The sequence below is a fragment of the Conger conger genome, chromosome 4, assembly GCF_963514075.1.
Source record: "Conger conger chromosome 4, fConCon1.1, whole genome shotgun sequence".
NCBI lineage: Eukaryota > Metazoa > Chordata > Actinopteri > Anguilliformes > Congridae > Conger > Conger conger.
Window position 1 is genome coordinate 30,561,462 of NC_083763.1, and position 528,356 is coordinate 31,089,817.

Below are 528,356 nucleotides of genomic sequence, written 5' to 3' on the forward strand. Positions count from 1 at the left end.
GTACAGTGGGGCAAAAAAGTATTTAGTCAGCCACCAATTGTGCAAGTTCTCCCACTTAAAAAGATGAGAGAGGCCTGTAATTTTCATCATAGGTATACCTCAACTATGAGAGACAAAATGAAAAAAAAAAATCCAGAAAATCACATTGTCTGATTTTTAAAGAATTTATTTGCAAATTCTGGTGGAAAATAAGTATTTGGTCAATAACAAAAGTTTGTCTCAATACTTTGTTATATACCCTTTGTTGGCAATGACAGAGGTCAAACGTTTTCTGTAAGTCTTCACAAGGTTCTCACACACTGTTGCTGGTATTTTGGCCCATTCCTCCATGCAGATCTCCTCTAGAGCAGTGATGTTTTGGGGCTGTCGCTGGGCAACACGGACTTTCAACTCCCTCCAAAGATTTTCTATGGGGTTGAGATCTGGAGACTGGCTAGGCCACTCCAGGACCTTGAAATGCTTCTTACGAAGCCACTCCTTCGTTGCCCGGGCGGTGTGTTTGGGATCATTGTCATGCTGAAAGACCCAGCCACGTTTCATCTTCAATGCCCTTGCTGATGGAAGGAGGTTTTCACTCAAACTCTCACGATACATGGCCCCATTCATTCTTTCCTTTACATGGATCAGTCGTCCTGGTCCCTTTGCAGAAAAACAGCCCCAAAGCATGATGTTTCCACCCCCATGCTTCACAGTAGGTATGGTGTTCTTTGGATGCAACTCAGCATTCTTTCTCCTCCAAACACGACAAGTTGAGTTTTTACCAAAAAGTTCTATTTTGGTTTCATCTGACCATTTGACATTCTCCCAATCCTCTTCTGGATCATCCAAATGCTCTCTAGCAAACTTCAGACGGGCCTGGACATGTACTGGCTTAAGCAGAGGGACACGTCTGGCACTGCAGGCGTAGTGTGTTACTGATGGTAGCCTTTGTTACTTTGGTCCCAGCTCTCTGCAGGTCATTCACTAGGTCCCCCCGTGTGGTTCTGGGATTTTTGCTCACCGTTCTTGTGATCATTTTGACCCCACGGGGTGAGATCTTGCGTGCAGCCCCAGATCGAGGGAGATTATCAGTGGTCTTGTATGTCTTCCATTTTCTAATAATTGCTCCCACAGTTGATTTCTTCACACCAAGCTGCTTACCTATTGCAGATTCAGGCTTCCCAGCCTGGTGCAGGTCTACAATTTTGTTTCTGGTGTCCTTTGACAGCTCTTTGGTCTTGGCCATAGTGGAGTTTGGAGTGTGACTGTTTGAGGTTGTGGACAGGTGTCTGTTTTATACTGATAACTGATAACGAGTTCAAACAGGTGCCATTAATACAGGTAACGAGTGGAGGACAGAGGAGCCTCTTCAAGAAGAAGTTACAGGTCTGTGAGAGCCAGAAATCTTGCTTGTTTGTAGGTGACCAAATACTTATTTTACCGAGGAATTTACCAATTAATTCATTAAAAATCCTACAATGTGATTTTCTGGATTCTTTCCCCCCATTCTGTCTCTCATAGTTGAAGTGTACCTACGATGAAAATTACAGGCCTCTCTCATCTTTTTAAGTGGGAGAACTTGCACAATTGGTGGCTGACTAAATACTTTTTTGCCCCACTGTATCTCATAGTAGTCGTATGCTTTTTGTGGGGTTCTATGTAGCAATGCTGTTGCGACAATGAAGCTGTTGTAGGAATAATCAGTAAAGGCCAATCTAATTCAAGAATGATCATACCCTTATTGTGACGCCTAACCTGGCTTTCCATCAGTAATAATTGCCTTGCTAGAGCAGCCAATCAGCATCCAATCCATCTGTCAGAACTGCTGCTGAACTGAACTCTAATATGACTGTATTGCTTGTCTCCGCCAAGCAAAATAGATAGTCTGGCCAAATCTACTTTTAAGGCCTATGATTCAGCTTTCTCTTTTTTGTTTTTCTCAAGGCTCTTCTCTCTATCCGGTCCTGGTTTCAACTGTCTGCATTTATTGTGTATTCATTTGATGTTCGTCATGTGCAACCTTCCTAGGTTCACAGCTTGGTGGCAGGTATTCAGTTCCATTTCTCAACATGAGGCCTCATACAGAAGGAGATAAACCACTGTTCATAACGGCAACCGGAGCACCAATGAGCAGGGATTGGTTCAGTGCTGTTCTGGTCAAATGCAGAATGTCACCCAAGCTCTACTCGGGAGCCACTGCAGCCCAACGTGGTCTATCCATCCCTACTTGACAAATCCTAGGCCGCTGGTCTTCATCTGCTTACACAGCATACATACGATAATAATTGACACTCCACATTCCACGGCTTCATCTTAGGTGATAACCATTCATTACATTACATTATTGGCATTTGGCAGATGCTCAGGAGACAATCTTCCCCTGGAGCAATGCAGGGTGAAGGGCCTTGCTCAAGGGCCCAACGGCTGTGGGGATCTTATTGTGGCTACACCTGGATTAGAACCACCGACCTTGCGGGTCCCAGTCATTTACCTTAACCACTACACTACAGGCCGCCCTTGCACATATACACTCACCGAGCACTGCTGCTCACTGGATTTTTTTATTTGTTTTATTTTTTTTGCACCATTCTTTGCAAACACTAGAGACTAGTGTAAGTGAAAATCCCAGGAGATCAGCAGTTTCTGAGATTCTCAAACCACCCTGTCTGCCACCAACAATCATTCCACGGTCAAAGTCACTTAGATCACATTTGTTCTCCATTCTGATGGTTAATGTGAACATTAACTGAAGCTCCTGATCTACGTGACTGTATGCTTTGCACTGCTGCCATACAATTGGCTGATTAGATAATTGCATGAATAAGTAGGTGTAATAAATTAAAAGGTGTATATATGTCATCAGTGGGTTTCCTTCTACCAAGTGTTCAAAATGGCAAGCATCAAGGTTATGGGTGTACATCAGTCAAGCTGACAAGCTTTCACAGATGTTTTCGAAAGTATGTGTATATGTATATGAGAAACCAAATTCTTAATTTCGGCAACTGAAAGCTGCCTGGCGCCCACCTGGAAAATAAAATATGTCCTCATTTCAAATATTGTATCCATAAATATATGGGTGTCCCTCACTAGACTGCAGCTGCTTTCTCACAGACCATGGAAATACTGAATACCCTGAATATGCTTATACATAAATGTTCTGATTGAATAGCAAGTGAGGCACCCTTCATATGGCCAATAGATAAATGTATGTTAATTCACTTACTCAATCATATTCAACTTAAGCAATTAATAATGGATAAATATCAAGGATAATATTGCTAGGCTCAGAATGTTAAACCCACTGGACACAATTAACAAGCTAGAAAGATAGTGGCCTTCTCCAGCACTTCCATGTAGGAGTAATGCTTTGATTACAAATTGGCAGTTCATCAGATTCCCTGCAAGGTCAGCCAGTTTTGGATGGTTCCTTTAAGATGGAATACTTTTCACTATTCCACATGGTGCAAAGACTTTTCTTTCCCCTGGAGACAGATTTGACCCCAAAGAATGGTAAAAAACTTTTGTTTTTGGAAACTGCTACAAATTCAGTGAAGACGGAATGCACAGCCGAGAATTGTTTGAACATTGGCCCCTTCTTCAGTCTGTCCATTTCAATATTATTTCTCTTTTGTCATGAGAAATACTGACAGGTTTGACTTGGAAAAGCATTCTATATGCAACATTTATGTGCTTGTCTTTAGGTGACCTGGTTTACTTTTCATCCAATCTAAGCCTCATGGTAGTTCAAATCAATCTCCAAACAGGCACTGACAGAATGATAGAAAATTCTATTTGAATAATTCATTGGCATGCAGTTGGAGTGAACTGTTGCCACAAAACAACGAAATTTAAGCCGCACACCTGCTGCAGTGTTTCCTGCACTTAAAGCAGTCTTTTGCAGAACTGTGAGCTCCAGTCAAATCAAGGCACAGTTTTTCAGTTAGGTTCATAACCCCATTTTTGGAAACATCAGTGTTTTCAATCTGTTGGGCTGCGTCTTTTTTTCTTTCCACTTCTCAACACCAATTTTAATGACTTTGACTTGATGGTGGCATACACATCTCAGTGTTATTAAGCATGATAATTCCTGAAAGAATCTACTTTCAAACGTACACTCATCGAGCACTTTAGTAGGAACATTTTTATTTATTACACGATTGCGATTATCTAATCAGCCAATTGTGTGGCAGCAGTGCAATGCTATCCCCCTCATCCCCCTTATTGTGGTGTCTCCTCATGCTCTGCACAGTCTTCATCCCTTGATGGAGAATAATAACGGATCATTAAGTTATGTCTAGACTCTTGCAGTTGATAATTGTTTTGACATTTGATTTCTCCTGAATTTTTTAATATAGGGGTTATGCTCTACAGTGCAGCTGAATATCATTACTTCACATCCTCTAATATCCTTGCTGCCACCTTTTATTAAACAGTCTGACACAACAAGGGTAATGATACACCAGGGCATGACACTGATTTGCATGCCTGTACAGTACATGGCAGATGCAATGCTATTATCAATGGAATGTCATATGTTGGCATGAGATGTCTATAAAAAAAATGCACACACATTCACACACACACGCCCCTCACCCCACGTCTCCTTACCAGTCTGGCCATTCTATTCTGACACCTCTCATTAACAAGGCGTTTCTGCCTGTGGAACTAGTGGCCACTGGATTCAAAAAAATGTTTTGTACCATTATTTGCCAACTCTAGAAACTAGTGTGCATGTAAATCCTAGGAGATCAGCAGTTTCTGAGATACTCAAACCACCCTCTTTGCCACCAACAATCATTCCACAGTCACTTTGATTTTTCCCCATTCCGATGTTTGATGTAAACATTAACTGAAGCTCCTGACCTGTTAGGTTTTGTGTTTTCCATGTATTCTGTCTATGTTGTTAGCGTTTCGTGTTTTTGTTTCCTCTGTGCACATCGTCGCCACCCTGTCACTTCATTCACCCGTTTCACCCGTTTCACTTCCTGATTGTTTCCCACACCTGATTGCCATTCCCTCTCATTACTTGTATTATTTAAACCCCTTTGTTTGTTCTTCCGTGTTTCTTTTATTCCGTCTATTTGATTTTGAACCGTAGCTTATCGAACTGCTTCTGTACCTTGACAGACTTCTGTTTCTGGATTCTGGACTTTCTATTACGCACTGCCTGATCCCTGCTCTGTTTGCTGGCTATTGACTCTCACCTGTCTGACCTGTACCTTTATAATAAAGACTTTTATTATAAGTCCTACGCCTTGGTCTCGCATCTGGGTCGCTTGTTCTACGGACCTGATAGAACAATCTGGCCAGAATGGACCCAGCGAGCCTGACCCCTGCCATGGAGGTGCTGAGACTCCAGGGATGACAACTGGGAGTTCACAGGAAAATGAATGCTATGCTCCACCAGATGACTGCACTAACTACTACCCTGGCAAACCCCCACATCTCCACACCTCTACCGGTACCTGCTCCAGAACCGGTCCGGTCCCATCCAGAACCCCGTCTGCTACCACCAGAGCGCTACGGCGACGAACCCAAGAACTGCGCCTCTTTGCTTTCGCAGTGCTCTCTCATATTCGAGCTACTGCTGTCTTCTTTCCCCACCGATTGCTCCAAGGTGGCTCACGTCATCACCCTCCTGTCCAGTCGAGCCCGGGAATGGGGAACCGCCTTTTTTACTGTTTCATTTGGTGCTTCTGCCTTGGGAGATCTGCTGGACAGCAGGATATATGTATATATTTTTCTCCACAGTAATTACTTGTAGTTTGCATATGTTAACGCACTAATCCACAGCGGTCTGACATACTTGCAGGCTCTGACAGTAGGGGGGCAGTGCCTTTTTTCATCATGAGAACAATTACCATGAAAGATCTAGAAACTGATTTGCCCTATTTCACATTATTTTACAGAGCATCTACTTCCTTGACAGTGTGGTGCTCAGACCAGCACACAACCTTTTCTTGTGTGGTCTGACAAAGGCAGTGCATGACACTTCTGTTGATTTATATTCATTTATACTCATTACGATAGCTATATCTCATTATTTCTGCTGCCATTTTTAACTGCTACAGCACAATGCCTGGACTCTATTATGCCTTGATCAATTATGCCTTATAATTTAATTCATGCCTTAAAGCAGTTCTGTCTTAAATCTGTGTTTCCGACATGCAAGACCTTTATTAGCTTTATTGAATTTCATTTGTCGGGTTGTCCTCTTACTTCTGGATTTTGTTTCAATCTGGTTTGATTACTTTAATACAGTTGTCTAAACTGCTCAGTTTTATGTAAATGTAACTAATGTGCTTCCAATGACCATATCAAAATAATTTATGTTAAAAGGAAGAATATGAGGTGCCAACACTGATCCGGTACTCCATTTATAGTGCCTGGCAAAGATAAGATCCATCTTGCTCTAACTTTTTGTGTTCAACCTTGGAGCAACAGCACTCAATAATTCCTGTAATTCTCACTGACATCACTTGGACAATCAATCTGTCATATGGTACTTTGTCAAATGCTTTTTGTAAGTCCAAATATATGATATCAAAAGCCTTGTTATAATGAAACACTTAGCTTCCTCAAAGCCATGGCATTCGGCATGACCTTCCCCATAAAAACTATGTTGGCTATGAGTTTTTTGATTTCATGAAATACGTCCAACTTATTGGACAGTCCCTGACAAATTAGATAGATGGATAGACCAGTGTTTTATAAGTTGTAAGTTGAACTGACAGGTCTGTAGTTTAATGGATCAGTTCCAGCCCCTTTCGTATGTAGTAGTATTATATTACCTTTTTCAAGTCATCAGGCATTTCTCCACTTTGCACAGAGTGCAAGCTCTTTAAGCACTCGTATTGTATGCCATCAAAACCAGTACCTTACTTGTCTTTTGTTTTTGTAATTTTTCTAGTAGGCTACTTCAGCCATTATCTTTATATCATCTAAGACATACTGAGTGCCCAGTATATGCTTTCAGCCATAGCTGCAACCTCTCTGGTAAAGCACTCAACAAAGTGACTGTTTAGAGGATCTGCAATATATTTTTTCTACCAAATAAGCAATGCTCCTTTCATATTCTATTTGTGCCTCTTGGGCAATTTGCCTTTTAATGGCTGCACTTATGACCAACATGCATTTCTAAATGTGCAGAACAAGTTTGGTCAGAAAACTCTGCAGCCAACCATTAGTCAGCAACCAGATGTCCTCATAGTTACAAACACACATATGTGGTTCCAAATGTAAAGTAAAACATGTCACATTTTTCCAGTTTATTTAATTTAATTTTTTTATTTAGCGTAAATAGAGCATTTTAATAAAGGTGAAATATGATTTCTCAGATTTAACAGACAAACTGTTCAGACCTGCTCTCCCCTATCACTATGTTCCTTAATTCTGTGCAATTGTCTACTCCCCAGTCCGGAGCCGTTTGTATTACATGTGTGTCTTTGTGAATCCAGTCCGCATTTTCGTTTCCCCCTTGTTATTGTATTATTACCCTTTCATGTGTCTCACCTGATGTTTATTTGTTAGACCGCCCTCACTCCCATGCCCTGCCTAGTTTGTCTCATTCCCCTGCATATTTATACCTGTCATTCTCAGTTGCACTTCGCTAATTTGTCTTATCCTGTTACACTTAGTACAGCACAAACAGCTAGAGAACTTCCTCATTGCAGGTAGAAACTGGACAAAAAAGGAGGGTGAACATTCTAATCTTGAGATTGATTGGAAGATTTCAAACATGCACCTAATTTTAATGTCTGTTTTGTGTCAACATGTACAAATCTCCTTCCCGTTTAGTCTCTCCTATTTTTCCCTGAACGCACCATTGTCCATCACTGAACCAGCCTGTGGGGGGAAAAGATGTCAAGAATTTCCAGAAAGCAAACTGTGTATGTTTCAAGCAGGACAAAGAAGAAGCAGTTGCTGGTCTCCTGTCACTGTGCCCAACATCATCAACAACACCTATGACGTCTACTGCAAGATGCTGCAAGAAGAACATCCCACTAGGCAGATGCAAGGCCTACATCCCCTGCTGGGATGATGAATGTGAAGACCTACTTTGCACCCATGCACAATCTAATGAAGACCAGGACAAGGCAGCAAATGACTTCATTTGCAGGCTCAATAAGAAGTGCAGGCAAGGATTGATGGATATACTTTGTTAGAGTAGTGAACTTAAGGTGAAATATGGTTAATTTCCGAAAGACAAGTTGTTTAACGTTTGGTACTTTGAATACCAAACACAAGTGCATTAACTGTTAAAACCCTTCACTTATCCAACATGTAAATTACATTTATTTGATTGAATTAATTCATTATTATCAAATATATAAATTATCAATTAAATCGCCTAATTCTTTGATAGGCAGAGCAACCTAGGTAACGCTCTTTGCTAAATGTAAAGCAACTGCCACAACCTCTGAATATGGCGTGTCTCCTTTATAGATTGCTCAGACAGCAGAAGTAACATTATTGTAGCCAAGCAACGCACACTGCTTAGCAATATAATGTATGAACCTGAACGTGCATTGTAGAGGATGGATATAACTGCGCCTAGACATATTTTTAGATGGTGCAACAGGCGTAAATATTGAACACAACACTGGAAGTAGCTACAACTGATTTAACAGTTAAGACCACGTGTAACTGGTGCAACCAGCCATAGATCATTAGCGTTGTTTGAATCTGAACACGCTGTACCGTTGCGCAGTATTCTGAAGTCGTGAAGTCTAGAACAACAACTTGTGAATGGTAATATAGTAAGGAAATGCAGGCTTGTCAGTAGACAACAATTCTATGCACAACGTCTGTCAAGGACAGGCAATCAGAAACCAAGCACAGACTTGCAAGTTGTCAAACAGATATCTTTAATGGTGTGCAGTCCAGAGTCAATCACCAGCAAACAATAGCAACAGGGATAAGACTGCTTGTGATGATAGGACAGACAATGGTCAGAAGCCGGGCAAACAGGGCAATGAATATCAGGTAGAGCGAGGTCCAGAGTGAGCAGGGGTTGATACCAGGAAGTCAGTCAAAAGGGGGAAGAGTAGGGAAGGAGTCAGGCAGAGGCAAAGAGGTGGTGGGCTGGAGACTGGATGGAACATGGAACCAGGAACACAGGAGCAGGTAACAGGAACGCAGGAGCAGGAAGGCCGGACACACAAACAGGTAAGCAGGGCACAGGAAACGGGCAAACGGAACACGGGAATAGGTAGCAGGAGAAAGACACTGGAGGTCATGGAAAGCACAAAGCAGGGCACATAACAATCTGGTAAAGAGTAGACGGAAACAGACTATATACACAGATACGAGACCAAATGAGATTACACATGAGTGTGATTACACATGAGGAAACACATAGCAGGGGGGGGCTGACTGGAACAGGTTCAGTGCAAATGAAGAAACATGAAATGGAACACAGGACTAGAAAATACATAGAAACAGAGGAACAGGGAAACAAACTAAGAAACAGGGTCACGGGACTCCTTTTATTTGGTTGCAAAAGCACTGAATGTCTGAGTCAAGTAATCTCAGGATGCAGGCGCCATGACCCCTCGGGGGCATGAGCAAAGGGGTTAAACGCCCCATTTTTTAATCAATCTTAATTGATCAAGAGATTGGCATTGACAAAAACCAGCATGCACAAGTGGGTCCCCAGGACTAGTGTTAAGTAACACTGGTTTATATCAATGATATGTTTTTAGTTCCTACAGCTTCAAAAATCAAAAGGCTTTAATTATCAACTGCCCCCAAGGAAACAATCTTTAATGCCTTTTCCAAATGACTGTTTGAATTGATAATATTGATATGTCCCCAAGGATAGATAGTGAAATTAAAATGTATTATTCAGGTTTTTCATTTTGCGATGCAAATTAACAGAGATCCCATTTAATACATTGTGCTAATCATCTCTGAAACCCTCATTCATTGGGTTGCTCTAATTATTATTTCCTCTGGGTTATACAAAAATACAGGAGAGGAAGCGTATTGTCATGAGAAGATAGACCAGTGAAATTTGTTACCAGCTTAAATTTCATCCTTCCACCTTTTGAGGGATGCAAAGGGAATATGATTGTCCAAGGGAATATGATTTCATTGTTAATAATCACGCACATCCTGTCACAAATTCTTGCCCTCTTGCTTCCGCTTTCACCTTTTTCCCACCCCATAAACAGTCACCATTGTCCTCTCTCTAATGTTGAGTGGTGTCTCAACACCTCAAGAGAAGAAATGCACCCACACCCTTTGAGATGTAACCTATCAGTAATTGAAATTTTATGTATCCCAATTTATTGTGTTATAGGTCTGACGGGGCACTTTTTAATGGAACTAAATGTGAAAGTTTTTACATGTAGAACAGCTTAGAATAGTACCTGCCACATACTGTACTATCAGAACAGCTTGTATCCACCATGGCATAGAATCAACCAGTATATGTGGTGAAATGTATCTGCCAATCAATCAAATCATGCCTTTCTGAAAGAGGTGCAGAAGCTGATTCTAAAGGCATTGTTCCACAATCTCCAATACATGCTCAATTGGGCTCAGTTGACCAAGAAGGCCATGGCATATGGATAACATCCTTGTCATGCTTATCAAACCATTGGGTTTGCATGTGCTCTGTGGACAGGGGCATTATTGCTCTGGAAGATAGAATCGGCCAGTGGGGATCACTACATTGGGCTCCAGAATTATTAGCACCCTTATTTAAGTAAAAACAACAGCCATGTATGGCAAGGGCCATCTCAGTCTGAACAGGGCGGCCTGTAGCGTAGTCCTTAACGTACATGACTAGGACACGCAAGATCGGTGGTTCGATCCCCGGTGTAGCCACAATAAGATACGCACAGCCGTTGCGCCCTTGAGCAAGCCCCTTAACCCTGCATTGCTCCAGGGGAGTCTAATCAACTGTACGTTGCTCTGGATAAGGGCGTCTGTTAAATGCCATTAATGTAATTTAATGTAATGAACTGAAGAGGGGGGTATCCCAAGGATAGCAATGATTCTGAAAAGTTCATGGTCAAAAATCCCTCCAAATGTGTTTGTCACAAATTATAGGAAAATACTCATCACTGGTGTTTGCACAAAGTATTAAACCAGGGGTGCCAATTATTGTGGAACCTGTTTTTTGGGGATTTTTTTTTATTTAAGTCTTTGGTTGATTCCATTGAATCATTAATAAAGCCCACTACTTTACGCATGTTGAGAAAAAAAAGCACATTATACAGTGTATTATAAGAATACACTGTATTCTTTTTTACACATATTTATAAATAATTCTGGAGCCCACTGTGGATGGAAATGTGGACCCTGAATCGAATGAACTCTCCCCTAACCTTGGTGACAGAATCATCAATTGTGCATTGCCCTATGGAACTACCAGGGACAGCTGGCACTGACATAGTATGGATTTAATCTGATACCGTGATGCTTTAAATGGATGAGCTGCACACCAATACCCACTTTAAATATAAATGACATCTTTCATTTACCCAGGTTTTCACCCAGAATATTTGTGTATGTGTGTTGAATGGTGAGTATTTCTGTTTTGATTTAAGCAGCATTTGTGTTGCCAAAGGAAGAAACAGACCAACAACAGCAGGTTCTGTGTTACTGTACAATTGTATATATAATATACATATATTAGAAAACAGTGTCTCAGAGTGAGGATTACTTATAATTTAGTTTTGTTTGTACTGCTTAGTTATTATTGCGATTATTAATGTTTTGTCAGTAAACCCCATAGATTTTCTAGATATTTTTTCAGGACTGGATACAATAGTAGTTACAGGAAAGGCTACAGCCACGACATCAGAGATTTACAGTATATCCCAGATCATACGTTTGTCGTGCCCTGGGTTTTATTCCCAAATGTGCAGAATGAGGTCGGTACATTCATAATAAGACAGAGGGGAACAGAGTTGACAATAGACCTCATGGCATCCACAGTAAGATTTATTTTTGTTTTATGTTGGAACAAAAAGTAGTTGCAATGCATAGTTCACGCCTATTGTAATCACAATAATTTTCCTGAAGTAACACAAGCTATGACATTAAAGTACAGTTTATATTATTTGTTTCTCCAATTTCAATATATGCAACATCCTGTAGTCACTCTTCACTTGTGAGCATCAAGGCAACACACTGTCCGTGGGTTTTTCAAACAGGGCACACATTCCCACTGGTAGCTTGCTTCCCAAGTCAGAGTAGTTAGCTTGAGGTTATCATCAATGACTATACTATATTTGCAAAAGTCTGTTTTTTTGTTCCCTTAAAGTTAATCATGGTATTTGTGTTACTCTGTAAAAATGAAAAAGAATTTGAATTATTTAGATTGTTATTTATAGCACATGGAAATAAATCTTGAAATGCATTCATATATATTCTCACCCATATTCTCACTACATCCAAAGAAAGAATTCATCTGAAACAGTTATTACAATGCAACAAATATAAAACACACATGCTGAATCGTTTTTCCCCATGCCCTTATTCTACAGTACTGTGCAAAAGTTTTAGGCAGGTCTGACAGAATGGAAATGTTAATAGTTTATTTTTATCAATTAACAAAATGCTAAGTGAGTTAACAGAAGAAAAATGTAAATCAAATCAATATTTGGTGTGACCACCCTTTGCCTTCAAACCAGCATCAATTCTTCTAGGTACACTTGCACAAAGTTGGGGATTTTGTAGGCTTATGTCAAGTGTGTTATTAACCAATTATACCAAACAGGAGCTAATGATAATCAATTTAATATGTAGGTTGAAACACAATCATTAACTGAAACAGAAACAGCTGTGTAGGAGGGTTAAAACTGGGTGAGGAACAGCCAAACTCTGCTTCCAAGGTGAGTTTGCTGAAGACAGTTTAATGTCAGAAGTCATACACCAAACTGAGCACAGCAACAAGACTCAAGGTAGTTATACTGCATCAGCAAGGTCTCTCCCAGGCAGAAATTTCAAGGCAGACAGGGGTTTCCAGATGTGCCAGAGGTGGTCTTCATGGAAGAATTGCGGCCAAAAAGCCATACCTTCAACGTGGAAACAAGGCCAATCAACTCAACTATGTATGGAAACTCAGGAAAAATGGCAGCAGGTTCTCTGGACCGATGAGTTAAAATTTGGCTGTAGCAGAAGACACAAGAATGAATGTCGGCAGGCAACAGTGAAACATGGTGGAGGTTCCTTGCAAGTTTGGGGCAGCATTTCTGCAAATGGAGTTGGGGATTTGGACAGAATTAATGGTCTCCTCAATGCTGAGACGTACAGGCAGATATTTATCCATCATGCAATACCATCAGGGAGGCATCTGATTGGCCCCAAATTTATTCTGCAGCTGGACAACGACCCCAAACATACAGCCAATGTCAGTAAGATCTTCAGTGTAAACAAGAACAAGGAGTCCTGGAAGTGATGGTATGACCCCCACAGAGCCCTGATCTCAACAGAGTCTGTCTGGGATTACATGAAGAGACAGAAGCATTTGAGGCTGCCAAAATCTACAGAAGTTCTCCTAAATGTTTGGAACAACCTACCTGCCAAGTTCTTTCAAAAACTGTATACCAAGTATACCTAGAAGAATTGATGCGGTTTTGAAGGCAAATGGTGGTCACACCAAATATTGATTTGATTTAGATGTTTCTTCTGTTCATGCATTTTGTTAATTGATAAAACTAAACTATAAAAATTTCAATTTTTGAAAGCATTCTTATTTGCCTAAAACTTTTGCAAAGTACTGTATATTTTAAGTTTTAAAAAGGGAGAGGCTGTCAGTACATTCTGGAGTGAATTAAATATTGAATACGCTTGAAAAGATAACAGACAGCTGGCAGAGGCCGCATACGGAAAAAAGGGTCTTGGTCACTGATCCCAGTATTGACTGAACCATGCTCACATGTCAAAACCTCACAACAGAAATAACTTTCATAGCTACAGAAGCAGAGGCTTTGAAAGCTGAATAAATGGGTCTGTCGAACCCTCACAGTAGATGCATAGGATCCTCAATACCTCTTTAATGCATAGGCAGGCCAAAAATGACGCTGACAAACTACAATTGCATTTCTTGACAGGATATGTCTACAGTATATGATATACAGTATATATCTTTTTTTTATCAATACTTAAAGCAAATAAAACCGCATGCAAACAAGAATATTGATATTACTATTTTTACTGTTATCATTATGTTCTAGTGTAAGATATGTTATGTGTAGATTATGGACTTAGATAGAGGGGTATTATAGTGTTTCTAAGAATGCTGCTGTCCTAACATCAAGGTCTGAGATACCTTAATCTTGGCCTGCTATCTATGGGCCCTACCTCCTGCAGAGTAGTCACTGGAGACACCAGAATGCCAGGAGTTTGTCTCTCCATACTTTAAGTTTGTTTGCAAGCCGTAACATTCAACATGTAATACAATGTAAATATATAACAACATACAAATCAATATCGATAACCATTGTTGAAACTGGACAGTTGAAATCTACACGCCTGTTCGAAGCAGTTCTAGATTCAAGTGGAAACCAACGCGTTGCGATTTGGTTTTATTATATGGAATATGTAGATAGAGATTGTTACTGCCCAGATTTAACAATTATTTGTCCACAAATATGAGGTATATAGAGGTAAATGTATTCAATAGCTAAGCAGGATTACCTCCTAACATGTTCATGTTTGGTATCATTAAAAAGTGACTAAAACCAAACATCTTTTCATAATAATATAAAAGTGCTTAGCCCTGCTTTGAACAATATAAGGTCAAATGAATGAATAAGTACTGTGAAGCAGTGTTAGGGGTGGCCACTGCTCATGTGGTGAACCAACAGCAAAACTCAGAGAAAGGGTTAGCTTTAAGCCTTTTATTTCTCCAAAATCCAAAGGCTGCGTGGCAGCGTGGTGACGACGGCCTCTGGCTGGGCCTCCATGGGCCACCCTCCCCAGTCACAGCAGGGTCAGGAGGTCTCCCAGGTAGTCCAGGTGGCAGGCCTCAGAATCCTCCCACATCCAGGGCCCTGTGCTCTCGGTGGGCTGGCTCATGGAGGAATTCCAGCTTGGTGTGGGCCTTGCCCCCTTTCCTTTCCCCTGCATTTCCTTGGCATGTTCCCAACGAGGAAAAAAATAAAATAAATAAAATAAAAAATCAGTCTGTTCACCAAAGCGGTATGCCCTCAGTCTCCACCACTTTGATGCAGGGCTAGGGGTGGCCACTGCTCACGTGGTGAACAGACAGCAAAAATCAGAGAACAGGTTGGTATTGATAGGAACAGTCTTGTGTGATAGAATTTGGATGTTTGGAGAAGACGTTTTTATTTGTTCCTGGTTCCTGGGCTAGTACTCTGGCAAGGTCTGGCTTTTCTGTTTCTGTTTCTCTCTTTTCTGGTATTTGCAGTTTAATGTCTTGTCTAATGTCTCCTTAGAAGTAGTGAGCCTACATTCAATAAAGACTGTATGATTTCCATTAATTATTCTACTCATCTCCTTCTTCATTGATTCATTCATCCATCCATCCATCCATCCATTATCTGAACCCGCTTATCCTGATCAGGGTCGCAGGGGGGCTGGAGCCTATCCCAGCATACATTGGGCGAAAGGCAGGAATACACCCTGGACAGGTCGCCAGTCCATCGCAGGGCACACACACCATTCACTCACACACTCATACCTACGGGCAATTTAGACTCTCCAATCAGCCTAACGTGCATGTCTTTGGACTGTGGGAGGAAACCGGAGTACCCGGAGGAAACCCACGCAGACACGGGGAGAACATGCAAACTCCGCACAGAGAGGCACCGGCCGACGGGATTCGAACCCAGGACCTCCTTGCTGTGAGGCAGCAGTGCTACCCACTGCACCACCCGTGCCGCCTGATTCATTCATTCATTCATTCATTTAATCTTGAGATCCGATATAGAGTTTGTTTTGACTTGGCTGATTCCACCAGTTTACTTTAGACTGACCTATCCAAGAATTTGGTGATTTAATTAATAATTATTATGAAGAATTTTAATCAGATAAAATATATTTTATATGTAGGTTAAGTGATGGGTTCTAGCATATAATACCGCTTGTCTCCAGTATTCAGAGTGCTGAACATCTTAACAAGGATATTGTTTGTTGGAACTGCTGGATTCAGAAAATAAATGTATTATACCTAATCCTCGCTTCCCTGAATCTAGTACCAGATATGACCCCTAATTCTTCTCCAGAACAGCCTGAATTCTCCCCAGCATGGATTCAACAAGGTGCTGGAAACATTCCTTAGGGATCCTGGTCCATGCTGACGCTCTGTAGCATCACACAGGTCCAGCTTTTTTTTTGGCCACACATTGATGCTATGAATCTCCTGTTCCAACATCGCAAAGGTGCTATATTGGGTAGCAATATGGGGACTGTGCATGCCAGTGGAGGAAAAAATAAGTTGCTGTTTGTGGAATCAGACTGAGATTATATCTGCTTTGTGGCATGGTGCATTACCCTCTTGGATATATCTATTTGAAAAAGAGCAAGACTATGACCATAAAATGATGCACTTGGCCAGCAACAATGCTTCGGAATGATGAGGCATTCAAATGATGTTCAATTGGTAGATGCTCATGGATTCATACTGTTTATGATAAATTCTGAGCCAACCATCTACATGTCACAGCTGGAATTGATTCAAACCAGGTCAGGTGATGTTTTTTTCAATCTTCAATCATCCAGTTTTGGTGATCATATGCCAAACAAAAACAGTCCGAATTTAAGGACTATAAACACAGGCAGAGGATGAGTCAACATGTCAGTGAGCCTTCTTCAATGATAGGTGGGGCATGGCAGACACCTTCTCGTGGTGCCCCTCGCAAGTCCCCCACGATTTCGGTCTGCCACCAAAGGGCCCTCACCCGGGCTGGTGTTCGGCTGCAGTCGGGGGGGAGAGCCGGCGGTGCTTGCTCTGCTGGCTTCCAACCCAGAATACTGCAGCTGAACACCGAAGGACTCACCGCCAGCAAGATCAGCGTCATCGAGCAGCTGGCCTATACCACCAAGGCCCTCGTCATCCTCCTCCAGGAGACCCACTGCATATTAGCAGACAAGCTAGCGCTACCCAACTTCACTCTAGCTGGGTCCATCCTGAGCAGGAAGCATGGCCTCGCTACGTTTGTCCACGAAAGGTTGAGCTGGACTCTCACCGACCAATCTCCAACTGACTCAGAGATTGAGTGGTTGTGCGTGGACGTTGCTGGTTTCAAAATCATCAACGTCTACAAACCTCCCCCCTCGCAATTCACATTAGCGTCTGTCCCGGTTTTCTCCCACCCCTGTCTCTATGCTAGTGACTTCAACTGCCAGCATGAGGACTGGGAGTACAGCACCAGTACATCTGACGGAGAGAACCTGGCTGCTTGGGCAGCTAATAACAGCCTGGCCCTGCTATATGATCCCAAGGGCACAGACAGTTTTCTCTCCGGTCGCTGGAATACTGGGACAAATCCTGACCTGGCATTTGCGAGTGTCGGTGCAGATAATCGGCTCCCCGACCGACACGTACTCCACTCCAGTCGCAAGGCATGGTGTATCCTGAACAACCTTACTGGTAGGGCCAGACACTCCCCTCGCCACTGCCCCATTTCTGCAAATAAAATTGCATCACAATTCGTGAGAAATGGGGTATACGAGGGTAAAGACCGCGAGCCATCACGACTCGTGGCAAAAGAAGTGTCTGACCTCTGGAGGGTCCCAACATCGAGCAGTGACAATATCTCCGGTGATTTCACACTGGAGGAATTTGCTGCCGCCCTTCAGCACCTAAAGTCAGGAAAAGCTCCGGGTCCTGATTCTATCTGCCCGGAGCTTATACTCCATGCCGCACCTGCCCTGAAGTCCTGGTTAAGAGCTTTCCTTTCTTCCTGCTTGCGCCAACTCAAGATCCCCAAAATCTGGAGAAGAGCCCTAGTAGTCGCAATCCCTAAGCCGAATAAGCCTGAAGGGGACCCTAAGAGTTATCGTCCGATCTCTCTGCTCTGTATCCCCTTCAAGATCCTCGAGCGTCTTATCTACGGTCGAGTCGAGCCGATCGTTGACCCGCTGCTCCCCCGGCAGGGTTCCGACGCGGGAGATCGACCGTAGATCAAGTCACACTGATGACTCAAGACATCGAGGATAGCTTTTCGGCCAAGAAGAAGGCCGGGCCGTCTTTATAGATCTGACGGCAGCCTACGATACTGTATGGCACCGCGACCTCACCTGTAAGCTGCTCTGCCTGCTGCCGGACAGGCACATGGTCAGCATGATCATGGAGCTTGTCCGAAATCGCAGCTTTACCCTCACCACCGGTAGCGGACAGCGAAGCAGGTTACGATGCCTCAAAAACGGCGTCCCCCAGGGATCCGTCCTGGCCCCCCTCCAATATAACATCTACACCTATGACTTGCCTAACACAGTCTCGCGGAAGTATGCTTATGCAGACGACCTCGCCCTGGTATACTCCGCTGGAGACTGGCAGTCTGTGGAGGGGACTCTGAGCCAGGACATGCAGACACTAGCGGCCTACCTCCAGAAATGGAGATTGAAGCTCAGCGAGGCAAAGACGGTGTCGGCGGCCTTCCATCTTAACAACAGGGAGGTCAGACGTGAGCTCCGAGTACATATCGGCGGAACACCCCTGCCATGCTGCGCCGAGCCAACCTACCTCGGCGTGACATTGGACAGGTCGCTCACGTTTCGCCGACACCTTGAGTCACTGCGCAAGAAACTAACATCTCGAGTGGCATTGATGAGGCGACTAGTCGGGTCAGGCTGGGGCGCCGGCGCAAGAACATTGCGTACAGCAGCCCTGGCTCTCGTGTACTCGACTAGTGAATACTGCGCACCAGCATGGTGTCGCAGTACCCACACTCGCCTCGTCGATACGCCTATCAACGAAGCCTTGCGCATTGTGACAGGATGCCTGCGTTCCACCCCTGTGGACAACCTTCCCATCCTTGCAGGCATCCAGCCCGCTGGGCTTCGCCGCGCTGGGGCCACAGCACGTCTCGTGTGCCGGGCCATGGAGCCAAACTATCTGCTCCATGAAAGGCTCGCTGTAACAGCTGAGCCTCCCCGGCGCCTCAAGTCGAGACACCCATTTGTGCCTGCCGCACAGGAACTCCTGCAACCTCCGGACCGGCGTCGGGCGTTTCCGCTCATCGATGCACAGATGGGGCTTGGCTTCCAGTGCGGTTTGTGAGTGTGGCGCAGAGGAACAAACCGCAGACCATGTCATCCTGTACTGCCCTATCTATCGGGCACCCAACGGGATGCATGGTCTGACGGTTCTGGATGACGACTCGGTGGCATGGCTGCTGGAGGTGTGTCCAGAAATATAGCCCGGGTGAACCCCCCCCCCCCAGGCTCGGGGGGGTAAAAGGATAGCCCCTCGGGGGAGTGGAGATAATAACACCTGCCCACACGACGACGACGAATGATAGGAAGTGATTTACAATGATCTTGTAACAATATTTTAACATAAAAATCTTACCTCTGGTACCTTTAATCTTAATAATTAAAACTGTCAGTATGTCTTCACCTAATGAGATAATAATACCGAGAAGAAGGCATGCACTTTGCTAACATGCACCATGTCTTAATCATACTCTCAGCCAGGAAGGATCAGGTGAAGATCCCTGTGGCAATATCACAGTATCTGTAGCCATTAGAACCAGGGAATCTGGTGTTATTTATTTTTTTTCCTGTTACTGATCACTTCATTAGTCAATTATAGCAGATGATGACATAAGTGAAACTTAGTATATAGGTCCTTGGTTGTAAACTAGGTACTGTGTCTGAAATTAAAGTAAATGGGCTGTCCCCATGACTGCAGAAGTATGGTTTTGGACCACTAGGTTGAGTATATCATAAACCATACACATGATAAATGTTTAACAATGGGGAATGTGACTTTATAGGGCTGTAATTCAGCACGACCTAATGCAATGGAGATGCCTTGATATACTGTAAAGCTTTCACTCTGAGCTGAAAATAGAACAGATACTCTTTAAGTGATGTGACAGATTTCTTGAGGGTATCTAGTAAAATGTAGTTACTGAAGTGTAAATTGGAATGTGGATTGACAGTTCCCTTTGGAATGTAACAGCTTTTAACAGCTCAGAGCACATAAAATGGCAGTACTGTATATAGGAACAAGTCTTCTATATGTGTTTGGTTCACTTGCCTGGACCATTTGTTATGGCCACTGTACAATCACTGAGGCATTTTGACCCTTTGATTTTAGTAACAAAAAAGCAAATGTTATGGATTTTTAAGTTTAGACATGTCACATGCTTGAAAAAAAAGAGGGAAAGTATAAAAGGTTTCTTGTGTGGTTTTGTTCTTGCAGATAGGTGGAATGAAAACAATAAAGATTAACTTACAGAAAGCCAGACAAGAGCCTTTAACCCAATGGCTCCATTTTCTGACAGTGAAACAAGCCATACAGGAAAAAAGACATGCTTCCAATTCCAACGGGAAGCACATTTGGCTTAAGGCTCCACTGGAGCTTCTGTTCAAGGCACATCAATTATAATTTCATGATTTGATTTGTAGCAAATGTTTGTTTATTTCTGTATTTATTTTCTAGTCACTTCTACTCTGTCTCGGTTACCATTTATCTCGGCCTTAATGAAAATGTATTAACAAAATAATCTCCATAAGCTGCTCCTCTTGAGCAGGGACCAGTGGGTAGCAGTCAGATACAGCCACTCTGGTTATATCACTCTGCACCATCCGAAAGAGACGTCAAGAATAAGGTTCACACTGCGTTCTTCTGCTGATGGAAACTGTTATTGTACTTGGGCATTTGCCTCGCAAGTCTCCTGTCGTATCCACAGTGAAATCAGCAAATTGAACTGGAGAGATAATTTGTTATTGTTGGATTCCACTAAGCACTAAGCAGGGCAGAGTAGTATACCGTGTGAATCAACAAATTAAAATGTGATTGGTGGAAAGGAGGGGGATTTCTGGTCAAAGCACAAACAGAAAAAAAATCTAATTGGCCTCATCTTTAAGTAAGGAATTCATTCTATTATAACTTACATTCATTATTCTCACAATTCAATTAGAAATAAAACAAGAATGATGTGTTCTACAAGCAACATGCACTAAAAAAAGAACCATTTGTGCATTGTTTAATGGAAGAATTAAACCAGGGTTGAGCCATGCTTGCAGATGCAAAGTTTTATTGAGCCGTATAAACATTTATGAGGGGTGAGGATGTATGGGGTTTATATGTCCCCCTTTATATGTTCTCCCTGGGGCACTGCACAGTGATATGCTGGTGTCCAAAACCAATGAATGCCACTTTGCAGTGAAAAACGGCATTGCTGCTCTCTCTGCTGGTGAACATTGATTTCCTATATGTTGTCTATGTCAGTAGCCTAATATCTACAAAGACGCATGTGGTGGTTGACCTGCCGCCTTAGGCAGTAAAATTGAGAAACGCATTGGAGCCACTGCGTACCAAGATACAGCAGTCCTCTCTGAACTATACAGGCTGCAGTATTCAGTGCACCTTCTACTGAGTCTGTAGACAAAGGTCCAATATCAGGCCACATTCACATTGGTAATCTGTTAGATATCATCTTGGATAAGGAGACGCAGAAATGGTAATAAAAATGGTAACGAATGGTAATAATATTGACATGGTTCTGTGTTGCGAACATTGCTGTAGCTTCATGACAGATGACCGGGTTGTCTTTACTTGGTATGATCATGGCCTCAATGTGACCACTGCAATAAGATTTGCAGAATGTGGTGCACTACACCGGAAGGCTGGAATACAATGGTCACACTTTCCGCTACTGGTTGCCAGATTAAAGCCTTCCCACCTTACATCATTGGTCATTGGAATACAGCCTCCACACTTTCCATGACTGGTCACTGGAATTCAGCTTCCACACTTTCCATCAATGTCCAACCCATGTGAATTAAACATCTGCTGAGAATTAAGATAAATCATTGTCCAGCTCTGAAACAAATGTAATACACTTAACCCACTGAAGTCAGTGAAATATTTTGCTGCTCCGTAGAACTGAATATATAAGGAAAGTAATAATGTTTTAGGAAAGGTAGCCTCAGAAATTGGTTCTTGATATAGTCCATGTACAATGTTTTGTGAAAGACCTATGGTAACAGCCAGTGCAGCATATCTAAATGCTTTCTGCTCTTTCGCTAATTATGTTACAAAACATAACTTTTTTAATTCAGCCATATTTTAAATTACCAACATTAATAATAGCCATAACCCTTTCCACTTTGCCCCCCCCCCCCCCCCCCCCCCCCGCCCCCAGAAGGGCATTTCCACCTATTCTGTATTAGTCCTATAAAAGTGTCAATATCTCAACAATTATTTAATGCACACATATTGTTGAAGATTTAAATTAAAGAAGAGGCTCGTACCATTCTGAACAAATGTATGTCAACACATGGACATACAGTGTAAACAAAATTACAAAAAAATTACATTAGTTTAGCACTGAATATCTCAATTTCTAATTCCAGGACCAACCCAGAGCTACTTTATATTTGTGCATAAATGTGAACTTGAAATGCAAAATATCTGCATATCTTTTTGTCTAGACACGTGAATGATCAGATAAGCATATTTTTCTATTAAAACAGATTTTTTACAGAAAACCTTAATGTTTATTTTATTCACATATATGAGAGTATGTTTTTATAAAGCATGCCCAACATTTCCAAAAAATCTCTCTAAAAAGGATTACTCAACCTAACTCTTCATCATATTGCAGTATAATATTGCAATTAGATCTCTCAATATCTATGACTTTTTCTTCTTTTGTTCCTAGTTTAATACAATCAGATTTTTGAAAATGCATAACTAATATCTTTGAAGTAAGCAATTCTGTCATTTCTACACAGCAAAACCAAAGTGTTTGAAAATACCTTTAAATAAAAACTTTGAATGTGCACTTTAACCACACGTGAATTTGTTTACAAATCTAAAATTGTAGAGTACTAAGTTAGATCAATAAGATAAATGTCTTTGTGCCAAACATTACGGAGCTCACTGTACATCAATAACCATCCAATATCTCTAAACAGTTAGCATGGCAGCAGGGCTAGAATTTCCCTACTTCTACCCCAATCTTTCCCAGGATACATACACACCTCCATGGTGCAACCAATGGAGCCGGGCTGGTCCAGAAGGTGAGTGTTATGAAGCATTTGATTTTATGGATGCATTTGCAGTAGTAACATACTGAGCAGACAAATATGAAGAGAACCATTCATTCAAAACCCTGAAAAATGACCCAAAACCAAAATCATGTAGATGATTCATTTCTTAATTACTGAGAGCTTTCTAAGAAAAGTTACACCTACAGTATATGTTACTCTGTTTTTAAAAGCAAAGCTTGACACCAACCGTATGATAGATGGTTAATTCCCTTCTTATGACAGGCAGTCATGTTTGTCAGTGATTTATCTCAGTGTAGTGCACTGTCAAAGATTCAGCTCTGGGCTTGTGAGTGGAAACTCAGTGAGTGGATTCATTTCTGATTATGAGAGAGAAAAGGAGACTTCATGTCACAATTAGCCATTCATGAGGGATTGCACTTTTCCTGCTAAAAGCAAGATGTCACAGAAATTTCCATAAATAACAGCAGATTTTTGAAAATGTATTCTCATTCCTGGTCTCATTAGAACTCCCTTAGGAACCATTACTCGGCAATGAGAAAACATTTAGGGACAGGAATATGACTGGAGTTCCATACAATTCCATAGGCTGCTAAATGAGGGGTATCAATTATCTGAATACACTGACAAAACAGCATTAAAAAAATATGCATAATACATTTTTTAAAATGTTACTTTTTTTGACTCTGCTGGACAACCCTGTTCCTGTAGGGGAATGCAATCCTACCACTATACCTCTATACCACTATATTCATGCTAAGTGGTGTGGAAAGATGAGTGGAAAAAGTGGTTGTATAATGAGTCAAGGTTAATTCTCAGGTAATGACACAAGGTATCCCAATTTTCAGAAAAAACCATAGGCAATGACGCAGGAATAGGTCATTCCATTAAAACTGTTACTGAGCAATATGCGAGAGAGCATAGCATAACCCCCTGAAAGCAGAGAGCAACATAAGGCTGTTCAACAGTCAGCTTAAAGGACACAGGTGAGTCACCACTTCACAGCTGCCCTTGGGTCAGTATCCAAGCTTGCCTTTCTTTCATACAAGATGCAGGAAAAATGTATGGATTAGAGATTTTAAAAAATGGATTCTGCCCATTTTGGAAGCAAAATACAGGATGTTTATAAGGTATGGCAGACTGTGGCATGCATGTGTTTGTGTGTGTGCGTGTATATGTACCGCACAGTATGTGAGTGTTTTAGAAAATATGAACAAAGCCCCGGGGAAGGTAGATGGAGAGGTGGTATATTTGCTGAAGGCAAGCCTAATGTGTCAGCCTTTTTGGGGAATATGGGGGCATGGTGGTGGTAGGATTTCTGTGTTCATCCTCCTACTGAGGTGTAGAGGAGTGCACATCAGGGACGCCTGAGCCCACGAAGTCGAGCGTCACTAAGCCTCACAACACCCTGCTGGTTCCCAGGCGGTTTCTCCTCGTTTGGAGGGTTGCCAGAACTAGAAGAAATACATCCCCTGGATTTTCTCCCAAAGCCAGTAAGACCTATTCACATTATCTGTGCTTTATGAATAATATGTGTGTCTCTGGGTACATTTTCATACAGGAGACCAGCTGTATGTAATGCCCTTCATATTACTATGGTTGCATGTTGTAGAACATATTTGGAGGGATTTTTGACCATTCCTCCAGGCATTCCTCGCCTGCTTCCTGAGATTGCTCAACACTTTCAATGCTCCTGCAACAAATGGTAAGACTGGCTTATCACACAACAGTGCACACATTCCTTACTGATGTACAGCTACCGCAGTCAATTAAAATAAATAAATAATTAAATGAAATACGGCAATTCAAAATCATCACGGATAATGATTAAATTGCTCGTACAGCACTCGTACAGGCACGTAGGCCCACCCACTTGGTACTCAGGCCCACTCTTGGTCAACCAGTGAATAGCAGTCAATGAACAGTGAATACGGTTTCAATTATCTGAATATGCGTCAAATAAAAATAAAACAATTTTAGTTTCTTGCTACTTTTTTACCATATGATGATGATGAAAGGCAAATATTTTAAATGCCCAAGAATGAATATGAACCATATTTTTACTAAAGTGTTCATTTGTTCAGGGTTTATGAGAACCACTGCTGCTTGCTTGCGTCGGTCAAACACCTTTGGTGACAGGGCATTTATACAGCCCGCCAGCACACACTTTTCCATCACTGTGGAAGATGCAGAACATGAAGTGTTTGTACCGCAGCTGAACAGAAAGGTCACAGCGGACCTTATAAGGGATTAATTGACAGAGAGGAGTGCGGTCTCCATCGAGTGGCCAGGTCTGAAGCCAGACTGGTGGGCGTCCAGCAGGTGATTCTGTGAGAAGACGGAAGAAAGGTGGATAGAGGCAGCTTGTTCAAGTGATTTGGATAGAACAGGAAGGAGAGATACCAGGTGGTAGTTAGGAGGGGTCCAGAGTGGGCTTCTTCAGGAGTGGTGTGATGTAGGCCCTCTTGAAGGATGAGGGGAAACATCCAGAATACAGGGAGGAGTTCACAAGGGAGGCGACAAATGGGAGGATGTCAGGTGTGATTGCCTGAAGGAGGGTTGAGGGGATAGGGTTGAGGGCACAAGTAGTTCCAGGCAGGCTCAGAAATGGAGGCAGACACAGAGGTGGTGGCCATGAAGGTGCTGTGGATGTCTACAATCTTCTCATCGAAAAACACTGCAAAATCTTCAGCAAGGGAGGACTGAGGTGGTTGGGGAGGTGTGCTGAGAAGAGATGAAAAAATGGAGAACAGAGCAGGGGCCAGAGGCGGCATAGGGGCCGGAGACAGGTCTTGGAGGAGATGTGGCGCAGCTTTCCCAGTTCCCCTCACTTGTGCTGCTGTCCTGGTTGTCCCTGTACTTCAGTGCTCTGCTTTTCTTGTTTGTGAAAGTGTACATCATTTCTGTCATTTATGCCCAAATTGAACATTGAAAGACCCATGTTATGTTAACCAAATACCTAAAATATCATGTATATGCGTGTGTCCATGCTGTTTCTGTTTTGCCGTTGTAAAACCCCACGCTAACCCAATGACGGAATTTAGCGGGGGCCAAGGGGGTTTTGCGTGCTTGTCCTTCTGGTGTTGCTGGGAGAACATTAGTAGGGTTAATTATTATCCTCCGTACAAGAACAGAGCACAATTATGTTTAAGAATATACTGGGTCCGTTGCCATGGGTCGGATATGGATTGACCTGCCCCATATCCCGCTTACAGCTGGCCAGAAACGGATCAGTACAATTCTTAATATTCTCTGTTCTCAAACGGGGCCGTATTGTACGCTTAGTGGTTACTATAGTTTTACTCGTTTATATGACTCCATTTAAAATATAATTTAGAAATTTGGGTTTGGAACTTACGCGGACCTCGGGAGTGATTACACCCAACTTGTACCTGCGCCACCATTACTCAATTACTGCTGAAATCTCAGTTTGGTGGAGAACTCAGAGGCTGAGGGTCCAGTCAACACAATACATGCAAACCTGCCATGATAGTTGCGAGCCCAGGTTGGGGTAGCATTGTCTGGGCTCCTTAGAGCTAATTTGGCAGGAACCAGCACCGTAACGCCCATGGGTTCCCTTCACACCAGATTACAAGAGCCGTGCGTCCCCCGACCCTTTAACGGACAGAAACTTGCTGGCCTCACAGCTTAGAACTATCACAGATGCACCACGCCGCCGATCGGTCGGTCTTTAGCCACCATTTCCCCCTGAGTATTCAGTTGTAATTTAGGCTGAAAAGGTACAAGATGAATTAGAGTCATGGAGATCACGCAAGTTACAAACAAAATAGTTTATTCGCAGACAGGTAGGTTATTAGCTTTAAAATATCACAGTCAATTACAAAATACACAAATTAAGAATAGCGATAGAGTAAATAATCATACCTAGCCTGCTTTGAAGACACACAAACAAAGAATATGCAATGTATGGGAAGCCGATTACGATCTTCTGTTGCTACATATACATACATACATACCGACATACCCAAGACATGTTGTGTGGGAAGTCGAATACGATCTTCCCGATGCTTACATATACATACAATTCCCAGATTGGTCTGTCTCCCTTGCTTTTATGCCAAATCATACGTTTGGAACCAGGCGGCAGTGCCATAAATCAACCTGGAGGGGTGGTCAAATCTGGAATTTAGACCCCCACCGTTGGGGGTTGTTGAGTAGGGAAAATGAGATGATTACCAAGAGAGGACGTGTAGGTTTTCCCTTGAGTTACTGAAACTATGGTTCAGTAAACTCCATTTGGTATGAAATGTATCTCATCCGATTCCTTGATTTTACCAGATCACATCCATACCAAACAGATTACCCTTATGTTTTATTATGTTGCAGTTATCATGAAACTTCCCTCCTGATTATCCATTTTACATGCAATTCCTGTTACCATTACGTAAGATGATACAAGGATAACATGGACAATGTTTTCAAGGTTTTACCGGGTCTATTTACTATCTTAATAGCAGTTTTGAATATTTAATCTAGGAGAACAGTCACCGGTGTAATGGCAGCAGTGCCCAAATGAGGGCACTGTGGCATTGTCCGGAGTCTTCCCCCTTGGAGGTGCCCTGGTAGTCGGTCACGATTCCCATGACTTATTGACCCCTCAACCAAAACATCTTCCTCTTATCTCCTTAGCCTGACACTCCCCAAATCTAGTTTAAACAACATTGAAACCCCAGCTCTCAGGCCCTTCACAAATGGCAGCCCTTCCTGACCTTAACCACTACGCTACAGGCCCCCCATCATATATATGAATGCTGTAGCTGGGAGTTTTCATGATAACTGCATTATGCTGTAAATCTGTATTTGTGCCTCTCATGGTAATATACCTTTTGGATAAACCTGATTTGGGTGAATGAAAGGAAAGGAGACACAACCCCAGATTGCTTGGTTTCTTCTCCTTATCTCCGAAATCCAGGCCTAAGTTCTCGACCCTAAAAGTGAGTCACCCATCTATAATTTACAGCCAGGCCCACCAGGCAGGGGGCTAAAACACATGGCTTCTACAGAGACAGCTTTTGCCCAGTTTCCCCTCGGCTCCTGAATGGTTATGCTATCAAAGGTAGACTGTTACAAAAACTAGACCATTACACCAGTCGCACTGAACCAATCAGAATAACACCAAACATTACTATATTCTGACCTGGGATTATCATGAAACATCTTTATGCCATCTCCAATATCCCTGTGCTCTAACCTGTCAGGAATGTGAGAAAAGGGGGGCCCCCAGGGCCCAAGAAGGCGCCTCTAAGAATCCTTCTCTAGCTCTCCCCCACAGGCATGTGTGCCAACGGTGGGGGCTCACAATGTATGTTCCAGGAGGGGGAAGTCAGCAAGCTGACCAGCGCATGAGACCAAATGTTACTTATGACTGGCTTACACCGTTTTCTGTTTCTTGTCCTATGTTTGTCTTTTGTCTGCCCTCTCTTTCTATAGTCCTATCATTCATTCATTCATTCATTAGTTTTACCAGTTCATTTTTCTTTATATTTATACCCCTCTGTTTCCTGTGTCTCGTTGCCATATTGTAATGTGCTTGTCCCATTCATTCTTTTTGACTGCCTGATTTGTGTTTCGACCTGTTTGTTGTACCCCTATCTTCGCCTCTTGGATTCTGATTATGTCTTTATTTTGATCTGCTGGTACTGAATTCTGTATTGCAATTTCTGGACTGCCTTCTTGTGTAGGGTAGGGGCAGGGTGGAGGGCCAGTAGCGACTGAGGTTCGACCCTTGAAGGTGAACTCACAATAAAGAAAGTGGGATACAACAATAAGACCTTCTCCCGGGACACAGGGAGGAACAGAAACTAACCCGTAGGCGGTAATTGGAAAGAACAGAAATTAAGCCCAAAAAACAGCTGTAGAAAATAAAAACAACCCTCAGAAAACAGGGCGAATACACAAACCAGATATAGTGCTGGGAAGTGAGCACTGTGAGTAATAATAGTGAATTCCCCAAATAAAAGTACAACCTAGCAAAAACCGCTAGGCACAAAACAAAAACCCATGAGGCGCAAAACACAAACTAAAATACAACACCGGGGACAACGTCCCTCTACCACCGGCTCACACGAGCCCCAAACAAAAAGGAAGAAATGAAAACCTTTCAGGAAGGCGTCGGTGAACAAACACCACAACCGAGCGCCTTCCTTACCTATTTTTTGGTAGTCTCAGAGATTTTTAGATAAATAACCAACACCATACCTGACTCTACCAGTACAGAGTCTACCTGGTGTCTTACCGGCTTTGTGCACGTGCAAACGTTGAACACAAAAGCACTGAAGGGAGTCAGCACTGGCTTTAAATACTCTTGGGGAAGGTAATTGCCCAGGAGTTAATGAGGAACAGGTGGAACTAATGATCCTCAGCCCTCTGGTGGACCCACCGGGTACTACCTCCCACCATGACAGGACCCCCCTACTAAGGAGCAGCCCCAGATGCTCCTTCAGCCCCCTGCCTGTGGAATTCACGGATCAGCTCCGGGTCCAATATATCCCTTGAGGGGACCCAACAGCGCTCCTCTGGGCCGAAACCCTCCCAATCTATGAGATATTGTCTACCCCTGCCCACGCGGCGCTCGGCCAGGATGCGGCGCACGGTGTAGACCGGACCCCCGTCAACTAGCCTTGGAGGTGGTGGAGGAACCTCCGCAGAGGCTAGTGCGCTTGTCAGCACCGGCTTGAGACGGGAGACGTGGAACGTGGGGTGGATTCTCATAGATCGGGGCAACTGGAGGCGTACCGTGACCGGATTAATCCTCCTGATGATTTTAAACGGACCCACGAATCGAGGAGCAAGCTTCCTTGATTCCACCCGTAGGGGCAGGTCACGCGTGGACAGCCACACCCGTTGCCCTACTCTGTAGGAAGGCGCCGACCGGCGCCGCCTGTCGGCCAGCCTCTTTTGATTGGCTGTAGCCTTCATGAGCGCAACTCGCACCTTCTTCCACACAGACCGACACCGCCGAACAAAGGTCTCGGCAGAAGGTACTTCGCCCCCTCTCTCCGGTTCGGGAAATGGTGGTGGCGGGTACCCAAACTGTGCCTCGAAGGGCGAGAGGCCTGTGGACGCATTTTGTAGCGTGTTGTGAGCATACTCCGCCCACGTGAGCTGCCGACTCCACGAGGTGGGGTTGGCCGCCGCCAGGCACCGGAGCGTATTCTCCAGGGTCTGGTTGGTGCGTTCTGTTTGTCCGTTGGTCTCTGGGTGAAACCCAGACAAGAGGCTAACTGACGCCCCTAACAGAGAACAGAACGCCCGCCAGAACCGAGAGGCGAACTGGGGTCCCCGATCTGACACCACATCCTGCGGGAGACCGTGTATTTTAAACACGTGGTCGATCACCAGGCGTGCGGTTTCTACTGCAGATGGTAATTTTGCCACAAAGTGAGCCGCCTTAGAAAAACTATCTACCACAACCAGAATAACCGTTTTGCCCTCGGATGGCGGCAGCCCAGTGATGAAATCAAGCGTGATATGGCTCCAAGGGCGTCTAGGGATGGGTAACGGGCGTAATAGCCCTGAGGGAGACTGATGGGATCCCTTGCCGCGAGCACATATCGGACAGGCGGCCACAAACTCCCGAACGTCCCTCTCCATTCCGGGCCACCAGAATCGTCGGGCCAAAAAGTCTTTAGTGCGGTGAGCCCCGGGATGCCCTGTCAGCCGTGAGGCATGTCCCCACTGTAGCACCTGGGACCGGACCCTAGCGGGCACAAAGAGACAGTGGGGTGCCCACTTACCAGCCTATTCCACAAAAGCACTGAAGGGAGTCAGCACTGGCTTTAAATACTCTTGGGGAAGGTAATTCCCCAGGAGTTAATAAGGAACAGGTGGAACTAATGATCCTCAGCCCTCTGGTGGACCCACCGGGTACTACCTCCCACCATGACATCTTGTCTGTTTGAACTTCTGACATTGACCACGTCTCAGATTATCCCTGCTATTAGTGTTTGTTGGCGATTGAAGCCTGCCTGTTTAACTTGCCTTGTACTAAATAAAGAAATGTATTCAGTGAATTCCCAAGTTGCGATTGGTTCATCTGTCCTGATGCCAACAGAACAATCTGGCTAGAGATGGAACCAGCAACCCAATCTGGTACCCAAGAGGCCCGTTGCAATTCTCTTCAGAGATTTTCCACTGAATTTCGGACTTTGCCAGGCTCTACCGGCTGTAATTGCATGGCACAGTGCGATATGATTCCATACAGACTTTCTGAATCCATCAACAACGAATTCACCACTTGCGTGCTGCCTTCGAACCTAGACAGCTTAGTTGACCTGGCCATCAGGGTGGACTGAACGATGGGCATCACGCTGGCCTATCCATGTTTTGCAATCGTTCTCCCCTCCCAGTGAACCATCTCTGACTGTTCTGACAGGCGCCTTTATGAACTCTACCTCCTCTAATTCTCATTCCACCCTGCATGCAGTGGTGTCATGGAAGGGAACAGCCTGTACGTGTTCTGTGTGACTCCAACTTCATGAGCCCTACCTTGGTCAGCCGAATGAAAATCCCCACGTCCCATCTCACGATGGCTCTCTGAAGCAATGCACTCACCGGTGCACCCCTAGCTGAGGTCGACCATGTCCCCACTCCCGTGGGGATTCTGGTCTTGGGGATTCACAGTGAAGAAGTCTCCTTCTATGTGATGAAATCACCTCACCTTCCGGTGGTGTTGGGCAGGCCCTGGCTTCTACAACACAACCCAAAGATCAACTGGGTCCAAGGGACGATTACTGGCTAGAGCCCGGACTGTCATGTTTCCTGCCCCCACTCTGTTTCCGGTTCATCGATTCCTGTTCTGCATGCAGAAGAGATGCCCGTCAACCTGTCTAACGTCCCATCACTGCACCACAATCTCAGACTGAAGACTCATCTCGTCAGGCTAAGGCTACACCTTTCCCTCCCTAACTCACCACCATGATTAGCCTTAGACTGTAATGACACTTATGTATAGATTGTATAGATATTGTTACTTGTATAGATATTGTTGTTTTTTATTGCCTGTTGTATTGTTGTATTCAGGGTTTTTCTAGCTGCCAACTCTGGTATGCTAGTTTGGAAGTTGATTATACTCTTCAAGGGTTCTGATTATCTGTATGTTTACACTCGGTCTCGGAACTGTACTGTCCTCTCAGGTCCTCTTAGCACTCATACTTGTGTTTGATTTGCACTTCATTGTACGTCGCTCTGGATAAGAGCGTCTGCTAAATGGCATGTAATGTAATGTAATCTCATGGCCAGTGCCTTCCTGATGATTTTATCTGATCTGTGTTACTGGGAGATAATCGGCGATAGCTTGAGCAGAGAGTTGGGTCTTTATTAAGTTTAAGGAGGAGCGATATAAGTGCTGTGTTCATATGAGGTGGCTTGACAGAGGAATTTCTCATTTCATTGGTCATTGTAATGAATAATTGTGATATTGTTGGCCAGAAATGTTTATAAAATTTGGCTGGGACACCATTGGCTCCAGGTGCTTTATTATTTGGCATTTAAAACAGTGCTTTATTAAAGTCGTCTGATAAGGGTGGTCGATCTCTATTACTTGAATTTTATTTAGCCTGGGGAGTTTGATATTGTCAAAAAAATGTTTAATTGCAAACGGATAACAGGCACAGTTGGATTTATAAAGGTTGTTGTAAAAGGATTGGAAACTTGCTGAGATATCATTTGGAATAGACATGGAATTCTCTTCATTGCTTTTAATAACTGGTATGATTGTTTCTTGTTGGTTTTTTTTTTGGTGATTTGCTAGTTACTGTCCAGATTTGACATTTGGTTTAAAAGGCTTATGCCTGAGTCTCTGTATAAGGAATTTTTAAGGTTCTTATTTATAATGGTATCATGTTCATATTTGGGCGGCACGGATGGTGCAGTGGGTAGCACTGCCGCCTCACAGCAAGGAGGTCCTGGGTTTGAATCCCCGTCGGCCAGGGCCTCTCTGTGCGGACTTTGCATGTTCTCCCCGTGTGGCCAGCCGCGTGTAGGTGTAGAGCCCTATGATGGTCACCACGGCTCGAATCCGCCCCTTCGGCAAACCATGACATAAATAATGGAAACTATTTCCTTGTAGAATTGTCCCATAATCATGTTTGTTGTGTCATTAGATCTCCAGCTCCATTTCACTATGGATAGGAAATCCTTTCTGCCATCATTCTACTTAATAGTTATCTCAAATACAATTAAGGTATTTGGCTTTGTCCCCCACTGTTCACTCTGAACAATATGGGATATGCAATTTGTTTTAAGTACATTGTTTTTAATGGCTGTTATTGTAACTATGTAAATGTTTTTTTAATTTTTTAATTTTATTGTTTCAAATTGTTAAAATTAGGGATATGTTACGGCCCCCTGCTCTGTGCTACTTATTCTGGCGTTACTTCACAGGTGCCTTGTTGGCGGGGTACCAGGTCATTTGCGCAATTGGGAGCACCTGTGACCAGATGTTAAAATGTGCCTGACTCTTGTCTGAAGGAGGGAACTCTCTTCCCACGTACCTGTTGGTTCTTTTTGGGTTTGCATCAGACAACATTGCTTCAGCATACTTTTCACACATCCACTCACTCACACGACTGATGCAACTGACTTTCACACTACACATTTTTGTTAACTGGTTATTTCAAATAAATTTGACCTTGTTTTTTAAATGCGTCAGTGTGCGTCTCCCTCTTTGTCACGGCCAATGAGCCAGGTCGTGACAGATTACATTACATTACATTATTGGCATTTGGCAGACGCTCTTATCCAGAGCGACGTACAACAAAGTGCATACCCATAACCAGGGATAAGTTCGCTGAAAGACCCTAGAGGTAAGTACAATTTCAACTGCTACTTGTACAACAAAGATAAGGGCAAGGGCCAATTTTATTTTATTTTATTTTTTTTGAACAAACAAACAAACAGAGCAAAAGTCACCAAAGTTAACTATCCAAACACTGCTTACCTAGCCAACTAAAATACTGATACACAAGTCACAGAGACAACAATTAAGGTTCACAGGGAGGTAGGGAGGGATGGGGAGAGGTGCTGTTTGAAGAGGTGTGTCTTCAGCTTGCGCTTGAAGGTGGGGAGGGATTCTATAGTTCTGACCTCAACGGGGAGTTCGTTCCACCACCGTGGAGCCAGAACAGACAGTAGTCGTGAGCGTGAGGTGGAGGTTCTGAGAGGGGGAGGTGCCAAGCGGCCTGTGGAGGCTGAACGAAGAGGTCTGGCAGGGGTGTAGGGTCTGATGATTTTTTGCAGATAAGCTGGGGAAGACCCTTTAACTGCTTGGAAGGCTAGCACCAATGTTTTGAATTTGATGCGAGCCATGACAGGCAGCCAGTGGAGGGAAGTAAGCAGGGGGGTGACGTGTGAGTATTTGGGAAGGTTGAAGACCAGACGAGCTGCTGCATTCTGGATGAGTTGGAGGGGTCTGATGGCAGACGCTGGGAGGCCAGCCAAGAGGGAATTGCAGTAGTCCAGGCGGGACAGAACCATCGCTTGGACCAGGAGCTGGGTCGAGTAGGGGGTGAGAAAGGGGCGGATTCTCCGTATGTTGTATAGGAAGAACCTGCAAGACCGGGTCACCGCCGCAATGTTCTCGGAAAGGGACAGTCTGCTGTCCATCACCACGCCGAGGTTCCTTGCACTGGGTGACGGCGTGAGTGTGGTATCCCCGAGGGAAATGGAGAGATCCAGATGGGGAGAGGCATTAGCAGGGATGAATATCATTTCAGTTTTACCTGAGTTGAGCTTTAGATGGTGGTTGTCCATCCAGCTCTGGATGTCCCTCAGGCAAGCGGAGATACGGGCTGAAACCTGCGTATCAGACGGTGGGAACGAGACGAAGAGTTGGGTATCGTCCGCATAGCAGTGGTAGGATAGCCCATGTGCAGTGATCACAGGGCCAAGGGAGCGAGTGTAGAGAGAAAAAAGAAGCGGGCCAAGGACTGAGCCCTGGGGAACTCCTGTGGCGAGGGGCCGAGGTGTCGATACCGAACCAGCCCAGGCAACCTGGAAGGAGCGACCAGAGAGGTAGGACTCAATCCAGTCCAGGGCTGTGCCACAGATGCCCGTTGCTGACAGGGCAGACAGGAGGATGGAGTGATCCACAGTGTCGAAGGCAGCAGAGAGATCTAGAAGAATGAGGACAGAGGAGAGGGAGGCTGCTCGTGCGGCATGAAGTGACTCACTGACGGAGAGGAGCGCAGTCTCTGTCGAGTGGCCCGATCTGAAGCCAGACTGATGGGGGTCTAGCAGGTTGTTGTTAGATAATGAAGTACATAATTTAATATCTTCTAATCCTGACAAACTTTACATTCAAATTAATAATATCAAGCAGGAAATAAAATGAAAGGCAGGCAGCTGGTTGGATGTTGGGTAAAAGTTTTTATGGCAACTGAAGGACAACAATATTTACAACTTGTCTACTATCCATGCACACAGATACAGACAATTGCCAAAATATCCACTCACTGAGAACTTTATTAGGAACACCTGTACACCTACTTAGATGTAGAACTGACATTACATCACTACTGACATTAGATCAATTATTGCAATTTATTACATAGACAAAAAAAGATTACAATGTTATATACAGTGCCATCTGTAATGTTTAGGACAAAGACATTTTTTTATTTGGCTCCGTTCTCCACAATTTTAGATTTGTAATCAAAAATGCATATTCTCAGCAAATATTGAAGGGCATGTTTACAGACTTTGGTTTCACCATATTGAAATTACAGTGTGTTTTATATATAGTAACAATAAACATCATATTTTTCTGGAATTTTTCTTGCCTTTGGTTTGTATTATTGTCATTAAACATGAGGGCCAGAGTTGTTCCAATGAATGTCAAGGAAGCCATTATGAGACTGAAAAATGTAAATAAAAAGTCTGTAATATCTGTTTTGTTATGCCAAACCTTAGGTGTAACAAAATCAACTGTTTGGAACAGCATTAAGGAGAGAGAACATGTAATGGGTCATAGGGCATGGCAAGCCAAGTAAGACCTCTACAGCTGATAGCTTAAGAAGTCTCATCATAATGAAGAAAAGTCCCAAAACATGTGTCCAACCGATCAGAAACACCCTTCAGGAGGCAGGCGTGGATGTGTCAGAGACTACTGTCCACAGAAGACCACAGTCATGTCTCAGTGGGTCACAGACTTCAACCAGTCATGCATACAGAAAATATGCAGTAAACATGACTGTAATTTACATCACATAAATATGTCCCAAACATTATGGTGCCCTGAAATGGGGGATTATGTATAAAAAGTACTGTCATGTCTACATGGTGAAACCAGAATGCATAAAAATACCCTTTAATAAAATATGAGAACTTGCACTTTGAATCGTTTGTTTATGAATATAAAATTGTGGTGTACTGAGCTAAATTAATGTTTTTGTCCCAAGCATTACGGAGGGCATTGCATATTACAATTCTTATGAACATATAAACACAACAACAGCAACGAAAATATCAATGAATAACTATATATTGTTGTTTGTAACAATATTAGCATGGTGGATATGCATAGGTATTAAAGGAGACTGGGCTTGGGACTGGGGCAGTTGGAATAGCCAGGGCAGGAAGGAAGGTGAAGGCTGGGTCTCCTGAAGTACTGGTATTGTTCCGATTTTGCCAAGGACTTCACAGACCTCTACGGAAGTACATCTGCAGCCTACCTGGGAGAAAATATACACGCCTCCAAATGCTGATCACCTGGAGATATCAAAGTAACATTAGTTATGAAATGTATGAAAGTAACCAAGAGACCTGTACTAATTATACTGTGTGCCTAATTATACTGTAATGCCTGGCATTACAGTCATTAATGTACTAAACAAAGAAAAAACAGAACAATAAGTATATGTATTTACTGTACATTCATATAATTGAAGGTAACATGGGTGTAAATATTGTATAATATAATAATTGTGCAAACTGCTCTATTATTTCAGTACTTAGCTGGGCAACTACATAATATGGGCAAGTTAACAACAACAACAACAACAACAACAACAATAATAATAATAATATATTAATGGAAAATAAAGGAACATATACCAAGATGTCTGAATGACAGTAAGTTAGGCCTATTCATGTCTAAACCTTCACGAATCAAACGTGTATACAAATTGTCAATACTATTAATGACGGTGATATTTTAAAACCGTAATGTGATAGCATGTTAATGTAGCTGGCTACGACGTTGAGAAACAGACATGCAGAGACATTATCCCGTTTACCTGTAATTTTCCCACATAAAAAACGAACAATTGGAACATTCAAAATAACAATAATACATCGGGAATACCTCAACAACATGAATATCATTCGAGGACCCGTTAATAGTAAAATAATTATCTAGATAAGACTTACCAAAAGGAGCCCACGGAAATGATTCGCGCCAGACGATTTCGAATAGTTAAGGAATCCGCGCTGTAAGGACGTCATTGGTTTTTCTCGGAACAGCGCCGCGATATCAACGTGCGGCCAAGAATATATCGCATCCGAAGTGATAAGAACTTCCGTTGAGAATGAATGGGAAAAGTTAAGGAAAGTTAAGCTTAACTATCCGCGGCTTCCGCGCGGCTTTGCGTGGGTTTCCTCCGGGTACTCTGGTTTCCTCCCACAGTCCAAAGACATGCAGGTTAGGCTGATTTGAGAGTCTAAATTGCCCATAGGTATGAGTGTGTGAGTGAATGGTGTGTGTGCCCTGTGATGGACTGCCGACCTGTCCAAGGTGTATTCCTACCTTTCACCCAATGTATGCTGGGATAGGCTCCAGCCCCCTGCGACCCTGTTCAGGATAAGTGGGTTAGGATGATGAATGAATGAATGAAGTTCATATTTGGCTTCAATGAATTATTTACCAAGGATTTCTGGCTACTGGCTACTTTGGCTTACCAACTAATGTTAAAGGGCGCAGACTGTTGCCCATTTATTTAAACATAGACTTGCATACCCTCATGAAACTGATGAAATTTAGAAATTTGGATGAGACCTTAAATCAACTGAGTATGTCCCAGAGTAGCTTTAGTGTCGAATGCTTTCAACAGATCAATTAAATCCATGCACAGGTCTTGCTTGTGCTCTCTGGACTTCTCCTGAATTTTTCTGGTGACAAAAATCATGTCTGTGGAAAGATGTTTTCTGCAATGTCTGTAGCCAGGCAGAAGCACAGAATTTGTGTCAGGATTTTGCTTGCAACAGGAGTGAGACACCTCTGCTATTGTCACAGGAAGAATTTTCACCTTTATTTTTTTATATTGTGATGATGGTGGCATCTTTCCTGTCTGGGACAGTGGGACAGTCTTTGTTCTCCAGATGGCAGAGATGAGTTGGTGCAGCCGACATGTGATGAGGTAACCTCCATACTTACATATTTCAGCAGGGATGAAGTCTGAGCCTGCACTTTTGTTATTCTTTTGACCCTTGATGATTGCTTTATGACATTTACAGAAGGGAAGCTGGGGAGTTGTTCCAGAATAGACGGGTCCGTGGGGTTGCTCTGATTTAGGACGATGCTGAAGTGTTCTGCCCATTGTTCCATTATTTGTTGTTGATCCTTGATGAGTGTGGTGTCTTACAGGAGTGATAGTTCTGGGCCATAGATGGTTTTGATGACCATCATAGAAACCATTTGTGTTGTTGGAGTCTGCGAGAGATTGAATTTCAGAGGCTTTCTTGACCCACCAGTCATTTTTCATCTTCTGTAGAGCTCTTTGCTCTTTGTGTCTCTGCTCTGATGGTTTTTGAGGGGAGCAGGTTGAGGGTTGGCTAGATCGGTAATATGTGCCTCGCACTTTGCCTTAAGAAGGTTGTGAATGCAGGGTGCATTGTCATCAAACCAAAGTTGATGGCGCTTTTTGGTGAATACAGTTGACTCTTCTGCAGTCTGATGGATGGATGAGTGCAGTGTGTCCCAGGCAGCATTTACGTCCTCGATAGTGGAACTTTCTGGGATGTTGTTCAGCTCAGCGAGGGATTGAAGGGCATTTCTGTCAAGCTTCTTTCTGGCATTGTGGGCGGATCTCCATGTAGATCCTTGTCCTTATCATCCTGTGGTCCATCCAGCACTCAGCCCCAAGCATAGCCTGAGAATAGGACATTTGAGTTTCTCTCTGGTCATTCTGTCTGGTGGTTACAAAAACAGATGCCAATGTTTAGACATATGATACAGTCAAGTCTTTTACATCTTCAGTTTGTTTTTTTAATTAGAATAGGGTAATTGTTGGCTCAGTCGCATGGGAAGCTGCCAAAGAGACATGCTGCTCCACGGTCCCACGTCACTCCCATATCGCCTGCGTGTAGGGTTGGGCTAGGCGCTCCCAGTCACATCCTGACCTGCAACTGCAACCCTTCCCCTTCACTGCAAGACTTTTAGGGAGGGGGTGTATGAGCCTGTGCAGAGAGTATATTTAAGTGAGTGTAGGCACGTGCAATGCCTACTCTCACTGTCTTGGCTCCATCCAGCTTCTTCCAGTAGATTCATGATGACCTTCTGCTGTTTGGAGTTGCAGGGGACTGCCAAAGATCCAGTCTGTCGGTATCCTGCCCTTTCTTAATCTTTGTAATGGTATGGATATATGTGTGAATTTAAGTTTTGCTGTTTTAATTCTAGAGACAAGACTTGTAGATGGTCGTGCTAACCAGCGGTTGATTCACCTGTTGGAGCGGTAATGTAGTGCTACTTTATGTAAATGTATCTGTATATCACTTCTTGCAGTACCTGCATATTGCTGCTTACATTGCTTGTGAATCTGTTTCTTGCAGTTTGCGTCAATCGCTGGCTAGCCCATAGTAAATGTTGTCCTTTCTGGTGTAATCATTAGCTATTCCCAAGCTCTCGATTGCCGATGTGATTGCTCTGTCTCTGCATGTGCCCTGTCTGTGCTGTGCCCGTGCTTTGCTCCATTTTGCTATAAGTCTAACCATTTAAGCGGTAGGCCTACTTTAGCTTGCTGGCTGTGTGTGCAGGGGGATGGTGTGCTTCATTCTTTTGTTTGTTTTGTTTTTGATTCACTTCAATTTCTGTTGTGTGGCTTTGCCTCTAACCTATGTAAGCTTTGTCTTTAACTTATGTGAGCTTTGCATGTCAAGTTGTGCAGACTTTTTGACTTCTGCGGTGAGTGCAATATTATTGTGTAATTTAATTGTAATTTAATTGCATGTGTGATTCTCTCTGTTTCTTTTTTAAAAACATAAAGGAGACCAATGATAAACAAAGACAATTTCTTTGAAATATTTATTTGGTTTTACATTGAATAATATGATGTATGAAGTCAACTTCACTTCAAGCTGAATGGGAATGCATTTTATGTTTGTTTTTAAGAAAATAATGTCAGTTAAACTTACAGTATTGAACACCACTCTAAAGCAGAAAGCATAAAGCTATTCTTGATTGTCTTGTTTTTTTGGGGGGGTTTTTTGTAAGCAGGGGCCAATGGAATAGCTAAATTCCCCTTCAGTGCTGTGCTTTGCAATCAGCGAGCCTTCTTAAAGCCATGATTTATTCCTTTAATATCAGGTCAGCAATGTCTCTGGGCTAGCTGTTCATAGCAAAGCATTGGACTTGCTTTCTAAATATTAATAATGAATGTCTATGTGTACCAGTGACATTTATCTCACTCGGTGCAGTGCAAGGTAATTGCTGAAGAATCATTAAAAGCATGTTATATCCCAGTATTACAACTATTTTGAATTCAATCTGGTGTATTTGAGTTTCCAATTTCCCTTGGATGTTTCTCACTATGAGAATGCATAATGTGTATGTTCTATTCTACACTGCTATAAGATCAAAATAATTGTATTTGAAGGGCATAGTTTTAGCGGTTTCATTCCTACACTTCAAAAAATGGAGGGAGGGAGTCCACAAAGATCGGTTGGCAACTTCTAGCTAAAAAAGTAATAATCTCTGCAGTCATTTCTTTAAGGTTATACAGTACATGGCAATTTATACACATTATGTTGTGGTAATCTATTTAACAGGAATGGCCAGATTACTAATCACTGACATATCCACACCTACCTCTAGTTTTCTTTGTATAGAAAATAAAAGGAAACACATGTTGCAGTCAGGGCTTTGTATTCAGCTATCAATGGAGGAGACTGCCATCACCATCAAAGCAAGCTGCTGGCATGTTTCCGGGATAATATCATTTTAAGTAACATCTGAGAGAATGTTCAAACGGCACACAATTCTGGCTATTCAATCATTTAAAAATGGCCCTTTGATTCATATACACCAGGTATGCATTTAGTTCCTTCTCTCTGTATTAGAGTACCACAGTAATGGTTTCCCACACATATTCTGCAGGAAAGAGGGAGTACTCCCCAGGTATTTGAAGGCCCATACAGGCCCAGAACACAGACTGAGAGACATTTGTAAATAGCTTTACATTACCCAGCAGCTGCTGGGCTGCTCTGCACACAGGGTGCAGACAGTGACAGAGGACATAAGGCAAGAGAACGTAATTACAGTGGCATGTTCCCCCAGTTTACTGTTACAGTGGGCTGCAGAAATATTGGCACCCTTAATAAAAATAGAGACAAAAGGATGATCTATATTTTATATATTTATACCTATATTTAATATACTTTTATTTCAAAACATGTTTCAATGTTTCATATTTAGCAATCATTTTTTTTCTGAAAACCATAAGTGGCAAAATTATTGGCACCCCTAACAATTATTGTAATTAAAATCAAACAAATATAATTTGTTGTTGTTATATGGCAATATAATTTTACTTTTTTTGTGAATAACTTTTTTTATAGTTTTATATGAACTATACACATAAATGTGAGGAATAGCATACAATTACTCAATATTAGACAAAATATAATTAAGCCTCTGTTAGATAATGTCCAAACCACACTTGCATTCAAAACAGGAAAATCCTGACGTTGTGATGCTTCTTCTCTCTGGTACCGTAATGGCGGAGCTCAAGCAGAGTGGGGGAGCCAAATACTGGGTATTCACAATGTATTTATTTCCTATATTCCCCACTTCGACCATACGAGCCAGGTCTCACGGCTTCTATTCTACATTTACATATACGACTAGTGTCTACACGTCAAACATCACCGTTAGAAAACATAACAACATAACAATAAAAGAGAAAATATAGAATGTGTAATAGCTGTCCTCTTTGTAGGTAGGCGAACTGTCAACAACTTCGACTTACGCGCCAAGCGCGGGGCAGTGACGTTGCTCACACACGCAGCCCAAACGTCAACTCTTAAAGAGACATACCACATTTCTTGACCGTTACATATTCCCCCCTGAAAAGACAAAGGCTGACCTCAGCCGTATACTACTGAGGACCAGTCTATACTTAAAAATACTCCCATACATGGACAAGTAGAAATTAAGGTGTCGAAAACAGAAAAGGGTCATATACAGTCAACATTCACAGGAACTGGCATACATGTCAGTAGGCTACTATTCATCGTGGACATCCTCAGTGGGTGATGCACAGAAAAACAAAACTCCTTTTATGTGGGTTAATAAAACAAACACAATATCAGAACATTTCTTTTTTTTTTTTAAGAACATAACAACCTTAGCTGCATGAAAATTGCAAAAGAAATACCCAAAACAAAGTGAAAAGAACACACCACTTAACTCCAAATACATCCTCTCTGGTAGGCTTCATAAAGAACAGAACTAGCCTAAGGGAAATTAGACAAGGCAACCGTACCTTCAGATCCGTAAGTTTACTCAACTTCTTACTTTAGATCTAGCTTTTCAGTATGATAGGGGTGGGTCCACCTAGTGTTTGACCATTCAGAGGTAATTCTGGGAACTTGTCTTGCCCTCAAACTATAGCGGCTGTTAAGGTCACAATCAGAATCCATTAGGGGAGAGTTGTAGTTATCGATGTCCTGTCTCAAGTCATCAGTCACCCAGCCTGTTTCAGGATCAGGGTCTGTGAGATCAGGATCATTGTGACCGTTATTGTCATCATTAGGTACATTTACGTCTCCTGCGCTAGAAACACTGGGCTCCTGGCTCCCCAAGTCAGCAAACCAGCTCCCATCCAATAACTCAGAGTTCTCTCTCTCAGTAGTCACATGCTTGGTGTGCCCGCTCGATGAAGCTGTGGCCCACGTATGGAATGGCTGCAGATTGACCACATGAAAAACTCCAGCATCCTCTCCAGTATCCATTTTCGTGAGCCGGTAGTTCACAACCGACATTTTCTGGGAAATGCGATATGGGCCAGTATACAGTGGGGCCAGCTTGGCTGTGAAGTTTGCTAGCGCATCTGACCTGGGGTGGGACTTCACTCTGACAAGGTCTCCAATCCGGTAGGAGACTTCCCGACGTCTCAAGTCATAGTAGTGTTTCTGACGATCATGACTCGCCTCCAGCGCTGCTCGGGCATGATCATGTGCTTCCTGGAGGGAGGCTCTCAGGTTCTCAGGGTAGGGGACTCCCGGTTCCTCCACACCATCATAGTTGGGCTGGGTGACTAGGTCGAGTGGAGTCTCCAACTCGCGTCCATACAACATCATGGCGGGACTGAGGCCTGTGCTCTCGTGAGATGCTGTTCGCAGTGCAAAGCAGATTTGGGGGATAAATTTGTCCCATGATGTGTGCTTGTCTCCCACATAGGCACGGATGGCAGCCTTCAGCGTGCGATTTACTCGTTCTGTTGCATTTGTCTGAGGGTGATATGCCGTAGTGAGCCTGTGCTCAGACCCAAGGGCTGACACCACATTTTCGAAGAGATCGCTCACAAATGGTGAACCTCTGTCTGATATGAGGTAAGATGGAGCACCATGTCGTGCGAAGACCTCACTGACAAATTTGCTGGCTGCGAGCTGAGCTGTAGCTTCTCTCACTGCGCTCACCTCAATCCACTTGGAGAAGTAATCCACATAGACGAGTATGTACGCGTTCCCCCTTTGCGTGCGGGGCAGGGGCCCAACGTAATCCACGCCTGCGTATTCCCAAGGTCTCTGTGGCTGGATGGGCACCATAAGACCAGCCGGTTTTCTCTGGGTTGGCTTTGTGAGTTGACACACGGTACAAGTCACGACATATTTCTTGACATCAGAAGCCATTTTGGGCCAAAAGAACCTGAACCTCAGTCGTGCCAGCGTCTTCGTAACACCCAAGTGTCCAGCTGTAGCGTGGTCATGGTAGTACTTCAACAGAGAACCACGCATGGCAGTGGGTGCATATAGCTTCAGCTGTTTTAGTGGGTGAAGAGCACACTTTGCCTTATGGTCATGAAAGTAGAGGAGCCCATCTTGAACAGCATACTGTGGGGGGTCATGGCTATCTGTCTCTTCCTGCAGGCCTTCTTCCAGATCATGGAGTAATTTGCCGGTCACAGGGTCCTCCAGTTGCAACTGTCGCACATGTGGGCGGTCTACCAACACCACAGAAGGCAGGGCACGGAGATCCAGACTGCCTATCACTGCATACTCAGGCAAGAGATCCATAGGAGCATCCTGTGCAGGAAGAGGATTACGCGACAGGGCATCGGGCACTTTGTTGCGCTCCCCAGGCTTGTGTATTATATTGAAGTCAAAGTCCTGAAGACGAAGAGACCAACGGGCAAGCCTGCCGGATGGGTTAGGACGGGACATCAACCACTTGAGGCTGCTGTGGTCTGTGAAGATAGTCACATGAAGGCCCTCAACGTACGGTCTGAAGTACTCCAAGGCCCAAATGACCGCTAAGCACTCCTTCTCAGGTGTTGAGTATGGCTTCTCAGATTTGTGTATGGCACGACTGGCATATGCGACTGCAACATCTCGACTTTCGTCGTCTCTCTGCATTAACGCTGCTCCTAGGCCTGTGTCGCATGCGTCAGCATGAATGAAGAAAGGGCGAGTAAAGTCTGGGAATCTCAGGACAGGTGCTGATGTTATCCGCCTCTTCAAGAGATCCATGGCAGCTTGGCAGTTGTCATCCCAGCTGAATGGCGCATCTTTCCTTGTAAGAATGAAGAGTGGCTCAGCATGACGGGCAAAATCCTGAACGAAGCGGCGATAGTAGCCGGTCAATCCCAGGAACTGTCGGACTTGTTTTACTGTGGATGGCACCTTGAACTCTTTCACAGCCTTCACTTTATTGGGGTCAGGATGTATGCCTGACGGGGTGACACGGTAGCCGAGGAAGGTGAGTTCGCTGAGACAGAACTGACATTTGCTCAGTTTCAGAGAGAGACCAGCAGACTCAATCCTGGAGAGAACTTCCTGAAGTTCAGTCAGATGCTGTTCAAAGGTCGGTGAGACAACAACTATGTCATCAAGGTAGACTGCACAGGTCTTGTAGATGAGGCCAGCGAGGACAGTGTTCATAAGCCTTTGAAAGGTCGCTGGTGCGTTGCTGAGTCCAAAAGGGAGAACCTTGAACTGAAACAAGCCACAGTGTGATATGAAGGCTGTTTTTGGTCTGGACTCCTCTGCAACGGCCACCTGCCAATAACCCCGAGCTAGGTCTATGGTGGTGATGAAGTTCCCTCTGGATAGGAAGTCGAGAGACTCATCAATACGTGGCAGAGGATACGAATCTTTTGTTGTGAGCTGATTGAGTCCTCTGTAGTCCACGCAGAACCTTGGCTCACTGGAAGGCCTGTTCACAATGACCACTGGAGCGGCCCATGGTCCTGATGCTGGTTCAATTATGCCTTCGTGCAGCATCTTTTGCACCTGGTCCTCAATTATCTGTTTCTTAGCAGGAGAGGTGCGGTAAGGTGGGAGATTCACGGGCCTCGCATCACCAGAGTCAATAGCATGTTCAGCCAGAGAGGTTTGGCCAAGGTGACCATCAAATAAGCCACCGAAGCTTACTAGCAGCTTCAACAGCTCTGTCTTTTGTACCCTCTCTAAACTGGCTTCATCAACTTTGCTACGAATAGCATATGGTGGGACTTCCAGGCCCATCATAGTGTCACCTTCCAGGTCAGCCACAGACAGGCTGTCATCCTCCCACACATCGGGGCATGGCGGCCTATCATCTATGATCACAGTCCTGGAGGGTACATGGATGGATACTGAGGCACGCATCATGAAGTCCATCCCCAAAACCATAGGAGAGGAGAGGTGAGGGATTATTGCAAACCGATGATAGAAACGTCTACCCATGAATCCGATAGCCAACCACGTGACCCCTAACGGTTTGCAGGCTGCCCCATTTGCCAGTTGAATGGGTGGGTCTGACCAGGTGTGGGTTTTAGGTTTACTTTTTAGGGTGTTTTTGTGAACAAGCTCGGCCCGCACAGCTGAAAGGGAGGCGCCAGTGTCAAGTGTTGCATCTAATGCTACAGCGTTGAGGTTCACTTTGACTTTAAAAGGGGTGCTCCATGATGACTGTGAAGTCTTGTCTTCCACATGACCCAGCTCGAGCTCACGTGAGAGAGGCGTAGTTATGACCTGGAGGGAGGATTGCCTCTGCGGAACATCCTCCCTCCCCTGGCGTTTCCCTGTTGCCTATTGAAAGGTCTGACCCCTTCCATTTCGTTCCCATCCCCAGCTCTCGCCTCATCCTGGCCGGAACTCTGAACGGCAGGAGGGGGTTGAGTTGACTCATCAGTAGCCCTGTGAGGATGTGGGAATGAGTGGGGGACTGACGTGCAGTTAGGGCAGGTGCGAGATGTGAAACCAGGCAGGGAGCATTTGAAGCAGTAGGGCCCGCCAGTAGGCCTATTTCTGGCCCGCACATGAGGCTGTAGTGGGCTGCTTGGGCCAAGAACAGAATGAAGTTCGTGAGCGCGTAGTAGCAGAGTCATGACTGAAGGGAGAGGAGTGCCATAAAGTGCGACTCTATATTTTTCCAGAGCATGCTTACATATGAGCTCAATCTGCTCTTGCCCTGGAGGTGGGCTTTTCAGTTTTTTGAACTCACTTAACATGTGAGCAACAAATGTAGGGAGGGGCTCCTCGGAGGCCTGATAGCAATCCAGGATGCCTCTCATTACACGTTCCTGGCTGTCTGAAGGTAGGAATACCACTTCGAAAAACTCACAGAATTCTGTCCAAGTGACGACATGTGTGCTGAGCACTCTGAACCACTTCCTTGGCTCCTTAGCTAGAAAGCGCGGCAGCTCACTGAGGATCTGGACCTCCGTCAGGCCTAAGGAGGTTCTGTAAGTATTGACAGATTGCAGCCATTCATCTGGTTTTACTGACCCATCATTAGCGAACACTGGTGGCTCCAGTTTTGCTTGGTGCAGGGCTGCTGCCAGGACGCGAGATGTATTGTTCAGTTCGAGTGAGTTGGACTGAAAGAGAGAGGCTGCGTTTACAGCATGACTGCTACCAGAAGCTGCTACCTTAGAGGATATGGGTCTTTGGCCGGAGATAGTAGGAGACCATGGGGTTGATGTAGCCACTGGGACTGGGCCTGCAGGCTGGGCAGCTGGAGTGGCATGTTCTACCCTATTGGCTTGGCCCCAGCGATTCAGAATAGTTTTTTGTAGGCTAAGGGACTCGAGCAGACAGTTCTGCAGTATCTCGACTTCAGCTTCTAGGTTCTGCACTTTTAGATTAAGGTCTACGGTTGTGCGTCTCCGTGCTCCCGACATAGGGAGAGATGAAAAGTCAACATCAACGTCGAGGTCAGTCTCAGTTTGCATATCAGGATGAGTTGCCATACTGTGTGGGGGGCGGATGCAGGTTATCAAATATTGTTATATATACCATAAAATATAAAATATAAGATTGACTTATTGTTCTAACCGATATTAATAATGGGAACCTGGGTTCATACAACTTCCCCAACATACAGACTTGCACAGTAAAATGGCATTATACTCGTTAAAACAAAATTCCTTTTTTTTTTCTTTTTACTAAACTATACACTCAACAGTATTACTAAAGGAAAATAATAAAACACTGTATAAAGGAGTGCTATGCAATGGCGTTACAAAACAACAGGGCAGGCTATAGCAATGAGATTTATTTTCTTCCAGTTCAGTAGGCTACTTTACCCATTGAACTTGCAAATAAAGTTCAGGTCCCTGCGACTTGAATCCACTCTGTCAATAGCACAGCACAGATGAAGAGGCGAAGGGAAAAGTTCCAAAAACCTCCCGAGTAGAATAGTGTAGATATAACAGGAAAGTGTTCCAACTCCGTGCGCTGACGTGCACTGTGTAGTGCGCGCACACAACGGCTAACTCCAGTTCAGCTCGGCAACAAGAAAATCCCGCGGTGAAAACTTTTTCAGTCACTCTACCGGTATTTGTGTCGTCTAATTCCTGCTTTGAAGCTTAACCACGGGAAAGAAAGGTCCAAGGAAAAGATGTTCGGGCGCCACTTGTGATGCTTCTTCTCTCTGGTACCGTAATGGCGGAGCTCAAGCAGAGTGGGGGAGCCAAATACTGGGTATTCACAATGTATTTATTTCCTATATTCCCCACATCGACCATACGAGCCAGGTCTCACGGCTTCAATTCTACAATTACATATACGACTAGTGTCTACACGTCAAACATCACCGTTAGAAAACATAACAACATAACAATAAAAGAGAAAATATAGAATGTGTAATAGCTGTCCTCTTTGTAGGTAGGCGAACTGTCAACAACTTCGACTTACGCGCCAAGCGCGGGGCAGTGAAGTTGCTCACACACGCAGCCCAAACGTCAACTCTTAAAGAGACATACCACATTTCTTGACCGTTACAACGTCCAGGAATGTGAATAGTAGGCAGTGTTTTCTGTGTCATTTTGCTCAAAGGCATACTTTGCTATCTCGATAGGCTACAACCATTGTTTACTTGTTACTTGTAACGTTAAATCCCTGTCCAGCTTCGCAAGGGGATATCAACCCCTGCTGAAAGAAAAACCTTGAGCTAGGTTTTGAAACAGTTGGTCAGCCAGTTAGACCAGCTTCATAGGCTAATCCCAGATTCCCAATGTGTCCGATCTCAACACCGTGTACTGTAACAGTTTTATGTTCTTGGCTATTGTCGGTTGCATCTCACATACGCTAATTCATTTTTACATTACATTTACATTTTTGTCATTTGGCAGACGCTTTTAATCCAAAGCGACTTACAAGTGCATAGGTTCTACCATAAGTCAAAGCATCACATCCAGGGGCCTCATTTATAAACGTTGCGTAGGCACAAAAGAATGCGTACGCCACTTTCTAAGCAAACTTTGGCATTTATAAAAAACGAACTTGACGGGAAAATATGCGGTCCTCCACGGGAACTCTGACCCATGCGTACGCACATTAACTGGAGAAATGAGAAACTGTGCCTTTAATGCTCGTGACGTAAGACCAGGAAAACGGGAAGTGAAACAGGATTTAAAAAGGTATAAAGATTTCCCGGGAGTTGTGGCTGGGTATGGCTGCTGTAAGGACGTGCTTCGTCCCTGTTATACTTATTAAAGTGTTGTGTTGTTGAATCTCGCTATACGGGTTCTCTCCCTTCCTAAGTGTAACACAACATTTGGCGACGAGAGAAGTCGAAAATGATATACAACAGATACCACTGTGTAAAATAAATCGAAATTGATTGTTGTTGATTGTACTCTTAAAGGGTTCTGATTTTCTGCATGTTTACACTAGGACTGGGAACTATACTGTCCTCTCAGGTCCTATTTGCACTTGTTCTTGTGTTTAATTTGCACTTTGTTGTACGTCGCTCTGGATAAGAGCGTCTGCTAAATGCCATGCAATGTAATGTAATGTAATGTAATGTAATGAAATATTACCTCTCACGTATCATATACGAAAAGTTAATTTGCAAAAACGGATAAAAGCCTCTCTTACAACGATTAAACAAACAGCTGTTTGATTGATTAAATATGATTTAGGATGATAAATATAAACGGAGAGGTTTAATCCCTCAAATATGTAGACGAATTGTTAAACAATACTTCATGTTATTAAACGTATTCTCATAAATAATATGGTGAACAGTCGGACAATTGCGCTGCACTGATGCCGTTTACAATGCGTACAGTCGGGCAGATACGAGCATAGTTTCATATATTGTTATCATATTCATATATTATGTTTTATAATGTGTTTTGTTCGTTTTATCTCTTAATTTTGTAACTGTGTTTTCAATGGTGCTAGACAAATAACGTGTATTATTATTATTATTATTATTATTATTATTATTATCGTCATCATCACATTCGTTGTGCAGAACTGTGACAAAGTAGGTGAGAACACACCATTTGTCCCCATTGCCATCATCATTGCCATATTGTTTATTCATTTGAATTGTTCGTTAGCCAGAATTCCATCACTTATTTGCATTATGTTTCATTACAGTTCACATAACATCAGCATCTCTGGGTAAAGCAAAATACTGACAAGTATTATAAGTTTAGTTAATTGTTTATTGGGTTAGTTCTATGTTTCATAAGTTAATTACAGTCTTCTTTGTTTCCAATCCTAACATACTCACCATGTGGTCCAGAGGCAAAAGGAGGAAGCAGCCAAACACTTCCTGTATTTGTATCCTAGGTGACATCATGAGTGATGTCACGGGACCAGACCAAGTAGGGGGGGGGGTAGGAAATGTTTAGTAAGTTATGTATGTATATTGATTGTGATTTGTTGATGTGATTACAGATATATGTTATATAGTAAGCCATGTGAACGGTTTCGGTTGGGCTAAATGAGGACAAGGAATGGTTAACAATTGTATCACTTACCTGTGTTCAGGAGAGACACCGGCGGGATTGGTATAACCTAGATTGTCAGGGTTTGGGGTTGATTGAAGGCCTATTTAAAGAGTTGCTGTTTAGCTGCTGGAGAGGTGGGACGTCAGTATGTAGCTGGGTACACGTGACGTTGTTAAGTTCTGTTATTATGATTTGAAGTTTGTTCAGTTAAAGCCAAGTTACTTGTTAATTTCTTTTTTTTTGTTTTATATATATATTTTTGGTTGCACATGTAGCCGTGTCACTTGGTTTTATAAATAAAACACCTCTTGTGATGCCGGGACAAGTCTCTGTCGTCTGCCTCCTACCAAACTTCTTGCCACTCTGGTCAGTCTTCCTAACATTTGGTGGCAGCGGTGGGATCCAGGCCAGTAGGAGGCAGTGAAGAAAATGACAGGCAGACGGACGAAACCACAAACAGCCGAGGGTCTGCCGGGAGTGTCCCCAGATGACCAGCAGGGGGCAGCAGGTGGTCAACCCCAGGAGCAAGACAGTGCAACTGAACTGTCGAGTCTGATGCAAAGCCTGATGGAACAGACCGAGCAGGAGCGCACTCGACAGGAGGACAGGTGGAGGCGAATTCAGCACCAGTTCGCCCAGCTCCAACACGAGGTGCACCAGGATCGCCAGGGTCGTCAGCAGCTGATGGACGGGGCTGCAGCCATGTCCGGCCCATCCACAGAGCACACAGCTGAGCCACCTCACAACCCAGCAATCCAAGACAGACCTGATGAGGCTGATTCATTGCAGTCGACTAATGGAAGACAGCATTCCAGTCTGGTGAGGTTTCCTGGCTGGAAAAGCCCCAAAATGCAGCCCTACACCGAAGGTGAGGACATTGAACATTATTTAATTACATTTGAAAGGATTGCTCATGCCTGTCAATGGCCTCAGGATGAGTGGGCTCTTCACCTAGCGCCACTGCTAACCGGTAAAGCCCGTTCAGCATACGTAGCTCTGGACTTTGATGACACAATGGACTATTCAAAAGTAAAGTGTTCTGTTTTGGAGAAGTTTGAAATCAGTGCAGAGACTTATCGGGTGAGGTTCCGTTCCAGTGTGCCGGGAGAAGACGAGAGACCTAAAGAGCTGCAGGTCCGCCTAAAGGACTTGTATGACAAGTGGATGGCTCCCAAAGCAAAGACAAAGGAGCAAATTGGAGACACCATCATCATGGAGCAGTTTCTTAGAGTCCTGAATCCTGAGCTTCGCACCTGGATTAAAGAGCGGAACCCACAGACCTCCAAAGAAGCAGCAGAATTTGCTGAAGCTTTCTTGGCTGCCCGCCGTACATCACAAGATTATCTCCCAGCCAGTAAGTCCCGCCCACCCACACCATCAGGTAAGCCTGTTGGTGGGAATGAGTGGAGAGGTAGGAACACAAGTCATTTACCTGCCATTTCAGTAAGACGTGAGGCTAGACCATGTTATTTATGTGGTCAGACAGGTCATTGGAAGGCAGAGTGTCCTAAAGTACATGGTAGTAAAAGTTACAGGTGTTTGGCTTTCCAGTTACCTGTCAGTGGGCTAGAGAGGGATCACAGCTCAGAATGTCGACGTGAGGAGCTGACAATAGGAGTGTTAATTGAAGACCGACCCTGTGTAGCTCTTCTAGATTCAGGAAGTAATCGCACCCTAGTCAGACAGAACAGTCTCCCTAGGGATGTCATTCTTTGTGGAGGGACAGTGGAAGTGTTGTGCATTCATGGTGACAAGATTGGCTATCCCATAGCTAAGGTAGATATTCAGGTTGAGGGTCAACACTACTGGCTGTCCGTGGGAGTATTTGAACAACTGCCCTATCAGGTGGTGTTAGGCTGTGATCTCCCTATCCTTCCTGATTTGATAGCCAAGCAGTCCCGTGAGGCTAGGGGTAGCTGCATCAGTGGAAGTTTGTTGGCTGTCACAAGGTCCAAAAGCAAGCAGGAACAGGCTAGTTCAGCAGTGGAGTGGGAGGAGTTACCTTATGCAAATGTGGAAGTGCCTAGTGTTGATCATACCAGACAGCCTAAGGAAAGGAAAAGCAGGAGACAGAGAAGACAGGACAGAGTAAGGGGAACAAGAGTAGCTGAGCATGTGGTCGAGCCCTTAGAGCCTGACCTTTTTGCCATTTCTAGCGATGTTGCTAAGCTACAAAGAGAGGACCCCTCCCTTACAACTTTGTTTTCTAAATGTGTGCCTGAGTCAACCCAAGTGACAGGTAGAGGAAAGGAAGCATTTGTGGTCAAGGGAGATAGGTTGTATCGCCGTAGTCACATTGGTGACCAACTTGTCCTTCCTCAGAGTTTGAGGCCCACCATCCTTAATTTGAGCCATTCTATCCCTTGGGCAGGACACCTAGGACAGGCAAAAACATTTTACAGAATGGTTCCCCGGTTCTATTGACCCCAGCAGTACGCTGACACAGTGAAACATTGTCAGTCCTGTCCGCAGTGTCAGTTAACAGCCCCAGGCAGGAGAGGTGATAGGGCTCCCCTCATTAACATGCCCATCATTGATACGCCCTTCTCCCGCATTGCCATGGACATTGTAGGCCCACTAGAAAGAAGTAGTGCAGGCCACAGGTACATATTGGTAGTCTGCGATTATGCTACAAGATATCCTGAAGCTTTTCCCTTGAAGAAGATCAAGGCCCGCCAGATTGTCAACTGCCTTGTACAGCTGTTCTCCAGAGTTGGAATCCCTAAGGAGATAATCACCGACCAAGGCACCAACTTTACATCAAGCCTGCTGAAAGGGGTATACAGCCTGTTGGGAATTCAAGGTGTGAGGACCAGTCCCTACCATCCACAAACAGATGGCCTGGTGGAGCGCTTTAACAAAACCCTCAAGTCCATGCTGAGGAAGTTTGTGAATGATTCGGGGTCAGACTGGGACCAATGGCTTCCATTCTTGTTGTTTGCATACAGGGAAGTCCCCCAAGCATCCACCGGGTTTTCACCTTTTCAGTTGTTGTATGGACATTCAGTGAGGGGCCCAATGGATGTCTTGAGGGAGGCCTGGGAGGGTCCCATGCCACAACAGCAGTGCAGTGTGCTCTCATATGTCCTGAAAATGAGAGACAAGCTAGACCAGTTTCAAGAGCTTGCCAATGGTAACCTGACTCATACACAGCAGCAACAGAAGCAGAGTTATGACAAGGCTTCTAGGCGGAGAGTTTTCCAGGAGGGTCAGAAAGTTCTCTTACTGCTGCCAACATCGGACAGTGGTCTCCTTGCCAAGTGGCAGGGGCCATATAAGATCGAAAGAAAGGCAGGCCCAGTCACATATGAACTCCTTTTGCCAGACCGCCGGAAAAAGCACCAAGTCTTCCATGTAAACCTTCTGAAAGAGTGGGTAGACCAACCAGAGCAGTCTTCAACCTTGTGGGCACGCACAGTTGTTGATGAAGAGGAGCTTCAGGAGCAGTATTTTCCATCTTCAACTGAGACTCCAGTGTTCCCAGATCTTTGTCATCTCACAGCAGATAAACAGCAGGAGCTGCAAGCCCACATGGCGGAGGATCTCTTCAGTCTGAAGCCAGGTTGTACTCACCTCATTGAACATCAGATCTGTCAACGGTCTCCAGCTCAGCAGCCAATCAGGGACACCACCTATCGCATTCCAGCCAGACTTGTTCCTGTACTGAAGTAGGAAGTGGAGGAGATGCTGGCTACAGGGATCATAGAGCCTTCTCGCAGTGAGTGGTGTAGCCCTGTGGTATTGGTTCCAAAAAAGGATGACCCTAAACTGAGATTCTGTGTGAACTTTTCAAAGTTGAATGCTGTGTCTGCCTTTGATCCCTATCCTATGCCTAGGGTGGATGAACTGATTGAGCGCTTGGGAAATGCCAACTTCCTAACAACCCTTGACCTCTGCAAAGGGTACTGGCAGGTGCCCTTAACCGAATCATCAAAGGATTTAACCACATTCAGAGTTCCAAGCGGTCTGTTCAGGTTCAGAGTGATGCCCTTTGGTTTGCACGGGGCACCAGCAACGTTCCAGAGGTTTGTGGATGAAGTGTTGAGAGGAGCGGAGGACTTTGCAGCAGCCTACATTGATGACATTGTTATCTATAGCCGGACCTGGGAGGAGCATGTGCATCTTGCAGATGTCTTTCAACGCATCCAGAGGGCTGGTCTGGTCATCAATGCCAAGAAGTGTCACATTGCCAAGCCTGAGGTCCAGTATCTTGGCTATGTGATTGGAGGTGGAGGCATCCGTTCTCAGGTAGGAAAGGTAGAGGCGATTGCAGCTTCACCACTACCTAACACCAAGAGGAGGCTACGGTCGTTCTTGGGGGTGGTAGGCTGGTATCGCCGGCTCATCCCCAACTTTTCATCGAGATCTGCTGTACTAACTGATATGACTCGCAAATCCAGTCCAGTAAAGGTGAAGTGGTCTCAAGAAAGTGAGAATGCTTTCATAGACTTGAAAGACTGTCTGTGTCGAGAGCCTGTTTTGCAATGTCCAGATTTTACTCTTCCCTTTACAGTGCAGACAGATGCTTCAGGAGTAGGTCTTGGAGCTGTGTTACTGCAGGGGGAGGAGGGGAACCAGTTGCCTGTGCAGTACATCAGCCGGAAACTCTTCCCAAGGGAAATGAGGTACTCAACAGTTGAGAAGGAAGCTCTAGCTATTAAATGGGCTTTAGACACCTTGAAGTATTACCTCATTGGCAAAGACTTTGTGCTTGAGACTGACCATCGGGCACTGAAGTGGATCCACAGAATGAAAGACACTAATGATAGAATTACTAGGTGGTATCTGTCGCTCCAGCCTTTCTGTTTTCAGGTCGAGTATAGACCAGGACACAAGAATGTCATCGCTGACTTCCTGTCCGAGTCACGGTTTTAAGGGGGGGGGGGGTGACTCCAAATGTTAGGAAGACTGACCAGAGTGGCAAGAAATTTGATAGGAGGCAGACGACAGAGACTTGTCCCGGCATCACAAGAGGTGTTTTATTTATAAAACCAAGTGACACGGCTACATGTGCAACCAAAAATATATATATAAAACAAGAAATTAACAAGTAACTTGGCTTTAACTGAACAAACTTCAAATCATAAAAACAGAACTTAACAACGTCACGTGTACCCAGCTACATACTGACGTCCCACCTCTCCAGCAGCTAAACAGCAACTCTTTAAATAGGCCTTCAATCAACCCCAAACCCTGACAATCTAGGTTATACCAATCCCGCCGGTGTCTCTCCTGAACACAGGTAAGTGATACAATTGTTAACCATTCCTTGTCCTCATTTAGCCCAACCGAAACCGTTCACATGGCTTACTATATAACATATATCTGTAATCACATCAACAAATCACAATCAATATACATACATAACTTACTAAACATTTCCTACCCCCCCCCCCTACTTGGTCTGGTCCCGTGACATCACTCATGATGTCACCTAGGATACAAATACAGGAAGTGTTTGGCTGCTTCCTCCTTTTGCCTCTGGACCACATGGTGAGTATGTTAGGATTGGAAACAAAGAAGACTGTAATTAACTTATGAAACATAGAACTAACCCAATAAACAATTAACTAAACTTATAATACTTGTCAGTATTTTGCTTTACCCAGAGATGCTGATGTTATGTGAACTGTAATGAAACATAATGCAAATAAGTGATGGAATTCTGGCTAACGAACAATTCAAATGAATAAACAATATGGCAATGATGATGGCAATGGGGACAAATGGTGTGTTCTCACCTACTTTGTCACAAGAACTGTTCGTCATTTACAATCAATCAGGATAATTCCCACACCTGTAGCTTTTCAGAGGCAATCAAATGGCTGAAATCCCTTTTCTTGGCCTTCTTTTCAGCGTTTGCCATTGTCGTCTTCGTGAAATGCATATTCATTAGGGGTGTTTCACTGCCTATTTATAGGCAACTGTGGGCGGGACATGAAGCTGGCAAAGTTGCGCCACATTTAGAGTTGATTGTGATTTATAAAGGAAAACTGGCGTGGGACGTGCGTATGCACTGTTTTATAAATCAGAATATTTTTTTGCGTACGCACGTCCTAGGTTTCATGCTTACGCAACCTTTTGACGTGAATCCTAAGCACAGTTTTATAAATGAGGCCCCAGAACTAGGAAAACACTAGGAATGCTGTTCTAAACATAGTCGTCATCATAAGTGCACTTTTTTATTTTTTTATTTTTTTTTGGGGGAGGGTTAGACAAGGATAGGGATATCAGAAAGGAGGGGCAGGGGAAATCAGGAGGGAGGACTAAGGTAGAGTTTGAAAAGGTGGGTTTTGAGTCTGCGTCGAAATAGGGGGAGGGATTCTGCTGTCCTGACAGTGGTAGGCAAGTCATTCCACCACTGAGGAACCAGAACAGAAAACAGGCGTGAACGTGCAGCTCGACCGCCAGGTGTACGTAGAGAGGGAACCATAAGGCGACCAGAGCTGGCAGACCGGAGTGGTCTAGCTGGTGTAGGGACTACAACTTCCACATTCCCACAGGAAAATTCTGCGACGTCCACCACGAATGACGTCTAACTTGGTTCAGCCAATCCCGTAATGGCGGGAGCAATAAACGGTCCCGTATAAGAGCAAGACACGTTCTTGGGATCTCTCTTCTGCTTCTTCTGCCTCTTCTGCCTCTTCTGCTTCTTCTCTTGGACGCACCCTTTTTGGGCATTCGCTTCAGCTCATCTGCTCCGAGACTCGGACAGAGGCTGAATGCTGCACAGCGCACTACCAGGCCTACGGACACACCCAGTTACCTCGCGGTAACTTCGTGGCCTATAGCGAGTGGAAACTGGTGTACGCGGAACGCTACATCAGTTTACTCCTGCAAAGCTCACCATCGAACAACAGCAACAAACTTTTCCACCCGGAAAAAGGACAAGCGAACATCCTTCCAGCAACCGAGTGGACCAGACGATAGCGCGCGGCTAAGACGCCCCAGCCTGCGCATCTCTCCAGGACACGCATTCACAGCACCATCGCGGCTCCTATAAGGACAGCACGTCTTTTGGATCCAATGCGTATGGACTCAGTAAGAGAACAAACATTCAGGCATAGCCAGTGTTTAGTTTAGTCTTAACTGTTTTCGTGAATCTGTGTTTCTATATTTACCATCCAACCATTGTAATGTGTTTGGTTAGCTACATATATATGTACGTGAATTGATTCGCCGTCTTTTGCGCATATATAGAGTAAAACTACGCAAGTAGTCCCTTCTCACAGCTAACCCCAACTCATTACCACACCCAGAACTCTAGCGACACGCGCGCTTGCGCGCGCCACACACACGCACACACACATACCAAACTAAATTTCCTTACTAACTTCCCGTTAGTTTATCTGTTATGTGTTTGTATGTTTGTTTAATAAATATATTTTATTAAACCCCGGTGTCCGTTTTGGAATCGCATAGACATGAGAGCCGAGTTAAAGCAGTCTTTCGAAGAACTTCCAACCTTCAGGTTATCGGTATGTTCAATCATTAATATTGGTTATTTTAATTAATTGAAATACTATATTTGTGGTTGGATATTTCTGATAACAGTAATTTTATGAGACTGATTACTTTTCGCAGTTATACTGCAACACAACGTTTAACTGGCGCCCCGGTTTCGTAGAGAGTAAAATCCCTGCGTTATTTGGCGGCCCGTGCGAGGACCCTACATAATTTGGAGTCCCGTGCGAGGACCCCTACATATTTTGGCGCCCCGTGTGAGGAAGACTAGCTTTGGCTCAAATTTCATGTCTTGTGACTTCATAACGAATTCCCCATCCTAATTTGGAGCTCTGCGTGAGAAAGACGAGCTTTGGCTCATGTCACGTGCCTCCAGAACGAATTCTCGGCATTCTTTCTCAGCTAAATTGCCACCAGTGCAATTTTTTGAAAATGCCGCTAGATGTCACCCTTGTACCATTTTTGAAAGCCTGCATGAGCCGCTTTCTCAATATACTGCCCCCTCGTGTAACATTGTGGCATTACATTCGTAATCTTACACGGTAGTTTGTTGATTGGCATTTACCTTCCGGTATAATACGTATTATCAATAATAGTATTATTAACCGCACTGTATTATTAATTATAATTACTTTGTCAAAGTAATTTTAATAATTAATTGAATTTTACATTTAAATCCAAATTTAATTGTAATTTCAACCAATCACATTCTGGTATTTAGGATTAATGTGATCAGCATCACAGTTCCTATTTTACGGTCTGAATATCCGCCATATGTTCGGTCATTTTGCTGTTGTTGCATTGCAGTACCGCTAGTGCAACTCGAGTCCCTGTGTGATGCTATAGCTACCTTGTACTATAGTTAGAGAATATTCAAAGAGCGTTTTAAATTCTTTATCCTTCATCACAACTTGTATGTTGGATTGTGATTTTGGTGAACAATTCATTGCCAACTTTTAGGAGCTCAAGGCCCTTGTGAAATAGTTAACTTCAAGAGTACCCTCTTAAGTTACTGATTCAGCTTTTAGCTTTATTTGGCGTGAGATATGGAACCCATATCTATTGATGAGTACCTTTCCTTTTTAGCCCAAGGTTTAGCACCTGGCTACGTAGCTTTCCTGAATCAGATGAACCTCACTGATTGTAGGAAAGAAATGTTCTCCTTAATCAACGAGAAAGGTCACTCCCCCACCCAGTCAAAAGACCCAATTCTAAGTTGTCTGGTCTTGAATTTTGCCAGACAGATTAGTCTTGCTCTTCAGAGCAACAAAAACTTAGAATCAGAGATGGCATACCTCAAAGGACAACACACCAGTGTTTTACTTGAGCTTCAAACTGTTGGCAAGAAAGCAGTACAATACTTGCGTGATCTGCATTCAGCCGAATCAGATCTTTGTTCCTACAGAGAGGAATTATTTCAGTTGAAGAGTGGATGCCACAAGCTACCACATCCACTCTCTTCTGTAAGCCTGCTTTCTCAGGCTTGCCCAACTCCAACTTCTCCTGCTTCCTCCTTACACCACAAGGCAGGGGAAGGGGGGTCACAAATTGATTCGGGTTTGTCAGATCCCGGTTCCACAGCTTGCTCTGATGGAGACTCGTCAGTCTCCTCAGATTGCAGTGCTGTTGACCACCCATGCAATGGTTTGCCCACCTCTTCCCTGGAGAGGGAAAGGGGGGACTCCATCCCAACGGTGGTCCATCTCCGCAAGGGAGAAACAGTCAGGCAAGTACAGGACTGCACCTTCCATGCCCACCCCTCTCATGAGGAGGTCAGGGAACCCTCCCGTGGACACGGTAGAGGAGATCTAACGTTATTAATTGGGCACACAAAAAGCAACGCTAATCCCGCTAGCTTTCCCTTTATAACTGAGAGGATAGGTGACAGCTCTGTACAGTACACTGACAGCGACAATTCATCTTCTGCCAACCATTGTGAGAATGACTGTTTTGTAGCTCCGCCCCCTAAACCAAACCGAGGACGTCGAGCTCCGCATGAAACGCATTCACATTCAAATGTGATTTCAGTCTCTCCTTCTCCAAACAGGCAAACTAGTGCAACTTCACATGGTCTTCGCTTTGAGGAGCTAGAGGCCATGGCGAAGTATGTCCACACATTTGACCCCAAGGACTCCGAATTTAACATTCAGAGTTACTTGAGAGAAGTTGACTACTGTCTCTCGGATCTGCCCAGGGCAACCGATCGAGAAAAGGTACGACTTGTATGGAAAACCTCTACCAGAGAGATCCATACATTTATGGAACAACTTCCACCACAGGTTCGTTCCAGCTATCCCAAGGTTTGTGAAGCGTTGGTAGCTGAGTACCTGCCACGGTTTGATCAGGCCACAGCCATGATCAAATCTGTGGAGGTTAAACATAGCCGTACAGAACGACCAAAAGACTTTTACCAACGACTTAAACATGCTTTTTTCCAGGGCAGAAACGGACCAGGCTTAGATGAAGATCAAGCCTTCAAATCCCTTTTTGTGCACAACCTGCACCCCTGTGTCCGAACTCATGTTTCACTGTTTTCAAGGGGCCAACACTCAGCCCTTGAATTAAGAAATGAAGCCCAAATGGTCTGGGACACTTTAAGGATTGTGCCCAGGAACGAGGTATTGGAAACAGCTAAGCACGTTGTTCCAACCAAGCCCGCCGGCACTTCCCAAGTTGCCCCATTAAAATCTAATGGCTCAAAACAACGGCATGTGAGTAAGTTCCCGGTTAAGAGCCACCGTGGTCGCTTCTCACACTCTGATTCCAGCCGGAATTGGAGAGAAGACCGACCCGGTAGGCCCAAGCCTCAGAGTCACCAGCATGACTCTGATAGGGAAGATACCTTGTCTGTAGAGAGCTTCTTCAGTTCCTCTGAGGACAACTAAAGCCTCTAACCTTTGTTCAGTAGTGTGTATGCCTTGAGTAACCACTCCAAAGAGCTATCTGGTCTTGTTCAACCTCTATCAAAAGACGTTGAATAAGACTGATCTATAGCCGTGGTCTCCTCACAGGCAGACTCCCAGCTGATGCTTTGACCACTTTCTTTTGCACACCTTTCCTACCAAAGGGGGGTGGCAAAATAAACTGGTAGTTTATAGCAGCCACTTAGATTTGCATGTAGCAGCAGCAAACGCAGATCGTAAGTAGGTACTGTAGAGTTAAATCCGACACCTGCTATAACTCATAAACGTTCATTGCTTCTTTCTATACCTACTGAACCATCGTAAAGTATTGCATGTAGAAACTACAGTGTAATCTTTACAAGTATATTGCCACACCCCAGTGTGCCTTACTCCACCTCTTCCCCAAGCAAGACAAGACCACTTGTGAGCTTACCACATCATTTAGAAATGAGACCACCTCTCCATTTCCTTCCTGATGACACAGCCATAAGGTTAAGCTTGGATACAGAAAGCTGCCCTAATTTGAAAATGTCCCCACATATTTCAGATGACAACCCTCGTCAGCAACCTGACTGTAGGGACTAGAACAATTGGTCAGTCTGAACAAGACTTCCAAAAAGACTACAGCCTCTCCATCCTAGACCCCTACATCATCTGAAAATTTTCATGGCTGGGTCATTCCTGTTGGTGCTCCACCTTCTGGACACCATCCAATAACTAACAAAACACCTGAACTAACAAAACGACTAACCCTTTCACCAAGGTTTCTTTTGTTTTGTGACAATGTATTCACTGTTCGACCTTAGTGTTTCACATTGTTTGTATCATGTGTCTTAGACCAGTTTAGTTAATTGTTGATAAATGCCTGGATGTTTGTCAGTCAATTGTGAACTGTGTTACCGACCCAACGTACTTGACCTGTGGACTGTGAACTGACTTTTATGCTCTCAAGGAACACTGGCTTCAGCCGCATCCTGAGACCACAGGGGGGATGTAGGGACTACAACTTCCACATTCCCACAGGAAAATTCTGCGACGTCCACCACGAATGACGTCTAACTTGGTTCAGCCAATCCCGTAATGGCGGGAGCAATAAACGGTCCCGTATAAGAGCAAGACACGTTCTTGGGATCTCTCTTCTGCTTCTTCTGCCTCTTCTGCTTCTTCTCTTGGACGCACCCTTTTTGGGCATTCGCTTCAGCTCATCTGCTCCGAGACTCGGACAGAGGCTGAATGCTGCACAGCGCACTACCAGGCCTACGGACACACCCAGTTACCTCGCGGTAACTTCGTGGCCTATAGCGAGTGGAAACTGGTGTACGCGGAACGCTACATCAGTTTACTCCTGCAAAGCTCACCATCGAACAACAGCAACAAACTTTTCCACCCGGAAAAAGGACAAGCGAACATCCTTCCAGCAACCGAGTGGACCAGACGATAGCGCGCGGCTAAGACGCCCCAGCCTGCGCATCTCTCCAGGACACGCATTCACAGCACCATCGCGGCTCCTATAAGGACAGCACGTCTTTTGGATCCAATGCGTATGGACTCAGTAAGAGAACAAACATTCAGGCATAGCCAGTGTTTAGTTTAGTCTTAACTGTTTTCGTGAATCTGTGTTTCTATATTTACCATCCAACCATTGTAATGTGTTTGGTTAGCTACATATATATGTACGTGAATTGATTCGCCGTCTTTTGCGCATATATAGAGTAAAACTACGCAAGTAGTCCCTTCTCACAGCTAACCCCAACTCATTACCACACCCAGAACTCTAGCGACACGCGCGCTTGCGCGCGCCACACACACGCACACACACATACCAAACTAAATTTCCTTACTAACTTCCCGTTAGTTTATCTGTTATGTGTTTGTATGTTTGTTTAATAAATATATTTTATTAAACCCCGGTGTCCGTTTTGGAATCGCATAGACATGAGAGCCGAGTTAAAGCAGTCTTTCGAAGAACTTCCAACCTTCAGGTTATCGGTATGTTCAATCATTAATATTGGTTATTTTAATTAATTGAAATACTATATTTGTGGTTGGATATTTCTGATAACAGTAATTTTATGAGACTGATTACTTTTCGCAGTTATACTGCAACACAACGTTTAACTGGCGCCCCGGTTTCGTAGAGAGTAAAATCCCTGCGTTATTTGGCGGCCCGTGCGAGGACCCTACATAATTTGGAGTCCCGTGCGAGGACCCCTACACTGGGGAGTAGGGAGTGATCAAGGATTGTATGTAAGGTGGGGCAGTCCCCATAGCAGCCTGAAATGCCAACAGTAGGGCCTTGAAATGGATGCGTGCGGCAATAGGAAGCCAGTGGAGGCCAATGAGAAGCAGGGTGACATGAGCCGACCTGGGCTGACTGGTGATCAGGCGGGCTGCAGCATTCTGGACCAGCTGGAGGGGCTTGATGGCACACGCTGGGAGACCGGCTAGGAGGGAGTTGCAGTAATCCAGGTGGGAAATGACGAGCGCCTGGACTAGGAGCTGGGTGGCTTTCTCCGTCAGGAGATGACGGATACGGCGTATATTATACAGAAAGAACCTGCAGGTTCTGGCAGTGGAGGATATTTGTGGAGCCAGGGTGAGGCAGTTATCAAGAGTCACCCCAAGATTCTTTGCCGTACGGGAGGAGGAAACTACAAAGTCCTCAACAGTCAGTGAGAGGTCGATTGACGGAGAGGACTTAGCAGGGATGTAGAGAAGCTCAGTTTTGGCAAGGTTGAGCTTCAGGTGGTGGGAAGTCATCCACGCACAGATATCAGCCAAGCAGGCAGAGATCTGTGTGGTAACTTGGGTGTCGGGGGGGAAGGAAATAAAGAGTTGGGTGTCATCAGCGTAACAATGATAAGAAAAGCCATGGGAAGAGATAACAGAACCAAGAGACATGGTGTATAGTGAGAAGAGGAGAGGCCCAAGAACCGAGCCCTGTGGGACTCCAGTTTGTAGGGGGTGAGGGTTGGAGACTGAGCCCCCCAAGTCACCTGGTAGAAGCGACCAGAGAGGTAGGAGGAAAACCAAGCGAGTGCAGACCCTGTGACACCCATCCCAGACAGCGATGAGAGCAGAATCTCATGGTTGACTGTGTCAAAGGCGGCCGACAGGTCGAGGAAGATGAGGACAGAGGAGAGGGATTTGGCTTTAGCAGAGTGGAGTGCCTCAGTGACCGCGAGCAGGGCAGTCTGTACATGAAATGTCTGACATGTCTGTGTCAGTGAAATGTAGCCTATGCTATATGGCGCTTCTTATGTCAGTTATTGTGAGTGTTCGCATTGATAAACAATTATTTCCCACTGTAACATCTGTAACAAATGTATTGGTAATAAATATGCCTTTTGGAAATGGTTGAATAAATTCATCCATGCATGCTTACGTAGGCTACTTAAAGGTACAATAGGTAATTTTGGACTTCTAATGGTCAAGAGAGGAGTTGCAGCAACAGACACGCTCAAACCACAGCACTGTTTATCCCACCCCTTCTCTGTCAACGCGCTGATGTTGAAACGCCATTGGCTGTGGCAATTACAACCTATTTTCAACCAATGAGCTCAAATTATTGTACAGCTATACAATGTTCCAGCCCGTCAACTGCATATTTTGAAACACAAATTTAAGGACTATAAACACAGGCAGAGGCTGGGTCAACATGTCTTTTTCAATGATAGGAAGGGATTTGCAATGACTAAGCATGTTCGTTTTATATTTTCAAGATGAAAATCCTGCATATTATACAGAGCAATATGTTTTTAATGTTGATCATTGTAAATATGTATCTTTTTTTTTTTTTTGATAGATTAGGTTAAATCTATGTATAATAATAGATATGATTTTGAATGCATTAAGAATTTGATGAATAATTATACTTTCCCGTCTTCAGTTTCATTAGGGATACTGGCTTTGAAAGTGAGGGATCTATAGGCTATTGAGATTTAAAAACGACCTTCATGCTTCCTTGATTTAATTCCACTTTTGTCCTTCATTTTAGTTTAGTTAATTAAATGCCAGCATAACAGTCATATTTTACAATTTGGGAAGGTCGACATCCAAAACTTCAGGTGTGAAGAAAACAAGTAAAACTTGCACTTACTTGTTTTAACAGGTAAGTGCAATCTGATCTACTGACTTCACTTGACCAAACCATACATTAACCATACACCATACATTATTTTTATTTTGGGAGAAGACGTGGAAAACAAGGGGGTTAACATTTCTGAAGGATAAGAATTTAAATGAAACAAACAAAGCAGGTGATTAGGGGGTGGGGGGGTCACTGCTTAAAGTCCATTGCTTAACTCTTCATCTATTGTTTTCAAAGTACATTGGAAAAACTTCTCGAGCACTTTAATGAATCTATAGTTGCCAGCAAACAGAACAGGAGACGTTTCTGGAGTAAATAAGTCAATCAAGCTTCACTGATGCACTGCGGCAGTGTATGAAAACATTTGAAACAGCAACCGTGAATTTGAACTCAACTCTAGAGTACATTAGGGGATTTCAGAAGACAATAGCCTATTACACTTAAAGCTCCCTGCTGCTCACACATTTCAAACGGGCAGATTTAACGTGCCCATCTCGCTGTCTATTAAAAAAAACCCTTTCAAGAATCTTCGCTCACTATTCCCCATTGCACCCCTCTCCCCTCACTGCTTCTTTCGTTTACACTCACTGTGATATCGCCAATAGAACTATTCACAAGGTTGCATACCAATTGATGAATTGTAATCCTGCAGATGTAAGCATGTTATTTGCTCCACGAGAAGATACAAAAATATGTCATTCAGTTACAAAAATATGTCATTCAGTTACTTTGAAGAGGCACTTATGAAATGACTTTTTTGAGGCCACGCAAAGGTCATGTTTCTTTGCATTCACTGCATTTAGCATATACAAGCAATCACACTGAAGGAGATGATGGACAGCAATGGTTTTGAATAAAAACTGAGTAACAGCCTCTTCTGACTGCGATCAAGTGTTGTTTCGTCACACTGATGTCCAATTCCTAAATGAGAATGCAAATAAATATGGGCCGCATGCTGTGAGCTCATTTTTCATATTTTCAAGCCATATCCGCCAAAGCAGGATGCGTTATCACATGTGCCTTTGAGCAGAGAAATTGAGAGTTTCCCATGTGCTGAAAGCTTTGCGCAGTCTGTGTGGTTGTCACATTGGCACAGTTTGAATAAACTGAATCGCTTTATAAGATTTGAAATAAAATGTATGACTTGGCCTTCTTTGTTTTTTTCATGAAACACAACCACACAATCTTTTTCACACTTGGGGAAAATGATCCTCAGTGGTCACTCTTAGCTCCTCTTTTCAAGGTCCAATGTATTACTCAATCTGTCTTATTTTAGCCACAGTTCAGCTTCATTTGGTATAATAAATAACTGCAATCAAGAGAATGATCAGGTAATAATATAACCTTCCAACCCTGAAGCAGTTGGGAGAATTCTCAATCTAATAGAAATCTTCGGGCATGTAGTGTATTTTATGCCACAATTTTGTGCACATGCTCTCTCTATAAATACTTTATATGTGGAGGATGGCAAACACATTTTTGAAAGAAAAAAAAACCCATTACAGTAAATATGAGTTCATTACAAGGTAATGCCCATACATCAATGTTTCCTTATAACATGCAGCAAAATGAAATAACATCAATGAATGCAAAATGGAGCAAATCCATGTTGTGAGTCAGAGCACCAATCCTCATTGTTAATATGTTAATTGTTTGAGGGATGTGTGTGTTGACAAGATTATTTTGAAATAAATAAATAAGTGATTGATGGTTGTGAGGAATTGCAGCCAAATCATGTATGCATGTAGGCCAGCATAATACTGGTTTACATTACAACCCAGAGCTGTGAATGCCTGATCTCATACCACAGAACACTGAAATTTTTTTTCAAAACTACCTACATTAGGTAATGCAAATTTATATTGGAATGAGAAAAAAAGTTAATGCATTTATTAATGGCCAACTAATTATGACTTAATAATTAGTTTCATAATAATTGGTTTGCTAATTGTGAGGTTGAGGAGGTGCGAAGAGCCAGGTGTGACTAAGGGGTAATCCCTTGTAAGCGGACACACAAACGTGCCCTCCACTAAGACCCCGGGGGGTAGAGGAGACAGCTCTGAAACTCGGAGACAACTCCACACAAATAAAAGGAAGAGCCACAAATAACGGCTCTGAAAATAAAACTACCCTACAAAACCAGGGCGAAAATCACAAACCAAAAATGAGTGCGTAAAGGCTAGCACTCCTCTCCCGGACCGGGGAAAACCCAAAATAAAAGTACAATCCAGTATAAAAGACTGGGCGAACAAAAATAAAGATTCAGGAGTCGCAGCTCCGAAATAACACACAAATCAAAATACAAAATACCGGGGACAACGTCCCTCACCCACGGACTCACATGAGCCGAAAATAAAAAGAAACAAAGAACAAAAGAACCAAAAGGAAGGCGGTCGCAGTGTACACACACTAACACGCAGACCCCTTCCTTACCTTTTTTGAACACAATGCGAACCAGCACAATACCTGACTCGTTAGCTGCTGAGTCTACCATGTGCTAAATACCGGCTTTAGGTGGCAGAGCGAACAGTGACACCGAAGCGAAGACTGAGGGGAAATGAGGGCTTTAAATACCTTCAGGAGGTAGACATCAAGTACGCACTAATGACCACCAGGTGAAAGTAATAAGCCCCCCTGGTGGCCACAACCAGTACTACCTCCAACCCTGACAGGACCCCCCTTCTAAGGAGCGGCCCCAGACGCTCCTTCAGCCCCCCGCCTGCAGAACTCATGGATGAGTTCTGGGTCCAGAATGTTCCTAGTGGGAACCCAACAGCGCTCCTCAGGGCCATAGCCCTCCCAGTCCACAAGGTACTGTCTACCCCTGCCCACGCGACGCTCAGCCAGGATGCGGCGCACCGTATAGGCCGTAACTAACCGTGGAGGCGGTGGAGGAACCTCCGCCGGGGCCAGCACGCTGGTGAGCACTGGTTTAAGGCGTGAGATGTGGAAGGTGGGGTGGATCCTCATGGATTGGGGCAGTTGGAGTCTCACCGTAACTGGGTTGATCTTTTTGATAATACGGAATGGACCCACATAGCAGGGGGCGAGCTTCCGCGACTCCACTCGCAATGGTAGATCACGAGTGGACAGCCACACCCTCTGCCCTACCCTGTAGGAAGGAGCTGACCGGCGATGTCTGTCAGCCAGTCGCTTCTGGGTAGCAGTAGCCCGTAGGAGTGCCGCCCGTACTTTACTCCAGGTGCCTCGGCACCGCCGAACAAAAGCCTCAGCGGAGGGCACCTCGGCCCCCTTCTCCAGTTCCGGGAACAATGGTGGCACGTACCCAAATTGAGCCTCGAAGGGTGAGAACCCGGTGGAGGCATTGCGCAGAGTGTTGTGCGCGTACTCGGCCCACGCGAGCTGACGACTCCAGGACGTGGGGTTGGCCGCGGCTAAGCACCAAAGTGTGTTCTCAAGCGTCTGGTTTGTGCGCTCCGTCTGCCCGTTGGTCTCAGGATGAAAGCCCGAAGACAGACTTACTGAGGCCCCTAACAAGGAGCAGAACACACGCCAAAACCTAGACGCGAACTGGGGTCCGCGGTCAGACACCACATCCTGGGGCAGACCATGTAGTCTGAAGACGTGGTCGACTACTAACCTTGCGGTCCCCGCCACCGACGGTAGTTTCGGTAGCGCCACAAAATGAGCCGCCTTAGAAAATCGATCAACTACTACCAAGATCACCGTATTACCTTCAGATGATGGCAACCCCGTAATAAAGTCAAGGGCCACGTGACTCCACGGACGTCTCGGGACCGGTAAGGGTCGTAATAGCCCTGAGGGGGGTTGGTGCAATCCCTTACTACGGGCACAGACCGGACACGCGGCCACAAACTCCCGAATGTCCTTTTCCATGCCCTGCCAGCCATGAGGCATGTCCCCACTGCAGTACCTGGGACTGAACCCCAGCGGGCACGAAAAGGCAATGAGGTGGACCCCCTCCTGGATCCGGCTCGAGGCGCAACGTTCCTCGCACCGCCGCCTCCACCTCCCAAACCACTGGCGCCTCTATTTACTCCTCAGGGATGATAGGTTGAGGAGTGTGCTCCCTGTCAGTGTTATCAAACACCCTGGAGAGGGCGTCAGGTTTCGTGTTTTTGGAACCGGGACGGTAGGTCAGAGCGTGCAAAAAATAGGGCCCAGCAGGCCTGCCGCAAGTTCTGTGTCTTGGCAGTCTGTATGTACTCGAGATTTTTGTGGTCAGTCCATACAGTGAACAGGTGCTCCGCCCCCTCCAGCCAGTGACGCCACTCCTCCAGGGCTAACTTGACCGCCAGCAGTTCCCTGTCTCCCACTTCATGATTTCTCTCGGACAAGGACCGAGAGAAAAACGCACAGGGATGCATTTTTTGGTCTAGGGGAGACCGTTGGGATAGAACGGCGCCCACCCCCAGCTCGGAGGCATCCACCTCCACAATAAATGGGCGCGAAGGATCTGGAGTTATTAAGATGGGTTCCGTGCAAAACCTCTCCTTTAACTCCGCGAACGCCGCTTCCGCACGGGAGTTCCACACAAAATAGTGATGGGCGCGACCACCGTGCTAAAACTTCTGATAAAACGGCGATAAAAGTTTGCGAACCCTAAAAACCTCTGAACCTGCTTTATTGACGCAGGAGTAGGCCAGTTCTTAACGGCCGCTACTTTCGTTGGGTCCATTTCAATTCTCCCCTCAGACACAATAAACCCAAGAAAAGCTACGGATCGTCCAGGTAGACAAACACAAATCTCTCCAACATCTCCCTGAGCACATCATTCACCAGCGCCTGAAATACTGCGGGGGCGTTAGTGAGACCGACCGGCATAACTAGATATTCGTAATGCCTGGTGTGGGTATTAAACGCCGTTTTCCACTCATCGCCCTCGCGTATGCGTACGAGATTGTATGCATTACGGAGGTCGAGTTTGGTAAAGATAGATGCAGATTGCAGGCGCTTGAACGCGGAGTTCATTAGCGGTAGGGGATACCTATTTTTAATGGTTATTGTATTCAACCCTCTATAATCTATGCAGGGTCTCAGGCTCCCGTCTTTTTTTTTTACAAAAAAGAACCCGGCCCCCGCTGGTGACGTAGATGGTCTAATAAACCCGTTAGCTAATGCATCGCGAATGTATTCATTCATAGCCTTGCACTCTGGTGCCGACAACGAATACAGCGACCCCCTAGGTGGAGACGTTCCAGGGAATAATTCAATGGCACAGTCATAGGGTCGGTGCGGAGGTAACGTAGTGGCTCGCTGTTTGCTAAACACCTCCGCTATCTCCCTATATTCCCTGGGAACGTTCTGCGGGAGAGGAAACGCAATAGCCCCTATCATCCGCCCTTCATCTCCACTGTCAGAGTCCTGCCAGGATCTCTCAGAGTCCCAGTCAGTGACGTCACTGACCTCCCCCTCGTCCACGGGGGGACTCCAGTCACAGACAGAGTCCCACTCCAGACTCTCCGCCTGCACCTCCGACACCTGAGGACTAGCCTGAGGGCTGCGGAACCCCCTAGCCTCCTCCTCGTCCCCCTCAGAGTCTATATCGGTCTCTATGGGTGGGACTGCAGGAGTGTGCGTCTGCTCAGAGTGATTGGCGCACTGCGGACCCCACCGGGACACCGGATTGCTCCGGTCTCCCCAGTTTATTTGGGGTTGATGTTTTATTAGCCAAACGTGACCTAGTACAATAGACCACAAATCAGCGGGTCTGCCCAGGCTAGAGCCGTCCCCGTCAACAGAGATAAAATGAACGCTACCCGAGCATCCTCCGTGGCGAAACGTGAGGGTTGAGATTTTTAAAAAATTAGGCACTGGGAGACCCCCTACATTTCCCTGCCTCTACACCATACCATAAAGGGAGCTGGAGCTTGGGCTCCCTAACCACTGGTGTGATGGGTTGATAAGTAGGAGTGGTTACTTGTGGGGGAAGGGACGATTGGGAGGTGTTAGAGATGGGTGCGGGTGTTGGATAGACCGAAACTCGCTGGCTAATTGCCGGAACGTCTCGGCGAGTCCGAACAATACCTCCTGCTGTTGGTCTAACCTAGTTAATATTTCCTCCTGCCGTTGAAATACCCTGGTTTGCTGCTTGGCAGTGGCAGTTTGGTGCGCATGCAACATCAGTAACTCCTGCTCCTGCTTAACTAGAGCAGCCTGCTGGGCGGCTACGACCGCCTCCAGAGGAGAATCCCCTCCCACACTAGTCGCTGGCCTCTCCATGCTGGCTTCGGTGTTCTGTGAGGTTGAGGAGGTGCGAAGAGCCAGGTGCGACTAAGGGGTAATCCCTTGTAAGCGGACACACAAACGTGCCCGCCACTAAGGCCCCGGGGGGTAGAGGAGACAGCTCTGAAACTCGGAGGGACATCCTGGCTGGCAATAAATAAATAAATGCATAAATATTTATAAGCTCAGCTTACAATTTAAAATATTTCACTTACATGGACAATATTGCAGCAAACTGTTATCAAACTGTAACAAACTGATATCACCCAAAATCACCCTCCAGCAGACACGTGGGCTTGGTAGGCACAAAACAGTTATTATTTAATTAAAGCCACATCGAGAAGCAGCCTGCAGGAGAAAGTTACATGGCTAATGTAAATATCAAGATGCACAAAAACTTATGGGACATTTCATTTCAAGTCCGCAGCTGCCCACAACCTCCAGGAAGTATCTTCTATGACAAGTGATGAAAAAAGCATTTACCCCCACCTTTTTTCCTCAATTATTGTGTACAGTACCTGTCACAGTGAATGGTTTTAGATTGTTATATTGTATGATCATGTTCAAAATGTAATATCAGACAAAGGGAACCTGCAAAAATGATTTTTTGGTTCATTTATTTAATTAAGAAGTTAAAGACCTGTGGAAAAGGGTGATAGCCCCCTCCCCCTTTGACATCAATGTGGAAGAAATTTAGACCACTCTTCTTTGTAGAACTGCTGGTTTTTGAGCATGAACTTCTTGTTTTTGGCCCTGCCACAGCATCTCTATTGGGTTCAAGACAGGACTTTTGATTAGGACACTCCAAAACTTTTGGAGTGTCCTAATCAAATTTTGTATACAATTCTGTAGCAAATTGTGTTATACAGGCGGCACGGATGGTGCAGTGGGTAGCACTGCAGCCTCACAGCAAGGAGGTCCTGGGTTTGAATCCCGGTCGGCCAGGGCCTCTCTGTGCAGAGTTTGCATGTACTCCCCGTGTCTGCGTGGGTTTCCTCCGGGTACTCCGGTTTCCTCCCACAGTCCAAAGACATGCAGGTTAAGCTGATTGGAGAGTCTAAATTGCCCGTAGGTATGAGTGTGAGTGCTCTGCGATGGACTGGCGACCTGTCCAGGGTGTATTCCTGCCTTTCGCCCAATGTATGCTGGGATAGGCTCCAGCCCCCCTGCGACCCTGTTCAGGATAAGCAGGTTAAGATAATGGATGGATGGATGGATTGTGTTATACATGTTGTGATCATGAGAGGCCGTGTTGTGCAGGGCAGGGTGTGGCACTGCAGGTGTGGCCATTTTGTGCTGTTGTCCCTCCAGTTGCCATCAGATGGGTACATAGCAATCACCTGTCCCCTGGTGATGCCACAATGTAAATCTTGAATAGTCTGAAACATCACTGTATGCGTATGTAATTCTTTAAGAATCCTTTTTCAGGAACTCGGTATCCCCTATTAGCCTATTCATAGTCCTTCTTACAAATGAGCTAAGTGTAGTTAGTAACTAATAGGCAATAGTACAGTAACGAATAGGCCTGTGCTAAATGAGCAAGAGGCTACCACTTGCAAAGACCTGTAAACACAAAAATGTTTTGACAACAAAATCTTATTGTGACTAACAGATCCACCAAGAAAATATTTGAAGGCACCTTTATTCACTTTGTTTTATTCTTTCCTCTTTGGAATCAAACTGATGTTGCTGATGTAATCAGGAGGAACAGACAGGGAACTCTGCTTCTAACTACAGGTCAGGATGTTGTTAACCAATGTCCATTTGAAGTATAGTTTTCAGGAACACTGAATCGTCTGACAACGATTTTTACACTTGCAACCATTGTTGGACAATGCTTTTGGGAAATTCAACCCAGACAATTTGTCTGACAAACTGAAATCTTTCCAAACACATTCACAGGATTAAAAAAAACTTAAATTGGCTCAGCCAAAGTGAATGTTTGAACAACAAGTGGCTATTCTGGGCTGAGATACTTATTGCTTCCCGAAGAAGTGTTCACCAGAACTGCTTCCGTATACATCCAATCTAAGTGCATAATTTGCTAAACTAATTCCATGCAAGTCACCCCTTTACAAGGATATCTGCCTAACAATGACATGGTAATGTAATCAGCAACAGTTTGTGCGCCAGTCATTGCATCTTGCCGCAGGCAAATCACAATATCTGTGGGGATGGTGTCTCTGGCCTCCCTAATGCTGTCACTATCTGAAGCCACACAATCACCACAGTACAAACGCCTAAGACAAAAATATCCCTCCAAAGGAGAGTGGAGACATCTGCACATCCACTGCAAGATATTACATTAATGGCATTAGGCAGATGCTCTTATCCAGAGCGACGTACAGTTGATTAGACTAAGCGGGAGGCAATCCTCCCCTGGAGCAATGCAGGGTTAAGGGCCCAACGGCTGTGCGGATCTTATTGCGGCTGGGGATCGAACCACTGACCTTGCGGGTCTCAGTCATATACCTTAACCACTACGCTACAGGCTGCCTCATATCTTAGTATGTAAGTAACTTGAACTGTGAATCTCAGCTGAAATTCCCCTAAACGTGTCCCTAAAATGTTTGTTTTCATAAACACATTTCCAAGTGCCCTGATTGTGAGACTGAAGGAATCGTGGGAAACCGGAAACATCCTAAATATTCTTGTAGGTAACAAACACATTAACAAACAAACATTTACTTTCATGCTTAATTAATGTATTTATATGTGAATTAGGTATTGTTAACAACTACATTAATTAATGCCAGTTCATGAACCCTTATTGTAAAGTATGTCAATTTTTTCTGTTGATACTTCTATCTGGAGCAAAATGTATTCGCTGGCAATTGCTAGTTTTGGCTGGTAAAAATGATCAAAGTCTGAATTTTCTTACTTCCTGCTTTCTCTCCATTTCATGTTTGTACATAGCACTAATTTACTAATCCCAACTAACAAAGAATTTGTACAGTACTAATTATATTATACCTATCATTATAGGTTGCAGGCATGACAACCAATTCTCCTGGAGCAAGGTTGCCAGATCAGCCAAAGATTCAACATGCCAATTATGGAAACCTGTACAGCTATACAGAGGTGAGAGCCATCTGTTTACCCAGACACACTGGGGGACATCTCATCCCTGCTGAAGAAACAGCTCAAGCTAGGTTTTGAAATAGTTGATAGACAGTTCAGACCAACTCCCAGCTTGACATGATTTAACCAGCTGAAGCTATGTTTTGAAACAGACAAGCTACCAGCATTAACTGGTTGACCAGCTCATACCCAGCTAAACCAGCTTCATGACCAGCTTGACCATGCTGGTTGACCAGCTCATATCCAGCTACACCAGCTTATGACCAGCTCAATTGTCAAGCTGGTCAAGCTAGCATAGCTGGATTTTGCAGTAGGGCTGTCGTGTGTGTCACACGTCACTGCGCCTGCAGCTGCCGGTCAATGGGTTGTTTAAGATGACCGGGGGCTAGCCTGTGCATGCATGCACGTGTGTGGGGTTTTACTTTATTTAAAATGCATCCAGATTATTCTTGACACACAGAGTAGCCCCATCATCCCTTTAATCCTGGGTATCATGCAAATTTATCTCAACCTCTGCTCCAGGCACATGATCAGTCAACGTTACTGCACCCTTGACATGGCAATGTGATTCCGTATCAGAATCCCCTCATCGGAAGCAGCTGAGCCTCTCCGATGAAAACCCATCAGTCCCCATGGGAAGGGGAAAAAAGGAGGATAATTAAATCTTCACCATCTTCAGTGGATCTGTTTAAAAAACAATTATCTACCTTTGTTTCCACTATCAAGAGATTAATATTATAAATGATTGGGTAAATTCAGCTCATTAATTTTTTTTATAAACATACTGGGACAGAAGAACCAAGTGCAGACTCGAATGTAGAAAAGTGGCAGGCTTTAATGGTAGCAGGCAGATCAAGGCAGGTGGAGGTCGAATGCCAGCAAACATATGACAGGGATCATCAGGTGTGTAATCGTATAAGCAGGCAGAGTCCAATCACGGGTGGGCAGTCCAGGAGCAGAGTGACGGTACAAAAACGCAGTCCATGAAACAGTCCAAAAACAGGCAGAAGGTAAATCCAGAAAACGAAACAGAAACCAAACAGTTAAAGGTACAGGGAAGAGTAGGCTAGAACAGGGGTACAGGAGCAGATACAGAATTTGACGAACTAGCAACAAGAACTGAAAAAGACAGGCTTAAATACAAAACTAAGAATCACATAACAGGCAACAGGTGAAACAAATGACAAGGAAATACATATAAGGAGTGGAGGGTGGAGACAGGTGAAAATAATGAACAGGCAGAACAGAATGGACTATGGGGGGAGAACAGGGACATAAGACACAAAATGCAAAGGAAACAGGAAGGTAAGGAAACGGATGAATACACAGAAAACAACAGCCAGGGCATGGATGTGACACATGCAAAATATCAGACAAACAAACAAACAGCACTTCATATTCATTCAAGCCTTACTTGCTACCATTACTATTTGTCTTATTTGTCTGAGAAGCACTTTGAGCTGCTTGTTTATTTGTTTGTAGGAAATGAAGGAGCTCCGTAATTAAAGTTTCTTATTATATTATGCACACCTACGCACATTGCCTATTTAAATTATGCATAATCTCTACATTATTTCATAAGACCCTTACACCATTCACATAAAGAGCCTACTTATGCTGTTACAAAACAGCTGATGAGTATATTGCTACTTTGGCTGAGCTTAATTAGGTAAAGACGGTAAATACTGCGTAAATTAGTATGACTCATTTTAAAGTACTTAGAGAAATAATGAGCTACTGTTGTAATATACAGTATATGTGATAGTTTGCATGAAAAGGATGTGTTTATGTTTCATGTGTTTTTGTAATATGTTCTCGGGATGGAAACATTTTTTTGACTATAGACTGACCAAGTCAAATAGACCTGTAAGGATTAAGGTACATGTCTGAAAATGAACAAATATTAATTTGGTCCCAGACCATAATGATCAAAATCATATTATAAATAAAAATTGAATCTTGAATGGGATTTCCAGTTTCCAAAATGTGACCTGAGGCTATTTCAAATGAGTATTTTATGAGGTAGGCCTGACAGAGATAGTTGAAAACAAGTTCACATATTAAGTGTCCCCAAAAATGAGACAGACAGCAATAACAAAGATATAGTATATTACATAACTGATGAAGAACATTGCTCAAAGACAAGCAAAATTAGTTCCCCCAAAACACATGAACATATTTAACAAGAGACACACAGTCACTCAGTAAAAACTGAACTATTCCCAATCCAATTAGTATAAAGGAAATCTTCACAAAAGGGATATACACTGTAGCTTCATAAAAACAATGTATTTATGACCAACGACTTGGTATTGTCTCAGATTGAAATGAAAACAGCACTGTGCCAACTAGTGTAATTGTTATTTTAATCCTCAAAAGGGATGTCAGTCATCTACACTATGCATTACAGATAATTATATGTGCTTCAAAATGTAAACCGCTATCATGAAATGAAGAAGTGGCTCATTTTTTTAAATTGAGTTCTCTACAGAGTTGTACAGTGTATTTTGTAAACTAACGCCCCAGTGTTATTATAAATGTTACTTTCCATTAGCACCCCATCACACACGACAAGTGTCATCATCAAAAAAACTCCCTGCAGGGGAGAAATCAGCTATGTTTCAAAGCTTTAATGGATTTCAATATATGACTTTTCACCCACTCATATTATTGCCTGTATTAAGTGATGATGCTTGATGAGTGTCACACGCTGTGGCACACCACTGAGAGGATAGATAAGCTGGACACAGGGGGATGAGGAAATTCTTGATTGCACTGGCATTTTAGTAAATCAATGGGGAGAGCTCACCAAAAAATAAAGAAAAGGTCTTCAGCCTTCAGGCTCATGGGATCAGGACTAAAAATAATAAACTAAAATAATAGCCGTGTCTGTAAAAATAATAATAAAAACTGACTAGCATGCAGATTTTTCAGCTGGCTGGCTTTTCTGTTATTTTAGTGTCCTGTCTTGTCTTGGCATGGCTCTTGGATCTTTTGTGGTTTCCCGGTCTCAGCCACCTACTGCTGAAAGAGCACACATTTTAAAAGCCTGGACTAATTTGTAATGTAGCTTCCTGATGTCTGTGACCTATCAACATCATCAGAGTCTGGATATCTTATTTTTAAGTTGCCCTACACTAAAACGCTTTGCATTTGAATGGATCTCAATGGGAATTGGGGGGTGGGACTAGATTCAGCTGTAAATTATGCTGATACAGTATAGAACACATTTGTTGGCTAAATGGCATTGAGTCATTTGACAAGGTGACCCAAACTTTTGAATGGTAGTGTAATCTGGAGGACAATAAAGCACAAGATACGTACGTATGTTTATGAGAAAGGCTCTCCTATTGTATAAAGTAGTTGGCAAACTAATTTCCTCCTTTCAAATGAATACATGATTTATATTCTATTCTAAATTAAATGATAGTTATCTATTTATTTATTGCACAAAGGCCAGTCCATATCTATTCTGAATCTAAATGTCATGGATAATAAAATCTACCTTACATGCATTTAGGGAGGAAAACAGTAAAACATGAATCACCTTTTCCTGTATTTTAGATTTTCAATGTCGAGATAGAAATGAGCATTGCTGATTGATGGCCCTAACATTGGTGTTGTCATAGATTGGAACCATCAATCATAATTCATATATTCACATGATCCCTCGATCTGAAGATGTGGGATGGCTTCACTGACAGACTTTTGGTGTTTAACAAAAGAGCTAAAGAGAGTGTGTTCTTCAAAATCTACAGGCCTTTTCAGAGAAACTTTGAGTGAGAACTGCCAGCTTGTAAATAAATGTTTTCTTTTTGGCAGCCACATTTTTGCCTGGGGATTAATTGCCTGTACTACAGCACAAGTTGCTTTATTTTGCACAATGTGTAAGCTATACGGCCAGATGCTAAATGAGATTTTGCTCGTCTGAGATCACGTCAGTCCTTTCTCCCACTGAGTGCTTTGCGTGACAGATGGTAAACCATCCTGGTGCAGATTGTTGTAATCTCCTGTTTTTACATTGAAATGAGTAGGATCAAAGAAATACATGGAATATATAGACAGGCTGGGTAAACATAGGGAGGAAGAGTTAAACTGGTCAGTGCATTGCCAACATACACTCCTTTAATTTTATGCGGGCATACAGTTCAGCAAGTTCAGAAGTTAAGAGCAAATGTTGACTGAAACTGATTTATTTGAGCTATCTTTCAGGGGAATTTAATCCCTCTGCATTGGTGTTTCAGTCATAGGATCTCTGTTTGGTACCACAAGCCTAAAAACTATTTTGTCCCAAATATCTCAAACTATTTATCCACACGGTTTAAGACTTGAATTAAAGAAGACGCTTGTACCATTCATAAATTTGAGACAGGACAAATGTATGTCAGTCCATGTACATACAGTGTACTCAAAAGATACATAAAAAAGACCGAACAATTTATGTTTTTATAGCTTAACAGTGAAAATCTCAATTTCAGTCAAGTCAAGGACCAACCCAGAATTATTTTATATTTGTGCACAAAATTTGATATCAATGTGGGTACAAGATTTGGTAAAGATATCAACAAGCATTCAAATTCCTCATTAGTTCCCCCCCCCAAAAAAAAATGTAAAATATGAAACATGCATATATTTGTGTCCAGACATATGAATGATCAGAAAAACGCTTACCTTTCTATTAACCCCCCTTAATCTTCACATGTGTTTTATTCACATATTGTCAGGGTTGGGAGGTAGCACCGGGTGTGGCCACCAGGGGCTTATTATTATTTTCACCTGGCCCTCATTAGTGCCAGGGGAGCCTACCTCCGGTGGGTATTTAAAGCGCTTGCTGGCATTCCGTCGGCGCTTTGGTATTCACTGTGCGCTCTGATACCAAGCCGGTATGCACGCGGTAAGACTCTATCTGTTATGAGTCAGGTATCGTGCAAGTTCTGGTTTTGCTGTCTGATTTAAAAAAGAAATAAGAAAGAAAATATATAGGGTAAGGAGGACGCTCAGCTAGCTGGTGCTGTGTGCACGGCTGACGCCTTCTGTAAGGTTTTGTTTTCTTTTCTTTTACAGCTCGTGTGAGCTTGCGGGTGAGGGACGTTGTCCCCGGTATTTGTATTTTTGGTTTGTGTTTTTCCTGAGCTGCGACTCAAGGTTCTTTGTTTTCTCGCCTAGTCTTTTATACTAGGTTGTTATTTTATTTTGTCCCCGGTCCGGGGTTTTGCGGTGCTCTGTTTTAGCACTCTTTTTCGTTGGGTTGTTCGCCCTGGTTTTCAAGGGTTGCTTTATTTTCTGGTAGCCGGTTTTTTTGGGCTGTTCCTTTTTTTTTGGTCGGAGTTGTCTCCAGACCTTTTCTGTTTCATTTACCTTCTGGAGTTTTGTGGCGAACACGTTCGCATGTTCGCTTTAAAGGGATTACCCTTAGTCGCTCTTGGCTCTCCGCCAGTCCCCGACCCTACACATATATGAGAGTATGTTTTATAAAGCATGTCCAAAAAAGCTCTCCAAAAAGGACAAAAGGATTACTCACCCTAATGAACCGGCATCACTTTATTTCAAAATTAGTTAATTAGACAAATTCAATAACAAGTCCAATGCAAATGCTCACTTGATGTTTTACGCACGTTGAAATATCTGCAATGCGAATGCGAATGCAGCAATATTCCTAAACGGTCCGTCTCCTAAATATGACACATACCATTATAATAATAGAAAACCCCATACAAGAAGATTGCCATGTTTAAATTGGTTCTGTACTGCAATAACCGAACAATGCATTTACACAAGAAGCAGCTCAAGATGGCATTTACTTAGGTATAGTCCTGGCAAAAACATAGTCCTCTCAAAAATGGCTGAACGGATTCCAAAATATACTTCAACAAATTATTTTTTAGAGTGAGGGATGTATCTCGTCCAATTTTTATTTTCATTTCAGTCAAGCTTCGAACCACTTCACATATACTGAATATAATGACTAGTGGGGTTTAAGCAGTCGATCCACTCCAGATAAAATGTAACAGTTGAGTCGTGTAATGAGTAATGAGAACTGTGCCTGCAGCACCATATAAGCGACAGCCAGTTCCACTCCCTGTAGAGAAGCCATGTTTATGTTTATTTCGAACAGAATAAAAAATTGGGAAAGTATGTTGTGGTTGTTGTATTCAGAGGATACGAAACTGTTTAAATTAAAAAGAATATACAAATATGCACAAAAATGTGCAAGTTATTAAGTCAGTTTTGGCCACAAGAGAGGACAAGGATGGTAATTAACCTGGAAATGTAATGACTTAAATTGCTGAAAGCCAGGCCAATGTTATAGCAGATCAAAAAGAGGCCTGTCTAAATCAATTTCAGTATTTTACCAGTTGTAATGTCTGCTCACAGGGTCACTTGGCACAGCAAGGCAGTGCTTTAGATTAGTAATTAGTTGAATTCAATTGAATAGAAAAGTGACCAGTGGTATATAATGTACCAGAAAAAATATTTGGCCTTTTCCTAATTTCCTATATTATTGCATATTAATCTCACTGAATGGTTTCCGATCTCTAGATGAAATGTAATACTCAACAAAGGGAAATGCTGATTATTATTTTAAATGATTATTTCATTTATTTAAGTTAAAAAGTTATATCAAACACCTTGTAGTAAGGGCGTGGTTTGCAGGAAGGAAGCAGGACAATCCAAGGATCACGCCGACTGGTTAAGTAGACACACACAAGCACTACGTTGCAAATTAGTCCAGCCTTTTAAAATGATATGGTAATGCAGCTTGCGCAGCTGCAGGAGTCCCAACATCAAACAACACCTGCTATGGCATCGTCACAGGGTGTGGATTGAGCTGTCCTGCTGAAGGAGCAAACAACTGACCTGAGTTTGGCCATCCAGCTAGCGGAGAACTACCTGTCTGTCGGAGAGGGTACAGGGAGGAAGAATCGTGAGCCTCCCACTCATTCCATGGACCCCTCCTCTTCCTTTCCACCTGCTCGCAAGTTCACCGTCTTTACCCTGCCCCAGCCCAAGTTCCCCGTTTTAAACCCAACCCAACCAAATTGTTGGGCGTCAGGTCTTTTCAAACCAGTATCTACCGCCACCAAACCAATGGGCTGGTGGAGCCATTCAATAAGACGCTGAAGAGAATTATTTATACGTCTGTTTCCACCGATATCCAAAATGGGGATAAACTAATTGACCCCCTGTGTTTGCCGTAAGAGAGGTTCCCCAAAAGGTTTTACCCTTTTGAGTTATTGTACGGGCGGAGGTCCCGTGGCATTTTGAATGCAAACATTTTCTCCAGGCTCAACTGCAGACACGGAAACACAACATGGGATGGTAATTGCAAATATTCAAACTGGAAGACAATGTCCTGGTATTACTCCCATTTTCAGCATCCAAATTACTTGAGGTTATTTGTTCGAATAGGAGAGGCACACATCAGAGCTACCATCTCAATTTCTTAAAATTGTGGGGAGAGATAGACCCTGCCTTGCTAGCCACACTAAATTTCATGTCACTTGAGCTGGGAAATTCCCAATCTGACCGCCACTCATCCCGTCCCACCTGGCAGCTATCTGACTCGGGAGCAGCAGGCAGAGGTAGCTTGGTTGCAGCAAGACTTTGCTGATGTATAGTATTTCCCCCCCTCTCAAAAAGAACAAACCTTATAGAACATCACACAAACCCCTCCAGGCACTGTAGTTAGATGTGTTCAGGTAATCAATACGGGCATCAAAATTGTGGTACAGGAAGAACTGGGCAAGATGCTGAATATGGGAGTAATAGAGGAATCTCAAGCCTGATGGGATTCTGTGTGAATTACCAAAGAGTGAACTAGAAATTTGTTGCCTATCCTATGCCTCGGGTGGACAAGCTGGATTGGTGGACACTGCTTTTTTTTTTCCCCGTTGGATTTAACCAAGGGCCACTGGCAGATTCCGGTTTAATTGGATGGAGGGAAGTACATTATCTGGGGTTCATCTCGGGGCGAAGACAGGTAGGTTCTCTGGTCGATAAAACACGGGCATTTCGTCGTGTCCCCAACCCAAGTCCAAAAAAGGTCATTCCTGGGGCTAGAGAATTACTATGAGCAGTTTATCCTGCATTTTTCTTTTCTCACTAGTCCCTTAATGGACCGGCTGGTCCCTTGGCTTCATTGTGGTGGTGGAGGTGTGTGACAAGGGCACGATTTGTGGGAAGGAAGAACGGCAATCCGTGGAACATACAACTGGACTACGTTCTGAATTGGTCCAGGATTTTAAAATGTGTGCTCTTTCCGCAGTAGGTGGCTGGGACCGGGGAACCGTAGTCTGAGAAAGCCGTGTCTGTTAGACCTGTGTGGGTGAGAGCTGCAAGTGAAGCTGAAAAGCTACCGTTAAGGTTTTGGTTTACTTTGCCTTCATTATTTCCATTTGTTATTTTGTGAAGACTTTTTGTTTATTTGTAGTTTATCTCTCACTCTCCCTTCCCTGCACAGCATTCCCTAATAAAACACCAGTGCAATCTGGAATTTCCGTATCCAGATTGTCTATCCTCCCAGGGGTGTGTCACAGCATGTGAAACACCTATTTCACCCATGTGAAAAAGTCGTTGCCTCCTCCATCAACTGTGCATCAAAACATTGCTCATATTGAACCTTACCACCAGAGTGAACTAGTCACCATCAAAGGAAATTCCAGCAAAGATTATAAAAAGGTTGTTCAGTCAGGAAAGGGTTACCAAGCCATTGATAAGACTCCATTATCTCCAAATGGAGAACTCTTGGAACTGTGAGTAAATTTCCCAGGAGTAGCGGACCTGCCAAAATGTCCTCAAGGGTGCAGTGACAACTTATCTAGGAAGTCAGAAAAGAACATCCAAAGACCTGCGGGCCTCTCTCATATCAGCTAGCAGCGTTCATGATTCCACATTAAGAAAGAGTCAGGTCAGAATAGCAAGGCAGAAACCGCTGCTAACCAAGAGAAACATCATCTGGATGATTTCCAAACCTTTTGGGATAATGTTCTATGGATAGATGTTATGACCTCTGTCGCAAGTATTTGTGTTTACATTCATTGTATATTTGCTGCATGCGCAACAATCTTAGATTTTCTTCCAGTTTGCCCCAGATTGGCAATTTCCATCTTCAGTTCTTCGGTTTGAAAAAGCCACCATTCACCAGTAGAGACTAAAACCTCTGCATGTGGTTTGTGGATTTGTGATTACTTCATTGACTTTGCCTGTTTGACCATAATTTATTAGACTTTTGTTTCCCACCTAGCCCCTTTTGATTTGTTTGCTGATTTGGATTTTATGTTTGACCATTGCCTTGTTCTATTCAACACTGATTCTTGGCTCAGCCTTTGGTTTGTTTACCACAGTATAGCCTACTTCTTGTGCTTGACCCCGGTCCATTCATATTGACTTTAACTTTCGTTTTGCCCCTCTGCTCCATGTATAGTGACTACGGTTAGTTAGTGTTTCCAGCTGAATTACACATCCTTCCATGAGGATACAATTTTATTATTTTGCTTTGTTATTTTTCCTTCATTATTTTTGAAGATGACTCTGGGTGGAAATCTAAACTCCATTTGGGGGTATGTTATTTGGTCTCTTGGTCACAGCCTGCAGATTTTCCACGTGTGTTGCGAGCTGGTGTACTGGCAACTTTGTATTTTTGTCATGGATTAATATATTCTCGACCGCACAGGCAATTTTGGGACTTGCCATGCACTGAAGTGGGAGGAGAGCCATTGCTTGGTGTGTATCAGTCAATAGTGAGCAGTGCATATTTTGTTGCAGCTTATTGCAGTTTTCCAGTCAAACCAGTCCATCTGCCCTTTCGCCACCCGCCTGCTGAACACATGGCACAAGTCTATGGCCTATGGCATATTGCACAAGTTGGATTGGCAATTTCCATTGTCTGTAAGAATGCAATGGAAGACAAGGATGTTTCTCCAAAAAAGTTATTTTGCAGCAGGGACATAAATCATAAATAATAAAAATCCATTTGAAAATCCATCCAACATATTTTCATTCAAACATTGCCGAAATGTTTATTATTATTGTTTTAATTCCCCATTAAACCTGTAACTCAAAACTTAAATTGTGCTATTCTATAAGCAAGAAATACTGATGTAGGGACTACAACTTCCACATTCCCACAGGAAAATTCTGCGACGTCCACCACGAATGACGTCTAACTTGGTTCAGCCAATCCCGTAATGGCGGGAGCAATAAACGGTCCCGTATAAGAGCAAGACACGTTCTTGGGATCTCTCTTCTGTTTCTTCTGCTTCTTCTGTTCTTCTGCTTCTTCTCTTCGACGCACCCCTTTTGGCCAGTCGCTTCAGCTCATCTGCTCCGAGACTCGGACAGAGGCTGAATGCTGCACAGCGCACTACCAGGCCTACGGACACACCCAGTTACCTCGCGGTAACTACGTGGCCTATAGTGAGTGGAAATTGTTGTACGCGGAACGCTACATCAGTTTACCCCAATAAAGCCCAACAACGAAACAGCAACGAACTTTTACACCTGGAAAAGGACCAGCGGATCAGACGACAACGCGCTGCTAAGACGGGAACACCCCAGCCTGCGCATCTCTCCCGGACACCATTCACAGCACCATCGCCGCTTCTACAAGGACAGCATGTCTTTTGGATCCAGCAATGCGTATGGACTCAGTAAGAAAACAAACATTCAGGCATAGCCAGTGTTTAGTTTAGTCTTAACTGTTTTTGTGAATCTGTGTTTCAATATTTACCATCCAACCATTGTAATGTGTTTGGTTAGCTACATATATATGTACGTGAATTGATTCGCCGTCTTTTGCGCATATATAGAGTAAAACTACGCAAGCAGTCCCTTCTCACAGCTAACTCTAACTCATTACCACACCCAGAACTCTAGCGACACGCGCGCTTGCGCGCGCCACACACACGCACACACACATACCAAACTAAATTTCCTTACTAACTTCCCGTTAGTTTATCTGTTATGTGTTTGTATGTTTGTTTAATAAATATATTTTATTAAACCCCGGTGTCCGTTTTGGAATCGCATAGACATGAGAGCCGAGTTAAAGCAGTCTTTCGAAGAACTTCCAACCTTCAGGTTATCGGTATGTTCAATCATTAATATTGGTTATTTTAATTAATTGAAATACTATATTTGTGGTTGGATATTTCTGATAACAGTAATTTTATGAGACTGATTACTTTTCGCAGTTATACTGCAACACAACGTTTAACTGGCGCCCCGGTTTCGTAGAGAGTAAAATCCCTGCGTTATTTGGCGGCCCGTGCAAGGACCCTACATAATTTGGAGTCCCGTGCGAGGACCCCTACATATTTTGGCGCCCCGTGTGAGGAAGACTAGCTTTGGCTCAAATTTCATGTCTTGTGACTTCATAACGAATTCCCCTTCCTAATTTGGAGCTCTGCATGAGAAAGACGAGCTTTGGCTCATGTCACGTGACTCCAGAACGAATTCTCGGCATTCTTTCTCAGCTAAATTGCCACCTGTGCAATTTTTTGAAAATACCGCTAGATGTCACCCTTGTACCATTTTTGAAAGCCTGCATGAGCCGCTTTCTCAATATACTGCCCCCTCGTGTAACATTGTGGCATTACATTCGTAATCTTACACGGTAGTTTGTTGATTGGCATTTACCTTCCGGTATAATACGTATTATCAATAATAGTATTATTAGCCGCACTGTATTATTAATTATAATTACTTTGTCAAAGTAATTTTAATAATTAATTGAATTTTACATTTAAATCCAAATTTAATTGTAATTTCAACCAATCACATTCTGGTATTTAGGATTAATGTGATCAGCATCACAGTTCCTATTTTACGGTCTTAATATCCGCCATAAGTTCGGTCATTTTGCTGTTGTTGCATTGCAGTACCGCTAGTGCAACTCGAGTCCCTGTGTGATGCTATAGCTACCTTGTACTATAGTTAGAGAATATTCAAAGAGCCTTTTAAATTCTTTATCCTTCATCACAACTTGTATGTTGGATTGTGATTTTGGTGAACAATTCATTGCCAACTTTTAGGAGCTCAAGGCCCTTGTGAAATAGTTAACTTCAAGAGTACCCTCTTAAGTTACTGATTCAGCTTTTAGCTTTATTTGGCGTGAGATATGGAACCCATATCTATTGATGAGTACCTTTCCTTTTTAGCCCAAGGTTTAGCACCTGGCTACGTAGCTTTCCTGAATCAGATGAACCTCACTGATTGTAGGAAAGAAATGTTCTCCTTAATCAACGAGAAAGGTCACTCCCCCACCCAGTCAAAAGACCCAATTCTAAGTTGTCTGGTCTTGAATTTTGCCAGACAGATTAGTCTTGCTCTTCAGAGCAACAAAAACTTAGAATCAGAGATGGCATACCTCAAAGGACAACACACCAGTGTTTTACTTGAGCTTCAAACTGTTGGCAAGAAAGCAGTACAATACTTGCGTGATCTGCATTCAGCCGAATCAGATCTTTGTTCCTACAGAGAGGAATTATTTCAGTTGAAGAGTGGATGCCACAAACTACCACATCCACTCTCTTCTGTAAGCCTGCTTTCTCAGGCTTGCCCAACTCCAGCTTCTCCTGCTTCCTCCTTACACCAGAAGGCGGGGGAAGGGGGGTCACAAATTGATTCGGGTTTGTCAGATCCCGGTTCCACAGCTTGCTCTGATGGAGACTCGTCAGTCTCCTCAGATTGCAGTGCTGTTGACCACCCATGCAATGGTTTGCCCACCTCTTCCCTGGAGAGGGAAAGGGGGGACTCCATCCCAATGGTGGTCCATCTCCGCAAGGGAGAAACAGTCAGGCAAGTACAGGACTGCACCTTCCATGCCCACCCCTCTGATGAGGAGGTCAGGGAACCCTCCCGTGGACACGGTAGAGGAGATCTAACGTTATTAATTGGGCACACAAAAAGCAACGCTAATCCCGCTAGCTTTCCCTTTATAACTGAGAGGATAGGTGACAGCTCGGTACAGTACGCTGACAGCGACAATTCATCTTCTGCCAACCATTGCGAGAATGACTGTTTTGTAGCTCCGCCCCCTAAACCAAACCGAGGACGTCGAGCTCCGCATGAAACGCATTCACATTCAAATGTGATTTCAGGCTCTCCTTCTCCAAACAGGCAGACTAGTGCAACTTCACATGGTCTTCGCTTTGAGGAGCTAGAGGCCATGGCGAAGTATGTCCACACATTTGACCCGAAGGACTCCGAATTTAACATTCAGAGTTACTTGAGGGAAGTAGACTACTGTCTCTCGGATCTGCCCAGGGCAACCGATCGAGAAAAGGTACGACTTGTATGGAAAACCTCAACCAGAGAGATCCATACATTTATGGAACAACTTCCACCACAGGTTCGTTCCAGCTATCCCAAGGTTTGTGAACCGTTGGTAGCTGAGTACCTGCCACGGTTTGATCAGGCCACAGCCATGATCAAATCTGTGGAGGTTAAACACAGCCGTACAGAAAGACCAAAAGACTTTTACCAACGTCTTAAACATGCTTTTTTCCAGGGCAGAAACGGACCAGGCTTAGATGAAGATCAAGCCTTCAAATCCCTTTTTGTGCACAACCTGCACCCCTGTGTCCGAACTCATGTTTCACTGTTTTCAAGGGGCCAGCACTCAGCCCTTGAATTAAGAAATGAAGCCCAAATGGTCTGGGACACTTTAAGGATTGTGCCCAGGAACGAGGTATTGGAAACAGCTGAGCACGTTGTTCCAACCAAGCCCGCCGGCACTTCCCAAGTTGCCCCATTAAAATCTAATGGCTCAAAACAACGGCATGTGAGTAAGTTCCCGGTTAAGAGCCACCGTGGTCGCTTCTCACACTCTGATTCCAGCCGGAATTGGAGAGAAGACCGACCCGGTAGGCCCAAGCCTCAGAGTCACCAGCATGACTCTGATAGGGAAGATACCTTGTCTGAAGAGAGCTTCTTCAGTTCCTCTGAGGACAACTAAAGCCTCTAACCTTTGTTCAGTAGTGTGTATGCCTTGAGTAACCACTCCAAAGAGCTATCTGGTCTTGTTCAACCTCCATCAAAAGACGTTGAATAAGACTGATCTATAGCCGTGGTCTCCTCACAGGCAGACTCCCAGCTGAAGCTTTGACCACTTTCTTTTGCACACCTTTCCTACCAAAGGGGGGTGGCAAAATAAACTGGTAGTTTATAGCAGCCACTTAGATTTGCATGTAGCAGCAGCAAACGCAGATCGTAAGTAGGTACTGTAGAGTTAAATCCGACACCTGTTATAACTCGTAAACGTTCATTGCTTCTTTCTACACCTACTGAACCATCGTAAAGTATTGCATGTAGAAACTACAGGGTAATCTTTACAAGTATATTGCCACACCCCAGTGTGCCTTACTCCACCTCTTCCCCAAGCAAGACAAGACCACTTGTGAGCTTACCACATCATTTAGAAATGAGACCACCTCTCCATTTCCTTCCTGATGACACAGCCATAAGGTTAAGCTTGGATACAGAAAGCTGCCCTAATTTGAAAATGCCCCCACATATTTCAGATGACAACCCTCGTCAGCAACCTGACTGTAGGGACTAGAACAATTGGTCAGTCTGAACAAGACTTCCAAAAAGGCTACAGCCTCTCCATCCTAGACCCCTACATCATCTGAACATTTTCATGGCTGGGTCATTCCTGTTGGTGCTCCACCTTCTGGACACCATCCAATAACTAACAAAACACCTGAACTAACAAAACGACTAACCCTTTCACCAAGGTTTCTCATGTTTTGTGACAATGTATTCACTGTTCGACCTTAGTGTTTCACATTGTTTGTATCATGTGTTTTAGACCAGTTTAGTTAATTGTTGATAAATGCCTGGATGTTTGTCAGTCAATTGTGAACTGTGTTACCGACCCAATGTACTTGACCTGTGGACTGTGAACTGACTTTTGTGCTCTCGAGGAACACTGGCTTCAGCCGCATCCTGAGACCACAGGGGGGATGTAGGGACTACAACTTCCACATTCCCACAGGAAAATTCTGCGACGTCCACCACGAATGACGTCTAACTTGGTTCAGCCAATCCCGTAATGGCGGGAGCAATAAACGGTCCCGTATAAGAGCAAGACACGTTCTTGGGATCTCTCTTCTGTTTCTTCTGCTTCTTCTGTTCTTCTGCTTCTTCTCTTCGACGCACCCCTTTTGGCCAGTCGCTTCAGCTCATCTGCTCCGAGACTCGGACAGAGGCTGAATGCTGCACAGCGCACTACCAGGCCTACGGACACACCCAGTTACCTCGCGGTAACTACGTGGCCTATAGTGAGTGGAAATTGTTGTACGCGGAACGCTACATCAGTTTACCCCAATAAAGCCCAACAACGAAACAGCAACAAACTTTTACACCTGGAAAAGGACCAGCGGATCAGACGACAACGCGCTGCTAAGACGGGAACACCCCAGCCTGCGCATCTCTCCCGGACACCATTCACAGCACCATCGCCGCTTCTACAAGGACAGCATGTCTTTTGGATCCAGCAATGCGTATGGACTCAGTAAGAAAACAAACATTCAGGCATAGCCAGTGTTTAGTTTAGTCTTAACTGTTTTTGTGAATCTGTGTTTCAATATTTACCATCCAACCATTGTAATGTGTTTGGTTAGCTACATATATATGTACGTGAATTGATTCGCCGTCTTTTGCGCATATATAGAGTAAAACTACGCAAGCAGTCCCTTCTCACAGCTAACTCTAACTCATTACCACACCCAGAACTCTAGCGACACGCGCGCTTGCGCGCGCCACACACACGCACACACACATACCAAACTAAATTTCCTTACTAACTTCCCGTTAGTTTATCTGTTATGTGTTTGTATGTTTGTTTAATAAATATATTTTATTAAACCCCGGTGTCCGTTTTGGAATCGCATAGACATGAGAGCCGAGTTAAAGCAGTCTTTCGAAGAACTTCCAACCTTCAGGTTATCGGTATGTTCAATCATTAATATTGGTTATTTTAATTAATTGAAATACTATATTTGTGGTTGGATATTTCTGATAACAGTAATTTTATGAGACTGATTACTTTTCGCAGTTATACTGCAACACAACGTTTAACTGGCGCCCCGGTTTCGTAGAGAGTAAAATCCCTGCGTTATTTGGCGGCCCGTGCAAGGACCCTACATAATTTGGAGTCCCGTGCGAGGACCCCTACACTGATATGTTTTTAAAGTATTTCTTAAGTTTAACTAAACAAAATAAAACCAGGGAAGATCATAAAACAGGCTACCAGTGAATGACTCGCTCAAACGAAAGGAAACAATTATAACCTACAATTAAATCATTAATTCACATGAATGATATTCCTTACTAAATTTATTTTCTTTAAGTGGTGAACAGGCATTTTGGGTTCCCACATGTAAAATTTGGATTTGATTTTCAGGCTACATAGCCGAAAAATAATGACAACATGTCTTGTTGTTTATTGGTCGCTTTGATATTGAGCACAATCAAATTATATTAGCAACAAAGATATGCTAGGAGATCATTAATGCACTAAATTCAGTGTGCATATACAGTACTGGCATTAATTGGACACTGTGCAGCTTGGTTCCCTGAACAGCAAGATACACATGCTCAGTGATATTGGAAGTAATCAGTACATCATGGTAGGTGTAATAATCACTGCTTGTTTAAAACAAATGGTAAGAGAGAGGTAGCAACTTAACACTCGTTTATATATATATATATATATATATATATATATATATATATATATATATATAGGAGCAAATATTTGTAATTCAGAAAGAAGATGCATATCTTTGCTATGACTATACACCACTGGTAGAGTTCTAGTACATTCCTGGTGATTACAGTTCATGTGTTATGCCATTCTTCTTGTCAGACTGGTGTAAGAAAAATAATAAAATATACAATATCAATAAACTATATACAATATCTGTACACCTTTTGCCTAAATTAGTGTGATTGTGAACCAACTCACACACTATTGTTATTTGAATGTTTTATTTATTATTCCACCATTTTTTGTTTGCCTATTCTTCCCACAGTTTAAGCTAACAACACCAGACCAACTGGAAAATGTCCGGCTTGGTTCCGAATGGTGTGCTTGTTTTTCGATTTCGCATTCATTTCCCAGTTATTTAAGACTTTCCAGGGAAAAAGGAATGAATGGAGGAATGTTCAGTTTCTACAGTGGTGACAGTTAAAATTGAAATGTGGAGACATGTTGTGTAATTACTCTCGATTGTTTCACGACATACATATATTACACATCAAAATGTTCATATACACCACATTATTAGGTACATGTTTACACCAGCTTGTAAATGCAAAATTTTCAATTCCATCGTATTGGAATAGCAATAGTCCACGGATTTGCCATGATGTCACAATAGCTGTAATGTAATATTGTATATAAATGAAATATTTGTTCTTACCTTAAAAAAATAAATCACAGATAAGCAGCAAATCAGCTAGCTGGCATTATTAAACAAAGTCACATCCATTTGTATTTATGCATTGGTGACAAACTAAATGGAATGTTAATTTAATATTGCTCAACAGTAACTGTTTGCTGCAAATGTAATTTGAATGTTCGCTGTCTTAAACGCACCTCTGTACACCAGCTTGTAAATGAAAGTATTTAAACACAATAATATTTGCAGTAGTAGCAATAGCGGGGCAGCCTGTAGCATAGTGGTTAAGGTAAATGACCTGGACATGCAAGGTTGGTGGTTCTAATGCAGCCACAATAAGATCCACACAGCTGTTGGGCCCTTGAGCCCTCAACCCTGCATTGCTCCAGGGGAGGATTGTCTCCTGCTTAGTCTAATCAACTGTACATTGCTCTGGATAAGAGCGTCTGCCAAATGCCAGTACTGTAATGTAATGTAATAGTCCTCCAATTCGTTGCAATGCAAGGAAAGTTTTTGAAGAGATCTGCTGGGAAATTTTTCCATGCTTCTTGTAAATACCTCCAAAGTTCAAAAGCTCAAGTCTTGCATTTTCAGCTTCTTTAGATCTCAAAGACATTCAGTGATGTTGAGGTCTGGACTCTGATGGGGAGCTAGTCCATTATTCTGAGACCACCAGTAGCTTGATCGTCTTATCAGTGTGCTTGGGGTCATTAACTATCTTGCTGTAGAACTAATTTGCTCCCAATCAAATGTCTAGAGGCTACTGTATATGTTATGATTTGTTTGTATTCATCAGCATTCATGACTATAGTGCCTACGACGATAGTCCAAATGACACTTGCATTCCAAACAAGAAAATCATCAGCCATTCTGGCACTAATATACAGGAAAATATATTTTGGTAAGGCAAACATGCTATTCAAATGAATCCTGAAAATTTCATAAAAATTTGTTTGACAGTTTTTCTTAAAAAGATTTGTATAACTAGCAATTAGAACTAGCAATTCTTTAAGTTCTGTGTTCCTCTCAAAATAATCTATTTGGATGTTGATTCAAAGAGAATATTTGATTGAATCCTCAGCAGCCTGCCCAGTGGTACATGTTGTTTGAAGTAGACCACCATAGTTATAGAACCCATAGCAGGTATTAATACATTGTGTGTTGGTAGCCTTGTCAGTGCATAGGTCAAGATAATGGTCTCAGTGCTTCTGTGAATTTCCTTTTGCCAACCATTATGACATTATCTCTCACTTTAAAGATAGTTTTTGGATTGAATAGTGATATATTTAGTGTGGAGGCTTTTCTGTAAGAATGAGGGCATCAGCAACTTTCAACCTTGAATCATTTCAATTTATTCTGCTTTCTGTGACAGACAGCTTTGGAAGCACAGTAATATTCAGCATCTACCAAAACAAACTTACGCACCATCTATGGGATTTTGCAGGGGTGTTATAAGGCAATATCTTGGCACGGTCAACTGCTCCCATGTCTATATCCAGGCAGGGAATGTCAACACGTCTTCCCTCCTCTCTGGAAAAGCACCTGACTTCCTTCAGTTGACTTATAGAAGTTGGCCACAGTGACGGTACTGGTGTCATATGATTTGACAACAGCCGCTTTTGCCTCATTATCAACTTTGATGCCAGAGCTCCCTCTTCATCTTCTTAGTTGTGTGGTTCTCCTCCTGAGTTCATCCCTTGATCCCTTCCCCAAATTCACAGGTCCATTGACTGATGCAGTTGTGTTATGTACATAAATTAACTAGTTGTCTAATTAGGAAACACCATTGACAGGGTTTAGAACATTAGTTCCAAGGCAAAACTCTGTCTGGAAATTGCGTTATACCAGCAAACAGTGTCTGATCAAAAAACTACAAATACAACCAGCCTTGACCCTGTTGTATGACCGCATCCTTTGTTCATAGAAAGCTAGTTCTCACTCAGGCTTTATTTTGAAAATATTGTCTGTGTCTGGCCCTGAAGTCAGGTTGTTTTGAATTTGGAGCTCTTGAGAGAGACTTGAACCTTTTTATGGACATCACAGGAGCAATTCTGTGATAGCATGTAGGTTCTGCCAAGTAATCATCAGCGCATGGCATCTTTACAATACCCAGGATGGGCTTCATCCTGATGAAAGATTACATTATATTTTGGTGTATATTGATGCTGGCTTCATCCAAGCAGCAGTAATGCAGATTGGTTTGGTCGGCAATAAACTAGAATCATTTTGGAAAAATAGCTGAGTGGAGTCACCAGTTCATAAAGTACAGTAAATGCAATCACTGTAGACTGCAAAGAACAATCGGATTTATTGTTGTTATACATCGCATTAATTGAATCAATAATGAAACCTGGGTAATCTCACTACATTTTACACTCCTGTTGACAACTGTACTTATACTGGAGGTTCTGCTGTTTAAAATGTGTCAGCAAAAAGCTCAATACTAATATTGCAATGGCACAGTCTGCAAACTTGATTCTCAGTACCTGTATTATCACAATGAACTGCTTATCAGGTCACCTACCTACTGAGCATGTGCATTGTATACATTCGTGCCTTGGGATTTTAATGTGAGCACTCCTCTGTATCTCTAGAGATACTGTCCTCATACTGACCCCTTTCATGTCTGTTCTCCCTTGAAGGAAGTGCTTCCTCATCCTCTTCACTTCATAAGAGAAAATGGAGGCTCACCTATCACCCTGCCTCTCTCTACTGTACAAGGTGTTAGCGGTGATTCTCTGGGTGGGAAATATTTATGCTGGTAATTAAGATACTGTAATGTACATAATCCTTTTCAGGATTAGTAATCAGTAATAATAATGTGGCTTGGTGCTGGATCATTGTGTCATGTGGTGAATGGACAAGACAGACAAAGGAAACTGCATTTCATGTACTCTCTTGTGGAAAGTTTCCACAAAATAATTTTCCAAAAACATGCACCACTGTCAGAATGCATAAGCAAAGGGACAAATTGGCCACTTTCAACTATATGGAAATTATTTGAGATATTTCACTGGGCTCAATGGGCTCTTTCAATATTACACAACTAAATCGGTCATTGTAAAAGTTTTAGAATTCTTGGCTGATTGCGCTTTTCTTAAAAGTACTAAATATGAAATACTCTATTCAGACCACTTATGCAGAAGTGATTACCTCTGCTGCACTACCATGTCTCTTTGAGAGTTTGTTCTTTTGCCTATATTTTGTCTGAAACCTGCAAAGTGAGAGTGAAAAGACATTGAAAATAAGTTCTGCAGGAGAGGAGACATATTCCCAGTCATGTGCATCAGCCCAGAACATGCAAGAGTCCAGACAGGCAGGAATATGCCCGCGACAGGCCTCTAATCCATAGCACACACACCATTCACTCACACCTTCAAGTCTCAAATTAGCCTAAAACCTTTTTGTTGTGAGGAGGCAGTCAGCACACCTACTATATCAGAACAAATAAAAATGTCTTTGTATAGCACATTTTTCACACATTTGCATTTGCGTATAAGACCCTGATCTCACCCCCACAAAGGTTTGTGGTAATGGTGGCCTGGAAAAACAGATAGTAAGACAGATAAGAAAAAACCATGGCAGGAACCAGACTCCTCTGGCCAGACATTAATCTGTGAAATGCACCAAATGTAATGGCAGTGGATGGTGAGGGCTACACCAGAAGCAGAAGACATGTGGACTGGGAGGCAGACAAGCTACAACACAGCATTACAGTCTGCATCCTCATAGCTTTGCAGACCCTATTCTATACTCCCAGCTTGCTGTGCCACACAGTGAAGTGTGTATACACATAGACCTGCCCTATACTGCATGGTACATATAGTCTGATGTAAATGTAATTGTTATATTAATGAAGCAGATTTTTCTTAAGCAGCTAAACCACTGAAAGACCAACCATTTAATTGTATTATTTCACTGGCAGAAAATGAATACAATTAAATTGTCAAAAAGGCAAAGGTGTTTACACATTCTGATGTTTACAACAAGAGCTTTTGAAAATATCAGAAAATGCACACTGCATTAAAACAGCATATTCAGATTGCTGATGAAATGATTGTGTGAATGATTTTATTTTACTTACTGTTCAAAGCTTGTGCTGATAGTGGGGTAATTTATCCCTTCAAGATAAGTGTTTATCTTTATGGAGATAAAACTGTTTTTATCATTTAATCTAAATTATTTAGTGTGAATAAAGAAAATGCTCCTCTGAAAAACAATTGATCATATTTGTTTCAATAATGTATTTTCTCACCATTTTCAATAGTTCCCCAGACCCCAACTATAATTCATTATGAATTTAATCTTTCTGTCTGGGAGTAACCTCTGGACTGCATGTAATATGTGAAACGTTGACCAGTATATGGTAATTTTCCATCGACTAGTGTTTAAAGGCAGCAATCTGTGTTCCGAAATGATAACAAGTTTTGGGTGGGCTATTAACAATAGACATGTTAGACATTGTGGAGGAGATGGACAATTCTCAAAGTACATGAGGTCTAACATGCCTGGCACAGGAGACAAGGGGGAGCAGCTCTGAAAAAAAACTACCACCATAAAGGAGAATTAAATGTGAGGGAAATGTGAGGATGTGAGGAAGTAATACAAAGAGTTGCATCATCCACAAACCTGTCAAACAAGGACTTACGTGCTGCTTGAATTGTCATCTCTGTGAAGTGCCTTGTAAGGGATTTTGTGATAACATATAAATAAAAGAAACAACATCAATATCAAAGTTGCTATTTACGTCAGAATTTGAGGACAAAAATAGGCTTACTCATAACTGAAGAAAAATAAAACTGTACAGCAGATGTTGTCGGAAGGCCCACTGGAGACTGTAGGCACGAAGCAAACGGTACTGGTGTTGACACACAAGCAGAAAGATGTGCTGCTTCTATGTGCCACTTAAGGACCATGGCCACTACATGTACAGCTTAAATGAGGCTTCAGATAGGGGGGTGCTGCTGATACCAGAGACAGTTCTAGGACAGGGGAATAAACAATGTTCAAAAGATGGTTCAACAATAAATTTAACAAGTGTATGCCTCACCTTGAACTGCAACAATAGGGAATAGCTGGAACTGCTGTAATGAGAGGAAGAGACCGAGACCTCCCTCTGTACATTGTATTTGGACTGCATGCTGTCCAGTGCCAAGCTTCAGATCTCGATGAAGACTGAAGGTTTGTGAAGGTGAATAAAAGTGTGCTCAGTTATGGCTGTCATCCACAGCTGCTAATGACATGGTCCGACTGGTGCACTTGCCTGTGGGGCAGGTCTGAGACCTGTGATGTGGAAAGATCACATCCCAAGGCAGAAAGTCCTGACTCCAGGGGTCAGAAAGTAGAAGTCCTGCCATGTGTTTCTGCCACCCATGGACTCAGCCAGGTGATTTCACTCATTAGTTCCGTCTCCTGGCTGAAGAATTGTGCTATTAGGCGGATCCAGGCAATTGGAACAAAATACTGGTATGTGGACTTTCTACCTCTGGTCACGTCACATCAATTTGAGATGTATTTTACAAGAACAGTCATGGAAGTCTGGAGCCAGGCCTACTCATTGAGTGGGCACATACCTTGGTTGCATTCATAAATCAGCAGAGGGTTTAAATGTCCTTCATTACAGGGTGTGGAAGCTGAGACTGGGAGCCTGCGTGGTGAGGGAGAATGAGTCCATGAGACAGGTTAATTGTACAGGACACACTACAGAACACGTACAGGCTTATACTCATCATATCTAACAGTGTAGGTAAATCCATACCTAAGCTTGGTCTGGAAGGAGGTTTGCCAGTACACCCATCCATCTATCCATCCATTATCCTAACCCACTTATCCTGAACAGGGTCGCAGGGGGGCTGGAGCCTATCCCAGCATACATTGGGCGAAAGGCAGGAATACACCCTGGACAGGTCGGCAGTCCATCTCATACCCATGGGCAATTTAGACTCTCCAATCAGCCTAACCTGCATGTCTTTGGACTGTGGGAGGAAACCGGAGTACCCGGAGGAAACCCACGTGAACACGGGGAGAACATGCAAACATCCACACAGAGAGGCCTCGGCCAACCGGGATTCGAACCAAGGACCTCATTGCTGTGAGATGGCAGTGCTACCCACTGCACCATCCTGCCACCCTACCATCCATGCCACCCTGTTTTGCCAGTACATATAGTGGAGCCTACATGCTGAATTTAGTACAGGGATCAAACGCGCAGTGCACAATGCAGTCTACACAAATCAACATGTATCAAATAAATCTGACTGGAGACGCCAGTGTATTAGAAATTTAACATCTGGAGGTAGGCTTATTCGATTGGTTGAGTGTTCAGTAGTTTTGTGCTATGCCACTGCAGATCCAGGATCCATTTATGTATATTAATGTTAGAACTGGGGTTGGGAAATCTGATCGTGGATCAGAATTTAGGAGCTGGCTGGTTTTAAAATGTTTACACTTCCAACTCGGGCTCAGGACTATTTCAGAACTTGCCATGATCCAAATTTGTGTCGCGACCTACAGGTTGAGAAACGCTGGTTTAGACCCTTGTTGTACTTTGCAGTTTAATCTAGGACTGTTGCATTTGTACTTATCTTGGTGCTGTAGTTCCTGACCTTATTACTCACAGAATTGATCTATTTACTATGTGTGCTAGACTTAATGTTGCATGACTGTACACCTGATTCCATGTGAATTGTACCTTATACACCCTGTCAAATGACAACACTCAAACCAACTTGGTCCCTCCCATAAACTTCAGTGACCCATTTGAAGTATTTCACTTTCTGGATATTGAAGTAATGCAAAAACATGGTTGTTTTGGTTCATTTCTCAGAATTAAAGCTCCAAAGTTCAGTGTCAGAGTGAATTGAACAAATTTCAATTGAAATGACCTTTTTCTGCAAAAGCCAGACATGTTCCATTAAACAGACCCTCAGCTTAGTTTCACCAATGAGATCAGGAAAAAAAACTAGCAGCATACTTTGTTACTGCAGCAAAAAAACAACAACAAAAAACAATATATTTATGCTACATTCACGTTTCAAGGCGATTCATATTCCTAAACTTTTTGCATTATTCCATATGCTATATAACTGGTCCTCCCCCACATTTTTAATACAGAGCAATGAGGCAAACTGAAAACTGGTATAAACAGACCTCTCTTAGAGCTTCAGGGCCAAGCACACAGTGCATTCTACCTGAGATGAAGTGCTATAGTAAGGACAACTTGTTTTAAGGAGATACAATAGCCATAAATATTAAAAGAATCCCATCTCTTTGTCCATTATGCATGTATGGGCCTTGTTGTAATTCAATCAATTTATAATGTTTGTGACTTGCTGGCAGCAAAGAGGTTTGGAAACAGCAGTGCAGGTGTCACACTATCTGAAATTAAATGAATCACTGTCAGCCCTTTATTAGCATATGGTAAGCCCTCCATTATTATATGGAAATTAATTAAAAAGAAAAAAACCTGAGGGTGATGATTTCTGATGCTCACAATACTCACAGTTTTCATTAGAAAACCATTTCTAGCACTTGCATACATGGACTCAGCATTAGATTTACATAATTGTGTATGAAATTAAGTCTAAGGATGCTTGAGGAACATAGAGCCACAGTGTGCTCTAAATGATAGAAAATAAATAGTTTTGAAATAGCATGAGACCAGCAGGTGACAAATAAATGTTTATATACTATTTATAATGTTAGCTGTTTAGAAATACCTATAGATTGTCCTCGCAGGTCTAAAAACATTGTCTTTTTGACAGTTCCTGTTGAAGTTAAAGGCATACTATGCAGGATTTTCAACTTATATTATAAAACATGCTCAGTCATTGCTTATCAACCTGTATTTGTTATTCAGGATGTTTCTGGGTGTGGCTGTGTACTGTATCTGAAAAGCATGTGGCCAATAGAAGAAGGAGGAGGATCGCAAAACATGTATTCCTTGACTGTACAGCTATTGCTGGCTTAGCGAAAGAAAGGGTCACCATGGCAGATAACCGCTAATTAAATGGCTGGTCAGCCTTCAGTAATGTTAGGTAGCTGGCATTATGAGATTAATAAATTCAGTTATGTTTGGTAAAGTTAGCTGGATGGCCACGATAACTTGAGAATTTGCCTTGGGTCTGATATTACAAAGTATCTACAACGTAGCTACTATCTGTAGTAACTAACTAATATCCTGTATAATTTATGTATTTTCTGTATATGGCTGCAGTTTGACTACTACAACCAACATCTGTGGTCAGAGACATTCTTTTGTATATTTGGTCAATGTATGTGCTTTTGTTTATACTTTCATTGCCACGGGGGTTGGCAGGTGGGCCATAGCCAGAAGGTCGCCTAGCCTACTGCCCTAGCCAGAATAACAGTATTTTGGAGGGAAGCAGGGAAAGAAAGCATGCATAGTATAAGTTTTGCTATTTTATTCTTGTTTTGTTTCCCCCCCTCCCCGCCCCCTCGGGAGATATGCTTTCATTTTTTAGTTTGTATTGGTCTTACTGACCAAGTAGCCTTCTGTTGGAAAGCAAATTGTATGGGTTAGTGCCATTAGCTTATGCCAGCTACATCATACTAACCTAATATGGGGGCCAGTAAAGGCCAACAAGACACTAGCACTTACTTCTTGCAAGTTTTATCACCACTGCTGTGAAGTAAAAAAGTGGATAAACTATATTTTCTGTGAGAAATGTCTTGTTGAGTTCACATGCACACACAGCGGTCTACATTCTAAAGCTCCATTTTGGCCTCCCTACATGAAGTTAACAAACATTATAATATATTGCTTGTAATATTACAACCCGGTCTGGCTTTAGAAGCGAACATCAACTAACGTAGGCTAACTAACTTGTATTTGTTTACTGAACGTTAAGTTAATGTTTATACTGATGAGTTAATATTAACAACATCCACGTCTCTATAACAATACTAGTTCCAAATACATTGTCAGCTGTTACAGGCTTTAAATTGCAAACTGGACCAGCTCCACCGTGCACCACATGTTTACAATTTAATATTAAAAAAGGGTCAGCTAACAGCTCTCTTGTGGCACATAGCAAAGTTGTAAACAGAGAAACAGAGTTGTTGGCTGATACAGAGAGCATGTTTAAATGAGAAGTGGTTTGGCTGCATCGTGATTGCAAAGTATGGAGAAAGGTCATTCTCAATCATAAATGCGCGTAACATGATCAACAAAATATATCCACACACAAATATCTGTCAACTTGTGTCTTGTGTCTTCTGATTTGTACAAATGCATACATATTTGTATATGAAGAGCACACATATGTATCAAAATTCAATTTTTTTTTCAATAACTCAGTTTCAAATACAAAATCTGCATTTCCGGATAAAATGACACGCATGCATTCAATGACATGAGTGGTAAGTTTCCTTTCTTTTTTTTGGAGACTATTCAATACTCACCTTATGACTAAAAAAAAGTATTTGTTGGGACTAGACAGTTCTCTCTCTCCTTTCTCTCGCGTGGCACCTTTACTATTTCTGAAAGTGACAGCTCAGCTGACCTTTACAGTCTAACAGCCTTCAAAGAAAGTTTTATTATTATTTTAATGGGGTCTGGAGAGACAATATCACCTGACAATCTGCAATACTGATGAAAGCAACCAGGTCTCATGCCCTTTTGATGATAGGTTAATACCTGATCATAGCAAGGCAGTTAACCTGAATGATCTCACGATAGAAGGAAGGTACAAGTGTATACTGTAGGTAAAGGGCATTCTCTGGTGTCCTGGCTAAATGTCACTCAACCTAATGATCACCCTGGTGGGTGCTACACGTTGGTGGTGGTCAAGGAGAGTTTTCCCCTTGTCACTGTGAATCACTTTTAGTGAAAGAAAATGGCTATGTAAATCTAAGTGATCATTCTCACCATCGTCATCATATACAGTAAATACAAAAGTATGAGTTTAATTTATTTTCCACAAATCACATATACCTAGTGACTGAGTGAGTACATTTCAAAGCAGTGCTTTTCAACAGGCATCATTACTGACCTTTCAAAGCAATCATGTTGTAAATGGTCTGCATTTAAATAGTGCTTTTATCCAACGTGCTGTACAATTATGCTTCTCATTCACGCACACACTCACACACCAACAGCATGTGGCTGCCATGCAAGGCACCAACCAGCCTGTCAGGAGCATTTGGGGGTTAGGTGTTTAGCTCAGTGACACTTTGACACACCCAGGGCAGGATCGAACCGCCAACCCTCCGACTGCCAGATGAGCCAATGTCAATCTAATCCCCTTCAAGAGATGTCCATAGAGAAATCATACTGCATTTATGAGTATCTTAGTTACTAGCCTGAAGATCATTAGAGTTTTACACTGATATTTAATTACAAGTGACTGACATCCTTTTGCGCTTCTGCACTCTTCTCTCTTCCCTAATTTTAGATAAGGAGTAGTGTAGTATCTTAAACAACTTATTTTTGTTTTGTTTTCTTCAAGCTGTCCAGTCATAATCCAGTCCCATTATTGTCATACTTCAAGAAACAATCTATTTGGAGAACTACAATGGATTGTCAGATAAAGTACATGCAGTAGGTTTACATTAACTTGAAAAAGGAAAGAAAACTGGGTTTTTGAATTTCAATTGTCATGCTTTTTGTTGCATCAAATGAACACAAAATACATGTACATTTGATCTTCTTTGAGAGAGAGAGAGTTGGTAACAACAAATGTGCCATAACCTTGCTTTAGCCTCAAACACCTTTGATGTGTTATACTGAGAACAAATCCAGTGGGCTCCGGAGTTATTGGCACCCTCAATAAATATGCACAAAAATACTGTAAACTAACAAATCATACTGTTATTGAAAAACTTTATTTTCCATAATGGGTGAAGTAGTGTGATTTATTAATGATTCAATAAAAATGATGATTCAACCAAAGTCATACATTTTCCAAACACCCCTGGCAAAGTTGGTAGCCATGCGACTTTTCCTACAATTTGTGATAAGGTTAGAGAGCACAGTTGGAGGCATTTTAGACCATTCCTCCATGCAAAAGTTTTCAGAATCATTGAACACCACCGTTTATGGACACCACTCTTACATTCAGATGATAGGTGTTTGATAGGATTTACAAGTCTGGAGACTGATATGGCCATTGCAGAACATGGATGTTGTTTTTAGTTTACCATTTCTATGTCGATTTTGATGCATGTTTCGACTCATTGGGTCTCATGCAAGAACCACTTATACAAACAAATTGTTATTAAATCGCATTCACCAATTTTTTCGTATTTCGATTTTTTTTCTGAGGTACAGTAGGAACAACATTTAAGAGTGGTGCTGACCTGTTGTACGAATCATGTAAACAACACATTCCATACATTTTTTATGGAGGGGCTTGACGTGCATATCAGCGCAGCTCACAGAACTCAGATCAAACTATCAAACTGGGTGTTGCTGATCAAATATGTATCAAGACTCAGTAACTGCATTGCTTATTTCTTCCTTCAAATGTTTTCAGAAACATATTTTAGTGGACTGTTTAGAAGGAATAAGAGAAAGTTTATCATATTAACATGACCAATTAGCCTTCTGATGGAACTCACCTAAAGGACTGTAAATACTGCATTATAATGGACATCTTCATTTAGTTTTTCTGAAGTTAGGAGCGTTTGTTGAATCGGATGTGGCACAGTTGTACAGAGCATTACATTTCGGTCTCATCATATCACTCTCTTCTAGTCATAATTGGAATGAGGACTGACAAACTCCAGATTCTTGTCTCAGTAAGGGCTGTCTTTATGCCACCCTTCCAAACAGTTTGTTGGTGAGGAGGTGCCATTTAATGGTTGTTTTTTGAGATGTGGTGACCTTAAGATCAGTGGAGTTTTACATTACATTACTGGTATTTGGCAGACACTCTTATCCAGAGCAATGTACAGTTGATTATCCTAAGCAGCAGACAATCCTCCCCTGGAGCAATGCAGGGTTAAGGGCCTTGCTCAAGAGCATAAATACCAATAATGTAATGTAATGTAATGTAATGTAATGTAAATAAATGACATTCAAACTTAAATTTATGATGAATGTTAAATGAAAAAGTGGTTCATGGTCTGGCTCGATCATTGCCAATTTAGTATTTGATCACACATGCAGGTAATCAGGGGAGCTGGCATAATTATCTGCTAATCAAGTTTACTGGTATAATTACCGCTTTATATTGTGGGAAAACTGGTCTGTAACTCCACTATGCAGTGAGGAAAAGGTTAAATAAATTTGGACAATTAAAACAGGCGAACAGTCATTTTAGTATGCTTTATTACAGTGAAACATTAGGCTACAACACAGAGTAAGAACAGTAAATTAATCAATAAATAAGCTCTACTGTGGTCCAACATGAGGACCAGAGTAGTGCCAATGCCAATATGAGGCTGTGGTGCATTGCGGGAATTAAACACATCAACATCTGAGGAAAGGGGCTCAAGATTAATTAGACACATTTCAGGTTTGGTGCTCAAAAGAGGTAGAAGCACAGGAGCAGGCCTGAATTCTCCCAACAGCTGTTCCTTAATTGTTGCGCAAGCTTTGAGGTATGGCCGTCCAGAACATAAATGCCATCTGTTACCGAGCCCCCTTCCGCATACTTCTGTCAAATTTTCCAAAGCGAGCAGGGTTAACAGTGCGGAGAAGATGGGGACCGACAGTTGGGGCTGAAGCCATCGCCCGGATCTCTTCGGGCACCACTGTTGATGGGCGACAGCATTTGATGGCTCATCCCGCCGCACAGTGATGGGATTCAGAGCCCTTGGAAAGAGGCATATGGCATCTCTAGGCAGGTAAATCAGCCTGATGTCCTTTTCCGCAGAAATACACAGCGTAGTGGTTACCTGTCTTACAAGCTGATGGGGTCGGGTGCTGGATGAAGAGGAACTTGCGCTAAGCTGGAGGCCCTGAAACCTGCTGTAACTTTTTGCTTTTGTTCTTGTCAGAACAAAAGGGACCTCATTAGCAGGTGCTATTCTGGGTTTCTGTCACTGAGTACTTTATTAGGTAGGCCTGTACACCAGCTTGTTAATGCAAATATTTGATAAGCCAATCATCCCTGGCAGCAACTAAATGCATAAACGCATGCAGACATGGTCAAGAGGTTCAGCTCTTTCTCAGACCAAATGTGAGAATGGGGAAGAATCTAAATGACAGTGAGCATTTCTGCCTTTTTAATGAGAGGGGTCAGCAGAGAGGGGCCAGACTGGTCAAAGCTATCAGGAAGATGACAGTAACACAAATAACCATACATTACAATGGTGTTATGCAGACGAGTGTCAATGAACAGACAACGTGTCAAAACTACAGACTGGATAGACTACAGCAGCAGAAGATCGATAAGATAAAAGTATAATGAATACATAGCAAAGTGTATATACTGTATATAATTTCAGTTTTATTGTATAGTTTAGATTGAGACAGTTTTTTTCGTGTACAAAATACGTGCACTAAAACAGATTTATTTGCTCTTTAAATGGTCATTTAAGCATCACTTTAACTGTGAACATTTCAGATCTTGCCATGTTGTCTTTTCTCTTTTTTTCTATTTTCCTGATTTAAAAAACCTATTTATGTCCTGTCTCAACTCCTATCTGCTCCCCATAATTTTCTAAGTATCTTTCTATGCATGGCTCCCCTCCCATTGGGATACGGGTATAAAAAACTAAGAGTGTGTGAAAGGCAATTATGATAAACAAAACAACACATACAGTAAGTGATGTTATGGCTTTGAAGGAAAGAAAAGTATTCTATGCTGAGTAACAATGTCAGTAAAAAGTTGATGATGAACTGTTGATGATGATGATGATGATGAATATGGCCACACATAGCCAATTACTATAATTCTGATGTTATTAAATTACATATTATTCAAGGGTAATGACAATAATATATAATAAGATAGATAATAATAATGCACTAGTAATGTATTGTGGTAACCCGCTGGTAGAGAGAGGGAGAGAGAAATGGTGAACAAAAATGATTTTTATTTTTTTCTATTAGTGCCTTCAGGGCACGTCTCAGTAGTCCTGTACAAAAAATTCAAGTCCTTTCTCAAAAACAGAAAAAATCCACTCCTCGAGTTTCCCCGGCCTTGGAAGTCCTCCTTCTCCGCCCAGCCAGTCAGTTCGTCTGCAGTTGGAGAGGGACAGGTTAGCTGGAGTATGGGCAATTTAGACTCTCCAATCAGCCTAACCTGCATGTCTTTGGACTGTGGGAGGAAACCGGAGTACCCTGAGGAAACCCACACAAACACGGGGAGAACATGCAAACTCCACACAGAGAGGCCTCACCTATTCAATAGTTCGCTGACTCAGCTCTCTCCTGATACAGAATGTATTGCTGATTATTGGTTTACACACTGCAGCATGTCTGGTCAGACAAACAAATGCTGAAGTGCAGAGTACTATAATCAATCTTCCTCATCACCATTATTTTTGAACAAATGAACAGGGCATAAATATTTTAAACAGTAAACACTTTATCATCAATAACAGCATTGTAAGAGAAATAACATAGTTTTATCAAGAGTCACCAAAAAGTGTAGTAAAGCTATATACTGTGATTGATATTTGTGTCATATAGGGTGCAATCCTGTTCACTTTATTACTGTCAGCTCAATGATAGCCTACCTTGCAATATTCCGAATAAAGTTGGCATGAATGAAAAATTCATAGTTTGTGGATTTAGAATGGCTGTTTTACAAATGTTTTATTTTACCCAAGTTGGATTATTCTACGCACGTCAAACAAAAATCGTCCATCTATCACTGACAAACTGAGATTGAAATGAGCAATGAGAAGTTTCTCTTGCCAATTCTTTCTTGGCAAGTAACCATCAACCATGACAGGTAACAGTCAGTAATAAAGGACTACCCAGCTCTGATGGATGATGTCAGAGTTACAATTTATAAAGCAATTGAGCTTTAAACATTATATTGAATATTATTTTTTGATTGTGGAATGCACCTTAATAAGGATGGATTGTTGATCTTATTATTTCTTTATTTATTTATTCAGTTATTAATTTCACCATTAAATGTTTTTTTGTAATGACACTCAATAGAAGGAAAACCATCAAAGCTTTTGAGCATCTCTGCATTGTTAGAAATCTGACGTGAACATGCAAATCTGCAATACTTCTTTCCTGCACTCCCTCTCATAGGGAATAAAAACATTATAGGGCTCTTTCGAATCTTACTTTTACATCCTTGCGTCCTTTCCTAGCTCCTTGGCTGCACCCAATGGCGGACGCAAGGAAAGGATGTGAGGGCTGAGGAATCGAGGAAATGCATATTATGAAGATGGAACGTCCCTGCCCTTGTTCTACAGGGCAGCCTGTTGAACAGTGACTAAAGCACATGACTGGGACCTGGAACATCAGTGGTGGTCAAGCCCTGGTGTTATGTGAATAAATAGAACTGAATAAAATGAAAATAATTTCCTTTATACAGAGCTCACAAAAGAAATTCCACAGACTTATATCAAGGCCAGTAACTTTTTGATTGCTCTTGGCCTTCCACTTCATAGTTCTGAGTCATTCTGATAATAAACTGGCTGATTAGCGCTTGCCCTTGTCTAGCCCATGTAATTTGATGTGAAGGATCCTGCTGCTGGAGCAACTTTATAAAGCCTATGATCCCAAGAGACCGAGTTTTCTATGCCTGATTGCAATAATCAGCCTTCATGGAAAAAAGCAATATAGACTCAGTGAGAACTTTATTAGGTAGATCTGTACACCAGCTTTTTCATGCAAATATTTAATCAGCCAATCCTGTGGCACCAACTGAATGCACACAAGCATGCAGATGTGGTCAAGAGGTTTAGCTGTTATTCACTCCAAATGTGGAAGAATGGGGAAGAAATGTGATCTAAGTAACTTTGACCATGGAATGATTGTTGGTGTCAGACAAGGTGGTTTGAGTATCTCAGAAATGCCTGATCTCATGGGATTTTCACGCAAAACAGTGTCTAGAGTTTGCAGAGAATTGTGCAAATCCAGTGAGCAGCATTTTTGCAGGCAAAAATGTGTTATTAATGAGAGTGGTCAAAGCTGACAGGAAGGTGACAGTAAAGCAAATAAGCACACATTACAACAGTGGTATGCAGAAGAGCATTTCTGAACACACAACACGTCAAACCTCTAAGTGGATAGGCTACAGCAGCAGAAGACTTAATAAGTCTAAAAAAAATAGGTCTAATAAATACCTAATAAAGTTCTTACTGTATTTATACAGACAATGTCAACAAAATAAGTATGAGGGCCTTCTTCAAACATATTGTCCTCAGTTCTTCAGTGATGTTAATCACAGAATACACATTGTGAAGATTCACAGTTTACTTTTCCCTTCAAATGTCAAAAGCTTAAAGTAAGCACCAATTGTTTACTGCTTCTGATTCACCCTAGCTGTAGTATTTTAGGACACCAGTGATTTCCCCCCATATCTGACTTTTATCATCCATATCTTATGGTGAAATGAATGAATGGGAATGAATAGGAAGTCAGACAGACTACGCCAAGCACAGGGTAACAAAAAGCGAAGCGCTGGGGGCTTACATAGATGACAGATAACAGCAAACACAGATCATGACACATTCAGTATTAGGATCAAATATTTTATTAAGCTGCAGATTATTGAAGGAGCAGTAAACACATTGGAAGTGTGTTTCTTTTACACCCCAACCGAAGATATAATTATGATGCGAATATACACATTATAGCGTACAGTTTAGCAACTGGCTGCAGTCCAATGTGCTGATTTTGAGTCTGTGCTCACATCTGGCCAAATGTCTTGCAAATTGACAGAAATGGCTCCTATTGCAGTTAACTTTGAAGGTCTGCAAAGTTAAAGCTAGAATTTGTCTCAATGCCCATCTTAAAATGAATAATTTTAAATCAATACTGAAACACTTACCAGAAGTAATACATACTTCTGAAACCTTTGCTAGGGGCAGTACACTTGTGAAGACATAGATATGGATGTTTTTTTTGTTGTTGCATCTACCCTAGTATAATAATAATAATATTAATAATAATAATAATAATAATAATAGTGGGGGTTGTTTTTTCTTAATTTTTACAGGTCTCATGTTTTTCATTGGATCACTTTATATGATTACATACATTTAGTGGACCAACACGCTTGATTCACATCATTTGGTTTCATGGGTCTCTTTGAACTAGTTACTGATTTCAAGTTGAAAACAAAAACCTGTAGCTATCCAGAACCTTTTGGAAAGGAATCCTTTCCATTCCCATGCTTTTGATAGAATGTCTATTCACCCAATGTTTGCCCATTTCTCTCACATCCATCCAACACCAACCATGATAACATACACGTGTAACGTTTTTAATCTAACAAATGATCACGCCGGGTTCCCTCTGGTACACAGACATGGCCTGTCTTTGCATCCGCTGTGCAGTCAGTGTACACATGCCTCGTAATTACTCCTTTGGCCTCCTGATGCCTCAGCTGTGCTGGGATTCATATAATTGTCCACAGAATGCTATGAGCAATGCGGCCATTTTCTGCTCACTAAATTATTTACCAGTAGTTTGCGCCAGTTGCACCTGGCAGGCAGAATGAAAACAATAAGGACATTTAAACACTGAACTTAAACACCGAACATAAGTAGAACATAAAGGTCACATCATATACAGTATATGCCATGATATCTTGATAGCCATGCCTGTTCTCACTGCAGAGACACGCCCGCAGTTGATATGCAGGTTGTGTTAAATGGCACCCTGTGGGTGATTTCTATATGTTTAATAAGTCATATTCAGTGTGTTGAATTACTTTTTGATCTAAACATACAGATGTCTTTTATACTCAGTTTATAGTCCAACATCTGCAATGACGGGGATAGAAAGCTAAAATGTGTCTCTTTTGTGATTAAGGACTAGATTATGTTGCTCCACTTCATAATTCATTTGGTCAGGCCTGGTGGTTTCGCATTGATTTTGAGCACAGTAACACCATAAGTATGGTAATAAATGTGGTTTATGTGCAGTGCTATGATATTCATGAGAATATAACATGACTGGATCCTTTGCCAATGTTTTCCAGGCAAAGAAGGCCATGTGCACCTTTTCTTGCTGTTCTGGAAGGCAGAGTGGCGTGAAGCAGTGGCTTATCATTAAGTGTTTTCAATTCAACAACCCAAATTGGGTGAAAAGGGAAAAAGCATAAATGTTTGCGCTGTGATTCCAGCTATTCTATCATGGTACACTCTCAGAAAAAAAAGTTATTTGGCTTGTCTCCATAGAGCAACCATTTTTAGTTCTTTCTGGAACCCTCTATCGAGGGTGTGAAGCATGAAAGCTCCCATACAAAGAAGCATTTTGCCCAACAAAGAGCAATTGCACTGGAATGAGTTCTATGGAATCACAGGTTTCCTTCTGGAACCATTTTTCTTCTGAGAGTGTAGCTATCAAAGACATTTTGACACGACCTGAAGTGGTAATCCAGTTAGCAGGCACACAGTGGCCCACACACGGCACGGTTCACCTGCATTTGTAAAGGACATTATAGCGGTCTGCTAACAGACAGATGAGGATCAGCTGTAAAGATAAGTGAAATAGTTTTGCTGCTAACAAACCCCAAAAGCACTCTTACTACAAGCAGATGTCACCTTCTCTACTGGCCTCACTGCTTGCCTCTGCTATTAAGTTTTAAAATTGTGAAGGGCATTAAAGCAAAGTCCTCCTCTCAGCTGTCCCTTACCTGAACTTCCCCAAAACACAGATGTTTCCTGACTCTAGTGACCCAAGAGCTTCTGCTGACTACCTCCACAGCCATGCTGTGCCTTCTTTTAATGAGCCCCACTGGTTCCCTACTACAAACCCCACAGGTACTAGATTAGAGAACATCTATGTCAACACAGGGATAACAGTATGGAGTCACAGACTGAACACAAAACACGCTTTTGCAGCATAAATCCCATGGGTATTTATTTATTTATTAATTGTCTTATTTATTGTCTTATGTGTTCTGGAGGTGAACATACTGTCAAGTATGTGTTCTACATCCAGAGAGATTCATGACATAACCTTGAAAGTTTATTTTAAAAGACATTTGCTGTAAACGTCCTGTGTGGCAGTGAAGTTAATATTGAAATAATGAGTCCCAAACTACCGTGAAATGTAGCTAATGGGGCTCTGAGCACGTTGATTGGCTTCGTTTATTGGCGCTGTCCACAAACATGGTGCCCTAACCCGTCCTCTCCAAATTAGTTACATAATAAATAATAGTTACAGTTTATTCATTAGTAATTGAATTCTCTTTCCATTCCCAGAGCCATCTTCATGCAAAATGTGCATATATGGTGCATATACATTTTCGGGTGTTTTTGGTCACTGTAGCCTACAGAAGGCTACTCTTTTTTTATCCACCTCTATTACATATGCGTGAAATCTACATAACCCATGACAGTTTTAATAAACTAGGCTTAAGGTCTTTATAACAATATGTTTTTCCTCAATTACCTCCTCATAACCAGCGTTGTGGCTTTGGGTTCGCATGCCACCTTTCGACGGGATTGTGAGAGTTGCGCGAGACGTCCACTGCGCAGCATTTGCGCACAAATTGCAAGCCAGCGTGGGATAATTATTACATCTGTACTCAGAGCAGCCAATTCAAGTTTCCTTCAAGTATTATATCGCTTTTATAATATCATTGTACTAAAAAACCGTATATATATGAGAAGGGTACGTTACAGTTTCACCCAAGAGCAGTTGTCCATTTTTACGCACTTGGCTCTGGAATTTTTCTATCCTCTCACATTTGGATAAAGTTACTTTGTGAACAGCATAGCGTAATTGTTATTGATGCATGGATTATTCGACGTAATCTAAATGTTTTATGGATATTCTGCTGACATTTCGGCAGCGAAGCCTTGTTTTTTTATTTCACTGGACTCGGATGTATGTTATTCGGCAATTCAAACAGGAAAACATATACACACAATTGAAGCTTCATTTCTAGCTCTGCTCTTTTGGAACACACGCAAGACAATGAGTGCCCAAATTGAATGAGAAGTTAGCTGTCCATAATAATCACTAATAATACCTCATAATCAACGGGAAACCAGAACACCAGCTTGAAAGAAGACAAAGAGGTCGACCATATTTAGGTATGTATATAAAGCGTTTGGTTTTCATTAAGTTATCCGACTTCTTGGAGCCAAAGCATTTTACTCTTTTTGTCAAACTTGTGAGGCGAACCGTCGCATTTCTATCGTGTTTCAGCCATGAACCAAACTGCCGGAGCAACAAACTACCGTAGATGTTCCAAGGGGGGAAAGGTAAGAAACTTTCTATCTCGCATTTTTGTCACGTTGTCCGTATCAGAGATTCACTGAGATTCACTCATCCCGTTGCTGTTGGGCTTTGTGAATGCCTTATCGGGAGTTTTTATTTTTTGTTCTGTTGGTTATATTGCATGGTCAAATAGGCTATACAAATTATTTGTATTTGATCAAAAAGTGCTGGCACTGCTGCGCAGACCCCATCAATCGAATCACACCATCAGGGATTATGCAAAACAAAGTAGTTTACTGTGTTATTAAATCGCAAGACTGGAACTGTATTCTGGTTGGAATGGCACTGTAAGAATGTTAATATTCGTAATTTCGTTTTTGTTGGTAGGAAACCCCTGCGCTGTAACGCGCGATAGTTTGGGGAAACCTGCCCTCAGCTGCAGTACAGTAGCATTGGAAACGCTCCAAAATCGCTTGAGATGAGAGCGGAATTCAGAGCAGAACCGACTGTACTAAGGAATAAAGCACCTTCACAAACACCTTGTTCTCGTGCGGTAACGGGGACGTAAGGAATTCGCGAAAAAACGTGCTTAATGTTATCATGCGCGTCGCTAGTACTGAACGATACGACTTGAGTTGGCAGGTGCCTCATGGATTGCTGGCATACCCCTGGATCGTGGCATACCCCCGCGTACATAATATGCGTTTTCATAAAAATAAAAAGTCTATTTGCTGGAATGACTAATAACGTTATTATCTGGTCCTATTCGTCATATAAACATTTGTAAAGGTCACATGTTTTGTTGCATAACCTAAACAATGGCAAACCTCGTTAGGCAGGTCTAAGCAGTACATAATATGACAATCAGTCAAGGACTCTTCAATGTAAGCGAAAACAGAGAGTTTCTGTATTCGGTGTCCTCAGGTATCATTGATACTGTATTGGCTGTATTCATGCATACACATGCATACACAGTGCTGCCTTTTGGTTTTACTTATGATTTAAATTTTTTCCCACAACACTGAGAATTTTGTCAACAACATTCACCGTCAATTCATAATTAGCAGAGCACTATTTGCAGTTCATACTGGAACAATATGTCAGTAAACCAAATGCCTTATGTCCTTCAAATCACATTACAGGTCGCCATATGGTAGAGCTGAGCCATTCATCACTATGGGGAAAGTTTGCTGTGGGACATTAACCTATACAATAGCGATTGTAGCTACAATTCAAGAGGTTTGAATCGCCAATGTGAAACAGAAGATCGTACTGTTACATAGAAGTGCAGAATACACAAGACATGCAGGACCAGCGTGCCTGGTTGTCAGAAAGGTAGATAAATGTAGTAATGTTTATTTCACACTAGAAAATTGTCTGTAAAACTGAGGGTGAGAACTTTGATTATAATTTAGATTGTGTCTGACGCGAGATATCAGATTTGTGGAGGGACTGCACAGAACATAACCTCTACCTCGAAACGTGTGAGATCTCCGGAGGGCTCAATGAATATGAGATTTGGAGTGGAGTCGCACAGAATCAAAAGAACACGCAGAATCTTTCAGCGTCTCCGCAAGAACGCTGTGTCGTTATTTATGTATTCATTATTTATATCACACCAGCTTTGAAATCTGACCTAAATCAACGTGGCTTGTGCTTATTCGCAGCTCAAGTCACTCAAGGGAGAAGGAGCTGTAACAACATTGGATTTGCGCATAATGAGCCCCTTAAAATGACAGGAAGCTCCCAGGCCATGCGCACAACTGCAGTTGGTGTTGCTCATCTTTATCGCGCGTACTGTACATCGAAAGTACACCAGCAGGGGGAAGGATCCCATTCTTCCTGCCTCTCTATGCTATACTATCCAATAAAAAAAAAGCTGAAAAAGGCCTAAAAAAAGAATCAGTTTAAAAATGACAAATCATATCAGTTCTTTGTGGTCATATTTAAGAAAGAAAGCATGTACTGCCCAATATGGCAATATGGCAAAGTAGTACTATCAAAATAGTACACACCAGTGTATGAACTATGTAGAATCAAAGATTATTGTGCAGAGACTGTACTGTGTGCCAGATATAACTAGAAAGGGTAGTGTTTTTGCTTGCATCCTTTTATTGACTATTGTTTTGCACAAGCTTCTTGAGGTGACGTGGAGGGCTACAAATCCATGATGACAAATTGATAAGAAGCAATTGATTTCAGGCTTTAATGGTTGCACAGTTAGAACAGGTACCAGCAATGACTGACTTTCTTGACCTTAGTTCAGTAGCAAATTGTCTCAAACCTTTGAATAAAAATGTTGTACTGTAAAAACCACATAGCAATCAGTCTTTGTCTTTATGTACAGTTGTAGCTGTATATAAACTGCTAGTGGAGGTCTTCAAAGAGCAATGATAGTTAATGTTTGTTAGAGCATCTCAGATAGTCGATGTGATTTAAACCAGTGTTTAATGTTGACTTCACAAGCCACTTAATAAGTAAACAGACGTCATATGACCCACCACTTTTAAAAAAATACAGTACTGTGCAAAAGTCATAAGGCTAAGATGCTATTAAAACTAATTAAATCAACTGTGTGATAAATTTTCCATAAAGAGCAGTGAACAGTTTATAGCAAATCTATATTTGTTGTGACCACCTTTCACGTTTAAAACTGCATCAGTTCTCTTAGGAACACTGTCCTGCATTTAATAAGAAAAACAGTTGGTAGGTTGTGCCAAACATTGGAAAACTTGACACAGTTCTTCTGCAGACTTAGCAGTCGTGCTTGCTTCTGGATATCCAGGTAATCCCAGACAGCCTAGATAAAGTTTTTATATGAAAAGTGGTTTATTACTTGAAGGAATACACCAACATTTTGGAAATATACCTTTTTCCCGACTTACCCAGACTTAGACAAGATGTTCAATGTCATTTTCATTTTTGTGTATTCACTGGCTCGGTTTCCATGTTAGCATAACGTGTTAGCTATTGTTATTACTATTTTTTTCCCCGCATGTGTATTTCAAATGCACCTGATTTTTTGTGTAAATAAGACATCTTCGGAGTTGCTGTAAGGTGGCCACTAACTCCGATAGACTTCAAGTCTTTATGCTAAGCTAACATGGAAACCGAGCCGGTGAATGCAAAAATGAAAATGAAATCTTGCCTGGGTAAGTTGAAAAAAGGTATATTTCTCAAAATGTTGGTGTATTCCTTTAATATCTTACTTATAGAAATGTAAAACTTTAATTGGAACATGTTTTGGGGGAAATCTCAAAATGTATCTGTTAAAATGACTTTTGAAAAAACAAAAAATAAATGGCCAAATTTATATAAAAATATACAGTGCCTAAGGCTTTTGCACAGTCCTGTATATGCTGAAATATTTTAATACAAGGAATGAATATGTTTGAACAGGTTTTAAAGGTACAATAGGTATGTTTTTTGTGTTAAAACTTTGTTACAAGACCATTATAAATCCCTTTCTATCATTGAAAAGGGCTCACTGACATGTTGACTCATCCTCTGCCTGTGTTTATAGTCCTTAAATTTGGGTTTCAAAGTGTACATTTGTCGGGCTGTCACTCTGTATCAAAACATTGTATATGTTATGTTCCTGAGTGAGGCGGCACGGATGGTGCAGTGGTTAGCATAGCCATATATATGATATATACCCATAGGTATGAGTGTGTGAGTGAATGGTGTGTGTGCCCTGCGATGGACTGGTGACCTGTCCAGGGTGTATTCCTGCCTTTCGCCCAATGTATGCTGGGATAGGCTCCAGCGACCCTGTTCAGGATAAGCGGGTTAAGATAATGGATGGATGGATGGATGTTCCTGAGTCAGTCTGTTAGTTTATTTGTTTATTTCTTGTAATATATTATTTTTCATTATCACATCAGTCACTTATTTTGGGTAATTTAGATAAGCACGTAACTAACGTTATCTCCAGCTTCTATTCTGTTCTGTAACTCCGCCTCTCTGTTCTCATTGATTACTTGCTTAGTTTCAGCAAAGTGTTCGCATATGTCTCTCCCTATCACTACATCTCCTAACCCTATGAAAATGTCCACTCCCTAATCCGGAGCCATCTGTATTACGTGTTGGTCTATGTGTACCCAGTTCGCGTTTTTGTTTCCCCCTTGTTATTGTATCATTACCCTATTATGCTCTCCACCTGTTGTCCATTTGTTTAGCCCACCTCACTCCCGTGCCCCGGCTAGTTTCTCACCTTCCGTCATGTATTTAAACCTCAGTCTCTGCCTCTGTCAGAACGTTGATCAATTTTCAGTTGCTGATTTCTAGTAAGCCTGATTTATTGAGATTCTTGAAGACACCCCCTTTGCCTGTTTTTCCGAGTTTACCTGATCCCTTTGGTTGAGTTTGCCCATCTGATTTCTTGTTTTCGTCAACTTCGTTTTTGCCTAGCCCTCTGATTTCCTAGATTTTTGACCATACTTTCCTTTTTTGCTTCTCGATTTGGCACCGTGTCTTGTGATCTCTTGGCTTGTGACTTGGACTGTAATATCCCTTAGTCTGCGTTTGGGTCTTTGGAACAGTTCAAGTTCATTGGTTGAAAATTGGTTCTAACTGCCACAGCCAATGGCGTGGGGGCTTATTCTGATTGTTCATGTAGCTGCCCAAATTGCACTCCAGACCAGCGATCACTGAAACACTTTATACTATTACTTATTATCCAAGTGAAGACTAGATAACATATATAGTTATAAAGCAATACCAGTTATCGGTAGCAACAAGCAAATTGGCTATAGCTAGCTTGACAAATTTACAAATATCCGCTTAAAAATATAGGCAATATGAACATAGTAGTGATTGCACAAGCGTTGTGCTTCAGGTGGATATTTGTAAATTTGTGAAGCTAACTAGTAATAGGTAATTTGCTTGTTGTTACTGATAGCGAACTAGTCTTGTTTTCTAACTAGATAAGATACAGATACAGATACTAGATGCAGAGTTTCAGTGATCACTTGTCTGGAGTGCAGTTTGGGCAGCTACACTTTCGTTTTATATCTTTACATGTTCAATCATCCATGTTTAGCCAAATCTTTATTCCTCTCAAACTGTAAGTTACAGTTGCATCGTTTCCGGTAGACTTCCATATCTTAGTTATATAGCCAGCTAGTTACGTAGCCAAATTACATGCTTTCTCACAATATAGTTGGTTAGCTAAAATGAAAACTAAAGTGAAAACACTAAATATAAATAGTGTCAAGTCAAGATTTCTTAAAGTCACCTGTTGGCGAACATTTTACTACGAAAAGACAGCAGGCTCTGTTGCATTTGTCACTGTCAGCTTTCCAAAACAGTGCACGAGAACACTGAACTGAGCTTTATATTATGCGTTATATTCATAGACTGTGGGAAGCATAAGCAGTGTTGTAGTTTGAGGGTGTTTGTTGTTGCAATTCCTCTCTTGACCGTTAGGAGTCCAAAATTACCTATTGTACCTTTAACCACTGGATGTACACTGTAGTTTGCACAGTGGATTCAAGTGATGTTGAGTTTGATTTGGCTGATATGAATATCTTTTAAATATAAATAATATACAGTCTTAAGTCATTGTATCTCACTTACCTTTAAATAATGCCAGTGTGAATGTCTGTTTGTTTGAATGTGCTGATGGGACATGAACCCCGGAGTGTGAAATCTGTGACTTGTCATTTGTAGGTCAAATCATCTTCTTGGAGTTCTGCACAGAAATCCACTTTCATTTTTGATTCCTTTTCTTTTATATTTATAGCATCATCATTAGTTTGCAGCTCAGGCTAAGAGTCCCTAACTGCCCAGGAACAACACGCACTGAAATGTGCTATTAGTGCCTGTATTGATTTCGTAATTAAATCTCAATCTGCATACTAATATGGATTGCAGATTGTCATCACTCCGTTCCAAGTGACAACCCCCCTCTACACAATATCGTTCACTGTGTTTAGAATGTGTAATGGTAGGTTGGGCAGCAAATTCAGTTGGACATCAAGTTGCTAACATGGACACTTGCCTCTTCCCACCAAACAAAAAAAGAACTGAAAAGAAAAGGCTGACAGCAAGGCTTTTATAATTTAAAGTTTCTTTGCAATTGCACAAGGCCACAAGACACAAGTAAAGTAAAAAAAGGTTTCAGCATGTGCCAAGTATTGATTATGTAGAACCTGCACAGCTAGACCTATGAGGGAATAGCTGGAGGTGAAGGGACGACGTGTTCTTTCCTGGCTGTTTGGAAGTGAATGAAAGATTTTAATTATCATCCTCCGCACACGAACAGAGCACAATTATGTTTAGGAATATACTGGGTCTGTTGCCACGGGTCGGATATGGATTGACCTGCCCCATATCCCGCTTACAACTGGCCTGAAACAGATCAGTAAAATTCCTAATATTCTCCGTTCGTAAACGGGACCGTATTGAAAGCTTAGTGGTTACTCTCGTTCCACTCGTTTATCTGACTCCATTTAAGATATATAATTTAGAAATTTGGGTTTGAAATTTACGCGAACCTTGGGAGTGATTACACTCGACTCGTACCTGCGCCACCATTACTCAATATATGTTCTCGCGATTAACATTATTGCTGAATATCTCAGTTCGGTGTAGAACTCAGAGGCTGAGGGTCCAGTCAACACAATACATGCAACACAGTCATGATAGTTGCGAGCCCAGGTCGGCGTAGCATTAACTGGGCTCCTTAGAGATAATTTGACAGGAACCAGCGCCGTAACGCCCAGGGGTTCCCTTCGCGTCAAATCACAAGAGCCGTGCCTAACCGACCCTTTAAGTTGGCAGAAACTTGCTGGCCTCACAGCTTAGAACTATCACATGGGTACCAAGCTCTCAGTTCGGTGTAGAACTCAGAGGCTGAGGGTCTAGTCAACACAATACATGCAACACAGTCATGATAGTTGCGAGCCCAGGTCGGCGTAGCATTAACTGGGCTCCTTAGAGATAATTTGACAGGAACCAGCGCCGTAACGCCCAGGGGTTCCCTTCGCGTCAAACCACAAGAGCCGTGCATAGCCGACCCTTTACGTTGGCAGAAACTTGCTGGCCTCACAGCTTAGAACTATCACCTGTACCAAGGGACTGCCGATCGGTCAGTCCTTGGTCCCCATTGTCCCCCTCAATATTCAGTTGTAATTTAGGCTGAAAAGGTACAAGATGAATTAGAGTCATGGAGATCACGCAAGTTACAAACAAAATAATTTATTTGCAGACGGGTAGGCAGTTAGCGTAGAATCATACAGTCAATTACGAAAAGACAAATTGAAGATAAAAAGAATAGAGTGACATAGTCTTACCCAGCCTGCTTTCACTACACACATATACAAAGTATGCACAGTGTGGGAAGTCGAGTGCGATCTTCCCTGATAGGCTCGTCTCCCTGGCTTTTATGCCAAATCATGTGTTTGATCCAGGCGGCAGTGCCATAAATTAGCCTGGTGGGGTTGTCGAATCTGGAATTTAGACCCCCACCGTTGGGGGTTGTTGCGTAGGGAAAATTAGATGATTACCAAGAGAGGACGTGTAGGTTTTCCCTTGAGTTATTGAAACTATGGTTTATTAAAATCCATTTGGTATCTCATCTGATTCCTTGACTTTACTGGATCACATCCATACCAAACAGATTATCCTAATGTTTTGTTATGGTGCAGTTATCATGAAACCTCCCTCCTGTGTATCCATTTTACATGTAATTCATGTTATTACTACAATGGGCATAATGCAATACAACAAGGATCACATGGGCAATGTTTACAATATTGTACCGGGTCTATTGACCATCTCAACCACAGGTCTGAGGTTTTCCTCCAAGAGAGTAGTCCCTGGGGTAATGACAGCAGTGCCCAAAGGAGGGCACTGTGGTACTGCCCGGAGTCTTTCCCCCTGGAAGTGACCAGGTGTGGGGTCATAAGATTTTAGGCACATTCTTTTCCCAGGAGTTTTAATGGCCCACATGGCCTAATTGCCCGGGAACCGCTCATCCACCCACCATATATCTATCCCTTATCTTCTTGGCGTCACTGGTCTGGAACTCGTCAAAAGGTACTACAAACAGCATTGTCCTTTGTCCCTTTTGACACACACCAGAACCCCCACCTCACAAATGGCAGGGTCACACTTTGGCTTCCTCCAGAACCCCCATCTCACAGGCTCCTCACAGATGGCAGTCACACTTTGCCTCCCTCCTACAATTACAACCTCATTATTCATTACGATCCTGCTTTTGTAGTGTATAGTTATCACTTAAACCCCAAACCACACTGTATGTAAATTAGTATTGATTCCAAAGACACAGAGAAGGCCACTGTTGTTGAGATCAATCTCCTCTGTCCATCTTAAACATGTACGGAGGGGCAGTCCGGCAATCATTAGCTTCAGGTTTTATGACATTTGATGATGTAAAAACAATCAGAATATCTGTGTAAAACCATATATAAACTATGAGAATGCATATGTACCCAGATTATTATAATCTTTTTATAGAATTTTATAGGTATCATCATAATAAACTCAGAGGTGAACTCCTTGTTCTGTGCAGATCTTGAAATACTAATAGGAGACAGAATCACAGTTTAATGACTCATGTAAAAGACAGCTTGTCTTGCAGTACTGTGCGCATCACTGCACCGGGGCATTTTACCCTCTGTATTTATACATACCTGGAACCAAAGGAGAATCAGTGTGTGCGTGATAACTGACCCGTTCATTCCAGCTGCAGTGAAATGTAGCGGAGTTTTGAGGTGCTGCAATCCAAGGCAGAACCAATTTTTAAAAAAACAGATTGCTGGAGCCAACAAACCAACACTTCATCGTTATGATATAATGACTTCAGTGTGATGTTGTGCTGAGCACAAACTGGCTTTCTTTGGCCAGGATATTATTTCCAGCCTTATTGCATGTGGCTCATGTGTACTGAATTAAAGGATAATCATGAGCAGTCTATGTGAGGTCACTCTCTCTCAGCATTTAAACGTGATGGATGTGTAGACAGTGAGGGCTGGGGAGGAAGAATGGATCGGGGGGATTGAAGGATGGGACGGCACGTGTTCATTGATTAACTTGATTTTGGAGACTCCGAAGGGTCACGTGGAAACTGAATTATATTATGGGTCTTATGAGGTGTAAAATACTGCATTTTGCAGCAAAAAAGTGTTAGCACTTCCTCCCGCCTGTCTCAACTCTCCTTGTACAATAATGACAATAATACCATATTTTATACTAATATATTCATTGAGGTCCATTGATTAATGTTTTATACAAGCCTAATAAACTATACACTGTTGGAAACATAATGTCATTAGCTAAAATACATTTTAGTCATCACTTCAATAACATGACTATAGTCAGTTCTTTAATGAGCTGAAGTTATCCTGAATTGTCTTACACACAACTACATTACTGGCCAGAGATGCTCGTGCTTGGGCTCATCGTGTTCCAGAGAGCCTATACAAAACATAATAATAACATTCCTATGTAATGAAAAGGACACTGAAATTACCTTATTTCTTGTAGTAAGTTGATTTCCGAAATACAGAGAAGGTGAGGTGCCCCCACGCTTGTTTTACCCCGACATGTTACAAAATAAGGAACTGTTGTTGCTAAAGCAATGGTATCTTAATTAAGCATTATGGATTGAGAACCTGTGGTATATCGTGGATATTGGCACAGAGAGCAGGCACAATGCGAAGCGGAGTGTCGTTACACCCCCTAGCTGTGCCAATATCCACTATATACCACAGGTTTGAGTTGCATAATGCTTACCACATTTATCAGTTACCACATTTATCTTTCAAAATGTCACAAAAGAAAGACAAGACTTTAACTGAATGTACTTTTTAAAGGAACTATATTTTATGGTCAATGTATTCTTCCACTGAACAGTAGTTTATTGGTTGCTAACTATGGTTGCTATTGCTAACATTAGCTGGCAATAATGTATCCCCACTCCACTAGCTAAGCAACGGTACTAATGTTAGCCACTAGCAATAATCTATCTTAGTTAAGCAACGCTATTGCAATAATGTATCCCCACTGCCCTAAAGTTCGCTACCTAGCTTTCTAGTTTACGTTACACCTGACGACACTTATACACAAGTCATTTGTCTTTGTTGTAGACATTTATCTGGACACTGCCTGATAACGTGCAGTTATTGAAATAACTCATAGCGTCATTATGAGTCATCATTTGCTTCACTGGGGTTTGGTGGTCTTGCTGGTATTTCGATCCGAGGATGTTGCCTTAGTTGTATTTTTTCGCAGAAAAATATAGACAATGGACCGGACCTATCCTTTGTATAAAATAGCTTATACAGATATAATCATGGGTTTTAACACTTTCAAACTGTATATCCTGTTACCAGGAATGAATGAATGAATGAATGAATGAATGCAAAAAAAAGCCCTTAAAGGGTTGAGGGGTTCTTCTACTACCTTTTTCAAGGCAGTTGTTAACTCTCTTCATGCAGTTTAGACAATGTAATTTGGGACTCTTATTTTGTCATGCAATGCAATTGTTGTGATTTTATTGTCGCCGGTGTACTTTGGTTCGAAAACCTTTATTGGAAAGTGGTATTTTGGCAAAGAGGCTTTTCATAGGCATGGCCTGAGAATGCACCTGTTGGGCCTAGCCTGCAGTCGTGGTAAGTAGTTTGTGAGCCACTTGTAAACTCACTTGTCTTTTGTGCTGTCCTGGATTCCTTCGCAATTAGCCAGCCTGAAATAGCCAGCAATTGCTGACACAACAATTTTACTAATTCCTTTTTGCAATTTACAAAAAGAGGGAACAGCTTTTATCTTCCAAAAGCAAAAAAAGCGTTTACTGTATGCTAAAGAGTGCAAGAGTTCCATCATTTTATTAATCTCCATCAGTCGCGAGTCAGACACATATCCTCACCCAATTCAAGAGAAGAGTGAAGTTAAAGCACAGCAGGTTTGCAAATGCTGACAGCCTTGTTGTTCTCTGCCTGTTAGGTTGTTATTTTCCTGCCTATTTTTCATCACTCTTTTCCCAGTTCTTGGTAAAAAAAAAAAAAAAAAAGATCCATTGAGATTTGTGTTGCATGCAGGGATGATTGACACGAAATGGAGGCTAATAGTATGAGTCACAGTTCTTTCAGCTTCTGAAGTCAATGGTAGCTTTCAGAAAATGTTTAGGTCATGACAACTTGTCTTGTGCTAAGTCAAAGGCGGCACACAGTTGCAGAGACAAATTGAGCAGCAATGAGAAGTTGAGTGAGGTGAGTAAGGGTGTTATCGCTATGCTTATTATCATGGCAGAGATTGTGATTATGATGATGATGCCTGCAGGGTTTACCATGAGGAGAGTAATTATCACCTCTATGATTATCTCTATGATGGTGATGATGATGATAAGTAGTAGTAGCAGTAGCTTAATAGTAATAGCTTAGTAGTAGTAGCAGCAGTAGTAGTAGCAGTTTAGTAACAGTAGTAGTAGGAGCAGTTGCAGCTTAGAAAGAGTAGTAGTAGTAGCGGCAGCAGCAGCTTAGTAGTTGAAGTAGATTAGTAGTAGATTAGTAGTAGTAGCACCTTAGTAGTAGTAGAAGATTAGTAGTAGTAGTAGCAGCTTATTCATGCGTGATTAATAGGAGTAACTGTAGTAGATTTGTAGCAGTAGTAGATTAGTAGTAGTATTATTACCATTGTTAGAGATGTAAATATTGTACATCGGCTTGAATTGAATTAACATTTGAATTAACACCTTAACTTTCTTTCATGATTTAATTCAAGAACATTTTCTTTATTCATAAATATAACTTAGCAACCTAAGAAAAAAATATTTTATTTGTGTTTATATGCTGTGGGATTTGCATGTGAACTGAACAATTTGTGAGTCAACACTCAGCTTTAATACTTTGACCGTGCTTAAACTCAACCTGCTTAATTAGACTGCAGCCATCTGTTCACATACATTAAAACCATATTCACATGCAAGCTTAGCTGCCAGAACTGAGCATATTCACATCTTGCCACCTTGTGCGTCTGACCCAATACATTACTGCAATGGGGCTTAAATTCTCATTTACATCAGTATAGCAGGAGGTTAATGCAGTTTTTGAATGATAAACAGGCTAACAAGGGTAATACAATGTAATATAACGGTGTGAAACAGACAAGGGCGAGCAGGTGTTGCTACGGGGAGGACCAGCTGTGTATGCCGAGTACAAGTGCAAGCTTTAGGTTAGAGTAAGTTTGCCCTCTGCTGGAAGAACACCAGCAAGTAAGTCCTCATAAAGAGCTTCATAGATCTCTCTGCTCGCCCTGATGCAAGGATCAATACTGCATTGTCCTTGACACATCCCACATAAACGTGAACTGTAATGAAAATAATACATATTTTAAGAAGCATTAGAGCATGTAAAAGTGTAATGAGTTGAATGTGATATTACACTTGTTATGTCTTGCATTCTTACTGACTGTCTGTACTGAACTGCACATTAAGAACAAAGACTTACTGGCTGGGATGTGCATTGGAAAAATTAAATGGCAATCAAAACCTGTTCTGCAAAAAGGCACAAGGTTGTTCATAAATTAAAGCCAGATTACTGTGTGTAATAAGCCAATATTAGTCATTATGCATTAATAATGACTTAATTCAGATTTTATATGCAGTAAAATATGTCAGTAATATGTAAGTGAGAAACATGAAAAATCATATTGAACAGCCAGAATGTTGTGGCCAGATTAATAGAGAATTTGTAGCAAAACTGTTTCAAGTCAGTTTGATCTGAAACTAAGAGAATTCACTGTGATAATAATTTAGTTTTACCTCAATCATTTCATTCATCATACATACATTTCATTCAATAATCCACCTCCAGAATAGAAAGATAATAATGTACATTAGAGTACTGTAGTACACAAAGTAAATACACAACAAAATATATATGCAGTTAAGAGAGTAATTGGTCAATTAAAGTAAATAACAAACACAGTAAACTAGTGCAAATGCGGAGTAAAGACTGCAAATGACATTAAACACAAAGTAAAGAAAGTAAGGAAATACACAAAAAATGGTCACATTTCAAACGCAACACCCACTATCGCCAAATTGTGCTTTGAAATACAAAGTTGCAAAAACATTCACTGAGCCTATAAGACCACAAAAAAAGTCAAAAGTCCCCCCCCTCTCTTTTCTATTCTTCCCTCCCCCTCTCTCCCTCCCTTTTGGTGGGACTGTGGTAAGGGAGTGAGTCCAGAAAGCAGGCAGGTGAGTGCTGTAATGATGCAGTGTGACACATCCCAACATCCCACTCCCATAAGCACACCACAGCCATAAGCACACATCACACAGCCCTAGTCCGACATCCCAAAGGAACAACACCCACAGCAATGACCCCACACTCCATATCCCACAGCCGTGACCCTGCGGCTCCATAAAGCAGGGCTGACACCCTCTCCCACTGCGTACACTCATCAGATTAGGAACACTGGGAGTGGTAGACAGCAAGAGATGGATGGAGTGTCTCCCGTTAAACTCATTTTCCACTCCCGCCCTGCCTCATCTTTCCCAAGGTTTTCCCTGCGCTGCGGAGTTAAGCCAAGTCTATGACAATCCGTTAGAAAAACGGCTGTGTTTTGATGAACTCAAACCTTTCACCAAGTCTGATGTGTACTTTTTTCTAGAACATTCAGTGACAGGTAAGAAGATAACTCATAGACTGGCAGCTGCGACAAAAAGTTTATTTTTAAGTTCATAACCTGCCCCGAATAATCTATGGAGAAACAAAACTCTTCCGTGGTTTTAACTTGTGGGGTTCCACTTAGGTGCTGCCAGCCCCACCTTCATATATGGAGCGGGGGTTTTTATTGGCGCCCAATTCGCCAGGGTATGACTCACCAGCAGGCCTCAACACTTGTTCTGTGCCTCTCGCTAATACAAACCATGATTTACTGCTTATTAAACAGAAACCGTGTTGTTGTGCACGGACGTGAATGACCAAATGTTTTTTTTGCACATTTGTATTGATGGCAAGCAGGATTGCTTTAATCCAAGGAGCATGTAAATCACACATGAATGTTTGTGTGTATGCAGATGCTCTTTCTCTCTCTCACACACACACATGCACTCACACATCAATATGCTCAAACACTAACAAATGTGTCTTCCTATAAACAGATCTTCACATTGAAATTCACAGAAATTAGGAAAATATATTGTTAGCAAGCTTATTTTAATCAAGTTATGTATAAATCGGTCTTGAGTGCATACATCATTTCGCTCTCTTTCTCTTTCACACACATACACATACGTATGTGTGCCCACAAAAACTGACACTGTGTCTGTATCTTTACAATCATAGAAAATTTGGTAAGATCACAAAAACAGTCTCTACAGTTTCCTTGATCATATCTTAAGGTCATGAAGTAATCAAATTACTGAGTAGGCCATGTTTTATTACAGTTTTTTACAATTGCTAACAGGCAAAACACTTCATACAACTCTTTGCACCAACATGCTGCTTGACACAACAGTTAATTTCATGCACAAAATGCACAAAATGCACCAAACACTGCAAATATACGCACCAAGCACTTTATTAGGTATTTATTCGATTTCTTTTTAGACTTCTACTGCTGTAGCCTATCTACTTGGAGTTATGATGCATTGTGTGTTCAACTCTAGAGACTAGTGTGTGTGGAAAATGCCAGGAGATCAGCAGTTTCTGAGATACTCAAACCCCCCTGTCTGCCACCAACAATCATTCCACGGTGAACATTAACTGAAGCTCCTGACCCGTATCTACATGATTATATGTATTGCACTGCTGCCATGCATGAATAAGTAGGTGTAATAAAGTAAGATAGTTCCTAATGAAGTGCTCGGTCAGTGTATGTTTTCCTGGGTCCATCTTGAACAAAATGATGGAATTGAAATTCCATCAACATCAAGGCAGGTATCCAACTGAATTTGGTGTGGTTGTTCTATTATATTCTGAAAACTTTTTTAGGGTTTTGAATGTAATTCAAATCTATTATTTGTGGCTTAGCGAATTGCTATCAACTTGGATTTACATTTACATTTTAGTCATTTGGCAGACGCTTTTAATCCAAAGCGACTTACAAGTGCATAGGTTCTACCATAAGTCAGAGCATCACATCCAGAAACTAGCAAAATACACAGGAAATGCTGTTGTCATCAGAAGTGCATTTTATTTATTTATTTATTTATTTTTTGGGGGGGGGGGGTTAGACAAGGATAGGGATATCAGAAAGGAGGGGCAGGGGAAATCAGGAGGGAGGACTAAGGTAGAGTTTGAAAAGGTGGGTTTTGAGTCTGCGTCGAAATAGGGGGAGGGATTCTGCTGTTCTGACAGTGGTAGGCAGGTCATTCCACCACTGAGGAACCAGAACGGAAAACAGGCGTGAACGTGCAGCTCGACCGCCAGGTGCACGTAGAGAGGGAACCGTAAGGCGACCAGAGCTGGCAGACCGGAGTGGTCTAGCTGGGGAGTAGGGAGTGATCAGGGATTGTATGTAAGGTGGGGCAGTCCCCTTAGCAGCCTGAAATGCCAACACTAGGGCCTTGAAACGGATGCGTGCGGCAATGGGAAGCCAGTGGAGGCCAATGAGAAGCAGGGTGACATGAGCTGACCTGGGCTGATTGGTGATCAGGCGGGCTGCAGCATTCTGGACCAGCTGGAGGGGCTTGATGGCACACGCTGGGAGACCAGCTAGGAGGGAGTTGCAGTAATCCAGGCGGGAAATGACGAGCGCCTGGACTAGGAGCTGGGTGGCTTTCTCAGTCAGGAGATGACGGATACGGCGTATATTATACAGAAAGAACCTGCAGGTTCTGGCAGTGGAGGATACTTGTGGAGCCAGGGTGAGGCAGTTATCAAGAGTCACCCCAAGATTCTTTGCCGTACGGGAGGAGGAAACTACAAAGTCCTCAACAGTCAATGAGAGGTCGATTGACGGAGAGGACTTAGCAGGGATGTAGAGAAGCTCAGTTTTGGCAAGGTTGAGCTTCAGGTGATGGGAAGTCATCCACGCAGAGATATCAGCCAAGCAGGCAGAGATCCGTGTGGTGATTTGGGTGTCGGGGGGGAAGGAAATGAAGAGTTGGGTGTCATCAGCGTAGGAGTGATAAGAAAAGCCGTGGGAAGAGATAACAGAACCAAGAGACATGGTGTATAGCGAGAAGAGGAGAGGCCCAAGAACCGAGCCCTGCGGGACTCCAGTTCGTAGGGGTTGAGGGTCGGAGACTGCGCCCCTCAAAGTCACCTGGTAGGAGCGACCAGAGAGGTAGGAGGAAAACCAAGCGAGTGCAGAACCTGTGACACCCATCCCAGACAGCGATGAGAGCAGAATCTCATGGTTGACTGTATCGAAGGCGGCTGACAGGTCGAGGAAGATGAGGACAGAGGAGAGGGATTTTGCTTTAGCAGAGTGGAGTGCCTCAGTGACCGCGAGCAGGGCGGTTTCAGTGGAGTGGCCACTCTTGAAGCCAGACTGGTTGGGGTCATGGAGATTGTTGTGGAGAAGATAAGTGGACAGTTGGGAGCAGACCGCCCGTTCCAGGGTTTTAGCGAGAAAGGGAAGAAGAGAGACAGGCCGGCAGTTGTTCAGGGCAGAGGGGTCAAGAGTAGGTTTTTTGAGGAGGGGAGTGACTCTGGCCCTCTTCAGGGAAGAGGGCATGGTGCCGGAAGAGAGGGAGGTGTTGATTAGAGAGGAGAGAAAAGGGAGAATGTCCTCAGATATAGATTGTAGGAGGGGAGAGGGGATGGGGTCAAGAGGACAGGTGGTTGGGCGGTGGGAAGTAAGGAGTTTCAGTGTGTCGGCGTCAGAGAGGGGAGAAAAGGAGGTTAGGGAGTTGGGGAGGGTAGGAGGGTCAGCAGGGGTGGAGGGTTGGGAGAAGGAATTGCGAATAGCATCGACCTTCTTTTCAAAGAAGGAGACAAAGTCATCAGGTGTGAGTGATGAGGGGGGTGGGGGGGGAGGGGGGGCCAGAAGAGAGGAGAAAGTTGAAAACAGTTTGCGGGGATTAGAGGCGGCCGCGTTAATTTTCGAGTGAAAGAAGGAAGATTTAGCTAGAGAGACAGAGGAATGGAAAGATGATAAGAGGGCATGGAAGGAAGCCATATCACTGGGGAGACAGGACCTTTTCCATTTTCTCTCCGCCGCCCGCAGTTCGGTTCGGACAGCTCGTAGAGCATCAGAAAGCCAAGGACTGGGGGGGGAGGCCCAAGCTAGTTTGGTGGTGAGGGGACACAGAGAGTCAAAGGAAGATGAGAGGGAGGACATGAGAGTTGTAGCCGCATCATCAGGAGACAGTCGAGAGAAAGACTCCGCAGATGGTAGGGAGGAGAGGATTGTAGATGAGAGGGTGGAGGAAGACAGGTGGCGTAGGTTCCGTCGACAGGTGACAGTGGATGGTGGGAGAGATGGATGGGTGTTGGAGGAGAGTGGAAGAGAGAAAGAGATGAAGGAGTGGTCAGATATATGGAGTGGTGTTACAGAGAGGTTGGTTGTTGTGCAGCTCCTTGTGAAGATGAGGTCAAGAAGGTTGCCTGCTTTGTGGGTGGGAGGGGAAAGAGTGAGGGTAAGGTCAAAAGAAGAGAGGAGGGAGAGAAAGGTAGACTGGGTGGACTCTGAGTTGAGGTTGAAGTCACCCAGGAGGATCAGGGGGGTGTCATTGACCGGTGAGGAGCTGAGGAGGATGTCCATCTCACGCAAAAAGTTCCCCAGAGGACCCGGGGGGGCGATAAACAACAATAACAAACAGTTTGCACGGCAGAGTAACAGAAACCGCATGAAATTCAAAAGAGGAGAAGGAGAGGGATGAGGAGAAGACACTAGATCTCCATGAGGATGAGATTAGGAGACCTGTGCCACCTCCTCTGCCAGAGGATCTGGGTGTGTGGGAAAAAGAGAAGGCAGAGGAAAGGGCAGCCGGGGTGGCCGTGTTCTCTGGTGAGAGCCACGTTTCAGTTAAAGCCGGAAAGTCAAGGTTGAGGTGGGAGGCATAGGCAGATATGAAGTCTGCTTTCTGGACGGCGGACTGGCAATTCCAGCCACACAGAGATCAATACCAGGGGATCTGGGAGAAAAGATGAGGTTTGAGATATTCTGCCCATGTTGGCGGGAGGCGAACCTCCTACCTGACTGGGACCTGGGGAGAGGAGAGAGGACAGGGATGGGAAGGAAACACATGGAGGGAACTAGGGAGGACAAGGGGAATACTACACAGTGGAATGAGGGCAGGCAGCAAAAACAAAATCAAACATCAGGCTCTCGGACAGCCTCGATGGACACCCGTAGATAGACACCCTCGACTTTGTACACCTGCGACTTTGTACGCCGAGGCAAGTAGCCGAGGCTGCCGCACACAGCTGCCGCTGGTGCGCTACACAACTGCTTAAATAACGCTGACGCTGAATACAGAAAATGCAACCAACCCACTGCAGAACAATAATGCACACTGAAGTGAGTTCAGGTGTGCCAGTAATAATAGCCTGAGCAGGGTGCAAAGTATTGGCTCCTCCTACAACAAAAGCTGTGGCCTGCCAGCCAGTAAAACAATAGCCTAACTTAATAGCCTAGCTTACCTGAGAGAAACAAACACCTAACCCAGTTTCACTGAATCTAAATAAACACGACTTGTAATAGCTAACAAACAAACAAGTACACAACAGAACACTATAATGACAACTAAACTGAATTTAGAATCAGCAAGCAAACAAATAATACTTAACTAATCCAGGAGAAAATGCAACCAACCCACTGCAGAACAATAATGCACACTTTTTTTAGCCAATATGTTGAGAACATGATGTATCAGTTTTGGAATAGTGCATGCAAACATTTGCTAATTTGGCTCTAGAAAGATACTGTTTTGAGGTGGTTGAGAGTGAGTGATGAATTCAGATTTATTCATTGAATGCATTTCTTGTCAAAGCAATGAAAAACATTTGTAGTTTGGTCCACATGGAGTGCTGTTGTGCTCACTAGGTGAAGAGTACTAAAAAAGTAAACTTGGTATCAAACAACGCTTGTTAGCAATTGCAAATTGCAACTGTCATATGGCTGTTTTATGAATTAATTGTTGTTTATTAGTGTGTTACATGTATTTATCAAATATACCTTGACTTCAGAATCCATTGAATTGGTAACAATGCAAAAGTACAGTGGCTAAGGACTCTGCCTCTATTTCTAGAGTAGACAAGGATAATATAAATAATGCAAATACAGCAATAGCACTTCTTCTGTACGCACAGAGAGAAGGCATCTGTGGTCTTAAATCGCTGGTCGTGTTTTATTGATGGATGGTTTGCTGGACTGTGGTCAAAACACAATAGGAATACCATCACGTCTGGCAGCAGCTAACACCATTAACATCAATACGATAATAAACCCGTTACGAGTGTTCATTTTCCATGATGCCAGTAAAGGTCCAAGTAGGGGAGGGGGTAATCGCAGGTACTGCAGACCTGTACTTGTTATTGGAATAAGCTACACCTTTGGGTTGTTCTCATTCAAATGCACAGTGGGAGCAATTAATTCCAAGGGTGACTGTATTGTTTTACTCTCAAGCACTTAATTCACCAATCATTTATTATTGATTAGTGACTCCGTCTTTATTTTTTTGCACTTAAATAACCTGAAAGGGTTGGGCCAAAACAAAATTCTGTATTTGTCCAATCACTAATATACCTTCATTTTAGTTCACAGTTAGCTATGTTTTCTCACCAACTTCTTGTGTGTGTGTGTGTGTGTGTGTGTGTGTGTGTGTGTGTGTGTGTGTGTGTGTGTTTGTGCCATTGTGTGTCTGCTTCTTTATACGTGAGTGCATACAGTATGCGCACTAAACATGGGCCGTGTGCATTTTCACATCATTCTCTGTCAACGGGCAAACCTCTTTGAGCTTGCTGTAGCCTCATCTCTGTTATAGCTTGGCACAGGGCACACAAAAGAGGGTGCTTTAGTGACAAACTGGAGATTACATGTTTCTACATTTTAAAGTGAGAATGATATTTCACAATGAGCTATTAGAAGCACGATGGTGCCCATTCATCATTACCGTCAGTGCTGTTACCTTTGAGTTGGTACATGCTGGAAGTGGCACTTTACTGATAATGAGATTTTTCCAGAGAGATTTAAGAACGTCTGCCTGCTATGGGGTGGACAATGTGTATTTCCTTTTTACTAATACATTTTGCATTTATAACAAAAAAATGGTTTTGCTCTGCTGAAGTTTTCAAACACATTACAAAGGAAAACCAATATTGCTGAACTGAGAGTTTTAGTCGTTCATTATTTCTTAAAAACAGCTGTTTGTAATTTAAACTATTTACATAACCTGTTTATTATCACAGTGCGTGTCTGCACTTCAATTTCCTCTCTGAAAAAAACTCCATTACATTACAAAAAATCTGATGAATGACATGTTTGTTGCCGCAGAAACCACCTTGGGACCTTGGGAATGTGACACGTGTTGCACGTCTCTCTGGCAAGTGGTTGAAGCCTATTTTTCACATCCATTTAATCTTACAAATGGCTGTCTGTGATAACCAAAACAACACAGGGGATACTGCACCCACATAAAATTTCATACAATAACCAACTCTATCCTATAATGATTTTATGTTTCCTTTTATGTGATTCCATTCATTGAGTAGAAAGTGGTTTTTGTTATAAAAAATACACAGGTCACATTGTTGAAAATCATAATATTGAAAATATGCACTGAATGAGCACACCATTTATAACTGACATATTGCCGCATGCAGTTTCACCAGTAGACATTAGTATGTAGTTGACATTCACCTCCACACGGCCATTACATACGTAGCATTCCCACTTATTCTTTGCACTCTTTTTTTGTACTGTGCATTTCCTGACATTTACTGCTGTGCATCTTACAGCAGCTCCTGGAGCCTTCAGATTTCTACCTGGTTAGATCCAGCAAGCCTAGCAGGTAGCAGGGAGCACTCTTGTGAAAACGATGACCAAAGTTTCTATGGTTACAGTGGGAGCAATTACAGTAGACATACGCCTCCACCCTCTTAGCTCATGGTGTGATGGTGCTCAGACGTCAGTGGCGTTCGCATATATGGAGTGCAGGTTTGGAGAAGGCTTCTGTGTCAAACCAGAGCGTGGGTCAATGTAAAATGGTCTGCTGAAGGGAGTGAGGTACCCTGGGAAGGGGTGGGGGAGGATCAGTTTTCACAAACGGAAAGCTCGGCTGTGCAAACAAGCTAATCAGAACAAACCAAATTATGAAGAAAACCAGAAACCTCTATTGGGAACATTGGCACAATGAAAGCAAAACACACAGCAAGCTTGATTGCTCTTGGGCCCTAAAACATGTCTACACATAGTTATCTCTTCACCATCAACCAAAAACCTGATGGTGGATTAAGACTGCATTCAGGCTTAGATCTGAGCTGATACAGATGCTTACTGGAAAATGCAATTTTATTTCCATCAATCATCAGGAAGGGACACTGTTCATCTCTCAAACAGACAGGCTACAAATAGTATACTGTGGCTGAAGAGACTGCTTTAAGCAGTTATAAATGTATTGACATGCAGACAATATATAGTACAACACACATTGACTCACAAACAAGGTAGTTTCAGGTTAACAGGGGAAATGTATGGGTCTGAAGTGACTGCTACTGCACCAGATTAATTCATGAACTGAAGAAGAGCAAGCACATTAACCTCCTACTGAGTCAGAACTCAGTGTTACAGAAAATTTCTAGGAACCAAGACACCAGCAGCCGATGTTACCAATCTACCTTCTGCAATTGAGACCACAGACTACTGCTGCAATTTATGAAACATGCTGTTATGTAGGACCTTAAGTCCCACAGCTATGACCGGTTAACATCTTGCTGAAGCTGGTTAAAAACCAGCCGACCGTGAAGATCAAACAGTTCAGCGCTTTGGCTATTTATATCATAATTTGCTTTTGCCGTCTGCTATGATAACATGCATGCTAAAGTCCACCGTAACCGCTGTGGGTTGCCATGGCATGTTTAAGATCGCTGTCCGCTCGGAGACTGGCTTACTGCCACATGAAGGCCCCCAGCTAAAAAAAAAGAAAAGAAATGGTGCTGTGTGCTGGCTGTAGTAGACTTGTGTACTTCTTTCTGTCATGGGCTGAAAAGAATATAAAAAATATAAAACTGTATAAAACTGTAGCTAGTGTCTTGTTAGGGTGGAAGAGGACCCGAGAGGAAACTTTACAGTGAACACAATTGATAACGAGGTGTTTGATTTAGTTCGAGACATCTTGATTTGGCTTGTTTTACAAGGCCAGTGTTCCAACCAGAAAGGGTTGTGGTCATATTGCATGAGTGCTGCTGGCAGTTGATGGTAAAACTGTGTTAAACTTAACAGCAGGTATAAGTACTGGAGAGCAGTACTGTCATACATTTGAGTTACGCTGTTGTATATTTTTTTCGATTTGCTTTTATGGTTGCTGAGTGCTTTTCAAGTGCTTTTTAACTTATGTGCCTCTTAAAAATATCAATAACCTCATGAAGGTTCTTTTTGTGGTTTTCAGTTTTCAGTCTTCAGTCAAGGACCCATTTCTTGCATATTTCAATAAGCCTAAGTACAAGATAATATTTCCTTTGATTTCAGGTTTGGCTTGAAATGGTTGTGTACCTTGCACACTCCCAGAATACTATTTGCTGGTAAAGTGAACATGCCCTCACAGAGGGACACAAAAAAGTTTGTTACTGAATTCTCACCTGTAATACAGACTTCAGTCCTGTCTTTCTTGTGAAAAACAATCTTAGTGCCACTTTAGTCTAACTGTTGTCTGAAACATGCTGATATAGATCTACTTTCTTTTGCAAGGTTAAAATGTCTGTGTGTGATCATGCAAACCAGTTGTGATAAAGTCTGCAATTACAAGAAAGTTGACCAGTTCATAGCAAAGATTCATACCTCATTATTTCCATCTGCGGGGGACTCTTAACTAAACTCCTTACGAGAGGAAAACATCAAACAATATTTGATGTTGGTGCTTATGGATGCACTGAGGTGAATTTCAGTAACACATCAGTATCAATGTTCTTCCTTCATTGGCTCTGAGCCAAGCACAAAGGCTGCTACCGTGACAACGCTGGCCTGGGGCAATCTCTGATACTCCGCCAACCATTTCCTTTCACGTTGAAAAGTAGACAGTGCTACAGAGAACCCGCCGCGGGAGTGAGAGAGAGACTTCTATGGCAGCACTTGTTGAGAACACACGCAAAGTCTTAAAGCTGATAGGAGCAAAACCTCCTCATATGTAAACATAAGTCCAATTTAAACACTATCTACATAGCTTAAAATCTACACTGAGAGATTGTATATGTAAATTTCTATAAAGATGGCCTGCAGGCTTGAAATAGGGGTGAGGAACGTACAGCAAAGGTAAATGGTACTGAATAGGATGGAGTCACATGGAAATGGGGCTTAGCTGTAGACATGTGATGTTTTCTGCCCTGCTGAAAAAAGACAGCTCAATCTAGCTTTTGAAACAGCTGGTAAGCTGATTGAACAGCTCCCAGCTTGACATGGTTTGACCAGCTACCAGCTTAGCCAAGCTACCAGCACTAGCTGGTTAACCAGCTCATACCAAGCTAGACCAGCTTCATGAGCAGCTTAGCCATGCTGACTGACCAGCCCATACCCAGCTAGACCAGCTTATTTCAAGCTCAAGAGCCTCCTGTGATGACATACAGTATCATGTGAGCCTGGGATAGTCATAGTGGTTTTCTACAGTAATGAGTTCCAGAGCACCATGGCTTAGTTGAAGCCCATATTTAATTACTTTATGCCCCACTAATTTAAATTCATCATCTGGTATGCTTGAAAAGGTAGATTGTTATAAAGTGTTATGAAGCATATATAATGTCATCAGACTGCTTAATAATGTGTAAAATAGGCACATAAATATTCTTCATGACTTATGATAACAACAAATATAATATATGACTTTTAGTCGCAACGCCTGCCATTTTTTGGTAGCAATATCTGACCGTTGCAATTAACTGACACTCTATAGCACAGTGCATGAATGCAGTCCAGGTGCATGTAAAACTGCATAGCTGACCAACATTTCAACTATTAACAACAAGCCAGCTGTCACACATCCAAGAAGCCCTCGCCCTCCCACCGCGGACCTGGATTAGAAACATATACTTGACCGCCTAAAACAATAGCAGATAAACACTTACAAGCATAAGCACTCTCACGGTAATGTGAAAAAGTAAGGACACCCTCTTTTAGCTATATGGTTTTACAGTAATGCAATTTAACTAACCATAATTGAGGCTTCAAGTCCAAACTATAGATAAATCTGACCTAATGTGACAAATAGCACATAACAGATTTTAATTTGCCATTATTTATTAATACGCCAATATGCAGAAGCCTTCTGTGAAAAAGTACACCCCATGATTTAGTACTGGAGCTTGTAAAGTTCTTCAGCAGCAATATCCTTTTGTAATCATTTTTTGTATTAGTTTATTGGTGTCTTACATCACATCAAAGGAATTCTGGCCCTTTCTTCCTTACAAAACTGCTTCAGCTCATTGATGAAGGGCGGTATGAGGGCCTTAATTTATGCACTGCTCTGCAAGTTCCACCACAACAACTCAAGGAGCTGTGACTTTGAGTTGGCCATTAAAAAACCCAGATTATTTTATTTCAGCCATCCAGCCATTTAGGCATAGATTTATGGGTGTGCTTTACACCATTGTCCTGTTGCATGATCTATTTTTGTTGGACAGATGGACATTTTTCTCTCGAATACGCTGGTTTACGGTTCAAGGTAAACTTGATTGTGATTGTGAGGTGTCCAGGTCCTGTGGCAGCAACCTGTGTTTGGTTTTCATAAAACATGGTATTGTACATTATGACCAAACAGCTTGTCTGGTGTTCCGATCTTGTTATTCTTCTTAATGGTCTTGTTATTGATTGCTCGGTTATGTTAATTTTGGAGCGAGGAAGGGTTTTTCTCCTGGTCACCCTTCCATGAAGGCATGCGTGGTCATTTACAGAGGCCTATACCTAGGTCCCTGGATGTAGCTTTAGGATTATTTGCAATTTCTCAGAGCATCACCATTGTCTAAATTTATGTAGATTGGCAGCTGTCTTGAATGCTCTCCATTTGTTAATGATCGTTTTCACAGTGGAATGATTGCTTATTTTCTTTAGCCTTATAACCCTTATCAGACTGAGGAATGCATGCTGTGTTAACGCAAACCTGAATGCTCCATTCCAGGGGGGTGTACTACAAAATGAGTTTAACATACCCAGGGTACTACGAAGGTGGTTTACAACTTGCTAAGTCAGGACAGGCTTTGTTAACCAAGAGCTGTGTGCGTTTGCGTAAAGGTGGCTGTGTAAGCAAAAATGAGCCTATAGCAGTGCAGCTTGGGCCATAGGCTACTTGAGCGACATATTTCTCACATGAACAAATATAATGGATGGATACGAAGTTAGGACATGAAACACTCATCAGCAAATAGCAAAAAGTAACATTGATTCTGCCAACAATGCCAGTGACAAGGGTTGGCAAATATTGCTAATAGTGTAAATTTGTTAGTTATAAACTTATTTAGGCTATCGTGCCATTCTTAACAAATAAATCTACAATCTCACAAACTGTCCTACAGTTTATTTTAGGCTACACATTTCAGAGCTCCTAAAATCTAACTTGTAAATGTAATATAAGATATTTAAAATGAGTATGCCTGAAGCTAAAATGGTTTATTCTTAAACTCATACCAAAATGAATTCTTAAACTCAAGTATCTCATAATTAAGGGAAATACATATTGATGCACAGGGTTCAAGAAGCTTGCATTATGTTGGCTACTGTATTCTCTCTAGCTTATATGTTTCATATGGTGTAACCACAGAGAAAGCCAGCTGATTCATTTGGGCTCCTCGTCGCAAAAAACACCCCAACCTCTACAGGAGTGTCTTGGAGAGACGTCCATTTCCAAGGAGTTGATTGGTCAAAGGGTGGTGCTTTATATGTTTCAAGCCCATAGCCTGAACATAACCTGCCCTGGACCAGGTTAGTCGTGCAGCATATGTTTCCCTAGCGATATACCCAGATTTAACATAACTCAGTTTCCTAGTACTGGACACCCAGGGTTAGAGCTTAAGTTACATTGCTAACCCCGTAATCTTGCTTTGTAGTATACCCCCCAGGGCCCTATTTCATATACTTCGCTAACTCGGTTAGCCCAATTAGATTGTTGATGGTTTGGGATAAAGTCAGGATGTTCGGTTTCATAAATTTCACAATTTAGACAGGCTTGTTGCTGGGACAACAGTGTCACAAACCTGCAATACTAGGGGCGACATGGCTCAGGCAGTAAGAGCAGTTGTCTGGCAGTCGGAGGGTTGCTGGTTCGATCCCCCGCCCAGGCTGTGTCGAAGTGTCCCTGAGCAAGACACCTAACCCCCAAATGCTCCTGACGAGCTGGCAGCCAATCGCCGTTGGTGTGTGTGTGTATGAATGGGTGAATGAGAAGCATCAATTGTACAGTGATTTAGATAAAGGCGCTATATAAATGCCAACCATTTACCATTCAATACTCTAGGTTTATGCTTAAGTTAGGAGGATAACATGTGCGTAGCTTACATATACCACCTGGTGAAATCACACTCAGACAGCAGAAATTAGCTCAGCTTTTGTAAGCGAGGTTGTTGTCGATGAACGAGCCATCTTTGTAAGAAAAGCATTTAGAATGAAAAAAAGAATTCTGAACATTAACACCTTTTAAGGCTATTTTTATGAACGTCTCTGATTTAGTTGTGAGGGAATAATTTACCTTTATAACATTTATTAAAAAATGTATATTTCCAGCGCATGGTAAGTCATGAAAAATTTTATCATTTTATATTTCATTGCGCTGCCATTATTAGAAAATAGGTAAATCAAAGTATTATTACGAATTTAATTTATCTGCAAATATTTTATTTTTATCAAACATTTCAAGTCTTCTGAAAGTCCGGGAGTCTTTTGGATTGAGGCATGAGCTTCCTGCCCAGGAGAGGAAATATGCTGGTAGAATCTTCCAAAAATATAAGCAGTAACATTAATACTGTGCAGTGGGACCCAGCTATCATGGCCAGCCAGCTGACATACAAAACTGAGCACTCTGATTCACTCTGTGAATGTGCTTACGTTGAACCGCCCTCCACCATTGGCTGTGGCAATTAGAACAAATTTTCAACCAATGACCTTGAATTATTGTACAGCTGAACAATGTTTTGGAACAGAGTTTTGGTCCGTCAACTGTATATTTTGATTTCAGGACTATAGACACAGGCAGAATCTGAGTCAACATGTCATTGAGCCTTTTTTTAATGATAGGAAGGGATTGTAACAATGGTCTTGTAACAATGTTTTAACACAGAAATCTTACCCAGTTTTATTTTTTAAGGCATTGTTGACTCGTTAATGGAAGGGACAGTGCTAAGCTAAGGTTCTGTTTGCTCCCTCATCAGAACTGCATTCAAATAAGGGGACTGGGTTTTTACATCCCTAAGGAGACACAGGCAATATACAGGTCATGCAAATTGTCAGTGTGTAATGGAGCTTTACTCTGTATCCTCCCAAGACCTAACAATTATTTCTGTACCTTGTTGGGGTCCCTTGATCTCAAGAACCATATTCTACTACACTGAAAACTGCACTACAAGTGACAGTCAATAACAATAAAATGTATTATATTTTTTAATAGAGTCTGCTGTGTTGTGATACAAGACTATTGTGTTATGTCAAAAATTGAAATACTTCTCTCAGAAGGTTACGAAATGGTTTGTGGGAATGGGTGTGAACTGTGAACAGACGATTGGAACTACTGGAACAGACCTGTGACATGATACCAGCAGGAAGGCTCTACTGTGGTCTTGAAGCCATGTATACTCAGGGCACCAAGAGATTGCATATGTTGGACACAAAGTATATTCAATAGTTATGATTTAAATGTGGTACCATCACTTTTCAGTTCATATTTTTGTGCAATAATTTTCCCCAATAACAGTTTAATTAACATTCAACTATGAAACTGGTTGGAGTCAATTATATAAATACAGTTCTGAATGAAAACCCTCCATGGATCATACAATTCAGATCTCTATCGTGACTGGCCACATCAGTGAAAAATCATTTGTTATATTATTATACATAAGTACACAATTGTTGTTCTTTGTTCATATGTTGAAATAAATTCAGTTATGCAAGTTATTTTAACGCTGTTTCTCGATTTTTGCTTTCTCTCTATGCATTAATGGACTCCAAATCAATTTTGTAAAAACATTTGACCAAGGTTAAACTTTCTGTTGATGGGTTGGTATGCACCCAAATGTCCCATGTCTTGTCTTTCCAGTGTCTAGAAAGGTATTCTATAAAGATAATATATCTTAAACTAGTTTATTGAAACAGGCCATCTGCATGTATTGTGTAATTGTGCATTACAAACGTTTATTAATGTGGTCGCTCAAGGTAGGTTTCGAATTAAAGCCTTCAATCTTCCACTGCTGACGAGCTTGCACTCTGGTTCCTGACGAAACTGACCCGACCGTGGGGCAATGAAATCAGGGAGAGTGTAGCGGTTCATTTGGCAAGATAGATTATGTTGTTCCATCAAAATATTACTTTTCCTTTTCAGTATTCCGACTTAGATTTATTCACGTGACCATCACATATCATCGAACTTCTTTGAAAATGCAAATTGCCTTTGTCACACTGTCATAGGCTACAGCCGGCTACGTGACCACTGAATGGACAGGGCGTTCATATATTCTGTTATAGGTATTCATTGCGCTTAATCGACTTTGTTACCCCGACATGCTAATAATTGTAATTAAAACAAGATCGGAGACGATTAAATCATTAGACTGCAAAATTTCCGTCTACCTCAAAGACCATTCTCTGTACGCCGTTGGTCTATTGGTTGTGGTTGCAGGACCCAGTAGGCTATGTTCCATAATAGAAATGGGAGCATTATGTATTCAGAGACACATGTTTGCCATGGCTCCGACTGTCTAATTAGACAGTTTAACATTGATGTGAATGAAATCTCTTTTTCCAGTTTGGCAACTGTTAAGTTCAATCCAGTTAAAATAACAGCCGAACACTGACTGAGATCAATAAAAACGTGGGGATACTTCACGATTTTACACATCAAAATATACAAATATTAGCATTTTCAAAATCAACTTCCCTCCATGTTTGAATCATTCTCAGTCCCCGGCGGATAACATATAGTGATGCCCAGCATTACTATCAATAAACAGGATGTAGTGACCATACATAGCACAGTACAGATCATATATCCATGCAGGACAAACCTGTTCACTGAACTATCTAGCTAGATTTAGGAACAGGCGGAAAACTGAGAGGAGACGAGACAGGAGGGAGGTGGAAGCGCTTACACGGACCGAAAGTGAACAGGATTTGTTGTTGAAGGATTTTACAGTTTTGTGAAAATGAAGGAAAAGGATTTAATTGAGACGGCAAAAATGCAGGGGAATATGATGGTAAGTGTAAAGTGCTGGTCTTTGTTGTGATTTTCACCTTAAACGATTTAATTTGCATGATGCATTGGCGAGAATGATGCCCCCATTCGAAGTAAGCATTTAACTGTATTTGTGTTTACCTATTCCGACGGCTCTGCAACTGTCGCGGAAGAAGGTTTGTGTTTGTAATAAAAATCACGCTTTATTTTACACACGTTTTTTTAGTTCGTTGCAGAAATGGTAAGAAGGATCATTCATTTCAGATGGTTAGTAATTCGGAAAGGCGAGCCATCTCCGGCGGATTAGGGAAGACGTGATGGTAACGATATAAAATGATGGTATAAAACAAGAAACACTTGTATTCTTTAAAAGTCAAAATCGTTTCCTTTCAAATAGCCTACGATAAATTAAATGCGAATTGCGTTGCCTCGTAATTACCCAAAGCCATGACAGCTTTGAAAAATTAAACTTTCTAAGTTGTTTTACTCATGTGAAAAACTGATTGATTTAAATGCTGAGTTAAATAGTTTGACCTTTTACTGCTTTTATGTTGACTTATTATGCTTGGCGGGCAAAAGTGACCTTTTGTGCACCCTCCTTTTCTGCTGGGAGAGAAGTCATTAAAATTTTACCACGCCTTAAGCTGCGAATGCTAATGTTGGTATATTACAGTTACCAGTGATACGGAATTTAGTCTGGTGGAAACATGGGATACGAGTAGAATATTAGAGTATTTTGTCTGCCTAAGGTTTCTCTGAACTATAACTGTTTCCGAAAGCGTTTTGCAGATGCAAAAATACACTGAAGTGGTACAGATATAAGGCCTTCTATAATGTCTAGACTTCGCTCGACTGTGCTATCCTAGAGTATTTTTGTTTTACGTAGAATACACCGAAAAGAATCCCAATGGCACTGAGATGAAGACAGCATTTTTGATGTGTCATTCTGAAAGTCAAGGCAGTGAATGTTGGTAATGTTAAATTCAGAAATATCCTACGGCAGTTGACAGCAAGTGATATAGTATATAGTAGAATAAATCCAGTGTACAGCAGAGTCAGATCTTGATTAAGTTTTCCTAAACATTTTCAAAACCATGTAATCTCATTGATCTGTCTCAAATTGCTAAAATTTCCCTCCCATTTCTTGAAACTCATTTGTAATACACCCACTACCCATTGTGACTGGTTTCCAGATTATTAGCCTAATTTTAGGAAATGCACATCTCTCATAGATTACAACTACAAACCCATGGCTGCGTAATGAGTGCTTATGTGTTGATAAACTGAACCATGGCTGGTATAAGCCAAGCCGAACCCAGCATGATAAAGCCAATTGTGTCCCACATGTGTGGACTCCTGGTCAGAGGTGGAAAGTTCAGGGTCAGAAAGTTAAAGTATTTGCATGTTTTTCTTCCACCCTTCCACTCATTCACTTCACTGTTTAGCTAGATCTCCTGGCTGAAGAATTGTGCTAATTAGCAAATGCAGGTGGTTGGAATTAAATACTGGGTAGAACTTCTATATTTTGAACCTGCTGATCATAGTTAATGACTTAATAGTGACTTAAATTGCATGTTGAGGATGTACTGTAGGGTTCAGGTGGGTGTTTGTGATCTACATGGCGATAGAAACCCTCTGGGCCTAACCACCACCCTTCTCCCTCCATAAAGGATTGTTAAGTGAGGCCTTACGAAACATTCAAATGTAAAATAGATGGTTATATTTCTGCTGTGTTTGCATGCTACTTTGCAATCTTAAATGGGCCATACAGTACATAAATAACTTAATTTTACAAAATGGTTGTGTTTTCCACTCTTGACTTTGCTGAGACTGGACCCTTGAAAAGGCTATTCTGAATCACTTCTGCATATGGTAAACATAACAGTGTGAATGCACCAGCTGGGGAATTTACGTAAGTGGAGTAAGTACCACCGAGCAAATCAATGGTGGTATGTAAATAAATGGAAAAAAAGCCTCTACCCCAGAAATCAGATGTAAATCAGATGTAAATACTGAATCTCTAGAGACCGTACACTGTCTTGTGCGGTTAATCTAGCAGCAGGATACACCATTTCACTTTGAGCATCGTTCTTCCGGGGGACTGCAGGCAATTTTCAGTAAAAATTTAGTTGACATCATGCCACTATTTTATCACTTTGATAATATTATATTCTTTTTTGACAGTGCATAGGTCCAGTCAAGAGTGGACACATCCACAAAAACCCCATAATCTCTCCAGGCTCACAAAAAAGTTAAATGAGCAAAAAATTATGATTAAAGTCATAGCCATTTTCAAAATACCAGAAAGCTGCTTTGTGGGTTATCTCACAAAACCAGGTTTAAAACCCAGATTTGTCCTTTTATTTAATTGGCAAGAAGCCTGTGGCTAACAACAGCTAATGACATTAGCCTATATGTTTAAGCTGTTAACGCCGCTTCTGTAATGTGATATTAAAAGTGAAACCAAATGATTATGATCAACTAGGTAGTCTGGTAAGTTAGTTTAGCTAGTTTCCATGGTTATGGATCATGCCGTGGGATCTAATAAGATGAAAGAAGATGAGAGGGACTGGTATCCTCAGGTGATTCAGGTGGATCATCTGTCCATAAGGACAGCACTCGAGTCATGTTTGGTTTATTTTTGCCATTACACTAAATACTAAAATAGCAATTATATATGATGGCTCCATATTCAGAGCAAGGGCAGATGCAGTTTTGCTTTCCTCCTCGAAGGGCTATGCCAACATGCCTATGACGCATTGCCGACTGGATCTACAGTGCTTCAGAAAGTATTCAGACCCCTTCACTTTTTGCACATTCTATCGATTTAATTTAAAATAGAGAATAAACTATTTTGACCATCAATCTACTGACAAAAGCCCATAATGATGTAAAGTGAAAACAACTCATTTCAGTGTAACACTGAAATCTCTCATTTATATAAGTATTCAGACCCTTAATTCAGTACTTCGTAGAAGCCTTTGGCAGAAATTACAGCTTTGAGTCTTCTTGGGTAAGTCTCTACAAGCTTTGCACACCTGGACTCAGGCAGTTTATCCCATTCTTCCATGCAGATCCTCTCAAGCTTCATCACATTGGATGGGAAGCGTCTGAACTGCAATCTTCATTACATTTACCACAGTAGGACTCCAATCAAGTTCTAGACACATCTCAAGGATAATTAAAGCAAACAGGATGCACCAGACCACAATTTGGAGTGCCACAGCACTCAGAATACTTGTGTAAATGAGAGATTTCAGCATTAGATTTTTAATAAATCTGCAAAAATGTCTAAAAACATGTCTGGATGAGTGTAATAATTGTCATAATTGAGTGTAGATTTATGGGCAAAATCTGTATCCATTAAAAATTAAATCTACAACACGATACAGTGTGCAAAAAGTGAAGGGGTCTGAATATTTTCTGAAGCCACAGTATGTCACCATTATTATTAAGTTTGACATTGAATTGTGGGCTTAAAATAATAAGGAATGGTTGCCGTTGTTTTACTTGCAATACCACCTTTAGCTCCTTTATATTTAGGAAACTATATTCATACACATTCTAGAGCTTGGCTGGATATGGATATGAGGTTAAAGTGCAGACTGTCACCTTTAATTAAAGGCAAGCAATATGCTTACCAAAACAAACTGTTTGGAACATCATTAAGAAGAAAGAGAGCACAAAAATTGTACCACTGTCCCAATATTAAGGATTTCACTGTATTATAGACATAACACTTGGTATTTCAGATTAAATATCTGTACCAAACAGTGTTATTTAATTTCCAAATGTTTTGCTTTCATAATGTCTGTAATTAATTTTGATACATGGTTCATTTAAATTGCCTTTGCACATGGAAGGTCAGAATTCTGAATTGGTTCTCCGACATTTGAGCCATTGGTTGTGATTTTTCAGTGTGTCAGGAATTGAACCTTCACCAGTCTGAGTAAGAAATTGATTGAGAAATTGTGTCCTCTTCAGTTGGAGGAGACATCCTTTTGTATCCTTTTCTCGTTTCTTTCCTGGCAAGCTGCAATTGGAGGGGTCTTTCTTAAACCCCGTTTGAAAATGATGGGAATCATGGGTCTATTGTGCACAGCAGTGCTTCTCTGTTGATGAATTGCTGATTGTGGAAAATGTACAGTTTGTGTGTACGTATATATGTATGTATGTATGTGCATGTGTGTGTCTGTGCAACTGATTGTGACATTTAGATCATCAGAGATGGATGTGTTAAGAGCTTATTAGCTTATTTGAAATTGTAGTTTTTAAGTGTATATCAAGGACACATTGTGCCTGAGTCCCCAGGCAGGGACTTGATCTCAACCCCATGACATCAAGGCAATCATCCAATGAGAAAAGAGACCAGGGTATTTCACTTGTCAAGCTAATTGTCTCTCTTATCAGGAGTTGTGCTGTGTCATTGATAAGTGAGCACTTACTTTAGTGCTTCCAGATTTTCGCCATATAATACAATCACAGTTACTGTGGTTGCTTAGTGGGAAATAGTGTTGCATTAGCACATTATATGAGACTGTTAAAAGAAGATAATAGTTTTGACCAGTTGACCACTTTCATACATAATTTGAATGCGTTTCAAATTTAGATATGTTAAGTATTATTTTGGTTTTACTCTGAAATGCTGAAATGAGCCAATACTGTTAATTGTGGTTTTGTATTTAAACATGTCCAACAGGTCCCAGAAAAGACACCAGTCAGCTCAATTGGGTTCAACACATGGCCATATTCCTGGCCTATCATGAGGAACATGTTGGTAGAAAGCTGTAATATCCATTTTTCTCAAGGGATTATGAAAGTCAATGGCTGTAATCTCCGGCATAACCTCAAAGAGGAGGTCTATATTAAAAATGAAATGTGATTAAGTGAAATTAAGGGGCTCTTTGTGTTCCCTCACCAGATAAAAACCACCACCCATAAGCCAGTCTCTGACAAGATGAAGGCTCTCTGATATTCCCTTTGTTCACGGTGACAGGTTTAAAGTGGATTTCAATCGCACATTTGCAGTCTTGCTTTTAATGGCAGAATCCAAGGAGTCATTGGGGAATAAAATTTCGGCCGGCATCACAAAACGGGATTCTCATCCCTCTTGTCCCTTGGGCTGTCGCTTTAGTGTTGATGGAGGAGCATATCGCACTAAATGTCGGTTTGTATTCACTATGACTTTTTGCGCTTGTTTATCGGTTTGCGTTTGGCCTGTGGCAGTTAGACCATTCCGGAAAAGCGGCCTGATTTATTGTGACCTTTACATGAGATGTCATTTCTCGAAGTGCCCGGACGTCGTGAATTTTATTATGCATCTTAGGAACAATCACCCGTATTGCTCTTCTAAATGGTTATGGATGACTGAGGGTTGGCTGAGTGGGGTGGCATATTCTATCTAACTTCCCTTCATTTTGGTAAGAAATTCAAGCAAGTTTTTTTCTATTCTGACTGTAGATATACGGTGTATATAGATTTCAACAAAAATAGTTGAAAAATGTTTTCATTGTTGATGAGTAATCTGGTGTTTTACAAAGACCACGATTCAATAAGCATTTGTCCATAAAACATTGACTTAGAAGGAATAGTTGCAAACAAATACTGTGGTGTTTGAAATCATTGGTGATTGTTGAACTCAATTCTCTGTTTATAAAAAATGTGAATACAATGATTGTGAATCAGATAAGCCCACAGTTCATTTTGACACATTCTACGCTCCTGTTTATACTCAATCCAAGTTACTGAACGTGCAGAAAACAGAGTTAATTTTTGCAATAAAACCAAGACTCCTAAGGTAGCTGTGGTTGATTTGTGTTGTACCAGTGGACAAAACATCTGAATGACTGCAAAAAGCACTTTGATTTCTAAATCAGTGTGTTATTTATAACCAGTCTCTTACCTGCTAGATAGACTTGAACTCTGCTAAAAGGTTCATCTATGATACCCTTCTCTCAAAATGCCAGGGATAAAGCCAGATCAGCTCACTTGTAGCACTGTAAGCCCTGAGTCTTTGATTTGGTTCTTTGTCAGTGACTCAGCTTGACACAAAGAGGAGCGTTTGGAAAAAAAGGTAAAATGCCCCTCTTTAGCACTCATAATCCTCCTTTCCTTTTTCTATTGACTGCTTTTGAAACCATTGTAGCTAACTGGCTCTGTATTTTTCATGTTAGCTGCCACAAAAAATCTCACAGCCACACTGCAGCTACTGTTTTTCAGAATGGCCTTCTGGGAGATGGAATAGGCACTACGCTGGCAATATTAAATTCACACAATTTTCTGATGGTGTATTTTCTAATGGTCATGTTTCTAATCCAATTTTCACTGGACACATTTCTATGTCAACTCAATATATTTATCTGTAGTTTCCCCCTCTTGGGCTAGTTGGCAGCTGTGGTAGTCCGTGCCATTGGCTCGATTAGCCGAAGGTATTGTGCTTGGTAAGCTGATTGGCTTGTTTCACGAATTGAGACACACAATCAACTCTTTGGTCTAATGTTATCAGATTGCTGTTTGTGTTTAGCACTTCTGAGAGTAACCAAGGCTTGACAGCAGTGTGCAGGGGGTCAAGAATGCTCTACCGGCACTCAAATAATCCGGCCCATTTACATAATTAATGTCAACACTTTGATGTTGGTTGATGTGTATCTTCAAGAGGGTTCATTCTTTTTTTTAACACCGTACTTGAGGAAATAATTAAGCAGTTTTTTTTCTTTTTACCTTTAACCACATATGCTAAGTAAGACATTTGTAAAATAACTTTCTTTGCAGTGTAACATAACTGCTGTATACTCAATGCTGAAGTATCAACCTCTTATGGGCAGATGCGACCAGCGCGTTACATCTCCCTTAACAGACGGATGCGACCTGCGTGTTACATCTCCCTTAACAGACAGATGTGACCTGTGCGTTACATCTCCCTTAACAGACAGATGCGACCTGCACGTTACATCTCCCTTAACAGACGGATGTGACCTGCACGTTACATCTCCCTTAACAGAGGGATGTGACCTGCGCGTTACATCTCCCTTGACAGACGGATGCGACCTGCACGTTACATCTCCCTTAACAGATGGATGTGACCTGCACGTTACATCTCCCTTAACAGACGGATGTGACCTGCGCGTTACATCTCCCTTAACAGACGGATGCGACCTGCACGTTACATCTCCCTTAACAGACGGATGCGACCTGCACGTTACATCTCCCATAACAGATTACAGCGTCGTATTTGAGACGCATGACCGTTGAAATACATTGTGATTCCTAGGCTTTCTATGGGTTGTCTTTAGGGTGCCTTAGTCCATAATAGATTTATGGTGAAATGATCACGTGGAGCAATCAATAACAACAACGACCGCTAACATTTAGGGCCATATGTAATTTCAGTTCATTGTTTAGTTCCAGACAGATGTGCCTATGTCAGGGCTGACAGTGAATAGCTAACAAAGTCATGAAAATGACTTTGTTACTCTTGCGCCAATGATAGAAAAATCATGGCTACCATAAAAATCCTAGCACAGTAAAGGTGTTCCCTCTCCCTTGCTCCCACCTCGGTTTGTTGCACGTTCTTGCTTAGTCCCAAGCAATCAATCATAACTCAGCCAGCCAAGACCAGGCTGAGTTCCTCGCAAAATAATGAGTTTACAATAGATGAATATTTCATGGGGAGTCTTGCTTCCCTGTCTTAAACCAGCCTGTGTGTTTGCCTCCTGAAATTTATTGAGACTTAGGAGCAGAAATATTTTTGTTGAAGGGTCATGCTGAAAGGTCATCTTTCACCACCCCTGCTTGCAAAAACTAGTCAGTAGAAGGATTGAGAATCGTACACTGGAATTGTGGGAGGTATTGACTCACTTACACTGACCCCATTTATTTATTTCAATGTGAGAAACATTTCGCAGTTAGTGTGAGAGCAGTATGGTGCTATGCTTTAATTTTCAGGTTTCTGATTTCTAGTTTATTTCATTCACTGCCACTTGGTTGACTGATAGTCAACATGCTGGCAGACCAGGGCACCTTTATCACAAAGCAGGAATACTGAATTAGCTGGATAACTGCACTAAAATCTGGAACCCTCTCAAATATGGAACATGGATGGAAGTAAAAAAAGAGCTGTTCAGTGCATTTGCCCAGCTAACTCAGTCATCCTGCTCTGTAATACAGGCCACAGAGTTCACATAACAAATGATGATGTATGCAATTAGGGGCTAATTTGGCAGCCTGTTTTAAAGATGCTAACGAGGGAGGGAGAGGGAGAGGAAGTGACAGAGGGACTAGGGGGAGAAATAAAGAGAGAAGGAAAAAGAACAGAGATTGAGAGTAAGATTAATTATTAACAATTAAGATAATAATAACGTAGCATTAATATTAATCATACTTAATGTTGCAGAGGTCATAACAATATTTTTTTTTGATTTGTATAGATATAATACTGATAATTCACAGATTTTACTTCATTGCTTATTTCTAAGGTTTTAATATCCAGTGGTCACAAATCTCTGAGGATAAAGCATTTTTATTTGAGTAGGAGGGAGAGAGAGTGAGAGAGAGAGGGGGAGAGAGAGAGTGAAAATGCAAATGTGCAAATGGAAGCACTTAGGCTGCATGTTTGTATGTATGTGTTGGTGGGTGGGTGGGTGCACATGCGCATGTAAAGACCATAGAGCATATTTCAAGATCATTTAAATTCTAAGTTTTACACCACATGCAATGGACTAATAGGAGCAAAGGGGTGAGGGGTGAAGCCCATGCTTTTTCGGGTGGAGAAGAGGAACATCTTTGTGCTGCACATTCCCCTGATCTGAGCTCATTAGAACTGGGCTGCCATGAGCCAGTTCCCAGTACTTACTCCTTGAGTTTAATTATATTTTATGGCCGGGTATGTGCGTATTTGCAAAATGATAAAACCCCAGACACTTATTGTCTGTAATTGCCTTGTTTGAATAGAATCGGGTGCTTGCCGACTTGTCTGGTATACTATGGAGAGCCAGGCCAGACAATAAGATGGAGAGAGGGAAAGAGACAGAGGAACAGAGAAGCTCTGATTTAAATGCTTTTTCTGAGCACGTGAAGCACTGTCATCTGTAGAATATTGTAGTTTGCAGATAACATCCCTATGATTATTTGAGTGGGGATAGTTGATAATAGTGGAGCTTAGTAAAAAGTATGCTAAAAAGTAGTCACATCCCGGGGCATGGTTGCATCTTATTGTTGATAGTGTGGTGAGGTGGTGTTTTCATTGGTGCAGCCGGGTTTTTGTAGTAGGAGACGGGCGGTGCTTTGATCATCTAGCAATCAAAGCAGTGCTGGTGTAAGATGAGGTGGAAAGAATGTATTTTTTAAACAAAATATGTGACCTCGACATGATATCCTCATATTTCTGATGTTGGAAGTTTCCAGGTTGTCTTTTGGTAGGCCTGAGTATCTCTTTAATATGAACAGAAACAGTACTGCTACCAACAATTCTGCTACCATACCCAAAATGATTTCTATTGAACATTTCAGCTCAGCAGAAAGGAACTGTGGGGGGGAGGGGGCTGTGGGGCGATATGATGAATCACTCTTTTTAATGGAATTCTACATTTTTGTCTCCCTAAAGCAAGGCATTGTTGATGACCCTTTTCGGGAAATCAATTTATACTTTCAGCGAGGAAGTCTGCGTCTGCAGTGCACATACAGAGCTTTCTGCACCATGGTGGCCTTTCATGGACTCAGCTTTGGAGAGAGAACGTTACATTTTTTACATTTTATTTTACGTTATTTTGAGGTAAATGCCGGCTCAGTTCAGAAGTTCAGAATGGGGAGTGTCAAAATCAGTTTAGTGCATGTGATTCAGCAAGGCGTGGTTTTGGACTGTAATGAGCTGAAAATGTCAAAAAGGTGTGACAGTGCACTGGCCAATCAGGATGCTTTCCATATTTCCTTAAAATGATCAGTTGCATCAAGTCCATGGGCTCATTGGAATTTCTTATTTTTCTCCTGTTTTTTACTTCCCCTTGCTGCTGACCCGGAAATCGTTAGTTAGGAACTCCTAATCTTTCCTTTGAGCAAGAAAACATCAGTGCATCCTTTGCTTAAGTATTTTTTCAGAAAGCCTGATGTCTAAATGATTGACCTGTGGATCCACCTCTCCCCATCTGCTGCACATTTGCCATGTCCGTGGCTTCAAAGTGACGTTTGAAAGACTTTCCATTTCCCTAATTCACGTTTTTCTTGACTTCCCCATCTTCTTTTCTTTTTCTTACCTCTTTTTCTAACAAGAAAAAGATGAGAAAAATAAGCAATTGTAATGAGCTATAAGTCTTTTCTTTATATACTGTATATTTAGTGCATGATTCACTAGCTGCTGTCATGTTTGATTGTACACCTTCGTAGTTTGATTGTCCTTAGTAGGATACAAAATTCTGAAATATAAACTGAATTTAATTCGCCTTTTGCTAAGCCACACCCTAGAATGCTGACTGGCCAATCACAGCGCAGCCAAGAACAAGCTCCGACAGGGGTCCAACACTTTCATGACAGCGCTCCATTGCCTCTTGTACAGGCGTCTCAGATTTTCGTACTTTTCGACACTCGTTTTTGTGGGCTATAAAATAGTTATGGTTAAACGTTGTGCCTGGGGCACTTGTAACACTGATACTCGTTTCCCAGAGAGGTTGGAGGGGGGTGTGCTTTTTTTCCCTTCCCCAAACCAGTCAAACCCGGACAAGTGTCGCCTGTGGATAAAACTTAGCGATAGCTTAGCTATCACGTAAACACAGTCTGGATTCTATTTTTTGACAACATAAGACTAGCAGCTAGATGTTGACTTTGTTATTCATGATCCATCCAAACACCTAACATTAATATGTTACAGACATGCTATTGATAAGCCCAATTATGTGGGCGCAGAACCCTGAGGAGCTAACCGAAATATCACCTTGTTAATTACAGCTAACGTTGCCTACTTATGGTTATGATACGCTAGCATACAAGGCTACTGGATGCGATGTTATATGTGCTTAGTGCTTTTGCTTTGTAATAAAGACGATAATAGTGAATAGAGACCTACCCAGCTTTACATGAACAGTGTTGCTCCTTGATATCAGTGGCAGCCTCCGTCTCGATCAGCAGGTTACATGGCCATTCACTTTTAGATTGGGATCTATAGGCTTTTGCCTCTATTTTGATCACCTTATTATGTTCATTTTGTGTTACCTGGATGTCCTGTATGTAGCCCTCAAAGGCATACTGTAACCCTTTCTGTCTGCTCCTATCTGAAACTGCATTTGCTGCTTTGTAAAAGCACGACAGCAGTTCAGCTGGAAGAGCTGTCAAACACGCCATGTTGAAACTGAAAGTTTGTCGGACTTAGCAACAATAACTAAGGGGGGCGGGGCTTAGCGAAAGGTCAATTAGGGTATATTGTGTTTATTGTTGACAATTACAAATATGTGTGTGAGATATGTGTGTATATGTGTGTATGTATAAGCTACTGGATGCCTAAAATTTCCCTCGGGATGAATAAAGTATCTATCTATCTATATCTATCTATAATGCTACAGATATATTGTATGAAACATTAGGAACATAGTTTCCTCAATATAAATGTTCCTTAAATTCCTGTGTTTGCTGTGCAGAAACAGTCACCTAAGCATTCTCGATCTGCCTTTATATCCTTAAAATGGAGTTTAAAGGAAATCAATAAAAATACCCCTGCTGTGTTTGAGCCAGTCCACTCCAACCAAATGACCGATCCAGCCCCAAAATACAAGCATTATAAAATAAATGAAACTTATTATTACCAACCTTGGTGCATATGTCATTGAGTGGCTCTGTGCCACTCCAAAATTTCAGCCTGCACTTGAAAAGGCAGAATTGTGCATCAGTAGAAGGCTCTGACGCAAAAGCAAAAGTGTTTGTGTCACAATAGAGCCCGTTGTCTCTGTGAATTTGCAACTTGCTCCCGGCATCTACATTCTGAGCTACTAATACATAAAATTTCAAGGATAAAAACGCTGAAAAAAAAGAGTTCCACTTAGGTATTCTGGCAGGAAAGTAATAAAACATCACATTAAATGCTGTATATATTTATGAGAATACTATTAAGCCGTGCGGCGGGATCAGGGAGCGAGCATTTACCGGGGCACTTTTTCAGGGGAAAGAAATCGATATTCTTGAGAACGAAAGCTGCTGGCAGAAAGGAATCAGAGTTGTCACGGCGATCAGCGTGACATCGGTCTCATGCTTCTCGGCCACACCACCATCAGACAGAAAGGGGATTGTACGCCTTTCACAACTAATTCTTCAGGAGAGGCGGCTGCAGTTGGGCATAGTGCATGGAGCCGGGAAGGCTTGAGCAGGTAAGGTCATTTGTGAAGGGTGAAAGCCCTGAATAAGATCTTCTGCGCCTCTATGTTCAAAAGGGAGGGGAGGTTTATTGAGAGCCAGTTTGCGCACGACTTCGATGCACTCAGAAAGTAGGGCCCTTCACTTGCTCACTCGGCGACTGGTAGATGAAGCGGCACTTTTAGTGAAGTCATTACTTTCCGTTCATTTGGAGAATGAATGAAGGCCGGCTTTGTGGAGAAGTTGTGGTCTGTGACGAGAGCCTATCTTTCTTTGCGTTTAATGTATATTTCTTTTAGTTTGACGCAGATGAAATTGGAAAGTTAGACATTTGAAACCCGTCTCGGTTGTTCTCGAGCTTTGCAAACCCAAACACGAGTTTTATTTTGTAGTTGATAATTCTGACAATGAAAAACTTAAGTTCATGGCCTTTGTACTTTTGATCTCTTATGCCTATCCACTGCCACGTACACACACACACACACACAGACACACATAACCAGTGTACATTTGCACATTCACATATCTCTGGTGCCTTCTTGTGCAGAACATACAATAAAAGGAGTCTTTGAGGCTGGCTTGCTTTGTGAGTAGAGAGAACCGACCTGGCCCAACTCTCTAGTGGTGCACACCTAAAGCTCTCCAGAGAGAGGAAAAAAGACACAGTGGGGCAGAGAGAGGGGAATGGCAGAGAGGGGTTGAAAGATGGAGGGTGGGAGAGAGAGAGATGCTAATTAACATACTGTTTGCATCGTTGTGATTTCTTCAACGTTGTTTGTATTCATGCCTTCTGATGTATCACTTTTCCTATTCCTGGTTTCTATGTGTACGCTTTGGCAATACTTACAGCACCAATGTATTTCATGCCAATAAAGCATTTTAGAATTTTAGAGAGAGAGAAGGAGAGGGAGGCATATGGATAGAGATACGGAGAGAAGAGAGAGGGAAGGAGAGGGAGGCATATGGATAGAGATATGGAGAGAAGAGAGAGAGGGAAAGGAGAGAGAAGGAGAAGGAGAGAGTGGATTGTGCTTTCAGGCTGGCTTAATGAAGCACTGGAGCACCAGCACCTCATGTTGTGCATCCTGCAGCCGTGACAGATGCCTGCCTCACAGGTGCCCCCTGCGTGTAGCCGCGCTTCTATTAATTAACCGCCGGAATGAACAGGAAGTGTATTTTATGAGTGATGGCTAGCACGGGCCCCCCAAAAAGGTCATTACAATCCAGGCTGAATTGTGTGTTGGAAAAACGGGCTTGTTTCCATCCGAGCTGTGAAGGCTTGCAGAAGCACGTAATGAGGGTAATGTTCCACCTGTCCTGACAGTTATTTCCCTGTCCTTATCTTCTGAGGCATCTCTGACATTCCAGCCCATAAGTTTTCCAGTCATGCAGGCAAGAAAACGAATTGCCATCACACCGATAATTTGCAATATTCTACTAATGAACGGTAGGGAACAGTTTCCGACATTGGCTACAAATCAAATCGAATCAAACTTTATTTGTGTAGCACGTTTTGTACAGAAGTTGCAACGCTGCGCACTTCACTCAGAATGAAATGACATTAGAGAGAGATAATGAGATCAGTATCCGTAAGACAGCCTTCAATACATACATAACAAAAGTGAGAATAACAGAGTGTAATAAGGATAATTAAATTGTAAAAAGGGCAAAATCAAAGGCCTAGAATACTGGTGTCATGATCCAGTCCTGGATGGTCGCAGCATCCGTTGGTTTTCAGTGTGTAGTAGTGCCAGTGATTAATTTAAGTCATTGATTGTGTTTGAAGCATCCATACGCCCACACCTTGCTCTCAAGGTCTTAATTGGTGGCTGATTGAAAGGAAGCCACAAAAACCTTCAGGCACTTCTGCCCTCCAGGACTTGAAGATCCTGTATCAGGGTATCAATGGGGCTGAGGTCATCTGAAATGGCAGACATGTACAGCTGGGTATTACCTGCATAGAAAAGGAAACAAATAATCTGCTTGTGGATGTTTCCGACGGGAGCATGTACAAACTGAAGAGAACAGGCTCAAGAGTCTTGTGACATCCACTTTCACTGCGGAGTGGTCAGCCAGTAAACCAAAGAATTCCAAGTTTGTAAGATGGCTGCTGAACCAATTACATACAGTGCCAGAGAGGCCAACCCATATATGAAATATGTCAAGAAGGATTTTGTTGTTGACAGTATCAAAAGCCTAACTGATGTCTCAAAGAACCAAAAGAGAGAGTCTCCCCTTACAAAAAAATTAATGTTCAAAAACCACATGTGAACACCGAGAATGTGAAAAGGAAATGTGAACTACAAAAATAATCCCACTTATAAAATTATAGAGGTAACGATTTCAAGTGTTTTGGTTTCCCTAAAAATGTGGGAACAAAGCCATGTGACATGCTCTCTTCAAATCGTAACATTTTAATTGATATGTGAAAATGTTCCAGTGAATTCACCAGCGTAATTGTGATTTTCATGAGTAATTTTTTGTTTAAGGTCTTTGCATCAGGACAGAGTCAAAGATCATCTTTGATCAAAGATCATGACTTTAGCTAGGTCCGGGTCTGTGCTGTGCACAGCAGGAAAACCGGATTGGAGCTTCTCAGACATGTTATTTGTTATCACTCTTCACTCTCATGCTGAAAAAAAAACTGCTTCTCTAGAAGGAAGGTTTGGTGGGAGATGGATCTGCAATTACTAAGAATGAAGTAATAAGTTTTCCAGTCATGCAGGCAAGTAAACTAATTGCCATCGCACCGATAATTTCCAATATTCCACGAATGAACGGTAGAGAACGGTTCCGACATGGGTTACAAATCAAAACGAATCAAACTTTATTTGTGTAGCACGTTTTGTACAGAAGTTGCAATGCTGTGCACTTCACTCAGAATGAAATGACATTAGAGACAGATAATGAGATCAGTATCCGTAAATAGCCTTCAATACATACATAACAAAAGTGAGAATAACAGAGTGTAATAAGGATAATTAAATTGTAAAAAGGGCAAAATCAAGGGTCTAGAACACAGGTGTCATGATCCAGTCCTGGAGGTTTGCAGCATCTGTTGGTTTTCAGTGTGTAATAGTCAAAGATCATCTTTGAACGAAGATCATGACTTTAGCTAGGTCCGGTTCTGCGCTGTGCACAGCAGGAATACCGGATTGGAGCTTCTCAGACATGTTATTTGTTATCAGGAAATCACTTTTCACTCTCATGATGAAAAAAAAACTGCTTCTCTAGAAGGAAGGTTAGGTGGGAGATGGATCTGCAATTACTAAGAATGAAGAAATCCAAGGTGCTCTTTTGTTGGACAGGTTGTGTAGTTACAGATTTAATTGTGGTCAGAAGGACAGATAGATGGCCTAATGTTGGTTACTATCGTACTGAGTAAGTTCTTATTGACTATGGTAAAGATTAATCTGATGGCCTCTTGGAGATAACGTGTCAAGGGAAAGGAAAGAATCTCTTGAAATCAACAGCCACAGCCTTTTGGCTCATTCCAATTGCTCATTTTTCTCCTTTTCCTGATTTACCCGGAAATCGATCGAGGTCCGGAATCTTTAAGAACATTGAACCCATTAAATGTTCTTTCTAGGAGCCAGAAATAGAAGTTAGGAACTCCCAATCTTTCATTTGAGCAAGAAAAAACAGCAGCATATTCTTTGTGGAATTATTTCTTCGGAAAGTACGGTCAAAGTCACTTATATCCCATTTTTTCCCCCATTTTGATGGTTGATGTGAACATTAACTGAAGCTCCTGACCCATATCTACATGATTGTATACATTGCACTGCTGCAACTCAATTGGCTGATTAGATAATTGCATGAATATGTGTAGGTGTAATAAAACTTTAAAGTTCCTAATAAAGTGCTCGGTGAGTGTATATATATAAAAGATTGACCTGGGATCCACCTCTTCCCATCTGCCACGCATCTGCCCCTTCTGTAACTGGCTTCGAACTGACATTTGAAGGAGCAATAACATTCCATTTGCTTAATTCACATTTTCTCGAATTCCCTGTATTCACTTCTATTTTATAGCTTCTTTTTTAGGCTCTTCTGATAGGTGGAGCACAAAGTGGAAAAAGGAGCAATAAAAAGAAAACAGAGGAGAAAAATAAGCAATTGCAATGGTTATTATTCAGTCTTCTGATCTGATCTGGAGGTTATATTTGTTAAATGCCGTAATTACTGATGGTCAGTACTCTTTACAACACGTTGAGAACATTGGTCTTGTTCCGTTAATCACCCACATTGGTCTGAAATCAGTCAACATTTGCCCTTTAATTAGCTGAGGTTCAGTTGTTCTGAAGATCGCCAAAATGAACTCTGCAAGCTGGGTTTGGACTTTGGACCATGGGAACAGCTGTATTTAGCTCAGAGTTAATGTTGTTTGAACCCAGAACATTGTTAAGTATTCACTGGGCACTCAGCCTGAAGCCATTAAATATGACTGTCCGTGTGAGACGTCGCTTCTGCATCTGAATCAGTCATGATGCATCCTCTTGCTGTTTGGCATTTGAGGGCGATCTTTCATATGGCAGTGGAAGCACGGATCTTAGTGCAGAGCAGAATTGACACGTCACCATTTTAGCCAAGGATGAGACAGCTCATTAATTTCACAAAGCATCACTATTTCAGGGCATTTCCATTTTTTTCAAATTAGTGACATGATGGTATTTTTCCCAGTTGGCTAATGTAAGTGATGCTGTAGTCATCAGACACTTTCTCTGGTAATGTCTTAGGATATGTCTTAAATATCACTAAATGTAAAAGTTAGTGTATCTTTGGGGCCAGTCCTAATGTTCTTTTTTTTTCGAGTCAGTCATTAAATGCATTTTCCGTTTTTACTTCACTTCCATCACGGTTTGAGAATTTTAACATGAATACATGTGTGAAAAGTTTACATGTTGTTTACCATTATATTGTTTACCATCTTTTTGATGCCTGTGCTCATACCTCACTGACTATTACTTTGATTTACATTGGGTTACAGACCTCTTTTTTATCCATTTTCCAGCTATATTGTAATCCAATTTTCTTCTTCCAATTCGAAAGTACCAGTTCCATTTCTTGGCCAGTGTAATGGCTGCAACCTGCTCTATCAATTTGAGAGGGCACAAGCAAGTGCAGGCAAGCCAATTATGCACTGCCTGTGGGGCTGCCTGCCACAGTCAGGGCTGATGCAGTCTAGATTCTAAAGCAGACCTACCACAAGACTGCGTCCACACCCTAACGGAACGTTTTGAGAACATTCAGTAACGTTATCTATAGGTTCTAAGATGGTTCCATTGTAACGTTATAAAAAATAGCATTCCTGAAATGTTCTAGAAACGTGATGTAAGAATGTTTTACTTCATCATGTTTTTAGATCATTGCTCATAACATTCCCAAGATAATGTTCCTGCCGTGTTCTGGAAACGTGATTTAAGAAAGTTTTTTTAATTTAGCACAGAACGCTCCCCAGTTGCTCAAAAAATAACATGTTCAGGTAACCTACAATAAGGTTCATATAATGTTACTGTAACATTGTGAGAACGTTATGAGAAAACGTTTTAGCTCGGGTGTCACAATAGGATTTACGATTTCTGTATATATTGCAAGAATACACTTTGAGCAAACTGCTGTAATTACTGGAAGTAAAAAAAAAAGAAAAAAAGTTTGGTTTTGTAGATTTTTTAAATTTCTTTTCTTTCCTTGATTTTCCTAATTCTTGTCTGCTTGTGTCTGCCCCATCTTTCAATGTGTGTTCAATCTCATTTTGTAGCAGGACGTGGGTGCATGGACCAGTTATTATCGCTGAGGACCCCTTTGAAAATGACATGGTATATCTCAAGGAGTTATTCCTAATAAAGGTTTTCTATATTACATTACATTAACGGCATTTGGCAGACGTTCTTATCCAGAGCGATATATTATGGGGCTTTGCAGTGTGGGTTAGGTAGTATTAGTAGTATTAGTAGTAGTAGTAGGGGCCCAGAAGTTAGCTGCAGAGATGACACTTTCAACGGTCCTGCAAATAGTATTGCTTTTTTGTCACAGTGCATGCATTCCAGCAGTGAGGGGGTTAACACCTCTGAGTGACTCTCCCCTGCTAAGGCCCTGCATTTCCTCCTCTCAGCGGAGAGAATTTAGCTAAACAGCGTCATGGATGCTGGCCGTGTCCGCCACTCTCCCCGCTCACCTGGGAGGTATGCCAAAGCGGCGAGAAATATCTGTCACCAAACCTTCCCACTTCAGGGCTAAGAAATGATCTATTGGGAGGCCTGTCAAATTGTGTATGCCAACAGCATCTGCACTGCAGCAGTGCAGAAGTCCCTGGCAAGGATATTGCTCCTTTCTCAGCCATGGCTGAATGAAAGGCGTTAGTGTTGATGACTGTATACTGTGGCCAAGGTCTGCTGAGTGACAGGTGTGTGCATGACAGCTGAATGCTATAGGTATGGTTCACAAACTGAAAGGTGCACGTGTGAAAGGTGTCAGTGCTGGTGATAGTGTTTAATATATTTATCTCTAAAAATGATTCAAAACATTCGGATTTGACTCGGCCCTCTCCTGCTGTGGGCCCCTAGAATTGTCACCACCTTTCATCCCACTAGCGACAGCCCTGGCCACCGCCTCTTCTCTGCACTGTCCCTGGTAAAAAAACAGCTTGGGCTAGGTTTTAAAACAGCTGGTTGCTGGGTGACCAGTTCAGACCAGCTCCATACTCAACATGTTTTTATCAGCTCAAGCTATGTTTTGAACAGCTGGTAGCAGGTAATTCAAAGCTGGTGATTTTACACCACGGGAGCTGAGCAGTCTTAGGCCGTGTCTGAAACAAATTACTTGCCTACAATTGCAGACATAAATTGAGTACACTGGATGATAAAGTTGGCAAAACGTTTCTCTTAATGTAGTGTCGATGATATTCACTCAGTGAGCTCTTTATTAGGTATTTATTAGACTTAATTTTTTGACTTATTGGTCTTCTGCTGCTGTAGCCTATCCACCTAAGAGGTTTGACAAGTTGTGTGTTTAGAGATGCTCTTTTGTATACCAGTGTGGTTATTTGCATTACTGTCACCTTCCTCTCAGCTTTGACCAGTCTGGCCCTCTCCACTGACCTCTCTCATTAACAAGGCATTTTCACAGAACTGTTGCTCACTGGATGTTTTTGTTTTTCGTCTGAAAAACAGCTGAACTTCTTTACCATGTCTACATGCTTTTATGCATTTAGTTGCTGCCACATGATTGGCAGATTAAATATTGCATGAACAAGCTGGTGTACAGGTCTACCTAATAAAGTGTTCAGTGAGTGTATGTGTTTATAGTGTTAGCGTGCCCGAAACTGCCCTCAACTGTCCTCAAAATATGTACTGTCTACTGAAAATAATGCAGACAATCCAACATAATATGTAGAAAATTATCCTCACTTCCCAGTGGTATGGCAGACATGTCGGAAGACAGAGCAGCTAATCGTATACGTGGCTTTGCGAATAACTTAAGTGACGACAAACTTAGACTGAATAAGGTTCTTGCCTCTAGCTCTTATGACAGTGCAACTCAAAAAGGTGAGCACCAAAAGTATGTAGCTGCAGTAATCAGTGCAGCGACAGTCAGGAGAAATAACCCCAGCCCAGTGCAAAAACTTAAATTAAAGGGTGATTCTGCTTCTCCATTTGAATAAGAGTAAAACGGTTCTCTGACGGACTTGTACTTTCTGTGGGTAAATTACTAAATGAAAAGATAAGACGAAAGTAAATGCTCCATAAACTTGGTTACCTAGCTACAGGAAAAACTGGGATTTGTTTTACTTTGGACATACCCGTCTTTCCACTACCGTATAACTTGCATATTTCATAACTATAGAGTGAGACGAGACGATCACAAGCCAACTCGCCTTCAGCTCACACTAAACAAGCTGATAACCCAGGCAACAGGAGATTTCAGAGAGAGATATCAAACTACCGAAGTGCCACGCAACGAGACCCGAAGCTAGAAACCCCTAAATGGGTTCCCCAAAATCAGCCCTAGCTAATGAAGTTCCTGGAAACCTTTTAATTTTAAAAACACTGAAGTCTCCTGACTCTCTCTTTGCCGGATTTGTGAATGACAGGACGGGAAACGTAACACAAAAGCACCGGGTCTAGGAAAGATATATAGATCACAAACACCCGTTTACGATTACCAACTCTTTGCTGATTGCGGGGAGCATTAATGTGTCAGGCACGCCCTCTTGTAATCCCAAGAGGTAATACCCAACGAAGCAAGGCAACCATGACAGTCCCCCCCTTGTATTGGACCCAAAAATTACTCTTACTCCTCTCTGTGAGATCTCCTAAAAATTATTCTTTACTTCCTGAAAAGTCTGCTCGGGAATACACTCAGTGAAACCCTGGTATTGTGTAAATTAAAGTGCTCTACATTGAGAGAAAATGTCATCTACTTAACTCATCCAGTGTACTCACAGTCTGCATTCAGGAGCACATTGCATACTAGGCAGTATGTTTAGTAGACAGTACACTTCTTGAGAACGTAGCAGCCTATTTTTGACATAGCCATAGTCTCTGAGGGGGAAACTTCACACCAGGTTTGGGGACCACATTTTTGAAATTGGACTGAATTGGAGTTGACATTGGAATCTGAATTGAAATTACATGCCGATTGCGTAATTTCAGTTTTATTCATTTTGAAATATAGGCCTGCTCCAAAAACATGTGCTCCTTATTGCAAAGAATATGTATGTTTGATTTGAAAATTCCACAGGGATAATGCGAGGGAACAGAATCCCAGAAGTGTTTGTTACACTTAACTAAATTAACCGCAGGTTGAATTACCCACTTAAGCGTTAATCACAGTGAACCGTGGTCCTCTGTACCTTAAACAGCGTGACAACCTAACCAGAAATGTGTCATGTATTATTCATTTATTCTGGTTCTCAAATTCATTTTGTTGGTGCCATTTATTTTTTCCAGCCCATGTAAACAAGGTGCTCATTATGTTGTCTGAACTGAATTTTATTTCTCTCATGTGCCATGCACGGGGACACCGGAGTTCAGCATGTGTAAATTTGTATGCTGAAAGGCTACTTGGCATTGTGACTCTGCATCGCATGCAGCTCAGCCTCCGATACTTGCTGGAATGAATGCGAACCCTTTGCCACTGGGAAAAACTAATTTCCCCTCCTCGCTGTGTTACAGTTCTTGTGGAACTGAAATGCATATTAGATCTATCAGTCACTGGCATTCTGACACTGGAAAATGAATGGCAGCCCCTTCTGATGCATATGTTTTTGGATAACAGATACTCTGATAGGCATTATGTTAATGATGGCTGTCATGCCACTCATCAGTTATTGCCACATCATTTTGCTACTGCCATTAATGCAGTTTTTTAACATGGATCATATACCGTACCTAAAGCATCTGATTGATGGAGTATATCTGCACAATAATAATAATAATAATAATAATAATAATAATAATTAAGCTGTTATTATTATTAATATTATTAGGAATCCAAACACAAAGTGCTGGAACCCCATTGTTTTTATTTTATTTTTATTTGTTATTTTTTTTGTCCACTAAAAATGAATGGGCAACAAAAAACAGTAAATCGCCGAGCTACGAAATTCGGCAGGTAGATTACTTAACCCCACCGCTACTCAGGTTATTGCAGTGATGCGGCTCAGTGGTGGTGCTGTTAGTGCATAACTTCTGAACCGTTTGTTCTAGAATGAAAATTATCTTTCTCCAGATTCCTTGGGAACAAAACCTGTATTTCCAATTTAATTTGCGTCTGCCAAATGTTTCAGGCATTTTTTCAAAAACTAAATGTCATTTAGCTTCTTCTAATGTAATGTAATCTTGTCTTCAAAAAGTTGTCTGAAACATGAGCTGAAATCAAAATCAAACTGTTTCCTCAATTTTGTCAGTTCTTCATAACCATTCCAACGTGTCTTAACCCCTTAAAGCAGTAGTGCAGTGGTGGTTGGTCACACTTTCTAGGTTTTTATATGCAATTTTCACAAGAGGGCATTGAAGAAACATGATGAAATTATTAAATATGTCCATTCTTTAGTTTTGGAGAAGAGAGTGTTCTATTTTCGTCCTATTGTCAACCGGTTGAGAATGTTCTCCTGGTAGTACGTCACAGGATAACCCCTCCCGTTATCTCTCCCCTATAACTTATGACCCACAGTTTGTGCCCCTGGCCTACAGGAAGGTGAGGGCACGTCATTGCTAATTGACAGCCCAGATAGTTTAGGGTTAGAAAAATCTGTTTTAGAATACATTTAAATGACTGAATAATAAAACAATTATGTACATTAGTTTTATTGTTGCCTAAAGACAACTGGCAAGTGTCACATTCAATCACCATTTTACTCCTTTACGTATAACGGGCCCAGAGCTGGGCCAGTGAGGATTTTTTTGCATTTATAATTTTTCAGCCTGCAATTTTCAATCACTATGGTAACAGGCATTACTGTTTGAAAGTTTTATCTTTCTGTTCTATCTTTATAACCTGTTTTAACATGCCATTGTTTTTAGTTCCTTATTTTGTAACATGGGTGGTAAAGCAACTGTGGGGGGACCTCACTGTCTCTGAATTTTGGAAGTCCACCAACTACAAGAAATAAGGTTATGTCAGTGTTATTTTCATGACAAGTGTACAGTGGACCAAATGCATAATAGCACATTTTTAGAATGAGAAACTAACTTGAAGGAACCTTGATATAATATCCATTGTTTACTTGCCGTTGTATACTTCTACAAAAGTACTCGTACATAGAAATGCTATGCTTAGGCAATAATTTGTAATTATGTTTTATGATCTTCTCGACCTGTTGCAGTCTGAGGATAGCTGCAAGGAGAGGTAGTTTGAGTGGTAGGGGAGGGTCACAGGCAGGGGGAAGTTTAGTTGTATAGTTTAGTAAGCAAAATGCAGTATTTCACACCTCATAAGACCCGTGATATTATTTGGTTTCCATGTGTCCTTTCGGAGTCTCAAATTGTTTTTTTTGGAAAATTGCCTAGACATAAATTACACAAAACAATGCAGAATGGGATTTTTCCAGGGTTGTGACTTGCTCCATTGTGTTTCTAAACGCACAAGCCAATAATCTGTATCCAGTCAAAAACAGAAAATCTTTTCAGTAAGAAAAAAATTACTTCCACTTCAGACTATTGGAATTCAGACTATTGGAAAACAAACCCCAAAGGCCTACCTTTCAGAAGAGACCATGCCTGTAGTGAAAAGGGTCCAAGAATAGTAACTATTTTATGTTGGATATGTAATTTTTAAGTTTGTGTCAAGAAAAGGGGCAATACTTAAGGGGTTAAAGTATATATTCCAAACGTATTATAAAATAGTAGTTTTTTCCATCCACTTCCTGGAAAACAATATTTTACACAATTTTCCATTCCGCTCCAATCAATATAAGTGCAATGAAGATCATATGTACTCTGTAAGAGTTTATTTAACATTTTGCAGTGACAATTTTACTCTGTGTGTGTGTCGGACAAGAGGTGAGGTTGTTACTGTAAATGTAAGTCCTACGGGTCCTCAATGTGTGTGTGTTGGAGCGGGTATAGTCAGAGATCCTTTAAAATGCAACTTAAAAGCAATGCATTGACTGTGTTATTAGGGAGGCTGTGTTCCCCAGGAAGTGATCCGACACCATAGTTTGAATGGAACATCTCGTAATGCCTTATTAGAGCCAAGAATGAAAGCACAACAGTATAAATGAACATGATTAAGCGGACTGTCTCTTCATTTGCACCTGGAGATCCCTGGACTACTTTATCCTGTTCCCCTCTCATTTAAGTCCGGAAAGAGATGATTAAAACCTAGTTTAAACATTTGCCTCAGGCACGTGATATGAATGTTTGCACATTTTTTTAAATGGCACATAATTGGACAGGACATGGCTTACATTAAGCGCTTGCGTGATAGTTTCAAATCACTTTCATACCGAAAAAGAAGACTTGTGAAAGCACAAAGAAATGCTACTTTTTAAACTTTTGGAATGGCGGTTTACTTGGAAACAAGGAGCTGGTGTGATTCACAGAGCCAAGCTCAGGGCTTATTAAGGATGAGATGAAAGAGGCCTTAAATCCCAGGCGGGGGAGCCATACATCTCTGCAATAAGTTTGTGTTCTTTTGCAGTGTAGCGGGGGAGTTCAATCCCCCTTTAGCAGCAAATATAATTTGTTTGTGATGGCTGCCCCTACCCACCCCCCTCCCCTCAGCCAGGCGATATCACTAGCACTGCTGAGAGGGAGACTTGTAGGTTGAGCGGGTTGGGACAGAGACAGTAGGTATGGGGTATGGTGGGGTTGGGGGAGGCATCCTCTGGTACACCTCACTGCAGCTCACTGAGGTTCAGCTTATCTCTTACCGTTCTTTTGCACTGTGTTATATAGTCAAGGTTCACTCTTTCCTTCACGGCTACAGACTGCCACAGCGTTGTATCCTGAGGGTCCGAATGTGATTGGACGACATGTCTAGGCTGTTATCAAAATACTCAAATGTAACTGTTGCGCTAATGGCGATAATTAACCTTTGTTGCCATGCCTTTTCTTCTGTTCATAACTGTAAATGTTCATAAGGAAAATGAATTAGGAAAATGTAATGATGCCATAAAACTTGTGGCTTTAAAAAAACAACAACAACAACAATAATAATAATAATAATACTAATAATAACAACAACAACAAAACTTACACTTATTAGACAGCTAACTAAAACATTTCAGCGTTCCAATGATTGTGGCTGCATGGTGAACTTCAATGATTTAAGGTCCCCACTGCGGGAGTTTTTATCTTGCAGGCTCTCAGTTTTAGTAACTATCCTATTACTCAACCGGTAGTTCAGCTTTGCCAAGGGGGTGCTTTAAACAAAGCCTGCCATATAAGCAGGAACAGAGCCCTAACAATGGCGGCAGTGTCCGCAGGGATCGTACAGGCAACCGTAAATAACAAGAATGTTGGAAAATGAGCAAGCAGCTTTTTTATCCCGTGTTTGTTTTGATGACCACCAGGGAAAACAACACAGAGAAAGACCACAAGTTGCCTATGCATTCCATAGAACTTACAATTATCTGAACTTAATAGCGCAGACTGAAATGAGTTCTCTTAATTTCCGGCAGTAAACCTCACACCAGCTCAGACAATTGAGCATTAGATTTAATGACTTACCCAGGCCACATTTCAGTTTGTGACTGTTGCAGTCCTGGTGGGGGTGCTTCCGTGGTTAATGAATGGGATTGTTTTGGGGTTAATTCTTGTTTTCACTTTTTGGGAAAATGAACTGGGGATACAGCGGGGGGCCACCGCTACTGTTGCTTATTTGCGGGGCGGACACACTCAGCCTCGTTTCAGTCTCCCTCCTTACACGGTCTGCGGCACATCCGTATTGCTGTGTGTTAAGCAGAGTAATTGAGATAAAGTGCCTTGCCTCAGAGGCGTCATGCTGCTTTCCAGCACAGTGTGAAGTCTGGTAGAGCTTAACTAGGCCTCTGAGCCCAGTGTACTGTCCACCAGCATCCATAACTGGACTCCCGGTGCCCTTCTCTAACCAAATCAGAGTTTTGGGCCTGAGCCTTGTTAAGTAACGGCGGGGACGCCTTTGAAATGACTTTTCTGGCGAAGGTGTAGTGGGACTGGTGTTGCGTGCCAGGCTTGGCGACCATCGCATCATTAAGTCAGGTTTGATGAGCAACCCCATGTCAGCTAATCAAATTACAGTCTTAAATAATCCAGACATCACAGAATTAGGCACTTTAGAGGCACTTTAAGGGCTAGACAGACTTTTTAATAATAATAATGATCTCAGAGCACTTCACAGTAAAGGGGGGACTCATGAACCATCACCAATGTGTAGCACATACCTGGGTGAAGCATAGTAGCCATTTTGTGCCAGAACGCTCACTACATTATTAGCTTACAGTATATGGTTGAGGCGAAAATTATTGTTGCAGTTAAACTGGAGACTAGAGAAGCCCCTATTCTTTGCTTATGGGGGTACTTCAAAATTAGAACCAATAGTGTCGATCAAATATGACAGTTTCGCATCAGACATAATACATGACATGCCGAGTCACTCTCTTCATGACTTGCCACATATTCCTCACCCTCTTGCTGCCTCTATGAATCTGCTGCTGTAATTTTTTCTTACAGTCCATGACATCTACTATCAACCTCATACTTGTGATTCAGAGTGCATTAGTCTAGCAAACAGCAAAAATGGTTCACTTTGTATGTATGTTATTCTCCTCAGCAAACCTTTTTCTCTTTCCCCAGAACGCCTTGATTATGATCTTGGTGGTTGGAATTTATCCAGATTGGGGAATCCGGTATTAGTCACAGTTCACAGGTGTGTGCAAATCATTTTACTGAGGACAACTTCATCTGTTTCTTGGAACATAAGACGGGCTGCATACGCAGCACAAAATCATTAAAATGTGGTATATGGCCAGTCCATCCATTTATATTGTTGGACATTACGCATCACCTACAGCAAGTACCAGCAGCCACTTCCACCAGAAGTTAATGGTAGTTCTTCTCCTGAGGAATGTGATTTATGATTATGGTTGCTTATTGACTATCTCAGACACTAAAACACTTTGATTGATGTGAAATTATTGGTTTGGACCAATAATTTGAGAATATGACAAATAACTGCACGACGTGTGTTAGCTCACGATGGTCCAAACACCGCCATATCATACCAAGTTTTTATGAAAATGGAAGGAATTATATTTTACATACACAAAAAACTGTCTTTTTTTAGTTAATCATCATGAAAGTTGCACTGTTCGGAACATGGTGAGCTAACTTGGTGTTCGGAACACAGTGACCTACATTTTAGTGAAGGTCAATTTGGCATTGTCTGGCAGAAGACACCGGAACAGCTAAGAACACAGGCAGGACAATAATGTTGCATGAAAGCACCCAAAAAAATGTCCATATACTAGCCTGGAACATGTCATGGAATGCATGACATAGGGATATTATAGTGCTTGTTTCTAACCAACTATCCAGACAAACAATTTCAGATGCTGAGCAAATCATAGCCTCACAATGACTCTGACATTGTACACATAATATACAATTCAGTTTTTTGCTTTGTAATTGGTCAGCGGCGACATACTTCCAGGGATGTACTGTACATTTCCCGGCAGAGCTGGGTCCTGTTCCTTGTCAGGAGCAGCAGGAAGTCTTGAAAATATAGGATCGGACCTCAGTGAAGAACGAGCTCTCTGTTGCCCCATCCTGAAAATGACACTGTACCTCCTTGAGTGGAGGTGATGGAGGGGGCAGGTGATCCTCCACCATGGAAATAACCTTCATTCTTTGTCCTGAATGTGCATTTGATGGTAATCAAATCCACTCCCTGCCCTTCAAAAATTCCAGGCAAAAGATTTGCTTGCATATGGTGGAAGCTAGTGCTGCTCGACCTTCTGAGTCGTGGTGTCTCTTCCAAAAGAGGATCTTCCTCCATTTTCTTTTCAGTCATTATATGTAAAAGTAATTCACCATGGCACTGTGTTTAGCATTGAAACATTTATTTTCTAAAGTAAAATTTAAGAAACTTCTTGGATCTTCAAGTAAGTTTCTATTGTAGCCAAATCCAAACCAAGTTTTCATCCCTAGTTCATCATACAAATGCTTGCATATAATCTAAATAGAAATTTTATATATTTATACTTTTTCACAGAGTAATGGCCCCCCAACAAAATTTGGATGCTGCAATTCTATTCCTTTTGTGCCCCCCCCCCTCAAAATTATACTACGCCCTTGTTTACATACCCTATTTAGGAAAATCGAAATCTTTGTTGTTGCCCACCTAAATAATGACATCCTAGTAACACCTCTTGAGTTTTACGCTGTTGCCATGGCTGCTGGTTGTGTATTGGCTCATCGACAGCACTGTCGTCACCAGTTTAAAAAAAGACCTTTATGGGAGAGTTAAAGAACTTTTATTCCATGTACTATTTCAGCCTTTATGACAGCCATAAAGGCTCTTTACCTGAGCCATTTACTTCAGCCTAATGAAACAAAGCGCGTGCCATGAAATCACCTTGATACTGGCTTTTTTAATTATATGGATGAAGAAAAGAGTCGGAGCCATGGAAGTGGGCTGTGTATTTCTACTGTGGCTTGGAGGAATACTCAATTCAGATTGGTTAGTAAGCGTGCAACTTTAGGCATGGACAGTGTGGTAAAAAAAAAAACTTCAGAAACAAGTTCAATTTTAATATGCACAGATATACTGGTTGTAGAAGCAACGGCCATCACTACTTGTCAGGGGATATTTCACAATTTCAAATTTTAAAACAATTAATTTGTTTTTGCTATACATTGAAGACAATTGAGTTTGAGGTCAAAAGATGTACATGAGATGACAGATTCGAATTTCAGCTTTCATTTCCTGGAATTTTTTTTAATTTGTTGAACAACTTAGAACATATCACCTTTTGTATCAGACCACCCAATGTTTAGGTGAGCACAAGTATTGGAACTTGACTCTCTTGTCTTGTGACTGACAGGTGTTTCTTGTTGCCCAGATGTTGCCCTGATATTACCCAGATTTTACCCCCTGAAAAGGAGATTGAAGCATAATCAGACCTATAGCTTTGACCAAAACAAAGCTATAGGCCTGATTATGATTTAAGACTGCTTCTGTCTTTTTAAAAATAGTTGGAGACTTTTGGAAGATAGCCAGATGGCCGCTTTTGGAAGATGTAGAGTAGTGATTCGTATTGTTATTGGTATAGTTTTTTGGTTGTTTGTTCTATGGCCCTGATATGCACTGGTTTGTACATTTCTTTGGATAAAAGCATCTGCTAAATAAAATGTAATGTTATGTATTTAGTATTTAGTAATGATGTTCCAAACAGTTTATTTTAGTATGCTTATGTGGCCTCATGCATTTTTGTATTCTTATCATAAAATTATCTTACTTTTTTGGATGAAGGGCTCATACATGTCTGCCACTTTGGATTCAATAAACTCACCTAACTTCAGACAACTGTCCTAAATTAAATTGTCTATTATAATACAGTATATACACTATTGTAGGTGGGTTGCTTTTGATAATTTGGCCCTGTACGGCATCGCAGTGTTTCATTAATGGATGTCTATTGTCTGCTTTGTCTTTCTGATTGTCTAATCACACATTACACATGGTCATTGAATTATGCATTACTCATCATTGGATGTTATAAAATTATAGTCCAAAGTAATTTACAGTTGATTAGACTAACCAGGAGACAATCCCCCCTGGAGCAATATGGGGGCTTTGCTCACTCCATAAAAATAAACTATTAATTTCAATTTATTCACTCAATAACTGTTCAATGAAGTCCACAATGTTTCAATATTTCCTCTACTCTCCCTTCCAATAAAAATGAAGGTGGTTAACGACGGCATTATGCAGAGAACTACAAAATTGGGATATCTCATAAGCTGCCAAAGATATGTTGACTGAGAATGTGAACAACACAACATGTTGCTCTTTTTTAACAAAGCCAGTGATTGTCTGGTGCCCAGCACTTGCTTGGGATATACATTTTTTTAGGCACAATCGAGCTGTAAAAACGCAATGTGAAAATACTGTACTTAGTGTACTTGGCCAGGAAAATTGGCACACTACCAGTAGGCTATATTGCCAATATCGATGCAAACATTTTCCTGAATGATAACCAACTAAATGGTAGCATAGCTAGGATTTCTTACCCTCGTGCATACACAAATCTTTCGCTATCAGCACCTAGCACCATACATTTTCTATGAGCCGCAGTCGTGGTGTCATGGGGAATGGTCGCTTATGAGTGAATCAGGCTTTAGGCTATGTTTTCATTTGACTAGTTGCAGTTCAGACAACGGCGAGTTCATAAAAAACAAGCTAAATGATCTATCATAGAAAATAGGTAGGTTGCTTTGGCAAACTGGGGAAAGAAATGGGTGTTTAACCTACCGCCCAAAGCGGTGCGTCTCAGTCACTTAAGACGGGTACGAGCGCACTCTGAGAATAAGTGGCTGAGATGATTGAAAAATCGAAATCACGTTGTGTCAGGCGGCTAGTTACCGCACAATTTGCTCCTACAAAAGTAGCAGCCTTTTCCAGTGCAGTAGTCGGCTATATAGCTGGCGGTTGGCTCTTGTGGAACTCACTGATATTAACAGTGCTGTAAAGTGTAGCCAAAATGTAAGATCCATTTTGCTAGTTTGTGCAATAGATGGCCTTCTCAAAGCTTGTTTTAGTTACCTAATGGTTCTCAAAAATTGCTTCTACACTGAATGGAGATGAGATGTAGGAGAAGAGTATGTTGGCATCAGATCAAAAATACTTTATATACTCGAGATCCATCAAATCTCTCATTTAGTTTTGGAAAGTGTCTTTCAGAAAATGGTTTTCTCAGGCATAGAGTGGTAGTCTGATTGTGCAATTAATAACAATCGAAAGAAAAGGTAAGAAGAGGCAATTTTGTTACAGTACTGGATGGATCTTGAGGGATGTGGCAATTTGGATGGAACAAAAAAAATACATCCTCTATTTGAAAAGCACAGAGTAGCATGCTGAATATGACTATATTAACGATGACTCAGTGATTCAATTTTGGAGGCCAGGCTTATTAAACCACCATCTATTTGAAAAATTCTAAGCAATCTTAAATTAATTTGTATTTTTCCATTAGTCCTGCATTATTCTCTCTGACTCTTTGTCTAAGGTGGAAAGCAGAAAATGAAATATGAATATACACATAATATTTAAAAACTAGTGCACCTAATGAAAATTGGACTTCATACATGTTTTTGCTGCCATCAGGCAATCACAACACCAAATAGTGGCACTAATGCTCACTTTTCATACAATTATAAACAAATTAGCATATATCTCCAATTCATGTGTGAGGTCTTGTTAAGACATACCCTAATTAAGAACCTATTTGGTAGCGTTAACATCTAACTGGAGGGTACTTGTCTGCTGAATTTTACTGGATTTGAACTTGATTCCACATTTGCAGTATTTGGTTAGGAACAGTTTCACCTACCTTTTGTTGCAAGGTGGCACAATTGCAAGGGTGCCCCTGGTAGTAGTCATCGCCAATCAGCCGGGAAATAACATGAATACATTTTACAGGTTTGTGTCAACTATATGTGCTAGCTTAATTTCATAATTATATACATCCTATATTTTGTGTGTGTGAGTGAGTACGTTAGTGAGTGAGTGTGTATGCTCCTACATGTGTGCAGGACTGATGCACTGAGCAGTATTTTTACATACAGAGTGCATACGATTTTGAATAGTCATCCTTTTTTGGAGGAGAGAACATAGTCCTTCAGTATCTCATGTAGCTATAACACCTGTTGGTATCTGTTGAGTCCCTGTTCACTGTGTAGCCAATATGAAATCCAGTACCCAGTTTGTCAGATTAGTACAGGGCACATTGAAAAGATGCCAAATGCATGTAATTTAAATCACACTGAGGTATAACTAGGGAATCCAATTTGGAAATGCTTTGTAATGAAAGAAAAAGAGGGCTAAATGCATCATCCTGTGATTGGCTGTCAATTTCTCAGGTAGATCAGAATAATCTTCAGCTACATCCATGCTAGTGCTTTTAGTTTCAAAGCCTTCCGGAAACATTTCAGCTGAGAGGTTTTTTGCTACCTTGACCTGTCCGTACACATTACTGTCTGTGGTTTTCAAAACCTAGAATGCAGTCTAGGCAACATGTTTCCTTGACAGCAGATTTGATCTTCCATTATAATCGTATGACATTTAAAGTTAAAAAATGAACAATTTCATTTGCTACCATGGCCCTGGGATGTATTGGGAACATAACTGTTTGGGAGAGTTTTTTCACGCAGGCCAAGTTATTATTAGCTGTTAATTCACACTTAGTTTTGTTCTGTGAATTGTTTTTGATGTATTGCTGGCTAAATTAAGGCCCTTGGTATTTTTTCATGCTCAACACCAGTTTATATTCCCTGTAGACTGTGAGAGATCCATCACCCAGCTACGAAGAAGGAACACCACTGCTATAAGTACTTACAGTATTGATGCAAAACTGGGGGGAAGAAAGTTCTCCTGGTCTCTAATATACAGACCTCTGTGGACTACCAGTCAGAGTTCCAGCCACTTTTTGGGATTAAAAAAAAAAATGTATGTATTGTTCAAAAAAAGTATTTTGAAAGCAACATTTTTGGAGAAAGGCAGCGATAATAGCCCGCAGGCACCCCTGCAAGAGCCTTTAGAAGCAATCAGAATTTGAAGTGGCAATTAAGTAGAGTGGCAACTTTTAGATGAGGAAAAACTAGGTGAACTAATGGTGGTCTAAAAGCTGTAAATGCTTTTCGACAACAAACAGAACAGACCTCAACCCAGCAGCAAACAACCAGAGCATGCTGCATGTGTTCTAGTCTGTAACTAATGACTTTGAAGGTGGCAAATGTCAATGAGAGATCGGGCAATCAATGTCATCCCTTAACTTTGACTAACGATTAAAGACAGTGGTCATTTTGGTGATTACTGAACTTGCTGAAGTATTCCTGAGGGGAATTAAAAGACACATGCATTTAATTGTTAGTAAACGTTTAAGAAACATTCTGGGGAAAGGCCATAGTTTACGTCACAGATGGTTCTAGAATTTAAAACAGGAACCCGAAGATGGAACCAGGAACCAAGCCAGACCATGACCTGAAGTAGGGCTGGGCAAAATAGGCAACATTTTCTATCCTGATATAGGTCATTTAATATCTCAAACGATCTCAAAATTCAATAAATGAATAGTTATATAAAATAATATAAAATAACCACATGGTAAAGCCTATTTTTGTTTATTCCCGTGTGAACTTCAATGCAAAATTAACATAACAGTTTCAAGTGAAACTATAGAGAAAAAATAAATAAATATGGAAATATAACATATCAAAGCAGCAATTAAGGCTGGGCCATATGGACAAAATCAAATGTTAATGTTTTGGACCAAATATGGTTGTAGGGGTGACTATTAGTGCTTCCACAAAATATTTACACAATGAGAATTTAGAAAATAATCATAGTAATGTGGATATAGGAAAGTGTGTAAAGGCAAATAATAGAATAAACAGTCTGGTAAGTTGATGACATCCCTTTTCTGTAATGCAGCCTTTAAAACCAGGAAGGACAACACTAATTACGCATCACAATATTAAGATATCCAAAATCTAAGACGATATCTGGTTTCATATAATAATATTGATATATAGCCCAGCCTTATGTCACTGAATGGCCCAGCCAGCAAGCAATATTACAGGATTTTTTTTAAAGGAACTGTACAGGAACAGTGATGGAGCAGGAATTTGGGAGGGGACAGGAATTCGGAATGACTGACACTTATGCTGGACAAAGTAGAGGTGAATACATTTTGTAATGTATTCAGGAGAATAAAAAAAAAGCTCATTGGATTTTTTTGGACAGGGTATCAACAGGAGATCTCTTAGTCAGCCAGGGCATGTTCTAATGGCCAAGTGAATATCGGAGCTGGGTGTGTGACACAGCGGTTATCAAGTAAGCGCACACACACCTAATTCGGCGGCTATGCCGATATAAATTATCACAGTCTCAATCTCAGCACAATCTCTATCAACAACCTTTTCATGTACAGTATGTACTGTATGCATGTTAATGATGGCACATATATGCAGTACATTCATTGCAGCCCTCAACAGAAATACATTTCACTTGTAGTAATTTGCATGTAAAACATAATTGCCTTTTCCCCCACATTAATGTATTATCCAGTGTGAAATGTGCAAAGTTGCGGTAATAGGAAACTGATAAAATGTTCAGCAGAAAGAGCCCCAATCTTTTCCAAACCAATTACTTCTGTGTACTGTGGGTCCCTCTGCTCCCTGCCTCACACTGCTGTTTAGCGCACGGACAGGGGGGTTTGGTTCGGAGCGTAAATTGGTTATTCGGTTTGGGCACTCCATCCAATACGCGGGCACAAACACGGCATAAATAAAACAGCATCACATATTGCGCCAGGGACCTGTCCTCTTAGGAGCGGATATAATTTATGATGTGCTAGACATACAGCATAAATATTGCACATGCTTTATCACAGCCCAACAGTAAAACTGATTGAATTGATCCATTGTCGGTCTGGCGGAACACACACTTGGGCGCACGCTCTCGCAGACTCGCGCACACGCTCGCTCAGAAAAAAAGCGTGCCGTCCAAAATTGCTCGCTCCCCCCACCACGGTGTAGTTGGCGCGAAACGGAGCAGGAGACTTTGTGAGCCTTTCTTTCCGACTCCGTTCGGAAATCTTTGCGCGTGGGCGTGCGTGTCAAGGGTTGGGGGTGGGTGGGGGGGTGAGGGCTTGGAGCTCCAATTTACTGGAGGTGTGGAATCGGTAACAGCCATTGGGAGAAGGTATAGAGAGGGGGAGAGAGGTGGAAACAGTTTAAAGTCTTCGTTGGGCGGACTACGGTATCTGGGAGAAGGGGGGCACTTGTGGCTCCCTGATTGATTCGCCGGGGGTAGTGCCGCTCGAGTGCGTCTTGGAAAAGAGGGGCTTGGAAACAGAGAAACAGGCGGAGGACAACTCTCGATACTTTTGGGGCTGAAATTCGGGACAGGGGAAGCGCGAGAAACTATGTCCGTCCTCATCGTCACCCAGCAGATCGACACCACCGCCTCCTCCAAAATGGTAAGAGCGCTATTTCACCTGCTGTCGTTGTCCCGCACCCATCAATCTCCCACGCTGCAGCCGGTGTGGAAGAAAAACCAGTAATACATGCTTTATTTTCCACTCGCACTGAGCTCGATTTTAAGGATTAATTCCAGGTATTTACAGCTGGTTCTGGTCATGCGGCTCAAAAGGCACGGTACTGTGTCTGAGTGCCAGAGCTAACGGGTTGAACCAAGAAGTGTTTTTTGGTGTGGCTCTACCGTACAGAGTTGGTTTTGTCATTTTCGACAATAGCGACAAGAAACATCCTGCAGTAAATACACAGTGAGCACTTCTTTAGGTATTTATTAGACATATATATTTTTTTTTTTGGTCTTCTGCTGCTGTAGCCTATCCACTTGGAGGTTTGACGTGTTGTGTATTCAGAGATGCTCTTCTGCATACCACTGTTCCAATGTGTGGTCTGCAAAATCAGAAGTTTATGAGATACTCAAACCACCCCGTCCGGCACCAACAACCATTCCACAGTCAAAGTCACATATTCTTTCCCCATTCTATGTTTGGTCTGAAAAACAGCTGAACCTCTTGACCATGTCTGCATGCTTTTATCCATTTAGTTGCTGCCACATGTTTGGCTAGATATTTGCATTAACAAGCTGCAGTACTGGTCTACCTAATGAAGTGCTCACTGAATGTATGGGATGCATAAAATGTAGATCTATGCTGAAGTGCTCAGCTAAAGTCATGTAAACTTGAGACTTGTGTTAATGAGGGTGGGAGCGGTCAAGGAGAATTTATGTGTGATGTGCAGGATAACTTCTCCCCTATGTTCACTGTTGTCTCCTGAGTCTTCCTGATATATCCCTTTGCGAGGTGCGTGTTGAAGTTCTGCTTCCAACAGCTCTTTTAAATCATCCTCCGAGAACCTTATTTTTGCCTTGTCTTTGACACACATTAAAGTGGCTCCGAGAAGCTTTGTCAGCACTTTCGGTCCTGTATTGTTTACATGAACCCTCACTGCTCTCTATACTGACACTCACTGGGTGAGTGTTTTGTTGAGTTGGAGTCCAGTAGTTGCCAAATTTCTTTTTTTTCTTTGCTCACAAGACGTGATAGAGCCTCATATGTTCTTAAAACGTTTTGTTTATTTAAATCCCTCACTGGCAGTATGGTAGTGGGGAAGCCATCAGCAGTCATTGTGTTGTGACTGTGTCAATGCACTTCCTTAACAAGCAGAATGATTGTGTTTGGATCTTTTAGCTTAATTTCCTATTTTACAGGCAGAATATTAAAGGGAATGAGTCTATGTTGAAAGAAGATGTTTATTATGAGTCCTTAAGACCACAGGGGTGGGGTGGGGGGGGGGGGGGGGGGGGGGCTTGTCTGAGCTGCTAGTTGGTCAACCAGCTACCAGCACTTTCAAAACCTAGCTTGAGTTATTTTTTCAGCAGGGTTTAGTCCTCCAAAGTAACTAAAAAAGAACAACAACCACACTCATCCTTTACCACTTCATGACCTTTAAATAAGAGGGGGTGGACTAAAGAGTAAATATACTTTAATCTCTGAACCATCCCAGCATGGGCTGTGCCGTCCTTCAGAAGGATATGGTGGTATTTCAAGGCTAATTTAATTCATTAACAGTCACATAATTATCATGTTAACTTTAAAACATGTTAACTTTAAATAATTTATTTCCCTGCATCCCTCTCTCCCTCCAACACCCATCAGGCAGCATCATCTATCTGTCTGTTTTTTAATAATATTGTTTAGCCAACCCACACTTTGTGTTTAACCTTCATTTTCTGTGTACTTATTAGCACCTGTCTTAGACTGGGTCAAATAAACCTCGGACATTATTGGGTTTTTTATAGCAATACAGAAATAATTTATGCAGAAAATGCTCTATATATATATTAATTTTATTGTAATTCCAAGCAATATGTCTAATCAACCAATTGTGTGGCAGCAGTGCAATGCATATAATTGTGTAGATACGGGTCAGGAGCTTCAGTTAATGTTCACATCAACCATCAAGATGGGGAAAAAATGTGATCTAAGTGACTTTGACCATTAAATGATTGTTAGTGCTTGACAGGGCGGTTTGAGTATCTCATTAAATGCTGATCTCCTGGAATTTTCATGCACAACAGTCTGTTGAGTTTGCAGTGAATTTGCAGAGAAAAAAACAAAAGCCTTGTTAATATGAGAGGTCAGAGGAGAAGGGCCAGAAGTCAAAGCTGACAGGAAGGTATCAGTAATGCAAATAACCACACATTACAACAGTGGTATGCAGAAGAGCATCTCTGAACACACAACGCGTCAAACTTCGCAGAAGACTTAATAAGTCTAATAAATACCTAATAAAGTGCACACTGAGTGTATATGGTTTATGGTTGTTATTTATCTCTGATAGATTTCATGTTACTATGAAAGTGTTATTCATTCCTGATGAATATCTAATTTATATAAATCACCCAATATATGAAGACATGGGGGGCATAAATCATGTTTCTCTGTGAATAATTTTTCAATGAAATTATTCAATGAAACTATAAAGACCAAATACATAGCCACTGATGATGGAAAACAAATAAAAATGTACATTGGTTATGAAACACAGGTATAGTACAGCTCTTAAAAGTGGCATTCCTCTGTAAGTAAAAGATTAAAATGGGCCAGTTTAACCCAAACCAAACACACAGGTTACCTGCACTCCATATTTGCCCAGAAAAACCCAGAAAATTCATTCAGCCATTGATCGGCTAAACATCAGTGCAGTTGTTCTGCTTTGCTCCCAGAGTAGGAAGAGATCAACCATGAGCGCTCCTCAGCCACACCGCACCAGGCATGGCTATGTGCGGATGTCTTCATCAATCTGCAACCTTGTCCTTGATGTAAGTTGTTGGAGATTTCTTTTTGAAGAAATGTAGGGGTTTGAATCTTCTGCAGGGAGGTGAACAGGTTTATCTAACAACAATTTTCCCAGAACGTAACCTAAATATTTACGCCTGCCTACAGGTTCACCAATATAAACAATGACTGGAGCGTGTGTAATGGGTGGCAAGACCCTGTTCCCTGGAGAGAAATCCTATCTACTGCTGCCAGGCATTCATCTAAGTGTTCTCTGACACTAAGACCTTCTTTCATAGGAAGTAAACATATTGCTCTTCTGGGAAACTTGTAATTCGTATAGATATTTATATATTTCATCAAAGTTCATACAGTATATTTGCGCCATGCACCTGATATCCCAAGGGCTATCTGTTTCGACCTATATAGCCTTAATGGCGACATGGCTCAGGTAGTAAGAGCAGTCGTCTGGCAGTCGTGGGGTTGCCGGTTCGATCCCCCGCCCCGGCTGTGTCGAAGTGTCCCTGAGCAAGACACCTAACCCCTAAATGCTCCTGATGAGCTGGTCGGTGCCTTGCATGGCAGCCAATCGCCGTTGGTGTGTGAGTGTGTGTATGAATGGATGAATGAGAAGCATCAATTGTACAGCACTTTGGATAAAGTCTCCTCTATTGTTAACTAACACTAGGATCCATCCTGACACTGACAATAACAACTACATTTGTACATATATATGAGCATGTGTATTGCTTCCCCATCACTGGTACATACAAGCCCACGTAAACAACTCCAACACATGCACACCTCTTTGTTGAGGTGCCATGTGGGGGTCCTATAGTTCAGAAAAAGCCCTTATTCTCCATCCCCTCAGGACAGAATTGCACAAACTTTCTTTCTTTTGCTTTTGTTGCTGCATACACTCTGACTTAAAATCCCTCAGGGCGCCTTCAGTAAGATTTTATTGAGTTTGTTGAGAAAATAAGAAACCGGAGTCACCTTGAAAAAGAAAAGCGTTTGATAAGGGATTTGATAGGCGCAATGCTCACAGACAGCCCCGCAATCCTTTAGACTGGAGCGGAGAAGTATAAATAAAGAGGCGTGATATTGGCGCTGTCGCTGCTCTCTGGGCGACCGTGAAAGACTTGGAGAGAAAGAAGAGCGCTTCTTCTGGGAGCGCGTGTCCTCCGCTGCTGAGTCTTCTTCTGCTTTCATGTCCACGAAACGCCGAGAGAAGAGATATCCTTCAAGCCACAACCATTCTAATTATTATTTATTTCCTTCCCAGATGCTTCCTGTCAGAGACAAATTGAAGCTGCTTCTGCATTTCTACACCCCGGCGGCGTGCGTCAGACAAACCGATTGTATCCCAGCAACAGCCTTACCTGGAAATAATGTAGATGCCCTTCAGGGTTTGAGTCCCGATTCTTTAAGCATTATGCTATGTTGCCCTCTCCATTACATTACATTGCATTATTGGCATTTGGCAGATGCTGTTATCCAGAGCGTACAGTTGATTCGACTAAGCAGGAGACAATCTTCCCCTGGGTCAATTCAGGGTTAAGGGCCTTGCTCAAGGGCTGTGCAGATCTTATTGTGGCTAGACCGGGATTAGAACCACTGACCTTGCGTGTCCCAGTCATTTACCTTAACCACTACACTACAGGCTGCCCCTCCGCTCTTCAAGCCCCTGTTTCACCCTGGGGTGACATTGACTCAGGCGGTAAGAGCAATTGTCTGGCAGTCAGAGGGTTTGATTCCTCACTGGGTGTGTTGAAGTGTCCCTGAGCAAGACACCTAACCCCAAAATGCTCCTGACGAGCTAGTTGGTGCCTTGCATGGCAGCCAATCGCCATTGGTCAGTGTGTGTATGAATGGGTGAATGAGAAGCATCAATTGTAGAGCACTTTGGATAAAGGCGCTATATAAATGCCAGCCATTTACCATTTAAGGTGTTAGATCACAAATACAGTATGTGATTAGAATATTCTTAACTGAACATTCAAATGCTGATGTAACAATCACTACTATGTCTACATAGTCACTTCTAGCGCTTGGAACTGTGCTTCCCTCCTTTCAATGCACTTGTCCCTGGGTATGGTTTCATAATTTATTGTACACCTCTGGATAAGATAATCTGCCTGTAATGTAACTACTGGTAATCGAATTCTAGAACACTGACTTAAAAGTTTGATTGATAAACCAAAAAAAAGAAAAAGAAAAAAAAAAGTACTCTTGAAAGTGTACCATGTTATATTCAGCTGTAGAGACCCCGCCCCAGATTGAGTATGTGTGTGCTGTACAGATAATGCCCAGCCAGCACGCTGACCCTCAGCCAGCAGGACCAGACCAGATCTCTCCTGGTCTTGCAAAAATCCGGTTTAATTGCAATGGGGACCCACTAGCATGCTAAATTGAATGTTTTTATTACAGTGTAGGAGCAGGAGTGTGACAACGTGTCCAAGTCCAGAGTGGATTGCTTTACCCTCGAGAAAAGTACTTAAACTGAACCTATTTCTGTAAATATCCAGTTACATATGGATCACATTTATGCTGCCGTAATATCTTGGTAACGTTGTTTGGAACACAGATTGTGGATGATAGTAATTTATGAATTATTAAGAATGCTTTCACAATAATTACCTGAGTATGAATTTTGAAATGTCAAAAAACGTGTTCGGGTTCTGAGTCAGGTTTACATTAATAGCTTCCCAATCAGGAAGAATTGTGATCCGAACTGTCAGGACCTAAATATTGCCTCAAGGCTGAGTGGACAGAAAGCTGTCATAGTTCCACACATAATCCATTCCAGCTAAACGTATCTCTCTCTCTCGCTCTCTCTCGCTCTTTCTCTCTCTCAATTCATTTCAATATGCTTTATTGGCATGAGATTCATGCAGTACATAGTCTTCTGCTCTTGTTGGGTGGTTGCTCACTATCCCTCCGGTTGCGGCAGGATGAAACATTTATGTGGGTCTGTTAGCCCTTCTCCAGGATTTGCAGCTTTACCATGTTTTTCATCGAAGGTTTATAAATGTAGACAATTTGCTGAAATATGTTTCTCTGATTTCGGAACATTTCTCACTCTAGGAGGAAGTCACTCTCCCTCTCTCTCATAGACACCGTATCTTTCTCTCCTCTCTCACATACGCGCACAAAAACATATATTTTGCCTGACTTTCTTTATCCCCTTTCACCCTCCCCCTCTCTCTCTTCGTCTTCCAGGAACCTTATCTTGGCAAGTTGAAATAGGACTGAGAGGACTGACATGCCACACGTCTGTATGACAGGAAATTTAGAGCTTGATTCAGACTTTCATTTCTTCCAGAAATTTAGTTTTTTACTTTTTCAAAACTCTTCTTAAGGCAGCACACTGTGTGTGCCCAAGCCAACTGGAGAAGGTACGTCCCCTTTGGCAGCATATGGGAAGAAAAATGATCAGTAGTGATAATGGCCAGTTAATTTGTCTCTTTGGATTTTAGACACATTCTGTCAGGCTTCAGTGCCTCCTCCCATGCTACTCTGCCAGGGTCTCATCAGTCACCTAACAGGCACCAACACCGCATTTCCCACAATCCACTGCCTCCAGCTCCGAGCACGCACAGACGGCCCCGCCTGACCGACGCAGGCGGCCGCAACTCCAAACGTGCGCTCCGGTGACTTTTGTCTTCCTTAACCATCAAGGTGCCTGGATGGAGATGTGTGTGTGGTGGGTTCAAAAGAAATAATGAATGTTTGTAATAATTTCGAGCTAAGGGAAGCGGTGAGAAGGGATCCCCTGAGTAATGGCGGCTTCGATCTCTGGGCACCTGGAGCTGGAGTCCGGCCCGGCTGCTTTGTGTGAGAGATGGAGTGCGCTGCGGAGCCCGGCCGCTCGCAGATAAATTGATGTTTACTGTCTGCGACGGCGTGAATTGTGCTCTCCAACCTCTCCAGTTTGTCTTTAATAACAGATGCTGGTGATGTTAGACAAGGTTGGATATTTTTCTTGTTTCTTGCTTGTTTTCTGTCCTTCTGACAGGAAAACGTCAGGATTTCTGCTCTGAACAAATTGTATGGATATTAGCTGAAGGGTCTCTGTGGCTTGTAAATATGTTTTTACTTTAAAATGTTCTATCTGTTGCTTGTTTGCTGTCCTTCTGACAGGGAAATGTCAACATTTCTTTTCTGAACAAATTGTATGGATGTTAGCAGTAGGTTCTGTTTGGCTTGTAAATATATGTTTTTACTTTCACTATTCGGTTACCTGAGGCTCTGCTTAATCCTTAGTTTGTACCGGGTTATTTAGGGTGCAGTTGTCAAAAATGAAGTTGAGGACTCAACATCCCACCTGCGTAGTAGGTATAACTGAAAATCAATGAGGCGATAAATTTTATTATTTCAGTGGTTTCGTTTGACATGTAATATAAAGTTTTTTTTGGCTTTACCGTTTTATACTTTTACAAAGCTGTGCATTGACAGAAGCAGTCGAGATGCCTTTCTATAGTTCAGGGCTCCCCAGCTCTGGTCCTGGAGAGCTACACTATGTGCTGCCTTTGTTGTTCCTCAGAACCAAATTAGTCAATTAAAGTGGTCAGTTACATTTAACTCAACCACAGCAGCCTTCTACGGTCTGAACTGCTTGTCGATTTGAATTGTTTTGGGGTATAAACAAAAACCCGCAAACCCACACACAATGTGGCTAACCAGGCCCGGAGTTGGAGAGGACTGCTGTAGTTTTTTTTTTTTTTTTCATTTGTTTTTCTCCTGGGGCATCCCGTTTTCCCCAGAATTCCTTTCTGTTAAGTTTTGCGAAGAAACCGGTCGGGTGTGAGACGGCTATGTTCTTTCAGCAGGGACGGAATCTGTAACAGGGACTGGGGCCCTGCAGAAATGACCCTGATCTTCAGTAGACTGTGACCAGAGTTTTTAAAGGTCATTAAGTTCGTCTGAACATGCTGTTCTTTTTTGGCCAGACGGTTTATTTACTCAGACTGATTCTTTCACACTGTGGAGAAAAAATACTGGCCTATCAGGAAGGGAAAATGGGTTGAAATTGGTAGACACAAACTGGTGAGGAATGGTTCAGCAACCACTGTTTGGGTTCAGCAGACAATAAACAACACCGGCAGCAGAAACAATTCTTTTTCAGTGTGCTATTTGTATCATGCTCATAGAGGTGTTATAAAGGCTTTATAAATGGAATTGGAAGGGCGCATTCATGAACAAATATGGAATGAAAAATTTGATACATGCAATATCGAAGTAATACATGCTTACATGTAATTTAACAGTGAAAAACCAAATGTGCTAGTAATGTAAAATGCCTCTGAACAATGGATGTTATTGAGATTGTATGTGTGTGAATGCTGATGGTGGTGTTCAGGGTGGTGTTCTTCATGCACTGTCATTCGCAGGATTAATGAGTGCCTGAGTGTGCCAGGGTTTCTCTCAGAAACAAGTGCATATGCCGTTCTGGAACAAAATCGCACACACACGCACACACATACACACACATACACACACACACACACACACACATACACACACATACACGCATACACATACACAAACTCTCACACATATACACAACCATAAATTTTGAAACACTCTCCCAATTTTCATTGCAAGGTAAACAAGACAGAGGAAGCCACATTGCAAATGGCAGTTACAAATGATTCAGTGCTTAAAATGCATGATGGGGTATAGAACTGCAATACCCCTGACCACCTGCGAGTCTACCTGTGCTAAATGGCATTAAGTCTTCCTTTTTAAATTAAAGGAATGGCCAAACCTCATTAGAATCATGACTGGCAGAGAGTGCTTTGGATCAGATGAGACCAAAATTGAATGTTTTGGCCATACACACCATGGACATGTTTCGCGGCAAAATGAAACGCATACATGGAGAAGTACCTCATACCTACTGTCATGGCGGTGGGTCAGTGATGTATCGGAGATGTGGTGCTGCCAGTGGTCCTGGGGCTCTATTTAAGACCAATGGCACAATTAACTCAACAAAGTACTGGGACATCTTGGCAGAAAATCTGGTTGCCTCTGCTAGGAAGCTGAGTCTTGGTTGTAGGTAGATTGTCTAACAATACAATTACTCCAAGCACACATCAGAGTATTAAACCATGGATGCCAATAATGGGAACCTGTTTTTATTTTGATTGTTTCCATTGAATCATTAATAAAGTGCACTACTTTAGCCATGTTTGGAAAATAAAGCTTATGTCAATAACTATTATGCTTCAGTTTACAGCACTTTTTTTGCATGTTTATCAAGGGTGCCAATAATTCTGGAGGCCACTGTATACTATTATACTATTGCTTCTCATATAAGCACATTCGTTTTGCAGTTCTATTTGTGGAAAAAAAATATATTGATATCAGTTTAAGCTTAAATTTAGTGCAGTAACCTGTTACTGAATTGCACACAGTAAATTACAAAAAATAGGACAATCCAGGAAAATGATGATGTTAGAAAAAAGAACATTTGGGCCAGTATAATCTTGGGTGACCTTGGTCAAATATGCAATTTTTTTGGATTTGATTCTTTTCCTATCCTTTACTGAGCTTGGCTTGTATATTAGGACCTATGAGATACTATGAGAACGCACACCCCACTTCTGGACCTCTTAGTTGACTTGGTTGAGCTCCATCAGGCAAGATCAACCGAGCACAGAAAAGCATTTCAAGCCAAAACAACTACATTTTGACCCAGGTCTGAACCTAGAGCACTATTGACAGACAGCTTGACAGCATGGAGCACCTCATTTTCACCTGCAGAAAAGAATGTGCCATGCGACTCACATACAGCAGGGTCGCATGGCACCATGGGCCTCTGGGAAATGCGGTTCAAAATTTGCTGCCACTGAAAGAGTAGGGGAGAGGAGGGCACATCCATCAAACACAGTCAGATGCGGAGCGATTGCCTGCCCGCATGTATGAAGCCTTGGGTGAGGACACCCCAGGTGTGCGGGGGAGTGGATTTCACACAAGAACGGGAATGAAGAACGGGTTATGAACGGGGGAACAAATTGGGCCAGACGTACAGCGTGACTCTATGAGATTGAAGAGTTTAAGTTAAGAGAGGGCAAGAACATATAAACTGGTTATATGAGACTCCTTTCCCGGACAACTTCACGGGGACTATCCTGTCATAAGAGACGGTTGAGCACATCGAACCCAGAGAAACACACTCTGTTCACTGTCAGAAACAAAGTGACAGTTGAGGTACATTTTTGTCAAATTTCCCAAAGGTACCCTGAAGGTACAGGAATGTTCTCTTTTGGTACAAATTAGTATGTTTTCCTAGCAAAAAAAGGTATAAATTAGTTTTATATTGCTGGTTAGTGGTATACTTTTATGTACCTGTAGGGGACTGCCGAAGTGACAAGCATTTTTTTAGGCACTTTTCGTACCTTTTTCTGAACGTGGTTAATTTACAGGGGAGACTGACCTTTCAACGCCAACGTCTACCTCGGAGTCAAAAACAAGAACATAATTATAAACTGACTAATGTTTCTCTTTTTTCCCTTGTTTACCCTTTCCTTACTGGAAAGCAAGGAAAAGGTTGCCATGTTAATGAAAAAGAAACAGTCAGTAAATAAAATGCAGTGAAATGCAAGTGAGTAGTTGCATCATTGCGACATCCACTAGATGCCAGTGTTGATTCATTTGTGTGGTATCATATTAACAGCCCTAAGATTGTTTTACTGCATAGGAATATCAAGTATGCATTTTACTTATGCAAGTAATATTGGACTGCACATGTCAGAAGAATTTGCAGGACAATTTGGAAAATACTTTTTCATACATTTAAATCACCATACATTGTGGTAACTGTTGCAATGTGTGGTTATTTGCGTTACTGTCACCTTCCTGTCAGCTTTGACCAGTCTGGCCATTCTCCTCTGACGTCTCTCATTAACAAGGCGATTCTGTCTGCAGAACTGCTGCTCACTTGAATTTTTTTGTTTTTTTTGCACCATTCTTTGCAAACTCTGAGACTAGTGTGCGTGAAAATCAGCAGTTTGCCACCAACAATCATCAACATGATTGTATGCATTGCACTGCAGTTGGCTGATTAAATAATCGCATGAATAAGTAGGGGTAATAAAGTCAAAATGCTCCTAATAAAGTGCTCGGTGAGTGTACGTATTTGCTATAAACTAGCAAATATTGGCTTCTTTCTTCAGTTATATCAGTGATATAACTTCAGTAAATCCAAAAGATAAAAATAACCTTTAAATAACTTAATACAAAGTGAATGTGTAGGTGAGGTAAAATAAACTCAATGGCCTTTATGAGCTCTCACCATTCATAGTGATTTACAACATGAGAATACCAAATTAATCATTTTAAGTTTCCATGGAAAATACTGCATGTATAAAATGTCACCATACAATGCGGTCCATTAAGGGTTATGTAATAAAGGCTAGCACTACAGGATACAGAGAGACTGTTATATTAAACTATGGTAAATATTGTATTATTTCTTCATTTTAGTATTTCGGTAATATAGCTTCTGTATAACCAAAAGAACATACGTTCAGTTCACTTCCTGAATCTCTATTGGGTAGTTTTTAGAAGAAAAGAAAGGAACATTGCTTATAAAATGGCTATAAAATTGGTCAGAAAGGATGCACTCTGTGCTGTCAAACAGAATCAATCGGGGTGGGTCACTCGACCATCAGAATGATTAAAAATGCATTGAGAAGAATTGCAAAAAGCCAACCAAGGACACTTTTAAGAGCTCTTATACGGTCATTGTAATGCTTTGTCCCTGCCCAAAATGCATTTCCCCAGTACACAGTAGTTAAAAATGCCCATCAAGGACATTAGTCTTCCAGCCTACCCCTCAATAAAAGAAGGATGTATGGCTTTCTTTAATCAATAAAGTTGCAGAAAATACAATTAATAGTTGCTCTGTGTATTTCTAATGAAGCCTATAAATCCTCCCGGTGACAGATACTATAGTATGTGAGCAACACTATTGCACTCTCTGCTTTGCTGGGAACAGGGTAAACAAATATTTTTAGATGTGCTTTTGTTTCAAATATATAATTGTTTTGGATTCAAATAATTTTATATGCTTTTCTGAGAATATTTGTGTATTAGAACCTATGACATGCTCTCAAAAAGTGCAAACTCCGCCTTATAGTCCTCTTGGTTGACTCAATTGCACCAGGCAATTGCAGCATTGCGCTTGATTTGCCTCCTCTGCTTGGGCTGTTGAACTCAGGAGGTCATCTGATTGGTTGAAGTCAGTGCCTCCTCTATTCTCTGAAGTCTACATATAGCAGGAAGATGGACACCTCTTCACCGAGTAAGCACATTATAGCAGCTGTTGCTCAGATGCCCTTTAGTCTTATAGTCTGCTTCTCTGCATGCTGGGTTTTCATCATGTAAATGCTTCTGGGATATCTCTGCGAGCTCCTTTTAAATGGGTAGCTCAGGATTAATGAAAATTACTGTGGGTATTTATGGCAATTACCACAGCAGGGGTCCCCCCAGAAAGCAAGATAAGTTTACGTCAAATTCCGAAGAGGAGCAGAGCCGTGGTGTGTGTGTGTGTGTGTGTGTGTCCACGAAAATAGTCAAATAGACTGTGCTTGTACAAGGCATACTAAATACACAGTACACAGACTTGTCCTTGCCTTGTTAATGGTCCATCAGTAACAGGAGCAGCTCAACTCAGTCATGACAGAAGGGGGAGGTTGTTTACTGCCATTGGAAGGCCACTACAGACACCTGATTAAAAATCATGCTTAAACCGGAGGTGTCCGGCTCTTGTGTGAAGAATCGGCTGTCCTCGGTCTGTGTAATTTATGTGTATGTGCAAATGCATTATACATGCTCTTCTCATTTGCTTTGCCTGGGGCACATTGTTTGTCAGGGGTAACTGTGAGGTTATAGATTAAAGTTATACGTGCGTACATACTTATAGGGTGCCGTTTGCTATGCATAAATCCCAAGAGCAGTGGATTAGTACAATATCCCAGATAATCTTCTCCAGTACGTAGCAAAAATAAGCATCTTAAAATAAACAGCCATTGCTTTTATATATTTATTTCTGTAATTTTATTTTATTTCTTAGTGTACTTTAATTCAATTGTTTATTTCATTTCTTGAAATGAGATGACTACATCATCTGAAGTTCCCCCTGGGAAAAATATTCTATTCTATTCTTTTCCATTACATTCCTTTCTATTGCATTCTGTACTGTAAGCAATTTGACACAGGATTTGCAGCACAGGGATATACTTCAAATATTCTTCATTTCATTTGAAATATTTTCAATGTTTTCCCATATTTGGGGACAGGGAGGGGTAGTTGCAAACAGATGACACATGGAAATTTGGGTGTGTAGTAATTCTGTGGGGAAAACCTGATGTCACTGTTGGAAATAGCATAAAATAGTTGTCTAGAAAATTATTTCCAGGGTTCCTTTATAATAAAATTTTGACAAATGAAATATTATGTAAATATTAATGCACAGGTAACATATTAGCTCATAATTGGCAACTTGCATATTATAAGCTTATGCAACAACCATCACAGCAGGCGAAAGGGGCTTCACATAGAAAATCTTGGTAGTCAGACTATACATTTCCTTCAAAGCATGTGGGTGATCCTTGTATTACACTGTGCTTCAGTACACATAACAATTGTATAGGCAAAGGGCCACAGCTTTCATTCTAGATGACATTACATTACAGGCATTGACACTCTTATCCAGAGTGATGTACAATAAAGTGCAAATCAAACCCAGGGACAAGTGCGTTGAGGATCATAGAGGAAAGTTGAGTTTTGAGTCCTGGATATAATAAGGGGGCAGTGATTCTCAGTCCCACTTCACTGGACCTTTACTTTCTACTGGGAAGTGCCACATTTGAGGGAACACCTGTGCTATTAACTTTTATACATGCCTCCGATAACCCATTTCTTTTTGCCAGGGGCTTTTCACTGGTGTCAGAGAGTTGCCAAATAGTCATCCCGTCAAGTTTCCAGAGATCAGCTCTATCAAAGGCTGAAAACCCAATTACTGGTGTGTCAGAGGACAATAAAAACAGGCGCACCGCATGGGGTCCTGAGATTGGTTTAGAACAGGCTGACATCTGTACTGACTGAATGAATGACTGAAACTCTCCCTGCTGATGCGTGCTGGCTGGCTGCTGTCTCTTTACTGGAGGCTGAAAATGCCCCGAATCGTTTGGGGAAGCAGCAGCACTGCAGAAGGACACGGGATGAAGTCACATGCCCGACAGCAGCTGCAGGACTGAAACACGCTTGCCAAACAAAGAGAGGAAGTGATGTGGGACTGGGACTGATGTGATACATTTTCATTCCCTGTTCAGGATAAGCGGGTTTGGATAATGAATGAATGAATGAACATACACTGCGTGCTGCCACCAGGGGCGACATTGGCTCAGTCGGTAAGAGCAGTCGTCTGGCAGTGACCGGTTCGATTCCCGCTCTGGGTGTGTCGAGTGTCCCTGAGCAAGACATCTAACCCCCATTTGATCCTGACGAGCCGGTTGGTACCTTGCATGGCAGCCAATTGCCATTGGTATGTGAGTGAGTGAATGAGAAGCATCAATTGTGCAGCACTTAATATTAGTAATACAGCCTTTAAGCACTATAAATTCTGTGCTGAAAGGCTATATAAATTCCAGCCATTTACATGATTTCTGATAAATTTCTGGTAAAGTGATCACTGAGTGCATGTGGGCAACACTAACTCTAACCCGGAAAGGTACAGTATAGCTGTAGTATTTGTCCATTATCCAACCTGGAAAGGTACAGTACAGCTATAGAATTCATCCATTATCTAACCTGGAAAGGTACAGTATAGCTGTAGAATCCATCCATTATCTAACCTGGAAAAGTGCAGTACAGCTATAGCATCCATCCATTATCTAACACCCTTATTCCAGGTCAGGGTGCTGGAGCCTATCCCAGCAAGCATTGGGCGAGATACAGTAAATACACCCTGGACAGTTGACCAATCAATTCATCCACTCCATCGGAGGGCACAAACTCCATTCGCTCACACACTCATACCAACCTCATACCTGTAGGGGCAAGTTAGACTCTCCAATTAACCTATCCTGCATGTCTTTGGACTGTACTCACAGTATTCAGAGTGTACCCCACACAAGAAAAGCCCAGTCTGAGATTTGAACCTTGAACCGTTTTACCGTGAGGCAACAGTGCTCCCCACCACCGTACCACCTACACAGCTATAGCTCCTGAAGCCTAAAACAGCACCTTCCGGAATATTCCTTCTGTTAAGGCCATTCCCCAGACAGCAGGTACTATGCCAGCATTGTGCTAAATAAGCTCATTAATAAACTATTACAATTAAATAGCAAAACTGCTCAGAGGTAGACTAGATTTGTGAGGGCAATTCCAAGTAGCTGAAATGTGGAATGACACCCCCCTGATGAATCAAAGCTAATGAGCTCCCCTCAAACTGCACAACAGCGAGCGATTACATTTGACTTTGGGCAATATATCCATTCATGGGAAAGTAAGTGAATTAATTCTGTTTGAAGTGCTACAATAGCCGCTAAGCGACTGGCTATTTGGCCAGCATATGTAACTGTTCCAGCGTGCTTGGAGGCAGAGTGGCCCACACTCCCGGGATAGCCCTAGAGGACTGTTGCATTATAAGGGAAATGTACGAAGCAGGAACCGTAAAACTGTAAACAATCAGTATTCTTTATTCTGCAGAAGGGGAGTCGGTTCACACAACAAGGTGTATTTTCCAACAGAGGGGCAGTCCCTTTGATCATTTATAATATTCATATCACAACATTTTGTGTTTAACTTCAGCTTACTAAGTCATCATTTGTTATGTTTACTGCTCTCCAAAATAATGTAAAATTTCCTATGTGTGTGTGTGTGTGTGTGTGTGTGTGTGTGTGTGTGTGTGTGAGAGAGAGATGGATAGAGAGAGAAAGAGAGAGAAAATAGATACAGAGCAGAGAGAAAGCCTAGGCCCCCCTCCCACCGAAACTACAAGATAAATCAATAATTATGAACTATGGATAATATTGATGAGTTAAATTAGTCAAAATGAAATACCACAAATAAAGATTAAGTAACATTTAACTTCAACAGCACCATTGATGCACAAAAGCCAGAATGAGTGGTAGACCCATTTGTTGCTGCGAGCAGACCTGGGTCAAATACGTAATTGTTTTGGATTCAAATGCTTTGCTGTGCTCGATTGAGCTCACCTGGAGCAATTGAGTCAACCAAGAGGACCAGAAGGTGGGGCTTGCATTTTTTGAGAGTATTTCATAGGTTACAATACACCAGACAAGCTCAGTAAAGCATCCAAAACAACTGCAGTAGGTATTTCACTCAGGTCTGGTTCTGAGATGACCCTCAGACTGCTGTTACTGAGATCTCTCATCCAGGGTTTCAGGCCTGCTCCTTTGGTTGAATAATGAGATGTGGCTAAGGTCGTGGTCCTCACTCTTGGTCCTGGAGAGCTGCAGGGTGTGCTGGTTATTGTTGCTACTCAGCATTTATTGATCAATTAAAGAAGTTAGACAGTTACACGGTTAGCTCACCTTACCCGTTTTCTTGGGTCTGCATTGGTTGCTGACATTAATGCGAACACAAGAACCAGCAGACAACTCCTGGCTCTCCAGGACCAGGAGTGAGGACCACTGAGCTAAGGTCAGTAGTCAGCTGGCTTCAGACATTTGCCTGTCCAGGCTTTCACTATGCATTTGCTAAATTACAGGTTTCTCAGTCACTAAGTCACTAAACTGTGAGTTAAACTGCGGTTCACTTAATCACTGCCATATCCTACATGGGCACAACAATTACTCATTTCTCATTGCTTTCACGCAGAATGAAAATGTTAAGCATAATTATACAATATACAAAAGATACAAAATCAATGAATGTCATGGAAACAAAGTCATGTGAAACAAAACAGAAGCATTTGGGCACAGCTAATAGAATGTTTTCCCATGGTTATGAATTTCTTCTGCATGTATGCAAAACAATCTCTGCATGTATATCTGCAACAATCCTCATACGGTATGTGGAAACTAGAAGTCACCTCTGAGTTTATTTGCCAGAACAGAGCACGTTAGAAGCCAAAACAGGATGAGAGAAAAAAGGAAGCGGAAGAGTAGAAGTGGCAACCCTAGGGTGGCCCTAAGGATGTTGTTGTCGCCTCAAAGTGCTCAGGCTCTCTCTGCATGGAGTTTGCATGTTCTCCCTAAACTCACTGAGCATTTTATTAGGTAGATCCGTATGCCAGCTTGTTAATGCAAAGATTACAAGCATGCAGACATGGTCAAGAGGTTCAGCTGTTTTTCAGACCAAATGTCAGAATGGGGAAGACATGTGATCTAAGTTACTTTCACTGTGGAATGATTGTTGGTGCCAGACAGGGTGGTTTGAATATCTCAGAAACTGCTTATCTCCTGGGATTTTCATGCACAACAGTTTCTAGAGTTTGCAGAGAATGGAGCTAAAAACAAAAAAACAAAGTGAGCAGCAGTTCTGCAGACAGAAACTCCTTGTTAATGAGAGAGGGCGGTCGGTGGAGAAGGGCCAGACTGGTCGAAACTGAGAAAAAGGTGACAGTAATGCAAATAACCACACATTAAAACAGTGGTAGGCAGAAGAGCATCTCTGAACACACAATGTGTAAAACCTCAACAAAAAAAAGTGGATATGCTACAGCAGCAGAATACCAATTGGTCAAAAAATAAATAAGTCTAATAAATACCTACTAAAGTGCTCATTGAGTGTATGTTCACATGGGTTTACTCCGGGTACTCCGGTTTCTCCCCCACACTCAAGGGCAAAGCCATGCGTGTCAGGTTAGGTGTGCTCCTGCCATTGCCCTTGACCAAGGCACTGGACTCAGAACTGGAGTTGGACACTTGGACTACACACACAGTCAAATTTAAATCTCTGATGCGTTGTACCAAAGCACTGTGCCACCAGTAGAGATAGGTCCAGTGATGCCTGATATGCTACAATTTGTCCCAGTCCACTCTTATTGGTCAATGTGGCATTACACTCTCAGATAAAATGTTTCCTTGGCTTGTCTCCATAGAGCAGGGGTCATCAAATCACGGTCCTCGAGGTCCGTGGCTGGTTTTCCACCCTCCCTTTATCTGGGAGTCAGGTGTGAAGACAGTCTGTCTCACTAATTGTTCAACTACTTGCCTGGGAGAAAAGAAAACCAGGGCCAGATTTGGATTTTAGGTCCTGATTTGATGATGGCTGCCATAGAGGAACCCCTGCCGTGTGAAATCTCCCAGGCGAGGAACCATTTTGCCCAACAATGAACCTTTGGATTAGATAGGGTTCTTCTATGGAATCGCAGGGTTTCTAGAGTGAGTATAAGTCACTGCTGTCAGGTCACTCCTCTCAGACTGCTTTGCAACCCACCTGTGTGCGATGTCATTTTTCTCTCCATTTCCATTTCTCAGGCCTATTGAGGAATACTTTTCTCTGTGGAGGTGGAAGGTACTGTACGTGTGACCAGGTGTACAGTGACCAGGTGCCCCTCCATGATGCAATGAATGCTGGGTGTATGGTGGTCACAGCCGAGGATTGTCAAGGATGTATATGGCACTGCACCAGACATTTTCCTTGTTGCATTGCTAGGGAAAACATACGATGGGATGTTGATGATACATCTGGCCCGGTTGGCATGAAAGCATGCACTGGATGTGCTTAGTAAGGCAATTATTTTGCAATTCTTATCTGTGAAGACACAGTACAATAATGAAAACCCTTTTTTTTGCAGTTCTGTCTCTTCATAAATGAATGTATTAATGTGACCAACCTAAAAAATGAACTAGACATAACAATTATTCAGCTGAATAATTTTGGTTAACATTGATTTATATCATCCTGGTGTTCCTGAACAAAGGTTTGGGTTGGGATTCTGCTGTAAAGGCTGGTTTGTTTAAAGGCTTGCACTGGATTTATTATTGCAATAGTGTGACGGGAGATCAACGAGATTGTTCTGGAACATGGATATCAGTCCTGTTATAGTACTCATGTTTCACTTCTGTCGTATTTTGGTAGTTTCTTTGCATATCTTTAAGGCAGTGCAGATTGTCTGTTATATCTGCAAATCATAGTTTGGAAACCTTATCCATAACAATAACTAATACAATATATAATTTTAATCTATGTCACAATAATTATGGAATATAAATGATTTATGATTTTTTATAGAATCACTGTTCCAAGTGATTATATATATATTCAGTGAACACTTTAGCCTATCCACTTAGAGTTATGATGCATTGTGTGTTCAGAGATGCTCTTCTGCATACCACTGTTGTAATGTGTGGTTATTTGCGTTTCTGTCGCCTTCCTGTCAGCTTTGACCAGTCTGGCCATTCTCTTCTGGCGTCTCTCATTAACAAGCCATTTCTGTCTGCAGAACTGCTGCTCACTGGATTTTTTGTTTGTTTTTTGCACCATTTTTTGTAAACTCTAGAAACTAGTGTGCGTGAAAATCCATGGAGATCAGCAGTTTCTGAGATACTCAAACCACCCTGCCTGCCACTAACAATCATACCACGATCAAAGTCATTTAGATCACATTTTGTCCCCATTCTGATGGTTGATGTGAACATTAATTGAAGCTCCTGACCCGTATCTACATGATTGTATGCCTTGCACTGCTGCCACACAATTGGCTGAGTAGATATTCGCATGAATAAGTTGGTGTCATAAAGTAAAAATGTTCCTAATAAAGTGTTCGGTGAGTGTATACCAGCAATATATCTGAGATGGCCTGATATGGAGTTATATTAAATGTGTTCGTTAAGTTCGTTCATTAAAACTTATTTACTGAATCATGGTTATCCATTATCTCATTGTCAGTCTTCGAACAGTTCTAGTGTATCTCTTTCGGTTTTTCAATCACAACCAATTATTCGGATCTGTTACTCAAATAACGTACGCTTATTTACATTATTCGTCTGCGAATCTGACGAAACGAAAGCAAGTGGTGTTTTGGAAAAATGGGGCTTTTCATTTTCTTATGAGTGCTGTATCTACGTTCGCCGCAAGGGGACACTCAAGCATTTTTTTTTTTGCTGCGGCTTCAGGTCTGTAGAGAACAGATATATTACAAACTAGGAATACAAATTCTGTAAAGCAGGGCAATCTGTTATATGTTTAATTTCCAGCGTGGTATGGCTTGCGTCAAGATGCACAGCACTAACGCTCTGTTAATTATGCATTTGCACGATGTGTTATAGAGATTAGTCTGTGAACAGTTTTCACTGTGGTCATTTCAAATGCAGTAGCATCATCAGTGCCTTCCTAATTTTTACCGGTTATTGGTAGCTTTGAAAGCTGTGCTTATATTAAAACTGGCATCCAGAAGTCCCTCTCCCTTCCAAGTTTTTTGTTTGAAAAACTAAATTGCTGTTGCGTTGCTTGGACGGAAGGATCTGTATCCCCCCAACGGATTTACAAGGAGAAGCAACGTGCTCCGAATGTAGAGCAGACTTAAACTAACACTGACACATTTTGGACCGTTGGATTTCGCAACCGCGAAACCGCGAATATCCCGACCAGAAACGTTTGGAATCATGTCAACGTCCGCGAATGTTTAACTGTTTCATTTAAGTAAAGCTGATTATTTGAACGGTCATATTCTCAGCGAATCGGTTTTGGTAGCGTCCCTGCAAGGAGCGAGCACAGAGGGAACCGTTGGCTATCAACTCTAAAGAAATCATAAAGCAGAACATAGCAGTCGCTTTATGCGAATAGAACCCGAATTATTCTGTTGTGACATGCGGTAATATGTCGGCTTCACTTATGGCTTCGTTTTATCAGAGATTTACTGGAAAGATTAATACGAACAAGTCTTTCCCCATTCTACCCGAGGCAAGTCATCTACTCGGTGGACAGGGCGCAGAAGAGGACAATGCAGGGAAGACCCCACGCCCCTTGCAAGAAATCCGTCCCCGATTCCATTATCAACACAGGAGTGAATGCGGAGATGAAGACGTAAGATAAATCTTGTTATACCCCTCTTTTGTCCTGCGCCGTTCAGCTTGTTTATACCAGCTGCAGTATTAACCAGCCGTAGGCTAAATAGGTTACATGCACTTTGTATTATTTGTGGCTAAGAATTTACAGTACTAAATATTCAAAGGTCGTGCTTTTGAGCTCGCGGGTGGAATCTCTCTCATACCACTTTCCTGATTTGCCAGTAATAGCAGTGAATGCTATTGCTTTAATGCCATATCCTTGCTTAAAAGTTAACTCTTCTGGAAAAAAATATTTCATTTTCAGCGTGATTCTTCCTCGTGGATGTGTTCAGGGCAGTTTTTCAGGTTATGCTTTACTCTGTAGGTTACTTCATTTCATAAAGTCCCTAATCGTTTCCAGAATGACAGTATCGGACCAGTGACATATCTGAATATTAATCTGTTCATCTTCACTGTACATGTTGCTTTACTATCGGCTCACTTGTTACCACTGAGTCAGAGGTTGCTGATAGGTCCCAGAGTTTCAAACCCAGCTTATTGGACCGATCCTTTTCAGCCATTTGTTTTCAAGTCACTTTAAAGATACAGTCAGTAAATCCAACAATGTCAAACCAGATTCGCCGCCTCAGCTAGTATTATTAGATTCGTAATATGATTAAAGGATTTGCTGACTGTACAACACTGTTTTGGAGTAATTTGCCTGTGATAGCTGTCATATATCAGCCTAGCAGTGTTTAAACTAAACATAAAAAAAAATGGTTCCAATAGGAAGGAACCCTGTGATTCCAGTGAAGAACCATATCTAGGTAAAGGGTTCTTTGTCTGCGAACCTTCACACTTCACACCTATGATAGAGGGTTCCATAAAGAACTAAAAAGGGTTCCTCTGTGGAATCAAACCAAAGAACCCTTTCAGAAACCTTTTTTCTAAGGGCAAGCTTAAACTTAACTTAAGGAGGAAGTTAATGGAATGGAATTGTTTCTGATTAACTGTTTTGTACTGTAAAATACGGGTAAATACATTTCACTGGCAAGTATAGTTTACATGGATAATAATCGACCTTTTCCTGTGCATGGAACCGGACATATTGTTTTCACTTATTTAGAATGTATTTTAAATTTTAGGCGTATGCATATGCTATTGGATAAGCAGACTTGTAGTGCAGAATTAAATTCTTAAATCCAAGTCATTTAATTATTTCGGAATTGCTTCTATATTATTGCCATGTATCTGGTGTTGCTGTAAGACGATTTTATCAGTAGGGGTCGCCATCGTTTGTAAAAGTACATCTTCCCCTTGAAGGCTGTAAAATGATATATTGAATTAGCCTACCGAGTTGAATAATTAGGTTTAGCTTGTTTTTGCACGTGTCTTCTGTCGAAGACCCCTGAGTGAATACGTGAAGGAACATTGTTAAGTTATTCATTGACGCCAGAATTAATTGGCAACAGGGAAAACGTCAGGTTTTCTAACTTTATTTTAATGTTATGCAACGCGCGTGGCGCTGTCCAATGTCCTGTAAATGATGGGCGCTGACCGGTCGAAGAAACTCCCGCTGAAGTTCCAAGGACGCTCCAAATTCACTCCCTGCGCAAACAAATGAAGCTGAATTAAAGAATCGTGGATTAAGTAGCTATAAAAATGTCGTGCCTGCAAGGGCTGAAAACTGCTGAGCGAACAAATAAGTGGAAGCAAGTCATGGCCGTGATAAATGAATGCGGCTGTAATAGAGCACGGCTGCGGCGTCTTTAAAGGAGAAGGGTCTGAGCAGAAGCGGTTGTCCTTACAATCTTCATGAATAGTAAATATTTTCGCCCAATCTAAACATATTGCGTTCAATTTCGTTAAAAAATTAGATTAATCAATAAAAAATAATCGTTCATGCCTCATCTAATTTCAATTTACCATTGAGCAACGAGGCTGAAACGATGGGCCTTTGCCTAAAATCCTTTAGATATTAATCTTTGATTAGTCTACTCTGAGAATAGTGAAAATAACATATCAATTATATATACACTGTTCATCAATGTCAACAGATGCTAACAACTTCAGAAAAACATATGCAGTCGTATTGCATCATTGCTCATTAGAAACTTTGAAATGTGTTACTTAAACTCCAACAGTGTAGTCACCTGCACTCTATTATAGTACAATGTACAATATCATAGTCCATTTAAAACCAAATCTTTGCTGAGCATCTGTTATTCATTGTAGATATATCTGTCAGTCACAATCTCACAAAACAAGATGGCAATACCTAAGAATTGCACGTCATGTTCCTGCTATTGTTGATTACCCAGGATGCAGTTGTGACAGTTCTCTGGTGGCAGTAAATGCTATCGGCACCAGTGTGTTCTACTAAATTATTAAGCTGACAACCCCCTTGATAAAAGTTAGTAAAGATCATTGCAAATTACAGTTTTCCTTCAAAGGCACAGTGAGCATTTACTGCCAAGAACCGACACCAATAACTAATGTGTTCTATTCTGTAACAATGTGAAATGTCGTTTTGTCATTTGCGGTTAAAAATTGGTAATTGCTCTATTATTATCATTTTCTCCATCTGCAGTTCATAGAAGTGCACCCCTGCAAAATGACTGCCAGTCATGATACTGTGGAAGTTTATTGATTGTTAATATTTTTCCTCTTGGAATAGTTAAATAGGTTTCTGAGTAAACAAGCATATTGCATGTGATTTCAGTTTCATGTACTTTGTCTAAAAAGTGCACTTGCGCATTCACTATGTGATATAGTAGTGTTTTTTTTCAAAGATATTTTTTAGGCCTTTTTCAGCTTTATTGGACAGTATATAGCATGGAGAGACAGGAAGAATGGGAGCAAGAGAGAGGGGAAGACATGCAACAAATTTTGGACGGTCGGATTCGAACCGCCGACGTCGCAGCTCGCAATGAGCATGCGGTCAGTGCTCTACAGGCTGCGCCACCGAGACACCCTGATATAGTAGTTTTGACCTTATCATCTACTGCAGGGATCAGCAGGTCCTGGACCTGCTAGTTGTTCACCCTCCCTTTACCTGGGAGTAAGGTGTGTAGACTGGCCAATCAGTAGCATTAACTACTTATAAAATAAAACCAGGCCTGGATTTGACGAGAGTTGATGATCCCTGATCTACATTAACTGTCAGGGCACACACGAAATGTGCCCCCTTGCTTCATTGTCTTGGTTGTGATATACACAGCCATTTTAGAAATATGTTTAGTACATGACATTACATTACAAAGCATTTAGCAGACGCTCTTATCCAGAGCGACGTACAACGAAGTGCAGATCGAACACAGGAACAAGTGTGAAGAGAACCCTAGAGGACGGTACGGTTCCGAGTCCTAGCAGTTGATTACACAGTTAACCCATCTCACCTGGTTTCTTGGGTCTGAATTGGCTCATATTAAGGGCGAAAAAAGAAACCAGCACGCCCTGCGGCTCTCCAGGCCCAGGAATGAAGATCACTGGGTTATCAGATCAGATGTTTAACCTGAGTCAAAGAAGCCGTTTTGAAAAGCTGAAGTCAGTTTTTTTCTCCTCTTAATTGCCTGCTCTTCCACGGACCGTTGCTGGCGTGGCCGAGAACTTAACAATTTCTTCCTTAAAGTTGTTTTCTCTGTCAGCGGCTCCACAACAGGCTCCCTGATTGTTCTGAGGACATAAAATGCAGAGAATGCATTTGCTATGATGTGTGGAGCATTGAAGAATCTGTGGTGTGTGTGTGTGTGTGTGTGTGTGTGTGTGTGTGTGTGTGCATGCACTGTTTACTTCGGGCACGATCTTTCAGCATGCCTACTCAACACTTACCCTGAGGGTGATTTCTCAAGTGCTTATCGATTTGTTTTTATACAACTCAAAAGGTAATTTAAAGGCCTAGTTTGATACGCGTTCTAAACAATAATTACCCTTGTAGGCATTGCATTTATGCAACTGATGTTGGTATGCCTGTTTCCCTACCTGCTTCTGTCTCAGTGCATTTGCCTGTCTGTTTCTCGCTGACAGACAGACAGGCCATGATTTTGTAAAAATTTGTCCTTCAGTTTTTATTCATGTTCGAATGTAAGCATTTATTTCTCCACAAATGCAACTTGGAGAATTCCATTTGACAAGTTGCGCCTCCAACATTTTTATTGTAGATTGTACATTACATATTTTTATTATTATTTTATATTTTGTTTAGTATTCCTGATGTTTTTCTTTTTCCCTTTTTACACTTTCAGAAAAAATGGTTCTGAAAGGAACCATGTGATTCCATAGAAGAACCCCATCTAGTTCAAGGGTTTGTTGTCAGGCAAAATGGTTCTTTGTCTGGAAGGTTTCAGCAACCCAGACTCATGGGATATAAATACCTCTTAGCACTTATTTGCAGAAGCACAATTACTTTCCCTCAGGTACACTTTGCTGTAGCTTTGAAATCAAATGTCCACTGGGGGTGCTAGAGGGAAGCTTAAACTTTGACTGGAGAAGAGGCATGTTTACTTAGGAGACGGGCTTGACCACTCCATTCGTTCAATGGCAGTGGTTCAGTCTAGTAGTTAACACATTGGCTTCTACTATTCCGATTCAAAAACCACATTTATACAATAACACAGATTCCTAGCATAAATACAACAAACCATATTAAATCAAAACAAATCGAGGAGGAGGGTCCAGTGGGTTTGGGGAGAGGCAATTTTAATTTAGATAAAAAACTAAGTCTTAATTAACGTTATGTTCTGTTGTTAAATTCAGGCAGCCACCTCAGGATGCTAGTCTACCTAACACGTAAACATGGAGGATCTGGAGGATTAAAAAAAATGGTTGCATTCTTTATAGTTTGAGCTTCTTTCCCACCCCTAGTGGGAATTTGGTTTTAAAACTGACAAGTGTACATGTGAGAACATAATCGTGGTTCTGTAAAAACAAGTGCTCAGAGGTATGTCTATGCCATGAGACTGGATTTCACACTTCACACCTGTGAGAGAGAGGGTTCCATAAAGAACTAAAAAGAGTTCCTCTATGGAGACAAGCTGGGTCAATGGATTCTAACATAGTAAAACAGTAAAGTTTTCCTGTCAGATGCTGTTATGATGTATTATTTATATTATTGTGCTAGCTGACAGAACTGCTGCCTGAAAGCCCCACAGATTGTTTTTCTGTCGGACATTCAGCTGCTAGGTTGATCTCACGTTGAAACATCAGTCTATTGATGTTTAGATTGCAGAGAACTGGAGAAACTCACCCCAATGACTGGCTACAGTCCAGTATTGAATTGTGGTCTTTCAGAGAGCGGAGATGAGATTGATACCATTGTGAACATTTCCTCAACTGAAACAACATCAGCTTAAGCCCCTGGCTGAAAATGGCATGTTTGTGGGAGAAGCAATACATGTAAATAACAAATTCAATTCGTATTAGGCTTGCTTATCAATGTACACTTAATCAGTGGTCTCAGGTTGCCACGGACACTGTGTGTATGCAGGTTTTTATTCCAATCAATTAATGCTGCCTTAATTCCTTCAATGACTTATTTAGCCATATGCCTAAATTAAAGCACAGAATGTAAGCAACAGTTGTTATTTGGACGACACAAAAAACACAATTCACTTGATATACACTCAGTGAGCACCTTGTCTGGTCTGAACAACAGCTGAACCTCTTGACCATGACTGCATGCTTTTATGAATTTAGTTGCTGCCACATGTGTCACGTTCTCAGGTGTTTTCTGTTTCCTGATTTCTGTCCCTAGCGTTTTCGCCTCTTGTTTCCCTCTGTGACCACCATAGTCTGTTTCCAGTTTAATTCCCTCATTCATTTGTTCCACCTGTTTCATGTCGTGTATCCGCCTCCCACTCCTTATTTGTACTTCCTTTCTGTCTCTAGTCATTCAGTTCACCTGTTTCACCTGTCCTGTTCCTTGTCCCATTTTTCTGGTTCTGACATCTGCCTGGTTTTTTGGACTCTGCTTTTGGTTTTTGTTTTGTTACCTTTGCCTGTCTGTCTTCTTGGTTTTGATCTCTGCTCGTCTTCCTAACTACACTCTGCCTGCCCTCCATGTACCTGTCTGCTTGGATCTTGACCATTGCCTGTTTTTGACTATGTTTTGGATCTGCCCCTTTATTCTTAAAGCCTGCCTTTTTTCACCTTCTCCCAGAGTGTTTGGTTCCTCTGTCCCCCGAAACCTGGCAACATGACTGGCTGATAAAATATTTGCATTAACAAGCTGGTGTATAGGTCTACCTAATAATTGCTCACTGAGTATACATATCATACATATATCACTTAGTATACATACATTGCCCTAATTCAGCAAATAATTATTTATATAGTCAAGGCTGGAATAAAAACCAGCATATGCATGGCCCTCCATGGCACTGAGTTTGAAACCACTAAGTGCTCACTTATGAGGTACACCTGTCATTATGGCAATTGGCCTGCTCCCCCACACTGGAAATCAAGTGGCTGAAATTGAACATATAATACATTGCATGCAGGCATGGTGAAGAGGTTCAGTTGCTGTTTAACCAAACATTAAAAATTGGCAAGACGTGTGATCTAAGTGTCTCTGACTGTGGTATGATTTTTGGGTCCAGACACTGCGGTTCCAGCATCTGAGAAGCAGCTGTCATTCTGGGATTTTCACACAGTCCCTTGAGTTTACAGAGAATGGTGTGATTAAAAAACATCCAGTGAGTGGCCATTCTGTGGGATACATTACATTACATTATTGGCATTTGGCAGACGCTCTTATCCAGAGCGACGTACAGTTGATTAGACTAAGCAGGAGACAATCCTCCCCTGGAGGAATGTAGGGTTAAGGGCCTTGCTCAAGGGCCCAACAGCTGTGGGGATCTTATTGTGGCTACACCAGGATTAGAACCACCGACCTTGCATGTCCCAGTCATTTACCTTAACCACTACGCTACAGGCCCCGGCACCTTGTTTATGGGTGAGGTCAGAGCAGAATGGGCAGACTTGTTCAAGCTAACAGGAAGGCCACAAAAGCTGAAGTAATTGCTGTTGACCAGTGTTGTGCAGAAGGACGTCTCTGAATGCACAACATGTCAAGTCTTGAAGCGCATATTCTACAGAAGCTGGGCTCCACTTATGCTAGCTAGAAGCAAGAAGATGCCACTACAGTGGGCAGTTATCGTGTGAAAATGAAACACGACTTGAAAAAGCCTTTTCTGCTCTCACCTTATACATGGAATTATTTGTTTTGTCCACATAGAGTGCTGTATCCTAACTGTATGAAGAGTTCTGAAAACGTAAGCAAGATGTCAGCCATCTTGTCAAAACAACGCTTGTACAGGCCAACAGTAATTATTATTATATCCATCCATCCATTATCTTAACCCGCTTATCCTGAATAGGGTCGCAGGGGGGCTGGAGCCTATCCCAGCATACATTGGGCGAAAGGCAGGAATACACCCTGGACAGGTCGCCAGTCCATCACAGGGCACACACACCATTCACTCACACACTCATACCTATGGGCAATTTAGACTCTCCAATCAGCCTAACCTGCATGTCTTTGGACTGTGGGAGGAAACCGGAGTACCCGGAGGAAACCCACGCAGACACGGGGAGAACATGCAAACTCCACACAGAGAGGCCCCGGCCGACGGGGATTCGAACCCAGGACCTCCTTGCTGTGAGGCGATTATTATATACTATTATAATATATTAATATGTATTATTATATACACTCAGTGAGCAATTTATTAGGTAACACAGGTTGCAGTGGGTGAAAAATACTTGTGAAATAAAGTGAAATACACTTGTACACCAGCTTGTTAATGTTAATTTTTAATCAGCCAATCACGTGGCAGCAACTAAATGCATAAAAGAATACATGGTCAGCTGTTTTTCAGACCAAATGTCAGAAATGTGATCTAAGTGACTTTGACCATGGAATGATTGTTGGTGGTTTGAGTATCTACCTTCTTCTACCTAATTTTTGTTGCATGGTACTCACATGGTTTGATGAGCAGGATGAATCAACAAGATTAAAGCCATCACTCCGGCGTTTGGATTTACTTTGTGCTCTATGCAGCCTGCGTGCCGTTATGCGGATGATTGATGTCTGAGCTGGAGTAGGCAAAATGGCTAAAGTCTGAGATAATTAAGCAGACGGAGTTTGACATCTTTGCTCACGTATGAGGTTGTGATATTATTTTTTATCCTCACTCATCTGCTGTAACAAGCAGAGGCACTCGTCATTAGAGCGTAAGACGGGAAACAATAAATCAAAATTCCATTCAGTTTGGTCGACTTTTTCCAGTTCAGAAGGTTATAAGTTCTGTGCAGTACAGTTCTTAAGAGTTGTGGTGAAGTCAGTGTGCCATGATTAGGACTTGGGCTGCTGACCAGATGGCTGCAGGTTCAATTCCTATATGGTGCTGTCACTCTTCCTTTGAGCAAAATGCATGCTAATTTGCTACATATAAGTGCCTACTTATGGTATAAATATTGTAAAATTCACAAATCTATATCATCATGATATTTTGTATTTTGTATTATTATTATTATTACACTGTGAGTAGGCTCAGTACAGGGTCTGTGAATCTTACCTGGAAGGGGTTTGTAACAAATATCGTTTTTATGACTTCAGTATTCCACAAGTGATTTATACTTAGGCTTATGTTCACGGGAAAACCACCCTACAGAAACATTGTATTTTATGTTGGGCCTTGCAGCTTAGCGGTGCTCAGATCTCAATCTCACTCGACTTTCCTGGAATCGGCAAGTATATAGCGGCCTGTATTTTTTCCTGGAAAAGTTATTTTGAGTAATGAGAGCTTGTCCCTTTACTGGTCAAACAACCAGAACCTCTTCATTAAAATGAAAATGATTAAAACTCCCATTTACGCAGTTAAACTGCCTTAAAACATTATGCCTCTCATCTTGCTTCGTAACGTAGCCTTTAACACGCACCCCACATTAATATAAAAGTGTGCGCGTGGTTCAAAGCGGGCCATAACTCTGTCCGGCGGGAGAGAGAGATGGAGTGTGAAATCTTTCATTAACGAGGATGAAAGACCGCTTTAGAGGGCCGCTGATACAAGCGGCCCCATCTGTCCGCCCCTGGTCGCAGATTTATATAAAACCCGCGCTGTCTGGAGAACTGTTTGTGCAGCAGCCTTGAATGAAGCATTGGATTAGTTCCGGTCCAGTTCCGGAAAGTACCGCCGGGGTTATTCCGGGGCCAAAGCGCCGCCCTGCCGTCCACTGCGGTGTTGTTACCACCGCCGGTACTGTCGAGTATACGGGGGAAGAGATGGCGAGGACAAGAACTACAACAGCTGCAGCTACAAAGACGTTCTTTTCCTTCATTTCCCTACACCCCACTCTCGTTGGCTGGTTTTGAATAATGAAGCCGTCATGTTCAGGGAAGGGTGTTGGTATCGGTCCAAGTCCAGGACCAATGGAGCATCTGCCTTTTTGAGATTAGGCTCAGGCAGGACCCATCCCAATTACCCTCAGCTCACAGGCTGGAGAGGAAATGGATGGAATGGGTTGGCAACTGAACTGTCCCTGAGGACCAGGGACCACTTAAAATGCTGCGTCTCCAACAGAAATTGACCAATTTGTGAATTTGGCATACTGCCTCCCGAGACAAAGCTTCTTAAAAAACTTTTTGATATGATAAACAAGCAATTAAAATGTGATGTGGGTGTGCCTTATCACAAAAATGCAAATAAGTTCTGAAAAGAAGACATCATCAAAATTGACAAGTGGCTTTGGCGTGAGAAACCAAGATAGCATGCAGAATTTTTACTTGGTCAATAGGTGGCGCTATGGGAAGCAAAAAGTTGCAAATGCCTGTATCTCTTGAACCATTTAACTGGTTGAAATGGATGGAATGGGCTGGCAACTGAGCTGTCCCTGAGGCCCAGGGAGAAGAAGAGACTGAGGTGAGGAACACAGGCTTGAGTTTGGAGGGATATAGTGCATCTAAGTGGAGTCTCCAAACAGCGTCCTCAAACCTACTGCGGTGATATGTTAGGACAGGGGTTCCCAAACTGTGGGCCGGGACCCCATGTTGGGTCGCTCGATTTCAGGATGGGGCCGCCTGAAAATGTTGAAAAAGACACAAATTAAATGTTTGTCTTTTTAAAATATGTGCATGTAGGCCACGGCATGTTTAACAACAAAACTATAATAAAGCAATGAGGCAGGAGAGGTTGTGGTATATTTCCAGTGTAGCCATGCCTAATGGGTGTTGTTAGGCACATGATGTTTGTGGGTGGGGTGTTCGGGTCGTGTAAGTTTGAGAACATTCATTTGGGGTCACATCAGAACAATGTTCCAGAACCCCTGTCTTAGGACTTACAGTACAGCCCTGCTCAGATCTGCAGTGCTACATTTCCAATCCTTTATTTAACCAGGGTAGGTCCGTCGAGAACGTGTTCCTCTTTTTAAAGAAGATGCCCTAGGAGAAATGCCAGAGAGAACAGGAGTGAGGAAAAGTTCCTAGAGCAGTTCCTCGGTTCTTTTTCAGTTTGGGATCCGGCTTCATTTCTCCAGACAACAACTTTACAGTTGCCTGTCAAGCAAGCTACCAGTAGGTTACCCTGCTGCCCATGATACATCCCACTATATACCGTACAACTTCAGCTTCATTCTTGGTTCCAGACCTCTAGATCTTTTAAAGAGATGAGGGATACTCAAGACTGGCCCAGGACGCCAGTGGGACCGCTGGTCTTCTTTCCAGTCTGATAGATAATTGATTGATGAACGGATTGAAATAATTCACCTGGTGTACCAGGTTTAATTCAGTCCTGATTAGAGGGAAAGATTGAAAGCTAGCAGTACTACAGGGCTCAAAGGCCAGAGTTGAGTATCCCTTAAACTGACAATTTTCATTCCTTGCAATGAGAGCTGATCGGGACATCTTCATTCCTGGAACTTCCAAGAATGAGAAGTCAAGGCTGAGAAAGTAAAAATCTTTCTCAGAATTTTGTTCCAATCACCTGTATTAGCACAAATCTTCAGTCAGGAGGCAGATCTAATTAGTGAAATCAGCTGGCTGAGTCCATGGGTGGAAGAAACGCGGCAGAACCTTTACTTTCTGACCTCTGGACCACCTCTGCCAATAAGACTCAGGCTTCAATCAAAGACCCGCAGTTTACTGAACATATATATGTGCAGCTAAATGTCCAGTGTAAAATCAAGAATGCAATAGAGACCACATATACACTGTAAGAGTTCATTCAAACTGTGTTTTAAGTGAAATGTTTGCAGAGGTTCAAAATTTGCTGTTTTGAATGGCCAAATACCCCGCTCACTATAACACTGAATATTTAACCATGTGGAAATAGGCAAAACAGCGCTCTCACTGGAGGGATATGCCACAGTGGGCATCTGAGGTCCTCCTTATTCTCACATCTAATGTGATGGCTCCCTTGGCTTATTTCATGAAGGTGACTGACTGAGTAAGCCGGACTTCTGTGCTGAGCAAAAGCCGGAAGAGCTATTTTTACTTTAGTCTGTGTATGTTCCATGTTTTACTAATTTCTTCCCCATTCTGACTTTGGTCTGGATAACAAATGAACCTCTTGACCATGTCTGCATGCTTTTATGCATTTAGTTGCCGCCACATGATTGGCTTATAAAATACTTGCATTAACAAGCTTGTGGACAGATCTACCTAATAAAGTGCTCAGTGAGTGTATACATATTTTGTCTGTCTTAACACAATTTGACTGAATCTTAAATGTTTGTATCCATTGGCAAACTGTTTTTTCCCCTCTTCTTATTATAATGCTTGTTTGTTGTGGAGATGATAATTGGAATTTTCCTATTCAAATAAAGTATTATTATTATTATTATTATATTTTTAGAAGTAGTTGTTATTAGTAGTATTGTTATTATTCAGTTCAGATTGTTCTGTCAGCTATAAGGCCTTGATTGGAATGGGGCAGAATGCAGCATTAGTGCAGAGGGGCTGCAGTAAATGGCAGTGTGTTGTGGCTGAGTGATTGTGTGCCACTGCAGGTAATGATGTTTGATGAGGTCACTCTGCTCTGGTCATCCAGGCGTGGTGGCCATGTGCTGTCTGTGCCATCTTTAGCAGCAGTAATGGATGGGCTGCACTGCTGGAGCAGGGACCCTATCCTTTGTTGCTATGGTTGCAGAGGTGGAAAGGCTAAGGCAAGGTCTCCTTTCACCTCCTAGTGCCACTTCTTTAAGCAGAGATCGGCATCAAATAAATAGATTGGGCAACATGGCTCAGGCAGTAAGAGCAGTCATCTGGCAGTCGGAGGGTTGCCGGTTCGATCCCCTGCCTGGGCTGTGTCGAAGTGTCCCTGAGCAAGACACCTAACTCCTAAATGCTCCTGACGAGCTGGTTGGTGCCTTGCATGGCAGCCAATCGCCGTCGAGTGTGTGTATGAATGGGTGAATGAGAAGCATCAATTGTACAGCGCTTTGGATAAAGGCGCTATATAAATGCCAACCATTTATCAAATAGATGCTTCCAGATTGATACTATGCAGAAATCAAAGAAATCACATCCACCAACAATGATTTCACTGTAATTTCTTAAGTTAAATGGATACAAACATACACATACACACACAATCACACACACATATACCATTTGGCATGACTTACATTTCTAATGGATTGGGTTTCTTTTGTGCCTAGTAATACACACACAGCTACATATATGTACATAATGTATGCTTATCCTAACATTTCTGAAAGAAAATCATTTTGGACACAGATCAACCACATTTTCACATTTTAATTCCCCATACCTCAGTAAGTATGGCGCAGTTAAAGGAGTTCAGCTTCGGAACCTTTCGGCCTGCTATTTTATTCCCTGTCTTTTTGTGCTTTTGAACGGTAACCTACTTGAGACAGAGTTTGTTCCCTCAGGACCGCGTATCACCAGATGGAACTCTGCATGCGGGGACTCGACTTTCCAGGCGAGTGTTTTTAACATCCTAAATATAGCCACCCTAAAGTTAGCCATCCATATTCAACCCTTAGCTATCCATATACACCCCTCTAACTCTCTGGATATTTCAAGGTTTAAGTCAATGATGAATGCATTTCTACAAATAGATCGTACATTGAAGGTGTTACTTTTTCATTATCTTTTTCAAATAAAAATTAATTTATTATTAGATATAGGTAATGCATTGATAATTTATAATTCTGCTTGAAAATGCTGTTACCCTCTGGTTTTAAGATATGAAAATAGTTTTGACGTATATGTTTACATGGTAATTGACACAATCATCTTTGCATCTGTATCCTACTGTGACAGTAACTACATGAATTTCTAGGCCACAGTTGGTTCTGTTGATAGCGATGCCATTATCCTGATATGAAATGTCCCAGAATGCACTGCGTGTACCCGGCCAAACTCAGTGCCTGTCAGCTGAACTGCACTGAGGCCCTGACATGCTCAGGTTTGTGTTCCTGCCTTTGACTGTCCCACGGTGCTTGCAGTGTTCACACTGCTTGTGGGCAGCTCCTGGTACTGCAGTACCCAGCCATCGCCACTAGAGGCTGTAGTGCTCATGTTGAATCTCTCTGCTCGCGTGAGTCATTGGAATAATGCAGAGCTGTGCATTGTGATGTGGCTCCACATGACTGGTTTGTGGGAGTGGTAGTTCAGATGGCAGGCAGGAGACTGAAACAGATGGGTTACCAAAGTATCTGGCCAGAAACCACGGTGCAGAGAGACTGGGATCTGCCCTCCTCATGACTGGCTGACCCAGGCCTCTTCCTAATCCTACTACAGAGGAATACTGGGAAGAGGAGTCCCATAAGAAGAGTAGAACGGAAAAAGCAATGGTGTTCAGTGGATCTCAACTTGATGGACTGCAGCAATGAAGATGAATTCCATTTTATATCAAAGTTCCAGTCATTATTACCATAAGTAATACACTTACACAACTGATATATGCTCATCAGACCTGGGTTAAATATGGGGTTTTTTTTTGTCCAAATACTTTTATGTACTTTACTTAGCTTGTCTTGTGTATTGGAACCTATGAAATACACTCATAAAAGTGCAAACCCCACCTTCTGGTCCTTTTGATTAGCTCAGTAGCTCCAAGCAAGATGAAGGGAGCACAGAAAAGTATTTGAATCCAATTCGCTGTATTGGAATAGAGTGCCTGTCCTTCTGTTCTATGTGAGGCACCAGTCATGTCTGCATTAGGATGGGCACTGTAGTTAATGCTCTAACTGAAAGTGAAAGGAGGCTTTGCTTCGTGATTATTTCACAGGTAGACCCGGGTCAGATACGTAACACTTTTCTGTGCTCCATTGCCTGGTGCAGTTGAGCCAACCAAGCCGACCAGAATGTGGGGTTTGCATTTTTTTGAGAATATTTCATAGGTTCCAACACACCAGGCAAGCTCGGTAAAGCACAGAAATCTGAATCCAAAACAATTACGTATTTGACCCAGGTCTTGTCGCAGGGCTGCCTGTTGTGTTGTCTAGATGTAGAGAGTTGGTGGAGGGTAAGGAACAGTTTATCAGGTCATGTAATTGGAGTCAGTGACCCCTAGAAACTGGACAGGAAATGGCATAGTACTGGTACCGTCTGGATAGCTGGGGAAATGATCTTAGCTGGGCTGAATGTCTGGTTCACAGACAGTGTGATGGTCTTATGTCCTGTGTCAATGAGAACACAATGCTGTGTCCAGATGACACATTGCTTCCATAGACAAGGAATACAGAGGACACATTACCACTGTAGACAAAGAATACAGAGGACACACTACCACCATAGATGAAGAATGCAGAGGACACATTACCACCATAGACAAAGAATACAGAGGACACATTACCACCATAGACGAAGAATACAGCGGACACATTACCACCATAGACAAGGATTACAGAGGACACATTACCACCATAGACAAGGATTACCGAGGACACATTACCACCATAGACAAAGAATACAACAGTATACAACTTCAGCGAGCAGCGCGAGGTGAGGTGTTTGTTGAACAGAATGAGATTGGCTGTTCCGCACAGACGGAGGCGATCCGCTCATGCGTGTCGACAAGGCACTGCAATGCAGTTTGACGGACATGCTCGCGCAGAACCCCTATCTGCTTTTCTCTTTATTTTTATTCATTTCAATTTGAATATTATTAAAGAGAAACATGTGCGCACACTTATACATTCTACCTGCAGTTTAGAGCTCCAGATTTGACAGCAGAACTAGGAGGTGTAGCGTTGTTATAAGCTCATGCATTTTAATATGTCTAACCTAGAAAATGACAAAAGCAACCAAGAAGAAAGGAAAAAGAATATGCTGCACGCCCATATTCAGTGCCTTGCACAAATCTGTCAATAGAGGGCAGAGCTCCCCTTACAACATTTCTTTTTAAGTAGAGACAACAACAAAATTATGTGTCCATCTGTAGAAGCTTCCTCTTCTGCCAGGATGCAGTTTCCCACTGAACTGACAAATGTGCCTGCCCTTAATCCATAAATCATATCTGCAGTGTGGATGGCTGCAGCCATAGAAGACCCATACAGAAGGAATTATATTGTTTTTCCTGTTCACTTTTCTTAAAATGCGCATGCAGTTGAAAAACTGCAGGGTTTCCGGAATGTTCTTTAGGAGGCATAGCCTTGCTGATTTATATAATCTCGAAACATTCTCAGAGGATAATAAAAAGGAGGTAAATCCAATGCTTTTATACAAAGGGTAAAATATGATAATGGGTAGCTGTGTGGGGCAGGGAAATTGAGCCCAAGGTCAGTTCTTTTTTTATACTCTTGTGTCATATACTTTATCTGAATTACTTCTGTGCATCCAGCTGTATAGATGTGAGGAAACGTAAGCTATTTTAGTCAGCCGGGATGAAGGCATCTGCTAAGCAAATATGGTAAATGGGCGACAATAAACCGGAGAGCTCATTTTCTGTGAACCAAGATATGCAGTAGTAGTCTCTGTATCAGGCCAAAGCCGGTGATTTCTACTTAAGTGGTTCAGGAAATAAAGTCAGCCGTGCGCTCAAGAAATTACCTTGAAAATGTTCCCTGAGAGAGATATTTCAACAAGATTTTCACACAAAGGGATTTGTCCCTGAACTTAATTCTTTTTTATTGTATAACTGACAAAGTAATGTTCCTGCCAAAACAAGGCTTTGGTATGAAAAGCAACAATTAAAATGATAGCAATGATAATGTATTCTCACGTCCTTTTTAAGCATATGCAAGCAAATCCTCAAGTAATCCTTCTGGGGTTCCACCAGTGGCTTCTTTGGCACAACCTTAGCCCTATCAAATAGTTCAGTGCAGGATTTTCAAATCATATGTTTACAGTCTCATAAGATAACAATTTCAGTAGTATAGTGCAATAGTATACTGCCGTGGTTACTATACCAGGTTGGGGGGTGAGAGGGTGGGGGTCGGTTGGAGGCAAAAGGGGGCCTTAGGAAAGCTTCAATCCAAAAACATCAAGATGTGTTTTGCTTTTGTAAATAAATTACACAAACCAATAACTTTTTACACACTCAATTATCACACTCATATGTTTGTTGTTTGATGTGATTTTTTTATGGCAATTTTTTATTTTTTTTGCTTTTATGGGGTTAAATCAAATAAGCTAGATCAACTGCACTGGAGTGCATTGATGGAGTCAAGATGATTGCTGGCAGGCAGGTTACCATGCCTCCTGTGGAGGGGGCACAGGACTATCCCCGTGGACATGATGGGCCTTGGTTGCAGAAGGGTTGAGAATCACTGGTAGACATCTCTGGAAGGCTAATGCAAAAATCATTAAAAAAAAAACAGTTCTTTGATTGTGGCTGTCTTCAATCAGACCCTAAAGATTATTTTCATTATGAGGACCATATCATCTTTGGGAACCATCCATCCATCCATCCATTATCTTAACCCGCTTATCCTGAACAGGGTCGCCGTTACAGAAATTCTCCAAAATTCCAAATTGCCACTGCAACCTGATTCTGATTAAAATACACATCTTTGCATTTTGTGACCTTGGAATTCTGAAGGTTCTATCTGCGTTCTGAGTGGTTTTGAGATATTTTTGAGATATTGAGCTTCAAAGATACCTTCAAAGTGAATGGGCTCCAAGCAGCTATTACGTTTTTTAAATACTTTTAAACCGTATTTCTGTGTAAAACTACAAAATATACACATATTTAGTGCCCTGTAACCAACATTTATGACACTAACAGCTCAGTTAGAACCTTATAAAGCCTGATTTATACATATTATACAACCCTTGCGACAAGTGACGTATGACGAAAATGAAAGTGTATTTCGGGGAAGGTCTGCAATACCAGTTCTGTTGTCTCTATGGTAACAAGATGCCAAACAGCTGATTTTTTAAAACATGGCGGAGCCTGGGGTAGCCTATCCATGGCAATTAATTTCAGTGTTTAATCTGGCTGTCCAATCAATGCTATGTGACAAAGTATGACTGTTCTGCGACATAATAAAATTATACAGGTGCACGACATTGAGAAAAAGTGTCGTACTAAATATTTTTCATCATTTTTGTCATACGACACTTCGCAAGGGTCGAACATAAATCAGGCTGAATTCTAAGGTCTCGATTTCAATACAATCTTTGCTAAAATCATAAAACTATTTTGTGCTGTCTACCAGCCATTCTGCACCACAACAAAAACACACAGAAGATTAACTGCATCCCTTCAAATGTCTGTGTGGTGTAGAGCTGTCGGATAGCAAGGCCCAAAACCCTCCAGCCCTAGGCATATCTCCCTGACTGAAGAGCAAATCCGTGCTCCTGCATGTTTGGCTACACACACTCAGAACAAAGGCTTCTTCGTCTTGTCTCCATAGAGCAGGGATCATCGAGTACTCAGATCATCGACCGGCCAGACTTCAGACCTATGAGAGAGGGTTCCAGAAAGAACTAAAAAGGGTTCCTCTATGGCAGGGGTCTAGAACATATGGTCTTCCCACCTGACTTCCAGGTCAAGGAAGGGTGACCCACAAGGTGAATTGCTGATCCCTGCCATACAGGAGCCCTTGTTAGTCCTTTATGGAACCTTTGGCTCCCAGCCAAAGAACAATTTTGCCTGATAAAGAACCCTTGAACTAGATCAGGTTATATTCTATGGAATCACAGAGTTTCCACCTGAGCGTGTATAAAGGAGCGCCATGTGGCTTGCCTATATGGGAGCGTCAAGCATTTCTAACAGAGACTCTGCGGAACTTCCTTAGCACTCTGGTATGACTGAATGGTGTCTCACACCCCTTAAGCTCCATGAAGGTCACCTGACCAATACCTCAGTCTGTACTGCAGCGAGAGAGAGAGAGAGAGAGAGAGATTATGTTTTAGCATTGATTTGCTATTATTGCACTGCTACTGTAAAATGTTATTTCAAGTGCCCAACAATAACATTTGCTGACATAACTTTAACATTCCTTGTTTTATTTGGCATATCCTTATACAGACAGTATTAGATGTGCTCGTCAGTGAGGTTGAATCAAATTACCAGTGTTTGACATTATTTCTTCTCCTGTATGCAACTTAATCCTGTAGTGAAGTAATGGTTCTCAAGATCCTGCTTGATACTGTTGAGCAATTCACTCCAGGTCAGCATTTTCAAACCTGTTTAAGATATATGTCAAAGCAGTCATTACATAGAAAGGTTTAATCAACAACCGTGGTCGGTTGAATCAGGTTGAATCATTCATTTTCCTTTGTTATTCACTTTCCTCTTGAATTGGGAAGAAATTTATAACCCACTTTAAGTCTCTTTTCCCTCATAAATCATAATGATCTCTCACGAGAACTCTTTTCTCACATATTTATTGTCGGCTAAATGTAACTTGGTAATTATGCACAAACGAGCCTAATTACAGAGCTCTCCTTTTGAAAATTAGTAAAGTTTTTTCCTCTTTTTAAAAACAGAAAAAAAACCTGGGATGCTTTTGTAACTGCATAATAAATGGCCTTCAAATTGCCTTGAATGTGAATCTAAAAATAAATGTATTACCCCTAGAAAATGTGTTTATGTTTGTTCTTTTAATAGCCTGTGAATTCCGTTTCCATTTCTTGTTTATCTTCGGTGTAATTTTGTCTTTTCTTTTTTTTGACTTGATTGGGCCTATGTAAGTTCTATGAAAAGAAGAGAGAGAGCGAGAGAGAGAGAATGTGTGTGTGTGTGTGTGTGTGTGGTGGGCTGGCAGTATACAGTCACAGTATTACATCACACTGAACACACTTTAGCATCAACCGAGTAGCAATTATATTCAGGAAATATCTGTTGGACTATGTGTCTGTGTGTTTAAGCAGAGCAGTGGTAATCTTAGTCATGACAGTTCATTTATCTAAATATATTTGATGGAGAGTGTTGTGTGTTTCTGTGCTTATGCATGCATATGTGTGAATGTGTGTGTGCACGTGTGCACGTGTGTGTGTGTGTGTGCACACGTGTGTGGGTGTGCATGTGCAAGGTGATGCCTACTGAAAGGCAATGAAATTGCTAGTCATTTAAAACTGCCAGGGTCACAGGTCAGCGTTTCACAGTTTGTATTGGGGATTGATTTTCCCCACTTCATTTTGTTGTTACTGGCCTCTATAACTGCAGTGATTACAAGCCACTACACCTTGTGTTTTTCCCCCTACCTGTGAGTTTACAGGGGAGCTGCAGTGTGCCCCAGAATCAAACGTTTCATTTCGGGCTTTGAAATGCCTTGAAACGAGTTATTCCCCAACACGTCCATCACCACCCGTGACTTTCATTTCTGTGCCTCTCTTTTATTCTCCAGCCGTCACAGAACCATTGCAGTCAGCGGCCAGGCTTGAAGTGAATGCATTTTCCGTAAAGAATTGAGCGCAGATATGAACTGAAAGGGGGGGAAATATGGTGCTTTTTAATATCATCAGCAGATTGTTTTATTGGGGCTCGGAGGGGTGAGATATGTAGATATGTATGCTGTAATAGATGGATTGTAGATGGAGAAAATCCATTGCTGGTGTTTTCTGGGAGGGTAGATCTTAAATCTGGTCGGGTGGGAAGACAAATTTTGTACCGCATTGGATTTAACACGTTCGGCTGACTCCTTATTTGACTTATTAAGCGGACTGCAAAGCGGACATGTTGCGGGGATCAGCAAGTCACGGTCCTCAAGGGCTGAGAACTGCTGGTTTTCCACCCTCCCTTTACTTGGGAGTCGGGGGTGCAGATAGTCTGGCCAATCAGTAGTACTAATTACCCGGGAGAGGAAAACCAGGGCTGGATTTGGATTTGAGGGCCAGAGTTGATTATCCCTGCCGTATCGTGGTGCTTGAGTGGCTCTACAGGAGGAGCTGCCGTATGCTGTCACTCAGTTGCTAGGTAGGTCAAATCACTCCTGCTCTCTAAAAACAGAACATTGTGATTGTTTCAAATCAATTCCTGGCAGCTTTCCAAGTCGGTGTGCAATCGACTGTTTTTGCAGCTTAGTTACTGTTACTAAGTCAGGCGAACTGTCACTCAAGATGGATTCTATTGTGATTTATACAAAGCAGATTTCTGCTAGAAAGTTTAGAGTCAAAGCTCTCAGTTGAAATGACACAAAAAGCACATTTCTGTCTCCTGCATCTCTGCGTAACTACAAAGTGTAAAACCCCACGCTAACCCAACGACGGAATTTAGCGAGGGCTGAAGGTATCAGCGTGCTCGTCCTTCTGGTGTTGCTGAAAGAATACTAATAGGGTTAAAAATGAGTGGCCCCTATGCAGAGAGTCTAGATCAGCCAATAAATAAACCATGATACAAAGACAGGAGTACCACTCTGCCTGATAATGCCAGATAATAATTTTTTATTATTAATAATTTCCGTCTTACAAAAGTAAATCGTTCAGTGGTAACTATTACAGGGTACGGCTCATCTGTGATCAATGATGACTGTTGCACACCGTAAACACATGGAGAACTGAAATCATGGGCATGCGAAACACATACATTTTGTACATATTGGTACTATGCTAGAATTACACTCACAGAGCACTTTATTAGGTATTTATTGGACTTGTTTTTTAGACTTCTACTGCTGTAGACTATCTAGTTAGAGTTATGATGCGTTGTGTGTTCAGAGATGCTCTTCTGCATACCACTGTTGTAATGTGTGGTTATTTGCATTACTGTCACCTTCCTGTCAGCTTTGACCAGTCTGGCCCTTCTCCTCGGACGTGTCTCATTAACAAGGCGTTTCTGTCTGGAGAACTGCTGCTCACTGGATTTTTTAATCCTTTTTGAACCATTCTTTGCAAACTCGAGAGACTATTTTGCGTAGAAATCCCAGGAGATCAGCAGTTTCTGAGATACCATTCTGATGACCATTCTGATGTTTGATGTGAACATAAACTGAAGCTCCTGACCCGTATCTACATGACTGTATGCATTGCACTGCTGCCACACAGTTGGCAGCAGTGCAATAGCATGAATAAGTAGGTGTAATAAGGTAAATATGTTCCTAATAAAGTGCTTGGTGAGTGTAAATTGTATTGTTATACTAGATTATTGGGACATGGACGTGTTGCAGGTTGGGAGTGAGATATGAAATCATATTAACACAACCTGTTGCACCTCAACTATGATCACATTTCCTCTTTGATGAAATCTGAGATTTGCTCATTAACTAATTACGCATTGTAAGCAATCAAAATGCATTTGATTGATTAATATTTGATTATCATATTATTTTTATATACACTGCTCAAAAAAATTAAGGGAACACTTACACATCACAGTGTAACACCAAGTCATTTAAACTTCAGGGATATCAATCTGTCCATTTAGGAAGTACAAGTGATTGTGAATCAATTTCACCTGCTTTGGTGCAAATGAAAGTGACAACAGGTGCAATGGAGATGCAAAAGCAAGACAACCCCCAAAAAGGTCATGGTTTTGCATGTGGTGGTCACAGACAATTGCTTTCTCCTTATCCTTCCTGACTGATTCTTCTCTAGTTTTGTGTTCTGCTAGTGTCCTTGTCACGACTGGTAACATGCAGTGGTACCTGCAGCCCAATCAGGTTGCACAGGTAGTCCAGCTCCTCCAGGATGGCACATCCATACGTGCGGTGGTAAGAACGTTTGCTGTGTCTCCCAGCACAGTTTCAAGACCATGGAGGAGATACCAGGAGACCAGCCATTACACAAGGAGAGCTGGACAGGGCCGTAGAAGGGCATCAACCCAGCAGTAGGACCGGTATCTGGTCCTTTGTGCGAGAAGGAACAGGAGCACTGCCAGAGCCCTACAAAATTACCTCCAGCAGGCTACCGGTGTGCATGTTTCTGACCAAACTGTCAGAAACAGACTCCATGAGGGTGGCCTGAGGGCCTGACGTCCTCTAATGGGACCTGTGCTCACAGACCAGCACCGTGCAGCTCGATTGGCATTCGTGAGAGACCACCAGAATTGGCAGGTCCTGTTCTCTTCACAGATGAGAGAAGGTTCACACAGCACATCAGACTGGCGTGAACGAGTCTGGAGACGCCGTGGTGAACGTTATGCTGCCTGTAACATCATCCAGCATGACCGGTTTGGCGGTAGGTCAGTGATGGTCTGGGGAGGCATATCCTTGGAGGGTCGCACAGACCTCCATGTCATATCCAACGGTACCCTGATTGCTGTTAGGTACCGGGATGAAATCCTCAGACTGATTGTCAGACCTTACGCTGGTGCAGTGGGCCCTGGGTTTCTCCTGGTGCAGGACAATGCCTGGCCTCAAGTGGCCAGAGTGTGTAGGCAGTTCCTGGATGAGAAAGACATTGATGCCATTGACGCCGTCAAGTACAGACTGTCCAGGAGCTCACTGATGCCCTGATCCAGGTCTGGGAGGAGATCCCCCAGGACACCATCCGCCAACTCATCAGGAGCATGCCCAGACGTTGTCGGGAGTGTGTACAGGCACGCAGGGGCCATACACACTACTGAGTCACATTATGAGTTGCCGTGATAAAATTCACACAAGTTGGATCAGCCTGTGATTTACATTTTTTGCTTTGATTTTCAGTGTGATTTTGAATCCAGCCCTCAATGGGTTGATGATTTTGGTTTCCTTTGACCGTTGTTACATCATTTTGTTCTCAAGAAATTATACAGTGTACATCAGTAGATTTCCAACTTGGATAAATCATTCATCAGGATCTGATGTGTCCCTTAAGTGTTCCCTTAATTATTTTGAGCAGTGTATATAAAGTAGACTCCAGAAGTATGAATATAAAAAAGAAATATATATTTTTAAAAAAACAATATAATTGCTGAAATGACACCATGTGAAAAATACTGTACTTGTACATGAATGTTTCAATGGAACTAACCAAAATCAGGGTTTCATAATTATTGGCACCTCTACTTGTGCTGTGGGTTTGTGTTTATCGACTGCCCTCTTCAGTTTAGCCCGCAGGTTTTTTGATTTGATTGAGGTCCGGCACCTGAGATAGCCATTGTTGAACATTGATTTTGTTGTCATGGAACCATTTTTGTGTGGATTTTGAGGTATACCTGTTAGATTGTCGGTGATGTTTTGGGCTGTTTTATTTCCAGAGGTCCACGGGCACTGGTTAAGATGAATGGTATAATGGACTCCACCAATTATCATGCAATTGTGGCTGACAATGTGGTTGCCTGTCCCACAAGGCTGAGATTTGGCTGTAGGTGAACTTTCCAGCAAGATAATTACCCAAAGCATACCTCAAAATCCACACAGAAATGGTTTGCACATAAAAAAAACATTGTGCCCTTACTTACAAGTTTGCTAATTGATTGCACTGAGACCTCACTAGTCAGGTATTATGAGATTCAGCTTTTTGGGTAGCAGCAGTGTCTAGGATAAAACATGACTGGGCTGTTCCTTTATCTTGATCTACTGCTCTTTTATTGCTGTAAGGTACTGTGTACACTTTGTATTGTATATGGTTCACACTGTCATTTGGGGACTTGCATCCATCCTTGAAGGCCAGTAAACATGACATCTTAAAATGCCAGAATCTTGTTAAGTGCAGCAGAAAGTCGAATTGTCTCTCAGCGATCTTAAAATAAGGAGGAAGGAACAACCTGCACAAGCCAGTAATTACCTTTTTCTTTCGCTGCTCTTGCGGGGTCCTCATGGATGTGCCCGGTCTCCAGGAAACGGTGTTAGCGATTAATGTGCGCGTATCTCCCGGCCTGAACCTCGGCTATCTCTATTATCATCATTGTAGTGGTCCTTTTCTACATCTGAGCAATTAGCCAATACTTCACAATCCGTCAGCGTGAAGCTGGTAGAGGGCCGCAGTGTGTGTCGCTTAGTCCTGACCATTAATCCTGTCTGCACGGGCATTGAAAGCTGGGGAGATGTTGAGGCAGACAAGTGAAGAATAATGGGCCATATTTTCTGGCTAGCATCTGCCGTGTTGCGAGCTGGTGTGATGTTGATTTAGCATTTTCTGGACGATCCAGATGCCTGGCATGGCGGAGTGGGATGAGAGCTGCTGCTTGGGGTGTGTCTGTTAGGAGGGATCAGCTCATTGCTAATTTGGCATGGCTTATTGCAGTTTTCTGGTCAGGCAGGACTGCATTTCACTCTTTTGCTTTTTTCACCCACCTGCTCAACCCAGGTCTAAGGCATAAGTTACAGTAATGAACAATTTTAACAAAATTAACAAGTTTAGTATGCTGTTCAGTTTGTCTTTGATATAGACCCCACAAACTCAATTTGACAATTAATCAGATATTTTGCCACAATTTCTCTTTTGGTTTAATAAGTAATACGTAATGAATGTAATATCAATGTATATGTGAAGACATAATTACTACTTTGTTGTAAACCTACCATGATGTGGTTACTACCAACATCACTGAGCAGTCTATCATGCAGTTAAGAGAACTAAACTGCACAGTACTTCCAATTTATGCCAGTACAGAGTATGCAAGCTGCATTTAGTGCTCAATGTCCAAGAAGTAATTCTGAACATATGGCCCAATGGGTCACAGCGGCAATGCTGAAAATGTGCTGAATTCTGAAAAGGGAGACCTTGTAGTCCTGAAGTGGTGGTTGTGTTCCTCATTTTTACTCTTAATTGTTTTCAGCTTGAACGTTAGACAAACATATGTCGAATTATGAGCCTTTTGCTGAGTTACACTCATCTCTTCCTGTACCATGCTGCAGTAGATTCTAGTCCATCTCTTTTTACTATACCACACTGCTGTAGATTCTAACAGGAAGTCCATCTCAAACTACTACACTACACTGCTGTATGTTCTAAAAGGAAGTCCATCTCTTCCCACTCTACAACTCTCCAAGAGGAAGTCCATTTCTATCTAATACACCACACAAGTTATTTCAAAGAGAAACTACATCCCTAAATACTATACCATACTACTGACTATTATAAGGGAAAATTCATCTCTATCTACCACATTACACATTTTTAGATTTCCTATAGATAGCTAAGGACGTGAGTTGTGATGGAACATTTGCAGGCTCAAATCCTAGATGGGATTCTTGGAGCATGAACCTTAACCTAAATTGCTTCAGTAAAATATCCAGCTATGAATGGATTGTGTAAGTCACACAGGATGTGGGCATCTGCTAAGCACATAAATAATTTAAGTAATGTATCAGGAGGAAGTACATCCTGCAGCTCAATAAAAAGACACCGGCTGGCATAGTGTACAAATATACACACACAATTGTTTGAAAAGTTTGTACCACAAAATAAAGCTTCTCATTTTACTAGATTTGCTTTGTATGTTTTGTAAATGTAATTTCAAAATGTTATTGAAGTGAATGTGTGTAGCACTTAATGGAGTCTCAGATGCCTGCAGTCCTCCTCCCTATGAAACAGAGAGATCTTCTGAAACCCAAAAACATATGACATCACCATGGAAACCGTGTTTGAGAAATGACGTGCGCGAATAACGAAAAAGATTAAATGGATATGATGAAATTGAATCAAACGAAACGAATCAAAGCGAAAACTTTTTGCATGAAAGGCAATTGCCACTGTGGCGCTCAGTTTCCATGGTAACCTTTCTCAGTGGCTGCAATGAAAGGATAATTGCTAGAGGGTGGTCCGTGGCCTCTATGTTAATTCTGCTTGCTCATGCGATGCACAGGAGACGGTGATTAGTAACCACTAAATATTCCCAAGAGGGCAATTTTACTATATGTATGTCATCTCTCCGTCATTTAACCTTGCTCCTCCCCCCCTCCAAAAAAAACGGATTTAAATAACTTTATGACCCTTTAGCAGATTTATCCCTGAAGCAGTGAATCTTTAGAATCCATATAATTTGTATTACATTAATGTGTGGCTGTAACATAGTGCAGGCATTGAAATATGAGATTCAACAGCATGGTGTGTGTGTGTGTGTGTTTGTGTGTGTGTGTCTGTGTGCGTGCATGTGGGTGTGTGTGTGTGCAATAGATCTTCCCAGCCACTCATAATATTGACCTCCACAGCATTATGTACTTGATGGGTTGATAAAGCGTTTAGTACTGATTGCCGGCTCACCGGAGTAGACATATTGCATTACATTTTAACGTTGCGTTGATCCTCGGACATCCCATCGGCAGAGCCATCAGAAATCTTAACCTCATTACTGCGCTAACTCATGCGATAGCAGGGCTAGGATTACACAATTACTGTGTTAAGCGGAGGTGTTGGATTTTTTTGTTTTGGGGAGGGACGGTACGGTTCTCTAGACAGGACTTCGTATCTCCGTATTCTCATTGTGGGGGCCGGTTGTGTGAGTTTGCGGAATTGCTGGGGTGTTGTGTTCGGCAGCAGTAAGAACCCAGGGTGTGTGTGTGTGTGTGTGTGTGTGTGTGTGCGCGCACACGCCTCCTCCAGTGAAGGACCTATAGCTCACTTGGCCGGACCGCTCTTGGGTCCACTCTTACCTCACGCAGATGTATTTCGAACACCCCTCGCGGGGACTGGCCATCCGTAAGCAGTCCCGGGTGGAAACTGCCAAAAAGATCTGGAAGGTGAGTTCTGCTAAGATGGGGATGGTTGGGCGATAGAGAGGGAGTGGGGATGTTGCTGGTATTGTGTCTCTGGGTGAGATTTGGGCTTTTACTGATTTGGGGTTATGCTGTTTGGATGTGGATGTGCCCCGGACAGAGAGAGCTAAATGTTCACACTGAAATGAAAGTTCAGGTTTTTGACCAATGGAGGACGTTTTGAGGAAAAATATATTTACTAAAGCATTCTTGTCATTTGAATTTTTTTTTTTTTGCTTTGCTTTATCAATTTTATTTAATTTAATTTGTATTTTTACCATTTTAGTATCGTACAATAAACTCAAATTGTTTCATAAATTGTCAGCGGAAATACTTGGTCTAATTAATGTAAAAAATGTCTACCAATCTGATGTGCTAAGTTCTTGCTGCATAAAACAAGAGTTTTCATAGTACTTGGCTTACCATATTTTGTTTGAAATATACTTTCTCTGCTAGATGTTAAGTTTGTTGTTGGAATGACCTCACACACAATAGTTGTTCACTTCCCACACAGTTTTGAAAATTTGTTTTTCTGCTCGAAGCATTAGCCTTGAGGTCTCTCATTTCTCCCTTGAGTTGTAACATGAGCTTGTGAGGCCGTTTTACAATTCCTTCTGATGCTGCTAAGGACACATTTTGAGAATTTCATCCATTCAGGTCTTTAACCAGGCACCAGCTGCAGCAACGGAAGTCGTGTCTTGTTTTGAAAAGGATACCATGGATGAGTGGGTTTTCAGGTCTTAGAACAAGGCGGCCTTCCCACTTATTCAGTTCATAATTATTAAGATAAGAACACCCGGGTCCCCATGGCTCTTTCAGGGCCCCCACTTTCCCATAATCCCCGGGTGGATGAGGGTGGATGTGGGCACTGAATACAGAGGCTTACGTCTTATGTCTGGCGGATGATCCCAAATTTTTGAGCAGGTGGATGTCATATGACTGGCTTCCTGCTGATAAGCTGCCTGGGTAACTTCTCTCAATTCGTTTTCATTTTCATTAAAATATGCCCTCGCCAAACTCTCTGCCACCCCTCCAAATCCCTAGGTTATCTCCTCCGCTTTGCGGGCCCCGGGTCTAGGATGTGTCAGTCACTCGGCTGCGAAGATTGAGGGAGTGCTGAATTTTTGTTAATCGGCGAGAGAACAGGGGATTCGCAGTAGCCCGGCGCATCAAAAGATTGAAAGGCACTCTCTTAAAACGGCCAGCCAAATTCAGCAATCGGACAATGCTATTGATTGCCTGAAAGTCACCCGGGGTGGTTCTGCGGGGAAGTAAATCTCTGCGAAAGTGTTTGCTTGGATGTAGCAAGCATTTATAAATCCGCCTTGCAAGGGACCATTGATTTGCCTTGTGTTTGCTGTTCTAAGTCCAAGTAAATGCCTTCCCTCTGGGTCTATTTTCAAATACCCATTGACTTAAAGTTCATCCCTATTCCCAACCGCATATGCATATTAAAATGTTAGATGATATTTCTGAAGTGAAATACTGGAAAACATATTTCCCAGAGAGGAGCCATAGGTACTCATTAAATGCACTGTGAGTCAATTTACCAGATGAGAAAGCTGGCCTCTTAAGCCTAATTTACGCTTTATACATTCACGTAGGCGTGACGGGCAATGCGGAAAACAATACATATCGCCGTAAAAGTGACACGTGCTGCAAATGCATTTACAAACATGCCGTTCTTGCAACTATGTGTAGATGTCCAAAAACACTCAAAGCTATTATGAGATTTCAAAGATTGTGGCAGGTGGCAGGTTCATGTCTTGTTTAGAACATAACTGAGGTTTTGCCCGCCCGACCATCGTGTTGGTTATTCTCTTGGTTAAAGGGCCACTCCTTCATTCAACCTTTGTTTCTTTTTTATTATACACCCATATCTGTATTCTATATGTCCATATCCAGGGGAGCTTCTAGAACATTCATTATATTTTTATAACATTCTGTGATGGAGGGGCTGGGCGGAGAGCCAGAAGCGACCGAGGGTGAAACCCTCCTAAACGAACACGCGGGCGTGCTCGTCACTAAATACCCGGGGTAACAGGAAATGAGGGATACGCAGACATTAGAAGGATTTTCTCCTTTGTTTGATTATTTTTTAAGGAAACAGAAAAGAAGCCAAAAACGGCTAAGCGAAAATAAAACTACCCTTTAAAAAACATGGCGAATGACCCAACCAAAAGCAGTGCCAAACAATTATGCACCGACGGTCACAGACCGAGGAGAGAAAATAAAAATACAACCTAGCGATAAACTAGGCAAGAAAATAAAACCTCGAGTCGCAGCTCGGGACCAAAACACAAACCAAAATACATACCGGAGGACAACGTCCTCCAACCACCGGCTCACACAAGCCCAAAAGAAACAAAACCCTTGAGGAAGATGTCAGCGAAAGAAACACCAGCTGAACACCTTCCTTACCTTCTCTGAATTACTCTCTAGTTATAGAGACTAGAGACCACACACTAGCACGATACCTGACTCTCAGTGGCAGAGTCTACCTGTGCGTTACCGGCTTAGTGCAATCGCGAACGGTTGAACACCAAAGCACTGAAGGATAGTCAGTGTCGGTCTTAAATACCCTTAAGGGAGGTAATTCCCCTGGCTCAACGAGGAACAGGTGGAGCCAATGATCTCAGGCCCTCTGGTGGTCACAGTGGGAATAACCTCCCACCATGACACATTCAAAATCCATATATTCATGCAGCACTTTATTGAAGCATTTCCGGTTGGGTACAATATGTTGCCGGTCCGTGTCTGGGATTTAAACCTGAAACTGTTACTTTTCTTGTTCCTTAACCGTTTTCTCCTCCTTTCCCACCTATGAAATGTCATGTGCCCCATGATATGCTTTCAAAGATGCCAGACACCCCCCAACCCCACCCCAAACTACTGATGTAACCACTACACACAAGGTGGTTCCCCATACACTGTAACTTCATGAACTTTGATGCCTTCAAGCTCCCAGAGACCTACATTACAGGAAACATGACGTCTTTTCAAAGAACGTGCTTTCTCCCACTGAGACCAAAAGCTCAGAGCTGCCCATGTTCCTTTGAGTTAGACTTGGGGCTAACTGTGCATTTAAAACTAGCCACTATAAGCTGTCATCTGGACGATGTTTCAGTGGTTTCAAAGGTATTTCATAACAAATAAAGCGACCTTGGATGGAGGAACCCTTTAAGAGGTTGCTTTGGATTGACCGGATCAATACAAACCCGTACTCTGCACCATGTTGTTTTGCTTCATTCTGGGACACAACACATTCTCTTTCACAATCCTTCCATTTTGTTATTCATCCCATTTACCTACATAGGCTATTTATTGTACACTTGTTGACTGTATTGGGTTTTTGTAGTCGTGCCTAGCCTCATCTCTCAGTGTTGTTGTTAGGGTAACACTTCGATGTGTCATGCTGCTCTCCCTAGGAGATATCAGGCTCGGAATTAATAGCGTGACTCATGTCTGTCCTCTTGGCTGCTTTGTAGGTTCAGGCAAAGGGTGGAAACAAATGTTCAGTTCTATTTTAAGCGCAGGTTTGTTTATGTTTCTGTATTATGTTTCTGTATTTGTTTCATTGTTAATGTTATAACTGAGAGTTTATTGGATATTAGATTATGGCTTTAGCAGTTTATAAATTAAGCAGTGTATTTTAGCTCAGCCCATTATGGAATCATGGGATCAATCCTCCCTGAGCAAGGCTGAAAAGCATCTTCCCAACAGCACAGCAGTCTTCAGAAATGAATAATTTAATCAATTAAATAATCTGCAGTCCAACAAAGGATAGTTCATTGCTGGAGTGGCTCCCAAGGTGACATCGTAATAATTTTTTATAATAATAATTCAGTTATTATAAAAATCAGTTGTATTGACTGCAAACATATTTTGAGTTTCAGCAACTAATAGGAAGACTAACTTTCTAACAATATCAAGGTTATCTCTTCATCGTTTAATTTTGAATGCCACCAAAGCATGTTTTTGAGAAAAACTGTTTCAAAGTTTCATCGCAAGAGTTATGTGAGGCTGGGTGACAACCGACACTAGGCTAACGAAACTCCTGTAACTCGTCATCTTATCTATAAACCCTTTAAAACTAGATATTTTTAAAATATAGGCATTAAGAGATAAAAAATGTATTAAGGAAATACATTAATATGTAGCCTTGAACACAGCTGATGTTGTTTGTGACAAATGGCTAGCCTCCAAACAATGCACAACTCCTGTGTTACTTTCACTTTGACATCTTTTGTGTGAATAACATTTTCAAGATAGATATGAATAATAGTAGTAATAATGATAGTAAAATAATAGACATCGATACCTGCATACACATACACAGGTTCAGCAGAAATGTCAGAACAACAGTCTCTAGAGTTTGCAGAGAATGCTGCGAAAACAAAAAAAACATCCAGTGAGCAGCAGTTCTGTAGGCAAAAACGCATTATTAATGAGAGAGGTCAGAGGAGAAGGGCCAGACTGGTCAAAGCTGAGAGGAAGGTGACAGTAATGCAAATAACCACACATTACAACAGTGGTATGAAGAAGAGCATCTCTGAATACATAATGCATCAAACCTCTGTGGATAAGCTATAGCAGCAGGAGATCAATAAGTCAATAATAGATCAGTAATAAATACCTAATAAAGTGCTCAGTGAGTGTACTCAGTGAGCACTTCATTAGGTATGTATTAGACTTATGTTTTAGACTTCTACTACTGTGGAATGCAGGTGTGTTAACCATATTTTAACTAGGGGAAGGTTGGGGGAGTAAACCATAATTTAAAAATAGTTTTCTTTGCAGCAGTAAGTGTGGACGTGTTATTTATGAGAAATACTGTAGGACATGGCTGTATGTTAATATGAGTGGCCTCAGCTACTCATTACCTTGGTGATATGTTTTTATGATTGGACATTCCCAGAACATATGTAATGTGCCTATTATGGACTGATTACAGATCATACAAAAAGGGTCTGAAGCTCTTTTCATCTGGTAACGCTTCAGTGGAGTGCTGTACCCAATGTGTATAACTTGGATCAGCCGATGGGATATATTCTTTGAGGAATGAAAAGTATTCTCTCAAATTCTTGTCCAGTCTCACCAATTTGCAAAACATTGTGCTCTGCAAATTGCTGATATAAATGAGATACCAGTCCTTTCTCTATTAAGAACCATTCTATAAATGGATGTTTGTACAGTTCTGACTTTAGAGAGGCACCTGCCAATCTAATAGATGAAAGGAAAATGATTACGCTGGGAGAGCGTGGGTGTCCTTTATGTCTTGGAATGTAAGAACATGTATATATCTAGAAGACCAAGTACTGTGCTGAAAGGGCTGACATCCCATCAGGAGAAGAGAGTTGTTCCAGAGAGGGCTGAAAGCATGGAACGAGTTAGATATTTTATAGAATTTCTCAACACATTTCTATATTTTCAACATCTCTGTCACAATCAGGCCTGGGTTGAAGCAGTCCATCTGTGTTGTCCACAATATTCAATCGGATGCATACCATCCTTTAATAACTCTCGTCTGATCATAAAAAAGTAACCCCTATACTGCTCGAGCCAGGGCCTTCGCATAGATTTTTAAGTCCAAGTTAATTAAACCGATAGCTCTAAAAGTCAAACTGAACTTCAGATGCATATAGTTTTGTATAGAAGTCCTTAGGGATTAAACTAATGTGTTTAGATTCCCTAATTATATTGTTCTCGTCAACCCTAATAGCATTGATTGATGCCAATTGTTATTTCTTAGTTAAGTCTAAGGGCAAGCAATTCATGTGTAGGAATAGTGTAGGAATTACAGCCCTTTTTATACATAGTCCCTTCAATTTTAGGGGCTCAAAATTGTCATTTTTTCTACATGCATATCCCGTGACCTGGGTTTAGATTCAGCTGTAAATTATGCTGATACAATATAGAACACATTTCCTGGCTAAATGTCAAAGTCGTCAAGGGTCCAAGGTATCAAATGAGCCTCAAACCATCATGCTGTCGTCAGACATGCACCTTTGTTTTAACACTGAGGCCTTGAGTACAAAAACATTTTTATCATGCAGGACCAATACAGCAATTTTGTGTAGTTAGCTAGCAGGTTGGCTAGCAAGGAATAAAGCTATCCATCAAGGCTAACAACATTTCATTCACTCCAGCAGGATACATTCAGCTTGCCCACAGTCATGTACCTTACCCACTAGGCTACAGGCGGCCCTGTGCTCACATGACTCGGGTGCACCAAACAGTGCAGTGTTGTACAGCAAGGACGGAGGGTGACTGACTACCTGCTCCGCGTTCATCCACAATCCTGTGAAGCACCTGTAAGTGTGGTATTTATCTCCACGGAAACTGTACAGCTGGCTTCTAGGCAGGCTCCTGCCTTTGTTTACCAGTCTGCTATCCATCCGTTAAAGTGCGCCCTGGGATACATACATTACATCATACACATTCTCTCCTGTCCACCACAAGCCCCCACTTCTCCCTCTCTGTTTAACTTTGTTTTTCTCTGTTGCCATTCATACTGTTGCGTGGCATTTGCATCAATCGATTGGCTCCCCCGTGCCATTGGTGTATGAGGATGTTGCTACGCCCTGAAAAGATTCCTCTCTTTCTGCCTCCGGCCTGGATATTAGTATATTATTTTTGGATGATAACCACACATTCCCGTGGTGACTAGTACAAAGCAGTATTATAACCCTGCACAAGGTCGGCACCGATTTGGAATCTCCAATTGAGAAGTTTATTGAATTGGATTGGGACTGAATAGCCGTATAGTTTCACGTCTTACTGTAAAACTCTTGACGCAGCTTAGATTGATTACCCTGAAGCATGCTCATCACAGGACTGAAAAAAAATAATTACCCTACTTGACATTTGTACATTATTGACCAAAGTGAGACGGGTTCGTGGGGGTTGGACCCAAAATGCACGACTCAGAAACAATGGGTAGATAAAGTCCCGTCAGGGCTTTATTCGGGACGAATCCCGGGAGAGTGGTCAAAACAAGCAAAGTCCATACACGAAGATCCAGCCAAACAAATAGTAAACAAACAAAAAGCACGGTGCCGAGGGAAGAGGCAAACTCATAGTCGGTAGACGTGCAGGGAGGTCCGGTAGCAGGAGAGCTGTCAGCGAGGCAGAAATACAGGCGGACGGCAGGCAGAGGCGTAGTCGAAGGCGAAGCAGAAGTCGAAACCATAAAACAAACTGCGAGGCAAAGGTACAAAATCGGTAGGCGAGGACGTCGTAAAAAACAAACGATGGTCAGCAAAACAGAAATCAATAATCGGTGGTCGGTAAACAGGCTTGGATCGTAACGTGTAATCAATAAAGGTAATGCTCAAGAGTTGCGTTGATAAACTAGAGGCAGACAATTTTGCGAAGAGCAGTAGTGCGACTGGGCTATAAATGCGGGTGTAGACAGGTGTAGACAATTAGTTAGAGAGCAGCAAGGAAATGAAAAATAGGTGCGATAGATGACAAGTTTAACAAGGTAATTAGTAATCGTTAGTAATAAACCTATCCTGCCCTAGCATTAGTAAATTAGTAAATGACATGCACGAGAAACGTAAGGTAACATGAACACATGATTAGTTTGTTAGTTCTACCCAATCCTGATCTAGCGTTAGTAGTTTTAGTAAATAGACAAATGAAAACAATTAGGGTGTGAATGACAGAAAGAGAGAGAGAGAAAAGGCGGAATGAAAGTTTTGCGGAAAGACATGTTAAAGTGTACGTTTAAACAGTAACCAGTCTACGTAACAATAAACATAAATCAAAACATAACACAAAACGGAACTAACACGATAACCACTCAACATAACAAGGTAATATAATCGTAACGAAACATAACTAGACATGACGAGAAAATAAGTCGTAACAAGAAATAAACTAAACAACATGACGAACCTAGACTAACATAATACATGATAAGACAATACGTGACTAAGACAAAATGAATAAACATAAAACATGGCAAGACAGACCTGAAACGTGACACAAAGGTGACTCTCTTGAGTCGGTCTGATCCGTTTTCATTAACATTGGTCCTTTTGCGAACGTGTCCACTTGACCGTGAACACTGATTTTCTATGATGTTATTCTTCCACATAAAACTGGATCTTCCTGCTCAGAACACAAATGCTTTTTGGCACATTACAGGCCATCCTGTTCTTCTTCTGATGTTGTTTTTTTTTTTTTTTCATATCTCATTTCATTGTGGTGAGCCCCCCTGCGACCCTGTTCAGGATAAGCGGGTTCAGATAATGGATGGATGGATATAGATTAATGCGCTGAAGTTTAAAAAAAAAAAGTTTTTTTCATTTATATTCCTGATGCAGCAATAGAAGCTTGAAACATTTTCAGTATTCTGAGTACTTTTAACTCAGATCTAATGGAGTACATATTTCCCCTTTTGGACTCATTGAAACACTTTTAGAATTGATCTACACCAGGAATTTGTGATTTAGATACAGTGGGCTCCAGAATTATTGGCATCCTTAGTGAAAATTTAGAAAGAAGGCTGCATATCATAATATGGATAATCCTCCGACTTACTTTTATTTCAAAACGACTCTCATGGTTCAATCAATGTGTCTTATTTTGTAATCTCATTCTTTCTGAAAACCACAGGTGCAGAATTATTGGCATCCCAAACAATTATTGCAAATAAAATCAAACAAAGTGAAATTGGTAATACAATTTTACTCAATTTAGTTAATTTCAGTCTGAAAGAACTATTATTGTCTCATTCTATCACTTCCTATTTCACTAGCGTGTAAAAATGCAAAATTCGTTTGTCAACCATCAGCATGTGAAAAGCCAAATAACTGTCAATTAATGAGAAACAGGTGGTAATTTACCATTGGGTAATGGGTACAAAAAAAGTTTACATGAAAGCTTCAATATCCAAATTAGGTGTAAAAGATATGGGATGGTTGAAAACTTTGCCTGGAATAAGATACAAGTGCATATTATCCCCATGTACCATTTACCATGTACAGTAAGGGGGTATGGTGAGGGAAACCATAAGTAAGCCAAGGACTGCAGTTTGAGGATTGCAGAGATTGGTTGTGCCTTGGGGCCACCAAGTCTTAAGAAAAGAAAATGGCACCTCCATACCAACAAACTCTTTGGAAGGGTGGTACAAAGACAGCCCTTACTGAGCACAATAAACAAAACCAAGCAGTTTGCCAAACCTCATTGGAATTATAACTGGAAGAGAGTGATATGGTCAGATAGATCGAATGTTTTGGCCATACACACCATCGACATGTTTGGCAGCAAAATAGAATGCATACAAGGAGAAACTGTCAAATATGGCGGTGGGTCATTGATGGAAGGGAACAGAAAATGTTCTGTTATCTCAGGAGTCATCTGCTCCAGAGCAGACTCAAATAAGCACTCTATTTGGCTGAGACACCTAGATTTCAGCCAATGACATTTAAAATAGACAGCTGGGCCCTATGTTGCTCTATTCTGTCTGAAAAGACTGCAACTGTTCCTGCTTCACATTCACACTGGCCTTTCCAAAAAGATTAGTTTATGAAATTACAGATTATCCTGGAATATATGTACTTCTTATATGGGGAAAAAAGAAAAAATACTTCTCACAGAAAAATAATGTCATGGCTACCCTGATATTATGATATACAAGTAAACATCTGCTTGGTATCTGCCATTGCTCTGACATCTTCAAGGGTGGATAAGCCATGTGCGATATGTACCTTTAATTCAACAGAGAGACAAGAATGCTCTCACATTATAATCAAATATTCATGATTTAATGGTGGAGAAGACAAAGTCAGGTTTCTTTCTAATTGCACGTTAGTCTTTTGTGTGACCCACATGTACCGTATAGGAGTTATAGGTGTATAGGAGGGAAATGGTCATTTGGAGCAATCTGTGAACAAAAGCAGTGAATAGACTGAGAGAGACTTTCCAGCATGGAAAAAAAAACTAAGAAAAACTAAAACCACTCTCCCACACATGGAAACACTCACACACACACACATACCTAATGTTGATATTTGGAAGAAATCTGGATGTTTTTTGTTTTTATCATTGCATTATTAATGTAAAGTGGAAATGTTTCCTATCTCTATTTGTTATCAAGCACAGCTATTTATATTTTTACAAAATGGAAGGAGTGTATATTATAAGATTTTCACTGCGGAGTGTTGTGCAGCATTTTGTCACCAGTTTGCTAACATTAATAATAGATACAGTAGGCATCCTATAATACCCATCCTTGCCTGGACAAACAAAACCACTGATTAGAAGCTGAATATCATTTTATCATATTTATGGTAATTGTATGGTGAGTAGAGGAGCAGCCACTTGTCCAATTACTTTTGGTCCCATAAAATTGGGTAAAATTGGGTAATTCCAATATGGATGTAAAAAATGGATGTAAAAGTTGAAAGTCTGCACTTTAACCATATTCTCTAGAGTACAGGGCAAAAACAACAACAAATGTGTCAACTTCCAAATACTTACAGACTGCATTGTATGTATTCAAAGAAGTACTGTAGAACTAAGATTGTGAGCACCATGTGTTTATTTTTTCAAATATGCTTCCCCTGTTGTGCATCTCGGCCTGTGAATTGAACGCCCTCGGTTGGGGCATCAGCATCAAGTGCTTGCGTTCGCTCTGCCGATTTAACAGGCTCGGATCAACTGCTCTCGATGTCCTGCCAAGTTTCGTGTTCCGTGGGCCCGAGGGATGAGCCGAATTTGGAATTTTGGATTCCAAACTCGCGCAAGGGGCAGCGATTCGGGATTATGCGGCTGGCCCTCCCATGCTGGCGAGATATTCCTCTGTTCTCCCGCCTCCGTACAGGCTGCCAGGGTGAGCACGTTAGCCTAGCACGCCCACCTGCACACAGAACAACAAACACAGCGTGTTATCAACAGATTGAGCGCACCTGTTCCTGGCCTTATCTACTCCTGTCCTAACGGGGCTTCACATCACCGTTACCCGCCGACGACGCATCCGCGCTCTCACGGAAGGGTGTGAAGACTCCGCGTTAGCACGCTTTAGCACATGTTACCCGCCGCCACCGACCCCCATGACCCCGCACATGGTTCGTCTGATAGCTCAAATTTTCTCTTATGCAACTGCTCAGGAATGGAAACGGAGAAGACAGAGCAGAGGGCATAAAGGACTCCATTTTCTAATGATCATTAATCACTGCGTGCAGCATCCAAATTTACCTCGAGCTCAATTTCCATTTCCCTCCCCAACAAACTAAAAGATTCCGCGTTTAAATAGCGATAATTTTCTTGATTAAAAAGCTGCAGATGGCTAATTATCCCGGAGCGCTTTGCGCAGAGTTCATGTTTGTATTTTTTTCCTCTCTGAGAATGGGTCGACACTGAAGCGGAGAAAAGGCAGAGAGTGTAATGCGAGGCGCTCTCTTCTGCTGGTTTCATTGCTGTTCGGGGGTCAGAGGTCGCACCGGCGACAGAACGTTTTCCTCGCTCAGGGCTCCAGTGAAAGGCTGCACAAACAAACAGCAGACGTGCGGTGTCATATGAACTGTACATGCTTTTCTGTGTGAAAGGCTCTGCGTGAACTCAAAGCAGACAAACTACGGCTTTCAACCTGTCGCCTGTTGAACTTTAACATCATATTCTTCACACTTTACAGTAAGGTACATGAATTGGCATTAACTCATGTCGTTGTTTACAAAAATGAATTGATGTGCAAAATTAATTAAGCGTGAGATGTACTTTTCATTAGTTAATGTATTTGTTGACTATGAACTTGGTGGTTGAGGTGACTTTCCCCTTCACCACTGTAAAGTGCTTTGAATGTCTAAATGCACAATATAAATACAATATTCTATCTATCAATCTATCTTTTTATCTATTAGTTCGATGAATATTTATCTTGCAAACAATGGGATACACTTATAATTGGTTAACCATGAACAAATGCATTAAGTTTTTTTTTTCTCATTCCAATATGAATTGGCATTAATTAATGCAGTTGTTAACGTGAATTAACAATGTACAAATACATAAACAAAGCTGTACAGATTGACTTCTCAGTAGTTAGTTAGTTGACAACTGCATTAGTTCATGCCAATTCACAGAACCTTATTATAAACTGTTACCATATTTTCTATATGATTGACAAATAAGATGGGCAGGCATAGCTTGCTGAAGGTTGGTGTCACGCAACAGACCTCAGCCCCCCTTAAATGAAGCCTTCCCATTTGGCGGTGTACTCGGTGCTTGGACGAGGCCTGCATGGAACAGAAGAATACAGTCAGGTCCATAAATATTGGGACATCAACACAATTCTCATCTTTTTGGCTCTATACACCACAATGGATTTGAAATGAAACGAACAAGATATGCTTTAACTGCAGCTTTCAGGGTATTTACATCCAAATCAGGTGAACAGTGTAGGAATTACAACAGTTTCTATATGTGCCTCCCACTTTTTAAGGGACCAATAGTAATGGGACAATCGGCTGCTCAGCTGTTCCATGGCCAGGTGTGTGTTATTCCCTCATTATCTCATTTACAAGGAGCAGATAAAAGGTCTAGAGTTCATTTCAAGTGTGATATTTGCATTTGGAATCTGTTGCTGTCAACTCTCAATATGAGATCCAAAGAGCTGTCACTATCAGTGAAGCAAGCCATCATTAGGCTGAAAAATCTAAACAAACCCATCAGAGAGATAGCAAAAACATTAGGTGTGGCCAAATCAACTTGTTGGAACATTCTTAAAAAGAAAGAACGTACCGGTGAGCTCAGCAACACCAAAAGACCCGGAAGACCACGGAAAACAACTGTGGTGGATGACAGAAGAATTATTTCCCTGGTGAAGAAAAACCCCTTCACAACAGTTTGCCAGATCAAGAACACTCTCCAGGAGGTAGGTGTATGTGTGTTTAAGTCAAGAGAAGACTTCACCAGAGTGAATACAGAGGGTTCACCACAAGATGTAAACCATTGGTGAGCCTCAAAAACAGGAAGACCAGATTAGAGTTTGCCAAACAACATCTAAAAAAGCCTTTACAGTTCTGGAACAACATCCTATGGACAGATGAGTCAAAGATCAACTTGTACCAGAATGATGGGAAGAGAAGAGTATGGAGAAGGAAAGGAACTGCTCATGATCCAAAACATCCCACCTCATCAGTAAAGCATGGTGGTGGTAGTGTCATGGCGTGGGCATGTATGGCTGCCGATGGAACTGGTTCCCTTGTATTTATTGGTGATGTGACTGCTGACAAAAGCAGCAGGATGAATTCTGAAGTGTTTCGGGCAATATTATCTGCTCATATTCAGCCAAATGCTTCAGAACTCATTGGACGGCGCTTCACAGTGCAGATGGACAATGACCCGAAGCATACTGCGAAAGCAACCAAAGATTTTTTTTAGGCAAAGAAGTGGAATGTTATGCAATGGCCAAGTCAATCACCTGACCTGAATCCGATTAAACATGCATTTCACTGGCTGAAGACAAAACTGAAGGGAAAATGCCCCAAGAACAAGCAGGAACTGAAGACAGTTGCAGTAGAGGCCTGGCAGAGCATCACCGGGGATGAAACCCAGCGCTTGGTGATGTCTAAGTGTAGCATGGTTAGCTCAGCTAGTTCGCTAGTAAGCATGGTGAAGTGCAGTGAAAGCGAAGGCTGGTAGCAGGTTATCGTGACAACACTCCCCGATGACGTAACCCTCAAATTCAAAAAGAACGTTGTTGCCCTTGGCTAGAGGCAGGTTCGTCTTTAGCTGACTGGTAACGCGTTCGTTCAGCTAATTTTTGGACAAGTGAGAGGCTGGGGTTCAAATCCCACCTCGGACTCAGGCAATTTCTCACCTGTTACATATGCGTTCCAGACTTCAGGCTGTAATTGACTGCAAAGGATTTGCAACCAAGTATTAAAAAGTGAAAGTTTGATTTATGATTGCTAGTTTGTCCCATTACTTTTGGTCCCTTAAAAAGTGGGAGGCACATATAGAAACTGTTGTAATTCCTACACCATTCACCTGATTTTGATGTGAATACCCTCAAATTAAAGATGAAAGTCTGCAGTTAAAGCACATCTTGTTCGTTTCATTTCAAATCCATTGTGGTGGTGTATAGAGCCAAAAAGATGAGAATTGTGTCGATGTCCCAATATTTATGGCCCTGACTGTATGTAGTACAGTACAGTATCCCAGGATCCACTCCACAGAACAGAGATAAGGATTTAGCCACAGGTTTTAGGTGTTTAATGGCTCCTCCCTGATCTTGCGGAGAGCTATGTCTGGAGGAGGGATTCTGAATGGGCGTGGCCTTATGCCAGTAAGGAGGTTTTTAACAGTACCTGGAGGTGGTGCATCTGCGCTTCTGCATGGACTTGCTTTCAGTCTGCATTTTTTTCTGTTGTGACTGTCTGTTCATAATGCCTTTAGCCGTGTATGTTGTTTACGAAGGTAACCCATTGTGGATCGATAATCTTAATCTCTTTATTCTGTATTTCTTATTTTAATTATTTGCTCCGATCTCCCATTTAGGTGAATGGACACCCTTGGCAAACTTTGCCTAAACATCTCTGTTGTTTTTGCATTGTGTGGGAACATGTTTCGTGCTATTTATTTTTATGTTTTTTAATTAAAAGGTTCTGGTATTTGTTCAGCTTTAAAGTCAGCATTCTCTTGAGATGGAGACAAACAGAGCTCACCAGATGTCATTGTATTGAGAAAAGTAATACTAATGTATACATTTAGTTAAGAGACAGCATTAGCATTAAGGATTTCTGTGTGGGTGTGTGCGTGTGTGTGTGTGTGTATGTGTATGTGTATGGGTTCCTGTGTGTTAACGAATATGCATATTTTGTATGTTTATGCATGTATATACACATTGGGCCTCATTTATCAAACATGAGCCAAACGAAATTGACCATAAATCTTTCGGAAATGCATTTGCACAAATAATGTGGGATTTATCAAGGTTTTCGGATATCATTGTTTTCATAGGAGCCGAATGAGCTGTTCATATTGTGCGCGGAAATGAAAGCATACGGTTGTAGAGCTTGTTTTGTGCTTTTATTTAATTATTCATATAATATAAAAAGCAACAGGTGTCAGGTGTGCAGACAACAGTAGTGAGACCAAGCTTTCAGTTCTGAGTTTTTATTAGTTTGGCAGGTCAAACAGGCGGAGTTCGATAGCCAGCAAACGGAATCAGCAGGGAATAAGCAGTTTGTGAGTAAGTGTCTAGGCAAAGGGTGAACAAAAATAGAAAAAAGTGAAACTTTCATATATTCTAGATTCATTATGCATAAAGTGAAATATTTTAAGCCTTTTTTCATTTTAATCTTGATGATTACAGCTTACAGCTCATGAAATCAAAAATCCAGTATATCAAAATATTAGAATATTACATAAAAAATTGAAATATTTCACTTTATGTGTAATGAATCTAGCATATATGAAAGTTTCACTTTTTTAATTAAGTTATGAAACTTTTCCACGATATAACATTTTTTTGAGATGCACCTATAGACAGACGGATAAGGCTAAAGGCGGAAGTCGAAAACAAAACAGGTCGTAACAGATATCAATCAGACTATAACGCTGGAAAGTATGGTCGGGACACATTCAACATTGAAATTGGTGATGTTTCATTCCAGTAATCCTGGTGGAGTTTAATATAAATTCTAAAAAACGCGTAGCTATAAATAGGGCCTACAAGTCATAGCTTAGACCTCAGTTTACATTACAGTTACATGTATCAGAAGATCCAGATGCCGTCGCTGTCCATTTCCAGGTGCTTTCTGTCCTCAGCTTCTTGGGGACTAGCACAGGAAAGTGAAAACAGCAACGTCTTTCCTATTTATAATGTTCAATATTTGACCATTATAGCACTTCAACAAAACAGACCAACTTTACTGCACTACTGTGTTTGTTTTTATTCAGTCCTATGTGGCGCATACATTGTTTATGGAGCGTATATAAACAAAAGTACGCTAATTAGCAAAAAACGATATTTTTATGTTAGTTTGGCAGTAATTGTTAGTTTGTTTCCGATGACACATACATTTGCACACATTACGAAAATATTGATAAATGAGGCCCATTGTGTATGTGTGTGTCTATGAATTTGGATGCATGTACGTATGTCTATTAATGTGTATGCAGGTTAAGGTGTTTTTTGTGTGTGTGTGTGTGTGTGTGTATGTGTTTGTGTTTCTGTATGCCTCAGCAAGGAGCTTGGTGCTCTCCTTCAGGAAATGAAGCAGTATCTTTATCAGAATTATATCATCACCGCAGATTCCAATTTCCCATTAGCACTCCGCCTTTCCCCGAAGAACTCAGGTGCCCTTTGCACTGGCTGTGTGTGCTTCTCTACTGTAGCTGCAGAACCAGCCATACACAGGTCACCACTGTTTAACACCTCAGTCTACGCGGCCATTCATTAACGCTGGCTTAATCAAAGGACACGTCTCACCAGAGAAGAAAGGGAATTTGGGGCGGGGGGGGGAGCTGCCAATACAAATTCTCAGCATGTAAAAGGTTTAACCTTCACTCTGTCACGCACAGCAGCTCCAGCCAGAACAAATGTTTGTTATGGGGCCGCGTTTCCCTTCGCAGATTTCTTTGGACGGCGGTGGGACAGCAGGTGTTCCGCTATCGAACAGCATCCCGAGACTCCCTCTCAAGGAGATGGAGGAAGGTCAGGGGCGCCCTGGTGAGCTCCGAGCATCTGGCGGGATGTTCGCGCGAGAAGAGGATATTCCCCAAACCACGGAAGGGGCCGCAAGCGTCCAGACCGCAGAAAACGAAGGAAGAGAAAACTTCCGCCAAGAAACAGGACAGCCGTTCGGCCATTACTGTCAGCAGGAATTCATGTGAGGACCGCTCCCAAAATCCGCCCGAGGTTATGACTGAACTACGCCCCGGCTTCAATATATGGATCGGGGGGGCAATTACGGAGGAAACTCAATGCCTTGGTTGTGCAGCGGTGATGAGGAGTTAAGTGCTCTCCGCTGAGTTTTTTTTTCCTTTCCCCCCCCGCCTTTTCTTTTTGTCTGAAGTGGTCATCAGGACCCGATGCATTATTTATGGAACGGCCATTATGGGTAAGCCCATCAGTTTTTCAGAGAAAGCACTTTGCGCGTGTGCTGCCGGGAGCTTCGGAGGCACTGCAAGTGCCCGCTGAGCCGTGCACCGAGTTCTGCCACCTTCCCCCCCAAAAGATGAATCGCGAGCCAGGTTTACAGACTCCCGCTTATTATCCGTCTTTTTTAATCAGGTTCGGTTGAGCCTTCAGAAACTATCCGGGGTCCTTATCCGTGTATGTCTTCGGAGACAGCAGAATGAATTATTTATTTTATCACCTGTCGGTAATCTCATTTCTAATGCTCGAGTCGTGCCCTGAAACGGGGGAGAAAATAATACTTGCAGGGCAATTTGCTACTTATCAGAAATTAGATGGGAAGTTTTTTTTTGTTCTGGGTTTATTGCCACTTCTCCCCTTGCGTGACTTTCCTTGGAAATCAATATCATACTGTACATGAGTCAATGTTGGGTTTCAGAAACGTTCTCCAGCAGCTAATATGCGGGTGTGGCTTTTCCTACCATTCGCTAGAGGGTGCTAAAACATGGAATACTGTACAAAAATGGAAGCTAACAATGGACAAAACACACTAGTAATACAGGCCAAACCCTACAAACAACACAAATGTGTCTGTCCTGTATTTGTAATAAAATAAACTAGAACACTAGAGACCCACTAAGCAAAAATTGAGGAGCAGAGTTGAACAAATGTTGTACAGTGGGCTCCAGAATTATTGCCACTCTTAATTAAAAAGGCTTCATGTAATAAACAACATGGGTTATGATCGATAGTTTATGTTCAAACACACAGGAAAGTGATATACTTCTATTTCAATACATTTACACTCATGTTTCAATGTCTTTTATTTAGTAATCTATTCTTTTCTGAAAACAACAGGTGCACTGAAAAAAATTCTTGTACATAAAATCAAACAAAGTGAAATTAGCAAAACAATTTCAGTTTAATTTAGTCATTTGAAAGGAACTATATTGTGCCCATCACTTCCTGTTTCACTTGATAAAATATGAGGTAACAAGCATGAAAATTCCTTTGGGAAAAGCCAAAGAACTGTCAATTCAGAAAACCCAGATGGTAATTGACCACCACAAGTCGGGTAATGGGTATACATATATAAAAGGTTAAACATAACACTTAGCACTGTTAGTGCAATAATAAAAAGACGTAAAACATATGGAATGGCTGTAAACTTGCCAGGAAGAGGATGCAAGTGCTTATTACCCCCATGGACGGAAATAAAGATGGTGAGGCCATAAGTAACCCAAGGATGGCAGTTTAAGAATTGCAGATTGGTTGTGCCTTGGGGTAAACACGTCTAAAAATACCACCATAAAATGGCACCTCCATACCAGTAAATTCTTTGGAAGGGTGGCATGAAGACAGCGTCTCAGGGGTGAAGCGACCAGCGAAGGTGGTGGCGCCAGTGACTGAGGTGAACTTCAGCACATCTCTCTGCCCAGTGTGCCGAGAGGAGATGAGGCCGATGTCTGCGAGGTTCTCGATGGGCTGCTCGGCCATACACACCATCAACATGATTGGTGGTGTGCATACAAGGTGAAGCACCTGACACCTACTGTCAAATATGGTGGTGGGTCATTGATGTTTGGGAGATGTTTTGTTGCCAGTGGCCCAGGGGCATTGTTCAAGATCAATAGCACAACGAATACTACAAAGTACCAGCACATATTGGCAGAAATCGGCCGGAAGGAAGTCTTGGTCGTGCTCACTGTATGTGTTTGATGTATTTTGCAGAGATCGGACACAGCATGCTAACACATGTGAATGTAGAACAGTAGAACAGGAATGGCAAAAAAGTAGCAAGCAGACAAGCATGTCATTCATGGTCAATTAGTGGTTGGACTAATGTGAAAAGTCATAGGATTTGCTGGAGTCTCATTAATTGTAGCTATTGGAGAGAGGACCCCTGAAGATGGCCATGGACATGTCCCAATCAGCTTACTATTCAGATCGGGACCGACCCTGCTCCTGGCTGCAGGCAGCTCAATCCACCACTAGGGGCAGCACAGATGAGAAAGCACCTGGACATTTAATGAAATAATCTCTGTTCCCCTGTAAATGCCAGTGGTATCTAATTTATACGAGCCCGGTTCAGTAAGTTAATTGCCTGTAGTTACGTACGTCCGGCAGGCCTTCACAGACGCTGGCTACCAGGTCACAGTGGCGACGGTCAATAACCTGCTTCCAGTCTGATACTCCCAGTGTTTTAATAAATAGAAATAACATTTTATACAGCAGAGAACAGAAGTCACCCACAGGTACGTTCATATATTGGCCGGACGCCGGCGAGGTTATCCCAAAGATTGATGACACCTTGGCAACAGTGGCTTTTGCGAAGGCTTGAAATGTCCGGCCCGGAGTTCTGTCAGAATGCGTTTCCACTTTGGTACTAATCTAACCTTCAACGGGAGGCAGAACCCGGAGACGTTTTACCTTCAGAGCAAGACAAATTATAAACAAATGTTTCTGAGCGATAAAATGCTAATACGATGTGAGGGGGAGGCCAGATGCCTCTGAGCGAAATCCCCATTGAAAAATTGTATCCCCCCAGTTCGCTGGGACCGATTTATCTGGCTGGAGAAACTGAGGCGTGCAGTCTCAGCACTATCATAAACTTGTGGATAAAGATGACTGCGTTAGGAGGCCATAAATACAGGGGTAATAAACATCTAACGCCATTCTTTTGTCTTCGTTTAAAGGGGAAACTCCAACGCAGAGTAACACATCCGGAGCGAACAAAACCCTTTAAGTCCACAGTTTATGCCATTAAGCAAATGGGATTGAATACCTTGCTTCATTGTAATGTTGCCACTTTGAATGACATTTCAGTCAAAACGTCACATTTTCATTCAGTCTGAAAACGGAACGTCCCCAGCCAGATTTACATATTTTACCGCTGTCTCTGTTTTTTGTTTTACAAGCTCGCTGGAGCACGTTGCCACAAAAGCCAAAGTTGGCTGAGGTGTACATGTTAATTAACCTTGTCTGTTTGGATCATTATTCTGCACACAAGTGTGCTATTCTCTGCAGCTTGCGTGATACTATCCATCGGGATTCTGTTCAACCCACAGCTGCCATTCATGTGGTCATTTCCCAAGACTCGTAATATATTACTAATATAAGAAAAAGTTACAAACTCACAAAGACAACCAGTCACTTCATGGGCTGGTTGTCACAAAAAGGGTTTTCAGTAAAAATGTATATTTTAAAATGTTGTATTGAAGTTCTAAATTAGTAGAAATTTGAAATATCTATTACAAGAATGTTTATTTAGAACACACTGACTGTTAAATTAAACAGTTTTATCAGCAACATTTCATAGCAAAATTCGCAATAAGGTAAGATACCACATAAGGTAAGGTAAAAACCACATGTCTTTGATGGACATAACCAGATAGCATTTCAGATGTGTACGGATAGACATTTGTTTTAGGCTATAGATTTGACAGGAGAAATTACAACAAACCCAAAAGTAAATGTGATAACCATCCCGAACAGTGCATTTTTGCTACAATTGTAGCTTGTGACCACATGCTGTAACCTAATGAAAGAAAAATATTTATAAATTATAGCCCTCCCTTCACAGTTTTCAATGTTGATAATTGTTTGAAGATGAATTAATCGCATAGAAGTATCAAAGAAAAACATCAATGAGTTGAAATGTTACTTTTTGATATGAAAAACATTAAGCCCCCCCACCTCATGATATGCGGCTTATTCATGAAATTACTTTAATTTGGGTGAACTCAAAACTGAACATTTTGATACCAAAATCTTTGTACAGCCCCTTCTAGGGAGTGAGATATAAGCAGTTTGACAACCAACCCGTGTGACAACCATCTCTGGTATTTTTTTCTTTTTTTTTTGGATATGTTCCCATCAGTGGAAAATTCCACAGAAATTATAGTCATGTAAATTTTTTCTATTTAGACTGTTGCTAAATGCTGAAGCTTATTTACGGTTACCTTGTTTATTGTAGGACCATATTTAATATTTATGAAAAACATTTATGACTATTTTCCTCTCAAGCACAGACCACAATTTAATCAGAATAAAATATAGGCCTTAGCATAGCCTGACCAATAAACATATTTTCATACATATATTCCCAAAATCTGATAATAAAATTGAGGAAAGTTTGAGGGAGGAGGAAAGGCATGTAAACTAATCTCTAGAAAGAGGAAGAAAAAGAAAGACATTTCGGCCTGATATAATATCTTATATTATGAGAGTGTCATTTACGTAAAAGGACAGCTAAACCTAGATTAAACGGAGCCACGCGCTTTAAAAAAAGTTTTAGGCTTTTCAATTGGCAAAAATTTCGCATTCTCCCTCTCCTCTAATGGAAACAACTTCTAATGTATTGTAATTATAAAAAGAATATAAAAAAATATTTAGCCTTTACAAATCCTGTTTGCGCTTCCTTGGAAAACGAGGAGAAGGGACAATGTGGCGGATGCAAACTAGAACATCCACGCCGGGCTGTGAAGCAGAAATCATTGGAGATGCATCAATAACTAGCTGGCCAAAATAATTACACACCGTGGGAGGTGGGCGTCCTGTTCTGCTAACAGTTTTCAGCATAATAGCGTGCCCCACAGACTCGTATTGAATCCTGATTTTGCCGGCGCTCAATGTGGCATGTTAGTGGATAATTAAACGTGGCAAAAGGGTTTTGCGACGTCAGGACTGTCCCCCCTGGAATCGTTCCTGATCAGTTAGGCGGCAGTAGTCGAGGGAATGAAATGGACAGGGCCCTTAAATATACCACATCACAAAGCGGGTGATAAGAAAAAATAAACGGAAAAGTAATAACAATCGCGATTATCATCACAGAGTCTGTAGCCGAGTTCAGGTAATAGCGCATAGCCTACTGGCATTTTGATTGTGTTACAGATTACAATTGAACAGAATTTTTTTCACTCAGAGAACGATAACCGTTCCAGATATGGAAACCATTTTAGGATAAGTTGTTGGGCTTTTGTATATTTTCACTGATTAACCTGTTGGTCTGTGACCTTAAATTACATTTATATAAAAACGTCACCATTCATTTCTAATTTCTTTTCCTTTTTATCGGTCAGGCCTGGAGGGGGCACCATGCCGATTTGAGGAGCCTGCTTAGGTATTCAAAAGGATCCCCTGCCATTTGCTCCCGCTCTGTAGATTGCGGGCCTTTTTTGTGCCGGCCCAATTAAATTTGAATAACAGTGTTTTGAGACTGGCTGCAGCAAGGAGATAGACTCCGCGAGACACCTGCAGGCTGACAGCCAATCTCCCGTCAGTCATCACAATTGGAATTCTGCCACCATTTGTTTCCGTGTTTGCTTTTTTTTCTCCCTTCATTTCTTATCGTTTTTTGTTTTTTTTTGGAATCGGCACATCACAGAAGGAAATTTTCACTCCTGCAGTCCGCCGTCGCATTTATCTCACTCAGACAAGGCGCCGTGCCTCTAATGATTGTAGGTCAGGACAAATCCACTTAACATACACCCCGTATCAATGCTTGGGCCTAATTTGGCAAATGGAAGCAGAATTCAGGGGAGATTTAATCAGAGACTGCTTAGGCACGGGGAACGGAGGGAGTGATTGAGGAAGGGCCGGTGTAATACAGTTATATGTGTTTGTGACTAATCGGCATTTTGGTGAATAGGTGTTTTTTGGCATGCACATAGCTCCAAACTGCTGGAATGAGGAATGAGGAATGGACCTGAAATGCACTTAGCGTTTGGGAGCTCTCTATTCCACAGCAATATTTTGGTGGTGCTGACGTGCACTGGTTTGGGAGCTGTCCGTTTTACAGAAACATTCTTCTGGTTCTGAAATGCGCTGGTTTGGGAGCTGTCCGTTTCTCAGGACTTTTAGGTGGTGCTGAAATGCACTGAGCATTTGTGAATAAACAGTGTCAAGACATGATGGAGCCTAAATGTGGGGAGTGTTTTTAGCTGTGCTGAATGGCACTGAACAGTTTCAGCCTGCTCAAATGTCAGTCAAAAGATATAGCTGGGGCAGAGTTTATTTTAAGGTTGACTCATAACCATACTAGACAGTCGAATATTTGTTTGAAAAGTTACATTTTAAAAATGGTGACAGTGGTGCAAAGACAATAGAATACAATTGAATCTAGCACAGAATTTGATGAGTGTGACAATGTAACCTGCCCAGTTCTCAAAGTGAGGTATGGTGGGACTGTATTAAGTTGTCATGACAACAATGCTTTGTAATCAAGTGTAAAACTGAAATGCAATAAAAAACACAGTAAAAACACAATGTGTTCTGTAAAACCATGGTCGGTTTGGATTGAAAATCTTTCCATCTGTTCCGTAGTAGTCTTTAGGTAAATGTGGCCGACCAATTAAGAGTGATTTATAAGGCGTTCCTCATCGTCAACGTGGCGAGATGTTCCGGAAAAACCTGTCAGTTATGGTCGAGCTTAACGGCCATCCATCACTTCGAATGTGTTTCCCTTTCGGCTGTGGACAACACGGCCTCCCGTGCTGGTGATCGCCGAGGGCACTAATGCAGGGCAGGAGCTCCGCGAGACGGCGGCCGGCCCTGGAGAATATAACCGCTGCCCGAAATCCGGAATCGCTCTCTTTTTTATTCAATGACAGTGTCCGGGTCTTTGAGAGCGCGGAGGGCAAGTAAACTACTGATTTAAAGGCGCGTTTGTCACACTTCAGTTTATTGGCTTTGGAAAAAAACGTTTTTTGGCCGAATAAAAAAGAAGAACGTATGCTTTATTGAACCCCGTGGGGTAATTTGACCTCTGCATTTGACCCATCCTACTTCCATAGGAGCGGTGGGCACCGCACAAATCCTATCTTGGCTACACCGGGGCTTGAACCACCGACCTGTAGGGCCCCAGTCATGTACCTTAGCCACTACGCTACAAGCTGCCCCAAAAAAAGTGTGTATTAATATGCTCATAAGAATTAAAGAAAACAAGCAGCCGATGTGATCCATGTCATCTGGCCTTTGACCGTAGGGTTGCGGTCTTCTCTCGAGCACAATGGGAAGGAACGGACGTTCACTTCACAATCGTTTCTGTGGTCCGATATGGGCAATTGAACCAAAATGGATGCCGGTGGGTAGATACCCACAGGTATGGGCTAGCAAACTGCCTTGGTAATTGGTAACAGTGCCGCTGACATAATGTCGAACAATCAACTCAAACAACAGATGACTCCCGAGCACATTGTGAAAGCATGGTGTGAAATGTGATTTGGAAAGCCACTCTGAACTTCATTTACTCTCCGGACATGTCAGTAACCAACGCATAGCCACTTTGTCTCAGTAACCGCTAGCTAAAGCATTGAGTCGACAGAGAGTTCCAATACAATGCAGTACTTTTTCTCCCACATACACACACACACACACCCAAACACACAGACACATACTGTGCACACGCGCACACACATACACACACACACAAACAAATTTGCACTCTTTTTTTGTGCTTTATGCAGTATACGGGCAACATTGGCTCAGGAGGTAAGAGTAGTCACCTGGCAGTCGTCTGGCAGTTGGAGGGTTGCCGTTTCGATCCCGCCCTGGGTGTGTCAAAGTGTCCCCGAGCAAGACACCTAACCCCCAATTGGCTCTGACTAGCTGGTTGGTGCCTTGCATGGCAGCCAATCGCCGTTGGTGTGTGTGTGTGTGAATGGGTGAGTGAGAAGCATCAATTGTATAGTGCTATATAAATTCAGACCATTTGCATTTAACATTTACATGAACATCACTGTAAAAGACTGCGTTGTCCGAACTTCCCAGTTTGCTTTTTTTAATTAAGAAGGTGGGAATGTTTACAATAAGCACATATGTGTTGCCAAGTAGTTATTGTCCCTTGTCTATAGTGTACTGTATAGTTTCTTTGCTCTGAGCCTCATATTGTTATGCAGAAAGGACATGCTTCAGGGCATTGGCAATCCAAATGAAGACAGCTCCCAGTCATGGGAGAATGCTCAGCCCCCAGACCGTATACTAATTTTAGGGGGATTTAAAACTGTTGGTCTTTGCACCTCAATTAACTGGGCTTACCTGAAAGCCAGCAGAAGAGCTAGTGTGCTGTTTTAGCGCAAACCCCACATTAATATGCCCCTGACATGTGCCCCCGAAAAAGAGTATTTCATGGCAGGCTTTGTCCAGCAGCTGTCTGTCACACACATCCTTCTCTCTGATAACAATTGCCATTCAAAAGACTTCTTCACCTTCAGGTGCGCATTGAAATAATTGCCTATGGCTGTTGGGCATAGTGAGCCATTAGCTTGCCTCTGAGGTTGCTAAAGTTGCAGTAAACACATCTGCAGTTTTATTTACGCGAGAACATGAAATCAATAGGATGGCGCGGGCCTCCTTGTGACTGAGGGCTGTGTGTTTTAATGAAATGCCTAGTCATTACTCGATTATTACCGATGCCATTTTAATGAAAAATGTTGTCTCGCGAAGGCTAATATGCATGTGCCTATATTGATTTGCTGTAAATGCTGCAATTAATCTGGCACCTTTCAAGTTCGCCCGGGTTGGCATTGGCCTTGGCCGAATGCGGAAATAATTAGTAAGAAAGAATTGATGTTTCGCCAAAGCAACCTCCATTTGTCCAGTCGGCCCGTCAGTCAATTAATCCGTCGTCAGTCAGCAACCTCCACTGGAATGTGTGTTTTAAACACCAAGGGCATCTTTACATTACATTACATTATTGGCATTTGGCAGACGCTCTTATCCAGAGCGACGTACAACAAAGTGCATACCCATAACCAGGGATAAGTTCGCTGAAAGACCCTAGAGGTAAGTACAATTTCAACTGCTACCTGTACAACAAAGATAAGGACAAGGGCCAATTTTTTTTTTTTTTTTTTTTTTTTTGAACAAACAAACAAACAGAGCAAAAGTCACCAAAGTTAACTATCCAAACACTGCTTACCTAGCCAACTAAAATACTGATACACAAGTCACAGAGACAACAATTAAGGTTCACAGGGAGGTAGGGAGGGATGGGGAGAGGTGCTGTTTGAAGAGGTGTGTCTTCAGCTTGCGCTTGAAGGTGGGGAGGGATTCTATAGTTCTGACCTCAACGGGGAGTTCGTTCCACCACCGTGGAGCCAGAACAGACAGTAGTCGTGAGCGTGAGGTGGAGGTTCTGAGAGGGGGAGGTGCCAAGCGGCCTGTGGAGGCTGAACGAAGAGGTCTGGCAGGGGTGTAGGGTCTGATGATTTTTTGCAGATAAGCTGGGGAAGACCCTTTAACTGCTTGGAAGGCTAGCACCAATGTTTTGAATTTGATGCGAGCCATGACAGGCAGCCAGTGGAGGGAAGTAAGCAGGGGGGTGACGTGTGAGTATTTGGGAAGGTTGAAGACCAGACGAGCTGCTGCATTCTGGATGAGTTGGAGGGGTCTGATGGCAGACGCTGGGAGGCCAGCCAAGAGGGAATTGCAGTAGTCCAGGCGGGACAGAACCATCGCTTGGACCAGGAGCTGGGTCGAGTAGGGGGTGAGAAAGGGGCGGATTCTCCGTATGTTGTATAGGAAGAACCTGCAAGACCGGGTCACCGCCGCAATGTTCTCGGAAAGGGACAGTCTGCTGTCCATCACCACGCCGAGGTTCCTTGCACTGGGTGACGGCGTGAGTGTGGTATCCCCGAGGGAAATGGAGAGATCCAGATGGGGAGAGGCATTAGCAGGGATGAATATCATTTCAGTTTTACCTGAGTTGAGCTTTAGATGGTGGTTGTCCATCCAGCTCTGGATGTCCCTCAGGCAAGCGGAGATACGGGCTGAAACCTGCGTATCAGACGGCGGGAACGAGACGAAGAGTTGAGTATCGTCCGCATAGCAGTGGTAGGATAGCCCATGTGCAGTGATCACAGGGCCAAGGGAGCGAGTGTAGAGAGAAAAAAGAAGCGGGCCAAGGACTGAGCCCTGGGGAACTCCTGTGGCGAGGGGCCGAGGTGTCGATACCGAACCAGCCCAGGCAACCTGGAAGGAGCGACCAGAGAGGTAGGACTCAATCCAGTCCAGGGCTGTGCCACAGATGCCCGTTGCTGACAGGGCAGACAGGAGGATGGAGTGATCCACAGTGTCGAAGGCAGCAGAGAGATCTAGAAGAATGAGGACAGAGGAGAGGGAGGCTGCTCGTGCGGCATGAAGTGACTCACTGACGGAGAGGAGCGCAGTCTCTGTCGAGTGGCCCGATCTGAAGCCAGACTGATGGGGGTCTAGCAGGTTGTTGTTAGAAAAGAAGGAAGAAAGTTGAGTAGAAGCGGCTCGTTCTATAGTTTTAGAAAGGAAAGGAAGAAGAGATACCGGGCGGTAGTTCTGGATGATGGAGGGATCCAGGGTAGGCTTTTTTAGCAGCGGAGTGATGTGGGCCCTCTTGGAGGATGCCGGAAAACAGCCGGAAGACAGGGAGGAGTTGACAAGGGAGGTGACAAATGGGAGAATGTCAGGTGTGATAGTTTGGAGAAGAGAAGAGGGGATAGGGTCAAGGGCACAGGTTGTAGGGCGGTGGCAGAGCAGGAGTTGAGAAACATTAGAGTCTGTAAGGGGGGAGAAAGTGGAAAAGGAAGGGATGGGCCTAGAGGGGGGGAAGGGCACAGTGAGGGGGGCGGCGGTTGTAAAGGATCTGCGGATGACTGCGACCTTCTCATCGAAGAAATCAGCAAAGTCATCAGCAGCGAAGGAGGACTGAGGAGGAGGAGGCGGTGCGTTGAGGAGAGAGGAGAAAATGGAGAAAAGTTTCCGGGGGTTAGAAGCAGAGTTCTGAATTTGCGTTTGATAGTATTTTGCTTTGGCATCTGTCATCTGTCATTCTCTCCCTATTTGTCAACAGAAGAGATACGAGCGCCGTCCGCTGTCGACGGTGTTCCAAACCTGCGGCAACATTCATTACGTGGTACTGCTTTGATGGCTGCCCCATTCTTCAACGCAGGGGCGGGGATCCAATCCACATCCAGCTACTCAGTGCTCTATTCGATTTATTTCCCGGGCTGAGAGGTTTTCTATTGGCTTGCCTCACGACCAATGAAATGCTATTGGTGAGCTGTGGGGATTTATTTTAAGGGGAACCACAATTACGTGTGTGTGTGTGTGAGCAGGTGCACGTGAGTGTGTTTGAGCACATGTAGATTATGTCAGTGATCCCGAAAAAACAAGACAAGACATGACATAGAAAATAACAGTGGGCAAACCATTTAAATTAGCATTGTAATTTCTACGCTTATCATTTCCAGTGTGTACTAAGGTTTGGCCCTAGTCATTAACCAAGGTATATTCCTCACTGTGCAATGCTGTGATATCTGTAGTTGGTGTAAAATTGACTCATTATCTCCAGCAATGACTGCATGGAAGTAGTTGCTGATATTCCATAATTGGCAGACAAAGAAAATGTTCTCTGTGCCATTGATATGCATGTAATGCAATGATTCAAACTCATTATCAGAGCTTGGTTTCCTGCGTGGGGGTACAATATCTTGTCACGCACACATTAAAGTATCGCCACATTTAAGACTACGGCAGCGTGAAGAAAGTCCTCAAATGTGGTAATGAAGCCATTTGAATATATTTATGTTCGAGTATACAATCTGCATATACACAGTATACTGTACATACGCTCAGTAAGCACTTTATTGGGTGTTTATTCAACTTATTTTTTAGACTTAAGTATTCTGCTGCTGTAGCCTATCCACTTAGAAGTTTGACACATTGTGTGTTCAGACATGATCTTCTGCATACCACTGTTGTAATGCGTGGTTATTTGCGTTACTGTCACCTTCTTGTCAGCTTCGATGGGTCTTGCCCTTCTCTGACCTCTCTCGTTAACAACGTGTCGTTATTTTCATGGACTGTTGTGCATGGAAATCTCAGTAGATCAGCAGTTACAGCAATACTCAAACCACCCTGCCTGGCAACAATGATCATTCCATGGTCAAATTCCCTTAGATCACCTTTCTTCCCCATTCTGCCATTTGATCTGAAAGACAGCTGAACCTCTTGAGCACATCTACATGCATTTATGCATTTAGTTGCTGCCACATAATTGGCTAATTCAATATTTGCATTTACAAGCTGGTATACAGGTCTACCTAATAAAGTGATCACAGAGTATATAAAGAGAGAATCTTGATCTGAACAGGGAACTGTAACAAACAAGAATGTCACCATAAAGTGTGACCTCAGAAAATACTGTGTGTTCAGATGGTTTGATTACCTATCTTGAAGGTCATTGGTCCATACAAGGCAGAATTAAATGATTTCATACATATTGTATGGCAGGTTTAACATTAATTTATATTTACTTACTACTGCACTGGAATTACTTAAATATCCCCAATTCCACATTTCATAAACCGCTGAGATTCCGCTGTGCATAATAAAGGAAATATAAACCATCACCTAATTTACATCATGGTAAAAAATATTTTTGGCTGTATAGAGCAGAATAAACTGTTACTTATAAGCTGCAGAGGGCTCTTCCTTCACTTCAGAGATGGCTATTTCATGGCCTGATGTCAGATCTGTGAGAAGTTTGGTATGTTCTTCAGCACCTCTGGCTCACTCGGGAATATCAGTTGACATGGTACACTCTAAGGAAAAAAAAGTGTTCTTTGGCTTGTCTCCGTAGAGGAACCCTTTTCATTTATGAGACACTATTGTAGGTGTGAAGTGGGTAAGCTACCAGTCTAAGAACCCTTGAACTAGATAGTGTTCTTCTACGGAATCAAGTTTTTGAGAGTCTACAGGGTGCAAACTCTCATAAAATCTGAGAATTGCAGAACAAAAAGTGAAAATCCCTTTGATAGATGGGACGATGTTGTGTGGCAGCACACAGTAATGAAACGTTTCCAGCTTTGTTGAGACACCTGGAATTTTGAGCAATGTAGGAATTTCAATGAGCTTCAAGGGAGCAGACCCCAGTTCCATCACCAATCCCGGCATGTAAACTCCTCATCACAATCCCTTTATCTGGGAGAACATTTACAGAAGCAATGCTGAGCAAGTGCCTCACTGAAAGATATAGGCCAGTAGGTTGACCTCTGCCTCAACCCCAAAGAATGAGACCAAGTTAAACCTGCAGCTCTTTGGTGAGTTACTGTAATCGTTTACAGTACTGCACTGTAATCACTCCCGATGAGTGAAAGAAATTTCACACAATTTCCATAGCCAACTAGAATCAACAACACAAGCCTGGCATGTTCGGAGAGGCAGAACTAATAACAACACCTAAAATGGAAACCAGATGCTAATGTTCACATTTCGTACGGACAGTTCACTAGCAGTCCGCAGTTTTCCATATGCAATGCTGCTCGGGTCGTAGATAAATGCCATTTGTGTCCCTTGGTGCTTAGCTTTTCCCTATTTCTTCTTCATTTATTACGAGGCAATTATTTTCACTACGGGTCGACTTTGAGTAGGCGAAGCATGTGCTGAAGTCTCCAGCTCTAGGTTCATGACTGCGTTCATGAATATATGTATAAGCCTTGCGATTTTGATTGACAGGGGAGAGTTTTATGGTGCCTTTCTACAGTTGTTTTCACCACCGCACCTTCACCTGCTAGCCCCATATACAAATTCTCTCTCATACACACACATGCACACACACACACACACAATCAGCTGTTATAGACCATTTATTTATATTTACAAGCATGCAGAGGCGGTGCTGATGCACATTGGAAGGAGGAAGCCAAAGCCTTGGGCTTGGGAAGAAGTCAAATTTCTTTGAAGTCATAGAAAGGCAGGCAGCGTTTCTAAAATTAGGCTGGTATTTGAAGGACACTGGTCGTCTCCCCCGCGCTTTGTGTTAAAGTCACATGACCAAGGCACCACAGACCACACAGGGCCCCTGGAATAATTTACTATACAAATGTGGCTTGACCTTAATTACTGGAGGACACTGTGCATTATTAAAATATGTGTAAGACCCCCAGGAAGGAAGAGTAATAGATTAGTTATTAATTAACATTTAGAAGACTTCATTTTAAGAGTAACTACTTTACAAAACCCTGCTCTGATACGAAAGGGAAAAAAGAAAAGTTTCCTTAGAATGGCTTGATCGAGCATATTACAGAAACAAATTACCTCAGGTTTTATGAGGCGCGGGAGGAAATAAATGTGACATTAAGTGCTCACATTTGAAGCCGGTTGATCATAAGAGGCAGTGCAAAATGTACTAGTGAGTGTTTCACAATCTTCATTGAACACTGAAAGAATATGGTATATTTTCATAGGAACTTCATGGATCTGTAACATCCCTTTATGGTGTGTTGCTTGATGAAGTCTGTTAAGGGACTGTGTTTTCCCTTCTTTTGTATGCACATTGTCTGCCAAAGTACAGTTGATTATTTACTTCCTTGTATCAAAAAAAGCTCTTTGCAGATACACTGCCCTGCCTGTGTTGAACTGATGTGCACCTTCTATCAGACCGACATGATCTTGCACTGATTTTTCATGCCCTGGATACCGATTGGTTCACATGCACCGAATCCTGGATAAGCGCCACCCCACAATGCAATCCTGTAACTGCAAGGAGAAATATGATAGATATAATATTTGCACACATATATGAAATAATAGATGTATTTACACATAATCTGTGGGCAAATGGCACAAAAATTGTACCAACAGAGATTAGGGTTATGGTTAGTGTCACAATGTAGCATTAGCAATATTAATTGAGCGTAGAGACACAAAAACGTTTTGTACGCACACGTTGGAGTGCCTCAATTTGGTTGGGGAATTAGAACAAACTGTTAGCTTCAACCGCTGGGGGCGGATGTTCAGATTGATGGAAACAGGCCTATTTCAGTGGTCAGAACAATAGGTGACCTATCGTCAAAGTAGTGTGAGACCAGGCTCTATTGGACATACTGAATGACAACCTTTTCTTTCCTTCAGACAGTGTAGTAGCTCCTTGGACAGTGTGCCATATCTCCCATCCTTTGTTGACATGTTGTTAATGGACCCTTTAATCCCTTTCTCATTCACTGATTTCACGTCTGCATTCCCCCTCCTTGTGTTCGATTCTTCTTGGCGGGTCCATGAAATCGAAACCTCTTCAACTCGATGCGTTATCCTTTTATCAGTGCGTCAGTGGCAGTGGAACAATACCCCACACAAGTACCAAGTGCTCTAAAACCTGTCTCTTGCAGCTAAGCTTATATGAGTTACCCCTCCTCCTCCTCCTCCTCCCCCCTCCTCTCCATCCCTCTCATTACATTACATTATTGGCATTTGGCAGATGCTCTTATCCAGAGCAACGTACAGTTGATTAGACTAAGCAAGAGACAATCCTCCCCTGGAGCAATGCAGGGTTAAGGGCCTTGCTCAAGGGCCCAACGGCTGTGTGGATCTTATAGTGTCTTATAGAACTTCCAACCTTGCGTGTCACAGTCATTTACCTTAACCACTATGCTACAGGCCTGGGGTGGAATAGGGTAATATAAGATGTAATAGAGGCTGGTAATCCAAAAATGGTCAGTTATTCAAACTATGCAGAACTGGGAGTTAATTTGTCAAAAGTGTAAGCAAAGTGTTAGTCAATGTACCTTGACTGCCTCGTGGTTTGTTCTGCATTCATTGCCAGGATTAATTTAAATCCAGTAGTACAACCACCAGTCAGAATTATAGTTTATTTGTCTAGTGCTATTTTCTAGCATCAATTTTTAATCATTTCATTTTCTGAGTGGAAACAAAATAATGCGTACTGTACCTGCGATTTTCAATGCTTATGTAACGATTATCACCAGTTTCTGCAGTTTCCTTTTGGAAATATGGCATATTTGAACAGGGCCATTGAATAAAGACATATCGGTGTTTCTGGATGCTCTGCAGTGTTACTCTATAGCAGGGATCTGCAAATCTGAGAACTGCTGGCTTTCCACCCTCCCTTTACATGGGAGTCAGGTGTGAAGACAGTCTGGCCCATAAGTAGCACTAATTGTTCAGCTAATTACCTGGGAGGAAAGAAAAACAGGACTGGATTTGAATTTGAGGTCCAGATTTGATCCTTACCAATCGCTGTTGGTGTGTGAGTGTGTGTATGAATAGGTGACTGAGAAGCATCAATTATACAGCGCTTTGGATAAAGACACTATCTAAATGCTAACCATTTACCATTTCTATAACAGGGTGCACAACTCCGTACTGGTTTTTGTTCCAACCAATTGCCTTGTTTTTATTTTGCTGACAGCTCTAGAAATGATATAAAGCTCTAGAATAACACTTCAGCACAGTAACATCATAAGGATACATATGCAGTCTGCAGCTGTAGCTAGTACTCATACACATGTCAGATAAGATTGAGTTAATTAAATAATTAAGACCAGAAGTTGGCGCAAAATCCTGACACGGATCAGCCCTTGTTGTGCACCTCTGCTCTAGAAGTACTACTCTATATAATAGTGGTCCTCACTGCTGGTTCTGGAGAGCCACAGAGTGTCCTGGTTTTTGTTTTCACCTTAGTATCAGTGTCCAACGCAAACCCAAGAAACAAGGTGAGGTGCGTTAACTGTAATTGTTTGTTAACTGCGTAATTAACTGTTTTAACTGATCAATTAAGTGCTGAGTAACAACAAAAGCCGGCACATCAAGAGTGAGATCCACTGGTATACTGTATAGCAGAAAGAACAATGCATTCTTTCTGAACTGTGGAAAATTCCATCTGAGCTAGCACAAAACAATTTTGTGACTGTGTCATTTTGCAACAACACTCAACCAACCATCCCTTTCCAGACGCATTGTAAACAAGCAAGAAACTATCTAGCATTACATAAACTCCAGACAGTATACTAATGCATATTCACTTTAAATATGAATTTCTGCATATTACATCTGGCTGCCTTAAAACTGTTATCCACCTTCCAATAAGAAATGTCAATAAACCTGTCATCTTGAGGCATGGGCTGGAACCTTCTCAATGATTTCCACCATACAGCAATCAAAGTTCAAGCCTGAAAAAAAATAGAAAAAATAGCAATTCTCACCCAACTGGCCATATGATTGCAACATTCAGCTTTTTCTCTCTTGTGGCTGGAAGGGCAGACAACCTGATGATTCCTAATGAACTCTTACCCCCTGTTGCAAAAAAAAGCAAGCGAGAGCGAGGAATTCTCATTGAATATTGCCGTTTTTATTCCTTCTTGTGTGCGTGCGTGTGCGCGTGCGTGTGTGTTTTGTTTTGTTATTTCTTTAAAAATGTGGGTTGGGGGAGCCGTCTCTCATAGCAGTTGCCCGGTGGTGGTTGCCAGGCAGTTATCACAGTAGTGGTGACGATTACACCATCTCTCTCTCTCTCTCTCTCTCTCTCTCTCTCTCTCTCTCTCGGTCTCTCGCTTCCTCTCTAATTCAGAGGCAGAGCATCAATCCCTTCATCTACGTCTTCACTGATTAAGACTCGTATTTTTATTAGGCTGTTACGCCACCCCTTTTATTTCCCTCGCGCGTTTTCAGTACCGCTTGCGACTGAAATTTAAGGTATATTACTACTGTAGACTGACTCCAGTCTGTTTGGTAAAACACCTGATTTTTGTGGTGAAAAAGCGGTGGTCTGTGAGCTGTAGGTGACCATGACTACAGCAAAGGAGCAAAATGCACCAACGAAACCGGCTCAACAGCAAGACCAGGTACTGCTGCGCTTACTATTATTTTTTTTAACTTGACTGCTTCGTTTTATGTCACATGTAACCTAATTCATGACTTTGCGTACTGCTTTGGCTTACGGGGAAATAACACAAAAAACGTGCACTACTGCGTTTAACTGTTTAGTAAATGAGATATTTCGCGTTTTTATTTTAAGAGATATGAATTACATTTGTGACGTTTGATTTCAGTTATGCGGATTGAAGGGTTCATAATGCAATCAAGACCGTTAAAACTTGTTGAAATGTATGAATTCCAAGCTGACTACTCCAGTATCACTTTTGTCAATCACCTCATAATTCAAGGTAACCGCGTATTTTGACACAGAAGGCAGTTCTGTTATAGCCTACCTTCTTATGCCGTGGGCTACTGCTTCCAGAAATAAAATGGTCAGTAGGCTAATGACGAAAACGAAAGGATACATTTTTCTCGAACTATCGCGGATATAACATGATAGCATGTTCACAGGGGGACACGTTTCCTAAGGTCATTGGAATATGTCCATAAGTCTGTGTATTCTATTAGTTGCGAGCACCGTTGACAGAAACAATGCGGGAAATGTATTCTCCCGTCTTGTTCACGATTGTGCTTTTCTATTTTTTTTTTTCTAGAACCAGATAAATTTACATATTTGTGTAATATATAGGGCTTTGCTTGAAAAGTTTGCCCAAAAGCTACAATATACAGAAAATAGTTGTTAGCTAATCATTGTAATCATGTACTTTTCATAGACTGACAAGTTTATGAATACACAACGCCTCAAGCTTGCCTAACTCCACGACGATCTAACAAATAGCCTATCTTGTCGAATTAGATATACAGAATATGAAGATTTAGCTCAACATTTTCACTTGCACTTTTTAATTTTTAATCTTTTTCGAATATCATAATGTCGACGCTAACTGTTCAGTACAATTAGCCTATCTGGTCCATGGTAAACTAGTCAGCTCTGTTCCACATAGCGTATTAGCTTGATCATGTCTTAGCTTTGGGTAATTATCAATGTTTTTAGCGGATGCAGCCCCTGGTGTTACCTGCTACAGTCTCACATCCTCACCTATGTGTTCTGTATCATTTATGATACTTTGGCACCGCAGTTCCACACATAGGCTACAGACTGGTCAAATGTCTTTTTACAGTGGAATAATGCAGCTCACCAGTAATTCAGTTTCTCCATCCATGTTTTAATAGTAAGGAAAATAGGGACATGTCCTGCTTCCTGCATGAACATAAGATATGTAGCTAATATGAACATTTTATTCCATTCCTTTCTTCAGGAGTGCAGCTGGAGAAACTGGTGTGAAACTACTTAAAGAATTTTCTAAGTATATACTGGTGTCAGCAAAGGGGGAGCAGAAGATTGCTTTTCAGTGAGTAGGGTCTGATGGAAGCATATCCAACTCATATTTTAGACAGTGACATAGGTTACCTCCTGTTACGGCATTTCTCAGAATTTAAAATATCAATGTACATTGTACATTATTTGTTATTGCTCAATTTCCACTTAAGAAAATCCCACCCCCAAAAAATACCAGGAACAATATGGGGCCATTATAAAGACTTTCCATGGCCTTCTAAACTAGCCATTTACTAAAGGGTATGGGCATTATTTATTGTTAAAGGTGGGGTTAGAGGCAGAGAATAGAGAGTCATGGCCACACAGCACCAATCCAAGGAGTTCTGAATGTAATGTATAATGTAGTTATAAAAAGTCATAATGACTGCTTGTGTGTGTGTGTGTGTGTGTGTGTGTGTGTGTGTGTGTGAGTGTGTGAGAGAGAGAGAGAGAGAGAGAGAGATTACAGGGGACATATTGAAAATGTACAGTGGTGTGAAAAAGTGTTTGCCCTCCTGATTTCTTATTTTTTTGCATGTTTGTCACACTTAAATGTTTCAGATCATCAAGCAAATTTAAATATTAGTCAAAGACAACACAAGTAAACACAAAATGCAGTTTTTAAATGAAGGTTTTTATTATTAAGGGAGAAAAAAAATCCAAACCTACATGGCCCTGTGTGAAAAAGTGATTGCCCCCTAAACCTAATAACTGGTTGGGCCACCCTTAGCAGCAACAACTGCAATCAAGCGTTTGCGATAACTTGCAATGAGTCTCTTACAGCGCTGTGGAGGAATTTTGGCCCACTCATCTTTGCAGAATTGTTGTAATTCAGCCACATTGGAGGGTTTTCGAGCATGAACCGCCTTTTTAAGGTCATGCCACAGCATCGCAATAGGATGCAGGTCAGGACTTTGACTAGGCCACTCCAAAGCCTTCATTGCAGTGGTTTTCGTCTTGGAACTCTGCCATGCAGGCCATTTTTGCCCAGTCTCTTTCTTATGGTGGAATCATGAACACTGACCTTAACTGAGGCAAGTGAGGCCTGCAGTTCTTTGGATGTTGTTGTGGGGTCTTTTGTGACCTCTTGGATGAGTCGTCGCTGCGCTCTTGGGGTAATTTTGGTCGGCCGGCCACTCCTGGGAAGGTTCACCACTGTTCCATGTTTTCGCCATTTGTGGATAATGGCTCTCACTGTGGTTCACTGGAGTCCCAAAGCTTTAGAAATGGCTTTATAACCTTTTCCAGACTGATAGATCTCAATTACTTTCTTTCTCATTTGTTCTTGAATTTCTTTAGATCTCGGCATGATGTGTAGCTTTTGAGGATCATTTGGTCTACTTCACTTTGTCAGGCAGGTCCTATTTAATTGATTTCTTGATTGAGAGCATGTATGGCAGTAATCAGGCCTGGGTGTGGCTAGAGAAATTGAACTCAGGTTTGATAAACCACAGTTAAGTTATGTTTTAACAGGGGGGGCAATCACTTTTTCACACAGGGCCATGTAGGTTTGGATTTTTTTCTCCCTTAATAATAAAAACATTCATTTAAAAACTGCATTTTGTGTTTACTTGTGTTGTCTTTGACTAATATTTAAATTTGTTTGATGATCTGAAACATTTAAGTGTGACAAACATGCAAAAAAATAGGAAATCAGGAAGGGGGCAAACACTTTTTCACACCACACCACAACATTTGGTTTGTGATAGAAACAATGGCACCGTGTTATCTGGCCTATTAATTCAAGAGATACTGTATGAGCTTCAGATTCATGTCTCGCACTTGGCCATTTCACATGGGAGGCAAAAAACTTTACAAAACCACTATCCGGTCAAAATGAAGTTAGTACCAGAATCACATTCCTAAATATCAAATCTACCATTCACCTAAATTTCTAAATTCAAATCACTGGTCAGCGTGTGCTGGTTCCTGAAACAGTTTCAAGGTGGACTACCTTCACACCTAGAACGATAACCTTTATGATAACCATTTTATCATATAGGCGATATAGGCAATCAATTTGTCTCAAGCAAACAGGTTAAATATACACAGTAGGCTACAACAATTACTATAAATGCAGCAGAAACGGTAACTATACATTTGGACAGCACCCAGAGAAATTTCTTTTTCATGCAAGTAAGAAGGCTAAAAATAGCCATCTTTAGCCAGTGTCTCTCACTGACACTTTTACTAAAATGTCCCATGTACATTATTGTATGTCATTCATACAGTTTGACTGAGAGTTTGTAAGTTGCCTTGTTCATCGAGAATGATTCAGATTCGATAATTTTGCCTGCTGTCATCAAATGACAGAGAGGGGAGGGTAGTTTGGGAGAGTCACTTTTCACCAAGTATTCATATGCAAGGCATTGGGGGATAGCTAAATGGCAATAAGTAATTACCTGTTCATGAAATTTGTGGGCACTTTTTTAAAGTATTAAGTTACATCTCAATAGGGAGAGCAGTTATCAGTGTTTTGAAGTTACATGATAATTGAGGAAGTCATGACAAAATAATAAGGGAAGTGGAAGAATGAAAAAGTCTCAGGCTTTAGAGGTTATACCGGGGATATGTATTTTTTTTCACAGTTTCATGAAATTATGGTTCAAAACACTATCATAATTAAACCAATTAAAATGAATAGCAACCAAAGGGTTAGGGACTACACAGATATAACAATTTCACACAATAGATCCTGGTTTATGGGTGTATTTCTTGATGAGAAAAGACAAAATCTTTAAAGCCAGTTTTCTCAAAACTGTGTTTTGCAGAAATGCAGCAGTCATCTCCAGAAATACTCACTCAATCTCACGAAGTGATTCCTCATTTTGTTGCGCTGTAGTTTAACATGCAATGATAAACTGAAAAAGTAATTACATTATTGGTATTTGGCAGTCGCTCCAGAGGGACGTACAACAAAGTGCAAAGTGCATACCCTTCACCAGGAACAAGTGCGCTGAAAGACCATAGAGGGAAGTCTAGTTTTGATTGATCTGACAATGGATTATATCTAAAACTGTTTTCATACAGCATAATACAATAGAATGGTATACAATTATGTAGGAATAAACAGCTTACGTAGCCAAACAAAACTAGCAAAAACATCATCATCGAGAACACGTTATTACACAAGTAGTGACACACTAGCCTATTTGGAACTGAAAAACAACGGCTACCAATCAGTTAAGGATTACAGGTACGGAGGGGTGGGGTGAGGAGCAGCTTGAAGAGTTATTTAAAATGCAATGATAAACTGAAAAAGTCACATTTTGAAACATGTATCTGAAGCATGGAGCCGGTCACATATGGTTATTATTTGCAAAGGATAGTATTACGAGAAAACAAGTACAAAAATTAACATTGGTCTCAAGGCTTCCCCTGAGTGGAGATTTCTCCAGGCCTAAGTGCTAAAAGGCAGTTTTACTGCCAAACAACTGCAATAAATGTGGATTGAGTAAATGTTAATTAAAGTAATTTGAGAAAAAAAAACATCAGTTCATACTATATTAAACGCGTACTGTGCAAAATGACCATGTCCCCTACAATTGAACTGCACTTCATGCATAGGCATAATTATTTAAAATGTCCGGACCATTTCAAATTTAATGACCTAGTTTTCTTTAGTAATTGTTGGCCATTTTTTGTGCTATTCTTCTTCTGAGCTTGATTGCCTTTGAAGTGTTCAGACAATATTTTTTTCAGTTTTCCCTGCATTGACTAAAACATTTTCACTGATGTCCAGCGTGAAATGCCCTGGGGCAACCTGATTTTAAATGGTGGTCTTCTCAGGGTCACAACTGTCTTTGAAAATAATTGAAAGTTTATTTTAGTACAGGGTTGACCGAGGTACAGTGCTTGAAATATTTTTATGGTTAATCTTGAAAAGTGGCATCTTATTCATGATACATGTTATATAAATGATACCCATACGCCCATTTATGTAACATGTCATGTAACATGTTTATATAAATGATACCCATAGAAACATGCACTGGGTCAGAATCCAAAACCTATCAAATATTGTCAGTTTGTATGTTAGTTTTCTCTGTCGCGAGAGTGTGGATGTGCGTTTTCCTTCAACGCTTCCTTTCTTTAGCCCCCGGCTGAGCTGTGTGTCTGTTTTTCATGGCACCGGTTCTCCGTCTACCAGAGGAGTCGCTGCTACAAAACAAGATAATCTTTTCGAATGGAGCGCTCCCTCCCAGAGCAAGCCTATGGTTGAAAGTTCTGGAAGGCATTCCTGTTCAGTGGCGTCTCTACTTCCATACACCCTAAAAGGTTTTAGGCAAGCTTGCATAAACTGCACTTATTGCCTTTACCATTTCAGTTATTTAGGAGATGCTTTTATCCAAAGCAACTTACAATTGTTTAGACTGAGTAGGGGAAAATTCCTCATCCCCTCTGGAGTAGTGTGGGGTTAAGGGCCTTGCTCAAGGGCCCAACAGCTCGGCGGATATTATTTTGGCTACATCGGGGCTTGAACCACCAACCTTCTGGGTCCCAGTCATGCACCTTAGCCACTAGGCTACAGGCTGCCCCAAATTGCCTGTTGGAAGTGACGAATTTGTGCCGTTCAGATGAGAGACCCCGAAATGAAGTAAAACCTGAAATGAAACTAGTTCATTTGAAACGTAAGTGAACGGCTGTTCATTTACAAAGCTCTCTAATTGATATATTAACTTATAATCCTTGGGCAAATGGCAAAAAAATTGTAGCAACAGCGGTTATGATTAGGATTACGGTTAAGATGCAACATTAACAATATTAATTGAGCATAGAGACACAAAAATGTTCTAGTGCCTCAGCTTTGGTTGGGGAATTAGAACATACTGTTAACTTCAACCGCTGGGGGGGTGGTCAGATTTCGGAACACAGAGGCCGATTTCAGTGGTCAGAACATTCAGGGACCTGTCTTCGAATTACTGTGAGACCAGGCTCTTCAGTTCTCCATCATTAGGTTAGGCCGATAGAGATTGTACTCTGGTGGTGGTGTCCGCTTCATTTTCTTAACAGAACAGAGAAAATAGTGGCACTACATTGTCAGGTATGCAGCAGGTTATGTGAGCACATTGGCACCACTGGGACCGGCCTGAAATGCTGTACATAATTGTTTAGGATTCAAATACTTTTCCGTGCTCCATTGATCTTGCCTAGTGCAGTCTTAGAGATAAAGGTACAAATAAGTTCAAATGCTTGTCGCTGGGGTGGTACCCTATAGGTACATAAAACTGTACCCCTAGCCAGCAATATATAATTATTCCATACCTTTTTTTGCTTGGAAAATGTACTCATGTGTGGTCAAAGAGAACATTAATGGCCTTTCAGGGTACATTGGGAAATTTGATCCTCCAAGAACAGAAATGTATTTCCAATGTCACTGTATTTAAGAGAGTGTGCAATTGAGCCAACCAAATAAACAAGGCAGGGCTTGCACTTTCTGAGAGTATTTCATAGGTTCCAGTTCACCAGACTACCTCAGGAAAGCATAGACGAGGAGTCGAATGTAAAACAATCATGTATTTGACCAAGGTCTGGTAGGTAGTGGCATGTGCCAGGCAAACTTTCCCCCTCCTAGGTTGCAGTGCCTCCAGCTCGCAGCAGCCCGGACCTGTCTGCAGTTTGGCAGTCGGCATTTTGTATTCCTGGATGATACCGTGGCCTCAGGCTTATTTAGCTGCAGTATGATTTTTACCAGCTCAGCAAGCTCACTTCCTTGTTCTCCCGATAAGGGCTAAGGCAGGAGCGGGGACGGGTAGGTAAAGCGGAGCTTGCCCCGTTTCCGGAATAGGAATGAGCGATAAGGAGGAAGCGGAAAGCTTGAGATTCCATCGGGAATTGCATTTGGCATCTCTCGGATCGTTTTGTCATTTTCGACTCCTTTTCGGCACTCGTTATTGGAGGGCGAAGGGAGGCTCTGCTCTCCGGGGCATAGGAGCGAGACGGCGGATTGGAGTCCATCAAAGGTGCGAGACCTCATGGTGCGTTAGTGTTTCGCTCTTCCCCTCACAAGAACTCTGAGACAAATGTGTTTCTCTCCGCATGTCCCTTGGCGGCGAGGCTGAGCAGAGCACGGTTATGAATATTTAACGTAAGGTACACCTCCCCCCCCTTCCCCACCCCCCCGCAGGGGTACACAAACAAAATGTCACAGCGATTTGGCATCCAACCAGTCGCGGTATCTGGAACAGCTGCTTGTCAGTTTCCGGAGGCGTCCTGGAGCTTTCACTTTCCAGACCAGGGTCAAACACGTAATTGCTTCTGATTCAAATACTTTTCTGTGCTCGATTGATCTTGCCTGGTGCAGTTGAGCCAACCGAGACGACCAGAAGGCAGGCTTTGCACTTTTTTGAGAGTATTTCATAGGTTCCAGTGCACCAGACAAGCTCAGTAAAGCATGGAAGAGTATTTGAAGCCAAACCAATGTATTTGGCCCCGGGTCTGTTACTTTCATCCATGAGGTGAAGCTGCTGAGGATCGGTTCAATTAAGGGAAGTTCAGCGTCTAATGTTGGGTGCCAAGCAGGGTTTTCTCCATCTTTTTTCTTCTCTGTTTTGGCTGCCGGCAGCTCTGGGCATTCTATCTTATTGCAAACTGCGCCCTTCAACCACGAGCGTGCGAGGGCAAACTCGGAACGGGTCCTTCTTAGCTGCCCGTTTCAACCTCAAGGGACGCTGGATCGCTTTTCCACTCCCTTTATTTCTGAAACTTTGCTGCAGAGGCAGTTTAGTGAAGAAAAAAGTAATTATGCAATTATTCATTAGTCAAATGCGAGCATGTAAAAATAGTCCAGCAAGACTCCTGGGCGTTCTCTGGGCCCCCGCGACTCACGCTGCCCTCGTATCTTGTCACGCACCCTGTGCCTGCACTAATGTACGCCCCTGTCTTGTCACGCACCCTGTGCCTGCACTAATGTACGCCCCTGTCTTGTCACACACCCTGTGACTACGCTTATATTTTCCCCTGTCTTGTCATGCTCCCTGTGCCTGCGCTTATGTGCGCCCCTGTCTTGTCACGCACCCTGTGCCTGCACTAATGTACGCCCCTATCTTGTCACACACCCTGTGACTACGCTTATATTTTCCCCTGTCTTGTCATGCTCCCTGTGACTACGCTTATATTTTCCCCTGTCTTGTCACGCACCCTGTGACTACGCTTATATTTTCCCCTGTCTTGTCACGCACCCTGTGACTACGCTTATATTTTCCCCTGTCTTGTCACGCACCCTGTGCCTGCACTTATGTACGCCCCTGTCTTGTCACGCACCCTGTGCCTGCACTTATGTGCGCCCCTGTCTTGTCACGCACCCTGTGCCTGCACTTATGTGCGCCCCTGTCTTGTCATGCTCCCTGTGCCTGCACTTATGTGCGCCCCTGTCTTGTCATGCTCCCTGTGCCTGCGCTTATGTGCGCCCCTGTCTTGTCATGCACCCTGTGCCTGTGCTTATGTATGCCCCTTGGTGCTGCTCTGACTATCCTCAGCGAGGAGGACCGCAGCTGAGCTCTTGTTCCCCTCTCCACGGGCTACGTGGACCATAGATGCTCCATGGCCTTGTGTGAAGTTACACAGCGGGTCTCTGGAGGAGCGGAGTCATGCCTTGGGCTGTGTGCCCGGTTGGCATCACAGAGGTGGTGACCCTGGGACATACTACAACTTTTTCAGGGGTGGTGGAGTATGGCACCAATGGGGAACCTGAATCGAATCTGAATTAAGCAGACATACTGGCTTCCAGTAAACCAACCATACCACTGTGTAACAGAGCTACATTCTGTAATGTAGTTGGACTGGATACTAATGCTAATTGTTTGGTTATGCAAAACCGAATTGTTGCAAGTTTATTATATTATGTACGGAGAATATGGCATTAATGGCACTCCAAACCCTGGCCCTTAAACTGTTAAACTACTGGGAAATGTTTTGATTTCTTTTGAAGTGGTAGGCCATCACCGTGTGTGTGTGTTTTGGTGGAACTGGTTTGAGGATTTTGGTGGGCCCCAAACTATAAAGAACTGGGGAGAACTGATCATGGAGGAGTGGAGGAATGGTGGAAGCATATTGCACAGTGGAGATGAGGGGGATGGTAGCTGGCAGCGATTGTGGACTGGGGAACAAGTACCAACAATAGCACTGAAAAAGCTATTTGCACCCTGTGAATACTGCACAATTAAAATGTCCTTCAAAATGCAGAAAAAAAAATGTACGACCCACGGATGCTTGCGGCCCTAAACGACCACAGAGTGTCTCAGCCGGCAGCCAGCTCTGAATGCTGAATGTCTGTTTTCTTTTTCAGTCAGCACATTTTACCTCATTATGGTGTCATCCTTGACAGTTTAGCTGTTGACACACTCAAATTTAAACTACTATTTTGAGAAGTGTGACTGCATTTGTAATGATATTAAAAATATTTATTTTTTCTATGCTTGAAGAATTTTAGTTATCTTTTTTTATGGTCCCTTGAATTATTAGGATGCATCTTATCTTTGCCTGCTAATAAAAATCCAGATTTCTTTCTCTGAAAACAACCTGTGCCCTGCTCACTATGGCAGCTTTGTCAGAGCTTATTGACCGCTCACAATGAACATCACAGTCCAGGCAGAGATAGCTGCGCTCTGAACTGCATGGAGGCCCTGGTTCCACAGGGAGTCTTATGCAGGCGTTAAACCTCCGTGGGCTAAAATGTGGCCTCCGCGATAGCAAAGGAACAAAACACAGGGATTAAGCTGAACGCAAAACAAATGGGGGGCTCTGAAGAAACTGTTTAAATAAAATTGAAATGCGTACAGTGCACAAAACACACACGCAGACATGCGTATCTGTCTATGGTTGTGTGTGTCGGTCTGCGTGTTTCGTGAGATATTCCCTTTTTATTGCCTGTCACGCTCAATTTTTGTCTCTCGACAAACATTCAGATAGCGGAGGGAGGTGTGCGCATTGGGGGATGGTGGGCCTTAAAAAACATTCAGACAGCCACCAAGAAAGCAGACACACTGTAAAAATATGATAAGTAAATAAAAATGCAAAACATTCCTGTGTGTCACTTGGAATGAAGGGGCCCAGTGCTGCAGCTGTGGCATTGAGATTGCGTTATTTCTCTTGGCTTCTGGATGCAGAGAATTGTGTCCACTACTCTATTGCTGAACTCTATTGCTCAACTTTAAGGTTTATGCGCATCATTATTTTAAATGTGGATGGCATTCGATTTCATCTCTACTGTTCATAAAGCTGGATTTGAATCCCCATCAGAGGATAAATACCGTTTTTTCTATCAGGCATACACAATACATTTTTTACGACCGTTCGTAAATTGTATGATTGTTTATATCCTCTGTTGCTTTCATTCATCCATGATGTTTTGTCATAAATGTAGGACCTTCCAAGCCAGCAGTGGATTGGAAATGTGGGTGAGAGATCCATCCCCAGTAAGTGTGCTCCCATCATGCATCGGACCAGGAATAGGTAAAGTCAGCGAATCCCTTTAGCACAGGGGTTCCTGGATGTTTTCATGTCAAAGTGTTTTTTAAATTACCACCCTCCTCAACAGATTTTTTTGCCACCTTTACCCCCATTCAATTTTTCTTTTTGTAGGTTTGTGTTCTTGAAAGGACCAGCAACCACCTGTCTCAAAACATAGCTTGAGCTGGTACAGTAAAACCATGTTGAGTCCGCAGCTGGTCGGAACTGGTCCACCAGCTATCAGCTGTTTCGAAACCTGTTTTTATTTATTTTATTTTTGTGCACTTCAGCACCTCTATCTGCGCTTCAGAGATGCAAGTTTTAGTTTTTACATTTCTCCATTTCTGTACTTGAGAGAAACCGTAGCACGACCCCATGTTGGGGGAAAACAATCCGTTGCATTCCATAGATTTAGTATTAGCAGTCAGTGGATTATGAAGAATATGAAAATGCTGAAAAGTTGTTGTGTGGTGAGCTGTGCAAATAACAAAGCCAAGAAACCTGATTTGACGTTTTATGTCCTTCCATGCAAGAATACAGAGCAAATGAGAAGAAAAAAGTGGATTCAGGCCATTAGACATGAGGGGAAAGGAGGAAAACTCTGGGATCCTGAATTAAGGAGCATCTATATTTGTAGTAAGTTAGCCATTTTGCCATTTTAATTGGCTGTAAGAGGCTGTGTCAGGAACAGTAATTTGTACATCTGTTTAATTTGTTTAGGATTAGTTTAGCACTACTTTATTTTACAATCCATGCTAACCCTGCTGTAAAATTCAGCTGTGCCAGCTTGAAAATTGAGTTTGTCAAGCTGGCAATAAGCTAATCTTGCTGAGTATATGCTGGTCAACCAGCATGGCCAAGCTGGTCATGAAGCTGGTCTAGCTGGGTATGAGTTGGTTAACCAGCTAGTGCTGGTAGCTTGTCTGATTTCAAAACGTAGCTTATGCGGGTCAAACCATGTCAAACCTTTCCCCTCCAATATTCCACTCATGTCTAGTGGCCTGAATCCATATTTTTCTTCTCATTAGCTCATTCCTTTTGCACAAGGACGCATAAAACATCTAGGTTCTTGGCTTTGTTATTTGCACAGCCTGCCACACAACAACATTTGGGCCTTTTCACAATCTCGTAAATCACACACAAACTGCTAACGATAACTCTAGAGCGCAACAGATTGTTTTCCCCGTTGTGGCTGTGGCCTTTACTGCGTGACGCGTTAATGTGCTGTCTCTATGGCTTTCACCCATGTGACCGAGTGCTGGCAGCACTGGCCACTTTCCAATCACTCCACGTTCTTCTTTTGAAGGGCTTTATCAAAGTGAGTCCCAGTAAACCCTGTGTTTTCCTCTACGGGGAGAAAAAACATGTCGTCCTTTGCATTTTTAAAAAAACATTTTACGAATGTGGCAGCCCTTGTGCGAGGAGTCATTCCGGAAAACTGACTTTCATAATGACATTGCCTGGGTCCAATCCAAACTCCCGCACCTGTTTCCATGGAGACGTGTGATAAGCCTCCAGCGTGCTTACTCTCCTGGAATAGGGGTTCTTTGTGTTCCATCCCTTCATCGTTAGTTAATTGTTGAGTCACAAGATTATCAAAGCAGTCTCAATTCGGTGTATCCTTATCATCTATTTTAAGAACGGACAGTAATTAGCTTATTGAATGCAAGTTTGATTCAGGGATCCATGACCAAACTTTGATTTCAGTGATGGGCACTACTCCGTGATAATCCTTACTGTATAATGTGTGAGTTTATAATATCAGATCCTGAAACAGGCGCCATTTTGTATTAATCTCAGGTCTTAACTATCTTTACACAGCAATTGCATTATTTTTCCCCTATACTTGATAAGCTACGCTTCATCATTCCAGTAATAGACAGCACCTCTGCAATCATCCTGATTGCAGGTTTTGAGGCAGAGAATGTATTGTTTCCTTGATGTTGCGGTCGCTATTTTTAGCATTTCCATTATGGCCAAAATGCTGTTGATATTGCAGCTATCCATATTCTTTAAGTGTGGACGCACAAAGGCTTTTAGGCAGGGGAGAGAGAAACAAGTCACTTGCTAATGCGGCAAGGTGAGTTTTGTGCGCGTCCAAATCGTCCTCTCACCACACAAGGTGAAAGCCCGGCCTGGCGACAGCCTCAGTAGTTATTGCCTCCGTTTTCAGCTTAATGTACTCTGGAGCTAGTAATCTTGTGTCTGTCGTCCTCAGGCAGATATCAAAAGCAGGGGAAGAGATAATGATTGGGAAATGGGATTTTTTTTTTTTTTTCACACTGCTGTTAAAAGGCCAAATATACACACAATTCAGCGATAGGAGTGCTGGTTATTAATTCACTACTGCGAAAAGCCTTATGGTACGGAATGTCGGGGTGGGGGATGGTGTGCCTCTCAGACTTGTTCTTTTGCTCGATGTTTCCAAGTAAAACCTTCACTTTTTTCCCCACTGGGTTCTTTAAAAAGACCTTGATGGAACTGTCTTCGGTTGTTTAGTTAACCGCTGTGAAGAGATGTATAGTTCTGAGGGGATGTTAAGAAGGAATAAGATTACTCTCTTCTGCAGGCAATGGAGACATACTCACCGATCACTTTATTAGGTATTTATTAGACTTTTTTTTTTACTTCTACTGCTGTAGCATTACATTACATTACATTATTGGCATTTCGCAGACGAACGATGTACAGTTGATTAGACTAAGCAGGAGACAATCCCCCCTGGAGCAATGCAGGGTTAAGGGGCTTGCGCAAGGGCCCAACGGCTGTGTAGATCTTATTGTGGCTACACCGGGAATCGAACCGCCAACCTTGCGGGTCCCAGTCATGTACCTTAACCACTACGCTACAGGCCACTACAGGCCATAATAGCCTGTCCTCTTAAAGTTATGATGCGTTGTGTGTTCAGAGATGCTCTTCTGCATACCACTGTTGTAATGTGTGGTTATTTGCATTACTGTCACCTTACTGTCAGCTTTGACCAGTCTGGCCATTCTGCTCTCGTCTCTCATTAACAAGGTGTTTCTAGTGTGCGTGAAAACCCCAGGAGATCAGCAGTTTCTGAGATACTCAAACCACCCTGTCTGCCACCAATAATCATCCCACAATCAAAGTCACTTAGATCACATTGTTTCCCCATTCTGATGGTTGATGTGAACATTAACTGAAGCTCTTGACCCACATCTACATGACTGTATGCATTGCACTGCTGCCACACAATTGGCTGATTATATAATCGGCTGAATAAGTGTAATAAAATTCAAATGTTCCTAATAAAGTGCTCGGTGAATATAGGTCTGAAGGGATGTTAATAAGGAATAAGATTAGTCTCTTCTGCAGTGAGTGGAGACATAAGACTCAATAAACTCTTGAGGAATAGGATTCTTTGCACGCTGCATCAAGAGAACACCTGCAGAATCTTGTACCGGTTTGAAGACTGCAGAAAGCATTTGCTTTATTGGGCAGCCTGTAAAACACGGGTACTCTGATTAAATCTGTCAGTCTCCTTGCACTTTATTGCTTCCTACACAAAATTAAACAACAACAGTATAGTACAATATTGAACTGAGTATGCCATGGGTTTGTTGAGCAGTGTTTTTGATAGCTTTCCTACTAGCAACAAATTGAAGCGGCTTGTATGTGACCACCATTAGGCCTAGCTAGATAATGATTATTGTATATCATGTGAATAATGTGGTGCTATGGTAATAGGGAGGTTTGAATTTCATTTTCATTTGTTCGACTATCACTTAATAAGAGCTGTGTACGCTCACGTACACTTTATTAGGTATTTATTAGACCTGTTTTAGACTTATTAAGCCTTCTGCTGCTGTAGTCTGTTCACTGAGAGGTTTGAGGCGTTGTGTTCAGAGCTGCCCTTCTGCATACCGCTGTTGTGATGTGTGGTTGCGTTACTGTCACCTTCCACCAGTCTAGCCCTTCTCCTCTGACCTCTATAATATAGTAGAAGGCCAGTCTAGAAAAAAAGTCATAAATACCTAATAAAGTGCTCACTGAGTGTATACATAGTAGTGTGCCTAAACTTCAAATGTATTTATTTTATTGTACCTTAAAATTTTATTTAATGGGTTTTGTTTGTGCACAACGTTCCGAGAGCAGATATGGATATATTGAAATTCAGCTATGCATCAGAAAGTAAGCAAGCATTAGTACGCATCCACACAAAGGCCACCCCTGGCAAGGGAAGAGTACTATTCACCCTGAACTCAAACAGGAACCTTGTCAATATTCAGTGTTTTTGTTTCATTAATGTTCATGGTGGAAAGTCAACTGAGCTGGCTCAGTCATAGGGAAATAAAAAAACACAAATTTCATATGAAATATTAATATTTCTTTGGGATATTTGTAAATAGGCAGCAGTAAACCGTATAAAAGAGAAGGCTGCTGGTCGGTAGGTGGTTGCTGTGCTGTGGCCTGGTTCTTGTAATTCCATCAGTAGTCAACTGGATGTTAGGTTCAACAGTATAGCCAACAGATACTGTAGACGGCATGCTATGAAGGAGGTTTCCTGGCTGCAATACAGTGATGAATGGGAGCGGGGGTGCATTAATACCATTGACTGTCAGCCATTTTACAGTAAGATGTTTGGTGTTAATTGGCCACTAAAAACCATTGCCAAGTGATGCTTTCAGTTTGTATAGTTCAGAACCATTTAATTTTTGCAATAGCAGGAATAGAAACGTGAGTGTAACTGAACATGTTTTGGCACATGAGCGCTCCCTTTTTGAGGTCTGGAGGAGACATGGGTAATGTAGAGGTGGTTGTGGAGCAGGGCCATTGAGAGCCGTCGTAACTGCTATCTGGCTCACCCTGGGTAAGGTTTCCCACTTGGCAGGTAATGTGATTCACAAAGGGTTTCACAAAGAACTGTTGAGATGCTGTTTTGACTTTCAAAGCGGGATCTTATCTATGGTGGAAGGGCACGATGGCAATGCAACGGCAATTAGGATGTCACAACATCAGTCATAAGTAGTAAGTACTGATTCTCCTTAGAACCTGAAGTCATCTGGTGCATTTGAGTTTAAAATTACTTTCAAAGATTTGTCAGTTCAGTGCAGATTTGTGCAGAAAATTAATCTGGGTGTTCACTTCTGGTCAGTGGGATTTTTAAAAGCAAGAATGAGCAAAGAGACTAATTCATGCATGTATTCTGATTGGCTCTTTATCACTGAGGCACATGATCTTGGTTCAATGAGTTTGCTTCATTCATTCATTTATAGTCGAGGGGCTTTAGTATACCGCCAGGGTTCAGACATCCAATGTCCAGATGTTCTGTAAAAAGAAAAACAGTTGTGCTAAGCCAAGGAACCATCTTCCAAAAAACAGATGCTCTCTTGGTATGTTGGCATTCAATAAAAGAAGAAAACTTCAACAAAATGTCATTAAAAATGGGTTTCTTTGCAAGTCATTACCCTTCAACTTTTGTTATCCTTCCTCACGTTTGAAGGTGGGCTTTCCACATTTAATAATTAAGGAAGTAAACAGATTCAAAATCACAGGTACGTCTTTTTTAAGTCGCAAACATTCTGTCCACGCTTAGGGTTTCCGCACTCCCGCAATCCAAGCGGCACGGGTCCAGCCAGAACACGATCCCGCCCTCGACCCGAGCGATAATGCGACGGAATCTGACACGTCTTACCGTAAGGGGACCGCCGCGGCGAACAATGCGTCTAGACCGGAAGCTTCCGATAGAAGAGCCGCGCGCTAAAAACCCCCGAGCCGCCGTCGTCTGGAGATAAAGGCCGCCGGTTCACCTGGCTGGCAGGACATCGTGTGCTTGACAGCTGAATGGAGGCAGGGCGAGAGGGGCATGCATATTTGGCGAGAGGCTTTCAGAGCGGTCCCCCCCCTAGGAAGTCTAAAAGCACCAACGCCGTGCGCCTAAACCGCCGTATTCACGCTCCGATGGACAGAGTTATTTAAAGCCGTAAACCCACCGACAGCACGGACCGTGATGAAGACTAATACTCTATGAACCTCGCAAGGGTCACTGGACACGTTTGTTCCGTTTCACCTTCACCGTTTGTTTATCCTTGCGATCCAATCGTCTCACGGCACCCTGCATAATGCGATTGCGTTCTCCGCTTGGGCTTTGAATTTTGATCAGGAGTGGGATTTTGTCGCGTGAATCTTAAGTGTTTTTGGGAGTTGAAAAAACCGTAAATATAGTCCAAAAATAACACTAAATCTGCATAGAATGTGACTCAAAAGGGAGTGTTACATAGGATACTGGTGAGACTTCCACGTGTACTTTCTTGTAAAATGTTCCCCAGCAGATACCTTACGTCATGTGTAAGCCACGTGTAATGCCCTGGGTAGGCTCATTTCTTGAATTCAATCGACATTACTTTGACTTTTACAGAAAACGCCAGTTAGTAAGAGGAACACTTATACACAGTAAAAATGATGTGACTACATATGAGTTCATCAGGGAACACTGAACATTTTACTGGGTATTTATTTGTAAGTAACTGTCAAAGACAAATGTTGATTGAATCCAGGCCACTCATACTGCAGTGAATCAGAGGAGTGTGTACACTTCATCTGCAGTGCACCTGGTAGAAAGGTACAGGTGATACAGCTGTGACTCAAGTAGCACAATTGCAGAGTTGATTTTGTATAAACAGGAAACAAAAGGAATGACTGTATTTAAAACAAGGAAATTGATTCTTAATCAACCTTTGTCTTTTCCTTAATTGATATGTAAAGAGGGCTCTACTACTACTGACCTGAGTCAAATGCACCAGGCAAGATCAATCGAGCGCAGAAAAGTATTTGAATCCAAATGACGTATTTGACCCAGGTCTGGTCTACTTGTTCTACTTGTTCCAGGTCTGGTCTATTTGTCTATTTCTGCACTGGTCACCTCTCATTTGGAAAACTGAAATTCCATCCTTGTTGTCTCCCTGCCTGCAGCATCAGACCTCTGCAGCTCATCCAGAATTCTCATCTGATCTACAAACTCCCCGGGCTTAGCCATGTCGATCCCCTTTTCATCTCCCTCTCACCACCGGCTACCTATATCAGCTTGCATCAAATTCAAAATTCATCTTGCTGCTAGCCTATTGGGCAGGTAAAGGATAAGTTACCTTATGTCTTTAAATAGTCAACAGACCCTACACACCTATCAGACGTGTTGTTCTTCTGACTGGGCAGTGTAGATATACTTAATTTGTCTATTTAGTTAGCGGATGCTTTTATCCAAAGCAACTTACAATTGATTAGACTAAACAGGGGACAATCCCCCTGGGAGCAATGTGGGGTTAAGGATGTTGCTCAAGGGCCCAACAGCTGTGCAGATCTTATTGGAGCTACACCGGGGCTGGAACCACCAACTTTCAGAAGAAGATATTGAATCCCATGGGGTAATTTGTCCTCTGCATTTGACTCATCCTAGTTACTTTGGAACAGTGCAGCACCTGGGGAGTCCAGTGCCTTGGTCAAGGGCAATGGCAGGAGCGCACCTGACCTGACAGGCATGTCTTTGAGTGTGGGAGGAAACCGGGTCCAGGTCATGTATCTTAGCCACTAGGCTACAAGCTACTCTGCTTGGATTTCCTTTTGGATGATGTTACCGGTTTAGCTGTATAAGGATATTGCTATATAAAGAGGTTATCTCTGTAGTGGTACTCTTTTGCTGCAATACAAATTGTTGTTTGTTAGTTTAACATTACACTTATAGATTATAAATTGGCCTCTGTGTCTTCTTGGTGATAACACATTTGTTTTCTTCAGAGTAACACTGATGTTCTCCACTACAGTTTGTCACTCTGGATAAGAACATTTGCCAAATGACTGTAATGCAATGTAATGTGTCACTCATTGGAAGCATGTGCGTACTAAGATGCTGAATGCTGACAGCAGCTGGAATGAACCGTTACACACACAGGTAACACGATGTCAAAAATGCAGGGTGGTGTTTGTGCAGAACATTTATAGAGGGTTTTATTTTTGGAAAGAAGGAGAGTGCGTCATATGCCCCACTGCTTCCTAAAAGAGACCGTGGGTGTGTTCATTGCACTGGCAGGGACTGAACATGAATTTTGGCAACTCACAGAGAGATGAGACATGATCTGTGGATGTCTGTGTTTTCAGTTAACCCTTTAGTCTCAGTGCACAGATGTAGTGCCCTGTCAAAATGTGATGGAGGTACTGTGCTGTAGGAGGTGTGGTTCTTTGGATCACACCTGGAAATGGAGGTCCCAAGTCACTGTGGTCATTAACGTTTCCATGTCACTTTTTGGGCTGTGTATCCTGGTGGCCTGGCCAAATCAACTCAAAAATCCGTTTTGAATGTTTGGCTCAGCACTCATCACATAAATGTGGCAGGAGACACAGTCTCTTGTTTTCCCAACCTACTTTGATTCCCCCCGGTCATCACAGCAAATGAGAATTCTGTCGTCGAGTCCTTTAATAGAGATATCATAAATAAATATATAAAAGTAAACACCCTTTAGGAACACTGTTAGGACGCCAAGCAGAGAAGATACAGAGGTCCTTGTTTGATTTTGCCCCAAGTTCTTGGCACAAATTGGTGTCTGTGAAGTACACAAACCACAGGTCTTCCGAGGAGGTCTGTCTTGTGCAACAGCTCATCTATCCTAATCAACAGAAGAAATGTCCCATTTGTGAGAGTGAGGTATATTGCGCCTCTGCTTGTTAAAAATCGGTTCCCGGTGTATCAGGCACTGGTTGCCTTGGAAGTAGGTAATTGGGTTTAAGATGGCCACCAGGATCCTCTGTGAATCCTCTAATAGAGCAATCATTTTCAACAAAGGTCACCTCAGCCATGACGATGGCCCGAAAAATCAATATTCTTCCAATTATGGCCAAATTACCATGGCGAATATTGCACAGTGGAGCCATATTTGGCACCGTCTCTCGGAGAAGACAGAGGATGAAATAGAGGATTCAATTTTAGGATATTTTTCCTTGGTGGGTTGGAAGATCTTGTTATAAAATCCGCAGAGGGTGTTTGTTAAGCTCTGTAAACGACTGTCTCTTTTTCCAGAGCTGAGAGGTTCAATTCCTCCAGCACATGCTTGCAGTTAGGCCTCCCTGGTTCTTATCTGTATTTCCCTATTCAGTAGAGACAAAGGGTAATCAGTCTGCATTATTCCTGAGTGCTCACCTGAATCATTCCAGAAGTCTGGTAGGATAATGGCATTTTAAGGCCTTTGATTCTAATGGGTGGGATATGCACACCTGTCTGTGGTTGAATCTATACTATGTGCCCGCAGAGTTGTCTGTAGCCTACTGGCTAAGGTACATGGTTGGGACACAGAAGGTTGGTGGTTCAAGCTCTGGTGTAACCATGGTAAGATCTGCACAGCTGTTGGGCATTTGAGCAAAGCCCTTAACCCCACATTGCTCCCTGGGGAATTGTCCCCTGCTTTGTCTAATCAGCTGTGAGTCATTTCATTGTAAGATTGTCTTCATTGATTCTGAATCAGCAAGCAGTCTTCCATAACATGAACCTTCAAACAGCAAAGGGTTGGGATTCAAATACTTTTTTTGGCAATTTAGCCAACCAAGAGGACCGAAAAGCATAGAAAAGTTTTTGAATCCCAAATAATTACGTATTGGACCCAGGTCTGGACTTCACACATTGCAGATTTTGGATGAGCAGCCAGAAGAGGGTCTCTCACAACATTGCATCAGAGTTTCCCTTAAGCACTGACGCACAACCAACTAATCCTATCTAAATCCTAATCTTAAAAACTGGGAAGACGAAAATGCTGTATGACCTTTTCCTTCCTTTTACACCAAAGTTTCTAATCTGCCACCATGGAAATGATAATAAGTATAAGTACACTTCTGTGGTTGTGGGACTTAGTATAATCAACACAGTGAGATACTGGCACATTTGACAATGGGTGAATTTATTCATTTTTGAGGATTCAAACAACTAAAATCCATAAAAAAGTGCCCATGAATGAGCATTTATATTATCGTATTTATTTGCTTAAGTAGACACCCACATCCATAATGATGCAATAATTTGCGGCCTTTTCACACGGGTCCCTTGTTAATGAAATGATGCTTATCATATTCTTCTCGAGGTTCCAATGGTAGCAGTCCACTAGGGATTCGAACTAATGAACTCCGGGTAACAGGCGTAGCTTATTAACTGCTAATCCTACATCCTGTATCTGCCATTTCAGTGGAAATGATCAGGGTATCACACACACACACACACACATGCACACAAATGCAGGCACATGCACATACACACACACACACACACACACATACACACAAACGCATGCGCATACACACACACATGCACACAAACGCATGCACATACACACACACGTGCACACCCACACACACACACACACACAGTCGAGAAGGATTATAATCTGTATACAGTGTACCCGTCTATAACGCGTTACATTAAAATGCAGCAAGCATACTCTTTATCGCCAACACAAGATACTCAAACGAGCAACAGGCAGCGGTGATTGCCTGTCATTTCGCCGAGACGAGTTGAGTAATTTGCAATCCGAGGACCGCAAAATGTTTCTATAGCAAATAAATAACGCCTATTATCCGGATACGCAGGCGATATTGCCGGCTATTGCTACATCCATCAGTTTATCACGGCCTGTTTTGTGAATTAGACATGATGCATTCATGCTGCAATATCAGGGTTGGCATCCCCAAGGCATCATTGTTTTCGCTAAAACAAGCCTCTCTCTGTGGCCTCTCATTTAAAAAAGCCATTACATCTTAGTAAAGACATTTATACCGAGCGCCCCTCCTCCATCTTCACCCCCAAGATAAACAATTAATTCTAGCGCTACACACTACACTACAGCATAGGTCCTGATATTCATCTTCCACTGCCGCCTCGGCAAATGTATTTGTCTCTTTCTGTTTTTGCAGCATGCAGAATCTTTCGGAGGATAGATTTTTTTAAGTACATTGTTTACGGCCCCAATTACGATGAGCTCTGCGCTCAGATATTTTTTCGTGTCGTGGAAAAAGAATGGAATTGATTGAAGCAATTGGGCGAGTAAGACCAAACCAATACAACCTCACTGTTCGCCTCATATTTTGCAGACCAAATTATTCAATGGAACCTATCTCGCACTCATACATGTATTCATAAAAATCCAAGAATTATGACCCAAGCGCTGTCCACTCGATAATAAGTTGCACCCGTCCCTATTTTTTATTTTTTTATGCTATTCATAAAATGTCCAGTAATGAAGCAGTCTCATACGTTATTTACAATGTGTCTGTTGCCGTGGGTTGAATAATTTATCCTCGGAAAGTGGTTGGTGCTCTCATTGTTATCTGAGGTCAGTGAAAGTGAAGACTGGTGGTGGAGCCTCTGTCTTTGATGCGGGTCACTTGGGGCACCAGACCTGTGACAACATACAGGTGCCTGCCATAGGTGTGACATAGACCACAGTTCCACTGACCTGAGGTCAGCGGTGCCAGTTTGCAGCAGAGTTTCCATTGGCCTGCCAGCTCATTATTACTGTATTACTGTGGCTCAGTGATACACTGAATCATGGCATGTTCACACATTTAAACATACCATCCATCTAAATAGCTGGATAGTTACTGAAGCATTTCAAGATAAGTATTCTGCAACACCAGTGTGCCTCCTGGGAATTAAGCCTGCAATCTCTAAAAACAAAGTCTACTTCAGTCCACAGTCAAATTTGTTGGAGACCCTTTTACCTCCAATACATACCAATGGAACATTTGGTGCCTATTAGCCTATTAGTGTTTGGGCTGGCGTAACATTAAGCATGTGTGCAACTATTGTATTTAGTGCACAGTATTTAGTAGCCCTGACAGTGGGTGAGGCCTGATCAGCTCATACAGTGTACACTCATCAGTGTATACTTCCAGTGTACATGTCCCTATTGGATCACATGGGAAGAAAACAGTAATGGTGGGTTGGTAGAATACACACATTTATAATGTACTGGTTGGTATATTTAAAATGCAACACATTGATCCTGATTCTGAATAGAATACAATTAGAACCGAATGAAAATACAATCCAAAAATGAAATTGTTATAACCTTGTTTTGCATTCTCCATTTTGCAAATTGATGCTTTATCCGTAGAAAGTATCCAATTTAAACAGTTACTGCCTCCACTTGCACCCAGAATTGCAAATTCGGCAGTCATTGAAATTAGCAGAATTTATAATGCCTGTAATCCCATCAAAGGCCTTGCATGTGTTAAATAATTCAAATAAATCATTTCAGTGAGGCAAGCCACAATGAACTAAGCTATGTTTATTTAACTTTGGCATCAAGGCTCTGCCTCTCTTCACTCTCTGCTGTAAGCCAGGGAAAATAACAGGGAGTGAATACAACACATACACACACACACACACACACACTCCCCATGCTCCCTATGGGAGGATGCTATGGTGGTGGTGGGAGCGGCCAAACTTTCTTTCAGGAATGAGCAGGATAATTTGGGCAGATGCGGCAGCAACATGCCAAACAGCTGAGAATGAGCCAGGCAGCAACGGCAGCAGCATGCAGGGTGGGCCTCAGTGGGGTAGTTTTTGCATGGTCACGCAGAGCGGGGCAATTCAAGCAATGCAGTGACAGCGTGGCAGAACAGCAGCTGCAGAATGAGCAATGCTGTGAACATCAGGGGCGAGCTGGTTGGTCTGAATGTGTGTGTGAATGGTTGAATGAGAAGCATCGATTAATTGTACAGCGCTTTGGATAAAGGCGCTATGTAAATTAAAAAGAATAAAGAATAAGAAAGGATAAAGATATGGTTGGCATTTATATAGTGCCTTCATCCAAAGTGCTGTACAATTGATGCTTCTCATTCACTCATTCACACACACACACACACACACACACACCAACGGCGCTTGGCTACCATGCAAGGCACCAGCCAGCTCGTCAGGGGCATATAGAGGTTAGGTGTCTTGCTCAGGGACAAACCCAGGGTGGAATTGAACCGGTAACCCACTGACTGCCAGGTGACTGCTCTTGGACTGCTCTGTTGGTGGTTTAAATAGCCTCTCCCTTTAAGACATCATGTGAGTGGATTCCAGTTATTATTATTACTTTTTTAGCTGATGCTTTTATCCAAAACAACTTACAGTTGATTAGATTAAGCAGGGGACAATCTCCCCTGGTGCAATGTGCAGCTGAGTACCTTGCTTAAGGGCCCAACAGCTAAGCAGATCTTATCATGGCTACACCACGCTTGAACCACCAATCTTGCAGGTCCCAGTTGTACTTTAGCCACTGCCCTACAGACTGTCCATTGTCTGCCCGAACTAGCTCCTCAGGATTAGAATCATTAATAAAACGTGCTAGAAACTTGAAATTGAACACAGATTGTCTTCTAAAACCAGATTAAGACCTTCAGCTACGCTGCCCTGTCCTGTATTTCCCTCTCTCTCTCACTTTGTGTAGACTTTGTGTCAGATCAGTCTGAGAGAGATTCAAGTGAATTCCAACAAATTCCTGCCTGAAGCTTTCAATTGTAAACAGAAAAATGGAGGGGGAATGTGTTGGGCTCTGCTTCTGTTAAACACTATCCATTTTCTGCCTTCCAGATATGTGACATACTGGTACTTCGGAAGTACAGTTACTGACACCAGAAAATGAGACACTCAGGGGCTACAGAAACCGAGACGAGATGGAATAGCAGCCAATTCATTCACTCTGTATACTTAATGATTGATTTCTAGCACTGTAAGATCATCTATCCATGTAAGTGTGAAATGAGTACACTCACTGAGCACTTTATTAGGTACACCTACTTATTCATGCGATTATTTAATCAGCCAATCGTGTGGCAGCAGTGCAATGCATACAATCATGCCGATACGGGTCAGGAGCTTCAGTTAATGTTCACATCAACCATCAGAATGGGGAACAAATGCGATCTCAGTGATTTTGAGTGTGGCATGATTGTAGGTGCCAGATAGAGTTCACTCAGAAAAACAAAAAACATCCAGTGAGCAGACAAAATCGCCTTGTTGATGAGAGAGGTCAACGGAGAAGGCCAGATTTGTTTGAGCTGACAGAAAGGCTTCAGTGACTCAGATAACCACACAATTGTGGGGAGCAGAAAAACATCTCAGAATGTACAACACATCAAACCTTGAGGCGGATGAGCTACAACAGCAGAAGACCACGTCGGGATCCACGTCTGTCAGCCAAAAACAGAAAGCTGAGGCTACAGTGGGCACAGGCTCACCAAAACTGGGCAATTGAAGACTGGAAAAAGTAGCCTGCTGAGGCATACTGATGGTAGGGTCAGAATTTGGTGCCAACAGCATGATCCATGGACCCAACCTGCCTTGTGTCAACAATCCAGGCTGGTGGCGGTGATGTAATGGTGTGGGGAATGTTTCCTTGGCACACTAGGCCTGTTAATACCAATCATTCATTGCATGAATGCCGCAGCCTGTTTGAGTATTGTTGCTGACCATGTGCATCCCTTCATGGCCACAATGTTCCCATCTTCTTTGGGCTACTTCTAGCATGATAATGCACCATGTCACAAAGCAAAAGTTGTCTCAAACTGGTTTCATGAACATGACAATGAGTTCAGTGTTCTTCAGTGGCCTAAAGATTAGGCCTATGCTACTATGGTATAATGCTGAATATATTGTTCACTGAATGCATTTTCGCCAATAAAATATGAATTAATATATGAAAATTTATTTTCTTTTGTTTTATCTTTCTACTTGTCATTATTATTTAAAAAATGAACAGTATATTTATATTTATTGCAGGTACTTTGTTATGTTCCTGTGTTCTGTCTGGCCGTAAACCTTCAGACTCAGACATCACAGGGGAAGACGGGTGCAAAGACTAATGAATATAAACAACACCAGACGCGAATATGAAAAATAATAAATTACAAGAATAATGATAATAACCAACTTTGGTGGAAAGCTCAGTTTACAGCAGAAAACCAGCAGAAAACCAGTCCAGCAATAGAACAAACAAATTCATGGTAACTGGTGGGAGAATTAGCAGCTTCCTTGGCTAATTTGAATGCAGTACATGAAGTACATTTATACATGTACATGAAGTATATTTATGGACTTATGACTAAATATGTTAATTATAGATGACAAGATTGAGCAATGTAAGAATGAAGTAAGCTCACATTAACATTACTGCATTGAGCAAAACAGGAATCTAGACATCCAGGGGGTGGAAATATAGGTTGAGAGACGTTTTGACATATAGACGGACTAGGTTAACCCCAATATGATGTGATTGGCAACTGCTACTAGGAACAGGGTAGCAGGGTAGAAGTTGAGCAATTATTTTTTCAAAAAGCCGTCCAGTTTAGATGGTTTTGCTACCTTTCCCTCCTGGTTCTTTTTTATTCTTTCCCACTTTTCTTGACCCACTTTTGTGCTTCAAGGGCATTTTCACACTAGGCAGCTAAATGTCACTCAATATTTTACACGCTAGACTAGCTAATATCAACACATGATCAAGACAATACACATTGAAAAACAGCTGACATATTTCCCAGCAGCACTCTTGGCATATCAGAAAATAACACAAACACCAAATTAATTAGCCTGCCGCAAGTTATTTCATTGAATATACATTGTAGCCTTTTTTCTATAAAATAGACACATGGTATGAATTTAGCATGATCACATATTGTACAAAGAAATAACCATGTAATTGTAATAACCATGACTGAGACGAGTTTGCTTATTTAAGGATTTATAAACACACTACTGTCCATATATAGTTGTGTTATTTTCTGGCGAACACCACTGCATGCCACAAAGAATAAAGACTGTTTTGAGAGCAAAGGGAGGCCCTGCCCAGTATTAGTATAGTGTTCCTAATAAAGTGCTCACTGAGTGTATATTCAATAGGAGCTTTTGCTCTGCCACTGCCTTAAGGCCAACTTTGCTGCAGGCTATACTACATGAAGGAATCTGACATAATGCACTTATAAGAAAAATGTTATTCTACAACAGTAGTCTCCATTCATCTGGTCCAACAGATTGCAACAGATAGTTTGCTTTCATGAAGCTGGATCTTTCTTTATAAAATCATGTTATTATTAATAATAATACTGATAAGACCAGAGGTCTTTTCCATAATGTAGTGTAAAGCCCTTCTGTCTGGTACCGCCGAGAAACTTTGGTTTACAGTACATATTAAGCAAATTCATGGCTGAAGCCTATCCCAGCATACATTGGGCGAAAGGCAGGAATACACCCTGGACAGGTCGCCAGTCCATTGCAGGGCACACACACCATTCACTCACACACTCATACCTATGGGCAATTTAGACTCTCCAATCAGCCTAACCTGCATGTCTTTGGACTGTGGGAGGAAACCGAGGTACCCGGAGGAAACCCACACAAACACGGGGAGAACATGCAAACTCCACACAGAGAGGCCCCGGCCAACGGGGATTCAAACCCAGGACCTCCATGCTGTGAGGCGGCAGTGCTCCCCACTGCACCATCCGTGCCGCCCTTTATTAAGCAAATAGTGGCAATTCAATTAACAAGAGGAAGTAAAATAAATAACTCATTAAATTATGTACAAAGCATGCCACATGTATAAAATTTCCATTGCTTGAACAAGAGATCAGAAGCGAGAAACATGCAATGAATAACAACCCTTTACCTTTCCTATGTACACTAAGTAAGCACTTCATTAGGTGTTTATTTGATTTGTAGACTTAATAAGCCTTGTGCTGCTGTAGCCTTTGACACGTTTGTGCGTGTGTTGAGAGATGCTCTTCTGCATACCACTGTTGTAATGTGTGGTTATTTCCTTTTCTGTCACTGTCACCTGCCTGTCAGCTTTGACCAGTCTGGCCATTCTCCTCTGACCTCTCTCATTAACAAGGCATTTCTGCCTGCTCACTGGATGTTTTTTGTTTTTCACACCATTCTCTGCAAACTCTAGAGACTGTTGTATGTGACAATCACAGTAGATCACAAGTTACAGAAATACTCAAACCAGCCTGGCACCAACAATCATTCCACGGTCAAAGTCACTTTGATCACATTTCTTTCCCCATTCTGATATTTGGTCGGAAAAACAGCTGAACCTCTTGACCATGTCTGCATTTTTTTATGCATTTAGTTGCTGCCACATGATTGGCTGATTATATATTTGCATTAACACGCTGGTGTACTACCTAATAAAGTGCTCACTGAGTGTATATAAGGTTACTGCATATTTATTAAAAGGCACTGACACCCTGTCCCCATAGACAATGAGGAAGATGCTGAGGGAGGGCATAAAGTACCTCAGGATCATGGTTTAAGAATTGCAGAGACTAGTTGCATCTTGTGGTCTCCAAGTCTCAAAATGAACCACAAAATGGCACCTCCACAGCATGAATCCATGGACCCAACCTGCCTTGTGTCCACAATCCAGGCTGGTGGCAGGGGTGTAACAGCGTAGAATGTTTAGTTGGCAAAATTGTGGGCCCGTTAATACCAATCAATCATCGCTTCACTGCCGCAGCCTGTTTGAGTATTGTTGCTGAACATGTGCATCCCTTCATGGTCACAGTGTACCCATCTGACATGACATGAACAACGAGTTCAATGTTCTTCAGTGGCCTTCCCAATCATCGGATCTGAATCTAATAGAGCACCTTTGGGATGTGGTAGAACGGGAGATTCACAGCATGAACGTGCAGCTGACAAATCTGCAGAAATTGTGTGATACAATCATGTCAACATGAAACAGAATCTCAAAGGAATGTTTTCAACATGGAATCCATGCACCAAGAATTGAGGCTGTTTTGAGTAAGGGGAGGCCCTATCCAGTATTACTAAAGTGCTAATAAAAAATATTCCTAAAAAGTGCTCAGTGAGTGTGTATGATATGTTTAAAATTTGGCTATTATTATTTGTTGAGTGTTATGATTTGTACCGAGGATCTTCCATATCCACGAGTACATCAGTGCATCATTACAGAGTCAGACAAGGCAGAAGTTTTCCCTTCAAATGGTGTGACAGTACAAGCTATAGTCACAGTCTATCACAGTCTTACGTTTTATCTCAAATGCTAAATCCCTTACACATGGCTGTGATTTGTATGAAAAGGCAGGTCTGACTTCATTATCCCACAGTAGATGGCTTCATTGGCATATTTTCATTTATAAAACCATCTTAGGGCAACTCCCTGGCTATTTAAATTGCCTATTTAATTGGATAACAAGTTCATACAACCTCCACTCCCAGAACCTGCCACTTCTGACTGTCCCTCATCCGTCCACAAAATTGGGGAAGATGGCTTTTAGTTTTTATGCTCCATGGTCCTGGAACCAGCTCCAAAAACATATCAAACTGGATCACTTCATCCCTGTGGATCATTGTAAAAGTTTACTTCAGAAGTTAAAAACTGAGGTCTGCAGCTGTTTTACTTGAGTCTGCTTTACTTGAGATTGTATGAATGTGTAATTGTGTTGTGCTTTTATGTATTAAACATTATGTATCAGCTCTGCTCGCTCCTCCCTTGGCCAGGGCTCCCTTGTAAAAGAGATAACCATCTCAATGGGACTCACCTGGTTAAATAAAGGAGAAATAAATCAAACAAAATCCATTCATAAACCCCAAGCAGCCACCCCAAAATAATTTCTCTGGGAAACACCAAATAGCACAGAAAACCATGCTGACTCTTTCCATTTTTTTTCCAGATTAAAACCTTTGCATTATAACTGCACCAAATCAATAACGGGCCAAATAGAAATACAGAGGTGTGCTTTTTGGTTACTTTTTCAATGGCTCTGTTGGATTGCCACCAACGTAAGCTGTCGCATAGCATAACGAGCTTGGAAAACAGCGCTTCATGCTTAGAATGCCAGCTACAGGATTTGTTTGCAAATCCATCTTTCCAGGAGAGGGGAAAATTGCAAAGGCGTTTTCCACAAAGCCTTTTTAGAATGCTAATGTACATACAAAAGCGCTCTTGAAATCAAACCCAAACTAAGAAGTAAAAAAAAGATAAGCCCTATTCAACGGGGCTGTTAAGTGTCATAGGTGTTAAAGGTATTTGCCATAGCTACAGGCTGGGTCCCATAACCTAGCCACCAGAAGTTGGAGCCTTGTCTAAGTCATTAGGCACCCAAGAAAGGTACTGTCACTTTTAAACCCAGTCATCCACTGCTGGCATGCATTCGTAATTTTGCACTTTTATGTTCATTACTTATTGATGGCAGTCAAAGAGAAAAGTCGTTTCCTATGTCAAGAAAAAAATGAGGCGCGCCATAAGACTTTCCTTGGCAGCTGAGGATCATTAAAGCGCTGCAGACTGCAGGCAGGGCTGAAATGGATCGAACTGAAATTTTTGCTGCTTTCAGCAATATTTGCTTCATCTTCATTCCGGTGGGTTCTCTTCTCTGCACACTCTGGTGATTTCTTTAGAACTGATATTAACTCTCAGTTTTGCACTGTTGCTCTCGCTGGCGTTCATCCCTGTTATAACGGATTAGAGTCCGGGATATCAAGCAACGCTAAATACCTACGGTAAAAGCACTCGGCATTACATGACAACAGACAAGGAGGCGGCCGAATAGTAGAAATGTACTGTGTTTTCCAAGTAGTCTGTACTGTACACAATTCTCTCTGTGACATGGAATTATAGTCCTATAACTTTACTGTTGAAATAGCCATGAGTTTCTACTGGCTGTTTTTGGCCAATTGCAGTGGGCATCAGATTTCAGATTTCCGGCTTGGCAGCGGGGGTGGTGCTTGTCTAAGTCTTTTGTGTTTCCAAACACTCTAATAGAAGCTGGTGGCAGGGTTTTCCCTCAGCTGGTTGAGACTGAGATATGCTCCCCCGCCCCCATCCCCACCCCCATACTTCAACTCCACAGTTCCCCTCGAAAACTGGGTACCGGAAAGATCCGGAAAAGATCCATTTCATGCTTCCCTTAAAGAGCTTGGAGTGATGGTGCTTCTGGCGTCTCGGAAGAAAAGAAACTACAAAGAGAGGGAGGGACTCCTCTCATCTGAGTCTTTCAGCCGGGAGAGAAAAATAAAGGTTCTTTCATCCTTTAAACACAAGACTCCACTCCCTACACCCCCAGCCCGCTTTTCTTTTCTTTTTTTGGACAAGATAAAGTGCCAAGGAAATTGCTCTGGTTTTCATTTATTGATTGAGCTTCCCTATTAAACACACAAGCACGGTCTCTCTTCCCACAGGCTGCAAGAACTTATTAATGCATTAATGCAGGCATATTCCCCTCTCTCCTTTGCCAATGGGATTCTGCACAATCATCTCCCACATCAACTGCCTCCGCATATGCGAGGAGGCCTGCTGCTGGGGATGGAGGAGAGAGGGAGAGGTGGAGGAGGAGAGGCTGAGAGAAGAGGCGTTCTGTTGTTAGAGGCTTGTGGCCGGAAAAGGCCGGAAGCACATCTGGGCCATGTCCAATGGAGACTTGTGCTACTCTAGAAACTTCCAGCCCTATGAACAATGGAGAGAGGTTCTCTGAGATGTGTTCAGGCAGCCCTGGGTAGAGGCCTTCACGTACCAGGCGAATGGAAAATTAGCTTAGGGGCCAGAGACAGAGTAAATAATTTGAGTCGTTCGCTCTGAAAGGAGGGGAGCCAGACTGAGCATGCCCAGTGCGTAAGGGCTTGCCCCTGTCTCGCTGTTAGCATCCTGTACCTTTTCTCCACCCCGCACACAGCTGTATTGTACATGCGTGCAAAATGGCATAGGTTAGGTAACACAGAGAGAACAAAAGCTGACAATCATTTGGCTGTCAATAATCAATATTTGTTCTTACCTTTAAAAGTAAGCTAAGCAATGAGTCATTGAAATCATTTGGAATTATTCAAAAGGAAATGTTTACTGCAAACATAGGTTTCACCGGTCCCACCTGATGCTCTCTCTCTCCCTCCCTCCGTCCCTTCCTCCCCCGGGAACTAGCCACGGTCCACTCTGCTCCACCCACCTGAGAATTGAGTCCCCATCTTTAAATCCCTGAAACACTGGAGATCGATCAGAGACAAGCTAACAGCCTGGTCCCTCCGAGTCGCATCGTTTCTTCGTCTTTTCATTCCTCTGCAGTCCTGTGTGTGTGGGTGCCTGGGTGTGCGAGGATGTGTGAAATTACCCAGACTTCTTTTTAAACTGCTGCCTTCTGGCCACGACGATCCAAATGAACGTCTTGGCCTCGCCTTTCCCTGGCTGTTCTGGTGCCCCAGTGCAGATGGCTGCTGTGCTCTCTGGGTGACCCGTTCACTGCAGCTGGTGGGAAGGAGAAGCAGATTTAGTTGACAGAAAATCTCCATTAGGTTTGCTTAGCCTTGCACTGCCTTGTACAAAAATTACATTAAAAGGTACAAATTGCCTCTGGGGTGGTACCCTATAGGTACGCACATTGTATGAAATTGTACCCCTAGCCGTTGGTTTAATAATTCATTTGTATCTTTTTTGCTTGAAGAAAGTGTGCAGTTTGTAATATTGGACAGTGAAACATTTTCTGTTGTTTTCACTCTGGACTGCAGCAAACAAATAGTTGAAATGAAACGATCACTATGTGTTTAAAGTGCAGGCTTTTAGCTTTAATTTGAGGGTTTCTATATTGTGTCAGCAGTCTAGAAATTGGCTGTTATACATAGACCCTCCCAATGTTCCCATTTTAGGGGACCAAGAGTAATTGAAAACAACAAAATATGTGTCACTATCCAAATACGTATTGACTGCTCTGTGTTTGCACCCAAAGAACAGTGTACATTTTGTAAATTAGTTTTTTTAAAGAACAACATTGTACCTCCACTGTACCCTTATTTCTGTGTGTTGACTTTGTCCAATCAAGCATTCTGCCCACACTATCAAGCAGGGTGGGTACTGGACTGTGGCAGTCTAATGCCCTTCCGTTTCCTTTTTTGTCTGTTTGTTTGATTGATTGTGTTTAATCAGTACACATTATCATTTTATCTTGATCATTATTAATGTTTTGACATTAAACACTTCTGAGGTATGATATTCCTGAGCATGTAGGCTGGGCATACAGACAGTATTTCTGTAATTTCAAGTGTCTGGCTAACTGTACAGTGACAAGCAGACTTAAACATACATATAGATAATGTATAAAAGCATGAAGAAACAAGGCTGGATAAGTAAAAACAGCTCTTTTGTTGTTCTACAGTTTCTAGGTCGGAGGTGGCCCCATGCATTAAATACAGTGCATCCGGAAAGTATTCACAGCGCTTCACTTTTCCCACATTTTGTTATGTTACAGCCTTATTCCAAAATGGAATAAATTCATATTTTTCCTCTAAATTCTACACACAACACCCCATAATGACAACATGAAAAACGTTTTTTTGAAATTTTTGCAAATTTATTAAAAATAAAAAGCTAAGAAATCACATGTACATAAGTATTCACAGCCTTTGCCATGAAGCTCAAAATTGAGCTCAGGTGCATCCTGTTTCCACTGATCAACCTTGAGATGTTTCTACAGCTTAATTGGAATCAACCTGTGGTAAATTCAGTTGATTGGACATGATTTGGAAAGGCACACACCTGTCTATATAAGGTCCCACAGTTGACAGTGCATGTTGGAGCACAAACCAAGCATGATGTCAAAGGAATTGTCTGTAGACCTCCGAGACAGGATTGTCTCGAGGCACAAATCTGGGGAAGGGTACAGAAAAATTTCTGCTGCTTTGAAGGTCCCAATGAGCACTGTGGCCTCCATCATCCGTAAATGGAAGAAGTTCGGAACCACCAGGACTCTTCCTAGAGCTGGCCGCTCGTCTAAACTGAGCAATCGGGGGAGAAGGGTCTTAGTCAGGGAGGTGACCAAGAACCTGATCGTCACTCTGTCAGAGCTCCACCATTCCTCTGTGGAGAGAGGAGAACCTTCCAGAAGGACAACCATCTCTGCAGCAATCCACTAATCAGGCCTGTATGGTAGAGTGGCCAGACGGAAGCCACTCCTTGGTGCATTTGCTCAAGTATTGAGCAAAGGCTGTGAATACTTTTCAGAATTTTTCATAAATTTGCAAAAATTTCAAAAAAACTTCTGTCATGTTGTCATTATGGGGTGTTGTATGTAGAATTTAGAGGAAAAAAATGAATTTATTCCATTTTGAAATAAGGCTGTAACATAACAAAATGTGGGAAAAGTGAAGCGCTGTGAATACTTTCCGGATGCACTGTATATGTTATTTCAGCTGCTGGTAGTGAAGAGATGTCTTTCAAGAGATTTGTTCATTCTAACCTGTTACTGTAAATGCCATGCACTGTGAACACAGCATAGCAGAAATGCTGGTTACCATTGAGAACTGAAAATTATTGTATTATTATTTTTATTATTGCAGCCGTGTACATATTCACATAAACACACGCACACACACACATATGCACACACAACTCTAAATCTGTGAACTGTACTGTTAAGCCGCTAGCTTCACAGAGGTTCATTGGCTGTATTAGCCTACAAAAAAGTGCTTTTGAATGCTGTAGACCATGTTTAATTCATTCACAGCAGAAATGACCTTAAAATTGAGCCTACACTATCGAGGCAATGGATTACTTAGCACCACATTATTCAGCGTGAAAGAAAAGCATATTGCCTTTTAAAAAAGTAGATTGAAACTATATTTTGGCACAGATGCATTTTGCTAAATCGTTTTTGGGGAGATAATCCTGGACCATTTCACTTTGCTTTAAAGTAGGTCAACACTTTGTGATTCAGAGTGAAACAACCCTACAATATAAAAGAACCATTTTCACAGCTATGAAGTAATAAAAAAAAGAAAAATTGTCCTGTTGCCTTCGAAAACATATTTCTCCGTTCAATTTTTTCCTCTAAACTGTATGTAGGTATAACTCTGTCACTTTTCTCAAAGTTATCAACCAATCTGCATGTAGTTCACAGAAAGGCTACATGCAAGGAACGCGAGTCAACACAGCTTTCGTTTGCTGATATCACCGTATTTTGACCGGCACAGAAAGCCCTCTCTAATGGCTGGGATGTACAAGTAGGCCAGATGACTTGTGGTGGCAGGAGCAGTCCTCTTTAGCAGGCATTTTAGACATAGCAACTACTTAAAATGATATCATTCTACTGTACCACACAGGACTATCAAGTGGTGTAATTGCAATTGTCCTTAATTGATAGCTTTAATGTTATCTTGTGAAGCTCAACCGTGTGTTATATATTGCTACTGTCAGTAAGGATCGCTAAATCTTTTAGGGCACTGGTAGCTCACTCGGTAAAAGCACCACCTGTGGCATGAGTAAGCACCACGGTCTGGAATTGAATCAGGCCCGTTCCAGTGCTCACTGTGGCTGGGAGCCATGCAGAGGCGGCGTACAATTGGCTTTACATCACCCAAGGGACTTATGGCAGGGTTTCATTCAGTGGTGAGAGCAGTGTTCATTGTTTGAGCGACTGCTGTTAGCTGCCCGGGTGCCTGTGGTTGCTCTCTGCGCATGTCTATGATTGGGTCTCCTCAGCCCCTGCTCTGCACATACACGGCTTGTGGCCGCACTGAAAAATAAGCAGGTGGCGGGCACCTCGTCTTTTGGAAGAGAACCAAAAGTCTTCACTCGGCCAAGCCAGCAACAGTATGTGAGGCATACAGTACGTTAGCATGCTTGTACATACAGTGGGCTCCAGATCTATTTGCACCAAATGGATAAATATGGGCAAATAATATGTAAAGTGATATAAACTAAAAAAAATTTAAATAGTTATTGACATAAGCTTTATTTTCCAATATTCGTAAAGTAGTGTGCTTTATTAATGATTCAATGGAATCAGCCAGTCTTTTTCATATAAAAAAATATTTCCCAAAAAAACTGGTTCCACAATTATTGGCACCACTGGACTAATACTTTGTGAAACACCCCTGGCAAAGATGACAGCCATGAATCTTTTCCTATAATGTGTGATAAGGTGAGAACACATTTGAAGGGATATTTGTTTTTCATGGAATTTAAGTCTGGAGACTGAGATGGTTATTGCAGAACCTGGTTGTTGCTTGGAGTCATTGTCCTGCTGGACAATCTACCTATGACCAAGACTCAGCTTCTTAGCAGAGGCAACCAGATTTTCTGGCAAAAAAAGATAAATTGTTGAATTAATTATGCCATTGATACTCGTGCCCCTGGACTACTGGCATCAAAATATCTCAAAAACATCAATGACCCACCACCATATTTGACAGTTGATATGAGGTGCTTCTCTTTGTATGCATTCCATCTTGCCACCAAACATGATGATGGTGTGCATGGCCAAAATGTGAAGTCTTTGGTCTCATCTGGCCATAGCACCAGAGCACTTTTTTCCAGTGATAATTCCAATGAGGTTTGGCTGACTCAAGATGCATGATTTGGTTTATTGTGCTCAGGAAGTGCTGTCTTTGTGGCACCCTTCCAAAGATTTTGCTGGTGTGGAGTTGCCATTTTATGTTTTTTTTAGAATTGGTGACCCCAAGACACAACCGATCTCTGCCGCATGAGTAAGTAGGCGTAATTAAGTTCCTAATAAAGTGCTCGGTAAGTGTACATACATATTTAAGAATTAATGTACCGTCTTCTGGGATAAATGCCTTTGTTGATATATTCTGTTTTTGTTTAGCATGATGTTGTGAGCTTGTTTTCTGTTACATATGATCAGTAATTTCAATAATCTGCCTTTGTATGAATGTGTTGCCCTTGAAGCAGCAGAGGAAGCCCTTACATTTTCCTGAGGTAATTAGTGATATTTTTATAGCTTTATAGCTTTGCTGATGAAGTAGGTGTAATAAAGTAAAAATGTTCCTAATAAAGTGCTCAGTGAGTGGATGAATCATACCCTTTGATGAGACAACAGTTTTCATTGGTTGGGCCAATGACATGTACAGTATATTAACCAATAAGATATGTTATGGAAATGTGCTATCACTTCAGCTTTTGTGTTTTACACTTGTGCACAATGGTTTGTCTTCAGAAAATAAACTTAATGTGTTTTGTTTCATGCTGTTCTCCTTGCTTTCATTAATTAGCAGCTCAATTGTGAGTAAACCAAGAACATTGGAAGGATTATGGATTCCCACTTGGGATTGCTTCCTGATTTTGGTGTGAGCCACACAGACACTCTGAATTATTTGCTAATTTATTCATTTTTTATCAATATTTTGACTGGCAATACTTAACCTGTGGGGACTTTTTAGTTATTCGTTTTTGTGGCTGTTACATTAAAATGACATTCAATGGCCTTTGGCTGAAATGGTTCATTTTTCCTTTCACCTCTTTTTTGAAGAAAATCTATATTCCGTCGTGCCTTGCGATTTATTTCATGAAAACTGTGGTATGAAATAGCCTATTAGGTGACAGCAGCAACAAGCTCAAAGATTTAGTGCAATGGAAGAGGTACTCTTCATGAATAACAATGGCAGGGACGATCTGCAGTTTGTTTGACATTAAGGTTAGATACATTTATCTATTCCTCATCCCTTTCTCAACTGTAGTATCTTTTTATACTTTAGCAGCACTGCTCGAGGGTAGACAGTGTGAGTTAAGTCTTATAGGCACTGTGAACAAAGAGTGGTCATGATATGATATGCTGTAGTTTTGCCCATTTGAATAGCAGTCTTGCATTGTGGATTTAAAGGAGTAACATGGTGGTTGAATGTGACACAGTTGTCTTTAGGCAGCAATAAAACAAATGTGCATAATTGTTTTATTATTCAGTCATTTAAGTGTATTTTAAAACTTATTTTTCTAAGTCTAAATTTCCCACTATAAAAGTTCACCCGAACTGTCTGGGAGTGGTAATGAGCACTGTCAATTAGCTATGACGTGCCCCCACTTTCCTGTAGGCCAGGGGCGCAAACTGTGGGTCATAAGGGGAGTGGTTTCCTCATGTGACTTACAACTAGGAGAACACTGAACTGGCTGAAAATAGGACGATAAATTTAAACGCTTACTTCTCCAAAACTAAAATAGCAGCTGAATTTGTGAGTGAGGCTGTGCTGATTCCATTGTAACGCAGTTACTAGGAATAGCGTTAGTGAGGTACGATAATGAATTGCATAGAGGTAACCCTATTGGTGGACCTCTCAGGGGAAGAATTGCGCCCAGCCACCACGGGTTGAGCAGAGCAGACATTTTGAAGCAGAGCAGCTGGCCAGGTGCAGAAGGAGGCGTTTATTAATCCGGTTAAACAGTGGGATGATTATGTAGCCAGATGGAGTTATATGGCTGGAGAGCGCAAGAGAACTTCCTGCTCATGAAAAAAAACTTTGCCTACATCGTTTTGAAATCTTTCGCTGTATGATTTAGATACAGTGCCCTTCACACTTTTGATAAGGATGAACAAAAATACATAAGTAAATAAATAACAGAAGTACTGAGCAATGTTTTAGTTCTCAAACTTGACAAATATGTATCTTTTAATACTGATTCTCTACAGAGTTTTACATTGTTTTTTATAAGTAAATAGTGTGTGTGGGGGGGTGTCTTTCACCATTCCACACCTTTCCTCCAAACAGAATATCCTTAAAAATATTTTGGTGTGCGCTTGTCGACAGCGGCGTTCAAGTCTCCACATTAAATGAAGATATATAGAGAGAATGCATCAGAGGGTGTAGATTGATAACATTGACGACAACTTGTTTAAAAAACCCACGCTAATTGCCCTCTCATTTTTTCTAGATTTTGTTCCCCAATCATTCAGATAACTGGGCAATGATTGGCTTGGGTGTTTAGCTTGTTCATCATGTTTCTAGAATTAGTATCTAAGACACTAATACTAGATCTATTCTTGTATCTTCAATTGGCCTCGTTTTTATTTTTGTACTTGAAATTGCTAGTGCCGTTCATTGTTTCTATTGTCTGTAAATGTGTTCTTTGAATTGTCTTTTGTGTTTTACACTTCACATCTTATCTTCCTCAAATCACACTCAGTCAATCCAATCCAATAAATAAAATGAAGTATGATACAAATAACTAAGAGTAGTGTATACTGCTGGTGGAGGAGAGTGGAGACTGTATTTTTTCTCTCTCTCACATATGATTTTAAATCACATTAATTTGCCATATGTGAGTTCCCTTCCACTCATCACACAAAGTGAGCCTGCTCACTAATTAAGTGCTTAAAAAGTAATCTCACTTCCGTCATTTTTTCCTTACATTACTCTGTAATTAGACTTTTGTAAAGTGCAAGCATTTGAAAAAGGTCTTGACTGCACTTTCATTACTGCTATCATTTTATAACAATAAGATAAAATTAGATATTGATATTATTATTTTCTTTTACTAATTTTTTTAATTTTTTATATCATGTAGATCAGGGGTGTCAAACTCCAGTCCTGGAGGGCGTAGTGTCTGCTGGTATTTGTGGTTTCTTTTCAATCAGAAGCCAATTAAGGCCTTGAGAACAAGGTGTGTGGAGTTTTTAGCCAATGGGAGAAATGTATCTCTCGTGCTGAAACACACCAAAAATCAGTTTGACACCCCTGATGTAGATCATCTAAGAACATTGTCCGTTGGCAATATAGGTGGTTTTGTGGCAAATCGGATATTACCAACACCTTGACTCTTTCAAAAATTAGGAGAAAAGTTAATTACTCTCAGTGAAACAGGACCTCAGTTTAAAGTCTCATCCCATGGATGGGTTGTGTAGATGCAATCGTAACTGTGCTTACAGTTGCTTACAGACACATTTACAATAACAGGATGTGCACAGCTGTGAATAAACAATACGATCAAACTGTTCCAGCTGCTGGCAGTATTGAAGGGTTACGCATGTCAACAGATGCTGGTGTGTCACTGCTGAGGAAAGCCTCATGGCCACCTCGTAATTCAGCGAGCAAGGGCACTATTTTAAGATGTCAAATGGGCCAGAAAATAGGATGCTCTCTCTGTGGCCCAGGGTTTGATGTCCTGAGTGTGGTCGGGCAGCAAGGGGCCATTAATTTATAATTCAGTGAAAATCTGGGAAGGGTCCCAGATAAATCTAGTCAGCAAAGGGAGGAAGATGGGATCACACCCACCAATATTCCATTACACTTGCCATGCACACTTGCCGTGCACTCATACGCACAGACATACACACATGCACACACACTAGTTGTAGTACTCGAGATCGGTCTTGGTCATGAGAACACATTTTGAAGGTCTTGGTCTTGTCTTGGTATCAACTGAATTTTTACTCGGTCTAAGAGGGCTCAAGAACGGTTGAGACCACAACTGCAGTGACATCATTACGTTCCTGTGCATTAGCTGGTTTATTTTTCTTTTTATTTGGATTAAAAAAAAGCCCCATCAATTGCAACCAATAACTCAAGTTTGAAAAATATGGTACCTAGATTCAAGACTAGATTCAGCTGTAAATGATGCAGTACAGCACAGAAGATACAGAAAAAATACAGAATTGGTCTTGGTCGTAACTTTGTCTCGGTTTAGGTGGTCTCGAGTACAACACTGACGCACCTGACAGACAGACAGACAGACAGACAGACAGAGAGAGAGGCAGAGAGAGAGAAAGCTGAATATCTGCTTGATTTGGTTGTAGGAATCCAGCAGCCAAGACCATTGATGTTACCAATCCAATCCCCCACCCGCCAGTGCCTCCAAAAATTCAGTTGGTGTTCATTTTTATGGATTTATGTCTGCCTAGTCTTGCTGGAAATGGATGAAATCAAATGAAATGGGATGGTTCTGCATTTATGATTTGGTCTGGTCCCAGGGTTTTCAGTAATATTTGATCAGCAGTGCAAAAAGTCAATAAATTAAATAAAATAGAAGAGAAAAAAACCAAACATATCAAACACATATTTCCACACACAACCATGAATGTAATGCTTCATTATTACTGCACTATTTACCTGAAATTTGGAAAGTGAACAAACACTGTGGCAAAATGGCTGTCAGACATTGCTCTGATATGAAGGGAATAGAATTGCAGTTGCCAGATAGTGTTGCCACACAGGGGATCAATGGCTGCCTCTGTATCTGTTAGTTATTGCTGAATACATCCGAAGTTCAGACGGGCTGTCACGCTTTAACGGCTTCTGTTGAATGGGGGAGAAATCAAACGTTCACAAATCTCACTCATACTCACACCCACGCAGACAACTGACTCGTGTGTGCATTCACACATACGCAAGCATATGCTGTATACTGCATCCACCCACATGCGCAGATCTATACTGTTCAACTTGTTCTTTCTGGTCACATACAAATGCAGTGTAGCTGTTTCCCACAGTACTCAGGTGTTAGGATTCAGGCCTGCGCTGTTCCTGCTGTACCAAATTAAGCGCTCTCCTGTTGAATTGTTCTGCTTTTTGAGTTTTGAAACACTTCCCTGCTATAAATTCCAGAGTGCTTGACCCGCTTGAAAATGATTATGGTCATAAGCTGGTCTAGCTGGGTGTGAGCTGGTCCTCCAGCATGGCCAAGCTGCTCATTGAGCTTGTCTAGCTGGGTATGAGCTGGTCAAGCAACGAGTGTTGGTAGTTTGTCTGAGCTACCAGCTGTTTCAAAACCATGTCAAACTGGGAGCTGGTTTGAACTGCTCAACCAGCTAATCTACTTTTGTTTTTGTAGATATTTGATTACACTGGCTTTCGGGTGGGTCTAAATGTGCCAAAAATGACCAAATTGAATATTCTATGGGTTATTATTGGGAACATGTTTATCTTTACACAATGAGAAAATGCTTTCAGGTGACTGTCATTTACAAGTAAAATGACACTGAATGTATGTTTTAGGGATATGTTTAGGGTCAAATGTCTCCAAAATGATTATCCCTTTGTACACATTTTCGTATGTGTTTCTCATTGCGACACCTACCGGGAAACTAAATGGAGTTTGAAGCTCAAGTTTTCAGGAATTTTATATCTTACAATGATCTACCAAGACACATGAACAGAGAAAAATCCAAAAGGTGCTGTGGTGCAACCTCCTGGAGTTCACATGGAATGGCACTAAACCGTGTTGAGCTGGGAGGTGGTCTGAACTGGTCAAGCAGCTACTGGCTGTTTCAAAACCTAGCTTACCACTTGTTGTGAAATTATATCACATAGCTGAAGTGTAGAAAATGAAGCTTTGCATTTCATACATTTCATCCATTCGTCCCGTAATTTAAAAAAGTAGTTATCGCAGAAATATGGAGGAAGTAATCATTGTGTTATTAGATGAGATCCTCACCCAGCTCTGTGATGCACTAGTGTACTGGAAGACTGTGCTGTAGGTCTGATCCCTACAGCTACTGAGAATCAGCAAACCATGAATGTGGACTGCTGAAGAAGACATTTCACTAAATATGATTACTACTACTACGACTACTACAAGTACTACAAATACTATTACTACTACTGCTACTGCTGCTCCTACTACTACTGCTACAACTATTTCTATTACTACTACTATGACTACAACTACTGCAACTACTACTACTACTACTAGTACTACTACTACTGCAGCTGCTGCTCCTACTACTACTACTACTACTACTACTACTACTACTACTATGACTACAACTTCTGCTGCTACTACTACTACTACTATTACTACTACTACTACTGCTGATGCTGGTGCTGCTGCTGCTCCTACTACTACTGCTACATGTATTTCTATTACTGCTACTACAACTACTACTACTACTACTACTACTATTGCTGCTGCTGCTCCTACTACTACTGCTACAACTATTGCTATTACTGCTACTACAACTACTACTATTACTACTACTACTGCTGCTGATGCTGCTGCTGCTCCTACTACTACTGCAACTCCTGGCATCATGAATCCTTCCCGGATACCTCTGCAATAAACACCATCAAGGGTGCCATAATCCTTCTCAGTTCCCATTCTCTTTTTTCCCCAGCAGCTCTTTAAGCGTCTCAGATCTCTTTCCCCGCCATTCCCAGTGCGCTTGGCCGCCCGCTGCGCGAAAGCCCCGTTGCGCGAAAGCCCCGCTGCGGTGGCGAGTTGGAGCAGCAGCTGACGCCGACAGCTGCAGAGTCTGCCGGGGACTTAATTACAGCTCCCACACCCAAGGAACTATTTACCACAATTACTGTCCGTGATGCAGTGCTCCATTAGAGAGCCGGCACATGGCCGCTCTCCGATGCGTTCCTCTCCCCAGTCTAATCTATTTCTCATGTTTTTGCCGTCTGCTCGCCAACTAGTAAAACTTCGGGCCAGGGCATTGCGTGAGACACTCGATTATAATCAAAGGCTGTCCTCGGCTGACCCCACAGCCCCCTGCTCTGAATCTTTTCAAATGCTGGAACCCCCCCCTTCCAGGATTCAAATGCATGCCTTTGGGATGATACAGGTTTTTTTTTATTCCCCAGATATTTAAATGATGGAGAAGCGCGAGATACTGGTGAATATTCAACTGGTGAAGCACTCTCAGTCACAGTGTTGCATCACACTGTTCTGGAGAAGGGCTCCATAGGCATGTTTGAAGTCACAGGAGAGGCAAACCTGACGTGCATTCAAGACGGCTAACGTTAGCACCGAACTATGTTGGATTGATGCGACTTGGGTCTTACAATGCCAGCTAGCAGAGTAGTTACTTACCTGTGATTTATGTTTAGGTTATGGTACATTGATTATTTTACTTTATTATGTTGCTTTAATGCCCCCTTCTCCCCAGAGGGCATTAGTCATATAAAGTCATATAAAAGTGTCAATATCTCAAAAACGATTTACTGCACACACATGGTTGAAGACTTAAATTAAAGAAGAGAATTGTACCATTTAGAAATTTGAGACAGAACAAATTAATGTCAGAGCATGTACATACAGTCTACACAAAAGATACAAGAAAATACAAAACGCTGTATGTTTTTATAGAATAGCACTGAATATCTCCATTTCTTAGTCAAGGACCAACCCAGAACTACTTTATATTTGTGCTCAAACTTGATGTCAACTTGTGTACAAAAACAGTAGATATTGACAGGCATTCAAATTCCCAAAACTGGACCCAGATGTCTTCAAGTGTGCCCAAATTTTTCAGACCAAATGTCAGAATAGCCAGACCAAAACTCAACTTGATCCAACGAGTGGCTACTGTAAGTGGACAGTTAGTTTGCTAATGAACCGCATGTATTGCTGGTCATGTGTGTTATTTAAGTCATTGCTGCAGGAGATGGGTGTTCAAAGTATGTAAGAAATGGCTTTTATGATTTACGTAGTTTCGACAAGTCTGTTAAGATTACATTACATTACATTACATTATTGGCATTTGGCAGACGCTCTTATCCAGAGCCACGTACAGTTGATTAGACTAAGCAGGAGACAATCCTCCCCTGGAGCAATGCAGGGTTAAGGGGCCTTGCTCAAGGGCCCAATGGCTGTGCGGATCTTATTGAGGCCCAATGAGTCAGTTGTCACGGCTCCTTTTTTGCATGGCAAATAGATGTCGCTCTGTAAGATTACCGACATTTCTTGCAGAGCTCAGCTGTCCATAATTCTGCATGATGTCCATGCTGTGGGAATGATTCAAGAACGTCTCATTGGGTTCTCAGTTAAAAAAATTTTTTGGATCTCGAGATGGCTGATTACGACGACAGGCAGAAACTTAAACGTACGATGGAGCAGCTGTTATGTATAGAAATATAATACAATCATTCATTCATTCATTATCCTAACCCGCTTATCCTGAACAGGGTTGCAGGGGGGCTGGAGCCAATCCCAGCATACATTGGGTGAAAGGCAGGAATACACCCTGGACAGGTCGCCAGTCCATCGCAGGGCACACACACCATTCACTCACACACTCATACCTACGGGCAATTCAGACTCTCCAATCAGCCTAACCTGAATGTCTTTGGACTGTGGGAGGAAACCAGAGTACCTGGAGAAAACCCAGACGATCACAGGGAGAACATGCAAACTCCACACAGAGAGGCCCCGGCATTCAAACCCAGGACCTCCTTGCTGTGAGGTGGCAGTGCTAATCACTGCACCAATGCAATGTCGTAATCTAACTGTTCATAAACATGAGTGCATAAACTATTTGTCAATGTATTCTTTTGAGTGTTGATCCTTTAAGAGAAGGCAGTTCACTTTGAATGGCAGGACCACAGTGATCACTGTAAACCTGTTTACGGTCTGTTCTGGCTCCACGGTGGTGGAATGAATCTCTCCCCACCTTCAAGCGCAAACTGAAGACGCACCTCTTCAAGCAGCACCTCTCCCCATCCCTCCCTACCTCCCTGTGAACCTTAATTGTTGTCTTTCTGTGATTTACTTTGTGTATCGGTATTTTTAGTTGGCTAGGTAAGCAGTGTTTGGATAGTTAAGTTTGGTTCTGGGTATGCACTTTGTTGTACGTCGCTCTGGATAAGAGCGTCTGCCAAATGCCATTAATGTAATGAGCTGCCTATAGCTTTTTTTCATCACCTCAAAATGGCCTAGTTCAACAAGCATGGCACTGACATGGGTTCTATTTTCACCAGGGATGATGGTAGGCTTGCTTCACCAAAAATTCTGGCCAGCAGCCGCCACTGATATGACGGGGTAGATTACTTCCTCGGGTGATGAATCACGAGCTTGGATTAGGGCCTCCAGAGGGAGGCAGTCTGTGTGGTTCTTGCTGTTGGTCCTAGCATGATTGTGCATTCACGTTAATGCTGGAGCAGTGCTAGCTTGCACTGTTACCCTTATAAGGCATGTGCTATGTAAGTAAGTATTTGCACAGTGGTTCAATTTCCTTTGGCTCTGTACTCCAGCACATTGAAATCAAACAATGAATATGAGGTTGAAGTACTGACTGTCACCTTTATTTGAGCCTATTTACATCCTTATTGGGTGATTCAAATGACATCCTTATTTATACAATTTATTTCCCTCCATTTTAGGGGACCAAACGTAATTGGGCAGTTAGCTCCTCAGCTCTCTCTGATTAATCAGGTGTATTCAATTGCTTCCTCATTGTAGGTATACGAAAGCTTTCAGAATCTAGTCTTGATTCTAGGCTTTTGATTGCCTTAGGAGTCTGTTATTGGATTTGTCAATGCCATAGTTGTGCTAATGACAGTCAAGGGAGCCATTATTGTGAGTAACTGCGGTGTGAACCCAAGTGCAGAGAACCAGACTGAGGCAGAGACGGGGTGGCAAAAAACTTTACTTGGCACAAAAATAATCAAACACAAACAAACAGTAGGAACTAAGTAAACAAAGAAACAGGAACAGTTTGTATCGCAGTATATAACTAAACGGGAACAGCTTGTATCGCAGTATAACTAAACTCACGAGACATAGGTGGTATACTACGTAGGAAGTTTAACATGGCTTCTTTGCTTAACCTGGCTTAACAAAAACAAACAACCGCTATTGTGCTTAACGGGTACTATGAGGGTGGTTACCAACTTGCTAAGTGAAGACAGGCTTTGTTAACCAAGGTCTGGTGAATGTGGGATCACTGCCTTGCTTTGCTAGCACCATCCAATGGGGTTGGAGGCATTTAATTGAACTCATTCATTCAACATAATATGTTTCAGAATTAATTCTGCTGCTGCTATCAGCAGTTACATTATCAATGAAGGCAAGTGAGCCAGCACCTATGACATCCATAATTGTCCAAACTATAACACCCCCAATACCATGTTTCACAGATGAGGAGGGGTGCTTTGGTTCTTGGGCAATTCCTTTTAGCCATACTTTGCTCTTCCCATCACTCTGATACCTTTTTCCAGAACTCTGTAGGCACTCTGTTTGGTAGTTCTTAGCAAACTTTAACCTGGCCATCCTGTTTTGCAGTAATTCTTCAGTCATCAACTGTAGAGGTCTTCCTTGGCCCCTTTGCAATTACCGAGTTCACTTCTGCCCTTTCTTCTGAAATGTATTTCAAACTGTTTTGGTAAGGCTATTGTTTGGCCTGATATGTATCTGATTCGTTCTTATTTCTCAGCCTCATAACAGCTTCTTTGACTGTCATTGGCACAACTCTGGTCCTCATGCTGACAAAGGCCAATAGCAGACTCCAAAGGCAATCAAAAGCCTACAATCAAGACTAGATACTGAAAGCTTTCTTATGCCTCCAATAATTGAGTACACCAACTAATCAGAAACAACCAAGAAGCCGACTGTCCAATTACTTTTGGTCCCCTAAAATGGGGGGACTATGTATAACAGGATGTAATTCCTACACAGATCACCCAATATGGATGATAATACAGTATGCACTTTAACCAGATGCAGAGACACACACACATACTGATTCACACCCACACACGCACACACACACACACACACGCTCTCAGACACAAAGGTACTTCTCTTTCATGCCAGAAGGCCGGACCTTGTCCTATTTCTTATACTGTAAGTGCACACTGTCCTCCTTTGTCCAATGAAATACAAGATGTTCAGCTGGGATAAATTGCCATGTCCACTAGCTCCATTGAGATCACAGACACTGTCACTGTCTTCTCACATCCCCACCCGCCCGCCGCCTCCGCACTTCAATAGATTTTCTCCTCTCTTTCATCCTTTCATTCTGGCGGAGCTTAGAGCTCAGCCCTGCCCCCTCTCTCTGATCCCCCCATCACCCCTGCCTCCTGTAATCACAGACTAATTAGTCCAGCGCGGGAGCTGTGCTAATTTAGGTAATGATTATCGTAACCGCAGATCACCGACCGATCGTGAGGTTATCAGCGCTCGCTGTAAACCTCACTGAGGTCCCCGGCGAGAGCTAATAGGCTTCGTTCTCAACATCTGCCCACCCACCCGTTATGCCCCCACCCCATAATGCCACAGCGGACAGATTTCTGTCATCGAGGCCTGCGCTTTTGCAGCTGGAAATGGTACAGGGACTTGGGTGCCATTGCACTGATCAGTAATGCTGTGTTTCTAGCAAACAGGTGCTTCAGCGATGTGTCACCCACACCACGGTGTGTCTGGTTTTATTATGAGATGTTGGTCTCCCCCTCTCTCACTCTCACACACACGCACTGTCATTTTGAAATCGGTTGAACATGTGGTGCTCCCAAGTCAATGTGGAACATTGTTTGGCAGTACATGCTTCCAGTGCATCAGAACACTGATGCATTGTATGTTTTTAAGGGTTATGTCTGCGTACCTTAGGGTAGAATACCAGTTTTTTCAAAATTATACATGATATGGCAAAATTTGAAAGATTATGGCATATTGGGGGGGTGCTTGTTTGGAATGAAGAAGACATTGAATTATGTTTGAGTTGACGAGGGGTTTGGCAATTCGTTTTTGGTTTCCTTTATGTATGTTTTGGGGGCAGGTAGGAGGAACATTGTTTGGTGGTACATGCTTCCTGTGCATCGGGACACTGACATACCGGGAGGATGCACTGTCTCCCACCTCTTTCCGGCTTCTCAGGCTATTTAAGGCTCTCTCTGGCACTAGCAGCTTCAGTCTTGCGCTCTGCCTACCTGCTTTTTGCAAATCGCATCATTTTGATGCGTTACTTTTGTGTGTAAGCGAAGTGGTCATGTGAATTTATGCACCTTTTGCCTGTGTGATTCTTTGTTACCATCTTGTAAATTATAATTTCATATTTTCACAAGTGTACAGAAAACCAGTGGGGAGAGTTTAACCGCAGACAAATAAAAAATTTGACTACATAAAATAAAGTTTGACAACAGTGTTGACTGCCATGTTGATGCAACACCATTGCAATATATTGTATATACCAACTCAAATGTAGTAAGCACTACATGAATCACCTTGGATGATTTATGTGGTGCTTTGATTAAACTCAGTGTACCTACAGTAAATCTGTTTTGATCGAAAGAGTACACTGCTTAAAAGAGGATTCTGATGAAGTGACGCAAAAGAATTAATGAAGCCAGAGAAAAGGAATTGAAAGCAAAGTGGATTTTTTAAGGGGTTGCCATATGTTTAAAAGAAGGCTGGAATAAAGGACAGTCTGTCCCTTTATTTCCCCCCCAAAGTAAATGGAATAAAACACGCGCACCGGGGGACACACAGGTGGTTGTTTCAACAAAATGGTTTTGATGTTTGCCTCTTCCCCATGGGGAATTTCAGAGCAATTGCTAACCCCAAAGTGTTTATATATATTTTTTTTGTGAGTGGAATTTTCAGGTTTGTAATAGTGCTGGCACAAACTTGGAGCTGTGGGTTTGGGAATAGAGTCCCCAATCGCCACTGTATCACAACCCCTGTGAAAGTGCCACGGAACCAGATGAGAAATTCTCACTCAAGCAAAAAGTCGATTGGAGGATTTCGGCTATGCATGAGTCCAGTTTCTCTGCAGAGGCTAGTCCTAGCACTCCAGCACTTTGTGCTGTGTTCCTTTCAGCTTGTTTCCCCAAATCTGCCTGGAGCAATGAAGGGCAGCCGCAAGCAATAGCACACACAGATCTAGTTTATGAACCTGCAATGACAGACTCAATTGGTGTGGTTTCTGGACTTTAAATTCCTCCTTTTTCTCGGTAGAAGGCTTGTAAAACATTACAACTTGTTAATTTAGCTTTACAAATTTATATCATATACTAAACATGCAGCAAATGGGATGTAAATAGCTAGTAATTACAGTATATTTCCATTTTAGAGCTAGCCACTCCATTACCTCAATCCTTTTTGTCTGGAACCAAGATGTTGCTCGCTTACTTGTGTGTTTGGGGTCGTTGTCTTGTTGAAACCCATTTCAGGGGCATTTCCTCTTCGGCATACGGCAACATAATCTCTTCAAGTATTTTGATATATTCAAATTGATCCATGATCACTGGTCTACGAACCCAACATCGTAGCATGAAAAACATCCCCATACCATGATTTTTGCGCCGCCATACTTCACTGTTTTCACAGTGTACTGTGGCTTGAATTCAGTACCCAGGGGTCATCTGACATACTGTCGACGACTACTAGACCCAAAAAGAACAATTTTACTCTCATCAGTCCACAGAATGTTACTGCATTTCTCTTTGGGCCAATAGATGTGTTCCTTGGCAAGTTTAAACCGATTCTTCACATGCAATTTTTTCAACAATGGTGCTTTACGGGGACTTCGATCAAACGTTTTGTTGCCATTTTAAAGCTTATGAGATCATTTTAGCTGAGCATCTTATGATTTGCTGCACTTCTTTATACATGTTCCCCTCTCCAATCCACTTTTTAATCAAATGATGTTGTTCCTCCGAACAATGCTTGGAATGGCCCATTTTACTTCGCAATTCAGAAAGAAATATATTTTATAACAATGTGTGAAACATTTGTTTCCCTTCTTCCTTAATAAAGGACAATTAATGACACCTGTTTTTTCACAGAATGAATGAATTCTGTAATTAAACTCCACACTGCTATTGAACACGCCCCTTTCAATGAATGAGTCAATTACTCAGAATAAGCAGTGTGCATGTCATGACAGTTGAATCTGTTGCTTTTCTATTACACTACTACATCTACAAGTAAAGTATTTACCATGCAGAAATATCACTACTTCTACTAACAGTGGTTAATCAGGTTACTGATGTTGTACTGCTATTTTCTTGAACACAACTGTAAATATAAATGGAGCCAGCCTGCTTTTGAATAATAAATAGCATCTGAAACTGTGAAATGTGATTGATTTGTTGATGGGGGATCGGTATTTGACAAAAACTTAACTCAATGGACCTCAATGAATATATTAGTATACAAGATGGTACTATTGTAATTATTGTACTTATTTTTATGATCTTCCCAACCTGTTGCTGTCTCAGGAGAGCTGCTAGGGAGGTTGAAATAGACAGGTAGGGTGAGGGTGACAGGCGGAGGGAAGTACAAACCCTTTTTTTGTGTTGTATAGTTTAGTAAGCAAAATGCTGTATTTTACTCCTCATGAAACTCATAATATAATTTAGTTTTCATGTGTCTTTTTGGAGTTTCCAAATGTCCTTTTTGGAAGACAGCCTATAGATGTCATGGTTTTCACTAGACTTCTGGAAATTCCTGTATTTACCGCTCTAGATCTCAAGAGGGCTTGCCGGCTTTGCTCAGCTTTGGTGTTTCATTTGACACATGCACAGAGCCGGTATTGAGGTATTAAGGTAGACAGACAAACAGACAGACAGGTAGGCAGGCAGGCAGACAGACAGACAGACAGAGAGTTGTTCCAAGACTGAATTTAATTCAGTTAGAAATTAGAAATAGATAAGTTTAGGGTCCTATTCTTGTTTTCCTTTGGGTTGGTTAGCTCTTTAGAACCTTCCCTTGTTTTGTTTCTTGGTTCCGCCTCTGTTTTGAGGGGCGAGTGGCAGAGTTCGGCACTTACAGGTTAGCCTGTTCGAGACTGCCGGAAAAATCTTGTTTTGTTTTCTCTGACATTTATAGTTCTAGTCAGATTTTCGGTTGGCATATCGCCGGGGAATTTTGTTCCCTTTTTCTGTTATTTTCCTCACCTATTTTAGTGGTTATCCAACTAATTGTTGGTCTTCCGCCCCTGCTCCCTCACAATAGATTAGATTAGATTACAAAGAACAATGCAGAATGCACATTTGAAAGGTTTGTCCAGTGTTGTGACTTGGCTCCATTGTTTTTCTAAGTGCACCAGCCACAGCTACAATAATATGTATCCAGTCACAAACAGAAAAGCTTTACACTTTCACTGTAGAGCTTCTGTAACTTTGTTTTAGTAATATTCAGAGTAATTCTTGGACTCTTGGAAAACAAATACCAATGGGTTACCTTTCAGGAGAGACCAGAATTATTCCTGAATTGAAAACTATTCATGAATAGTAACCATTTTGTAACCAATATGTGTGTCAAGAAAAAGGTTGAAAGTGTCACAAAAAGACTACACGTTTAATTAGGCTTTTCACAACTGAAAATCATAATTTCACTTGTAAATTTTACATTTTGCAAAGAAAATGTCACAGGAACTGTGTTGAAATTTCCACATGTGAAAGGAAATAGGTCACATTGAATTATTTCCATCTTGACATTTTCACATCACTGACATTTTTAAATGTGAACCACAGTTTTCACATTTGACTTGACATAAAATAGTTTACCTTTTTCCATTTGTTTCTTACAGTGTAAGTGGGATACATTTTTTTACATAATGGGTTCACAAGTGATTATTTTTTCTTAAAAGATTACTTAAACCTGATGATAAAATGGAAGCAAAACAATCTGGCAATAATTTGAAAATGATTTTACCGTACTAATTTTCTGCCCGCTTACTGTGAAGACCGTAATTAATCATGCTTAATTAATCTTTAGTAACAATCTACCTGTTCTCTAAATATTATGCAGGGTGTTTGAAATGGGTTTTTATATTTATTATACAATTTGAGATTTCTTTTACATTATTTTGCTTCTTTTATCATATATTGTGTGTGCCGTGTACTGTACTGTGTAGTCATAAATATGATATTAAAATGTTTCTGTTCATTATTATAAAATAGGCCCATTGTGAATGCATTGTTTTTTAATTCATACATATGTGGTAGCTAGTGCGTAATTCATGAATATAATTGAACCGAATGGCAGTCCATTTCTTGTGCCTCTCTGTACCAAACCCCCCACAGTACCATCAGTATCATGGGCCCCTGAGGTGTCTGTACCTTATTACTGCCATGTTACATCAGCTCAAATTGAAAGCACCCCTTGAGATATGAAAGAACACTGCAGCCCTCAATCAGTCAAGGTGACAACGGGGTGCTCAGTTGGACTGGCCTCTCTCAGTTTTCACACCAGCAGTCACCACAGGGGCTATGCCCACCGGCCGATGCTATGAGAGGAACCACTGACCGCTGGGCTGGTGTAGTGATGAACATTTTCATGTGTGCCCCTTTCGCTTTCAAAGCAATGTCCTCCATTTTAGTGTCTCTGTGCCAGCAAAGCAAGACTATTCATTTGTTTAAGAAATATGTGCAAAATAAAATAGGCTTTGTTTTATATTTAGAGGTTTCATAAACGTTGTATCTCTGTGGGGTTTAAAAGGCTATTAATCTCACAAATATCACACAAATAAACTTGGATTTATAAACTATTTAATGCTGCTGCTGAATCTCTTAGATCTAGCTTTCCTTGTGGATGCACTGAAAAAACCCCTAAAATTTTAGTTCAATTGGTAACACCTGTATATTCAATTAACCGATATATTTTCAAATGAGAACCTAAAATATATAGGTGCAACATAATTGAGGTAAGAATTTTAGGTTCACCTTATGAATAATTTATTTCAGTGTGGTAAACTACTTTCATCACCACAAATTAGATGCACTGTAGCTTACTTTAGCTTGAGTTTGAGTATTTACAAGATCTCTGCTGAAAATCTCTAACAAGGTCTTCACCAGTATGTAGCATCCAATGAATAAATCCATCACATTAACAGAAGAGAACCTTCAGATGGAATTCAAACTCATTTACTCTTCATTAGTGTGATTCTATTGAGCAGATAGGTATGCTGTAGCCTATGTTAACCTGCATGCATGTGAAATGGTGCGCTGTTTCATTTCGCTGCACGTCTCCATATTGTTTCTATCACTGTTTTCACACACCAGCCTCATTTAATGTACGGTTAATTTTCACAATAGCAGGTGACTTCCGTGCTCATAGTTTTTTTTTGCAAAATGTCCCTGGCCGCTTTCCAGGCTGTTCCACTGGCTGTTTCAGCAACACAGACGAGGAAGGTGTGGCTCAGGTTGTTTTGCTCGTAAAGAAAGCTCCGCTTTATCAACCACAGCACAGACAGGGATTTCTGTAAATATGTCAAAGGCATACTATGTCTACTTAGTGCAATGGAAATAGGCCTACCCACCGCTGTGCTGAAATCTCACTCTCCGCACAGTGGTCTCTGGTAAATCGTGCAGTATAAAGCAATATACAGTTCATGGCAGTCACATCACAGCAGGGTATGGTATCTATATATAGTTCCCATAATGTTTTGGACAAAGACCCATCATTTATTTATTTGCCTCTGTCCTCTACAAATTCGAGATTTGTCATTAAAAAAATAACATGTGGTTAGTGCACATCGTCAGATTTCAATAAAGAGCATTTTTATACATTTTGGATCATGTAGAAATTATAGCAGTGTTTATACATAGTCCCCCATTTCAGGGCACCATAATGTTTGGGACACAGCAATGTCACAGACATCAGGAAGTCATGGAATGCAAAGGATATACACCAAAATACAAAACATGACTACTTTAATTTACATAATACATTATGTTTCATTTACATAACATTGCTTTGTCCCAAACATTATGGTGGGCAATTATTTGTGTATTACAAATCTCAAATTATGGAGGACAGGCAAATCTTTGTCCCAAACATAATGGAGGGCACTGTATTATTCGACTGTATTATTATTTTCCCTTCCACTTGATTTGCTCGTGTTGTTTATGCATTGTCTGGATTGTCACAAAAACATTCCTAGGAGCAGTGCCAAAGTGCTGTCCATCCAGCCACTCACAGCCACAGATAATAACATTTGCCTGCACCTGGCGAAAACACAGACTGAAAAAGTGTGCAGCTTTATTTATTTAAAAATTGGGGACAGAGTGCTGTTGATAGCCAAGGACTGCTTCGGAAAAGCCCAAAATCCCAACTCAAAAAGCAGTGCTTTTTTGGGGGGGTTTTTTATACTTAAAATTATGTTGGTCTACAGGATTGTCTATGGTGAATTTATTTTAAAAGGCATTTATTAATTTAAACTATGAGACATTACTTGACTTGATGAAGAAAGCACTCTTGGGCATTGTTTATTTGTTTTTACAAAAGAACGTTAAAAAACCTTAAAAAAGACAGATTAAGCATATTCATTATAGCAAACATCATTCATCATAGTAAGTCAAGGATCTTGTGGCGTCTGATTGGCCTGTGCAAATAATGCTTTGTACGATAATGTATTCAGCTGTTCATCCATTGCACCCACAGTCTGTTTACAATGGGTAGATCAGGCTTTGTCAAACAAGCAGTCATGTATTCATTGATGTAATTTTAGGCCCAACGCTTTAAAATGGCCTGGATTACTCTGTTATTGATAGGTGGAAGGCTTATGTCAGAAAAGCAAGCACAACCCCATCCCCGTCCCCTTATTTTTAATGTAATATTTGAGCTGCAGCTGAACTTAGTGTTTCCATGAGCAGACCATATCGGCTTCGTTTCTACTGCTGATTTGAGCAGCACGTTATCTTATTTACAATATTTTTAAATAAAGTTGTTAATGCGTAATAAAGCATTAATGACATAAGTAACATAAGTAAAGTGCCTTATAAATTTGTTTTTTTAGAAGTAAAGTGTCTAGTTGATTTTTTCCCAACATGAAAAAAACATGGTGAATATGATATTTAGAAGGAAGCTTCCAGAATTAGAAACATCGCTGTTGCTATGTTATTTTCATGATTAATATTTTCATAATTCTCTTAATAATGTAATAAATGCACTGTGACACTGTTAAAGTGTTACACATTTTTATCATTTGAAATTTAGTGGGGTGCAAGAATTTGGCCACTCCTAGTTTTAATGTCTGTTGTATTGAATCTGTATGTGATCGAAAGCAAACCTGAACTCTGAATGGTACAGAGTTCATTTTTAAAGCAAGATTGCTCAGATTATACATTTTTTTTACTGTTTTTATTAAAACTGAAAAGGACCCTGTGCAATATTTTGGAAACCCTTTTGGATTCATCTTTGTTACTTTTTAAAAAGAGGATTACTAAAGCCCAGACCCGGGTGATTTAATTCAAGGTCTGAATTTTTTACTGTGAAGTAACTCCATTACTCTAAATTGTCCAACTGCAGTGGCTGTTCTGTCTGGTGTTAACAACCATGGGTTCCGCTAAAAAGTTGGTCTAGCTGTTCACAGGACAACAATACAACATATTTAAAAAAAATAATAATTCCAAAACCAGCGTAGAAGAAGCGTTTGCAAGCTGTTATAGTTTCCCAAGGAGGAGTTACAAAATACTAACTGACAGGACAGGGCCTTTTTCCTTTTTCATTATTTTTAAACGGTAAAATATTTTTTACAGTTATAGTTAGTTTGTTAGTAGGATTTCACGAGTGCTCTGGCCTGTTTGTATTGTGTATGTTAATGAAAAAAACACGGTTGTAAAGCTTTTTCTGCTTTTATTATTCCATTCATTCATATTTTATTTTTTTAAATGATTGCAATTACTAAGCCAATTGAATATTATACTTGTTCATATCATATAAAGCACAGACACGTTTCAGCAAACCAAGCCTTCCTCAGCGTGTGTTGCTGCTTTGGCAAAACTCGTCTGTGCTTTAAATAAAAAAGACCTGTTTCTAATTGTTGTCCTTCTAATTGGAGTATGTACTTTTTAAGGATTCAGCACCCATTAAGAAGACATTAATTAATCTAAGTAGAGCATGTTTGAATTTTTAATTCACACATAAAAATCAAGGACTCAAAACAAAACTGGGCCCCTGACCTTCCCCCGTGGCTGATGTGCTTCATTTATGTACAAGTTTTCTTTATTGCCCCCTGTTTAATGTGAAACCATTTTAGTTTAACCTGTTGCATAGTGCCTGGAACATGAGACAGAGTTTACAGTCGTATCTTGGCAAGCTTTAGTATTCCCCAGCTCTGACCATTGACTGCTAAGGCTATTTTTAGGCATATACTCCCATTAACAGCGCTTCAATCTCTGTAAACCCACGCAAACCGTGCCACTTTCATGATATGCCAAACATTACCTACCTGCCACCTTCCTGCCACTAACCCTTTAAGTATCGCCCCATTTCGTGACACAAGCTTGAAAATGACATACCCAAAATAAAACGGTTACTATGGGCTGGTGAGACGTCAGGGGTTAAAGGAGATTGTAGGTATTGGAAGAGCTGGTATATGGATGAAAAGCCCTGTGATAAGCTTGTAGTCTTGCACAGGTGAAGACCACTTCTATGCCAGCTGCTTCACACTCCATAAATCCAGAAATCCGGAACACCATGCTTCTCCCAGTGCAGATAGTGCTATTTGTGCTCCAGCAGAGGTTGCCCAAACGTCTCAATCTCAGGTTCCCCTAAAATGATTACACTGTGGCTGAGGACACCTACCTATGGAGGATACTAAATCATACAGTATGAAACCTACAATAGTATTGCATGCAGTGAATATTTAACAGCATCCTTTACTGTTACAATGGTCACAATAGTGGCCCATGTCATATTCACTCCTGTACTTGAGCACAGTACAATCTTTCCGATATACCTGTTGTCTGTGGCTGTTGCTGGTGCTTAGACAAATGTTCGACATAGAATTGAGCAAATAAATCCAGAAATGGATTGGCCCTTGTTGCGCTAGAGTGTAACACTGGACTTAAAGTGAAATGAAAAAATATCTATATTACTTCCGGGAGTCTTTTTGACAGAAAGATGTTGAGTGTTAAGAATAAATATGGTCCCTATTTGGCTGAAGTGTATTAATTAACACTGAACATTTTGCTGTGTGCAAACTTACAGAAAGCTTGGGTTTCCAGACTCATTTGCTACAGTGTGCGAGACAAAGACCTCCTCTCTTGATATGACTCATAGCTCGTGTCCACTCTTCCCCCAGAGGCTAAATGTCCCGAATTAAATTGTTCGGTTGCCATCACTATTCTCTCTCCCACCAGTGCAATCCATACAAACTGCAAGAAATTAATTCAGTGTTGTCAATGGATTGCAGAAAGTGTTGCAGCAGAGATATGCAGTTCTCAGTGTTTACAGCTGTGTTTTTTCCCCTGCTTGATGGGTCAGCTGCAGTTGACTGGCTCAGGGCAGCTGTGGGGGCTGGAGCCGGAATGGTGGAAGACAAGTTTGCTTTAATGAGCTTTGTAATTGGAGGAACGGTAAATAGTTTCCCCTGCTGTTATCACACAGCTAATGATGTCTGAAGTTCCATTCAATTAGAAATGGACAGGGTCACTAAAAGCCTAGCACTTAAAAAGGCTTAGCTGCTTCACCTTATATATCCAGAGTATTGCGTTCTTTGGTTGTTTTGCTTTAATTAAGATTCAAGCCACGGTCTGTCTTGGTATATCCTCTGGTCCAGACATTCTCTTTCAGCTAATTAAGAACTTTCTTCTTGTTGTTGTAGTAGTTTTTCTCATTGCTTTGAACAAGAATTTGAGCAGTGCTCTACTTAGTGGTGAGTTGTTTGAACAACTTGAACTCAAAAGATGAGAAATCAAAAACATTGTTGAATACAAAACATTTTGGAGCTAATTGGTATTGCCAGTTTGACCACTCCAAGTGTGCTGGGAAATTAAAAGTTTTTTCTCCTTTCCTCAAATCTTGATCCAATATTGTGTTCTAAAGAGAAAATGTTTGTAGGGGAGTAGATGGAGACATTACATTACATTACATTACATGGCATTTAGCAGACACTCTTATCCAGAGCGACGTACAACAAAGACAGGTCAATTAATTTGATGTTGTCAATATACCATGCATAATAAAAGTAATGCATGTATTAAATAAACTTCTCAGTCTGCTTTGTGTTGGAACGGAGATCATACACACTGAACTGTATAACCCAATAGAAAGGCACAGGAAGATTGGCAGTCATTTACAAGCTGCAATCAGTGGTTTAATATTAAATATCAGTGTGGTCAGGGGTTAAATTGCAACAATTTCTCTCCGGGAAAAGAAAGCAGGTGATTGCACATGGCATTACTAAACCTCATTTAGTGGAAACTGCTTTCCAATGTCCAAAATTGGGGCATAGTAACTTTGAGTTGCTCACTCGCACACAGAGTACGAGTGTGTGTGTGTGTTTGTGTGTGTGTGTGTGTGTGTGTGTGTGCGTGTGCCTGTGTGTATGTGTATGCTTGTGTGTGTGTGTCTAGTCAAGGAGTGTGGACTAGACCCTGGTACACTGGGGAAAACGGCCTCTGTCCAGACCAATTGCTGTATGTCATGTCATGAAGAGGTGCAGCTGGTCAAGGAAAAGCGGGCTGAAAAGAAGCAGAGGAGGCTTTTAACCATGGCTGCAACTGACAGAACACGTCAAGCTTTCACGTGCACCGTCTGTGGCAGGCAGTGTGCATCCCGCATCAGACTTTACAGTTACCAGCCAACCCATAACAAGCAGCAGTAGAGGTCATCATGGGCCACAGCGGACTACCTTAAGCAAGTGTGTGCGTGAGTCATCCTTGAGTAACCCTGATTTACATGGTTTCTTGCAGGAGCTGGTGGGCAGCAACCCTCCGCAGAGGAACTGGAAAGGAATCGCCATCGCCCTGCTCGTCATCCTGGTCATCTGCTCTCTGATCGTCACCTCAGTCATTCTCCTGACCCCAGGTAATGTCTCCGTCCCCAGTCCTCCAGTCTGTCTCTTCAAACTTTCAAATAGTGCCAAACAAACACAAGCGAGGGGCCATGGTGACCACGTCCATGTGTTTCATCCTCTGGTCTCTCCTCTCTGGGGGAGGGCAGTGATAAAAAGAGATGTAGCACAGTGTGGCGGAGGCCAAGTGTGCCGCACTCATATGCTATGGTGTCACTCATGCTATTTTCTGAGAGTATTTAATCGGTAACAATACACCGGACAAGCTCAGTGAAGCGTAGAAAAGTGTTTGAATCCAAAACAATTAAAACTACAATAGTTAATTTCTGACTTCTCACGGTCAATAGAGAAATTGCAGCAACAAACACCCTAAAACCACAGCACTGTGTATCCCTCCCCCTTCTCTGTGAATGTGCTGTACAATGTTTTGGTGCAAAGTGTCAGTCCGTGAACAGCATACTTAAAAATTTAAGGACTATAAACACAGGCAGAGGGTGAGTCAACATGTCAGTGAGTCACCAAAGATGCTTTCGTAGGACAGTAACTAATCAGGCAGTGGGGCAGCAAGCCAGCGGGGCAACAAGGCAACTGCCTTTGGTTTGAGATGCAGCCGATATAACCTTGATAATTCTTGGGGGGGGGGCTCCCATGGAGAACTGCCTCCCATCAGTGCTTGTGTGAAGACAGCCTTTAGTGGGACTTAATGCTGATCACACACCTTCTTGTCAGATAGCGAAGCCTCCGTATCGATTATCGTGCAGCTGGAAAGACAGATAATTGCGGTCTTGTCAATACGCCGGGAGCGCTCACTCTGTTTGGCCGCTTTTCTTTCTGCCATTTTGGATTTACTGTCAAAACGATCCTTTCCATCCGTCCTCCCATTACACTTAATGCTACGTGGGTTTAATGATCGGTTGTCAATATTTATTTGCGCGCATTTGTCCTTATTTTCCTGTCCTGTCCTGTCAATGAATTAAAAAAAAACATCCGTGAAATAAAATCTGATGTGGCACACGTCCTTATTATTTTACAACCAGTGCAATCCCTGTGTTGGTTTAGATGCTGTTTGGAGTTGCTATGAAGTGATTCAGTAGCACTTTTGCTTGAAGATTGCTTTGTCATCAAAACCCAGCATTATTGTGAGCACTGCAGGGGATGCTTGCACTATTTTATTCATGGCAACATCACTTTTCTACAAAAGTGATTTGTATAAGTTTTTTTATCTACACTAGGATGCCCAATCATGTGAAATGGAGGGCCAAGACTATCCAGATTTTCATTCAGACCTATCACTACACCTTCTGATTTCACAAATTAACTTTGACTTTCAACCAGAGAGCAGGGAACTAATTGGTCAAATCAGCAGGTGTAGTGATTGGTTGAAATGAAAACCGGCATATTCTCAGCCCTCCATAGCACATGACTTGGCACCCCTGATCTAGACCTTCTATGTTGTTGCTTGCATTTCTAGAAGGTTCATTTTACCCGCAGTGGCAATTGATCTCCCAAATCAGTGTGCAGGAGAATCTTTACACAGCTTTATTTTTCTCTTGTTCACACTACTAAGGATTGGCCTTTGGCTCTCAGGACCTGGCTGTGTGGATTGTAGTGGCCTGTAGTGTAGTGGTTAAGGTAAATGACCGGGACCCGCAAGGTCGGTGGTTCTAATCCCGGTGAAGCCACAATAAGATCCCCACAGCCGTTGGGCCCTTGAGCAAGGCCCTTAACCCTGCATTGCTCCAGAGGAGGATTGTCTCCTGCTTAGTCTAATCAACTGTATGTTGCTCTGGATAAGAGCGTCTGTCAAATGCCAGTAATAGTGATTTAACTGGACCTCCTGTTCACCCTTGATTTACAGTCAGTGTGCAAACACACTGCACAACTGGCTACTCTTATTAGGACTGCATATCCACAAGGGCACTCATTGCTTTTCAAAGGAGATCAGTGTCCAGAGAAAGCCAGAAGTTGAAAGAACACAATTTACACAAATTATCATCAACATCAAAAACACAACTGTGTTTGTGTGATTTGTGTGTGGGTGTGTTTGTGTGTATGTGAAAGGGGGGGATGTAAGGGTATTTGTGCATGCGTTTGCGCACGTGTGTGCCTTCATGGGTGTCGGGAAGGGGTGTTAAGTGTATGTGTTGTGGGGATGTGTGTTGAAGAGGTGGTGGTATATATGCCTGTTTGTGTGTGCATGTGCGTGCGTCTGTGTGCGATCGCTTGTGTATCTGAAAACTTGTTTCACAGGATTAGAGGTACAGCACATGCCAGATGAACATAGCTGTCCCTGACACATCCATTTCGCCCCTGTGAACACTCCTTTTCGGTTCAGGAAATCCCATCAGAATTACGCCCTAAACCTCATCAGTCAATTCAAAGTCCTGCTGCAGGGTGTCAAATTTTTCTCTATGGCAGGGTTCAGCAACGCAGAGGGCCAAGAAATTCTGGTTTTTATCCCTCTTTTTACCTGAGAGTCAGGTGTGAAGACAATCTGGCCAATCAGTATCACTAATTACCCAGAAGAAAAGAAAACCATTGCATTACATTAATTACATTTGGCATCTTATTTAGAGCAACTTACAGTTGATTAGACTAAGCAGGAGACAATCCTCCCCTGGAGCAATACAGGGTTTCAAGGGCCTTGCTCAAGGGGCCAAGGGCTGTGCGGACCTTATTGCAGCTACATTAAGGCTTGGATTCGAACCACCAACCTTGTGGGTCCCAGTCATGTACCTTAACCACTACGCTCCAGCATCCTGTTGCTGAGTACAGCTTACACAGAGTATAACAACTCATAGCATTTCACGTAGAAAATAGAGTAAGTGACATCATGTGAATAATATTCTGTGTGCTGTAAAAAGAGGAATCCTGTGTCATGAGGGGCGGGGAGGAGCCTATTCAGCTTCCTGTTTCCTTTCTGCAGCACCCTGAGAGACCTTCAGGATTATAGACAGCAGCAGCTACACCTAAAAGCATGCACACCTGAGGTTGCCTGGTAACCAACGCAGGTGTTTGTGGTAATCATCATAAGGCTCGTAATGAAGGTACAGCCTGCCGTAACTCAGAGAGCCGGCGCTGATAGCAGTAGGATTTTTGGCTCAGTATATTTTGTCTGCAGCACCCCTGTTAGTTTTGTTTTTATTGTGTTACGGGTATTTTTTTCATTTGGCACAGGGGCTGCCAGCCTTTTCAGCCAAACCATCGCTGAATTCACACTGACTTGTGGGATCGAAAAGGCAGCTGCCATTCTGGCTTTTTTCCTTTGAACATGTCATAAATACACACAGTTTGAGTTGTCACAACAAGATGGATTCATTCCAAAGCTGAATTTTCCACATTTCTGTTCCCATACTTATTCATTCTTTGATAAGAAGCCATTTGGCAGTCTTTTTTCTTTTTTGGCTTTTTCCAGAACCAAAAATGCTGTGCATATTCGGTAATATTTTGGCTATGCAGTGCCGTGGATTTGGCACCTACGGCAGTGGGATTACACTGATTCGGCTTGTGATGTATAAGCCTGCCGGCCCTGTTTGTCACTTGGATTTGAGGCAGGGAGGAGGCTGAGGGTAACCCTGACCCTTCTCCTGAGTGGTTGACCGCAGGCTGACCAACTCTTGTCAGGTCTCAGTTAAAACATGGAGCTGTTATGTGGCTACTCACCAGTCCAGTCACGACCCGTCAGGTCGGCCGTACCCATCGCTTTACTGTAGGGTGGCTGTTGGAATAGATCCGGCACTGACAGAGTTGCCCTAAGCTGCTATCCCACCATGAAGACAGGCCCGTACAGCGGACATTTTTTCCCCCTCCTCCCTTTCACAAGTGATTCAGATAAAGTGGGACATTCATCTCAAAGCAGTGCCCCTTTGGCAGAATATTCAGTGAAACCTTTAAAGCACTAGTCTTAGAGGAAAGCGATTTCGGTGGACACTGGCACCTGTAATGGAGAGGAGAGTGACTTGTTTTCCTTGCCTGTGTGGATTCCTGAAAGCGGATTAGCGATTAGAATTGAGGCCTTGTGACTCTCAAAATAGGCAGAGCTATACTGTGTTATCACTTTCTCACCACTTGAAATGAATTGTTGTGTTTAGCTGTGACTTTTGGAGTTAGTGATTGATGCCTCACTCTCCCCATCGCTATCGGAAAACTGAACTGTGGAAAAACCTTGATGAGGTAGTCTGTGGCAATGGAAGCATTGATTGGTGCCAAGCTACCTGTTCCACTCATCTCTGTCTATGCTGATGGGATGTACCATTAAAGATTAAGATGGATAAATTAAGGTGAAATTACCAATGTCAGTCGATATTTATTCCCAAGCTTATCCCACCTGTTGTAGTGTAACAGTGAAGGTTGCATGACAGTTGACCTTTCATGTGTGCCCTTATGAGTAGGACGTAGAAGTTAATTGGTTTTTAAAGTATGCTGAAATGCATAACATCTATTTTTAAGTCTATTTTAAGTAGTATATAAAACTATGTTCTGCAAGTATACTCACAAGGACATTAAAGAACACATCAACATTAAAAAACAGACAATGAGCCTCATGTGAAAACATGTTGGTATTCTTATCATAAATTTCTCTTACTTTTTTAGTACGAAGTGCTCATATGATTGTGCCACATCTGGATTCAGCAAACGCATCTAATTTCAGAAAATTGAAAATGTTCATTAAAATACAGTACATATGGTAGTCTCGGTGGATTCCGTTGGATAGATGGCCAATGGGATTTACAAGAACAAGCAACATGTCATGTAGTCGGTACCTGATTGAGTAGACTGCAGTTCATTGGTTTTTTGGAAAAACATAATAATATGGTGGAGCATCGATAAACTTTATCATATTCTTCATAAGCCATCAACTAAAATACGTTTCTGAAAACATTTGAGGCGAGAAATAAGCAATGCAGTTGCTGAATCTTGATTCATATTGACCTGCAATGCCTAGTTTGAAAGTTTGATCCTAGCTTCTGCGTTTTCCATTGAGAATATTTATGGAAGTTGGGATTCCTTATATTTTATGGAGGAACTAACATTTCAAAAAACTATACTCCAAAGCACATCAACAAGTCAGGCCCACAAAGGCATGAGTCAGAAGAAGACAGTGCATGTACAAGTCAGCAGACAGACCACAAGAGCTGGCGTTACAAGTGCACATTGAGATGCTCATCCCAGCCAACCTGAAACCCTCACTTCCCTGGGTGACACTAGTCGCCATTATGCATCGTCCGGTGGGACTGCTGGCCACAGTTGGCACTGGCGTAGTCCGGGTTCAGTACCAGACTGTGATGCCCCTAGTGCCTTAACAGGATGAGACACCCAGCAGCCATTTAAAGCCGGTTCTAGGGTGTTAGAGGGGGGTAAAATACACCTTATGCCAGACAATCTGGACATTAAACTTGGAAATACTGCTGGGAGTCCTATGCTTTTCAGTGTAATCCTGATGGTTTTTAAACACCTTCCTTTTTTTTTACAGACTGAGGGGAAACTGCCAAGCACTGCCATATGGAGGTGGTTCTGTGATAGTGTGGCATAGCAGGCAGGAATTTGGCAAGAAGAAAATAAGTATTTTCCTGTAATGCTTGACAAGGTTAAGGAACACATTCGGAGGGATTTTGGACCATTCCTCTATGCAGATCCTTGCGAGATCCTTCACATCTTGTCCTCCTCATTCTTGGGTTCTCGCTTATCAGCTGCCCTCATCTGACCATATCACCCTCGTTCAATCATACTTTAAATGACCAAATGAGACCAAAATTGAATGTTTTGGTCGGATACAGCATCACCAGGCATTGAAACAGAGATGCATAAAAGGAGATACAGGTCATATCCACGGTGAAATTTGATGGTGGGTCAGTGGGGGTTTCGGGTTTGTTTTACTTCCAGAGGTCCAAGGGAACTTGTTAAAATCAATGCTATAATACATTACATTACATTATTGGCATTTGGCAGACGCTCTTATCCAGAGCGACGCACAACAAAGTGCATATCCATAACCAGGGATAAGTTCGCTGAAAGACCCTAGAGGGAAGTACAATTTGAACTGCTACCTGTACAACAAAGATAAGGACGAGGGCCAATTTTTTATTTATTTATTTATTTATTTTTTAAACAAAAGACAAACAAACAGAGCAAAAGTGACCAGAGTTAACAATCAAAACCCTGCTTACCTAGCCAACTAAAAAATACCGATACACAAAGCAAGTCACAGAGACAACAATTAAGGTTCACAGGGAGGTAGGGAGGGATGGGGAGAGGTGCTGCTTGAAGAGGTGTGTCTTCAGCTTGCGTTTGAAGGTGCGGAGAGATTCTACAGTTCTGACCTCAACGGGGAGTTCGTTCCACCACCGTGGAGCCAGAACAGACAGCAGTCGTGAGCGTGAGGTGGAGGTTCGGAGAGGGGGAGGTGCCAAGCGGCCTGTGGAGGCTGAACGAAGAGGTCTGGCAGGGGTGTAGGGTCTGATGATTTTTTGTAGATAAGCTGGGGAAGACCCCTTAACTGGTTGGAAGGCTAGCACCAATGTTTTGAATTTGATGCGAGCCATGACAGGCAGCCAGTGGAGGGTAGTAAGCAGGGGGGTGACGTGCGAGTATTTGGGAAGGTTGAAGACCAGACGAGCTGCTGCATTCTGGATAAGTTGGAGGGGTCTGATGGCGGATGCTGGGAGGCCAGCCAAGAGGGAATTGCAGTAGTCCAGGCGGGACAGAACCATCGCTTGGACCAGGAGCTGGGTCGAGTAGGGGGTGAGAAAGGGGCGGATTCTCCGTATGTTGTATAGGAAGAACCTGCAAGACCGGGTCACCGCCGCAATGTTCTCGGAAAGGGACAGTCTGCTGTCCATCACCACGCCGAGGTTCCTTGCACTGGGTGACGGCGTGAGTGTGGTATCCCCGAGGGAAATGGAGAGATCCAGATGGGGAGAGGTATTAGCAGGGATGAATATCATTTCAGTCTTGCCTGGGTTGAGCTTTAGATGGTGGTTGTCCATCCAGCTCTGGATGTCCCTCAGGCAAGCAGAGATACGGGCTGAAACCTGCGTATCAGACGGCGGGAATGAGACAAAGAGTTGGGTATCGTCCGCGTAGCAGTGATAGGATAGCCCATGTGCAGTGATCACAGGGCCAAGGGAGCGAGTGTAAAGAGAAAAAAGAAGCGGGCCTAGGACTGAGCCCTGGGGAACTCCTGTGGCGAGGGGCCGAGGTGTCGATACCGAACCAGCCCAGGAAACCTGGAAGGAGCGACCAGAGAGGTAGGACTCAATCCAGTCCAGGGCTGTGCCACAGATGCCCGTTGCTGACAGGGCAGACAGGAGGATGGAGTGATCCACAGTGTCGAAGGCAGCAGAGAGATCTAGAAGAATGAGGACAGAGGAGAGGGAGGCTGCTCGTGCGGCATGGAGTGACTCACTGATGGAGAGGAGCGCAGTCTCTGTCGAGTGGCCCGATCTGAAGCCAGACTGATGGGGGTCTAGCAGGTTGTTGTTAGAAAAGAAAGAAGAAAGTTGAGTAGAAGCGGCTCGTCTATAGTTTTAGAAAGGAAAGGAAGAAGAGATACCGGGCGGTAGTTCTGGATGATGGAGGGATCCAGAGTAGGCTTTTTTAGCAGCGGAGTGATGTGGGCCCTCTTGGAAGATGCCGGAAAACAGCCGGAAGACAGGGAGGAGTTGACAAGGGAGGTGACAAATGGGAGAATGTCAGGTGTGATAGTTTGGAGAAGAGAAGAGGGGATAGGGTCAAGGGCACAGGTTGAGGGGCGGTGGGAGAGAAGGAGTTGAGAAACATCAGAGTCTGTAAGGGGGGAGAAAATGGAAAAGGAAGGGATGGGCCTAGAGGGGGGGGAAGGGCACAGTGAGGGGGGCGTGGTTGTAAAGGATCTGCAGATGACTGTGACCTTCTCATCGAAGAAATCAGCAAAGTCATCAGCAGCGAAGGAGGACTGAGGAGGAGGAGCCGGTGCGTTGAGGAGAGAGGAGAAAATAGAGAAAAGTTTCCGGGGGTTAGAACCGGAGTTCTGAATTTGTGTTTGATAGTATTTAGCTTTGGCGGCAGTGACAGCGGAAGAGAATGCCGCCAGGAGAGACTGGTAAGTTGTGAGGTCTGAAGCGTCTCTGGATTTCCCCCACTTCCTCTCCGCTGCGCGGAGGCTGGCCCTGGAGGTACGGAGGGTGTCAGATATCCAAGGGGACGGGGGGGATGTGCGAGGCGGCTTTGAGACAGGGGGACAGAGGGAGTCAAAAGCAGAGGAGAGAGATGAAAGAAGGGCGGCAGATGCAGAGTCAGCGGGGAGTTTGGAGAAGGATTCGAGAGGGGGGAGTGAGGCGGTGACAGTGGTGGCAAAGGAAGAGGGTGAGAGGGAGCGGAGGTTACGGCGGGCTGAGGAAGGGTAGGTGGGAGGAGGGGGAGGAGGATGGGGAGGAAGAGGGAGGGAGAATGAGATGAAGTGGTGATCAGATGTATGCAGAGGGGTAACCGTGAAATCAGAGCATGAGCAGTTCCTCACAAAGACAAGGTCTAGGACATTGCCTGCCTTGTGGGTTGGAGGAGAGTGTTGCAGGGAGAGGCCGAAGGAGTGGAGTAGCGGTAGGAAGGCAGAAGCCTGGGAGGCTTCAAGGTGGATGTTGAAGTCTCCAAGGAGAATCAGCGGGGTGTCATCCTCAGGGAAGGAGCTGAGAAGGGTGTCTAGCTCATCAAAGAAGCTTCCCAGGGGCCCTGGAGGGCGATAGATAACTGCAATAAAAAGGTTAGTAAGGTAGGATACTGCAACAGAATGGAATTCAAAAGTGGATATGGACAGGTCAGAGAGGGGGAGAACAGAGAATTTCCACGAGGGGGAAATTAAAAGACCAGTACCACCGCCACGGCCAGAAGGCCGGGGAGTGTGCGAGAAGGAGAAGGAGGATGAGAGGGCAGCGGGAGTGGCGGTGTTGTCAGGTGTGATCCAGGTCTCAGTTAGGGCAAGGAATTGTAGGGACTGGAGGGAGGCATACGCAGGGATGAAGTCAGCCTTCCGAGTGGCAGACTGGCAGTTCCATAGTCCCCCTGTGACAGCAAAGTCCTTACAGGGGGTGAGCGGGGGGTAGCTGAGGTTGGAGGGGTTCCGACGCCGTGGAGGCCGACGTCGCAGGGGGTGTCTTCGGGGGAGAGAGCACACTGGGATGGGGTGAAACATAACAGCATAGCAAACTGAGACGGAGCGTCGCTCTGAAGACGCCTATTTAAAGCACCTACAAATCGCTCACAAGCAGTATCAAATCAGCGCTAATCTCCTGACAAACTCCTGACAAACTCAGCAATTTCAAACAAACGTTCAATCACTCTACAGGTATGCAACCAGTATGAGTGATTAACAATACAACAAACAGCAATACAACAAACAGACTGGCTCAAGCCCTAACCTCAGATTGTTCAAATTAGCAATAACGAAATTACACTTTACCGTATCTAGTGGACGGTCCGCAGCAATACCACACACCTGGTTACAATGATGCACTAAAGGGTGCACTAATAGATTCCACCATGGATCAGGAAATTATGTCTGAGAATCTGGTGGCATCTACCACAAGGCTGAGAATTGGCTGTAGGTGGACTTTCCAGCAAGACAATGACCCAATGCATACCTCAAAATCCACACAGAAATGTTTGCGTGACAGTAGAATCTGTGTTCTGCAGTGGATCTCAGACACCAGACCTCAATACAGTCAAAAACCTGTGGGCTGAACTGAACAGGGCAGTTGATAATTGAGAACCCAAGAATCTGGATAGAGGAATGGTCCAAAATCCTTCCAAATAGTCCATAGTCCCTCCATTTCAGGGCACCATAATGTTTGGAAGACAGCAATGTTATGTAAATGAAAGTAATTATGTTTAATAATGTGTTGCATATCCTTTGGATGCCATGACTTCCTGTGACCTGTCAAGAGTCATCAGAGTCTGGACATTTTATTTTCAGGTTGTTCTACAAGCAATACTAAAACTATTTACATTTCAATGGATCTCTATAGGAATTGGGGTGGTGTATTCAGCTGTAAATCACACAGATATAGTAAAGAACATATTAGTTGGCTAAATGGCTTTAAGTCATCAAGGGTCCAAGGTATCAAATGAGCTTCAAACCACTGTGCTGCTGCCAGACATGCAATAGATATGAAAATAATTGTTTCTCCGGGAAAAGTTTCCTGTTGAGCTCATTGGAATAAATATCTAGGAGAATCACTTATTTTCTTATCTACTGAAAAAATATGGCTTATTCTTTTTATTTTATTTGTATTTATTCACAGGCATGTTGGGAGGTTATTTTCACTTTGTTGGTATTGTCAGCCTACTCATATGCTATTGAGGTGTTCATAAATTACAGATGTAGCAAAGTGTATTTTGGTGACTCTAGGTGCATTTAAACCAACCATTTTAAACGTTCTGTGGCCTTGAGATTATATAATATATGGACACACAAACACAAATCTGTGTGCATACTGTACACACACAAGCACACACACACACAGAAAATGTATATTTCATTCACTCAGAGAATGAGCAAGAACTACTGATCCCTCAACAGCTCAATTAGCACAGTAGTATATCAGAGAAATAATGACCAGCCTCTACTAAAACATGTCTCATTTATGCCTCATTAACTCCCAAAGGCACTTTTTCCTTCTAAGGTAATCACCGTGTATTTATTTATTTATTACTTTTATATCAATTAATTTGCATATTAGGGTAGGTTCATAATGTTTAAGTATTTTGGTTAGGGTATCATATTTAGTGTCTTTTGCTACATATCAGGCAAACCACATGCTGTAGAGGTCCAATAATCTGGCCAGAATCCTTTCAGTATTGATAAAAAAGGAGGTAACCGAGTGCACATTTACTCACAATGCCACTGTGTGGTCTAACCAATCAGGTTGCGCTATGCTGCCAGTTTGATGAGCCATCTCAACATTGGTTCCCAGATATACCACAGTTTGGCCTGTCCTCATTGGATGTAATCCCATTTCCACCAACCCCAGTTAGGCCTTTTCTCATTGGCTCCTCAGAGACTGGCACTTGTGGGGGTTAAAAAGGTTGTTGTGCATCAGTTTTTGTGACCATTTTATGTATTGGCAACAAACCTGGGTCAAATACGTAATTGTTGGATTCAAATACTTAACTGAGCTTGTCTGGTGTATTGAAATCTATTGGAACTGGATCCTGTCTGGTGTATTGGACATGTGTCTGGTGTATTGGAACCTATTGTAACCTAGTGCATTGAAACATACGTAGTGTATTGAAACATACGTATGGTCTATTTAAACCCATGGGTATTGGCTCAATTGCACCAGGCAATTAAGCAAGGAAAAGTATTTGAATCCAAAAGAAGTATGTATTTGAACCAGGATGTGATTGATTAGGCACAATGTTGGTTCAGTGTGCACGTTGCATACTTCTCTCCCTTACAACAGCAGCATTGGCTACGTGACTGTAACATGTTGATGGATGGCAAATGAAAACAGCTGTGCTGCAAGCTCACAGCATCGATGAGAGGCACACGGCCAAAAACACAGCAGCTCATCTTTGATCTGATTAGAATCAGAAACATCACTTTGAAACAAAATGAAATGAAAAACAGCATGAGATGGGTTTCATGGGGAAAATGACAATGAGAAATTACACTTCAAGTTTTTGATAAGTTCAGTTCGACAAGTGGTATTGTCAGCTTTCTCGAGACAAATAAGGGAACTTCTACAGCTAACTCGGTTTTCTTGCTTTGTGATACGCTCCCCATTCAGAGACCTGTCAATGAATTGAAAAAGCTCAGCCCAACAGAAACCAAAGCATTCAAATAGCCCACTATCCCCAAACATGCGGAGAGAATTCTTCAGGGCTCTTCACATGTCTGAAAGCATGCTGATTGTGCGATCCATAAAGGAGACAAGCCATATTGTTGTTGCTGTTGCTTTTCATTTAGCAAAGAGTGTTACCTTGGAGAATAAATGGTTGGCATTTATATAGCGCCTTTATCCAAAGCGCTGTACAATTGATGCTTCTCATTCACCCATTCATACACACACTCACACGCCGACGGCGATTGGCTGCCATGCAAGGTGCCGATCAGCTCATCAGGAGCATTTGGGGGTTAGGTGTCTTGCTCAGGGACACTTCGACACAGCCCAGGCGGAGGATCGAACCGGCAACCCTCCGACTGCCAGAAGACTGCTCTTACTGCCTGAGCCATGTCGCCCCTAGAATAGTCTGAAAGCTTAACTTACGCCTACACTAAAGTAGGTGTAGAATTTATACCCTGATGTAGCACTATGCTCAGTTGGTGCAACAGGTGTATTTATTAAGTCTGACTTTGTGTACATTCTGTACCGGACGTAACGCTAAGACCAGGCGTACGTCCAGTTGTGCAACTGGCCCTTGGAAATATTACTGGTGATACACTACTATAGAAATGTTATCTTTTGTGCAACCATAAATTCATGAAGTCTTTTTTTTGGCAAAGTTTTAACATATGTAATTAATGTGCTTATACTGACTGTTATTGTATTGGAGCATGCTTATTACAGGATAATATAAAAAATATTTTTTTCATCGGTTATTCGATTAAATGTGGCCAGTTAACCGAACCAATCCCTATTAATGATTATTATTATTGATGATACTTTTAACCAAAGCTGCTTACAGTTGATTAGGCTAACCTGGGGACAGTCCCTCCTGGAGTAATGTGGGGACACGGGCCTTGCTCAAGGGCCTAACACCTGTGGAGCTCTTATCGTGCTTACACCTGGGCCTGAACCACAAACTTTCTTGGGCCCTTTCATGTACCTTATGTACCAGCACTAGACTACATCACTGAGACAATAATTGACTAACTACTATCCTGAGCTGGCCAGAGGAAGATGGACTCCCCATATTTTCCCCAAAGTTTTTACCTGTTTGCCCATCTGGGGGAATCATGCTTGTGTGGGGGTTGTATTCCAGGGTATGCTGCATATATTTAGTCAAATTCCCAGTACAAATACACATAATTTGATCTGAAGGAGGAGATGGAGGGCATATCATCTTACTTCTCCATCTGTGTTTTCACTCTCTTGTAAATCCCATCATAGTGCTTTTTTTCATGAAGATGAAGGAGACACGTCTGCCAGGCAGGTCATGTGATGAGCCGTGAAATAAAATGAGAACACTAAGGCCCTGGGGCTTTCGTTCCCTCCGAGATGGCCCACACATCCACGCTCGTCTGCGGGCTGACAAAGAGCTGCAGCATGTGCACATTTCCCCCGGCTGAACATTGATTGGATTACAGAATGAAGTGTGCTTCCTGTGAAATTGCCTGGGAGACCATATCTTGTCTGATCTTGTGCATGTCATGTTTTCACATGATGGAAATCATCTGGCCCAAGGAAATGACTCCCAGGTAAATACACAGTAAGACCTGGGGATTGGAAATTGGTGTTGGTGATTGATTTGTTTTATCCGCTGCTGAGGCAAAACAGCTCAGGTTGGGTTTTGAAACAGCCGATACCTGCTTGACCAGTTCAGACCTGCTCCCAGCTTGACATGGTTTGACCAACTCAAGCTTTGTTTTGAAACAGCTGGTAGCTGGTGCAGCTCAGAAAAGCTAGAGATGTGCTGTGTAACCCCCCCCCCCCCCCAATAATACATAATTGTTCTGGATTTAAATAATTTTTGCCGATTTACTGAGCTTGTCTGATGTATTGGAACCTATTAAATACTCTCAAACAGTGCAAACCATGCCTTTTGTTTGGCTCAATTACACTTGGAAAGATCAATCGAACACAGCTTGTAGCCTCGTGGCTAAGGTACATGTCTGGGACCCAAAAGGTTGGTGGCTCAAGCCCCGGTGTAGCCCCGGTGTGGCTCAAGCCCCGGTGTAGCCACAATAAGATCCATGCAGCTGTTGGGCCTTTGAACAAGTCCGCTGTCCCCCACATTGCTCCAGGGAAGATTGTCCCCTGCTTAGTCCGGTCTGTGAAAATCAGTTGCATTGACTCCAAAACGTATTTTGAGTTTTAGAAACTCCCCGAAAGAAGAGCAAGTAAGCTTTCAAACGATTTAATGATTCTTTTTGAGAGCTACCAAGCCATGTTTTTGAGAAAAACTGCTTCAAAGTTTTGTGGCGAGATGGTAGTTATGAGACACTGGAAGACTACCGACACTGGGATAACTAAACTCTGGGGCTATACCTTGTAATCTGATGTAAAAACTATATTTTTACTCTGAACATTTACTCTTGACATTAAGACATACAGACCATGAAAGCAAAAACATTCACTTGTAGCCACGAATGCAACTGATATGGTTGTTTGTGACTGGTGAACAGTGACAAGCTGGCTAGCCTCCAAGTGATGCGAAACTCTGTTGATACCTTGTCATTTTATGTTTTAAACATTTAATACTAATCTTTTTAAACAATATTTGACATTGCGACATACAAATTATGAAAGCCAAGACATTAAAGTAGTCACTAGTGGTCGTGATTGTGTGACTGCTGACCGGTGACACGCTGGCTAACCTCCAAACAATGCACAACCCCGGTGTTACTTTCACTTTGACATCTTGCGTTTAAAAGCTTAAAAAACATATTTTTACTCTGAATTAAGACATGCAGATTATGAACGGCAATATATTGTTATACAAAATTACGACTAAAGCCTAAAATGTGCAAAAATAAAATGTTTTACATAAGCATCGATTTATGTGAAATTGGCCTTTGTGACTTCCAACTGATTATGATAGAGCAGGTCACATATATTTGACAAGGGTTTTTACTTATTGCTTGCAGTTTTTCTCAATTGTTTACACAGATTTTGTTCAACTACACTGCTCAAAAAAATAAAGGGAACACATAATCATTACAATGTAACTCCAAGTCAATCACACTTCTGGGATATCAACCTGTCCAGTTAGGAAGCAACACTGATTGTGAATCAATTTCAACTGCTGTTGTGCAATGGAACAGACAACAGGTGGAAATGAGAGGCAATTAGCAAGACAACCCCTATAAACGAATGGTTCTGCAGGTGATGGCCAAAGGCCATTTCCCTGTCCTCATCCTTTCTGGCAGATGTTTGGTCACCTTTGCATTTTGCCAGTGCCCTCACCACTAGAGGTAGCATGAGGCGGTGTCTGCAACCCACAGAAGTTGCTCAGGTAGTGCAGCTCATCCAGGATGGCACATCAATGCGCGCTGTGGCAAGAAGGTTTGCTGTGTCTCCCAGCACAGTGTCAAGAGCATGGAGGAGATACCAGGAGACAGTCCAGCACACCAGGAGACATGGAGGGGGCCGTAGGAGGACAACAACCCAGCAGCAGGACCGCTGTCTGCTCCTTTGTGCAAGGAGGAACAGGAGGAGCACTGACAGAACCCTACAAAATGACCTCCAGCAGGCCACTAATGTGCATGTTTCTGCTCAAACTGTGAGAAACAGACTCCATGAGGGTGGTATGAGGGCCCGACGTCCACAAGTGGGGCCTGTGCTCACAGCCCAACACCGTGTAGCCCGATTGGCATTTGCCAGAGAACACCAGGATTGGCAGATTCGCCATTGGCACCCTATGCTCTTCATGGATGAGAGCAGGTTCACACTGAGCACATGTGACAGACATGACAGAGTCTGGAGACGCCGTGGAGAACGTTCTGCTGTCTGCAACATCCTCCAGCATGACCGGTTTGGCGGTGGGTCAGTGATGGTCTGGGGAGGCATATCCTTGTCTCATCATGTCTCGTTCCATCCACCGACGCCACGTTGCACCACAGACTGACCAGGAGTTGACTGATGCCCTGATCCAGGTCTGGTAGGAGATCCCTCAGGAGAACATCCGTCGTCTCATCAGGGGCATGCCCAGACGTTGTAGCGAGTGCATACGGGCACTTGGAGGCCACACACACTACTGAGCCTCATTTTGAATTGTCTTGAGGAATTTCCACAGAAGTTGGATCAGCCTGTGATCTGATTTTTCCACTTTTATTTTGAGTATGATTCTGAATCCAGACCTCCATGGGTTAATGATTTTGATTTCCATTGATCATTCTTATGTTATTTTGTTCTCAACGCATTCCACTATGTAATGAATAATGATTTTTAACTGGAATATTTTATTTATTGAGATCTAGGATGTGTTGTTTAAGCGTTCCCTTTATTTTTTTGAGCAGTGTATATTTCATTTATTAAAACTATAAGCACGAAACTGATATAAAAAAATCTGATATGGAAAATTTGATATATCTCTATAAAAATGTAACACTGCATTCAAAACTATGTTTTCTCCTTCTAATGAAAATAGTGTGAAGTGTTTAGGAAAAGGGTTAAATGACATGAAAATTTGAGTGAAAACAAGTGAAATGTGTGTATAATTGTGAAAAGAAATGTGTTTCTTCTTGCACAGGAGCTTTGTTAATTAGGTTAATAGCACCAGTTCTAGCATGTAAACACAAAAGACAAAAAGACAAAAACTTTTCTTCCATTGGTTTCCTTTCTTTATATAGAAAGCTACTCGCAAACTATGGAGAAATACCCTGCAGTTTTGATGCAGTTGTATGGCAATATACAGCAGTGCCCTTGAGAATTATTCACTTAATTGATAAAGATGAGCAAAGATGGCTGTATTAAATAAACTATGTTCGGATACTCAAAAAAGGTAAAATTATGTCCTTTATCTTTTTTATGTTTCTCTCTTTTTTTTTGGATTATCAAACATTTCAATTCTATTCTATTTGTATTTTCTGGATTTCGTAAAACATTTTATTCCCACCTTTCTGCCAGACTAGTTTTATCCAAAACCAAGTTTTGTGACAAATATTCTGCTATTTTAGTTTTCAGTTTTGCTGGGATGTTTTACAAATCTCTCAAATATTAAAGACTCCTGACATTTTTACCTGAATTAATTTTACAAATAACACATCACATTCGCCATATATATACAGTATGTCACAATTATCTTTAGTTAAAATAAACAGTTTAACAATGCCTAAATAACACTAAGGAATTAGCATATACTGTGAAGCCCTCATTATGTGCTGTTTTTCCTTGGTTTTCCAGATGGTTATGTGCGGGACAAAGACTATTGTTCCTATGTTTGTTTGTTTCTCTATTATATTTTTTTATGTGAAAAGGTAGTTGTTGGATTCCCATCTGTTTGTTAACCGATGCATCAAGGAAAGCAAATATTGGTGTCACTTGCGTACAGTGGCAGAAGAATTGAGCCAGAATTGCTGGGTGCCAGGTGTTTAGAAACTCAGCAAAGTTATCTATCCAATGTAGCTTTTGCACCCCTACTAATTACCTCTGGCAAATCAACAGCTTCCACCATCATGCTGAACTAGTATACAGAATACATCAACAGGCATTAATCCCAGAAGAGGGAACAAATGAACATTTATTCTCAAATATATTTTCTTTATCATCATTATGTACATAGATTATGTACAAAACAATTGGTTGGGAATTAGTCATTCGACGGTTGTAAAATGACTTTAATTGTACTGATCTGAAACTACTTACAGTAAGTAGCGCAGCATCAGTTGCAAAAAGGTCCATTCTTGCAAGATGGTGCTGAACTGATGGCAAACCTTTTTTACAGGAGATTGTTATGGCTTTCATTAAATATTTTACCTGACAAGTTCATAGCTAATGGCTCTTTTGTGGGCTCTGAGCCCTACCTCTTGCTTTTGGAGTTTTGCCTGCCGGGTTTTCACTTGGTTGCTTGTTGCCTTGCTCTGCTCCACGGTGTGGTTTCCGGCGTGAAAACACAACCATTCAGAGTCAACATAGGGTTGCCATATCTATGCTTGTTTATTTGTTTCCATCCAGGACCACATTAAAAATTGTGTAAAAGAAATTGTACGAACACCTGTTTCAAATGTAGATGAATTTCTACAAATACAGCGTGTTCTCAATAAATAATGTAGGATAAGTTGTGTGGTGATGTGTTTGTGCTTTCTTGGTGAAAAACTATAACTTTTTAATTCAATGCAAGTGGTCAGCGGGGCCTCGTGCTGCAAACCCTTAAAGCTGGTTCTTCGCTACAAACCCTCTGCTCTGTAAATTGTAAAAAAAAAAAAAAACTGTCAAGCAGTGGGCCAGTTAAGAAAAGCAATGGCTGACCCTTTGGTCCTCAGAGCAGTGTACAAACAGGCATTATCCGCTGGAGGCGTAAACAAAGAACACCGTGTTTTGGGGATCAGCAAAAATTTGAGATCAAGACACGGCGAGCCACGACAAAGCTGAGACTAAGACAAAGCAAGGATACGTGGGAGAACTTGGCGATTAACAAAGGGTTTTCACTGATGTGGTGCCAGTCGACCAAAGTCTCAGCTATACAGCATTGGAACCGCACGAGCGTTTTCTCTTCGTAGATGGACTGACATTGTGAACTCTCTTTTCTTTACAGTTGAGGATGACTCGCTCGGCCTCAGGGCCAAGGTGTCCACTGAAGCCCTTGCAAGAGATTTCAAGATTCATGACCCAAATGCCAAGTGGATCGGCGGTGAGTACAGCATGCAGTGGACATTGTTTTGCATGACGTATTGGTACGAGAGTGCTGCTTTTTGTGTCGAAAAAACGTGGGTGGAGCCGTCGCCTGTAAACACTAATTTGTTGATTTTGGCTAATCATAGTGTTTCTATATGAATAGCAAAGTCTTCTGATTGGTTGTTACAAGTCAGTGACTGAGAGACCATATGTTACAGAAACATAAAGGTTTGCGCAAATCATAGTGATTTTATGCAAAGAGAAGTATTCTGATCTCCCTGTACCATCAGTAAGAAGCTGACAGACCAGCACTTATCAGTGACTTGTGGATTTGCACCAATTGTAAGGCTATTTTCATACAAGGGTAAGTCCTCTGATTTGTCCATATAAGTCAGCGACTGACAGACATTAGCAACTCAATGTTCACAAAGCCTTGTTCTCTCCCAAGAGCAGAAGCATAACCATAACACACAAGAGACTAGTTTAATCAAACCCATTATCACCTTGAACATCTATTGAAACGTTGTGAGCAAAGAGCTAAAACTAGTTCACACCTGAAAGGTCACACTCCACTCTCATTTCAGCTTGACCGTGCAGGTCATGACAAGAGTCTCCATGGAGACAGGCGTGGAGGGCACCTTTTCACAAGCCCGTGGAGGGAAGCTGACTGACAGGCTTTAAAACGGCCGACAGCTGGGCTCGTCGCTGGGTTCTTTGTGCTTCTGCATGGAGATCATTGCTGAAAATGGGGCACAGTGTGGTTCTTCATAACGCTTCTGCCCCACATAATGGCATTACTACAGCCAGAGGAGAAGTGGAGAATTGGTGGAATTATTCCTTTTTTCCCTCTCATTTCATTTGATGTGAGGGGAAAAAAAGAGAAGCCTTTGAAATAGAGGCTTGATCCAGGCCAGTTATTAGCTCCCATGGGAGCATTTTATTATGGTGAACAATGAGATCCTTCCCCTGTTATATTTTAGACTAACAAACTACCAATCTGATCATCCCACACTCATTGTGTAGGCTATGGATGGTTTCATGGGACATTAGAAATGCAGTTACCAATGAGCAGCCATGGAATTATGTACACTCACTGAGCACTTTATTAGGTATACCCGTACACTAGTGTCTTAATGCAAACATTAATCAGCCAATCATATGGCTTCACCTAAATGCAAAAAAACCATGCAGACTTGGTAAGCATGGTCAGAGGTTCAGCTGTTTTGGACAAAATTTCAGAATGGTGAAGAAATGTGACTTTGACTATGGAATGATTGCTGGTGTCAGACTTCAGAACAAAGGAACCTGTAGCGAACTCATAGAATTTCCAATAAAAGTCTTTATAGAAAAACAGGCCGGTGAAACAAGTCAGGTGCTGGCAAGCAGGAATGTAGAAGGTAATACAGTTCATAATCAATAGTCCAAGAACGGCGGCTCAAATATGAACAGAAGGTGGTGGTAGAGGTACACAAAATGGGTGGAAACACTAAATAATAATCAGGTGTGCACGATAATCAGGGAGAAACAGGGGAAGTGAGAAACAGGGGAAACAAATGAATGACATGAATGAACAGAAAACAGAACAACGGTGGTCACAGAGAGAAACAAACGGCGGCTCGCTGGGGACTCAGAAGGAATACAGAGACAGATCATGGTAGTTGGTGCCAGACAGGTTGGTTTGAATATCTCTAAAACTGCTGATCTCCTGGGATTTTAACTCACAACAGTCTCTAGATTTTGCAGAGAATGATGCGAAAAACGAAAAACATCCAGTGTGCAGCAGTTCTGCTGGCAAAAAACACCTTGTTAATGCTGACAGGAAGGTGACAGTAATGCAAATAGCCCCACATTACAACAGTGGGATGCAGAAAAGCATTTCTGAACACACAACACCTCAAACCTGAAAGGGCATAGGATACAACAGCAGAAGTGTCACGTTTCAGGTCTGTCTTGCCATGTTTTATGTTCGTTTCATTTTGTCTTAGTCACTATTGTCTTATCATGTATTATGTTAGTCTAGGTTCGTCATGTTGTTTAGTTTGTTTCTTGTTACGATTTATTTTCTTGTCATGTCTAGTTATGTTTAGTTACGATTACTTTTACCTTGTTATGTTGAGTGGTTAGCGTCTTAGTTCGTTTAAGTGTTATGTTTGGATTTATGTTTATTGTTACGCGGACTGGTCACTGTTAAACATACACTTTTACATGTCTTTCCACAAACCTTGCGTTCCGCCTTTCTCTCTCTCCCTTTCTGTCATTCACACCCTAATTGTTTCTATTTGTCTATTTACTAAAACTACTAACGCTAGATCAGGATTGGGTAGAACTAACAAACTAATCATGTGGTCATGTTACCTTACGTTTCTTGTGCATGTAATTTACTAATTTACTAATGCTAGGGCAGGATAGGTTTATTACTAATGATTACTAATTACCTTGTTAAACTTGTCATCCATCGCACCTGTTTTCTATTTCCTTGCTGCGCTCTAACTAATTGTCTACACCTGTCTACACCTGCATTTATATCCCAGTCGCGCTACTGTTCGTTGCGAAATTGTCTGCCTCTTGTTCGTCAAAGCAACTCTTGAGCATTACCGTCATAGATTACACGTTAAGATCCAAGCCTGTTTACCGACCACTGTTTATTGATTTCTGTTTCGTTGACCATCGTTTGTTTTTGACCACGTCCTCGCCTACTGTTTTTGTACCTTTGCCTCGCTGATTGTTTATGGTTTCGACTTCTGCATCGCCCTCGACTACGACCCTGCCTGCCGTCCGCCTGTACTTCTGCCCCGCTGACAGCTCTCTTGCTACCGGACATCCCTGCACGTCTATCGACTACGAGTTTGCCTCTTCCCTCGGCACTGTGCTTTTTGTTTGTTTATCGTTTGTTTGGCTGGATCTACGTGTATGGACTTTGCTTGTTTTGACTACACTCCTGGGATTCGTCTCGAATAAAGCCCTGACGGGACTTTATCTAACTATTGTTTCTGAGTTGTGCATTTTGGGTCCAACCCCCACGCACCCGTCTCAAGAAGTTGGTTCTTAGTTGGTCTTCTGCTGTTGTAGCTTATCCCCTTAGAGGTTTGACGCATTGTGTGCTCTTCTGCATATCACTGTTGTAATGTGTGGCTATTTGCTGTTGTGCATGAAAATCCCAGGAGATCAGCAGTTTCTGAGACACTGAAACCGAACTGTCTAGCGCCAACAATCATCCCACGGTCAAAGTAACTGAGATCTTCCCCATTCTGAAATTTGGTCTAAAAAACAGCTGAACCTCTTGACCATGTCTGCATGCTGGTATATATTTAGTTGCTACCACATGATTGGCTGACCAGGAAAAGTATGCGTCATTAGCCAGTGTCTCCATGAAGCTGGAAGCCATTCCAGAAGGCCTCTCACTTCAGCATGTACCATATCCTAGGCCAAAGACAAATGAATATCAAACAGCACCGGTGTGTAAAAATTTTATGCAGATAGCGGTTATAGCAGAGTTAAATAGTGTAATTACCCCATTCATCTGTCTTTCAAGGGTTTTTCTAAATTAGTTGTAAATTGCATGTCAGACGAGCCACCAATTTGTACGATTCACTAATGAGATACAGCAGCAGAAGATCATGGGCAGGGCATTCCAGCTCATGTTTGTGATTTCGTGCCCGTTTTCTCATGGCTGCCAGTTGACCTGAATCAAGTGCGCCCAGCGGGAATGGCGAACCGAGACCAGACAGACAATGTCTGGCAAACAAAAGACAGCAGACGTGAAAAACGTGACCGGCATGCAGGAACAATCCTCACTGAGGAATAATCAAACCCATGCTCTGGCCTTTTTTTCTTCCTCAAAACCTAAAACATGGACTGTGACACCCCTCTCAACTTTGTTTAGCTGAAGTATCCTAAAATTGCTGCCAGTGAGCTGTGAGGTGCAGCTGCATGGCCTTATGATACAGTGAAGGGGACGGAAAGTCTCTGAAAAGGATTGGTCCTGCCATTTTGATTGCTGGTCCAGTGTCAGGTGGGGTCAGCCTGAGGGATTTCAGTCTGCAGGCAGCACCAAACACATTCAATTAGCATCCTCCATGGTGTGACTGAAGTGGTATCTCTATTATCAAATTCAGTCTAGGATCATCGATCGTTTCGTCCCTTGGAGAGAACTGCCAATAATGAAGCGATAATGAGCTGTTTGTTCATTCGAGCGGTCAGTCCATTCTCCACTTTAGCATAATGTGTCTTAATTGTTCTGTTTTCTGCTGAGTCAGTATTTTAGGGTGACACAGGTACATCTAAAGGTGTTTGAAAATGGATGTAAAAAATTGGAAAATGCATGTTTTATTCCTGGGATTGTCACCTAATTTAAGAAACTCATCATCCCCCAGTTAACCTGCTGTGTAATCACTGTTCTATTCCCATAAGAAACTAGTATTGAAATATTCCTTGAATAGAAGAAAAATCTAATTGTTGAAATGAACATTTGAATAAGTAATTTATTATATACAGTATGCCTTATATGAGGAAATCTAACATGCTCCCTGTTTCAAAATATTATATAATTTCTTAATGACCTTTTTGTCTACTGGTGCATAGCCAATCAGTTTTTGATGATGTGATGTGATAATAATACTGGTTAACCCTATCCACATAAATAATTCTACAGATCCTGGAGTACTTGTTAAGATAGACGTGATATGAACATCAGTATGTACCAATACATTTAAATAACAAAAATATGCACTATTGAGTGTTTAGAAAAATGTATACAGTTTAAAGCATTTTTTATCATTTCTTTTTTCGACTATCGCTAAAAAACTACATTCCATATATGGTGTTTTAAGGGCATCAATTTATACTACTCAATTTGGTGCATGCGCCTTTGATTTATGATTACTTGGTATTTACTTGGTAAACACAGTAAGCTTCTTGTTCCTACCCTCTCCAACTATATAATAATATGTCACATTCAGGTGACGGACGGTTACCAAATATGACTGCGTTCGCATAGCAGAATGAATATACATGAATGAATACACGTGCACAATCACAGGATTTGGACTTGCTATAGATAAACATGTAAGGTCACTGGCTAACGTGGCTCTGGTTAACAGTTTTGAATAAAAGTTCCATTTTAAATCTGATGCAGGTTGGTTAGAAAGCATTAGGGTGAGTAATCCTTTTCAGAGAGCTTTTTGGATACTTTGGGAATGCTTTATAAAAACATACTCTCACATTTGTGAATAAAACATCATTTTCTTTCCATGTTTTAATAGAAAAATAAGCTTTTCTGATCATTCATGTGTCTGGACAAAAATATAAACTCAGTGAGCAAAAGTGGGGCAAAGTGGAAAAGATTAAATTTACATACATTTTAACCAGTGCTGCTTTTGTCAATATCCATCAATTTCTATCTTGGAATGTTACCATACCTTGACTTTGTGCCCGTCTTTCACCCCCTTGTGGACATACACAACAGGAAGTACCACAAGGTAGTGCAGTCCGTAAGCATTCGGACAGTGGAACAATTTCTGTTCTTTTGGCTCTGTTTAGCACATTGCTAAATCACTCACTGCACGGAACCTAGAGCAATGGACCCCACCCACAGGAAATTGACCATGTACCTGAAAGCCCCTTTACTTTCCCACACAACTAACCCAGACATCAAATAACACCACAGCCGTGGCCCCCAGCCGGCACTAACACTGTTTCCATGGCAACTCCTGCTTTTAAACAACCTTGTCTGGTCTTCCGCACCAGAACCCATCTCTCCACATGGCAAGTAATGCACCTCTATGTATTAATAGTGTCTCTTCATCTGAACTCTGGACAGTGGAATTATGTGGCATTCCCATTGCAATGAATGCCCTTTTAAGGTCAATGGTCTACACTGGGGACAAATGCTTGTCTGGTAAGCTGCCCCTGAGTACAAGCTAAACCATTGGAAATGCAACAAACATCCTTTTTTCAGTGAAGTACAAAGGAATACATTGCCTCTAGCATAGCGTGCAGTGTTATGTTACATTTGTAGCCATATAACTGTACCGTTTATAAATCTTCCTGGCAGTCACACAGGTGCATATATCTGTTCTTAGAGGTCTTCTGGGAGGGCTTCCTGTTTAAATCAAGTCAGCAAGCAAAACAGCTGCCCCCAATGTGGCCTATTCAGTCAGTAATGTTCTACCTTTCAGGTCATCAAAATCAAGGAGACAAATTAAGGTTCTTCAATTGCACACAACAGCAAAGCAAATTAATTAACTATATCGGAAGCAGGTGACTGCCTTCATATTGATGTTATCGCTTGTTTATCCTGAGTCCATGTGGACTCACAGATTCACACTTAAAAACAAGCAGTGTACACAAGAGACTTACTAAATTACATAATGCAAACAGATGCAAGTGTCTTTTAACCTTGAGGAAGCCACTGATGGACTCTGTATGTTCTGTATCATGATATGGTTTCATGGCTTACCCCAATGGTCTTTAATTGTGGGCATCTTTTAATGAGTTCACTGGATGTCATCACCCTGGCAGACATTTGGCATCACATTTTGCATGTAGGCCTAGAGACTGCACTGTTTTGGAACGCTGTAGATTTTTCCAATAATTTCTCTCAGAGTTAGTTTAGTCCAGAGATCTGTCAACTTCCTAGCACCGTAATTTGCAGACGGACTTCCTTTAAAATTTGATTTCAGGGGCCACTGAAGTCTTGGAATAATTTTCATGTCCTATGTGACCGCAAAGACAGGGCCTCACAGTTATCGTCACTTAATTCATTAATCATAGTTTAAAGAACAAATTATTCAGGAAGTACGTCTGCAAATGGCGAGACAGCCTGGCAGCCCCCTGAGGTGGTCTGCATTAGCATATTCACACAGTCTGTCCTGGCTCCCGGTCTCTGGCGGTTCCCCAGAGCCGAGTGTGAAAATGCTCAATTATGACTAGGCGAGGCAAGTTTGTGCCAGTCCCACTGTACAGGGAGGCCAGAAGAAAAGGGCTTCTGCCAGACTTAATGTTATCGGTGAAACCGCTGCACACATCTTCCTCGAGGAAAGCTGTAAAGCAATAAATAACAAGCCACGGAAGAGGGAGCTTTGCGCGTTAACGCTCTTAATAAACAGCCTGATTGAATGTTCCTTAAATATTGCACAACTGGTTGCAATATTACTTGCATCTGTACGACTAGCTCAGTGTTGTAGAAGGCTGCTTGGGTTTGAAGGCTGGAATCTTTAAAAAATCATGTGGATTAGGCAATACATCATAAAACAGGACATAGGACACTCAGAATAAACAACTTTTAATCTGCTGGTAGTTTTTTCTTAATCTTTAATGCCTGATTTAAAAATGTAGCTTGTTTTTTTACATTAAAAAAAAATGTTTATTTAATTTGTCTGTGGCTTTAGAACGCGGATGTCCTCCTTAAATATGGTTCCTCTTATTTAAGGACAATGCAGTTGCTGTTCAATAAGTCCCCATTGTCCCATAACAGCCCATTGATATTTGTATCCAGTCCAAGGACGTTCCATATTTTCATCATTTTTGTAACTGCTAACCTATTGAAGAATTGGGAGAGATGCATTCACTTTGAAGGAACGAGCATTGCTGGGCTGAATGGCCTGTTCTCATCATATATGTATATTATGTTATGTCATGTTATGGTCAGGATTACTCATATTTAAAAGCCCACACACATATTCATTTTGTTTTTGAGCTTTTCGTATCATCCTGCAACTTTCGATTTATGTTCCATACTGATCCAAGTAAAACAATTGCAGTTTTAGTAGAAGTGTAGGAGTATGCATGTTTTAGGGTCTAACTGTTTTTTCAGGCTGTATGATGTATGTTTTTGCATAATTAACTGATGACGTTGCTTTTAGGTTAACATACAGAGCTAACCACAGGTGGTGGAGGGGGAAGGGGAATTGGGCAAAAAATTTTTTAAAACCTACGTCACTGCTCTTTGCAAATGTTTTTAGATATGAAAACCAGGAAAAGAACACTGTTGCAGACATAGATTCAGTTAGGTTAAATGCACCCCCCCCGTTCCCCCATACCAGTACATAATTATGAGTACAAGTTCACTCCATGTTATTGCAGAAGACAGACACTTTGCATGCTCTGCAGCTACTGATTAGGAAGGCTCTTAAAAGCTTAATGCAGAGACAGAATGAGAGACCCCACTGCGTTTCGTGCTGCTCAAGGGAACACTGTAAGCAGTGGACACAATTAAAGATGTAGCCTAGAGACACAAGCTTGGGGCAAATGAACCGGAATAATAAGTAGATTTCAGTCGCATAAAGATTAGAGATTACTTATAAATAGCCGGGGGCCCTCTTAAGAGCATGATATTAACACGCAACCAAGTGGGTCCATGGAGCAGGCAGTGTGAGGGGCCAAGCCTGCCAATAATAGACACACACTCCATTTTTCAGTAACAATATGAGTTCATTCAAGGCAGACCATAAGCCTTTTGTTCAATTAACTACAGCATGCATGCTGTGACCTTCATTTTGAGACAAAATGAATTCCTTAATCAACAATATTAATAAAAATGGACTACTTGGTGAGATTCAGTGAGTCTTTGTGCAGCTCAAGAGACTGAGTAAATTGAAGTGTTGTGTCTTGTCGTGGATTTTTTTTCAATAACAGGAAGGAGAGCTCAAATGGAAGCTTTGCAAACACTCAGTTCAGAGGTTGGGACAGTTCCAACTGACTGCTTACAAACACTCAGTATAGTATCTGGATATCAGAAGGAATTTGCCAAGAAGGCATCCGTGACTAACATACTGCATGCACTCTTGTTAAACCTTAACAGCAAGTAGGGTTATAGTAAAATCATTGTGCCATTACATCAACATCATGCTGTTAATAGATTACAGAAAACAATTAGCTCTACCAAATGAAAAATACTTAGGAACACATTGCCCTTGCAGTCTAAAATTGCCTAATTGGCAGAATTCATTCTGGGAACGTTGTTCGTCATTTCAACGCAAAAATTGATTAAAAACAAACAAACAAACAAACAAACATAAAACATGAAAAAAGTATAGTTTTAAAGTGCTTTGTCTGTGGCCAACACCCAACAGAGTTGAAAAGTCCCCATTGACTTACAGTTGGCTCTGGTGTAGCACAAGGATTGGAGGGCTTCAGTTGGCAGAGATTGGTGGCCACTGCTGGCGATCATGCACTTGCAAGTTCATATGTTGAGCCGCAGGTGAAGTGTCTCTCTATAATTTATGTCTGTGTGAGCCCAATGTGCAAACTGGTGTGATGAGACGATGCAGCTGGTATCATTTGTGTCTAAAGAGAGCATGTACTTGCCTGCACTCTCGTGGATTGCTAATGAGTTGTTTCAGTGTGAGCAAGATTGGAAATTCCAAAATAGAGATGAAAAAGGGTAAAACTTATATATAGTATATTTGTAACTACTGGATTCATTTAAATCTCATACCTAGTATATACTTACTCTCAAGCTTATGTTGAGAAGAGCCTCATGCCTTGTTCTTGTGAAATATGACAGTGCTCTATTTTTGGGAGATTGTTTCACAGTCTAGGATCCTGAGGCCCTTGTTAAGATCTCCTGTACCAAGTACCAATACATTTTTCCAGAAAAACCTCATTCCCCCAAAAACCTCCACCAAGTATTTTTAACTTGTTCGCAAATGGACCTTCCAGCAACATAAGGCTCCCAAGTATACACTCAGTGAGCATTTTATTAGGTAACTTATTTTTTAGACATATTAAGTCTTCTGCTGCTGTAGCCTATCCACTTAGAGGTTTGAAGTGTTGTGTGTTCAGAGATGCTCTTCTGCATACTACTGTTGTATTGTGTGGTTATTTGTGTTACTGTCACCTTCCTGCCAGCTTTGACCAGTCTGGCCATTCTTATCGGACCTCTCTCATTAACAAGGCGTTTCTGCCCACAGAACTGCTGCTCACTGGATGTTTTTTGTTTTTCACACCATTCTCTGCAAACACTAGAGACTGTTGTATGTGAAAATCCCAGGAGATTAGCAGTTTCTGAAATATTCAAACCACCCTGCCTGGCACCAACGATCATTCCACGGTCAACGTCACTTAGATCACATTTTTTCCCACATTCAGAGTTGATTTGGACATTAACTGAAGCTCTCACTGACTGTTGAGGACTTTGTAGTTTCCTCCTCCCGTACAGCAAAGAATCTTGGGGTGACTCTTTATAACTGCCTCACCCTGGTCCACAAGTATCCTCCACTGCCAGAACCTGCAGGTTCTTTCTGTATAATATACGTCGTATCCGTCATCTCCTGATGGAGAAAGCCACCCAGCTCCTAGTCCAGGCGCTTGTCATTTCCTGCCTGGATTACTGCAACTCCCTCCTAGCCGGTCTCCCAGCATGTGCCATCAAGCCCCTCCAGCTGGTCCAGAATACTGCAGCCCGCCTGATCACCAGTCAGCCCAGGTCGGCTCATGTCACCCCGCTTCTCATTGGCTTCCACTGGCTTCCTATTGCCGCACGCATCCGTTTCAAGGCCCTAGTGTTGGCATTTCAGGCTGCTAAGGGGACTGCCCCACCTTACATACAATCCTTGATCACTCCCTACTCCCCAGCTAGACCACTCCGGTCTGCCAGCTCTGGTCGCCTTATGGTTCCCTCTCTACGTGCACCTGGCGTCGAGCTGCTCGTTCACGCCTGTTTTCCGTTCTGGTTCCTCAGTGGTGGAATGACTTGCCTACCACTGTCAGGACAGCAGAATCCCTCCCCCTATTTCGACGCAGACTCAAAACACACCTTGTCAAACTCTACCTTAGTCCTCCCTCCTGATTCCCCCTCCACCCCTTTCTGATATCCCTATCCTCCTTGTCTAACCCAAAAATTAAAAAATTAAAAATCATTGCAATTATGATGACGACTATATGTTTAGAACAGCATTCCATGTGTATTTTCCTAGTTATGGATGTGATGCTTTGACTTGTGGAAGAACCTATGCACTTGTAAATCACTTTGGATTAAAAGTGTCTGCCAAATGACAAAAATGTAATGTAAATGTAAGCTCCTGACCCATGTCTGCACGATTTTATGCCTTGCACAGCTGCCACACAATCGGCTGATTAGATAATTGCATGAATAAGTAGGTGTACTTAGAAAGTACTCAGTGAGTGCTGCACGCCGTCATATATTGGATTTGTGTATGTAGTTACTTGATTCTTGTAAAAAATATAGTAAAAAGAAATACCTTGGATTAGTGTAAACAGCTAGCTAGTTTTTTGACACATCCCTTGGCTAACCAGCATGTTTCTTGCTAACTGTATTGCCTTGCTTTTTCATTTATATAATTATTTTCAACTTCAAAGGTAGTCACTAGCATTAATGTAATCTTTACTACTTCCAGATAAAAGCCAAGGTGAGAAATATCACATATGTAGCCTATGTATTGCATTGTTTTTTCATTTATATTATTCTTTTCAACTTCAAAGGTAGTCACTAGCACTGAATGTAATCTTTACTACTTTCAGATAAAAGCCAAGGTGAGAAACATCACATATGCAGTCTATGTTTATGAAACTAGTCAAAATGCAGGAGGAAGCAACTTTAAATAAGTTAAGCTCAGACAAGCTACCTTATTTAGATTTTTTTCCAGCTGGTAAAGCTGGCATAGCAGGAGTTTACAGCAGGGAGCTGCCCAGCAAGCTTTTCGCATTGCTAAGTAACCTGCTCAGAATCTGTTGTGTTCAAAATGGTCTCCTTTTTTTCAAAAATGGTCTTCTGAATCCCAATCCTGTGCTCTACAGTGTGTAGATTTCCCTATTCAGTGTATAGTGAATGAGTGAGACATTCCGAATGCAGCCCCAGTCTGCCTCATATTAAAATTATAATTTCCTGGCACTAAATGTGTTGTCCTCTGGGATAACTTCACGTTAGACCTTGAAGACTCCATGGAATTCCAGTTGCTGACACAATTGGCTGGAAAACAGCATAATATTAATAAAAAGGAGTGATTTTTATTAATAATTTTCCTCATTCAGTCTGTATATAAGTGAATGGGCTTTAATACTACAAATTATCTGGTATAATAGTGTTTGTCGTGGCTTATGTTGGATAAAGATTGTTGTGTATTGTTTTATTATGATGGTATTTTATTTAGGCCTTGTTTTAATTTGCACATTGCTATATATTGTGGACAATTTAATTATTTTGATCTTGCTATAGCTACACTATATCAGGCTGTGATTCTGCACTTCTGTAGCTATTGTACTTCTTGTTCTATTGAATATTAAATCAAATCCTATAGCCTAAAGTAACTTAACCCCCCTGCTCAGCAACCTCTACTGGCTGCCTGTTATGGCTCGCCCCTTTATATATTCAATCACTTATCAAGACGTGTACACCAGCAAGACCCCTCCGTTCCACTACTTCGGGACGCCTGGCACCTCCCCCTCGCCACACCTGCACTTCTTGCTCACGACTGCTGTCTGTTCTGGCCCCATGGTGGTAGAATGACCTTCCTGTAGATGTAAGAACGGCAGAGTCTCTGACCACTTTCAAACGCAGACTAAAGACTCATCTCTTCAGGCTGCACCTTTCTCCCCTACCTCACCACCATGATTAGCCTTGTATATTTATATATAGTTATATATAAATATTGTTGTGTTGTATTGTATTAGATATTGTATTGTTGTACTTGGGGTATTCTAGCTGCTAACCGTATGCTAGTTCGTAAGTTGATATATTCTTCAAGGGTTCCGATTGTATCTGTACGGTCATGCAAGGACTCAGAGCCGTAATGTCCTCTTGGGTCCTCTTCACACTTGTCCCTGTGTTCAATCTGCACTTCGTTGTATGTCGCTCTGGATACGAGCGTCTGCTAAATGCTTTGTAATGTAATGTAACTCAGTACTTTTTCAGTAGATACTTTCTTACTCTTACTCTTGGATGACAACATTTACTCTTACTTGAGTAATTATAATTTGTGTACAGCTTTGGGGTACTCTACCCACCTCTGGCCATGTATAATTAACGAGGACATGTAGTCATTAAAACCAAAAAATATTTAATCTATCAATTGTGAAGTGTTATGGACAGCACCGATTTGCCTTATTATTATTTCCAGAAGACCATGAGAAATCCTCAGACATAAATAAAATTGATGAGCACGCTGGACCTTTAAATAACCGATTCGCATCAGTTTCGACAAGTTTGACTTCAACCCTGACAGTAAATAACAAGCAAACCCCTGCAATAAAACATTAAATATGTCATGCATTACTTAAACCATGCCTGGAGCCTATATAATGTGTGAATTTGGATGGTAAGTGGTAGAGTGTGGGCATTACACTTACACACACACGGATGCACACACACACACACACACACACACACACACACACACACACACTACCCAGCCATGAGTTTACTACGAGGCTCCAGATTTCTCTTTTTAGCACGTACGGCTGCAAATTTCACTCTCCATTTGCTCAGACAGCTGCCTTTGAATTAGAGGGTTCTGTCCACTGGGGATGAAGTATTCGTGCCAATAATTAGGACCACAGCTCAAAATGTCTATAATGTGGAATATGAAAGCAATGAAAAATAGTTATGCTCATGGGTGTAGATTCTGGGGGTCACAGGAGATGTGTCCTCAACTCCCTTTGGAAAGGTGGTTAATGAGAATCAATGACAACCTGGATCATTATAACTGTAAATGACAATTCATCTCCCAAACCCTCTAGTTGGGATTTAATTGGCTCAATTTTTGTTTGGTCTCATACAACCTGAACAGAGTAACTTCTGTTGATTTATTTAACCTTGAGTTGTGGCAAAATTCTGATTTATTTATTGGATATTGGCAGTGTTGCAATTCACTGAAAAAGTTTGAATGTGTGTGTGCGGTTGGATGTGCACCACGCATGTGTGTGTGTGTGTGTGTGTGTGTGTGTGTGTGGAGCCCTAATTAAAGCTTCAGTGAATTTTTTATGATCCCATTTCCTTTTTATAGCTCACCTGTGCCAGAGGGCAGCTGAGATTTAGGGTGGTGATGCCATGTGGGGGATAGCTCCTTGATTTTGTAGCAATGTGGAGCTGTAATTCCTTCAGTGTGCCATTTAAGAAGCCTCTTTATGTATCTGAGGGAGAGGCATCTCAATCCGGACTTCACAAGGGCCTACATTCACCAAAAGTAAGGAATCAAACCTCAGCTGTTACCGTTACCAAAGGGGGGAACTTGTGGCGGTAAAAAAGCTAAACTGTGATAGAAGCAAATCAAATGTTCCCTGAGGCAGAACCCTGTGTGAGTGTCAGTTTCTTTCACAGATTTATCCTGCTTACTGACTTTTCCTCTTGTTCCATCCATTCTAATAACATCCTATTCCTCCGACAAGGAGCCACCTGTATGTGCATTCGCAGAATTCCTTGATTCCCTTGGTGTTTGTGAATAATGTGTTTTCCAGTCACGGGTGAATAGGAGACGGACCTACATGCCTTCTATATTCAACTTTTCCATGTAGAAGAGGAAATGTTTTGGTAATAGCTTACATTACGTGTTAGGGTGCCAGTTGTGTATTAGAAATCTCAGAGCTGTAGAGCTGTGGTGGCAGATGCTGCGGACTTGCGGTTGCAGTTCGCTGCAGTTGCACACCGAGGACCGGGGTTTGATTTCTGGTAATTGCCAAGGTGGATCGTGCACAAAAGCACCCTTGGAGCGCCTCGGAATCACGGTCACGAGCATGAGACGAGACGGCTTGAAGAAGGCGTTAATATAGCACCTTTATCCAAAGTGCTGTACAATTGATGCTTATCATTCATCCATTCATACACACCCTCACACCTATCATATGAGGAGCATTTATGGGTTAGGTGTCTTGCTCAGGGACACTTCGACACACCCAGGGTGGGATCAAACCGGCAACCTTCCGACTGCCAGACAACTGCTCTTACCGCCTGAGCCAATGTCACCCTGTTAGTTCCTTTGTATTGTTAGAAGCAGGACTGAGCACAATGATAATGCTATCAAAGGATTCATTATTTTAGTCTCTTTTTAAGGAGACAAAACATGAATTTGTAGGAGGTACACAAACTCACTTATTGAATACCTCTGAAGAGTTTCCTCCTGCAGTAGAACAGTAGAATTGATACGTGTAGACAAATTGTTAAATATAGACAGTTGCAACCTGCACCTTCAAGAAACATATGTGTTCCATGAAACAAAACAACCAAATTGCATCGCGTTGGTTTCCGCTCAAATCTGGAATTGCTTCTAAAAATGCATAAAGTTTACACTTTTGTGATCGGCCAGTTCCTCCCTGCTTCCTTCCTTTTAGATTAGTAAAAATGACTGCCTGCTTCTATTTTCCTCACTTCTCTCTTGTGCACGAGACTGTTGTGTGAACTTGTTCCTACTGTAGATAGGATAGAACTACTTCACTAGTATCTTGTCATAGTGTGATCAAGGGTGCGTTCAAGATCGTAAACGCGAGCAAACGCATTCAAACTTTTTTCTGTTTGCCATGAACGTCAGCTAATGCGGCGTGAACAGAAATGACTGTTGACGGAAGGTTAGTGGTTCAAGCCCCGGTGTAGCCACAATAACATCCACACAGCTATCGGGCCCTTGAAAAAGGCCTTTAGCCCTGCATTCCTCCAAGGGGGATTGTTCCCTGCTTAGTCCAATCAACTAGTTCATGCATTCATTCATTCATTATCCTAACCCGCTTAGGGGTGCTGGAGCCTATCCCAGCATTCATTGGGCGAAAGGCAGGAATACACTATTGACAGGTCACCAGTTCATCGCAGGGCACACACACCATTCACTCACACACTCATACACTCATACCAACACCAATTTAGACTCTCCAATCAGCCTATCCTGCATGTCTTTGGACTGTGGGAGGAAACCGGAGTACCCTGAGGAAACCCACGTGAACACAGGGAGAACATGCAAACTCCACACAGAGAGGCCACTGCCGACTGGGATTCAAACCCAGGACCTCCTTGCTGTGAGGTGGCACTGCTACCCACTGCACCATCCATGCTGTAAGTTGCCTTGGATAAACCCATCAGCTAAATAGCAAATTATTACTTCCATAATCATTCTGTGAACAACACAAAACCCCCAGAACAATAAAAGCTGTTCTCCGGTATGACACCACAAGAGCTAATGGTGCTGAACGGTGGCACTCCGGGGCGTGCCGGGATCAGCTGTAACGTGGTGCGGGGCCAATGTTACGGGGCTGCTAAGCAGATCAAACCGTCGGCCCGTCGATCAGAGCACCATATGGATTACCACGCTAAATAGAGATTAATTGAATAGCCTTTGTGCAGTGGTGTGTGCGAGGCGTTGTCAGAGGGAGATTTTCGCCAAACGAACAGATGGTTCTACAATGGGAAGGACATGTAGGAGAGGAAAGTGGAGGCTAATGTATACTGTTGGAAGGAGCGTGCCGGTTGGGGAGAGAGAGAAGGGGGGAAGGGGGATTGGGACAGGAGGTAGTTTTTTTTTTTGTTTCCTTTATTTGACAAAGGTCCATTGAAAACATGTTTCTCTTTTCCAAGGGCACCCTGGGATAAATGCTAGAGAGAACAGTTGCAAGTTGAGAGTGAGAGAAGTGGGAAGCAGTTTTTGGAGCAGTATTTGGGTGAAGGGCCTTGCTCAAGGGCCCAATGATGGAGCTCTTTCTTTTTCATTTAGGGACCCATCTTCATTCCTCTTGAAGCAAGTCGGCATCCCTGCCCACCAGGGGTGCGTAGTGAAGAGGGAGCATGAGTTTGTATTTGGGGGGAGGTTGTTAGAAGGTGGGTAGAAGTAGAAGTAGACCTGCATTTTAGGTTAATTGGAGAGTCAAAATTGCCCAAAATTTAAAAAAAGATGTCAAATGAATGTGCTCAGTAGAATAGGGTCAATTAAGCAAAGTGAAGACATACATTTCGTCATAATAACTGATCATCATCATCATCATCATCAAGATAATCATTATAGGCATCACCTTCATCATATTCATCTTCATCATCATGTGTCACTGATATGACATAATTATCACCGGTATCGTTTTGTCAGTTTCACTGCTTTCACGGCCATCTTGATTAATCTTTCATTGTCATTTACTGTTGTCCTCTGTCTTCAATGCTTCCATTCATAACTTCATTTGTCAGTCATTTCTGAAAGTCACTGTCACAGAATGCATAAGACTTACAACATGAGACAGACAAACAGAGGGTGAAGCTCAGATTTCACAGGAGAGGTATGATCGGCAAGAGAGAGGGGGTGAGGTTTGGCAAGAGCGGGGGTCTGTTCACTGTTTTAAAGCCAGCTGTGGGGGTAGTGTCAACAGAGTTGGAGAACAAGTCTGGATGCTATGTCTTGCAGAATCTACAGAAGCAGGTACAGCCGCAGCATGTGATACTGAGGCAAAGAACAAAGACATGGACAGGTAGGGAGTGTGCAGTAGAACACACACAGGAGACCACAGAGGCAGAAGGGTAAAGAGAGAGGAGCCAGGGGAATTGTAGCCTTCCTTCCCTCAGTGACACCTGGAAGGCAGCAGCATTTAGAACTAGAGAAGTAACAGCTGCAGATTAGCAAACTAGCTAGCTCAGTAACTGCTAGATTTGATCAAAATACATTTTAACAACTGCCTGCAAAGAAGTATGTATGCATAATATGTGCTTTTCTGAGGTGAACCCACTGGCTGACCTGCTGTTTGCAGTCTTAGAGGCAGCAGCTGCCTTCCAGGTGTCACTGAGAGAAGGAAACTGCCATGGGCGGATTTGTAGGGGGAGGAAGATGCTGTACCCCAGAGCTTTGGGGTATCATGAGTTTGACAGATCCTGAGTTGAGCCTAGCCTAGCGGGGTAGCAGGGCAGCCTAGTGGTAGGTTGCTTGACTGGTAACCGCTTGCTGGTCTAGCCCCTGCTGGGCACATAGGGATGCTGACTTTCACCTGGAGGAATGAAGTTGGGTCCCTAGATGAAAAAGAAAGAACTTTGCTGTTGGACCCTTGAGCAAGGCCCTTAGCCAAAACTTTATATTTTTCTCTCTTGCTGTCCCCACTTGCAACTGTTCTCTCTGGAATTTCTCCTAGGCTGTCCTTGAAAAAGTAAAACATGGTCTCAATGGACCACCCCTGATTAAATAAAGGATAAAACATTGACTTTAAACTGAACATTTTACTCTTTTACTCCCCTACCGCCCTTTCCTTCGATTTTTCATTTTCCCGAGAGGGTCCACTACCAGGACAGGGATTGCAACCTTGGTGCATTGCCTTGCTTGGATTCCTCTCCTAGGAGGAAGAGAAAATGTCTGATTTCTCATGAACTGATCTCTCACTGAGGGAAGGAAAATGCCATGGGGGCTGAAGATTCTGTACCCCAGAGTGGTAGGGCATCATGAGTTTGAGTTGTTGTTTGTATTTTTTAATTCAGCATATTATCTACATCTCACAGAAAATTGTTACTACAGTATACAGCGGTGTGAATAAATGACAATGGCCTTCATGAAAGTGGTAGTATAGAATGAGTAGTGGAATATCAGGTAGAGGTGGCTTGCAGGAGACACCCACATTATTGCCAACAATTGTTTTGATGACTACTATTCCGAAATGAAAAGAGCAAAATGGAAGCAAAGGCCACTTTTCACTGAGGAAAGTAAACATCAATTTGAACAATCTGGCTATATATATGTGACAAACAAGAACACTGAGGCCTTCCAGTGCCACCAGAAAGGTAATCTGAGGACTCATTGCCCATGCGCCGTTGGTTCTTTGCAAAGAGGTAATTTTTCTTATTGATCTGGTGTCCGATCACTATTCCGCAACCCATTTGGTTCAGCATCAAAGGGCCATCCAAAACCTTGTTTTCTTGTAGTATTTGGACTTCATGCGTCTGCCACTGTGACAGGACTTGTGTTACTTCCCATTTCCAATCCCATTATTTGTTATTTGGCGGGAGGCAGGCGTTGCATGCCAATGCAAAACCCATATTCAGATGACCCTCAGCTGCAGGGAGGAGGAATCAGCAGGGTTTGAACATGAGAGAGGAAGGGCAGGTGCCACCCATGGGATTTCCTATCTAAAGGGCAAAGCTTTTCTTCTGGGGAAGGGAAAACACAGAAATACTCGGTAAAAGCAGTCAGTATTTCGACAGTGACACATTTTTGGTTGTTTACTCTGTACTCCAGCAAGGAAACAGTTAAACAAATAAACAGTTAAAATAAAACTGTGTGGTTAAAGTGCAGACTTTCAGCTTGAATTTGAGAGTATTTTGTGTTTAGTTTGTCCAATTACATTTGGTCCCCTAAAATCGGGGGGACAAAAAATCCTACACTGTTCACCCAATACGGATGTAAAAACCCTCAAATTAAAGCTAAAAGTCTTTAACTTCGTAACATAATTGTTTTATTCAAAAGTCAATGTGCTAGAGTATAGAGCCAAAACAGCAACACATGTGTCACTGTCCAAGAACTAACTGACTCCACTGTAAATCCTTTAGGAAAACATATGGGGCGGCCAGGTTGCCTAGCGGGGCGGCAGGGTAGCCTAGTGGTCGGTTGCTTGCCTGGTAACTGTAGAGTTACTGGTTTTAGCCTCTGCTGGGCACATAGGGATGCTGACTTGCTTCTGGAGGAATTAAGTTTGGTCCCTAAATGAAAAAGGAAGAACTCCTATTAGACTGTTCAGCAAGGCTCTTAACCCAAAAAGAATGTTCCAGGGCCTTTACCTTGATCACTCTCTCGTTCTCCCCTCTTGTAACTGTTCTTTCTGGAATTTCCCACAGGATATCCTTGAAAAAGTGAAACATCTAGTTCTCAATGGACCTCACCTGGTTAAATAAAGGATTAAAAAGACTGAACATTTTATTGTGTCTCTTTCCTCTGACCGTTTCCGGCGATTTTGCACTTTCGCGAGGGGGAAATCCCGAAGGGATTGCAACCTCACTGCACTGCCCCCTGAAGGATGCCTCTCCCAGGGCCAAAAGAGAATGTCCAATTTCTCATGTCTCCATAACTATCAAGTAATGATAACTTACATTCTTGTTTTAGGAGGGGATTCTAGCTTTAGACAGACCTCAGGATTTCACTTATAATCCTCTTATTTGGAAAACTTCAAGAAAGGAGGATATCTAACACTTTAATGTGATTTTTGACTGTGTAACCACTAGTATTTTTCCCAGTATTTACAGTATGCATTTAACTCAACAGGACTGGCCATTGAAGTGGGCTGAAAGAACATGCACATTCATGACATGCTCCGTTTTCATATTTTCATGTTTTTCTACAAGGCTGACCAAAAACACATGCTGATAACACACCCACCATTTTTGTGGTTTGAAATATTTCACACTCCTATATTTTCCTTGCTTCTGTTTTGCTGTATATGTGTGGGTTGAGTGGCACTTTCAGGGCACTGACTGAATCTCGGGCCACCTGGCAACACGTGTATGATTCGGCGCTGACCTGCAGATGGACTGCCCACAGCGAATCACTGAGCACACTGTCCAGATGGACAGCACTTGTGGTTCAGACCTGGGTGAAATATGTAATTGTTTAGGTTCAGACCTGGGTGAAATATGTAATTTAAATACCTTTCTGTGCTCGATTGATCTTGCCTGGTGTGATTGAGCCAACCCAGAGGACCGGAAGGTGGGGTTTGCACATTTTGAGAGTATTTCATAGGTTCCAATACACCAGACAAGCTCAGTAAAGTGTAGAAAAGTATTTGAACATCAAAATGATTATGTATTTGACCCCATGGCCTGTTTGGCGTTGTCAAACCCTGTTCCTGATTACTGTGTTCCTCTCGCAGGCAGCAGACTGCTGTACCGCAGACGTAATGGAGACGTGGTCGTGCAATACGTAGAGACGGAGGAGATGAAGGTTCTGGTGGAGCAAAAAAAATTTGTAAGATCTTTGACCATAAATTCATGTTTAGGAATATGGAATTGTAAAAAAACTATATGTTTTCAAAAGTTTTCATGTAAAAACGTTGAACTAATGGGTATAACCTGTATATATAACCATTATCTTGTGCCTTAGGGTACTGACATGGCATGAGTTTACATCCATTGAGATCGGATTAGCTGTAGTTTATATGATTCACAGAATAACATTACTGTTGACCTTGCTGATGTTGACCAACATAAGCACGTAGGAAGCAAAATGAACGTAATATCTGATTATTTCACTGTTTGTAGTCAAGGATAAAGTACGCTGTGGTAAGCGTTTATTCTAACACTTGTTAGCATTTTGCATAGGCCATCCAGGGACCACTCTGCAAAATGAGGTACCAAGCTGGGAATGGCCAGGACGGCGACACACAACATTGTGTTTGTCTGAAATCAATGTATTGAGGCAAGATGAATGGTTTTGTGCGCGCATTTTGTAGGAAGCAATCTGTCAAACGCAGTCATTTAAGAACTATATTAATGAAAATCTTATGCATGGTTTAAGGTGTCATCTCTCTCCCTCCCCCTCTCTCTCTCACACACTCTCTCTCTTTCTCTCTCTCTATCCCTCCCTCCCTACCACAGGATATGTACAAGGCCAGCAAGTATGACGTGTCCCCCGACATGAAGCATGTGCTGCTAGCCTACAACGTCGTCCCTGTGAGAGCCCTTCATTTATTCGCCTTTTTTTCTTTCAAATTGCCGGCGTGACAAGCAATATTTCATGCGGCTGTGTGGGACACAACGCGGGGCTGAGAGTAATCACGGGGACATGGGGACTGAGCGTGGGGGTGGAGGGGGCGGTCGGTTACAGAGGAGAGCCCATGGTGACGGGAACAGTAAAAACTTTTCTAGGGACACTAAAACGAGACCGACTTGCTGACATGGGGCAGTAGTGATGTTTACGGAGGACGGAGCTCGCCGTAGCATTGCAAGGGGCAATTCACAGTAGCTCAGTCGCTCCAGGCTGTGCGAATTGGTTACAGAGGAGGACATTTTTAGACGTGCCCCGGATATTAGCGTCCGCTAAACCACTTGTCAGATGATTGAGGCCAGATTTATCAGGAAATATAGTATAGATAATAGTTTCATAATTTTCCAAAAAAAAAAAGTGGGCTATCTGAACAGTGTGTGCTTCCTGCGGTTACGATGTCATCGTCTCGTTTTCTTCAGTAAACAGTTGCTCCAAAAAAAATTTTTTGAAGAGTACTGGATCTGTCTCCTGCTTCTTCTGCTTGTCCCTCAGTCCCAGGGGTGCTCATGGGAATTGTAGTTTTGGTCCATTTTGAGCAGCCTCAGGCTGGACTTCGCTGCTTATCAGCGCTGATGTGTGAAGTCAGACTTTTGAAGCTCGTCTCTCTACTCCGGGCTCTGTTCCAAACCTGTAACCCCCCCACCTGCCTCGTTTCAGAAAGCACAGCACATTTTCCAGTTATTCTGCAGTGCGTGTGTTCAAAAATAAAAATAGGCTTGTCTGCCGAAACATGGCAATGCTCAGGTGAGTGCTGACTCTGAAAAGGTGAAAGCAGGAGGGGTACGGACTGCGTGACGCCGGATATGGACCTCAACGGGGCCGTGACTGGCAGGCCTAATCCCCATAGCAGACAGGAGGATCACAGTCATAGCAGACGTTTGAATAAATCAGGGGTGTCCAATCTTATCTGAAAAGAACCCGCGTGGATGCAGGTTTTTGTTTTCGCCCAGCACTAAGATACTGATTCAACTGATTAACTATTCAACTATGTGGTTGTCAATCAAGACTTTGATAAGTTCAATCAGGTGTGTTAGTGCTGGGCGAAAACCCTGTACCCACATCGGCCATTTTGGGATATTATTGGACACTCCCTGGAATAAATGTATTGGTAAAACGGCCTTCAAAAAAAGGCCTTGGGGCATTGTGGTGCAGTGAAGTGTTGAAAGTACTTCTCATCCTGACTGATGACATCATTTCTACCTGCTGTCATCATCTGAGGGGTGGGTGCGGGGTGTGGGGGAGGGAGAGGTTGCAACTGCAGGACTGCAAATACTCCATTTTAAACCTTTCTGAAATAGTTCATTTGTCTGAATGACCATGAAGTCACCATGAGTAGAGTACCTCATTTGTGCGCATGTTGGATGCCGCCTGTTGCAACCATTCTCGATGGTTCTCATTTTAAACAGGTTATTAGCGTGAATTTCACTGTGAAATATCTCTTCTGTTTCAGGTCTATCAGCACTCTTTCACAGCGTCCTACATCATCTGCAGCCTGGAAACTCCGTAAGTAATTGTCCTTTCGAGAGGACACTATTTTTTGTGTGTTTCTGTGTATCTGTGAATTATGCTTCGATTAAATTAGTAAAAACTAAGCCGCAGAAGCACTTTAGTGTTTGTGTTTTTACAGTTTATCACTTTATTGTTAGATTTCTCTTTCACTGCTTCAGCTCATTATGTTGTTATCGTAAAAAGGTGCTTATTGATTTACGTGTGGATGAATAAACCTGAAATAAGCTCTGCCCTGCTAGGACTGTCTCTGCTTCCATCTAGTGGATGACTTTTGCATTACAGGTGGAATGGTTGTGACCTTACTTTTTTCGCACACACACAAAAACACATTTCCCCCACTTTGTGGGGTCCCTCTTGTTCTGCGCTATATTGTCACTTAAATTTGAATGATGAACGGAGGTCTGTATTACCGGTTGGGGAAACTGCTGGTTTCCCCTTCAGCAGAATGTACAGCCAAGTATTGATGTGATAAACTTGAAAGAGAATATCTTTTTTCCCCTCCTGGATCTGTTTTTAAACTGACAGCCACATCTTTACAGTGTGTGCGTGCTTGTGTAGGCACATCACCGATTGACTCACAATCATTCCACCCTGTGCCAGCAGAGGGACTGTAAGCCAGCCCTGTGTGTAACCTGGCCTTGTGTTCAGCACCGTTTTAGATGTGTAAAAAAGTCTCCTGTATGTAACCTGGCCTTGTGTTGAGCACAGCTTTAGCTGTGTGTAAAAAAGTCTCCTGTGTGTAATCTGGTCTTGTGTCCCGCACAGTTTGATGTGTGTAAGAAATTCTAGCGTATGTAAGCTGGCCTTGTGTTCAGCACACTTTGATGTGTGTAAAAAAGCCTCCTGTGTGTATCATGGCGTTGTGTTCAGCAGTTTGATGTGTGTAAAAAAGTCTCCTGTGTGTATCATGGCGTTGTGTTCAGCAGTGTGATGTGTGTAAAAAAGTCTCCTGTGTGTATCATGGCGTTGTGTTCAGCAGTGTGATGTGTGTAAAAAAAGTCTCCTGTGTGTATCATGGCATTGTGTTCAGCAGTGTGATGTGTGTAAAAAAGTCTCCTTTGTGTATCATGGCGTTGTGTTCAGCAGTTTGATGTATGTAAAAAAGTATGCATAAGATGGCGTTGTGTGCATTCTGCTGCCTGCAGGGAGACCTGGAACCTGAATCCACCAGAAGTGCGGAATGTTCAGCTGCAGTACGCCGGGTGGGGCCCAAGGGGTCAGCAGCTGGTAAGGGCCAATTTCCAATTTCTCTCCTTAGGTCTCAGTGCAGAAGTGTACACTCTTAGAAAGAAAATGGTTCCAAGAGGAACCCTTTTTTTCCTATCTAGTTCAAGGGTTCTTTGTTGGGAAAAATTGGTCTTTGTCTGGGAGCTTTCATACTTCACATCTATGATACCGGCTTCCTTGGGTGTCAATCTCCTTGAGGGTCTCAGCATCTGCAGGCTTTTGTGAATTCCTTCCAATATGTTACCAGTTTAGGTCTTTGAAAACAAAGTATGGGGACTCTTTAGCCAATCGCTGATTTCAATAAATGATTTAAGTCCCGAAACACAGAAAAAAAGCCTAAAGAACCTACGTCCCCAATCTAGACTTGGGCAAAATGATAAACTCAGATGAGCTGAATGTACTGTTCTTATTATCATAATTATGTTCTTGAATGGAACTGATGGAAATGAAGAAAGACACTCTGCATGTTCCACTATAGCATTAAGCTGCACCATAAAGACTGTTCTACTGCAATACTATTAACCAAGGACCTGCCACTCTTACAAAAACCTCACACTGCCTGGAGGTCTGTGAAACTGTAGCGACAAAAAGCTTTCGGTTCAATGTTTAGATGAGCAAAACCTCTCATCTTATTAGATTTATTGTTCAGACTTCTACTGCTGTATCCACTTAGAGTTATGATGTGTTTTGTGTTCACAGATGCTCTTCTGCATACTACTGTTAAATGTTTAGATGAGCAAAACCTCTCATCTTGTAATTGAGTTGAGCTGGATTTAAAAGAGTTATTTCACAATACTGCATTATCTCAGCATAGGGCATATTTAATATCACTAAGCTACTACACAGCTCAAACGCAGCATAACACAGTAGGTTCACAGCAGTGGTGTCTTGAATGCCGCATAAAACAGATTGTGAGAAATCACACCTGAGAGGCAGGAGTAATTAATTGCGGGTAATCTAACCACTGGATTAATTAGACCTCTGACTGAATTGATACGAAGGTAAATTTCTTCCCATTAGTCATGAAATAACCCACATTAGGGCCACTGACTGCTGTTCGCAGGACTGAGCCAAGTCAGCCTCGCTGTTTATCATGTTTTGGCTGAAGCCCTCCAGAGATTACCAAAGGCAAACGTGTCCTGGAATAAAAATATGTGATTTATATCTAAAAGGTTCAACTGTACACTCATATATTTATCTAACAAACACATGTATTTTGTTAACCTGGCCAAAATATGCCAGCATTAGAGATAAAAAGTGGCCAAGGGTGTTTAAAGCCGCCAAATCACCAAATTAACAGCACCAAATGTTTTCATTGACACCTATTGCTCTGTCTAATCCATGTTGATATAAATAGATTTATTGCAGACCCAGAAACCACCAAACTGTGTGGAAGTGAATATTATTTGCACAGAGCCCCATTTAGATTTTTTCCCCCATTTGGATTGGCTTTATTTTTTTGGTTAGAGAAGAGTGCACACCCGACCAGTGTTAATCAGTGTTGATGCAGCTGCGATTGTGGTCATCTTCAAAGTCTTATCCACAACAAACACTTTTCCCAGTTTGTCTTTGGCTTGGGGAATGGAAAAAAATAACACATCCCCCCATTCAGGCTTTCTGGATAATGTGTCTGTTTTACAAGTTCGGCAAACCCTAACCGCCTACAAAACAACCTTTGCAACATGCTAAAGTTGCTATCAACTATAATGATGTTGCGGTCAGAATCGGAGCTGGATGTCGTCATAGCAACCATTTCTAAGCAGTAATTGGTGGACTACAATGTCAATCATACATTTGCACTTTTATTCAGGCTGTAAGAATGGTGTTGTTCTTTTTGTTATCGACGATATTACCGAGCATTCCTATTCCATTAACACCTGTAATAGTACAAGGGGGTTAATTGGCTCAAAATTTGACCAATTTGCTGAAGTATTAGCATGAATGCAAATAGAACACAGAGGGCCAGATGTACTCAGCCTATTGCAACTAGTTTCTGCCCCAGAAACATGCGTCTTACTGTATGTATCGAACAGTCTTACGGGGCTGGAAGCACAGTATGCATGCCATCGTGCCATCACAAGGTGTGCTTCTCTGCTTAATGCTGTGCAGGATTGCGCAAATAATGTGCAGAGATAGTATACACTCACTGAGCACTTCATTAGGCATTTATTAGACTTATTGTTTAGACTTCTACTGTTGTATCCACTTAGAGTTATGATGTGTTTTGTGTTCAGAGATGCTCTTCTGCATACTACTGTTGTAATGTGTGGTTATTTGAGTTACTGACACCTTCCTGTCAGCTTTGACCAGTCTGGCCATTCTCTTCTGTCTCTCATTAACAAGGCATTTATGTCTGCAGAACTGCTGCTCAATGGATTTTGTATTGGATTTTGAAAATTCCAGGAGATGAACAGTTTCTGAGATACTCAAACCACCTTGTCTGCCACCAACAAGCATTCAAAGGTCAAAGTCACTTAGATTCTTTTAAGATTCCTTTTCCCCATACTAATGGTTGATTAACTGAAGCTCCTGACCCGTATCTACATGACTGTATGCATTGCACTGCTGCCACACAATTGGTTGATTAGATAATTGCATGACTAAGTAGGTGTAATAAACGTCCATCTATTTACATCAGCATGGATTGGACAGTGCAATGGGGGTGTCTATGAAAACATTTGGTGCTGTTTTTAATAAGGTGCTCGGTGTGGCTGATTGTGTATTCCGTTGAATTCACTGCCTGAAATGACTCTGTCTCTACAGAGCAGGGTGCAAAAGACATAGGCCTCAAAGATCCAAGACGATCACAGAAAGCACTGAAAATGGGGAAAGACATAGAACTGACAAAAAAATCTACGAGATCTCCTGCTACTTCTGTGACAAACACCCAACCATACAAATAATTACTCTTCTGGGAGAAATAAGACATCCTGGGACCTCCCGCAAAACTTTCCCATGCTATACCGGTAAAAGTCTCACATTTCACTATCTTGCATCTCCATCAAACTACTGCCAAAGCTGTAATATCAGAGTATGCATAATGCTGAATATGTTCTTATGTGACACCAAAACATACATCAATATCCCCACATCCAGTGAAGAGCTTCAGTGCATTAAAGGAGTTTTTAACTGTGCCTTTAAGCCTGCGATTAGTAGGCAGTCATCTTTGCTGATTGCGTAGCCTTAGTAAGTAATTTCAGGTAGACTGCCAAAGCACCAACATACTGTACGCTCTTCTTCTTTATGTATGCACATCTGGCCCATAATGCCATGATTCAGAATATCTTTTTTTATACCTTAAAAGGAACTTTTTTATTTTTATAAAAAAGACTTGTTTTTTTCCATCAAAGGTGTAATGGTAGTCTTTATGGTTTGGATGACTCACAGCGGAGGTGAACAACACATAAAAAGGAATGTGCTGTGAATGGAAATGTCAGATCTGCATGGTGTGATGCATTTTATTCCTTCTATTATTACTGTAACATTTTATTTTCAAGATTTTTATTTTTGCATGAAGCAATAATATTTTTCCCGAAGTAACAGACTCTGAGATCACATTGATCTCCTATGCAGGAGTAGGCAACCCTGATCTAAATTTCTGTTTTTTGTTCCACCTGAGCATGATCGCAAGACTTTGATGGATGATTAAAGGTCTGGGTAGTACTGTACAGTAATGGTGTACTGTATTGTAATCAAGAAAAGACCAAGGGGCTGTTTGATGTAGAGGAATCAAACAGAGACTGAATGAAGATATCCATCTCAGACATGTAGTGACCCAAGGGGTGTTTAAGACCTCAGCTGGCCAGTGTTATGGTGAGTGTCTTGGTTATTCTGTTCCTGGTCATCTCACCTCTGGGTTGCAACACGCCACTTTAGTGAAATAAGACATGCGGCACCATAACACTTCATTAATGGACCTTGTAGTTTTTTTAATGGGACCTAAAATATTTGCAGTGTCTTTGAGGGCATATTACCAGGAGATGGTGCAAAGGTATCTGTATCACTGCTGTTTTAGCAGATAGCTGCCAGCTCTCCATGTCTGTGGGTAGCTTACCTTGGTGCCATCTGTAGCCTATTGGCAAAAAAAGCAAAGCACTGGTGGCACTGACTGCTATGTCTACTTTACTATGACACCAAAGCTGAGGGAAATCAGCAGAAACTAGAGATCATATTACAGCAAGTGCTGGAGCTGTGTTAACATTGCAACAATGCAAGAAAGATCAACTGATGACCAACTGCACTGTTCTTCAGTATAATGGATGTCGAAGGTATCATGTCTTCATCATCCGGATGGAAAATGTCAGATTTCAGCAGACAGCTGTTGATGTAGTATTTTCCTGAGGGTGAGCTGGGATATTCCCTGCCCTGATGCACAATCTAGCTATGACCAGCTTGAAATGCCAGCTACCAGCAAACATAGCTTGATCTGGTCAAAATCTATCTGCTGTTTCAAAACCTAGCTTGAGTTGTCTTTTTCAGCAGGGTGGCCATGCTAAATATACAGAGAAGAGCTCAAGCACCAACACTCAAATCCGCATTCAGAGCTAAAATGCTACCTGTGTGTGTACGGTCAGACTGTTGCACTGTGATGGCATGAAGGGGTGGCCTGTAGCATAGTGATTAAGGTAAATGACTGGGTCGATGGTTCGATCCCCGGTGTAGCCACAATAAGATCCGCACAGCCGTTGGGCCCTTGAGCAAGGCCCTTAACCCTGCATTGCTCCAGGGGAGGATTGTCTCCTGCTTAGTCTAATCAACTGTACGTCACTCTGGATAAGAGTGTCTGCCAAATGCCATTAATGTAATGTAATGTAAATGTAATGGCACGGCCTACTGACAAGTAAAAGGCTTTGTGACTGCAATATAGACAGGAAGGTTTCAAGAGTATGCACATCTTCTCAAGGGCCAGTATTTACTGATCATGGCGAGGCTAAAATGGTGTGCCTTTTTCTGTTGAATGCATACAGGTATTCTGTAAAGTGTTCACCATGTGGCCATCATTGAAAACAGACCCATAATAGTTCTGTTTTTGTTGTCACTCCAAGTTCTTTGAGATAGATAGATATCTACATATGGATAGTTTTGATAGTAGTTTTGATAATGAGGCCGAGATTAAATCTGCTCTAATCAATGTCTTTTTAGTGTCGATGCTAATTACATGTTCAGATGGTTCATTACCATTTGTTTTGCAAAAATACACAGTGAAAGAGAGGATAATTAAAGCAGAATCATTTGATGAGAAATTTGCTTGTTACAAATCTGGATTGAAAAAAAACCTACTAGTATACTAAGTAACATGTATATTTTTATTATTTCAACATTGAAATGTACTGTGCTTTTTAATTATTAATTTATTTTGTTATCTATCAACAAAAATAGTCATTGTTATGCTGAAATAATTATGTAGCAAGCAGATGTAATACAGTACTGTTCAAAGTTGTTAGGCACCTGCAAAAAAATGCTGTACAGCTAATATGCTTTCAAAATGAAATGGTGAAATCAATATCAAGGGTGTGACAACCCTTCGCCTTTGAAACTGCATCAATTCTCTTCGGCACTCTGTCCTGCACTTTTAGAAGAAAATTGTCTGGTAGGTTGTTCCAAGCATGTCTTGCCACAGTTCTTCTATAGACTTTGGCTGTCTCACTTGCTTATGGCTGCCCAGGTAATCCAGACAGCGTCTATCTTTAATTGAAAAGATAGTCTATTACTTAATAACTTGCTTTATTTAACAAAATAGAAAAGATTGTGTGTAAAATATAACATCACTGCTGGGGCACTGCATAATAGGCTGTTGTAAACCGTGTGACACTGCTCACAAACACCCGTTACTTGAGTATATGCCACGCATTGATTACGAACATTCAGAACTCAGAAAACAACTTGATACGTGAATTTTGCTGACTATTATTGTGTTTTATGTGTAAACGTAAATGTATTACTGAACCAGCACATTGTATAACTGAGATTATGAAACTGACAAGATTTAGAGATCACTTAATGTGCTAACTCCTGTGAGCCACTCTTAAGCCATGAAAGGTAGCGTACATTCAACTTTATGATGTTTTGGCTTACAATAAATAAGTAAATGACTCGCCAGTTTAGTTTATAACAACATTATCACCTGTACCTTGTGGAAGCACCCAGCTGGTTATTATTATTGTGCAAACACACACAGGCACACACTTGCACACACACACACAGATATAAGCCTGCCCGCAAACACACAAATGGCGTATGTTTATTGCGTGAGAACCCATGCTGATCCCTCCTCCCTGTCCTGCCAAGGTCGGCATCAGAAAGGGGGGAGTGGCGGGTGACAGATACGCTTTGGCAGAGAGCTGGGACACCAGGACGGTTGTCAGCTGTCGTTGATACACAGACAGTCACACGCTCACAGTCACACGCACACGTGCGCCCGGCGCCATGCCTCTGCAGACATATGATGTCACAGCGCACATAATGCTGACACCAATGCGGATTTGTGCAGCACAGTGCCTTCCATCTCCTCCCATTGCCCTCCATTCATCTGACTCAAAGAACGCACACAGAATTATGTGCTTTAAAGGAGTAACATGGCGGTTGAATGTGATACTTGCTAGTTGTCTTTAGGCAACAATAAAACAAATGTGCATCATTTGTTTTATTATTCAGTCATTTAAATGTATTGCAAAACATATTTTTCTAAGCCTAAATTTCCCACTATAAAAGTTCACCCGAACTGGGCGTGGTAATGAGAACTGTCAGTCAGCTAACTAACTGTGGGTTAAGGGGAGTGGTTACCTCATGTGACGTACTACGAGGAGAACATTCTCAACCGGTTGACAATAGGACAATAATGCTTACTTCTAAAAAACTAAAGAACGGACATATTTAATACTTTGATCATGTTTCCTCAATGCCCTCTTGTGCAATTTGCATATAAAAACCTAGAAAGTGTGACCAACCACCTTGTTACTCCATTAAATGTCAGGTGCTGATCACAGTCATGCCAGATTATTTCCCTGGAAGGACAGGATAACAGCATAACACTTTGGGATTTAAATATACTCATGTAAACTTTCTATGCTTTTAAGTATTTTGTTAATGCAGACTGGTAGGGCCATGCTATTACAATACATTACATTACAATGTATTCATCAGACGCTTTTATCCAAAGCAACATACAAAAAAGTCCATATCAAGGTCATAGAACAAAGAACAGAACAGGTCTGATTACGTACAATCAACATATATTTGGTTGTAAAGCCATCAACGTAAGTCTGGTACACAATGTAGATAGGCCAAGTCTGTAAGTAATAAGGTCAGAGACGAGTACAAATTGAAAAGTCCTAGTTTTCAGTATAAAATACAGCAAGGGGCTAAAGATAAGGACAAACAAGTGATATTGGAAAAAAGTGACATTAGATTTGGGGAATCCTGCAGAGGAGTCAAGGTACAGTGTAAAGAGGTGAGACTGCAGTGGAAAATGGGCAGCAAGTGAGCAGTTCTTATGGGGATGGGGAAGTCGTTTCACCACTGGGGAGCTAAGGTGGAGAGCCATTCACGCGGCAGGCAGGATGAGCAAGTCAGCCTGTGGCAGCAGAGCGGATGCGTAGGTTTGAATTATATCCTGTAGGTAGGGAGCTTTCTTGTTGTCTGCAGCATAGGCAAGAGTTCAAACTTTGAATCTGATCCTAGCAGCAACGGGTAGCCAGTGGAGTGACTTTGGGAAGGGGATGAGGGGCAGAGATGGACTCTCTTCCAGGCAACTAGGTCGATAGGAATCAAAAGGCTCCCAAGAGAGGACAGTCCCAGAAATGCCCCATCTCAGGCAGGGTGGGAATCAGGAGCTGGTGGTTGATCGTGTCAGATGCTGCAGACAGGTCAAGGAGGATTAGGACAGAGGAGAGAGATGAGGCTCTTGCAGCGAGGTATGTGGACTCACAGCCAGGTATGTAAGTCCAGCCTTGGTTTGATGAGGACAGTTTATATAAAACAAATGAAACAGCCTTCATAGTGCCTTTAAAGACTAATCATAGAGCCTTTGCAAAATGTTTCCGGAAGAGACAGACAATATTTATAGAACATCTACAGTCCTTTACAGAATCCAATCATAGAGTCTTTACTGTGACTTTAGTGTGAAGGGAGTCTTCAAGAGTAGTGCACAATCTTAATTATGTGATGCACTAATTATGGGCGGCACTACAATGCATTGACAGGGTGGCCATTTTGAAATATCAGCTGTCAACAGACAACGAAACAAATCAACGAACTGTCTGACCATTGTAAGAGGATTGGCATAAAGAAACATAAGTCAAAATTGAGTACACAAATACAATTTCAATTTAGAAAACAGATGAATAGACCTTCATTTCATGACCAAAACTAGCAATTGGTTACATTATTCTGCATCACCACTAAATAAAACATTGACATTGGACAACAATATGCAGAAGAATATTTCCCAGAAATCAGACGCGAAGACAAAACTAGGCTTACAGCAAAATAACATACCTCATATAGTTGTATGTGTGTTCAAGCTTTTTTATTGGAAAAACATTTATTCAATCTTAAAAAAATGTATTTGGAAAAGTCACACATTATTTCCCCAGGCCAGAGTTGAAAAAAGAAATTGACCTGGAAGTGTTTGGCTCAGACAAGTAAAGAAGAAATACTTTAGAAAAAAAAGTAAACACTTTTGCGAATATTCCTCTGCATTTGTCATTTTTCCTTGAAATAATATTTCCCTTGACTTTGGTGTGGATTTAAAATGGAATACATTTATCTCATCTAACTCGAGACAACTGGCAATAAAGCTCTTTTTATTTGTATAAGTGTGGAGTGTGGAGCTCCGTGTGTGGGGGTGGGATTTGGCTTTTGAGGAAGGGGGAAAACGTAGCTATGGGATAAGGATTAGAAAATGTTTTTGTTTCCTAATCCCTTCTCCTACCATCAATATGGCTAATAAACTGGGCTCTTGAGACCCAGCCCGTATTTCACCTGAAGAAACTGTTATCCAGAGTTTATTTGAGCAGACACTGTATTAGTCCAATAGCAGTGATGCTTCTGGGGCAGCCTGTAGCCTAGTGGATAAGTTGCTTGTCTGGTTACAGAAGACGGGTGGCTCGCACCCCAGTTTAACCACAGTGAGATCCATGCAGCTTTGGACCCTTGAGCAAGGCCCTTAACCCTCCTATAATGTTAAGATTTAATAACTGCTTTTATGTTTGGGGTCTAATTGAGCCCAGCACTTTAAATAAGCACACTATTATTGTAATCGGAATATTTTGATACTTTGGTTGTCGCCTTCTTATTGTTTCCAAAATGACTAGCCTTTTATCCATGAATATGTAAGATCTGTGAGAAACATATCATTTTAGAGCCTAAGGTACAGTAAGTGAAAGTTTGCCGCCTGTATGGGAAAGTGCAACCAGAATCACCTGCAAATAAATCTGAGATAAAAATAAAAATGGTTGTATATTTTCTTATGTTTTTCTTATGTATGCAAAGTTGGTACAGGACTTAGCATAGCAGTATGTTTATTGCATGTTTACCATTTAATCCTAGCAAATGAGAAATCATACAGTATCAATATGAAACAAGGTTAACTGATTTTTTAACTGATATATAACACTAAATGGGGTCAAATTGACTCCAAACATAATAGGAGGCTTAACTCAACATTGGTCCACAGGGGATTGTAAGTGGTTTTGGATAGAAGTGTCAACTGAATAACTGTCATGTAATGTAACGCCTTGGTGTGTGGCATGGATCAATCGAAAGGCCCAAATAACGCCAATGGTGGTTTATGATGTGTCTGCCCATTTTGGGGTTCATTAAACCTCACCCTTCCAGCTCTGCTTTGTGTAATGATGCTGTCTCTTCATCGTATATGCTTGCAGATCGGGCTAGTGAAGTAATGCTGCTGACACAGACACAACTGTCAGCTTCTTTTATCATGCCGCTGTTTGTGCTGAATATGTGTTCTTCTTCTTCACTTTGTTTTAGTCATTCTCAAAGTACAAAAGCATCAGAATATCATGCAGTGGAAAATTATCTGACAACACCAGACGAGGTCAATGTTGTTCCAGAAAGAATGGCTCTTGCTCTTTATCTCCTGAAAGCAGTTACATTGACCACCACATGTTTTGCCTGTGCCACTCATAAACCAACATAAAGACCATACTGGCCGATAGGCACGCACGACACATACTGTACATAGTAAGTTACAGACTACAGACCCTACAGCTGTGATTCCTCCTCATGCTGTTTGAACCATGGTTATTGTCAATAACTTTTCGGTCTCCCTGCAGATCTTCATTTTCGAGAACAACATCTACTACAGGGCCACTGTGGAGAGCCGTTCCATACGCCTGGTCTCCACCGGAAAGGAGGACGTCGTATTCAACGGACTGAGTGACTGGCTGTATGAAGGTGAGACTCAACGCTCATCACAGGATGCGAGAAAGCCTAGCCCATCCATTCCTATGCTCTCTGTCCTCCATACGGCAACATTGCAAGGAAATTGCTCCTCCAGAATTCAGTGTACAGGCTCTCAGTTCTACTGCTGTGACCCTTAGCCCCCCCCCCATCCCCCCAGGCTCCTAGCATCTAGTGCCTGAATCCAATCATCAGGTTGAAGGTGGAATGGTCTCCACTTCACCAGCTATTATTGCAGGCTATAGAAATAATGTAAGTGTTTTGATTATCATGATTTTGTCATTTCAGTTTAATGGCATATTGATTTTCCCTGGTTGTGAGCTGCTCTCGAACCTGCCATATTAGGCATAGCACACACTTCCTTAGTTAGCTTCAATTTCTAGTCTTGATTCTAGGCTTTTGATTGCCTTTGTATTCTGTTATTGGCATTTTTCAACATGAAGACCAGAGTTGTGTCAATGAAAATCAGGGAAGCTGTTGACATAGGCCAAACCTTCGGCTTACTTTGTCCCAAGACAGTACACATATACTCATGTATGCATGTGTAGCGTGGTTAGCTCAGCTAGTTTACAAGTTTACCATTTACCATTTACAAGTAAGCATGGTGAAGTGCAGTGAAAGCGAAGGCTTGTAGCAGGTTACCTCGGCAACACTCCCTGATGACATAACCCTCAAACTCAAAAGAACGTTGTTGCCCTTGGCTTGGGGCAAGTTCGTCTTTAGCTGACTGGTAACACATTTGTTCAACAAATATTTGGACAAATGAGAGGCCAGGGTTCAAATCCCACCTCGGACTCACCTGTTACACACACACACACACACACACACAGACACAGACCTCTTTTTAAATGTGTAACCTATCTGCATCTAACAGGATGACTGTTTTTTAAGCATTCAATTGGTAGGCAAGACAGATCACACAGCTCTGGGGAAGCTAGTGCATGACGATCCTGCTGATGCTGAAAAGAGAGATTAACTGTGTTCATCAGAGTGAGGAATCAGCAGCTCCTGGGACATAAAACCAGACATCCCACACTTTGTGCTTCAGAAAGTACTATGTTTGCCATAAAAATGCCTGACATCCATAGCAATGCACAGACGCTTACTTTATCCTATTATAATTCTGTGCTGTGTGGTGTCAGTCAGAAGCATGGTGCTGTCTTGCCAGTCAAGGACATTTCATTGTTCACTGTGCAGTGTTTGCTAACCAACAGGTAGTGTGGGTCTTTGTATGGACAACACACTGCCTTTCTTGCAAGTTTTGGTTTCCCTTGTCTGGTCTTCGGATGGGATCTAATTTATTCTAAGAATTATATTTAGGTTGGAATGCACCATAATTTCCAAATTATGTGTTAAATAACTGCCATTTGTGTGTGTGTGTCCGCACATGTGTGCATGTATATTATAGTGCTCACTATATGTTCAGAATTTTGACGATTAATTGTCTATTGACTTAACATGGGGTGACACAGTGCTAACATGGATCAGGCTAATCTAAAGTTCAGCAACATTATCGCGTGCAAGTAGTAGCTAGATGACATTGCATAGCACACTAGCAGTTGCCAGTCTCACTGATTGCCAATATGGCAAGCATTCAATTTGTGAAAAAGTGTTGGTTACCGTAAAGGGAGGGTGGCCAACAAGAGACCAGCTCGGTGGGCGTACATAATCAGAAAGCTTGCAGCTAAATCGCCAGCTATGGTAGTTTATTAGGCTCATCATAAACACCAACAAAGTGAGTTCACTTGGCTAGCCAGCTACAGTAGCTCTAGCTACACAGAAAAATGACAGTGACAGTGTTGATGCCAGCTAGTTAACTAGCTAGCTAGCCTATAAAAAGTAGTATGCGATACAGCTTGCTTGCTGACTGATATGGGCTATTTCTCATTACACATGAGAGAACATGCAATCTCGCTAGAAAGATGTAACTTAATATTCAAGCAGACACTTGGCATCTGCTTAAGATTTGACTGAAGAAAAGCTTTTTGTCAGACAGCAGAATTATTTTTGAAATGGAAAGGAATGATGCTCACTATACTTTTAAATCATGCATCATTATTATCATTAGCTATAAAAACAAAACCTTTGGTTGAGAACTCAACCAATAATGTTTAATCAATTTATGGTAAGATACCACTTGTTGTCAGTAGATGGCTTCACATATAATTTCTTGCCCATTCTGACATTTGGTCTGAAAAAGAGCTGAACCTCTTGACCACATCTGCATGTTTTTATGCATTTAGTTATTGCCACATGATTGGCTGATTGAATATTTGCATTAACTAGCTGGTGTATGGGTCTACCTAATAAAGTAATCACTGAGTGTATGTTTGTCTATGAACTTGTGAGTATGTGTGTGTGTGTGTGTGCGCGTATGTGTGTGCTTGTCCACTGTGCTGTCTCTGTTCTCATTGCATGCACTATTGCTTTAGGGGAGGTGAAAGGATTGGGTCAGTGACCAAGAGCAATATTAATCTGTTATGCTTAAACTTTAATCCCTGTGGATATTGCTCAGTATCACCTCCATGACACCTCCTTATGAGGCAGAGAAGGTTGTGCAATTCACACACTTTGTAATTTATTGAAAGCAATGAAATGTGGAAGGGAAGTGGATTTATGCTGAGCCCAGCTCCATTGGGGTTGTGAATCCTCACAGTGGGTAACAGCTAATCTCTCCATGTCACTGCAAGTCTCTTCCTTCTATGCGAGCAAATGCTGCCTACATTTCCCACTGTCACTTCTCCGCTGAGAAGAGCAGACATTATATTTAAGGTGAAAGGACTCCTGCATTGGCTGCTGCTGATGCCTGTCATTGTTCTCAACCACTCGTTTCAGTGAAAAACAGGGAGGTGTCTTTCTTGTAAAGTGTACAGAAGAATAAATTGTACAAACTGCAATTGCTCATTGCAGCTCAGGATAAAGGAACAAAGTAAGGGAATACATATTAATTTGCAGTACCGCAATAGTATGGTATGCAAGTACCTGAAATTTGCAAATACCTGTAAATAAATGTACATGTGTGTCATTACATAGAGTAATAAAACTGGGAAATTAAACTGAACTCAAGTCAGTTGTAATGTACTATAAATTCCTACCAATTTTTCCACCAGTATTTGATCATTCAATTGGTCATTCATGAGTCAGTGGAGTGACTTCATACTGTTACATGAGTAGGACATTGCCCTGCTGGTCAGAGATGTGACAGGGCACATGCAATTAAGTAATTCAACGTGTCAATGTTGGTGAAACTACATAAAGAAAAACATAAAAGCATAAAAATATGTTTTTATTGTAAAGACATACATTGGGCTCCAGAATTATCGTCACCCTTAATAAAAATTTAAGAAAAAAAGCTGCATATTAGAAACGACATGGATAATGATCAACTGTATATTTTATATTCAGGCATACAGGAAAACTGTGTGCTTTCATTTCAATACATTTAGTCTCATGTTTTTTTATTGAGTAATCTTTTATTATTTTTATTAAATCTTTTATTTATTATTGGCACCCTTAACAAATATTGTATATGAAATTGAGATTGGCAATACTATTTTACTTTCATTTAGTAAATCTCATGCTGCTTTGGAGCACGGCTAAAGCAACGGATCTTAATGCAGGCATTAGTTTGATGCAGTCGCACCCCGGTCCTGCCAAAGCCGAGGTTGGCCGGCACACGTGGATCGGCATAATTAGCTAGCTGCTCTGAGGGTGGGGGAGGGACTGGAGGATCGTACACAACATTGCCCTGATTGCACTCGGCTCTGAGTCATGGTCGCGGGGAAGGCGTATCGTTCTCTCCAAATCCTGAATCCTGGGAATCCAGGGCCGCCGAGCCAACAAGAATGGCCAAAAACCCTTCCATGTGTTCTCTAGCCTCGCAAATTATAGGAAAGGTCTAATGGCTGCCATCTTTGCAGGGGTGTTTGCACAAAGCATTAAAACAATAATTGTGGAACCTGTTTTTTGTGGAAATATTTGTTTTATTTGAAAAATGTAAGACTTTGGTTGATTCCATTGAATCATTAATAAAGCACCCTGCTTTACACATGTTGGAAAATAAAGCTGATATCAATAACTGTGTTATATGTATTATTTTTGTGCATTTTTATCAAGGGAGCCCACAATAATTCTGGAGCCCACTGTGGAGCAGATCCATGACAATATAATTGTATTTTATTTACTCATTGGGCAGGTTTTGCCCATGTAGTATTCAGTACACTGTTTAAACCTCACGTATTTTCTTATTTAACTTTCCCATTATTTTTTGTTTGTGTCTGGATGTAATTAATACATAACTTCATTTGCATAGCTGTAGCTGGTGCACCTGCAAAGAAGAACATGGAGGAGCAACAGACTCAGCTAGATTTTTTCTTTCTTCATATTTTCTCATTATGACTCCTAATGGATTTATAGCTGAATTATAGATGAATATTTCAAGATTCCAAATCTGCATTTACCTCATTTTTGACAAAAAACTAATCTGGCATAGTTTTTTCAGCATTCTGTAAAATTGAGAACTGTGTGATGATACCCCTTTTGCCACGTATGTGTTTCACACAATGGCTAATAAGTGTTTGTTCAAACCTGAAACATTGTGATTAGGGGGAGGATTGTCTCCTGCTTAGTCTAATCAACTGTATGTCGCTCTGGATAAGAGCGTCTGCCAAATGCCAATAATGTAATGTAATGTAATGTAACATGACTTCTCTTTGCCAAAGGGCTTTTCCATCTCAACTGTCATCTCACAGTAGCATTAAACGTCACACCTGGCCATGATGACTGACCCCTGGTCTTGCCAGATAATCTTCTATGTAAATATTACACACAAGAACACAGGACATGGGTTAATCCTCCTCTACAGCCACTGTCAATGCTTCCAGTTTCAGCATCATGGACTGTGCTTTTCTGAGCATGTCTGGTGTATTGGAACATATGAAATACTCTCAATAATCTTTCTTGGCTCAGTTGCAAGATCAAGATCAATTGAGCGCAGAAAACTATTTGAATCCAAAACAATTATGCATTTGACCCAAATTGACATGTGCAACTTAGGCTGGCTGATATTATTCATTGCCAGGCTCACCATTTTTTGCTTTTTTCCTGTTGTTTTCCCAAGAAAAGAAAGAATGATTTTTGGCTTCCTTTCTGTTCAGGTAACATTCAAGTCATGTTCAGGTGATGTGCAGGTGAAATCTAAACATTCAAGTGAAAACCCAACTCATTTGTTTTTTTGGGGGATACTGTTCCAGATTGGTGTAAAGTGGTGAAAAATGTGTTGTGTATCAGAGACAGTGTTGTGTATCAGGCACAGGGTTGTGTATCAGGCACAGGGTTGTGTATCAGAGACAGTGTTGTGTATCAGGCACAGGGTTGTGTACAGGGGCAGGGTTGTGTATCAGGGACAGGGTTGTGTATCAGAGACAGTGTTGTGTATCAGGGGTAGGGTTGTGTATCAGGGGCAGGGTTGTGTATCAGGGGCAGTGTTGTGTATCAGGGGCAGTGTTGTGTATCAGGGACAGTGTTGTGTAATAGGGACAGTGTAGTGTATCAGGGGCAGTGTTGTGTATCAGGGGCAGTGTTGTGTATCGGTGGCAGGGTGTCGTGAGCCACGGACCCCTTGCCAAGCTCAGACCTCACGTTCCCACGAGCAGTACCTCACAATGAGGTGTCTCGGGGACGAACTCAAGTACTCCAAACGTCCTGGAGCCCTGGTAAGTTCTATTGAACTTCCAGCCCAGTCTCGAAGTGAAGGGTGTGATGCAAATCTGATATTCGATGTCCTGTATTCAATGTATTCCTCTAAAGAATCTTTATCACATATGATTATAGTAAGATATACTTTATTATAATCAATCAAAAGAATAGAGTGATACAGATTACAGTGTAAATATCATCTTTTCAGTTTGCTGATCACATGCAAGTTACATATACCCCTTTAGCTCTTTCTAATTTACCTTTCCACCATGATGTTTAAAAGTCAAGGTACACCCCTCAAATACCCATCCTCCACTTTGGCCTTTACCTTATCTTATGGCTCCCCCTTCACAGAGATAAAAGCTACTGAACTTCCATTAATACAATGCGTACGAACACCCCTAAAGTCTACTACTTATTTATATCGTATATAGTATCTTACTAAAAAATAAAAGACATAAAAATAAAAGGAAACTTATAATGTATTACTTCTATGTACTACTTTTCCTACTTTTATAGATTTTATAGAAGTAATATAGATTATAATTACCACCCATGCCTTAAATATAGCCAGCTCGTTTTCTGCGGGATTTGATCCCTCCTCCTTGCTGTTGATGAGCTCTTTGAACAGCTGCATTGGTTTGGGAATCTGGGGCAGGATCAGGACCCAGACTTTCGAAATACGCGACTTTGCACTTCGTACTTCTCCTGCCTGTTGTATGGGATGTGCACTGGTATGTCTTCGAACACGTCGGGGGTTTTGCAGTGCAGCCGCAGCATATGCCTCTCCTCACTGACACTGAGGTTAGGGGGGGAGGCTTCAGGTTCTTGCGTGGGTCCAGCAGGAAGGTGTTCTGTAGCATGGAGGAACCCTGCGTCCCGTCTGTTGGCCTCCGGGTGCAGTTCATGGCTCCAAGCATGTCGTAAAAGCCCTTTAACTCTTTCACCAGCTTTTCTGTATGATGAGGGATGCGCATGAACACCTCTTCGACATCAGTCCCGCTGCCAGAACTCTTGGGCTGAGTCCGCACCGCGTACATCACTCCTCTCTCTATATCCATATCCTGGAGTGGCGCGCAGAGGGAGCGCGCCACTCCAGCTTGACTACAGCTGTCCTGCGTTGCTCTCTCTTCAACAGCCCATAGATATCTTCTGAAGCAAAATTCTAAGATGCCATCCTAAGGTCTAAAAGCTTATTCCTTATATATCTTTTTTGCATACAAAAGTGTACCTTTTTGATAAGAAATGTCCCCAATATTTCAAGCGGGAAGACATTTATCTCTTATGTAACTTGTTTTTTAATGACCATATTCATTATTTCTGTTTTTCCCACTGTCATTTTCTCATACCTCAAAAGAAATTTCCCCAATACTTTATCTCATGTGCCCCTCCGGTTGGGAATTTCCACCATCTTAATATACGAGTGGAAAAACACTAGCTCTTATGTAATTTTTTAATGAACCTATTCATCACTGGTATTTGTCTCCCTGTCATAATCTCTCCTTGGACTCTCTCCAAACTTTGACTTCATACAAGCCAGAAGTTAGTACCCTCCACCATCTCAACACACTCTTCAGGTGCCCCTCTCCGCGGCGCCTTAAGGGATCTACAAAGGACATCCAGCCAATAGCTGAGTGTAAATCATCCTCCAACTCTTCTATAGTCAGTCCTTTGAATCTATCCGATAAATTATTTGTGCTATAATCAGGAAGGCCCTTGAAGCCTCTTAATCTTCTTTCGGTATTGACATCCCTTCCGTTTTCCTTTTTTTTTTTTTGCTTTAGCCAGGCATTGTGCCCCTCCCCTGTAGGGTTGGGGTATTCTCAGTCAGAACTTTAACCTTGCTCCTTAAAACCCTAAATCTAAGTCCCCCAACTTCAGACTCCTCTACTGAGTATGGCTGCTCATTATCTCTGAACGACATATTCTTCTTCTTACGGGCGTTCTTACTACCACCTCAATGGCGTGTGCGAGGGGATAACAATGCATTCCTTCCTAACCCATCCCCCGTCAATCTCTCATCAGGGGGGCCTAGGGCCGGGTCCTCGACAAGGGTTGTGTATAAGGGACAATGTTGTGTATCGGGCTGGCCTGTGTATCAGGGGCAGTGTTGTGTATCAGGGACAGGATTGTGTATCAGGGACAGTGTTGTGTATCAGGGGCAGTGTTGTGTATCAGGGACAGTGTTGTGTATCAGGCACAGGGTTGTGTATCAGAGACAGTGTTGTGTATCAGGCACAGGGTTGTGTATCAGGGACAATGTTGTGTATCAGGGGCTGGCCTGTGTACCAGGGGCAGTGTTGTGTATCAGGCACAGGGTTGTGTATCAGGGACAGTGTTGTGTAATAGGGACAGTGTTGTGTATCAGGGACAGTGTTGTGTATCAGGGACAGTGTTGTGTATCAGGGACAGTATTGTGTAATAGGGACAGTGTTGTGTATCAGGGGCAGTGTTGTGTATCAGGGACATGGTTGTGTATCAGGGACAGTGTTGTGTATCAGGGGCAGTGTTGTGTATCAGGGACAGTGTTGTGTATCAGGGGCAGGGTTGTGTATCAGGGACAGTGTTATGTATCAGGGACAGTGTTGTGTATCGGGCTGGCCTGTGGAAGACTGATTATTATTATTCACGGACTCAATCCCTCAGGGTTTGTCCTCATTTTCTGGCCCGACAAAAGACCTGTAGCACATTCAGCATCTGTTTTTCTCTTTTCATATATCCCAAAAAGCAGTAACAATAACCATTTGCTCTTTATATTTTATATTAATATTTTCTGCCTGATTCTGTTTTCATGGGCATCCGATAACTAGATCTGCGTTGTTAACTTCAATTGTAAATGAATGTACCATGAACTGTTATCAATAATAGTAATTATTACTTGTTACTCTTTCTTCTTCCATTTTTTATGATTATTTGTTGCAATGGTAGGAGTAGTAGTACTAGTAGTATTGTGTTCTGTGCAGAATAAAGGGGGTTTTTGCAAGTTGGGATGAAGGTAAAATGTGTAAAGATTTAATAAAGTAACTCACTTAACTGTGAGAGGTACAGGAATATTACCATGACATTGACACTTGTTATTCTGTGCTGGTAATTTTGATCTCTAGTGCCTGTTAAGACGTTGTCACTGCAGTAACCGCTCAACAAGTAACTGAGCAAGAGATACTGTTGCTTTGAGAACTGTGAGTTGAAGTGAATGAAAAATTAAAACTGACCTCACTGTGTAAAAATTGGCCACACACACAGCTGGTCTGTGCTAGGTGTTAAAAGGATGGTTCCTTGGTGTGAATGTGACTGACCCAAAGAAGTGAGCAGTGAATTTGCATATACCCGCATCTGTGCCTGGACATCTGCTGCTGTTGACACGAGTCACTTCCGGCTATATGGGCCATGCCAGGGAAGAGTGAGGGGGTCACCCACAGCACAGCAGTGCTGATGCAGAAACAGCGACCGACCGCTTAACCACGGACCTCTGCTGCCCCCTGCTGGATGCATGGAGATCACAACTTCACACCTGAGTTTTCTATCTGCCCTTCCGTCTAGAAGGTCTGTACCTGGCACTACAGCTATCTAATTACTTTAGTACAGACTATCTGCCAATAGCACAAAATTGTTAAATTTGCAGGCATTTGTAGAAGTTGGCACTTCGTTGGTGTGTCCGTGTCTCCCATTTTACGTCGCTAGATGGAAATGTGTTGCACATTTGGTTTGGGATGGGGGGGCGGGCTTGTTTGCTCCCCGCACTCCATGGTGTGTACGGTAATGGTGTGCATTACCTCAGCAGTATTTAGTCTTAAGCAATGTCACAGCGGCTTTGAATTATTCATCTGAAGTGATGACAGAGACTGGAGGGAAAGAGGGACATCTTTCTGACAAAGTTCCAGAGTAATTAAAATCAGAGAGAATGACGGAGAGAGAACGCACAAATTTGCGTTCGTGTTTGCATTCCTGCTTCAGTCATATTTATAAATGCATTCGTATGCCATTGAATAATTGAAAAAAACTGAAAACTGAAACTCTGAGAGAAAAAGTGTGACAAAGTGACAAAACAAATGAAAAAACATGTGAAAGACACAGGAAATGACAGCAGCACAGTTCTTACTTAATACTACAGACAAAAAAGCAGACTCTCTGAAGCGCCCCCGAACCCATACCCTTATAGGCAGTGACACAGGGCTGGTGTGTAAATGTGTGTAAATACTAGACAAAAAAGCCTTTCTCTGACTCTTTTAAGTGCCCCTGAACCCATACCCTTATAGGCAGTGACACAGGGCTGGTTCGTTAGCCTCACCGCCGGAGGCACAAAGGCGTAATTATGAAATGCACCGTCCGTAAAAGCAGAGGCCATAATGTTCTCTCCACAGGAAAATTAAATTAATATCCAGAGTTGATTAGCCGGGGTGGCAGGATCCGAATGCGCCCGTGATTCTGGAGATTTAGGCCTTTCATTACGGACGTAGCAGGAGGGGGGAGAGGGGAGAGAGGACAGGGAGATGACTGCTGCTCCTGCAGCCTGAGCCTTCTGTAAATGTTGGTACAGTACAAGCTGTGAATCACGGCTTATGAGTCTATTCTATAGAGATGTTCTGCAGTGAACTCACACTGTGCATGCCTTATTCATAAACCTATTTATTTCCTATTTTTACAGGCATTGTTTGAACAGGGGCTTTTTTTTCCTCTTAATAAATAGTGCCCTGTCTGTAATTTGATCCCACAACCTTTTTTATGTAAGCTAACTGACCCAACCAGAACCTCACATTGCTATACCTTTACCTTCAGCATTCACTTCATGTTAGCATTTAAAATGAAAATAGGCATGTGGTAATTTTTATTGGAAAAGGCTGTACAACAGTTCCAGATTACAGTACATTAAAACTATGAAAAAGTCCAAAAGTACTGATCCATTGAAAGCCAAATATTTGTAGCTTATATAATTGAGTCGGTTTTGGTGCAATTGTTTCAACCGCGTATAACATATACGGAATGCAAATTCCAAACGATTGCAGTAATTGAAGTAATGACCACTAACCTCCTTTTCCAATATTCTCCTAATGTTAATGACATCAGTTGAAAGGGAATAATCAGAAAATCCAACCTGTGCATATTAAATTAACTCCAAATGGTTTAAATAGTCGTACTAATTAACATTCCGGTTGATGTTTAGAAGCTAGCAATTTCCCTCAGGTAAACCTAATCAAACTGAAAAACAACTTTATTTAAATGGTAGTTGGGGAAGTTTTTGCAGTTGTCTTGTTTTTAATTATCTTGTTTATATGTTTTTCTATCCCTGATTTACAAAACAAAGATAACACTGACTGAACAATGTGATGTGAAAACACAGGGGTTCAGTGCTATCAGAATGCCTTGTGCCTTTAAGCTCCCCTGGCAGATGTCATCAGACGGTTATTAACAAGCTCCCTTCATAGACAGTGGGCAGTCAGACAGACATTTTAATCCAAGAGAGATTGAATCTGTCGCATTTTGCATGCTGAATTCACCATTCACCATTGTGCCAGAGCACAGTTCAGACTTGTGTTGTTTAACATTTATTTGAATTTGCATCTAACCAATGTTGAATAGTGTCCTCAGGAACAGTAGGTGTCATACCTGTGTATGAATGTGTACTTTGGGTGATATCCAGATATGTGCAAAAGCTGTGGAGTTGACTTACTGAATGTGATGTGTGATACCCAGATATCCCACCTTGACAAAAGTTATTTGAGGGAGACTTGCATGCACGATATGCAGGTGTACACATTGAGTTCATTTTCTGATATTTTCTGATATTTACTCTAATGTCATATAGTAACTGTGTGCCTGTGTGATTTTTCAACACCAAGGATAGCTAGCTATGGCAATATGCTAGAATAGCTACTGCAGGAATAGGTTTTACTGGGCTACTTGGCTAACATAGCCTGATTCCTACTCACATTGTGTTTTACAATCATTTAGCCCATGGGCAACAGAAGGATGTGCGGACAGTACAAAGAGTTAGTGTCAGTTTGTGTTTTATTGATTTCAGGCAGCGATAAGCTTCAGAATGATCAGTCAAAAGGTTTGTTGACTATTATCTCTTTTTGGCACATTCCCTGCACGTTCTCGAGCACCAGATGCCACTGTCACAGTGAGCCAACTGAACTTGTAGTTGTTTTGCATAATTGTATCCACAATCATCAAGATAAGTGGTCCAAGAGCCAATCAGTAATGTTAATGTCTACCATTAAAAATGTGAATATTTTTGGCTGTGTGGGTCATTTCTGGTCATTCAGGCATTGGGGACTCTCTATATGCTGCATGCTCGGAGACGATGGAATGTGGAGGCAGGGTAAAGGTGCAGTTATTCAGATTCAGTGCAGTCCATAAGTATTTGGACAGTGGTACAATTTCTATTCTTTTGGCTCTGTGCTCCAGCATATTGGATTTGAAATGAAACAGTGAATATGAGGATAAAGTACAGACTGTCACCTTTAATTTCAGGGTATCCTTGTGGGAATTACATCTGTTTTTATTTGTAGTCCCCCCTTTTTATGGGATCAAAAGTAAGAAACTATGTTTTAAGTAAAATGTTTGCATTTGCTGAAGGCCTCAAAAGACAAGAAATTAAATTGATCACCCCTAACGCTAACATCAGTCTGCTCTCCATCAAGGTATCAGCACAGATATCTGACAACATGCTACAGGCATGTACAATGTCTACTTTACGTCAAACAACATGAGTAAACTTGTATTACCAATTTCACTTTGTTTGAATTTATTTCCAATACTTGTTAGGGGTGGCAATCATTTCGGCAACGGTGGTTTTCAGAAAAAAAAAATTGTATTGAAATAAAAGTATATAGCTTTCCTGTATGCCTGAACATAAAATATAGATCATTATCCATATATATTGTTTATTATATGCAGCCTTTTTAATCCATTTTTATGAAGGGCACCAATTCTGGAGCCAATTGTAGGTGCAATAGCTGTGTAGGTGGGGGTGGGGTAAAGGTAAAGTTATTCAGATACAAGTAACAGTTGTATAAGTGGTATGGAGTAAAGGAGGGGTTATTCAGATATACATGATAGCTCTGTCGTGGGAGTGGGGTAACAGTGGAGTTATTAAAATAATGATATGTAATAGCTGTGTAGGTGGGGTAGGGTAAAGGTGGAGTTATTCAGATACTATATGTCTATATGTGCGATAGCAGTGTCGGTGGGAGTGGGCTAATGTGCTGTGTGGACAGATGGTAGAAGAGAAATGTGACTGCCAACAGCGTCTCAACCCTCAGGCATGACAGGTGCATGTTCACAAATAATGTTCCAATCTAACATGACTGTATGTGCATGTGTTTATGTATTGCCATGATATCACCAGTACGCAGTGTGCTGAGGAGATCCTACAGTCCTTTTCTGTGAATCTTATCATCAAAACTTTAATGGCCGCTTTAATGTGAGAGCAGTTGCCTGACCTGAGTGACCATTTGCCCTCACAAAACAGAAGCCAATTTCTCACCATGCTATTATTGCTTTTTTTTTTATCAATGCACTCAGAGCGTCCTATCTGAGCAGGCCCCGTGAATGAAGAACCACACTCAACAGCTATATTTACACAGTGCTGGAGCCCTTAATTTTAGCTGTAATTAGGAGCAAATTTGCACAGATAGTGGCTCTTTTTTCCATATTCACCATGTTCAGTCAGGCAGGTCAAGTGAAAGTCACGCTGATGTTAAAGAACCATTCTCTCCTAAATTATGCATGGGTATAATAACCTCTCCTCAAGCTTCTAATCTTAGCTGGATCCAGAATGCATATATGCAGACATATGCTTACACACACCCATGTGCTTCTATACAGTATATCTCTCTCACTCTCCTCTTTCTTTCTCTCAAAGACACCTACGTATGTACATACATGCATACACATGTCCACACAGACTCAGTGAACACTTTATTAGGTATTTATTCAACTTATTCTTTAGACTTATTGCTGCTGTAGCCTGTCCACTTTGACGTTTGACATGTGGTTATTTGCGTTACTTTCACATTCCTCTCAGCTTTGACCAGTCTTCTCCTTCTCCTCTAACCTCTCTTATTAACATGTTTTTTTCCCACAGAACTGCTGCTCACTGGATGTTTTTTTGTTTCTCACCATTCTTCTGCAAACTCTAGACTGTTGTGCTTGAAAATCAGAGATGAGCAATTTGTCAGATACTCTAACCACCCTGTCTGGCACCAACAATCATTCCACGGTCAAAGTCACTTAGATCACATTTCTTCCCTATTCTGTCATTTGGTCTGAAAAACAGCTGAACCTCTTGACGACATCTGCATGCTTTTATGCATTCAGCTGCTGCCACATGATTGGCTGATTAAATTTTTTGCATTAACAAGCTGGTGTACAGGTCTACCTAATGAAGTGGTCACTGAGTGTATTCACTACTCCTGTTGTTTTCCAACATTTCATGAACGGTGGATACACATTATACTCATAGAAATGTGGTTTATTTGTTTATACTTTCCTACAGCTTTTGACCTCTTTCATGTCTGATCCAAGCTTGCAGTGAGTTCCCATGTTTACATGACATTACTTTGCATTCATGTAGCAATTAATGTAGTGGGTGCTCTTAACCACAAAAACTTTCAATGTAACAGAGCAAGAGCTCAACCAGCATTTACAGTCCAGAGAATGTATGTGCAACAGCATGACATGTAAAATGTAAATGTAAATCTGGAGCTATAATAATGAATAGATTGAATAGAATAGAAACAGCTAACTCCCAGAAAAACTATCAAGCATGCTGTATCCATTCTAAAGTAATTACATTTATTATTATTATTATTATTATTATTATTATTATTATTATTATTGTAACATGGTAACAATTCTATTAATGTAGAATAAAATAATAAAATTTCACAGTGTGCATATACAAGAGAAGTTTTATTGAGGCGTGCTGGACATTGCATCGGAAACATTTGATGCATTTGATCTTGGGCAAGGAGGCAGGGGCCATAAGGTAGGCCACCTGGCCATAAGGTAGTTGACCGCCCCCCCCCCCCCCCCCCCCGGACCTCAATAACTGGGAGAGAAGAACAGTTCTAAATACTGAAGTATCAGATTGCAGCTAGAGGGGTTGTCTGAATATTTCTCTGAATCTTCTATTTCTTCTTCTTTTTTATCCAATAAAGTGATTACTTACTACACAGTAAAATGCCCAGTGGTGATTCAACTCTAACAATTTACATATGAGTCCATTAGGGGCCATATGTACTCTGTAAACCTTAATTTAAAACTTTACTGTGTAAATTAATTTCCTTGGCATGAAAGTGTCTGTCCCATGCAGTCTGTACACAGTATTTTGAACAGTTTTTGTACAGTGCAATATTTAAATTTCTTGTTTTGCATTTTTGTTTTTTGCCTTGGGTCCCAAAAATCCTCACTTGCTTTTCAGTTCACTTGTGAACAGTCGCAGGCGACTGTGTACTGTGACTTTCCATGAAATAATTAAACACTGTAATGATTTGAAAGGCTTAATCATGTGAAAAACTCCCTCCCATCTTGTTTTTCAGAGGAGATCTTTCAGACACACATCGCCCACTGGTGGTCTCCAGATGGTGCAAGGCTGGCGTATGCCACCATAGATGACACCCCGGTCCCCAAAATGGAGATACCCATGTTCACGGGCTCCCTTTACCCAACAGGAAGAGAGTACCATTACCCTAAAGTAAGTACTACAGTGGAGCCAACTGGGTGTAACTCCTGCCTGCAGGAGGGAGCTGAGGGGTATGTGATGCATGGTTGTGATTCAGGCTTGTATCTCCAAGACATATACATATCTGTGACTCAGGGACATTCTGAGGGATGTAACTCAGCTAGCTAATTTAGGTGTGTTATAGATAACTGAGATGTGATTCAGTCATGTGATTCAGATTTAAGATTCAGATGTGTACTGTATCTCAGGTGTGAGATTCAGCGATGAAACTGGATTATGCAAAAATGATTGTATGATTCAGTTCTAGTTATTTAACTCAAATGTGTGATTCAGTGAAAGATTGTGGTGAAAGATTCAGGTATTTAACTTAGGTATGTAACTTCATTGTACGGTTCAGTGATTTAACTAAGATGTTTACTCAGATGTGTGATTCATTCATGAGACTCAGGTTGAGATTCAGGTATGAGACTAAATCACCTGTGTAACTAAGATACTGCCACCTTCTCTTTCAGGCAGGAGAGGAGAACCCTATAATTAACGTGTCTGTGGTGAACCTGAATGGGCCTCTACACACTATAGAGATGAAACGGCCAGAGGACCAGAGGATAGGGTGTGTATCTCACAGCCATGTCTTTTTCGACTGCTCTGAGCACCGGGTCCCTGGGAATGTTAGCTTGAGCGTCTGAATACCTTCTTTTGAATATCTCCTTTTCTTTAAGCCATTTCAGGTTTCATCTGTTTCATGCAGGAGAGTGAAACAGATCCCCATTTGACCTGCTCAACTCCCATTATCATCAACACTTTTGCTGATTGGTCAGTTGATTATTAAAGTAAGAATGTTAAAATACTGCTTAAAGTAGCGGTTGTGGAAAAGGGCAAAAGAGGTAGTAGTTGCAGTAGTAGCAGCATCTGTAGGTACAGTGGTAGTGGCAATTGTACTAATGGTACATTAGTGTAGTGGCAGTAGAAAGTGAAATTATTTAGACGAGTAGTAGCATTGGTAGTAATAGCAGCGGCAGTAGTTATTGTGATGTTGGAAGCTGAAATTGTAGTGCTGAAATAACACAACAAATTTTGTCAACAGGGAATACTACATAACCATGGTGAAATGGGCAACAAGCACAAAGCTGGCTGTGAACTGGCTCAACAGACCCCAGAATATCTCTATCCTCACTCTGTGTGAAGTCACCACTGGGGTCTGCACCAAGGTGTGTCATCAAGTGCGCTCCATGTTATAAGCAGAACCCTTTTAACCTCATTGTAGCCTGATGTTTCAACCTTCCATAAGCATACTGTAGTGTGATCTACTACATTGTAGTGTGCATCTTTTCAAAAGCACCATGTAATATGATGTTGACCATTTTATAAGCACAGACATTTGTTTGATTCTGACCCTTTAATCACTGCAACATTCAGTGATTTTTTGTCCTTTTATAAGTGCAAGAAGGTAGGATTAAGCAAGTTGTATTACACATTTCATGAGCTTGGAATTATAAGGTTCTGTCTGTGTTCTGAGTAGTTTTGAGATATTGAGCTTCAAAGGTTTCGCATCCTAAAAGTATTCCTGAATCTATAATATCAAAAACCTACACACAAAGATTCCTACACACAAATCTTCAATATATGTGTATGACATTACCGCAAACACAGGCTTGTGCACCCTGTTTCTCAGAGTACCTCAATGCCTGTTGAATTGACAGACTTCATTATTCTTTTTTTCAGAAACATGAAGATGAAAGTGAAGGTTGGCTGCACAGACAGGTGAGCCTCAGAAACTCCTGCTTCTTTGGGGCTGTAGGCTATACAGTGCTACAAAGGCTAAAACCTCCTTTCCACTGATTATGGCAGTGAATACGACTTATGACTGAATATGGGACAGTCGGACAGTCGCCCTGCTAGTGTCAGTCATTCCATACTATTAAATAGATCATCTCAGTCAGTCAGTTTGTCCCAGTGATGGACGTCCGATAATTTATACTGTCGCAGAAAAACACAGACAATGCTAAACACAATGCCGGAGAAATGTTCAATGGCAATGACATGTAAGCAAAATTACAATTATAATATCCTTATTTATTAACACAAATGCTCAATCTTCTCAATCTATCAATCAATATCATTAGCTTTCTGACTTATTTTACTTGTGTAATGTTATTTCTTTGGAACATAAACTACATTCTCGATTGACATATAGATTAGCTAGCATTGTTTCCGAATTTTCTGTCGGGCGTTGGAGTAAATTCGGAAGAAATTTGACGCATCCACCCAAGGTCGGACAGAAAAATCCCACACCACAGTAGACTGGAGCCCCTTGTATCCGATACATGACCATAGACAATGAATGACTTCCGTTTTTGTATGTGCGTATGTCGTCATTGTACTTATGTCGTACAGCTTAAGGCAGAGCTCTGGAGGTTGTGAAGGCAGGAGGGGGCAGTGGTTGGGAGGTGGTTTTGGGCAGCTCAGCAGAGGGAGCTCACTGAGGACTGTGTGCCTTCACAGAGTGAAAAACCGCTATTCTCCAGAGACGGACACAAGCTGTTTTTCACCCGGGCAATCCCACAGGGTGGTAAGGGAAAGTTCTACCACATCTCCATGTCCTCCTCACAGGTGAGTTTTACCAATCCAGTCTCTCTCTCTCTCTCTCTCTCTCTCTCTCTCATCCCAGTCTTTCACACCCTGTGTGACACCCTGTGTGAAAGACTGTTCTATACCCCAATCGATGAGAGACTCACCAGCAACTCGTGCTTCACGTGGTGTGAGCTGACTGCTTAGTCACTCCAAAGGTGGCACGTGCCTTCCTCAAATTCCTCCAATGTATTCATACATTGGTGCCAGAGGATTCAGATGAGCCGGGAGTGTTAATCCAGACATTTCTCCTACCTTCTGTCCCCTATTCCCAGTTTCTATTTTGACGTGCTTGAAATGAGACACATTTCTGGCCTTTTCCCATAGTCTTCCTCTCAGGCCTTGGTGCCAGCATTAAACTGCATGCCTTGAAGGTCCCAGTATTTCAGTGCACTGGCAGATGATGATCTGCACGTATGGAACATGTATGGGGGTTTTGTGAATATAATTCTGCCTTCTATACAACCTTCTGTGGAGTTCATACTACAGTCACACTTTACATTCAATTAGATTAACACATTTAAGCAAGTGTTTCTTTAAATGTTTTGATTAAATTATTACTTAAGACAGAAATAATGAGGTTAGAGCAGAATTACTCAACTCACAAGTCCTGCAGACCATTAGTTAAAACATGTAGTGTAGTTTATGGTTGGAGCAAATACCTGTAGACAAAGTGGTATGCAGGACCTGGAGTTGAGAGGTGATGGGCTACAGTATGAGCTCATGGTAAACACAGGGAGGCATGATGGGATTTTCGTTTCATTTGTCTTCCCCAAGCCCAATTCCAGCACAGACAGTCTCCAGTCCATAACCTCTGGAGACTGGGATGTGACCAAGGTCTTAGCCTACAATGAAGAGAATCATCTGATGTGAGTATCTGAGCTCTCAAGCTATGGCATAATATTATGAAAGCAGGGACACCTGCTGTTTCCAAATGCCTACATCAAGGCATACAGCTGTAAAACCCAGAAGTTATGAAAATATGAGAACACCTATGTTCTCATTTTTCATTCATACTAGCCTGTAGGTAAAAACACAATGGTTCTAACAAACGTGTAATTTTCCTGCGGCTGTGTCAGAGTATCATGTGAGCAAATTTCACCTTGTGGGTGTAATTAGCTGCAAATAGGCATTAAGTACAGTAGGCAGCCTTTTTATTGTAGCTTGTTAGTTTAGCTTAACCTTAATTTGAACTTGGTGTTGTCATGAAAGACTACCATTGTTTTCCAATCTCAGAAAATGGAACTCTCAAAAACTTTGCAGCACTGTGAGTTCTCTTAACATGCTACACTAAACTTCCATAATAGGCTACAAATAATGCATTCTGTTTCAAACGCTATAGCCCACTGCCTTGTTGCCTAGGTAAATGCTGTAGCTGCCTTCTGAGACAGCATCAAAGCAATTTCTTGCAAATTAACCAGACCAGCCCCATGCAATATGATTGGGATCCCGCAGGATCAAACACAATTGTTGCGGTGACTGAGGTCTTGGGACAAGTTTCCTTTGATCCAAACAGGAACAGGCCGTCAGAATCATGTTTTTTGGGATGCACGCGGGATGATAAATAGCATTCAATATGTTACAAAAACAGTATAAATTAGTACGTCGCTTAAAATTGCATGAAATTACACAATCTAGTTTGAGAATAACAAGTATCATTAAACCTGATCAAAATCATTTCAGTTTCATTTTAGGACGCCCACTTCCCTCTGGCCCCCTAGTGGTATGAGCCCAGGGGCCCACAGAATTTGGACTCCGCAATTCATTTAAATAAATCGGGACAAAAACACCGCAAATTAGCACTCAGAGCCTTCAGGAGATACTTCTGAAGCTAACAAGGCCATAAAACAAAAGGAGCCTCCCCATCCCCCGGTGGCTTATTAGACCCTAAAATACATCATATAACGAAAAAAATTCTCATAGCTTCAACAGTTATTTCTACTTGGGGGGGCAGCCTATAGCCGAGTTGCCAAGTTTCAGCACCTGAAACTGATGAATAAATAATTCAGAAGAAAGTTTAATGTACATATACATTGCATTCACTTCTGATATATCCAATTATAGCATATTGTAGCATATTTTGAACTAGCCAAGGAAAAAAACAAACAGGCATGCTTAAGTACACACACATAAAACTAAACGATTTCTACATTTCTACGATAACTGTTGGGTAGAAATGCACTATAATTTCCTGATCAGTTGCCAACCTACATACGACATATGTAATACGACATAAGTACTTCCAGTACTGTTGTTCTGTATATCAGCACTGATGGAATCCCTTTTGTCCAATCAAATTACTTGACCAGAATGACCTGTTGTAATAGGTGTGATTAAATCATGATTGCTTCACTAGACTTGTAGTAAACCGGCACCTCTGCACAATCACAGCAGGATAACAGCCATAATTCATTGATATGTATTTTATACATTTTTTTCAGATACTTCCTGAGTACAGAAGATGATCCCAAAAGGAGACTGCTCTACAGGTACTATATAAAAATTCATTTACATATCAAAAGACACTCAGCAGTACCATTCATTTGCATAAATAAACTTTTTGTCAAGTCAAACTGCAAACATCAATGGATTTTCTTAACGGAACATCCATTTCTGAATAGAATGTAATATATTCATTTGGTGAAATCAGTGGAATTTTCTGGGACATTTTTCAACATTGCGTTTTGTAGCGCTGACACCGCAAGCCAATTCAACCGTCAATGCCTCTCCTGTGACTTTGCCGATCCATGTGGCTACATAGACGGCTCCTTCAGTGAGAACATGAAGTACTTCCTCCTCAACTGCGAAGGTGGGTATGGCCCCTTGCAAAATACTTGCAAAAAAAACCCAAAAACAACACCAACATCTTGTTCTTCTCAGGTACTGACCCACTTTATATCCCCTGTGGGAGGCAGCATGTCCCTCTTTTTCTTCCACAAAATGTATTTATCCATGTGAAGACAAACATCTGCTTTTTAATCATAAAAATAATGGAGAGGTACTATTTTCAAGACTATTTTCATGTAGGCTATTACAGTAAGCAGTGGTTAATTCAGGGCAAGGAATCCAAGAAGCGACATACATTTAAAATAGAGTTGTATTGCACAAAATTTGTATTGTACAAAATTGGATAGTGCTCAAGTTGAAAAAGACTTGGGGGGTATAGTTGACCAAAGCCTTTCAGGTTCTAGTCAATGTGGGATAGCAATAAAAAAGACCAATAGGATGCTAGGATACATAGCCAGGAGTATTGAGTATAAATCCAAGGAAGTTATACTCACCTTATACCAAACTCTTGTTTGACCACACTCAGAGTACTGGGGACCACACTATAAGAAAAATATAGAAGCACTGGAAAAGGTTCACAGAAGGGCAACCAGATTGATTCCATGTATAAAAGATAAGAGTTATGAGGATAGATTTAGGATGCTTAATCTCTTTAAGTTTAGTAAAAGGAGGCTTTGGGGGATTTGATTGAGGCTTTTAAATTTATTAAAGGGATTAACAAAGTGAATTATAGGGGATTATTCGGGGTGAGTTCGGTTAGCAGAACGAGAGGGCACAAATGGAAATTGGAGAAATTCCGTACAGATATTAGGAATATTTTTTTCACACAGCGAGTGGTCAATGTGTTGAATAGCTTGCCAGTATATGTAGTGGAGGCAGAAACACTGGGGGTTTTCATGACCAGGCTTAAGCTTTTAGCATCATCTTATACAAATATTTTCTGAACGTTGTTGCCTCATATAGTTCGTAAGACCTTGCCATTTGCTTATCAGGCTACCTTACAAATAAAGGTTAGGCTAAGTGAGTCACATATTGTCAGTTTATACTGATGTTTACTTTATTGAACAAAACATTTTGCTCAATTTTTTACTCTAGGGTACAACACTTACTGTATGTTACACCTGTGATTTGGCCAAACAAAAATCTGGTTACATGCTCCCTTGCTTAACAGTACTCCTACCTTACCTTCTGAATGAAAAACATGATTTCACAAAAGGTACCCATTAGCTGGATGTATGTGGTAGCTTTACTGAAACTTTCTTTGAACTAATTAGATGCTTCTGCTTGGATACATTTTATTTGACATGAATGTGGGGACCAGGAGACTGTCTTGGTCTACTTGTTGAGACAATATATGTTGTTGCTATGCTCCCATGTCACTAAGTGCATCGATAATTACATTATCTGTCCTTGTGATGCATGGTCAAGACTGTTGCCAGCCCCAACAATGTTCCGTTGCTATAACAGCTTATTTGTTTAGATGTCCTTTTCCAGAAAGCAAGGAAGCCATTTGGTTTTTATTCATTTTATTAGCCAGATATAGTCCACTGACAGTTGCAGTTTGGCCTGCCAGTATCTGTAATGTTTATAGTGCAGTGGCCAGGACTGTTTGCCAAGATAATTTAATTTTTTTTCTATAGACACTACACGTGAGTTTACAACTTTTGTGCTTACTGTTTGTTTTACATTTCAATTTGGAATATGAACTCTACTGCATAGCTTTTTGTATTCCCTAGCAAAAAACATACATACAAATGTATTTAAGATAGCATATAAGTAGTTTTCTTATATGGAAAATGATTTGAAAAAAATATATACACTCACTGAGCACTTGATTAGGTACATATGTACACCTACTTATTAATGTGATTATCTAATCAGCCAGTCGTGTGGAGCAGTGCAATGCATAAAATCATGTAGATACAGGTCAGGAGCTTCAGTTAATGTTCACATCAACCATCAAGATGAGGAAGAAATGTGATCTCAGTGACTTTGACTGTGGAATGGTTGTTGCTGATCTCCTATTCTACCAATATCTTTAAAGATCCTAACTAAGATATTCAAGGATCGTAGTGAGATTTAAATGAAGGATCTTGGCAAGATCCTAATTAAGATTTTAACAGGTGACAAAGTGCTCCTCTACTCTCATCCCTTTATGTTTCACTGTGTAGATAAAATAAAGACTCCGCCCAAGCAATAGTTGTGGCCTCGAGGCTCGCACTCACTCACCTGTAGACACATTTGTTTAGTAATCAACTCTCATTCTCTAACTCAGTCATTTATTTGTTAATTAATTTCAGTTCATCCATTCTTGCGTACCCCTACTTTGCAAAACTGCAAGATTATAGTGTATATGACCTGTCCCATGTGTTCTGAACATTGCAACATGTTATTTATTGTTATGTCATTACATTACATTTACATTTTAGTCATTTGGCAGACGTTTTTAATCCACTAAAAGCGACTTACAAGTGCATAGGTTCTTGCACAAGTTAAAGCAGCACATCCAAAACTAATAAAATACAGATGAAGTGCTGTTCTAAACATACAGTCATCATAAGTGCAATTCTTTTTTTTCTTTTTCTTTTTTTGGGGGTTAGACAAGTGGGATAGGGATGTCAGACGGGGGGGGGGAATCAGGAGGTAGGACTAAGGTACAGTTTGAAAAGGTGTGTATTTAGTCTGCGTCGAAATAGGGGGAGGGATTCTGCTGTCCTGACAGTGGTAGGTAAGTAATTCCACCACTGAGGAACCAGAGCGGAAAACAGGAGCGGAAAACAGGTGTGATCGTGCAGCTCGACCGCCAGGTGCCAGACAATTTATCGCAGATTTCTGATCATCTCTTCCTTTTCCTAGGTCCTGACATTCCTTATGTGGTTGTTTACAACACCGAGGAGAAAGGGAGTGAGTATTGTTTCATAATTACCCCAATGGCCTGTGAAAATGAAATACATTATTATACCAATGGATGTTTATGGATTATACAATACAACTTGTCATACAATACTCTTTTTAATGGCTTGTCTTTTACTATTGATTTTTGTATGGCGGAAGGTGGGATGATAATACATTCTTTTTTGTCGGAAATATCAGGTGGCATTTCAGTGTGTTAATTTCACATTTTTTCCTTTCATTTGGCTTGTTATCAGACCACACTGAATATACAATTTGGGCAGAGAGTACTCCAAACTGTTTGCCAAAAGGAGAGGTTTTCTTGAGCCTCACATACATCTTACTGTATTATTCTTTGTATTAAAATGGTGTCTCCCTAATCTCATTAATAGATTAGAGAAGAAAACAAAAATGCAAGTCAATACACCATCATTCACAGACGCATGAACTAATCTGGAAAATGAACCTGTGGTTGAGGGTGCTGGAGCATTGAGAAAGTAAGAAAGTGTCAGATACAGAGCAATTACAAATTATATTTATAAGTGCAAACATCTACTGCACTGTTGTCACTGTCAATGTTGGTTGTCTGCTAATAGAGGATACTAACACCTGAAGTCATGTAGAATCACAGTTTCAATTTGATGTACTATAACAGTTATACACCCACATTTGAACTGTTTTGATAATTGCCTGTGAAATCATTTCTGAACACTGAATATCATATTTTAAACTATATTTTGAGACGATTGTCATGTAGGATTATTTTAACATGAAGTAAAAAAAGCGATCTATTCTCTATTAACATTTAAAATGAAAAGCCTGTTCTCTCAGAGGAGGGAATGAGATAAGTTCTCATGAGAAGCATAGTGTTTTGCAAACGTATCTGTGTCATGATTTCAACCCTGGATTTAATCTGTGTATTAACCTATTACAATTATAGACTACTTGAAGAACACATCTGCTAAAGCAAGGAGGGGGATATTCAAACAAAATTATCCCTCATGCCTAAAACAGGGCTGTCCAGCCATGATGATCTAACATCAGAGGCCAGGGTTAGACTCTGTTCCTGGAGTGCCAGAGATGGTCCTGGCTTTTGCTCCACCCAAACCTATAACTACCCAACTGGATTCCTTTTCATTAGTTGTAATTAGTCAGGATTAATGAATGCAGGTGACTATGTGCTGGAGGCACTCAGTGTTTCACCATTCAGAATATTCAGGCTTAACTTTTAATCATCCGTGACACAAATTTGGATGGAACTAAAACTAGAAACACCACTGGCACTCCAGGATCAGGGTTGCCTTCCTCTGATCTAGGTTTTTATTTCAAACCTACATTTCTAATAAGCAGCTCAGCTGTTGAATGAGGTGTGCTTTGTTTGGCTTGCAGGATGGTAGATCTCCAGGAACAGGGTTAGGTAGTGGCCTAAATAGTTCAGTTTATCCAGCTCAGACAACTGCAGCACATGCAGAATTTCCTGCAGAAGGAAATTACTGTGCTGATTTAAGTATAAAAATAATTACTTTTTACAACTTATTTAAAATTTATCAAATAAATACTTTAGTTACCATTATTCGTTGCTATATAGACCGTATAAAAAAAACTTTATGAACAGCAGATATTACATCAGTGTTCCTAGAAAACCTCCAGTGGGTTGAGTGTTTTGCTTACAAGCTTGCTAATACCTGATAACGTCTGTTGAATTTTCAGAGGCAATGTTATCTATAAAAATGGTTGTTTAGCCTGTTTTTTATACCGTTTCTATAGCCTGTTTTCTAACATAGCGGTTCAAGGTGCAGTATCCGTTGCGCTCCTAATACCGAATAGGGCACTAAGTCAAAGCGCATAGTGACTTAATATACTGTAGTAGTGTTGGAGTACCACACTCCAGCAGCCTAAAGGCTCATTTACACCACAGGTATAGCAGCTTGCACACCACATAGAAGCAGTCATACTTCTCCAATAGAATTATTCCAGGAGGCTACAGTAGGCTTTACTGGAACCCTCCCACCCACCCCAATGCATGTGTGCCTGCATTTAAGGGTAATACTGTATAAATAAACTAGTATTGTGTGATTATATCATGACCTTTCTTCCCGGTCATGGTAGGAGTTGTCTATAGCTAGGGGTGGTTCCCCACTGGGAATTGTGTGAAGAAGCAGTAGGGAATCCAGAGGCTGGCATATATTATTCAAAGCTGCCCAGTGTGCTATTGCTCTGAAGAACAGCTATACTCCAGCCCTTTCTGCTGACCATACTGCTAACAATAGGTCATTTATATGATCAAATTTAAAATTTAAAATGAAATTGATATATTTATTTATATTTATTTATATTATTTACAATGATAATAATAATAAGAAGAATAATAATAATAATAATATTTATTTATATATTACCGTTCATACATAAATTGTAGCTCAAAGTGCTTTATATTGAGCCAATTACAAAGAATTACAAAGACAACAGAGATAAGAATACAGAAATAAAATAATAATGTGTAATTTATGTGAGTTATTTATGTATTGAAGTATATGCCTTTACTAATGGTGTCTGCAATTTGACCCAGTTAATGCCCCACTGGTTACATTTTTTATTGTATTTTTTATTTTACCTGCTACACACTTGTGCTTGGGAGATGACCATAAGCAGAGAATCTTATATACAATAACTTGCCTATTATCTGTGTGTGCCAGTGGATTCGGGTCAGGATAGGTGCGATGCATTGTTCAGGGGTATAACTTTGGTGGCCTTATTTGGAAAACCTCAGTTGGACAAACTGGCCTTGCTGGCCAAAAGGCTATTCACTTAAGATGGGAGACTAAGGCTGGCCAGTAATGGTTGGAGCTACCTATTACCATCAATCATTGACTTGTTTGACTGCACTCTCTGGGTCATGACATAATTATTCAGATACAATCAGTCAAATCAGTTAAGTCAGTTTTGCTCCTCCCTGTTTAGGGTTGATGCAACATCATTCTGCTTCTCTCATCACCTGGGCGTATCTGCTGACAGGATGTCTAATCAAATCAGTATGCCAGAGGAAGGTTTATTACACAGGGGGTTTTCAAACTTTTCTAATCCAAGGACCCCCACCCAGGAGTCCCCATGTTAAGTCCAAAAGCGTTATATTTTTAAAAAGGTTCATACTTTGAATTGCCAAATCTGCACATCTAGTCTTCAAGGACCCCCAGAGGTCTATAGACCATCTGTTCCATCCGTTGGGAAATCCAGCCCAGTCATTACAGTCATTGACTGTAAAGCTCCCGACTGACCTGAAAGGTGATTTCACAATGTAAAACTCTAACAAGAGTTTTATATCTACAGAAAAATAGATAGATCAGATTGTGGGTATACTGTGCAAGCACTGTAAATCATTTCAGGAAGCAGGCCACAGAACACAAACACCATTTACACTGCTTCCTGTCATTACAGGGGTTCTGGAACTGGAGATGAATGGAAATCTGAGGATTACCATAAACTCCATGCAGATGCCCAAAGTGGAGTACAAGGATATAATCATAGAAGATTACAGTACGTACCAGTGATTAGCAAATTGCTGTAGATTTCCTGATTTACTACAGCATGAAATACCTGTACATCCCAAATGTCACCGTTAATGTCACTGATATTTTAATAAGCTTTAAAGACGCTGGCTTGGCTTCAGTCAAGTCATCTGTCCGTTTTTAATCTAAATGTTATACAAAAATCAGTTAAATTCAAGGTTGTTTGTATAGCTGTTTTTATACTGTTGCACTGTGAGTCAAAGTGAAGAACGAATGTTTATTGAGATTGAGATTTTCTTGATTGGTGTTATAGCTCTGACTATGCAGATCCTCAAGCCTGCTGGCTTCCAGGAAACAGCCCTTTACCCAGTGCTACTGCTGGTGTGAGTATACAGCCATCACACACACACACACACACACACACACACACATTTACTACAAGCTCTCATCATTTTGCATGCTAACATAGCCATATAATTATATATCCCAGAAAGCCCCACACAAGCACAAATGTATGTATCTCCCTCTGGAAGAATATATATTTTAATTGACCTGTACTTATAATAATAACAATAATGATTCATTTATTAAAACTAATCCTCACTTTATCAGTCAGAAAAAGTATTATTGGTTCCCAGTGTGCATGTTGGTCATTTCTATGACCTGCTGTTGGTGGTACTCACACCTCGATGGTGGTGACCCTCAAACCAGTTTGTCCAGAGAGATTTTTTCCTATGCAAGGACACTCTTCACCTCATGGCACTTAATCACTGTACTGCATTTATCAAAGCAACACTGCTGTGTTTTTCCCACTGCACTGAACAGCCACTTAAGAAAATAAATAAACAATTCATGGCCCTCTTAATTAACCTTGTAGTTATCTCCACCTCTCAGCCTGTCAGCAGATTTTTTGACAGGGTTTACAATGCACTTTTGCCTGGTTTCCATCTGTCAATAGGCATTACAAGCAAGCTAGATGGACTACAAGTCTGGAAACCGTCTTCTGAAGTAGTAGGCAGTGCACCGTGTAGCATTAGCATTGTATCATTATGTTATGCTTTATGCTGTTTTTTGTAACAGTATTGTAGTAAACACTACATATTGTAATTGCCTCCATAGTTACACTTTACAAATCATAAATGATATTTCTGACACTTAAGAGACCAAAACCAATTTCTTGCTAGCCCTACCACATTATCGATTTGTCTTTGTTTCACCAGCTTTTTATCCATTGCAGTGCACATCACTATGAACCCCAGGGGCATCAATAAAATATAGCCTTGCAACTCTGTGTTAACCTATTAGTGTGTTCACTTAAAACTTAAATAATTCTGCTGACAATGGAGCTTAATGAGAGAAACAGATAATGTACTGTACTTGTATCACAAGGTCAGCTGGTACAGTATGTCAGGCTACAAAAAACTATATCTGGAATTCTTATTGGGGAAGAAAATTCAATGAAACAACAGATCCACAAAAAGCCCACTGTTTTACAGCTCATGTTTCCTCTCAGTCGACCACTCACAGAGAATCCACAAATGATTGCTTTTGTATCTGTTGAAAAAAATTATTACAGCCAGTTCACAAACACCCGCAGAGAGTGGAAAGTGCCCTACATGCACTTACATTTATCTTGTGTTTATATTATGGCCTTAGAGAGATAAACAGTCATTTATTCAAGGTTCATACAGTATTATATTGTTTGCCACCTGTTCTCCCCTGCCTTTTAATTAATTTGTAGACACAGAGGTCTCTTGAACCAAGAGTTAAAAAACACTTGTGCTGAAAAAATTTTGCTGAAGTAGAACCAACTCAGCAGAGGGGATGAAACTTGGTGAGACTTTGACTGAACAGAGAAGGCTGAACTAATGGCCAAAACATGGTGTTTTGCAAGTAAAATGTAATCAGTCACATTTCAGAGAATTGGACAGCTGCCCTAAACACTGCCTGGAAGCCAGTGTCAGTGAAATTATCCGAGGTGCTGATTCAGATTGGTACTTTATTTTAATGACATTGCAAATGAGGTCATTTGGCCAAGGATACATGAACCATACCCATAAAATCTACTTAAGTATTAAATTAGCTGACCTTCACTGCGTGAGTCAGCAGTATAAATACCACACACTCAAATTACTTGCTCTGATTGAATACTTTGTTGGATAATTTGTTCCAGATTATACATTACATTACATTATCGAGTCTCTGCTCAATTGGAGAACCCTCCACCTGTTCATGGCTGTGTGGTTGCCAGATATGCGTCAATTCTTTAGAGAATCATTTGTGTAGAAAGCGTCTGCAGCTGTTGCTCAAGAAGCAGCATGAACTGTACTCTGTATTGTTTCTCAGTAGATAGAAACTCAATAAACGAATACCATCAGCGTCATGCAGAAACCTGACTATTGTCCTGACTATATGACCATATACACTCAGTGTAGCCTATCCACTTAGAGTTATGATGCGTTGTGTGTTCAGAGATGCTCTTCTGCATACCACTGTTGTAATGTGTGCTCATTTGCATTACTGTTACCTTCCTGTCGGCTTTGACCAGTCTGGCCATTCTCCTCTGACGTCTCTCTTTAATAAGGCAGTTATGTCTGCAGAACTGCTGCTCACTGGATTTTTTTGTTTGTTTGTTTTTTGCACTATTCTTTGCAAACTCTAGAGACTAGTGCACATGAAAAGCCCTGGAGATCAGCAGTTTCTGAGATACTCAAACCACCCTGTCTGCCACCAACAATCATTCCATGGTCAAAGTCACTTAGCCATTCTGATGGTTGATGTGAACATTAACTGAAGCTCCTAACTCATACCTACATGATTGTATGCATTGCACTGCTGCCACACAATTGGCTGATTAGATAATCGCATGAATAAGTAGGTGTAATAAAGTAAAAATGTTCCTAATAAAGTGCTCGATGAGTGTATATATTTGTTTATATTTTTTATGAATATAAAATCATGAATTTATATTTTTAATTTATAATAGCGCCTACCAAATGACTAATGTAATGTAAATTGTAATATTTTAGCTTTCTTTCCACACATTGAAAGCTATCATTTACTCTGTACTGTAAATGTACTGTACTATAGTAAAATATCTTCATTAAATAATGTTTTTTACTTAGTGGAAAAAGTTTTGCTGTTACTTTAATATTCCATTATCATTTTGGAGATAGCTTTTTCATCCATGAGGCAGTACAGGGCTTTACAATTAAACTATAGTGTACCAAGACATGGAGCCAGGTCACACTTGGTTCACACGAGCTGCAGAAGAGTTTCTGACAATATATTTATTTGTTTTGGGGTTTTGTTTTTAGGGACGGGACTCCCGGGGAACAGATGGTCTCAGAGCGGTTCCAGGTGGACTGGTCAACAGTTATGGTCAGCAGTTTCGGGGCCATTGTGATTCGCTTCGATGGGAGAGGCAGTGGCTTCCAGGGCACCAACCTGCTTCACAAAGTGCAGCATAAGCTGGGTGTGTTTGAGGAGAAGGACCAGCTGGAGGCACTCAGGTACAACATGGGCTCAGACAAACAATGCAATGGTGCACAAATCCCAAAAACAGGCTTCGCCTGGCACTTCATACTTCATATACTTCATATTAAAGGTCCCTCAATAAGCCATTAATCATCACTGCAAATGAGAAACAAGTTGTAAACAACCTTTCTTAGCTTAATAATGGATAATACATTGGCAGCCCAGTGTGGCAGTGCATAAGTCTTGAAGCTTTCACCAGAGAGGGAGGCATTTTTGGGATCTGAGTTGTCATGCTGGGTTGTCTCGGTCTTATCTACACTGTACTAATGTAGTCAGCCAGGTGGCTGCAGTCATGCATCAATATATTTATGAACTTTAATTGAATTCTACATACTTATATACTGTATAAACAATATATTTACTGAATATACTGTAGATGTACTATATGAAAGATATAAACCACAACATGCCGTGCATTCTTGTATATGCACAGCATGTCATGGTTTCTATCTTACATATATCATTACCTTAAATAAGTTTCAGTTTAAGTTTTAATAGGCAGTGTTGTATATAATATAGTATATTAAGTTTGTCATTATGTGTTATTGTACTAATGAGTTGTTGTTGTAGGGCCACCAGTTTTTAAGCATCTTTGTTATCCTCCAAGGGTCCCCATAGGCTCCCCAAAAGCACAGTCAGGTGCTTTTTATTATTGTACAATTTTGTTTCTAATAGACACATTTATTTTAAAATCTATTTTCGGGAGAGTTGAAAAGGAAAATGGAAGTTTAAATGCTTTGAATATCATGCCTTTGAGCCAGTGGTCCTGACTCAAGAGTCATGGAGAGCTGCAGGGTCTGCTTCCAAACTAGAATAGCACAGCAATTGATCAGTTAAAGCAGTTAACTTGGTTTCTTGGGTATGAATCAGTCGCTGATTTTAAGGGAAAACAAAAAAAAAAAACAGCGTGCCTCTCCAGGTTCAAGTATCTCTGCAGTAAAAAGAAAAATGCACCCTTAAAAAGAATGGGTGTCCAACCTAATCCGAAAACAGCCAGTGTGATTTCATGTTTTGTTTTGTTTAGCCCAGCAAAAACCTTTTTAATGTGGGCATTTTACACTGCTGCTAATAAACTGAGACATATGATGTCCCTGACATTTAAAAACTGGTGACTCTACCTAAAAAGCATCAATTGATTTTTGCTGTGAAATATGATTTAATATGGATTCATGGGCCTAAAAGTAGCATACATTTTATTGTCATTGTGGAAAGTCACAAGGCTTGTCAAATACACTAGCTCTAATGCATGATCTGTTGTGGTTTAAATATGTTTCAGCATCATATCAAGTGAACCTTACATTGACAAAACACGTATGGGAGCCTTTGGAAAGGTAACACATTTATTAATGGTACTTCATTCTGTCTCAGTGCAGTCCTTTCAATTCAATTAAACTCTTGATGTGTTTATGTGCATGCATATGTGTGTGTGTGCATGTGTGGGTGTGTTCTGCAATGGTTTGGCCCTGACAGTGAACAGGAGTTAAAATTACACAGACAAATCAGAATACAGCACTAATAAAGGTGAAAGGAATAACGAGAGCAGAAACTCTGAAGACGAACTAGCGGTGAACAAACTAAACAGACTGGTGTATATATATATACATATAAGGGATGGGAGGCGGATATGGAGGACAGGTGAAACTAATGAAAGGAGTGAATGAACTGACGGAGAGACTACGATGAGCACAGAGGGTAACAAGGAACGAAAACGCTAAGAACTTATGCAGAAAAAAAAACAGATACAGAAAAACAAAGAGCCTGAGAAAAGCAATCTCTGTACAGAGATATCTGCAAATCTTGGGTATAATAATAAACCTCTACGCTTCCTCATTTTTCTTTTGCACTACAGTCAGGTGGGTAATGTGAAATAATGGACAGCTTTGAAGACAGACTTCTTGCCTCATTTGAGTTTAGCTACTTCAGAAAAGATAGGAACAACAAGTGTTTGCATTTGGGCAGTATTTGCTATATCTTTGCACTCGCTACAGGTAGAGAGCTGGCTTTGAGCTCATTTTGATCAGGAGGATAGTTACACTTCTACAAATACAAGTTGTATGGTGGAATTCCCCTTTAATGGCCCAGCTCATTTCGGCTATGACTAGAAGATGTAGCTCTTGAGGTGCCATTGTACAGTGGTCAGGTGCCTTTTCCGATGCAGCTCTTACCCGGAATCAATATAAATTGCAGCACATCAGTTGAATTGCTGGACATTCACAAAGATCCGACTGAGCTCACACTATGAGAGCTATGGACGATGCTCTGAAGCCAGACTACAATCTGCAGTCACGTTTCAATGGTACAATACACTGCATAAAAGTCCATCTTAACAAGTGTTCTATTATTGTATTACGACTTTAAATCAGTTTTTTATCTCAAGCCAATTATAGGTTACCGTTTGCTCAACATGTGATATTACCCCATTGGCAAATCTTGAAATTGGCTCACCTCAGTGGCAGTATTTGTGTCTAATTTAGCAAAGAAGTTATAGACCCAGTCACAAGAGCCATTGTTTTCTACAGTGATAGAGAAAACGTTTGATTTGGAAAAACCAGACCGGTAGTCTCTGCTTGCTTGTTGCCTCATGAGGGATACATATTTAACATATGAAACATATTGCAAATTGCTTCTGTGAATTCATTACCAACATTGCAACACTTAAATTTACAAATTTAATTTCCACATGATTGCTATCTTTACTTTCATTTTATTTGCTCTTGAAGAGATCATTCATTGTTTTCAGTGAGCACATTAATGGTAAATGGTTGGCATTTATATAGCGCCTTTATCCAAAGCACGGTACAATGGATGCTTCTCATTCACCCATTCACACACACTCACATGCCACTGGTGATAAGCTGCCATGCAAGGATACATTAATGGACAACGGTTGACATTCTAGGGAAAATGTTGACCAACTTGCCTTACATTTCAATCCTTTATGAAGTAAATCTTTCAAAGGGACCATGCTTGGTTGTTTTAAAGAAAAATCTTGCAAAGTGATAGATTTGAGAAGGATTTTTAATTGATTTGTTAGGCTGCACATCTTCTTAAAATAAACCATTCAGAATGGAAACTTACTTGATGAATACTGCTTAATGGTGATCTATAGTGCAACAGTCCCTATAATTCAGTGGTATTATTAGCTGGATATAAAATGCTGTACTGCCCACTGTGTTTGCAGTGTAGAAGTCTGTGCGAATCAGCCCACATTTGCCATAGCTTGATTTAACATCCTTATGTTATCTCTCCCTGTGCATTTGTAGGTTTATGGGGGATATGTAGCAAGCCTTCTGCTCAGTTCTGAAAAGTCCTTACTCAAGTGTGGAGCAGCCCTTTCTCCTATCACAGATTTTAAATTATATGGTAAGTGCGATGCCATCTTATTTGAGGAGAAAGAGCCTCTGAACACAGTGGTGATGTTGTGCGAGTTTTGTTGTCTGTTGAAACCCTTCTAGTGTAAGGGGGGAGCAGCTGGGGTGGAAACCCAGGAGCAACACAACAGGAAACTGAAAGCAGGTTTAAAAAATAAAATGATAACAAAGAGACAAAATAAAAACTCCCAATGAAACGGGGGAGGAAAAAAGATAGTATAACCTCTCTGCAGCGCCAACAGAAAACAACCCGATAGAACTGGGCAAACTCATAATAAACGAGTAAGAGAGAATAATCTCTCCGCAGTACCAACTGAAAACAACCCAAATTAACTGCCCGAACTTATAAGAAAAACGAAAAAAAAGAGGGAAAAACAAAAGGACCTAGCTAAATACCTTAGTTCGCACAACCTATTGTGGAAACTAAGGGAGTTAAGCTGAGGAAAGCCTCCAGTACTTACGGTAAGGAAGCGAAAAACAATAACCAGAAAGAAATGAGAACAACCGCAGAGATCTTGTCAGAACACAGTAGCTAGCGAGGAGTATAACCGGCTTCAGGTAGTGGCGATAAAGACACTGAAGTGCTGAGCTATGACTCGGAACCTCCCACAGCTGAAACAAATTACGTTAATCAGTGAGAGAGAGCTGCCAGGTAACCGCCCACTCGGTGACACGAAACCAAACTCGGGAAAGGGATGATAATGGCCCCGCAGTAAAATCATCTCTTTGGCAGTATTAAAAACCCTGACATCTAGAGGCATCCTCAGTGTCACAAAATCCACGTCAAGCTCCTAGCACATGCTTTAGCCACCATCAATAAACAGCCTATATATTGTAGGCACAGCAGCAAATGTCATCCTGTGATAATAATTCAGAATGACTCTCAGAGCTGTCACACAGCCCAGGTAAACAGAAAACCATGGAACTGGATTTGGAAGCCATTACACCTCACATTTGAGAGGGAATCAGTTTATCAAGATCACCCAGTGTGTCAGACGATGTATATACTGTTCTGTATATACTGTATATACTTTTCTGTAATTTGGTCATCATTTTGTAGTTTCAGTTTGTTTTGAGTAGTATTTTATTTATCTAAAGACTGTCTTACAAGTCTTGTTTTCTTGTAATGAAGTAGGAAATATTAGCTTGTTTAAAGTTGGTAAATCCTGAAATGAGAAATTAATTGCCAAACGTTGTCTTATTCAGCAAAAAAGCAATAGAAATACAATTTTAAATACTTCAAGTCTAAATACTTAAGATTTACTTATTTCTTGGTTTTTGCAGTGTGTATGAATCACATATCCATAATCTGACCTGTGTTCCTTCATGCATACCTCCTGATACACCTGGACTTACTATTTCTGTTTCTCTGTCAGCATCTGCATTTTCAGAGAGATATTTGGGATTGCCCAAGCCTGATGCAAAGGTTTATACGGTAAGCATCTAATTTAAAATACAAGGGTTTATGCAGCAAGCATTTAATGTTAATAATACATTTTTAGGTCCAAGCACAAAATGGAAAAATTAAATGGACAGAATTTATCGTATGAAATGGACTTAACAAGGTCCAATTATCTTGAAATTTGGTCCATGTGTACTACTGCTTCATAAGCCTCTCTGCTTGCCAACTGCTGCTATGCTGCGTGGACCCCGTCAATTGCTGCTTGCAGCTATATTTAAAATCATATCTATTCTGTTTATTTTGGTTTTAAATATTTAAAGGAGCATTGTCACGCTTGTTTCAGTTGAGCTTATTTGGATGAAATGCTAAAATTACGTGTGTAGGCCTTTTTAAAATCACCATCAGTGTAGCCGTTTCCTAACTATGGACTTGGATGTGTTTGACTTGAATCTCCAGCCTGTGTTTCCCAGAAGGTAACGGGGGCTCAAACTCCACCATTGAATTTAAGCATTTAATCCAAATAAGCTCAACTGAAACAAGCGTGACAGTGTACCTTTAAGCATCAGTGAAGGCTATCCTATAATCTGTTGCATCCAAATTACAAGTCTAATTTTTCTGTTAAGCACATTTGATTGGTTGCTTGGTTGTTTGATTGGCTGGTCAGTCAGTTGGTTGGTTGACCTGAGCTCATTTCTCATTGCTTTTTGCCCTCCATAGATGTCGAATTTAACGAATCGAGCATCTCGTTTCAACGATAAAAGATATCTGATCATTCATCCAACAGCTGATGGTATGTCTCTCTGGGTTTCCCAGCCTCAAGAAATGAACTTTCTTATCATGTCCTCTCCGTCTGTAATTAAACTGCCACCGATTAAAACTGCATTACTGCCTTATCATTTAATGGTGTTCTCTAAGACCATGGTGCCAACATTTTTTTTTCTTCTTTCCTCCAAACCCCTCCTCCTACACACACACAGAGAAGGTCCATTTCCAACACTCTGCAAAGTTCATCACCCAACTAATAAATGAAAAGGCAAATTACACTCTACAGGTAAGTTGGACGTCATTGCACTACATTGCGTTCATTACAATAATTCTGAAATTAAAAATAGGAAAAAATGCTTTGATCAAGGAGTAGTTCTAGTAGTTAAAAATGTATTCACAAATGATTCTTCTGTGCAGAAATCCCAATTTTATCTGAAGAGATTATTATTTCGCCACAATGTAATCCACATTAGCTGTGTAACTAATCCCCTTTTAGAATGGGATGTAATTATAATTCAGTGTTCATAGCCAGATAGATGTCCTAATTAGATGGATCTTTTGCTTTAATTCCGATGTAATCTTCATAAGGTAAATGTAATACCTTGAAGTCTGAATTAAATTTCAAACCATTCAATTTCAAATAGTGAAGTACACATTCATGATATGAAATTGAAATGACAAATTCATGAACTCTCTCTCTCTGGATAAAAAAATAAATAATAATCCATCCATCCATCCATCATCTTAACCCGCTTATCCTGAACAGGGTCGCAGGGGGGCTGGAGCCTATCCCAGCATACATTGGGCGAAAGGCAGGAATACACCCTGGACAGGTCGCCAGTCCATCGCAGGGCACACACACCATTCATTCACACACTCATACCTATGGGCAATTTAGACTCTCCAATCAGCCTAACCTGCATGTCTTTGGACTGTGGGAGGAAACCGGAGTACCCGGAGGAAACCCACGCAGACACGGGGAGAACATGCAAACTCCACACAGAGAGGCCCCGGCCGACGGGGATTCGAACCCAGGACCTCCTTGCTGTGAGGCGGCAGTGCTACCCACTGCACCATCCGTGCCGCCATAAATAATAATGTGCATTACAATTATGAAAAATAAATAATAATGTGCATTAACAGAGACTGGCTGCTGCATTAGACAGTGCTGTGAATCCATCTTTGCCACATCTTGTTAATGCAGTCATCCAGTCAATATGGAATCCAGACTGCTTTAGAACCCACTGTTGCATAAGACTGTAAAGCCAATTGCGTTGGACTATTGGCCACAGCCATTGATGGTGGCGTAGGGTGGCTTCAATACAGAGTGCATTGGTGCAGTACCCAGACACACTACTTGGCGGCCAAAATTCATTTTTGCTGTCTGGGGAGGGATTCAGTCAGTTCTATGGTCAGGCACATGCAATCAGCCTGTGTAGTCCATTGGTGTAGAATGGAAAATAAGAGAAAAGGAATGGTCCACACACCATATGTGCTCCTGAGTTGATTTAACACCAGAAAGTAAGGTTGGCTCTTCATCAGACATTTATTCTTTTTATTCAGTCCTTTTTACCCAGTCTGTTTTTCTGCTAATGACGTAGAGTAAATGTTTATTTATCCAAAGTTTTTTAACCACATATTTGCTTATCGGGCCATATTCCTTCACCGTGTATATGATATGTACGGTATCATCCATTTGGACAACTGTGTATTAAATGGATCAGTCTGTCACGTACCGTATCGCAATGCTAAATCGCGTGCGGTTCAAGTTATGACATCTGAGTTCTGTCAGATGTCGTCAGAAGACTCCATCTGCACTGCTGAGCTCTAATGCCACATTCGTGCTGCACGTCTCTTACATGGCGTCTCTTACATTCTTAGTTTCCTCTGCCATTTGGCATTTTAATAATAATAATAATAATTCCTTTCATTTATATAGCGCTTCTCTCACCAGCCGGTGACTCAAATCGCTTTACAGCAGGGGTGCACAACAAGCGCTGATCCATTTCAAGATTTTGTGCCAACTTCTGGTCCCAATTATTTAATTGACTTAATCATATCTTGTCTGGCATGTGTATGAGTACCAACTACAGCTGCAGACTGCAAGTGTATCCAAATTATTATACTGTGCTCAAGTACAGGCTTGAACCAGGGTCATTTATACAGCTGTCAGAAAATTAAAAACAAGGAAATTGGTTGGAACAAAATCCAGACCCGCCCTCGAGGACCGGAGTTGTGTACCCCTGCTTTACAGTGATGAGGGGGAAACACGTCTCAATCACACCATGTGTAGCATGCAACTGTGATACAACGGCAGCCATTTTGTGCCAGAATGCTCACCACACATCAGCTGAGGTGGAGACAGAGAGAACAATTTTCTTCTGCAATATGTTCCCGCATCCTGGAAGGTGGTAGGGTCTTGTTAATCTGCAAGTGTTTTGAATTCAAATGGATTCACCTTTATACACTTTACTGTGCTTGTCTTGGAGCCAATAAAATAGAAAACCCACCTTCTGGTCATCTTGGTTGGCTCAATTGCACCAGGCAAGATCATTTGAGTAAAGAAAAGTATTTAAATCCAAAACAGTTATGCATTTGACCGAGGTCTGTTGTGTATAATTGTGTGTTCATGGAAGTTTGTGCATTGATTTAAAGAGTTTGAAATGGAGAGATACGAAGAGCATTATACAACACCCGTTCATACGACTAACATCAAACGGTTTGTCCCATCGTCAGATCTACCCCGACGAAGGCCACTTCATCCACAGCGAGGGGACGAGGCAGCACCTGAGCCAGTCGCTGGTGAACTTTTTCGAGGAGTGCTTCAGACTACCTGACAGAGTTTTCCAGGAGAGGGTGGAGGAGGATGATTTAGAAGAGGAGGGTTAAGACCCCTGCCGTTTCGGCTGCCGCTCCCAGCACACGCCAGCACCCCTGGCCTCCGTGCCCAAACACCCCTTCATCTCTTCTACCACGTCACTTTCTCTGAGCATGTACCCGCAACCGCTGTCCTGCAGCCCCCACCCACCCACCCCCACCCCTCTTCATCGTACATACTCTCCTCAGCTCTGATTGGCTGCGGGACGAACATCCGGAGCGCCTCCTTCATGCCCTTGGCTTTAGTTCAGACATTGCGCTGGTATGCGCCTGGTTTATTTGGCTAATTGTCAAAGCAAAGGCAGTCTTCCCCCTCTGTCCAAGCTTTTGGTCCTGTCAGTGGGAAGATGTACTCAGATTACATTTAGCCACTGCACACTCACACACAGACAGGCATACATATACACATACAATAAACTGAGAGACGCGTTCACACACTCATGCGGGTACGGACGAACTCAGACACACGTATGCATGCACGCACACTTGGCTATACGTGCTCTCACACAATAACACACGCACACGTACACATATACACACACTTATACACCTGCTTTGACCGAGCATCTCATCCCTAAACACACATTGGCTTCAGAGAGTCTACTGGGTGAATGAAGGTTTTATAGCACAAACACTGGGGTTGAATGTCAGGACTCTGTGCAGAGTTAAGGTAATTATGAAGGAAATATTCGTATTATCCTGGTGGTTTGATTTTTTTAAACCTCCTGAAGACTTTTCCACTTCCGACTCTTGCTTGTGTCTGTTGATCCCCTGTCCGAGACTCCCAGGGGTGTCCCGTTCCTCTTTTCAGCGTTCAGGTTTGTCTTGCTCTTGGGTCCCTTTGTAGCCTCAAGCTGTGCATTATAGCGAATAAAATTAGAATTGAAAAATTGGTTCTTGTCACCCCCAAAGGCCTGCATACCGCAAAGTGTTGGGCAAAAGTAAATAAAACTTTTACTTGGTCTTAAGTGATGTACCACAGACATGACAAGTCTGGTCTGACTTGTTTTTACCTTTGTTTTTTGTCTTGTTTTCTTACAGTACAATGTTCTTGCAGTGCTGATGAAATCAAAGCATATGAACTACTTTAAGTCACTGTGCCTTATTTTTGGAGCAAACAGTTTGGAATTCTTGAAAGAAAGTAAATACGGCTCATATTCTTTACTTTTCAGTTGACCACAAGATAAAGCTGTCAATTCTTTTGCTATACTTTTTTTCCCCCAATCTTACCTCAGTTTCACACAAGTATATGGCCACTTTGTAGAATTGTAGTTATTATTTTTTCCAAACTATAATAATATTTGCATATTAACAAGCTGTAAAGCTATACCAAGAATAGGCTGATAATCTTTACCTTTAGAGTAATAATTAAAGCTGAAATGGTTTTGCTGTTGTGACCTTTGCAATTGAGAGTTCTTGGGGCACAAGTCCTGTTTATAAAATTATTTTATTTCTTTGAATGTGTACTCTTGTTGCGTTCCAAGTGCATGTCAGCTACCATTTGCTACTTAAAGCTGTTTTTTAAGTAGTTGAGTTGAAGCGTAGCATTTCTTGACCGCTTGAATGTTTCCTTGCTGAACTGCATTTCATTTAGTATATTGTGAGTGGAATCCCTGTCTCGTCAGCTTGTTGATTCAATGTTATTCAGTATCATTTCGGTCTCTTACTATTTTAATGTTACTTGTACATAAATCATTTTGAAAGGTACTTTTGAACTTTGATTTGTTTTTTATTATTATTACTACAATTTTTGTTTTCTTGTTTTGTTCTTTGTGAAAAATATGCTTGTGTACTCTAAAAATGCCTGGGGGGTGTCGCACAATTCAGTATTAGTGATGAAACGGCGTGATGATCCTTTGTCCCTCGCGGTAAGGTGGCACGTCACCGTGGCAGTGACGTACAAGGAGACCTTAGGATGGCGACATCTGCTTTGTGTACCAAACGTGGGGGATTGAAAAAAAAAAGAAAGAAGATGTGGCATGAAGGTAAATGTTGTGAGAATAAAAGTTATTTTATCATCATGAGCCTTGTAGTCATTTTGATAAACATAACTGGACACTGAGACAGGCCAGAATCCGCTATAGAGGATTGTGAAAAATAACAATCCTCAGCATGAAATATGTCATGATAATTCCAGATTAAAATCTCTTGTGTGTGTGTATGCGCACGTGCATGTACACATGTACAACAGAGAAAGAGGGAGAACTTGAGTGACAGAGCTACTTATATGAAGTCTGCCATCGACTGGAGATTAAGCAGGTTTTTATCTGGTCTTCACCTGTTTGGCGTCTTGGTTTATGGCCTTGGCACTGTAATCAAAATCCAGGGCTCAAATGTCCTGTGCATTGAGAATCAGCAGGTAAGTGCAGCAGCTTAAAGATTGTAACAGATTAATAACGGGATGTGTACATTGCTTATAGAGGGTTTCACAACTGCAATTTCATGTAAACCCCAAACGCCACCAAAGCCTAGCACCTGGCTAGGTAATGCACCACAACCTTTTGAAAACTGAACATTGAAGTTGAAGGTGGGCCATTTGTGGACCATTTTTCAAGTGGTGAAAAATGTGCCTCCTAACTTCTGTGTCATCAATATATGTACTGTTATTTTAGTGTGCAATGTGCTTCTGAATGCAGAGAGTACACTGGATGAGAAAGTTGCAAAGTAAGCAAAATTGTAAATGTAGTGTACTTAAAATTTCCAAATGATATACATACAGTGGGGCTCAGGACAAGAAAACAGGACAAGATGAACTAGCAGCGTGCAACTGAAAAGGACAGGTATAAATACACAGGGGAATGAGACAAACTAGGCGGGGCATGGGAGTGAGGGCAGTCTAACAAATAAACATCAGGTGAGACACTTGAAAAGGTAATAGGACAATAACGAGGGGGAAACAAAAACACGGACTGGATTCACAAAGACACACGTAATACAAATGGCTCCGGACTAAGGAGTAGACAATTTGCAGAGAATCAGGAGATGCAGAGATACGGAGAGACAGGTGCGAATACAGGTGCTGAAACTAAGCAAGTAATCAGTGATAGAATAGGGAGGCGGAGTTACAGAACAGAATTGAAACTGGAGATGCGTTAGTAAGTTAGTAAGTGATTTAAATTACAAATACCCAAAACTAGTGAATGTTAGTTTGTTAGTTTGAAAAAAATATTAGTGTGTTAGTATAATTAGTACTGTACAACTTCTATGTTAGTTGGGATTAGTCTATTAGTGCTATGTACAAACATGAAATGGAGAGAAAGCAGGAAGTAAGGAATGCAAGATTGGAAGGAAGGTTGAACCCTGGAACTACCGTAAACACCCGAATAGTGGGGCATGCAGACAGGGGCGTGACTGGGCTAGTAAACATTCAGACTCAGACATCACAGGGGAAGACGAGTGCAAAGACTAATGACTATAAACAGAACACCAGACATGAATATGAAAAATAATAAATAACAAGAATAACAATAATAAACGATGATAAACTAACAGGCAGAACACAGGAACATAACAGTAAGTCTGGTCATGGGTAAATAAAATACAGAAACGGTTAAACAAACCACTTGCCATTGTAAGGACAATAATAAATTAATGTAAAACAATATTGCAAACATGTCAGGAAAAGGAAGCAAGTCCAAGAGGAAGCAAGTTCCTCGTGGTGGCAAGGAAGAAGGTGAGGAAGGCTATAAAGAATCCAAGTTTAATAATTCCAGTGATTGGTTGCATCTCGGGGTTACCAAGTACCATAAAATGGCACCTCCATACCAACAAACACTTTGGAAGGATGGTACGAAGACAGCCCCTCATGAGCACAATAAACAAACCAAGCATCTTGAGAATGCCAAACCTCATTGGAATTTTGACTGGAAGAGAGTGCTCTGGTCAGATGAGACCAAAATTGAACTTTTGACCAGACACAACATCAACATAAGTGCACATCCAAGGATATCAATGGTTCTGCATGGATGAATGGTCAATAATATGTGCTCTAACCATATCACACATGATAGGAAAATACTGATGGCTGTCATCTTTGTGTTTGATTTGCACTTTGTTGTATGTCGCTCTGGATAAGAGCGTCTGCTAAATGCCACGTAATGTAATGTAATGCTAGGGGTGTTCACACAAAGTGTTAAACCGAGGGTGCCAGTAAAGTACTGAATGAAAAACACTGAAGCATGAGAATAAATGTATTGAAATAAAAGTATACAGTTTTCCTATGTTTGAACATATAGATTATCTGTGTTGTTTACTAAATACAGTCTTTTTTCTTATTTCTTGGTGGCCAATCATCCAGGGATTTTGAGTACTCTACATTTAGAGAAAATTCAGCCTACTTCTCAACTTTCTCATTCAGTATACTCAATTTATTTTCTTAGTTGTAGACAAGTGGTTTCAGACACGGTCTTAAAGTACAGAATGCAGGAACTCTGACCCGCTCAGGGAAGAGGTGTAGATTACAGAGTGCAGGAAGTCTGAATCCTCTGAGATAAGAGGCCCCGGTCCCAATTTACCTGTTATTCGACCTCTGTTTTGAATTACACTTAGAAGAGTCACTTACATAAGGGCCACTCACAAGAGAGGAAAGGTATTGAAATTATAGGGTGCAAAAAAGCAGCAGGTTTGGGCTACACTCTTGGACTGCTGACCGAGATCGGAATTTACAAAGAACTTATAGAAATGCATTGAAGGATAACCCCTTGAGATGAATCTTCTCATTTTCAAGGGGGTCCAAAAACACAGATACACATGCAGTAAATACATCAGACTAAACACAAACACATACTGTATAATATACACAGAGGCTCTCATTTACCCATTCACCCGTGCATCCCACCCAACCAGCCCACATTAGTCGCCTACTCCATGAATAGAAAAATAATACAAATAAGTAAATAATTAAGATTATGTACATACATTCCGGAAAAAACAAAGACAAAGATTAAACAGATAAAAATAAATATATAAACATAAAAAAGAAAAAAGAATTAAGAGAAAATAAAAAGAGAAATGGAAAGGATTTAAACTATAACAGATAAGAAATACAATTAAAAACCACAACAAGATGTGTGGAGCAGAGATAATAATCTTTAATAATCTTCTAGAGATGTAAGATGTAATTGATCTGAGAGAATTAGACAAATTGTTCCAGTCAGAAGGAGCTTTGACTTTAAAGGCACGTCTACCAATTTCTTTATGGAAAGTAAGTCTACAAAGTAAAGTTGATGGGTATATGTCATGAAGTGAATGTGATGATATATGGCACTACTACATACATTACATTACATTACATTATTGGCATTTGGCAGACGCTCTTATCCAGAGCGACGTACAACAAAGTGCATATCCATAACCAGGGATAAGTTCGCTGAAAGACCCTAGAGGGAAGTACAATTTGAACTGCTACCTGTACAACAAAGATAAGGACGAGGGCCAATTTTTTATTTTTTTTATTATTATTTTTTTTTAAACAAGAAACAAACAAACAGAGCAAAAGTGACCAAAGTTAACTATCAAAACACTGCTTACCTAGCCAACTAAAAAATACCAATACACAAAGCAAGTCACAGAGACAACATTTAAGGTTCACAGGGAGGTAGGGAGGGATGGGGAGAGGTGCTGCTTGAAGAGGTGTGTCTTCAGCTTGCGTTTCAAGGTGGGGAGAGATTCTACAGTTCTGACCTCAACGGGGAGTTCGTTCCACCACAGTGGAGCCAGAACAGACAGCAGTCGTGAGCGTGAGGTGGAGGTTCGGAGAGGGGGAGGTGCCAAGCGGCCTGTGGAGGCTGAACGAAGAGGTCTGGCAGGGGTGTAGGGTCTGATGATTTTTTGTAGATAAGCTGGGGAAGACCCCTTAACTGCTTGGAAGGCTAGCACCAATGTTTTGAATTTGATGCAAGCCATGACAGGCAGCCAGTGGAGGGTAGTAAGCAGGGGGGTGACGTGCGAGTATTTGGGAAGGTTGAAGACCAGACGAGCTGCTGCATTCTGGATAAGTTGGAGGGGTCTGATGGCGGATACTGGGAGGCCAGCCAAGAGAGAATTGCAGTAGTCCAGGCGGGACAGAACCATCGCTTGGACCAGGAGCTGGGTCGAGTAGGGGGTGAGAAAGGGGCGGATTCTCCGTATGTTGTATAGGAAGAACCTGCAAGACCGGGTCACCGCCGCAATGTTCTCGGAAAGGGACAGTCTGCTGTCCATCACCACGCCGAGGTTCCTTGCACTGGGTGACGGCGTGAGTGTGGTATCCCCGAGGGAAATGGAGAGATCCAGATGGGGAGAGGTATTAGCAGGGATGAATATCATTTCAGTCTTGCCTGGGTTGAGCTTTAGATGGTGGTTGTCCATCCAGCTCTGAGAGGGGTAATTAAAGTAGACACGTGAAAATACATTGGAGCCAATGAAAGTGTCTTCTGGAGTTAAGTGGTAATCAGTTTAGCATGTCATACATGGAACAGTGATTATTTCAATAAGGACACCTTAAAATGAATCTAAATAATAAAATCTGGGGTTGAAGGTGCAATTCTGAGGTAGTATGATAAATCAGCATATTCATGTACAGGTACTAAGAATAGTGTAACTATTCTTTTTTTCACTTGAAAGGTAAACAATTTTATAGAGCGATATAATATAGTAAGGTTACAATTAATTTTGCTTCTAATATGAGGATGAAAAGAAAGTACTGAATCAATTCAGAGGTCCAAATATTTAAAGTTATCCACTTTGACAAGGTACGTTCTATCAGTAAAAAGAATTGACAAATCATTGGCGGTTTGGGCAAGATCATAACCAAATAACATAACACTACAATGCTTTTTTTGTTCAACAAAAGTTTGTTACGAGAAAGCCAGTTTTGAATGACAGAAAATTCTGATTGAAGGGAGCTTTCAATTTCAGATATTCTGGCCTTGGACGTGTACATAACAGCATCATCTGCTTACAGTTGAACATGAATCAGAGCACATTTGTGGAAGATTATTAATAAATATGGAGAAAAGGAGTACCCCTACGGACAACCCATGTGGTACACCCTTATCCACAATTAAATAATCTGATTTCCGTGAAAACTGACACACTGACGTCTATTGTGAAGATATTAATTAAACCAAAGTAAAGCATAATGTCAGATACCAATGGCATATCAAGGAGAAGGTATTGCACCAGTTTACCATTGTCAGAAGCTGAAAACACATAATTAGTACATTTTAAAAGTGCAGTAGTTGTACAAAATGTAGGTCTGAAACCAGATTGAGATGGGCATTGAATATTGAAATGAACAACATAACAAGATAACTGGCTAAAGATAAGCTTTTCAAATATTTTACCTCATGGTGGAAACTGGTTGAGAATTATTAAGATCGTGGGAGTCACCTCCCTTATGAAGTTGAGTAACTCTGGCACATTTCCAAATGGACAGGAGAAACACAGGTAGATACAGACAGATTGAATAGGTCAGAAATTATTAAAATATATTTTTTAGATTTGTTGAGTATATTGCTTACTTTGTTCCAAAACTGTTTTGAATTATGAAAATATGTCTGATTTGGCGTTATGTGTCTGACATAGATTCCGTAAAGTTCTATATGTTTCCCAATCATCCTCATCCTGATTTGAACAGGCCTTATCCCATTGATTAAAAAGATCAAAAAAAGATCAGATCAGAACGGATCCAAGGTAAATGTCAACCTTTAACTTTCATTTCCCTCCAGGGGGCATGTTGCAATAAACAAAATCTCATTTATATTGAGCAAGTCATGTATAAAACTTTCAACATTAATGTATCTCACTTGAATATATTTTGGTGGAAGACTGGGAAGCGTAATCTCCGAGACACAAAAAATAACTGAATGACCACAAAAATTGGACTCCGACCCACTGAACTGCATACTGTACATCCCTCCATTCTATTTTACCTGCTAGTTTTAAAGTCTTTGATATGCAAATACTACTAATACTGAACACTTTATTCACTACATTCAATACCTACATGTTCATGTTATTGGAGGTTTCTGTAAAACAAGTAGTGCCAGAGCACACCATTGGGTGGCAGTATATTACTGATGTGAAATGTTATCATTTCCTTCAATAAGCAGCAAGGGAGTGGTGGAGAACACTTCAGTACTGTTACTTTATTTTCTGCTGCACCAGATTAGAGATACCTTCACAAACTGATTTTATGACTATCATGACTATGTTTATAAGGAATCAAAATACCACAGGATGATAATGGGGATTCGGCAGTTTGCTTCTGTGGCCCAGTAATAACACATGTTTACCATGTGTTTTAGGTATAGATTTACGATATCATTTAAATACACTACACAACAGAGCTGCGTTCTTCCATTGAAAGTAGGTTGGAAATGTCAACTTCCAACCTCCAAGCATTCCAGGTGCACCGCAAAAAGCAAACAACATGGCAAGTGTTGTTATTTAACTACTTGAACTGTCCACATTCTGCACTGACACAACCACAGAAATAGATTAGTAACATTACTGGTTAACTGTGCTGCCGAATAACTCTTTGAGTATAAGTGGTAGACCTGTACACCAGCTTGTTAATGCAAATATTTAATCAGCCAATTATGTGGCAGCAACTAAATGCATAAAAGCATGGTAAAGAGGTTCAGCTTTTTCCAGAATGCCAGAATGGGGAAGAAATTTGATCCAAGAAACCTTGACCGTGGAATGATTTTTGGTGCCAGACAGGGTGGTTTGAATTTCTCAGAAACTGCTGATCTCCTGGGATTTTCAGGCATAACAGTCTCTAGAGTTTGCAGAGAATGGTGTGGGGGAAAAAACATCCAGTGAGCAGCAGTCCTGTGGCCAAAACGACATGTTAATGAGAGAGGTCAGAGGGAGAAGGGCCAGACTGGTTGAAGCTGACAGGAAGGTGACAGTAATGCAAATAACCACACATTACAACAGTGGTATGCAGAAGAGCAGGTCTGAACACACAACGTGTCAAACCTCTTAAGTGGATAGGCTACAGCAGCAGAAGACCAATAGGTCTAAAAAAAGAATGTTTTCATATGTTTTTTGGTATTTTAAACGTTTTCCTAAATAACTTCATAACATTGGTGACATTTAACACCCATTTACACGCAGAAAAGATTTTACTAGCCTATATGATAGACCCCCATATCATTTGTTTAGGTGTTTTTTTATGTTACCCTGGTAAAAAAAATGTTTTTTAATTCTCCTGTTTCTCAATGCAAACTAAAAAGAAAGGAAAACCACATGTTTTTACATTTGTACTGTTGCAGTGAGTAATCTAGAAACCAGAAAATAATGATAGTGTTCATTTTGGGTTTACTCGGAGCCAGAGAAAAAAAACTCTAGGTGGTCATGTGGTTTATGTAGGCTCCAAATTGTATCAAACAAAGCCTGCAAAGCCACAATTTTAATGCATGTATTTATATTAGGAACAAAGGGGGTGCATCCCAATAGCCGGAAAGTGTACACCCCTTAACTCCACTACCACCCATTGTTTGTGGACACCCTCCCTCCACTGTCCCATTTTCGAAGTGCACGAACAAAACAGCTTCTAATCCACCCTCCTCCACTCCCCTGACTAAGTGAACATCGATGTATGTTTTAGTGGAAGTCTTTTCACGTTTCTGGATGACTTCATCATGCTCACGCCCACATACTATGAAAACCCAACCCACAAAATCTGGCACTGTTCGGAAAGATGGCATGAAACTTGAATTCCCTCAATTATGCAAAATATTTAGCCAAATTAGTATGTCACGCATATCACCTTACAATCTGTCAAAGTAAATGATTACAGGTATATATACACTGGTAGAACGAATGAATGAGATGAGAGTACAGAGTGACAGGACAGAAAAAAGCACGAATGTATGATAAGAAACAGAAAACGACAGACGTGCACAACATGGAATGTGAGAGTTGAGAGCCTGAAAGTGAGGCTGAGAAGGAATCGTTGAAACCCTGGAAAATTCCGAAACCACCTAAATAGTGCAGCAAGCAGACAAAGGAGTGACTCGGGCTCAAAAACATACAGACACAGACAGAACAGGGGAAGACAAATGCAATGAACTGTAATGGATGACAACTAACCAGATATGAATAATAATAAATAACAAGAATTATAAATAAAGAGACTACAGAAACATTACAATCTGTGGAGAGACCTGAAGATTGCAGTTGATAGACTCTTTCCATCCAATCTGATGGAGTTTGAGAGAATCTGCAGAGAAGAATTAGTTTAACTGCCCACATCCAGGTGTGCGAAGCTTTTAAAGACTTACCCAAGAAAGTCTTCTACAAAGTACTGACAGGGAAAGGGTCTGAATACTTATATAAATGAGAGAATTTCAGTTTCGGATTTTTAATACAACATGTTTTCACTTTGTCATTATGGGTTATTGAGTGTAGATTGATGGGCAAAAATCTACAACAACAAAGTGTGCAAAAAGTGAAGGGGTCTGAATATTTTCTGAAGCCACGTTATATCATTGCTATCATGACCACAGTTCTCAATGGAATGAATTGTATAATCTGACTGAGACAGAGTGGGAAATAACAGTTTGCATATATAATTTCAAGTAAACATTTCATGATTTAATGTTTCTTTAATGCTATTTACTTTAAGTATGAATTGTATTCATTTGGCTGCAGTAAAGGCAATACCTTACTGGAGCTTCCCTCCCTTCCACTGTAAGCAATGTTATACATAGACATTCTTTACATTATACATGCATTAGGGAAATGCAATGCACCCCCTATTTTCTACATTGTCGCCATCTTTAGAAGTGTAAATAAGTTGACTTCGGGGTAAACACAGACACTGTTCTGACAGACGGTTTGTAGGGAACATCTGTCAGTTCTTTGTGGTGTAAATTTCCCCAGGTAAGCAAGAATGCATTTGATACATTGTGTCTTGGGCCTGTCAGCAGATTTCCGTCACTGTTGCCCTGCTGGTTGTTTTCACACCTTCAAAATTGCCTTGAACATGCTTTTGATAGCCACAAAAAAAAAGATTTTTGCATGATCCACAATTTCTCTGTCTTCTTAATGCCCTTCTATATCTATCTTACCTTCCAAACCGAGATGCTCCCAATGCATTTTCCCCTCAGCTTGCCTGCTAATATCACTTGTTACAACTCAGTTTTGTGCGTTATGCTTTCTAGTTTTTACATTTTATTTATGCAAACCACCAACCAAAACTAGTATGCTTTATTAATAATTCAATGGAATGGAATCAACCAAAGTCTTACATTTTCCCCAACAATCTTTTAACAAACAGGTTCTACAATTATTGGCATCACTGGTTTAATACTTTGTGCAAACGCCCCTGGCAAAAATGCTTGTATGGACGTGCCATTAGATGTTAGGGACTTAGTGACCCTAAGACACAACCAAAACTCTGCAATTCAGGCTGTGGTGGACCTTTCCCAGAAATGGCAAGGAGTGGTATTTATGAAGCTGAAGTAAAAGATTTAATGACTTGAAATGAAGGTAGAATCGGATAAATCGGGGTGGTGCTAGTCACATTTGCCACTGGTAACACTGCATCATCAGGGCAACTGTTCAGCAGTATGATCAATATAATTAATAATGTAATAGGGCACATTTTTATTGTGTTATTTAAAAAAATCAATTGTTGGAATGATTCCAATGCAGTCTTCTTGGCCTGAGCAAACTCATCACTAAAATCATATATGCCGCAAAAACACCAGCCTATTATGAAATTAGAGTCTTTTCAGTTTCATAAGGCTCTTTTAACTTTTATGTTGTCATTGGTGTGGTCTGTATTTTGCACAACAAGTGCACAGAGAAACACACTTGGACACACATCCTCAAATCTTTCAAATTATCAGTTTTTGAGAACTCGGTCAACACACACAGCACTTGAAATTACCCGTGGGAAGTTCCAATAGAATTTTTCTCCTGCATCAATTTACCAAATTGTTTACAATTACTTGTTTACAACTTTAGGCCAGCAGATGTCACTATAGTCATTTGCGGATCGACTTAAATGGATTTCCTGTACAAACAAGTATGACTCTCATGCCACTGTTTAGTCCCAAACCACCTCATTATTTTGAAACTGTATAACTATAGACATGAACAGAGGTTACAACCTCCATTATTCTACTTCAACATTCAAAAGACATCAACACATGACCCTTTAGGCTGGCCTCTGTCAATAATCAATGACTGTTGTTGGATTTTGAATGCGTAATGCAATTAGATTTCTGCTGAAAACCAATATGAGAAACAAGTCTCTACTGTTGGGCCAGGCTGGATATAAATTACAAATGTTCCCCCAATAGGGGTTGTTATACAGTGTGTCTTTTGTTGGACTTTTCCAACAGCTGGCAAGTATGAGTTGAGTTATAGTTGGTGGGGCATAGATTTTTCCAGAGACAAGCCAACATGGTGAATGTAATGTTTTTAGTTGATTGTCTTAGCAGTACTGCGATTAACAGTGTTTTTTGAGAAGATGCCTGCTAGAATTGACCAGGTCAAAATGGTGAATGTAATGTTCTAAGTTGATTGTTTTACATGACTTTATTTGGCTGACACTTATTATTACATTACATGTTATTGCATATATTGTGGCTATACCCGAGATCAAACCACCAATGATGCCTGCAAGCATTTTTGTGCCACGCCAAAACCGTGAAAGTTCAGTAATGTTCTGAATTCATTGTCTTAACAGTACTGTGATTAATAGTGTTCTGCAAAGATGCCCGCAAGCATTTTTGTGCCTGCTCCAAGTGTCATGGGTCTCTGCCTGCTTCGGTCGGTTCTGGGCGTTGCCTCTCAGGGCCACCAGAGGGTGCTCCACTGGTTCACGCTCTTTTCCTCATGTGGCAGGCAGACCTAATTACCCATTATAGGTTACAGGTGTGGCTACCCTATTTAAGGTTAGCTTGCTCTGTGCACTCAAAGAAAAGATGAGTGTATTTTATTTATTTTTTTATTTTTATTTCTTCTTCGTTTCTCCGGAATTTTGTTTTTTGCTCACGGAGAATACGGTATTGAGTCCCTAGGACTTTTCGCCTGCTTTTATTGTGGATTGTTTTTGTTTGGCAAACTTAGCCAGGAAGTGCTCTTCCTTTTCTTTTCTCCCCTCCTCACTAGTGGTTTTCTCACAGTTTGTGGGTGACTTATAGAACCTCTACACGGTCGCTCCTGGTCCTCCGCCCCCACTCCCTTACACCAAGTGCATAAAATGGTTGAGAGACATTAAGGGGATAGTTTAGTTTCTGGAGTTTTTAATATATTATTTCAGATGTAATGTATGTTTTTCTGTGTGATGAAGGACATGTATAGATGTGTCTGATGACCTGCTGGCTTTCAAATGTCTGGGCATTAAATGGTTTGTATTCAAAGCAAGAACATATATTTTAATTCATTCCAAAGCAGCTGATATGTTATGTTGTTACATTGATACACTGATAATGTGATATTATACAGTAGCTTCAGAATATATTCAGACTTTTTGTACACTTTATTGTGCTGTATATTTTCAATATTTGACCCTGTGACTGACCCTGTGGAAATAATTGCTGCCACACACACAGACTGATCCTGTGGAAAAAACTGAATGTGTTTCTAAGCTGATCAGCTTTCAGCATCTAGCATGTGTTGTAGTTAGTATCATAACATTTACATGGTCTTGGGTAACAAATTATAGAAAATAAAGCGCATGCATCTCTTTCATCTCTTCTCTTTTTGCACTAGCTTAGTGACCTAGCTAACTAGTTAATTTAAAACAAACATAAAAAAATAAAAATAAAAACTTGCAGTGGCACAAGCCAAGCGCGAGCTGGAAGTTTTGCTAAATCAGCCAGGACAATTACATTCTACTATTTCATTTTTGACTTGGTCCGGAAAAGGTGGAAAAGAATGTGGTGCAAGGGGTTCAAGGCTTGTTGGCTACTTCATTGAAGCTCTTGCTTCAATGCAGATTTTGAAATGGTTTACTTTCTGAAAACGCAAGATATGATCAGTAAACCACTGTTAACATAGATATGATTACATTACCTTCCAGTAAAAAAAATTCTGGAAATTCAACCCAAAATCTAGGCTTCCAAAACACAATGCATTAATACCTGCTATGGGTACTGTAACTATGGTGGGCTACTTCAAACAACACGTACCACTGGGCAGGCTGCTGAGGATTCAGTCAAATAGTCTCTTTGAATCAACAACCAAACAGATTATTTTCAGAGGAATGCAATCTCTAAGTAAGCACTGCCAAATGACATAAGTACATAATGTATATCTGAACTATAAGATAATAAATTGTTCAGACAACTGTATACCATTTTTTTTTAAAGGGCTTACAATTATACAGCTAGAGAATAAAGATAACGATAGGGGCGGCATGGCTCAGGCAGTAAGAGCAGTCGTCTGGCAGTCGGTTCCATCCCCCGCCCGGGCTGTGGCGAAGTGTGCCTGAGCAAGACACCTCACCCCCAAATGCTCCTGACGAGCTGGTCAGCGCCTTGCATGGCAGCCAATCGCCGTTGGCGTGTGAGTGTGTGTACGAATGGGTGAATGAGAAGCATCAATTGTACAGCGCTTTGGATAAAGGCGCTATATAAATTCCAACCATTTACCATAATATTTGATCCTCAGCAGCCTGCCTCGTGGTACATCGTTTGACCACCATACTTACAGTACCTATAGCAGGTATTAATGCATTGTGTGTTGGAAGCCTTGTCAGTGCATAGGTCAAGATAATGTTCTCAGTGCTTCTGTGAATTTCCTGTCTTTTTCAGCTTTTGCCAACCATTATGACATATCTCTCACTTTAAACATAGTTTTTGGGTTGAATATTATTGTACAGTGGGCTCCAGTATTATTGGCACCCTTAATAAAAGGCTGTATACCATAAACTACATGAATAATGATCTATACTACTATGTTCAAACATAGAGGAAAACTATATACTTTTATTTCAATATGTTAACTCTCATATTTCAATGTTTTTTATTTAGTAATATCTTTTTTTTTTTTTTTTTTTTTTTTAGCATCTGTCATCTGATTATTTGCCTTTGTTTGTACCCATATCCAAAGACCTGGCATGATGGCATCAACCTGAAAGCTAAAATGTCTATTTCATTTCCTTGAGTTCTCCTGAGTTAAATTCTTCTTCAAATGAATGGTTGGTCTCTGACTTTTGCACAGTACTGTATCTAAAATATTCTGCCTTGCACACAAATATTGTCATGGACAATCAAGAACATACAGTATAATCAGAATTCAAAATTCCATAAATGCAGCCGTCCCATTTCTAATCTCTTAAAACAAAAACTTATTTTATTTAGCAAGAAAAGGTTTGTGTACCCGGATGGGTGTCCCTGCCCCTCATCTTTCATCTCTTCTCCAGCACCCACACCAGTTAATCGTTTAGCTAATTTGTTTGTGTATTTAAACCTGTCTATTTTGTTCTTTGGTTGCTAGTTGTCAGTTCTGTATTCTGTCTGTTTCTATTCTGTTCTGAATTTCTGGATTTTTGTTTTTCAACTCCTGCCTAGCTCTTTGGAGTCTGCTCTTTGGATTGCAATTTCTGTACCTCTGTCTGACCACCCAGTTTTTTAACTTTGCCTGATCATTGGATTACACTCTGTCAGCCCTTTCTCTGCCTACTTAACTAAGCCTGCCATTTTCTCGCTTGGTTCCTCTGGCCCACAAACCTGACAAGTGAACTTTTAGTGTATTGGACTTTAATTTAAAAACCATTAAATTTGATTACATTAAATGTGAAATACAACATTTGAAGATTCAAAGAGTCCTCATTCTAGCTGTGGGCTTTTTAAGGCCAACTGGAATTAAATTTGTTGCTGTAAAATGTCTCTGGTTTTAAAACTGGCTGAGAGTGAAAGATGAGTTCTGTCCAGGTCTGTCACTGATTAGTACATTTTCAAGGTCATTAACAGTGACTGCAATCATTTAAAAAGACAACACTATCCCTCTGGCTCCCAGATGCCATTGAACTCTCTCACTCTCTCTCCCCTCCGTCTCTCACTCTTCTTGGGTGAATTTCAGGTGAGTCTAAAAGGGGTTGTTATTCTTCTAATGGCGCCCCCAGAGCTAACCCCCGCCAGGTGTTTACAGCTCTATCCCCGCTGGTCTCTCTGTGCATGCCATTTTTCACACCTTATTGGCTCTCTTGAACCACCAGCACCTTGCCGACGGCCACATGCTCTCCGGCATCGCCACGGTGGCTTAGTGAAGTAATGCCACTAAGCAGTGGGAAGAAGGATGCTCATTACCAGCTGGCTGCAGTTCCCTCATTTAGTTGTAGGCAGTGCCTGCCAGGGCCATGGGAGGTTTCCATGGCTCATGCACCATTAGCAAGGTTGTCTCTGGGTAGTGATTTAATTCTGTAATCTTGTATTTCAATTCAGTGTGTGTGTGTGTATGTGTGTGTGTACATATTGCCAAATAGCATCATCAACAGACAAACAATCCATAAATAAGAATATTAATAAGAATAGTAATAATAATATTATCAAATCATCATCTTCTCCCATGTCGACATGATTTACTGCCAGTTAAATTGACTTCAACAGAGGCAGCCCTGGCACAAGAATTATCTCAGCTCAGCTTATCATAAATGTCAGAAATGGAAACATGTAGCTTAAATACAGTGCAACAAGTCCAGCATTTATTACTGAGCACTGCGAAAGAAGTTGACTGCCTATGATTAAATGTCATTTTATCTTACATTGTGAATGTATCATTTTATATTAATTACAAATCTGTTCTTACTGCGTACATTTATAAGGGATATGAAGCTGATTTATCTGGGAGTAGTGTAGTTTCTAGTGTGTGAGTGTGTGTGACACAGGGGTGCAATTACCTACCTTAATAAGTGACAGGCAGCTCAGATCCAGAGTACACAGCCCCATATCAGCAAGTGTGCACCAATATCACTAAAAAAGTATATGCCACAACAACTGTATCTCAGTTCAAATAACCGTTTCCAATTACTCCTTTCGTTGTGGTTGTGTACCGCTGTCAGAGAGCGCACACGTGGCATGCGTGGGAACCTGTGCAGGCACATGAGAGGAAGTGTGACAGGTTCAGCAGGCTTTGTCACTGACAGGCCAATCAGCAGGAGATTGGAAGAGAGCACATCTGGACCTCCAGTGCCACTCAGCCCATGAGCCTTGATTAGAAGTATGATGATACAATGTTCCACGGGGCCCTCTAGAAATGCATAAAATACATTATGTTTGCTGTTAGACTATTCTTTTCCCATACAATGGTGTCAAAATGTCACTTGATAGAATTTCCACAGAATATGCACACTACATTACATATTGCTAACATATGTTTGTACATTAGCAAACCCTGATTGAAATGATAATACAAACACAAAACAAGTTACTTTCCTTCACCTGTCTATTGAGCTTGTGCACTTGCATGTACATTGGACATTTTCCTTTCAAAATGGCAAATGACTCCTTTCACCGTGATGCCAGAGGGCAAGACTAATGTTCCGGTATATCCAATTTGCTTTTCGTTGATGAATAAAGGTGGCTGACCAATGATACTTTAATGCTTTAATATCGGTGTCGCAGTAGCATCTAATAGATTTGATCGCCATTGCTTGCTTCTTCCCCATTAATGTCAGACAGTAAGACCCAGACACAACAGTGGTATTGAGCAAAGTTTCCAGTTTGCTATCGAACTCTGACTGTGTCAGCTGGATGTTGCGAAGGGCTCACTGTCATAACAGCACAATATAAAAAATAAAGAAAGCACAGTACAGGGTGTAAAGCTTTTTCTTCACAAGAGACAATATCTAATGGTTCAAGTGCAGATGTTCCCATGGTGGAATGTGAGGGATATTGTTAATCTCTTCATTGGTATGACTTGTTCCTCCACTACATGGAGATTCTGATTTGCTGAAAGGTCACAGGTCAGATTGAAGGACTGAAGATAAAATAAAGAGACAGAAAAAGCCATGAAAAGAATGAGCCCCTGGGTACTCAAAGCTAACGCGGTTTATCCTGTGTGAGCGGGGAAACAAGGTGACCGGTCGTTTAGAACTGATATGGTCGCTGGTTCGATCCCTGGAGTAGCCACGAGAAGATTCGCACAGCCGTTGGGCCCTTGAGCAAGGCCCTTAACCCTGTATTGCTCCAGGGGAGGATTGTCTTCTGCTTAGTCTAATCAACTGTACATCACTCTGGATAAGACCGTCTGCCAAATGTCATTCATGTCATGTTATATGGAGAAACAGTGATTCAGACCATTCGTGTTTGCCTCTTTATCCTGAGACTGCTCTCTTGCATCTTTCTCAAGCTCTTTCTATTCACATATGCAAATCAATACCTTATCCTTTTGTTCAATTGCCTGCTTGCTGATTCCCATTGTGGTTTATCTTCTTTTTTCCAACAGCCAAGGACTGAATATATTGTATGCTTTCAGAACTTGTGCAAACAAAAAATTATCTCAAGTTCTCAGGAGCAATATCATATAATTAATACTGTATGAGAGATGGAAGGACAGAGAATTTTAAGCAAAATTGCACATATTTCTATTGAAAATATAAAAAAGCACTAGAATTATGGATGCATCAAACACAAAAGATGTGCCCACCACTACCAAACCAGCCATCTTTGCATTTTCCCTGTTGCAGTGGGTAATTTAGCTGTGGCTTTACTGTCTTCGGAAATTGTGGGGAAAAGTGAGGTTTCTGATCATGCACAGCGGTATACAGACCAGTGGTTTCCGACCTTGATATGCTGGATGTTCATGCTATGCTTGCTATCCTACATAGCAAAAAAATACATTGAAAGTGGTAAAAAATTATTGAACTGATAAAAGTAAAGACTGGTGAAGTTGTTAATGTTATTAATAGGCCTATATCACATTGCTATGGTAACAGCTTATGCTCCAGTAAAGCAGTGTACCATGTATTTAGGGTGGCCATCCAAACCAGAGATTGAGGGTCTCAGGCTAAACCATGCAAGACTTACTATGGAGTTCACGTCTTCAAGATTGACCAAAAATTTACATGAACGATGTTCACTGACTGACAGATTTACACAATAAATCCAAGGGGTTAAAACTAAAGCAAGGATATAAGCGATTTCATTGGTTGACTGTAATCTTGCTAATTTAGGTTTAGTCTGTATATTACTGCTCATACAGTACAGTGTAGCACAAACTGAGAAACAAAATGCTTCCCAGAAATACATGTTATGCTCATTCATTAAACATACAGACTTAGAGATATAGAGAATTAATTAAACATAGAGAATTTAAGCTTGTAGCTAATGTCAGCTCTGTATAGGGTATATCTTCCACCGCAGCACTTATAACATATAACTTTTAAAGATTAAAATCAATCCTTTTGCTGTTTATGGATGGTGCAACATTTTTGATGCCATTAAACGTAATCAAATTCTTTCATTTTTATTGTTCTACTTACCAAATACCGTTAAAAAGTCAATTGTATGGGTTAATACAATTAACAAAATATCATACTAAGCACAAAGGAGGACCAGTAAAAGCCACAAAACACACTAGCCTTATTTCTTATAAGTTTTATCACCACTGCTGTGAAGTAAAAAATGTAAAACATGAAGTTAACAAACTTTATAATATATACCCTGTCCAGCTTTAGAAGTGAATATCAACAGCTAACGTTGGCTAGATAACTTGTATGTTCAACAAACATTTGTTTACTGAAAGTTAACAACAACCACATTTCTATATCACTAGTTCGGAATACATTACAGACCACCCTGCACCACATGTTTACAATGGAACATATAACAAAAAAAAAGTTTCATACTATTTTGGACAGAGGCTTGGCTAACTCATAGCCAGTACCAGCTCTCTTGAAATTGAAAACAGAGAAACAGAGTTGTTCGCTGATACAAAGAGCATTTTTAAATTTTTAAACAGCTTGGCTGGCTAACTTATTTCTGGTGCTAGCTTGGTTGCAGCAAGATGGCAAAGTCTGTCTATAAATAATCATTCTTCTTTGGGATTTCAAACAAATTTTTCCACATTCAAAGTAATGAATAATGACACGTGCTCCTGAAAGTAGTATAGTGAAAAGTAGGCTATTTTACTTTGAAATGTAGCTGAGTGGAAGTAAGTCTCCAAGAATGGAAATACTTTAATAAAGTACATTCAGTCATTCATTCATTATTCTAACCCGCTTATCCTGAACAGGGTTGCTGGGGGGCAGGAGCCTATCCCAGCATACATTGGGCGAAAGGCAGGAATACACCCTGGACAGGTCGCCAGTCCATCGCAGGGCACACACACCATTCACTCACACACTCATACCTATGGGCAATCTAGACTCTCCAATCAGCCTAACCTGCATGTCTTTCGACTGTGGGAAGAAACCGGAGTACCCGGAGGAAACCCACGCAAACACGGAGAGAACATGCAAACTCCACACAGAGAGGCCCCAGCAGACGGTGATTCCAACCAGTGTTAATTTTGACAGCAAATTTTGATTTAGTTTTAGTCATAGTCTTTTGAATAAAATGCCATTTAGTTTTAGTCATATTTTTATCATCTGAATTGTTTTAGTTTTAGTCTAGTTTTAGTCGACTAAATATCATAAGATTTTAGTCGACTAAATATACAGTAGATTTAGTCGACTAAAATCTAACGGGTTTAGTTAAAGTGTAATGCATTATTCAAGCATTTCTCTAGAATTTCCAAACTCATTATATATTCCTGGAGGAAACAACTGTTAACCTGTTATTATGGAATGGTATTAAGGATTGAATGTGCAATACAGACACAGGTAACTGTTGTGATTATATGAAACATATCTTTATTTATCAAGAAATTTAATCCATATAAAACCAAGTCTCATAAAGAAACAAGAATACGGCCTTGCTTTTTCACAAAAGACCAATAATTATATGCATTGTTTGTAACAACTTGCATATGACATTCTTCCTTCTTTCAAGCAGAACTGCAAAACAAATATTAAAAAAGAAAAACTGAATTGGCTGTAATGCCAGTGCACATAGTATCTAAATACAGAAAATTCAACAGTCCTCTATTAATAATGAAAACAAGCATCAAGTAACTCAATACAAGTGAAATAGATTTGGGTTGTGCTCTTTTCTACAGCAATGCCATTAGTGCATAAAATGTGAATTAAGAACAATTACATGGTCTCCAATTATTTATAACATAAGTAAGAAGTGAAACTGCATACCAAAATACTTGTGGGGTGTGCTTATTTCTATAGGAAGAGCTATCAATAATTCACTGTTAATTATTTCAACAGTTGTAATTCTCAAATACATTCAAAGAAAAAGTGCATAAGCTATGCTATCAGTGATTCAAATCTAAATCAAGAAAAAATACCCTGTCTCCAAATGTTGAAAACATATGTCTCAAAAGCTGTCAATAGCAGGGAATGCAACCATTCTAATTCAACATTCTCAACATTAAAATAACAACTGCTAGGCTAAAATGCCATTAGTGCGTGGAACTAAAAATCAACTCCTCTCTCTCTCTCAGCATTGACAATAGAGGTAAATATCACTAAAGCAGATCAAAGAGGGCAGGGACCACCAGGGACATGGACATGGTGTCACTCTGGAGGGTTTTAGTATGTTCCGCAAAAGGCAGTAGTACTGCCGCACTAAGGCAAAAGGTCGTAACTTCGATTTTGGGCAAAAATGAGTTATTGTCATTTTTAGGACAATAAACATAAGTTTTATCATGTAGACAAACATCAAGTTTCAATTTGGTTGTTTTTTGGAGGAAATAAGATGATGTTTTTGCCGTAACTTCAAAAAGCCAAGGAGAAACTGTGGCAGAAGCCCGTAACGTCAGATACTGCTCTATGCCTTCGTTTCACGCTGCTCCTGAATACTGGAATGAAGTTACGGTGCGCTGCCCTGAAGTTACAGCACGCTGCCTTGTTCTGACCGACCATCAAGTGAAGTTACTGTTTTCCCACGCTGGAGTTATGGTGTTATGTCTATTATATACAATTAAATCACCTCGGACACTCACTAACTTCAATAAAGTGTATGCAGTACATGTTTTGCAGTGCTTGCTTATGTTAGATTATTGACATCTAGGTTTGAAGAATGGCATACTCTCAAGGGAAAATGATGGTGGAGATGGCTTTGAAACGTAAATGCCAAGATCAAGGTAAGAATGACACACGGGTGCATAAAAAAAAAAGATAATCTTGGTAGCCTAACTTAAAATCCAGTAATAGCTACCGGTAGCCTTTAGCTAGAGATGCAAACTAGTAGGCTAACCTACTTCTCAAACTAGACACAAACACTTTGCAAGCCATAATCAACAACTTATCCAGTAACAAGTGGTGCATTAGAGCATGGCTTGTAGGATATCTTAATTCACAGCCCGTAATACAAGGCTACATGTACAACTGAAATGAAATTTGCTTCTCATAGGCTAGCTCTCGCCTGCCAATGACAGTCCACTGACTGAAACCTACGTGAGTTGGTTGGAGCCGCAACAACGGACCTTCCACACACACCCACACACCAGCAGCAGGAATGTAGTAATTTACAGCCTACCTTTTGTTGAACCCTGGTTAAAATCCATGCCAAACATCCGACGAGATCCATTAAATCCACCACAAGTTTTTAAAACTTGCTGCCGGCTAGTCAAAACTCCCAGGTTGTCAGCAACAGGCTGTCAATTCTATCTATGCAATTATGGAGGGCAAAGTGGAGCTTTTGAATGTAGACCGCTGTTTGTGCCCGTGAGTTCGCCAATACATTTCTCACAGAAAACGTAATTTGTCCACTTTTTTTCTTCACAGTATAGGTGATCAAACTTACAATAACTAAGTGCTAGCGTGTTCTAAGCCTTTACTGGTCCCTGTATGAGGTTAGCATGATGTAGCTAGCATACGCGAATAGCACAAAGCCATACAATTTGCTTTTTAACGGCACTTGGCCATTCGAACGATAGAAATAAAAGCAGCCTGGGGGGAGGGGGAGGTCAGATTCATAGACATCCTCCTGTATGTAATATTAATTAGCTGCATGTTTCTAATTAATTCTCTTTTATTCACTTCAGTTTCTGTTGCGCCTACTTCTGGAGACATTCAGCAGCATGTCCCCTGCAAACCTGGAGTGGACAGTTCATGCATGCCCCCTGCAAAACTGGAGTGGACCGTTTTGAATAGCTGTCTAGATCTGTTCTATGGAGCAGATGACATTTTCATCACCAGCACACCAGATGCCACCCTAGCAGTCTTTGAAGACTCCCTTCCACTCTCACTGATGGCACCAGGGCCTTCCCTCGATGCACTGTCTGCCCTCGTTTCTGTGACTGCTGAGCCCTCCATGTCACTGCCTGAGCTTATCCATGTCAATGCACCAGACCCACAACTTCCACAAGCTGCACCAGCCTCAGCCCCAGAGAAGACAACCCCTCAGCCCTTGTCTGTCCAGGAGCTTGTCCCAACATCAACTCCTGCTCCTCTTCCAGAGCCCATCAGTAGACCACCATTGAGGGCCCCATGTGGAATCAAGTGTCGGCGGCAATGCTCTGCCAAATTTTCAGAGGACCACCGACGGAAGATATTTCTGGGACCTTACATACGAAGAAAAGAGAGCCTTTGCATTTCATTGTGTCAGCCAGGTCCCAAGGGCAAATGTCTGTGCAAACCCAAGTAGGCGAAGCAGGTCTTTCATCAATAGGCTGAAAGATGCAGGCGGAAACCCACAGCAAGTATGCAAACTCTTCTTCCTTTCTACAATAGGCTATCATCCAACAAATGATAGCATAGTCCTGTCAGTGATGGGCAAAGAACTAACATCAGCCCTAGCCCCACCTGCTGATCAGAGAGGGAGACATGAGCCTGCAAACAAGCTCGACCTGGCACCCTTGTATGCTGATATCGAGTCTTTCAATCCAACCATCAGCCACTACAGGAGGGAGCATGCACCCTGCTGCCGGTATCTCCCCAGTGACATCAGCATCAAGTTGATGTTTGCTGACTACTTGGAGAAAGGCCACCAGTGCGCCTATGATACCTATCGAAAAGCAGTAAGGTCTAAGAACATCAGTTTTGCCAAACTCGGAGAGGAGGAGTGTGAAAGCTGTTTGCTGCACGACCAGCACACAAAGGAAAAGCACCAGAAGGAAGCCCGGAAAACTGTCCGCAGTGTGACAAGTGGAAAAAACATATGGCCGAAGCTGTTGAAACCAGGCTACACTACCGTGCCGATGCAGGTCGAGACTGACCCGATAGTACGTCAGTCAGAAGTGTAGACCTGCAGAAAATGATAATGCTTCCTAGAATGCCTGGTGTGAAATCTGAGCTCTTCACCAGGCGCATCTGTGTTTACCACGAGACATTTGCAACAGTGGGAGAAAAAACCAACAAAAAGAAAAACATCTCTGTTGTCTGGCACGAAGGAGTTGCAGGGCGGTGTGCAAAGGAGATCACATCTGCATATGTGGTGGCACTAGAAAAAGAAAGGGACTGCAAACATATCATCTACTGGATTGACAACTGCAGTGCCTAAAACAAGAACTGGTGCCTTCTTTCGTCTCTTGTGTCCTTGGTCAACTCCAATCTAGTATCAACTGAAGATGTCACCCTAAAATTGGCCTGGTCACACATTCATGAGTGCTGACAGTGTGCATCATGGCGTGGAACAAGAGATGAGACGCAGACCAGGAGGAGTGGTGTATGATTTTGAGGATTTCGTGTCAGTTGTCAAAAACTCAAATTCTAAGAAGATGGAGGTCATGGAACTCAAAAACGAGGCCATCAGGAACTTGGTGGATGGCCATTCCATGGCAAAGCTGAAGAAAATGCCCAGACTGGCGGACCTGAAAGTGATCCAACTGCGACGTGGGTCAAGGTCCATGTGGGTCAAGACATCTCATGGGGCAGAAGAGGCCATGGAGGTGGACTTCCTGCAAAAGAAGTTCAACACCTGCATACCCTCCACCCTGAGATCTCAGGACCTGGGTGTTGAGGAGGTCAAGAAGAAGGAGATTTTGCAGAATCTTGTCCCCCTGATGCCAGCTACCAGGAGCTTTTTCTGGAGGTCATTAACTGTGTGAAACGACTATGAGGATGAAGAATAGGGAGGGGAACAATCAGGCCTCATGCCCTTCTGCAGACTCACACAGCTCTGATCTTTAAACACACACACACACACACACCATTTCCATTCACCTCTAACCATTCTTTCATTTCCATTATCCAATTTAATAAATTAATTAAATAACAACAATTAAACTTTGTTGTCAGACTCCTTTACTTTAAATTGCAGTCATATAAAATGACCAAATAAAGGCAACCAATCACATCCTAATCTTACCTAATTTGTGTGGGAGAACTTTGGTTTATCATCATCTGCATTTGGTTCTAAGTTTCCATTCTATCCAGGAAAATGTATCAATACAGTGTTTATTCATAATGTTCGAAAATACCTACACACATCAAAGTTTATTCCTGTATCTATGATAATAATGCAAATACTGCAAGTAAAATCCCAAAAATTATTAATTCCTACTATGTTTTCAGCAGACTGCCTTTCAACATTAAGATGCTACAATGGGATGATTCTGAAATATCTGCTGTTCTAGGCTACTGGTTATCCAAATATACAAGCCAATGAGTATAAATTAGTGCCTCATATCCAAACAGAAGAACATGTTTTATATGCATTAAAACCCAAAACACTCTCATTGTTAATACTGACGTCTGTAAGAGAGAGTGTGTGAATCAATCATGCGACTGCTTGTGTGGTGCTAGTATTAGTATGAAATACAGAAAAAACGTATTGATCTATCATTTTCATATGATGTTGATAAATGTGAAGCCATTTTACCATAGTGAGTCCAATAGGGTCAATATTGCTTAAATTTTAAGTGAAAGTTATCATTGTTATCATAACATTGTGCTATAAAATAGAAGTTAAGGTCTTTTGCCTTGGTATGATCGATTGTCATTTTGTGGGCAATGCTAAGGCAGAATACAGTAACTTCCGAAAAAATGGTCAAATTTGAGTTCAAAATTTTTTTGTAGATAGATTAATACAGGTATACACTACAAAATGTGAACATGACAATATTATACCTATAACTCAATTGTCAGGACATTAAGATAACTTTAAAGTCATTTTTCTCTGTTTCACACTCTGGAGAGTTAAGGTCTTTTGCCTTAGTAGGGCAGAGTAGGTCATGCAATGACGTAAGCTTTTGCCACTCACTAGGGAGCAAGCTGTCCCATCCCATGTCATTTGCGATTTGGCAGACTGAGTCTTTCACTTTGAGGAGTCGTGCGACCATGTTGAATGTGCTTGACCAGTGTGTGGGGCAGTCATTTACAACAATAAGGCCACACTGGTCCAATATCCTCTGTGTTGCAATGGAGGACTTGCGAAAGAGCTTTACCACTGACCTTGCTTTATCAAGGACTCTCTTGACACATGCCTCCATCTGCACCACACACGGTGTCCGGTCCATATCCATGTCAACATGATGGTACCTAACGAGGAATACAGCCAAATAAGCATAAACTATAGAAAATGTTTCTATTTTAACCCTCAAAATCTTAATGATGGAAATACTTTTACATGAGATTACAAATACAGAGGTCATCAATTTCTGACTCAGAGTCACATTCCATCATGGGGGAGTCTTCCTCAGAGCTGGTTTCTTCTCTTTCTGCTGTGGTGTGTTTAAATGCTGCCACTATATTACTCCCATTGTCTGTTATTACAGTAAGGATCTTCTCCTTTGGTATGCCCCACTCTTGGATACATTTGTCCACACATGTCTTGATTGACTGTGCAGTGTGTGGGTGGGCTACTTGTTCAAGGGCCAATAATATGTGTTCGGGTTTATTTTGTTCAACACAAAAGTAGCATGAACTTATAGAAAGAAATTAAGCTGTCAGTCAATTTTTTGTCCACAAGTCAACGCCAATAGATACTCTCCGGGCAGCAGCCAGTTTCTTTTAGAATTTTTGTCTTTCATCTTCATAATTTTTGTCAATTAGATTGCTTATTTTAGTTTTCTTTGGAACAGTCAGCCTCCTATCTACTGGCTCCATCATTAGAACAAAATCCTCATCTTCAATCGTTGTGACTGGTAATCGTGTGCGCCCAATCCATTTTGCCATGGCCTCCTCCTTGGTCTGTTGTTCTTTAGAGTCACTTTTGTACTTTGAAGCACTCAGAAGAGCTGTTGAAATATTCTGCTGGGATGCACTAGCTTTATTTGCCCTCAGTGGCCCATCCTTGTCATTGGAGGTCTTCTGTATCTGTGAGGTTGAATACGGGGGGAAAATTAAGTACCCTCTCTCATACACACGCGCGCACAGCTCCAAGTTGTCTCTACACTACATTTCTGATAATTTCTCCTGTCATATGTCTAACATTAAGTAAACTACATTTCTTCAAACGTGCATTCTTCTTTTTATTACGTATCTGTTTCAATTTGAGGACAGTGAAACTTTATACGTAGGCTATTATCTTTAGCATGTCAATCGATCTTTTGATTCTCAACCTAAGATTAGGAACTCTGGGCCATTCACTTCTCTAATCAGTACAGAACAGCGGTGGTTTCTTTTAGCTTGTATTGTATTTCAAGTTTAGCGAAAACACACCAGCTCGGTTAGCGTTAGCTTGAAGAAAAACATTTAAAGCAAGTGTGCTTACCTTTGCATGAATTTCGGGATGACTCGCTTCAAGTTCGTTGTGTTTTTACCGGTGATTGTCGCTCCACAGGGTTTACAAAGACCCTTTTTTTCCTTGACATCAAATGTGAAATTTATCCATATGTCTGTTCTTCTCTTTCTCCCAAACGTTGACATTTCTGTACTACAGTTTATGATGAGTCATGCAGCAAGTGTATGCTAGTGGACTTCCCGCCGGGTAGATCAGTACGTTACTATTTAATTTCAAGTGTGTGCATTAGATTAACCTCCATACCACGCAGAGTTCAGTTCTGATTGGATCTCATCCCAAATCGTCCCTCCCTAACATTTTTGTCTCGTTTTTAATCGTTGACGAAAGTGTCAATATATTTCGTCATAGTTTTTGTCACCATCAATTCGTTTTTATTAAGTTATCGTCTCGTTTTGTCAGTGAAAAAATTTTGTTGACGAAAAATATGACGAAAATTATTCGTCAACTAAATTAACACTGATTCCAACCCAGGACCTCCTTGCTGTGAGGCCGCAGTGTTACCCACTGCACCATCTGTGCCGCCTTAATAAAGTACAGATTCTGCAAAAAAAAAAAAAAAGTAAGTAGGTCTACTTACAATAAGTCCACCACTGCTTACATTCTAATATTCATCATCCCGAATTCTATGGAATTGCAACCTGAGACCAAACCTTATTATTTTGTTCTTTTTCTGAATAGTCACATATGAATCTAAAATGCTGAGCTCTGCATTATGAACCTTAAAAATATGAAAATACTGTACATGAGCAAGCATGTTTTGTGTTATGGTTCATACTCATTGGAATACAGATGAAGTGAATGGATATTCTACCTCAGATCTTCTTTTTATATTACAATTCAGTGGGGATATCGCTCCTTCTGCTGTTGCGGTAACCTCACTGACAGGTTTATCAAAGACATAAACCTTGCAATGTCCCAGACCAGGTTAGCTGTGCAGCATACGTTGCCCCAGCAATATACCCTGATTTAAAGTAACTCAGCTTTGTAGTACAGAAAACCCAGGGTTAGCACGTAGGTTAGCTCGCTAACCCCATTATCTTGCTTCGTGATACACTCCCAGCTCCATACGCAACATGGTTTGACCAGATCAAGCTATATTTTGAAACAGCTGGTAGTTTATAATTTGGTCAGAGCTGGATTTTCCACCAGGGTTGTCCACATTCTGAGAAAAAGAGACAATTCTGCACCGCACAAGATATGCACAAACCAAGTTAACTGATTTTTAAGAGATGTCAAATGGGTATATGACTAAATGGAGTCAAATTGACCCCAAACATAATAGGGTGGTTAAAATCCGAGTTGTGTATAAATAGAAATGAAACATAACCATGATTCAAATGTCTGTTTCCCTCTGCCGAGTATTTTGGTACTGTATTTACTTCCAGAAACAGAATTTTCAGCTCGATAATGATAATGCAAGCTCCTCATGATGAAAAAGGGCACTGCTGCCCCGCTTCCGTCAAAACTTGCTAGTATTTTAGACCGATGTGGTTGTGCTAACAACAAGTAATTACTGTAGAAAAAACTAAATATCCGCTGCCGCCCGGCAGATCTCCCAAGGCTGAAGCGCCAAATAAAACATGGAAACTATAGGCACTGTTCTGTATGTCGCTTTAGATAAAAGCGTCCGCTAAATAAAATGTACTGCAATGTAAGGGGCTACAGCACAATATTCCTGAGAACTGAGCCATAAAGAGGTCCCTTCTGCTAGTACTGAAATGTTTCTAATTCTGTACCCACACCATAATCAGACCAATCAACCACAAATCTGTGTTACAGAAATTACGCAACAAACAAACAATGTTTGCAGGCTATGGAAAATTGGGATAAGGAAAGTAAAATGTACCATTGAATAAACTGCTACTGGAGCCTAATAAGAAACTATACCCTTAAACATAGTCTCTTCTATGTGTCCTCTTTGTATAAAGCAGATCCTGACCAAGTACAGGCTCGGTGACCACACACTTTGAAAAAGGCAGAAAAACCACTACGAATAAGTGGTCACTGTAAGACAGGGATCAACTTCCTTTTTAATTTAAAAAAAAGAAAAAAAAAGAAAAAATATTTCATTTAATTGGATTAATCACAGAAGAACTTCGATTGCCTATCAAAAGCTGGAAAAAATAGTAATTCTATTTGAAGATCTAAGTGCCCCAATTGCGGTGCAATACATCTCAGCCTGCCATAAACTGAGAACCACTGATTGGCCACCAACATGTACACATTTATACACAAAGATTAATGGTTCATGTATGTTTTGATTTGCTATTTTTATTCTTGTTTGCATTTTGTAATTTATTTTTGTACGTACATCTAATTATTCATATAAATTCATATTTAAATGTATTTCTGTAGGCTTTGGCACCATCTATATGTGCATTTCTTGCCAATAAAGCTACTTGAATTAGAGAGAGAGAGGTAGAGAGAAACAGAATGCAAGTGAATGTGTATAATAATGCATGTTGTGTGCCAAGCCAGAATGCATGTTTGCATTGCCAATGAAATTGAAAAAGTAAGAGAAAAAAAAAATGTCCGCAGCATCAGTGCTACATTAGATCCTTTTGATGCCTGATGAACACCAACATTCGCAAACCATTATCAGCGTGGGACGGGTCTTAATGAACCTGCCTTCCTTCAATCCCAGGCCAATTTCAGAGAGCGTTTCATCTGCCTGACAGGAAGGGGCGGGAGGAACCAGAAGCTAGGGATACTCTTGCTGTACCAGAGCTATATTCACACAAACCACACTTCTATTCCATTTCCAAGCTCACTTTAAAGATTATGATCTGCCGCTACCATTAATTAATATATATTTTCAAATAAGAAATGTGACAGAAGCTAGAATTTGTGTGTATTTTATTTCAAGTCATGGAAACTTTAAGGCTTTGATTTTTTTAATATATATTTTTTTGGTCCATCAAGTGGACTACCATAGGAGTTCAATTATATTTATGTAGAATAAAACAGAAGTAAATTGGTTGATTTAAACTGTGATTTTCTGTATGATAATGTCATAATCTGAAAAATAAAATGTTTGTTTTTTGTTTCATTACCAAAACTTGGCCTTATTGTAAACTCAATGTCAGTTAATTTAATCAATTAGACTATATCTGTAATAAAAATTAAAATATGCACTCCCACAGATCACATTTCATATGAACACATATATGTACACCCACCTCTCCGACACACACATTCACCATTACACAAACACACGTATACAGCTCAAACAAAAACACACACCCACCCACCCACACATCTGCCCTTGACTATTTTTCATTGACTAAAGCTTGAAAGCATGAAAAATAGGTTACCCAAGAAGCAAGCGCTTACATCTCAGACCTAAGGTCTTGTCAACACTTTCTGGGTAAGGCTGTGCACTCTATTCACATAAATATAATTTTTGCACTGTAAGCACAGCCAACTTGAATTTTTAGAACAAAGAAACTTGGTTTGCATCGTTCAGCATTAACAGATGTTCTAATGGTCATCTCCAGAATTTGCCCACACAGGTATTTCTCCACAAAGTACAAAGGTGTTTTGACATTTACTGAAGCCTGAAGACAATCAATTTGATCAAAACAGGTTGGACACTTGGGAAGTATATGGGGGCTAGCAACCCAGGAGGAAGGGTTGGGGTCAAAAAAATAGCTCATCATAGGTGTAGTTTTAGTGGGGGACCTGAATGCTGAGAGAGCACTAAATCATCTCCCTCAAATTTATGTCTCTTCTGATTCTGAAAAAGTTATGTCATGTCTATCTGCATTGTAAGGGATAAGATCTTGTTAATTACATTTTGCTTTTCTGCAAAGAAAAAAAAAAGTATATTGTTATATTGTACACAATAACTTCACACTAACAGAATCAATGGGCCCTAATTGGTATAATTGTGGACACCTGGCCACTAAAACTAATTACCTGGAAGATAATACAGAATTATAAAAACAAAGCAAGTGATAGACAAGCCTGCATTGTTTTGATACATTTAAGGAAAAACATTAAAGAAATGAAGCAGAAGTGTTCAGCAACTTAATTAGGACCTCTTTTCATGTAATTGTTTGTAATATAGTGCAATACACACAATACAATCATGTGAGATTTATTCTTCCTGGTATGCATAGCTATATCTGAAGAAATGTGTCTTAAGAGGGTAAATAATCCATGAACAGGAATAGCACATAATTAAGAAACTTAATTGTTAAAATTCCGGGATTACAATTGTGGTTGGAGGGAAAACCAGCATACACAGGGGGGCACAGGACTGAGTTTGGGAACCACTGCTCTACTGAAACACTATATGGAGCTGAGTGAAGAAATGCATTATTACAAATGAACGTGGGAGTTGTATTCATATTTTGTAAAAATGGATGACGGTAGCGGTAGCCAAGATCACTTGTTTTATAGGAGAGAGAGAGAGAGAGAGAGAGAGAGAGAGAGAGAACACAGGCTGGGCCGTGACACCCCTTCCCATAAAACCTGGAATCCAACAGGAGACCGGATAAAGAGTTTGATAGGAACGTTCCAATGTTACCTGACTCTGGGCATGATAAGCACTAGATTGATTGTGCTTAACACCCAATTGTCATACACATACGTGACATAAAGTTTGTCCCTTGATCACTCTGAATGATCTTAGGAATACTGAAGATGGAAATAAACTGAGACAGAGCCTTAACTACAGAACATAATCACAGTCATAATCAAACAAAGAGGGTATGCCACAGGATATCGAATGGTCTGACATATCACAGTTAATATATACAAGCTTCCAGATTTAGAAGGGGGCAATGGATATATGCAGTCCACAATGAGATGTCCAAAAGACTGGCCTGTCCCTGGAATCGGATACAATGATGCAGGCTTTATAGACTGCTTTGGCTTACCAATCATCTGACAGGTATGACACGTTTTAATATAACTCTGCAATATTTTTTTCCAGTCGGGGCCAATAGAAATGACAACACTCGTCATATGTTTTTCTAACCCCTAAATACAAAAAAAACCATGGGCAGCAACATTTCAAAACTGCACAGGCACCATGACTTGAACCACCCCTTGTCCAGTGAGCATTCACTGTGGGGAAGCCTCTTTCTACACAGTACCTCCTGCTGAACGAAGTAACCATTCGCGGCACTCTCAACATCCTCCGGTGGCAGAACAGCAGTGAGCAGCCCATTCAAGCTCAGATTGGTGATCTGTTGGGCCACCAGATCACTGCAAGAAATAGACGAAAGGGGAACAGGTCAGGAACTCCAATTTTAATTGATTGACTTTCTGGTAGTTCACCAAGGACTTTACCCTGCTCAATACCAGTCAAAGACTTTCATTGCATCATGCCAAACGCACCCACAATCAAACTTCCTACGAGCGATACCATCTACTTTAAAAGTAGGCCTTGAGTAGCTATTATTAAAGCTACAAGAAACCACTTTTGCGCCACAAGACAAACTCGTCCACCAGCACAGTAGCTTGAGCTGCAGTACTCGCCTTGCTCTCATTTATGTGGGTGGCAATAAAGTCTGGGATAAAGATTTTAAATAGTGCCAATAAAACCAAGCTTCAACGTGGCTATGTTTATCACTCTTTTTTCAAGTTCTGTCGATAAGCCTTTGGGACTAATTCATACACGTTAAGCACTGTGTTTTTCACCTTTTCATAATCTTTTTGTTCGTCCCCCGAGAGGGCTATATATGGCTCTTGAGCCTTACCGGTCAGAATGCTCTGCAGCATAGCAATACGATCTGCAGGAGGCCAACAACGCTCTTCGGCTACACTTTCAAATAATGAGAAAAATACTTCATGCTCGCGGCCATTCAATTTCAGGAATTGCCATAAATTACCAACATTATGAAAAGACTGCCGTCAGGTGACATTTTGCCTGCCTCAATTAGTTTTAACCACTCTAACAGTAACTGCCGTTACTGTGCCAATTAGTCAGATTTCAGTTCTGGATATACTTGAGTTTTTCTAGCTCCAATTCAATTTCCCCACCCAGCGACCAACCACCTGCAGGAGAGAAATGTTGAGTATGGAAGGTGGAAGATACACTATTGATATGAATAGGATTGGAACCACTGCACTATGGTGGAATCTTGACCTATGATTGTTCCCCTTCATTCCTGCCCCCACCCTCAACCGCTCTGCAAGCCCAACAAGGACACAAGGAGATGAACTGCATTATAGGCCCATAGCATCAAAGGATGCACACATTATGTTCCCACCATGTTGAGACTGGGACTTCAATTGACCAATTACATTTCAAAAACATCTTCTTTTATTTTCTGGTCGAAGCCTGCTTCATCCACAGAAGCATATTAATTCCAGGTGGCATGGCTTCCAGCTCCATTGCCCTGGAAAAGAAAAGAAGGTTAAAAAACAATACCAGTTCACTATTGGTTGCAACAAGTAAATTAGGAAAATATTCTATAGTAGCTGCCAAAATTGCACTTCAGACATGCTGAAACACTGAAACTGTATACTATTGCTTATTATCCAAGCGAAGAATACATATCTAAACGATACCCGTTCGTTATCGGTAGCAACATGCAAATGAGCTAATAGTTAGCTTGACAAATTTACAAATATTAGGCGATACGAACGTAGTTGCGAGCGTTGCGAGCATTGTTGCACATGCGTTCAGGTGGATATTTGTACATTTGGCAAGCTAACTAATAGCTCATTTGCATGTTGCTACCGATAACGAACGGGTATCGTTTAGATATGTATTCTTCGCTTGGATAATAAGCAATAGTATACAGTTTCAGTGTTTCAGCATGTCTGAAGTGCAATTTTGGCAGCTACTATAGAATATTTTCCCTAGTTATTCTATGTTTATCTTATGAATCAGTATGATCATCTTATGTTATTCTATGTATCAGTATCTGTACTCATTTGCACTAACACAACACTGTAGAAGTATATTTGCACTAACACACCACTGAAGAAGTACACTGAAGTATGATATTTGCACTGTATTGTATTATTTTTTCATATATTCCCAGCACTGAAGTACACTGCACTGAATTGTATTATTTCTGTTCCTCCTTAAAACACTGGAAAGAATGTTTTCTTTATGTCAAAGGTATTAGGGGGTCAAACAAAAGAATGTTTTCTTGAAGTAAAATGTTAAGGGGGGGTTGGTTAAAAGTTTCTGAGATATGGATGAGAAAGTGTAAGACAATCGCGCTGTGTGTAACAGCCAATCAGAATCAAGAAAACAACTATGGCGTGACTGGAGAAGATGTAACCACTTGTAATTAGGTTGAGGCTGGCTTAGACTTTCTATAACTTGGGGCAAGTGTAAGGCAGAAGACGATGTTCACCATATCCCTATATTTGTGGTTGCTGACTTTCCTCAAAGTGAAGTAGTGTACATGGTCACTGGAGGATCGCCCCTCAAGTGGAGAGCTTCACAAACTCGCCAATAAGCTGGGGGGTCCGGGACTGAGACCCCCGTCACTGTGTATGTACGCTTCCTACCCCATTTTAGGATTCCTGCTTCACCAGTCGAACTAGGGGGATTAATTTGTTTCATGTATCCCTGTCTCTCTTTGTTTCTTTGTTTATGAGGCCATTCACACTTGCTCAACAGGAAAAAATATACTAACTAGTCCATATGAGTTAACTAACATTAGGCTGCCGGCTGTTGAAATGAGCGAACTACAAAGTGACATAAAGCAGGATGGAGACGATATAATGCACATTACAAATTGCAATTTGTCACATCACATTAAACCAACCAGTGATCAAAGTAATTCACTAAAGACTCTACAAATGTTGAAAACATTCAGATGGTAGCTACTGTTTTGCAGCACTTTACAGTTCAATGGGCACTGCCACTTTGTTTTTCCGCATTCAATTTAAGATAATACATTATAGAGATGCTTAATTTGCTCCCAACACAACCCCACTCAATTCCCAATTCTTCCAGGAAGTAATCTTAATCACGTTATTATCTTTGCTTTGACCAAATTACATGGTAGCCACAGTCTCTGGTTTACAACTCCCTGCCCTGCTGTTTCCTCTCATGTACCCATGCAACGGTCACGCGTGTTTACCCCCGACACTGCTGTCCAGTTCTCTGATGCTTTTGCCAGTTTCCCAATCTGTGCGATGGATGCAAACTGTATCACCAATGTAGACGATTTTCTCTCCAAGTTTAATGAGTCATGCACTGAAATTTTAAATACTATTGCACCTCTTAAGTCTACACTTAAGTAAAACCCTCCCGACACCCTGGCTAAATGATTCCACGCGCGCTCTTAGATGCGCATGCAGACGTGCTGAGAGAAAGTGGAGGAAGGATAGGCTGCACGTCTCCCTTCAAATTCTGCGCAACGCTCTGTCCACCTACCAAACAGCTGTCAAAAGTGCAAAAACAACTTACATCTCCAACTTAGTCACAATTAATTGCAATAAACCCCAGGTTCTGTTTAAAGTCCTTAACTCCCTTATCAACCCCTGTGATACCCCCTCTGTTGTGCCTTCACCTGCCCTATGTGAAAGCTTTCTCAACTTCTTTATTAGTAAAGTCTCTGCCCTCAGACCCCCCTCTCTCTCGCCCCCCCCACCCCCTCCTCTCCCCCCTCACCCCCTACCTGCTGTCTTTGATCAATTTGTGCCGGTCTCCCTCTCCTCTCTCTCTGATGTCATTAAACACCTGCGACCCACTACCTGCCCCTCTGATGCTCTCCCCTCACGCCTTCTCAAGGAAGTCCCTGACTCTGTCCTCCCAGTCATACTACTGCTGCTAAATGCCTGTCTCAGCATTGGCTGTGTCCCAGCTACCTTCAAGCATGCTGTGGTCCAGCCCCGAATAAAAAAGCAGAGTCTCGACCCCTCTGTCCTTGCAAATTTCAGACCCATCTCCCAATTACCATTTCTCTCAAAAGTCCTGGAGCGCATAGTTCACTCACAACTACAGTCTTTTCTTGAACAACAAAACCTACATGATAAATTCCAGTCTGGCTTTAAACCACGACATAGCACTGAAACAGCCCTTCTCCGTGTCTTCAATGACCTTATCCTGGCCGCCGATGCAGGCAACCCCTCTATCTTGCTGCTCCTTGACCTTACAGCAGCATTCGACACCGTAGACCACACGATTCTCCTAGCTCGGCTTGAGCATTATGTAGGCATCAGGGGTGTCGCCCTTGACTGGTTTCGGTCATACCTAAATGGCCGGTCTTTCTCCATTGAGATTGGTGACCTTTCCTCCTCTGTGGCCCCCCTCACCTGTGGGGTGCCCCAAGGATCAATTATGGGCCCCGCTCTCTTCTTACTGTACATGTTGCCTCTAGGTCAGATCCTAGCAAAATACAACATCTCTTTTCATTGCTTCGCTGATGATGTGCAGGTCTACCTCCCACTAAAGAAACTCCAAGGGAAAACCTCAATACAGCTCTTACTAGACTGTCTGGCCGACATAAAGTGCTGGATGTCCAATAATTTCCTGACGCTAAATGAGGAAAAAACAGAGGTTGTTGTTTTTAACAGTGTCCTCCCGGCCCCCCTCGTCGATGCTCTTGGCCCCCTGGGTTCTAATCTCTCGACCTCGGTCAGAAACCTTGGAGTCATTTTTGACAGTGCTTTTAAATTAGAAAAGCAGGTTAGCACTGTCGTAAAAAACAGTTTTTATCACCTCAGACTCCTGGCCAAGACTAAAGCCTACCTCTCCCAGAAAGACCTGGAGAGGGTGATACACGCTTTCGTCACCACCCGCCTTGATTATTGTAATGCACTTTATGCAAGGATTGACCAGTCCCAGCTCCGCCGCTTACAACTAGTGCAAAATGCAGCTGCGCGCCTCCTTACGAGGACAAAGAAACATGACCACATCAGCCCAGTTCTGTCAGCATTACACTGGCTGCCCGTGCGTTTCCGCATTGATTTTAAATTAGCCTTGACCACTTTTAAAGCGCTGCATGGAACGGCCCCTCTCTATCTCTCCGAGATCCTGCACCGCCACACCCCCTCCAGATCCCTTAGATCAGCAGACCAGCTACTGTTGGTGGTGCCCAGAACTAGGCTGAAAACTAGGGGAGACAGAGCTTTCGCGGCTGCTGCGCCCAAGTTGTGGAATAGCCTCCCCCGTCCACGTACGGGCCGCTCAGACCCTAGAGGTTTTTAAATCCCTTTTGAAAACCCACCTGTTCTCTCTGGCCTTCCCCCCCACGTAGCCATCCTTCTTTACTACTTTGTCCTCGTTCGGTCCCTGGCTTCTGTTGTTTTACTGTTTATTGTTTTTAATTGCTTTTAGCCCTTTTATTTTCTCTCCTTTTTTAATTATTATCATATATTGTTTTATGTTGTATTCTATTTGGTACTGTTGCACTTTTATCAGCATTTATGCTCCTTATTTTTATTTTCCTCAATCTGTAAAGCACTTTGGTTTCAGCTGTTGCTGCATGTAAATGTGCTATACAAATAAAGTTGACTTGACTTGACTTCACTTAAGCAGAATGTGATCAGTAATACAGCCTTAAAAAAATCGGTGTTCCACCTAAGTCTGGAAGATTTTCTGCATATTCTGGGGATGTGCGGATTCTACCGAAAATTTGTCCTAACGCGTTTCCCAGCACAGCCTACTTTCTTATTTTCTATATATATTTTTGCGATGTTAAATAAACTAACGTGACATCTGCCGAAGTCACATAACTATTTTTGAACAAACCGCAGCATGAACCATGAACCTTCTGCATCAGTATTAGGCAATGCGATGAGAGAAACACATGGGGCGAGATTCCTTGAGCATCTGCCCACTACAATGCAAATAGGTTACTCAGGCTCCCTACAGGGGGCATAGTGACAGATATGATTTATGTACCTGAGAGAGATACTGTAGATAAGAGGAGATTTCTTCTTTGAAAACACTTCTATGCCTTCTTATAATTTCAAGCTCATTTATTACAGTCAAATAATTTGACTTGCTTGCTTGGAGAGCCACCCTGGTTTCAGGAAGTAGAGACCAAAGACCAAAGACAGAGAAAACAATGTAGCAGAGTCTGAGCTGAATTAATGGGGGTGCCATTGGTGGTATGGTACTGTGGATCTTGGAATACTATTTAAAAATGAAGCACAGGTACTGCAAGTTACCTGTGAGTCAGCAGCCAGCTGTACTACAAAGGTTAACCAGGTTTGTTAGACATACAGAAGTCAGAAGGGTCATTGTTGTTTCTGCCTGATCGTCTTTATTTGATTTGTTGTTTTCCTCTTGAGCATTGGGGATATAGGGGGAAACATGGAATGGTTTGAAGAGTCTCACAAATATGCAAATATCTCATGTGCGCCATTTGCTCATAGCCATTTATTACTTTGCAGTGCACCATTGCATATTGCAATTATCAAACATTCTGCATTATAAATTGCACTCACTTTAACCTGCAACCTCTTGACTCTCACAACTGCCCACCTTGCAAAGTCCTAACAGACACACAGAACTTAGGATACCTGCACTCCGTAGTCACTCACCTACATACTAGTGTCCTCACACGATACACAATTGTATCACTGTAGTAGGCTATGCAGGCCAGAGATGCGGCCACGTCTACGCAGATAGATTGCGATTCGTACAGAGTCACAGAGAAATATACAGACATGATATTACTTTGAGGAAGGAAATAGTATGGGAATATGATTGAATCACACATGTATGGACACTCTTTCATGCAAATGCACATGGATTCTCCCTCCCTCCATTGGAATTGCATGGTACTGCAGGTGGTGAAACTTATGAAGCAATAGATCCCATGCATTTTGAAATATGGCGGGTAGTCTTTTTTTTTTTTTTAAGGTACAATAGGTAAGAATTTTGTGTTAAAAGACCATTATAAATCCCTTCCTATCATTGAAAAGGCTCACTGACATGTTGAATCACCTTCTGCCTGTGTTTATAGTCCTGAAATTTGGGTTTCAACATATGCAGTTGATGGGCTGGCACTCCAAAACATCGTATAACTGTACAAAAATTAAAGCTCATTGGTTGAAAATTGGTTCCAATTGTCACAGCCAATGGCGTTTCAACGTCAGCACATTCACAGAGAAGGGGTGGGATAAACAGTGTTGTGGTTTGACCGTTTTGTTGCTGCAATTCCTCTCTTGACCGTTAAAAGTCTGAAATTAACTATTGTAACTTTACATATGAAAAATCCTACAGGCACAGGTGCACCAAGATATTTGAATAGCAAACCAATACACTCCGTCCCAATTAGCTTACAAGATTTCCATTTACATTGAAAAATTAAACTTTTGAATGCAATTCACTTATGATTGTCTGCTTATATACACTTAGTGTGCACTTTATTAGCTATTTTACTTTTTTTTTAAACTTCTACTGCTCTTGCCTATCCAGTTATGCTGTGCTGTGTGTTCAGAGATGCTCTTCTGCATACCACTGTTGAAATGTGTGGTTTTTTACGATACTGTCACCTTCCTGTCAGCTGGCCATTCTCCTCCTGATGTCTCATTAACAAGGTGTCTGCGGAACTGCTGCTCAATGGGTTGTTGTTTTTGTTTTTGTTTTCTTGCACCATTCTTTGCAAACTCTAGAGACTAGTGTGCATGATAATCCCAGGAGATCAGCAGTTTCTGAGATACTCAAACCACCCTGTCTACCACCAACAATCATTCCATGGTCTGGTCAAAGTCACTTAGATCACATTTGTTCCCCATTCTGATGGTTGATGTGAACATTAACTGAAGTTCCTGACCCATATCTACATTGCACTGCTGCCACACAGTTGGCTGATTAGATAATTGCATGAATGAGTAGGTGTTATAAAGTAAAAATGTTCCTAATAAAGTGCTCGGAGCGTGTAAGTACACATCAGGTCATGAAATATGAAGTGTTTATCGACCTTTTTAAAAAAAAAAAAGCATCATGAAAAAAACTGGTTTAAGCAGGTGGTTTTAATGTTGTGGCTGATCGGTATATATATATATATACACAGTACAATAAACGTGCATAGACACACATGAATGTAAACACATATACACGCACCCGCTCAGTGTACACACCCACACTCATGCATGTGAAAATACAGGCATGTACACACACACACACACACATAAATGGACACATGCAGCAGCATCAGGATGTCTTGCCAGTAGCAGACTCTAAAGAAGCTATGAAACGGTAATCAGATGCCAGTGCTTCTATCAACAGGGGTTCTGTGACATTTTCCTCCAGCTCAAATAACAGCCCTTTTATTTGTTCTGTCGGCCGTTTAAGGCGTGAAGGTGGAATCGCTATCCGCACAGCCCCATACAGCCCAGAGCCGATAACGGGGAGAGCCGGTTAATGATAAGCAGTTCAAATGCAGGGAGCAAAAAGCACTTTCATTTGAGAGGGACCACAATAACGAGGGGTCACAGAACACTACGCCTCACCTCCATTGGCTGTTCAGTGTACCCAGAAACTAAGGCGCATATCTGAGAGATGTGAAGCCAGGCTGAAAGTCACCTTTCCCAAAGGAAAGTCAGTAAATAAATAAACAACATGATTTGACCGCCATTTGGAAGGAAACAAATCTTAGACACCTGTCTGAGAACATCCTTCCAAACCTGCTGTTTGCTGTCTATTCACCTGTATTTTCTTTTTGCAACTTTATTATCCTGTAGAGTAGCCTGCAACCACCTATGGCATCGTCCTCTTAGGTAGAGTTTCAAGTAGGCTGGCCTGTCTCCATCTTGCAGCATAAAAGTGACTCCTCCGGTAGCAGTCTGCCTTCTTGTGTGCCTGTGCTCCCCCAAATAGGTGGAGGGCAATGTAGTTACAGGGATAAGCCTAAAACCTCCACCAGAATTCAAAATGGCTGGAACTAGTTGGCAGGAGATGACACAAATGGCATTACTGAGAGGAAATTTAATGTCAGCTGAGAAATAAGAGAAGCCCTCAGCAACCATGATATGATGGTAAGCTGGAATGGGGTATGAGAGATCAGTATGACAGCATGTGGTCGCTGTTGCAATGTTGACGGTGCAAATACAAATCAAGACGTCTGTCCTATGACAGGTATGAGACTTATAGCCGCCCAAAGCAGTGGACAACACTGGAGCAAAACACTGGAGCTCCTTTATCCAAGAATTAAACAAGCTCCAGGTTCCGCTTGTGGAGGGACCACTCCCACGAATCAACCTGCTGGAAGGCAAATATGGGAAAATGATAAATGGAGCAGGGGGGCAGCAGAAGTAAGGCTTAATTAAAATGTTTATTTTCAGAATCCAGCAGTTCCAACAATCAATGCCCATGTATATTCTGTGCTAGAATCCCTCAATTATCCTTCATAGAGTATAAACTAATTTATGTGAATTAATTGAATCATCATCTAATTTATTGAAAGGTCAGTCTACAGTAATCTGGTGGAATCAAGCAAGTCAAAACAAATTCATACTCACACTTCTTTCTCACAAGGACCATCCCATCTAAGATGACAATAGTGTCTCCGATACAGTCTGCAGGAGAAAATTCCTAATTTGCAGGCCAAGATCTGTGTGACTTTGAGGAAGGAAGAATTCTTAGAAGCAATATAATATTGTTTGGGCCATGAACAAGTTTACACCTTCCTTTTTAAGGCTGCAGTCTAAACATTACATATCGTACAGACAGTTGCCCGCAGTTTATTGTTTAAATTAAAGAGTCCATTAAGAATAACAAAGGAGAACTGCTGTATAAGAATAAAGATATTGCTGGGTCTTAAATGGCTACTTTGTTGAGAGTTTTACCAGGGAGGAGGTTACTAGTAGGCCGGAAGGCATACTCAATACTAGCAGTGTCTTAGCCAATATTGAGATAGGGGATAAATAAATATTGGATACATTACATAAACTAAAGACAAATAAGGCGGCAGGCCCAGATGGCATATTCCCAAGGGTACTCAAAGAGTTAAGTGAGATAATTTTGAAACCACTGGCAAGTATTTTTAGACAGTCTTTAGAAACTGGAGAAATACCGGGTGACTGGTAACAAGGTAATATAATACCAATATATAAGAAATGGGGCTGACAGTCTAACTTGTATCTTGAAAAGAATAACATTCTAAGGCATAGCCAGCATGGTTTTCGCAAGGGTAGGTCATGCCTGACAAACCGTTTGGCATTCTTTGAGTGTGTTTTGATGATAGCAGGGCTTATAATATTGTATACCAAGATTTCCAAAAAGCATTCCATAAGGTACCACATGACAAACTCATTATCAAAATGAAGACAGAAGGAATTGTAGGAGCCATTTCGAAGTGGGTTGGGAATTGGCTATGGCAAAGGACACAAAGAGTAGTAGTAGGCGGGGCCTTATCCAAGCAGGGTATTATGGGAATTGGAATCCCACAGGGATCGGTGCTGGGGCCACTGCTCTTCCTCATTTATATAAATGACCTAGACATGGGCATTGAAAGTAATTTAGTTAAAATTGCATGTAAAGTTCTACATGTTAGAAAAAAAATATAAGGCAGGATTGCTATATGGGGAGTACGAAATTGGATAGTGCTCAAGTGGAAAAAGACTTTGGGGTCATTAGTTGACCAAAGCCTTTTGGGTTCTAATCAATGTGCGGTAGCAATAAAAAAGGCCAATAGGATGCTAGGATACATAGCCAGAAGTGTTGATTATAAGTCCAAGGAAGTTATACTCACCTTATACAATAGTCTTGTTAGACCACACTTGGAATACTGTGTGCAGTTCTGGTTACCGTTCTATAAGAAGGAAATGGAGGTACTGGAAAATGTTCAGAGAAGGACAACCAGATTGATTCCATGTATAAAATATAGGAGGAAAGACTTAATCTCTTTAAGCTTAGTAAACAGAGGCTTGGAGGATTTGATTAAGGCTTTTAAATTAATTAAAGGGATTACCAAAGTGAATTATAGGGGATTCTTCAGGTTAAGTTCGGTAGCAGAACAGAGGGCACAAATGGAAATTGGTAAAGGAGAAATTCCGCAGATATTAGGACGTTTTTTTCACACAGCGAGTGCTCAATGTGTGGAATAGCTTGCCAGTGCATGTTGTGGAGGCAGAAACATTGGGGGTTTTCAAGACCAGGTCTTGATATGGTGTTTGATTCTATTTAGCTTTTAGGCAAATTAGACAGTAGGTACACTTAGGGGTAGGAACTACACCAACCCAATAACATGTGCCAACCAACCAGGGTTGGTGTAGTTAAAATGCTATAGTTACAAAGACTGAAGCAACCAATAAAAACTATTTTTAACATTTAATTCAAATAAGACCCAAATATTCAACAAGATAATATAAATATAATACATATACAATATAAAATGTATCATAAATAAAATTGTAAAATAAAGTTGAAACCAAACAGTATGTGCCCAAGAGTTGTTGTTTTTTTGTGTCTGTTTGTGACTGATGGGACAGTAACCACAATAATGTGCTCAGAGCCCCCTGACAGACACAGGCATGTTGATGCGTATAGAATTATATTTAATCATGTTTAATATATGAATAATGCATGGCATATCACATTATCAGTGTGTCAACCAACCATAAAATTAGTGTGCCAACCAATCCCAATCACATTGAGACCTCTGTGAAAATACCACTCATAAGAGACTTCCAAATCTTATATCAAAATGTTGCTGATTTCTGTCTCTATTAACTGGAAGTAACACATTTCCAATATGTAACAGTTTTATGACACTCTGTGAAGACCTTTTTTTTTTAACTTTTTATACTAAAACTGTTTCCCTTACTATATACTTCAATATATACCTATATAACATTTATGACATAAGTACAATCCAACCGAACATGCATCTTTACATGCTGAAGACAAGACTGAATGCAACTCCCCCATTTCACTAGGGTAAAAATACGAGGTGACACACATGCCAAACTCCTTCAGGCACCTATCAACAAGCCTGTCTCTGTTCATTTAGTTAAATTTGAACCATAAATGAACATAATTAACAACGATAATTAAACCTGAAGGGCGCCAAGCAGTCCAGCAGGGCAGGGTCGCCAAGGCAACTTGATCGGATCAACCTAAAAGTGTGGCTCAAAGCACTGATAGCAAGTGTTACGTCAATTGACCAAAGATTCGGTGTAACTGAGATATGAGCTCACATAGGCAATTTGCCTTTGATTTGGCTGTAGTGGATTAGTGAATTAATGAAAATGCATCAAATACGTTTTTTGTATATTGGTGTTGCCAATTCCAATATGGAAGCCACACCAATTAAGTTACGATAACAGATTGTCATGTTAGGTCAGCTATGAGATTTACCAAGGATCACACATAAGAATCAGTTTTTTTAAGCAAAATATATCAACAGTTATTAGCAGAGACAAATTATTGCTTATTGCAGTGCCTCCTAGTGGTCAAAGGACACCAAATGTTGGAGGACGAAGGAGTCCTGAGTCCATATACCATGTTTGGTATCAACACATCAAAGCATTATGAGATATGCCCTCACTACCTGTTTGGTGGCTTCACCGCTGATTTTGATGGTACTGAACAAAAAATTTTGAAAATCAAAAATCCATCTGATAACTTTTGTTAGGCTTGGTCCAAACATCATCTGTGCCAAATTTGGTGAAGAGTGGGCAAACTTTGTAGCCTGTGAGAACATTTTAAACCTTTTACTAAAATCTAATATGGCAGCCGCATTAATTAGGTCGGGGCAGCACGGACGGTGCAGTGGGTAGCACTGCCACCTCACAGCAAGGAGGTCCTGGGTTCAAATCCGGGTCGGCCGAGGCCTTTCTGTGTGCATGTTCTCCCCATGTCATGTGGGTTTCCTCCGGGTACTCCGGTTTTCTCCCACAGTCCAAAGACATGCAGGTTAGGTTGATTGGAGAATCTAAATTGCCCATGGGTATGAGTGTGTGAGTGAATGGTGTGTATGTGCCCTGCGATGGACTGGCAACCTGTCCAGGGTGTATTCCTGCCTTTCACCCAATGTATGCTGGGATAGTTGCCATGTCTCGGCCTTGGGACCTCTCATGCTTTCACACAATAATTCTTTTTTTAAGCAAACACATCACCTGCAATTTTGCTTATTGCAGAGCCCCCCAGTGGTCAAATGATGGAGCATTTTTGCTGCTTTTTCCAAAGGGGGTCCTACAGGGCAGCCTGTAGTGTAGTGGTTAAGGTACATGAATGGGACCCCCAAGATCGGTGGTTCAATCCCCGGTGTAGCCACAATAAGATCTGCACAGCCGTTGGGCCTGTAAGCCAGTCATAAGTAACATTTGGTCTCATGCGCTGGTCAGCTTGCTGACTTCCCCCTCCTGGAGCATACATTGTTAGCCCCCACTGTTGGCACACATGTCTGTGGGGGAGAGCTAGAGAAGGATTCTTAGAGGCACCTTCTTTTCTCACATTCCAGAACAGGAATATTGGAGATGGTATAAAGATGTTTCACGATAATCCCAGGTCAGAATATAGTGATGTTTGGTGTTATTCTGATTGGTTCAGTGCGACTGGTGTAATGGTCTAGTTTTTGTAACAGTCTACCGTTGATATCATAACCATTCAGGAGCCGAGGGGAAACTGGGCAAAATCTGTCTCTGTAGAAGCCATGTGTTTTAGCCCCCTGCCTGGTGGGCCTGGCTGTAAATTATAGATGGGAGACTCACTTTTAGGGTCAAGAACTAAGGCCTGGATTTCGGAGATAAGGAGAAGAAACCAAACAGTCTGGGATGTCTCCTTTCCTTTCATTCACCCAAATCAGGTTTATCCAAAAGGTATATTACCATGAGAGGCACAAAAACATTTACAGCACAATGCAGTTATCATGAAAACTCCCAACTACAGCATTCATAGATATGATGGGGCGGCCTGTAGCATGGTGGTTAAGGTCAGGAAGGGCTGCCATGTGTGAGGGGCCTGAGAGCTGGGGTTCCAATGTTGTTTAGACTACCTGTTGGGGAGTTAAGATGTATGAGTGGTCCAAGGCCAGTTGGGTCATGGGAAAAGAATCCTCCCGAACATTGGTGACCTCCCTGTGACCCCATACCTGGTCACTTCCAAGGGGGAAGACTCCGGACAATGCCACAGTGCCCTCATTTGGGTGCTGCTGTCATTACACCGGTGACTGCTCTCTTGGATTAAATATACAAAACTGCTATTAAGATAGTAAATAGACCCGGTAACACCTTGAAAACATTGCCCATGTGATCCTTGTATTATTGCATTAAGTCTTATGTAATGGTAACAGGAATTGCATGTAAAATGGATAATCAGGAGGGAAGTTTCATGATAACTGCAACATAATAAAACATAAGGGTAATCTGTTTGGTATGGATGTGATCTGATAAAATCAAGGAATCGGATGAGATACATTTCATACCAAATGGAATTTAATAAACTATAGTTTCAGTATCCCAAGGGAAAACCTACACGTCCTCTCCTGGTAATCATCTCATTTTCCCTACTCAACAACCCCCAATGGTGGGGGTCTAAATTCCAGATTTGACCACCCCTCCAGGTTGATTTATGGCACTGCCGCCTGGTTTCAAACGTATGATTTGGCATAAAAGCAAGGGAGACAGACCAATCTGGGAAGATCGTATTCGACTTCCCACACAACATGTCTTGTGTATGTATGTATGTATGTATGTGTAGCAGTGAAAGATCGTATTCGACTTCCCACACAGCATATTGTACGTGTATGTAAGTATCAGGAAGATCGTATTCGACTTTCCATACGGCATATTCTATACTCTGTGTTTGTGTGTAGTCCAAGCAGGCTAGGTATGATTATTTACTCTCTCTATTCTTAATTTGTATATTTTATACTTGATTGTGATATTCTAAAGCTAATAACCTACCTGTCTGCGAATAAACTATTTTGCTTGTAACTTGCGTGATCTCCATGACTCTAATTCATCTTGTACCTTTTCAGCCTAAATTACAACTGAAATACTCAGGGGGAAATGGTGGCCGAAGACCGACCGATCGGCGGGGCGGTACACCTGTGGTAGTTCTAAGCTGTGCGGCCAGCAATTTCTGTCCCTTAAAGGGTCGGGCGACGCACGGCTCTTGTAATCTGGTGCGAAGGGAACCCATGGGCGTTATAGCGTTGGTTCCTGCCAAATTAGCTCGAAGGAGCCCAGACAATGCTACGCCGACCTGGGCTCGCAAATATCATGGCAGGTTTGCATGTATTGTGTTGACTGGACCCGCAGCCTCTGAGTTCTCCACCGAACTGAGATTTCAGCAGTAATGCTAATCCCGGGAGCATATATTGAGTAATGGTGGCGCAGGTACAAGTCGAATGTAATCACTCCCGAGGTCCGCGTAAGTTGCAAACCCAAATTTCTAAATTATATTTTAAATGGAGTCAGATAAACGAGTAAAACTATAAGTAACCACTAAGCGTACAATACGGCCCCGTTTGAGAACGGAGAATATTAAGAATTGTACTGATCCGTTTCTGGCCAGCTATAAGCGGGATATGGGGCAGGTCAATCCATATCCGACCCATGGCAACGGACCCAGTATATTCTTAAACATAATTGTGCTCTGTTCTTGTACGGAGGATAATAATTAACCCAACTAATGTTCTCCCAGCAACGCCAGAAGGACAAGCACGCAAAACCCCCTTCGGCCCCCGCTAAATTCCGTCATTGTGTTAGCTGTGGGGTTTTACAGGCCCTTCAGCAAGGCCCTTAACCCTGCATTGCTCCAGCGGAGGATTGTCTCCTGCTTAGTCTAACCAACTGTACGTCGCTCTGGATAAGAGCGTCTGCCAAATGCCATTCATGTAAAAATTGGTCCCATCAACCAAGATTCGTTTTGATAAATCAAAGCGTCGCTGAGTTATGACCTCACTTCCTGTTTGGCCACTTTGCCGCCATTTTCGATTGACTGTTATTGGGCAAAATGCATTTTGGTCAAATGACTCACGTTTTCGTAAGAATAAAGATATTGCTGGGTCTTAAATGGCTACTTTGTTGAGAGTTTTACCAGGGAGGAGGTTACTAGTAGGCCGGAAGGCATACTCAATACTAGCAGTGTCTTAGCCAATATTGAGATAAATAAATATTGGATACATTACATAAACTAAAGACAAATAAGGCGGCAGGCCCAGATGGCATATTCCCAAGGGTACTCAAAGAGTTAAGTGAGATAATTTTGAAACCACTGGCAAGTATTTTTAGACAGTCTTTAGAAACTGGAGAAATACCGGATGACTGGTAACAAGGTAATATAATACCAATATATAAGAAATGGGGCTGACAGTCTAACTTGTATCACATATAAAATACTGGAATTATTTCTTGAAAAGAATAACATTCTAAGGCATTACGACTCACGGAAATTGGGCATACAGGTCAAAACTTACATGCATAAACATAGCGCCAATTTTGACCCATTGGTGGCTAGAGCGCTGGAGGTGGAGATATGAATCTTGGTTAAAAGAATCATGGGACTGTCCCTGATCAGTGTGCCAAATTTCAAAACATTTTACCATATGGTTTTAGGGCTGCCATAGACACCCTAGCCAGAAGAAAAAGATGATGATGATGATGAATAATAAGATAAAAGAAAAAGAAACACACTGTGTGCCTTCGCAGTTTCACTGCTTGGCCCCCAATAATAATAAGAAAAGATATAAACACACTGGACCTCATTTATCAATATTTTCGGAAATCCGCATGCAAATATATGTGTTTTCAGAAACAAACCAAAATTTTGCAGTGGATTTATGAATGAGGAGTAGGCACAGCTTTTTTCGTATACACGTGTGTATGTTGATAAATCCCAATCAATCGTAAACAAATGGCGGCGCACAAAATGTATAATTAGCATAAATCAATGGCCCTAAAATGCCCTGATTTTTATTTTATTTTATATATACATCATTATATGACTGTGTGTGCTACAGCTACGTCTTTGCGAACATGAAAATATAAAGTAAAACATATTTATGAGTTAACGTCTTCTATGCCATGATGTTTTCTTATGATAATCTTGAACTTGAACTTATTGTTCGTTGTTTATTCTGTTCAAAGTCGGACAAGGAAATTAAGCTGATTGTCCTGGTGGAGAAACATGACGTGATGTGCCAAACCTGACGAAGATCCACTGGGATCGAAACGTTGTCTACAATAAAGGTGTGCCAAAAGCATATCAGTGTGCAGGCTTCCTTCTTTTTATACAAACTAATATCTAAACATTGGTAATTAGAATACTTGTGTTCATATAAACTACATATGCAGTACATATTACTGGAATAAAAACAGTGTAAAATGTGGAAAGGCGTCCAACCTGCTGAAATTCCCTACGCATCAGAGATATTGCTGTTTTTGTCATTTCTGTCTTTAGTTCCACATACTGTGGAACAGGTAAAATAAATGGTTTGACATAAAACTGGAGGCAAAGTTATAAAATTATAGGAGAGACGTTACTGTCAGGGATTATCAAGGAGCGATATATTTTCACTGTCCTGTACAAGTCTGCAAGAAGCTGAAGACAGAAAGCACTCACCTGAGTTCTGGTGCCACTATGTTGCACAAACTGAGAAGGAGGTGTAGGGGCAGTTGGAATCGACTCAGGAAATGGGCTTGGTCTTTGAATATGAATATGAAGTAGGCCATGCTTTAATCTTCTATTAAAGAAATAGATGTAAATGTAATGTAAATAGAGTCTTATGCTGCGTTCACGTCATATCGGAATGACCAAATTACTACCTTCATACTGGGAAAAACAGTTCATGTTATCCTCTGACATTAAACGCGAGGCAAAAAACTAAACTCGTAAACAAATGAAGCGCATCAGCCACATATCATGCCACTTCCATGCCATGATGTCTGAACTTGAACTTGTTTGTTGTTTCTTTTGTGAGCCTCACCAAATAAATCGGCTTGGTCTTTGAAGATGCGCTCTTTCCAAAGTAGGCTACGCCATGCCCCATACATCCATCCATCCATCCATTATCTGAACCCGCTTATCCTGATCAGGGTCGCAGGGGGGCTGGAGCCTATCCCAGCATACATTGGGCGAAAGGCAGGAATACACCCTGGACAGGTCGCCAGTCCATCGCAGGGCACACGCACCATTCACTCACACACTCATGCCTACGGGCAATTTAGACTCTCCAATCGGCCTAACCTGCATGTCTTTGGACTGTGGGAGGAAACCGGAGTACCCGGAGGAAACCCACGCAGACACGGGGAGAACATGCAAACTCCACACAGAGAGGCCCCGGCCGACGGGGATTCAAACCCAGGACCTCCTTGCTGTGAGGCGGCAGTGCTACCCACTGCACCATCCGTGCCGCCTTGCCCCATACATGTTTTATGGAATTTATATTCAACCGTCTGAGGTCGGGAGTGTTGCCGGCAACACCGACAAGATCAGATCAACTTTCCTTTCTAGTTGGATGATTAACTTTGTGAGATTTTACCAAACAGATGCAACAAACATATTGACAGAGCCCTTGACTTCCCAATGCACCTATTGACATATATTATTAATTGTTTTAAAATGTTTTCAATTAGATGAATAAAATCACTTCATCTTTACTCATTAATATGTCAGTTTCACACAATGCAAATTCTGGCCCACCCCATTCACATTGAAACAAAGTGATAATTATTCTCTGACGGGAGGGGCAATGCCATGTGCGAGAACACCTACTGTAAAGCACAATAAAATGACATACAGAAGCATAGGCTTTTCACTTCTTTTGAGGTAAACATTCTTCAACATGGAACACGTTTCATTACGGAAAATGGCACGAATGACTGGACTTCAGGTTTTGCGTGCCTTGTGGGAGTGCGGAGATGAAGAACTGATCATGTACCAACACTGAAGCCGACATGGAGAAAGAGCGGTGTCATTTCAAACAGCGAAAGAATACAGCTGAACTTCATGAGTAAGTGCATTTCTTGCATGTGTACAGCAAATACGCGCCATTGTAAATTTGCACACTCTAACCATTGCACTTCAAAATAATACATACAGTCAGGTCCATAAATATTGGGACATCGACACAATTCTCCTCTTTTTGGCTCTATACACCACCACAATGGATTTGAAATGAAACGAACAAGATATGCTTTAACTGCAGACTTTCAGCTTTAATTTGAGGGTATTTACATCCAAATCAGGTGAACGGTGTAGGGATTACAACAGTTTCTATATGTGCCTCATACTTAAAATGTGTTTTGGAATCAGTTCGCTCCCAAGAAAGAATTGGCACATATACCAGGGAAAGTGATGCATATAAACATTTTGGCATTTGCTGTGATTTGTCCATTTCCAATACAGGAATTTTCTGCTTGTCAATGGTTACCCAATCACATAAGCTGCTTTTGTGGCTGCACACTATTCTGATTAATCTGATATTCCTGGAGAAATGTTTTCTCTATCATAATCGGTATGTCTTATTGACAAATTCAGAGTACAATGAACACACGTCCTCCATGCACATAGCATTAGGGGAACACGATTCAGTGGGGGAAAGAATTTGACAACGCCTGAACAGCTGTTTTACTCCAGTTTTGTAATGGTTCCGGATTTTGTGATGGTCAAAGTTCACAATGCAGCTAGATGTACAATTCTATCAGAAGCCCAAAGCTGAGTAGGCTATGCATTTATTTTTTTCACAGCTATCTAAACTAGGGGGCGACATGGCTCATGCAGTCGTCTGGCAGTCGGAGGGTTGCCGGTTCGATCCCCCACCCGGGCTGTGTCGAAGTGTCCCTGAGCAAGACGCCTAACCCCTAAATGCTCCTGACGAGCTGGTCGGTGCCTTGCATGGCAGCCAATTGCCGTTGGTGTGTGAGTGTGTGTATGAATGGGTGAATGAGAAACATCAATTGTACAGCGCTTTGGATAAAAGCGCTATATAAATGCCAACCACTTACCACTAGTTGGCAAGCTATGCATGAAATAAATGCATAGCCTGCTCAGCTTTGAGCTTCTGATCGAATTTGAGTTAATATCACTCCCACCATTTGCAGACCTAGCGAGCTGGTCAGCTAACAAACTGCCAAAGACTTAGGTCTTATTTAAGTGTGCTAGTCATCTGAGCAAAGGGACCATGGCGAAAACCTGGTCAATTGTGTCCCTTTTGGCATTCCATGCAGAGCTCGCCACATTTGTGGATTGATAGCTATTTGTGTGTGAATTGCACAGGAACTGCGAAAGGAAATTCTCAAAATAAAAAAATAAAGAAGACACAAGTTGAGATATTTGTGTGTGGATATATAACCAAATTTGTGAATTGTCTCATATTTGTGGACCATCAATCCTATCATCAATCTCTCTCCATACTGACAAGCTCATCAAAGACTTAAAACTTGCACTGTAGGCCTACCAATACAAACTTGTGATTTGTATTCCTACTTAGACTATCAACACCTATTTTCAGAGGAATGTTCAAACATCGTGGAATCCATGCCATGACAAATTGAGGCTGTTTTGAGAGCAAAGGATTGCCCTACCCAGTATTAGTATAGTGTTCCTATTACATAAAACTTTGACAATTGTTCTTTGCTAATTTAAGTCTGCTATTCTAGCTCTAAGCGCGTTAGCCAGTCTTGCATCCAAAAGCAAGGGCAGTGACGTATAATCTGGCACCTGGTTTTACTGAAAGTAGGCTTGTGTGTAATTCAAATACTTTGCTATCTCAATAGGCTACAGACAAACTAGACCTCTGTGGAGAATCCAGACTAAATGTTTGCGTACATATAAATGAGGAAATATTCATTCTGATGTATGAAACTTTGCGTACACCTGCCAGTGCGCAATTTACTTTTATAAATCCCAAATCAAATTGGAATTTTCTGTACATGCACAAGCCCAACACACTGCCTAGTTCACTTTCACAATTACCCATAAATGGTTAAAGAAACGCCCTTAATTAATATTGATAAGCAGAGAAATGTACTTGATAATCCCTATGTAGGCTATGTCTGTGAATCGCAATGTCAGAGCGCAAAACTAAGAAGAGAAATTTAGAAAGATACATTCATCACCAGCCATTTATCCAGATATTTATCCATTGGATATTGAAAGCAAAAATTCTGTCTCAGTGAATTTACCATGTTAATCTCACCACTACGATTGTCCCACACCATAAAAAATGCATTGGCAAAGTTTACCGTGAAATAAAAATATATAAAATTGTATGGAGACCTGTATTGGCGTAAATGTAAAATCATTAGACCAGTCGTCTAATATCGTAAACTAGATTCAGTGTTATCATATTATATCAGGCAAATATTGCATTCCCAACAGAGTGCACAACCCCGTCTGTAAGTTCTTAACAGCAGCATATTTACACATTTCATGCCAATCAAGTCTGGTGGGCAGAAGCCATACGAAGAGGGATGAAAACATGAAGAATGTACGCTCATTTCCTCATCCCAATTCATGCTTAGAAAGTGGCATATGCACAGTTCAAGCCCTTTAATGTGAGTATGCAACAGTTATAAATGAGACCCCTGGTCTGTACTGAAATGTATTTGGAACTAGCATTATAGAGATGTGGATGTTGTTAACATTAGCTCATCAGTACAAACATTAACTTAACATTAAAGTAAACAAATGTTTTCCTTTTATAACTTGCTGTCCCTGGTGTAAAATCCAGCTATGACCAGCTTGAGATACCCATCTCTTTCAAAACAGAGCTTGAGCTGGTCAAACCATTGATTCAAAACCTAGCTGAAGCTCTTTTTTTCAGCAGGGGTTGATATTTGCTTGCAAAGCTGGACAGGGATGTAATGATGTAATTGCAGATTAATTAGCAAGCTACACGGTGGTTAGCCAATGGATGTGTCAAAAAGCCATCCAATCTGAGGTATTTTTTTACAACATTACTTCAATTCGGCCTTACTTCACTTCATGAACGTGAACTACAAATCTAGCATTGAATCATCCCAGATAACTGTGCAATTTTTTTTACTTTGTGGGCTCGATAGGAAAGAATGTATTTCGAACTCTTATAACGTAACCTATGTTGTCTTTTACTCACAAATCAAACATAGCCTGAGCGGCCAAAATGAGATAGAAACTGGCAGGTGTTTGCAGATAAATGATATTTGTAATAATACTTGGATGTACTTGCTTTCTAATAATGGCAGCACAATGAAACATGAAATTATATCATTTTCATTGACTTCCCATTCAATGTTTCAGTGTGGTGGCATTATAGAAGAGCGAGTGCTAAATCATGCAGAAGAAATGCATGGTCTACATGGTCTACGTTGCATTTAAACAAGAGGACAAATAAAGTGTATTGTATTAAACGCTGGAGATGCTGATTCCCCCACAACTAAATCAGACGTGCTTGTGAATATTAAAAGGTCTTGTCATTCTGAAAGAAAAATGTTCCCTTCTAAAAGCTCTTCTTAAAAAGGAGGCTCATTTGTTGATAACAGCTGAGCTCATTTCTGCTAGCTGTGTGTGATTTCACCAGTTGGGTGATATAGAATACGTATGTAATTTTATCCTCCTAAATTAACCTTAAACCTTGGTTTTTGCAGGTTTGTGCTTAAGATACTGTTGTCTATTTTCCACCAGGGTTGTCCGCATTCTGAGAAAAAGAGACAGAAATTGTACCCCTTACAAAGAAATACATGTTTAAAACTTTTCATCTGAGTGAATAGAAGCAAAACATAACAATGATTTAAATGACTGCTTCCGACTGGTGAGTATTTTGGTACTGTTGGTTACTTCTGGAAACAGACTTTTCAGTTCAATGCTTCTAGTGATGAAAAAGGGCACCGCTGCCCCCCTACTGTTGGAACCAATTACGTCAGACCGCTGTGGATTAGTGCGCTAACAAGTCATTACTGCGGCAGATCTCCCGAGGCAGAAGCGCCAAATGAAACACGAAACCTCTGTAGGCTGGCTCCATGGTCATTGAATTCATTTTCTGTGCTTTCATGCAATATAGAAATGAGGCCAGCAAATTGTTGAAGCAGAATGTTCTCTCGTCTAGATTTCTTTTCAGCTCATCAAAAACACGAAATTGCATTAATAAAATATTGAAGAGTACCAGACAAAGGAAACCTGGCAGAATACCTGCTTGCAAGGGATTAGCACTCCAGCCCACAAAAACTTAAATAGGGGTGAGAAATCCTCAGCTTTTAGACATTTAATTCCAGGCACCTCCTCCCCCTCTCCCAAGAGAGCTAATCAAAATCATTCGGCAACTCCACGTAGCCTCCTCAATGTAAAATCAGTGGCTAGCTGTCAGATCCATTCAAGGTCCAAAGGATCTGTCAAGGACACCTTTTCATCCAGGTGATTTACATGTTTATGAAGAATGCAACATGAAAAAAAAGGATGGCAAAGGGGGGATTTGATAGTCACTAATGAAATGCCCTTCACTGTTGCAACCATCATGGGATACAATGGAAAATACATACTGATTCTAAGACATGGCAATTCAAACTGGACTTTAAATCAACAAATAAGTCATGATACAGTTTATGATAAAGTGTACTAAATCCCAAACAAGTACCAAAAGTACAAGCACTTTCTGTAATTCGGGAGATACGAAGCTTACCTATCCAGGTAAGCTCAGCTGAAGGCAGAGCAGGTGGGATGTGAAGTCAATTCAATTCATGAGGATTTGTTTTCTTGACGATAATTTGGGCAATGGAGAGTATTCTACCGAATGTGTTGTTTAAATTTATGTTGGATATGTCTCCAAGTAAGCAGAGTGAAGGGGAGAGTGAGATGTGGAATCCCAAAACAAGGGAAAGGTTGTCAGTGATGTCCAGCCAGAATTGGTGTGCTGTCCCATGTGGCATATATATGGCTGTCCGTGGTGTTTTGTGAGCAGTGTGGACCTATTTTAAACATAATTTCCCCTATGTAGTGTACTCCGGGAATAATCTTGTGTTGAATGAGTTGCATATTTGTGTTGGTGCATATACAGAAGATGTTTTGGGTCCAGAAGTCGGCACCGGGATGGATATTAAGTCAGACATGGAAATGATCTTGTAGATTTTTGATTGTATTATTATTTTTTTCTAGTAGTGATGTTGATCAGGTCTGATGCTAGTGGGGGAAGTTCTGAGTTCGATGATTTTATGTTGAGTTTGGTCTGAATAGAGGATTTGATCTGGTGAAATTCTAAAGTGATTCTCCCCAATGCCGTACTTCTGGACCAAATGAGGAAATGAGACCAAGTGTTGTTATAGATATGTTTGAGTTGTGTGATACCTTTACTAATCCATGATTAAATGTTTTTTTTAACAATATATTTATTCATTTTCTGTTTGCAAATAACATCAAATACAATCAGCAAGATATGTCAAGTACAGCAAATGTTTTCGCCCCATTCTCCCTCCCACCCACCCCCAGCCCTAACACTTAATTAGACTTAACAAAAATAATATATAATAATAATAATACTAAAAGCAAAACAAAGTATATTTATATAAAAAAATAAAATAAAAAATAAAATAAAACAATAATAATAATAATAATAATAATAAATAAAATAGAGGGTGTTTCTCGATCAATGCAGTGACATCACCCTACTCCCTCCGATCCTGTTCCTGCTGCAACATGTTAGACACATTTACATCATGTCTTAACAAACATTTAAAGGGTCTCCATACATCATCAAAAACATTCTGTTTACGTCTAACAATATACGTTATCTTTTCCATTGACATGCTTGACGCCATTTCTTTAATCCACATTCCAATTCTGGGCCCATCAGCATTTTTCCAGTTAAGAGCAATTATACGTTTAGCTTGTAATATACACATGTCTATGAGTTTAAACTCTTTGCTTTGTAAGTGTGGGTTGGGAGGATATATACCCAGAATAAAAAGCTTAGGATCTAGAGGTAATTTCTTTGATAGGATTTGATCAATTAAAGACATCTTGCCAGAAGGATTTCACTTTCACACATTCCCATATACAGTGGTACAGAGTCCCTCTTATCTCATTACACTTGATACAGGTATCAGGAATGTTATCATTAAACTTGTGCAATTTAACAGGAGTTATATATGTATGCATCAGCCATTTATACTGAGTAAGTTTCAAGCTACTGTTGACTGACTGTCCCTGAGCCTCCTTACATGCCACTCTCCAATCTTCTAAAGATATTTCCTCCTCTATATCCTCCTTCCATAGTCTCAGCTTGGATTCTGAGGATTCATCAGATGCTGCCACAAAGCTGTCATACAGAGATGAAATTAAACCTTTATCATAACAATGTCCTGTAAGTGCTACCTCTAATGGAGAGATGACAGTTATATCTAATGAATGGTTTTTAGATGCGGAAATAAAACTCCTAAGTTGAAGATATTTGAAAAAGTCCTTTTTGGGTATGTTATATTTGGTTGATATTTCTGCAAAAGACATAAGTACTTCGTCTTCACTGTACATATCCTGAACTTTCCTTAATCCTTTTTCAGCCCATATCTGAAAACCTGTGTCGCTCTTCCCTGGTTTAAAGTTAACATTCCCACAGATAGGACTGAAGCGCGACCAGTAAGGATTTATTTTCAGATATTTACAAGTGTCAAACCAGACGTTAATCATATTTAATACTATAGGGTTGACTGTATTTTTCCTCAGGTATTTATAATCCGCTGAGTATAAATACAAGTGTAGTGGTAAACTTGGCTTAACAGAGCTAGATTCCAAATCTAGCCAAGCAGGGGGGCTTTCAGAGGAGAAATAAAACGTAATGGACCGCAGTTGAGCTGCCCAATAATACCAGTGGATGTTTGGGCACTTAAGACCTCCCCGGTCATATGGTAAATACAATAAGGAAAGACGTAATCTGGCACGTTTATTTTGCCAAATAAAGTTGGTGAACAGTTTTTTAAGTCTAGTAAACAAGGATGATGGAGGTGGCAGGGAGATATTCTGGAACAAGTGGAGAAATATAGGGAGTATGTTCATTTTTAGAATGTTTATCCTGCCAATCATTGAAATAGGTAAAGACATCCAACGTTCTATTGATGAGGTAGTAGCTTCCAAAACTGGGTCATAGTTTATCTGAGCGATCTTATTCACCTCAGGGATAATTTTTATACCCAGATATGTGAAATTGTCTGTCGGAAAATAGAAGCATAACCATGACTATTTTTCCTCTCTGACTCTTTAAGCAACATTATAGATGATTTTGAATGGTTAACTTTGTATCCAGATTGTGAGGATGGGGTTGGGCGGAGAGCCAGTAGCGACTAAAGGGGAAACCCTTTTAAAGCGAGCACGCAAACGTGTTCGCCACTAAAACTCAATATGGAGGCGATAACCCCTACTCCCAGAACAGAGGGAGGAACAGAAACTAACCCGAAGGCGAATTAGAAGGATAACAGAAATTAAGCCAAAAGCGGCTGAGAAAATAAAACAACCCTCCAAAACAGGGCGAAACTCAAAACCCAAAATGTGCTTGACACACAGCACTGACGGTATCAGACCGGGACCGCCGAAAAGAAAATACAACCTAGCATAAAAACTAGGCACGAGAAAATAAAACCCTCGAGGCGCAGCTCGGGAAGAAAACACAAACCAAAAATACATACCAGGGGACAACGTCCCCCAACCACTGACTCACACGAGTCAAAAGAAAGAAAAACCAAAACCAAAAACCTTAGAGGAAGGCGCCAGCGAACACAATACCAGCGAAACGCCTTCCTTACCTTTTTTAAGCTTTTCTTTTTTGTTAGCAACCACCAGCACAGTACCTGACTCCCAAAACTACTGATAGAGTCTACCTTGTGCTTACCGGCTTGGCGCAAGAGCGAACAGTTGACACACAAGCACTGAAGGAGAGTCAGTACTGAGCTTAAATATGCTTCCCGGGAGGTAATTCCCCTAACGCCAATGAGGGACAGGTGCGACCAATGATCATCGGCCCTCTGCTGGTAACAGCGGGTATTACCTCCCACATGACACAGATATTAGTCCAAATGTTTCAATAAGATCTAGGAGTTCGGGGATAGAACTGTTTAGGTTTTTTAGAAACAAAATTACATCATCGGCAAAAAGTGCCAATTTATGTTCTGAATTACCTTCTCATATTCCATAGATGTCACTATTCATCCTCACCGCTATAGCAAATGGTTCTATTGCTAGAATGAATAGTAATGGTGATAAAGGACTTCCCTGCAGGCAACTTCTAGAGATATTAAAGGGTTTAGAGACCACCCCATTGGTTAAGATTTCTGCAGTAAGCCCAGTACAAAGCAATCTAACCCATTTACAAAATACATCTCCAAAACCAAAGCGTGTGAGCACCTCAAACAGATATGGCCATTCAACACGATCGAAGGCTTTCTCTGCATCAAGTGAGAGTAAGGCCGTGTCTGTCGCCTCTCTCTGAGTGTGTAATATATTTAATATTCGTCTGACATTATGAAAGCCCTGTCTACCTTGAATAAATCCATTTTGATCCTTCCCCACCACTCGAGGAAGCTTGTCCTCCAATCTTCTTGCAAGAACTTTGCAGAGTATTTTGGTATCTGAATTTAAAAGGCTAATTGGACGCATGTTTTCACATTTTGTGTTTGTTTTTCCTGGTTTTGGAAGCAGTGTGATTAGGACGCCCCTCATGGATGTGGGGAGAAGACCGTTCCCGATGGATTCCTGGAACATCTCTAAAAGGGGTGAAAGTAATTTGGACTGAAATTGTTTGTAAATATCTATCGGGATGCCATCTGGTCCGCCGTTTTTCCAGCCTGCATACAGCCAATCGCTTCTGCAATTTCCATTTTTGTTATTTCTCCGTCCAATTCCTTACTTTCCTCTTCGGAAATTCTAGGAATATTAAGTTTGTTTAGAAATTGTGTCTGTCTATCCAGGCTGGAAGAGCACTCAGAGCTATACAACCTCCCATAGAAGGCCCTGAAGGCCTCATTGATCTCTGTAGGATCCACTATAGTTCTACCATTTGGAGCCTCAATGTAATTAAAAGACCTTTCAGTTTGTTGTTGTTTAATGCGCCATATGTCCTAAAAGTTTCCTGGATTTTTCCCCCTGATCATAGTAGGACTGTTTGAGTCTCATTAAATTAGCAGCTGCTTTGTTAGCTGACAATTCATTGTATTGCGATCTAAGTAGGAGTAGTTTTGCATGTGCATCTATAGAGCTAGGTCTGTTATGATATAGATCGGTTTCAAGTTTTTTAATTTTGTCATTTAATATATTCATTTCAAGTTGTGCACTCTTTTTCTTGGAGCTAGTAAAACAAATTATTTGACCCCTAATAAAGGCCTTGAATGCCTCCCATCTTGTACTAGCAGAGGTTTCGGAAGTATTACATTAAAAATACAGGTCAATTTGTTTATCTAAAAAATCCATGAATGTGGGTTCCATAAACCATCCCGGTTGAAAGAGCCATTTCGGGGGGTCACTTGCCAGTACTTTATCTTTATATATCAAGGATATAGCTGCATGGTCAGATAAAACTATACTACTATAGGAACATTCATCAATTTTGGAAACAAGAAGTGCTGAAACTAGAAAGTAGTCTATACGGGAATAGGTTTTGTAAGTGCTGGAATAACAGGAATAGTCTACTGCATTCGGATTTCCATATCTCCATATGTCCAACAAGTTCAGTTCTTTAATAAAATGGTGTATCGTCTTCCTCGATCTAGTGTGAGTATCATCTACACCCGATGATCTATCTCTCGCTGGGTCTAACATGCAATTAAAGTCACCAGCTATTATATATTGCCCAGGGAGAAACAAATAATTATAGAATTTGGGGTCATCTTCATTTGGGCCGTACACATTTAACAAATTTATTTTTTCAGATAGTAAAGTAGCATGGACTATGATAAATCTACCAGCAGGGTCCTTAAGTGTATTCTGGATCTGTAGTGGAACAGATTTATGGATTAGTACCATAACCCCTCTAGAATGAGTAGTATAGGGAGCAGACAACACCTGACCCTGCCATCTATTTCTTGTTTTGGAGATATCCCCACTCAGCAAATGGGTTTCTTGCAAGAAAACTACCTTTGATTGCAAGAATTTGATCCTGTTCATCACTTGTTTCACCTTTGTAATTGTATTCAAACCCCTACAGTTCCATGAGGTAAATTTAACCTTCATACTATTAGACATTAGTTATACTAAATAATATTTTGAGAGAATACATTGATACACCCACAAATAGATAAAGAATAATAATAATAATTAGAAAAATCAAAATAATAATAAACATGACAAAGACCCCGCTGACTCCCATGTACCCCGTGTCCTCTGGACAGCCCCTCCCCTCCCACTCTACAGCAACCCCTTACGGACGAGTCGGTTCCGCGCATCCTTTAACTCTAACTACTGCTTTTACCGAACGCTAACTAATTATTCAAACTTAAGTTTGTAATAATGAACTATGTAACACTTCCAACTTGTAGGCTATTCAGCAATCATAGGTCTAGTTGTATTTAGACTAAGCACACAACAGTTAGCCCACACGCATACCTGAGGCCCCCCTGAAGGATGGATAGATTGAATATCAAAGAAATCAAATAATAGAACTAATAGTCACACAAAGTTCGTAATGAATGCTTGGATGTGACGTCTCATATATTAAATGTCATTTCAACTGTTCAATACCTGGAGGATGTAGGCTTATGTCGTCCGTATTTTCCCTTAATTCCTTCCACTCCATAGCAATAAAAAATAACAAGGTAAGAAAACAAAACTTAGTCCTGGAGTCGTCTCTGAAGACAGTAGGCCTATAGAATAGTATAGCCTATCCGAGAGAAAGAAAAATAAAAAATCATTCAGAGAGACTTGAGAAACTTGTCCACTTCAGCCGGAGTTTGGAAAGTGTGAGACCTCTCGTTGTGCATCACCAATAGTCATGCTGGAAAGATGATTCTATGCTTATGGATCCCCTTGTCTCGCAGCATCTTTCGTACCTCATCATAACCACGCTGCATCTTGTGTACTCCAGCAGAGAGGTCCGGGTAAAAGCGAATTTGGTCTTTGTTGTGCAGGACTTTCCCTTTGGTTCTGGCTGCACTCAGTACTCGATCCTTGCCTCTAAAGTTCAAAAACTTCACGATGAGTGTTCTTGGACGTGCCGTGCGCGTGTCGTTGTTTGACTGGGTGCCTATTCTATGAGTCCGTTCAATTATCATGTCCTCCCGTGGTTCCAGTCCCAGAGCCTCCGGAAACCACTTTTCCAGAAATGCAACTGCATCCCGGCCCTCCACCTTCTCCGGTAGGCCCACCAGCCTCACGTTGTTCCGACGACTTCTGCACTCTAAATCCTCCACTTTGCTGTTCAGAGTTTTAACGGTGCTTTCCAATGTGGCGATTTTTGACGTTAACCCCTCGATGTTGTCTTCGGCTTCAGATATCCGTTGTTCCGCTTGTGCAATGCGCCCTGTGCATTCATGCACCTCTTTTCTTACATCGGTAACTATTGCTTGCACAGCATTGATTTTCTTGTAAAGTTCACTTTTCAGGGATATTATCGCTTTCATGTCTTGATTGCTACTCTCGCCCAAGTCCAACATTCCGCCATTGTCTTCGTCAGCGCCCTCCTCCACGCTAGCCAGGCTGTCACTTATTTCTTCAGCCTCGTCCTTTTTCTTGTCTTTTCTACTACTTTTTCGTGACATTTTTTGAATTCCGGTTGTCTTATATACGTGTTGCTTGGGTTTGAATGCAGTTTTGATTAGTAATTCATAGGATTAATTACAAACTAGCAGCAGAGCTAAAAACGTGCGACCTGTTATCTCCTCGCCATAACCGGAGGCCCCCATGATTAAATGTTTAATGGTTTGTCTGTTCATTAACAAATGAACAAGGATCGTTCCAGATGGGAGTGTGTTTGGTCAGTGAGATTGTGGTTGAGGTAGTTATTTGATGAAATTGGCTCTCCATCAGGCCATATCTACCCCGTACCGAGAAAATGAACACTAATTACTATGAATTACCAGGAATTACATTTGCTGTAATCCAAACACTTGCAAACTCATCTGAAAAAGAATGTTAGCCACAATACCGCACAAAACAAACCACAAGAATACATACACGCCTATATACAATTACCAATCGAAAGTTTAATAATAGACAATCATTACAGTGCTATTATTCAATAATTAGTTCAATACCAGACTTGAGCCCCATCGTTGCAAATCCCTCTCGCTCGGAAATGTGTTAATCAAATTAAGCCTATAGTTTGCTGGCCGACCTATAATGGCCCTAATTGGACTCAATTATCATACCAAAACCATAACTGTGCACCATGCCCTGACAGAGGCCAACAACATTGAGATTCATCAGTCAATCCAGGATCTGGTGAGTCATGAACTTTATAATATGTAAATATAAAGTTACACCTTTTGTTGACCTTTTGGAAGTTATGCTTGATTATGTAATATTCCAAATTTCTCAGAATTAGACATTCAGGATCATTGTCATAACCACTTTCCAGGTTGAAGGTTTTAAAAAACCAAATTCACAAGCTGCCTGCTTTTTTTAATTTTTTATCTAAATGTGTCCTGAAAACCCAGGCAGTTGCTCTGAAATGTAAAATTTAGCTAAATAAATGATTATATTTGCAAAATGTTTGTTTGGGTATATGGATCACAATTTGAATTGAATTTGAATTTGAATTTATTTGTTTATAATGTCGTGGACATTATATTATATATATTATATAGACATTTGTGTGTCTATGTTTAATGCATCTATTTTTCTTTTGTCCTTTCTTCCCATTACAGAGCCTGCATACTGAATGCAAAGTAATTACGCCCAGATATCCTGTTTGAGGATGAGTGTTCCACAGAGTGTGATCTTCACTTCAGTGATCTACCAAATTTGAGCCCAGCGTCAGTCATTAAATAACTTAATTCCTTGGATGACAGTTGGATGACAGTGTCAGTATCGGTGTGTTTCAATACTGAATACTCTTATTGACTCTGAATATTGACAAAGAATCGATTCTTTGCAGTGGAGAACAATTTCCCCTTGCACATGTTAGGGCATACCCATACAAAGATGTTCCAAAAAGGAACCATGCTTCAACCATAAGTGATTCAAGGGAGGCTCTGCGTACCGCAAAATTTGTGAGGGGTGTTCATGATGTTTGACATCATATTTGGCATGCCTCCTGGCCATATGCATAATATACATCTTGGTGTGGTTCAGCAAATGGCAAGTATGTGGCTGAACAGTGAAAACCATGAGAAAACATATTATATATAGAGTAGAGTAGAATAGAGTGATTGAAATTGATCAACAACTCTTACTAATTACGCCTCCTTGCAATGTGACTGGTCGAGTTCCCCGATCTCTTTAGCAAATGAGGTTTTGGAAGGCTACTGTTACTGTTTTACTGTAGCTTGGTGCTAAAAGGAATTCTGCCCCAGGTATTTTACCAGCTCGAGTTAATCCTTGTCACATTCATATTCTTACTATGCAAGGACATTATTATAACAGATTAGTTCAAAACAGATAATGAAAGAATTTATATATATACATAAGTATTGCCTCTTTTGAGAAATGATGCACTGAGAAATGCTGTGCCTGATTGCATCCAGCTCTATAACCACTTAACTGGTCAGAAAAGAAAGAGGTTGAAAGAGTAGCAGATCAGGTTGTTACCATTGGTTTGCATTATTCATGAAAACTTACTTGTGGGAGGGCAACATTCAGTCACAGTGGATACAGTAGACTTCTAGTCAATAGACTGTATCACTCAAGAGTTCAGTAGAGTAGTGAAAAGGAACAGCTTGACTGTTTTGTTACAGAATGGACACATAATCACTACTATTACATTATATATAGTAGAGCAACATGGTAACAGAAAATGATTTGCTCTTGGTAGAGAGTATGATAGATCACACCGTACATTGATTCATGTAGAAAATGTAGTTGGTCTGAAAAGAGTATTGCAGGGAAGGAACAGATATTTGATGTGACAATGTTCAAAGGAAAATATATGCTAATTGATCTACCACAATATGCGACCCTCTATGCATGCATACCTCCAAGATGCAGTGTGAAGGACAGGCAAAATAGATGTCTATTGGCAAGAAAAATAGTGTCTGTATTATTTTTATTTTTTTTACATAATGCTGCTATGTAGTTCCTGGCCCAAAGGACAAAATGTAATTTCATTACATTACATTACATTACCACTCAAGGTGGCAACAATTAATAAAATAATAATGTCATGCTTGTTTATATTTTGATATTATAGCAATTACCAAGTCGCAACTTGGTAATTTTCAGTTCTTGGAGTTAACCACCATCTACAGAAACTTAGAATTGATGTACACCCTAATCAGGCTCAGAGATTACCATTTTGTTGTATTTAGTATCAGTTTATTGGTTAGTTTTTTAGTGTTCAAACACAAATTTTCCTGAGCTTTTCAAAGTGTCAAGAGCTGTAAAGGCTTTGTATTGTAAATAGGCCATATCAGCCAGAACAGATATTGGGTAGATTGCCATGACATTATGTGAGCACATTCATGTTCATCAGAGGATGAACCCTCTCAATTTTGGTGACCTCATGACCTTTCCATTAGTCCCAGCCTGGGGCCACTGACAAATGTAAATGCGTATATAAAATACATAAACACAGGCATAAAGTTTGAAAATGAGCACTCAATCCATGAATAAATGCCACATGTCCTTTTCCTCCCATCATTGCAAAATGACTGTAACAAGGCATCGAATTAACAAAATTGTACTATTTGTTTTCAGTATACATTTTTTCATATTTACCATCACACATATTTTCATACACTCAGTGAGCACTTTTATTACGTATTTATTAGACCTTTTTTTTAGTCTTCTACTGCTGTAACCTATCCACTTAGAGTTATGATGTTTTGTGTGTTCAGAGATGCTCTTGCATACCATGTGTGATTATTTGCATTATTGTCACCTTCCTGTCAGCTTTGAACAGTCAGGCCATTATCCTCTGACGTCTCACATTAACAAGGCATTTCTGGATTCTTTGCAAACTCTAGAGACTAGTGTGCATGAAAATCAGCAGATAGGCAGTTTCTGAGACACTCAAGCCACCCTGTTTGCCACCAACAAAGTCACTTAGATAAAAAATGTTCCCCATTCTGATGGTTGATGTGAACATTAACTGAAGCTCCTGATCTACGTGATTGTATGCATTTCACTGCTGCCACACAGTTGGTTGATTAGATAATTACAATAATTACATGAATAGTAGGTGTAATAAAAGGTAAAAATGTTCCTAATAAAGTGCTCGGTAAGTGCTTATGAAATGTGTAACTACGCAAACAATAAAGTGAGATGACTGTTCATGAATATCTGTTCAGCTTTATGTAAACTTATGAAAGAAATGAATGAAATGAGTGTTTCAATAAATAATTTTACTATGTAAAAATGTGGTGAAGTTATGGTAAGCATCGCAATATATTTCTTATATGTATCAATATATAGCCATACATGATCCATGCCTATACTGCAGTAAATAAAAAATAAGCACTAGTGTCCCATATATGCAAATGTATTATTTAATATATTGGAAAATATAATACCATATCTTTTTGTTTCATAAGGGTTATTAGGGAGCAGTATACCGGAAGTATCGTTCTAGTAACATTCGCTTTACCTCCCTATTGAGAGACCTCAAGAGAGTCAAGCGGACTGAACAGGATCACCTCCAACTTTCTCTTTAGCTGGAGAAATTTTTTAGTCATCCAGTCTTTGATATCACCAAGACAATCAGACAGGCTTTTATGGTGAGCACTTGTCGTTGGTTTTTAAAGGGAGGTAAAGCTGAATATTGTCTCCATAACAGTGGAAAGAAATATTGTATTTGAGGGGGAGCATGTACAGGCAAAGATTAGGCCCTAAAATTGAACCCTGGGGGACTCCGAATGGAATAGGAGCAGAGGAGGATGAGGAGAACTTGATATTAACTGAGGAGGGTCCTATTCTTTAGATAAGAGGCCATATTAGGGCAGTGCCTTTAATGCTAACCGTATGCATATTGAGATCAATTCTATGTATCTACAGTACTGTGCAGAAGTCTTAGGCACCCTAGATTTTATTATATATATTTCTTTTTTTGTGTGTGTTAGTATAAAAGAACACATTTGAGATTTCCAAATATTCATTTTTAAAAAGATTTAATTTTTGTATTTAATTTAAAAAAGTGACATATCACTGAAAGCAATTGTCTACTTTTTACATAAAAACTTGATCAAGGCTGTCTGAGATCAGAAGCAAGAAGCCAACCAAAGTCTGCAGAAGAACTGTGGCAAGGTCTCCAACATGCTTGGAACAACCTCCCTGCTGATTGTCTTAGCCAACGCTATCCTGCAGTTCTATATCTCAGAGAAGTGATGCAGTTTTAACGCCGAAGGGTGGTCACAAAAAATATTGATTTGATTCAGTTTTTAACTATTCTGCCAAATTACTAAAATGTCATGTAAAATGTATAGTATGTTTATTTAGGACCTTTCATTGAATTATTTTTGAAAGGATCTTTTCGGCACAGAATGTTATACAGGTGCCTAAGACTTTTGCACAGTACTGTATGTGATTGTATGCATTGCCATACAATTGGCTGACTAGATAATGGAATGAATAAGTAGGTGTAATAAAGTAAAAATTTCTAATAAAGTGCTTGGTGAGTGTACAAATTAAATCATATGCAAAAATAGTAGCACTGCACTTATCCAAAAGATAAGGCATGTAATTGGTAAATATAAAAAAGAGTAGTGGCCCAAGGCAACTCCCCTGGGGCATGCCACACTGTAAGCATTTAGAGAGGGAACAACTACCATTACAAAACACAGATCATATTGGATAAGTGGTTATTTATCCAAATGATTGCTGTTGGACTAAGCCCATATGAAGTTAGTTTTGTTAATAATAACCTATGGTCTATAATATCAAATGCTGCGCTAAAGTCAAGTAATACAGTTCCAGCAATCATTTTCTTGTCAGTATGAGAGAACCATTCGATCATCTCTGTCAGTGCTGTGCACATGGAGTGATCTGCCTTATAGACATGCCGAAAATCAGTTTAATAAATCAATTTATTAAATGAAAAATAGTTTAGTATCTGTTCAACAACATTTTCCATTAGCTTGCTCAACACTGAAAGAATACTAATGGGTCTGCCATTGGTATTTGATAAACTCTCCTGTTTGTTTTTTGGAAGAGGTACAACCTTGGCAGATTTCCAAAACTCCAAAAATATGAAAAATTGGCAATGAAATTATATTTGAAACAAGTCCATCCACATTATCCATACCAGCTAGTTTATCATTGTTACACATTGTTTGTCTCTTAAGGTAGAATTGTTTATTGTTTGAAACGTTTATTTAATAAAACGACATACCATCTTGGGAACCCATTTCCTTTCTTAATTTATGAACTTAATCTGAGAAATTATCATTTAAATGGTTTGCAATGTCCTTTGTTTTGTTAAAAAACTGTTACTTGATGAAAGGAGGGTACAATATTCTTGGTTTCTAAGTTTGTTACCATCATTTTTCCTCTCATGAATTTTGTTTCGATAATATGCTTTTTTGTTCCTTTTATTTCATTTAGTAACTTTATTTCTCATTACACAGTACATTTGCCATGTTTCAGTTCCTTTAGAATCTATTGCAGCTTTGTGGAGTAGGTGGTGAGGAAAGGATGGATTCTCCAGATGTTGCACAGGAAGAACCTACATCCCCGAGTCACCGTTGGGATGTTCTCAGAGAAGTTTTCCATCAGACTCAGAGGTTTCTTGCACTGGATAATGAGGTCACTGTGGTATCCCCTAGTGAAATGGAAAAATTAGATAAGGGAGTGGTTAGAACAGGGATGAAGATTAGCTCTGTTTTACCTGGGTTGAGCTTTAGAAGATGGTTGTACATTCAGCTCTGGATGTCTCTCAGGCAGGCAGAGATACGAGTAGAGACCTGTGTGTCAGATGGGGGGGAAGGAGAGAAAGAGTTGGGTGTCATCGGCATAACAATGATATGACATGCCATGAGCAGAGATAACAGGGTCAAGGGACCTGGTGTACATGGAGAAGAAGAGGGGGCCGAGCACTGAGCCTTGGGGAACTCCTGAAACAAGGGGACGAGGGGTTGATACTGTCCAGCCCAGGTCACCTGGGAGGACCAGTCAGAGAGATAGGATTTAATCCAGTCTTGGGCTGTGCCGCAGATCCCTGTAGATGCCATGGAGGATAGGAGGAAGGAGTGGTTGACTGTGTCATAAGCTGCAGAGAGATCAAGAAGGATCAGGACAGAGGAGTGGGAGGCTGCTTGTGCAGCCTGAAGGGATTCATTGACAGAGAGGAGTGCGGTCTCCATCAAGTGGCCAGGTCTGAAGCCGGACTGGTGGGGGTACACATCGCTGCATTGTAAAACATCATAGTCTGTTCCTTTATTGACAGCTGCAGGCTGTTAGAACAGAATTATGAAATACAGGAGTTTTGAACGTAACACTTGGCAACTGTGGCATAATTGTTTAGACAGTATTGATGTGGAGACTTCAAGATCCGTGAAACCGCCCAACCTGAGGGACAGATGTCACTTGTTACCATTATTTGAGAGAGTCTTGGGGAGAGTACACCTCCATTTTGTCACCAAGTCAGGGGGTTTGAGGAGGGGCTCCTCAAGCGAACCTCCAATATGGCATCTGCGCTGAGGTTTCTTGTAGACATTTGTCCTGCCACTTGCGCAAAGTCACATTTTAATCATAGGTATTGTAAATTATTCTTGGACATCTATGAGTATGAACAACACAACAAACCTTACAGAAGCATAGGGGAAGGAGCCACTGTGCTCTGATGCAGATACTCCACAGTCACATTGACTTGTCAATAGTGGGCTGGATCTCATTTAAACCATCTTTAAACCAGACGCAGACTCAAAACCCACCTTTTCAAACTCTACCTTAGTCCTCCCTCCTGATTTCCCCTGCCCCTCCTTTGTGATATCCCTATCCTTGTCTAACCCCCCCCCCCCCAAAAAAATAAAAATAAAAAATGCACTTCTGTTGACAACTATGTTTAGAACAGCATTTCCTGTGTATTTTGCTAGTTTCTGGATGTGATGCTCTGACTTATGGTAGAACCTATGCACTTGTAAGTCGCTTTGGATTAAAAGCGTCTGCCAAATGACTAAAATGTAAATGTAAATGTAATCTTTTACAATTAGGTTCAGGGTATGTGCAAAGCAAGCTAGGTGCTTCCATCCTGTCTTCCTAACTGCCAACTTTTTGTTGCTTGCATTATCAGTGACACAAGCAATCACTTTGTCCCTTATCTTTCAGTCACTTGCAATTCTCAGCAGCTCCTCTGCCAGATTGTCTGCTGTAAACTCCAAACAGTCCAGCAGACTGGTCATCATGCACACTGCTGAAGAGCTCTCAGTTTTTTTGCAGTGCAGCCCAGGTATTTTCATAAAGTTCAGGAATTATAGTTTTTGCGTTTGGGATAATGGCTTTGCAATAATCCCTGAATCCCTTGTCCCCAGCAATGGAGAAGGGCTGGAAATCAAGTGCTATCATCTTTCCCAATGCCTCGTCCAAATTCTTTGTGTTAGTGCAGCCATTGGTCTTGAAAAATAGCTTGTTATTGTTGTTTGGGCTACTGCTCTTTGTTGTCTGGCCACCTGTGAATCTTCACTTGCACTTGTACAGTTGAAGTTGTAGTGGTCGCCAAACAGGTCCTACTTGTTGCTCCAGCATCAGTATCTCTTGGACAGACACTAGAAGAAAAAGTCCTTCTTTAATACAATTCAAATAATGTTTGAACTGTAAGCTACATGACTTTAACGGTTCTGACTGATCCACATCAATTATATATGCTTTGTTAAAGACAGTGTTATTACTTAACACAAATAATATCTACTTCTACATTTGGGATAATGTTGGACAGATGAGTCAAAAATGTTACTTGTCCGGCCAGTCGGCTTATCTGTGCAGTTTTGCTGTATCATGAATGAGTTGCCCCAGGGGCCCATTCAGATGTTTTTTTGCGAGCCACTGATGCCACTTAATTACTGCCAGGTGGTCTATCAGTAGCGCCTGTGTGGTTCCCTTGTAGGTTCTCCAGGCTCTCTCTATGTGTTGAGTGTGTGCTCCTGTTTGGCAATCTACAAATGCTACACTGTGGTTAACACTGTAGTGTCTGTATCCAAGCTCAGGCAGAGCACGTTGGTAGGCCCACCACTCATCACTGATGATTATGGACCCTCTCCTGGTATGGCGAGCAATGAGTGGAATTACTTCTCTTCTTGTCCTCCTTTCCACTAAGCGGAGAACTTGTTTGGAAGATCTGCGTCCACGGTTTCCAATCATTTCAGATAATTATAATGACTTAGAAAACACCAAATCACTTGGTTTAACTAATTTAACATATTTACACAATGAGAATCATGTATGTTAAATTGGCTCACTTCAGAGAAATATCAGCACAGCTGAATTCCTGGTTGTGCAGGTACCAGTAGCAGTAGTGTCTATCATTTTTATAACAACCAAGCTCTAATTACACCACCAGATCTCACAAATGAGCTTTCGTCCATACATTCAATTTTGGTCTCATTTTGTGTCATGTCAGGGTTGGGGGACAAAGGAACCAAGCGCAAACTCAGGGGTAACAGGAAAAACTCAGATGACAGGCAGAATTCAAAAACAGGAAGGCAGTCCAGACAGACGAAGGCACAAAAAATAGAATCCAGTCGAAAGCCAAGCCCGGACCAGACCGGATCGGACCGGAGTGAAGGCATGGGGTACAGGACACAGGGACAGACTCAGAATACAGGGTATGAGGAACTAGCGGTATATATGCCACAGATAACAAGCAGAAACAAGAATCAGGTATGTGAAAACTGGCAAGTGTCACATTCAACCACATTCAAGTTAGTACATGTGACATCAACTGATGAAGTCAGTTTGTCACATATACTTAATAATATTGCGTGCAACCACCATATACTTTTTAAGCAAATCCTGTTTTGTAGTGTGCATTCCTTATAATGACCTGAAATACACTAAAGCTGCCAGGTTGGGAAGCTTATGCATTTATTATTATTTTGATTATTATTATTTTGTCCTGCTTACTGAAACACATTCTTACAGATTATTCTTTAAAACAAGCCAATTTACCAACAATTCCCAGCAGAGGAAATATTTTATTTTCGGGAAACAACATTCATCCCTAGTAGCAACTATGGGCTACCTACCATTCAAAGTGGTCCTGGCAATCACTTTGGTTCAGCTTCATTTTATGGCCACACAAATCACATTTCATTTCCTTTTGAGTACTTTTTTCTTCCGCAGCCATTCAATAAGCTTCAGTTGTTTTCTTTTAGAATGTTTTCCTTCAACCAGCTCTCTCAGCTTACTCATTAAACCAGGTATTTTGAATAGTCGCAAATTACCTAACTGTGGATCCCTCTCCGAATGTAGCCCACTTCATGATAGAAAAAATATACCAGATATAGCAGATATGGCCGGACAAAATCCTTTCATTCCGCACTCAACTCGTTTGAAAAAATTATATTCACAATGTAACAATTCTGCAACAAATGAAGAAAGACAGCACAAGTAAGTATTAATAACTTAATATCGAACCAAAAATGTTGTTGCAAACATGTGCTTTGCTAATATTGGTAGTTTCTGTAGCTACAGTAGTCACAATTAATAGGCTAACAAAGATGATGTAGGTAATATCAATGATGTAGGTCTTTTTAATAGACCAGGTTTTCCTATTGTTAGGTAGCCATCAGCTACAACCTCTCATGCAAGGGGTTAGGCCTACACAACGCCTTGTGTTTTTCATATTATTTCTGACATTAAATTAATAAATTAGGGAGGCACATTTTAAATAATTTATTTGACCAAGTATTGTTTTTGTAAACAAATAAATAGACAAGTGTTCAAACTTAAGGCTTTGTGAATGGGTTTTCACCTAAGCCAACATACAACAGATTAGACAGAAATATCTCCCGCCAAGTGAAAGCTCAATTACTCACCTGCCGAAAAACGTGCACGGAGTAACAAAAATACTGCAGATGTAGGCTTATTGTTGCCTGATATTGAGCTATTCTATAGCTATTCTAATAGGTTGCTGTTCACGTAATAAAATTCTGCGCTCACTGTGCTATTTATATTTCCAACGACTGTATAATATACTGAATCCTATCAATTAGTAAATGTATTACGTGTAGTACACTCGTAGGAGCAACTGCCCTTTCCATGACTTATTACTGTTACAGATCTATTGATCCTTTTTTAAATAATTTAACGTTAATTTTGTATGGAGATATAACTCTGAGATCTTATGTCTGTTTATTCCTATTTTGTAGATTTTTTTGCTCTATTTTAGACCAGAACAAAAGCAGTATGAAGGGTTAAGGAGGGGTGATTTCCCTGGAAAATCACAGGGTTCAACCTTCCTTCCAATCTTGCATTCCTTACTTCCGGCTTCTTTCGTTAGTTAATGTTGTAAAGCGCTATTCTTACTAACAACTACTAATTTAGATATTGTACAGTACTAATCATATTAATACAAATACACTTAATGTCTGTCTAACTAACAAACTAACATTCACTAGTTTTGGGTATTTGTAATTTAATCATGTAACTAACTTATTAACGCATCTCCAGTTTCAATTCTGTTCTGTAACTCCGCCTCTCTATTCTATCACTGATTACTGGCTTAGTTTCAGCGAAGTGTTTGCACCTGTCTCTCGTTATCACTACATCTCCTGATTCTGTGCAATTGTCTACTCCCTAGTCCAGAGCCGTTTGTATTACATACATGTCTTTGTGAATCCAGTCTGCGTTTTCGTTTCCCCCTCGTTATATATTATTAATTATTAATTATATATTATAACCAACAACGCCTCACAAATTATACCCATGATGCATTTAAAGCAACACATGCGCGACGTCTCTTGAACTGAAAAGCAATGCTGGACATGACCAGTGGGCCATGTCCTGGTGGGAAAAGACATTAGGCTCCTGGAAGCAGTGGTTTATTAAGATAGGTGTAACTTCGGGTCTGACTGTGTTAGGGGTCATCTTCTCTTGCTGCACTCCCATCCTCTGCACATTCCTAGCTAGGTTACTACTTCTGTGGGCCAATATATGCAACTCTGCATCATTAACCCAGACATAGAGTTTGCACAAGGGAATGACACAGAGCGGCATTTTACATTCTGCTGAAATAGGAATAAGAGCACATTTCCACAACACATGGGCCATTTAATGGGAATTGAAGTATCGATTCCATCTATTCCACACGCTGAAGTCGAGACTCGGAGGTAAGACCGAGTTAGGACCAATACTTGACCATGTAGAGTTAACTGGGGGAGGAACTTTTCCATTCCTTTTCTTTTCTGCCTCTTCATGTTTCTTTTTGCCTTTTGAAAGTATTGAGCCAGATTAACTCCAGAATGGTCTCCTGACTTACAGTGATAGTATTGGTACAGCTATTGATCTGAACCGGAAGTTACTGTGTAGCTTATGTGGTAGGAACACTGGTTTCCAGATCTATGTAGTAGTCTTGACACACCCACACAGCCTTCCTGGTCCCGCCCTCTAAGTAGCTCGTTAGGGCATTTAAGGCAGCTGTGGCAGCATGGCTGCTTCTGCTTTTCTCTGGCTGTTCTCCGGTTGCTAATATTGGCTCCTCTCTGTGACTGGGGTAGGTGATGCAGGCATGCGTTTGGTTTTTCAAGATTCTTTTTACATACTCAATGACTGAGTTTTAATTTATTTGATAGTGTCCTGTTTACCTGGTCTGCTGCTAACCGATTGGTGATTTAAGTCCCGGCCTGCCCTTCGGTGCTGGGGATTGTTACCCTGAGGCTGCTTGGCCAACGTGCATTTTACCGAAGGTATAAACCAATGTTCAGGGGTAAGTAGGGTTTGAGCAGTACCTTAAGTAATGCATGTACTAATGTGCCTTTTTGATTGTAGGTCTCCATCAGCTGCTGTTTTGCCTAGATAGATTTTATATTCAATGTGTATGTGTTTTATCTAGCCAGTTGTCTGGTATTTTTATTGTGAGCTTACTGGTGTACTGGTGACCCTTTTCTGATTGTTAATATTTCTTTTATTTCTTTGAAGTGGAACTGAGTGCTGGCTTGGTTGCGAGGCTAGACACCTTGGTGTGGTTCCCCTCACTGGTTGGTAGTGTTAAAAAGAGCACTGGGACACCTGTTTTTCACCTGTTTGCCGTGGTAGCCACTTTGGAGTGAATACACGTGTGGTAGGTAAGTGGTTGCACCCCTGGACACACACTCCGCTAGCCTGCCTCCCCATTGCTGGCCTCAGTCCACTTTCCCCTTAGAGCCTTAGGAAGGGGAAGTTTAGGAAAATATTGTATTTTATATATTGATTAAATTTGTAATAAACCTTTGTTACTTCCTTTCACCTAGGTTTGGTTTATTTCCCATTCTTTCCACAGACCCTTTTAGTTATTAATAATTCAATAAATTTGCATTTCTTTTGGAATCACGTCTGTCTTTCTTCAGTTATCGAACTTGTGTAGCCTGTGTATCATCAAGGTATTACTCCAAGCCCGCCCCCCCTATATACTTCCTGGGGTGAAATTCCCTAGGTGGCGTAGTCGGATGAATGGTATTTTCTTTGTTTCTATCACCACCTCGCCACACTTATATTTTCACGGTATGGTACATTTTGGGAGGAATTGACATTTTTCAAGTTTTCAATACAGATTGTATGTCTTACTTGAAATGTGTGTTATAGGTATTTACATTCATTTCTATATATATTTGGTGGTTATTTCTAAATTCCAGCCATTTTAGAGTCACTTTCATGACTTTGTCTGGGCCCCCTTGCGGCGATCGGACCCTAGGCAGTTGCCTAGTTTGCCTGTGCGATGGTCTGCCTATGGTTATAGCTCCACATGATTGAATTTGCCCTGAGTATTCTAACAGGGAGTCAGTCAAGGAACTCAGGTGCAACTGAATGTATAGAATCACTGCTCATATACCAAGCGAAAGCTATTCCACCCATCTTCAACACACTCCATTAATCATAGGAGAGACTGAATGCTTATTATTGCACAAAAGAGACTGCACTTCACTTTGAAGTATTAACCTAGCTGTACAATTAATAGCCCTTTCAAAAACACTGTCAGAACCTGAAGCAGACAACAATGGCTCTTGCATAGCCTGGGAGAGCATTGAGGTGGAGCTGAATTCAGTGAAACAGGGATTAATGCCTTGTGATTTGTGATTTGATCGTTGGTGGAAGTGAATGGGGTGGTTAACTTTTTGTGCTCTTGGGTATGTTTGCAGATGTGCCATATTTTTTCAGTCAGGAGGTTTACTAATGTTAATCATCAAATGAAGTGTGTGGTGTGGCGTGAAAGTGTATATCGATAAAGAGCTTGTGCACATATATTGCAGGCTATATGTTTTTGGACAGTGACACAAAAACTCTACTCCAGCACATTGAATTTGAAATAGAACAGTGGCAATGTGCAGACTTTTAGCTTTAATTTGAGGGTCTTTACATCCATATTTGGTGTAGGAATTGTAGGCATTTTTATACATCCCCCCCCCTACCAATTTTTGTGAACCAATCGTAATTGGACAATTGGCTTCTCAAATGTTTCTTGGACAGGTGTTACGTTTCATAATTAGTTCATGCATAAAAGAGGTCTAGAGTTGCAAAAGGTCTCGAGTTGATTCTAGGAGTGCCATCTGCATTTGCTGTCTATTGTCTCTCAACATGAGGACCAAAGAAGTGTCAATGCCAGTAAAGTAGGCCATTATTAGGCTGAAAAAATATAATAAATCAGAGACATAGGCCAAAAAATACTACTCGTTCTCGTAAGTGGGCACTACGTAACCCGGAACCTGGTGTTGTTTAAGCAGTCCCCCATACTACATTGCAATTTGCCGAAACCAAGACACCTGAAGCACAACTACTATGGTTTTGTACTCTATATGTAGGCAAATCTCTATTAAATCTTTATCTGGTTAATCTTAACATTAATTGAAAACTGATACCGTCTATATGAAACTGAGCTGCCTGCCTATTTGTTGCTGTCACACTCACCCTTTAAACACACACCTACATTCCTGTCCTAAAGCACTATACTCTTAAGCAACACATCCGTCACAGTTTACTACATAAATAAAATAATATAGATAAAAATCACTTAAATAATCATAACTCTTGTGTGACCAGCAACCACACTCCCGTCCAGATCCCCGGACCACTAACTCTCATGGTAATCTGTGACACAGGCAATACACCTCATTCAATACACTGGGCTCCCATGGATTATTGGTATGTTTCAAAATAAGGTCAGAACCAGACTGCACCATAGCTTGCTAGTCTAACCCAAGTAGAAAGGTCACTCCATACAAAGTGCCACCATTTATTTTTGAAATGTGTGGGGTGTGTCTATATAATACACAACCCGGAAAATACATACCTGATAAGGTTCAGTCAGGAACACCCAGTGACTATAGTTCCTACCAGAGGTGCGTTCAAGACAGCGAACATTCACAGTGAACTATGTTTGCAGCAAACACTTACTGTTGAATGATTTTAAATGAACATTCCATTTGGTTTGCTACCAACACATTTTCAAATACAAATGGATGCAACTTAGATCTAATAAATGCCAGCTAGCTGATTCCTATTTGATTCTGCCGCCATTTCTGTTCATGGCGCACTATCTTTTCAAATCGTTAGCTGACGTTTTTGCTGAACAGAAAAAAGTTTGTTAATGTTTGCAATCTTGAACGCACCTCTGGTCACACTATGACAAGATACTAGTTAAGTAGTTATATCCTTAATCTACCATCGGAACAAGTTCACACAACAGTTTCTTGACATGCACAAGAGAGAAGTGAGGAAAATAGCAGCAGGCAGTAAGGGGGAGGAACCAGGGAGGAACTGGCCTATCATAAAACAGTGTTAACTTTATCTTACGCATTCATCACTGACGTACAGCTACTGTAGCCAATGAAAAAAATAAAGCAGGCCAATTCTGCGATCACAGATAATGATCCAATTACTCATACAACACTCATGATCATTGGGTACTCATCTAAAACGTAACAATGTAAGTTGGATTGCAAGTTAGGGTGTAAAGTCAACACTAAATGTTACGTTGTAACTAATTTAAAAAAATGTGTCTGTGTTTGGTTGCAACATCTTAGCTAAGTTGTAAACCAAAACATTGTTGCATACAATTTCTAATATTCAGCTCAATCACGCACATTTGAAAGACAAATTTCCACCTGAAATGGTTGACCTGCCTCCCTGTTTTTTATCATCACTAGACTTTGGCCTGAAGTTCCCTATGGCCCAATGGTGAATTAGGAGTTTGTTCCCTGACAAGACTATGCCAGCATAACTTCAGAGGGTTCACCCCAAGATGCGAACCCATGGCAAGCCTCAAGAATAGTATGACCAGGTAACAGTTACGAATACAACAAGACCCTGGCCATTTCAGAATCACGGTTGTGGGCGGGACCGTGTGGCTTGGAGAAGGTGTGTCGTCTCAGGATCGCCAGATCCATCCGGGCCGCTGAGGGACAGGGTGTAGGCAGTGTATTGCCTAGCTAACATGGGCAATTGGAATAGGTAGTGCAAAATTGTGAGTACATGGGGAAAATCTGAAAAAAATTCAACATTTTTAAAAACCCTGTAATTCTGGAAAAAAAGTGTTATGGAGAGATGAGACTAAGATCAATCTGTACCATACTAAGTGTTGGAAAGTGGAAAGAGGAGAAAAAAAAGGAGCAGCTCATGATCCAAACCATACCACCTCATCTGTCAAATATTGCAGAGATAGTGTTGGCTTGGGCATGTATGGCTGCCACTGGAACTGGCTCACGTGAGGCTTCATCATGCAGCAAGGCAATAATAAAAAAAATTTAAACTAAAAAAAACTGCCACAGCAACCGAGGTGTTTCTTCGGGGCAAAAAGCGGAATGTTCTTTACTTAAAACGGGCTGTAATTCACACACAGTTCACCCAATATGGATGTAAAAATACTAAATGTAAAGTCTGTACTTTGACAACATAGTGATTGTTTTATTTCAACTGTTTTTTTGCTAGAACAACAAATAATGTGTCATACCCATTTCATATACTTCAAGGCATCCAGTATGGTATCTGGAGCATTGGTATGGGAAATGGTGTCAGCTGGTGTCTATGGAGTTAATTTCAACAAATTTACTTTCAGAATGTCTTTAAAGAACAAGGAAACAGGGACTGGTGAAAATGGGGAAATGACAAAATGAGAAACAGTAATAAAATAACATAATAAAACTTAATAAAAGCAGCTTACAACCTACTCTGTTTAAAATGTGCCAATATACATTTTAAACAACAATACATTTCCCTGGATTAATTTATTGTGAAACTATTTTTCTCCATTTTCTATCTAGTTTGAAATTCCCTTTCATAACTGTGGACATTATTGAAGCCCACTATCAGTTGAGATATATGTTCTTGGAAACACAGCTAGATGCCACTACTTATCAGTGCAATCCACAAGGTGTCTGGCTGAATTTAGTCATTGGTGGTAAGACAGCCAAAATATGAGACCTCCAAATGAAGACCACCAAGTTCAAAAGCACTCCTTACAGAGGGGATTATTCAATTAATTTTCATTCATTGGAATTCAAAGGGAGAAGGACATCAAACTTGTTTGGTCATCTCCAGTTCTCCAAAGAGCTGGGTCCACCCTGTTCTGTGAATTTACATACAAGAGAGGAGTTTTTATAAATGGCTTAGCTGTTCCCCTGGCACCCTAGCATGACGTACACTGAGAGACTATCGCTGTTCTTTTTGAAACGAGGCCAGCTGTGTGTCTCAAGTCTGCGTCCCAGGAGAGCAGAAGTCTGGCTTAGAACAACAGCTCCTCATTCCAGTCTCTGAAAGTGCTAAGAGTTCATCCTTTACACCTTTCAAACCTGTAAGGAGCATTGCATTTCTCATAGGAATGTGACATATTATAAATGATTATATCACCAAAAGTTTCAATTGCAAGGAAAAATAATCATTGCTAAGGTGAAGATAGCAGGAGATAAAGTATTAGAAAAATGAAAAAATTTTGATTTCATTTCAGATGGAAGGGAAATTTATTACAATGAGAAAAACTGACATAGGGATTGCACTTAATTGGGCATTTTAATTCTTGATCTTTCTTTTGATCAAAAAACAGAAAGGAAAGTAAGTTACAGCTTTAGGTCCAGCCATTGGTCTATTTTTATTTTGAAAAATTATCTAAAAACATACATATACAGCGGTTTCATGTTTTATTTGCCACTTCTCCTGGGGAGATCTGCCTGGCAGTGGCAAATTTGCATATATTTATTGGTTTTATATTGGTATTATACATGTACGCAATGTACATCAAAATGTTTCATACTGATTCTCACGATGTTACGGAAATGCACGTCTAATTATTATTAAAACAACAATAATAATAATGATCATCATCATTATCATAATAATAAACTGTTTGAATAAAATGTGTTCATTATAACAGTGCCCATATGTGTTTATCCTGTTTGATTTACTTTCATTTTATTTTTCTCCCGATTTGAGGTCTTTCACAGTTCAGCTGACCTGTGAAATTGATTACACCAGCTGAGAATCCAGGAGGGTTTGTTTGAAAGCTTTTCACTAGGCAGGAAATGAAAGTCCTGGCATGAATCGATAGCCTCGGGACTCTAGTCCCAGCATGGTGTGGGAGAGAGCTGGGAGGAGGCAGTGTGAGGGACATGTGGGGAGGGAGGATGGGGGGACAGTGCAGAAATAACTGCCACTTGTCCACACTGCTGAATGATACTAAATTTTACAAAAACACTGTGCCTCCATTCCATTCATCTATTCGTGCCATATTTAGACAGGGCTTTCATTACCTATCAGCATGTACAGAATGTGTCCATGTCTGTCAGTGTGAACGTTTGTGTGTTATTACCACCTCCAACAGAGTGGATGGGAGTTGTTTTATTCAGCTCAGCCAAAAGTGTTTCTTGGAAAATTGTTCACGCACACAACACACATTGCTTTATATAAACGGTATCAGGTGGAGGAGTGCACATTTGCGTACGGTTTTGTTTCTTTTATTAAAGATATATTCTGATATATTATATGAACACGTATGTTATACTGTAATTAACATTATACAACGGATAGGTCTGGTCCTTTTTCCTCTATTGGTCAGTTTGCGTTCAAGCCGTGCCAATATCCATGATATACGCACGGCTAAATGGAATGTTCACACATCTTTTAATATTACTCCGTGTTTGTAGATGACTTATCTACTTTGTAACCAAAATGAACATTATAATAATTTTGCCGCAAGTACCCTAACGTTACCAAAGTAAAACACAATGAGTGATTTTTTGACCTTCTTTGACCTTCTCGGGGATTTGGAAAGGAGTAGGAACGAAGAAAATAATTAACAACTAAGGCAACATCCTCGGACTGAAATACCAGCAAGACCGCCAAACCCAGGCGAAGCAAATGATGACTCAGTCATCAAGACACTATGAGTTATTTCAATAACTGCATGTTATCGGACAGTGTCCAGATAAATTACTTGTGTGTCAGTGTCAGTGTCAGGTGTAACGTAAGCAAGCTAGCTAGCTAACGTTAGTGCAGTGGGGATACATTATTGCAAGTAGCTAACGTTAGTGCCGTTGCTTAACTAGTGCAGTGGGGATAATAACCTTAGCAATACCGTTGCTTGGCAACCAATAAACTACTGTTCAGCAGAAGAATACATTTTTCATAAAACATAGTTCCATTAAAAATATATCCAAAGTTTGTCTTGTCTTTCTTTTGTGAAATTTTGAAAGATAAATCTGGTAACCATTGTATAAAAGCGTTATGGAACTTGAACCCGTGGTATATCGTGGATATTGGCACAGCTAGCGCGGTGGTTAGGCACGATGTGAAGCTTTTATACGCTGGGAACAAAGAGCAAATACAAGTAAGCACACTCAAAATGCTTGGTTCTGTCAAATACGGTGGGGAATTAGAGTGAGCGCTTCCCTTACTGTATGTATTTGTGTTTTGTGCCTCTGTGTAATGGTGTGTTAGTGCATGTGTGTTTGCATGCCAGTGCAGTATTCAGTATGTGTGCTTGTGCATAATAAGCACCCGTTTCCTTCCATATTGGAATACAAAACAATGCATTGTGGGATATTGCCATTTTTTCATTGTAGACACTGGTATCTCTGATGCAACATGGGAAAGGACAGACAAGGCCAGGAGTTAAACATTATTGACAGTCTATCTGGATATACAGGCTCAATTTTGTGTGGGTATATCAATATTTTCGACTGAATCCTGGAAATCAAGAATGAGACTTTGGCACCATTCTCATTCTAACTTGAAGAGATACCCACACTGGTCCATGTGCTGTTATGGACTGGAGCTTCTCTCCTGGTCGGTGTGACACTATGGATGAGAGTGGATGAAATGCTCAGCTCCTGGAGGCAGTTTCTTTGGAATGAAGCTGGTGACATATTAAATTCCCTCCCAACACCACAACTCCCCAAAGTCATTTTCAAACGGTACCTTAGTCCTACCTCCTGATTTCCCCCGCCCCCCCTTTCTGATATCCCTATCCCTCTTGTCTAACCCCAAAAATGACTTATGATGACTGTATGTTTAGAACAACACTTCATGCGTATTTTACTAGTTATGGATGTGATGCTTTAACTTGTGGAAGAACCTATGCACTTGTAAATCGCTTTGGATTAAAAGCATCTGCCAAATGACAAAAATGTGAATGTTAATGTGTTGTATATATTGTTGTAAATAGTTGAGCTTAGATATTGTATTATTGTTGTTACAAGCATTTTGAAATTCAAAGACCAATCGAAGTCTAGAGAGAGACTTGAGCTAGCCACCTCAATGTTCATGTTAACCTATTAGCTAATGAATTCAGCTGGATTCATTTCATTTTAATTTTAGAATTGAAAGAAAATTACATCTGCGACTGCGAGTGAAGATGAACACATCCTTGCCTAAAGAGCACATACATACATACAAAGGTGATAAAAGAATGCCATTTTCTGACGGGCGGTGGCACGGATGGTGCAGTGGGTAGCACTGCCGCCTCACAGCAAGGAGGTCCTGGGTTCGAATCCCCGTCGGCCAGGGCCTCTCTGTGCGGAGTTTGCATGTTCTCCCCGTGTCTGCGTGGGTTTCCTCCGGGTACTCCGGTTTCCTCCCACAGTCCAAAGACATGCATGTTAGGCCGATTGGAGAGTCTAAATTGCCCGTAGGCATGAGTGTGTGAGTGAATGGTGCGTGTGCCCTGCGATGGACTGGCGACCTGTCCAGGGTGTATTCCTGCCTTTCGCCCAATGTATGCTGGGATAGGCTCCAGCCCCCCTGCGACCCTGATCAGGATAAGCGGGTTCAGATAATGGATGGATGGATGGATTTTCTGACGGTTGGATACTGAGCCTATTTCAGACTTAACTTACTGTGTTCCATTCGGAACACAGGGAAGTGGGCGCTTACAACAAAGGTTAACGTCCATTGAATGGAGTGGTGTAATTCATCATTTTCTCTGATTAGCTGACGTTTGCAATAAAAGCACACACAAGAAAACATAAGCTATGGCATAAAAAAAACTAAGTAGCAGCAACAGCTGATTTCAGAGGCTTGCGGTCGTAACAGTGGTGGTCAGTAGTGGAGTGAGCTGACAACATCGATATGGTATAGCGGTCCAGACCAACCTTACGTAAGTACCACTTACAGAAGGTATACTTAGCTAAGAACGTTCCGGGACACACGCTGAAACATTAAGGAAAAGCTCAAGGTATAACTTACGAACGACGTAGTGTTAAGAAGGCTTCAGAGAAACGCAGCTCTGAAGCGTATGGTGTCCTGTTACGAATGCTAAGAAGTCCATCTCAACTATCTTCACTCAATTGTAGTACACAGTTACGTGCAATATGTGCCCCCTTAGTTGTGTTTGTTTTTTTACAATATAACATGTTCTGGGCTTAGAGTTCTCAGGCACGGTTTGGTCCTTTTTTCCACAAAACAATATTCTTGCAAAAAAGAGAAAACAACCACTCCCAGGCCAGGTCAAGATAATACATAACTTCGATACTTTCCCCCTAAAATTATAGTATATACAGGAGGAATTTAATTCCGCGTAATATATCAATAAGATAACATCCCATCTTTCATAACATGCAACACAAGGTCTTAAAACGTAAATGTCAAAACGTGATACCACGTGTCTGTTTTTGTTCTGGATGCATCCTATCCAATCATGTTCAGTCTTGCAACCATCTATTCTTCAATTACCAATGGTGGTAATTGAATATTTTAATATTTAATATTTAATTTTATTAAAATGTCATACACTGTGGATCTTTAACGTCTGCAGGACATGTAGTCCCCCAAGGGGACAATGAAACACAACAGAACTGAAATCATGCTTTAAAACGTTTATTTTGTTGCTGCACAGACTGAAGAGGACGATAAACTCACAAATGCACACAATCCATCTGAAGCAAATTCCCTAATGTTGGATTTGATTTTTTATTTTATTTTTTAGATTTTGAGCCTCCATCTTGTCTCTTTACTATGACCTGCTAGCCAATAGTATCACTTGTAACATATTGGAGTTGTTAAAGATTGAATATAAACATTTTCATACATCTTTTAACTTGCTAGTTTCTCCTTTGGGTATAAATGGCCACAGTCCTCCTCTCCCTGGTTTGATTTATGGGATTTTAATTTCTACCGACCACAGATTATTTTCAGATGAATGCAGCGCTCATGCCTATGAGTTCAACTAATGACCCTAAAAGGAATTCACTTGACAAGGACATTTACAATAGAATTTTCAGCACCATTTTCCTCCCCTATTCTTTGTGTGAGATTTGCTGAACACATGTCCCAGGTGGTTTAACACATTGTGTATGTACTATATTTATTATGTGTAGAAGGACATATTCAAATTTCACTAAAAGCTATCAATTTTTAACTTATTTACTGACTAAAATGATTTATTTATGCTCGTCTACTTTGTCTCTCTTAACAAGATACTATCCTAACAGTAGGGTATCCCAATAATTCTCTCTCCTAAGGGGTTCTATGCTCAATTTCATACTTGAATAACAAAGCTCCACCCATACTCCTGTAGACTGTTCAACAAATTCCTCTTTTATGTGTGATGATCCACTTCCCCTCCCTTCCTCTGTCTGGGCAGTTTACAGGAAATCACGATTTGTTTCTCCCCATGCACAATGCCTAAAAGACTAGGCTGCATATATAAATAATAAGGTCCACAACCTTGTCTGAACAACTACGTACAGTATGCCCAATGGCCAGTAGTGCGTACAAATGGACTGGTAAGTACCATTTGTATTATTTTTTACACATGCCTTAACCACTTCTGTATGCACTTTGTAAGTGACATTGGATAAGATCATATGCGTATATGATTTGAGGTTAGAGAAATGTTATGCTCATGGTTATATACACATCTAAACACCCTTTAAGTTCAGAGCAAATATTGAATCAAGGCATCATCATGCTGCAATTATAAGAACTGAGTAAGGAAGCCAGTGTTGAGCCAAACTGTTTCACAAACTGAGGAAGGGCATTCATATGGAAGATATCCAAAGGAATATCACAGCAGATAGCATGTCCCGAGGGATAGATTCAGCCTATGCTGTGAAAAGCTGTTGCCTTTGAAAAGGCATCAAATCAATGAGGGAGATCTACTCCTCTAGTTCCTTTTAAAAGAAATGAGAAATGCTGGCTCCAATATGATCAAGAAAGCTCCAAATTTACATGGACTGCAAGAACCACAAGTTGCATGAAAACCCTCTTTTGTCTTTCTGCCTGTCCACATTAGACGCATGTAATTAAAGAAGGTGTTTGTATTCACACTTTTATTTATTATTTAGTTTTAATATGATGATTGCAATTTAAGCATTTATTGAATATTGATTGAATGATACATTACATGCCTCATGTACATATATGAGGCTTTGGTTTTTATTTTGTTTTTGTTGGCAGACTTGCTTTCTCACTGTGCAGTCTACCAGCTGAAATCATTCTTGCCCAATAAACGGACAAACCAGCTGAATGAACGCCTCACTCTCTATTCAGAGGTGTACCTTTCATGTACACAGTAAAATGTTCAGTGTTAAATGTAATGTTAATGTACTCAGAGAGTACATTTGATCCCCCTTGCACATAAATTATGCTAAGAGTTAAATTAACACGAATGATTTTACTGTGTTCAGGCTGGTAGCGGTGGTATAATGGTGTGGAGAATGTTTTCTTGGCACACTTTGGGCCCGTTATGTCACATTTCATGTTTGTCACGTCATGTTTTATGTTGAGTTATTGTCTTGGTTATGTTATTGTCATGTCACGTATTATGTTAGTCTAGTCTCACCACGTTTTTATGTTTCATGTCATGTTGTGTTTCAGGTTTAGTTGTTACGATTGAATTGTTAGTCTTGCCATGTCGTGTTATATAGTTTATTGTCATTGTTTTGCAAACTGGTTATGTCACTATTTATGTTCCATGTTATGTTGTACTGTTCATTGATTTAGCATACACTTTTTCATGTCTTTCTGCAAACCTTGTGTAACAGGTTCTATTTGGTCCTAGATATCTGATGCATTAATTTTTATCAAAACTCAAAGGGTTAAACACTCTAGTAAATGGGTTAAAGACTCTAGGTTGACTCTAGGAGTATTCAAGGCACACGGACAAGGTATAAAAAAAACAAATATTAAATGCCGGTCTTTTCAATAATCAAATCCCTTATCAATAATATCAAACACATGTACACATTGGCCAATACGATTTCCTGTGACTAATAGGTTGCAACCTTGAAAATGAAATAAAAAATGTCAATATGTCACATCTACCCGGGTAGTGTGATTTTGGTTCAGAGCGCTCAATTTGGTTATCTGTCTCCTGCGCGTTGCTGCAGCCTGGGCACAAATGGTGATGCTGTTCCTGGCGCGTGCAGAGTTCAAACCTAAATATGAATCTTGACTGTACAGTGCTTAATCTATATCAAAGTTACATCAATTAGCGTCAACTCACATTAAATCGCACACACATGAACCACATGCACAAATGAACTGAATGCCTCGTTCATTATTTAGTTAGTTCAGCATCGTGAGCTATAACTTACTTACTTCTTTCAGCGACTAATATTAATTACACAACTTTGTCTCCGATTGTTTTTTTAAAATATCTACATGAAATATGAACATCAAAATTAAATGTACATCATGAAATCACGAAAAGAAAACCGTAACGGTGCTGCCGTTTCATAGGCTAACATTAGCTAAATTAGCTACATGAAATGCACCCAATACTTAGCATGACTCATGAACTGAAACTCACCGGAGCTTTCGCTCGATTAAACTTGAATATTAAACAATGAAAGGTGGACTTTTCACCGTCGGACACTTGGTCTTTGTTAATACAAATGGTTTTACTAAACCAACTCAAATTAAAAGGGGTTATTTTTATTTTAAATATTTATCGAAGTTTGTAGCTACTTTCTCTGCCGAAATCTGTTTGCTGGCAATTTCCAGACTGACATGACATAGGAACGTGACCTACGTGACATAGTCCGCTGCGCCCTCTAGTGGAACGTGAAAACACATAAATCATAGAAAATATTAACCCTTTCTATATAGGGGAAAAATACATGGGTTACACTTGCATTCCTGCTTTTTCTCTCTCCCTTTCTGTCACTCACACCCTAATTGTTTCAATTTCCCTTGTCTATTTACTAACCTACTAATGCTAGATCAGGATTGGGTAATACTAACATTCTAATCATGTGTTCATGTTACCTTACGTTTCTTGTGCATGTCATTTACTAATTTACTAAAGCTAGGGCAGGATAGGTTTATTACTAACGATTACCAATTACCTTGTTAACTTGTCAATCCTCCACACCTGATTTCCATTCTCTTGCTGCGCTCAAACTAATTGTCTACACCTGTCTACACCTGCATATAAGCTCAGTCTCATGTCATGTCTGTGTGAAATTGTTTGCCTCCTGTTTGTCAGTGCAGGCGCTTGAGCAGTTATACCAAGCCATTGGCTACCCATTACGATCCAAGCCTGTTTTTGACCATTGTTTATTGACTTCTGTTTTGTTGACCATTGCCTGCCTGTACCACGACTTTGCCTGCTGTTTTTGTGCTTTTGCCCCGCGGAGCAGACTTTGGTCTTGACTCTTGCACCGTCATTGACCCTGAGCCTGCCTACCGTCCGCCTGTACTTCTGCCCCGCTGACAGCTTTCCTGGCTACCGGACTTCCCGCATGGTGTACCGACTACGAGACTGCCTTCTCCCTCGGTACTGTGCTTTGGTTTTCTGGCTGGATATTTATGTGTATGAACATTGCTTGTTTTTGACTATGCTCTCTGGATATTCCCCAAATAAAGCCCTGACAGGACTTTACTACACTACTGTTTCTGAGTCCTGCATTTTGGGTCCAAACCCCCCACGCACCCGGCTCACGTTAATACCAATCAATCATCGCTTCAATGCCACAGCCTATTTGAGTATTGTTGATGATGTGCATCCATTCATGGCCACAATGTACCTATCTTCTAACGGCTACTTCCAGAAAAATAATGCACCATGTCACAAAGTAAAAGTAATCTCAAACTGGTTTCATGAACATAATGAGTTCAATGTTCTTCAGTGGCCTTCCCAGTCACCAGATCTGAATCCAATAGAACACATTTGGTATGTGGAAGAACAGGAGATTCACAGCATGAATGTGCAGCTGACAAATCTGCATGGGAAATGGCAGGCATTTATATAGCGCCTTTATCCAAAGCGCTGTACAATTGATGCTTCTCCGTTCCCCCTTTCATACACACACTCACACACCGACAGCGATTGGCTGCCATGCAAGTCCCTGACCAGCTCATCAGGAGCATTTGGGGGTTAGGTGTCTTGCTCAGGGACACTTCAACACAGCCCGGGCGGGGGATCGAACCAGCAACCATCCAACTGCCAGACGACTGCTCTTACTGCCTGAGCCATGTCGCCCCACATGATTGCATGATGCAATCATGTCAAGATAGAACAGAATCTAAAAGGAATGTTTTAAACATTGTCAGGGAAGAGAGGATTATGTAAAATGCATTTAAAAGAGCAATTCCTGAATCCAGCAGTTTTAACAGTCAACACCCTTGTTTAAATGTCCAGCATTCTGAAAACTGAACAAAAGTACAGTCGGGTCCATAAATATTGGGACATCGACACAATTCTCTTTTTGGCTCTATACATCACCACAATGGATTTGAAATGAAACAAACAAGATATGCTTTAACTGCAGACTTTCAGCTTTAATTTGACGGTATTTACATCAGCTGTTCCATGGCCAGGTGTGTGTTATTCCCTCATTATCTCATTTACAAGGAGCAGATAAAAGGTCTAGAGTTCATTTCAAGTGTGCTATTTGCATTTGGAATCTGTTGCTGTCAACTCTCAATATGAGATCCAAAGAGCTGTCACTATCAGTGAAGCAAGCCATCATTAGGCTGAAAAATCAAAACAAACCCATCAGAGAGATAGCAAAAACATTAGGTGTGGCCAAATCAACTGTTTGGAACATTCTTAAAAAGAACGCACCGGTGAGCTCAGCAACACTAAAAGACCCAGAAGACCATGGAAAACAACTGTGGTGGATGACAGAATAATTATTTCCCTGGTGAAGAAAAACCCCTTCACAACAGTTGGCCAGATCAAGAACACTCTCCAGGAGGTAGGTGTATGTGTGTCAAAGTCAACAATCAAGAGAAGACTTCACCAGAGTGAATACAGAGGGTTCACCACAAGATGTAAACCATTGGTGAGCCTCAAAAACAGGAAGACCAGATTAGAGTTTGCCAAACAACATCTAAAAAAGCCTTTACAGTTCTGGAACAACATCCTATGGACAGATGAGACAAAGATCAACTTGTACCAGAATGATGGGAAGAGAAGAGTATGGAGAAGGAAAAGAACTGCTCATGATCCAAAACATACCACCTCATCAGTGAAGCATGGTGGTGGTAGTGTCATGGTGTGGGCGTGTATGGCTGCCAATGGAACTGGTTCCCTTGTATTTATTGATGATGTGACTGCTGACAAAAGCAGCAGGATGAATTCTGAAGTGTTTTGGGCAATATTATCAGCCAAATGCTTCAGAACTCATTGGACGGCGCTTCACAGTGCAGATGGACAATGACCCGAAGCATACTGCGAAAGCAACCAAAGAGTTTTTTAAGGCAAAGGAGAGGAATGTTATTTAATGGCCAAGTCAATCACCTGACCTGGAAAATGCCCCAAGAACAAGCAGGAACTGAAGACAGTTGCAGTAGAGGCCTGGCAGAGCATCACCAGGGATGAAACCCAGCGTCTGGTGATGTCTATGCGTTCCAGACTTCAGGCTGTAATTGACTGCAAAGGATTTGCAACCAAGTATTAAGAAGTGAAAGTTTGATTTATGATTGTTAGTGTGTCCCATTACTTTTGGTCCCTTAAAAAGTGGGAGGCACATATAGAAACTGTTGTAATTCCTACACCGTTCACCTGATTTGGATGTAAATACCCTCAAATTAAAGCTGAAAGTCTGCAGTTAAAGCACATCTTGTTCATTTCATTTAAAATCCATTGTGGTTGTGTATAGAGCCAAAAAGATGAGAATTGTGTCTGTCCCAATATTTATGGACCTGACTGTATATCAACAGTTAACCAGTTAACCAACATGTTTCATTTAATTTGGTCATTACTATCAAAGATAGGAATGATCAAGTAAATTGCCAAATTCTGTGATAGGAAGAGCAACCTGTTGGATCAACCTTTATCAAAATGCACAAGTTGCAACCAGGTGAAAATCAAGATATTTATTTAGTTACATAAGATATGCGCAGCTAATCTATAGACGTGGTTCATCTACCTTAAAACAATTAAGGTTACAGACAATAATCACAAAATATTCATGGGAGACGAAACCAAACTCCAGCTCGTTTCCTCCCAAAATAATCAAGAAACCTGAAGACCAAAAATTTAAAAACCAGGTCTGCTGTAAAGTTTTGGATCTTATAGCAGGATGTCAGCATGAAGTCTGCTAGGCCAGCCCCATTGAGACACCCCCATTGTGCACACACACATGGCCAACGTAAAATGGCCAGATGTAAAATGCTCATCTTCTGTTTGTAATTGTCTCAATATAAATCTCATATTTGACAGTGAAGCTATATTTAAGATTGCACAATACAATGAGTGTGAGTATTTCCAGATATATTGAAAATTTGACAGTAGGTATTGCATTCTATACCCCAGCAGCTGATTTCATGTTTTGCTGTGAGTATTAAGATTAATTTAAGGTAGTACATAAAAGTTACAGCCAATGGTGTTTGGACTTATTCTGATTCTCTGTATAGCTGCCCAAATTGCACTCCAGACAAGCTATCACTGAAACTCTGTATACTATTGCTTATTATCCAAGCGAAGACTACATATCTAATTATGAAACAATAGCAGTTCCCTATTGGTAGCAACAAGCATATTAGCCATAGTTAGCTCGACGAATTTACAAATATTCACCTAAGGCAATACAAACATAGTAGCGTGCGTTCCGAGCATTGTTGCACACGCATTGTGTCTCAGGTGGATATTTGTAAATTCGGCAAGCTAACTATGTTGCTACCGATAACGAACTTGTATCGTTTTGTAACTAGATATGTATTCTTCACTTGGATAATAAGCAATAGTATACAGAGTTTCAGTGATAGCTTGTCTGGAGTGCAATTTGGGTAGCTACACGTTCCTTTTACCTCTTCATGTGTTGAATCATGTGTGTTTAGCTAAACCTTTATTTGTCTCAAACTCTAAGTTGCAGTTGCATCGTTTGTGGTATGCTATCATATCTTTGTTATATAGTTGTCAGGGGTTGGGAGCAGTGCGCAGGGTTGGGAGCAGCGCTAGCTGACTCCCGCCACCCAACAATCAGGAACCCACCAACCACAGGGAAGCTAGAACAAGACAGGTAAACGGCAATGATCTTTATTATAATTTCATAAAATACAGAACGCCGCAATCTCGCACCAACCCCACCCCCCTTCGACTTCCCCACTACTCCTGCAACACCACTCCCTCCTCCCGTACCCAGAGCCCGGCACAGGTAGAGCGCAAACCCGTCACACCACACACACACAAAGAAAATCACTGCTGGACCGGTGATTATACAACACTCCAGTGTTTCCCACTCAGGGCCCCCCTGCTACCTAGCCCATGCCCAGGAGGGGGGAAACCCCACTCGAAGGGGAAGTCAACTAACACGGGCAGGGTCTCACACACACACACTCACACCTTTCACTTCCATGCACAACACCAACAAAACAAAAAATGATTTTAAGGAGGGGATGTAGTTGGCCCCCGCTGCTGTGCTGGGCCTTTACATCCCAAAAGAAAAAAAGAAAAAAAAAGAAAACCCAAACCCCCTAAAAAATCTGCTGTCTCCAGCTGTCCAATATATTCTCTGGGCAGTTGAGCTGCGCCCTGGACCACTCTGCTGTCCACTGCATGCTGGATCTGCTGCCCTGTCCGCACTCACCGATGGGGACCGAGCTGGCGCTGGCTCCGGTAGTCTCTCCTCGCTGCGTCGCGCAGTCTTTGCCACGGCACCAGTCCAGCTCCGCACAGCACCGCTCCTCTAGAATTACCCAGCGTTGGTCCCACTCAGCCAGGCGGCGCATCTCACGTGTAGCATCCAAATTTGTCCGGTTCTGCCAGCCAGGCAATACAGGAGACAGCCTAAACAAAAAAGAGAACCAAGAAAAAGAAAAAAAAAACCCAGACACAACAAACTGAAAAATACCTGCCTTTTTCTAGCCTCCCCAGCTCGTTAGGGCAAAGGAACAGCTGCACCACAGCCCCAATTCCCACAGCCGGCGAGAACCCACACCCCGATCCACCTGTGCACCTGGATTACAATTAGCCAATTTCCCTGGCAAATCTGGCCCAGCCAAATGTTCGGCGATCATTTTCTCGCTAGAACACTACAAAAAGATGCACAACTGCAATTGCACATTCTAGTTTATGAATATTGTATTTATTAATAAAATGTATAAATGTACCCCTCATTTTTCCCCCACATGTTATTCATGTTTTCTTTTTGGATAGTAAATTACTTATTATTTACACTTTGCTCCATGTTTTTTATTGCCAATATCTGATTGCTCTTCAATGTATAGCCAACATCGTAACTGGATAGTGAATCCCCTTCAAAACTAAAGTGGTTATGCCCCCGATATGAAGCCAAAACAGGGCCCAAAGTGGACATTCAAAATTCAAAACCAAATAAATCACAGTTCTGGCACATATAAATTGCCTGGCCTTGGGTACTAGAATCAATTTGATAGTCAGACTCAGCTAAAGCACGTTTCGTGTAGTCCAGGGATATGGCTCCTGCTCTAAACTGTCCTTATAAGGTATTGCATATGTCACACGTTATGACACACACCTGGGCAGACAGAAGAGATGGACACAGTGAGCTAGCAAGAATGTCAGTTTTCACCTGTGTTTGTTTCAGGTCACAGGAGTGGGGAATGAGAGGGAGCAAGAGCAAACTAGAAACTCTTTGTGTATCCTTCCCGGGATTGGGATCAAAATAACAAACTCAAATAACAAAGGCAAACGAAACCAAACTGTAGCTTTCACTCTGTCACTTGTTAGCTCTTTCGCTTTCAACCCGTCACTCTCGCACGACAGCTCTCTCTTCCATGGTTCCCAGCCGACTCCGGGAAAGAGCACACATTTCATTTGTCAGGTATGTGCCTACTTAACCAGTAGGCGTGGTCCTTATTAAATAAATTAATACATTAATTAAAGGTTTATTTGAGTAGGGACAATGCCAAGTGACATAGCATCATTACTGGCAGTTTACTCCAGGTTCATGTAGCTGATGTTCTGCATACAGAGATTATACCTATTGCAAGTTTCCAACTCCCGTCCCTAGTTACGCTTTTTTCAAAAAAGAAAGGGAAAAAGATTCAAAATATTACATGGAAGATGTTAAGAAATATACACACTTAAAATACAAACATTCAATTGAAGTTAAATACATACACACATATCACAATGTTTTAAAAAAAAAGATACATGCCTGTTACACATCACAAAAAGGTAGTAAAAAAGTATTTAATAACAAGCTAACTTGATATGATGACTATGCGAGCAGCTCTGACCTTGACCTTCACATTAAAATCCTTTATATTATTGATTGCTTTTATTTCTATTGGCAAGGAATTCCAGAGGTGAGCACCCTTTATCGACATTGCTGACTGCCCAAAAGCACAAAAGAATCTACTTAGTGTATCTGGTGCTAGACCATTCAAGCATTTAAAAACCAATTTAAGGTAAGAAAAGTGTATAAAACTTTCAAGATTTATAACGACTATAACATTTCAGTATAAGACAGTGATGCCATTTCTGGGGCAAGTTTTATTATGCAAAGAATAAAGGGCACAAGTCCAAAGCCAGGCAGGGATCAATCGGAGCAGAAATCAGACACACTGAAGATCAGCTATAACCGGGGACAAGAATGTACAGGGACAAACTCTGCATACAGGATATGACAAACTAGCCACAAGATCTGAAAAAGACAGGCTTAAACACAACACGAACAAGCAGACGATGAGAAACAGGTGAGGGACATGATAGAATGACAGGAAGGAAGTATATATGGAGTGAAATGAATGAATGATAGTGAATGAACAGACAAATGGTGAGCACAGAGGGTAACAAGGAACGAAAACGCTAAGAACTTGGACAAAACAGATACAGAAAAACACAGAACCTGACAATTTGATAAAATGTGAAGTGCCATTTTCTTTTACTTTTGAAATGTGAAAAAGAAAATGACTCTGACCTTTGATGTAAACAGGAAGTTGGCCCCAACCCCTATCTGTCAATGCAGGAGAAAAAAATGTAATAAATCCATCCAAATATTTGTAACATTTAACATTGGCTTTTTTTGTCCACTAAATTGCTGCTTTACCAGACATAAAATTGTGTACATACAGTGCCCTCTGTAATGTTTGGGACAAAGACCCATCATTATTTATCTGCCTCTGTACTCCAGAATTTACGATTTGTAAGAAAATAAATCACATGAGGTAAAAGTGTACATTGCCAGATTTTAGGGCATTTAAGGGCATTTTAATACATTTTGGTTTCACCTTGTAGAAATTAAAGCAGTGTCTCCCTATTTCAGGGCACCATAACATTTAGGACACAGCAATGTTATGTAAATGAAAGTAGTCATTATTAATACTTGGTTGCATATCCTTTGCGTGCCATCACTTCCTGATGTCCGTGACCTAGCAACATCAGAGTCTGGATCGCTTATTTTCAGATTGTCCTACAAGCGATACTAAAATTCCTTTCATTTGAATGGATATGAAAATTGTTTCTCCTGAATATTTTTTACATTGAGTTCAACAGGAACATGTGCTGCAGCAGTACAGTGGTTTGACGGTCATTTGATACCTTGGACCCTGGAGCCACTCTAAAATGTTACATGCTCATATTTCTGCTCAAATTAACTTTTGATAGTCATTTGATAGTTGCACAGTTTGTGTTTTTGTAACATTGTTTTGTGTGGGAGGAATAACCACCAGAAGAAAACAGAATCGCTTTGATTACAAAGTAAAGCATCTTCGGCTTTTTCCACAGACATGAACCTTCACACAAAGTAAACAATTCCTTAATTTTTGGTAAAAGGTACAGGCTCTCTACATATAATTATAATAATTAACATGAACAATTACAGTGGGTGAATTATGTATCAATTTTACTATGCACAATGTTAAACATGACACATACATTTTTTTTTTTAGCAATATTAATTTATTGAAAAATGTTAGTCTCAAAATAATAAAAATGGAAAAAGGCCCTGTGCAAAAGTCAGTACTTTGTAACTCCTCTGTAGGCAACTATAACAGCTTGTAAAGGCTTCCTGTAGCCAGTCTTTCAATTGTCGCTTTTGGAATCTTTCCCCATTTTTCCTCTTGCCACAGATTTTCAATAATAAGTCTGGGGACTGTGGTAGGTATTCCCAAACCTTCTTCTCTTTCCTGGAGGTACTTCATCGTTGATTTTGAGGTATACTTTGGATCATTGTCTTGCTGGAATACCCAACCACTCTTCAACTTCAATGTCTGGATTGATTAGCCTCTAGAATTTCTTGATATTTGGTGGATTCCATTCTTCCTTCCACTTGCACAATATTTCCTGTGCCAGGGTTGTGCACAGACATTTTGGAAGGGGCAGCGGCTCAAGCAAAAAAAAAAAGGGCACTCACCCCACAGACACACATATTTCCACCCCGATGTTGCCACAGTGGCACCATCCATAATCACACACTATGCAACATGGGACCTGTTTAAATTCTACTGAAACACATTATTCTATGAAGAAGCCACAGATTTGCAAGTCAGTCACATTAGATCAGTGGTTTCTTTGAGAAAGAAAGCCAGGAAGGGTGCAATTTAATGGCATTCAAACAGATCAACCTACCCAGTATGTAAATAGTTGGCATTTATATAGCGCCTTTATCCAAAGCACTGTACAATTGATGCTTCTCATTCAGAGAAGCATCCGGGCGGGATCGAACCGGCAACCCTCCGACTGCCAGACGACTGCTCTTACTGCCTGAGCCATGTCGCTTGTGTAGCATGGTGGATTGTATCACCCTATCTACAACAGCAATTCACACAGACATCGCATAGACTTTAGTTTTCAAGTTTTATTCCAGGAACAACAAATCATAAAACACATGCAATAAATAATTGAAATGCATAATTAAAATAAATAAAAAGGAATAAATAGGCCTATATGAAGAAAACATCTCTATATGGTAATACATGTAAACCTAGCCATATAGGTAAAACACATATTGAAACAACATAACAAACATTAAAATAATTAAAGATTACAAAGAAAACAATGATATGCCGACAGATTTTTCCAGTGTTACTTCTCAATCAGCAATCACAGGAGCATCCTCCTTGGAGCCATATATTAGAATATTCTGATAAACTCACTGTGACTCACTTGAATGTCTCATTCAATGGTTAGCAGAAGGTTGGAGAGCCGTCTTCTCTGCGGAATTTGCGGGGGTGCTGCGGGTTATTTGTATAAGCATAACTACACAACATCCCTCTAAGCTCACGATGGTCTGAACACCTATTCACCCGGGGTAAGCAAGTACTGCATTACTCGTATCCGTTTCCCTATCAGTTAAACCAATTAAATTATCCATATCCGTTACTCGTACTCGGAAGTGGTGTCGTTTGCAGTACATTAAAACCAAGACTTTCACCTGAAGCACAACTACTACAGTTTTGCACACTGCTATGCAGGTAAATCTCAATTAAATATTTATCTGGTTAATATTAACATTAATTAAAAAGCAAATTATAAATTATAAAACAATGTGTGTGCGTGCGTGAACAATTGTACAAGGAATACTTTTGGCTTAACTGCCTGCCTGTTCGAACCACCAGAAACACTATCCACGTTGCCCTCACACTCACCTCTTCCAAACACACACCCAAGTATTCCTAAAGCAACAGTTATGATTTGTTACATATATGAAATGATGCCGATAGAAATCACTAAAATAACATCCCGTAAATCACTAATACTTGTGACCAGTGACCACACTCCCGTCTAGATCTGCGGACCGCTAACTCTGATGGCAATTTGTGACAGAGGCAATACACCTCATTCAATGCACTGGGCTTGCATGGATCATCGGTACATTTCAAAATAAGAAACGTCGGAACACAACTGCCCCATACCTTGCTATGAGTGACGTCAATTTTTTGCAAAAAAATTATTAATTGACATGATCCTTAAAACACTACTGTAGACAAGTACGATTCATTTATTTAACAATCCTGATTGGAGAGCGCAGTAAGTCTGACCCAGGTAAAAAGCTCACTCCATACAGTGCCAAGCTTTCAAGCTTTTAAATGTTTGGGGCATTATGGGTTTATTCAGTGCAGTAATCCTGCTTTGTGAAATACCACCAGTTCAGATTGCTAGCTAGCTACAGCAGATACTGTAGCTAAAATGGTATTCTGTGCTATACATGCATGTAGCAACAACAGCAGTAAGCCAGCAGGGTCCTCCAAGATAAGCATTATAGGCAAGTAGACCAACTGTTAGATTAACTAACATGAAGACCTAGAAACAGAGGCGTCAAATAGTTAAACGTCGGCAAAGAATGGCTAGACATGAAACATTTTCAGTCATCCTCACACATTAAAGTGTGTTCACACCGCTTCAGACCACAGGTGACCTGACCAGAAAAATCAATAGGACATAACTAGCAAGCTCACTAGCTAGTTAGCTACATTAACATTACAGCCATCTAGAAAATCCACCGCAACCAATGTCACCGCAAACAACTGCATTCAGCAAAATCCCAGTACCTAGCTAGCTGGCTAGTAAACACATTTAAAAGTAAATGACTAAACAACAAGAATCACCAACAGAAAAAAGCACCACAAAATGTACTACCTTACCTCTAGCAAAAAAAATGTCCATGTCCACCAAATCATGACTGAATCCTCCGTCCTTATGTCTAAAGTTAGCTCTGTACCGTAGCTTATTAGAAGCACATGGCTGTGTATTTACAACGGTTCTAAAATTAATCCAATTACTCGTACAACATTCATATTCAGAAAAAAGTTAATACTCGTTACGAGTACTCGTCTGAAACGAATACTCTGCTCACCCCTACTATTCACTCTGTTATGCAGGCTTAGCCGTATACACCTGCCCGATTTGTAGTCTCTCTTAGCAACAGCTTCCCCCCACCATGTTACAGTGGATCACCATTATCATGTCACTGTAGGTGGGCCATTCCGCCAAATCGGTGCCTTTTCCGTCCCCAGAACATTACATTCATAAATACGCATGAAAAGTATCTGTATAATATATTATATTATCAAGCAAAGTGTCCTGCACTTTGTCCTAATTGCAATTTGAAGATACATTATGTAAAACCTTAATAAAAAATAGGATTTTAGCCCGTCCCCACTCTCTAACGCTACACTTCACCATGAAATATAATGATTAGAATCCTTCAGAAATCTTATTTTATTTTGTATTATTGTGTGACTATTTCCAATTTAGACATAAAATACATTTTCTCAACGGAAATTCATAATATGTTAGTTAAAATATACATTTTAGTCGTATCCCCAGGTTTTCACTCAGTCCTGTTACCCTGACACATTCCCCCCTATAAAAAGTTGGGACATTCCACAAGTCACATGATCAACAGGAAGTAGCATCATTTGAGTCTCCTGAAGGCCTTGGGAAGAGCAAAAGTAAGTTCTCTCTCTATTTTCTGTTTTTTTGATGACATATACAGTATGACTGAGAATGTCAATCTCAACATACAGTCCTGTTACCTAAATTATTTCCGAGATGTTATTATATATATTTTTTTAAAGATAGTTTTGGTAAACCACTTGAAGGTGCTAAGTGTTCTCATGCTATTAGCATTGATGCCATGTGGCTACATTTCATGTATTTGCTAATGCTATGCTAAATTCCTGTTACTTTCAGTTCTGTTACACATATGAAGGGTTTCAGGACTGAATAAGAGTAACAGGAGTGAGAAGTTTTAATTAAATAGCCATTTTAAATGTGTATCTGGTATATACATTGATTAATTATAATACTATTCCCTTGATTTTAAGTTTCACAGTTGGAATTACTGAAGGTGTTTTCAGTTTTACAATGTGAACACATTACATACAGGGAGCTGCAGAGAAGCAGTGGCGCTATCGCGCTCGACGCGATGCCAACCCAGAAAGGAAAGAGAGATATTTAAAGAAGGAGCAGCAGAAATACAGGGAGGACATAGCATCAGGCAGGAAGAAAACGGTCAATGACATTAGTAAGAGGGAAAAGTGCAGATGACGCAAAAAGTGGAGGGAGAGTACAGGATCAAGTCCAGGAAAGAAGCCCTAAAGCCCCTCACCACACCACCAGATAGCCCCCAGCTTTCACCAGACAGAGCTGTTAATCCAGAGCCAAGCACTTCTAGGTCAGGATGAGAGTTATATATATGCCTTATATATAGGGAAACTATTTGAAACTTCAAACTATATCAGAAATTAACTATATCTTTGAAATTAATAATTGGGAGAAAACCATATACATTATGATATTTTTAAATGCATGCTAATGTTGTTAGCATGCCTCTAGGAAGACTGCTAGTCCCTTTATTACTTTATAGTGGAGGGTTGTGTAGGGGTCCTCGCACGGGACTCCAAATTATGTAGGGTCCTCGCACGGGGCCGCCAAATAACGCAGGGATTTTACTCTCTACGAAACCGGGGCGCCAGTTAAACGTTGTATAGCAGTATAACTGCAAAAAGTAATCAGTCTCATAAAAATACTATTATCAGAAATATCTAACCAAAATTTAGTATTTTAATTAATAATTAAAATAACCAATATTAATGATTAAACATACCGATAACCTGAATGTTGGAAGTTCTTCGAAAGACTGCTTTAACTCGGCTCTCATGTCTATGCGATTCCAAAACGGACACCGGGGTTTAATAAAAATATTTATTAAACAAACATACAAACACATAACAGATAAACTAACGGGAATTAGTAGGGGAAGTTAGTAGGTTAAGTTAGGGCGTGTATGTGTGTGTGTGGGCATGCACGAGCGCACGTGTCGCTTGAACAAAGGAAAGGTGGGAGTAGCTAGCTTGAGTAAGCTAGAGTTCAGGGTGTGGTAATGAGTTAGAGTTAGCTGTGAGAAGGGACTACTTGCGTAGTTTTACTCTATATATGCGCAAAAGACGGCGAATCAATTCACGTACATATATATGTAGCTAACCAAACACATTACAATGGTAGGATGGTAAATATTGAAACACAGATTCACAAAAACAGTTAAGACTAAACTAAACACTGGCTATGCCTGAATGTTTGTTTTCTTACTGAGTCCATACGCATTGCTGGATCCAAAAGACATGCTGTCCTTGTAGAAGCGGCGATGGTGCTGTGAATGGTGTCCGGGAGAGATGCGCAGGCTGGGGTGTTCCCGTCTTAGCAGCGTGTTGTCGTCTGATCCGCTGGTCCTTTTCCAGGTGTAAAAGTTTGTTGCTGTTTCGTTGTTGAGCTTTATTGGGGTAAACTGATGTAGTGTTCCGCGTACAACAATTTCCACTCACTATAGGCCACGTAGTTACCGCGAGGTAACTGGGTGTGTCCGTAGGCCTGGTAGTGCGCTGTGTAGCATTCAGCCTCTGTCCGAGTCTCGGAGCAGATGAGCTGAAGCGAATGGCCAAAAAGAGTGCGTCGAAGAGAAGAAGCAGAAGAGAGATCCCAAGAACGTGTCTTGCTCTTATACGGGACCGTTTATTGCTCCCGCCATTACGGGATTGGCTGAACCAAGTTAGACGTCATTCGTGGTGGACGTCGCGGAATTTTCCTGTGGGAATGTGGAAGTTGTAGTCCCTCCAGTTGCGTAACACATACATGGGACAATGTACTTAGCATGCTTCATTTAATTTAACAATTTAACAACTATTGTAATTGTGATGTACTTGTTTGTTTTAGGCAACAAGATGAAGGGCTTAAAGGAGGCAAAATACATCAGAGAAGCTCTAGACACAAATTGAAGAGCTACAAAAGCAGCTGCAGACACAAACCTGAAAAAAGGAGCGGTATAAGAAAATAACTCAGCGTATGAAACATAATAATCCATTTCCACTTGCAAAAGTTGACAAACAACTGAGACCACACGCTACAATACAAAAGACCCTTCTGTTCTATGAGGCCCTAGTGGAGGACATCCGACAGAGGTACAGCAACTCACAGGGAGAAAGGGAAAGGCAACTCTTCTCAAAGATAGTGACAGGAAAACTTGAATGGCTGCAATGCAATGCCTCTCCCAAAGTTAATTTGGGTTTTCAAAGAAAAGGTGTCTGATGAATGCAGAACTAAACTTAAACTACCAAAGGAAGAGAAACAATAGGGTGGTAGATGGCTTAAATAAATAAAGTCCGAGATTTTTTACACCAGGGATGATGTCAGTCAAATTACGACTGGGAAGAGGCAGTCCCTCACCGAGAAGAAAATCAGAAGAGGTTCCTTTTGGACACAATGAAAAATCAACATGTGAAGTTTTTGGCAGAACATGATGGGTCGATCTCATACTCCCTCTTCTGCTCACTGCGCCCCTTCCAATCTCAGTTTTATCGTACAGAAACTGCACCACCTGAAGATCATCAACACTTTCAATCCTGATGAACTTCTAAAATCCTTCACATGTAACACGGAGTGCATGAAGTGCATGTATGGAGAACGTGTGGTGTACAAGGACCTCTCTTCCCATCTCTGGCCAATACAATGATAAGAATGAAGTGACTTATGTCCAGTGGGCAACTGTAGATAAGGAGCACAAGAATGACCCCAATGGCGGAACATCCAAAGTCACCATCAAAAAAGAGTTCAAGACCACCCAAGAGCAACTGCTGGAACAGCTGAACCTGATACTGTGCAAGTATAAGAGGCACACCTACAACATCAAGAATCAGTTTACCCACTACAGGGCACTGAAACACAGGTGGTCCATTTGGAGCATCACACCAGCAGGCAACATTGCACACAGGTGTACTTTATGTGCATACAACCCAGATGGGCCCACCAGCAATCTGGCAGCACTTGTCACCAGTGCTTGATGCAGAGTGCACATCCACTATCCATTTTTACAGTGATGACCCTTGCACTCAGTACAAGCAGCGAGGGAATTCTTTCTTGTTTTGTACTGAGCTGTTCAGAAGAGGATTCACTGCTGGAACATGGAACTTCTTTGAGGCAAGCTACAGCAAGGGTGCCGTGGATGGTTTCCCACAATTCCTTCTGTCTTGCTGTTCTTACTTCGCTGCTTTCTCTCCATTTCATGTTTGTAGATAACTAATAATATACTAATCCCAACTAACATAGAATTTGTACTAATTATATTGACAGACTAATATGTTCTTCAAACAAACTAACATTCACTAGTTTTGGGTATTTGTAATTTAATCATGTAACTAACTTACTGACGCATCTCCAGTTTCAATTCTGTTCTGTAACTCCGCCTCCCTAGTCTATCACTGATTACTTGCTTAGTTTCAGCGAAGTATTCCCACCTGTCTCTCCGTATCTCTGCATCTCCTGATTCTGTGCAATTGTCTACTCCCTAGTCCGGAGCCGTGTGTGTCTTTGTGAATCCAGTCCATGTTTTCATTTCCCCCTTGTTATTGTATTATTACCCTTTCATGTCTCTCACCTGATGTTTATTTGTTAGACCGCCCTCACTCCCATGCCGCGCCTAGTTTGTCTCATTCTCCTGTGTATTTACACCTGTCCTTTTCAGTTGCACCTTGCTAGTTTGTCATATCCTGCTTTTTCGAGTCCTGAGCCCTTTTACTCCCTTACCCCTGTTCTAGCCCCCTTATTCCCGAGCCCTTGTGGCATTTTGTCTTGTTGATTTTTGTTTCCTGGATTCTTGTGCATGACCCCTACCTGCTTCCCTGGACTATTCTTTGGTTTTTGTGGATCTCTGTACTTCTGCCTTATTTGGACTGACCTCACAGTTTTTGACCTCCTGCCTGTTTTTCATTATCCACCTGCAATTAAACCTGCCATTTTTCTACATCCCTGTCTGCTTTTGGTTCCTCTGTCCCCACTGCCATGACAACTGAGAAAAATGCAACCAACTGTCAAGAATTAAGTTTAATTTTGAAAAGTTACAACATGCAAATGGCACGATTTGGCAGAATGGCCCACTGCGTTACTGCGTTTTGCCTTAGTAGGGCAGAATGGCCAAGAACAGAACTGTCAACCAGCTGTTTCAAAACGTAGCTCAAGGTGTTTTTTTCAGCAGGGGTTTATATTCGCGTGTGAAGCTGGACAGGGATATAACGTTGTCATAAAATGTATCCTTACCATGGGAAGTCCGGACGCATTAACATTCCGGCAGGGGTGCCATCTTCGTTTTGGTTGCAGCACATTCGACACACAAGGTCCTTAGATTATTCTTGCTTGCATGCACAACTGACCTGCATGCACACCTGACCTGCAAATCTAGTCTACAAATAGGTTTACACAAGTTGTGTTGAGTAATACCGTTTTTGAAAAAAGACGACAAGAGTCACCCCTTTAGATCAAACTTTAGATTTTTTTAAAAAGTGAGTGAGTGAGTTTTATGTTGGCTGCAGTTTTGGTAATTATTTATTGCCTGGTTTTGTTTTAGGCAACATTTGGAGGGCAAGAAACAATCCTGAAGAGCAAGATACAAACTGTACAAAGAAATGGCACAACTCAAACATTCACTCAAAAAGGAGAGAATCTCCAAGATCCAAAGTCTGTGAACTGGTCAAGAATTGTACTGTGAACAGGAGAATCAGAAAAACCTTACTACTCCATGAATCCCTTATTACTGACATCAAGAAAAAAATCCAGAATACCAGAAATGAAAGAGATAAGCAAATCATAGCTTAGGTTACTTTGGGTTGTCAAAAAGTATAGGCTGCAGAGATGGTCAGAACAGGGATTTGGGTTTTCAAAGAAACGCAGGGACCTTTTGAAGAGTAAAAGCCTGAGCAACTTTAACAGAAAGACGGTCAACAGGTATGCAGATACATCTATTGAGAACAACGTGAAGACCTTCTTTACAAGAGACGATGTCAACAAGATAACTACAGGAAGAAAACACACCATTACAAAGAACAAAGTTAAGCTGCAGGAAAGGATCTCATACGCTGCATTTTGCCGGCTGCATCCAGCAAATGGTAAATACTTTGTGTACATGTTTGTTTCATGTTTTTTTTCATATGATAGTTGAAAAATCTGAGTGTTGCCCGATGTCAACTTTAATAAAATTAAATTCCCATTTAATTTAATGTTATATCATGAATTTCTCAAGTAAATAAATCCATACCATATTGAATATGTCCCTTCAACCCTGTTATCATTTTCAACCCCGTCATGCTGAGTTCACCCCTGTTATTTGATAGGTTTTTATGAATAATTGAATCAGAAATATGAGGTTATCTAGTGTGTTATGTCAAATTAACAGATCTTAAATGTGCACACTACAGACGGAGAGCTGTAAATGAACAAGGAAACCCAAATGGTAAAGGTTGTGACATCTGCTGAGGAGGCCAGCATGATCTTCAAAGACTTCCATTCCAGTGCAAATAGGGCACACGTGGGGTTCAACTAAACTGTTGATGCAATTAGCAGATTTTACTGGCCTGGTATGAACAGTGACCTAAAAAAATGGGTAGGTATCCTAATCCTCTCCTTGAATTCATGGGCACTCAAATTTCTTCAAATGGTTCACAGACATATTGATAACCTTTATATTGCAGCATGTACTCCGTAATCAAACAGAGTACATCCCAGTTCAGGTACACTTCATGCCTTTCTTGCCTTTTTATATATGGTTACCAATCCATATTTTATTGTCAACTCTTAAATTACTCCAGTGTCTGAATCATTTGAGCTGGTTGGGATGGACCTTGTGGCGAAACCTACTTAAGATTTCTTATGTACTAACTCTGACTTGGTCTAGCTAAATATGGCTCTCTGCCAAAAGCTGGACTTTCAGACCAATGGACTGGTTGAAAGGATGAATGGGACAGTGACATGGTAATTTGGACTTGACACTAAAATGACCTTGACCATTTCTCTGACTGCAGTTTGACCATGCTGAGGGGGATAATTCACCTCCACCTGACTTATGATGCTGCTATCTTTCAGAACCCGAACCAAATCAGTGGAGGAGAAGCCATGGAACTGGGATCTGTACCCCAGTGCAGCCATGTTCATGTAGGACTTTCTATTCATTCTAGGTACCTGACAATAGAGGACACAGTGGCTGAGGAGGTTCTTTCTCAGGGTCTGAAACGGCAAAATGAAATTTAAAATGGCTTCCGAAAATGTGGAAAACAGAAAGAGAATGGTGCAACAAGTGGGTAATGACTTAAGTGGGAGATCTTGTTTTCTTTCAAAACATGAAGAGCAACAAGATCAAAGGGGACAAACTGGCAAACTGGCCTTTTACAATTGCAAGGTTGGAAGGAAAGTGCTGATCTGAAGTCAGGAACGCAAATCATCCGCCGGATCAGTCCAGATCATCTGAGCAAATGTGTCCAAGCCAACAATATGGTTCCATACTGTTACGTTCCACGTATGTATGTCTGTCTGTTTCCCCCTTAAACTCTACAGATGAATCCATCAACCATTTCCATTCGCTGTCCCTGCTGTCCATCATCATTGCCCTGGTCCCACCTCCACCAATCACGTCCCTCTGCTTATATAAACCGTGTTGGCTGCCCTATAGGGGGCGATGCTAGACTTGGCTATTCATTCGCTTGAGAACCCTGTTGTGTGTATGTGTGTTCCTCGGTTCTCCTACTCCTGTGAATGTGGTTGTCCGTGTGTAGGCCCTGGGGCAGGTAAGACAGAGGCCTCTATACACTGTTGCTGCACGTAGGGTGAACCATTGTTTAGACACCTTAGGAAAGGGGTGATTGCCACCTATGTACTTTTGATTATAGAGTAGATATATATTATTTTGTTCAGTGAACAGTTAGTTTGTATTTTGTTTTTAGCTCTCTTTGGTTTTGTTAATTTAATTGATTTGGCAACACCCAGGTCCCTTGGCCTCGTACCCCATGTGTCTGTCTTGTGAATTTTAGTAAATAGCACCGCCACTGTAATTTTTGTAAATACACTTATTGCACCTCAAACCTAGTTTGTTCGATCATTTTTCACTCCAATAGCGCTCAAATACATCCTCCCAGTCATTTTATTTCATTATAATTTTGTTGCGTACTCCCTCCTACCCCTGGACGCCTTAGAACGTAACAAAAATGGGGGCTCAGTATCTCATAAACTTCCCAGTACCAGTGATAAGGTAGCGTTGGCTATGCGCCCTTCGTATTTGAAGGATTTGTGTCTCTGGTTGGGGAACCGAATGTCCAAAAGGCAGTTCGAATTTTAAGGGACACTGGGGCATCCCAGTCCTTCTTACTGGCGGGGGTCTTGCCCTTGTCAGATACGTCCTCCTGTGGGGCGGGGAGAAAAAGGGAAATGATATGGAGTAAAGTGGGTGCCTATAGGCTGTTCACACATGCTTTCATGAGTACTGCACCAGGAACATACTTTGAGGTAGTTCTGTGTTGTCTGCTCCTAAAGGAAATATTGATGCTTTGTTTCATGTGCAATGTTGACCAGAAGTTTTGCCAAAACAAAAAAGTATTTCCTGGTGGACATTTTTTAAATGAAGGCCATTTGGTTGGGCAGGTCAAAGGGTCTGAGAGGCAACTCTAGCTCCGTTTTCACATTCAGTAATGCACACACATTTTCACATTCAGTTATGCTTTATCCATTTATTGGTGGACATTTTCTTTCAGCTTGAACCAGCCAATTTTGACCTCGTCCTTGGAGCAATACATTAGTGGTTAGTCCTGGGGCTGCATGATATGTGAAATAATGAAGGAAATATTTTGACTGTCGGAAATCTATGTCGTCTAGGCCAGTGTTTCTCAACCTTTTTTCAGGCACGACACCCTTAAAAAGTATGCAAAATTTCAAGGCACCCCAGTCTAAGATATACAAGAACTACACTCTGCATCCCTCTGAGTGCATGCGCATGCACACACAAATACACACACATAGGCCTACACACACTGCATGAGAGAGAGAGAGAGAGAGAGAGAGAGAGAGAGGGGTGACTTACCATCAATGGGAGACCTGAGCCCGGGACGATGCACACAACCTAGCTATTCTGGCAGGAATGGATGAGAGGCAAACACGAAGCTCCTGGTCCACAGCCCTCAGTCGCTCCCTGTACTTGTTCTTGATGTAGGTTAGGCTGGAAAAGCTCAGTTCACACAAATACGTTGTGGAGAATGGTAGAAGAATAGCAATGGTGCTACTTGAAGCTACTGGGTACTCCTTCTCCAATGATATCCAAAACCTGTCCAAAGCTATGTCTTGAAATGTAATTTTTAATGTGCGGTCTTCCCTGATCTCTGCCAGTTGCTCCTGTGCCGGCAGTGGCATGTCCTTTGAGCTTTCCAGTGCACATGAACTCCAAGGGTCCCGGACCCTTGAGTCATGCATAAGGATGACTCAGATGGAAAATAGTGACTAAATCTCTCATCAAGAGTTTTGAGATGCTGAGTGATTAGGTCAGAGAGGGTGCTACTGTTTGAATGCTCACTGCACAAGGGAAACATTTCAAGGCTGCCAGTTTATCAGACGATGTGAGAAGGTTTTCTTCTTTGCCTTGCATTTTAGTGTTCAGTTCATTGAGATGCTGAAAAATGTCAGCTAAGTATGCGAGTTTTGCGCACCATCGTTCATCTGCAAGCAGCTCCGCGTATGCAGATTTCTCTGCTACCAGGAAGGTTCTGAGTTCTTCTCTTAACTCGTACAGTCGGCTCAAAACCTTCCCACGTGAAAGCCAGCGAACGGCCATGTGTAGCAGTAAGCTCTGATGCTCTGCTCCCATTTCCTCGCATAGAATCGAAAACAGACAGCTCTTTAACGGCCGCGCCTTGATGAAATTAACCATGTCCACCGCTCTGTCCAGCACATCGGAAAGTTCTTTAGGCAGCGTTTTTGCAACGAGTGCCTCCCTATGAAGGAAGCAGTGGGTTGTTCGCACGTCTGGGTTTCGCGCTTTGACCCGACTGATGAAGCCCTTGGCACTGCCTGTCATGGCAGCCACACCATCGGTGCAGATACTGATACAGTTGTTCCAACTTAATCCTCCCTTTTCAAGATATTCGGTTGTCACACGGTAAATCTCTTCTCCAGTCGTTTTGTTAGGCAGTGGTTTGCAAAATAAAAAAGTCTCTGTGATATGGTCCCCATCTACAAATCGAACATTTGCCAAAAGCTGAGCATGGCCACTTACGTCGGTTGATTCGTCAAGTTGTAAGGAAAAATGTCCACTTGCCTTTATTTTTTCCAGAACCACGTCTTCAATGTCCACAGACATATCGTTGATTCGTCTTCCTATTGTACAGTCCGACAGCGGGACCTTTGCTATTTCTTTTGCTGCTTGTGGGCCTAGCATTTTCTTGACGATGGCTGTACATGCAGGCAATATGACTCTGCAATTGTGTGGAGCTTTTTAGCTTTAGCTATGATCTCGGCCACAAGATAGCTAGCCTCCAGTGCTTTCTCTGACACCTTTGCACACTTCATTATTTTCTCCTGTCGGCTGTGTTGGTTTTTCATACGGACAAAATACTCTGCTTCCTTTTTGGCTAGAGAAGGATGGTTTGTTGTCAGGGGCCTCAGAAGTTTGCTCAGAACCATCGCTTGGTTTGACAGTCTCATGCCACACACTAAGCGCAAAGGGAGAGGGCACGACGGATCCCCACTAGATTAATTGTCGTCATACTGTCTTTTTTTTGTCTTGCTGCTGCTGGCATCTACCTTTGCTGCAGAGTTAACACTGGATGATGAAGTCGATTCAGATTCAGAGTCAACGTCTGCTTCTGGAGCTGGAGCCTTTCTTTTCAAAAACCGTTCCATTGCTAACTTTTTCACTACTAGCTCGTTTATATTTTACGCGGTAATGAGAAAGAAAAAAAACAATGTAGGCTAATTACGCAGTCTCGTTGGTTACGTTGACCAGAGTGTTGATATTGTGATAGGCCTATTGCAGGGCACGTGAGACCAATTTTGACATGAGGCAGAGCATTAGTTTAGGCTCACTATCGTATGGGTGCATTTCAATTCATTTTATTTATTTAAACGTCAGGATATATAATTTTATATAATGTTATATGTATTTTCTAGAATTTTTTGACGGCACCCCTGACAAAGCCAGACGGCACCCCAGGGTGCCGCGGCACCTGGGTTGAGAAACGTTGGTCTAGGCCAGGGGTCCCCAAACTACGGCCCGCGGGCCGCACACGGCCCGCCTCCACATTTGACCCGGCCCCCTGAACAATACCAGAGACGGAAAAAAATGCTACTACGACCTCACTTTGCCCCAGCACGTTTTTACCATTATGGCCACCCATACCCCAGTCATAGAACGTGAACGTGACCCCCCAGAACGGAATAATGGCAAAAAGGTTGGGTAAGAGAAAAATTGATTCAGAATGCAGGGTATTTAACCCGCAGTGGACACACAATTATTTTTTTGTTCAATTCAAAGAAAAGGCTGTTTGTCTCGTCCGTCAAGAGACGGTGGCGGTATTCAAAGAATACAACCTGCGCCGACATTATGAATCCCGTCACAAAGACAAGTATGCTAGCTTGCAAGGCCAAATGCGAGCAGAAAAAATCTCAAAGCTAAAAACTGGACTGTTAGCTCAGCAGACTACATTTGTACGGCAAACTCAGCTGAACCAAGCATCAGTTCGGGCCAGCTTCCGTGTTGCTCAGCTGATAGCAAGCTGCGGTAAACCTTTCACTGAAGGAGAGTTTGTCAAGAAATGTTTGAATGTTGTCGTGGAGGAGGTCTGTCCCGAGAAGAAAGATGTCTTTAATGCCGTGAGTCTGTCGGCAAGTACAATTACCAGACGCGTTGAAGAAATTGGGGGTAATGTGTATGCCCAGCTGCAGCAGAAGACTAAAGATTTTGACTTTTTTTCATTAGCACTGGATGAGAGCACGGACGTGCAGGACACCGCGGAGCTTCTTATTTTTATTCGTGGAGTTACCGCAAACTTTGAGATGTGCGAGGAGCTGGCAGCCCTACAAAGCCTGAAAGGCACTACGACTGGGGGGGATATTTTCGACAAAGTATGTCAAACCATGCAACAGTTGGATCTGGACTGGGCAAAGCTTGCCAGCATCACGACTGACGGGGCCCCTAGTATGGTGGGCGCGTCTCGGGGTTTAATAGGACGCATGAACCGGGAGATGGAAGAACGGGGTCTCACCGCCCCGCTACAAGTACACTGCCTAATTCACCAGCAAGCGCTGTGCTGCAAAGTGTTGAAGTGGGATTCTGTCATGAAGGTTGTGGTATCGTGCATAATCTTCATCAGAGCAAATGGACTTAAACACAGGCAGTTCCAACAATTCCTGTCTGAACTGGAATCTGCGTACGGAGATGTGCTGTACTACACAGAGATCCGATGGTTGAGCCGCGGCAAAGTTTTGAGGCGTTTTTACGAGCTGCTACCTGAAATTAACGCATTTCTTCAGTCAAAAGGCAAAACGGTCCCAGAGCTGATCGACCCAGCATGGAAATGGCACCTCGCATTTTTAACAGACGTGACAGAAATGCTGAACGGCCTTAACTTGCAGCTACAAGGGAAGGGGAAACTCATTTGCGACATGTATTCCCACATAAAAGCATTTGAGGTGAAACTAGCGCTGGTTTTGGAACAAGTGAAAAAGCACAACTTCACCCATCTCCCTGCTACCCAAAGCTTTTCTGCAGAGAAGCCAGCTGTCGCGTTCCCAGGTGAAAAGTGTGTGGAAGCACTGGAAATGCTGAAGGCGGAGTTCGGTGTACGATTCCGTGAACTACATGTTCATGCAAAAGAAATCCGTCTTTTTCAGAACCCTTTTGTTGCCGACATCGATGAAGCCCAGCCTTCTTATCAGTTTGAGCTGGCCGAGTTACAGAACTGTGATGTTCTGAAAGACGCATTCAAGCCCAACAGTCTCATTGACTTCTATGCCGCCCTCCCAAATGACACCTACCCTAACATAAAAAAACACGCAATGAAGATGTCCACACTTTTTGGCAGCACGTATATCTGCGAGCAAACCTTTTCACGCATGAAACTCCTGAAAACTCCAACGAGATCAAGATTGACAGATGAACATTTGCATCAGTGTTTGAGACTGGCTGTGACTAGAATGGAACCGGACATTCAACTTCTCACCAGCCAGATGCAGGCCCACTATTCACACTGATGAACATACAGTACATACATACATAGGTAAGCTCACTTTTCTGACTTAAATTAGTCATTCTGAGTATGAACAAATATAATCATAATAAAATCTATTGGGATAAAATCCATCTCCACAACCATACTGGTATTGAAATGTATTGTGCTGTGTAGGTGCTGTATCACTTAGTTCGGTTTCTTAGCCTGCTTGCTTTGTGGTTTTCAGAGGGAAGTTGATGAGAGAGAGCCTACAGTGGTGTCTACTGGGCTAGCCTATGGAACCTACAAAACTGGATTATAAGGAAAGAACACAAGAACTTTGAGAGACATTTGAGATTCTGCTCTGACAAGTGAAGTTGAACTTTTACCTAGGATTGTGCACGGCACAGCATAACTTTCTTTCTGTGAAGAACCCAGAGAGGGTTATTTGATTTTTATTGATTTCATAAATAGTGTTATTAGCCTATATATTTTCTGCGTTATTTTATTCTGTGAAGAACCCAGAGAGGGTTATTTGATCTCAGAAAGGGTTATTAATATTTGGATATGTGTGGTGCGCTGGAGTGTCAGCATGTTTTCTGGAAAACAATAAATGATTACATTTAGGGACCCCTGCGATTGTCACACTTTTTCTGTTAGAAACTGACCCTGGCCCCCCATCAGAGAAGGGAAAAGTTATGTGGCCCTCACTGGAAAAAGTTTGGGGACCCCTGGTCTAGGCAGTCAATGTATCCACAGGAGAGGAGGACACTATCTGGACCCTTAGGAGCTCTGCCTGAGGCTATTGAGAAATGCTAAAATGTGATGAGGTAAGATCAATAGGAATAAAACAACTGACTTTAATTGTGGGGGGTCAATCTGACCACTGGATTTGTCCAGGGCACTCATCAGAAAGACATTGAATGTGTCACACTGGACATGTGGAACTCTTCCCCATCCCCAACAGAGAGATTATAACTCACGTGGAGCCTTTGTCTGTAAAGTAAGTACAGGTGAGTTGCAAATGTGAACCACTGTAAATACATACTAACTGAACCCATTTGTGGTTTGCAGAATGCCTCTTAATGGGCACAGAATTTAAAGTTGACACAGGGATGAAGACCATCCACAGGGAAATTGCATCCACTCTGCTGAGCTACAAAAGGTATAAGTATGCTCACTAAAACGGTATTTTCCCATTTTCACACATTTCCTTAGAGGACTTGACCAGCAAATGTGATCGCAATGCTCAGTTAGATGAATGGGTTAGTTTATTTATTTCTACACTAACTTGTATGTCCAGAATGATGCGTCTGTCATGCCTGTAATCTCTACCTGCATTCACGCTATCAATGGGCTACATTGTAAATTTGCTAAATCTATTGTATTTTATTTTTTTCCCCAGATCAAGTGCACCAGTGAGCACTGTGGGTGTACCATTTGGAGTGTATAGGGAGGCCTCGAGTGGAGGGAGACTATATTTGTTTGACATGTATGAACTGCTGGATTTAAAAAAAAAAATTTTTTACCTACAATTGCTGACATTTTGGTTGTTTAAATAAATCCATTGACTACCCACAATGTTGTCACTTTTTTACCATTCACGTAATTCAAAGGCATAGCCTACTTTGCTATCTCGATAGGCTACAACCAAACTAGACCTGGTCCGTATCAGTTCTCGTCACTTGTTCCGCAAATCTCTTCTTACTGTGAAGTCCCGACCGGTTTACATTGTGGCAGATGCACATGCAAGCTAACTGCTATCTCCGTTTTGGTCAAAGCACATTTGATGAGCATCTTCTGATGAAACGGATCTACAGTAAAACAACAATAGCGATACTTGAGTTTAACTTTCGTATTTATTTGCAAAGAAATAACAAAGTAAGAGCTTACCGGCTCTATGATTTGAATCAGACATAGTAAAACTTATATACACTTTTCAGTACTCTGACCCAGAAGCGGGGCTTTACCAAAACAAAAAGACATGAAGCCGGCCACTAACATTTCAGTATTTTGTCTTCTGATTACCCCATGTTGACCTTGCTGTAAGACCGGAATGTGCTAGCTATCCCCTTCTAGGATAAGCAGAGACATTAAGATCAACGACTGTCTGTCTGCTGGGAGAGAGAGGTTATTTTTAATCACGTGATTTTGTCTTAACACACATTGTCAATTAACAAATTACCCTTACGGTGTACAGGACACCTCAAAACTAGATGATGTGGAGGGTTCGATAATTATTTTAAACGAGGTCTTGCCTGATACACACTTGTTTCTCTTAATGTATGCAGTTTCTTTCTGTTTGTCGACTTAACTATCTTGTCATTGTGTGATTGATTCTTCGTTCTCTGTATTTTGTACTGATATGATTTGTGCATTATGTATCCCATAGCACTGCTGGAAAAGGGAATTAATCGCTTGGTCTTCCTTTGTTAAATGCAGGTTAAAATTTATAATATGAACAAATTGCGAGGTCGCTTTTTTCCTGAACAATGAATGAGTTGCATTCTGACAATTTATGATCTACAGCATGTCGTAGGCCATTGAGAAAGATATAGGACTACTTCAAAGATTTGCTTATACTGCAATTACCTCTGTCCAACATGTTAAAATGCATATGACGTTTTTCTGATACGGTGTCTGGTAGGCTTAAAAGCTAAGCTATATGTTTGGGGGGGGGGGGGGGGATGCAAGGCTATATCCTGTCACAGCTTGAATCAAACATTTTGTTGTCCCTAACAAAAAGAGAAACTGTGCAGGCTACATGTGAAACTTTAATGAAGAATATCAAGGTGGGATCGAACCAGCGATCATACACGCTGAAAGCCAAGATTTACAACCAAGATTTTCCGTTACAACCGAAAATTGCGATGGACTAGTTTAGTTATTACACCTGCAGATAATATAAAGGTCTGGGGCCTCATTTATAAAACTGTGTAGGATTCATGTCAAAAGGTTGCGTAAGCATGAAACCCAGGACGTGCGTACGCAAAAAAATATTCAGATTTATAAAACAGTGCATACGCACGTCCCACGCCAGTTTTCCTTTATAAATCACAATCAACTCTAAATGTGGCGCAACTTTGCCAGCTTCATGTCCCGCCCACAGTTGCCTATAAATAGGCAGTGAAACACCCCTAATGAATATGCATTTCACGAAGACGACAATGGCAAACGCTGAAAAGAAGGCCAAGAAAAGGGATTTCAGCCATTTGATTGCCTCTGAAAAGCTACAGGTGTGGGAATTATCCTGATTGATTGTAAATGACAAACAGTTCTGCACAACGAATGTGATGATGACGATGATAATAATAATAATAATAATAATGATAATAATACACGTTATTTGTCTAGCACCATTGAAAACGCAGTTACAAAATGAAGAGATAAAACGAACAAAGATTTATAACAATAAACACATTATTAAACATAATATATGAATATGATAACAATATATGAAACTATTCTCGTATCTGCCCGACTGACGCATTGTAAACGGCATCAGTGCAGCGCAATTTGTCCGACTGTTCACCATATTATTCATGAGAATACATTTAATAACATGAAGTATTGTTTAACAATTCGTCTACATATTTGAGGGATTATTTTACAACAATATCTCCGTTTATATTTATCATCCTAAATCATATTTTTGGGCACTCCAGGGAGCATCAATCAAACAGCTGTTTGTTTATTCGTTGTAAGAGAGGCTTTTATCCGTTTTTGCAAATTAACTCTTCGTATATGATACGTGAGAGGTAATATTTCATTACATTACATTACATTGCATGGCATTTAGCAGACGCTCTTATCCAGAGCGACGTACAACAAAATGCAAATTAAACACAAGAACAAGGGCAAAGAGGACCGGAGAGGACAGTATAGTTCCGAGTCCTAGTGTAAGAATATGCATAAAATGCAGAAAATCAGAACCCTTTAAGAGTACATTACATATTACATTACATTATTGGCATTTGGCAGACGCTCTTATCCAGAGCGACGTACAACAAAGTGCATACCCATAACCAGGGATAAGTTCGCTGAAAGACCCTAGAGGTAAGTACAATTTCAACTCAGTACAATCAACAACAATCAATTTCAATTTATTTTACACAGTGGTATCTGTTGTATATCATTTTCGACTTCTCTCGTCGCCAAATGTTGTGTTGCACTTAGGAAGGGAGAGAACCCGTATAGCGAGATTCAACAACACAACACTTTAATGAGTATAACAGGGACGAAGCACGTCCTTACAGCAGCCACACCTAGCCACAACTCCAGGCAAATCTTTATACCTTTTTACATCCTGTTTCATTTCCCGTTTTCCTGGTCTTACGTCACGAGCATTAAAGGCACAGTTTCTCATTTCTCCAGTTAATGTGCGTACGCATGGGTCAGAGTTTCCGTGGAGGACCGCACATTTTCCCGTCAAGTTCGTTTTTTATAAATCCCAAAGTTTGCTTAGAAAGTGGCGTACGCATTCTTTTGTGCCTATGCAACGTTTATTAATGAGGCTCCTGGGGTGCGTTTCCGGATGCCTTCTTAACGCTACGTTGTTCGTAAGTTGTACCTTAAGCTCTACCTTAATGTTTCCCAAAATGTTCTTAGCTAAGTATACCTTCTGTACTTCGTACTTTCGTAAGGTTGGCCTGGACCACTCTTAGCTATACCTTAGTGATGTTGTCAGCTCACTCTGCTAGTGGCCACCACTGTTACGATTGCAAGCCTCTGAAATCAGCTGTTTCTCCTAGTTACATCTCAATCTGTTAAGCAATATGTACACTAATAATTCTACAGTTGTAGTTGGCTAATAATATTACTAAAATACCACATTAATGGCACTGTTTTCATGCAAATAATAAAATTGTAAATTACGAAGGATGCATGTTGCACTTTATTGAACATGTTGCCTAATTGCCTTTTAAATTATATTCATAAACTGACGATTTCCCACTCTCTCTGTGTGCTGGAGCGATGTTTAACCATAGTTCTTTCATGGTCTTGTTGGACACCGTAGTCCTAAAACTGGAAAATAATGTTTCTTTTCTTCAGCGCCACGTCTAACAATATCTCCATTTCGTTTGCTGTGAAGCTGTGGGACTGCTTATTTCTTTGTTTTTTCCCCGCTATATCTTATCATCGATTGGCCCAAAGAGAAATGGCGTAAAATTCTGGGGACTGATAAGTAAAATTGTTCTTTT

At 41.4% G+C, this 528,356-nt stretch overlaps 2 protein-coding genes across 4 annotated transcripts; both read left to right on the forward strand.

The window, feature by feature from the left end:
- The first annotated feature begins 111,557 nt into the window (after positions 1-111,557).
- On the forward strand, positions 111,558-412,631 carry dpp6a (dipeptidyl-peptidase 6a). Of its 3 annotated transcripts, XM_061239158.1 has the most exons (27): positions 111,558-112,075; positions 112,191-112,246; positions 318,082-318,196; positions 336,573-336,668; positions 357,410-357,504; positions 358,134-358,208; positions 359,753-359,805; positions 360,957-361,038; positions 371,334-371,454; positions 386,703-386,857; positions 387,358-387,455; positions 387,930-388,053; positions 388,568-388,606; positions 389,348-389,455; positions 390,251-390,342; positions 391,915-391,962; positions 392,164-392,282; positions 395,117-395,164; positions 398,588-398,686; positions 398,972-399,041; positions 401,976-402,170; positions 403,472-403,526; positions 405,459-405,558; positions 406,943-407,001; positions 407,686-407,758; positions 407,946-408,019; positions 410,470-412,631. In XM_061239158.1, exons 2-27 carry the CDS (start codon positions 112,193-112,195, stop codon positions 410,620-410,622), a joined length of 2,400 nt encoding a protein of 799 aa, XP_061095142.1. In that variant the 5' UTR covers positions 111,558-112,075; positions 112,191-112,192; the 3' UTR covers positions 410,623-412,631. The 3 variants fall into 3 exon arrangements, with proteins under 3 accessions (XP_061095142.1, XP_061095143.1, XP_061095141.1); XM_061239159.1 differs by lacking the exons at positions 111,558-112,075; positions 112,191-112,246 and adding an exon at positions 141,592-141,727; XM_061239157.1 differs by lacking the exons at positions 111,558-112,075; positions 112,191-112,246 and adding an exon at positions 258,918-259,203.
- A 108,755-nt stretch (positions 412,632-521,386) lies between these two features.
- On the forward strand, positions 521,387-523,198 carry LOC133126592 (general transcription factor II-I repeat domain-containing protein 2-like). Its single transcript, XM_061238937.1, has one exon. The coding sequence runs from the start codon at positions 521,387-521,389 to the stop codon at positions 523,196-523,198; it is 1,812 nt and encodes a 603-aa protein (XP_061094921.1).
- The last annotated feature ends 5,158 nt before the right edge of the window (positions 523,199-528,356 follow it).

Bases quoted from the DNA above. Each gene is read 5' to 3' on its own strand.
- dpp6a (XM_061239157.1), top strand. From the start codon at position 259,147: ATGACTACAGCAAAGGAGCAAAATGCACCAACGAAACCGGCTCAACAG. The intron at 361,039-371,333 runs GTAAGGGCCAAT...GTCTCCCTGCAG, and splicing joins GCCCAAGGGGTCAGCAGCTG to ATCTTCATTTTCGAGAACAA. The intron at 371,455-386,702 runs GTGAGACTCAAC...CTTGTTTTTCAG, and splicing joins GAGTGACTGGCTGTATGAAG to AGGAGATCTTTCAGACACAC.
- LOC133126592 (XM_061238937.1), top strand. From the start codon at position 521,387: ATGGCAAAAAGGTTGGGTAAGAGAAAAATTGATTCAGAATGCAGGGTA.